General features: G+C 44.5%; 2 protein-coding genes and 3 long non-coding RNA genes across 5 annotated transcripts; 4 read left to right on the forward strand and 1 right to left on the reverse strand.

Annotated features, from left to right (window-relative positions):
- Positions 1–106,835: 106,835 nt before the first annotated feature.
- LOC120993266 lies at positions 106,836–126,316 on the forward strand. Its single transcript, XR_005777185.1, has 3 exons — positions 106,836–106,846; positions 109,685–109,690; positions 126,199–126,316. It is a non-coding gene; the product is annotated as an uncharacterized LOC120993266 (long non-coding RNA).
- A 7,252-nt stretch (positions 126,317–133,568) lies between these two features.
- DPH1 (diphthamide biosynthesis 1) lies at positions 133,569–427,109 on the forward strand. Its single transcript, XM_040423565.1, has 12 exons — positions 133,569–133,743; positions 149,608–149,760; positions 156,071–156,134; positions 291,776–291,897; positions 327,398–327,552; positions 339,068–339,189; positions 392,748–392,816; positions 403,708–403,864; positions 411,380–411,480; positions 416,903–416,981; positions 422,548–422,682; positions 426,221–427,109. The coding sequence occupies exons 1-12, from the start codon at positions 133,620–133,622 to the stop codon at positions 426,311–426,313; spliced, it is 1,374 nt and encodes a 457-aa protein (XP_040279499.1). The 5' UTR covers positions 133,569–133,619; the 3' UTR covers positions 426,314–427,109.
- LOC120994769 lies at positions 408,750–413,533 on the reverse strand. Its single transcript, XR_005777466.1, has 3 exons — positions 413,520–413,533; positions 410,656–410,662; positions 408,750–408,860 (listed from the first exon to the last, which is right to left on the reverse strand). It is a non-coding gene; the product is annotated as an uncharacterized LOC120994769 (long non-coding RNA).
- Positions 427,110–448,751: 21,642 nt separating the features above from the next.
- Positions 448,752–452,080, forward strand: OVCA2 (OVCA2 serine hydrolase domain containing). Its single transcript, XM_040423566.1, is given in 3 exon segments — positions 448,752–448,954; positions 450,838–450,942; positions 450,945–452,080. Coding segments are annotated over 3 exon segments (678 nt in total). The 5' UTR covers positions 448,752–448,776; the 3' UTR covers positions 451,340–452,080.
- Positions 452,081–467,948: 15,868 nt separating this feature from the next.
- LOC120993267 lies at positions 467,949–468,478 on the forward strand. Its single transcript, XR_005777186.1, has 3 exons — positions 467,949–467,987; positions 468,066–468,282; positions 468,375–468,478. It is a non-coding gene; the product is annotated as an uncharacterized LOC120993267 (long non-coding RNA).
- The last annotated feature ends 108,238 nt before the right edge of the window (positions 468,479–576,716 follow it).

Raw genomic sequence — 576,716 nt, forward strand, 5'->3', positions numbered from 1 at the left:
CTTACAGGGGGGTGATCAATGACAGGGGGGTGATCACCCTATATAGACTCCCTGATCACCCCCTGTCATTGATCACCCCCCTGTAAGGCTCCATTCAGACGTCCGTATGTGTTTTGCGGATCCGCAAAACATGGACACCGCGGATCCGCAAAACACGGACACCGGCAATGTGCTTTCCGCATTTTGCGGATCCGCAGATTGCCAGAACTATATAGAAAATGCCTTTTCTTGTCTGCAATCGCGGACAAGAATAGGACATGTTCTATAGGCGCTAGAAAAAACGCAGTGTTCGCCCGATCAGGCCTGATCCTGTGCGCACACCTGCGTTCAGTCCGCCCCACCGCAGTGACAGAAAAAAATTTTGGTCACAAGTTAGCGGAAATTGTTTTTTTTTTGTTTTTTTTGTTTTTTCTTACAAAGTCTCATATTCCACTAACTTGTGACAAAAAATAAAATCTCACATGAACTCACCATACCCCTCACGGAATCCAAATGCGTAAAATTTTTTAGACATTTATATTCCAAACTTCTTCTCAGGGGCCCCTAAAATGCCAGGGCAGTATAAATACCCCACATGTGACCCCATTTTGGAAAGAAGACACCCCCAAGGTATTTCGTGAGGGGCATGGCGAGTTCATGTAAAATTTTATTTTTTTGTCACAAGTTAGTGGAATATGAGACTTTAAGAGAAAAAAAATAAATAAATAAATCATTTTCCGCTAACTTGTGCCAAAAAAATAAAAAATTCTAGGAACTCGCCATGCCCCTCACGGAATACCTTGGGGTGTCTTCTTTCCAAAATGAGGTCACTTGTGGGGTATTTATACTGCCCTGGCATTTTAGCGGACCTAAAGCATGAGAAGTAATTTGGAATCCAAATGCGTAAAAAATGCCCTGTGAAATCCTAAAGGTGCTCTTTAGAATTTGGGCCCCTTTGCGCACCTAGGCTGCAAAAAAGTGTCACACATGTGGTATCGCCGTACTCAGGAGAAGTTGGGAAATGTGTTTTGGGGTGTCTTTTTACATATACCCATGCTGGGTGAGAGAAATATCTCTCTAAAATGACCCCATGAGGGGTATGGTGAGTTCATGTAAAATTTAATTTTTTGTCACAAGTTAGTGGAATATGAGACTTTGTAAGAAAAAATAAATAAAAAATTTCCGCTAACTTGTGACAAAAAATAAAAACTTCCATGAACTCACTATGCCCATCAGCGAATACCTTAGGGTGTCTACTTTCCGAAATAGGGTCATTTGTGGGGTGTTTCTACTGTCTGGGCATTGTAGAACCTCAGGAAACATGACAGGTGCTCAGAAAGTCAGAGCTGCTTCAAAATGCGGAAATTCACATTTTTGTACCATAGTTTTTAAACGCTATAACTTTTGCGCAAACCAATAAATATACACTTATTGCATTTTTTTTATCAAAGACATGTAGAACAGTAAATTTAGAGAAAATTTATATAGAAGTGTAGTTTTATTTTAAAAATTTTACAACTGAAAGTGAAAAATTTCATTTTTTTGCAAAAATTTCGGTCAATTTCGATTAATAACAAAAAAGTAAAAATGTCAGCAGCAATGAAATACCACCAAATGAAAGCTCTATTAGTGAGAAGAAAAGGAGGTAAAATTCATTTGGGTGGCAAGTTGCTTGACCGAGCAATAAACCGTGAAAGTAGTGTAGTGCAGAATTGTAAAAAGTGGTCTGGTCATTAAGGGGGTTTAAGCTAGGGGAGCTGAGGTGGTTAAGTAAAAATTCAAATGTTTTACTACAATCGACTCCTCATTTTTTCCCCCACCAACCTTTGCACCTAACGGTGCTGGCGTCACGAACAACTGGGGTCCCAGCCTCCAAAGCACCCTAAACACCTATACCATCAAGGGCAACACGACTACCATCTGGCTGGTGATCCCTGTACTAGAGAGTGCCCTGGAGGATTTAGTGCTGTCTTCCCCATCACTGCACCCTGGCCCAGGGAGCGCTGCTAACCGTGAGTACAAACAACTACTACCCCCATCGGCCCACCATGCCTCTGGTGTTGCCCCTGCAGACCCGGTTCGCTGCACTCATAGTAGGAGTGGTCTGGTCCTGATTCCTGCCAGAAGGGGGACTTCTAGCTAGGACATTGAGGAGGAAGGAAGCATGTCCAATTACTCCTACTCTTCAGGTCTTAGGGACCTGCATCAGATCCAAGACGCCTCTGTGACCACTAATCCAGAGAGACTACAAGAGCACCAGAAAACCTGAAAAGATACAGCTTTCCTAAAAGTCAAGTCGATAGTCAGCAGAGTGACCAGCAATACACCTCTAGCTTTTCAGACCTTGCTATAGGTGAGGGAATACGAATAACTTCCAGGCCGGACCAGCTCCAAAGCCTGCATTACACAGTGGACACCTATATCCACAAGTGCCAGCTTAGGCTAGTTTCATACTAATGTTAGTGAGTTTCCCATTATAGTTAATGGGTCCGGATGGCAATCATGTAGTTTCTGGCAATGCTGGATCCAGAGAGACCAGGTAGGCTCTTCAAACATTTTAGGGCCACTACCACTCCCATCCTTTGCACTGGCTCCTCAGGGACTTGGTAAACCTGCAGTGACCGTTTAACTTTCAAACCAAACTTAAAAATCGTATCACGACTTTCCAGGCTAAAATCCATTAAGTGATTACTTAAGTGATTAATTGATTAATGAGCTAAATTACCCCTAGTTCTGTGATCACACTTCCTATAAATATAGACACAGTCTAAGGGGAAGCACTCGCAGGGATCAGCACGAGCCAAAAGCACCATCTCTACCAAAGCGCCCTATTGCCTAAGCGCTTGGCAGTTAATCATGGCAGTTAGACAGGGCAGGAGACAGAGATGCTATGTGTACTACACAAACAAAGTTAAACACAGCACAGGTATGCTACAGTATTGTTTCACTCAGGCTCAGGCTACTCTTCTCATTGCTATGGCTGTCTATCTTCAAAATCAACCACATCTTCCACCCTCTGTCCCTTCTCTCCACATCAGTCCCTCCCTCCTTCCCTCACACTTGTTCAGTTTACATACACTTTATACCCTCATACATTACACTGACCATCTTTCTCCACAGCGCAGCATAAAAAACACCAATATAAATCTTTCAACCACTTGCTGACTCTTTCTGTTCTCCTGCTACTAGCTTCAGGGGATGTTTCACCGAATCCTGGCCCTCCCTCTGTTGCTAACTTCAGCTTCTCCTCTGCCACACACAGAAACCCCAAAAACCTGATTAATGTTCACTGCACATCCTCTCCAGTCTCTTAACTGTGCACTCTGGAATGCACGGTCAGTTCGTAATAAACTACCCACAATCCACGATTTCTTCCTCTCACACTCTCTGACCTTGCAGGCCCTTACAGAAACCTGGCTTCAACCCTCCGACACTGCTTCCCCTGCTGCTCTATCCTATGGTGGACTTCACTTCTCCCAGACCTGATGACAGGCACGGTGGAGGAGTAGGCATACTACTTTCTCCACACTACACGTTTCAGGTCATTCCCCCTGAACCCTCTCTCACATTCCCCTCTTTTGAGATTCACACCATTAGACTCTTAAATCCATTCCCCCTGAGAGTTGCAGTGGTCTATCGTCCCCAGGTTCCCCCCTCCAATTCTTGGATAACTTTGCAGCTTGGCTTCCTCACTTCCTATCTTCTGAATCACGAACTCTTATTATGGGTGATTTTAATATCCCCATTGATGATCCTATCTCCCCATCATCCACTCACTTTCTTTCTGTAACCTCCTCTCTTGGCCTATCACAACTTACTTCCTCTGCCACGCATAAACAGGGCAATATACACTGCTCAAAAAAATAAAGGGAACACTTAAACAACACAATGTAACTCCAAGTCAATCACACTTCTGTGAAATCAAACTGTCCACTTAGGAAGCAACACTGAGTGACAATCAATTTCACATGCTGTTGTGCAAATGGGATAGACAACAGGTGGAAATTATAGGCAATTAGCAAGACACCCCCAATAAAGGAGTGGTTCTGCAGGTGGTGATCACAGACCACTTCTCAGTTCCTATGCTTCCTGGCTGATGTTTTGGTCACTTTTGAATGCTGGCGGTGCTTTCACTCTAGTGGTAGCATGAGACGGAGTCTACAACCCACACAAGTCGCTCAGGTAGTGCAGCTTATCCAGGATGGCACATCAATACGAGCTGTGGCAAGAAGGTTTGCTGCGTCTGTTAGCATAGTGTCCAGAGCATGGAGGCGCTACCAGGAGACAGGCCAGTACATCAGGAGACGTGGAGGAGGCCGTAGGAGGGCAACAACCCAGCAGCAGGACCGCTACCTCCGCCTTTGTGCAAGGAGGAACAGGAGGAGCACTGCCAGAGCCCTGCAAAATGACCTCCAGCAGGCCACAAATGTGCATGTGTCTGCTCAAACGGTCAGAAACAGACTCCATGAGGGTGATATGAGGGCCCGACGTCCACAGGTGGGGGTTGAGCTTACAGCCCAACACCGTGCAGGATGTTTGGCATTTGCCAGAGAACACTAAGATTGGCAAATTCGCCACTGGCGCCCTGTGCTCTTCACAGATGAAAGCAGGTTCACACTGAGCACATGTGACAGACGCCGTCTGGAGATGCCGTGGAGAACGTTCTGCTGCCTGCAACATCCTCCAGCATGACCGGTTTGGCATTGGGTCATTAATGGTGTGGGGTGGCATTTCTTTGGAGGGCCGCACAGCCCTCCATGTGCTCGCCAGAGGTAGCCTGACTGCCATTAGGTACCGAGATGAAATCCTCAGACCCCTTGTGAGACCATATGCTGGTGCGGTTGGCCCTGGGTTCCTCCTAATGCAAGACAATGCTAGACCTCATGTGGCTGGAGTGTGTCAGCAGTTCCTGCAAGACGAAGGCATTGATGCTATGGACTGGCCCGCCCGTTTCCCAGACCTGAATCCAATTGAGCACATCTGGGACATCATGTCTCGCTCTATCCACCAACGTCACGTTGCACCACAGACTGTCCAGGAGTTGGCAGATGCTTTAGTCCAGGTCTGGGAGGAGATCCCTCAGGAGACTGTCCGCCACCTCATTAGGAGCATGCACAGGCGTCGTAGGGAGGTCATACAGGCACGTGGAGGCCACACACACTACCGAGCCTCATTTTGACTTGTTTTAAGGACATTACATCAAAGTTGGATCAGCCTGTAGTGTGTTTTTCCACTTTAATTTTGAGTGTGACTCCAAATCCAGACCTCCATGGGTTGAAAAATTTGATTTCCATTTTTTAATTTTTGTGTGATTTTGTTGTCAGCACATTCAACTATGTAAAGAACAAAGTATTTCAGAAGAATATTTAATTAATTCAGATCTAGGATGTGTTATTTTTGTGTTCCCTTTATTTTTTTGAGCAGTGTACTTGACCTAGTCTTTTTCCCTCACAGCTCAGTCTTAAACTTAAGTAACTTATCCTTCCCACTTTCTGACCACAATCTTCTTTCATTTACCATTAAGACCTTTAACTTTTCTCATGACAATCCTACTTTTCACACTTACAGAAACCTACACACCATTAACTACCAGCAACTTATTAACACCCAACAATTAGCTCTTACCCCAATCTCTTCCCTCCCCTGTCCATACTTGGCTGCCAATCATTACAACCAGACCCTCAAAACCACCCTAGATGAAGTTGCTCCAATATCAATCCGACCCTCCCAACACAGTACACGGCAACCCTGGCACACATCTGAAACACGTTTTCTCCAGCGCTGCTCCAGATGTGCAGAACACTTATGGAGAAAATTGCGAATATCAGCAGACTTCCTCCATTAAAAACTTATGCTCAAAACATACAATTCGGCTATCAACATTGCCAAACAAATGTACCTCACCTCTCTTATCTGCTCACTCTCAAATAACCCAAAACGACTCTTTGACACTTTTCATTCCCTTCTAAGCCCTAAAGTTCCAGAACCTGTCACTGACCTCTGTGCGGATGGCATGGCCACTTACTTCAGAGAGAGACAAGATTGGCAGTATCGGGCAGGAAATAATCTCCCAGTGCCCAAACAATTTCAATCCACCTCCCTCCCATTCCTCCCCATGCTCTCTCTCCTCTTTTGACCCTATAACAGAGAAAGAAGTCTCCAGGCTTCTCTCTTCTTCTCGACCCACGACCTGTAGCAGTGATCCTATTCTATCACACCTCCTCTAGTCCCTCTCCCTAGCTGTCATTACTCACCTAACTACAATTTTTAACCTCTCTCTCTTCGGGTATCTTTCCCTCCTCTTTCAAACACTCTGTTATAACCCCACTACTAAAGAAACTATCTCTTGACCCGACCTATGCTGCTTACTGCCGACCTGTTTCTAACCTCCCCTTAATCTTTAAACTTCTTAAACATCTTGTCTACTCTCACTTAATAAGCAAACTCTCTTCTTGACCCCTTACAATCTGCCTTTCGCCCTCTTCACTCTACAGAAACTGCCCTTACTAAAGTGTCTAATGATCTCCTTACAGCAAAAAGAAATGGTGATTATTCTCTACTGATTCTGCTGGATCTCTCTGCAGCATTTACTAGTGTAGACCATAAACTCCTCCTCACCATGCTACACTCAATTGGCCTTAAAGACACTGCGCTCTCTTGGTTCTCTTCCTATCTCTCTGGCCACTCCTTTAGTGTATAATTCGCTGGCTCTTCCTCTTCTCCTCTTCCTCTTGATGTTGGCGTTCCTCAGGGCTCAGTCCTCTACTCTTCTTCCTCTATACAGCCACCATCGGAGAGACTATCAGTAGATTTGAACACAAATGCAATAGCACTCTGCAACCAGCACTCCGCCCTGCCTCCATGCTGGATGTTGAATGAGGCATTGGTGTACATTTTGGCCAAAGCGTAATAAGCCACTCACCACGTCAAGGTCTCCTCTATGAGTGGTCCCTAACACTAGTTCCTACCTGTTTATGGGCCATGACAGCCACACAAAGTCCAGAGAGCGCAGGTACAGCGCTGTGGTAAGGCGGTGGCCTAAGAAGAGAGGCGCCATGCCACCGCCTTACCACAGCGCTTGCCATACAGGGCCATAGAGCCCCTTATCACTGCAGCGTCCTGCCACCCACTGAGGGTTCTCCAACTTTATGCTTTTTTCCTTTCATCTATGCGGCTCAAACCGGTTGTACTGAAGAAGGCTATACGCCGAAAAACGTTTTTGACTGGAACCGCACTTTAAATTTATAATAAAAGCATTATTCTTGAAAACGAAGTGGAGTACAGGAGTCTGAATTTTATCATTATCTGGTTTGGGAACCATCTCCTGTTGCTCACACAATCAGATTGGAGTACCATCCAACCTTACACTATGTACCAAAAAAGTGTATCACTGAAATAATATTTTAAATACAGTCAATGTATTCCTTTAAATTATTTACTTTGCCGATATTTTGTATGAAACAGATACTAACTCACCACAGGTTATCAGTGTGATTCTGTCCCAGTTTCCACCCGATATTGGACCACAGCAATTTATAATACTAATATGAGGTCTACTAAGTTAGATCAATATAATTTTCTTGACCTAGATGTGTAATATAAAGAATACAGTGTAAGGTGCCACACCTTAAGACTCCCCAGAGAGCAGAGAATTGTTGAGACCTAGTTGGAGTGAGACATGGCCTTTTGTTTGGCCAGAGCTTATTGAAAGGGTTACCATTTTTTTACTAGAAGCTTTATTTGTTCAGCTCTTTTAAAAATCAACAGTAGTAATACATATATATAAAATATAAGTTACACAGTACCTGGTAGAGTTCTGTTTATATTTATCACCAGTCCATCCCACGTGCGTAACTATAGGAGGTGCAGTTGCACCTAGGCCCTGATGCCTTAGGAGGCTCAAAGTCCCTCTGACAAATAAGAAAACACACCATTATCCGATCACTTGAAGTGAAGTGTATTGAAGTCAAGGGGGATTACACCGAAAAATTTTCTCTGAAAATTTGGCTTTCATATTCAGGTAGTACTGCAATTAAAGGAACACTTCCATCAGAAGGGGGATTTTTTTTTTTAACTCAATAAGGCAGATTTACTAATGAAAATGCAGTATTATTGTCTCTTAAATTATGCCAAAATTTTGGCGCACTTTTAAGGAGTTTTCCAGGAATACAATATTGATGCAAGGCCTCTTGCACACGGCCGTTGTTCGGCCATTCCGTGCATTGGGGACTGCAATTTGCGGTCCCAAAGCACGGGCACCATCCGTGCAGCTGCCACGACGGATCTAGTCCCAGTCTGTGACCTTTCCCCACCGAAAAAAAATAGAATGGACTCATTCACGTGAATGAATCCGCATTCGTGATGCGGGGAGCACATGGCAGGTGCCCGAATATTGCGGACCCGCTCTGTGTAGGCCACAATACAGGCCACAGCCAGCAGCGGCCGTGTGCATGAGGCCTAAGTCAGATCAGTGGGGGTCTGACTCTTGGCAATGCCGCTGATCAGCCGGTGAGCGCTTCGGCCTTTTTCTAGGCCAGTGATGTGATATTCATTATGCAGTGACCCAGTGATTCATTGCTAAAGTTTTGAAATATACAAACTGAAAAGACTAGCGTGGTATTAGCAGGAGGTGCTCAAACCCACATGCAGTCGTGCATATATATAGGGGAGCAAATCCTGCACTTGTGGCCCGTTGCTAATGGCATTCCACAGCAAAAATGCATACGGTGGAGGATGCCCGCAGCGAACCACAAGTACCACAATAGACATCCTACACAAGGTAGCAATTGTGTGGATGTCATAATCAATATAACAAATTAATAGCAAAGACAGGTGCACTCTGCGGTCTTACTAAACCCTCAAACTGATTTTAAAATTGAGAGATTAGTCAACATGTCCTACGGTGTAGGACATGTCTAAGCCCGGGCACCACGCCAAGGTTTCTCAAGTAGCCCGGGACCTAACACTCTCCTAACTGAGCCGTATGGGCAATACCAGAAGCCAGTGGGCAAATTACAGGAGCATGAGGCCGACTCACAAACAACTCACCAGTTACCTCCAGCATGTAACCATGCTTGCAATGGGAGGAGGGAGGAGTCTGTGAGTCCCACTCAAGACTGGCTGATATAGCCCAGGCCTCACAGGTGCACCTAAATGTGGCCTGTAGATGGAAAACAGGCACATTTAAATTGGAGTTTATACACCTCCAGGAATCTCAATATATACAAACTGAAAGACTAGCGTGGTATTAGCAGGAGGTGCTCAAACCCAAATGCAGTCGTGCATATATATAGGGGAGCAAATCCTGCACTTGTGGCCCGTTGCTAATGGCAATCCCCAGCAAAAATGCATACGGTGGAGGATGCCCGCAGCGAACCACAAGTACCACAATAGACATCCTACACAAGGTAGCAATTGTGTGGATGTCATAATCAATATAACAATATAACAAATTAATAGCAAAGACAGGTGCACTCTGCGGTCTTACTAAACCCTCAAACTGATTTTAAAATTGAGAGATTAGTCAACATGTCCTACGGTGTAGGACATGTCTAAGCCTGGGCACCACGCCAAGGTTTCTCAAGTAGCCCGGGACCTAACACTCTCCTAACTGAGACGTATGGGCAATACCAGAAGCCAGTGGGCAAATTACAGGAGCATGAGGCCGACTCACAAACAACTCACCAGTTACCTCCAGCATGTAACCATGCTTGCAGTGGTTAAACTCCAATTTAAATGTACCTGTTTTCCATCTACAGGCCACATTTAGGTGCACCTGTGAGGCCTGGGCTATATCAGCCAGTCTTGAGTGGGACTCGCAGACTCCTCCCTCCTCCCACTGCAAGCATGGTTACATCCTGGAGGTAACTGGTGAGTTGTTTGTGAGTCGGCCTCATGCTCCTGTAATTTGCCCACTAGCTTCTGGTATTGCCCATACGGCTCAGTTAGGAGAGTTTTAGGTCCCGGGCTACTTGAGAAACCTTGGCATGGTGCCCGGGCTTAGACATGTCCTACACCGTAGGATATGTTGACTAATCTCTCAATTTTAAAATCAGTTTGAGGGTTTAGTAAGACCGCAGAGTGCACCTGTCTTTGCTATTAATTTGTTATAAAGTTGTGAAATGGTTCACTGCTAAAGTATTAATGTTCTGATGTGATATGGTTAACTTTTTGAATGGCCAAAATGTTTACTGAAGTGCTAACTATACACTTTCAGTGGTACAAGTGGCTAATGTGACTTTACTATGGATTATGTATTTCAAACGATTGAGTATGGGTAGGAAATAGTTAACTGGCAGTCCTTACTAATACTTGCTTGTTGGTGGGCTGCCCTCATTTTTCCCCTGGCTAGGTTGCTGGCAAGAAGGCCAAGAGAGAGGATGTGTATACTGCTGTTGTGTAAGCCAGACAAGCTGAAGCAGCAGAAACAACTATTTCAGGGAGACACCATTTCTGTTAGTGATAAGCTGCCAGAAAAGCAACTTTTCTAAGAACCAACCACCAAAGGAAAGAGGCATTGAATATTTGCAGAAGGGTGGGGACCAAAAAGGCACAGTGCTTGACAGAGACAGTAAAGGTAACACACATATAGCTGTAGCCTTTACTGCATATGGTTTGAGTTATTTTGCTTTTGGCACCCACCACACTACTAAGATGGGCTGGCCATATGATCTAGGAAAGCACCCCGCAGTTGGGCGATGCAGATAAATATTGAGAGAAATTTCACTCCTTTGGTTGTTTGGAAAGATTATATCTATAAAAAGAGATTCAGAGAGAACCACCACAGTAACCACACCCTGTTTCTAGCCTTTAGGAACAGCCTACTTTGTGAAATAGTTGAGAACTGTGTCTAATGCCTGTATCTACACTGTGACACTCATCATCCACTCAGTAAAAGAAAGACTTTATTTTACTATATGCATGACAGCCTAGTCGTTAGTCCCTGCCTTGCTCCGTGCTGTTCACCTAAAATCAAGGACATTCCAGCTATCACCAGGGAAAAGACCCCAAAGTCCAGGGTCTACCTAGGGGGGAAGAGGGTTTACCCCCCTCCACTCACTGCTTGTGCAGCCTGGGGAATGCTGGAGCAGGGCTTAACCACGATGAGGGCTAACATCACCTCCTTCGCCACCGCCACCACTTCCATTCTCTCCACTCTCCACCACCCTCATTCCGGCATGCTGCCTATGTGTAACTTTTTCCCTTTCAAGTGAATGGGTCTGGGCTGCAACACCAAGCACTTCTACTATAAAATGGACAGAACTGTGCTTGGTATGCTGTCAGAAGGTCTAGCGCTCACCGGAGCACTGCAGCCTTTTTCAAAAGCTGATTTATGGTGGTGCCAAATGTTGGACCCCTAGCCATCAGGTATTGATGACCTATCATTAAGACAAGTAAACCATATTCTACTGCCAGAGAACCCTTTTAAGTGTCTTAGACATTTGTACTACTCACTTGACAAGCGGGTGTGACTTAATTAAAATGGGATTTTGTCGCAAAATAAGCCAATAGACAGCTGCACCAAATTTATCATCCAGCATTAGCCACTGTAAAAATTTGGAGCATCTATAGATGTCAAGTCTAAGTGTACTCTGTCTAAATAATAGACAGTATTAGTAAATCAGCCCCAATATAAATAGACAACATTTTGTTAGAAGTTTTGGCATAAATACATTGATAAATATCCCCATACAGCTGTTTCTCTGGCCTCCTTTATACAATCTATTATAATACAGTTTGCTTGAAGTCACTGCTAGGGGAGCTCAGGCCATAGAAATGTATACAGTTACCATTGACTGCAACATAATCTGTAAAATCTCTTTTCACTGATCTCCCCAAGTGGTGACTGCATTAAAAAATGCAGTGTTTTTATGTCAGAAACAGAAGAAGCAGTTCAGCACTGGTCCCTACATAGGCCACTTCCTGTTTTTTTTAAAGGAAGTGTCCTTTGAAAGGGGTTCTCTAGTTTAAAAATGATATTTTTATCTGCCCAAATCACACTAAACACTGCATATTTTGCCCCATGAGCCTGTTTTTCCTGTCAGCACTTTCCTTCCCCTTTTGTCAGCATCATTGAATCCTGGCAGAATGTTTACATGCAGAAAGAACTTCCTGTTTTCATCAGCTTCCTGTTCGATTTTTAACCCAAACTTGACAAGCTTTGCTCTGTAATGTTTCACAGGGCTTGCTTTGCACATCTATGAAGAGGTGAGGTGTAGGGGCTGTGACTACTGCAGAGGGAACAGTGTGACAGTTGGAGCAAGCCCTGTAAAACATTACAGAGAAAAGCATGCTGCATTTGGTTTAAAAACTCAACAGGAAACTGATTAAAACAGGAAGTCCTGCATGTAAACATCCTACCAGGATGCAGTGATGCTGTGAAAAGGGGAAGGAAAGTGCTGACACGAAAAACAGGTTCACGGAGCAAAAACATGCATGTTGTTATTTTAGAATAATGATGAATGATGATGGAAATCCTTGGTTCTTTTCCAGAGATGAAACTTTATTTCAATTATCAAGCCCATAGACAGCACGTTTTATAGCTCTTATGATGAACCTAATAATACCTAGAATGATGTTACCTCAGTTCAATATTGTATGTGAGTGAGCAATAGAAGTCATACTCACAGGTTGCTGGTACAAAACATTTTGTTTCTTTTTATTTCTTTACTTCATTCCAATATAAAATGGTACATCATGAGGGACGCTGAGACAAAAATCGTTCACACCTCCTCACCTCCACGCGACATTTCGGGAGAACATGCCCCCTTACTCATGTGTGTCCTCCCAAAACGTTGCATGGAGGGGAGGAGGTGTGAACAATGTCTGTCTCAGCGTCTCTCATAATGTACTATTTTATATTGGAATGAAGTGAAGAGGTCAAAAAAGCGTGAGCGGGGAGAAGGCACAAAGGACCTCTGAGTCACAATCTGCACCAGAAATACACCTATATTTCTGTTTAATAAATGACCCCTAAGTTTTAGGACAGTCCTGCTTTTGTGAAACCCAGCGGATAAAGAGCACTTTTATCAAGCTTCTCCCGGTAAGCGCAGAGCATTTAGTTAGTGATGACCATACATTCAGATAACTGCATTCATTCATATATTACTGTACAAGGTTACGCTACACTGTATAGTAATGATATGAGTCAAAGCATCTCCCATATTACAAATATGTAATGCTGAGGAAAGCCAAAAGCCACCTGTACCCAGAAATATGCAAATCATGCAGCATATTATAATTTTTCCATTTCAGAGCCACTAGTGGAGAATATTTTAAATGGCAATCATATCTTTCATTAGTATTTCATTTAAAAATAGTTCTATTGCGTCTTTTGAACATTTGTTCAATCAAGAATGACAGGGATGGTATAAATTATACTTAGGCCTCTTGCACACGGCCGTTTTTCGGCCGCTACGTGCATTGGGGACCGCAATTTGCCATCCGTGCGGCTGCCGCGATGGATCCAGACCCATTTAACTTGAATGGGTCCGTGATCCATCCTCACTTGAAAAAAAAATAATAGAACAAGTTCTATTTTTTTGCTGTGCGGAGGCACGGACAGAAACCCCACCAAAGCACTCCATAGTGCTTCCGTGGGGTTCCGTGCCTCCATTGCACATTGCAGCTCCGGAACACAATGAAAGATGTCAAAATCACTTTTTACTGAACTCCCCCTTATGGTTGCTGAAGAAAAATGTCTTGAATCTATGTCAAAAAGCAGAAGAAGTTCACCTCTCTCAGCGAGGGCACCATGACAGCTGTGTGGTCTGCCTCCGTGTCGAATACACCATTGGACTCAGGGACGTCAAAAGAGTATCCATTTGGCAACCATTGGACTAGATGGATAGAAAAGTGCAGTTTAGTTAACACAATAAAAAGAAGTTTACCATGCTGTGTACATTTGAATTCTATACACTATAATGTATGTTTTTTACAATGAAAAAAAAAGACAGTACCACTTATTGCCATTGGTTGTGTCTGGTATTGCAGCTAGGTCCCTTCTCAATCACATGCAGTGACCAGAGGTTGGCCAGGGTTACAGAAACAGCTAAACTGGCTGTGCTACATTCAATTTCGGATTAGGGTTCCTAGGGCCCACCAGAGGAAATTAGTCTCAAGGCTCAACCCCTATATCATTAATAAAGTTTAAATCACAGAAATACGGCCTAATGGCAAGTGTTTGGCTTCAAAAGTTTTTTTTTCCTGGATCTTTGGAGTCCATTATGTAATCAGAACCTGGGTCCACTGGAGAATCATCTGGTACTCTGGTTGATCAATCCAACCCTAGCTATGTTTTTTCTTAACTCCCATTCACTTCTAAACAGCCTCTCAGTTGTTACCACCTATGGCCACCACATTTGATGGTTTTTTCAATTTCAGTCATGAATATGTGAGAAATATTGAGTGGCATACTCGCCATGGAGACAGACTAAGTGACTGCTATGAAGCCCAGGGAGAAGTGTGGCCCGGTGGTGAACTCGATTTCTGTTCCTGACACAGATCTATGTAATTTTCCTGCAGCCGCAACCAGGAGAAGCTTATTGCAAAGATATTATTTACAGCTTCTATTCATTTCAATGGTAACTGTATAAATTCCTGTGCGCTGAGCTCCCTCTAGAGGTGGTTATAGGCAGCCAGTTGTATACTAAACTGTGAGGCAAACCAAGTGATTTAGAGCTATATGGAAGAGATTTATTAATGTATTTATGCCAGTTGCTTGGCATAAATACATAAAAAAAATATGGTGAATGAATGAACATCATATTTATGAATCACTTGTTCCTTGGCATTACCCAAAATGTCTTTTTTTCTTAATTAAAAATTTTCTTCCACTTAAAGGAACATTTCAATCAGAAAGAGGTATTTTTTAAACATAATATTCATAGAATTTTTTTTTAAAGAATTTTCCTTTTCATTTCGGCAGTATTATGCCATTGAAAATCCAATACAAAATATTCTCCTTCGGTAGCAGTCAGAACAAATGACAAGACCTCCTATATAGATAGGCAACCCATTGTAAGTTTACTGCTACTATGAAGAGAAGATGTCTGCAGGGTAATCCTTATGATAGTAGTAGGTGTAGTATTTGGATTACAGCATGACAAGTCAATAGTTTTTTAGATAGTCCTAGATAAAGATGTCCACAGAGAAGCACTGCCTTGATTAGTTTAATGTGTGATGCTCTAATTAAGTGCTCTCTCTACCACACTGAAAAAGTTAAGAGAGACTGTTTGCGATGCTAACAGTTTAAACAATGAGAAAGTTAAAGAACCAAGACAGGGAGTAGAATACATGGGGTGACTTCAAAATATTATATACAGAAAACCACACAATCATTATTTATTTTCAAAAAAAATTTGATAGAATATTCACATATAGGTGATAAAAACATTTGAGAGACGTGTCCCTTTAATTAAAACGAAAAATTGGAAATTTGTCAGAAATCTCATAGTGAGCATTCTAATTTTTGCTATGAGACCCTATAAGATTTGTATGTACTCCACTGCAGACAGAAGTTACCCCACAACTGATATTTTTGTACTTTCAATCTCCAGCAGATTCCAACTGCTTGGCAGTAACAGGAACACATATTTGTCTACAGTATTGACTTCTCAGTGTTTTTCTCTGCTCGTATACACTGGTAAAGAGAATTATTGAATTTCTGGTAGTAAACTGAAGCAACCAAAGAGTGAAATTGTGCTTGAGAGGTCTATAGATTTGGATGGTTCGTGTCTTCAATGCCAATAGGCATTGCAAAGGGGAAGGGGGGGGGGGGGGGGGGGGGGTAAGAGTCACACCTGCAACTTTTCATCCTGATGCATTATAAAAAAAGAATAATAATTTTGATAACTTACACATTAATATTTGTTATAAATGTGAATAAATGCCAATAACAGCAAGACCTCATTCTGTTTTTTACGAATGTGTGCTATCCACATTTTCCACGAACAGCCTATACTATTTTGGTCCGTGATGCATCCCAAACACATCCATTTAAGTCCATGGGTCTGTGAAAAACCATATTCACATCCGTGTTGTGTCAGTGGTTTTCACGGACCATTGGTAGGAGATGCTCTGCAAATTGAATTTCAGCTGACCAGTGTAAGGCCTCTTGCCCACGACTGTATGCCCTCCGAGATATACGGTCCGTGAGCGGGCTATATGTCCCGGAGGGGCATTGATCGTGTGCACAGGAACACACAGCATCATAGACTACAATGATGCTGTGCACGTCGGGCCACCCGCGGGGCTATTGTCCCGCAGTCATATGATCAGCATCATTGTAATCTATGATGCTGTGCGCTCCCCTGCGCACGACCAATGCAGCTCCGGGACATACGGACCGTATATCTCGGAGGGCATTCGGTCGCGGGCAAGAGGCCTAAGGATGACAAACAGCTTTCACAAAAGCTTTCTTCACAGATGAAACACGGACAGATTTTCCAATTGGATATAGAAATGAGACCGAGGCCTTGAACTAGTGATAAAAAAGGAACCCTTTTGAACATGACACAGACTATAAAGAATGGTGTTCTCATGTAAGAGTGATATAAGTATTTTTGAATGGTGCAACCCACTCCCGATAATTTTGTACTGATTGCAAATATTTACGAAGCACAGTGCTCCAAATTACCATCAGATAAACAGTCTGTATATTGTTTATTCATCACTGTGCAATTAATGAGCGACTGTGACTGAACTCTGCTCTTTTCAGCCTTTATTACTGTGGTTCTGTATCACAAGGTAGTAATTATGCAAATCTGAAAACATGGTTGAACATTACTTAAAGCCAATTATGACTCTTATTTTGTGGGTGAATCTAGTTTCTATGAAGATGCTTTCTAAAGAGCAGTTTGTTGGTTAGCACAAGAGGAGCAAAGCTTTGAAATTTCACTTTGCTAGTGTTTTAATCCGTGCAAAAAATAATAATAAAATAGGACAGTGAGTAATACATGTAGGTTATGCTCTGTACAGCCAGGGTCGGCATTAGAGGGGGGGGGGGCAAACCGGGCAATTGCCCAGGGCCCTGATCCTCTAAGGGGCCCACTGCTTCAGTCCCAGAGAGATTGCAGTTGGTACTTCAGAGTGGGGAATTTCCCAGCTTAGGGGTCCCTGCTAACAGGAAAGGGGTATTCCCAAGCATGGTCACTATGATTGGGGACACCCTGTGTACATAAGTCTAATTTAGACTCTATTTTTGAAATGTTTCCATGGGGATTTGAACTCACAACCATCTACATTAAAAGCAAGAACATAAACCACTGGGCTATAGAGCTCAAGGCAAAGGTATGAGGTGTTTAATACAAGAGAAACATCAATGAGGTTTTTCGACAATGACTCTATAGCCCAGTGGGTAAAGTTCTTGCCTTTTAATGTAGAAGGTTGTGAGTTTGAATCCCCACAATAACTTTTTAAAAATAGATGCTAAATAAAACTTAAATACACAGGGTGTCCCCAACATTGAAAAGTTTAATTTTATTGAGGAAAAAAATGGAGAAAAACGTAAAATATGATCAAATGACACCAGTATTAACCCACACAAACCTTTTTAACTTCTGTTACCAGAACTTTTTGTTGGGAAAGGTGGCAACCCTAACAGCACCCCCGCTCAGGACATCTATAGGCCCGCTCACTGCAGCAAGCTAAGCCTCATCAGGACCCACTTCGTAAAAAAATAAATATTCTTTTCATCGCGATATTCTGACTCTCATAACTTTTTTTATAGTTATGTCTACAGAGATGTGTGGGGGCAAATTTTTTGCAGGACGATCTGTCGTTTTTGACAATCTTTTTTTGGGGTGTGTATGACTTGATCACTTTTTATTAGATTTTTTGGGATATAAAGTGATGGAAAAAATGCGACCCGGCCCTTTTTAAAAAAAATTCTGTTACGCCATTCACCATATGGGCTAACTTTTTAAAATATTTTGATAGCATGTGCGTTTTCGCATGCGGCGATGCCCATAATGCTATTTTTTGTTTGTTTCTTTTTATTTTGGGGAACTGGGGGTGATTTTAATATTTTTATTTTTTATATTTTCAAAACATTTTTTATTTTATTTTTTTACTTTTTGTTAAGTCCCCCAAGTGCACCACAACTTACAATCATCAGATGTAAATTGCTCCATTATTCTGTATAGAAATCATTATATCACAGTTCAGTGAAAGTTCTGCAACCAGAGCTGTTTAAACACATTGGCGGCCCTAGTGAAAGGTTTCATGAGTGGGATCCCACCCTTCCATATGGAATAGTGTAATAGACTACACTATTCCATACAACAGTACAGCTCCACTAAATGAATGCAGACCAGACACATGTATGTCACATAGCGCAGTGGCGTGGGTTCAGGAGCTAAATGTGATTTATGGGGTCCTGGGTTCAAATCCTACCAAGGACAACGTCTGCATGGAGTTTGTATGTTCTCCCTGTGTTTGTGTTGGTTTCCTCTGGGTACTTTGGTTTCCTCCCACACTCTGAAGACATACTGATAGGGGACTTAGATTGTGAGCTCCACTGGAGACAGCTTGATGCTAATGTCTGTAAAGCGCTGCAGAATATGTCAGTGCTATATAAGTGAGTAAGATTAAAATAAAGTGGGATACTTCTCTGAAGACATGTACAGTTCTTCAACTTTCATACAAGGATGCACAGCTCAAGTGACAGATGGGACTGTTGGCAAAGTAGACAGAGGTGGCTCTATTTCCAACAGTTTCTATTTACTCCTCCCAGATAAAGGGGTACCTCTTGTAAAATTCTGCATGGCCTCTCCTCAGACATGCACTCCTGACCATATACCCTCACACAGCAATTCAAGGGGAGGCTATCTGGCAACTCTACCTGCTGTACAGATTCTGCAGTCTTCCTCTACTCTCACTACTCTCCACCTCTCCACCTGCTTGTCTAAACCGTGCAAGGAGGCTCCTTAGCAACTCCATCCACCAAAGGATTCAGCTCTACTGCGGGGCTTCTGTAATACAACGCAGCCTATGCAGGGGCACTAAATCACTTTTCAAGCCAGCACTTACCCATGATTCTTATGGCAGGAAGGCTAAACCTGTAATGATAGCCCTGAACTCCACCTGCACCTCTGTCCCTACCTACCTGCACAATCTGTCCTAGGGGATGGCCCACAACTGGACGACAGTCCCTTCTTAACTAAGTGCAGGGGCCTAAGCTAAAGGGATAAGAGAAGTCAAATAGAAAGAAGTCAGAATCAGACAGGCAAACCAGGAGTGTATCAGAACCCAAGGGCAAAATCAGGCCAAGTCCAAACCAGAGAGATACGTCAGAACCAAGACAAAATATAAACACACAGTCAAATACCAAATGGGGTCAGAGCCAGGAGATCATGCCAGGAAATAAACGGCAGTCAGGATCAGGGACAATCTGAAAGTCAGAATACCAGAGATCCAAACAATAGTACAATACATGCTAGTGAGGCTAAGGAAACCAATCACAGGTACCTGTTGCAAGCAGCTGCCTGTTTAAACCCTTCAGTACCAAGCCTTTGCGCGGAACGGATGCACAACGTTCGTGTGCAAGAGACCTTAATGTGATAATAATTTTGGAAAGCTTTCTACTTATCCAAGCCATTCTGGGATTGTTTTCTCGTGACACATTGTACTTCATGTTAGTGACAAATTTGAGTCAATAAGCCTCATTTATCAAAACTAACAGGAAAACTGTCCTAGTTGCTCATAGCAACCAATCAGAGCTCCCCTTTCATTTCTTAAAGTGTTCTGAAAAAATGAAAGGTGAGCTCGGATTGGTTTCTATGTGCAACTATGATAGTTTTCCTGTTAGACAGTTTTGATAAATGAGGCCCAATAAGTTTTACCTTTATTTATTTAAAAAAAATAGCCATTTTCAAAATTTTAATTTCTCTGCTTTTAAGGCAGATAGTGATCCCTCATAAAACATTAGAAGCCTTTTCTAAAAATTTTCAGAATATTTCCAAAACCCCCTTTTTTAAAGACCAGTTCAGTTATAAAGTCACTTTGTGAGGCTTACATAGTAGAAACCACCCATAAATGACCCCATTTTAGAAACTACATCCCTCAAGTTATTCAAAACTGATTTTGCAAACTTTGTTAACCCTTTAAGTGTTCCACAAGAATCAAGGGAAAATGGAGGTGAAATTTCAAAATTTCACTTTTTTGCAGATTTCACATTTGAATCAATTTTTCCCTAATACAGCAAGGGTTAACAGCCAAACAAAACTCAATATTTATTACCTCGATTCTGTAGTAGAAGAGAAAGAATGCCATATGGTTTTTGGAGGGCAGATTTCACTGGGATATTTTAAGTTGCCATGTCTCATTTGAAGACCCTCTGATGCACCCCTACAGTAGAAATTCCCGAAAAGTGACCCCATTTTGGAAACTAAAGGATAAGGTGACAGCTTTATTGTTACTATTTTGGGGTACATAGGATTATTGATCGTTCAATATTATGCTTTTTGTGAGGCATGGTAACCAAAAAATGGCAGTTCTGGCAGTTTTTTTTTAGTTTTTTTATGGCATTTACCTGAAGGGGTATATCATGTGATATTTTTATAGAACAGGTCATTACGTATGCAGCGATACATAATATTTTTCGGGGTTTTTTTTCAATTTTTTACAATTTGATATGTCTTTATTATATGTATTGTAATGTGTTGACTGCCAGTGTATTACACTGACAGCCTGCTTATGAGACCCAGCCTGGAGGCTGGGTCTCAAAGGCTTCCATAGGAGGCAAGCCCCCGATGCCTGTGTAATGCATTAGGCTGCCGTACCAGCCATCAAGTCCCCGTCACCGCAGCCCCTGCAAGCCGAGGCATACAAGGGGTTAATACGCCAGGATTTGTGTATTCACCAATGCTGGTGTATATAGCAGAGGCTGGGCTGTCAGGAAGAGCTGGGCGCCTGCCGCTGATCAAGCAGACGCAACTCCTGTGTCTGATCAGAGAGGAGCTGGGAATTAAGTCACGTCCCGCAGCGCTGTACATGTTGCGCACTGCATTCTCACACTACAAGAGCCTATACATCATGTCATTCCCTACTAATTATGTCATCTTAAGCTTCATGCAGATGTCCGTGGAACACCGTCCGCGAGATACCGGACTGGCATTGCAGGAGTGCGCGGTGTCATTGGTTGCTATGACGCTGTGCGCTCCTGCAATGCCAGTCCAGTATCTCACGGACCGTGTTCCACAGACGTCTGCATGAGGCTTTAGACATGGCACAGGCACACTTGTAGATAGGAGAACCACAAAAACCCATGCATTAAACAAAATGATTATATCAGGTAGCAGCATATGACAGATGACATTCTTGAGTATGTCTGGAGGGGGTTGTCCCACCACTGCCACCAGCAGGATGGAATATTACTTACTGGAACTGCCACCTTCTAGACACACTTATTATGTATTCTCTGAAACACAGGAACCATAATTATTGCAAAATTTTGAGTCCCATAGAGTCACCAGATGTGTGCGAGATTAATATACTAAACAAGTGGGTGTCTTCATTTGAAAGGTATCTGCTTGAGGTGTTTTGTAACATTCCTCTTTAAGAGGGTAGTCCAGCCTTTACTCATCCTCAGGACATCCTGCGCCACTACCGATCAGCTGTTCTAGTGTAGCTCCAGCTCCATTACTACAAAGCATCATCAACCTTGTAGTGGAGGGAGCTCGTTATTACAGCTCCCATTGCAAAGAAGTTACTGCTGGAAGGGGGGCCCCATTCATAAATTTGCTGTGGGGCCCAGTCATTTCTAGTTACACCCATGTGACGCAACTAACCTTTGTGCCACAATCTAATATAGGCGTATTTCTGAATAATGAATGATCCTCAATATTTCTAAATAGTTCCTGTTTTGCATGCTATGTGAATGATCCATGAGTTTCTATAAAACATATTTTTTGAACATCAATCTCAATATGCACTTTGCTTGTATCTTTTTCTTGCCTGATTACATAGAACCCAGCTCCATTTAAATGCAAAGTGACCTGCTTTCCATTTCATTCCAATGCAAAGAAAACACACGTTAAGGATTCATATCTGTCAGGCTCGGAAATAAAGATACACTTGTTTTCTTTCTATTACAATGTGTCAGTATCATTTTCATTGTCTACTGTAACTCTCCGTCATATTGCCAGTGCAAGGGTCCAATGTTCCCTCAGATAATACTGTATAGAGAGAAGTGATACCAGTACTTCATCTAAGAAGTGATCCTTATTGAGGTATGATGGCAAGTGCTACTCGTTTCAGAGTAAAAGATCATAGCATGGGTTGAAGTGTGATTGATAGAAGGATTCGCTATACTCAGGAGAGGTAAGCACATTCAACATGGCCGATTTGATGTAGATGATTGGGTTAGTTTTGCAGGTAAGGAAATGTACGTACAGTAACACTGTAGACATTCTGATGAATGGGTCAATTGCAGAAATTTCTGCAACAAATCTGCCACTTCGGGGGACACTTAGCATTTTTAAAAAGGAAAGTGTCATCAGAAAATGATATATTGTTTAAATCACATTTTTATGTTTAACATATATTTAAAGAATTTTTGATGATGGTATTTAAAATTTTTCATGTCAATATCTATATTTAAACAAAAACCCTAAAATCCAGCATTTTTTGCACTGGCCACTAAGGCTGGGTTCCAGTGGCGTAACTAGAATTCTATGGGCCCCATGGCAAACTTTGGATTGGGCCCCCCTATTATAGGTTTGAATTTTGCCTCCTTCAACGCTGCATATATCATTTTACCCCCTTTGTATATAGTTGAATGATTGCCCCCTCTCACTCTGTATATATTTCATTTTGCCCCCTCACTCTGTAAATATTTACATCATTTTGGAAGCTCTGTATATAGTTGAATGATTGCCACTAGAGATGAGCGAGTCGGAGTTGACGAAGAGGAATTAGATCCGAATTTCGGGAAAAATTTTATTTGCACCGAATCTGAATTTCCTCACGCTTTGTGGTAAGGAATCGCATTTTTTCCTAAAACGGCTGCTGCACGTGTTAGGACATGGAGTAAAGAACTCTGGAAACGAGGGATCACCCACAATGCCATGCACGCAGGCAATCAGCAGCCAGCCAGCCCCTGTGATGTCACAGCCCTATAAATAGCCTCAGCCATCTTGGATTCAGCCATTTTCCAGTGTACTTAGTGCAGGGAGAGACGTTAGCAGGCACACGGGAAAGTGGTAGAAAAGACTTTAAAACTTTTTTTGGGCTGAATAGAAGTTCAGGAAAAGTTCATTAGAAGTGTAGGGAAAGGGTAATGAGGAATTATTCCACATTATAAAAGGAGAACAGGGTCCAATAGGGGAGTGTACAGCCTGGGTAATAGGAGCCATTCTATTACATCTTCCTGCACTGACTAGGGATCCAAATTGCCATTATACTGCTGCTTTTAGGTTTGCAATAGATGGTACCTCTGTAATTCCAGCAAACCTTGCTTGTTATTTGGGTGCAAGTGCTGTGTGATACAGCCATTAACAGGGTGTAATACTAGGAAATATTTGTACATCTTATTAGCCATCATGCGGTGCAGTTATATGTTCTAAAGCATTTTTTGTGGTGTATTAGTGGAAAAAAATGGCTTATTAGCCGTTCAGAGGTGCAGTTATATGTTCTAACGCCTTTTTTGTGGTGTATTAGTGGGGGAAAAACTCTTATTAGCCATTTAGCGGTGCAGTTATATGTTTTAAAGCCTTTTTTGTGGTGTATTAGTGGACAAAAAGGGCTTATTTGCAGTGAAGTGACAAAATTGCAGCCTTTTTGGGGTGTATTAATTTCCTTTTTATTTATTTATTTGATCTAACAGTATGTCAGACAGAGAAGTGACAGGCCCTGCACATGGGAGGGGCAGATTCTTAAATGTTTCTGGCGCAAGGCACAGGTCACAGCAGATTAAGGGGGCGTGCCAGCAGGGGTCACTTCGAAAGTAGGGATGAGCGAACCCGAACTGTATAGTTCGTACCGAATTTTGGGGTGTCCGTGAAACGGACCCGAACCCGAACATTTTCGTAAAAGTCTGGGTTCGGGTTCGGTGTTCGGCGCTTTCTTGGCGCTTTTTGAAAGGCTGCAAAGCAGCCAATCAACAAGCGTCATACTACTTGCCCTAAGAGGCCATCACAGCCTTGCCTACTATTGGCATGACTGTGATTGGCCAGTGCAGCATGTGACCCAGCCTCTATATAAGCTTGGGTCATGTAGCGCTGCACGTCACTCTGCTGATTCAAGCATAGGGAGAGGTTGCTGCTGCGACGTTAGGGCGAGATTAGGCAGATTAACTCCTCCAAAAGACTTAATTCAGTGATCGATCTCCAGCTGTGGATCATTGAAGTGCTGATATTGAATTGCTCACTTTTTTTAGGCTGCCCAGAGCGTTTTTATATCACTTTTTTCTGGGGTAATCAGCGGCCATTTTGTGGCTTGTGGTGCGCCAGCACAAGCTACCACCAAGTGCATTTAACCATCAATAGTGTGGTTATTTTTTGCTATATCCTACATCAGCTGCAGGCTGAGCCTGTGTCACCCAAGTGCATTTAACCATCAACAGTGTGGTTATTTTTTGGCCATATACTACATCAGGTGCAGGCTGAGCCTGTGTCACCCAAGTGCATTTAACCATCAACAGTGTGGTTATTTTTTGGCCATATACTACATCAGGTGCAGGCTGAGCCTGTGTCACCCAAGTGCATTTAACCATCAATAGTGTGGTTATTTTTTGGCCATATACTACATCAGGGGCAAGTTGAGCCTGTCACCCAGCGCCTAAAAAATAGCCCTGACATTTATATTCCTCCAAATTTGCCATTTTCTAAATTGGTAGTTTCTGCTATATCAGGCCTACTTTAAATCTAGCCCAAAAAGGGTATATTAGATTCAAGGTGCTGATAGTGTCATTCTGAAAAACTTAACACACACGCTACAGTGCAGATACAAGTCTAATTCTGTGATTAAAGGTATACCTGTCACAGCGCCAAAAAAATAGCCCTGACATTTATATTCCTCTAAATCAGTACTGTTTTAGCTGGTCAAATTATTTGTAGTGACCGTAAAAGCACAGTTTTTGTTCTGGGTTGAAAAAGTATTCCCAAATTTGCCATTTTCTAAATTGGTAGTTTCTGCTATATCAGGCCTACTTTAAATCTATCCCAAAAAGGGTATATTAGATTCAAGGTGCTGATAGTGTCATTCTGAAAAACTTAACACACACGCTACAGTGCAGATACAAGTCTAATTCTGTGATTAAAGGTATACCTGTCACACAGCGCCTAAAAAATAGCCCTTACATTTATATTTCTCTAAATCAATACTGTTTTAGCTGGTCAAATTATTTGTAGTGACCGTAAAAGCACAGTTTTTGTTCTGGGTTGAAAAAGTATTCCCAAATTTGCCATTTTCAAAATTGTGGTAAACAGGAACAATGAGGAAAACATCTAATAAGGGACGCGGACGTGGACATGGTCGTGGTGGTGTTAGTGGACCCTCTGGTGCTGGGAGAGGACGTGGCCGTTCTGCCACAGCCACACGTCCTAGTGTACCAACTACCTCAGGTCCCAGTAGCCGACAGAATTTACAGCCATATTTGGTGGGGCCCAATGCCGTTCTAAGGATGGTAAGGCCTGAGCAGGTACAGGCATTAGTCAATTGGGTGGCCGACAGTGCATCCAGCACGTTCACATTATCTCCCACCCAGTCTTCTGCAGAAAGCGCACAGATGGCGCATGAAAACCAATCCCATCAGTCTGTCACATCACCCCCTTGCATATCAGGGAAACTGTCTGAGCCTCAAGTTATGCAGCAGTCTCTTATGCTGTTTGAAGACTCTGCTGCCAGGGTTTCCCAAGGGCATCCACCTAGCCCTTCCCCAGGGGTGGAAGAGATAGAATGCACTAACGCACAACCACTTATGTTTCCTGATGATGATGACATGGGAATACCACCTCAGCACGTCTCTGATGATGACGAAACACAGGTGCCAACTGCTGCGTCTTTCTGCAGTGTGCAGACTGAACAGGAGGTCAGGGATCAAGACTGGGTGGAAGATGATGCAGGGGACGATGAGGTCCTAGACCCCACATGGAATGAAGGTCGTGCCACTGACTTTCAGAGTTCGGAGGAAGAGGCAGTGGTGAGACCGAGCCAACAGCTTAGCAAAAGAGGGAGCAGTGGGCAAAATCAGAACACCCGCCGCCAAGAGACTCCGCCTGCTACTGACCGCCGCCATCTGGGACCGAGCACCCCAAAGGCAGCTTCAAGGAGTTCCCTGGCATGGCACTTCTTCAAACAATGTGCTGACGACAAGACCCGAGTGGTTTGCACGCTGTGCCATCAGAGCCTGAAGCGAGGCATTAACGTTCTGAACCTTAGCACAACCTGCATGACCAGGCACCTGCATGCAAAGCATGAACTGCAGTGGAGTAAACACCTTAAAAACAAGGAAGTCACTCAGGCTCCCCCTGCTACCTCTTCTGCTGCTGCCGCCCCGGCCTCTTCTGCTGCTGCAGCCTCGGCCTCTTCCTCCGCCTCTGGAGGAACATTGGCACCTGCCGCCCAGCAAACATGGGATGTACCACCAACACCACCACCTGCGTCACCAAGCATCTCAACCATGTCACACGGCAGCGTTCAGCTCTCCATCTCACAAACATTTGAGAGAAAGCGTAAATTCCCACCTAGCCACCCTCGATCCCTGGCCCTGAATGCCAGCATTTCTAAACTACTGGCCTATGAAATGCTGTCATTTAGGCTGGTGGACACAGACAGCTTCAAACAGCTCATGTCGCTTGCTGTCCCACAGTATGTTGTTCCCAGCCGGCACTACTTCTCCAAGAGAGCCGTGCCTTCCCTGCACAACCAAGTGTCCGATAAAATCAAGTGTGCACTGCGCAACGCCATCTAACCACCTAACCACAGATACGTGGACGCTATATCTCCCTAACTGCACACTGGGTAAATGTAGTGGCGGCTGGGCCCCAGGCGGAGAGCTGTTTGGCGCACGTCCTTCCGCCGCCAAGGATCGCAGGGCAACATTCTTTGCCTCCTGTCTCCTCCTCCTCCTACTCAGCTTCCTCCTCCTCTTCTTCCACCTGCTCATCCAGTCAGCCACACACCTTCACCACCAACTTCAGCACAGCCCGGGGTAAACGTCAGCAGGCCGTTCTGAAACTCATATGTTTGGGGGACAGGCCCCACACCGCACAGGAGTTGTGGCGGGGTATAGAACAACAGACCGACGAGTGGTTGCTGCCGGTGAGCCTCAAGCCCGGCCTGGTGGTGTGCGATAATGGGCGAAATCTCGTTGCAGCTCTGGGACTAGCCGGTTTGACGCACATGCCTTGCCTGGCGCATGTGCTAAATTTGGTGGTGCAGAAGTTCATTCGCAACTACCCCGACATGTCAGAGCTGCTGCATAAAGTGTGGGCCATCTGTTCGCGCTTCCGGCGTTCACACCCTGCCGCTGCACGCCTGTCTGCGCTACAGCGTAACTTCGGCCTTCCCGCTCACCGCCTCATATGCGATGTGCCCACCAGGTGGAACTTCACCTTTCACATGCTGGACAGACTGTGCGAGCAGCAGCAGGCCATAGTGGAGTTTCAGCTGCAGCACGCACGGGTCAGTCGCACTGTGGAACAGCACCACTTCACCACCAATGACTGGGCCTCCATGCGAGACCTGTGTGCCCTGTTGCGCTGTTTCGAGTACTCCACCAACATGGCCAGTGGCGATGACGCCGTTATCAGCGTTACAATACCACTTCTATGTCTCCTTGAAAAAACACTTAGGGCGATGATGGAAGAGGAGGTGGCCCAGGAGGAAGAGGAGGAAGAGGGGTCATTTTTAGCACTTTCAGGCCAGTCTCTTCGAAGTGACTCAGAGGGAGGTTTTTTGCAACACCAGAGGCCAGGTACAAATGTGGCCAGACAGGGCCCACTACTGGAGGATGAGGAGGACGAGGATGAGGAGGAGGTGGAGGAGGATGAGGATGAAGCATGTTCACAGCGGGGTGGCACCCAAAGCAGCTCGGGCCCATCACTGGTGCGTGGCTGGGGGGATGACGATACGCCTCCCACAGAGGACAGCTTGTCCTTACCTCTGGGCAGCCTGGCACACATGAGCGACTACATGCTGCAGTGCCTGCGCAACGACAGCAGAGTTGCCCACATTTTAACGTGTGCGGACTACTGGGTTGCCACCCTGCTGGATCCCCGGTACAAAGACAATGTGCCCACCTTACTTCCTACACTGGAGCGTGATAGGAAGATGCGCGAGTACAAGCGCACGTTGGTAGACGCGCTACTGAGAGCATTCCCAAATGTCACAGGGGAACCAGTGGAAGCCCAAGGCGAAGGCAGAGGAGGAGCAAGAGGTCGCCAGCGCAGCTGTGTCACGGCCAGCTCCTCTGAGGGCAGGGTTAGCATGGCAGAGATGTGGAAAAGTTTTGTCACCACGCCACAGCTAACTGCACCACCACCTGATACGGAACGTGTTAGCAGGAGGCAACATTTCACTAACATGGTGGAACAGTACCTGTGCACACCCCTCCACGTACTGACTGATGGTTCGGCCCCATTCAACTTCTGGGTCTCCAAATTGTCCACGTGGCCAGAGCTAGCCTTTTATGCCTTGGAGGTGCTGGCCTGCCCGGCGGCCAGCGTTTTGTCTGAACGTGTATTCAGCACGGCAGGGGGCGTCATTACAAACAAACGCAGCCGCCTGTCTACAGCCAATGTGGACAAGCTGACGTTCATAAAAATGAACCAGGCATAGATCCCACAGGACCTGTCCATCCCTTGTGCAGATTAGACATTAACTACCTCCCCTTAACAATATATTATTGTACTCCAGGGCACTTCCTCATTCAATCCTATTTTTATTTTCATTTTAACATTATATTGCGGGGCAACCCAAAGTTGAATGAACCTCTCCTCTGTCTGGGTGCCTGGGCCTAAATTTGTGACAGTGGCCTGTTCCAGTGGTGGGTGACGTGAAGCCTGATTCTCTGCTATGACATGAAGACTGATTCTGTGCTAACATGAAGCCAGATTCTCTGTTACGCGACCTCTCTCCTCTGCCTGGGTGCCTGGGCCTAAATATGTGACAGTGACCTGTTCCAGTGGTGGGTGACGTGAAGCCTGATTCTCTGCTATGACATGAAGACTGATTCTGTGCTGACATGAAGCCAGATTCTCTGTTACGGGACCTCTCTCCTCTGTCTGGGTGCCGGGGCCTAAATATGTGACAGTGGCCTGTTCCAGTGGTGGGTGACGTGAAGCCTGATTCTCTGCTATGACATGAAGACTGATTCTCTGCTGACATGAAGCCTGAATCTCTGTTATGGGACCTCTCTCCTCTGCCTGGGTGCCTGGGCCTAAATATGTGACAGTGGCCTGTTCCAGTGGTGGGTGACGTGAAGCCTGATTCTCTGCTATGACATGAAGACTGATTCTGTGCTGACATGAAGCCAGATTCTCTGTTACGGGACCTCTCTCCTCTGTCTGGGTGCCGGGGCCTAAATATGTGACAGTGGCCTGTTCCAGTGGTGGGTGACGTGAAGCCTGATTCTCTGCTATGACATGAAGACTGATTCTGTGCTGACATGAAGCCAGATTCTCTGTTACGCGACCTCTCTCCTCTGTCTGGGTGCCAGGGCCTAAATGTGTGACAGTGGCCTGTTCCAGTGGTGGGTGACGTGAAGCCTGATTCTCTGCTATGACATGAAGACTGATTCTGTGCTGACATGAAGCCAGATTCTCTGTTACGGGACCTCTCTCCTCTGTCTGGGTGCCTGGGCCTAAATATGTGACAGTGGCCTGTTCCAGTGGTGGGTGACGTGAAGCCTGATTCTCTGCTATGAGATGAAGACTGATTCTCTGCTGACATGAAGCCTGAATCTCTGTTATGGGACCTCTCTCCTCTGCCTGGGTGCCTGGGCCTAAATATGTGACAGTGGCCTGTTCCAGTGGTGGGTGACGTGAAGCCTGATTCTCTGCTATGACATGAAGACTGATTCTGTGCTGACATGAAGCCAGATTCTCTGTTACGGGACCTCTCTCCTCTGTCTGGGTGCCTGGGCCTAAATATGTGACAGTTGCCTGTTCCAGTGGTGGGTGACGTGAAGCCTGATTCTCTGCTATGAGATGAAGACTGATTCTCTGCTGACATGAAGCCTGAATCTCTGTTATGGGACCTCTCTCCTCTGCCTGGGTGCCTGGGCCTAAATATGTGACAGTTGCCTGTTCCAGTGGTGGGTGACGTGAAGCCTGATTCTCTGCTATGACATGCAGACTGATTCTCTGCTGACATGAAGCCAGATTCTCTGTTACGGGACCTCTCTCCTCTGCCTGGGTGCCTGGGCCTAAATATCTGACAATGGACTGTTCCAGTGTTGGGTGACGTAAAGCCTGATTCTCTGCTATGACATGCAGACTGATTCTCTGCTGACATGAAGCCAGATTCTCTGTTATGGGACCTCTCTCCTCTGCCTGGGTGCCGGGGCCTAAATATATGACAATGGACTGTTACAGTGGTGGGTGACGTGAAGCCAGATTCTCTGCTATGGCATGAAGACTGATTCTCTGCTGACGTGAAGCCAGATTCTCTGCTATGGGACCTCTCTCCAATTGATATTGGTTTATTTTTATATATTTTATTTTTATTTTAATTCATTTCCCTATCCACATTTGTTTGCAGGGGATTTACCTACATGTTGCTGCCTTTTGCAGCCCTCTAGCTCTTTCCTGGGCTGTTTCACAGCCTTTTTAGTGCCGAAAAGTTCGGGTCCCCATTGACTTCAATGGGGTTCGTGTTCGGGACGAAGTTCGGGTCTGGTTCGGATCCCGAACCCGAACATTTCCGGGAAGTTCGGCCGAACTTCTCGAACCCGAACATCCAGGTGTTCGCTAAACTCTATTCGAAAGGCCTGAGCTCCCAGTGTCATCTAGCGGTCATGTCTTGATCAGCAACCCAGCAGTGCTTGATTAGTTGACTCGGTCTTCAACTTCATTCCAAGTGACATCAGACACCCCCAGCCAAGAGTCGGTGGGTTCGTCAGACACAACCCTTAGTTGGCATGGCCCGAGCTACTAGAGGACAGTCAGCAGCTACTGCGCATCCAAAATCTCGAGGAGACATCCGCCGCTTCCTCCAGTAGGCTGGGAAGTAGTGATGAGGAAAATGGCGTGGGAGCTGCTGTTGTGAGCAGTCAGGTTCCTGGCTCAGAGACCATTGAGGCGGAAATCAGTGACGTGTAGACAGTACTCAATGATGATGTAGTTGATCGCAATTGGGAGCCGGGTGACAAAGGGGCTTCATCATCATCGGGAGAAGAGGGTGGCATCTTGCACATGAGGCAGCAGCAGAGCCTGCAAGTCGGTAGCGTGGCCAGGAGTCAGCAGGGTGGCAGCAGTGGGAGGTCAGGAGCCAAACGTGCCTGGGATAGACCACCCATTTTGCAGGAGCCTACCTGCCTGGAAAGTAGTCGTGCAGAGGTTCATGGAGGCAGCGGCCATAGCAGTTAGTCAGTGCAGAGTGTTGGGGGTAAATTCACCTACTCAGTGGTGTGGCAGGTTTTTGTTAAGCCACCAGAGGTGAACATGGCCATTTGCAGAATCTGTGGGCAGAAGGTGAAGCGTGGCCAGGGTGCCAATGTTGGCACCACGGCCCTGCGTCAACATATGCAGCGTCACCATAAAGTGGCCTGGGAGAACCGTTGCTCCAATGTGGTGGTCCAGCCTGCCACACCAACCACTGCATCACCCAGTGGCAAGCACCCGATTTGAGGCAGTCAGGGCTCCTTTCCAAGTGGTGGACTTTGCACCTTTCAGAGAAATGATGGCTTGTGCAGAGCCGAGGTTGAGAGTCCCAAGTCGTCATTTCTTTGCGAAAAAGGCAGTACCAGCCCTGCACAAATATGTAGAACAGTAGCTGGGCCTGTCCTTGAGCCTGTCGGTGTCTGCCAAACTGCACGGCAGCGCCAACGTGTGGAGCTGTAACTATGGTCAAGGACAATAGATGTCCTTTACGGCCCACTTGGTGAATGTGGTTTCTGCCCAGCCACACCTGAAACTGGCCAGATGACGCCGCTTCCGCCTCCACGTTCTCATGCCATTGGTCTTACAACAATGTCCGCCTCTGCCTCCTCATCCACCACCGTGTCCTCAGCTTCCACTGCAGGGACAATTCACAGTGCTCCTCCAGCATACCACATGTGTAGGGCACAATGGTGTCACGCTGTTCTACACCTCGTTTGCCTGGGCGAACGTAGTCACACAGGGGAGGAACTGCTCCATTTCCTTCTTCAAGAAATTGAATCCTGGCTTTCTCCGCGACAATTCAAAATCGGAAACATTGTGACAACGGGAAGAACATGGTGTCGGTGCTGCCTCAAGGAAGGCTGAGCCATACACCCTGCATGCCGCACTTGTTCAATCTGGTTGTCAAGCGGTTCCTGAAGTCTTCCACCCATCTGCAAGACATCCTAAAAATGGCCAGGAAACTTTGCATGCACTTCAGCCACTCGTACACTGCCAAGCACACCCTCCTTGAGCTGCATGATCACTTGCTTGGGTAGTGAAAGCCGAATTGTCACCATTCAGCAGAGGGATGACTTTTGGCTCTGCAACTTGTTAGACCCTCACTACCGGTCCAAAATGGGGGCCTTTTTTACACCCGCTGAGAGGAAGGACAAATTGAACTGCTATAGAGACATCCTATGTAGTCAGTTGGCCGCTGCCTTTCTGCGCCATCGTCCATCCTCTCGCAGGTATGTCTGGGGGGGCCCTCTGTGCTCTCTTTCCACTGCCATGGCTGCTGTGGCGGGGTGGGGGGGTAGGAGCAGTAAAAGCTCCATCAGCAGCAGATTGAGTCTAGAGTCGCTGACCCGCCTAGTGAAGAAACTACTAAACAGCAGCAGCAGCTAGAACTGGAGCATAACCTAAACCAGCAGGTGGTGGCATACTTGGACAGCACCCTGCCACCCCACATTGAAGATCTGGGTTGAAGATCTGCTGGACTCCTGGGCAGCCAAACTGGATTTGTGGCCGCAACTGGCCAAGTTTGCCCTGGAAAAGCTGTCCTGCCCGGCTAGTAGTGTGGCATCTGAGCAGGTGTTTAGTGCGACAGGGGCCATAGTTACCCCAAGGAGAACTCGCCTGTCCACCCAAAATGTGGAGAAACTGACCTTTGTCAAGATGAATCAGGCGTGGATCAGCCAGAATTTCCACCCACCAATGCCTGATGCATCAGATTAGATCATCCATGCCGCCTCACCCAAATCTTGACAAAAGAGACCGGTTTCTTCTGGGTACCTGCCTCAGCTACTATTCTGATGCTGCCACCTGCCTGATGCCAAACATCTGATGCGAAGTGCTCCATCTTACTGTTATTGCCAGCCACCTCCCCACTCTGTCACCGGGTAACTCTGATGCTGCTGCCACCTCACCACTCGGATCTCCTCATGCTGCTATTGTCACCTCAACACTATGTCATTGTGCCACTCTGTGGTCTCCTCATGCTGTTGCCAAATGACCACTCTGTGGTTTCCTCATGCTGCTGCCAAATGACCACTCTGTGGTTTCCTCATGCTGCTGCCACATCACCACTCTGTGGTCTCCTAATGCTGCTGCCACTTCACCACTCTGTAGTCTTCTCATGCTGCTGCCGTATCAGAACTATGTCACTGGGCCACTCTGTGGTCTCCTCATGCTACTGCCACTTTACCACTCTGTGGTCGCCTCATGCTGCTGCCACTTCACCACTATGTCACTGGGCCACTCTGTGGTCTCCATATGCTGCTGCCACTTTACCACTCTGTGGTCTCCTCATGCGGCTGCCACCTCAACACTATGTCTCTGGCCCACTCTGTGATCTCCTCATGCTGCTGCCACATCAGCACTCTGTGGTGTCCTCATGCTGCTGACATCTCAACAATATGTCTCTGAGCCACTCTGTGGTCTCCTCATGCTGCTGCCAAATCACCACTCTGTAGTCTCTTCATGCTGCTGCCACATCACCACTCTGTGGCCTCCTCATGCTGATGCCACATCACCACGCTGTGTTCTCTTCATGCTGCTGCCACATCACCACTCTGTGGTCTCCTCATGCTGCTGACACATCACTACTCTGTAGTCTCCTCATGCTGCTGCCACATCATCACTATGTCACTGGGCCACTCTGTGGTCTCATCATGCTTCTGCCAAATCACCACTCTGTGGTCTCCTCATGCTGCTGCCACCTCAACACTATGCCTCTGGGCCACTCTGTGGTCTCCTTGTAGTGTACGGGGACTGTAATGCCCGTCACTGCAGAAGGGTCACTTTGTGTGCTCTCTTCCCCCCCTTATCTATGGGGAAGTTGGTATAAGTCATCTTCTTTAAAATGTAATGTAATGTAATGCTATGTATTTTTCTGTTGCTATAAAATGTGCATGTACAGGCCTGCTAGGGGTGTCATTTCAGCCCTTAGTCACTAGAGGGAGCTAGGGAGCCCTAGTTTATATAAGGCCCAGTCAGGGAAAGAAAAGTCAGTCTAAAGTGGGAGTCTAGAGTTGTAGTTGGAGTCTGGAGTTGGAGACTAGACAATGTCAGAGTCAAGTTCAGGCCTGAAGCCTGTAGACCAGGAGAGGGTATTGCAGTCCCTGTAACCGGGTTCCAGATCCAAGGAGAAGGTTCCCCTCCTGAGCTCATATATGCAGAAGCAGGAAGACCACTGTTAAACAGCCTGGGAGTTCAGAAGTTTCTAGAGCCTGAGGAAACTGAGAGAGGGACAGAGGCAAGTCAAGAAAAGCAAGAGGTACTCAAGACTACAGAGGAGGTACTTGATAGAGATAAAACCAAGGATATACGCCAGAGCTAGGGCATTGGACCTTGGAGAAGAGTTTCTATGTTCCAGGATCAGTCAGGAATAGAGTGCAAGCTGCCTGTACTGCAAGTCCTGTGTTTAACACTCTAAAGTCACCTTGCTATATATATATATATTGCCTGCATCAACTGTATTGAAAATCAACTGTCTTCAAAGGAACTGCGCTTCCGTCAATGTCCCTATATGATGACTACTAAAGTTTGAATTCTGTTTTAACATCACGTGGTTCTTCAGTTATTCCTGCTATCAGCAAACGGCGTGCCACCGTTTAATTGGCACTGGCGTCACGAACATTTCTCATCATCACCTGCCCTTGCAGAGAGTCAGCCGTCTCAGGTTAGTGTCTATTGCACTACAACACCCAGGAACATTTCTAAACCTAACTTGAGTACGCTGCACCTCTCTTTTGGCGTCACGAAGAGGATACGCACGCTTTATAGTGCAAGAAGCGTGAACTTTGTGCCTTATACAGTTGCCCTGTGACCAAAGTGACAAATTGCCTGTTTTATTAAAGTGGACTTTGTGGACTGAAAAACATACCCAAAGTGTTCCTAAAATCTCCAAAAAGCGCTGTGCAGTGTTGCGCTATCAAGAGGAAGAAAATCGCCACATCGGAGTGTGGTTTTATGGACTTTTTATCATCCTGCTTGCTGTCAGTGAATAGACAGCGGATTTTGCTAAAGATGGCCGCTGGGCTTGCTGAATTAGCTGCTGCGTCATCTTCATCCCGAAAAAGCGGGAAAAATTGGCGCCTTTTTGAGGAAATAGCGGGAAGGAGTTCAAGGTCAGGCGCCACTGCTTATCTGGACATTTGCATGTCGGCCAGCATGGACTCCGCCTTCCATATACTGGAATACCTGGGGGGCGGCCTCCCAGTGCAATGGGAGGAGCTGGCTGATCTTATTGGCGCCACCCTATCGCTCTCCAGAGAAGGATCGAGCATGTTGGAGAGTGAGCACCGCTTGGCTGCAACGTCCGCGCCTGAAATACCAAAGATGACTGATATTGGTGTAGAGCCAGAGGAGGCTCCACCGGCCTACTCTCCGGGACCGGAGAAACCCGCCTGCCCGCCACGGGAGAAAGAACCAGAGCCCTGCTATGGCTCTTGGAGAGACTTCTTTCAGCCCTCTTTCAAGTGGTCCTCACTAATGGCAGAGATCCGGGAGGCCGCTATAAAGCGGAATACACAGACTAAAATATATTATGAGGAACTGACCAAGACTATCCATGAACGACACACCAACACCCAACCCCGCCTGGAAAGGAGAAAGGGGTTGGTGGTGTCCTTTGACAAAACCCGTGGCTACGGGTTCATCCAAGATTATCTAACTGGCAGAGACTTATATGTTAACAGAAGATCTGTCAAGAGAGACTACCTCCCTTCCTATCAGCACAGCCTCCGCGAGGGAGAGGAAGTGGAGTTCACCCCTGCCGAGAGCCTGAGAGGCCCATATGCAACTGCCGTGACCCGTCCCAAGCGAGAACCTGAGGACTGGGAGGCAGAAGAAGACTACTCTGGCTGCGAGCGGGAACCTGAACGCTCTCCAGAGCCGGCCCATCACGCCTTCCAAGAGCGGAGCTCCTTCATTGGGCCTAATGTCTTCTGGCAGCCAACCGTGTTGGAAAAATGGGTGAGCCCCTATCCTTCCCCCGAGCTGCCTCGTCGGGAGAAGACCGTACAGGACATGGAGAACTTAAAAGGACTTCGGGTTACCTTGGAGAATATCCGGAAGGGTAGGAGACCCGATGCGCCACCGGAGCCTGACGCGGCCGCGTCCGACGCATCGTTGACTGTACCTGCGCCGGCGGCGCCAGCAGAGGACAGCGATTCCGACACAGAGAGCATTGGTGACCAGATCGTCCGGCTGGAGGAAAAGTTGCGGGAGCTGCGCCAGATTGCCACCGCCAGGATCCGGACGCCGCCGAAGAAGGATGAGGTAAGGGTGCCTGTCACCACCCGTAGACCACCTTCTGTCACCCCCGCTCCGTTGCGGCCCCAAAGAGGACCCGCTATTGCTGTGAACTGCTGCACAGAGCCCACCGGACCGCTTGCGGCGGTGGTACCCAATGCAGCACCAACCACAATCAGTATGCCGGGACCGGTACGGTCCACCCGAGGGTTTACCCCTAGGCCCATGGGGCCAATACCTATTAGGGGTCCCTTTACCTTGCAGCTGCCCCCTGACACCGTTATGTGGGCACATCCTCCTGTAGAGGACTACTACAGGCCGTATTTGCCAGCAGAGCCAAGTGATTATGACATTCCACTGTGAATCAGCCTGCTAGGCCTTTGATTTATTTCACCAAAGAATGATGTTGTTAACCCTTCCAGGACAGGAGTCCTATGTTTTCTGGTCCTTTGTTGCTGCTGCCAGTTCATCCACGGCTCAGTGGTAGGTGTTAACCACTGAAGTATTAAAGTCAACAAAGCCAAGTTTGTTTCCAGGATCTCCTGCCTGCTTTTGCTATCCCACGCCAAGTTGTGCCTGTTCCTTTGTTGCACCTTTTACCCTTAACCCCCTTTTCAGGTTGATCAGAGGTATTACAGCACTTGTTTTATATTGTGCAACTTGATACTAAGGAACCGTGCCCAGAGAAAGACTCCACCGCATGAGAGCCTCTGAGATTCTTACTCTTTTTAAAGGAAATGTGCCCAGAGAAAGACTCCACCGCACGAGAGCCTCTGTGATTTATAGGAAAATAACCTGGGTACGGACTCATATTTGTTCTTTGAGCCTCCAAGAACTTTTATACTGTTTTACCGTTTCTTGCTGTTCTATTATGGACTTATTCATTGTCATGGACTATCCTGGTATCAATGTCACGCTGTGCCAGGTCAGTGCCCCAGTTCCATTCACTATCCTGAGAGAAGAGAACGACGCCCCTTGTCACCACCCTTCACCTTTGCCAATTGGACCTGATATGAATGTAAATGCAGATGAATTACATATATGTATGCCTGCATGTCTCTTTTTCTGTTTCAGGTAGAAATTCCAGTTGGGCGGGCCCTGATGGAGTACGAGGTCGTACTCAGCTTAAAGCAGTGGGGTATGTAGTGTACGGGGAATGTAATGCCCGTCACTGCAGAAGGGTCACTTTGTGTGCTGTCGTCCCCCCCTTATCTATGGGGAAGTTGGTATAAGTCATCTTTATAAAATGTAATGTAATGTAATGCTATGTATTTCCCTGTTGCTATAAAATGTGCATGTACAGGCCTGCTAGGGGTGTCATTTCAGCCCTTAGTCACTAGAGGGAGCTAGGGAGCCCTAGTTTATATAAGGCCCAGTCAGGGAAAGAAAAGTCAGTCTAAAGTGGGAGTCTAGAGTTGTAGTTGGAGTCTGGAGTTGGAGACTAGACAATGTCAGAGTCAAGTCCAGGCCTGAAGCCTGTAGACCAGGAGAGGGTATTGCAGTCCCTGTAACCGGGTTCCAGATCCAAGGAGAAGGTTCCCCTCCTGAGCTCATATATGCAGAAGCAGGAAGACCACTGTTAAACAGCCTGGGAGTTCAGAAGTTTCTAGAGCCTGAGGAAACTGAGAGAGGGACAGAGGCAAGTCAAGAAAAGCAAGAGGTACTCAAGACTACAGAGGAGGTACTTGATAGAGATAAAACCAAGGATATACGCCAGAGCTAGGGCATTGGACCTTGGAGAAGAGTTTCTATGTTCCAGGATCAGTCAGGAATAGAGTGCAAGCTGCCTGTACTGCAAGTCCTGTGTTTAACACTCTAAAGTCACCTTGCTATATATATATATATATTGCCTGCATCAACTGTATTGAAAATCAACTGTCTTCAAAGGAACTGCGCTTCCGTCAATGTCCCTATATGATGACTACTAAAGTTTGAATTCTGTTTTAATATCACGTGGTTCCTCAGTTATTCCTGCTATCAGCAAACGGCGTGCCACCGTTTAATTGGCACTGGCATCACGAACATTTCTCATCATCACCTGCCCTTGCAGAGAGTCAGCCGTCTCAGGTTAGTGTCTATTGCACTACAACACCCAGGAACATTTCTAAACCTAACTTGAGTACGCTGCATCCTCATGCTGCTGCCACATAACCACTCTGTGTTCTCTTCATGCTGCTGCCACATCACCACTCTGTGGTCTCGTCATGCTGCTACCACATCACCACTTTGTCTCTGAGCCACTCTGTGGTCTCCTCATGCTGCTGCCACTTCCCCACTCTGTAGGCTCCTCATGCTGCTGCCACATCACTACTCTGTGTTCTCTTCATGCTGCTGCCACATCACCACTCTGTGGTCTTCTCGTGCTGCTGCCACATCACCACTCTGTGGTCTCCTCATGCTGCTGACACCTCAACACTATGTCTCTGAGCCACTCTGTGGTATCCTTATGCTGCTACCACTTCACCACTCTGTGGTATCCTTATGCTGCTACCACTTCACCACTCTGTGGTCTCCTCATGCTGCTGCCACATCACCACTATGTCACTGGGCCACTCTGTGGTCTCATGCTGCTGCCACCTCAATACTATGTCTCTGGGCCACTCTGTGGTCTCCTTTTGCTGCTGCCACATCACCACTCTGTGTTCTCTTCATGCTGCTGCCACCTCACCACTCTGTGATCTCCTCATGCTGCTGCCACATCACTACTCTGTTGTCTCATCATGCTGCTGACGCATCACCACTCTGTCTCTGAGCCACTCTGTGGTCTCCTCATGCTGCTGCCACTTCCCCACTTTGTAGGCTCCTCATGCTGCTGCCACATCACTACTCTGTGTTCTCTTCATGCTGCTGCCACATCACTACTCTGTGGTCTTCTCATGCTGCTGACACCTCAACACTATGTCTCTGAGCCACTCTGTGGTCTCCTCATGCTGCTGCCACTTCACCACTCTGTAGTCTCCTCATGCTGCTGCCACATCACAACTATGTGGTCTCCTCATGCTGCTGACACCTCAACACTATGTCTCTGAGCCACTCTGTGGTATCCTTATGCTGCTACCACTTCACCACTCTGTGGTATCCTTATGCTGCTACCACCTCACCACTCTGTGGTCTCATGCTGCTGCCACCTCAACACTATGTCTCTGGGCCACTATGTGGTCTCCTTATGCTGCTGCCACATCACCACTCTGTGTTCTCTTCATGCTGCTGCCACCTCACCACTCTGTGGTCTCCTCATGCTGCTGCCACATCATTACTCTGTTGTCTCCTCATGCTGCTGACACCTCAACACTATGTCTCTGAGCCACTCTGTGGTCTCCTCATGCCTGTACCACTTCCCCACTCTGTAGGCTCCTCATGCTACTGCCACATCACTACTCTATGGCCTCCTTATGCTGCTGCCACATCATCACTAAGTCACTGGGCCACTCTGTGGTCTCCCCGTGCTGCTGCCACCTCACCACTATGTGATTAGGCCACTCCTCCCCACTTCATGACTGGGCCACTATTTTGCCTTTTTAGCCTGGTTGACATCATCATTTATTTGACTCTTCTTCTGATCTGTCAGAAGGAAGGAAAAATGAGATGCACAATGGATCCTGTCTATGTAGCAGCTGTAAGGCCTGTATGGTCCCATCAGAATTGGTTTATGATTTGGTAGCCAAAAGCAGGAGTGGGTAAAAAACACAGAAGACATGCAAATATTCTATTCACGTGTCATTTCTGTTTTGGATCTGCAACGGGCACCTCCCCATAGGGCCCTTCATGTAATGTGTCCTAGGTGTAGGAATGCCGAGTGGTATAGTGCGGCCTAAAATGTCTCTTTATGTGTGTCACTGTGCTCCTACCTGGATACGGCTGGACCCCAGGCTTTGGCTCCGAAACAATAAATAGGAGGAATATCGGGATTTGGGAGGAGGGATTTGAAGGAAATAATTTAAGTGCAGACCTTGTATGAAGTTGAACAGCAGCTTTACTTGAAAAAAACATTCACCAAAATGATTTACAGGCTTTGTCTTGGTCCCAGCAGGCTTTAGCATTAAAACTGCCAGGCAAACTCGTCTCTGCTGCATCTGTTTCTCTCTGGCTCTGCTGTACTGACAGGCTGACTCTATGACTCTGCTTCTGCTGTATGCTGCACTTCTCTTTGTATGGTCTGTCTTTATATTAGGCCAGGGAACTTTCCTCCTGGCTCTTGAGGCTCTAAGCTTTGGCCTCCATGACCAGCAGAGCTTAGGGTGCTCTGGCTGGCGTGGGCACGTCCAGCAGAGATGTGCCCTGCACACCTGTTCCCAAGCAGGGGATAAGCTAGACTGCCTCTTACTGGTCCCCACCTTCCTGCAGGAAGTGGGACTAGCCCACTTCTCCACAGAGTGGGGTTAGAATGGAATGGAAAGCTCCATTCTACCTAACTGTAGCTCTGCCTTGTTTGCTGCCACCTGCTGGTGAACCAGGCATATTACATGTGAACATAACAGTTGCATAACATTAAAAATGCACCGTGTATAGAACATGAACAAAATACATAAGATGACATTTTGTTAGACCAATACAGACAGTAGCAGGGTTCAGAAGTGGTAATGCCACTCTGGGGTGTTACAGATCCACTAATTTTTGGGGGGGCTTTAGCAATACTGATGGATTGCTGACAAAATGCTGACCGAGTGAAGGCAGATGCTTAACAGACAGGATCAGTTTTTTGGGTGTCATTGTTCTGACGGATCAGAGGATGGGCAAAATAATCAGTGATGTCAACACAAACTTATTGCTGTAAAACAATGTAACACTGCGCGTTAACTCTACAATAAACAATTAAATACTAATAGCCAGCTTGCCTCCACCTTCCTATCTATCACACAGATGTATAAAACAGCGTTGATATCTATATATGTCTCATTCCTACCTTGACATAGGTGTCCGTGCTGTTACTATGTATCGCGTGCTGGTTTTCGCTTCTCTCCTATGTGGTGTCTGCTGTATGGAGCAAATAGGGAGAGCGGATCCCAGGGAAGGTGGCTATAGCGTAAACTATTAAAAAGTATTAAAGTTTTGGGAGTACGCCCCGGCCGGTGGCGATGTGCTTCCGTTACCTTTTAGTTGAGCTCACGTATGAGCGGGTGACGTCACCGTTAGTGAGCTACGGATGGCAGTGAGGGTCTAACTTCCTTAGACCCTCACTGCCATCCGTAGCTCACTAACGGTGACGTCACCCGCTCATACGTGAGCTCAAGTAAAAGGTAACGGAAGCACATCGCCACCGGCCGGGGCGTACTCCCAAAACTTTAATACTTTTTAATAGTTTACGCTATAGCCACCTTCCCTGGGATCCGCTCTCCCTATTTGCTCCATACAGCAGACACCACATAGGAGAGAAGCGAAGACCAGCACGCGATACATAGTAACAGCACGGACACCTATGTCAAGGTAGGACTGAGACATATATAGATATCAAAGCTGTTTTATACATCTGTGTGATAGATAGGAAGGTGGAGGCAAGCTGGCTATTATTATTTAATTGTTTATTGTAGAGTTAACGCGCAGTGTTACATTGTTTTACAATTATTTGTGTCTTGTACGGCTTGTCTGTATTAAGTCTTGTATAGCAGGTACGGGACTGCTATAACACTGCAGCGTCATTTCATGTGTTTAAGCGCCAGTTGAGAACATTGTACAAACTTTTTGCTGACACCCTCTTCATTCTATCAAGGGCTCTACTTGTATAAGCGTTTAATAGAACAGGTTCTGTAGACATCTATGTGGAATCAGCTGACAACGGTGTTAAAGTAGTGCACTTCTTCTTGACGCTAACATCAACCTGTAAGGCTGAGTTCACACTTGAGTTATTTGGTCAGTTTTGGCACCATAACTGCCCAAATATGTGAAGTGTGCAGTGATTCTAAGAGCGACGCCTGTCATGTGCATGTCATACTGACTCACAGTATTGTTTCACTACCTGTCACAGGTAATGGGGATCTGAAAACACCAGATAACACACAGAAGGAAATAGACCGGAGTCTAGGCCTCAAAGCTAAGGGAGAGGGATGGTGACCTTCTAGGAATCCCTAGACCTCTCCCCGACTCCTGCCAATATGAGTAGACCATGAAGGTGGAAATACTCATATACCGTAACCTTAGCCCTGGAGACCCTGGAAATCCCTAGGAGTGGTGGCAGGGAATAAGACTACTAGTTCCTTCCCAGATGAAGGAACCAGAGTTTCCATTAGGCCTAGAAAACAACAAACACAAATGAACAACAAAATGCACTTAGCTTAAAGAAGAATGGAGGAGCAGGAGATCCAAAGGAACAACACACCAGCTCAACCAACTACAGCAGGAAATATCAACCGCATGGTAAGCAGGGTGGGTCAGAACTCAATAGAGCCTCAGTAATGACCACAAGCTGCACCTGACAAGAGGTGTGGTCATTACCAAACAACAGCACTGCAAGGAGAAAACAGAGAGACTGTCAGATACCCTCACAAGCCGCCAGTCTCTCAGATCTTCTTAATTCTTAATACATTTTCGGCAATAGTTGGTGTATCCTAAAAACCGCTTAAGAGCCTTCAGATTTTTGACTCAATACCAGTCCAAAACAGCACGGACTTTCTCAGGATCCATTTGAAAACCCGAAGATGACAGCAGGTATCCCAAGAACTGCACCTTGTGTACCGCAAAAACACATTTCTCTAATTTTGCAAGCAATTTATTTTCCCTTAGAATCTGTAACACCTGTCTCACATTATTCTGATGTGTTTCCATGTTAGGAGAATAAATAAGAATGTCATCCAAATACACGATTACAAACCTCCCCACCAGGTGATGAAAGATGTCATTCACAAAATGTTGGAAGACCGCTGGGGCAATGACAGCAGAACAAACATACTCCCTGCTTGCGACTCCTACTTTTGCAAGCAGATCCCGGAGTCGCTTCCCCTAATTGCATGGATTCATCCCCAGTCTCTTCACCCAAAGAGTCAAAGAAATATGGTACGTTATGTAATAGAACGTCCTGAGAGAGTGGGCCCTTAGATCTCTCTCTCATGCGTCTATCAATACGTACAGCCAAAGACATAGCAGCTACCAAAGACTTCTCATAAAAGGCCAAAGCGTCCTTCAGCCTCTCAGATAATCCCTGACAAAACTGGCTACGGAGAGGTGGATCGTTCCACTCAGTATCCGTAGCCCACCTCCTAAATTCGGAACAATAGATCTCCGTCCGAACGCTCTCCCTGACGCAGGCCGCGTAATTTAGTCTCGGCCAGGGAGGTTCGGTCCGGGTCATCATAGATGAGACCTAAAGATCTGAAAAATGTATCTACTGATCGGAGAGACTGTGATCCGGTCGGCAGAGAAAAAGCCCAAAACTGGGCGTCCCCTTTAAGCAATGAAATAATCACACCCACTCTCTGGCTCTCGTCCCCAGATGAGTGTGGATGCAACTTAAAGTACCATTTGCACGCTTCCCTGAACTGAATAAAATTATCACTCCTTCCTGAGAATCTATCCGGGAGAGCAACTTTAGCTTCAGAACAGGTCAGGTATCCACTACTAGGATCAGCCAACAGTGGTCTCTGCATCTGTGAGACGGTCGTGCGGAGGTCATCCACCTCCAGAGACAACCCTTGTAGCTGTCGGGCCAGTGCAGCGATAACATCCATGGCTGAACTGATACAGACAACAAAATGACGGTTATTCGGCGGTTTATAATGTCACGATCAGTGTGGTGGAAAAACTCCACACTAAACACAGGAGGGAAGGGGAACAGTAACTGGGCCTGGAAACTAGGAAAGAAACAGGTCACCTCCTAAATAACCCTAATCCGGGCCCTAACTACCTATTAATATGGAGAAAAGGAGAGAAGAAAGAGACAGGAGGCCGCGCCTCGTGTGTGTGGCTGTATATTTGGTTTGAACGCACTGTATACAAGAAGCGCTTACCGTATGTTGTTGTGTGAAGCCACAACAACTGTAGAAAGCTTGTGCTGGTATTCTCCCGTCCAGCATGCGGGGTCCTGTACTGCTGCCAAGGGTTCCTTTTTCTCTGCCCCAGACGGTGGCAGGAGAAATAAGAATGAAGATAAAAGATATAGTGGTTTTTGAACCCTATTTGCGGCGCTGAAAACAGGAGGCAGATTCTCGTGAAGTATTTTTTTAAAAATTGGATAGCTTGTTTATTCTTTTGTCAACGCGTTTCAAGGGCGCACAGCCCTCTTCGTCAGGACAATAAAAGCATATGTAGTATCAAGTTAAAACATCGTCTTTTAAAAAGGGGTATTTTGGCGCGCAGGCCAGTGTTTCGTTGGGCAGGGAGCTGGTGTGTATGACGTCATTAGCGGCGTCACTGGGGGGGACGTCCTTCACTATCTGGATGATGTTGAAGGTACGGTGATCGCTCTTTTTTGTATATGTATATAGCGCGTCTGGTTGCCGTTTTTATGGTCTTTATGTCTTTTTATTGTTGTTCTTCTGTAAGTATTATTGTGTGCTGGCCGATCATTTTTGTTGCAGTGGTGTACGGCCTATTTAGGTACCCTGATCTAGTGGTTCTTGTATGTTTTGGGCTGCTGCCGGCACTGTAAAGTAAGGGGGATGAGTGCCCTGGTAGCGCTCCCAGTGCCTGTAGATGTCAGGCTTTGGTAGAACTTATACTTTGCTGTGGTAACCGCATGAAGGAAAGGGAAAGAAGTGGACAGTGTTCCGTTTCAGATGGCTTTTCAAGGTGCTGCAGGGTGACGGACTATGTTGGCGCTATGATTTTAAAAGTGTGTTGGGAGCGGGTGTTCCATGCTGCTGGGTGTTCCCATGGGTACGGAGATGTTTCATTTGGGAGGCAGGCAGCGGGGAGCGCACTGGAGAGGGCAGCATTTTTGCATATATGACTGCGGCAGGGTCCCTGTATTTGGTCTCTTGCGGTGGGGAGGTACGTCCTTTTGGAGTTGTTATCTGGCATTTTGGTCTTGTAGAACGGAGGGGGTGCGGTGATTCCTCTTAGTTTGGAATTGTGTTGTATTTTTATTTTTATTTTATTTTATTTTATTTTATTTTGTGTTTGGGTGTATACATATAGGGAGGCCCAGGTGTCTGTATTGTCATATGTATTGAAATTGCTGTCGGCAGATTTGTTATGTTTGTGTGTACTTGTTGGTACGTGGATTATGTTTGTGTGTTGATATTTTCGTTTTTATTTTGTGGTTGTAGAGTGCGCTGTTTGCTGTGTTTCCAGGCTGGAGACTGAAACACCGTCCGCAGGTAGTATCACTTTGTATGTCATTTGTTTTATAGCGCAGGGTTTTTGTAGCAGAAAAACTGGAGGGGGGGGGTGGTGGCGGAGGTGTTGTATTTTTGTTCGTATGTTTTTGCCAAGATGTTTCTATATTTATAGATTGGAACATGGGATGGGTGTCTTGTTGGTTGTATTTTTTTGGGGGATCGGATGGGGGCGGCTGACGGACATGGAAAGGGGCACCATGTATTTTTATTTATATTATGGAAAATAGTTTATCTTTTTTATTTTTTATTTTTTAGGGGGTGGGTTTGGGGGTGTCTGATTATAGGATGGTTTCCGAAATTGCGTTGAGCCCATATGGTGCAAGGGTGTCCAGCTGGTATATCCAGTACACTTCTCTCTTTTGTAGGGTGTTGAATCTGTTAAAGGGATTTTCGGCTATGAAATCGATTGGGGTGATGGTTAGGGTTCAAAAACCACTATACCTTTTACCTTTACCTATTAATATGAATAGACCTTGAAGGTAGGAATATTTATATGCTGTATAGCTAGGCCCTTATATCCCTATAAGGCCCTGGAATGAGGTTAGGACCAGGGACAACCCATTCCTCCCCAGAATGGAAGTCTCTGTCTCAGGCCCAGATACAAACAACAGGGAATATAACAAACACAAAACAATAAGAAAAGACAAGACTTATCTGAAAGTAGAAAACTGGCAACTCCAGAAGCACAGGAGTACAACTGACCAGCTAGTTAGAAGGCAGGAAGAAAATCTATAAACCACCCCTCCAAGAGTGAGAAGCGGCTACTTATGGGAAAGGCAATTCACCAACAAGCAACACCTGAAGCAAGGGGTGTGGCATTCACCAAAACACAGATGCAATAAGATCCACAGTGTACTTATCAATTTAACCCACGAGTTGCCAGTCTCTCCGATCTCCTGGTACCTGCCACGGGAACGTCCGAGACACGTGCTGCCTGAGGAGAGAGACCGCAGGGCTGGAGCAGAAGTGTGAACACAGTCTGTGAGTCTGCACTGTGACTGTCTCTTCTCTGTGGGGCAGGAGGGTGGGCAGTCTGAAGTCTTCGAGTTGCTGCTGGATGGTGTATACCAGCAGCTTCATGCTATTTGGTTGCTTTACTGCCTCATTAAGCAGTTAGCATCCATGACACCTGCCCCCATTCATATCCTGTCCTATCTCATGGAGCCCCTGCTGTCTCCTTTCCTCCCTCATGTTTCCAGAGCTCCTGTTCCACCCTCCTATCTCCTATTGCTGCTCTGTACAGACCTACTTCCCCTACTTCTTGTATGAATCCCCCTCAGAGCCCCTTCCACCTACTTGCTGTGTCCACCCCTCCTGTCCATCCAGGGCCCCGGGCCCCTGTCTCACTCCTCTGCCTCTCATTATGGTGGTGTCTGAACCGAATTCACCATAAGGACCTTCTAACGTCACAGGGTTATGTGACTGTGCCCCCCACCCCGTACTGTGCTCACTTATAACCTGAATTGTGCCCTCTTACCACACCCCATACAGTGCCCCTAGTCATTCCCTGTACTGTGCCCCTTATACCCTTTTATCCGGTCACTGTATGGCGGTGTTATCCGGTCACTGTACAGAGGTGTTATCCGGTCACTGTATGGCGGTGATATCCAATAACTGTATGGCAATAACTGTATTCTCTTCCCTGCCCACGCCACCTTTTTTAGACCTGGCATGAGTGGGAAAAAGTTGCAGATTGCGGTGCCAAGGACCTTTGCCGAATATAAACGTATTTCTATTTAATAAATGACCCCCTAATTGTATTATTATTCCAGGGTAGGGCTAATATCTTTATAGTATGTAGATTCTACGGTAGTGTATTATACTGTGCCCTGTATTTCCCAGTAGATAAATGATCCTTGGGAGACACAGTCCTCACCCCTGACCACCAGGACCAGGCAGCACTCTGTCAGTACATGGCAGCCTCCCCTTTCCGCCCCGCTGCTCCGCTGTGTACTGGTGCTTATTCTGACACTAAGGCTGGGTTCACATCACATTTTTGCCATCCGTTTAATGTAAATGAAAAATTTATACAATAATAACAGATGCCTCCGACTGATGCCATACAGTGGCGTCCGGTCACCATAGAGTTCCATTGTAAAAAAAAACATATACATTATATGCATTTTTTACTGGATTCTTCAGGATACAAAAATGTGGAGTGCTAAAATTTGCTGTGAGGCCCAGTCAGTTCTAGCTACATCACTACACAGCTCCTTCTCTCCTCCAGGCCCGGCCCAGCGGTGATGTCACGTCTCTCACTGCTGCCCTGCACAGACCGGAGAAAAGAAAGAGTGCAGGGAGATGAGCTGCGGTTAGTGAATAACAGGACCGCCGGCTCCCCTGCGCTCCAGCAATGATGGTCCAGCAAGGGATGTGAGGGGCCACTGGGGGGGTCATTACACTGTGAGGGCCCTTACACAGTATAATGACCCCCAGTGCCCCCCATTTAGTATAATGATCCCCAATGACCCTCCATTCAGTATAATGACTCCCACAGCCCCCATTCAATATAATGACCCCCAATGACCAACATACAGTATAATAACCAACATACAGTATAATAACCCCCAGTGTAGGGGCCACTGGGGGCCATTATTCTGAATGGGGGGCGACTGGAGGTCATTATTCTGAATAGAGGGCCACTGTGGGGTCATTATACTGTGTGTGGGTCCACTGGGGGTCATTATACTGTGTGGGGGCATTGGGGGGGTCATTATACTGTGTGAAGGGCCACTAGTGGTCATTATACTGTATAGGGATCAGTGGGGTTCATTATACTGCGTGGGAGCCACAGGGGGACATGTAAATGTAAAAAAAATACCTCAAGGGGGCCAATTGGGATTTATCGCCCAAGGGCCCACATGAACATAATAACAGATGCCTCCGACTGATGCCATACAGTGGCGTCCGGTCACCATAGAGTTCCATTGTAAAAAAAAACATATACATTATATGCATTTTTTACTGGATTCTTCAGGATACAAAAATGTGGAGTGCTAAAATTTGCTGTGAGGCCCAGTCAGTTCTAGCTACATCACTACACAGCTCCTTCTCTCCTCCAGGCCCGGCCCAGCGGTGATATCACGTCTCTCACTGCTGCCCTGCACAGACCGGAGAAAAGAAAGAGTGCAGGGAGATGAGCTGTGGTTAGTGAATAACAGGACCGCCGGCTCCCCTGCGCTCCAGCAATGATGGTCCAGCAAGGGATGTGAGGGGCCACTGGGGGGGTCATTACACTGTGAGGGCCCTTACACAGTATAATGACCCCCAGTGCCCCCCATTTAGTATAATGATCCCCAATGACCCTCCATTCAGTATAATGACTCCCACAGCCCCCATTCAATATAATGACCCCCAATGACCAACATACAGTATAATAACCAACATACAGTATAATAACCCCCAGTGTAGGGGCCACTGGGGGCCATTATTCTGAATGGGGGGCGACTGGAGGTCATTATTCTGAATAGAGGGCCACTGTGGGGTCATTATACTGTGTGTGGGTCCACTGGGGGTCATTATACTGTGTGGGGGCATTGGGGGGGTCATTATACTGTGTGAAGGGCCACTAGTGGTCATTATACTGTATAGGGATCAGTGGGGTTCATTATACTGCGTGGGAGCCACAGGGGGACATGTAAATGTAAAAAAAATACCTCAAGGGGGCCAATTGGGATTTATCGCCCAAGGGCCCACATGAACAAGGACCAGACCCTGTCTAACTCTTTATATATATATATATATATATATATATATATATATATATATTATTTTGCCCCTTCTCACTTTGTATATATTTGAGTTTGCCCCCTCACTCTGTTTATATTTGATTTTGACCCCTCTCACTCTGTATACATACGATTTTGCCCCCTCTCACTCTGTATATATTTTAAAAAATTTTTGCCCCCTCTGTTTATATATATATATATATATATATATATATATTTGCAATAAAAGGTATGTGAACCCTTTGGAATGATATGGATTTCTGCACGAATTGGTCATAAAATGTGATCTGATCTTCTTTTAAGTCCCAACAATAGACAATCACAGTCATGAAAACACACCATGAAAAAAACATTCACAGTGCAGGTGGAAAATGTATGTAAACCCCTAGACTAATGACATCTCCAAGAGCTAATTGGAGTGAGGTGTCAGCCAACTGGAGTCCAATCAATGAGATGAGATTGGAGTTGTTGGTTACAGCTGCCCTGCCCTATAAAAAAACACACACCAGTTCTGGGTTTGCTTTTCACAAGAAGCATTGCCTGATGTGAATGATGCCTCGCACAAAAGAGCTCTCAGAAGACCTACGATTAAGAATTGTTTACTTGCATAAAGCTGGAAAGGGTTATAAAAGTATCTCCAAAAGCCTTGCTGTTCATCAGTCCACGGTAAGACAAATTGTCTATAAATGGAGAAAGTTCAGCACTGCTGCTACTCTCCCTAGGAGTGGGCATCCTGTAAAGATGACTGCAAGAGCACAGCGCAGACTGCTCAATTAGGTGAAGAAGAATCCTAGAGTGTCAGCTAAAGACTTACAAAAGTGGCTGGCATATGCTAACATCCCTGTTAGCGAATCTACGATACGTAAAACACTAAACAAGAATGGATTTCATGGGAGGATACCACAGAGGAAGCCACTGCTGTCACAAATAAAAACATTGCTGCACGTTTACAGTTTGCACAAGAGCACCTGGATGTTCCACAGCAGTACTGGCAAAATATTCTGTGGACAGATAAAACCAAAGTTGAGTTGTTTGGAAGAAACACACAACACTATGTATGGAGAAAAAGAGGCACAGCACACCAACATCAAAACCTCATCCCAACTGTGAAGTATGGTGGTGGGGGCATCATGGTTTGGGGCTGCTTTGCTGCGTCAGCGCATAGACGGATTGCTATCATCGAAGGAAAAATGAATTCCCAAGTTTATCAAGACATTTTGCAGGAGAACTTAAGGCCATCTGTCCACCAGCTGAAGCTCAACAGAAGATGGATGTTGCAACAGGACAACGACCCAAAGCATAGAAGTAAATCAACAACAGAATGGCTTAAACAGTTGAAAATATGCCTTCTGGAGTGGCCCAGTCAGAGTCCTGACCTCAACCCGATTGAGATGCTGTGGCATGACCTCAAGAAAGCGATTCACAACAGACATCCCAAGAATATTGCTAAACTGAAACAGTTCTGTAAAAAGGAATGGTCAAGAATTACTCCTGACTAGAGTTGAGCGAACACCTGGATGTTCGGGTTCGAGAAGTTCGGCCGAACTTCCCGGAAATGTTCGGGAAGTCAATGGGGACCCGAACTTTTGGGCACTAAAAAGGCTGTAAAACAGCCCAGGAAAGAGCTAGAGGGCTGCAAAAGGCAGCAACATGTAGGTAAATCCCCTGCAAACAAATGTGGATAGGGAAATGAATTAAAATTAAAATAAAAAAAATAAAAATGAACCAATATCAATTGGACAGAGGTCCCATAGCAGAGAATCTGGCTTCACGTCAGCAGAGAATCAGTCTCTTCATGCCATAGCAAAGAATCTGGCTTCATGTCAGCAGAGAATCAGTCTCTTCATGCCATAGCAGAGAATCTGGCTTCATGTCAGCGCAGAATCAGTCTTCATGTCATAGCAGAGAATCAGGCTTCACGTCACCCACCACTGGAACAGGCCACTGTCACACATTTAGGCCCAGGCACCCAGGCAGAGGAGAGGTCCCGTAACAGAGAATCTGGCCTTATGTCAGCGCAGAATTTGTCTTCATGTCATAGCAGAGAATCATGCTTCACGTCACCCACCACTGGAACAGGCCACTGTCACACATTTAGGCCCCGGCACCCAGACAGAGGAGAGCGGTCCCGTAACAGAGAATCTGGCCTTATGTCAGCGCAGAATCTGTCTTTATGTCATAGCAGAGAATCAGGCTTCACGTCACCCACCACTGGAACAGACCACTGTCACACATTTAGGCCCAGGCACCCAGGCAGAGGAGAGAGGTCACGTAACAGAGAATCTGGCCTTATGTCAGCGCAGAATCTGTCTTCATGTCATACCAGAGAATCAGGCTTCACGTCACCCACCACTGGAACAGGCCACTGTCACACATTTAGGCCCAGGCACCCAGGCAGAGGAGAGAGGTCCCGTAACAGAGAATCTGGCCTTATGTCAGCGCAGAATCTGTATTCATGTCATAGCAGAGAATCAGGCTTCACGTCACCCACCACTGGAACAGGCCACTGTCACACATTTAGGCCCAGGCACTCAGGCAGAGGAGAGAGGTCCCGTAACAGAGAATCTGGCCTTATGTCAGCGCAGAATCTGTCTTCATGTCATAGCAGAGAATCAGGCTTCACGTCACCCACCACTGGAACAGGCTACTGTCACACATTTAGGCCCAGGCACCCAGGCAGAGGAGAGAGGTCCCGTAACAGAGAATCTGGCCTTATGTCAGCGCAGAATCTGTATTCATGTCATAGCAGAGAATCAGGCTTCACGTCACCCACCACTGGAACAGGCCACTGTCACACATTTAGGCCCCGGCACCCAGACAGAGGAGAGCGGTCCCGTAACAGAGAATCTGGCCTTATGTCAGCGCAGAATCTGTCTTCATGTCATAGCAGAGAATCAGGCTTCACGTCACCCACCACTGGAACAGGCCACTGTCACACATTTAGGCCCAGGCACCCAGGCAGAGTAGAGAGGTCCCGTAACAGAGAATCTGGCCTTATGTCAGCGCAGAATCTGTATTCATGTCATAGTGTAGTGTACGGGAGCTGTAATGCCCGTCACTACAGAAGGGTCACTGGTGTGCTGTCGTTTCTCCTTATTTATGGGGAAGTTGGTATAAGTTATCTTTATAAAATGTAATGTAATGTAATGCTATGTATTTCCCTGTTGCTGTAAAATGTGCATGTACAGGCCTGCTAGGGGTGTCATTCCAGCTCTTAGTCACTAGAGGGAGCTAGGGAGCCCTAGTTTATATAAGGCCCAGTCAGGGAAGGAAAAGTCAGTCTGAAGTCTGTAGTCTAGTCTAACCAGAGTGAGAACCAAGTTGGGGATTAGACTATGTCAGAGTCAAGTCCAGGCCTGAAGCCTGCAGACCAGGAGAGGGTATTGCAGTCCCTGTAACCGGGTTCCAGATCCAAGGAAAAGGTTCCCCTCCTGAATTTATATATGCAGAAGCAGGAACACCACAGCTAATCAGCCTGAGGACACTGAGAGAGACAGAGGCAAGCCCAGAAAAGCAAGAGGTACTCAAGACTACAGAGGGGGTACTTGATAGAGATAAAACCAAGGATATACGCCAGAGCTAGGGCATTGGACCTTGGAGAAGAGTTTCTATGTTCCAGGATCAGTCAGGAATAGAGTGCAAGCTGCCTGTACTGCAAGTCCTGTGTTTAACTATCTAAAGTCACCTTGCTATATATATATATATTGCCTGCATCAACTGTATTGAAAATCAACTGTCTTCAAAGGAACTGCGCTTCCGTCAATGTCCCTATATGATGACTACTAAAGTTTGAATTCTGTTTTAACATCACGTGGTTCCTCAGTTATTCCTGCTATCAGCAAACGGCGTGCCACCGTTTAATTGGCACTGGCGTCACGAACATTTCTCATCATCACCTGCCCTTGCAGAGAGTCAGCCGTCTCAGGTTAGTGTCTATTGCACTACAACACCCAGGAACATTTCTAAACCTAACTTGAGTACGCTGCACCTCTCTTTTGGCGTCACGAACAGGATACGCACGCTTTCTAGTGCAAGAAGCGTGAACTTTGTGCCTTATACAGTTGCCCTGTGACCAAAGTGACAAATTGCCTGTTTTATTAAAGTGGACTTTGTGGACTGAAAAACATACCCAAAGTGTGCCTAAAACCTCTAAAAAGCGCTGTGCAGTGTTGCGCTATCAAGAGGAAAGAAATCGCCACATCGGAGTGTGGTTTTGTGGACTTTTCATCATCCTGCTTGCTGTCAGTGAATAGACAGCGTTTCTACTAAAGATGGCCGCTGAGCTTGCTGAAATTGCTGCTGCGTCATCTTCATCCCGAAAAGGCGGGAAAAATTGGCGCCTTTTTGATGAAAAAGCGGGAAAAGGTTCAAGGTCAGGCGCCACAGCCTGTCTGGACATTTGCATGTCTGCCAGCATGGACTCCGCCTTCCATATACTGGAATACCTGGGGGGCGGCCTCCCAGTGCAATGGGAGGATCTGGCTGAGCTTATTGGCGCCACCCTGTCGCTCTCCAGAGAAGGATCGAGCATGTTGGAGAGTGAGCACTGCTTTGCTGCCACGTCCGCGCCTGAAATACCGAAAATGGATAATGTTGGTGTAGAGCCTGAGGACGCTCCACCGGCCTACTCTCCCGGACCGGAGAAACCCGCCTGCCCGCCACGGGAGAAAGAACCAGAGCATCATTATGGCTCTTGGAGAGACTTCTTTCAGCCCTCTTTCAAGTGGTCCTCATTAATGGCAGAGATCCGGGAGGCCGCTATAAAGCGGAATACAAAGACTAAAATATATTATGAGGAACTGACCAAGACTATCCATGAACGACACACCAACACCCAACCCCGCCTGGAAAGGAGAAAGGGGTTGGTGGTGTCCTTTGACAAAACCCGTGGCTACGGGTTCATACAAGACTACCTAACTGGCAGAGACTTATACGTCAACAGGAGATCTGTTAAGAGAGACTACCTCCCTTCGTATCAGCATAGCCTCCGCGAGGGAGAGGAGGTGGAGTTCACCCCTGCCGAGAGCCTGAGAGGCCCATATGCAACTGCTGTGACCCGTCCCAAGCGAGAACCTGAGGACTGGGAGGCAAAAGAAGACTACAATGGGCTGCGAGCGGGAACCTGAACGCTCTCCAGAACAGGCCCACCACGCCTTCCAGGAGCGAGGCTCCTTCATTGGGCCTAATGTCTTCTGGCAGCCAACCATGTTGGAAAAATGGGTGAGCCCCTATCCTTCCCCCGAGCTGCCTCGTCGGGAGAAGACCATCCAAGACCTGGAAAATTTAAAAGGACTCCGCGTTACCCTGGAAAATATCCGTAAAGGTAGGAGACCCGATGCGCCACCGGAGCCTGCAGAGGCCGCGTCCGACGCATCGTTGACTGTACCTGCACCGGCGGCGCCAGCAGAGGACAGCGATTCCGACACGGAAAGCATCGGTGACCAGATTGTCCGGCTGGAGGAAAAGTTGCGGGAGCTGCGCAAGATTGCCACCGCCAGGATCCAGACGCCGCCTAAGAAGGACGAGGTAAGGGTGCCTGTCACCACCCGTAAACCACCTTCTACTAATGTTGCTCCGGCAAGGTCCCAAAGAAGACCCCCTATTGCTGTGAATTGCTGCACAGAGCCCACCGGACCGCTTGCTGCGGCGGTACCAAGTCCACTACAGCCTACAGTAGTTATGCCGGGATCGGTACGGTCCACAAGAGTGTTTACCCCTAGGCCTATGGGGCCAATACCTATCAGGGGCCCCTTCACTTTGCAGCTGCCCCCTAACACTGTAATGTGGGCACATCCTCCTGTAGAGGACTACTACAGGCCGTATTTGCCAGCAGAGCCAAGTGATTATGACATGCCACTGTGAATCAGCCTGCTAGGCCTTTGATTTATTTTGCTAAAAAGATGATGTTGAGGACTTAACCCTTCCAGGACAGGAGTCCTATGTTTCTGGTCCTTTGTTGCTGCTGCCAGTTCATCCACGGCTCAGTGGTAGGTGTTAACCACTGAAGTATTAAAGTCAACAAAGCCAAGTTTGTTTCCAGGACCTCCTGCCTGCTTTTGCTATCCCACGCCAAGTTGTGCCTGTTCCTTTGTTGCACCTTTTACCTTTAACCCCCTTTTCAGGTTGATCAGGGGTATTACAGCACTTGTTTTATATTGTGCAACTTGATACTAAGGAACCGTGCCCGGAGATAGACTCAAAAGAACCTGAGCCTCTGAGATTTTTGCTCTTTTAAAGGGAAATGTGCCCAGAGATGGACTCCACCGCATGAGAGCCTCTGTGATTTATAGGAAAGTAACCTGGGTACGGACTCATATTTGTTCTTTGAGCCTCCAAGAACTTTTATACTGTTTTACCGTTTCTTGCTGTTCTATTAAGGACAATTTGCACATATGGACTATCCTGGTATTAATGTCACGCTGTGCCAGGTCAGCGCCCCAGTTCCATTCACTATCCTGAGAGAAGAGAACGACGCCCCTTGTCACCACCCTTCACCTTTGCCAATTGGACCTGATATGAATGACATATATGTATGCTTGCATGTGTCTTTTTCTGTTTCAGGTAGAAATTCCAGTTGGGCGGGCCCTGATGGAGTACGAGGTCGTACTCAGCTTAAAGCAGTGGGGTATGTAGTGTACGGGAGCTGTAATGCCCGTCACTACAGAAGGGTCACTGGTGTGCTGTCGTTTCTCCTTATTTATGGGGAAGTTGGTATAAGTTATCTTTATAAAATGTAATGTAATGTAATGCTATGTATTTCCCTGTTGCTGTAAAATGTGCATGTACAGGCCTGCTAGGGGTGTCATTCCAGCTCTTAGTCACTAGAGGGAGCTAGGGAGCCCTAGTTTATATAAGGCCCAGTCAGGGAAGGAAAAGTCAGTCTGAAGTCTGTAGTCTAGTCTAACCAGAGTGAGAACCAAGTTGGGGATTAGACTATGTCAGAGTCAAGTCCAGGCCTGAAGCCTGCAGACCAGGAGAGGGTATTGCAGTCCCTGTAACCGGGTTCCAGATCCAAGGAAAAGGTTCCCGTCCTGAATTTATATATGCAGAAGCAGGAACACCACAGCTAATCAGACTGAGGACACTGAGAGAGACAGAGGCAAGCCCAGAAAAGCAAGAGGTACTCAAGACTACAGAGGAGGTACTTGATAGAGATAAAACCAAGGATATATACGCCAGAGCTAGGGCATTGGACCTTGGAGAAGAGTTTCTATGTTCCAGGATCAGTCAGGAATAGAGTGCAAGCTGCCTGTACTGCAAGTCCTGTGTTTAACACTCTAAAGTCACCTTGCTATATATATATATATTGCCTGCATCAACTGTATTGAAAATCAACTGTCTTCAAAGGAACTGCGCTTCCGTCAATGTCCCTATATGATGACTACTAAAGTTTGAATTCTGTTTTAACATCACGTGGTTCCTCAGTTATTCCTGCTATCAGCAAACGGCGTGCCACCGTTTAATTGGCACTGGCGTCACGAACATTTCTCATCATCACCTGCCCTTGCAGAGAGTCAGCCGTCTCAGGTTAGTGTCTATTGCACTACAACACCCAGGAACATTTCTAAACCTAACTTGAGTACGCTGCAATAGCAGAGAATCAGGCTTCACGTCACCCACCACTGGAACAGGCCACTGTCACACATTTAGGCCCCGGCACCCAGACAGAGGAGAGCGGTCCCGTAACAGAGAATCTGGCCTTATGTCAGCACAGAATCTGTCTTCATGTCATACATAGCAGAGAATCAGGCTTCACGTCACCCACCACTGGAACAGGCCACTGTCACACATTTAGGCCCAGGCACCCAGGCAGAGGAGAGAGGTCCCGTAACAGAGAATCTGGCCTTATGTCAGCGCAGAATCTGTATTCATGTCATAGCAGAGAATCAGGCATCACGTCACCCACCACTGGAACAGGCCACTGTCACACATTTAGGCCCCGGCACCCAGACAGAGGAGAGCGGTCCCGTAACAGAGAATCTGGCCTTATGTCAGCGCAGAATCTGTCTTCATGTCATAGCAGAGAATCAGGCTTCACGTCACCCACCACTGGAACAGGCCACTGTCACACATTTAGGCCCCGGCACCCAGACAGAGGAGAGCGGTCCCGTAACAGAGAATCTGGCCTTATGTCAGCGCAGAATCTGTATTCATGTCATAGCAGAGAATCAGGCTTCACGTCACCCACCACTGGAACAGGCCACTGTCACACATTTAGGCCCCGGCACCCAGACAGAGGAGAGGTTCATTCAACTTTGGGTTGCCCCGCAATATAATGGTAAAATGAAAATAAAAATAGGATTGAATGAGGAAGTGCCCTGGAGTAGAATAATATATTGTTAAGGGGAGGTAGTTAATATCTAATCTGCACAAGGGATGGACAGGTCCTGTGGGATCCATGCCTGGTTCATTTTTATGAACGTCAGCTTGTCCACATTGGCTGTAGACAGGCGGCTGCGTTTGTCTGTAATGACGCCCCCTGCCGTGCTGAATACAGGTTCAGACAAAACGCTGGCCGCCGGGCAGGCCAGCACCTCCAAGGCATAAAAGGCTAGCTCTGGCCACGTGGACAATTTGGAGACCCAGAAGTTGAATGGGGCCGAACCATCAGTCAGTACGTGGAGGGGTGTGCACAGGTACTGTTCCACCATGTTAGTGAAATGTTGCCTCCTGCTAACACGTTCCGTATCAGGTGGTGGTGCACTTAGCTGTGGCGTGTTGACAAAACTTTTCCACATCTCTGCCATGCTAACCCTGCCCTCAGAGGAGCTGGGCGTGACACAGCTGCGTTGGCGACCTCTTGCTCCTCCTCTGCCTTCGCCTTGGGCTTCCACTGGTTCCCCTGTGACATTTGGGAATGCTCTCAGTAGCGCGTCTACCAACGTGCGCTTGTACTCGCGCATCTTCCTATCACGCTCCAGTGTAGGAAGTAAGGTGGGCACATTGTCTTTGTACCAGGGATCCAGCAGGGTGGCAACCCAGTAGTCCGCACACGTTAAAATGTGGGCAACTCTGCTGTCGTTGCGCAGGCACTGCAGCATGTAGTTGCTCATGTGTGCCAGGCTGCCCAGAGGTAAGGACAAGCTGTCCTCTGTGGGAGGCGTATCGTCATCCCCCCAGCCACGCACCAGTGATGGGCCCGAGCTGCTTTGGGTGCCACCCCGCTGTGAACATGCTTCATCCTCATCCTCCTCCACCTCCTCCTCATCCTCGTCCTCCTCGTCCTCCAGTAGTGGGCCCTGTCTGGCCACATTTGTACCTGGCCTCTGGTGTTGCAAAAAACCTCCCTCTGAGTCACTTCGAAGAGACTGGCCTGAAAGTGCTAAAAATGACCCCTCTTCCTCCTCTTCCTCCTGGGCCACCTCCTCTTCCATCATCGCCCTAAGTGTTTTTTCAAGGAGACATAGAAGTGGTATTGTAACGCTGATAACGGCGTCATCGCCACTGGCCATGTTGGTGGAGTACTCGAAACAGCGCAACAGGGCACACAGGTCTCGCATGGAGGCCCAGTCATTGGTGGTGAAGTGGTGCTGTTCCACAGTGCTGCAGCTGAAACTCCACTATGGCCTGCTGCTGCTCGCACAGTCTGTCCAGCATGTGAAAGGTGAAGTTCCACCTGGTGGGCACATCGCATATGAGGCGGTGAGCGGGAAGGCCGAAGTTACGCTGTAGCGCAGACAGGCGTGCAGCGGCAGGGTGTGAACGCCAGAAGCGCGAACAGATGGCCCACACTTTATGCAGCAGCTCTGACATGTCGGGGTAGTTGCGAATGAACTTCTGCACCACCAAATTTAGCACATGCGCCAGGCAAGGCATGTGCGTCAAACCGGCTAGTCCCAGAGCTGCAACGAGATTTCGCCCATTATCGCACACCACCAGGCCGGGCTTGAGGCTCACCGGCAGCAACCACTCGTCGGTCTGTTGTTCTCCTGTGCGGTGTGGGGCCTGTCCCCCAAACATATGAGTTTCAGAACGGCCTGCTGACGTTTACCCCGGGCTGTGCTGAAGTTGGTGGTGAAGGTGTGTGGCTGACTGGATGAGCAGGTGGAAGAAGAGGAAGAGGAAGCTGAGTAGGAGGAGGAGGAGACAGGAGGCAAAGAATGTTGCCCTGCGATCCTTGGCGGCGGAAGGACGTGCGCCAAACAGCTCTCCGCCTAGGGCCCAGCCGCCACTACATTTACCCAGTGTGCAGTTAGGGAGATATAGCGTCCCTGGCCGTGCTTACTGGTCCACGTATCTGTGGTTAGGTGGACCTTGCCACAGATGGCGTTGCGCAGTGCACACTTGATTTTATCGGACACTTGGTTGTGCAGGGAAGGCACGGCTCTCTTGGAGAAGTAGTGGCGGCTGGGAACAACATACTGTGGGACAGCAAGTGACATGAGCTATTTGAAGCTGTGTGTGTCCACCAGCCTAAATGACAGCATTTCATAGGCCAGTAGTTTAGAAATGCTGGCATTCAGGGCCAGGAATCGAGGGTGGCTAGGTGGGAATTTACGCTTTCTCTCAAATGTTTGTGAGATGGAGAGCTGAACGCTGCCGTGTGACATGGTTGAGATGCTTGGTGACGCAGATGGTGGTGTTGGTGGTACATCCCATGTTTGCTGGGCGGCAGGTGCCAACGTTCCTCCAGAGGCAGAGGAAGAGGCCGAGGCGGCGGCAGCAGCAGCAGAAGAGGCCGAGGCGGCGGCAGCAGCAGAAGAGGCCGAGGCGGCAGCAGCAGAAGAGGTAGCAGGGGGAGCCTGAGTGACTTCCTTGTTTTTAAGGTGTTTACTCCACTGCAGTTCATGCTTTGCATGCAGGTGCCTGGTCATGCAGGTTGTGCTAAGGTTCAGAACGTTAATGCCTCGCTTCAGGCTCTGATGGCACAGCGTGCAAACCACTCGGGTCTTGTCGTCAGCACATTGTTTGAAGAAGTGCCATGCCAGGGAACTCCTTGAAGCTGCCTTTGGGGTGCTCGGTCCCAGATGGCGGCGGTCAGTAGCAGGCGGAGTCTCTTGGCGGCGGGTGTTCTGATTTTGCCCACTGCTCCCTCTTTTGCTACGCTGTTGGCTCGGTCTCACCACTGCCTCTTCCTCCGAACTGTGAAAGTCAGTGGCACGACCTTCATTCCATGTGGGGTCTAGGACCTCATCGTCCCCTGCATCGTCTTCCACCCAGTCTTGATCCCTGACCTCCTGTTCAGTCTGCACACTGCAGAAAGACGCAGCAGTTGGCATCTGTGTTTCGTCATCATCAGAGACGTGCTGAGGTGGTATTCCCATGTCCTCATCATCCGGAAAAATAAGTGGTTGTGCGTTAGTGCATTCTATCTCTTCCACCCCTGGGGAAGGGCTAGGTGGATGCCCTTGGGAAACCCTGGCAGCAGAGTCTTCAAACAGCATAAGAGACTGCTGCATAACTTGAGGCTCAGACAGTTTCCCTGATGTGACAGACCGATGGGCTTGGTTTTCATGCGCCATCTGTGCGCTTTCTGCAGAAGACTGGGTGGGAGATAATGTGAACGTGCTGGATCCACTGTCGGCCACCCAATTGACTAATGCCTGTACCTGCTCAGGCCTTACCATCCTTAGAACGGCATTGGGCCCCACCAAATATCGCTGTAAATTCTGCTGGCTACTGGGACCTGAGGTAGTTGGTTCACTAGGACGTGTGGCTGTGGCAGAACGGCCACGTCCTCTCCCAGCACCAGAGGGTCCACTAACACCACCACGACCATGTCCACGTCCGCGTCCACGTCCCTTATTAGATGTTTTCCTCATTGTTCCCGTTCACCACAATTTTGAGAATGGCAAATTTGGGAATGCTTTTTCAACCCAGAAAAAAAAGTGTGCTTTTACGGTCACTACAAATAACTTGACCAGCTAAAACAGTGCAGATTTGGTTGAATAGAGATGTGAGACCTGGTTTTTTTTGCGCTGTGTGACAGGTATAGGTTTAATCACAGAATCACACTTCTATCAGCACGCTAGCGTGTGTCTTAGGTTTTTCTGAATGACACTATCAATACCTTCAATGTAAGATTTTCTTTTTGGGATCGATTTCAAGTAGGCCTCAAATACCAGAAACTAGTTATTTTGAGAATGGCAAATTTGGGAATGCTTTTTCAACCCAGAACAAAAAGTGTGCTTTTACGGTCACTACAAATAACTTGACCAGCTAAAACAGTGCAGATTTGGTTGAATAGAGATGTGAGACCTGTTTTTTTTTTGCGCTGTGTGACAGGTATAGGCTTAATCACAGAATCACACTTCTATCAGCACGCTAGCGTGTGTCTTAGGTTTTTCTGAATGACACTATCAATACCTTCAATGTAAGATTTTCTTTTTGGGATAGATTTCAAGTAGGCCTCAAATACCAGAAACTAGTTATTTTGAGAATGGCAAATTTGGGAATGCTTTTTCAACCCAGAACAAAAAGTCTGCTTTTACGGTCACTACAAATAACTTGACCAGCTAAAACAGTGCAGATTTGGTTGAATAGAGATGTGAGACCTGTTTTTTTTTGCGCTGTGTGACAGGTATAGGTTTAATCACAGAATCACACTTCTATCAGCACGCTAGCGTGTGTCTTAGGTTTTTCTGAATGACACTATCAATACCTTCAATGTAAGATTTTCTTTTTGGGATAGATTTCAAGTAGGCCTCAAATACCAGAAACTAGTTATTTTGGTAGTGTGAATGGGGTGGTAGAGCAAGCAGGTATGCAAGCTCCCTGTAATACTCATTTTCTCCTTCCAGCTATGGTGGCGCTAGACTCAAGAAATTTTTTTGTTGAAGTATTCATTGACTGTGGTGCTGGGGTAAACCTTATTGATTTTCTTTTTCTTCAAAATCTGGGTCTAAGTACTTGCACTTTAGAAAGAGAGATTCCGGTTTTCGCAATTGATTCTTCCCCTCTTTCTCAAAAGAGTCTCATGGTATTCTGTTAAGGATGGGTGATTCACATGTTGAGATCATGTATTGTTTTGTCATGAAGGACTTGCCCGCTCCTATAGTCTTAGGGTTACCGTGGTTGATAAAACATAACCCAATTATAGATTGGCAAGCAAGACAGATCATTGGTTTTGTTCGGACAATTGTCTTGGCACATCTATCTCTGGTGTGTCTACTACGACTTTACCTCAGTATCTCTCAGATTTTGCGGATGTCTTTTCGGAGGGTGGGGCTCAGAAATTGCCCCCTCATCGTGACTATGATTGTCCAGTTAATCTCATCCCAGGGGCTAAGTTGCCAAAGTCAGCTTTACAATCTTTCTCAACCTGAAAGAGAGGTCATGCGGAAGTATATTGCCGAGAATTTGGCAAAAGGTCATGTTAGGCCATCTAAGTCTCCGGTGGCAGTGGGTTTATTCTTTGTAAAGAAAAAGGATGGATCACTGAGACCTTGTTTGGATTTCCGGGAATTGAACTGTATTACGGTCCGTGATCCGTATCCCCTTCCTTTGATCCCCAATCTTTTTGATCAGATTGTTGGAGCCAAGGTGTTCCCCAAGTTGGATTTAAGAGGGGCCTACAATCTGATCAGAATCAAGGAAGGGGATGAGTGGAAAACGGCCTTCAATACGCGTGAGGGTCATTTCGAGAATCTGGTTGTGCCTTTTGGGTTAACTAACGCGCCAGCGGTATTTCAGCGATTCGTCAATGACATTTTCCATCATTTTGTGGGGAGGTTCGTTGTAGTTTACTTGGATGACATTCTAATTTACTCTCCTGATCTGAAGACCCATCAGGATCACGTGAGACAGGTTCTGACGATCCTTCGGGAGAATAAATTATATGCCAAATTGGAGAAATGTGTGTTTGCTGTGCAGGAGCTTCCATTTCTGGGATATCTGCTTTCTGACTCTGGTATTCGTATGGATCCCGAAAAGGTCCGGACGGTTCTGGAATGGGACCGACCGGAGAATCAGAAAGCTTTGATGCGGTTTTTGGGGTTTACTAACTATTATAGAAAATTTATCTTGAACTATTCTACCATTGTGAAACCTCTGACCGATATGACTAAGAAGGGCGCCGATGTCTCTGTCTGGTCGGATGAGGTATTGCAGGCCTTTTTGGCTATTAAGGAATGTTTTGCGTCTGCTCCCATTCTGGTGCAGCCCGATGTGTCTCAGCCATTCGTGGTGGAGGTTGATGCATCAGAGGTGGGGGTTGGAGCAGTGCTGTCGCAGGGTTAATCCCCTGGCAAATGGGTTCCGTGTGCTTTTTTTTCCAAGAAGCTCTCGGTCGCCGAGAGGAATTATGATGTAGGAGATAGGGAATTGCTGGCCATCAAATTGGCCTTTGAGGAATGGCGTCACTGGTTGGAGGGGGCATCTCATCCCGTTACTGTATATACGGATCATAAGAATTTGGCTTACCTGCAATCTGCCAAGCGTCTGAATCCTAGACAGGCCAGATGGTCATTGTTCTTTACCAGGTTCAATTTTGTGGTTACTTTTCGTCCGGGGGTTAAAAACATCAAGGCTGATGCGTTGTCTCGCAGTTTTCCTGGGGGATGTGATTCAGAGGATCCTGCTCCGATTTTGGCTGATGCGGTGGTGGTCTCTGCTCTGTATCCCGAATTGGAGATGGAGGTGTTGGGAGCCCAGGAGGGGGCTCCTGGTTCTTGTCCCCCAGGGAGGTTGTTTGTTCTTGATGGACTGCGATACAAGGTATTCAAGGAACATCACGATACTGTCCTTGCTGGACATCCTGGGGGTAAGTCCACCTTTGATCTTGTGTCCCGGAGGTTCTGGTGGCCCGGGTTACGTAAGAGTGTTGAGGATTACGTAGCAGCTTGTGAAACCTGTGCACGGTCAAAGGTTGCTCATACTCGACCTGCTGGTTCACTTCTGTCTATTCCGTCTCGTCCTTGGACACACTTGTCTATGGACTTTATTACGGATCTGCCAAATTCCTCCGGGAAAACAGTAATTTTGGTGGTTGCTGACCGTTTTAGTAAAATGGTTCACTTTGTATCGTTAGCCAGTCTGCCTAATGCTCAGATTTTTGTGGATAATATTGTGAAATTGCATGGCATTCCCTCGGATGTGGTTTCTGATAGGGGCATGCAGTTTGTCTCCAGGTTTTGGAGGGCGTTCTGCTCTCGGCTTGGCATTCAACTTTCGTTCTCTTCGACTTTTCATCCGCAGTCGAATGGGCAGACAGAGCGTACTAATCAAAACCTGGAGACCTACTTGAGGTGCTTTGTGGCTGAGAATCAGGAGGACTGGTCCTCATTTTTGTCCCTAGCAGAGTTTGCTTTGAATAACCGTAGGCAGGAGTCCACGGGTAAGTCGCCATTTTTTGGCGCATACGGTTTTCATCCTCAGTTTGGTACCTTTTCTGGGACTAGTTCCTCTGGGATGCCAGAGGAGGAGAGATTTTCTTCTGCCTTGTCTTCTATCTGGCGGAGGATCCAGGTGAATTTAGAGAAGATGGGTGAGAGGTATAAGCGAATGGCTGACAAGAGACGTATGACTGGTCCGGACCTGTGTGTGGGTGATCTGGTGTGGTTATCTACTAAAAATATTAAACTGAGAGTACCATCTTGGAAACTGGGTCCAAGATTTATTGGACCTTACAAAATATCTGCGGTGGTCAATCCAGTAGCGTTTCGTCTGGATCTTCCGCAGACTTGGAGGATCCATGATGTGTTCCACAAGTCTTTACTAAAGAAATATGTGAAACCGGTGGAACCATCGCCATTTCCTCCTCCCCCTGTTCTGGTTGATAGAAATTTAGAGTTCGAGATCTCCAGGGTTCTCGACTCAAGAGTTCTTCGGGGTTCCCTTCACTATCTGGTACACTGGAGGGGATACGGCCCTGAGGAGAGGATGTGGGTTCCGGCTGTGGATGTTAATGCCAGACGACTGGTGAGGGCTTTTCATAGATCCCACCCGGATAAAGTTGGGCCGGGGTGTCCGGAGGCCACCCGTAGAAGGGGGGGTACTGTCATGCCCTGCTCAGGTCATGTGCGGAGGTCTGCTAGGTTAGCAGCACATGTCTAGCCTTTTTTATTGTTTTGGAGTGGAGCTTTATCCGCCTCCCTTCAGGTGCAATGGGTAGGGTTATTGGTAAGAGTTTAAATTACGCCCACTCCCAGTGTCCTGGGCGGGTTATAGTTTCTGTCTGGCTCAGAGGAAGGAAGGAATGATTGGCTGTTCCTGCTCAGCAAAAGATAAGTTGGTTTTGTGTTATTGTGGTTGTCTGTCTAGGCTGTTAGAGAGACGCCTGCCCCCTCCAGGTCTGAGGGAGCATGCTGCCTCTTTCCCCCTTTCACCATCTTAGGGATTCTAGGGAATCTTCAGCCCAGGCACGAGGACACATTCATTCCCACCTTCAGGGTCTGAATGTGGGCATAGCAGTCTAGGGAGAGCTGGTAGGGATTTGTCAGGAGGTGACCCCTTTCCGCAGCTTCTTGACTAGACACTTGTTTGTTATATCCTGTGTATCTTGTATCCTGTCTGCCGTGACATGTATAGATAAGACCGGATCCACCATTCACAATAGGTGATTGGCAATGCTTCCCTGTACTTTGTGTGGCTGTCATGGCCCATGAACAGGTAGGAACTAGTGATAGGGACCACTCAAATGAGATGACCTTGACGCGGTGAGTGGCTTATTACGCTTTGGCCAAAATGTACACCAATGTCTCATCCAGCATGGAGGCAGGGCAGAGTGCTGGATGTAGTGTGCGATCACATTTGTATTTTCCGTTTGTATATGTATTTTGCCATAATGATATGCACCTACATACGGGTTGTGCTGACCCAATCCCCCACATTTTTGATTGGCAATGCTTATCTATTCTTTCCTTGAACAATCTCTGCACAGGTCACAGAGCATGCCTAGAAAATTCTCCCATATAAGTCAATGAGGTCCCCTCCTGACCATTGTGTCTATAGACCATGGGGCTGCCATAAAGCAAATTTCTTAAAGGGTTTCTATCACTTCATATCACATATTTAGGTGTCAGACACTAGCGATCCACTAGTGTCTGCTCTAACAAACCATCCTAATATGATAGGTTTTGGGGCAGCCGTTTTGCTAAAATAACAACTTATATATATATGCTAATGAGCCTCTAGGTGCTATGGTGGCGTCATTAGCACCTAGAGGCTCCGTCTACCTTCATAAACTGTCGCCGCCCAGCGCGTCCCTCCAGCCCGCCCATCTCCTGCTGAATGCGATCCTCTCCGTGCGCCTGCGCCGATGACATCATAGTGCTCCGAGGAACAGGCGCAGTGGAGATGTCTGAGCAGGGAAGCGGTCAGACATTCACTGCGAATGCGCAGAACAGAGACGCGCACGGAGAGGATCGCATTCAGCAGGAGATGGGCGGGCTGGAGGGACGTATATATTAGGTGTGTGTTATTATCATGCTAAATGGTATCCACTAATTTGGAACATTACAAATGAATGGACTTAAACCCAAAATTAGTTATCAAACTGATAACTGATCAATCTCATACAGGAACTGGTGGCACCCTATTGAAAAATCACTGTTTTAAAACAGTGTGTATTTCAGATTAGTTTAAGTAGGGTAGAAAGGGGGTGGGGGGGAACTACTGTGAGGAAAAGTAAAATATGTCACCACCTAATTAAGCTTGGTAAATCTACCTAATGATCTCTATTTCAATAATATACACGAAGGGCTGCATAGACATTCACATCATTGCTGCAGCAGGAAGTAGAGAACGTGGGTACCGTTGAAAGGTGAGCGGCAGGGGGATCAGTGAGGTGAGTGTGCCATTTTTCATTTGTATACACCATGCTAAGCCATTTTAAGGATTTTTTTTCTTCTGGACAACTCCTTTTATATATATGGACAATAGATTCTACTTGTGCAATAACTTGTAGACCTTGTGGATCACTCGTCTTTACAAAACTGACATAGGATTCAAGACTTTTAAATTTAGCTAAACTGTCTCAGAAAGCTACAGTATCTCCATTGTATTGTTGTCCACAGTGGAGGCCTGTAATTTCCATATTGGAAATAGCTGCCGGAGATGATTGTAGAAGAATAAAGACAGGCAGGGGTCCTTCGGTTCATTCTGTATTTTTCAGTAATAATGCAAGTGTATAATTTAAGATGAACGCCCACTTTAAGGAGGACTTGTCACCAATCCTGACATGTCTGATTTAGTAATTGCTTCTATTACCATTATTTAGTAATTGCTTCAATTGCCATTATTGAAATAACCATTCTAGAACATTTTTCTCAAAAGTTGTGGTTTTCTCAGTTATTTTTCTTGTATATTATTGAATAATTGTCAAAAGGATGCAGCCTGACACTAGCAACACTGATTGGACAATGTCAGAGTGTGTAGGTAGTGGGACTCCTCTCCCTCAACTGGGATCACCCAGTTATCAGTGTATTCATAAGTTTCTAGAAGGTGTAACTGAGGAATGGCACAATGTAGAAATCCAAGAATGCAAGTATTTACTAAAGTATCAGAAATTCTGTGTAACACATTGGGTATGGACCCATAGCATCATAGAACAGATTTGACTTGGGAATACTCCAGGGATCTGGTCTTTTCTCATCTATCACTGAATGGAGGTATCAGTCTGGTCTTTAAGTGCGGGCATGCACAAGTTTCCCTTTGCACACGCCATCCTCCATCTTGCTTTTTCCTGAATATAGTGGTATGTACAGTGGATATAAAAAGTCTACACACCCCTGTAAAAATGTCAGGTTTCTGTGATGTAAAAAAATGAGACAAAGATAAATCATTTCAGAACTTTTTCCACCTTTTAATGTGAGCTATAAACTGTACCACTAAATTGAAAAACAAACTGAAATCTTTTAGGTGGAGGAAAGAAAGAAAAAGAAAAAATAACTGGGGATGTAGCTGTGTTCAGAATTAAGCAATCACATTCAAAATCATGTTAAATAAGAGTCAGCATATACCTGCCATCATTTAAAGTGCCTCTGATTAACCCCAAATAAAGTTCAGCTGCTCTAGTTGGTATTTCTTGAAATTTTCTTAGTCGCATCCCACAGGAAAAGCCATGGTCCACAGAGAGCTTCCAAAGCATCAGAGGGATCTCATTGTTAAAAGGTATCAGTCAGGAGAAAGGTACAAAAGAATTTCCAAGGCATGAGATATACCATGGAACACAGTGAAGACAGTCATCATCAAGTGGAAAAAATATGGCACAACAGTGACATTACCAAGAACTGGACGTCCCTTCAAAATTTATGAAAAGACGAGAAGAAAACTGGTCTGGGAAGCTACCAAGAGGCCTACAGCAACATTAAAGGAGCTTCAGGAATATCTGGCAAGAACTGGCTGTGTGGTACATGTGACAACAATCTCCCGTATTCTTCATAAGTCTGGGCTATGGGGTAGAGTGGCAGGACAAAAGCCTTTTCTTACGAAGAAAAACACCCAAGCTAGGCTTCATTTTGCAAAAACACATCTGAAGTCTCCCAAAAGCATGTGGGAAAAGGTGTTATGGTCTGATGAAACCAAGGTTGAACTTTTTGGCCATAATTCCAAAATATATGTTTGGCGCAAAAACAACACTGCACATCACCAAAAGAACACCATACCCACAGTGAAGCATGGTGGTGGCAGCATCATGCTTTGGGGCTGTTTTTCATCAGCAAGAATTGGGGCCTTAGTTAAGCTAGAGGGAATTATGAACAGTTCCATATACCAGTCAATATTGACACAAAACCTTCAGGCTTCTGCTAGAAAGCTGAACATGAGGAGGAACTTCATCTTTCAGCATGACAATGACCCAAAGCATACATCCAAATCAACAAAGGAATGGCTTCACCAGAAGAAGATTAATGTTTTGGAATGGCCCAGCCAGAGCCCAGACCTGAATCCGATTGAAAATCTGTGGGGTAATCTGAAGAGGGCTGTGCACAGGAGATGCCATCGCAATCTGACAGATTTGGAGTGTTTTTGCAAAGAAGAGTGGGCAAATCTTGCCAAGTCAAAATGTGCCATGCTGATAGACTCAAATGCAAAAAGACTGAGTGCTGTAATAAAATCAAAAGGTGCTTCAACAAAGCATTAGTTTAAGGGTGTGCACACTTATGCAACCATATTATTTTATTTTATATTTTTTCTTCCCTCTACCTAAAAGATTTCAGTGTGTTTTTTAATTGAGTTGTACAGTTTATAGACCTGGCTCATTTTCACCTCAAGGACCAGGCCATTTTTTGCAAATCTGACCAGTATCACTTTAAGTGGTGATAACTTTAAAACGCTTTTACTTATCCAGGCCATTCTGAGATAGCTTTTTTCGTCACATCTTTGTACTTGACACTGGTAAAATGGAGTAAAAAAATCATTTTTATTTATGAAAAAATACCAAATTTACAAAAAAAAATTGAAAAATTTGAAAATTTCCAAGTTTCAATTTCTCTACTTCTATAATACATAGTAATACCTCCAGAAATAGTTATTAATTTAAATTCCCCATATGTCTACTTCATGTTTGGATCATTTTGGGAATGCCATTTTATTTTTTGGGGACGTTACAAGGCTTAGAAGTTTAGAAGCAAATCTTGAAATTTTTCACTACACCCCTCAAGGTATTTAAAACTGATTTTACAAATGTTGTTAACCCTTTAGGGTTCCACAAGAGTCATTGGCAAATGGAGATGAAATTTCAGAATTTAAATTTTTGGGCAGATTTTTCATTTTAATCCATTTTTTCCAGTAACAAATCTGTGTTACAGAAACCATATGGCGCTCCTTTCCTTCTGCACCCTGCCATTTGGCCATACAGTATTTTACGACCACATATGGGGTGTTTCTGAAAACTACAGAATAAGGGCAATAAATATTGAGTTTTGTATATATTTAGCGGGTGGCTCTCACCTGGTAGCTACGGTGGGTGCTGCTAACTCAGAATTGGGTGCCCGATCCCAAAAATAGTAAAAAGCTAAAACAAGAGAAAGAGTGAGCACTCACAACATCTGCATCATATGGTAATGATTTTACTTAGACCTAATTGGTCGGATAGGGTTATAACAGTAATACACCATTCACAATAAAATAATAAGCATAAAACTATCTAAAAGTACTAAAATATGGTACCAATTGTTTTCCACAACTATTGCTGGGGTAAGAATTCGTTGCCGCACTTAGTGACAATTATTGTAGCAATGTCACTGTCTGTCTGTATTGCACATTAGGTGGAAGCGTCCTGAGAGTTCCTCATATGGGGCACTTTCAATGCAAGCACTCGCCGTGCTGGGTGATTCCTCCAGAAACGTTCACTCAAGCCAGAAGGGTAATATTAAGGTCCCAAACTTTACAATTTTTCAATTCCTACCTGGTTCCTGGTAATGTACCTCGCTGTGTGGCGTCTCACGCTCCCTCCTCGAGGCGAGCGGTGCCGGCTGTCCAAGCGTCTTGCGCCGTACGTCTCAGGCGGGTGACGTCACAATATCGCGGGATCCAGCAGGTAGGAATCTGATCAGCAATATTCGCTGAGAACTGTGTCTGTGGTTATTCGCCGAAGATTTATTCTTGCATGGCCTCGCAATCCATAAGAAGGTCCAGTAGACTAGGTGGGCGCTTTTTCCTCCTCTTTCACCAGACGCGTTTCGGGGCGTCTACACCCCTTCCTCAGTGGTCAAAGCGCCATGAATCGTTGTCCACCTTTTATAGTCTGTATGGTAATCCACAAAAACAGGAATCCGGATCATCTGGATATATTAATTCCCAGTGCGGTTTTTGGTGCGGTATTTGTGCGGTTTCTCAACATCCATTGCGTTTTTTATTAAAATCACATCTAGCACATTATAATATTCTACCCGACACAATACTTAAGATAAAAAATAATAATTTGATACTTTAATATAAATACTAGAATTAAAATAGTAAAAATGAATAAATACACATACACACTAACCCTTTCTATAAACGCATTAATAAACATCGGCTGATACATCTATCGGGGACATTATTATATACATATATAAAAATATAAAAATATAAAAATATAAGAGAAGGGAGATTACAGGAGAATTTCTGCCAATGAGATAAATGTAGAAAGTGAGGTTCAGAAGTTGCGGATGCTGATCTCCACTCCGAGGGGGGGCCCCAGAGCCAACAAGGCTAATCATGGGACCCCCCGTCAGAGAGGGGACCAGCACCCTATAAAAAACCGAAGATCTCCAAGTCCGAATTCAGGCCTGCTGGTAATAGGCAGCCAAATTCATAAATATGTTTCGATTCGGCTCTGGACATCCTCCTAATATAATCACCCCCTCTCCAATGCCTGTCGATTTTTTCCAGGGCTACAAAAAACAATTTAGATGGATCCCTGTTGTGTACTTCATCATAATGTTTGGAGAGGGAGTGTTTCAAATAGCCCTTTTTAATATTTGATACGTGTTCACTTATTCTAATTTTTAGTAATCTTTTTGTTCTGCCAATGTATTGGCGCTTACATGGGCACTGTATCAAATAGATAACTCCAGATGAGTTACAAGTAAGGCAATTATTAATTTCCCAGACAAAAGAATTGTGTGCTGAGTGTACTGTAGTTGTTTTTCTTTCTTGTAGGCTCATCCTGCACCCCATACATCTCCTGCACTTGATAAAACCTTTAAGGTTCTTTTAGGATCCTAAATTAGTAATTGTGGTTCCTTTTTCTTTTTCTTTCACTGACGGGGCTATTTTAAGTTTTAGATTTGGGGCTTTTGTATATATTATTTTCGGTACATTAGGTAGTAACGGGCCTATAACCCTATCACTCGCCACGTGATGCCAGTGTTTAAATATGATATTTTTTATCTTTTTGTAATCACTGCTAAAGGGTAAGATTATTTTAATATCACTCTTGGGATCCTCAATTGTCTCAATTGCCGTTTTTTCTTCAAAAAAGGACTTTCTTTCCAGTTCTCTTACCTTATTTAGAGAATCATCCAGAACCGTTGCTGGATATTTCTTATCCATAAATTGTGATTTCATTCTAGCTGCCTCTTCCTCAAATTTCTCCGGTTCAGTACAATTTCTCTTAATTCTCCGAAATTGGCCTAATGGGACATTGAGTAGCCACCTGGGTAGGTGGCAACTATCAAAGAGAATGAAGCCATTCTTCGCAGTTAGTTTCTGGTATGTACTGCAAGAATAGTGATCACCCGCCTTTTTTATCAATAGATCCAAAAATTCAGTTTCATCACTAATATTAGACGTGAATACTAAATTTCGGTCATTACTATTAATTTCTTCCAAGAACCTCCTTAATTCTGTCTCTCCCTTCCTCCAAATGAATATCACGTCATCGATGTAACGCCGCCATAGGACCAGATCCGCCCCAAGTCTGGGCATGATGGTAGTAAATTCCCATTCTGGCAAAAATAAATTGGCGTAACTTGGGGCAAATCTGGTCCCCATGGCGGTGCCACATCTCTGCAGGTAGTACTCCCCCTCAAAATAAAAATAATTATGTTGTAAAATATACTGGATACCTTCCAGTATCAATTTTATTTGGGGGTCCTCAAATGTACCATTCCTTATCAACTGTTGTTCGACTGCCTCCAATCCCTGTTGATGGTCTATAACTGTATACAGGGATTGGATATCTAGAGTTCCCATGATCCAGTCTTGTTCAATTGTCAATCCCTCCAGAATCTGGATAATCTGTGTGGTGTCTCTCAAATAAGTTGTAGTGTTTTTCACCACAGGTTGGAGCTGAAGATCTATGTACCTAGAAAGGTTGGAAGTGACGGATCCTATTCCGGATACTATAGGACGTCCCGGGGGATCCGTCAGACTCTTATGTACCTTGGGCAGGCAGTAGAAGGTAGGTAACCTTCTCTCTGTGTCCAAGATAAACTCCAGTTCTTTTTTAAGGAGAATTCCCTGTTCCAATCCTCTCTTACATAGATCCTCCAAGCCCTGAATAAAACCCTGTATTGGGTCGCTCTTAAGTTTTATATATGTAGCCTGATCAGCTAACAGTCGCAGACACTCCTTGTTATATCGATCAGTGTCTAGAATTACCGTAGCTCCGCCTTTATCCGCAGGGCGTATGGTGATCTTATTATCTTTCTGGAGTGACTTGATGGCCTGAATCTCCCGTTTCGTCAGATTATTATTAACAGGAGGTCTAACCTTCATCTTCCTTAGGTCATCCTCAACACATTTTTGAAAGGTTGCTATCTCTTTCCCTATCTCATTCCGTGGGAACATTTTAGATCTCTTTTTTAGTGAGGTATGTTTAAAAGGATCAACTACTTTCACACCAATTGATTCTCTAGTTAAGGGATTTTTTATATGATATTTTTTAAGGCAGAGGTTCCTAATAAATTTTTGGATACCTATAAAGGTTGAGAATTTATTTGTAGTATTTGACGGGGCAAACTTCAACCCCTTATTCAACAAATTAATTTGTGCAATAGTGAGAATTTTTGAACTTAAATTAATTATAGATCCCATCTCTGGGCTTGTGAGTGTTTCTGGTGTCGTGACTCCCTTCCTCTTGCTTCTCCTGGTATTCCTTTTTCTGAGTGCCAGTGTTGTTGGTGATTTGTGTCGTTGTTGTGATAATGGTGCTGGCTCCGTGTTTGGTGATTTGAATGAAAATCCTTCCCTGTAGGGTGCTGGTATCTGGTGTTCTTGTGCCTCAAATTGTATGGTGACCTGTGTCGTGGTGGTGTTTGGTCTCTGTATCTGGTGCGTGTTCTGTGGTGTGCCGGGGTAAGATCTAAAAAATGTTGCCCTGCCAATTCTTCGTATCTATTACTGACAGGTACATTGTACCTATCTGTTCTCTCTTCTCTGCCTAACTCCATATCTAACAATCCCTGATGTGAGTTGTCCTCATCCTCTAAAGTTTCTATGTGTCTTTCTTGTTCCTTGCTTTTATAAACTTCTATATGTTTCTTACTTTTTTTATTAATTATATCCCCCTCTAATTTGTCCAAACTTCTACATAGTCTATCCTGCCATGTGTTAAACTCTGCATTTTTGAGTTTTGTTTTACTGTTAACCCTTGCTTTGTTAACGGAAAAAATGGATTAAAATGGAAAATTTGGCACCATTTTTTTTTGGACTGTGTTCATTTGAGGTGTAAGGTCATTTTTATAGAGCAGACTCTTTCCGGTCGCGGCAATACCTAATAAGTCTACTTTTTAAAATGTATTTAGGTTTTACACTATAATATCCTTTTTTAAGCAAAACATTTTAGTATCTCCATAGTCTGAGAGTAATTTTGTAAAAGTTTTTAGCCTATTGTATTAAGTAGGGGCTTATTTTTTGCGGGATTAGAGGACAGTTTTATTGGCACTATTTTGGGGTGCATATGACTTTTTGATTGCTTGCTATTACACTTTTTGTGATGTAAGGTTACAAAAGCAATTTTTTTTGTCACCTTACATCACAAAAAGTGTAATAGCAAGCGATCAAAAAATTATATGCTCCCCAAAATAGTGCCAATAAAACCGTCCTCTCATCCCGCAAAAAATTAGCCCCTACTTAAGACAATCGGCTAAAAATAAAAAATAAAATTACTATGGAGATACTAAAAGGTTATTTTTTTGGTTTAAAAAAGGATATTATAGTGTAAAACCTAAATAAATTTTAAAAGTAGACATATTAGGTATGGCCGCGTCCGTAAGAATCTGCTCTATAAAAATAACACATGACCTAACCCCTCAGATGAACACAGACAAAAAAATTAAATAAAAAAATCGGTGGTACTCCCTGAAGCAACCGTCAATGCAGAGGCCCCGGATGATCGAGGCACGTGTCACACTGAGTGGTGGTGTCCCTCCGTATCCCCCTCCTGTAACACACTCTGCACTTTTTTTGGGACCGTCCCTTTTTTTCAGTATGGGGTACCACACCTGGAAAGTATTGGCCAGGGACAATCCGGGCTCCTCCAGTTCCCGAGGTACTCCGGACAGCTCTACCCCGGTCAGAAAAGATCAGGGCCTTGAGGACTGCCTCATAGAACTGGAGGAATTTCCCTGTCTTGCCAGCGCTTCGGGACAGCACAAAAGAGTTGTACAAGGCAACCTGAACCAAGTAGACCACAACTTTTTTGTACCATGCCTGGGTTTTGCACATGGCGTTATATGGCTTGAGGACTGGATCAGAGAGATCAACTCCTCCCATATACCGATTGTAGTCGACGATACAATCGGGCTTGAGGACCGTTGCCGCGGTACATCGCACAGGGACAGGGGTGATGCCGTTACCGTGAATTGTGGACAGTACAAGGACATCCCTCTTGTCCTTATATATGACCAGCAACAGGTTTCCACTGGTAAGGGCACAGGTCTCACCCCTGGAGATAGGTACCTGGAGGGGGTGGGTAGGGAGGCCGCGTTGATTTTTCCGCACGGTCCTACAAGCGGCAAGGCAAGAGACTGGAACAAGGGGATACTACTATAAAAGTTATCCACGTTCAGGTGGAAACCGTTATCTAGCAGTGGGTGCATAAGGTCCCACACAAGTTTCCCGCTAACACCCAGAGTGAGGGGACATTCTGGGGGTTCAATACGGGAATCTCACCCCTCGTACACACGAAACTTGTAAGTGTACCCTGAGGTACTCTCACAAAGTTTGTACAGCTTCACCCCATACCTCGCCCGCTTAGAGGGAACATGCTGGCGGAAAATGAGCCTCCCCTTGAAAGCAATGAGAGACTCATCAACAGCGACCTCCCTTGCAGGTACATAGGCCTCCAAAAATTTGGCCTCGAAGAGATCGATGACCGGCCTGATTTTGTACAGGCGGTCATAGGCAGGATCACCTTGGGGGAACATGCTGCAATATCTGCATAATGCAGGCATTTCCGAATGGCCTCAAAACGGGAGTGTGTCATGGCCGTACTGTAAAGTGGGGTCTGGTAGAGGACGTCCCCACTCCAGTAATGCCACTGGTTTTTTTGACTAGGCCCATGTGCAGCACGAGGCCCCAAAACGTCCTCATCTCGGCTGCACTGACCGGAGTCCATCCACCGGCCCTAGCCAAAAAGGAGCCCAGGTGTTGAGCAATGAACTGTTGGGCGTACAAGTTTGTTTGCTCCACCATCAGATTCACAAAGTGGTCACTGAAAAAAAGACTAAAATAGTCATATTCAGTGAAGCCGACTGTGGGAATCTGGATTCCTGGTTGGCCAGCAAACAGGGGCGTAGCGTGGGGGGTGGCCAGGGGGGCTGTTGCCCCAGGCGCCAAACTGCAGGGGGCGCTCCGGCGCCGGCTGAAAAGTTTTTATATTGTGCGTTTTTTTCAGGACGCGCAACGGCCGGCCAGAGTCTGAGGCAGAAAGCTGTTTAGTGCGTGCGCCCGCCGGGCCCTGATGATTCATTTGTGCGGTCGTCGCGGCGGGCGCACTACTGTGTTGGTTAGTTAACTGTTAACAACTAGACAGTCTGACTGGCCTGGCTCCCGCCGGCTCCGCCCACTTTCCAGGCGGGAAACACAGTGCGGAGTGCGGGAGTCAGAGCCAGCAGAAGATTGCCAGGAGCAGGAGGCGGCGCCGCGGCAGAAGACAGACTGAGTCCACTGGTCAGTGTGCACTGTGTCACTTCAGACTCCAGTCCAGACAGAGAACTGTTGAGTCAGAGACTGACCAGGCCCTGAGTCTGAGTGAGCCCTGAGTCAGTGAGCCGTCCAGACTGTCCTGAGACTACTACAGAGCAGAGGTAGAAAGGGAGTTAGTGGGTGGCCATGTCAGATGTCACAATGATGACCTCCCTCCCTGTCCCTGAGTCTGTGTGTGGGGGGATGGTGCCACCACTGTCTGAGCCAGGCTGAGCAGCATGCAATAATAATGGTAATAAATCAATGAGTGAAGTGCCAGATCTCTGCCAGGCCAAATAGGTGGCGTGGCAGTCTGGCATTCATGGTTCTGATGTGGCAGCTTATAGGTATACATTGGGGCCATAATATATAATAATTATATAAGGGGGCCATCATTAATTATACATAGGGGCAATTATATATTATAATTATACAGAGAGGCTATTAATAATGGCCCCCCTGTATAATTATTACAGTAAATATTATGGCCCCACTGTATAACTATAATTTATAGTTATACTGTGGGGCCATAATATATAATAATTATACAGAGGGGCCATTATATATAATAATTATACAGGGGAGGGCATTATACAGTATATTAGAATTATACAGAGGGCCCATTATCAATAGCCTCTCTGTATAATTATAATATATAATGGCCCCTATGTATAATATATAATGGCCCCTTGTATAATTATTATATATAATGGCCCCTTTGTATAATATATAATGGCACCTTTGTATAATTATCATTTATTATGGCCCCTCTGTATAACTATAATATATAATGGCCCCCTGTAGAATATATTATGGCCCCCTTGTATAATTATTATATATAATGACCCCCCCTGTATTATTAGGATATATAATGGCCCATTATATATACTAATAATACAGAGAGGACATTATATATATAATAATACAGAGGGGCCATTATATATAATAATAATACAGAGGGGGCATTATATATACTAATAATACAGAGGGGGCATTATATATACTAATAATACAGAGGGGACATTATATATACTAATAATACAGAGGGGACATTATATATACTAATAATACAGAGGGGGACATTATATATACTAATAATACAGAGGGGGCATTATATATACTAATAATACAGAGGGGGACATTATATATACTAATAATACAGAGGGGACATTATATATACTAATAATACAGAGGGGGCATTATATATACTAATAATACAGAGGAGGACATTATATATACTAATAATACAGAGGGGACATTATATATACTAATAATACAGAGAGGACATTATATATAGTAATAATACAGAGGGGACATTATATATACTAATAATACAGAGGGGACATTATATATACTAATAATACAGAGGGGCCATTATATATACTAATAATACAGAGGGGACATTATATATACTAATAATACAGAGGGGCCATTATATATACTGATAATACAGAGGGGACATTATATATACTAATAATACAGAGGGGACATTATATATACTAATAATACAGAGGGGGACATTATATATACTAATAATACAGAGGGGACATTATATATACTAATAATACAGAGAGGACATTATATATACTAATAATACAGAGGGGATATTATATATAGTAATTATACAGAGGGGGCATTATATATACTAATAATACAGAGGGGACATTATATATACTAATAATACAGAGGGGACATTATATATACTAATAATACAGAGGGGACATTATATATACTAATAATACAGAGGGGGACATTATATATACTAATAATACAGAGGGGACATTATATATACTAATAATACAGAGGGGGACATTATATATACTAATAATACAGAGGGGACATTATATATACTAATAATACAGAGAGGACATTATATATACTAATAATACAGAGGGGACATTATATATACTAATAATACAGAGGGGGACATTATATATAGTAATTATACAGAGGGTCCATTATATATCCTAATATTACAGAGGGGGACATTATATATACTAATATTACAGAGGGGTCATTATATATAATAATAATAATACAGAGGGGTCATTATATATAATAATAATACAGAGGGGGCATTATATATACTAATAATACAGAGGGGACATTATATATACTAATAATACAGAGGGGACATTATATATCCTAATAATACAGAGGGGACATTATATATCCTAATAATACAGAGGGGACATTATATATAATAATAATACAGAGGGGACATTATATATAATAATAATACAGAGGGGGCCATTATATATTATACAGAGGGGGCCATTATATATAATAATAACTAATAATAATAAAACTCTGCAGAGATGAGACGCGGCTGAAAGAAAGTATCATGGCGGTCTTATCTCCGAATGAAGACGCTGAGGAAAGTCTACATCACAGGAGATGTCACTGAATGGATGAGGTATGTGGTGCTGTATTATACTGTATATTTTGTAGTGATGTCTGTAATGTCCAAACACATATTTGTTTCACGGTAGGGTTGGGAAGTGGATTGAGAATTTGGCCCACCCTGCCGCATCCTGGCCTCAGACTTCAGGTCACACTGTGTGGGGCCTTATACCCATCTACTACATCATCTGTACTTAGAGAGTTACCACCATGTTATCTGTGGTGTTATATAGGACTGCTATATTATCTGTAAAAGGGGCGTGTCCACAGGTTGGGAGGGGGGGCGCAATAAATGGCTTGCCCCGGGTGCTGGCAACCCAAGCTACGCCACTGCCAGCAAAATCAGGCATCACGGGCTCAAAATCCTCTGGGGTACACCAGACAAGTTCACCGGTAGGGGGCTCAGGTGGACTTATCTGGTGGGCCGGAAAACTAGTACGAGCCCCAGACTGCTCGTACTAGTGTGGGACACAGGGTCCCTGGCATGGTGGTCCCCTTGCTCCGCCTGGCGGCGTCTCCGCCGCCTTGGGGGCTCATAATCATCGCTAAATGATGAGGATGACGCGGGTGGCAAGAGGAAAGTGGGGTCATCCTCATCCTCACTGGGGCTCTCGGAGTCGGAAGCAAGCAGGGCGTATGCCTCCTCGGCTCTAGAACATCTGGCAGGCCATAGGGGAGTGTGTGTGTGCGTGTGTGGAAAACTTTATTTAGTGTGCGTGTGTGGGGGGGCACGGGTGTTCACGTACTTATCCCTAAACCTAACAGAAAAAAAACATTCTAACTTGCTGATCAGCGGTCCGAAGCTGATCAGCAGTGGGGTGGGCGATGTGCTAACAGTGGCCGGACGCTAAGAGTTTTTTGTTTCCCAAAACTTTCCCTGACTATCCCTACCTATCTAAGCTCTCCCTAACCTGTCCCTATTGTACCTTTTTAGTGCCAGATGGCACTATGGTGGCTCAGTGGGGGTGCTGGGGGTGCTGGGCTCCAGAGCTTGATGCTGCTCCTCTCTCCACGGCTCCGGACACAGAAAGGAGGAGGAGGGAAAAGCTGCAGTAAGTTAAACCTCCCGCCCGCCCTGCAGCCAATCGGAAGCGATCCTGAGAGGTGATGTCACCATCACCTCTCAGGATCGCAGGATGGTGATTGGTGGTGTATTATCATACCACCGATCACCATCCTATTACGGGTTATCCGGTCACCAGAGACCTGAATAACCCGGAAACGCAGCAAACCGTAGGTCTGAATTTTGACCTGCGGTTTGCTGCGATCACCAATACGGGGGGGGGGGGGTCACAGGACCCCCCCTTGGCATTGTCCCAGGGTGCCTGCTGATGGATTTCAGCAGGCACCCAGATCACCTGATCAGAAATACACAGGTACACCCTGTGTCCCCAACAGGTTAAAGTTGGAAAAAGTTCTGAAATGATTTATCTTTGTCTCATTTTTTTACATCACAGAAACCTGATATTTTAACAAGGGTGTGTAGACTTTTTATATCCACTGTATTTAGATAACTTTATTGTATCTTATTTCTTACCACAGCAACAATATTCATTGGCATACTAGCCCTCAACTTTAGCGGCAGCATACATTAGAACTTAGTATTAACAATTGCAAATCTCAATTGTCCAACATACTTGTTAATCTTTGGATTGGTTATTGGCTACTTCATAATACGCATTGAAGCAAATAGCAGATAGTATCTTTTTATAAAATTGCATATCTATTTATACCTACCTTTCGCACCTACCCTCTTTCACTCCCAGTCTAATGTGAAGCGCTGTTAAAGGGACTCCATTTCTACTCCTTGGAATCTTCCATTCCCATGTGTGGGACATATACAGATTTTTCTTTTTTTCCATGTTCTATTTGTTTGATTTTATTTTGCTTTATGTTCTACGTTGCTTCATAATACAATCTATTAACTATACCTCTCCTTTATAAGATGTTAAATGTGACTAGACAATACAATACTATGTCTATCTGACTAGACAATATAATTCTATATCTACAGTAATATATATCTAATATACTTAATAGAAATGCACATTATGTTGGTCATGTTGTATTATTCTAGTCCTGTGTGACTTATGATTGTATTCTATACTTATTGATTTAGGCCGTGAAAAAGGTCTGGGATGTACTGAAACGTTGACCAGTTCTCACAAATGTGTATCTAAAAGGATGGAATAAAATATTTCTTCAATTTCAAAGTTATTCTCTACCGAGTGCCGTGATTTATACAATTGGCAATACGGTAAACAGGCAGAGAATGGAGACGGGAGGTCAAAATAATACTACTATGCAACTTTGCAGGGCTAGACAAACTAGGAACCTATAGCTCAGGCACCTTCCTTTTGGGAGGGCACTCTTTATGACCCAGGAAACACTGCAATTGGATATGGACAGATTAACCCTGTGCGTGCGCAAGTCTTATAAGAGGTGGGTGAACATGCACATGTGCCTTAAGAGAGTGAACAGCAAAAAGCAGGTAGAAATGGTTTGCAGGAGTACAAAGCATGGAGCAGTGGAGAGAGGGAGTATTCCATCAATGATGTCCACCGCGGGAAGGGGTATTCTGACGGGCATGGACCGCCAGCATCACCTGAGAAGCGGTCCCCTTTAAACCTGTGAGGTTTTTGGAAGGCAAAGGAGGTGTTGAATGACAGCACACAGGTGCTTTTCAGGAGCAGTAAAGCCTTTTCTTGCTGTAGACTCAGATTGTGGAGGAAAAGTCTCTGCAAGGTTGTTACCATGGATTTAAATATATTTGTGGAAATACTGTATATCAGTACATTTTCCTTACATGAAGTTGACAATATTAAGATTTTACATCTTTGTATTGATTGTTTTTGGATTTTGATTAAACAGGATGATTAACGCAAGAAACCAGCAAGACGGACCGAAACTTTCCCCTGTGAAAAGGCAGGAAACCGGGACTTGTCTAGGAATCAAAGAAAAATATCTACCTGAAAAGAAAATTATGAGTGAAGAGCACAACTGAGAGCTGCGAAATTAAATGCACAAAATAGGGGATTGTAAGAATCAATTAACCCAAGACCTATGCAAGAGAAAAATAATATGCATGACCAAGGAGGGCTGAGCACTACACACTTGAGTATGTTATAAGAGTATGAAATGGAGCAGATGTTAACTTCTTGCTGCAATTCAATCAACATATTTACTTTTTAGAACATTTTTGTAGGGCTCTTGATTTCCTTGAAACAAATGTGTACAATTGTTTAATCTCTACCTGATTGAATCTGTTTTTAAAAACTAAGGGGGGGGGGATTTTTCAAACCATATAGGTCTGTTTTTTAATGTAAAAATGTTGCACGACATGCCAATTGCGACATTTCTATAACATTTAAGAGACACGCCACTTTTCATAGCAGTCTGTTTAAGGCAGAAACGTGAGATTATACCTGGATTATGGAACACTTAAAATGTCGCAGAAACAACACAGAAAGTTGCATCCTACACCAGGCAGCCCACGGGTTTATTTATTTTTAAGAATAATGGGGCAATTTATCAAACTGGTGTAAAGTAGAACTGGATTAGTTGTCCATAGCAACCAATCAGATTCCACCTTTCATTTTTGACAGCTCCTTTGGAAAATGAAAGGTGGTATGCTATGGGCAACTAAGCCAGTTATACTACTGCGTTTTGTTTCCATTTCCATTTTGCACCATTTCATAAATTTAATGCAACCACAAAATGCAAAGCCAGATCAGAGTAGACCAGGAAATGCATTGCCAAAAGCCAGTTATAACCAGACAGCAAGGCGCTGAGTTTAAGCGAGGCCCTAGTCTTGACCCTTGGACTTTGGCGGCAGGGAGGTTCCCTATTCTTGACTGCAGTGCTGAAAAGAATAATCATTTCTAGTGGGAGTGAGAAAAATGCAGATTGCACATGGAAGGTTTCCATATTTTGTGGATCTGTGGTTTACAGACTACAAGATGGCCACGATTGTGTGCATGAGGCCTAAAGACACAAATTATGTAACAAAATACAGGTATTATACAAGGAAATATAAAATGTATTTTTTAAATTCCCTAAATTCCCTAAATTATTTGCATAGCTTTCCAAGAATTATGGAACATACACAATTATATATCAGACGAGTCATGGGGAAATGTGGGTCACTACAAAGCATATGCCAGCGATTTCCACTTATTTGAACCTGCCATCACTAGGCAACAGCTACTGTCCTTCTAGCTCTGGAAAGTGTCATGTTAAATATCTGTATACATGCAACAGAATTTTGTGGATGAGACTGATTCTTTGTAGTATAAAAATAATTTTATTTTGTTAATGTAGTTTAAAGGAGTTGTCCGGGATTTTAAAGAGTCAATGTACTTTTACACAATTTTATTCCATTTAATAGAGAATGGTTTAAGTAGAACATTTCTAAATCCCATTATTTAAAAATTATACCAGCATCCACCTGAAAAAAAGATGTAAAATCAGGGCCACTAGGAGTCTCACTTCTAGCTAATTTGCAGTCCACTGCCCGTTGTCAGGCAAAATGTGTCCCTGGTAAGAGACACACAGAAGAGAGAGATCGTGAGCCTGATAAAATAACTGCTTCTGAATGTCACAGGAGCCCCCTGCCTTTCTGCAAGTGTGATTTATCTGTTCTGTGAGCTCTGTAAGGGAAGTAAGGGAAAGAAAGTCACAGCAGTACAAAACTTGCAGACTTCCATAAAAGGAATGCATCTAGCATGAGTGAAATGCATCTAGCTGTGCAGCTGCAACAGGGAATAATATAGCTGAAAAAACTTTAGGGAAGCCCAAACATAACTGTTGCTTCACAGCTATGATCTATAATTGTATAAAGAAGCACAGCCATTATGCTAACTTTTTTGAAAGCTCGGGTACGCTTTCAGCAACTTCGGGAATGCAAGGTATGGTTTAAAATACAATAAAAAATTATACTCAACTGTTAAATCCTCCACAGTTCTTGCATTGCCACTTCGTTTGTCCCTACAGATCAGGCAGTGACTAATATGATTAACTTGACTGTTGCAACAAATCCCTGTCTTCAGTGGTCATGTGCTATACATACAAGAGTCACCACTAAGGCCAACGATTGGCTGCAGGGATCATGTGAATGATGTACCATGTGCAACATCATCGCTGCAGAACCAGCAGTAACCACCAGAGCAGTGGCACTGGAACAATGTTCCTGGATTTACTCAAATAGTTTTTCTTTTTAATCCTATGCAACTCCTTTAAAGGGGTTATCCCATGATTAATGTAATGAAAATGAGACTGTAATGAGAATGTAAATGAAAATCAGGCATCATCGGGTTGAGCCCATGGACACTAACTATGACTACCGTCAGTCGCTATATGCCAGGAGGCTGTGTGTAACAGGTACCCCAGAGTCTCTAGATCACATGTCCCTGGTGCGGTCCACTAAGTATACTGGCCGGAAAGTTGGAGTGATGTGCATCCACGGAGACATAAAAGACGCCATCGCGCTGGTGTCTCTAACCACGGTGGCTGGTAGATGGACCCACGAGGTGGCTGTCGCCACAAATCTACATTACGAACTCATAATAGCGAGAGACTTCCCGGCACTGTAGTCTGCTATGAGAGTGACTGATACCCATGAGACAGGGATAACCCTAGCAGAGTGGCCCAGCTCAGGGGGGAGACCAGAACCCTGGGAACCTATGACCGAAGGGCCAGCGGTAGGGGTGACCGCCACTTCGGTGAAAGACTTCCGAAAACTTAATGAGGTTTCCAAATTCGATGCGTATTCCATTCCCTGGGTGGATGAGCTCATCAAGAGGTTAGGACAAGCCTGGTATTTTTCTGTTTTGGACCTCACAAAAGGGTACTGGCAGGTGCCCTTAACGAAGGCTGCCAAAGAGAAAACTGCCTTCATCACGCCTGAGGAGCTGTATCAATATAAGGTCTTACCCTTTGGTCTGCATGGCACCCCCACCACTTTTCAGCGACCAATGGACATTGTGCTTCATCCACATCGTCGATACTCATCGGCTTACCTGGACGATATTGTCATCCACAGTAACAAAAGTCAACTACCCAAAGTGCAGGCTGTAGTGGACTCCCTTCAGAAAGCTGGCCTAACCGCTAACCCAAAAAAATGTGCTATAGGGTTAGAGGAGACTAAGTACCTGGGGTATGTCATTGGGCGCGGAGACATCAAACCCCAAATGAACAAAATAGAGGCGATACGGAATTGGCCCCGACTTGTCACCACTAGGCAAATAAAGTCATTCCTGGGAATGGTGGGCTATTACATGAGGTTTGTTCCCCACTTTACTACTCTAGCCGCACCCTTGACAGGACTCTTGAAAAGTCAATGATGGATCGCCGGGATGATCAGGCGGAAGAGGCTTTCTCCGCTGTGAAGTCGGCCCTGTGTGGGTCCCCGGTTTTGGTGACGCCCGAATTCAAAAGGGCGTTTATAGTACAGACCGATGCCTCGGTGCTGTACTGTCTCAGAAAGTCAACGGGGAGGAGCATCCCATTGTCTTCCTTAGCCGTAAGTTCACCCCAGCTGAGACCAGGTACAGTATATTGGAGAGAGAGTGCCTGTGTCACGGTCCCTCAGGTGACTGGTGTCAGGAGATCAGATAGACTGGCTGAGCGTGAAGGAATCTAACTGCCTCCTTGATTTATCTTTATTCAGTGTTGATAGGGTTAATGACAACTTCCCTTTTCTCAGCTGTTGCTCAGTGGTCATCACTTCTACCTTTATAGTCTGACCCCACCCTTCTGACTATGCGGTAGATAGCTTCATTTGGGTTTGGCTGAGCTGGTGTGAGGTCGTCTATGGTTTTCATGTTCTTCCATCTCTACAGAAGTTAAGTGTCACGTTTGTTTGTATTGGTTATATTCCCTGTTGTTGTATCTGGGCCTGAGACAGAGACTTCCATTCGTCCATCTGGGAAGGAATGGGTTATCTCTGGTCCTAAACTATTCCAGGGCCTTATAAGGAAATCAGGGCCTAGGTATCCTGCATATGAATATTCCTACCTTCAAGGTCTATTCATATTGTTAGGTAGTCAGGGCCCGGATTAGGGTTGTCTAGGAGGTGACCTGTTTCTTCCCTAGTTTCCAGGCCCAGTTACTGTTCCCCTTCCCTCCTGTGTTCAGTGTGGAGTTCCCCCCTCCCCCCCGACACTGATCGTGACATTATTTACCGCCCTAAAAACAGCCATTTCTTTCAGGTCAGTGCAGCTATTGATCCTATTCCTGCACTGGTCGAACAGCTGCAGGTACTGTCATTGGATGTAGCTGGCCTCCATGTGACAGTCTTACGGATTCAGAGACCACAGACGGCTGGTTCCGATGGTGGATACCAGGCCTGCCCTGAACCTAAGGTTTCCCTCCCAGACAGATTTTCTGGGGGTAGTGACAATTTTATTCGGTTCAGGGAATCGTGTGAGTTGACTTTTAAGCTGCGTCCATACTCTTCTGGGGATAAGTGTCAACGTGTGGGTATGATAATTTCTTTGCTTAACCGCTTGCCGTCACACTAACGCCGAAAGGCGTGAGTGCGGCGGGTCTCTCAGGTCACACTAACGCCGAAAGGCGTCATCTGAGACCCGAGATTTCCTATGAATGCGTTCTCACAGGAGCGCGCGTTCACAGGATCGCGCAGTTCAGAAGTTCATCTACAGCCTGCCGGCAGCGATCATTGGCTGGCAGGCTGTCGATTTTTAAAAGATCCAATCAAAGAGGTATGTCAGACGCTATTTTGTAAATAGCATCTGATATACTTGCTACCTGGTCCTCTGGTGGTCCTTTTTGCTTGGATCGACCACCAGAGAACACAGGCAGCTCTGTAAGTAGCACCAATCACCACACATACACTACACCCCCCCCCTGACACTTATTAACCCCTTATTAACCCCTGATCACCCATATTAGACTCCCTGATCACCCCCCTGTTATTGATCACCCCCCTGTAAGGGTCCCTCATCACCACCAGGTAGTTAACTACTTTCTAGATAGTTAGCGCCCAGCCCACCGCACCGCAGTCACTGATTAGTCGCTGATTAGCGTCATCGCTGTCGCTAATCAGCACTAGTACTATATAGTATCTGTAAGTGATCAAGACTGATCGCAATCAGATCTATATAAGTACATTAGGGTCTCCTTAGGCTCTACAAAAAACGCAGTGTTGGCCCGATCAGGCCTGATCTTGTGCGCACACTTGCGTTCAGTCTGCCCCACCGCAGTGACAGAAATGTTTTTTTTCTGATCACTGCAAAAACACCGTAAAATCGCTGCGCCGCTATAAAGATCACTTTTGAGCTTTTTGGATCTTTTTTAGCGATCGCAGCTTTACTTCGCAAGCACTCCTTTTTACTAGGTAGGTTTGCTCTTTTTCCTGGGTAGTCTTAGAGGAATACCCCTTAAATTTAGTGAACCCGAAATGTCAAACAAGGGGTATTCCGCTGAAGAGGCCTACAGGATTCTGGCCGTGATGGATGAAAGCGATGGGGATGCCTCACCCGCTGAATCCAGTGGTTCAGAATATGAACCTGTAGACAGCAGTGGCACTCTAACCGCTAGCGAAGATGACGAGGTTGAGGTCCCTGCTACGGTCAGGCGTACCCGATCCCATGTCAGTGTTCTGCATACCTCGCATGATGAGCCTCATTTGCAGCAGAGTGGTGCTAGCGCTGATCTTTTTTATGGTGCGGCATACACCAGCAGCGCAGCACATCCTGGACCTTCTACCAGCACTGCCGTATTCCCTGGTGAAGTGGCGAGCACCAGAAGTGCAGTTCAAGTGCCCAGTCTGGAGTTCGCGTGGAGACAGCTCATTTAGGATCAGCCCTCGAGTTTTTTGAGCTGTTCTTCACCGCGGATCTTTATGACTTAGTTGTGGCAGAAACCAACCGCTACGCCACACAGTACATAACCGCCAATCCGGAAAGCTTCTATGCCCAGCCTTACCGGTGGAAACCAGTCACAGTTTCCGAATTTAATTGTTTTTTGGGCCTTCTCCTCAGTATGGGTCTAACTAAAAAAAATGTATTGCGGTCCTATTGGTCTAAAGACCCAATACATTACATGCCCATGTTCTCTGCTGCAATGTCCAGGGCACGTTTTGAGGTCATCATGTGCTTTATGCATTTCGCTAAAACCTGTCATCCAAGAGGCCACCCTGCTTATGACCGGCTCCACAAAATTTGGCCCCTCATAGACCATTTGTCATCCAGATTTGCAGATGCGTATACCCCCAATCAGAACATCTGCATAGACGAGTCCCTAGTACATCTTACCGGGCGCCTTGGCATCAAACAGTACATCCCCAGCAAGCGCACCCGGTATGGGATCAAACTGTATAAGCTCTGTGAAAGGGCCACAGGCTATACATATCGTTTTAGGGTCTATGAGGGAAAAGACTCAAAACTGGAGCCGGTCGGATGTCCTGACTACCTGGGGAGCAGTGGCAAGATTGTCTGGGACTTGGTGTCACCCTTACTCCACAAGAGGTACCACTTATACGTTGACAATTTTTACTCAAGCGTGGCCCTCTTTCGGCACTTACATCTAGTCGGAATTCAATGCTGTGGCACCGCGCGACCTAGTCGCCAGGGCTTCCCCCAACGGCTCGTTAATACCCGACTTGCACGGGGGGAGAGGGCTGCCTTGTGTGACCAAGAACTGCTCGCGGTGAAGTGGAGGGACAAGAGGGACATTTACCTTCTGTCCACCATTCACGCAGACACGACAGTGCAAATTGAAAGGGCAACTGGAGTCATTGAGAAGCCCCTCTCTGTCCACGACTATAACCTTCACATGGGAGGGGTGGACTTCAATGACCAGATGTTGGCTCCCTATTTAGTGTCCCGCCGCACCAGACGCTGGTATAAGAAGGTGTCTGTTTATTTAATTCAATTGGCTGTATATAATAGTTTTGTTCTCTACAGTAAGGCTGGGAGAACAGGATCCTTCCTAAAATTCCAGGAAGAGATCATTTTGGAAATCCTGTATCCAGGAGGGTCCGTGCCCCAAGTCCCTGATGTAGTTAGCTGGCTACATGGCAGACACTTTCCGAGTGTCTATCCTGGTACCCCAACTCAACGTTCCCCTGTCTGTAGCAGGGGTGGAATAAGGCGTGACACCACCTTTTTTTGTCCTGACTGTCCTGACCAGCCTGCCCTATGCATAGGGGAGTGTTTCCGCAAGTACCACACACAGGTACACTATTAGTGTAGGGATTGCCTGACACAGGACAGGCACACAGAGGTCTTAGGGCCCTTTCACACAGAGCTGCCACAAACCTCTCCTTTCACCTGGGACAAAGTGCATAATGTACTTCGCCACATCTCTGGGCGATTTGCGCTTTGCACATTGTCCCATGGGGAAGGAGAGGTTTATCCTCTAAAGGTAAAAAAATAAAAATAAAAAAATCACAGGTAAGCAAAAAAGTTAATGCTCTGTTTCAAAAGTTCGATAAAGTTTATAAAAGTTAATGTTCTGTTCAAATGTTATATAAAGTTAATGTTAATAAATTTATTGCGTTGTGGCCTGTTTTTTTTAAAGTTTTTTTTACCTTCTAGGTGGACCAAGCGATCAACCAGCTGCAGCACTGATGTGCATTCTGACAGAAGCATTGTGCTGCTGTCAGAATAAACAAAAGTCGGTGTATGCGGCGCTGCAAGATGAGATTTCTCCTCTGCAGTAAAAAAGATACGTTTGCCGAGGCTTATGAGCTGAAGGGCGGTGTTCATATGCTTTGGCAAACACTTTGTATAAAAATAAAAAAATGAAAAAATTCTGGCAATGATTTATTCATCCACATCGATTGATGTGAATGGAGAAATCGGGTTTGCCAGGGCATACGAGCTGAGTGGGTTTGGATGTTGGGCGGAGCTCCTATGTCCTGGCAGACGCCTTTCCCCTCCTTTTTTTTTTTGCAAATTTCTTGGCAGAGATTTTTTCATCCACATTGATCGATGCGAATGAAGAAATCTGTGCCGTTCATTTTTTCTTTCAGCCCAGAGGCTGAACGGAAAAAAAATATCTCATTACCCGTATGCTCAATATAAGGAGAATAGCAGAAACTCCTAATGCTGGCCATACATGTAATGATTGTGGAGACCCTCAAATGTCAGGGCAGTACAAACACCCCACAAATGACCCCATTTTGTAAAGAAGACACCCCAAGGTATTCGCTGAGGGGCATATTGAGTCCATGAAAGATTTAACTTTTTGTCCCAAGTTAGCGGTAAGGGAGACTTTGTGAGAAAAAACAAAAAAAAAAAATCAATTTCCGCTAACTTGTGCCAAAAAAAAAAATCTTCTATGAGCTCGCCATGCCCCTCACGGAATACCTTGGGGTGTCTTCTTTCCAAAATGGGGTCACATGTGGGGTATTTATACTGCCCTGGCATTTTAGTGGCCCTAAAGCGTGAGAAGTAGTCTGGAATCCAAATGTCTAAAAATGCCCTCCTAAAAGGTACTCATTGGAATTTGGGCCCCTTTGCGCACCTAGGCTGCAAAAAAATGTCACACATGTGGTATCGCCGTACTCAGGAGAAGTAGGGCAATGTGTTTTGGGGTGTCTTTTTAGATATACCCATGCTGGGTGAGAGAAATATCTCTGTAAATTGACAACTTTGTATAAAAAAATGGGAAAAGTTGTCATTTACAGATATATTTCTCACACACAGTATGGGTATATGTAAAAATACACCCCAAAACACATTGCCCTACTTCTTCTGAGTACCACATGTGTGACACTTTTTTGCAGCCTAGTTGCGTAAAGGGGCCCAAATTCCAATGAGTACTTTTAGGATTTCACAGGGCATTTTTTACGCATTTGGATTCCAAACTACTTCTCATGCTTTAGGTCCCCTAAAATGCCAGGGCAGTATAAATACCCCACAAGTGACCCCATTTTGGAAAGAAGACACCCCAAGGTATTCCGTGAGGGGCATGGCGAGTTCATGTAAAATTTTATTTTTTGTCACAAGTTAGTGGAATATGAGACTTTGTAAGAGAAAAAAATAAATAAAAATCATTTCCCGCTAACTTGTGACAAAAAAAAAATATTCTAGGAACTCGCCATGCCCCTCACGGAATACCTTGGGGTGTCTTCTTTCCAAAATGGGGTCACTTGTGGGGTATTTATACTGCCCTGGTATTTTAGGGGCCCTAAAGCGTGAGAAGTAGTTTCGAATCCAAATGTGTAAAAAATGCCCTGTGAAATCCTAAAGGTACTCATTGGAATTTGGGCCCCTTTGTGCACCTAGGCTGCAAAAAAGTGTCACATATGTGGTATCGCCGTACTCAGGAGAAGTAGGGCAATGTGTTTTGTGGTGTATTTTTACATATACCCATACTGTGTGTGAGAAATATCTCTGTAAATGACAACTTTTTTATTTTTTTAATACAAAGTTGTCAATTTACAGAGATATTTCTCTCACCCAGCATGGGTATATGTAAAAATACACCGCAAAACACATTGCCCTACTTCTCCTGAGTACGGTGATACCACATGTGTGACACTTTTTTGCAGCCTAGGTGCGTAAAGGGGCCGAAAGTCCAACGAGTACCTTTAGGCTTTACAGGGTTGCTCACAATTTAGCCCCGCCCAAAATGCTAGAACAGTAAACACACCCCACAAATGACCCCATTTCGGAAAGTAGACATCCCAAGGTATTCACTGAGGGGCATAGTGAGTCCGTGGGAGATTTTAATTTTTTTTGCCAGAAGTTAGCAGAAATGGAAACTTTATTTTATTTTTATTTTTCTCAGAAAGTGTCATTTTCCGCTAACTTGTGAAAAAAAATTAAATCATACATGAACTCACCAATGCCCCTCCGCAAATACTTTGGGGTGTCTTCTTTCAAAAATGGGGTCATTTGGGGGGTATTTATACTATCCTGGCATTCTAGCACCTCAAGAAACATGACAGGTGCTCAGAAAGTCAGAGCTGCTTCAAAAAGCGGAAATTCACATTTTTGTACCATAGTTTGTAAACGCTATAACTTTTGCGCAAACCAATAAATATACACTTATTGGATTTTTTTTTTATCAAAGACATGTAGCACAATAAATTCTGACACAAACTTGTATAGAAATGTAATTATATTTGAACAATTTGACCAGAGAAAGTTAAAAATACACTTTTTTTTTGAAAATTGAGGCCTATTTTGATTAATATCGGAAAAACAAAAAATCTTAGCAGCAATCAAATACCACCAAAATTTTTATGTATTTGTATTTGTGAGAAGAAAAGGAGGTAAAAGAAAAGGAGGTAAAATTAATTTGGGTGCCAAGTTGCATGACCGAGCAATAAACCGTTAAAGTTGTGAAGTGCCGATTTGTAAAAAAGGGCCTGGTCACTAGGGGGGTATAAACCTGTGGTCCTTAAGTGGTTAAGGATGATGCACAGTCTTGGGCTTTTTCTCTGCCAACCGCATCACCATCCCTCCAGTCGGTAGATTAATTTTTTAAAGCCTTGGGTCTTATTTATGATGACCCGGATTGGATCTCTCAGGCTGAGACCAAGTTACGTGGTTAATGGCAGGGAGAGCTCTTTGCAGAAATCTATTGCTCAGAATTTAGGAGATGGGCTACGGATACGAAGTGGAATGATCCTGCTCTCCGTAGCTAGTTCTGTTAGGGTCTATCTGAGAGGCTGCAGATATCTGAGAGGCTGAGGTCTTTCATGAAAACCTGAGTCATTGGAAGCAGCTATGTCCCTTGCTGTATGTCTGGATAGACGTCTGAGGGAGCGATCTAAGGGTCCTCACCCTCAGGATGCACTGTCAAATAAGGTGGCGGCTTCCTTTGACACTTATGGTAAAGAGACACCTGTGGTTACGCCTTGTGAGGAGCCTATGCAGTTGGTGGTAGCTATTCCTGGGACTGCTGGTAAGTGCTCTGGTCATATGAAGAGAGTCCGTTTTTGTTGTGGAAAGATTGGACATTTCGTGAATATTTGTCCGTACATTCAGTGTCAAGGTGTAAACAAAAAAAAAACGCTTAATCCCCAAATTACTATTGGTGGTGTGGGTGGGGAGCAAGAAAAATTACTTTTGTCATTTACTGGTAGTACCCGATTTCTTCTGTCTGCCGAGGTGGCGCTAGAGTCCAAAACTGTGTAAATCGAGGAATTTATCGACAGTGGGGCTGGGGTTAACATGATTGATGGACAGTTTGTTCGTATTCATGGGTTGACTACTAGTGCACTAGAGAAAAGCATTTCTGTCTTTACTATTGATTCTGCACCTCTTACCCAAAAACGCAGGTGGTAAATGATATCCATTTAAGAGTGGGTGATTTCCATCAGCAATCTATCTCATGTTAGGTGTTGGAGGGTCTGCCTGTTTTGATGGTTTTGGGCTTGCCATGGTTAAGCAAACATAACCTTATCATCGACTGGCAAGCGAGACAGATTCTCGATTGGAGTGATTTTTGCACGGACAACTGTCTCAATGCGTCTTTCTCTGTGGTGTGGGGATTTGCTCTGGTAGATAGGCTTGCGGACGCAGTATAGAGGCAACGACAACGTCTTTAACTCAAACAGTTCGGTGTTTATTCACACATAAGGATTAGCAAAACAAAAAAAGTCAGTTTCAAGGAAAACAGTCACCTTGAGTCTGGTGTTTGTTCACACCATGCAGCAATGCAGAAGTCCTTGGACATAGCAGAAAACCACCTGCTCTCACGGCAGCAAGGTAGCAGGCCTTTTACCCAGGCCCAAACTCCCAGGTCCCAACACAGAGACTGACAGAGCTTCACTGTTAGAGAGGAGTAAATTCCTACCACCTGACAGTGCTGCCTGTGTTTTATAGCCCAAACCAAGACCCGGCCTGGAACATGGGGAGCAGCCACCCACCCTGCACTTTGGCTGCTCCCAGTAAGAGCCGGCTCGGATCGGCTTTACAGCCATGCTAAATAGCAAAACCATGTCAACCAGCACTAGCTGCCGCTGACATATGAAATTACCGGCTCTTGACTCACCGAGGCCAGGAATCTCGGTGACACATACCTTCCGTCAATGATGGACCCTTGCGCCTTCCTACAGTGGTCACCACTAAAACTGTACCCTCGTTCATTTTCAAATTTTCTGATGTGTTTTCTGAGAGTAGTAACCAGGAGTTACCCCCGCATCGGGAGTATGATTGTCCCTTCAATCTTATTCCTGGAGCTAAACTGCCCAAATCTCGGTTGTATAGTCTTTTAGAGCCCGAAAGAAATGCTATGCGAGAGTATATCACCGAGAGCTTGGTGAAGGGTCATATCAGACCATCCAAATCCCCAGTGGCGGCTGGGTTTTTTTTTGTAAAAAAGAAAAAGAAAAGATGGTACCCTTAGACCATGTCTGGACTTCCGTTAGCTCAACCGTATTTTCGTCAGTGATCCGCACCCTCTTCCTTTGATTCCGGATTTGTTTGATCAAATTGTCGGTGCCAAGGTGTTCTCTAAATTGGATCTGAGGGGGGCATATAATTTGGTAAGGATCAAAGAGGGGGACGAATGGAAGACAGCCCTTAATACTCCTGAAGGTAATTTTGAGAATCTGGTCATGCCTTTTGGGTTGACCAATGCTCCAGCGGTTTTTTAACACTTTATCAATGACATCTTTCATCATCTGGTGGGGAGATTTGTTGTTGTATATCTGGATGACATACTAATTTATTCTCCAGACATGGAGACTCATCAGGATCATGTGACATAGGTGTTACAGATATAAGTATTCTTACAACTGGGATGTGTACCAGTCAAAAATGTGTCGTATTATAGGCACCCAATAGAGAATTATGAAAATCACATGAGTATTAAGGTTACCTTAAAACTCAACTTTTAATAATTATACCTAATATAATAGGCCCATAAACAAATAATCAAATTAAAAACATGCATGCATCAGTGTCCATGCCACACAGAATAGTGAATGTATAAGCAGATGTAGGATATTAACAAATGCTATGAGGGCGAGTTAGAAGAATAGGGATATAAATCAAGAGGGAGAGAGATGCTAGATGCTAGGTCTCTTCCTCTATATTTCCCTATGTTCTAACTCACATTCAGACCCTCTCTGTATGTCCCTAGGTGTCCCTTAAAAATAGCGGTGATGACTGCCCAGCTTCGTCAGGGAATAGCACACAACAGGGGTACACACACAAATATACCAAGAGCACTTGTCCCGACGCGTTTCAATGGCCAAGTCATAAGCCAAATCATCAGGGGACCGACAAATCTATAAGTAATCACAATAGCCAAACAGTTCAGGTCGCTTAACAGTTCACTAAAACAACCAAACAGAAAGTGGCAATATTAGACTGCTTTAAGCAGATACTTAGCCCTCCATGTATGGATGTCCATGGCCCAGCTATAATCCTCTCCTGCGTATGGCAGTGATGACCACTCGTCCCAGGTTTGGCTGAGCTGGTGTGAGGTTGTCTCTGGTTTTCCTGTTCTTCCTTCTCTACAGAAGTTAAAGGGGTTCTGCAGTTTTTTTAAACTGATGATCTATCCTATGGATAGATCATCAGCATCTGATCAGTGGGGGTCCGACACCCGGGACCCCTGCCGATCAGCTGTTTGAGAAGGCAGCAGCGCTGGCAGTAGTGCCGCTGCCTTCTCACAGTTTACCCCAGGACCAGTGACGTCACGACTAGTATCAATGGCCTGGGCAGAGCTAAGCTCCATTCAAGTGAACAGAGCTTAGCCCCGCCCAGGCCATTGATACTAGTCATGACGTCACTGTGCCTGCGGTAAACAGCAAGAAGGCCGCGGAACTACTGAGTGCGCCACTGCCTTCTCAAATAGCTGATCGGCAGTGGTCCCGGGTGTTGGACCCCCGCCGATAAGATGCTGCGGATCTATCCAGAGGATAGATCATCAGTTTAAAAAAACTGCAGAACCCTTTTAAGTGTCACGTTTGTTTGTATTTGTTATATTCCCTGTTTTTGTATCTGGGCCTGAGACAGAGACTTCCATTCGTCCATCTGGGGAGGAATGGGTTGTCTCTGGTCCTAAACTATTCCAGGGCCTTATAAGGAAATCAGGGCCTAGGTATCCTGCATATGAATATTCCTACCTTCAAGGTCTATTCATATTGTTAGGTAGTCAGGGCACGGATTAGGATTGTCTAGGAGGTGACCTGTTTCTTCCCTAGTTTCCAGGCCCAGTTACTGTTCCCCTTCCCTCCTGTGTTCAGTGTGGAGTCCCCCCCCCCCGACACTGATCGTGACAGCCTGGCTATCAAGTGGGCACTAGAATCTCTCCGCTATTATTTATTGGGGAGAAAATTCCGCCTGGTGACTGACCACTCCCCCTCTCAAGTGGATGAGCCAGCCAAGAACAGAAATGCACAGGTCACCCGATGGTTTCTCTCTCTACAAAACTTTACGTTTTCGGTTGAACATAGGGCAGGCCGGTTACAGGGAAACACGGATGCCCTGTCATGGGTACACTGTCTGGAGTGTGTTCACCCCCTCTGGGTTGAACATGGGGGTGTATGTGACACAGTGAGAGGTTTGGTCTGGGAAAACAGGTATTTTCCTCCCAGCATGTGCTGCTAGGCTGATTTACAGCCAGGTGATGTCAAATACCGGACCGGATTTTGAATGCTCGTCTGGGTTTTTGCAGCACCTGGCTGTCCTTAAATAGGCAGCTGGGCTCCATGTCTCTGTGTTGGGATCTGGGAGCCTTGTGTCTGGATAAAGGCTTGCTATCTGTTTGGCGTGAAAACAGGTTGGTGCTGCTATGAGCAAGGATTCTTTGAGGCAGAATTGCGCATGGTGTGAATTACCACCAACACCGCAAAGTGACTTTTTGTTTGATTATGACTGCTTGTTTTGTCACTTGCCTAAAGTGTGAATAAAACATTGAACTGTTTGATCCAAAGAACTTGTTGTTGCCTCTATACTGCGTCCGGTAATCCTGTCTACCCGAGCGAGTCCCCACAAAATTTACTACTACAAAATGTTGACATTTCGTTTTGGCATGTCAGCTCTTTCTCCAAAGAGAAAAAGTACATATTGTTCCTCAACTATTTTTTTTTTTGTCAAAATAAGCTCAAAACAGATAGTATACTATATCAAGGAGCCACTGAGGTGGCTTTGACAAAAGTGACCATATGGTACACAAGCTTTTCTCTGGCTGCACCAGTGTCAGATTAAGGCAAAGTTCACATATACAGTAAAATGTGAACTCCAGAAGCCTGGCACAGGAACAGACCGCCGGAGTTCACTGTATCTTGTATAGTTGGATAGGGCCTCGTACTGTAAGATCTCCATTGACTACTAATTCAAATGAATGAGCCACAACTCTTGAGCAATGACTCCAAACCAGCAGCTGTTTCCTCTTAGCTAAAAGGACAACCGTCTTGCCTGGTGTGATGTCCTTCAGTTGAACCAGCGCAAATGAGACGATACAAAAGCATTAGGGGAGGCAGATAGGTTATCCATATATGACAATATTTGCTCCTGGCAATGCTGTTGGGCCAGCTCTTGAAACACTTCTGGCAGGCCAATTTGGGGTGGGCCAGAGGGATCTGTGGCCTGGCCTTACTGTTACAGACACTGGATGTGGGTTCACTGTGCTAACCAACCGGTTTGACTTTGGACTATTATTCTGGCAATCCCCTGGTTTTCACCCTTTAAATCCCTATACAGGAATCTGGTCTTTGCTGCAGGGGAGATACCAGGCTGGGGTAGTAGACCATTTGTTGAAAATGGCTCACTTCATGCCCTTGCCTGGTCTACCATATCCAGCCAGCTAGCCATCTGCAGACGAATAAATAAGTGGAGTGCATTAATCAGTTCCTAACCAACTATTTCCACCAGTTCACCAATGAAAGCAAGGATGGTTGGGCTGTTTTACTTGTATTGGCAGAGTCTTTGTATAATAACCATTCTAGTAAGGCCCCTGGCAAGTCTCCTCACTGTGTATGGTCGCCAACTATGGGTGCCTTTTCCTGTTGCTGTTTGCTATGAAGTACCAGCTGCTGACTCTTCTGTCAAAAACTTCTCCCAGGTTTGGCAGGAAACTAGGGACACTCTTCTGCAGACCTCAACCCGGATGAAGAAGGTAGCTGACTGAAGACACAGGTATCCACCTCAATTCTCACCTGTAGATAAAGTCTGTCTATCTTCTAAGAACCTCAGGCTCAGGGTACCTTCATACAAACTGGCACTTAACTTCCTCAGTCCCTTTAAGGTCATAAAACAATTGAATCCAGTCTGCTACAAATTGCGTCTCCCTGTTCTCTGTGCATACCTAATTAATTTCATGTCTCCCTTCTCAAGCCAGTGATTTTTCAACTATTATTCCAGAAGATCTATATGTGTTACCTCCCTGGTCAGCTCTGATTATGTAAATGTAGTTAAAAAAAACATCCTGGGCATGAAGAAATTTAGAAGAAGAGATTACTTTATGACTCGACATTACTCTGCCTGAGACAGCTCATAGAGTCCCATGGCTTCCAATACCACCTCTATGCTGACGACATTCAAATCTACCGCTCCAGCCCAGATGTTGCTTCCCTCCTATCCAGAATCCCAGAATGTCTGTCGGCATGGTCTTTATTTTTCTCCTCCCACTTCCTAAAACTCAAAATAGAGAAAACTGAATTAATTGTCTTTCCCCATGTCACTCAGCCCCCCTACCTGACCTGACCATTGCAGTTAATAGCACAACTTGTATTCAAGTCTTGCAGGCCTGCTGCCTGGGGGTAACATTGGATTGTACCCTGTCCTTTAAGCAACACATCGAAACCCTCACCTCTACCTCCCTTTTTCAACTTAAGAACATCTCTTGGATTTGCGCCTTCCTCTACCCCGAGTCAACTAAAACACTAGTGCATGCCCTCGTCATCTCCTGCCTGGACTACTGCAACATCCTCCTTTGTGGCCTCCCATCCAGCACTCTTGCTCCCCTCCAATCTATTCTCAACTCTGCTGCCTGGTTAATCCACCTCTCCCGTTTTTTCTCCTCTGCCAATCTCTTCACTGGCTCCCCATTGCCCAGCGAATTCAGTTTAAAATACTTACAAATACATATAAGGCCATCCACAACCTGTCTCCTCCTTATATCTCTGACCTGCTTTCTCGATGCATCACCACACATAATCTCAGATCCTCACAGGACCTCCTCCTCTGTTCTTCACACAACTGAGTGCAAGATTTCTCAAGTGCCTCTCCCCAATTCTGGAACCTATTACCCCAACACATCAGGCTCTCCCCCAACATTCAAACCTTCAAGAGTAGCCTGAAAGCCTACCTTTTTCAGGAAAGTCTACCATCTGCAATGAGCATGCTGCCACTGCACAGCCAGATGAACAGCTTATACCCTTACCTACTGTGTTCTCCCCTTCTTTTATAGAACTAAGTGCTTGCGGGCAGGGTCCTCTACTCCTCTGTATCAGTCTGTTAATTTTCTTGGTCATTGTATTTTTATATAATGTGTAACTTCGACTGGATGTACAGCGCCATAGAATTAATGGCACTTTAAAATAGATAATAAATAATAATAATAATTACTTTTTGATTGACTGAAAAGGATTTGGTCCCAAAGAGAGGTTGTACAGTAGGAACCTGCTGAAAATATTAATGCTCCTGTTCTGATGAAGACATTTCTACAATTGTCTGGACTAAAGAACATGGGGCGTAAGGAATGAGGGTACTGTTAGTATGGCGGCCCATACCACTCTATAATAGCTGACTATGCAACTTAATGTCACCCAGTTACAGTATAAAGAACTAGTCTGGGTCACAAATTGCTGCTCTAATAGAAGACATGCTGAACACTAATGCCCACATGGACATTTTTCTACTTAGGTACAGATGCACTTTAATTATAGTCCAAAATTGGACAATTTCCCATGTTTCTTTACATTAAAATGAATTAAACATCATAAAAGGCAAAATTGAGAGTTTTTTAGAAAATAAAATATTTACTGATTGTAAATGTATTGTTTTCGCACATGCTTCTCATAATAGGAATTTTTATTTTTCCTTTATTGTCCCATGGATAGCTGTTAATACAGCAGCCGTCTTTTTATTACCTGCCCCTATATATGGATACGCTGGTGAGTATTAGACTCTTCTTGTACCCTTGACACGGCAAGCCAGTTACACAACCCTAGTTTTTTACTGCACTATTGGGATCCAAGATAATCTCTTATGCACTAACCTCTGCTTCCTATTACAGATAGAACAGGAAGACTGCTGGACAGTCAATAACAATTTCAGAAACATTGGATGCAGACCAATACTGTTGTGCAATGTAATTCCCTTACAAAGAATCTTTTATTACACATTTGTTCTACAACCTCGAACAAAATTTGGTCACTCAGGTCCTTAATTTTAGCAGCTCAATGGTACGCACCTGCTCCCAGTGCAGTACCCCAGAACAGGGTACTTGAAAACCGTTCTTGTTATATAATGTTATTTAATATGTTAAAGGGGTTCTCCAGGATTTTAATATTGATGACCTATACTCAGGATAGGTCAGCAAATATCAGTTCGGCCGAGGTCCGGCACCTGGCACCCCGCCAATCCGTTGGTTGAAGAGAAGTCTGCGCTCCATGCAAGCGCTGTTTTCCCTTCATTGTTTACCTTCTTGCTAGCAACATCGGAAGGAGCCATCCCATTGTGGGAAAGCTTGTATTTACACCTGCTCAACGATGCGATGTCAACGGTGAGCAGGTAAGCAATGAAGGGAAGACTGCGCTCGCAGAGAGTCGGATCCCCGCAGATATAATATTGATGACCTATCCTGAGGATAGGTCATCAATATTAAATTTCCTGAAAAACCGCTTTAATGCCTTTTAATGTACCACCATATTTCTGTATGGATCAGTCGGGGTTAATAATCCTGACTCTGTCCAGTAGGAAGGAGTTGGATTTAGATCTGCCCCTAGCTCAGTTAGCAGTGTGTTAGCTGGGGAAGCGAGAGGAAGCCACATGTGCCCACTCCTTAGCAGGGCTGGGACGAGGTATTTCGGTGCCCTAGGTGGAGCAGGCAAGTTGCGCCCCCTCCTCCATCAAATAAATTTAAAGTAACTTTACTTCCTAATAAAGAGATTAAAACATATTTGAAAAGAAGTCAGGGGCAGAACCAGTGATTTACTGGCGACGTCTTCATGTATTTGAGTTGTCCTCTTTTCTTTTCTTCTCCATTTGGTCCAGACCATCACAGGCAGATGTCTTTGGTCAGAGGTGTGCAGACCCCTCTCTCACATAAGAAGACACAAGTATTACTACAGTATATGGCACATGGTAGATGGGGGACTGTTACAGATTTTGAAAATCAGTAGCCAAATTTATACAGACCCAAGATCAGCCTTTATATTCGTCTATGTACAGCATTCAGACGTATGGGCTCTGCCGAGGTGAAATTAGTTATCTCCAAAGTGTCAAGTGACTTGGTTGAATAACTTTGGACATCGATTATTCTAAAACAATTTAAAAACTGAGATCCGAAGTCGGTACCTACAGTTTTAAAATTGCTTTCAAGTTGAATAATCGATGTCCGACTTTGGAGATAATGAATTTCACCTCGGCGGAGCCCATACATTCGAAAGCTGTACGGAGACGTACAACATATAATGCTCCCCTCCTTAAAGGGGTTGACCGGGTTCAGAGTTGAACACGGACATACCTCCATTTTCCCCCCAGCAGCCCCCTGACTTGAGCATCGGAGCAGTTCATGCTCCGGTGCTCTCCTTTGCCCTGCACTAAATCGCGCAGGGCAAAAGGCATTTTTTTTTTACGTCACCGGCACTGATGGGCAGGATTTAGCGCTGCTCTAGCCAGTACTGCTCCCAGTAGTGGTGACTTAGTGTAATAAAAAACAAAAACAAACACACTTACCTCACTCATCACCACCTAGCGGACTATGAGGCTGAGTGGCTGCAAAGGCGGCCGTGATTGCGCGCACCATTCTGGGCATTTACCCGTCACGGCCCTGTGGAGTATCAGGCCTGGACCCCAGAGAAACACTATTTCAGAGATCCACAGAGAGAAAATCATGTCTACTTAACAGTATTCCTGGAAGAGAGAAATGAAAGAACTAAATTTCCAGAATCTGCAGGTGTAGTGGGTTTACTGCTAAAAATATTGTATAAAAATATATAAAGTAATATTACAATGATATGGTTCACCGTTAAAGTTGTTAGAATGTTTATTTGATGTTAATTGTGCACTCCTCTGTATTCCAAAAGGCTATGTATGGGTAGAAAACAGTTAATTGGCAGTTCTTAGTGTTAGTTGCCGGGTAATGGGCTGGTCCCATTTCTCCTTGTTAATGGAGTCTTCTGGTGATCAAACAAGAGAGAGAACATGTCTAGTGTGTGCAGCAGCCAGAATCCTCCTCCAGGAAAACACTTCTTCTGTGAGTAAAAGCTGCCAAAAAAAAAAAAACTTTGCTAACAATTAACCCCGGAGGAGAGAAGCACTGAATTATTACAGAAAGTTGAGGATCAATTTAAGGCCAAACTTAGACAGAGTCAATAAAGGTAACGTATGCCTTCAGCTGTAGAAGTTACTGCATGTGGTTTAGGGCTGTTTCACAAGAGCGGATGCCGTGCGTGACATCCGCTCCGTGAATGACAGCCAAGACCCGATGCAGACTGCAGAAGCACGGAGCATTAACATGACTGATAATGCTCCGTGCCTCTCTGTGATCTCTTTACTACGAAATCACAGTGAGATAAAGTTGTCACTGTGATTTCGTAGTAAAGAGATCACAGAGAGGCACGGAGCATTATCAATCATGTTAATGCTCCGTGCTTCTGCAGTCTGCATCGGGTCTTGGCTGTCATTCACGGAGCGGATGTCACGCACGGCATCCGCTCATGTGAAACAGCCCTTAGGCTCTATTGCTGACCTGGCACACTTCTGAGATAGATTGGCCATCTGATCTAGGACTATACCTCACAGTTTGGGACTGCAGAGAAATATTGAGGAATTACATGTCTTTGGTCATCTAGGGAAGACTATTAAAGAGAGACACAGTGTGGATCACCATCATAAAAGCAACCTACTACCAGGGGCTTAGCTAGAAATGACTGGGCCCCATAGCAAAAAAAATTTATGGGCCCCCCCCTCCCGAATCTCCCATATCTGTTTTGCGGATCCGCAAATTCGCAAAACATGGACACCGGCAATGTGCGTTCCGCATTTTGCGGACCGCAAATCGCCGGCACTATATAGAAAATGCCCTTTCTAGTCCGCAATTGCGGACAAGAATAGGACATGTTCTATTTTTTCGGGAAAGCAATTGCGGACCCGGAAGTGCGGATCTGCAATTGCGGATGCGGGCAGGACATAGTGTGTCCCCATAGAAATGAATGGGTCCGCAATTCCGTTCTGCAAAATGCTGAACAGAATTGCGGACGTGTGACTGGACCCTTACCCCTACACCATGCAGTAGAGAATGCATTATAAAATCCATACCCCATGCCATACAATATACAGTATAGTTCATACACCATGCTGTACACAGTATAATCCATACACCATGCCGTACAATATACACAATAACCCCACAGTGTAGGTGTTATACTGTATATTGTATGGCATGGTGTATAGATTATACTGTATATTGTATGGCTTGGTGTATGGATTATTCTGTATATTGTACCGCATGGTCAGGGGCGTAGCTAGAAATGCATGGGCCCCATAGCAAAAAAAAATTATGGGCCCCCCCCCCCCCCCCCATAACAGTGTACCTGACAGTGACTGACCCCCAACAGGGGGTGGAGGCCGGCAACTATTGTAAGACGGACCCCGCGTTCCTTATGTAAGTGAGCTTAAAGGGAACCTGTCACCAAAAAATCGCTTATTAAGCTGTTAATAGTACCTTATAGTGCTGCATAGCAGTGTCCTAATGCACTTTTTCTTCGTTTAGCCGCATTTAGCCTCCTTGAGAAATCAATGTTTTATTCAGTCGCTGCCCCGTGCTTCAAGTCAGGTTTGAAGTCAAGGGGGCAGCGGCCTAGGCGTCTCCAATCCTGCTCTCCCCGCCTCCCGCCGCCTTTATTGACACACCGGATCTCAGTGCCGGGACCGCGCTCCCAGCCCACATGCGCAGTAAAGGGCTGCTGTAGCCTGTAGCGCGATCCCGGCTCCGGCTCGTACACTCAGCCGGCTTCAGTTTTCGCTACAGCAGAGGGCCCCTGTGCAAAAAATGTGCCTGGGCCCCCCACCCCCATGCCAAATTCTCAACCTAACCTATTCTATTCTAACATTACATATAGCAATACAAAACATACATCTTTCACACGACCGTTGTGTGCACCCGTGGCCGTTGTGCCGTTTTCCGTTTATTTTCGCGGACCCATTGACTTTCAATGGGTCCGTGGAAAAAACGGAAAATGCACCGTTTTGCAGCCGCATCCGAGATCCGTGTTTCCTGGCCGTGAAAAAAATACGACCTGTCCTATTTTTTTCACGGCCAACGGTTCACGGACCCATTCAAGTCAATGGGTCCGTGAAAGAACACGGATGCACACAAGATTTGCATCCGTGTCCGTGATCCGTGGCCGTAGGTTACTTTTTATACAGACGGATCCGAAGATCCGTCTGCATAAAAGCTTTTTCATAGCTGAGTTTTCACTTCGTGAAAACTCAGAACCGACAGTATATTCTAACACAGAGGCGTCCCCATGGTGATGGGGACGCTTCTAGTTAGAATACACTACAAACTGTGTACAAGACTGCCCCCTGCTGCCTGGCAGCACCCGATCTCTTACAGGGGGCCGTGATCAGCACAATTAACCCCTTCAGGTGCGGCACCTGAAGGGGTTAATTGTACTATCATATCCCCCTGTAAGAGATCAGGGCTGCCAGGCAGCAGGGGGCAGACCCTCCCCCCCTCCCCAGTTTGAATATCATTGGTGGCCAGTGCGGCCCCCCCCCCCTCTATTGTAATAATAGGTTGGTGGCCAGTGCGGCCCCCCCCTCCCTCTATTGTAATTATTCGTTGGTGGCACAGTGTGCGCCCCCCCTCCCTCCCTCTATTGTAATAATTCGTTGGTGGCACAGTGTGCGCCCCCCATCGGCCCCCCCTCCCTCTATAGCATTAACAACATTGGTGTCCAGTGTGCGGCCTCCCATCCCCCCCCCCCCCATCATTGGTGGCAGCGGAGTTCCGATCGGAGTCCCAGTTTAATCGCTGGGGCTCCGATCGGTAACCATGGCAACCAGGACACTACTACAGTCCTGGTTGCCATGGTTACTTAGCAATAGTACAATAGTAGAAGATTCATACTTACCTGCTGGTGGCTGCTGCGATGTTCGTGTCCGGCCGGGAGCTCCACCTACTGGTAAGTGACAGGTCTGTGCGGCGCATTGCTAAATGAACTGTCACTTACCAGTAGGAGGAGCTCCCGGCCGGACACAGACATCGCAGCTCCCAGGTAAGTATGAATCTTTTACTATTGTACTATTGCTAGTAACCCGCTGCCACCAATGATCAGGGGGGGGGGGGGGAGATGGGAGGCCGCACACTGGCCACCAATGTTGTTAATGCTATAGAGGGAGGGGGGGCCGATGGGGGGCGCACACTGTGCCACCAACGATTTATTACAATAGAGGGAGGAAGGGGGGGGGGGCGCACACTGTGCCACCAACGAATTATTACAATAGAGGGAGGAAGGGGGGGGGGCCGCACTGGCCACCAATGATATTCAAACTGGGGAGGGGGGGGGTCTGCCCCCTGCTGCCTGGCAGCCCTGATCTCTTACAGGGGGATATGATAGTACAATTAACCCCTTCAGGTGCAGCACCTGAGGGGTTAATTGTGCTGATCACGGCCCCCTGTAAGAGATCGGATGCTGCTAGGCAGCAGGGGGCAGTCATGTACACAGTTTGTAGTATATTCTAACTAGAAGCGTCCCCATCACCATGGGAACGCCTCTGTGTTAGAATATACTGTCGGAAATGAGGTTTCACGATCTAACTCATATCCGACAGTATATTCTAACATAGAGGCGTTCCCATGGTGATGGGGACGCTTCAAGTTAAAATATACCATCGGATTGGAGAAAACTCCGATCCGATGGTATAAAAGGGACTCCAGACTTTACATTGAAAGTCAATAGGGACGGATCCGTTTGAAATGGCACCATATTGTGTCAACGTCAAACGGATCCGTCCCCATTGACTTGCATTGTAATTCAGGACGGATCCGTTTGGCTCCGCACGGCCAGGCGGACACCAAAATGACTGTTTTTTCATGTCCGTGGATCCTCCAAAAATCAAGGAAGACCCACGGACGAAAAAACGGTCACGGATCACGGAAAAACGGGACCCCGTTTTGCGGACCGTGAAAATATACTGTCGTGTGCAATAAGCCTAAGGCTATTTTCACACCTGTGGCAGTACGATCTGGCCACCTAATTAGGCAGAAAATGCAAGGAATCGACTGGACACAAAGCACAGCATGCAGCGGTTTATGTCCCGCTGATTCTCTGCATTTTTGCCAGATTGTGGCCGGATCTCTGCCGTACCCCATTATAGTTAATGGGGCTGGTGGGCATTCTGTCTGCATTCAGCAGTGCCGGATCCAGTGAATTTTCAGCTCGAACAGCCTGCCAGGATCACTAACGCAGATGTGAAAGTAGCCTCATACAGCGCCACATACCTCTTATATCCAGTGACGTCTCCTTTCATGAAGTTTCTTCATCTTCTCCATTCAGACCAGACCGCCATGATGATTTCTTTCAGCCATCTCACGTCTCTGCAGAGTTTGACAGACATCTTAGTTTCCTACTTTTCCATCATCCTCCAATTAACATCCCATCATCCACCCCCAATATTGAGAAGCTGTTCTCCCCAAAACTATACTGCAAAAAGAACTGTGCTAAGCTGATGCTGTGCCAGGGTGCCCCCACAGTATTGGTGCTCCCAAAGTCCCAACAATAGTAATTATTTCTTTGCCAGAGTGCATTTCGTAGTAATAGTGCTCCTACAGTGCCCCCAACAGTAATTGTGTCCCACAAGTAATAATGCTCCCATAGTCCCCCAGTTGTAATAATGCCCACCATAATGCCCCGATAGTAATAATTCTCTTTATAATGTGTGACAGTAGAACCCGCCCCCCCCTTATAATGTGCACCAGTACAAAAAATGCCCAGTTGTGTGGCAGTAAAAAAAGAAATACCTCCTCTTAGTGCCCCCAGTAGAGCCAATGTCCCCAGAGTGCCCTCATATGCTCCAATGACCCGTACTGTGTGCCACTACGAAAAACACTTGGTGCCCATAGTGACCTTATAATTTGAGCCAGTATAAAATTCTCCTATATACAGCCAGGTCCATAAATATTGGGACATTGACACAATTCTAACATTTTTGGCTCTATACACCACCACAATGGATTTGAAATGAAACAAACAAGATGTGCTTTAACTGCAGACGGTCAGCTTTAATTTGAGCGCATTTACATGTAAACCATTGGTGAGCCTCAAAAACAGGAAGGCCAGATTAGAGTTTGCCAAACAACATCTAAAAAAGCCTTCACAGTTCTGGAACAACATCCTATGGACAGATGAGACCAAGATCAACTTGTACCAGAGTGATGGGAAAAGAAGAGTATGGTGAAGGAAAGGAACTGCTCATTATCCTAAGCATACCACCTCATCAGTGAAGCATGGTGGTGGTAGTGTCATGCCGTGGGCATGTATGGCTGCCAATGGAACTGCTTCTCTTGTATTTATTGATGATGTGATTGCTGACAAAAGCAGCAGGATGAATTCTGAAGTGTTTCGTGGCAATATTATCCGCTCATATTCAGCCAAATGCTTCAGAACTCATTGGACGGCGCTTCACAGTGCAGATGGACAATGACCCAAAGCATACTGCAAAAGCAACCAGAGAGTTTTTTAAAGGGCTTCTGTCAGCCCACTAAACCGTTTTTTTTTTTTTTTGCTTAATAATAACCCCTACACTGCGATTTATCCATACATAAGTAAAATAAGAATTTTGGTTCAGTAGAATTTGCTAAAACCCTATTTTTATAATATGTAAATTACCTTGCTACCAGCAAGTAGGGCGGCTACTTGCTGGTAGCAGCCGCATCCTCCGATGGTAATGACGCCCCCTCTGCTTGTTGATTGACAGGGCCAGCGGACGGGATCTTTCTCCGCTGGCCCTGCCTGTTTTCATTCAATATCTGGCGCCTGCGCCGCGGCCGTACCTATCTTCAATCGGTGCAGGCGCACTGAGAGGCTGCTGCTCGCTCGGTCGCTCCATCCTCAATGCGCCTGCGCCGATGACGTCACATCTACACCCGGCGCAGGCGCATTGAGGATGAAGCGGCCGAGTGAGTGGCCGCCTCTCAGTGCACCTGCGCCGATTGAAGATAGGTACGGCCGCGGCACAGGCGCCAGATATTGAATGAAAACAGGCAGGGCCAGCGGAGAAAGATCCCGTCCGCTGGCCCTGTCAATCAACAAGCAGAGGGGGCGTCATTACCATCGGAGGATGCGGCTGCTACCAGCAAGTAGCCGCCCTACTTGCTGGTAGCAAGGTAATTTACATATTATAAAAATAGGGTTTTAGCAAATTCTACTGAACCAAAATTCTTATTTTACTTATGTATGGATAAATCGCAGTGTAGGGGTTATTATTAAGCAAAAAAAAAAAAACGGTTTAGTGGGCTGACAGAAGCCCTTTAAGGGAAAGAAGTGGAATGTTATGCAATGGCCAAGTCAATCACCTGACCTGAATCCGATTGAGCATGCATTTCACTTGCTGAAGACAAAACTGAAGGGAAAATGCCCCAAGAACAAGCAGGAACTGAAGACAGTTGCAGTAAAGACCTGGCAGAGCATCACCAGGGATGAAACCCAGCGTCTGGTGATGTCTATGCGTTCCAGACTTCAGGCTGTAATTGACTGCAAAGGATTTGCAACCAAGTATTTAAAAGTGAAAGTTTGATTTAGGATTATTATTCTGTCCCATTACTTTTGGTTCCTTAACAAGTGGGAGACACATATGCAAACTGTTGCAATTCCTACACCGTTCACCTGATTTGGATGTAAATACCCTCAAATTAAAGCTGACAGTCTGCAGTTAAAGCACATCTTGTTCGTTTCATTTCCAATTCATTGTGGTGGGGTACAGAGCCAAATTTTTTAGAATTGTGTCAATGTCCCAATATTTATGGACCTGACTGTAGTCCCCCCAGAAGATGCCCACATAGTGCTCCTTCCCCGTCTCCATAGTGCCCTCCATAATGTGGCACTATAAAATGCCCCTATAGACTGCCCCACATAGATGCCTCCATAATGCTTCTTTCCTCCCTTCCCCATAGTGGCACAAAAATGGGTGCCAGTATTAAATGCCCCTATATAATGTCCTCATAGTCCTCTTGTCCCCCTCTTCTCCATAGTGCCCCCCATGTTGTGCCAGTATATAGGGCCACCATAGTGCTTCCCCTTTTCTCCATAGTGCCCCCCCATGTTGTGCCAGTATATAGGGCCCCCATAATGCTTCCCCTCTTCTCCATAGTGCCCCCGTATTGTGCCAGTATATAGGGCCCCATAGTGCTTCCCCTATTCTCCATAGTGCCCCCGTATTGTGCCAGTATATAGGGCCCCATAGTGCTTCCCCTATGCTCCATAGTGCCCCCCCATATTGTGCCAGTACAGTCAGGTCCATAAATATTGGGACATCACACAATTCTAACATTTTTGGCTCTATACACCACCACAATGGATTTGAAATGAAACAAACAAGATGTGCTTTAACTGCAGACGGTCAGCTTTAATTTGAGCGCATTTACATCCAAATCAGGTGAACGGTGTAGGAATTACAACAGTTTGCATATGTGCCTCCCACTTGTTAAGGGGCCAAAAGTAATGGGACAATTGGCTTCTCAGCTGTTTCATGGCCAGGTGTGTGTTATTCCCTCATTATCCCAATTACAATGAGCAGATAAAAGGTCCAGAGTTCATTTCAAGTGTGCTATTTGCATTTGGAATCTGTTGCTGTCAACTCTCAAGATGAGATCCAAAGAGCTGTCACTATCAGTGAAGCAAGCCATCATAAGGCTGAATAAACAAAACAAACCCATCAGAGAGATAGCAAAAACATTAGGCGTGGCCAAAACAACTGTTTGGAACATCCTTAAAAAGAAGGAACGCATCGGTGAGCTCAGCAACACCAAAAGACCCGGAAGACCACGGAAAACAACTGTGGTGGATGACCGAAGAATTCTTTACCTGGTGAAGAAAACACCCTTCACAACAGTTGGCCAGATCAAGAACACTCTCCAGGAGGTAGGTGTATGTGTGTCAAAGTCAACAATCAGGAGAAGACTTCACCAGAGTGAATACAGAGGGTTCACCACAAGATGTAAACCATTGGTGAGCCTCAAAAAAAGGAAGGCCAGATTAGAGTTTGCCAAACGACATCTAAAAAAGCCTTCACAGTTCTGGATCAACATCCTATGGACAGATGAGACCAAGATCAACTTGTACCAGAGTGATGGGAAGAGAAGAGCATGGAGAAGGAAAGGAACTGCTCATGATCCTAAGCATACCACCTCATCAGTGAAGCATGGTGGTGGTAGTGTCATGGCGTGGGCATGTATGGCTGCCAGTGGAACTGGTTCTCTTGTATTTATTGATGATGTGACTGCTGACAAAGCAGCAGGATGAATTCTGAAGTGTTTCGGGCAATATTATCTGCTCATATTCAGCCAAATGCTTCAGAACTCATTGGACGGCGCTTCACAGTGCAGATGGACAATGACCCAAAGCATACTGCAAAAGCAACCAAAGAGTTTTTTAAGGGAAAGAAGTGGAATGTTCTGAAATGGCCAAGTCAATCACCTGACTTGAATCCGATTGAGCATGCATTTCACTTGCTGAAGACAAAACTGAAGGGAAAATGCCCCAAGAACAAGCAGGAACTGAAGACAGTTGCAGTAGAGGCCTGGCAGAGCATCACCAGGGATGGAACCCAGCGTCTGGTGATGTCTATGCGTTCCAGACTTCAGGCTGTAATTGACTGCAAAGGATTTGCAACAAAGTATTAAAAAGTGAAAGTTTGATTTATGATTATTATTCTGTCCCATTACTTTTGGTCCCTTAACAAGCGGGAGGCACATATGCAAACTGTTGTAATTCCTACACCGTTCACCTGATTTTGATGTAAATACCCTCAAAATAAAGCTGACAGTCTGCAGGTAAAGCACATCTTGTTCGTTTCATTTCAAATCCATCGTGGTGGTGTATAGAGCCAAAAATGTTAGAATTGTGTCGATGTCCCAATATTTATGGACCTGACTGTATATAGGCCCCCCATATTGTGCCAGTATATAGGGCCCCATAGTGCCCCCCCTTTTATGCCAGTATATAGGGCCCCATAGTGCTTCCCCTCTTCTCCATAGTGCCCCCCATATTGTGCCAGTATATATGGCCCCAATAGTGCTTCCCCTCTTCTCCATAGTGCTGACCCCCCCATATTGTGCCAGTATATAGGCCCCCCTCATATTGTGCCAGTATATAGGGCCCCATAGTGCCCCCCCATATTATGCCAGTATATAGGGCCCCCACCCCCCTTCTTGCCACAGTATAGTATAAAAACAATAAACTCATATACTTACCTCCATGCTGCTGTCAGCGATGCGATGCAGGCCTCTTCCGGCCTGTGTCCCGCGCTGTACGGCTCAGGCGGCGCGATGACGTCATCGCTCCGCCTGCACCGGCCTCTGATAGGCTACAGGCACTAGGCCTGTAGCCTATCAGAGGAAAGGGCAAGGGAGACGCCTCTCCCCTGCTCCATTCATCTGTATCGCTGTCCTGAGGACATCAGTATCATATGGGCGGGGGTCTGACTCTCGGCACCCCCGTGATCAGCTGCGTGAGGAGGTAGCGGCGCTCTTTCTTTTAGAAAATTACCTGCACATTGTCTCCCTTTGTAGAGACTGTGCAGTGTAATTACAATTGCTCGTCCCATTCATGCAGTCCTCATGACCGCTTTCGACAGTACTGTAGATCTGTTGGCTTGATGAAGACTAGGGTTGAGCGAACCCGAACTGTAAAGTTCGCGTTCGTACCGAACTTTCGTTTGTTTTTTTCCCGGACCCCAACCCGAACATTTTCGTAAAAGTTTGGGTTTGAGTTCATGTTCGGCGAATTAATGGCGCTTGTTAAAAGGCTCCAGGTCAGCCAATTAACAAACGTTTAACTAGTGTGCCCTTAGAAGCCATCATAGCCATGCTTACTAATGGCATGGCTGTGATTGGCCAAGTGCAGCATGTGACCCAGCCTCTATATAAGCAGGAGTCACATAGCGCCGCACATCACTCTGCTTTTACTAGTTGCTGGGATAGGATGCTGCTGCTGTGAGGGAGAGATTAGGAAAGACTCTGATATCTGCACTTGGTGTGAAGTCAGCGATCTAAAGCGTTTTTTGTTTTAGGGGTGCAATGCAACATTTTTGTACCCTGCCCTGAGCCCAGTGAGACTGAAAAAAAAGCTTTAATCCGTTTGTTAGTTAGGTGGGTGTCGGCGGGCATTTTGTGCAACAGCATATGTGCCAGGGACAATCATTTAATCCTGTTCTTGCAGTTCAGTGGCCGACATATACCCATTTTTAAAGTGCACCGGCACTGCATATTTGCCAGGGGAAGGGAAAATAATACCATCTGTGAGTTCAGGGACCCAGGGGGTGACATATCCCTATTTTTTTCTGTAAAGTACCCCTGTGCTGCATTTCTGAGAGTGAAATATAATCAGTTAAATCTATCTGTTCCATTGTGGAGTCACATATTAAATTTTTTTGTTGTAAAGTACCTCTGAGGCCTGCACTGCATATGTGACAGGCAGACACCAAAATTTAGCAAATCCATCTGTTCCATTGTAGGGGTGATATATCCACTATTTTTTTAAGTAAAAAAACCCTGTACTAATTTGTGAGATTGAAATATAAATCTCAGTTAAATCCATCTGTTTCATTTAGGGTTAACCCTTAGGGACCGGGCTCATTTTCACCTTAAGGACCAGGCCATTTTTTGCAAATCTGACCAGTATCACTTTGTGTGTGAATAACTTTAAAACGCTTTTACTTATGCAGGCCATTCTAAGATTCTTTATTCGTCACATATTGTACTTCATGACACTGGTAAAATGGAGTAAAAAAAAATCTTTTTTATTTAAAAAAAAATACCAAATTTACCAAAAATTTGGAAAAATTGGCAAATTTCCAAGTTTCAATTTCTCTACTTCTATAATACATAGTAAGACCTACAAAAATAGTTATTGCTTTACATTCTCCATATGTCTACTTCATGTTAGGATCATTTTGGGATTGACATTCTATTTTTTGGCAAATCTTAAAAATTTTCTGAAATTTTCAAAAACCCACTTTTTAAGGACCAGTTCAGGTCTGAAGTCACTTTGTGAGGCTTACATAATAGAAACCACCCAAAAATGACCCGCAACTACGCCCCTCAAGGTATTCAAAACTGATTTTACAAACTTTGTTAACCCTTTAGGTGTTCCACAAGAGTTATTGGCAAATGGAGATGAAATGTAAGAATTTCAATTTTTGGGAAAATTTTCCTTTTTAATCAATTTTTTCCAGTAACAAAGCAAGGGTTAACAGTTAAAAATTTATTGCCCTGATACTGTAGTTTGCAGAAACACCCCATAGGTGGCCGTAAACTACTGTACGGGCACACGGTAGGGCGTAGAGGGAAAGGTGCTCCGTGTGATTTTTGGAAGGCAGATTTTGCTGGACTGGTTTATTTACACCATGTCCCATTTGCACCCCTAAAGTAGAAACTCCATAAAAGTGACCCCATTTTGGAAACGACTATTTTTAGGGTACATATGATTTTTGGTTGCTCTATATTACATTTTAGTGAGGCAAGGTTACCAAAAATAGAAATTCTTACATTTCATCTCCATTTGCCGTAAACTGTTGAGAAACACCTAAAGGATTATTAAAGTTTGTAAAATCAGTTTTGAATACCTTGAGGGATGTAGTTTCTTAGATGGGGTCACTTTTATGGAGTTTCTACTCTAGGGGTGCATCAGGGGTTCTTCAATGGGACATGGTGCCAGAAAAAAAAAAGGCCATCAAAATCTGCCTTCCAGAAACCATACAGCGTTCCTTTCCTTCTGCGCCCTGCCGTTTGGTCATACAGCAGTTTACGACCACATATGGGGTGTTTCTGTAAACTGCAGAATCAGGGTAATAAATATTAAGTTTTGTAAGGCTGTTAACCCTTGCTTTGTTACTGGAAAAAAAACGGTTTAAAATAGAAAACTTGCCAAAAAATTGCTGTTTTGGCACAGTTTTCATTAGATTTTTTTTACCGTATTCATCTGAGGGGTTAGGTCATGGGGTATTTTTTATAGAGCAGATTCTTACAGACATGGCGATACCTAATATGTCTTCTTTTTTTTTTATTTATTTAGGTTTTACACTACATTATCCTTTTATAAACCAAAAAAAAATCATTTTAGTATCTCCATAGTCTGAGTCAGTTTTTTTTAAAGTTTTTATCTTAGGTAGGGGCTAATTTTTTGCAGGATGAGAGGACGGTTTTATTGGCATTATTTTCATCTGAGGGGTTAGGTCATGGGGTATTTTTATAGAGCAGATTCTTACGGACAAGGCGATACCTAAATATGTCTACTTTTTTATTTATTTTAGTTTTACAAAATAATATTTGTGAAAAAAATTTTGTTTTTGTTTTAGTGTCTCAAGTCTGAGAACCATAGTTTTTTTTTTCCGATTGTCAGTGGCTAAATGGAATTAAAATTGGGGAAGGGGATTATAAATTTAGTACTCCATGGAAGTGTGGTACTCCCTGAAGCTACCAAAAATGCAGAGGCCCAGATGATCGGGGCACGTGTCACACTGAGTGGTGGTGTCCTTCCGTATCCCCCTCCTGTGACACACTCTGCACCTTTTTTGGGTCCGTCCCTTCTTTTCAGTATGGGGGACCACACCTGGAAAGTGTTGGCCGGGGTCGATCCGGGCGCCTCAAGTTCCCAAGGTACTCCGGCCTGCTCTTTTCGGGTCACAAAAGATGAGGGCCTTGAGGACTGCCTCATAAAACTGGAGGAATTTCCCTGTGTTTTCAGCACTCCACGACAGCACAAAAAAGAGTTGTACAAGGCAACCTGTACCAAGTAGACCGCAACTTTTTTGTACCATGCCTGGGTTTTGCGCATGGCATTATATGGCTTGAGAACTTGATCAGAGAGATCAACTCCTCCCATATACTGATTGTAGTCGACGATACAATCGGGCTTGAGGACCGTGCCGTGGTACCTCGCACAGGGACAGGGGTGATGCCGTTACCGTGAATTGTGGACAGTACAAGGACATCCCTCTTGTCCTTATATCTGACCAGCAGCAGGTTTCCACTGGTAAGAGCACGGGTCTCACCCCTGGGGATAGGTACCTGGAAAGGGTGGGTAGGGAGGCTGCATTGATTTTTCCGCACAGTCCCACAAGCGGATGTGGATCTGGCGGCGAGGGACTGGAACAAGGGGATACTAGTATAAAAGTTATCCACATACAGGTGGTAACCCTTATCTAGCAGTGGGTGCATAAGGTCCCACACAAGTTTCCCGCTAACACCCAGAGTGGGGGGACATTATGGGGGTTCAATACTCGCCCCTCATGCACACGAAACTTGTAAGTGTACCCTGAGGTACTCTCACAAAGTTTGTACAGCTTCACACCATACCTCGCCCGCTTAGAGGGAACATACTGGCGGAAAATGAGTCTCCCCTTGAAAGCAATGAGAGACTCATCAACCGCGACCTCCCTTCCAGGTACATAGGCCTCCAAAAATTTGGCCACAAAGTGATCGATGACCGGCTGGATTTTGTACAGGCGGTCATAGGCAGGATCACCTTGGGGGGGGGGGGGGGACATGCTGCATTATATGCATAATGCAGGCATTTCTGGATGGCCTCAAACCAGGTACGTGTCATGGCCGTACTGTAAAGTGGGGTCTGGTAGAGGACGTCCCCACTCCAGTAATGCCTGACACTGGGTTTTTTGACTAGGCCCATGTGCAGCACGAGGCCCCAAAACGTCCTCATCTCGGCTGCACTGACCGGAGTCCAGCCACCGGCCCTAGCCAAAAATAAGCCCGGGTGTTGAGCAATGAACTGTTGGGCGAACACGTTCGTTTGCTCCACCATCAGATTCACAAAGTGGTCACTGAAAAAACAGACTAAAATAGTAATATTCAGTGAAGTCCACTGTGGGCATCTGGATTCCTGCTTGGCCAACAAACTCAGGAATCGCAGGCTCAAAATGCTCTGGGGTACCCCATGCAAGTTCACCGGTAGGGGGCTCCGGTGGACTTAACTGGTGGGCCGGAAAGCTAGTACGAGCCCCAGAGCTTCTCGTACTAGTGTGGGCCAGAGGGTCCCTAGCATGGCGGTCCACTTGCTCCGCCTGGCGGCGTCTCCGCCGCCTTGGGGACTCATCATCATTGCTAGATGATGAGGAGGACGTGGGTGACAAAAGGAAAGTTAGGTCATCCTCGTCGTCACTGGGGCTCTCGAGTCGGAGGCAAGCTGGGCGTATGCCTCCTCGGCCGAGAACATCCAGCGGGCCATAGGGGAGTGTGTGTGTGCGTGTGTGGAAATCTTAATATAGTGTCGGTGTGTGGGGGGGCACGGGTGTTCGCGTACTTCCCTAAAACTGACAGAAAAAATAAATTAAAAAAAGAAGACAAAAAATTGGATAAAAATAAATAAAAAAATTCAAACACGCTGATCAGCCGTCCGAAGCTGATCAGCGGTGGTGTGTGCGATGCGCTAACAGTGGTCGGACGCTAAGAGTGCCGGCCACAGTCAGCATACGCAAAAAAATAATAATAAATGCTTGCGCCCCATAAAATGTGGGGGGGGGGAGCAGGGGGGCAAGCTGCAGTACCCCTGGGGGGTCTAGGGTCACACAGCTGTGCTGTGGACCCCAGACACCCGGATTAGGGTGATGCAACAGTTAAAACTTTATTTATTTATTTATTTCACTAAACTTTCCCTGAATATCCCTGCCTAACCTAACCTGTCCCTAACCTTTCCCTAAATACCTTTTAGTGCCAGATGGCACTGTGGAGGGTCAGAAGGCGGTGCTGGGCACAGATGGGGGTGCTGGTTCAGGAGATCAGATTGCAGGCTCCTCTCTCCTCGCTCCCGGACACAGAAAGGAGGAGGAGAGGAGAGCTGCAATAACTTGAACCTCCCGGCCGCCCTGCAGCCAATCAGAAGCGATCCTGAGAGGTGATGTCACTATCACCAGGATGGTATTATCACACCACCGATCACCATCCTGTTCCGGGTTATTGGGTCCCCAGAGACCCGAATAACCCGAAAACGCAGCAAATCGCAGGTCTAACTTGACCTGCGGTTTGCCGTGATCGCCGATACGCGGGGGTGACACCCCCCCCCCCCCCCCCCGCACATTGTCCCGCGCGGCAGTGATCGGAACTACACATGACATACCGGTACGTCATGTGTCCTTAATAGTGGCGTAGCGTGGGTTGCCAGCGCCCGGGGCAAGCCAAGTGTTGCGCCCCCCCCCTAAGCAGTGGACACGGCTCTTTTTACCAACCTGCAATCCTATGTAACACCGCAGATAACACAGTGATAATGCTCTGAGTACAGATAATGAAGTAGATATCACCTGAATTGTCTCTCTCTTCTTCAAGCAAGACACAACAGCAGCGCTGTAAGAGGAAGGAGGCAGAACCAGCTTTCAGACCCCCACACAGAACATCCTGATGCTAGCTAGACTCAGCATGTTAAGACAAGGGAATTGTGCACACCATGGCTTATACCTGTTATAAGTTCTGGGGCTGCATTGTTGTGGCGAGAGGCCCTAGAATTCAGAACTGACAAAGTGTGACCTGGAGCCAGCTGTGGCAGTGTGGGCCTATAGAGGCCCTCAGTGGCTTAAAAGGAAGGGCTGATTCTAGCCTTTCTGCTGTCCCTGCTGTGGAAAATTCTCAGTCCAACAACTCTCCCAGCCCTTGTGTTAAAGAGATATTTGGATTGACATTACATACAACTCTACAAAACATGCAGGATAATACAGCGCACATACCTCTTACATCCAGTGACGTCTCCTCTGATGTACACTGCGTGCAGAATTATTAGGCAAATGAGTATTTTGACCACATCATCCTCTTTATGCATGTTGTCTTACTCCAAGCTGTATAGGCTCGAAAGCCTACTACCAATTAAGCATATTAGGTGATGTGCATCTCTGTAATGAGAAGGGGTGTAGTCTAATGACATCAACACCCTATATTAGGTGTGCATAATTATTAGGCAACTTCCTTTCCTTTGGCAAAATGGGTCAAAAGAAGGACTTGACAGGCTCAGAAAAGTCAAAAATAGTGAGATATCTTGCAGAGGGATGCAGCACTCTTAAAATTGCAAAGCTTCTGAAGCGTGATCATCGAACAATCAAGCGTTTCATTCAAAATAGTGAACAGGGTCGCAAGAAGCGTGTGGAAAAACCAAGGCGCAAAATAACTGCCCATGAACTGAGAAAAGTCAAGCGTGCAGCTGCCAAGATGCCACTTGCCACCAGTTTGGCCATATTTCAGAGCTGCAACATCACTGGAGTGCCCAAAAGCACAAGGTGTGCAATACTCAGAGACATGGCCAAGGTAAGAAAGGCTGAAAGACGACCACCACTGAACAAGACACACAAGCTGAAACGTCAAGACTGGGCCAAGAAATATCTCAAGACTGATTTTTCTAAGGTTTTATGGACTGATGAAATGAGAGTGAGTCTTGATGGGCCAGATGGATGGGCCCGTGGCTGGATTGGTAAAGGGCAGAGAGCTCCAGTCCGACTCAGACGCCAGCAAGGTGGAGGTGGAGTACTGGTTTGGGCTGGTATCATCAAAGATGAGCTTGTGGGGCCTTTTCGGGTTGAGGATGGAGTCAAGCTCAACTCCCAGTCCTACTGCCAGTTTCTGGAAGACACCTTCTTCAAGCAGTGGTACAGGAAGAAGTCTGCATCCTTCAAGAAAAACATGATTTTCATGCAGGACAATGCTCCATCACACGCGTCCAAGTACTCCACAGCGTGGCTGGCAAGAAAGGGTATAAAAGAAGAAAATCTAATGACATGGCCTCCTTGTTCACCTGATCTGAACCCCATTGAGAACCTGTGGTCCATCATCAAATGTGAGATTTACAAGGAGGGAAAACAGTACACTTCTCTGAACAGTGTCTGGGAGGCTGTGGTTGCTGCTGCACGCAATGTTGATGGTGAATAGATCAAAACACTGACAGAATCCATGGATGGCAGGCTTTTGAGTGTCCTTGCAAAGAAAGGTGGCTATATTGGTCACTGATTTGTTTTTGTTTTGTTTTTGAATGTCAGAAATGTATATTTGTGAATGTTGAGATGTTATATTGTTTTCACTGGTAAAAATAAATAATTGAAATGGGTATATATTTGTTTTTTGTTAAGTTGCCTAATAATTATGCACAGTAATAGTCACCTGCACACACAGATATCCCCCTAAAATAGCTAAAACTAAAAACAAACAAAAAACTACTTCCAAAAATATTCAGCTTTGATATTAATGAGTTTTTTGGGTTCATTGAGAACATGGTTGTTGTTCAATAATAAAATTAATCCTCAAAAATACAACTTGCCTAATAATTCTGCACTCCCTGTAGATGTTCTATTTCCTCATCTTCTCCTTTCAAAGATCAGACCACCGTGATTATTTCTTCCAGGCATATCTCATTTCTGCAGAGTTTAACACACAGACATCTTAGTTTCCTCACTTTTCTATAATCCTCCCCCTTTTTGTGCCCCAACATTGTCATGCTGCTACCCCCAATACCGTGCCCAGTGCTCCCCAATACTATACTGCAGACAACAGTACCATGCAGATAATCCCCCCAATAGTAATCGTGCTTCCATACTGTCCTCAATAGTAATAGTGCTCCTACAGTACCCCCAATAGCAGCCCCATTAGCAATGCCCTCCATATTATGCTCACTAATAATGCTCCCACAGCACCCCTAATATAAGACCCCTCGATAAGGCCCCTATAGAGCCCACAGAAGTAATAAGGCTTATCTATAAGGCACCCCTATAGTGCCCCCAGTAGTTATAATGCCACCTGTAGTAGCCACAGTATTTCTAATCCCCCACTGCAGTGCCCCCTGTATTATAACGCCCCCTCACCCCATAGTGTCTAAATGTATATTGCCCTCTGTATTATTAGTATATGTAGTTCCCCCTCTGTCTTATTAGTAGATAATGGCCCCCTGTTTATTAATATATAAAATTCCCCTTCCGGAGTATATTAAATTCTCCCCCCCCATTCCTGTTGTGCCCCTAATACTGCATGCATTAGCATATACATTTAAAAAAAATAAAAATAAAAAATACTCACCTGTAATCCTCTCTTCGTCGTTGCCTATGGCCTGAGTTCCAGCGTCCTGGCGCAGGCAGTCACACTGTGCCCTCCTGAGCCACTTCATCACATCATCCCGCAAGACAGGGCGCAGGAGGTCTCCCTCCATACAATCCTACACTACCTTCCTCCATACAATTCTATATTGCCTCCCTCCATACAATCTTAGACACCTCCAATCTTGCACAAAACCCCCTTAATTCACAGTCCCCCCTGTCCTCAGCACATCCACAGTATTCACATGTACCTCGGCTCCTCCTCAGAGTCTCCTGTACTGACAGACGCTGTTTCTTTCTCCCTCCCTGCGCTGACACTCCTGAGCAGCCATCCATGACCCGACCTCTTTTTCTGTGCCGCGCGCCAGCTTCTGACCCATGTGACCTAGGAAATGGAATGTCACGTGATATTGTCAGTTGCAGCTGGTCCCTATTGTTCATGTGATTTAACCTTTACCCTGCCTGTGATGCTCAACCGCTCCTCACTCTGCACTGCAAGCGCTGTGTTTTGGGGGGGGAAGCCACAGTGATTTAAGATTTTCTTGTCCAGCAGCCAGTGTGGCGCCCGGGGCCACCCCCCACGCTACGCCCCTGGTCCTTAAGTACCGGGACATCACGACATACCGGTACGTCATGTGTCCCCAAGAGGTTAAAGAAACCCTTTTTTTGGGGGGGCAATAAAGTACCTTTTTGTCCTGTGCTGCATTTCTGGTAGTTAAAGAAATACAGTTAAATCCATCTGTTTCATTGTGTGTGAGAAAAAAAAACTTTTTGCTGCCTGCACTGCATAGCAGACCGGGCAATACGTTTTAAAAAACCCGCCTGTTCCATTGTTGGGTGACATTAACCCTGCTCTGCATTGTTCACAAGGAACTTAATTTAGTAAAAACGTCTGTTACTTCGGTGGGTGACCGCAAAAAATAAGGAGAGCATCAAACAAGGGACGTGGCCCTGGTCGTGGTGCTGCTGGTGTTGGTGGAGCTTCTGTTGCAGGGAGAGGAAGTGGTCGATCTGTGCCAGCTACACGCCCAAGTGAAACACCTTCCTCAGGTGCGAGTAGACGACAGGACCATCAGCGTTATTTGGTAGGGCCGAATGCGGCTCTACGAATGGTGAGGCCAGAACAAGTACAAGCGATAGTAGATTGGGTGGCTGACAGTGCCTCCAGTTCCATCACATTGTCTCCCACCCGGTCCACTGCTGAAAGATCAGAGTTGGTACCTGCAGCCCATAGCCATCAGTCTTTCACCTCACCCCCTTGCAATTCAGCCAAGCAGTCTGAGCCCCAAGTCATGCTGCAGTCTCTTATGCTTTTTGATGACTCTGCTGGCAGGATTTCCCAGGGCCATCCACATAACCCTGCCCTGCACCGATGCCCAACCACTTATGTTTCAGGATGAGTACATGGGAGGACCACCGCAGCACGTCTCAGATGATGACGAAACACAGGTGCCAACTGTCTGCAGTCTGCAGACCGGCAAGGGGGGCAGAGGTGAAGACTGGGTGGAAGATGATGTGGAGGACGATGAGGTCCTCGACCCCACATGGAATCAAGGTCATTCGAGTGACCTGTGTAGTTCAGAGGAAGAGGCGGTGGTCGCACAGAGTCATCAGCACAGCAAAAGGGGGAGCAGGGTGCAAAAGCGGAGTGGCCGACCCCTAGACAGTACGCCTGCTACTGCCCACCACACCAAGGGAACGAGCACACCAAAGCCAGCTCCAAGGAGTTTCCTGTCGTGGCAGTTCTTCAGACAATGTGCTGACGACAAGACACGAATGGTTTGCACGCTGTGCAATCCGAGCCTAAAGCGAGGCATAAACGTTCTAAACCTGAGCACAACCTGCATGACCAGGCATTTAAGTGCAAAGCACGAGCTGCAGTGGAGTAGACACCTCAAAAACCAAGAAAGGTCTCTGGCTCCTCCCGCTTCCTCTTCTACTGCAGTCTTGGCCTCTTGATCCCCCTCTGGAGTGACAGTGGCACCTGCCACCCCGCAAACAGAGGATGTGGTTCAGCTGTCTATCTCCCAAACACTGGAGCGAAAGAGGAAGTACCCCCTTACCCACCCGCGATCCCTGGCCCTAAATGCCAGCATTTCAAAATGACTGGCCTTTGAAATGCTGTCATTCCGTCTGGTGGACACAGACAGTTTTAACAATCTGATGGTGGTGGCTGTCCCACAGTACGTTGTGCCCAAACGCCACTACTTTTCCAGGCGAGCCATCCCTTCCCTGCACAACCAAGTGAGGGACAAAATCAGGTGTGCACCGTGCAACGCCATCTGTGGCAAGGTCCACATAACTACGAATACATAGACCAGTAAGCGCGGTCAGGGACGTTATATCTCCCTAACAGCACACTGGGTAAATGCAGTGGCGGCTGGGCCTGAGGCGGATAGCAGTTCGGCGCATGTCCTTCCACCACCGAGGATTGCAGGGCGTTTCTCTTTGCCTCCTGTTGCTTCCTCCTCCTACTCCGCTTCCTCATCCTTTACCGCCTCCTCATCCGGTCAGCGTAACACCTTCACCACCTTCTTCAGCACAGCCAGGGGTAAACGACAGCAGGCAGTTTTGAAACTTATCTGTTTGGGGGACAAACCCCACACCGCGCAGGAGCTGTGGACAGGCATGGAACAACAGACCGATGAGTGGTTGGTGCCAGTGAGCCTCAAGCCCGGCCTGGTGGTGTGCGATAATGGGCGAAATCTCGTAGCAGCTCTGGGCCTAGCCGGTTTGACGCACATCCCTTGCCTGGCGCATGTGCTGAATTTAATTTAATAACTTGACCGACCCTCCCCACCCAATCAGATTTCAGCCATTGACCTCCCTTGGATGTGGTATCCCTTTCTCAGGCTCCCTCTCCGGCATGGAACCCCGATTCCCCATTACCCCATTACCCATGATCACCATGGTAGGCACATAAAAGAACATCGAAAGTTGATAGGGAAGATATCCAAATGGATCGTGGACGTCACGGGGACGTGCGATCAGGTAGAAGTTATCTAGAGTCAACAATGCAGCAGCAGGGCCTCTCCTGTATAACGTTTCCTCATCCAAAATACTGCAGTGACATTCCCTGTAATTTTTTATTACTCATTCCAATAACAGGGCATCTTAAGAGTCCTGTATTGTTATTTATCGTCACTACCTCCCCGAGTTGGGAGTGGGTAATTGCCGTGCACCTCCTGCCTTCCTTAGATTTTTCTGCTTTAATAACTTGTCCCACCATCTCCACCCAATCAGATTTCAGCCATTGACCTCCCTTGGATGTGGTATTCCTTTCTCAGGCTCCCTCTCCGACATGGAACCCTGATTATTCCCTGTTACCCGTGATCACCATGGTAGGTGCATAAAAGAATATCGAAAGTTGATAGGGAAGATATCCAATTGGATCGTGGATGTCACGGGGACGTGCGACATAGTGGAGCAGTATGTGTGCACACGCCTACACGAACTGACTGATGGGTCTGCCCCCTTCAACTTCTGGGTCTCCAAATTGGGCACATGGCCTGAGCTTGCCCTTTACCCCTTGGAGGTGCTGGCCTGCCCTGCAGCCAGTGTATTGTCTCAACGCTTGTTCAGCACGGCAGGAGGGGGTTATCACAGACAATGTGGACAATCTCACGTTCATTAAAATGAACCAGGCACTTGTCCGTACCTTGTGCAGAATAGACATGTATACCGGGCTCATCCAGCCATTGTTGTACTCCAGTGCACTTTCTCTTTGTTTTATTTTTTATATTTCCCAATGTTTTGGGGTCTACCCAAATTTAAACAAAAAATAATAATAAAATAAAATAAAAAACAAAACCAATAAACAGTGTTGGCTACGTCCTCCTCCTCCACCGCCGCTTCCACCTACACCGCCACATCCACCACCTCCTCAACCTCCTTCTCCATATGGACCTCATCCTCCTAGATTAAGATTATTATTTTTACGTATTTTATTATTTTAAGTCATTTCCCTATCCACATTTGTTTGCAGAGCACTTGCCATGCTCTTAACCACACTTTACTGCCTTTTGCAGCCCTCTAGCCCTTTCCATTACTTTTTTAGAGCCATTTTAGTGCTCCAAAGTTTGGGTCCCCATTGACTTCAATGGGGTTCAGGGTCAAGTTTGGATCCAGAACTCGAACTTTTTTGCGAAGTTCGGCCGAACCCGTCGTACCCGAACTTCCAGGTGTCCGCTCAACTCTAATGAAGACATATCTGAAAAGCAAGACAGATGTTCTCAGAGGTCATCTGTTCATACTGTAGCAGATGTTAACCCTGTTTTTGAAGCAGCATCTTTGGAAGAAGATTCACCCAACATCAAGCTGAAACAATATATTCCTCTATTTTCATTATCTGAATTATGGAAATATCTAGAACATTCCAAAAATATACTTTATCTAATCAGCCCTTCTTTACTATCGGTTCAATTTCTCCTCCACTCAAACTGTAACATAATTTAAAGGATCGGTTCTGCAATGATATTTTAGGAGATACTGCAGACCAATCTTCACTGACTCATGCAAACAACTCTTCTCTACAGTTAATCTCTGAGTAGTTTTCACAGCATGTCTTTTTGTATTTCCATTTTCACAACATTGCTTCTCACTCAGAAAGCTTATAAACGTGTTTTGCTTCAATTACCGATATGCTGATAATGCTACTATGCAACTATCCATTCTCTCACTACAGGACCAAGGCTCAAACTTCAGAACACCTCTCGGCAATGCTTTCTTAAATGGTCCTATGAATTTAAAACAAGATACTACAGTATGTAGAGTAGGAACATAAGATGTGCTAGTAAGATTATACTGCAAAACTGTAATAGGAAGAAGAAAGAAATTACAAGTCCATCCTGATTTCTGGTTTGATTATACCAAGGCCGCCAGCAACTCCCTGTTCCCAGTGGGCACGTCATGTCTGTCGGCATCTTGCTGCTTCATCCACGTCACACTGGTCTGCGGGTTGGTCTTTACCTGCAGTGCCTCTATCTGTTTGGAGGGTACGTGCTTCCTCCAGCTCTTAAAGGGGTTGTATTACAAAAAACATTTTACAGTTTTCAAACCAGCACCTGGATCTGAATAGTTTTGTAATTGCATGTGATTAAAAATTTTGCATAGCCAGTGAGATATTCAATAAAATGTATCTGTATAGCACCACCTGCTGTTTGCTCTTTTTGTTATGTCTTTGACCAGCTCACTGAGAAAGCCGCACATGCTCAGTTTCATCTTTCAACTGCCTCCTGACCTGTGATAGGGAGAGCTGAGTCACGCCCCCTTAGCTGCAGCAGATAAGACACTCCCTTTGAGCTGTCAGCTCGATATAAATCTAGCAGAGCAATGAATGGGGAGATCTCCGGATCCATGTGAGGTCCAGGACTGGTGCTAGCTTTGTTAGAAAGAGGTTTTCATTTACTACATGATTTAATTTTTTTACATTAATCATCCCCTTTAAGGATAACCCCTTTAAATGGCCAGCGTGCAGCCCATGGATAGCCTCTCTAGAGGTTTTAAGGCTCTGCTACATTGTCTCTTGATCTACATGGGTCAGTAGCCACTGAACAGAGACTACTCCACCAGGTAACAGACTGATGGTTCTACTGCAGGGGAATCCAGATCCTTGTTTAGGGTTTAAAGGGTGAAGACCAGGGATACATTTTAGATAACATTCTTAGGCCTCATGCACGACCGTTGTTTTATTCCGTGTCCGTTCCGTTTTTCATGATTTTCTGCGGACCCATTGACTTTCAATAATCCGTTGAAAACTCGGCTAATGCACCGTTTGTCATCCGCGTCCGTGGTTCCAGTCCGTCAAAAAAATATAACCTGCCCTATTTTTTTCACGGAAAACGGTTCGCAGACCCATTCAAGTCAATAGGACCGTGAAAAAACACGGAGGCACACAAGATTGTCATCCGCGTCCGTTTTTTTCCTATCATTTGCATAGCAAACTTGACTTAGACTTTTTTTTTACTTTCCTTCATGTCTGGTGATCGTCCAAAAATAAAGGAAGACACACGGAAACAAAAATGGAAACGGATCACGGAACAACGGAACCCCATTTTGCGGAACGGTACACAATGGTCGTGTGCATGAGGCCTTAGGAGTAGCCCTAAGCCAATTCTGTACAGTGGCACAGCAGATCCCCATCCACATCCATAACAATAAGCAGATGTACACCCGTCAGGAGTTTAGCCAGTTCAAATCATAGCTCTCTTGGTAGAGTAGCCATGCCGATCAGTCAAGCCCCGGCTAGTCAACCTATTAGTAAGCCTGGAAGCCGAATCAATCAGGTCCCTAGCTACGCGTCCAATCCAAGAGCTATATAGAGGTTTTTAACAGTTTCTACCCCAGAGGGTTTTTCATTTCGCTCCCTGCCTTCCCAGAGCCATAACTTTTTTTTATTTTTCCATTCACATAGCCATATAAGGGCTTGTTTTTTGCTGGACAAAATGTACTTTCCAACACCACCATTTAATGTTGCATATGATGTAGTGGGAAGCAAGAAAAAAAAATTCCTAATGGCATGGAATTGAAAAAAAAAAGCAATTTCTGTTACAGTTTAACAAGTTTTTGTTATTTACTATGTTCGATGTGCGATAAAACTAACCAGTTACTTTCATTCCACAGGTCAGTACGATTCTGGTAATAACTTATACGTATTGTTTTTCTTGCGTTTTGATACTGATAAAATAATAATATGTGTACGGAGCTGTGTGAGCGTTTATTTTTTGCGGGGCGATCTGTACTTTTTATTGATACCATTCTGGGGTTGTACGACTATTACTCTTTACTTAATTTTTTTGTGGTTTACTTAATTTTTTTGTGGAGAATGAGGCACAAACAGCTAATGAGCCATTTTGAGGGTTTTTTCCATTTCGCCGTTTGCCGTATGGGGAAAGTATTTTTATAGTGTGGGCATTTTCACACGTGGAGATACCCACGATGTGTATTTTTATTTATATATTTTTTTTTATTTTAGGGGAAAAAAATTCATATATAATATATATATATATATACACACGCACACTTTTTTTTTTAACACTTTTTTATAGTTATCATTAGATTGCTATTGCTATTCTCATAGACTCTAATGCATTAGCATTGGAGTCTATGAGAAATGTACTAGTTTCCTATGGAACAGCAGGCAGCCCTACAGCTATGGCGCCCGCTCTGCTCAGGAGTGGGAGCCATCTTTAAAGATCCGTATGGCGCTGGTCGGGAAGGAGTTAAGCTTGCTATTCAGCCACTGCAAGTGCTGGTAATTACATACTCAGTATCCTACAGTAGCTCAGTTTATGGCCTCATGCACACGACCGTTGTTATATTCTGTGTCCGTTGTTCCGTTTTTCGTGATTTTCTGCGGACCCATTGACTTTCAGCTGATGCACCGTTTGTCATCCGCGTCCGTGATCCGTGGTTCCAGTCCGTCAAAAAAATATAACCTGTCCTATTTTTTTTCACGGAAAACAGTTTGCGGACCTATTTAAGTCAATAGGACCGTGAAAAAACGCGGAGGCACACAAGATTGTCGTCCGCGTCCGCTTTTTTCCTATCATTTGCATGGCAAACTTGACTTAGACTTTTTTTTACTTTCCTTCATGTCTGGTGATCCTCCAAAAATAAAGGAAGACACACGGAAACAAAAACAAAAACGGAAACGGATCACGGAACAACGGAACCCAATTTTTTTGGAACGGAACACAACAACGGTCGGGTGCATGAGGCCTATAGCTCAGAACTTTGTACCTGTACTTTAACTCAGCTATTTTGCTTCTGTGCACCAATCTTGGCTAGCTTCTGGATTAACCCGTCATCTGCTGCATTAGCTTCTGCTGATTCTCCTGGTATTCTGACCATGGCTAGTTTCTGGATTAACCCCTTGCTTGTTGTTTAGGCTATACCTGTCTCTCCTGGTTTTGACCCTGCTTGTATACTACTTCTTGGACCATAATCATTCTTGTAGGTCTGCATCTAGCGAATTTGCATCCGTTTTCTGCCACCTAACACTGCAGATATAACCTGGATTCCTGGCAGCCAAATCCATCTGGTCTTGCTCCATTCTTGTCAGTTATGCGCCAAATCCGGCACTTCTGTTATATTTGCTCTTCTGCCTCTCCCAAAAAAAAGTCGCCACCTTGATTTAACTAAGCAAATAGTTATGAGCCTCCTATTGGATAATTACTGCATGGGCGATTATCTTTCAGCTGGCAATAAGTTATTTAACCCCAACTGGCGCAATGAGTTGCTTCTCATTTCTTAAACAACCATGTCGAAAGAAGGCTTTTTTTTTTGTGGCGACTTTTTTTCTGGACAGGCAGTGTAAGTAGTGCTGATGTGAAAGAGGTCTTACTTGCATCATTAATAAGATCTGGCAAAAACCCACCAAATTTGAATGCAACTTTTTTCCGAATTCAGGCACAGCCACACTGCGTGCTCAAAGACAGATCAGCCATTCTATATAATAGTGTACATTGCCCAGTTTTCCAGTTTGGCTGGTGTGAGGAAGTAGCTTATATAAATATGGACCAAATTCTATGTAGGGAGTTAGATAGCAGTCGTTCCTTCCCTTGATCCATTTCTATATTTTTCACTGTTTAAGGCCTCATGCACACGGCCGTTGTTTAGGTCCGCATCCGAGCCGTTGTTTTGGCGGCTCAGATGCGGACCCATTCACTTCAATGGGGCCGCAAAAGATGCGGACAGCACTCAGTCTGCTGTCCGCATCCGTTGCTCCGTTCTGTGGCCCCGCTAAAAAAATATAACATGTCCTATTCTTGTCCGCGCTTTGCGGACAAGAATAGGCATTTATGTTGAAAGCTGTCCGTGCCGTTCCGCAAATTGCGGAACGCGCACGGATGCCATCCGTGTTTTGCGGACCGCAAAACACACCACGGTCGTGTGCATGCAGCCTTATGTGTGTATTCAGACATCAGTGTTTTAGCACAGTCCATGGGTCCGTGTTTTCAGCACAAATGCCTGCTCTATTTTGTCCGTGTTCACGGATCCATCACGCCCATTATAGTCTATGGGTCCTTGAAAGCCACGGAAGCAACACGGATGCCATCTGTGTTTCACAGATCATTAGGAAGAGATGCTTTGAAAATTATTTTTCAGCTGTGCAGGGTCAGTGAAACACGGATGGCACACGGACAGCAAAAAACAGACACACGGACCCAACACATATACTTCACAGATGCATCACTGACCACCTTCTCACGGATTTGAGCACGGATGTGTGAATGAGGCTTTACAATAATATGTGAGCACGATTTGTAATGTCAGAGCAGATAAGGTCTCATTGTTAAACTACAGGGATCTCTATATGATACGTTATATAAAATAAAATCTTCATAGCCCTGGAAAACCCCTTTAGCACAAGTTTTGTGACAGATAAACCGCAATAACAGCACGTGTGCTACATTTCTGGGAGTAAAGCTTTTTATTCTATTACTCAGCATTGGCCACTTTGGAGCTACAATCTCTGCCATATATTTTACAGCAATTTTCTATAATACCTTCTAATATCTAGCAAATATACTCCTCTAGAAACTGAGCGCTCACCTCAGAGCTGCGGCTTTTCACAATTCCCAGTTTCCCCCTTTTTCAGCCACATGCACACTGCCGGCTAAATTTTCAGAGGTGAGCGCAAAGCTAATAAACCTAATAAATGGTAACCAGTCTAACTCCACAGAAGATTTTTACTTTACATTTTTGAACTTTATGCTTTTTTTTTTAAACTTTTCATAAAGGAAACAGAATAAAATATAAAGGTTTGCAAAGAAACAATGTTGCAAGATGTCAACTAGGGGACTGCCAGTTGGGACCTTTACCAATCCTGATCCAATTTTCAATGGCAAGGTGGCGGTGCATGTGCAGTAAATGAAAGTTAGTCCTCATGCCTGGAGTTATACTACATGCGTTGCCCCAGAGGAACACTGCAAAAGGGTTAATTTAACATTGCTGAGTTAAGTGTTGTGATTTGATCATTAGGCCTTTATTTCTTTGTGCCTTATGAACGCTTAATGGCAGATTTAATTAGGTTACCAGGGCGATGGACTTTGCCCACCCCCTTGGGATTGGTAATGTAGTCTGAGCAGAGCAGTGGAGAAGACCTGCATATGTAAGCTCCTGAAAACTAGGCCCAAGTCCAGAGAACCTTTATCTATGAGGCTACAACTGCCAGAGAAGATACGTTATCATCAGAGTACCCTTGAGGGAAAGCGACCAGCCACCTTAGAAGGTCCAGAACCAACAAGCCTGTGCCAGGTTCAGACAGTAATATATTTGTTCATTTATGGCATTAGACTTTGCTGCTGTATAAAGGGTAAATTTTCTCTGGCAACCACCACACCGGAAGACAGAGTGGCCTTCCATATTTAAGATCTGCACCCCTAAGTCTGGAAAAAAAGGCCATACGGGAAATACTGGCACAGAGCTAGCGGCAGTCAAGCTTGGACCAGGTTTGGGACGTTTTGAGCCTGCACCCACAGTATCAGTGACATAACCAATACCTGAGCTGACCACAATAGAAGCAGGTCTGGTCCTAGCAATTGTTTTGGAGGTTTTAGCCTTACATTGCCTTTGCTCTTTATTGCCACCATGGCCATCACCTTCCTCTGATGTCTTCTCCGCCTCAACATCCCGCTCCCAGGTCCTGTCAAGACATAATAACCGTCATAGTCCTCACCCCCTCCACCAGTTCTAAAAAATAGTGCTGCATGTGATGGAATCTGCGATGAAATGCCTGCAGAGTGCATATCCGTTAGGTCAGGGCTCCAAGGCTTTCAAACAGAATTATTGATTTAAGGGACTATTAATTGCAGCCAAATGAAGTTCAGCAAGGTGTGAATATAGGGGACACTGCATTAGTCACTGCACCCACAAACCAGGAGGGCCCACAGGCCCCCTCACCACTCTATTAGTTTGACCTCCTTTCTGATTTGCTTTGAAGCCTGGCATCCAAAGTATCATAAATCTGAAGCACTAGAGTAGATGAGACAGGGAATGAAGATTTATTATGCTGGACATCGACCACTTTCAGAGAGGAGATCGCTAACCTTTTAAAGGGGGTTTCCCAGACCTTTTTTTTCCACTAATGACCTATCCTCATCTTCTGGAGTTTTAGTGCAATATTCATATAATTCTTTTTGCCCCACTTCAAAAACACATGACTATTAACAATGAACACCAATTAAACTATTCAGTTAAAGGGGTTTTCTGAGATTTTTTAACTGATGACCCCTTAAGGGTACAGCCACATGGTGTAAGACCCCACCGATCAGATACTCCTGACGAAGCCAAGGCGAAATGCACATCGAGGTGTGTTCTTGGACCCTTTGCACCACGCCTCCCAAACATGTCCACAGATTGGTTAATATCCTGACCTCGGTTTTTGTTATATATATATATTATTTTTTTTACTTTATGTTTCTCCTGGTCCCACAGCAACGGTTGGGTAGGGTTTGAGTGGGTATGTTACTTCATCCCCTCTTTAGCATAAGGTTTGCTATGTAGATTTGATACCATTATTTCCTGATATTATTTTGATTGGTACAGGCTTACCTACCTTTGTGTTATGTACATATATTTCCATCTTTTGTGAGAGCTATGTGGGTGCTTTGGGATCCATACTCAGTACAGCGTTTGTGGACATTGCTCAATATCTAGAGGTTTTGTCCCCATTTTACATGATTTAAGCCTCATGCACACGTCCGATTTAAGCCTCATGCCTACATATTTATTTACATATGCTGCAATAAAGAACATAATACTTTATATATACAAGGTTCTGAGTCCTGCTTATCCCCCCCCCCCCCCTTATAGGGTTTCTGTACAGGTTGTTTAACACACGGAGTGCTGTCCGCATCTTTTGGGGCCCTATAGAAGTGAATGGGTCAGCATCTAAATTGCGGATCGGATGTCGAAAGCAAGATACGGCCTCCTGAATGAGCCCTTATAGTATTGGTGGTATGTAGGGGGCATCCTGGAACTAATGTGAGGTTCACATCAAGCCGATTCAAGTTGCATATTCGTTTCTGCATTCGCTAGTCGCACTGTGAAGAAATAACGGAGCTCCTCAACCTCTGAACATATGGGCAGCATGGGGGAGATTTATCAAAACTGGTGTAAAGCAAAATGAGCTTAGTTGCCCATAGCAACCAATCAGATTCCGCCTTTCATTTTTCAGAGAAACTTTGGAAAATTGAAAGTGGAATCTGATTGGTTGCTATGGGCAACTAAACCAGTTTTCCTTTAGACCAGTCTTGATAAAATCTCCCTCAATGTTATGAGCTTCAGCAGCCCTTGCTGGGATTAATAATCTCATACGAGCCTCCTGTTACACTGTTCAGCATTGTACTATACTGTAGAGATTTGAAGGATTATTCCATATTTTCCAGCATTTGTAGAGTGGAAATCGTCAGAAAATAGAGACACTGAGGCAAGCGCACCACTAGGGGCGCACATCCCGCATTACCAACGCCTCAGCATCGACCGCTCGGCGAGCAACTTTGCTGTCCGTTTCTGGGATCGATTGACGCTGTCTTTTCGTACACACGTGTGTTCACAGCTGTGATGGCGGATCTGACAGGAGAACCCACCGCAGGAGGGCTGAACGATGCAGGGGCGAAGGAGAAAGATGGAACTGGAACCGCAGCACCTGCTGGAGCGCTGATGCCGGCTGGGACCTTAAAAGCAGGTCAGGAGGCGCGCACGTTTAACGACACATGCAGCCATGACAGGTCACCCTCCATCTGCTGCACTACATGAATCATGCTCCGCCGCTGGCATTCGCACACCCTTCTCCTTAGTTTCAGTGGCCTACACACAGGCAGTGGGCAGACCTGGCAGTAACAATTCTGTGCCATTTGCAGGAACTTGTGATGTGTAATGTAAATGGGGCCCAGCTTCTCACAGTGATTAAAGTGAAGAAATATTACACCACAGTGCAGCACAAAACGCCTCCCCAGAAGCTGCCCCCCTGTGGTGGCCCGCGCCTGCGCCCACAGCCTCTCCTCCTCCAGTTGTGGATAATTAAAGGGGTTATCCGATGTCTAAAATATTCTCCCCCCCCAATGCCCGGGCCCCTTGTACGGATTATACTAAGACGGAACCGTCTTCAAAATGCTTTCAGTGTTACTATGGCAGCCAGGACGCTATTAAGGTCCTGGTTGCCATAGTAGGAGCGGGGGAGCGGTATACTTACAGTCCGTGCGGCTCCCGGGGCGCTCCAGAGTGACGTCAGAGCGCCCCATGCGCATGGATGACGTGTCCAATGCGATCACGTCATCCATGCGCTTGGGGTGCCCTGACGTCACTCTGGAGCGCCCGGGGAGCCGCACGGACGGTAAGTATGCTGCTCCCCCGCTCCCCGCTACACTTTACCATGGCTGCCAGGACTTTAGCGTCTCGGCAGCCATGGTAACCATTCAGAAAAAGCTAAATGTCGGCTCCGGCAATGCGCCGAAACGACGTTTAGCTTTCAATGGGCATTAATTCCGGATCCGGCCTTGCGGCAAGTGTTCCGGATATTTGGCCAGAGCAAAAAGCGCAGCATGCTGCGGTATTTTCTCCGGCCAAAAAACGTTCCGTTCCGGAACTGAAGGCATCCTGATGCATCCTGAACGGATTTCACTCCATTCAGAATGCATTGGGATAATCCTGATCAGGATTCTTCCGGCATAGAGCCCCGACGACGGGACTCTATGCCGGAAGAAAAGAACGCAGGTGTGAAAGAGCCCTAAAAAAACTGAAGACTTGCCTGAATGCCGGATCCGGCATTTTTTCCCATAGGAATGTATTAGTGCCGGATCCGGCATTCAGAATACCGGAATGCCGGATCCGTCCTTCCGGTATGCGCATGCGCAGACTGAAAAAAAGGTGAAAAAATAAATGCCGGATCCGTTTTTGCCGGATGACACCGGAAAGACGGATCCGGCATTTCAATGCATTTTTTCGACTGATCAGGCATTTTTAAGACTGATCAGGATCCTGATCAGTCTTACTAATGCCATCAGTTAGCATACATTTTGCCTGATCCGGCAGGCAGTTCCGGCGACGGAACTGCTTGCCGGATCTCTCTGCCGCAAGTGTGAAAGTAGCCTTACCTGCTCCCTGGCACCTCTGTCGTTCTGCATCTCTGTATGGCCGCCGCTGCATCTCCCCGCCGCTTGTATCAAAACATCTGGCGATGGGAGCAGGCAATAGCATGAGCCCCCTTGAGGCTGGTCACTGTCACGATCTGCTATTGGCTGCACCTCACCCCGTTGTTTTGATCTGAGTGACGAGGGTGCTGGGGAGCAGGTAAGTATAATCCATACAAGGGGCCCGTCTATTGGGGGGATATTTTAGATATCAAATAACTCCTTTAAGATATAAAGAAGGTGAGAGGTTGGTCACAGCACTGAGCCAGCCATACCTTCCACAGGCCACCTGGGCTTTCAGCACCACCAAACATGCAGCTGAATACAGCTCGACATACCTGTTACATCCAGTGATGTCTCCTTTGATCTAAGATGTTCTCTTTCCTCATCTTCTCCATTCGTCCCAGACCACCACAATGGCTTCTTTGCAGAAATGAGACGTGTCTGAGAGTTTGCCACACAAACATCTTAGGTTCCTTCCCTTCTCAACAGTGTCATCCTGCTGTTACCCTAAATACTGTGCATGTGCTCCCCAATGCCCCCAAACACTATACTGTAGAAACGATAGAGGTCTCAGTAGTAATATGTGCTCCCCATAGTGGCTCCAGTAATATGCTCGTCAAGTGGCAGAGGAATTAAAAAAAATAAGTAAAATTCTCACATTCTCATTTAGAGATGAGTCTCATTTAGAGATGAGCTAATCAAGTCTAAAGACTCAAAGTTGTTCAAAATCAGCCTCCTGGAATTTCGAGACGCCGGGCCCCGATGCTCAAAAGATTACTCCTTGGTTGACAGGGCCAGACATCTCACCTGGCCGTGTCAATCTCGCGTGTGCACCTTTGCTCTGAGGATCTGATGCTGCTCCCTGAGCAGTGCAGATTTCTACAGCTCATTTGCTGCTGAAGTCTAAGTACACCTGGAAATGGAGGTAGTGCTCCTTTGTCCAAAACTTTCTTCACTTCAGGGTGTACCCAGACATCGGCAGTGCATTCCCAGGTGATACCTGCCCTGCTCAAGTAATTGTGGTGATACTCAGAGCAATGGTGCAGGCCCGAAATTGACAGGCCAGCTGGGATGTCTGGGCCTGTCAATCAAGTGGGAGTCTCTTGAGCAGCGGGGCTAGCTCTTTGGTGCTCCAGGAAGCTGATTTCTGACTAATTTGATTGCGGAGCAGGCTACAGACCTCCTCTGGCCTGTGTCTACCTGTGCTGTTCGTAGACTACCTCATAGGCTTCAGGCCTAATACCCTGATGTCTATAAGACACGATCAGCTCCCATTTTTTCCCCGGAGTATTCAACTAATTAATGAACTTAACACTGGGAGTTAATTAATGGGTTGTCATGTACCTGGTCGATGGCCATGAAGAAGGTCCCAGGAGGACTTTGACCCACCTGGGATTTTTTCCCCGTATGGACTATGACTGGTCCGCCCCTGCTGCAAGGGGTGTTGTACTCCGTTTTGGAGCATATTGGGCTAATAGAGGGTGATGCCACTATTATCTGGAGTGCTCACATTTGGGGGTACATAAACATGAATGCAGTCCATAGATCTCCATGGGCAGTAAGTCATTATCCCCTAAAAATTACTTAAAGGGAATCTGTCACCAGCAACCTCCTTATCCAACTGTTTTCATAGACACATGGCTGTGGTTCATCTGATTAAAATAATGTATTTCTTTTGTTGATTTATGCGCCGATCCTGAGTTATATTTTTTCTCAATGTTCAAATTAGACCTTTGGTGCAATGAGGGCGTCACCATAGCTCTTTTTGCACCCAAGCTACATTCCTTTCTGTGGCCAGATCTAACGGGGATCAAAGATTTAGGGCCTAGAGAGGGTCAGGTCTGCTGACTTGGGTCGCCTCTTTTCGAAGCGGCAGCCTGGCACCCTGTTAGGACCTGCCACTGGAAGCTTTACGCTTAAACAGCTCTCCATCAAATGCGTGATTCTTCCCTCTTTCTACCAACCAGCAGAACCTTTCCGTTATCTATGGTTTGAATCATTACCGTTAAAAGCTTCATTTTATGTGGCACTCGGTGACAGCTGTTGTGTTTTGTAGTGTGTTGAATGTACTACTAGTGTCAGGTTTATTTGCTGTGAGACAATGTGGTGTGAACCTTGCAGGATGATGCTACTCAGTATTAGCGAATCCTTGTGTCATTATAAAGCTCCAGGATATTTTTCCAGTAAATTCATTTGTGAAACGTCTGGTTCGGTTTCACGTGTGACGGTTGTATCTACAGTCCTGATCAAAAGTTTAGGACCACTTGAAAAATGGCAAAAAATCCTATTTAGCATGGCTGGATCTTAACAAGGTTCCAAGTAGAGCTTCAACATGCAACAAGAAGAAATGGGAGTGAGACAAAACATTTTTTGAGCATTCAATTTAATGAAAACAATGAATAAACTGAAACAGGCTGTTTTTCAGCTGATCAAAAGTTTAGGACCACATGCCTTTTAAAAGGCCAAATCTGTGCAAAGATGTGGATTCATTGTCATTTTCTGTCAGGTAGTCACACATTGTGATGGCAAAGGCAAAAAAACTCTCCCTTTTTGAACGTGGTCGGGTTGTTGAACTGCATAAGCAGGGTCTCTCACAGCGAGCCATCGCTTCTTAAATGATCCTGAGGGTTATGGAACAAAAAAGTCAAGTGGAAGATTCAAAAAAATTTCACCAGCACTGAGCGGGAGGATCCAATTGGCTGTCCGTCAAGACACTGGACGATCCTCGACCCAAATTAAGGCCCTTACTGGTGCTGACTGCAGCCCCATAACCATCAGACGGCATCTGAGACTGAAGGGCTTCAAAAACAAAAAACGTCTTCAAAGACCTCGTCTCCTTGAACGCCACAGAACTGCTCGTTTGGACTTTGCAAGAGAACACCAAACATGGGACATTCAAAGGTGGAAGAAAGTTTTATTCTCTGATGAGAAAAAGTGTAACCTTGATGGTCCTGATGGTTTCCAACGTTACTGGCATGATAAGCAGATCCCACCTGAGATGTTTTCTACGTGCCACAGTGGAGGGGGCGCCATAATGGTCTGGGGTGCTTTTTCCTTCAGTGGAACAATGGAGCTTCAGGAAGTGCAGGGGCTCAAACGGCCGCTGGCTATGTCCAGATGTTGCAGAGAGCATTCCTCATGACTGAGGGCCCTCGTCTGTGTGGTAACGACTGGGTTTTTCAACAGGACAACGCTACAGTACACAATGCCCGCAGGACAAGGGACTTCTTCCAGGAGAATAACATCACTCTCTGACTGGTCACTGAAAGTTCAACATGGCACCTCATGGCAAAGAACTCTCTGAGGATCTGAAAAAAAGAATTGTTGCTCTACATAAAAATGGCTTAGGCTATAAGAATATTTCTAACACCCTGAAAATGAACGGCAGCACGGTGGCCACGAACATACAGGGGTTTAACAAAAGAGGTTCCACTGAGAACAGGCCTCGCCATGGTCGACCAAAGAAGCTGAGTGCATATGCTCAGCATCATATCCAGAGGTTGTCTTTTCAAAATAGACACATGAATGCTGCCAGAATTGCTGCAGAGGTTAAAGGGGTGGGGGGGTCAGCCTGCCAGTGCTCAGACCATATGCCGCACTCTGCATCTCCCCGGCTCCGTTCTCGTTGTAGGTGCGGGTCCCACCTCTGGGACCCGCGCCTACAACGAGAACGGAGCCGGGGAGAGTTGTGGCTGGAGGACCCCGGGTTTCCCAGGGTCCGTCCACCACCAGGCACAGCTCCCCGCCTCTCCCATTGAAGTGAATGGGATCGCACCGCGCATGCGCAGCCCACGCTCCCATTCATTTCTATAGGGCCGGCGGAAATAGCCGAGCCAGCGCTCTGCTATTTTCAGCGGCTCCTCCTCCACTTTCTCCGCACCTATCAGACAATGGGGGCATATCCTAGCAATATGCTCCCATTGTCTAAGATGGGATAACCCCTTTAATATCCATTGAGGAGCTAAAAAATTCTGAGAAGCCACCTTGACGCCTGGTAGATGGGCCCGACACATGTTTGATCAAAAATGTACGCAAACAGCTTTTATTTTTTCATGTTTAGTAGGTACAATACAACTTTAAGGCCCTTTTCAGACAAGCAAGTTTTCCGCGCGGGTGCAATGTGTGATGCGAACGATTGCGCCTGCACTCAATCTGGACCCATTCATTTCAATGGGTCTGTGTACATGAGCGTTGTTTTTCACGCATCACTTGTGCGTTGCGTGAAAATCGCAGTATGTTCTCTATTCTGCGTTTTCCACGTAACGCTGGCCCCATAGAAGTGAATGGGGCTGCGTGAAAAATGCACTGCATCCGCAAGCAAGTGCGGATACGATGCGTTTTTCACTGATGGTTGCTAAGAGATGTTGTTTGTAAACATTCAGTTTTCTATCCCGCACGTGACAAACGCATCAATGCGCATTTCTCCCGCGCGATAAAAATTTAACAACTGAACGCAGTCGCAAACAAAACGGACTGAACTTGCTTGCGAAATGGTGCGAGTTTTCCGGAGTGCACTTTGAACGCATCCGGATCTAATCCGTATCTTTCGTGTGCAAGAGGCCTAATTCAGAATAATCCCTACTCCCTAGTTTTATTGTTTGTATGTGAAATATTGTGGTGCCATACGTTTTTTTGTTTGCTGTCTGCATGCTAGCGTTATGGTTGTACACCTGTGGTTATGACTGTGCTAGTCTCAATTTTCTTGTAGTAAAAAATTCAGAGTCTCAGTACCTATCCAGGACGTTTACATTTTTTCCTCATATTTTGTGGCTTGCGACCATTCGAGTAGAGCTGTCGTCTGTGCTTTGTGTGACTACAGTTTAGCTACAGTGTCTACAGGGAGTAGGGGTAGTCTCACGCACCCGTCTCATTATTGGTTCAGGCTGCTGTGCTTTCCTTGCCACCTGCGGCTCTGCCTCCCTAGGCTACCTGCTCACGTTGACGGTTGCGAGCAATTTTTCAGCTTAGATTCTTGAGCTCCCCAGAAAAACAGTGTAAGGCATCATGCACACAACTGTTGTGTGTTTTGTGGTTCGCAAATTGCGTATCCGCAAAACACGGATGGCGTCCGTGTGCATTCTGCAATTTGCGGAACGGCACGGACAGCCATGGATATAACTGCCTATTCTTGTCCGCAAAACGGACAAGAATAGGACAGGTTATATTTTTTGGGCGGACCACAGAACGGAGCAACGGAGTGCTGTCCGCATCTTTTGCAACCCCATTGAAGTGAATGGGTCCGCATCCAAGCCGGCTCGGAAGCGGACCAAAACAACGGTCGTGCGCATGAGACCTAATACAGTACAATAAAGTACCGCAACGTGTATGAGATTTCACAAATCTCTTGTGCACTTTGCTTTTTTGCTCCGTGCGATTTTGAAATCCACAGCATGTCAATTCTTTGTGCAGTTCTTTTGCGCGGTTACACATGCGCTTTTTGGTGTGGAAACAGGTAGAAATCCAAATGGAAATTTGTGAAGAATTTATGCAAGACAGCCCGCAACCGTGTGCAGGTAACCTTAGGCTTCATTCACAAGCCTTTTTTGACGCAGATAGAAACGGTTAGAAAATCAGCGAATCGGCTTAGAAAAAATGCCTCAAATTTGCTTCCTATTGTTTTTAGTGGCATGCAGTGACTAACGCTTAGTTTTTTTTTGCCCCTATTTTGCCCCCTGTCCATAATTTCCTCAGTCATTTTGCTCTCGCGGTAAACAGGTGCTTGTGGATAGCCGCTTTAAGGCTACCTGTACACGGGTGAGGGTGAACGCAAAGAAGGTCCGCACCAATTTCCATGCAGATTTCTGCCCTTTTGTGCACCCAAAACGCATCAAAAAAGTAATTTCTAATTGAGTATTGTGGTGCTGTTTTGCTGCAGATCTCGCCCTTTATTTGAAAAGGCTAAAATCATCCGCAGCTAAAACATAATTAGCTGCCGCAGATTTGAAAATCCGCACGGCAGGTCCATTACCGCACAGATAAAATCCGCCTAAGTGTACATGAGATTTGTCTGTTCTCATGCACCTTGCTGGTACTGTACTACACTGCCGTTTTTATGCACGAGAATCTGCGCAGAAAAACTGTGTGTAATCCGCAATGTGTGCAGCTACCGCATCAGGAAACCTGAATGTGCGGCCGTACCCCGGCACTACTCGTTGGGGTAGATATACCAAACTGGTGTAAAGGAAAACTGGCTTACTTACCCATAGCAACCAATCAGATCCCATTTTTCAGAGCTCATTTGGAAAATGAAAGGTGGAATATCCCCCATTATTAACAAAGTGAATTTGACTGGACAGGCAGGAGTGGAAGCTCATAAGAGGTAAGGCCTTGATCTCATCTCTGTTTGTGGATGCGGCAGGCTGTTCTGGCAAAGAGCAGCCTGCCATATCCCTACTGACTGGGGTCCGGTGGTGATCTGATCGACCCCATCGCAGTCGGTAGGGATCCAGCAGCGCCAGATTCGTGAGATCTGGCAGGCTGCTTTGTGCCGGAACAGCCTGCCGGATCCACAAATGGAGGGGAGCAAGGCCTAGGCGAATAGTTGCCCAAATATTCTAATTGTAAAGATGGTGCCATCTTAGACCGGCTGTCTAGACCTGCGCCAGATTTATCACAGGGTCTCAGCTTGGATGATAAATGTGGTGCAGGGAGAGAGGCACCTCAAGTTTGGTGCAAAATGTCGCATTGTGGGACTGCCCGTTTTCTACCAAACTCTGCCCAATTTCCTCTAAGACCCTCCTGCTTGTAGAGTATAAAGTGTAGGGAACCCTAAATGGGGCCAATTTGCACCATTTTGTATAATTTTTTAGACCTATTTTTGCAGCGGACACTTATCTGGGCCAGTGCTCCAATGTGCGCTATAAACACTGCGTTGCGGCAGTGATAATAATGCGTACAAGGAGAGGAAGTATCGGATACGACTTCTCGCTCTGTCTTTTTTTTTTTTTAAATCCTCTCCTGTTTTTGGCTTCAAAAACGATCGTATGTGGCAGCACCCTGACACATTACTTGCATAAAAATGAAGACTGTGAAGTCATGGGCACCAGTGGAGCCTCCCTTCGACTGGACAGTGCAGAAATGGAGGACTGTGGCCAGCTCATTCTTATTCCGCCTGCAGATGGATTCTCGATAACATCAGTCATATTCACCAAAGCATGGCGCAAATAATTATGTGCGAATCTGGATGCAAATTGTGACGCGGGAAACCCTGCCACCTGTAGATCCAGCCGGAATGCCAATGTGCTTGTGGATGTGCAGATTAATCCCAGCATGGGATATCCAGACAATCCCGGCATGGAAGCCGCCAGGTTTATTGCACATTTCAGTTTGTTCCTCTGTATGAAAAAACACTAAAAAAAATGCAGTCAGCCCTTACCTTCAGCAAAGGCATTTATCATATAGAGGAATTTAATACAAGGCACTTACTAACGTATTGGGATTGCACATATTGCCTCCTTTGCTGGCTTCATTCATTTTTCCATCACATTATACACTGCTTGTATCAAGGGGCTACGACCACCCTGCAATCCAGCAGCGGTGGACGTGCTTGTATACTATAGGAAAAAGCACCGGTCTCTTTGGTGGCCGGGACCGTGGGAGCAAAGGAGGCAATATGGGTAATAACAATACATTAGTAAGTGCCTTGTATCAAAGGCGTTTCCCGAGATTTTAATACTGATGACCTAGCCTCTGGATTGGCAATCTGTATCTGATCGGTGGGGGTCTGACACCCAGAACCCTCGCCGATCAGCTGTTCGAGAAGGCAGGGATGCTCGCAGTAGCGCCATCGCCTTCTCCCAGCTTTCCCTAGGCCAGTGACGACATGTTCATCGGTCACATGGCCGAGCTGCAATACCAAGCACAACCGCTATACAATGTACAGCGCTGTGCTTGGTAATCTGAGAGAAGGCCGCGGCGTTCACAGGAGCGCCAGTGCCTTCTCAAACAGCTGATCGACGGGGGTCCTGGTTGTCAGACCCCACTGATCCTGAGTAGAGGTCATCAGTACTGTATTAAAGTCACGGAAAACCCTTTTTAAGGCCTTATTCACACAGTCGGTGTTCGGTCAGTGATTTCCAACAGTGATTTTGAGCCAAAACCAGGTGCGGCTCTAAACACAGAACAGGTGCAGATCCCTTATACCTTATCTCTGTTGAGGCTCCAATCCTGGTTTTAGCTCACAATCACTGATGGAAATCACTGACCAAACACTGACATGTGAATGGGGCATAACTTTGTCTACGTGATACATGCCATTTGCTGAAGAAGTAAACCTCTTTAACCATATTCCTGCCCCATAGTATAACCCAAATGGTTAAAAAAAAACAACAGTTGACTGATGTTTCTTTTGCCTCCCCTTCCTTCTTGCAGATCAGATGAGTCTCACGTTTAAAGTGGTTGTGCCAAGTATTTAAGTTATCCCCTATTCACAGGATAGGGCCTAATTATCTGATCCGATATGCGCACAGGCACGACCCTCCCCTCCACTCATATCGTTGCACCACCAATCAGATACCTATTCCCTGTCCTGTGGATGGGGGACAACTTAAAGGGGTGGTCTCAATTCAGTTAGTGGCATTCATCATGTAGAGAAAGTTAATACAAGGCTAACATGGTTATAAGGGAAAATAATAGCATTCTTAAGACAGAATGCTAAATAAAATGGCCATTGAGGGGTTAAAAATAATTAAAAAAAAACTCACCTCATCCACTTGTTTGCGTAGCCAGTATCCTCTTCTAGCTTCATTTAGCAGGACCTGCGATGACGTCATCGCAGGTCCTGAAGAAAGAAGAGGATACCGGCTGCGTGATCAAGTGGATGAGGTGAGTTTTTTTATTTATTTTTAACACCTCAATGGCCATTTTATTTAGCATTCTGTCTTAAGAATGCTATTATTTTCTATTATAACCATGTTATAATGGAAAATAATAAAATCACCCGAACTTCAGTGAAAAAGTTCGGGTACGGGTACCCGAACTCGCTAAGTTCAGTACGAACCCGTACTTTGCAGTTCTGGTTCGCTCAACCCTAATAATCACAATACATTAGTAAGTGTCTAGTATTAACTTTCTCTATATGGTAAATGCAACTTACTGAAGTAAGACAACCTCTTTAAAACTTGGCACAGTCCCTTTAAATAGGACCCGTTGGCTCTTCTCAAAGACTAATGCACTTTGCCATTTCTCTTTTATCTCTCCCAGAAATTAATGAATACATTGACAACTGGGCGTTACCATTCCCCATGTCAAAGGGATGTGTACCTGCACAGTCAGCACTGATTTGGGTAGTCTCAGGCTATGTATACACCTTTAGTTAGTCACACACCGTTGTCAATTTATTCATAAACTTCTAGGAGGCAAAGCAGAAGAAAAGATGATTCAGAACCACAGTGGTAGAAATATTTATTAGAATAGACATGTATGGAGAAATGACAGGTCCTCTTTAAAGGGGTTTTCTGGTATTTTGATATTGATGGCCAATCCTCAGGGTAGGTCATCACGCCGGTCGATCAGCCGGTCGATCAGCGCTGCATTAACCATCTCCATCCGCTACACAATAGATGGAGCTATGTAGTTCTGGTGCCTAGTCCGGTTCCAGGGCTACTCCTGAACAGCTGGTTGGCAGGGGTGTAAGGTGTCGGACCCCCCCATTTTTCATATTGATGACTTAAGGCTCATTCAGACGGCCGTATGCTGTCCGCAAAAATGTGGATCAGTTTTTTTGCGGATTAGGTGCTGTCCCATTCACTTCTATGGGGCCCTTTTCTTCCATTGCACGGCTCAGCAAAAAAATGAAACATGTCCTATACTTGTCAGTGAAAATCAGGACATGGCCCTATTGAAGTCTATGGATCAGCAAAAAAAACGGAATGCAATCAGTTTTTTTGCAGACATGCTGAACTGTCCGCAAAAATTCGGATCCGCATTTTTGCGGACAGCGTACGGCTGTCTGAATGAGCCCTTATTCTGAGGATATAAAAGGAGTGGTGAACAACCCCTTAAAGGGGTTGTCCGGGATTGGGGACATTGGTGTATGTGTACAATGGTCCCCTAAATATTACATTCATGGCTCTTTTTCACTTCACAAATTTTCAGCCGGAAGTGCAGTTTCTATCACAGTCAGTGATGTACCGGGTCCCTTTCTGCATAGCCAAGCCTCTTCTTCCGCTTTGCAAGGAGCCCGGTGATGTCACTGTTAGCCTCAGTAATTATTCTGAGCGCATGGAGGGGCAGTAACTAGGTGGCAACACACATTGCGCTAAGCCACGCCCCTCTGGTCCGGTGATGTCACCGGGCAGGGAGCATTCTCAGGAAGGAGGCGTTAAGGGACGTGACTAAGGGGGAGGAATAGTTGCGGCAGGAGGCGGCATATGAATTAGGGGGGCGGCTGCCCTGAGGTGCAAAAACGCACTTGAAACAACGCGATGCAGCGCTGCGCCCCAGAAAGCATTGAGGCAGGAAGTTACCGCACACATAAACAGAGAGGTAAACAATCAGTGGGGGGCTGTAGGAGCCCTGCTGAAGTGTAAAAATACCTAGAAACAACTGGGGGGACCTTCAAACTGCTATTAATAGTGATTTAACTGGTTTTAAAAAAAATCTTGATCCTGGACAACCCCTTTAAGGGTGCGGCCACATGGCACAGCCTGGCCACGATTGGGACTCACCCATGTTAGCTGCAGAGGGATTATATTAAAGGGATTTTCCAAGACTTTTATAGGTTTCTGAAAGCAGTGTATGAAGGAAGCCTAAGGCCTCTTTCACACGAGCGTGTCCGGATGCGTTGCGGCAAACCCACGTGAGTAGGTATGCAATTGCAGTCAGTTTTGACTGTGATTGCGTTCCGTTGTTCATTTTTTATCGCGCGAGTGCAATGCGTTTTGCACGCGCGTGATCGTGATAAAAAATGGAATGTGGTACCCATACCCGAACTTCTTCACAGAAGTTCAGGTTTGGGTTCAAGGTTGTGTAGATTGTATTATTTCCCCTTATAGCATGGTTATAAGGGAAAATAATAGCATTCTGAATACAGAATGCATAGTACAATAGGGCTGGAGGGGTTACAAAAAAATTAAAAATAATCCACTTGTTTGCGCAGCCGGCATCTCTTCTGTCTTCTTCTTTGAGGAATAGGGCCTTTGATGACGTCACTGCGCTCATCACATGATCCATCACCATGGTGATGGATCATGTGACGGACCATGTGATGAGCGTAGTGACGTCATCAAAGGTCCTATTCCTCAAAGAAGAAGACCGAAGAGATGCCGGCTGCGCGAACAAGTGGATTAAGGTGAGTTAAATTTTATATATATTTTTTTTTAACCCCTCCAGCCTTATTGTACTATGCATTCTGTATTGAGAATGCTATTATTTTCCCTTATAACCATGTTATAAGGGTAAATAATACAATCTACACACCCTTGAACCCAAACCTGAACTTCTGTACATTGGTTATTGGGCCACCTACTGTATCTGAACCAAAGGAAGATTACGGGAGACTTGAGAAGGAGTTACTGGCCGTGTTCTGGAAGAAACTTCAAGAAGTTCCTCGTCTCGTAGCAATTCTTTGAAGCTCATTACAGCTGGATTTTTATGTGAGGAAATCGTAATATATTAATGGTTCTAAGAGGATTAACCGTATTCTTGGATGGTAAGTACATAAATGGATGTTTAGCAAGGCGGATGGAAACTCTTCGCTGGGTCTACAAGAGTCGAAGGCAAGCGGGTAATAACTAAGTAGTTCTCTGGTGCTTCCCCCCCTCTCCCACCGTTAAAAGCTCTCCCTTATGTCCCTGCGGTAGGGAAGGGGTTAATTAATTAGGACTTGAGCTTTTAATTGGAGCTTAGCGAGTCCCGTCTGACAGCTGTCTGCCCCCCCAACTAAATTCATTTGTTTGAATTCATTTTGTACAATAGTGAAATTAATTATGCAGGTTTCCTTTTGGAAGTAATGTTGTTTTGCAGCTCCAATATTAGTTTGTTGCAATTGTGCTCTGGGGGTCTCTGCGTATTGTCTATGATATTATCAGGCGTTGGGCCGCTCTCATTTCAGGTTATTGACAGATTCGGAGACGAGATGAACATAATTATTAAGCATTTGTGTAAGGGAGGAGGCCGGCAGCACGATGAAAAATAAAAAAAGACATTCTCCGCGCACCGCGTTGCTCTGTTTCCTTCCTTTTTTTCATCTAATTGTTTTCCCATGTGAATGAGGTTATTTATATATTTGTTTTGCTTTATTACGGAATTGATTGTTCTGTACGCTTTTTTTTTGGGGGGGGGCCTACATTTTAATTGCAATATCGGCACGTTACACGTTGGTTGGGAATGAATAACTTTGTTGGTTGGTGGTGCCTGGAAATAGGCGAGGGAGGGATGCGCGGCCATTTCCAACTGTGGCCGGGATATTGAAATGGCGCGATTGCTTTCTCAGATTGGATGGTTTAAAGCTCGCTACAGAGGCCGTTATTCAAGACGGGGTACTTAGCTCTGCTGCCAGTAACCAGCCAGTTTGGGTGATGCCACTTACTTTTTTCCTTCTCCATCTTTAAAGAGCCATAACGTTTTTCATTTTTCTATCGATGTAGCTGTATGAGGGCATTTTCAACAGTGTTGTGTTTTTTAAAGCACCATAATGTATTCAGAAACTGTAAAAGAAATATTTGTGGGAGAAATTGCCAAAAAATACAGTTCAACCTTTGTTTTTGGTGTTTGGTTTTCATGGCATTCACAGTGTGGTAAAAATGACATGTTAGCTTTATTACTGTTATTCTTTTTATTTTATATATTTTTCTGTGGAACACTATGATTATGGAAATACCAAATGCTTTTATTTTTTATTTTATACAATTTAAAGGGCACCTGTCAGCAGATACCTATGACACTGGCTGACCTGTTATATGTGCGCTTGGCAGCAGAAGGCATCTGTGTTGGTCCCATGTCCATATTTGCCCGCATGGCTGAGAAGAATGAGGTTTTAATATATGCAAATGAGCCTCTAGGAGCAACGGGGGCGTTGCCATTACATCTAGAGGCTTTGCCCTCTCTGTAACTGCCGCTCCCTCTGCACTTTGACAGGGCCAGGCTTGACCACGACTTTACTGCCTGGCCCTGTCTATCCAAGTGTAGAAGGGGCATCAGATGCGGAGAGAGCTGAGCCTCCAGCAATGCGGACACATATGAACATGGGACCAACACAGATGCCTTCAGCTGTCAAGCGCACATGTAACAAGTCAGCAACAGGTCAGCCAGCACATGTATCCAGTACGCATCCGATCCGCATTATTGTAGGTTGGATGTGGACTCACTCACTTCAATGAGGCCTCAAAACACTGTGTGCTGTCAGCATCCGTCCGTCCGTTCCGACGGCACTCGCAAAAAAAATTTCAACATGGCCTATACTTGTCTGTTTTACCAACAAAGATAGGACTGTTCTAAAGATGGCATGACGTTCCCTTCCGCAAAATGCGGACCTCAAAAACGGCAAAGGTCATGTACATGAGCCATTAAAGTCATGGAAAACCCTTTTAACTTCTCTCCTAAAATAAATGGGAAAATGGGTGAAATTAATGTTTAATATTAGTTTTTTTTTTATTGATTTTTTTTTATTGATTTTTTTGTGGGGGAAATTTACTGAGCTAAATGTGCTATACTTCTGACTTAATTTGCACAAAAAAAAACTTGGTGTACATGGTTTGGATCACACTTGTTGTTATGTGGTTTAGATACTCTTTTACGCCTCACAAGGTTGTGGTTTAGGTGTGGAAAAGGGAACTTGGCTTTAGATGCTCCTATGTGTACCAAAATGTTGGTGCTAATTCCTGGCACAAAGTAAGCCAACCTATAGGTGGTGTCAAGTTAGAGAAAACTATCTAAATCTTAGACAGTATTAGTAAATCTGCCCACTGTCTCTTTAAAATCGATCCATGCCTTGGAGGACAAATGTTGGAGTAGCGGGCCAACAATTGTTATTTGATCCATATGATAGAGTTGTACCTGATATATATAGCAAAACCTGTGCTACCGAATCGACTACCTTACGGGAGTGCTACTTCTCTCTTTCCATATTTGTATTAAATGTAATAGATCTTGTAAACCTAGGTAAGTGGCTTTTGGGAAGACAAATGTTTGGCTCTACAAGAAGCTTCTCCGTTTGATAGAACATGGTCCCAGTAGACTAGATTGCTGGGGCCTGGTGTGGCTCTCGTGTGACCCTTTGTCTTGTGTTTTCCTTTTCTCCTTTAATTGTTTTGACTCTTTTTTTTGTCTCTTTTCCATATTCCCTTTTTCTACATAAAGTTTTGAATTTCCTTTTGATCTTACTCCCCTTTTTCTACATGTTATGGTTTTATGTTGTCTACAAGTTGACATAAAAAAAGTGTAACAGTAAAAATATTCCACATGTACTTTCTGTTTAGGTCGCACGCCGGTTCGTCGAGTTGCCAACCAAATCCCCGATGAAATTTCTCAGAATCCCTTACTCTTGGAAGCCATCTCCGTGCTGCCGCAGAACTACAACTTTGAAATTCCCAAGACTATATGGAGAATTAAACAAGCTGCGGCCAAGAGGGGTAAGTGTACATGCTGCAAAACCTATATATCTAATTGTAATTGTTCTCTTTTTCCCGAAGAAACAGAATTTTGTTCCCAGCGATACAAAAAGCGGAAATACAGTGGCCGGTATTTTTGTGATTAGCTTTTACTGCTAAAAGAGACAAGCGAATCGATTTGTCTCGTCAACCAGAGTTCTACACCTGCGAGGGACTGTCCTCTCAGCTGAAAACGCGCCCCTTAATTGACACGGCAGCGGCGCAGGCGCAAGACATCCGGCCCTGTCGATCAAGCAATAAAGGGGAGGGTCTTCAGCTGTGGGGACAGCCCCTCACAGATCTAGAATCAGTTCACTCATCACTAGTTACAAAGGCAACTAGAGCTTTAGTGACCCTGGAATTTCAGTAGGCGTGTTACACAGGAAAATAATTGATGAATGCCACTCCCTTCTATACCTGCCTCTTATAGGGCGTGCAACTAAAACCATGAAGTCCCTAGAAGAGTGGAAACATAAAGAAAAATCTATCCATTTTACATGCAACTCATATTAAAAGCTCAGAGTGACATAAAATTATAATAATAAGATGATCTATACATACTAAACTGGGTTTACCTGCAACAGGATTCAAAATCTAATCTTTAAAAAGGACCTGTAACCTCTCCTGACTTGTTTGTTTCAGTTTAAAATAAATTAAATTAAAGAGGACCTGTCACCTCTCCGACATGTCTGTTTCAGTATCTACTTGCATTCCCCATGAGAACTATTCTGGAGCACCTATTTTATGACTCTATGTTGTGTCATTCCTTTACTATTCCTACTTGGAGTTTATGAATGAATTGCCAGTAGCTTGCTGTAACGGTACAGATGGTTGTTACCAATCAGGGGTGTGTTCCGGCACAGTCTGAGACCAGCAGCACTGATTGGGCAGAGGCAGACACACCCAGCAGTACCTTTACTGCAGACTGCTAGCAATTTATTTGTAAACTTCTAGCAGGAATAATACAGGAATGACACAACACGAGTCATAAGAATAGATGCTCCAGAATTGGTATTACATGGGGAATGCAAGTAGTAACTAAAACAGCCATGTCAGGAGAGGTGACGGGTCCTCTCTAAGGCTACTTTCACACTAGCGTTTGTACTGGATCTGGCAGGGTTCAGCAAAAACACTTCCATTACTGATAATACAACCATCTGGATCCGCTATGAATGGATCCGGTTATATTATCTTTAACATACCCAAGACGGATCAGTCAGGAACTCCATTGAAAGTCAATGGAGGACGAATCCGTTTTCTATTGTGGCAGAGAAAACGGATCCATCCCCATTGACTTCCATTGGGGGTCATGCCGGATCCGTCTTGCTCCGCATCCCAGGACAGATCGCAAACTACAACATGCTGCTGTTTGCTCTCCGGTATGGGAACACAACTAAACGGAACGGAATGCATTTTGGAGCATTCCGTTCTGTTCAGTTCAGTTTTGCCCCCATTGACAATGAATGGGGATAAAACTAAAGCATTTTTCTCCGGTACTGAACCCCTATGACGGATCTCAATACCGGAAAACTAAAACGCTAGTGTGAAAGTAGCCTAAGTCATTATCTTTAGTCTTCTAGTCTATGAGCGCTGCTGGATCACCAAGGGATAGGTCCACTTCCCAAAACTGCAAGTCCATTATTTCTGTATCCTCGCTGCTCTTATTGGAACTCTCTTTCTTCACCTGTGTAATCAATCACTGGTACTTATCCACTATGGCAGCAGTTTCTTCCCTCCTATTTCGGACCTCCAACTCATGAGAGATAGAGAAGACTTCCAGTAGTGAAGTACGGCCACCATGAGTTCACCCAACCTGGGTTTCTCCTCATCTATTACGCTATCTTGTGCTATTCCTTTATTATTCCTGGTAGAAGTTATGAATGAATTTCCAGCTGAGTGTTACCAGTTGGGGTGTGTCCCTGCCCAGTCCGACACTGGCAGTAATGATTGGATAGTGTCAGACTGTGCAGGAACACCCCCCCCAACGAGTAACACCCATGTGCACCTTCATTACAAACTGATAACAATTCATTCATAACGTCTAGACCAGGGATGTCTAACTTGCGGCCCTCCAGCTGTTCCAAAACTACAACTCCCAATATTCCCTGATAGCTGTAGGCTGTCCAGGCATGCCGGGAGTTGTAGTTTTGCAACAGGGGGAGGGCCGCAGGTTGGGCATCCCTGGTCTAGACGGAATAACAGAGGAATAGTACATTATAGAGTCATAAGAATAGATTGTTGTTACAAGCGGGATGCAAGTATATGCTAAAACAGACATGTCAGGAGAGGTGACATGTCCCCTTTAACCATTTTGCTGCCAGGGGTGTTTGGACATTTTCCACCTCTTGTAGCCAGGACAATTTTCGCTTTTTTGACATGTACAAATAAAACCTAATTTATGAAATAAATAATCATTCTAACCTCCCGTACCCATATATTTTCTGAAAGAAGACACATGCTGCTCAGCACTTTATACACAGATACCTTCATTTAACTTTGCATCAAAATTTCCATAAAAATTGCATACAGTAAATGTTGATATCAGTGGGTACTGAACCCAAGTTACATAGACCACACCTTCTAAAAATAACATTTCAACATGTGCAGAGTTAAAGGGGTTGTCTCATCATGGACAATGGGGGCATATCGCTAGGATATGCCCCCATTGTCTTATAGGTGCGAGTCCCACTGCTGGAACCCGCACCTATATTGAGAACGGAGCATGTGCGTGGTACGCTCCTATTCACTTCTATGGGGAGCCGGCTTGGTGGTGGCCAGACCGGAGTCCTCCAGCCACCACCTTGCGGGGCTCCGTTCTCGATATAGGGGCAGGTCCCAGCGGTGGGACTCGCACCTATAAGACAATGGGGGCATATCCTAGCGATATGCCCCCATTGTCCATGATGAGACAAACCCTTCAAAGACCAAAAATCTGATTTTAAGATGGAAAGTAAAAAATAAAATAAAATGAACAACCTATAAAATTCAGCGATTACAGTCCTTGAAAAGTAAGTGAACCCCAAAAACCTATATATTTCCTAAAAAACAGACAACCTGACAACTGAAGTTCTCTTGATGGACTGTTGACAGCCATGTCCACCTTCAGGTAACTTTATGACAAACAGGAAATCAATCTAAAAACTGTTGCATCGAAACAAACACTGGCACCTAAAACTCGCATCCAAGCGGAAGTGTGCACACAAAAGCCCTGCAAAAATAATTTATTGAAGTGTGCAAAACTCATAAACCACATACAGCTTGTACTCTTAAAAATACTGAAATAAAGGCCATGTAATATATGGTCATCATCCACAAATGTGTTAAAAAAGAGAGTGCACAGCATACCCTGTATAAAAATGTAATCTAATAATTAAAACAAACAGCCACCTTCGTTCAACTTTGCAGCAAACAGTGGTCATATAAAATACTGGATGAATATTAATATTAAATTATTAATAATAAATAAAATATAGTCTGCAAAAACCATAAGTTGTATTAAAAAACATAAAAACCGCAGGAATGCACCAACCAACATTTGCATGCAATTATTGGGAATTATATAGTATATAATTTCCATCCTCTTAGACCATCTATAATCTGAACACTGATAAATCCCCGCACCTCATAATGCATTAACTAATGCTGCTTTCAGACAGGTTTAATATGGATGCTTTATAGTTCCTGTGTTATAAACACCTGAATCTCCTGCAGCTCATCAGAAGATGAGTCAGAGCGCCGTACCTCTGGTTCTTCTGAACCGCAGGAAGTCCGAGTTTTGCATTCATAATATGGGCACAAAAAAAGCCCTTGTATTACACCCATCTGAAAAGTGGTCGAATACTGTTTCTTTTGAAAAATAAATAAAAAATCGACATGGCTTGAAAGAAGATATTTATGGTGACAGACAGTCAAGGAGTGGAAATGTATTTTCTATCTGTCAGAAATATATTAGATATTTCTAGCTAGTGATAATCGTTATCATAATTATTGCAGCATGTAACGGGTATCACTAAAGAAGCAGTCAGTATATCTTACACTTTGTGTTTTTTAGCATGTTTGGTGCAACATATTTGGCGCTGTGATCCAGACATTGGTAAATGTCTGGGTTATTAGCGTTAATAATTGGCCTAATAAGGTGATTAGATGAGCAAGCACTTATCTTCTCACCCCTTTTCTGGAAAAAATAAGACTGCCCCATTATGAAATAATCAGAGACATGATAACATGCACAGGAATCCATGTTATTCCCTCCTCCTCACCCACCCGGGATATGTGCAGCTATGTCGCTCTCTGTGCAGCCTGTCAGCATGTCCCCCCTCCTTCAGGCTGACTGACATCTCAGTTGGGGATGGCTGATTTATTAGAGCCTGGGATTGTTTTAAGGTTGTCAATCTAAGCTTTAAAATGAAACCAAGATCACATTGCAAGCTGTGTAGCCTTTGGAAATGGGGTTGGGAGTCACAGACGCAAGTATGTGCAGCCCTGACTGGGACCCATTTCTAAGCACTATAACGCCCAATGTATCAGGGCTCCTGGTCTCGTTTTAAAGCTTAGATTGTAAGCTTTAAGAAAATCCCTAGCTGGTATATCTAGATGCTGCACAGCCTGTGAGCTAGTCATTAGTAGCAAGGATGTATGAGATATGTCCTTGGCAGGAAAGGTTTGAAGTAAATTTCTCACTTTTAACAGCAAATTGGAGTTGATTTACAAAGGCCAAAAAACTGGCACAAAAGCTGTGCGCTTTATTTATTAGCTGTTTTAGACACTCTTTGTGTCCGACTAGACACTTTTCAAAACTGGTGTAAGAAAGGGAGCATATGGAGTTATAAAATGCACCAGATTTATTAATGGTATATTACAGTTCTTGGGCGCAAAAAAACAGCTTTAATTATAGCACCCCAAATGTATGTAGTGTAAAGAAAACATATCCAAGCTAAGCGTAGATTTAGATTCTCACTTTTTTTTTTATTACTGGCGTACGTGGCGTGGATGTTGAAGAAGTCACAGATTCAGCCGCAAATCCCCTTTGCGGCCGAATCTTTGACAGATATACGTCAAAAACTGGTGTATATTCATAAATGACCCCTAAGTCTTTTGTCAACATTTGTGCCCTATAGTAAGGACTTGAAGAGCACTTCTCAAACGGCAATGTTTCTGTCCAATCGCTGTCTGAGTTTAGAATGGCGAGCACCTGGACTGAACACTGACCCATTCAATTGAATGGTTCTGTTCATCTGGACGTTCCTCTGCCTGGACCATCTGTCCGTGCCGAGAAAATCAGAATGTGTTCTATCTTTGTCTGATTTTTCCCAAAAGACTCACTCAGTTAAATGAATGGATACGTGGGAAAAATGTGTGCAGTGCGTTTAAAAGCTGTGAACATGGACATGTTTCATGTCGTCCATCTGAACCAGGCCTATCATCTTATATGTTTACTGATATAGATATTTTTTTGAGAAACACGTCACTATTTTGTGACTTTCAGGACATCTGCTGAATGGATGACCGATTAGCGCTGGTACTTTTATTATACCTTTACAATAGTAGCAGGCCCTTTGTGTGGTTGTGTGATGGATCACAGCATTATGAAGAACTGCTGGGTGCTCTTGTACAGTCGCACCCACGTAGCAATTATTGTCACTGTTCAGTCGTTGGGACACCAGGAGAGCTTAGAACAAGGTACCTGAACGATGACTGAATCATCCCGATAGGACCGTTTCGCCACTCCTGCCGTCCTGTATATTTAGCTATGTCATTCTGTGTTCTAATGCTTTGAGCGTATCTAAACCCATTAGGCCCGCCAGCCTCTAAATGTCCTGTTTCCATTTCCTCTTCCCCTCTAATCATTTCCTATCCTACTCCTCTTCTCTGTTGGTCTCCAAAGCAGTGCTATATTTGTCTATACAATAGCCTGGTTTATTAGCGTTCCAGAGCCGTCTGTCTCGCTCTCTGTTCACAGTCAGACTCTTTTTCGGAGCCATTTGTAATTCTACAGCTTATCTCGTCCGCTCTTGCTTAGATGTTTCTCATCTTTTATTTTTCTTCCTCTCGAACGTTACATCTCCCACGCCGGCTATATGTTTTCTCAAGTGTCTATCTCTTGTATGTGCTGAAGATTTCCAAATGTCACATTTGCATGCTTCCTACCGGACACTAATCCTGTTGTGTAGCTCGACTCCCTATTATTTCTATGATGTTTTATGTAATAGATACCTTGTGTGTGGCTCTGTATGTCTGATTTTAAGATCCTTTGGATTTTGGCACCTCTGCCACTAAGGTTTTTCCCTTTCAGTTGCTTTACAGATGCCGGAAGGGCTGCTGATGTTTGCCTGCACTATCGCAGATATCGTAGAGAGGTGAGCTTTAGGAGGACAATTGGTTTATTCTCCCAGTATGTTTTTGCTTCCTGTGAATCGTTTGTGATTCTATTTATAGGGGATCTATGCACAGAATAAGGGCTCATGCCCACTACAGTATCTGTTTTGCGGTCCACAAAACACAAATACCAGCCATGTGCATGCCGACAATTTTTACATTATTATTTTTTTTTACTCCTACTCCCTGTCCTTGTCCGCAAAACAGACAAAAATCGGACATATTCTATATTTTTGCAGGGCTATGGAACGGACGTTATAGATGTGGACAGCACACAGTGGGCTGTCCGCATCTTTTGTGACCCCATTGAAATGAATGTGTCCGCATCAGATCCACAAAAAATGTGGATCTGATGCGGACCAAACACACAGTCATATGTGCATGAATCCTAATTAGTATCGTTTCTACATTGCATATAGTACAAGACTCTCCTACTTGGTTAAGCAGTGCGAAAAGTGTAATTCCACGGAATATAATAAAAATCGGATCAGAGTCCAGGAGCTTTAGTCCACATACTTTCACTTACCTGAGTAGCACCAGTTCAGAGGTTACATTTTATTGTTGACTGGGAGACCTAATATAAGCACACCATGCCTAATATGTGCACATTAACCATGCCGCCATAGCACAGAGCACTGGTGCATTAACATCCAACTAGCAGGTGTAAGGCGATACTCAGCCCAGCGCAAAGATTCAAAGAGCACTCTCAGACAGGCTCACTAGGACCGAGCCACCATACAGGGGAGGGTTTAAGCCTAGCCACAAGTCCTAGAGTTTAGTAACCATCCCCATCCTTTTCTTAAAAGGGATGTACTGTGGTGCACAAGTTTTAGCAGTCATTGGCTGAGACTAGGTTGTCATCTGCCATTTTCTGTGTGTCAAGCCTGGACCAAGAAGTGGAGACCACTGTCCACTTTGGTCCCACTGAACAATCCCTTTAACTTAGGGCTCATGCACACGATCGTATGCCCTCCGAGACATACTGTCCGTGAGCGGGCCATATGTCCCGGAGCGGCATACATAGTGTGCACGGGAGCGCACAGCATCATAGGTTAATAATATTATATGAATGCGGGACAATAGTCCCTCGGGCGGCCTGGTGCACACAGCATCTTAGTAACCTATGATGCTGTGCGCTCCCGTGCACATGATGTATGCCGCACCGTGACATTGGCCCGCTCACGGACCATATGTCTTGGAGGGCATATGGTCTTGTGCATGAGCCCTTAGCGTGTGTAAGGTATTATCTGTTTGGAAGTTACGGACAATTTCTAGCTCAATAAAGGCAAAGACCGGGATAAAAAAAAACATGGCACAGCACTGTTCAGTTAAAGGGATTGTCCAGTGGGTCCAAATGTAAATTGCTTAGAATGGTGTAAAAATTAAAAGCGTCAATACTTGCCCTCATAGATCCCCTGCTGCTGCCGTTTTGATTCTGGGCTTCCAGTGGTCTTCACTTCTTGGTCTAGGCTTGACGCACAGGAAATGGCAGATGACAACCTCTCAGCCAATGACTGCTAAAAATTGTACACCACAGTAGATCCCTTTTAAGAAAAGGATGGGGAAGGTTGCTAAACTCTAGGACTTGTGGCTAGGCCTAGCCTGGGTGAAATTCTGGGTATGTCCGGGTTCAGCTCTGAACCCGGACAACCCCTTCAAACCCTCTCCTGTATGGTGGCTCGGTCCTAGTGACACCTGCTAGTTGGATGTTAATGCACCAGTGCTCTGTGCTATGGCGGCATTGTTAATGTGCACACTTAGAGCTTTTCGGCATGCTGTGTGTATATTAGGTCTCCCAGTCAACAATAAAATGGGCATAATAACTATTAAACACTGGGATATACAGAAACACATTGTAAATGAAAATGTCTATCAGCATCCTCTTGAGTACGTCCACGCATGACTGATACCCTGTGGATTTGCATGTGCCAAATCTGTAGTGTTTTACAGTAAGAAATCTCATCCTAATACTGCGCAAACTACCGTAACTTTCAGTGTGGATTTAGAATCCGTAGTATGCCCAGTTAGGCCGGGTTCACACGAACGTGTGTGACCCGTGCCTGTGAAGCGGCCCGCAAATAGCGGGCCGCAATGCTTGTTCGCCGGCCGTAGGTCAGCCGCATCGGATCGCGGACCCATTCACTTTAATGGGTCCGCGATCCGGCCGTTCCGCGAAAAGATAGGACTTGTTCTATCTTTTAGCGGAACGGAACAACGGGACGTAACCCCAGGAGGCACTCCGTAGTGCTTCCGAGGGGTCCCGTCCCGTGCGGCCGTTACGCGATTCCGGATTAGCGGACCCATTGAAGTGAATGGGTCCGCATCCGTGATGCGGAATTCACACGGAACTGTGGCCGTGTATTGCGGCCCGCAATACGGCCACGGGTCACGCACGTTCGTGTGAACTTAGCCTTATGCTGTAGATCCCACTGTAGGTTTCACTGTTGGCAATGCATAGGGTAAAATCTGTGGAAGTTTCACAGCAAAATCTGTGACAAATCATCACAGGAAAATCCGTAGCAGGAGATCCAACCCACACGGCCTAATCCTGAATGTTTGGTCGTGGAAAGAAAAAGACTGTCATATAGCCTGGTGTGCTTACTGTGCCGTTTTTGGATGAGTAGGTAAGTACGATGAGTAAGAGTTATGTGTAATATGACTGCATATCCATCATTGATTGGCAGATTTCTTACTGACATTGAGGTGGTGAGATGTAAAGACTTTAGTCATCTTGAGGCCCCATCATTGGTATATATTGTACTGTCCTATCCTTGTGTCTGTTAACGGTGACTATCTGAATCCCTCTGGATAGGTCATCAGTATCTGATCGGTGGAGTCTGACACCCGGGACCCCCGCCGATCAGCTGTTTGAGAGGGCAGCGGTGCTCAGAGTAGGCTGCGGCCTTCTCACAGCTTTCCCTAGGCCAGTGACGACACGTTTATCTGTCACGTGGCCTAGTAGCAGCTCAGTCCCATAGAAGTGAAAGGGGCAGAGTTGTGATACCAAGCACAGCCGCTATACCATGGACGGCGCTGTGCTTGATAAGCACAGAGAAGACCTCAGCACTCACAGGAGCGCTGCCACCTTCTCAAACAGCTGATCGGCGGGGGGTCCTGGTTGTCGGACCCCCATTGATCAGATACTGATGACCTATCCAGAGGATGGGTCATCAGTTATAAAATCTTGGAAAACCCTTTTAAATCAAAGGGGTTCACTGTATAATTTTGGCTGTGATATCAAATATTATCATAATAGGGTGTCTTTTAGTTGTTTAAGTGCACCGTGTACCTCTTGCTGTTTATACATCATCAGGGTTGTATACATAGGGCACTTTTTGTGTTTGTCTTGTCTGCCTGTCCATGTAGGAGTCCACTTTTAGGCTCTAATCCACCAGCCGTCACTAAATTTAGGGTATAGGAGCTGGTAGCCAAGGCTCGAGGACAGGGAGTCCCCACCATCAGGGGCCGTCCCTGGGCAGAGGGTATAGCTTTAGGGTGTCTATATAGGGAGAGCCTCCCCACCCATAACTAGCTTACCCAGCCTTCTTGTGGATATACCTACATTAGGTAAATACTGTACGTCATTTTTGTATAATTATTATTAAAAGTATAACTTTCTTTATAAGGGTTACCTTCTTAGCTTGACTTTTAAATCAAAAGGGATAGTATCTGGGAAGAAAAGGGATGCAAATGAGTAGTGTTGTGTGAACTTGTGTTTTTCAAGTTCGGTGGACCATAACTTATGGTCTGTGATAGCAGAATCCATAACGGAATTCTTAGATAACCCAAACCTTGTACACCGAACTTGAAAACAACATTCCCACAAATGAGCTCTTAACAAGCTCTGCCTCTATTGCCACCAGATGTAAGGCAGCTATCCTCTAAGTCAACATTAAACCCTTTAACATTAACTTATAGGATAGCTGCCTTACATCTGGTGGCATTAGAGGCGCGGAAGAGGGGCAATCACCCAGACAAAGATGGCTGCAGATGAGGTGCTGGCTTATTTAATACAGAATCTGTGTCATGTCTCAAGGCCTATTTAAAGGGCTTCTGTCACCCCACTAAAGTGATTTTTTTTTTTTTGGGCTAGTTAAATTAGTTATATAGCGATATATTAAAATATAATAGTGTTCCTTACTTTGATCCAGCAGTTTAGTCAAAAAACGAAGTTTTATCATATGCAAATCCGGTCTCTACCAGCAAGTAGGGCGTCTACTTGCTGGTAGCTGCTGCAGAAATCCGCCCCCTCCTCTTGTTGATTGACAGGGCCAGCCGGGATCTCCTCCTCCGGCCAGCCCTGTCGGCATTTCAAAAATCGTGCGCCCGTGTTGAATCTGCGTGTTGAAATAGAAGACGTCATCGGCGCAGGCGCACTGAGGGAGTTCAGAGGAGACGAGCCTCCTCATCTCAGAGCGCCTGCGCAGATTCAACACGGGCGCGCGATTTTTGAAATGCCGACAGGGCTGGCCGGAGGAGGAGATCCCGGCTGGCCCTGTCAATCAACAAGAGGAGGGGGCGGATTTCTGCAGCAGCTACCAGCAAGTAGACGCCCTACTTGCTGGTAGAGACCGGATTTGCATATGATAAAACTTCGTTTTTTGACTAAACTGCTGGATCAAAGTAAGGAACACTATTATATTTTAATATATCGCTATATAACTAATTTAACTAGCCCAAAAAAAAAAAATCACTTTAGTGGGGTGACAGAAACCCTTTAAAGGTTCGAACATTGATTATAGGATAGCTGCCTTTCATCTGGTGGCAGTAGAGGCAGAGCTTGTTGAGAGCTCATTTGCATCCCTTTTCTTCTCAGGACTCCCGAAGAGCATGTATGGCCTATAAGTCTCTTCATGCCAATAAAGGCGCTCTCGCCCCAAATCTTGAAGTCCTGCAAACAGGATCCTTTTGATCTGGAAGTTGGATGAAGACTCTGCTCCTACCACCCCCTCCCATGATGTGATCGTTCTTCGTGTCAAATTTACATTTTATGATCTTCATTACATGCTTGCCTAATAGTCAGGCCTTCACAATTTTCTTGTTTTGAGCTGGTGATGTTATTATCTGCTTTGTCCTCTAATTGGGATCTTCCAATTAGACTAGAGTGGTTGTGGTATTAGACAGAAGAATCAGCGGTTAGGTTCTTTATTGACTGTAAAATGGTTCTTCTTCCCCTTCTTTCTTTCTTTCTCTCTGTCCTATACTGATTTGGAGGTAGCTGCAGCCAAGCACTTAATGTCAGAAAGAGTTATGTCTTTGTAATGGATCTTTCTATATATGATGTTTACTTTCCTTCAGACATGGGCTGCTGTTTGTTACAAGATGAGTCTGTGGGGGCCAGCACAAGCACTGGTGTGAGGCGCATGAGATTCTTCAATGTCTGGTTTTCAGCCAACAGTTTTTTTTGTGTTTTTTACAGTTCTGCACCTCTGTAATTTCAGTTTGTATTATCATTGAAGGGTTATTCTTGTCTGTCAACTGGATAGGTGATAAATGCTAGATAAATGTGGGGTCCTACCACTGGGACCTCATCGAGCATGTCAGAAAAAAAGAGTAGAAATCTTAGATGCGCCAAATTGCACCAATTTGAGCCACTTTTAGACAGATTTTTGGTGCAGACACATTAGTAATTTTTTTTTGTTTTTGTTTTTTTACTACTCCACATTTTGGCTTAAAGTTTCCCAAAATGAAGGGTAATTTAAATGTTTTCTTTAAAAGGTTTTTAAAAGGACTATAATATTGAAGGCCTATCCTTAGGATAAGCCACCAGTATCAGATTGGTGACAGCTCCACTGTTTAACAGACTGGTTCTCCAATGAGCTTTGTGCCCCTCAAGGGTTCCATAGGTCATAGCAGCTGAAATATATATAAGGTCCAGGCTTGACTTTTCAGGTTTAGCTGGAGTTCTACCTTACAAGCTGGAAAAGAAATGACAGCACAAGATGTAAAAGCAGCAGAACTGAGATATGCCAGGAGCGCAGATTCTTGAAACAGTCGGTTCATTTTATTACTGAAGTTATGTGCGCTTTTGGTGCTGTGGCAAGGACAAGATTAGGTACTAAATTCCTTCAAGCGGTATGTGTGGTAAACCCATTCAGATGCCTGCACCTACCGTAAGTTACATCTCCCCTCATGTTCTAAACTAGTTGAATCACTGCAATCTTGTACTAAATGCACCAAAGGAGCAGAGAAGAAAATAACATGGAATTTCCTATATTTCACACAGAAATACCTTCCTCCGCAGTGTTTATTTCTGTCTGTTGTGTGCATGTGTTTTAATGGCTTCAGGCCTCCAAATGTGAGTGACAAATCTACTGATGCTTTCATGGCACACATAGAATTGTAATCCTGCAGCTATAGGTGCAAACCCAATTGTGCTCACACGCTTCCATTTTATAATATATTAAATTCCAAAAAGTACCAGAGACATTAGATATGGCTGCAGTGCAACATTTAAAGGGACACTAATGGTATTAATCAATGAAAAAATCAGTTCCTCTGCAGCACCGCCAGAGAAGACATTAAAGTAGTATTCCAAGAGTTTAATATTGATAGCCATCAATATCTGGTTGTCAGAGGTCTGACATCCCGCACCCCTACCGATCATCTGTTATGGAGTATCTCCAGCGCTGGAGCCGTTTACTGCAGCACTGCTCCCATTGATGCGACTGGGAGCAGTGCTGCAGTAACTAGCTCCATCTACTACAAAGTGGACAGAGCTGCTCAATAACAGCCGATCGGTATGGATGTGAGGATGTTGGACCCCCTGATGATCAGATAGTGATGGCTATCAATATTAAAGGCAACATAGACAAGGACAGCACTCATAGTGCATAGGTGGTGGGTGCACGTCTCCTGGGAAAGAGGTTAGCTTCCCCATAATCACTGGACTGTCCAAAGAAAAAGAAGAGCAAAATGGAGACAGCACGTCCTGTTTGAAGCTGGTGTTTATACCAATTGCAACATTTCGGCTGGAGAACCTTTGTCAAACTGAGACCCAGTTGTTAATTTGTTAAGAGGAATAACAGGAGCAGTGACAGGTTCCTATTCCAATTTCTCCCTTTTTGGTATCTCCTCAAGTATCTCTGACTACAGGACACCCATAATAGTGTAAATGATAAATTGTACAGAGAACGCACTGTAAGTCCCAGGCTGCTCAGCCGGCGTTGTGCCTCCTGAGATTTCTGGAAAATGCAGCAGGGCCCAGGATTTCTCCTCTCCACGTTTCTCCTCAGTAATGGATTTTCATGCTTCATACCTTCGGAATACTAGAGATTTTATTTTGTCAAAGAAATAGTAATGGGTAAAAGCAACTGCATAGAAATATCCTGCCCTGGTTTCTACTGAACTGCAGGAATACATCCTTAACTATCCCCTTATGGCAAGCATTGGACGTGCTGTGCTGCAGACTATATTTATACATGATACAGTCTCAGATTCTGCCGTCAGCATATATACACCAAACAGACACCAAATGAGGGTATATTTTGCCTTTGCCAAAATCCGCCGCAGAAAATCTCTTTTTTTAAATATATTTTTTCTGTCATGGTTTTCGAATTTTCATACAACCGACCCGTTTACTACGGTTTATCCCCATTGACTGGGGCTAAACTGTAAGCCAGGCATGCTCAACCTGCGGCCCTCCAGCTGTTGCAAAACTACAACTCCCATCATTCCCTGACAGCCTACAGCTATCATCCTGCAGAACGGCATTGTGGGAGCTGTAGCTTTACAACAGCTGGAGGGCCGCAGGTTGAGCATCCCTGCTGTAAGCGGACACCTACATGTCCTTTCCTGGCAGAGTCGTGGAAATAAACCATGGCCGCAGGGGCGTACATAGAAATCATTGGGCCCCATAGCAAGAATTTTAATTGGGCCCCATGTATTTTGGTGCCCCAGACTGATTAGGCAAATGACACCTCCTTTATAGAAATAATTAAAAACTACCTTACTTGCCAATAAAATGAATTTAAAAACATTTTACAAGGTGCAGACACAGAATACGAAAATATTTAATCCAGGCACAGCTGATGTTTCTCTGACTGCTGCAGAACCTCCTAATACACACCTCAGCTGCTGCAGAACCTCATGATGCCCACCTCAGTTGCTGCAGAACCTCATAATGCCCGCCTCAGCTGCTGCAGAACCTCATAATGCCCACCTCAGCTGCTGCAGAACCTCATAATGCCCACCTCAGCTGCTGCAGAACCTCATAATGCCCACCTCAGCTGCTGCAGAAAATCATAATGCACAACTTAGCTGCGGCAGAACCTCATAATGCACACCTCAGCTGCTGCAGAACCTCATAATTCACACCTCAGCTGCTGCAGAACCTCATAATGCACACCTCGGCTACTGCAGAACCCCATAGTGCACATTTCAGCTGCTGCAGAACCTCGTAATACACACCTTGGCTGCTGCAGAACCTCATAATGCATACCTTAGCTGCTGCAGAACCTCATAGTGCACACCTCAGCTGCTGAAGAACCTCACAGTGCACACCTCAGCTGCTGCAGAACCTCATAATACACACCTCAGCTGCTACAGAACCTCATAATACACACCTTAGCTGCTGCAGAACCTCATAATGCACCCCTCAGCTGCTGCAGAACCTCATAATACACACCTCAGCTGCTGCAGAACATGATAATCTGATGCCACCGAACACATAAGGCATTGATCACATTTGTGTTAGGGCCTCAGTTGCAGATCAGGTCATAAATGCTGAACACAATTTTGCAGCCTGCCAGGCCCCATGATGGAAACCCATCAGATCTCAGCATAGTCAGCGGGATCCGTCAGGTGTTTTCGCCCACGATGTGCCAAGCCAGCACTACTGTGATTTTCATTGTTGTGCTGCTATGACAGAGCAGAGTGGCTAAAGTCACTAGTGAAGATGTGAACAAAGCCTAATACACACCTTAGATGCTGTAGAACATCATAATAGTGACAAGAGAACTACAAGTCTCATCATGACCGGGTTGTTATTGCAAATTAGAGAACAATACATGGAGGGGTAAAAGAGGAGAGAACTAAAACTACCAGCATATCCAGGATGTTATAATTGGACATTACAGGGAGAGGGTATAAGACCAGGCAACTCCCAGCATATCCAGATTTTTATTATAAGGCATCAGCTGAAATTACTGTTTGAGGGTTTTAAAGGGTTTCTATCACTTGGTATGACATAATTAGCTGTCAGACACTAGCGATCTGCTAGTGTCTGCTCTGGCCAACCATCCTACTATAATCACTTGTGGGGCAGCGGTTTTGCTAAAAAACTAACTTTTATAAATATGCTAATGAGCCTCTAGGTGCTATGTGGGCGTCATTAGCACCTAGAGGCTCCGTCTACCTTTATACACAGCCGCCGCCCAGCGCGTCCCTCCAGCCCGCCCATGTCCTCCTCCGTGTGACGCAGCGGACGAGTTCTCGCGCATGCGCCGTGCGCGGCTGTATTCGGCGCATTTGAGATCTCAGCTCAGAGCGGTCAGACATTCAATGCGCATGCGCGGCTGTATTCGGCGCATGCGCATTGAATGTCTGACCGCTCCGAGCTGAGATCTCAAATGCGCCGAATACAGCCGCGCACGGCGCATGCGCGAGAACTCGTCCGCTGCGTCACACGGAGGAGGACATGGGCGGGCTGGAGGGACGCGCTGGGCGGCGGCTGTGTATGAAGGTAGACGGAGCCTCTAGGTGCTAATGATGCCCACATAGCACCTAGAGGCTCATTAGCATATTTATAAAAGTTAGTTTTTTAGCAAAACCGCTGCCCCACAAGTGATTATAGTAGGATGGTTGGCCAGAGCAGACACTAGCAGATCGCTAGTGTCTGACAGCTAATTATGTCATACCAAGTGATAGAAACCCTTTAAGGGGAGAGAACTAAAACCCCCAGCATGTTCAGACTGTTATTGGGCATCAATATAAGAGAAGAGAATTACGACTCCCAGCATGTCCAGAGTGTTATTTTAGGCCTCATTAGACGTTACTCCCAGTATTACCAGACTGTTGTTGTAGGTAGGGTATCAGTTGAAATTACATGAAGAGTGATATAATAGACAGAACTACAACTCCTAGCGTTTCTAGGATGTTGTTATGGGTTTTCCCACGACACCACTAACCTATCCTCCATGCACACCACAGGAGCTCCGCTGCCTTACATCAACATCAGACGGGTCTTTCAGCAGTTCCCCGAACTGGTCACATGATGATGACATCATCATAGGTCCTTCAGATTTCCCCTCTGCACTGCTATGCTCTAGCTTCCTGCACTGGTCACGTGATGATGACATCATCAAAGGCCCTTCTCCACATCTAGTCTTCTCCTCTGCACTGGTAGCTATAGAAGTGTTATTAGGAGGCAAGCCTTTGGTCCACTGTCAGGCCCCCCTCCCCGATGGGCCCCATAGCAGCTGCATGGTTTGCCTTAATTGGGGTTACACCACTGCACCCTCCCTCACACACCCGGATGAGGCCCAAAGCTCAGTTTACAAGTTCAGGCTTCTGAATGCAGTTCTTGAAGCCAAAGTCAGTGAATTCAAGTGGTAGATTTATCAAAACTCATGTAAAGTAAAACTGGCTTAGTTGCCCATAGCAACCAATCAGATTCCACTTTTCAGTTTTCAGAACTCCTTCCAAAAATGAAAGGTTGAATCTGATTGGTTGCTATGGGCAACTAAGTCAGTTTTACGCAAGTTTGATAAATCTCCTCAGTCTTTCTTACATACATGTCTTCCATTTATGACCCATTTCTGGCTTTAGATTAACCCCTTAAGGACCCTTGCGGCGCTGGTGAATATGATTTGAGGACCAGCGCCGTACATGTACGGTGGGCTGATCGGGCGGGTGCAGGAGCTGCGCCTGCCCAATCAGAGGCATGGACCCGGCAGTCACTGACAGCTGGGCCCCTGCTGCATACGCCAGCATCGGTGAAGACACTGATGCCGGCGTATTAACCCCTTTTATGCCGCGGTCAAAGCTGACCGCCGCATGCAGAGGGTTTGCGGAGGGTACGGGTGCCCTCCGCTTCCCCATCGGGTCCCCGCTCTGCAGTGGCAGGAACTCTATGGCAAAAAAGGCAAGCAGCTCTGTGAAAAATATAGAACCGGTCTTATTCTTTTCCATTTTGTGGCAAGAATAGGCATTATTACAATGGGTCTGCAAAAAAACAACGGATGCAACACAGATCGCAAAATAGATATGGTCACGTGAATGCACCCTAAAAAGGGGTGAGGTGGGAGCTTCCTGTTGACCAACAGATTTACTATAATTTATGACAGAAATTGTCATTAACTGTAGCATGAATCTACGCCAGCTCATACGTATAGATTTCAGTTTATGGCATGTGGACAGCAACTGATGCGCCAAATTACATTTGGGGCATCTTTTCTGGGAGTTTTATACTGATGACCAGTGGGACCCCCGCTGATCAGCTTTTTTTTTTTTAGACTGCGTCTGCACTCACAGTAGTGCCAAAGTCTTCTCTCTGCTTACCAAGCACAGGGCAGTCCATTTGATAGCAGATTGGTGGACCCCCATCAATCAGATATTGGTGACCTATCCAAAGGATAGGACATCAGTGTCAAACTCCCAGAAAACCCCTTTAAAAATTAAAGAGGTTCTGCAGTTTGTTTAAATTGATGATCTAGATAGATCATCAGTTTAAACAAACTGCAGACCCCCTTTAAGACTGGCATATGAAATCTCAGTCCACCCATATGTGAAAATGAATCAATTTAAGAAAAAATAGGTGACGTGGATATTACTATAAATGGTCAATGTTACCATATATAACAAATCGCTAATGCATGAATGATGTGGATCACCACACACTGTAGTAATAAATAAAATAGGATACTGTAGATACTCACATATACAGTATACACATTGGCCCACATTTACTTATTTGAGTGCACTTAGATTTTGGTGTAAGTTGCACAATATGGTGCATCTGGGTTTAGAGCAGTATTCTGCACCCCACTAGACAAGGGGACTTGGCTTAACAAATTGCTCCACTATTCTGGCATTAAAGGAGTATTCCCATTACATACAATGGGGGCATATCGCTAGGATATGCCCCCATTGTTTGATAAGTGTGGGTCCCACCTCTGGGACCCGCACCTACAAGAAGAACAGAGCGGGGAGAGCTGTGGCTACCCTTTGCTGCTCCCATACAAGTGGATGGGAGTGCACCACGCACGCGCAGACCCCGCTCCCATTCATTTCTATGGGGCAGACGGAAATAGCTCGGCTATTTTCGGGGGCCCCATAGAAATGAATAGAGGACGGCTGCGCATGTGCTGTGCACCTTCCATTAATTTTCCCGCACAGTTCTTGTTGCAGGTGTGGGTCTCAATGGTGGGTACCGCACCTATCACACAATGGGGGCATATCCTAGCGATATGCCTCCATTGTCTGAGATGGCACAACCCCTTTAAATTACCTTTCAAACTAAGCCAACAAAAGTGTCTATCCCTGCACCAAATTTATTAACCAGCCTGAGCCAATGTGATAAATTTGGTGCCGGTCTACGGGTCCTGATGTTACAGATAACCCATTGAAGAAAATGTTTACCCTTTTGAAAGTAAAACAAATAAATATAATAATGTCCTATGTAAATATGTCCTTTAAGGGATTTTCCAGGGTTTTTATACTGATGACTTATCCTATGGATAGGTCATCAGTATCTGATCGGTGGGGGTCCGACACCCGGGAACGCCGCTGATCAGCAGTTTTCTCGCAGCTTGCCAAGAACAGCACCGTACATTGTATATCGGCTGTGCTTGGTATCGCTCTCAGCTACATTAACTTGAATGCGGCTGAGCTGCTCCTAGCCCACGTGACCTATGAACGTGTCATCACTGGGCTAGGAAAAGCAGAGAAGCGCCACTGCCTGATCGGCGTGAGTCCCTGGTGTCGGTCCCCCACCGATCAGATACTGATGACCTATTTTGACGATAGGTCGTCAGTAAGAAAATCTCGGAAAACCCCTTTAAGTAGCCATCTCCTTTTCAGCCGTTCCTTTGTTTTTGACGCATCATCTCTGTGTTCAGGAAAAATCGCAGCATATTCTATATTGTGCGTTTTTACGCAGCCCTGACTCTGTAGAAGTGAATGGGTGAATGTGAAAAACAGAAGGCATCCGGATGTAGTGTGTTTTTGACTGACTGTTAGGGGAGGTAGAATTTTATTCTCCAGTTTTTCTTCACGCGTGTGAAAAACGCATTTAAAGGGATTCTGTCACCTCGTTTTCGGTTATAGAGCTGCGGACATGCACGGCTAGATCGCCGCTAGCATGTCCGCAATATACCTGTTCTATAGGGAAGGAACTGCGCATGCGCGAGCTCATGCATTGCGAGATTACGGCAATCTATCCGTGACAAAAGTAGGAGATTCGGAGGACATAGGCGGTGCTGGGCTCCTTCACAGGGTGGCGTGGCTGGGCACCAGGAAGGTTCGTACAGCCCCTTGGGCACATACAAGTCTCATTTACGTATCTCTAAAATAATTTTTTAAACAAAATAAAAGCACACAGCCCTATAGGACCGGTATATTGCGGACATGTTAGCGGCGATCTAGCCGTGCATGTCCGCAGCTCTATAACCGAAAACGAGGTGACAGAATCCCTTTAATCTGAATACAATCTGGACGGAAAATCGCGCACACTGAACGCAGTCGCAGAAAAGACTGTTTGAACTTCTGTTCTTCCCTGTACAGATCCTGACACAATCCGTATCACGTGTGAAAGAGGCCTTATAGCTAGGGGTGATTATTCTTCATATCAGGACACATACAGACATGCAGCATATGTGCTACTCATTTTTCTGTACTCGTTTTGCCGCACGCTCAGTGGCAGTACAGTGAGTGCATCCCGTTTCTTACCTTGGCACTATATGAATAATTAATTATCATTCTTAATGATTTACTATTTTTTGTGCTGTTGAACGTGTGTGTGTGTGTGTGTGTGTGTGGCCAAGTCTTTTTTCCGGCAAGGTGATAGTAGACGGTTGATGAAAGCTTGCTCAATATATGGGAGACACATGAGGCTGTAATTGGTGATCACGTTGGCAGGAGCTGTAAATTGTGCTCACCTTCAGGTAGGGGCAGACTGCATATCTCACTTCATTCTCCACACCGTAGATCATCTGATACTTTGTACCATGTTAGCCAGTAAATTTAGACTTATAAGAACATACCAGCTATCAGTAAATTAAAAAATAGGAGCAATATGATGACTGGAGAAGTAGGAATAGGACAAAGGGTGCTAAGCAACTGCTCAGTGCGGTATCTGAATGAGCTGTGAGCGGCTTTACTGCTACTACAATTGATATGATACCTGCATATTAAAGGATACCTCCAAGAAGAAATGTATATACAGTGAGGAACATAAGTATATGAACACCCTGCGATTTTGTAAGTTCTCCCACTTAGAAATCATGGAGGGGTCTGAAATTCACATTGTAGGTGCATTCCCACTCTGAGAGACAGAATTTATTTTAAAAAATTCAGGAAATCACATTGTATGATTTTTAAAGAATTTATTTGTCTTGCACTGCTGAACATAAGTATTTGAACACCTGAGAAACAGCAAGAATTTTGGCTCTCAAAGACCTGCTACTGTGCCTTTAAAAAGTCCACCTCTACTCCACTCATTAATCTAACTTAGCAGCACCTGTCTGAGCTCTTTAAAGACCCGTGTCCACCCAACAGTCAGTCAGACGCCAACTACTACCATGGGCAAGACCAAAGAGCTGTCAAAAGACGCCAGAGACAAAATTGTGAACCTCCAAAAGGCTGGAAAGGGCTACGGGGCAATTGCCAAGCAGTTTGGTCAAAATAGATCAACTGTTGGAGCAATTGTTAGAAAATGGAAGAGGCTAAAGACGACTGTCAGTCTCCCTCAGTCTGGGGCTCCATGCAAGATCTCACCTCGTGGGGTATCACTGATGATAAGAAAGGTGAGGAATTAGCTAAGAACTACAAGGGAGGAGCTGGTCAATGACATGAAGAGAGCTGGTACCACAGTCTCAAAGGTCACTGTCGGTAGAACACTACACCGTCATGGTTTCAAATCATGCATTGCACGGAAGGTTCCCCTGCTCAAGCCATTACATGTCCAGGCCCGTCTGAAGTTTGCCAATGACCATTTGGATGTTCCAGAGGAGGCATGGGAGAAAGTCATGTGGTCAGATGAGACCAAAGTAGAACTTTTTGGTCTAAACTTTACTCATCGTGTTTGGAGGGAAAAGAAGGAGGAGTTGCATCCCAAGAACACCATCCCTACTGTGAAGCATGGTGGTGATAACATCATGCTTTGGGGGTGCTTTTCTGCAAAGGGGACAAGACGACTGCACTATATTAAGGAGAGGATGAATGGGGCCATTTATTGTGAGATTTTGAGCAACAACCTCCTTCCCTCAGTCAGAGCATTGAAGATGGGTTGTGGCTGGGTCTTCCAACATGACAACGACCTGAAGCACACAGCCAGGATAACCAAGGAGCGGCTCCGTAAGAAGCATATCAAGGTTCTGGAGTGGCCTAGCTAGTTTCCAGACCTAAATCCAATAGAACATCTTTGGAGGGAGCTGAAACTCTGTGTTGCTCAGCGACAGCTCCGAAACCTGACAGATCTAGAGGAGATCTGTGTGGAGGAGTGGGCCAAAATCCCTGTTGCAGTGTGTGCAAACCTGGTCAAGAACTACAGGAAACGTTTGACCTCTGTAATTGCAAACAAAGGCTTCTGTACCAAATCTAAACACTGATTTTTTTCAGGTGTTCAAATACTGCATTTTTCGCCCTATAAGGCGCACTTTTCCCCCCCAAAAGTGGGGGGGAAATGGCAGTGCATCTTATGGGGTGAATGCTGCCGCTTACATTGATACACCGCCGACCGCATGCTGCACAGCGCGGGCTGAGTTGTATCAGCGAGGAGGGCCTGGGGGCCGGCATCTAGTTTTGTAATGGCAGTGGTGTGTCTTATAGGGTGAAAAATACGGTAGGTAAAGCTTTTTTTTCTTCCAAGATCAGATGCTTGAAGGTGTTTGACAGCTTCCAAAGATTGGTGGTAGGCTCTAGGGAAAACTGAATGCCTTGTTGGCAGTGATTAGACACTATGGGTGGCTTAGGCTACTTTCACACTAATGTTTTTTGCGGATCCGTAAAAACGCTTCTGTTACAATAATACAACCGCGTGCATCCGTCATGAAGGGATCCGGTTGTATTATGTCTTATATAGCCATGACGGATTCGTCATGAACACCATTGAAAGTCAATGGGGGACGGATCCGTTTTCTATTGTGTCAGAGAAAACGGATCCGCCCCCATTAACTTACATTGTGTGTCAGGACGCATCCGTCTTGCTCCGCACCACATCGCGGTCAGAAAACAGCTGCTTGCAACCTTATTCTTTCTTCAATGGGAGCGCAACCAAATGGAGCGGAATGCATTTTGGTGCAGTCCGTTTTGTTCAGTTTTGAAGCAGTTTGACGGATCTCGAGCGGAATTCAAAATGCTAGTGTGAAAGTAGCCTTAGATATTGTCTGTCATACCAGGAGAACAACATTTGTAGTATTGTACTTTAGTGGTCTTTTTTAGGCAGTCATCCTCAGATACGCAGCTGACCCAGGAGGTACCATTTCTCCTTACGGAAACTGCCTAGTAGGTGTAAGGAGTCTTATAGGCCATGTAATACTCCTCTGGCAAAAAGTATGCAAATCGGCTCGCGTTCCAGAACAAATAAGTAAGGGTACTTTCAAACTAGCGTTAGAAGAATCCAGCATGCAGTTCCGTTGCCGGAACTGCCTGCCGGATCCGGAAATCCATATGTAAACGGATACCATTTGTTTCCGGATTCGGATGCGGATCCGTCTGACAAATGCATTGAAATACCGGATCCGTCTCTCTGGTGTCATCTGGAAAAACGGATACGGTATTTTTTTTTTCACATTTTCAAAGGTCTTCGCATGCTCATACCGGAAAACCGGATCCGTCAATGCGGCAATTTCCTGAACACTTGGTACCGGATCCGGCATTAATACATTTCAATGGAAATTAATGCCGGATCTGGCATTCCGACAAGTGTTCCGGAATTTTGCCGGGAAAAAATACCGCAGCATGCCAAATACCGTAAAAGGGACGGAACGGAAGACATCCTGATGCATACTGAACGGAATGCTTTCCATTCAGAATGCATTAGGACAAAACTGATGCGTTTTTTTTCCGGTTTTGAGCCCCTATGACGGAACTCAATACCGGAAAACTTTATCGCTAGTGTGAAAGTACCCTAAGCTGTGTCTGTGGTAGCTATCCTATAAGTTAGTGTTTGACCAGTTCTTAAGTCATAACTCAGGATTATAGCCAAGCCAGTATCTCATCTGCAGATGGCTTTTTTTTTTTTTAGGGTGACTCATCAGTGCAGAGCAGAGAGAACTGAAGAATTGGTCGCATAGGTCAGCCGCACACATCCTGGTTCTGCTCTGAATGGAGAGCTGATCATGACCCCATGATAATACTTTTGCCCACATTTATGAAGAGTTTACACCAGATTTTGGGATAAACTAAAGATGTTTAAAAATAAGTGAGGACATAGACTTTCTTGTCTTTCACCCAGTTTGGAAGGAAACAAAAAAAAAACAACTGTCCTCCAAGGGAGACATAGGCTAGATTTCTTAACTAGAATAGGTGGAAATGGTGCAGTGTAGCTGTGAATGTACTCCTTTTCTTATACGGTATATCGTAGGTAAAAATGTGCTAAGTCTTAGCAAATGTCTATAACATGAAATAGTTCTGCCAACATAAAGGAAATATTCAACGCACATCATATTTATCTCTGCTTATATCTGTGAGATGGCTGTTCACATGTACATGTGTCCAGAACTTTTGAGGAACAGTAAATATCTCATCATATGTGGGCTCACTTCTGCCCACGCATATCCAACCATTGTAATAGTGCAGTGTTTTGTTCATGAATGTTTTGAAATGTCTAAAAGTTATTTGAAATTCAGTACAGCATATAGAAACACCAGATCTGTCGTTTTTTCCCAGAACTCGCTTATCCAGCATGACAGTAGTGCTATTGTTCTCAAAAATGGGCTTTCATGCCTAATTACTGTACAAAGCTGGATGTCCTAGCTAGCAGATCTCAAGACTGCATGCTTGCATTATTAAAGAACAATAATAATGTTATTACTTCCATACCCGCTTCCTGAAGATAGTCTATCCCAAGTCCACCTTTACCAATTGGATGGTGATGACCTTGTCTTACATGGTTGCAAGTCTCTCTGGTTTCTACCAACATGCCATTTAAACTTACGTGTAATCATTTATTTGACTACCTGTTTAGATGTATTAGCTGAAGCCCCTCTCCTTTTTTTTTTTGCCCTTTTTTTTTTTTACTATTAATATTGCTCATAATTTTTTGAACATGAGCAGATGTGCACCATTCATGAGGCAGCTTCACCTCAGGTCGCACCTTTCTATGACTCCTGGTGGGCAGCATTTTCGTAGGTATACCAATCCCTACACCAGGCATCCTCAAACTGCGGCCCTCCAGCTGTTGTAAAACTATAACTCCCACAATGCCCTGCTGTAGGCTGATACCCGTAGGCTGTTCGGGCCTGCTGGGAGTTGTAGTTTTGCAACAGCTGGAGGGCCGCAGTTTGAAGATGCCTGCCCTACACCTTGCCTTTTCCATTTTGAGAAGGAAGGGGAGCACCATTTCCATCTCGGGCAGCTGTTTTAGTAATACGACCTTGGGGTCACCTGATACCAAGACAAGGCCATTGTCTATGGTTTTTCCCTACTGCCAATGTTTCCAGTAGCTCTCTTTTCAGTTTTGCTGTGTAGACTGAGATTCAGCAGAGGAACTTTTCATAGCGTGAGAGATACGTGGGACTGCAAGAGACCTAGATAAGGTGATATACCAACTCTCAGACAAAAAAGACGCTTTGCGACATTGCAAGTCTTACATGTGGGATGCTGAGACTCTGCAGGAATCCCTGGTGGTGTTTAACACACAGCATATATACACTATAGGTGTGTCTTTATGATATGAAGGTATGGCAGTCACCAATGCTTACAACAAAGGATTATCTGGTGATAAGTGGGTTGGATAAAGGTGCAACAGGCAACTGTTGTTTTACATGACCACACACTTCTTCTCGCATTTGCTACAGTATAGTAGCATGGTTTACACAGATAATTCAGCTCCCCAGCTACCTCCTGGTCTCTAGAGGAGGGAGCAGTTTACCATTTATATAAGGGCTCATGCACATGACCGTTGTTTTTGTCCACATCCGATCCCATTCACTTCAATGGGGCTCGTCCATTTGTCCGTTCTATTACACCCTCAAAAATATAGACCATGCCCTATATTTTTTGTCTTCATTACTGACAAGGATAGGACTGGACTTTCTGTTCTGAAAAATGCGGAAGGCACATGGCCGGTATCTGTGTTTTGCTGATCCGCAATTTGCAGACGGCAAAAAACCTCTACGGCCGTATGCATGAGCTCTTAGCCTATTGATACCTATTGATTGATATTGATTCTGTCCATTAACTTGGATACACTGAGGAGGGAATATGTTGGCCCCGTAGGTAAGTGTTTATAAATGCTATATTACATAAAATAAAAAATAGAAGAATAAATACATTATTTCACTTCTAAATACTTACATTTACTTTTAATGAAAATAACTTTTCTTTACAAATACACCCCATGTATTTCAGTCTGATGGTTTACGAATAGAACTAGAATTAATATTTATATGAAGCTTTATAAGCCGTTTGGAGGCCTCAGTGGTCACCAGTGTAAGGCTACTTTCACTCTAGCGTTCGGGGCTACGCTTGTGAGCTCCGTTTGAAGTGTCTCACAAGCGGCCCCGAACGTATCCGTACTGCCCCAATGCATTCTGAGTGGATGCGGATCCGCTCAGAATGCATCAGTCTGGCAGCGTTCAGCCTCCGCTCAGCAGGCGGACACCTGGACGCTGCTTGCAGAGTTCGGGTGTCCGCCTGGCCGTGCGGAGGCAAGCGGATCCGTCCAGACTTACAATGGAAGTCAATGGGGACGGATCCGTTTGAAGATGACACAATATGGCTCAATTTTCAAACGAATTGACTTTCAATGTAAAGTCTGGACGGATCCGTCTGAACTACTTTCACACTTAAAAATTTTTCTAAGCTATAATGCAGACGGATCCATTCTGAACGGATCCAAACGTCTGCATTATAGGAGCGGATCCGTCTGTGCAGACAGCAGACGGATCCGCTCTGAACGCAAGTGTGAAAGTAGCCTAATGGCTGACATTTGTATTTGTCACTTATTTTGTCCCAGCAATATTTTATTACGTAAGTTTGAGATGGAGGTTAAAGCAGATCTCTCGCCAGACTATGTAAAGACAGCATAGCATAGGGACAAGTATGCTCTACTATTAACTGTAACACAAAAAATTGTACAGCTTGGCTGATAGGTGTGATCAAAAATATACCAAACTCGCAGTTATGAGTCCAGTATGTTCATGAGGGGAACACCCCAGCCATCTGTCCTAGCCTGTTCCCCCCCCCCCCCCCTTCCCCCTCCAGGCCTCTCAGTCGTTTTAGATGGCTGGCTATAAGGCCTAGTTCACACCAACGTTTTTTTTGAGAGTGTACGGGCCGTTTTTTTGTGTTCCGATACGGAACCATTCATTTCAATGGTTCCGCAAAAAAAACAAAATGTGTTCCGTATGCATTCCGTTTCTGTATTTCCGTTTTTCCGTTCCGTTGAAAGATAGAACATGTCCTATTATTGCCCGCAAATCACGTTTCGTGGCTCCATTCAAGTCAATGGGTCCGCAAAAAAAACGGAACACATACAGAAATACATCCGTATGTCTTCCGTATCCGTTCCGTTTTTGCGGAACCATCTATTGAAAATTTTATGCCCAGCCCAATTTTTTCGATGTAATTACTGTATACTGTATATGCCATACGTAAAAACGGAACAGAAACGGAAACACAACGGAAACAAAAAACGGAACAACGGATCCGTGAAAAACGGACCGCAAAACACTATAAAAGCCATACGTTCGTGTGAACTAGGCCTTATTATTATTATTTATTTGAAAGCCCCATTAATTCCATGGCGCTGTACTGGGCTGAGTGACTGGATAGTCGTATCTGCTTAGGAGTTAGATATGACCGGAATCGGAACAGGTTGGACTGGAGAATGATTCAGGAGCCCTGACTGAGTAGCTACCGTAGGTATGTATATGGACAAGACCAACATGGGATGGCTATGCTTTTGTTGATTATCAGATGATAAGTATGATGAGGTGTAATACTTTTGTTACAAATGGCGTACCGTCTCTTCGCTAGATGGTGGGGGGGTTGGAGGGGATTTTGGGGGCTTACTTAATGGCTCTGTATATCATTTTTATAGCTTGCTACAATATTACTTGTATTGAAGGAGTCCCTATTGTTTGCACAGTTTTGAAAAATGTGTTTAATAAAAAATATCAGATAAAAAAAAAAAAGTATGCCTCGCGAGTCCTAATGACAGGGGACAACTGGACGGCAATCCCTAACTTGGAGTAAGTGCAGGGATGACAGACAGACAAACAACAGGACGTGAACGGACCGAGTCAATACCAGGAAAGCTGCAAAGTACAAATGGAGCAAGCAGAGAATTGTCAGGAGAAGCCGGGGTCATAAATACCAGGAGAGCAGAGAAGTACAAGAGGAGTCCTAAGAGAGTAGTCAGGTGGGAGCCGAGGTCACAATACCAGGACGGAAGCGCAGTACAAGAGGAGCAGGCAAAAGGATGGTCAGGAACAGGATCAGGTAAGTATTCAGCAGTCCAACAAATAGCCAGGAACCTAGAAATTAACAGACAACCTGTAGCCAGCAGGCTGCCTGTATTTATAGTGGGGAGTGAGGGTCATGTGACGTGGCCAGCGTCACATGACCGACAGACCAACCAGTCGAGCACCGAGTGATCAGCTCGGCGCTCAAGGCAGACTAGGAGCAGGGAGCCACCCAGCTAGTAAAGCCACCCTGGGAATGAGGTCAAACACAGAACCTCATTCCAAAAGCTAAGCAACAGTTCTGCGGGCAATGGGGGACCGAGTGCACCTTCGGAACCCCGTGACAAATTGATTTTAAACAAAACAATTCAGACTCAGTTGAAGTTCAGACTTTCAGCTTTAATTCAGTGGGTTGAACAAAATGATTGCATAAAAATGTGAGGAACTAAATAATTTTTTAAACTCAATCCCTTCATTTCAAGATGCTCAAAAGTAATTGGACAAATAAATAATTGTAAATAAAATTTCTAATACTTGATTGAAAACCCTTTGTTGGCAATGACTGCCTGAAGTCTTGAACTCATGGACATCACCAGACGCTGTGTTTCCTCCTTTTTAATGCTCTGCCAGGCCTTTACTGCAGCAGTTTTCAGTTGTTGTTTGTTTGGGGGCCTTTCTGTCTGAAGTTTAGTCTTTAACAAGTGAAATGCTCTATTGGGTTCAGATCAGGTCACTGACTTGGCCATTCAAGAATATTCCACTTCTTTGCTTTAATAAACTCCTGGGTTGCTTTAACTTTATGTTTTGGGACATTAGTCGGCGTTTCATAATGCAGATGGACAATCAGTTTGGCTGGATTTGAGCACACAGTATGTCTATGAAAACCCCAGAATTCATTCGGCTGCTTCTGTCCTGTGTTCCCATCATTAATAAACACTAGGGACCCAGTGCCACTGGCAGCCATGCATGCCCAAGCCATCACACTGCCTCCGCTGTGTTTTACAGATGATCTGGTATGCTTTGGATCATGAGCTGTACCATGCCTTCGCCATAATTTTTTCTTTCCATCATTCTGGTAGAGGTTGATCTTGGTTTCATCTGTCTAAAGAATGTTCTTTCAGAAGCGATCAGAGAAGGAGCTATTCTCAGAATCCACTCACCACCAAACGCCACTCTTCTGTGCCCCAATCAGTGACACAGATCAGTTTTGTGCCTCATCTGTCATCAGCCTGTCTTGTCATCTTCAGTTCTGTGCCTCATCCCCTGCCTCACACATAATTAACCCCTTCAGTGCCTATTTGCCACTCTTCTGTGCCTGATTTGCCCCAGTCAGTGACAGATCAGTCCTGTCATCATCACTTCATCCAGACACCTATCCTCCAGCCTGTCCGTCCGTCAAGAGGCCTGTCACTTCAGCCTGTCCGTCCGTCAAGACACCTGTCACTCCAGCCTGTCCGTCCGTCAAGACACCTGTCACTCCAGCCTGTCCGTCCGTCAAGACACCTGTCACTCCAGCCTGTCCGTCCGTCAAGACACCTGTCACTCCAGCCTGTCCGTCCGTCAAGACACCTGTCACTCCAGCCTGTCCGTCCGTCAAGACACCTGTCACTCCAGCCTGTCCGTCCGTCAAGACACCTGTCACTCCAGCCTGTCCGTCCGTCAAGACACCTGTCACTCCAGCCTGTCCGTCCGTCAAGACACCTGTCACTCCAGCCTGTCCGTCCGTCAAGACACCTGTCACTCCAGCCTGTCCGTCCGTCAAGACACCTGTCACACACTCCCATGTGGATTTGTGCCACCTATAATTGTAAAATAATACATTAATTAACCTCTTTTTAATTAACCCCAGTAAGACCAAAAAATATATTTACGTTAGTTTACAGTTTAAAATGACTAAACGGCTTTTCACTGGTGAAGAGGCATATGCCATGCTTTTTGAGGACACTGACTCCAACAGTGGAGATGAAGTGACATTTTTAGTTTCATCTTTATTAAATGATTCATCTAATGATGAACCCCCTCATAGGCGTCCTAGGGGTAGTGCGAAGTCGCAGTTCCGTACAAGTGACTCTTCATGGATCCCCGCAGATTACTATGTGCCCCAGGTGTCTGAATTTACAGCCACTCCAGGCATCAATGTAGATACCACAGGTTTCAGTGAATTTATTTTTTTCTAATTATTCTTCATTGATGACCTAATTAACTTCATGGTGGAACAAACAAATATATATGTAGAGCAATTTATTGCTTCCCATCCAGACAGTTCTCTTTCAAGGCTCCACAAATGGACCCCTACTAACATGACTGAAATGCAAAAGTTTTGGGGACTTCTCCTAAGCATGGGCATTATAAAAAATAAAAAAAACATGCCCCGGACCCGCTTCATTTGAAGATTTCTACACTTCAGCAATAATAATAAATGCCCACCCCCAAGCGACCTCAGTTAGGCTGGTTTCACACGGGCGTTGCGGGAAAATGTGCGGGTGCGTTGCGGGAACACCCGCGATTTTTCCACGCGAGTGCAAAACATTGTAATGCGTTTTGCACACGCGTGAGAAAAATCGCGCATGTTTGGTACCCAAACCCGAACTTCTTCACAGAAGTTCGGGCTTGGGATCAATGTTCTGTAGATTGTATTATTTTCCCTTATAACATGGTTATAAGGGAAAATTATAGCATTCTGAATACAGAATGCAAAGTAAAATAGGGCTGGAGGGGTTAAAAAATTAAATAAAAAATGTAACTCACCTTAGTCCACTTGCTCGCGGCCCGACATCTCCTTCTGTCTCCTTTGTTGAATAGAACCTGTGGTGAGCATTAAGTACAGTTACAGGACCTTTGATGACGTCACTCCGGTCATCACATGATCCATCACCATGGTAAAAGATCATGTGACGTACCATGTGATGACTGGAGTGACGTCATCAAAGGTCCTGTAACTGTACTTAATGCTCACCACAAGTCCTATTCAACAAAGGAGACAGAAGGAGATGCCGGCTACGCGATCAAGTGGACTAAGGTGAGTTAAATTATTATTTTATTTTTTAACCCCTCCAGCCCTATTTTACTTTGCATTCTGTATTCAGAATGCTATTATTTTCCCTTATAACCATGTTATAAGGGAAAATAATAATGATTGAGTCTCCATCCTGATTGTTTCCTGATTGTTTCACGCAACCCCATTCACTTCTATGGGGCCTGCGTTGCGTGAAAAACGCAGAATATAGAGCATGCTGCGATTTTCACGCAACGCATAAGTGATGTGTGAAAATCACCGCTCATCTGAACAGCCCCATAGAAATGAATGGGTCGGTATTCAGTGCGGGTGCAATGCGTTCACCTCACGCATCGCATCCGCGCGGAATACTCGCCCGTGTGAAAGGAGCCTAATGACAGACTCTTTAAAATTACGCCAGTGGTTGACCACTACAATTCCAAATTTGGTCAAGTATATACCCCCCAAAAATGCCTTTCAGCAGATGAATCATTGGTCCACTTCAAAGGCCGATTACATTTCCGCCAGTACCTGCCCAATAAAAGGGCATGCGCCAAGCCCAGTGACAAATTTAAAGCTATTGCCCTCAGGAGCTTCTACATCGCGCAGGCAGTCCGCGGTACTGCGCCTGCATGAAATTTCACAAAGAGTTTGGGTGTGGGCAGTTACTTATGCTGGAAGAGGCGTGCTTGGGCTCTAAAGGAAGGCAGGCTGGGCACTGTACGGGGGAGTTACTGGGCTCCAGAGAAGGATAACAACGCCCCTCTGGGCACCTTGGGCACTAATTTGCATAACATAAAAAGTGGATTTTATTGCTAATGAAACCATGAAGCAAAAAATGAAGACTACAGCAAGAAATAAGCTATTTTATTGCACATGGCAGTAGTAACACCTTAATATGCTCAAACCAGATGACAGATTCCCTTTAACAAATATTTCTGCCTTCTGTGAGACACCTGTTTGATAAAAAGTACCCTTTCTACCACTTAAAATGTTCGTACGGGGGTGCTCTTTGCAAAATGGGGGCACTTTTTTCAAATTTTTTATTTATTTCTGAGTACCTCAGGAATCTTTTAAATGCGACATGGCACCTAAAATCCATGTCTGCCAATTCAGGCCTGTCAGCAAAATCCATATTTTGCTGTTGGACTCTAGAGCCCTGCTGTGCGGCCATACAGCAGGCTACAAGCACATATGGGGTGTTTCCCGAATGGGGATAAAATGGGGAACACATACTGGGGTGCATTTTTTTTAACCCCTTGTGAAAGTGAAAAATTGGGGTCTGCAAGTAATTTATCATTTTCACAAATGTGTGCTTTGAAATCCTTTTAACAAGTTTTTCTGCCTTTTCCGTGATACACCTGTTTGCTGAAAAGTACAGTTTCCACCACTTAAAATGTTCGTACGGGGGTGCTCTTTCCCAAATGGGGTCACTTCTTGAGGTTTTAAATTTCTGGGTACCTTTAGGAATCTTTTAAATGCGACATGGCACCTAAAATCAATGTCTGCCAATTCAGGCCTGTCAGCAATATCCATATTTTGCTGTTGGACTCTAGAGCCCTGCTGTACACCCATACATCATTTTTTGAGCACACATGGGTTGTTGCCGTATTTGGGGGGAAATGGGGAACAAAATGTGGGGTGCATTTTGTACTGTTACCCCTTGTGAAAGTGAAACATGTGGGTGTAAAAGCAACTTTTTCAGGAAATTTTTTTAATTCTGTGAAACACCTGATGGGTCAAAGTGCTCACTACACACCTTAAAATAGTCCTTGAGGGGGTTTAGTTTCCAGAATGTGGTCACTTTTTGGGGGTTTTCCACTGTAGGACCACCTCAGAGTGTCTTCATATGCGACATTGCTCCCAATTACCTTTCCAGCTAAATCCGCTCTCCAAAAGCCGTATGGTGCTTCTTCCACTCAGAAGCCTGCTGTGCGCCCATACATAATTTTTTGAGCACATGTGGGGTGTTTCTGTAAACTCCAAATTCAGGGTAATAGATTTTGACAATACGGATAAACATATGATCCAGCTCACCTCCGTAGTAGAGTATATGGTCCTGGCTCCAGAGGCCCTAGGGGAGTGTTCCCGTGGCAGGCTGCAGGTAAGGAGAAAGAAGGTCCCGGAGACAAATAGAGTTCCTCTATCAGCTTTCCTTTAATATTCACATGAAGTTGACAGACGTCACCACCCTTTACGACTAAAGGTGCTTACCCGAAACGCGTCAATATTATGTCATGTGGAGGGTGGTGATGTCTGTCAACTTCATGTGAATATTAATGGAAAGCTGATAGAGGAACTCTATTTGTCTCCGGGACCTTCTTTCTCCTTACCTGCAGCTAATAGATTTTGAGTTTTGTTTGGCTGTTAACCCTTGATGTGTTGCCAAAAAAATAGATAAAAATTTAACACCTTAGGGACCGGGCTCATTTTCACCTCAAGGACCAGGCCATTTTTTGCAAATCTGACCAGTGTCACTTTGTGGTGATAACTTTAAAACGCTTTCTTATCCAGGCCATTCTGAGATAGTTTTTTCGTCACATATTGTACTTCATGACACAGGTAAAATAGACTCAAAAAAATTAATTTTTATTTATAAAAAAAATACCAAAAATTCGGAAAAATTTTCAACTTTTAAAGTTTCAATTTCTCTACTTCTATAATACATAGTAATACCTACAAAAATAGTTATTACTTTACATTCCCCATATGTCTATTTCATGTTTGGATCATTTTGGGAAAGACATTTTATTTTTTGGGGATGTTACAAGGCTTAGAAGTTTAGAAGCAAATCTTGAAATTTTGTAAGGAAAAGTTCTGGTCTGAAGTCACTTTGTGAGGCTTACATAATAGAAACCACCCAAAAATGACCCCATTCTAGAAACTACACCCCTCAAGGTATTCAAAACTGATTTTACAAACTTTGTTAACCCTTTAGGTGTTCCACAAGAATTAAGGGAAAAAAGATGAAAAATTTCAAAATTTCACTTTTTTGGCAGATTTTCCATTTTAATAATATTTTTCCAGTTACAAAGCAAGGGTTAACAGTCAAACAAAACTCTATTTATGGCCCTAATTCTGTAGTTTACAGAAACACCCCATATGTAGTCGTAAACTGCTGTACGGGCACACGGCAGGGCACAGAAGGAAAGGAATGCCATACGGTTTTTGGTAGGCAGATTTTGCTGGACTGGTTTTTTGACACCATGTCCCATTTGAAGCCCCCCTGATGCACCCCTAGAGTAGAAACTCCAAAAAAGTGACCCCATTTTAGAAACTACAGGATAGCGTGGGAGTTTTGTTGGTACTAGTTTAGGGTACATATGATTTTTGGTTGCTCTATATTACACTTTTTGTGAGGCAAGGTAACAAGAAATAACTGTTTTGACACTGTTTTTATTTTTTGTTTACAACATTTATCTGACAGGTTAGATCATGTGGTATTTTTATAGAGCAGGTTGTCACGGATGCGGCGATACCTAACATGTATACAATTTTTTTTTATTTATGTAAGTTTTACACAATGATTTCATTTTTGAAACAAAAAAAAAATAATGTTTTAGTGTCTCCATAGTCTGAGAGCCATAGTTTTTTCAGTTTTTGGGCAATTGTCTTGGGTAGCGTATGATTTTTGCGGGATGAGATGACTTGGCACTATTTTGGGGTGCATATGACTTTTTGATCGCTTGCTATTACACTTTTTGTGATGTAAAGTGACAAAAAATAGCTTTTTTTTTTACACAGTTTTTATTTTTTCACGGTGTTTACCTGAGGGGTTAGGTCATGTGATATTTTTATAAAGCAGGTTATCACGGACGCGGCGATACCTAATATGTATACTTTTTTTAACTTTACTTACGTTTTACACAATAACAGCTTTTTTAAAACAAAAACAAATGATATTTTAGTGTCTTCATATTCTGAGCCATAGTTTTATTTATTTTTTGGGCGATTGTCTTAGGTAGGAGCTCATGTGACAGCTTTATAGAGCCGGTTGATACGGACGTGGCGATACCTAATATGTAAACTTTTTTTTTTTTCCTATTTTTTACCAATTTGTTTTACTTTATTTGGGGGAAATTACGTTGTTTTTTTTTCACTTTCAAACTTTTAATTTTTTTTGGGGGGGACGACTTTATTTTTTTTTTCATTTTATTTTTTTGTCCCACTTTGGGACTTCAACTTTTGGGGGTCTAATCCCCTTTACAATGCAGTCCAATACTTATGTATTGAAATGCATTGGCTGTATGAGTAATACAGTGTGTATTACTCATACAACTTCCTGCCTGTGAGATCCAGGGGGAGTCCCAGGCTATGAGCTGTGCTCTATGATTGGCCAGCGCTGCAGCAAGGGACAACCCTAATACAAAAACTCCGCCCCGTACAACAGAGGGAGCTGCACACACCGGAGCCTATACCGGGCGAACGGAGCGGCGCCCAGACATACTAGTAAGTGCAGGGGGACCCCTGGGCACCTCTCTGCCCACTGATATAGTTAGTTTTTAAACTAGTGAAAGGTCCTCTTTAACCAATCCCTGCCTCACTAGCCCTTTTCAGCATTTCCATTGGTGGCAGGGGCTGACCCACATCATAGTTGGAAGGAAGGAAGGAACGCTCTCCTTCCTTCCCGCTGTACGGCCGCGCGGTGTGTGTGATGTGTGCGCCTGGCGTGTCCACTCCTCTGTATTGACACGGCCCGGCAAACAATCTTCCAGGGCCGGGCGGTTGGGGACCGTTGATGTAAAGAAAGTTAATACTAGGCACTTACTTATGTATTGTGATTGTCCATATTACCTCCTTTTCTGGCTGGATAAAAAAAATTTCATCACATTATCCACTGCTCATTTCCATGGTTACGACCACCCTACAATCTATCAGCGGTGGTCGAGCTTGCACACTATAAGTAAAAGGGCCAGCCTCTCTGTCAGTGTCTGTATGCAGCACATCCCTTTGTGTACAAGGGCGAACGATTGTACGAACGACCATTTGTCCCCACGCAGTAGGGTAATTGTTCCTGTCATCCATAGGCTCTCGTTTTTGGCCGAATCATTTGCCCATGTAAAAAGATCTTTGCACTTTCTGTCTGCAGAATGTTGGCCTTGTCAGTAAAGGGTTACCGGCGTAGTGTGGTATAACTTCTCTTTAGACCGGAATAGCACTGCGCTGCCTTTCATTTATTTTTGTTGTGTGCTGGAAGTACATTCATTTTACATAAAAACATTGCACGTGAAGAGAAGATAAGCTGTATGAACAGCTGATGGAAAGGACTGACAGCCGGCAGACTAATGTCACTTGCACTGATGTAGTAAACCCTTTGGCAAATATGTTCTTTTTCTTAAATCCCTTGTCATTTTGAAAGCCGGGTGGCTGACAATCTAGAAAACCATCTCCCTGGTCAGCGTCAGAGTACATTCTGTATTGTGTACTTTTAACTTTTAAACTTTTTTTGCACGAAGCCAGAAGAGGAAGATGGTAGGATAGCTTCAATTTTTATATATCATCATCTGCTAGAGAGGGAAATAATGGCAACTGCTGAGCAGCCTAATCATACAATAGAGTAGTAATTACCATCAGATAAATATACACCAAGCACTGTACATGATAATAACGGAGCCGCATCTTCATGCTAACTATAATCTTACGCTGTAAAATACAGCTATTCTGATGAAAGCTTTGCTGTTTGGCAGCCCGGTAAGTTGTAAGGTGCGGCCTCCATGTATCGGACTTGTTTTTCTAGCATATCCCACAGATCCGCAGACAAATTGAGACCTAGGGAAGTTCATGTTCGTCAAAATATTCCTGAACAATTTTTGAAGAGTGCGTTATCTTGATGGAAGAGGTCAGTTTTCTAAAGAGGGTGGGGTTTAGTGGAGGGGGCAAAGCGTTGTTGACCTGCCAGATTTACTAGAATTTATGCATACGTTATGGCTCAGGTCAACACCAGCCCCTAGCCAGCGTAGATTCGAATTTCTGGCGCACTGAGTCAGAGACGTACATAATGTATTGAGAGACATCTGACTCGAGCACCAGGAGATGAAGACTAGTGTAGGAAACGTCAGTCTTGATAAATCTCCCCCTATGTTTTTATGACATTTTATATTTTTACTGGTATCTATTGGTCTGACACTACTTGGATGAACTCTTTCAGGCAGAAGCGCACTATGACCGTGGTCTTTAGGTAGATCTAACCATTGGGCACTACTTCTAAATGGTATAAGCAGGAATAGATACTCTTTAAATAGAAGCAAATAAAGCACAGACAAATATTAAAGGGAATCTGTTACCAGTTTATGCTGCCCTGAGGGCAGCATAAACTGTTAACTTAGACCCTGATGGGTCACTTACTTGAACTGATCCACTCATTTTGCTAAAATTACTGTTCAGCCGTTCCAACGTGGCTGAGTGCTGAAGTTACTGAATATAAATATGAAGACTTGTGCTGTGTATTGAACAGACTGCACATGCTCAGCAACTGGGTCAAAGGGACTCAAGGGTCACCAATTTATGCTGCCATCAGAATCAGATTGGGCAACACCAATTCCCTTTAAATCCATAAGTCGCGTTAAAATTAGGAAATTAGGAAAACCTTCCCCAAAAATGTCACTTTTTCTATTGTAAATTTCGAATTTGTCTCAAATAAAAATAGTTGGTGCACAACCTAGGTGTCTTAAAGAGGTTGTCCGGGTTCAGAGCTGAACCCGGACAAAACCTTTTCTTCACTCATTTAACATTTCTGAGTGGAGCATCAGAGCATTTCTTGCTCCGATGCTCCCCCTTGCCCTGCGCTACACCGCGCAGGGCAAAGTTTGTTTTCTTGACTGACTTACTGGGTTTCACATGAGTGTGCTAGGTGAAGACTTCTGCCTAGCAGTGATCCCTGTGACATCACCGGCACAAGTGGTCGGTCTGTAGTGCTGCCCTAGGCTGTTTTAGAGTGTAGGGCAGCGCTATAGACAACCCATTTGTGCTGGTGACGTAACCGGGATCACTGCTAGGCTGGAGCCTCCACCTAGAATAGTGAGGGTATAAGCAAAACACACCTTGCCTGCGCGATTCAGCAGAAGGCAAGGGGGAGCATCAGCAAGAAATTCTCCAGTGCTCAACTCAGACATGCTATATGAGTGAAGACGGACAACCCCTTTAAGTACATTTTCAGTGCTTAGTGGCATAACTAAATTAAGCGCTAAGAACAAGTAACATTCCTGCCCTCCTATGTTCTAGTAGTCATAACCTTTTTATTTTTTCTTCAATGTTGCTATACAACACCTTGAATATTCTGGGAAAAGTTGTAGTTTTTCTAGGGACTATTATGACGTCTATATTATGTATTCAAAATGTAATGATGTGTTAAAACAGCAATTTCAACATTGTTTTTTGGGATTTATAACATGAAGGGTTCAGGCTTTAGCCCATACAGGGACAGGTGGAAGGTGTGTGAGCCTCCTCCTCTACATCTATGCTTCCTGCTTGTTCTGTTCCAGACCTGTCATCCTCCACACAGACTGAAGAGAGAGCTCAAAGTAAAGTATATGCAGCCCTGCTCTAATTTAGGCAAGATTGTGCCTAGATCCTTTAAAACAAGACTAAGAACACCGTAATAGCTGCATTGTAGCCTGAAAAAAGAGCCCTGAACAGCGGCCCCCTCTGCAGCCACATGTTTGAACGTACACAAAAAAAAGGGGGGGACGTAGCAGCACATCAAAAAAACTGCCGTACTGTGTTGGTGCCCACAGTGTTGGGTGCCAGTCCGAAGCACCCCCAGCAACAAAAAATTTCAAAGGAGACCGCGGCACTCACAAGTCTTCATTATTCCAAAATGTAATCACCAAAAAAAGCGACGTTTCGACTAGTGCGGTCTTTTTCAAGCAATATACAAAGTGAACGAGGCAAAATATTTATACCCTCCCATACAAATCACATGATCTAATTAGACATGTAAATCACAAAGCCCCTCCTCTATTATTAATTGTTGCAGACATAACATTCCAATATTCCATCCAATCAAATCTTTCTTGTGTCAATCCCATCCAATCAAATCTTTCTTTTTATAGCTGAGTCGAGGTTCCTCTTCACCGGTTCCTCGTCACTGTGTTTGGCTTTTGCTATATAGTGTGTTTTTATAGCTGGGTTGAGGTTCTTCATCACCGGTTCCTTATCACTGTGTTTGGCTCCGCTATATAGTGACTTTTTATAGCTGGGTCCAGGTTCCTTATCATTGGTTCCTCTTCACTGTGTTTGGCTCAGCTATGTCTATAGGTACTGTATCTTTTTCTAGCTGGATCCAGGTGAACAGAATCTAGTTATACTCAAAGGTTTTAAAGGGAACCTGTTATCAACTTTATGCTAACCTCACTGAGGGCAGCATAAATTAGTGACAGAAATGCTGATTTCAGTGGTGTGTCACTCATGAGCTAATAGTAAGTGGTTGCTGAGAACCAGCATCATAATCATTGCAGCACAGGCCTCGAAAAGAGTCAAATCTACTTGAGAAGAGTCATGGTTATTCATAATCTCCTGCTCTCTCACCCATCTGCTGATGGTTGGCAGTTCTCTCCTAGAGAGAAAGGGAGGAAACTTGGTAGAAGACTGTCAGTCATCAGCAGGTGGGCAGGGAGAGCAGGAATTCATGAATAACCATGACTCTTCTCAGGTGGGCGTGACTCTTTTCCAGGTCCAGTCTGCAATGATTGTGATGTTGGTTCTCGGAAACCACTTACTTTTGACTTATAAATGACAGACCACTGAAATAAACTTGCCTTTCTCTACTTTATTCTGCTGTTAGTATGGGCAGCATAAGGTTGATGACAGGTTCCATTTAATGATTTCTGTAGTAAATGTGCTCCTTGTAAGCTGCATGGAGCCTTGTCTACCTGTCTTAAATAATGAGGATATTAAGAACGTTCAAAAATATATTCCCGTTCCTTGTCAGAGTTTTAACTACATCGTATTGACACAATCTGTTTGCATAGTGTTAGATTTTTGCCAGCTGTCTTCATTTCTGAAAGTTTCCCAAACTTTTACATGTATAGTTGCAAAGTTTTTGCCTTTTTTTCAGAAAGATCTTGCATGAAACTGGATTTCCACTTGGTATGGCAAGGTTGTGTTTTATTGAATCATATCTTGCATATTTTCACCCAGAGAAGAGGTTTTACATATGGTTCTGTGGACTGTCATGTAGACATTCCTATCTACCGGTATCTGTGTCATATGTACCACTCCAAGTAGCAGTCACAGAAGCATGAGCATGGGAGTAGCGTATAGTAGATTAATGCGAGGGGTTTAGGAAAAGAACTGAGAAGATGTCATGGCTGAGGATGGGAAAAACCCTCAGCCGTGCGATGACAGAAGATGGTGGTCGCCGCTAGGCCAGGACAGGAATCAGGGAGCAGGTCACCTCCTAATACGTCCCTAATTCTGACCCTGTCTCCTAGCCTTTTGAGCCGACCCTGATGGTGGGAGGGCTCATACTCTGGAACCTATAATCCCTACTAGCCCTCAGGGTGGCCCTGGACTAGGAGCAGGGTAAGACGACCTGTTCCTCCAAGACACGGACGAACAGGAGTCTCACTGACCAGACTGCAAAGGAAGGGGAACGTAAACAGCACATGGCAATGGCAGGTAAATGAAACAAGTATAACACCTACCTGCCACAGACACACAGCCTGGAACCCATGTACAAGTGCTGCTGTCCACAACAACACAAACGGACACAACACACACCAACATCACACAGGAACCCAGGAAACCATAGCTGCAATAAACAAAGAGACCACGGAAACATCTTCAAAACATCATACATAAACGTTTGCTATGACCACAAGGGTGGCCCTTACTGGCAGATGGTATTAGGTAGGAGGATGACTCCAGCAGACCATGGCTGAAGTACCCCTCTGACTACTGCTCTCAGCAGAGGCTAAATAGCCCATGTAGCCACACCCACACAGACACACCCAGTGTTCACACACACAGAAGGGAGTTAACCCTTCCTACACCAGGCAAGGGAAAACAGCCACATACAGGGGAAGTGTACAAACACTTATCACACTGCAGCTGTTACCGCAGGCAACGACATGCGTGGCAACCGTGTCCTGGGAGTCAGCCAGAAGGCCGAGACACTGCCACCACATGTACACAATACAACACGTTGTCCCGGGCAGCCACAAGTGAAGGGAAAATGTCAGTGCACACACACAAACCTCGTGCACACCAAACCTATAAAAAGGCACACCTACAAAGACAGGTTGCCAGGTGCAACCGCATGCAGATTGCAGCAAGCTGCCAAGCAACAGCTCAGGCTGCTATACTGCCAAGTACCAACATGTTGCCAGCGGCAACCACATGTAAGGGAAACAATCCAGCCGCCCTCACAATGTGATTGACAAAAGCCAAACCGCAGGCAACTGCATGCGGATCAGGAGTCACGACCATGACCATGGTCGTGACAGAAGACTACTTGCCCTAACTTTTTCATTATTATTTATAAAAGATAGATTTATTGGGTCATCAAAAGAATCCAGATTGGCTCTTACAATAGTGTGAGGGACTCTAAAGTTTAAAGTGCTTTATACAATCTTGATATAATTATTTGATAGTTGACTCAGCACTTAAACATGTATCTGTAATGAACAGCTTTGTGAGACTAGACCTCTTTAGCTACAATGCACATGAGAGAGCTCTTGGCCAAACTCTTGGTCCTCCGACAGCAACATGTTAATAACAGCCAAGATGAGCTGCTTGCCGGCCCTCCTTACAGTTTTAAAGTCCTGGGCTGGGATTAACAGAAGTTAGGTTTTTACCACTCCAAACGTGCCTGACCTTTCTATGTTCCAGTCGTAGAAATTGGGGCACAGTTGGGTGTCTCCCAGACCCATTTGATTGGGGAACAATCCTTCTGAGGTTCATCTGACACTTAGCGGTTGTATATTGCCAATTCTAGGAGATTGCACGAAATGAAGCTTTAGAAAATTATAGGAAGTCTGTCAGATTATTCAGATTTACCAAATGACTCCCAGTGCTTGTTAGGACATTTAGCAGCAGGAGAACAGATACCTTTTTCGCCATTCACAAAATATTCATTTAACTGCGCTTTTATCCATTATGCAACTGCCATGAGTACGGTTCCATTCCCTGGAAGTATTATGGGGTCCCACTGTCTTCGTTAGTTTTCAGCTTGGTGCATACGTTGTATGTTCCCTGTTGTGGTCAGCAGCCTTAGGCCCCTTTCACACGGGCGAGTTTTCCGCACGGGTGCAATGCGTGAGGTGAACGCATTGCACCCGCACTGAATCTGGACTTATTTATTTCTATGGGGCTGTGCACATGAGCGGTGATTTTCACGCATCACTTGTGCGTTGCATGAAAATCGCAGCATGCTCTATATTGTGCGTTTTTCACGCAACGCAGGCCCCATAGAAGTGAATGGGGCTGCATGGAAATCGCAAGCATCCACAAGCAAGTGCGGATGCGGTGCGATTTTCACACATGGTTTCTAGGTGACGATCGGGATGGGGACCCGAACATTGTTATTTTCCCTTATAACATGGTTATAAGGGAAAATAATAGCATTCTTAATACAGAATGCTAAGTAAATTAGGGATGGAGGGGTTAAAAAAAAAAAAAAAAAAACTCACCTCATCCATCGACTCGTCTTTTTTTCTTCTTCTTTGATGACCTGGGATGAAAAGGACCTTTGGAGACGTCACTGCGCTCATCACATGGTCCATCACCATGGTGATGGATCATGTGATGAGCGCAGTGACGTCATCAAAGGTCCTTTTCTCCCAGGTCCTCAAAGAAGAAGAAAGAAGACGAGCCGGGCAGCGCGAACAAGTAGATGAGGGGAGTTTTTTTTAATATTTATTTATATTTTTTTAACTCCTCCATCCCTAATTTACTTAGCATTCTGTATTAAGAATGCTATTATTTTCCCTTATAACCGTGTTATAAGGGAAAATAATAAAATCTACAGAACACCTAACCCAAACCCGAACTTCTGTGAAGAAGTCCGGGTTCGGGTCTGTGTACCAAACATGCCGATTTTTCTCATGCTCGTGCAAAATGCATTAAAATGCTTTGCACTCGCGTGGAAAAATCGCGCATTTTCCTGCGACGCACTCGCATCCTCTCCGGCCCTCACACGGGACGCCCCGGTGAAAGAGGCCTTACAGATGTACTGCGCCTGTGCCAGGCTGAAAACGGTTAGGTGCATACAGGACATTTTGAGGAGTACTGCTACAACATCATAAACACTGGGACTCTTAATCAGCCACAGTGGAGGTCTTAGCCAGGTCTTGCAAGCGAGACTCGGAGCACCTGCTGGAAATGGAACTACCCTCATGGCTTTTTCAAACTAATTTGCATAATGGCTAAAAGTTTATTTTCTCAGGATTAAAGATGCTGTAAACCATGGAAAAAAGATATGTGTACTCATATTGCTAGATGCCCTACCAAGCTCTGGCAGTCGTTTAGTAGGTCTAAATTATCTGACATTTAGGGCTTTATTGGCAAACTCTTTTAGTATTTGCTGCCCAAGAGACCTTTCTTTAGTAGCTACTTTTTCTTAGCCTGTCACTAGTGTTTAGAGAGCTCATAAACTTTGAGAATTTATTTTTATGGATAACAATTACTTGGCTATGAAATCAGCCTAACTGCAGTTAGTCTGTAATTATTTCCTATATGTATTTCCTATCATATCGTACATCCCATTCTAAGATACATAGTCAATACGTAGCTGGTCCACTGCGATTTTGCTGCAGTTTTCTAAGAAGTCTTCACATGGAGTTTTCTTGGAGGAGGTTTTGAGGCAGATTTTCCTGCAGTCTTTTCAGCCAAAGCCAGAAGTGGATTTGAAAGGAATCCGAAATGTAAAGGAAGGTCTTAGGCTACTTTCACATCTCCAGTGAAATTATCTGGCAGGCTGTTCTGACCGGAGTTCACCGGATCCAGCATTGCCAGATTCTACAGTTCACCGCCAGATCCCCATTGACTATAATATAGATCCAGCGCTGATCTGGCCGTTTTCCAGCATATATGCCGAAAACAGCCCGCCGGATCAGACATGCTGGAGATGTATCCTTATACTACTTCTTCTTGCTGGATCCACTTCTGGCTTTCGTTGAAAAACCTGCATGATTGTCTGCCTCAAAACCTTTTCCAAAATACTCTGAGTGAACTTCACCTAGTACTTAAAGGGCATCTGTCATCAGATTTGTACCTAAGAAACCGGCTGACCTGTTCCATGTGTTCTTGGCAGCTGAAGACATCTGTGTTGGTCCCATATTCATATGTGCCCACATTGCTGAGAGAAATAATTTTTTTATATATGCAAATGACTCTCCAGGAGTAACTGAGGTGTTGCCGTTAACCTAGAGGCTCCACATTTTCTGCATCTGCCACGACCTCTCCACTTTGACAGGGCCAGGCATTAAAAACTTCATCACAACCTGCCCTCTCAATCAAAGTGCAGAGGGTGCAGCAGTTGCAGTGAGAGCTGAGCCTCTAGGTGTAACAGCAACGCCCCTGTTGCTCCTAGAGGCTCATTTGCATATATTAAAACATCCTTTTTTCAGCAATGCAGCCACATATGAACATTGAACCAACACAGATGCCTTCAGATGCCAAGGGCACATGTAACAGGTCAGCCAGTTTCATAGGTACAAATCTGCTGACAGATGCCTTTTAAGTCATATAGTACTTATATACAGGGCCATTTTAGCACATTGATGACCCAATGCAAAGATTTAATGATTGCTTTTGTTTGTTTGATCAGTATATGTCAGTATAACGAAAAAAAAAGTGTGCAATATCGTAGTAAGCTATGGCGCAAGGGAGTGCATGGAGTGGGCTCAGGAGCTTAGCGAGATCCATACCTGGCGGGTGTTAAAAGTTTAGTAAGTTAAATAAAGTTTTTAAGAATATAAAAAATATATATGTCTTAGCTCAAAAATAGGGCTGCAGCTATCGATTATTTTAGTAATCAAGTTTTCTACCGATTTAATCCAGCGATTAATCGAGTACTCTAATAAGAAAAAACAAATTAAAAGAACGTTTTCTATCAAAACTCATCAGCCCTCCTGCCATCAGTTCCCCCCTAGTGCCATCAGTTCCCCCCTAGTGCCATCAGTTCCCCCTCCCTTGTGCCATCAGTTCCCCCTCCCTTGTGCCATCAGTTGCTCCCCCCAGTTCCTCTCTCTAATGCCTTCAGTTCCCCCACCAATGCAATTAGTTCCCCCTCCAGTGCCACCAGTTCCCCCTCCAGTGCCACCAGTTCCCCCTCCAATGCCACCAGTTCCCCCTCCAATGCCACCAGTTCCCCCTCCAATGCCACCAGTTCCTCCTCCAATGCCACCAGTTCCTCCTCCAATGCCACCAGCTTCCCCATGTCATCAGTTGCCTCCCCCCATCAGCTTTCCCTCCAATGCCACCAGCTCCCCCCACTGCCAGCAGTTCCCCCACTCCCCCTCCTAGCCATCAGTGCCCAGCCGCAGCACCAGTGAACTAAAATGTCCTGACGATGTGTGTACGTCGGGATCCAGTGCAGCGCTGTGCAGGCAGGTGGGTGACCACGGAGCATGAGTTATAGCAAGCTCCTCACTCACACTCCATGGTTACATGGCACAAACGAATCATCGATACAAAAAATTGCATCGAGGATTTTTTGTGTCGAATTAATCGATTAAGGCTACTTTCACACTGGCGTTTTGAATTCCGTTTATGAGATCCGTTTCAGGGATCTCACAAACGGTTCAAAACGGATCAGTTCAGCCCCAATGCATTCTGAATGGATCTGTTCAGAATGCATCAGTTTGGCTCCGTTCTGCCTCCATTCCACTCTGCTGCTTGCAGTGTTTTGGTGTCCGCCTGGCGATGCGGAGCCAAACTGATCCGTCCTGACTTACAATGTAAGTCAATGGGAGTGGATCCGTTTTCACTGACACAATATGGTGCAATTGAAAACGGATCCGTCCCCCATTGACTTTCAATGTAAGTCAGGACGGATCCGTTTTCACTTTGTTCTTCATAATGCAAACGGATCCGTTCTGAACGGATACAATCGTTTGCATTATAGGTGCGGATCCGTCTGTGCAGATACCAGACGGATCCTCATCTAACGCAGGTGTGAAAGTAGCCTAATTCGAGTAATCGTTTCAGCCCTACTCAAAAAAAACAACTCTTTTTTTTTCATTTTTCACATAAAGAAAACTATAGACTATAAAAATGAATATAACTGATATTGACACATCTTGTCTATTAACATTGTTTATCCTGCATAGTGAATGCTGCAAAAAAATTTAAACAATGCCAGAATTTGTTTTGGGTCACCTTTGCCTGTGAAAAGAATGGAATAAAAAGTGATCAAAAAAATCGTATACAAGATGGTAGATATATAGAAAAATAATACAACTAGCCCACAAAAAAACAAGCTCTCACGCAGCTTCATCGATGGGAATTCAAGTTATGGATGGCAGAAAATAGCAACGTAAAGGATTGAAAAAAATGTTTTTTACTTAATTTTGTAAAAGTAGTGAGCCATAAAAACTGTATATAAATTTGGTTAGAAATATGTTGTCATTTTTACTGCAAAGTGAGCACAACAAAATGTAAACCTAAAAAAACAATGGCTTGAATAAATGCATACCTCGGATCAGCGCCTCTAAACAAATAAATATCCAGACCATCTAAACAAACCCAATTGATAAATCCCATCCTCCCTACTTCTTAGGGTCCATTCACACGTCCGTTGTTTCTTTCCTGATCTGTTCCGTTTTTTGCGGAACAGATCTGGACCAGATCTGGACCCATTCATTTTCAATGGGTCCTGAAAAAAATCGGACAGCTCAATGTCTGATTTTTTTTTCAGGACCCATTGAAAATGAATGGGTCCAGATCTGGTCCAGATCTGTTCTGCAAAAAACGGAACAGATCAGGAAAGAAACAACGGACGTGTGAATGGACCCTTAGATGCCTATTAAGATGGAAAGGAGAATGACTGCAGGCGGACTACCAAGGGGATTGTTTGGGGTCTGTTACCCTGTAGACACATAGGCCTGCATATATGCTGCAGGTGGGGGAAAAAAAAATAGGTTTTTCTGACTGCTTGCAAAGTTGCCTTTTTCTTATTAGATGCATAGAAACAGAAAATAAATGGTTGTGAAGGTGGACCGTCCCTTTAAGCTATGAACACATAGCATAGTATTCTGCTTAGTACAGGCTAAAATTAAAAAAGAAAGAATTGGATTTTGCCAGATGCTAGAATGCTGCCTAGGCTGGAGAGGAGAAACCGAGCAAGATCTCTGCAGCAGTTTTCACACGCCAGCCTTCAGGGCCAAATTACAAAGCAGCCCTGAGAAAATGCAGAACGGCAGCCATAATTAACGAGCCCTGCAAATATTATTTTACAACCATTTTTCTCCTAAATAGATAACTACTGAAGGATTTCATAATGAAGTATGTGATCCGAATGCACAAGGAAAAAGTTTGAAGCCATTTGTAACATTTTTTATGATTTTTTTTTTTTTTCCAGCAGGACACGTTGTACTGCTGATTTAATCATTTTTGATATCTGCTCTATAAAAAAAAAACGATGGGGCTGTAGTCTTTGAAGTTGGAGATGTCTTTGTCGACTCAGATAATCGGCTTTCAAAGTCTTCCCACTTGTCATCCGGTATGATTTGTTGCGTTAACTTTCATGTTTTTAGATTACAGGATTTTTTTTTCCTAGCGTTTTCTTTTACGCCCCGGACACGAAAGGGTGAATGAAATGACAGAGGAAGTTGAGGTCTATTATTTATGTGCTCAAGTTCTAATATGCGAAGAGATGTGAAGTGTGAATTCGATTACAATTGCCGAGTACGGTGACAAGGAATGTCTTCTATTGGTGGCAAGGAGGGCCATTTGTGATGGGAAACGTGACCATAACCCCGATGAATAATCACTGATCTGGAAGAGGGAGGCAAAGAGCATGGATGATGATTCCTGCCGTCAAGGCTGATTGCTCTCTGTGCTTGGACCTGCCATGGGCCTTAAAAGGTCAGAGCCTTCAATAGCTACTGATGCACCCAGCATGCTGGGCTGGCCTGCTGGCACGCTGACAGAACAAAGTGGTCTGCAGGGACTTGTGGATCTAGACGGAGAGAACCTCTGTTCAACGCGTCACCATCCACCGGTGAAGCTGGTTTGAAAGAAAGCAGATTATCAGACCCCTGTCTGTGTGCCTTTAAGGAAGCGTAAGAGCATCCCTTTCTCCTGGATGAGCACCAGTCTCTTTTATGTCTCAGACTTCAAAGGCTGCAGATTACAGTTTCTTTTATCTGAATAGGAACGGTCTCCACCAGAGCTGGTGACTGAATCGGAATGTCAGCTACCTGGCCTTAGGTCCCTTCTGCCCAAGTATTGATGTAACCTTTGCAAACCGGTTCACTCATTGGATTCATTTTGCCAATTGGCCTCTTGAAGAAAGAGGAAAGTGATATCTCAGCCGCCTTGTGCAGATCCGTGCTGCTGCTTGTTCTGTTTTTCTTTGACGTATATATCATCAGTGTCCTTATCAGACATGTTCTTTCAGTAATGGCTGGAGCACTTGTTGTTGTTTTGTCTCTTTCCTGCCGAGAGGAATAGAAGGCCATGTTTTCTACTCTGTGGCAGGCACATTATGCCCAGATGACCTGGCCGATCTCTCTTGCACCACGTTCAGGTGAACTGAAATACTTTTATTACTGACTATAGTGTACTTGACAAAGGATAGGTCAAGGATTATGTTAGCATGGCTGCTTAGTTGTTTGTGGCATCTTTATTGTCGGTGACAATTGAAGTGAATGGGAGCTGAGCTGCAGTACCCCAGCCTGTCCACTACATAGTAGATGGAGCCTTCTGCTCCAGCTCCATCCACTTTTTTGTGTCCATTGGCTGCGAAAATCAGCAGATCAGTGAGGAGGTCGGGTGTCAGACACCCCATGGATCTGATATTGGTGACCTGTCCTGAGGATAGGTCATCAATATCAACATACTGGAAAACCCCTTTAATGGGGTTGGCCACTTTCTGGCTACTCTTCATCAATGTTTTTGAAAGATGACTAAATGGCACTTACTAATGTAGCCTTTATTAATATTCTGCATCATTTCTTATATTTCATATGGTATTCTTCCTTGTCAGCCAAGTCTATTGTGCTGTCCACATAGAGGTCTTGTCCATAATATGGCTGCTGATGGAGGGTCATGTGACCAGGAAAATCACTCCATTCAACACTGGACATTCACTAAATTCTCAACATTGCAAGTGCAGATGGCACATGTATATTAGAATATAGGAGGCTGAGTGAGGTGTCCGGTCACATGACCCTCTCTCAGCGGCCATTTTATGGACAGGCCTCCTGTGTGGACAGAACAGAAGATTTGCCCAACAAGGGGACATGATTTATTAAATAAAGCAAACTGCACAAAAAATGCTATATACAGTAGTCATATATTGTCATACACATTGGTCAAAAGTAGCCAGAAAGTGGCCAATACCATTAAGGTAAAAGATAAATAGATGCGGCACTCAACAAAAATTGAAATCCTGAAACGGTATTGTAATCCAGTATAAAATTGACAGGTCAGAGATGCAGAGTGCAAACAGCTTCCTGACTATATATGGGATTACAATAAAGTGCAGAGAATAAAATTTTTATGAGTGTCGCATCTACGTATTTATCTTTTGCCTTAAAGGCTATGTACACCTTTGGGGGCAATTTTTTTATCTTTTATTATTGCATTTAGGGATGTAGCGAGTATCGAATTATCGATACCCAATACTAGGCTGTGCTACTGCGCAGCCTAGTATCAGAGAACATGGCGCATGCTACTGTCAGCGCGCCATGTTCCCTCAGCAGCACAGGGGAGAAGGAGTCTCTCACTCCCTCCCCCCTGTGCCGCTGATGCCGCCAATAAGAAGGGGAAGAGGAGGGGCTGTGGCCACTGCGCCGCCAATGATGATAACTCACCCATTAATACAAATATAGGCGGCGGGTGCCGGCGTCAGAATCACATAGCCGGTACCCAACCTCTATGACAGGGCGCTGCGATCCGCGGCAGTTAACCCCTCAGGTGCGCCTCCTATATTTGTATTAAAAGGTTACTTATCTTCATTGGTGCGGCAGTGCGCCCCCCTTCTTCGCCCAGTACTAAAAACATTGGTGGCGCAGTGTGCTCCCCCAGTATTAAAGTGATTGGTGGCAGTGGACACAGGTTCCCCTCCTCCTAATTGGTGGTGCAGTCGCAGCTTCTGATCGGAGCCCCAGCAGTGTAATCCTGGGGCTCCGATCGGTTATCATGGCAGCCAGGACGCTACTGAAGCCCTGGCTGCCATGGTAATCTCCCTGCTGCTGTGTGTACTATGCACAGGGCAGCAGGGAGAGTGTGAAGTCCTATTCACCCTAATAGATCTCTATTAGGGTGATTAGGACAAGGGATGAAAAGATCCAGGTTCTAGCCCCTAAGGGGGCTAATAGTTAATAAATAAAAAGTAAAAAAAAAAAAAAAGTTAAAAAAACAAACACCAAAATATTAAGTTTAAATCACCCCCTTTCCCAAATTGACATCTAAAATATATAAACAATAAATAAATAAACATATTACATATCGCCACACCCAAATAAAGTACGAATTATTAAAATATTAAAAAAATCTCCTATGCGGTGAACGCCCGTAACATAAAAAAATAAAACCTGCGCGATTCGCCATTTTTTTTGTCACCTTGTCCGCCCAAAAAATAGGATCGGACTGTTCGATTATGGGCCGGACATTCCATAAAATGCAGAATGCCCCTGGCTTTTTTGGTGTTTTATTTTTTTGGCGTGGTATCTAATGGTATCGAATATCGCAATGCTTTTTTATGGTATCGAAATCGAATCAAAATTTTGGTATCGCAAAGACCCTATTTGCATTTTACTCTCTATGATCTAAAAATATTTTTTTTCAATTAGGCTTTATTAAAAATATGAAGTATTTTTCTCTGTACAGAGCTAAGATGCTCTACTAGCAGGATCTGAATTTTCTGTCTGCTCCATCAGGCAGGGAGCTGACGGGCTCCTTATCTCTGTTCTCAGACCTTATAAACACTCATCAAAGCTCAATCCTTATCATATGGATAAGAATGTGGATTAAATAAGTGTTTATGAGCTCTTAGTCATTTACAGATAAGGGTTATTAGTTGACCAGCAAAAAGTGAAAGTAGGATGCACACAGCTAGAAAAACAGTTAACCCTTTGTGACAGAACGGCTCAATATTTTTAATAAAGACCAATTAGAAAAAAGATTTTTAGCCCAAATGAGTAAAATGCATTCATAATTCTTTTTCCCCCCGAAGGTATACATAGCCTTTAAGACAAATTGTTGACTTTTATGCTGCACCACTATCAGTAGCACTATTTGGCACAGCTAGGGTTTCTACGTTTACATACTTGTTTTATAAAGGGTGGGGCTTAGCAGAAACGGGGTGGAGCTTCTCTGCAAAGGGTTTGGAGCCTAAAATGATGCCAAAAACTGCCCCACAAAACTGGCATAAAATTCCGTCTCTAAATAAGGACTCATGAACGCGAACATATATTTTTTTCTGTGTCCATTTTGTTTTTGTTTTTCTACCTGTATGCACAACCATTCACTTCAATGGGGCAGCAAAAACAACGGAAATAACACACTGTGCATTCCGTATGTCCGCGCCGCAAATAAAAAAATAGAACATGTTCTATTCTTGTCCGTATTAAGGTCAAGTATAGGTCTCTTCTATTATGAGCTGGACGTTCAGTTCCACAAAATGCGGAACGCACACAGCCGATTTCTGTGTTTTGCAGACCGCAAAAGAGTTAACGGCTGTGTTCATGAGCCCTAAGGCCGATTTCACACAGTGTTTGATCAGACTGTGACACAGTGAAGGGTATTGTCTGAGAAAACAGGTATTTTCCTCCCAGTGTGTGCTGCTGGATTGATTGGCGGCCAGGTGTGTCAAACAGTGGCCTGGATCTCAGGTGCCGGTCCGGAGTTTTGGCAGTACCTAGCTGCCTTTAAAAGACAGCTAGGATCAGCAGAGGGGATCTCAGTGTTGGGATCTGAGGCTTTTGCTGAGTTTGAGTTCTGAGACCCGGGTGTAAGGGAAACAGGCCCCCTAAAGCCTGCTTATAGACTTGACAAGGCAGAACTGCCAGCAGGGTGTGAACTAACACCCAGGAGATAAGGTGACTTTCTTGCTTTACGAACTTTTCGTGTGTGGGTGAACAAACACCAAGACTGCAAAGTAACTTGCATTTTGTGCTGTACCTTATGTGTGAATAAACACTGAAGTTTTGATTTACAAACTGTTTTTTGCCTCTGTACTGCGTCCGCTTACCCTGCCTACCAGAGCGAATCCCCACAAGAGATACGGTATAATGGAAAGATTTCCACCTGTTCTGTATTTTTGACCTTCACCTGGTTTTGGCTCACAATTACTGATGGAAATCACTGATCAAACACTGACTGTGTGACAGTGGCCTAAACCAACCAGTAACTAGTATAGACTTGGTCATTGTACCAGATTTATCATCCTGCCTGAGCCACTGTGATACATCTGGTGCAGGTCTAGGATTAGTAAATCTGGTCCGCTGCATGTGAAAGCCTATAGGTTCCTTGAGGTTAAGTTTGGAAAGCGCTAGGCCAATGGGGAGTTTAGATCCCAAGCAGTCTATCAATTCAATTGGCTGTAAATGTGTGACTGGAGGCCCAACATCTTGGTCCTCCCATCCTGAGAACAGGAGTATCTAGCCCCCATTCCTATCAGGGAGGTTGAGGGGCTGCCCTAATATTTCTTGTATACCTGGCCCCCTCCCATTTTAGGGCGGAATTCACACTTTTTGATGCCATTGTGTACAAAAGAGAGGAAAAGCATAACGCTTTTCTATCTACTCCCATCTTTGGCTAAAGAAAATTGCATAAAACAGGGATGCCCAACCTGCGGCCCTCCAGCTGTGTCAAAACTACATCTCCCAGCATGCCTGGACAGCCTACAGCTATCGGTCTACAGCAGGGGATTGTGGGAGTTGTAGTTTTACAACAGCTGGAGAGCCGCAGGTTGGGCATCCCTGGTAAAAATTATACTGCACAGTGCATCCTAATAACGGGCAGATGGTCAATCAATCTGCTAATCTGTGGAACTGGGATCAGTGAATTAATTTACTCATCTTTACATTTTCTTCTTTTTTTTTTTGGTACAAACCGACTTTATTAAGAAAGTTTTTTCGTTTTTAACAAAAGAATCAAGACTATCAATAGAGCCTTAGGACCAACGTAATTGCAGAATAGCAGTATAGCATATTAATACAAAATATAACACACTGAAGGAAGATTGTCTACCAGAGGGCTTAGACTGGCAATCACAGTCAGCCACCCCAAGGCAGAAGAGATCTTGATAAAATTCAATGCAGATACATAAGCAATATAAAATTACACAAGGATCTCTACATTTTTAAATCAATTAGACAATTTCACATACAAAACCTGTATTTGTACACTCTGCAAATAGGGGTATTCCGGTTGGTAGAAGTTATCACCTATCCATGGGGTAGGGAATAACTATTAGATCGATCGGGGTCCTACTGCTGGGACCCCCACCGATCACGAGAATAGGGTCTCCGCACCCCCTGCAGCTCCATGAAATGAATGGAGTAGCCGGTCGGGCATATGTGCGGCCGATCCAATCATTTCTATGGGAATTTCGGAGATCGAGGAGCGCTGTACTCGGCTATCTCCAGAACTCCCATAGAAATGAATGAAATGGCCAGACGCATGTGCGACTAGACGCTCCGTTAGATTATTTTTTTTGTTTAATATTACCATATTCCGGCTTATTACATTGTGTATTCAAACTGCAGAAAAAAGTTGATGCTTCATCAAATCTGAAACATTGCAATTTAAAGGGGTTAACCTTCAGGGGCTTTTCAGTCTGCCTCTTGAGCTCCCCCTCCCCGCACGTTGCTGGACCTGTGGAGGGAAGTATACTTACCTGCTCTTTTGTTCCCCCGCTGCCGTACTGCGTCTCCATTTGTCAGTATCCCGTTTGAGAAGGGTCAGGTTTGCCGCTGCAGCCTGTGACTGGCCATTGCTGTGACATGTCCCCCATGCTTCAAGTCAGTAAGTCTTGTGACATAAGGGGAACACATCACCTCTGTGGCCAGTCATTGGCTGCAGCGGCACTTATGACTTCTGTCAAATCGAATGTTGGCAAGCGGGACTAGAGTGGGAGAGCAGAGGACCGAAGGAGCTGAAACCTTGCAGCGGGGAAACAGGTAAGTGGATGTGGGGGTGAGGGAATCTGCTCCATCGTAAGATGGATCCAGCAGAGCCTGATATGCCATCTCACAACTCCTGAAGCTGGAAACCACAGAGGCAGCCAGTCATCCATTTCTTCTAATTAAAACAAAAATCTGATATCATAAGTTTTTAGCTTAGTTTATAGAAGTCCTTCGGTTTTTCTGCTCGCCAGACAGTTTTTTCAATTTTTTCATTTTTATTTTTTACTGTCTAATAGTTCATTAAACCTAGACAAAGCACCCTGCGGCACTTGGATATATGTACAAGTGGATTTTTAGCATAATTTCTAATTTGCATTACAGCCATATTTACTATGCTTTAAATGTGTGAGGTTCTTAGCTTTTTTGATAAAATTGTGCGAACCCATCTGCCTTGATAAGTTAGTCAGCACCTCTGAACAAAGCTAAATAAAAGTGCGGATTCTATTAAAGTTGAATGTGTCATGAGAAAACAACCTGTTCTTTAAATCAAGTTTTTCTGTTAAAAATCATTTTAAGCAATTTTTGGTGATGCTATATTAAATTTTTCATGTCAATATCTATATTTAATGAAAAACATACAATCCTGCAGTTTTTACACTGGTCACTAAGCCTAATAATAGGTGCCACTTGATCTGTACAGATCACTTTTCACCATGATCATAGGCAGGTATACAATGACAGATAACACCTCTATATATGGATAACAGAGGGTCCACCATACAAAAAATATGACTGTCAAATCTTATAGACTACCTTGTAACTTCTGCACGGTCACATGGCTACAAAACTCTCCCATAGAAGTCAACGAGTCCCCTCCTGTCCACTGTGTCTATGGCCCATGTGACTGCCGTAAAGCAGATCAAATGCCGCCCCCATAATTACGTTCAGGAAAGGGAATAAAAAAAAAAATCGAAATAAAAAAAATCAAACAGGTTGGAAAAAATATATAACTGGCCGAAGAAATTATCGGTGACACTTTCCATTCAAGTATCTTTTTTTTTGGACACTAACTAATTCCAGATTAGGGCGGCAGTAAATGATTATTTTATAAATCGAGTATTCTACCAATTATTTTTACGATTAATCTAGTACTCTAATAAGAAAAAATGAATTAATATATTAATATATATTCCTTTATAAAAACTCATCAGACCCCCTGCCATCAGTCCCCAACACCCTTTGTTCCTCCCTGTGCGATCAGCCCAAGTGCATCAGTTCCCCCCAGTGCCATCATCTCCACTATCCCCCAGTGCCATTAGCCCCCCAGTGCCATAAGCTCCCCCTCCAATGCCACCAGCTCCCCCATGTCATCAGTTGCTCCCCCTCCAATGCCATCAGCTCCTCCCCCCAATGCCACCAGCTGCCCCCACTGCCATCAGTTCCCCCACTCCCCCTCCTAGCCATCAGTGCCCAGCCGCAGCGCTAGTGAACTAAAATGTGCTGACGATGTGTGTACGTCAGGATCCAGTGCAGCGCTGTGCAAGCAGGCAGGTGACCACGGAGCGTGAGTTATAGCAAGCTCTTCACTCGCACTCTGTGGTCACAAGGCACAAACGAATCTTCGATTCGATCGATTTGAGGATTACTTTTGTGTTGAGTTAATTGATTAATTCGAGTAATCGTTTCAGCCCTATTCCAGATTAAAAGAATTTGACACTTCAAGGGGCATTTACATGGTGGCCTGAATGGTATGTCAGAGAGGTGCACTGGAACAAAAAAGCTCGTGGGTTCGCCGGTTCGCTTAAGGGAGCTTTTATGTAGACCATAATAGTGGTCACCCAAAAATAGGAGATTGCTAGAAAGAATTTTCAGGAAGTCGATAAAAAGAGCCAACACAAGGACTGGTGTATATTAATGATTTTTCTTTTTTTATTGATTAGTGTGTTGTTTTATGTGTATAGAGTATCCATAGAATCCTGTTGGTTATTATAGAGGCACTCCTGAGTTCGCAGGAAAAGCGAAAAGCACAGATAAGCGGCATGCCTGGCTCAGCTTGGACAAGCGTTCTTATGGGACATGGCGGCCGTTTACACAATGTCATTTAACCTTTTTCCAATCTCCTCTTGGAATTCTAGTTTTTGTTCTGTGCTCGGTGGAGTCAGCAAAGCTGAAGCCGAGGATCCCCCCCCCGCCCCCTCCCTCTTGCTCTCTTCCACTACTGGCAAATCTTTTGGGACTGGATTAAATTGCATTAGGTGAGGGGGTTAGACAGACAGCACCGTGTTCCTGGCCTCGTTAGTGGCTGCCTGAATCCGCCATTAATATTTATAGCCCCGTGTTAATATGAAATCTTAGTTTGACTGCGCGTTTCATGGTGTGTTTTTTTTTCACCCAGCTGAATCTCCGAACGTGAGAAGAATCTCCCGAGCTGCCAAGTAGAAGGGCAGTTACGTGTCCCTTGTGTGTTTTCCCGTGCCCACCCTCTATTATATATGGACTTGGCTTGTGATCAGTCATGCCACACCATAGCATCTTCTCAGTCACTAAAGGAGGCTTGATGCGTGTGAAGGAGCCTTGAAGGTGCAAACTCTGCTGTGGCATGCCAGCACATATTTGTAGGGCAAAGCCATGGCAACCACCGTTTTCTGCCCAAGTGTTAGCACCTCTGATCGCTCATAGTTTTTTTTCGCTTCTGCTCCCATATGCACATCACAATAGGAGAGTGCAGGAGTCTAGAGCATGAACTCAGTGGACCCATGCCCTTTTTTGTCCAGTCAAGTATACCATTTTAATATGTATGATGCATTGCTACATTGCAAATGAGGTCAGCACACTAAAGCTCGCTGAGCAATCTCAGTCCTTGAAGGCCACAAACAGGCTGGGCTTTTAGAAGTCTCTAATTACCTTGCAACTAGTCCGGCTGTAATTATTGCTAAAACCAGCTGGCGTTTGCCTTGAAAAGAGTGGTGATGGCTCTCCATTACTCCAGCAGGCAAGTGTAAAACAGTCATCCTATTATTATTAGTTTTGATATATACGTGGGTTTTAAAATGACTGAAGAGGTAAAATACTCCCTTTACGTATGTTTTAAAAGGTTTCCTGCTTTGCTTCAGTTTTTTATACAAAATTTAAAGGTAATACTCCTTAAAGGAGTTATGATTAAAGTAAAAAAAATGTAAATCAGACATCATATACTGAGACATAACAGAGCTAGAATCAGCACTGTACCTCACATTGATCCATTGTTCCAATTGCTCTGCTTGATTTGTTTTCAGCTGGCAGCTCAGGGGACATGTAGCATGCAGCAGCTCTCTTCCTATAACAGCTTAGGGGACACGTCCTTCCTGCTGCAGCTCATGGAGCACGTCCTTCCTGCTGCAGCTCTCTCCCTATCACAGCTCATGGAGCATGTCCTTTCTACTGCACCTCTCTCCCTGTAACAGTAGATATAGCTGGTGGCAGATGAAGGATGGAACTGAACATGTGCATCCACCTGAGTGATGTTACTGAGGTGGACAGAAAAGTAAGGAAAAGAACAAACGGCTTTAGTGCTGCATATATCCATTTTATTGAATAACTCAGTGGATGTACTAAATTTTTTTATAACTGTTACATGCAATTATGCAAGTCTTGAGATCTAGGAGCTGGTTTGGAAGGGGGTATCCCATGACTAATGTAAAAAAATGAAAATCAGACATCATATAGTACATGGGAACCTATTTCTAACAAAGCTAGCACCAGCCCTGTACCTCACATGGATCCAGAGATCTCCCCATTCATTGCTCTGCTAGATTTATATCAATCTGATAGCTGCAGCTGAGGGGGCGTGTCCATGTTCTCCCTATCACAGCTCAGGAGGCAGTTGAAGGATGAAACTGAGCATGTGCGGCCATCTCAACGAGCAGGTCAAAGAAATAAGAAAAAAACAGCAGGTGGCGCTATACAGATACATTTTAAATATTGAATTGGCTATGCAAAATTTTTAATTACATGCAATTACAAAATGATTCAGATCCAGGTGCTGGTTTGAAAACTGTAGAATATTTTTTGTCGGACAACTGCTTTAACCACCTAACTGTTTTCCCCGAGTCCAGCTCGGTCAGTGGGAAGAGGAGCTAACTGCTCTGCCTGAGCTGGGAGGGCTGATTTAGATGGAGGGGGGGGGGGGGCTAGAAAAATGCAAGTGGTCTTGTTTGAAAGCTGACCAAAAAGACCATAATGACAGCTAAGGAGGAGAAATCACTCTTAGATATTGAGTTGGGAATAATTAAGGGTAAAACCTGCTTTTACTTTCACTTTCGGCTGCATTCACAGCATCCTGATTTCTATCAGCGATATCTTCCCATTTATTGAACATATTGCTGTCATTCTAGTGTTGTCTGAAAGCTTGGACTGTCAGCTTTCAAACAATACATATCTCTAGCTGGTACCAAACCAGGAATATGAGCAGTTACAGCAGCCCCCAGCCCCCCCCCCCCCCCCCCTGTCAGTGTGGAGGAGAATGAGGGAGCAGCTGACAGGCAGCAGGAGGAGAGAGAAAAATATATAGAAATGTGACATTATCATCATTGTAGTGACCCACATAATAAAATGATGTCATTTTTACTACACAGTGAAAGCCGTAAAATAATTCCACAAAATAATGTAAAAATTGCTGTTTTTTTTATCTTTCCCCCTAAAAATAAAATAATAAGTTATTTAATACACAATATATACCCCAAAATGGTTCCTAAACAACCTACAACTAATCCCGCAAAATAAAATAAAAATTTAGAAGAAAAAATTTAAAAGTTATGACTGCTAGAATACAAAGGGGGAAAATATTATTGGTTTTTAAGGCTAAAATTAATGATGTCTTTAAAGGGTTAAAAATGCATCAGTGTCGCAGTTGCGTGCCAACAAGATTTATTGCAGACACACATTAAAAATCTACTATAAAAAAAGTGACATTTTTGGGAGGGTTTTTCCAATTTCAACGTGACTGTTAGAAGGTTAAGGGAGTTTTCCTGTCTTAAAGTCCACATCAGCGAGACCCATGTTCGCGATTCGTTATCTGTATATCGGCAAGGTTAGATGCCTATACCGATAACGGAAAATCCCGAATATTGGCCGATAATATCGGTAAGGGTCCATTCACACGTCCGCATTTTTTAACCGCATCCGATCCGTTTTTTTTGCGGATTGGATGCGGAACCATTCATTTCAATGGATCCGCAAAAAAAGCGGACAGCACATCGTGTGCTGTCCGCTTCCGTATGACCGTTCCGATGCTCCGCATAAAAATAGATCCGGTCCTATTCTAGTCCGTTAAATGCGCCCCGTTGTCTCATTGATTTCTATGGTTCCGCAAAAAAAAACGGATGTCACACGGATGCTATCCGTATGTCACCCGTTTTTGCGGATCCGTTGTTATAGTTATATTGTTATATTACAACTTTATTAGCATTTTAAATTGACATCATGTTATCCGTTTTTGCGGATCCGCAAAAACGGATCACATACTGATGATATACGGAAACATTTTTGCGGAACAACGGATCCGCAAAAAACGGATCGCAATCCCGGATATAAAAATGCGGACGTGTGAATGGACCCTAAAACTGATAATTGGTCAATCCCTAGTTTGAAATCCTACTTATCACAGTCAACTACCTTACGTGTCACCCCTAATTTCTCATAGATTGTAAGCTCTTGCAAGCAGGGCCCTGACTCCCAGTGTTTCAGTTGTATATTAGCCATTTACTTTTGTTTTGTACATGAATCCTATGAAATTAAAGCGCTGTGGAATATGGTGGCGCTATATAAATAAATATTATTATTATTTGTGAGGGATACCACCCCTCGTGCCCACTTGACGTCAACTACGTCGAGCTCACGAGATGCGGTATGGTCCCTGGTTACCAAGGTGGGACGTTATGCCCTCCCAGAGAAGCAGGTAAGGTCACCTTGGTACAGTTTACACAGACACCTCCTGTCCACGCGGGCACAGAGAGGCAACAAGCTGATAGAGCCTTTTCACTGCCGCAGTGAAACAGCACTTCTCAGGCCGGGTAATATGCCACCAGCTTCTCGTTTGATATAAGCCCGGTCCGCTAACGGGAATATATAGGGTGAGAAACCAACCCGCGGTAGCTTATAACGGACGTGTTCGAGATACAAGATAGCACAAGATTAAATTATATATTTAATCGCCTTAAGGACACACTAGATCTAACACTATACACACAGAATATATACAGTGGTCTGAGGTTACAAATACAGGTAATATGGTACAAACAGGATTACACAGAGCACAAGTCAGTTACCGGGTAGATGAATGTTCCGTTGGGTTATGATTAGTCCTTTGCTGTATTCACACGGAGGGCAGTGATGTCAGCTGGTTGCAGGTCCCTCTAGACACATGGCACGATGTGACCCTCCTTCAGAGAAAAGACACGCCCGCTTGCTGGCCCAAGCTTTTTAACCTGTAGCCTGTCCCTCCCCTCCTGGCCTTTGTGAGGGGTCCACCCCCTCTCTGCTGGGCTAGCAGCAAATGACCCACCGAACCCTTTAGGGTTCATAGCTCCAGACCAGAAGGTCACAGGGGGATGGTTCTGGACCAACGGATGCGCCTGGGTTCCGGCTACCAGTAGAGTCCAAGCATGGTACCATTATTGTGTTTCTGTGGTGAGATATGCATATCTCCCTTCCCTGGCATCCCACCACCAAACTAAGACCATGGGCATGTTCATCGTGGCCACCGGGACACAAATATGTATCCAGTTTGTGCCTGTGATGGTCGGGCGATTCATAATCCCTTATAAATCGCCAGTTACATGCTGTCTGCTAGATTTGATTGAACTGGGGAATGGCTTAGACCCCCTGCAGGGATGTTTTCCTGCAGGCTCCATGCTGTCTGAATGGGGTGTGAAATTGTAAACAAAGATGGCCTGCAAGAAGTTCCCTGCCATATGGCTGGGGCTTTGAAGCAGGGCCCTCCTGTGGAGTTCACTACCTCTGCTATCTGACAGCTGAGGCTGGTGTGAGAACTTATTTTGCATGTACACTGACCAAGGTGAAATAAATGAAAATCATGACTGCCATTCAACGATAATCCATATTCCTGACATTATTTTAGAAATGTAGCAGTCTTAGGCTACTTTCACTCTCGCATTTGGTGCGGATCCGTCATGGATCTGCACAGACGAATCCGTTCAGATAATGCAAACGTCTGCATCCGTTCAGAACGTTTGTATTATCTTTAACATAGCCAAGACGTCTTGAACACCATTGAAAGTCAATGGAGGACAGATCCGTTTTCTTTTGTGTCATAGAAAACAGATCCGTCCACATTGACTTAAATTGTGTGTCAGAACAGATCCGTTTGGCTAAGTTTCGTCAGACGAACACCAAAACAATGCAAGCAGCATTTTTATCACATATTAAAGGAGTTATACAGGAAAATATATTTATGACTTGTCCTCTGGATAGATCACCAGTATCAGACCTGCAGCGGTACGACACCTGGGTCCCCTGCCGATCAGTTGTTAGAAGAGGCCTTAAAGAGGACCTTTCACCGATTCTTACCCTATGAACTAACTATACAGATATGTAGAGAGGCGCCCGGGGATCTCACTGCACTTACTATTATCCCCGGGCGCCGCTCCGTTCTGCCGCTATGCCCTCCGGTATCTCCGCTCACTAAGTTATAGTAGGCGGAGATACCAGTCCCTAAGTTATGGTAGGCGGAGTCTGCCCTAGCGCTGGCCAATCGCAGCGCAGAGCTCACAGCCTGGGAGGTTATTTTCTCCCAGGCTGTGAGATCTGCAATGCGATTGGCCAGCGCTAGGGCAGACTCCGCCTACCATAACTTAGGGACTGGTATCTCCGCCTACTATAACTTAGTGAGCGGAGATACCGGAGGGCATAGCGGCAGAACGGAGCGGCGCCCGGGGATAATAGTAAGTGCAGAGAGATCCCCGGGCGCCGCTCCACATGTATGTATACTTAGTTCATAGGGTAAGATTCGGTGAAAGGTCCTCTTTAAGCACTGCAGCCTCTTCCTAGGTCAGTGACATCACTATACATCTGATTAGCAGGGATGCTGGAACTTGGAGACCTGCTGATGTGATAATGATGACCTATCCTGAGGATAAATCATCACTATCTTTTCCAGGATAACTCCCTTTAGTAGACTATATGTGTGCATTCTATGTAATTTGTTTTGCAAAATGTGGGTGGATGGTTTTCTGGGTATAATTGTTTTAATTCACTTTATGTACTACTTCCTGTCCTGGCTCTTTAACTTTCTCCTTTCTTTGGACTTTTAGCATAACAAATGGCATTGCATGACTTTCTCATGGTAGTTTCCGTTTACCTGCATACACCGTTTTTTGTCCGTCCAAAACCCACCTCTAAGGGTCCATTCACACGTCCGTCATTCTCTATGGAGCAGGAATGGATGCGGACAGCACACAGTGTGCTGTCTGCATCCGCATTTCCGGAGCGTGCCCCCGATCTTCCGGTCCGCGGCTCCGTAAAAAAAATAGAACATGTCCTATTCTTGTCTGCAATTGCGGATAAGAATATGCAGTTCTATGGGCTTGACGGCTGGGTGTTTTGCAAATCCGCAATACACTACAGACGTGTGAATGGATCCTAATGCCGGAAAGCGACCAGATACCATTATAGTCAATGCGGTCCAGCGGTGAGTGGCAATATACAGTGGGGCAAAAAAGTTTTTAGTCAGCCACCAATTGCGCAAGTTGTCCCACTTAAACTGATGAGAGAGGCCTGCAATTTTCATCATAGGTATACCTCAACTATGAGAGACATAATGAGAAAGTTCATAGTTGAAGTGTACCTATGATGAAAATTGCAGGCCTCTCTCATCAGTTTAAGTGGGAGAACTTGCACAATTGGTGGCTGACTAAATACTTTTTTGCCCCACTGTAGCGTTAGGACAGATCCAGTGAACTCTGGCGGGCTGTTCTCTGCAGAATAGCCTGCCATATCAGGTAATTGAAGGTGTGAACCTACCCTCAGTCAAGCCATTCACTACCACAATAGAGGCAAAGGGGATGAGTGACCCAATAAGAAATTCACACGTTACACTGAAAAGTGCAGTACTCTTCTGTGGACATCCTTCTCAAAGCATATAAAGAGAACTAATGAGCCGTCATACTGTTATTTTAATTCTACTAATCTACTATTTTACCAACATATATCTTTTCCATACAGCAGCAGTAAGCTAACAATGGTTTATGTTTGGGAACCAACATACGGTATGTTTCTGTCTGTGCTGACTGCTTCAGATGAGCAATCATTTCTTGTATTACATTTTTGATGGTATGATACAGCTGAAATAAACAGACAAAAATTCTAAAAAAAAGTTTAGTGAATAATGCATGTGATTTTTAATTAATTTTTTTATAAATTTTTATTTTTCCTGATGGTAGACAATTTTCTTAAATATTTAATAATATACAAATGATCAGATGACTTTATTAAATATTTATTAGCAAGATTTTTCAATGAACCAAAATATCAATTTTGTGAGGGAGAATTATACAGTAGCATCTATAGTGCCTTGAAAAAGTATTCATACTACTTCTACCTTACCCGCAAACTTAAATCTATTTTATTGGTATTTTATGTGATAGACCAACACAAAGTAGCAAGTATGCACAAAGTGAAAACAAAATGATACATGGTTTTCAAAAGTTTTATTAATAAAAATCTGAAATGTGTGGTGTGCGTTTATATTCAGCCCCCTCTACTCTTATACGCCTAAATAAAACCCAGTGTGACCAAATGCCTTCAGAAGTCTCCTAATTAGTAAACAGAGTCTACCTGTGTGTAATTTATTTTAAGGATAACTACAGCTGTTCTGTGAAGGACTCAGAGGTATGTTAGAGGACATTAGTAATCAAACAGCATCATGAAAATCAAGGAACACACCAGACAGGTCAGGAATAAAGTTGTGGAGAAGTGTAAGGCAGGGTTAGGTTATAAAAAAAATATCCCAAGCATCTCATGAAGCAGTGTTCAATCCATCATCCAAAAATAGAAGGAGTATGGCTCAACTGCAAACCTACCAAGACATCCACCTAAACTGACAGCCCAGGCAAAGAGAGCACTAATTAGAGAGGCAGCCAAGAGGCCCATGGTCACTCTGGAGGAGCTGCAGAGATCCACAGCTCAGGTGGGAGAATCTGTCCACAAGGCTACTATCACTCCACAAATCTGGCCTTTTATGGAAGAGTTGCAAGAAGAAAGGCATTTTTGAAAGTAAGCTATAAGAAATCCTGTTTCTAGTTTGCCACAAGCCATGTAGGGGACACAGAAAACATGCAGAAGAAGGTGCTCTTGTCAGATGAGGCCAAAGTTCATCTTTTTGGCCTAAATGCAGAACACTATGTGTGGCGGAAAACTAACACTGCACATCACCCTAAATACACCATCCCCACCTGTCGCAAGACTTGAAAATTGCTCTTCACAGACTCTCCATCCAAACTAACTGAGCTTGAGCTATTTTGCAAAGAATGGGCAAAAATGTCAGCCTCTAGATGTACAAAGCTGGTAGAGACATGCCCCAAAAGACTTGCAGCTGTAATTGGAGGAAAAGGTGGTCCTACAAAGTATTTACTCGGGGTCTGAACATAAATGCACGTTCCATTTTTCAAGTTTTTATTTATTAAACAAATACTTGTTACTTTGTGTTTGTATTTCACATAAAATCCCAATAAAATACATTTAGGTTTGTGAGTGTAACATGAAAAAATGGGGAAAAGTTCAAGGGGTATGAATACTTTTTCAAGGCACTGTATAACCATATACTTTGTGTTAATGCAGGGGATACTTTTAATGCTTTTCTGTATAATAATCAAGTCCTTTGTTAGATGTTCATTTGCATTTTGATTTTTTTTTAATATTCTTGTGCCTATCGTGTGTAAAATATGATTCAAATAATCCAAGAATATTGCTTTTTGTATAGAGACGTTTAATTAAGTAGAGATTTACATATGTCATTATTAGGACATCTTCCATAGGCCATTTTATCTTCTGTATGTTAGAAAGCAGAATGTGCCATCTGAAAGTTCTCACGTTTAAGAAAAACTTCAATTTAAATAGAATTCAGCTTCGTGTTTAGTCAATCACCACCACAGGTCCTGTCGATCAGTCGCAGGGAAAAATATAGCATTACATGGCAACTAGGAATGAGCGAATTTCATATTTTTAAATTTGTTTTCGGTTCAGGTTGTGGTATAATGTAAATTGCTCTATGGATTTCGTTACCACGGACCATAATGCAATTCCATGACGGAATGCATAACGGAAAGGTAGAAACATATACACTGATGACCATAAGGGGAACAATGTTTTGAACTTTAGGCTTTCAGGCTCCATATCTCGCCATGCACTATAGCTTCGAATGTGAGACTACCATTATTTTATAGACAATCATCTTTGGCTTTCAACACTGCCTGAATCCTTCTGGGCATGCTCTCGATCAGATTCAAGCATGTCTCGACCAAAATCTGTTCCTATGTCTCTTCTACACGTTCCCAATGTTGATGCATAATGGTCAACTCACTTGGGTACGAATACAGCTTTTTCTTCAACTCTACCCTCAATTAGGTTGATGTCTGGGGACTGTGGGGGCCAATCCAGTACCTCTACTTCATTGTCATTGAACTATTTCTTCGCCAATCTCGACCTATGCTTTGAGTTGTTGTCCTGCTAAAATACTATGTCGTCCTTTTCATACCCATAGTACTCGAGTGTAGAAAGTAACTCGTCTTGCAGAATACTCACACATAGCTCAGCATTGAGATTACTATCGATCCTGGTCAAGTATCCAACGCCTTTTGGCTGTGAAACAAAGCCATATTATCAGACTTCCTCCACCAATCTTTACAGTTCCTGGTTTCTCAATCCGTTAGCCACCTTTTTCGCTTGTTTCTTCCAGGCCCATTTGCACTCATCAGTGCCCAGGCTATTGACTTTAGTCTCATCGCTCCAAATCACCCACAATCAATCTTCTTCAGTCCACTGTTTGTACTTTTTTGCAAACTCGAGCCGACGCTTCTTATGACAATTTTGAAGTCGAGGCTTCTACTCCTTTTTTCGAGCCACCATTCCAGACTTAACTAACTGTAGTGCGCGTCGCATGGTGCTTGCATAGACGTATCTGATCTCACTATTACAAAGCATACGAGCACCTTCATTGACTTATTTGTTGTGCCAGAACTAAAATACCTTGTGACGAGCCTACTTCTTGACTCCGTTATTTTGCCTGGATATTCGCCTCTTGGCTTTGGAATCGATGGACTGACTTCATTTTGTATTCTTCCAACTGTCATGGCACTTACATGATGCAGATTGGCAATTTTCTTGGCCGATATACCACGATCGATGAGCTGCATGATGCTTTTTCTCTTTTATTTGGAAATCTTCTTCATGGCTGCACCTCGATTCAAATCAGTGACCTTTCGCTTGGGAATCAACCTAATAACACACTGAGCTATCAGGGAATGTGAAAACAGGTTTTAATTTGTAGTATACAAGAAGAAAAAGATTGTTCCACCACAAGGAGCAAAACAGTAACAATGCAGTTACATGACAAGAATCTGCATAACTAATCATATGCTAAATAGTTGCAAGTCCAATTTATTTATGAAATAGTCAAGATGATTGTCTCTAAAATGATGGTAGTCTCACGTTCGAAGCTGTAGTGGATGCTGAGATATGGAGCCTGAAAGTCAAAAGTTCAAAACATTGTTACCCTTTTGCTCGTCAGTGTATACTGTAAAAGGAAAATTAGACAAGTAGTGCAGATGCGTTCATCTTTTGGGTTTGTGCAGGGCTGCTGCCAATGAACAATACGGGAACCAAGCAAAAGGTCCTGCGGTAACTGCAAATGGATCTTTATTTGTTTGGTGCTGCCACAAAGGTAATTTCCACTAGGGAAGCTCAGTTTAAAAAAAAAAAAAAAAAAAAAAAAAATTGTTTTATATTGACTAGGGCTGCGACGAGTACTCGATTAAATACGACACAAAAAAATCCTCGATGCAATTTTTTTGCATTGAGGATTCGTTTGTGTCACGTGACCACGGACCGGGAGTGAAGCGCTTGCTATTACTCCCGCTCCGTGGTCTCCCGCTGGCCCGCAACACAGGAAAGGATTAGATACAGCAGTAAACTCCATCCGCTGTAAGGACCTTCTGACATCATAGTGTCATGTGGTATTGGAAGCCTCAATCTAGGGCCATGCGCCTCACAGTACACACCAGGGCTCGACAAATCCCAGGCGCCAGGTCGCCATGGCGATCAGGAATTTGGTCCTGGCGCTTGGGTATTTCTCTGCCTTTTTTCAAAGGCGCACGGGCGACGGGTGCGGAGCGCCGGAGGGGGGCCCGTTCTGTCCGGAGGCAGCAGGAGTGGAGATATCTCCATATTAATCTGTATCGCCGTCCTCAGGACAGCGATACAGATGAATGGTGCGGAGGAGCAGGGGAGAGGCGTCTCCCTTGCCTGTAACTCTGATAGGCTACAGGCCTAGGGCCTGTAGCCTATCAGAGGCCGGTGCAGGCAGCCGCCTGAGCTGTACAGTGCGGGACACAGGCCAGAAGAGGAACACACCAGACAGGTCAGGAATATGGGCGACGGGTGCGGAGCGCCGGAGGGGGGCCCGTTCTGTCTGGAGGCAGCAGGAGTGGAGATATCTATGGTGGCGCTATATACTGGCACAACATGGAGGGGGCACTATGGAGAAAAGGGGAAGCACTATGGGGGCCCTATATACTGGCACATTATGGGGGGCCCTATATACTGGCACATTATGGGGGGCACTATGGAGAAGAGGGGAAGGAGCACTATGGGGGCATCTACTCGGGGCCCCATGTACTGGCATGCATTATTGGGGGGCTCTATGGAGAAGTGGGGGGGGCACTATGGGGTCATCTACTGGGGGCTTTATGACGCGGCTCTGCCTGGCTCCTAACTTTTTTAGCTGGCTCCTAGATTCCTAGGAAATTTGTCAAGCCCTGGTACATACCATCATATATTACCCCGCTTCTATACCTGGAGTCGGCTTCAAACCACACAAGGTCCTTTCTGTGCATGGAGTTCAGACAAGTGATATAGGCGCTCCTCGGGCACTATCACGTGACTTGTGAGCGCACGTGCAGTTCTTGCAGTCGGTCCCACGCATGCTGGTCGCCTGGAGACTGTTGCCGGGCAGCAGAGGCCAAGTCACAGCAACTTCCGGCTGCGGAGACCATCAGGTAAGGCTAGGATATCTGGAGACCAGAAATGGACAGAATCGGGAGTGCATATGACTAGCTGCAGCCCGGGATGTACCGCGTCTCCTGTGTACTCTGCCCCGAGCCCGTATACACCACCCGGTATGAAGGGCAATCCACAAGTCCACTGCCTATAGTGGATTGTACACAGTCTATAGGGGATTACATACAGTGTATGTGCACAGTCTATAAGTGATTATATACAGCGCAAGGGGGAGAGCTGATGGCACTTAGGGAACGGAGCTGATGGCACAGGGGGGGAAGCTGATGGCACTAGGGGATAGTGGAGCTGATGGCACTGGGGGGAACTGAAGCACTTGGGCTGATCGCACAGGGGGGAACGAAGAGTTTTTGGGACTGATGGCAGGGGGTCTGATGAGTTTTTATAAAGGAAAACAGTATAATTAATAAATATTTTCTTATTAGAGTACTCGATTAATCGTAAAAATAATCGGTAGAATACTCGATTTCTCAAATAATCATTTACTGCAGCCCTAATACAGACTACACGTTTTGTGGGCAGACAGCCCATCCACACACGAACCGCGTGGTCTGAATAAATTAAATGTTTTTTTTAACTTCCTTGTGGAAATTACCTGCACTGGACAGCTCTGATGGGAAAACGTCCATTTGCAGTTGCCCCCTTTCAACTAATAGCTCGTATGGACAGGGATCGTGAGACAACTTGTTTAATGATTGCATTCGAACAAGACTCATCCATCTTCTACCACTGATGTTTCCTGTTTGCTCATGAGGCAGAGGAACTATAACTTCAGAGAGGGCCACAGAGGAGCATTCCCTATTGCCGCATAGTGCAGAGACGTTTAATGCTCTCTTGGGAGAGGAGCTTCGAGTCTGTTTGGTTCTTAGTGTTCACTCTAAGCACAGAGGTACGGTATGTAAAAAGTCCTTTGGGTGAACTAGAGAATGGGGAAGGAGGGCTTGTTTCAGGCTTGAGCTGTGGAAGTGCCAGCTACCTTAAAGGGTTAATAGAGATACTTTGCAAGGGTTTCGAGTAAGTATATTGAGCTGCTAGTACTTGTAATGTAAGCTCGCTCTACTCCTTCCGACTCCTGATTACGATTCAGCGATGTGCTCCTGGAAGAAAGCCGATTCCCCAAGCTCTGCTTTTTATTCTATTCTCTTGCCTCTCCTTTTTCCTCTCCATCGCCTCCTGCTCTAGTCAGCCCCCCCCCCCCCCCCCTCCAACTCGTTGTTGTTTAATATTTATTCCTGTTACGGTTATGAATTTCTATAAAATATTCACAAACACCCCCCCACCTCCCAACCACTCTTACAGAAGAAGAGGGGAATAAGACAGAAACACAAAAACATACTGATTTAATTAATACAAAGCTGTCTGAAGATCTTAAGGTGGAGTTGTAGGCTCCCGGAGGGCTGTTTATTCCTCGCCTCTGTCTATCAGGCGCACACTCATCCCTGTAGTGCAAGCCTCTCTGCTCTAGTGCTGGCGAGGGCAAGCAGGTCTCCGCTCTTCTGGGCACCCAAGGCGCAGACCACTAGTGGAAACAGGCAGGGATCCTTATCATTTATTTATCTCTCTACCGCGAATAATAAAATGTAGCTGTCTCTGTAGTTACAAAGCCGTAATGATAGCTAAGTGTATAATTAATAATGTGTTCGCACATAGACAGTTCCACAGTGTAACTCGCTAGCACATTGCTTTAGGACATAGTTTGCAGTTTAGTCAGAAGCTCAAAAATAGAAGTGGTAACATTGTAGCAATTTACCGCAGCTCTTTCTGTGACAGAATTTTTTCGTTCCCAACCGCCGCCACCGTTTCCACACAATACAATAAATGCAGTTTTGCCTTCTTTTGGATACAGAGGATGGAACGAGTTTACCTACGTATAGTGCTATGTAAGGGGTCACACTAGACATCTTTTTACAGTATAAGGCTAAATGCACACGACCGTATGTGTTTTGCGGTCCGCAAATAAATAAAAAAAAACTGATGAAATCTGTATGCCATCCTTTTTTTTTTTTTTTGTGGATCCATTGTAACAATGCCTAAAATGGACAAGACTAGGACGTTCTATTTTTTTTTGGGCGGGGCTACGGGACGGACACACTAGGCGTGCTGTCAGCATTTTTTGCGGACCTATTGATATGAATGGGTCCGCATCCTATCCGCAAAAAAGAAGGGAACGGACACGGAAACAAACAACGTTCGTGTGCATGTAGCCTAACACACTAGTGTGAAAGGAACCCACTGAATGAGACTGTATGAAATAGTACATAAATCACAAATGTCACCAAACGCAGTAATCAGGAAAAGATGTCACCATCAAATCTCAAGCAAAACGTAACAGCCAATCTGTATAATCGATCAATGAAAACATAACGTTTAATGTAAATATCTAAAATAAAAATATGTAGCAACAAACAAAAATAGAGACTCCTGTTTCGATGACAATGATAATATACACAACAATACAATGGTGCTCGGCGGCACCCGAATAGGGACCAAATAAATATAACCCACTTGTCCTACCACTTCCAGGTCGTTTAGGATTGATAGTCCATTGGTTAATCTGATCCCTCTTCAAAATTATAAAGGGACATCCAGAACCGGAGTCAATCATGGTGGGCAGATTAGGGAAACTATTCTGACCCTATAATGCCCTATATATGGGGTGCTATGCTGGCCCTAAATATGGAGCACCCATCTTGATAAGGACGACCCCATCTGGAACCTGTCCCTTCACTAGAAAGCCCTAGATTGCCCTATTCTGAGTTCCCTACATACATGTTTCGCAAAAAAGAATTCTCAACAGGGGAAATCAAAAGTTAACAATGTCAAATAATGGGGTAATGCACCACTTGAGGATTGGGAGGAACTCTATACAGATGAAGCAACGTCCCACACTTAGGGCAGTGGGCACTAAACTGATGCTGTAGTGTCCAAAGGTAAGATGTTGTAGCGGGGGAGATGATATTAACCCCCCTCAGCTGTGTGCCACAAAAGGCATCCGGGCTATATGAGGCTGCCTCATATAGCCCTGATGCCTTTTGCGGCACACAGCCAAGGGGGGTTAATATCATCTCCCCCGCTACACTCATACAGTGATACCTCAAATTAGAATGTCACAGTTACAATGTTACAATATTTTTCAGGATACAGCGGGTTTTACTAGGCCATTATATTGTGAAACCACATTTTGACATACAGTGCCACAGGCAGTCGATATCTGTGACATGAGTAATAGGCTGGATGGTTCAGCCTATCAGAAGTATTACTAAAATGCATGCACTGATTGGCTGTGTAGTAGTACTTCTCTGCACTGTATGTTTACCTGTGCCAGATTGACACTAGGTGAGTTTGGCTCCATTTTATTTTCCTGGTACACTGCAGGGAATATCTATCAAGGCTTTTCGGTTTTGTGGTGTAAAAAAGTTGCATATTATAGCGCACACCATATTTTGGCCATAATTTCCCTTTTTTTCCAAAATCTTTGCTAAGTTATTGAAAAGGGAAAACTAAAATCTTGCATTGATAAAAGTATTCAGACCCTTTACTCATTACTTATTTGAACTGATTACAGCCTCCAGTCTTCTTGGGTATAATGTCACATGGTTTACACACCTGGATTTGGGAATTTTTGGGCATTCTTCTCTGCAGATCCTCTCAAGCTCTGTCAGGTTGAAAGGTGACGATCAATGACGATCGTTTTTACATCTCTCCAAAGATGTTTGATCGGGTTCAAGTCAGAGTTCTGGCTGGCCCACTCATGGACATTCACAGAGTTGTTATTAAAGGGGTTGTCCGGGTTCAGAGCTGAACCCGGACATACCCTTATTTTTACCCAGGCAGCCCCCCTGATGTTGGCATCGGAGCATCTAATGCTCCGATACGCTCCCTTGCCCTGCGCTAGATCGCGCAGGGTACAGGCTTTTTTGTTTTCGATAACACACTGCCGGGCGGAAGCTTCCGCCTGGCAGTGTGTTCGGTGACGTCACCGGCTCCGAAGGGCGGGCTTTAATGCTGCCCTAGCCGTTTTACTGGCTAAGGCAGCTCTAAATCCCGCCCATCAGTGCCGGTGATGTCACTGGGGTTCCTGGCAGCCCCATGGAGAGCCCCGGTAAGTTACTGGATCTCCAAAAAATGCCTTTGCCCTGTGAGATTTAGCGCAGGGCAAAGGAGAGCATCGGAGCATGAACTGCTCCGATGCTCATGTCAGGGGGGCTGCCGGGGTGAAATTGGAGGTATGTCCGGATTCAGCTCTGAACCCGGACAACCCCTTTAAGACACTCCTGTGTTATCTTGGTTGCGTGCTTAGGGTCATTGTCTTTTTGGAAGGTGAACCTTTGGCATAGTCTAGGGGTCCAGAGCAGTCTGGATCAGCTTTTCACTAAGAATATCTATGTACTTTACTCCATTCAGCTTTTCCTCAACCCTGACCAGTCTCCGCCACTGACTGATGCTACCACCACAGTGCTTCACTGTAGGGATGATATTGGCCAGGTGTCCAAAAAGTTCAATCTTTGTTTCATCAGACCAAAGAAAATTCTTTCTCACTGTCTAATGTGACTACGGGATCCCCACCAACACGAAGAACAGGGATCCCATGCGAAAATGCTCCCTACTGCTCCATTCATTCTTCAAGGAACTATCAGACGAATAGTCAAGCACTGTACTCAGCTATTTCAAACAATCTCATTGAGAATGAATGGAGCAGCAGGGCATTTCCTCAGCCTGCTACTCTATTAGGACGGCAATAAATGATCCCCAATCCCAGAATTGGTGGGGGTCCCTCAACCTCTTTAGTAACATAGTAACATAGTAACATAGTACATAAGGCCGAAAAAAGACATTTGTCCATCCAGTTCGGCCTGTTATCCAGCAAGTTGATCCAGAGGAAGGCAAAAAACCCTGTGAGGTAGAAGCCAATTTTCTCCACTTTAGGGGAATAAAAAATTCCTTCCCGACTCCAATCATGCAATCAGAATAACTCCCTGGATCAACGACCCCTCTCTAGTAGCTTTAGCCTGTAATATTATTACGCTCTAGAAACACATCCAGGCCCCTCTTGAATTCCTTTATTGTACTCACCATCACCACCTCCTCAGGCAGAGAGTTCCATAGTCTCACTGCTCTTACCGTAAAGAATTATTTTCTATGTTTGTGTACAAAGCTTCTTTCCTCCAGACGCAGAGGATGTCCCCTCGTCACAGTCACAGTCCTGGGGATAAATAGCTGATGGGATAGATCTCTGTACTGACCCCTGATATATTTATACATATTAATTAGATCTCCCCTCAGTCGTCTTTTTTCTAAAGTGAATAACCCTAATTTTGATAATCTTTCAGGGTACTGTAGTTGCCCCATTCCAGTTATTACTTTAGTTGCCCTCCTCTGAACCCTCTCTAGCTCTGCTATGTCTGCCTTGTTTACAGGAGCCCAGAACTGTACACAGTACTTCATGTGTGGTCTGACTAGCGATTTGTAAAGTGGTAGGACTATGTTCATATCACGGGAATCTATGCCCCTTTTGATGCAACCCATTATCTTGTTGGCCTTGGCAGCAGCTGCCTGACACTGGTTTTTGCTGCTTAGTTTGCTATTTATTAAAATTCCTAGATCCTTTTCCATGTCAGTGTTACCGAGTGTTTTACCATTTAGTATGTACGGGTGACTTGCATTATTCCTTCCCATGTGCATAACTTTACATTTGTCACTGTTAAACCTTATCTGCCCAAGCCTCCAATCTATCCAGATCCCTCTGTAGTAGTATACTGTCCTCATCAGTGTAAATTACTTTACACAGTTTAGTGTCATCTGCGAAAATTGATACTTTACTATGCAAGCCTTCTACAAGATCATTAATAAATATATTGAAGAGAATAGGGCCCAATACTGACCCCTGAGGTACTCCGCTAGTGACAGTGACCCAATCTGAGTGTGTACCGTTAATAACCACCCTCTGTTTTCTATCACTCAGCCAGTTACTTACCCACATACAGATGTTTTCTCCCAGTCCGAGCATTCTCATTTTATATACTAACCTTTTATGCGGTACAGTGTCAAATGCTTTGGAGAAGTCCAGATACACGACATCCATTGATTCGCCGCTGTCAAGTCTAGAACTTACCTCCTCATAGAAACTGATTAAATTAGTTTGACATGACCGATCCCTCACGAAGCCATGCTGATATGGCGTTATTTGCTTATTTCCGTTGAGATGCTCTAATATAGCATCTCTCAGAAAACCTTCAAACAGTTTACCCACAACAGATGTTAAACTTACCGGCCTATAGTTTCCAGGCTCTGTTTTTGGCCCCTTTTTGAATATTGGCACCACATATGCCACGCGCCAATCCTGTGGGACATTCCCTGTCAGTATAGAGTCTGCAAATATCAGAAATAAGGGTCTGGCTATGACATTACTTAATTCCTTTAGGATACGGGGGTGTATGCCATCCGGTCCTGGCGATTTGTCTATTTTAATCTTTTTAAGCCGCTGATGTACTTCTTCCTGGGTCAGACAGGACACCTTTTAATGGGGAATTTATTTTTGCATTCTGCATGTCATCTGACAATTTATTTTCCTCAGTGAACACATTGGAGAAAAAAATATTTAACAGCTTTGCTTTCTCCTCGTCGCTCTCTGCGACTCCCCCCTCATTACTCTTTAAAGGGCCAACACCTTCAGCTTTATACTTTTTAACATTTATATAATTGAAGAACATTTTAGGGTTAGTTTTACTCTCTTTGGCAATTAATCTCTCGGTCTCTAGTTTGGCCGCTTTTATTTGTTTTTTACATGTTCTATTTTTTTCCTTATAGTTTTTCAGTGCTTCCGTGCAACCCTCCTGTTTTAGTGTTTTATATGCTTTCTTTTTATCATTTATTGCTTTCTTTACAGTTCTGTTTATCCACATTGGTTTCTTTTTGTTCCTTAACCTTTTATTACCATACGGTATGTACCTCTCACAATGAGTTTTTAGGATGTTTTTAAAAATATCCCATTTTGTGTCTGTATTTGTGAGGACTTTGTCCCAGTTAGTTTGGCCTATGGCCTCTCTTAGTTGGCTAAATTTAGCTTTTTTGAAGTTTGGTATTTTTGTTCCTCCCTGTAGAAACGCTCTTTTGAATGATAATTGGAAGGTTATTACTTTATGGTCACTATTTCCCAGGTGTCCCCCGACCTGCACGTCTGTTGTTCTGTCAGGTCTATTGGTTAATACTAAGTCCAGTATGGCCGTCCCTCTAGTCGGGTCCTGAACCAGTTGGGAGAGGTAATTGTCTTTGGTTATAGCCACGAACCTGTTTCCCTTATGAGATATACAAGTTTCAGTTTCCCAGTCTATATCTGGGTAGTTGAAGTCCCCCATAATAACCACCTCATTATGATTTGCCGCCTCGTCTATCTCGTTTAGTAGTAGATTTTCTGTGGACTCTGGTATATTAGGTGGTTTATAGTAAACTCCTATTAGTAATTTATTGTTGTTTTTAGCTCCATGTATCTCTACCCATAGTGACTCCACATGTTCATGTCCCTCACTTATATCTTCTCGGACTGTGGGCTTTAGACAGGACTTTATATAAAGGCAGACCCCTCCCCCTCTCCGGTTTTGACGATCCTTTCTAAACAGACTGTAACCTTGTACATTAACTGCCCAGTCATAGCTATCATCCAGCCATGTCTCAGTTATTCCCACTATATCATAGTCCTCCTCACACATCACTAATTCCAGTTCACCAGTTTTATTAGTCAGGCTTCTGGCATTAGTATACATACATTTGAGAGGTTTATGTATATTTTTTACCCTACACCTTTCCTTCTGAATTGTTCTAGTCCCTCCTTCCATTCCTCCCCCATTCTTATTACCTTGCCCCCGGTCTCTATCTGCACTATCTTCCCCTCCTATAACGTAATTACCCTCCCCCCAATCCCTAGTTTAAACACTCCTCCAACCTTCTAGCCATCTTTCTCCCCAGCACAGCTGCCCCTTCCCCATTGAGGTGCAGCCCGTCCCTACGATAGAGCCTGTTGCCGATAGAAAAATCGGCCCAGTTCTCCAGGAACCCAAACCCCTCCTTCCTACACCAGTTCTTGAGCCACTTGTTAATCTCCCTAATCTCCCATTGCCTTTTTTGTGTGGCTCGTGGTACAGGCAGTATTTCAGAAAATACTACCTTTGAGGTCCTTGCCCTCAGCTTTTGACCTAAATCCCTGAAATCATTTTTAAGGACTCTCCACCTACCTCTAACTTTGTCATTGGTTCCGATATGGACCATGACCGCTGGATCGTCTCCAGCCCCTCCCAGTAATCTGTCAACCCGATCCGCGATGTGTCGAACTCTAGCGCCAGGAAGACAGCACACTGTTCGGCGATCACGGTCTTTGTGACAGATTTCCCTATCTGTTCCCATAATAATGGAGTCTCCCACTACCAGCACCTGTCTGGCCTGCCCTGCTCTCCTGGTTCCCTGCTTACTGGAGCTGACATTCCCCTGACTGGCAGAGGAAGTGTCTGACTGCAGCAGTGCCGTCCCCGGACTGACATCCCCCTCATCTGCCAAACGTGCAAACTTGTTGGGGTGTGTCAGATCAGGGCTCAACCTCTTTAGTAAATGGTTAGAAATAAATAGTTTCAACAATTGTCGGCCCAGAACCAATCAAAGCGGCTTTGCAGTTCAAGAATAAAAATCACTTTTACTGAGGAATAAATAAAACGCTTACCTAGTGTCCTATAATTTTTTTTGGCTGCAGATGAATCAATTCCCTGCCTCTTCTTCTGTTGTCCAGAATGGCTGCACCACTGCTCTGACTACCTGATGCACACTGTTCATTTAGTAGCCCAAGACACTTCCTACTTGTCCAGCCCTGCTCTTGGATTGGCCAACACTGTTCAGGTGAGCGTTGCAGTCCAATCCAAGGCAGCAGGTAGTGTCTTAGGCTACCAAATGTACTGTCTGGGCATCGGTGCGGTCATCTTAGATGACAGAAGAGGAGCCTGGGAATTGGCCCATTTGCAGCTAAAAAGATGAAAAGCAGGTCAACAGGTAATTGTTCTATTATTTCTCCAATGTGATTTTTTATTTTTATTTCTCTTGAGCCAGAGGGTCATTTTAATATTGACTTGGGTTGATCTGCTGGTGTGTGTGTGTGTGTGTGTGTGTGTATATATATATATATATATATATATATATATATCTTTCAATGTTATAAAAATGCTGGGTGCTTTGGAGGTCACTGTTAAGGGGGCGGGTGCTTTGGAGGTCACTGTTAAGGGGGCAGGCACTGTGTAGGTCAATATTAACTGGGGGCGGGCACTGTGTGTATGTCATAGTTAAGGAGAATACTGTGTACGTCACTGTTATGGGGGATCGTTAAAAATAAACAGTATGTAACTGCAAGGGTATATAGGGCTACCAGCGATTTCCCTGATAAAAACAAAACCGGGCATGGATTGGCCTCCTGGGCATCCTTGGAACAAATCCAATAAACACACAGACCAATAATTCATACTCGGGCAATATAAATATATATATATATACACACACATATAGTTATACTGTATTTTTCACCCTATAAGACGCACCTGCCCATAATACACACCTTCGTTTTAGAGGAGGAAAATAAGAAAAAAAAAATGCTTCAGCTCAAAGCCCCAATCAGACCCTCATTGTTAATCAGACCTCAGAATAGAGCCCAATCAGACCCCCAATGTTAGAGACCTCAGCTCAGACCCCCCACTGTTAATACGACCCTTAATCAGACCTCAGCTCAGACCCCCAGTGTTTATAAGACCCCCAATCAGAGCTCACATCAGACCCCATGTTAAAAAGACTCCAAATAAGACCTCAGATCAGACCCCCATGATACGAAGACCCCCAATAAGACCTCACATCAGACCCACAATGTTACTAAGTCCCCCGGTCAGACCTCAGATCAGACCCACATGTTACTAAGACCTAAAAAATTATTCAGACCTCAGAGCAGACAAAAAAAGAAATCAACTAATTAACTTACCTCTCCTGTTCTGGACTTTGACGCTGCTCGTGAGATCACCGGACAGCACAGCTACATGCTTACATTGTGCGCAGGTCACAGCGCAGCGTGCAGAGCCCTGCTGGAGAAGATCAGGAAGCGGTGAGTAGAGAGCCAGCACAGGGAGAGCGGCATTCACCGCTCCTCGGTCCTCCTGTACTAATGAGCACTTCCATTATGGAATCGCTCATTAATATTTGCCCCATAAGACCCACTGACATTTTCCCCCACTTTGAGTAGAAAAATTTCATCTTATAGGATGAAAAATACAGTATATAACAAAAAATATAAGCAGCGCAGGTAATAATAAAGTAACAGTGTGCCAGCAGCTGAGGATGTGTCCATACAGCCAAAACGTAGAAAGAAAAATTCTGCAGCACTCCCAGATAAAGTTAAAATTTGGTGTCCTTTATACACCAATGCGACATTTCACTTTTCTCAAGAAATTGAACATACAAATAGGCAAAGCATATAATAGCCCAGAGACTAATTTATACAGAAATACCACTTACATGTGCATCTCAATAAATTATAATATCATCGAATACTTTATTTCAGTAATTCAAAGCAAAAAGTAAAACTCTTATATAGATTCATTACGCAGGGGGATTTATATTTCTTTTAGTGTTGATGATTATGGCTTGTAGCTAATGAAAACCCAAAAATCTGTATCTCAGAAAATTGGAATATTGTGAAAAAGTTCAATATTGTAGACTCCGGTAGGTTTTGCAGGCCTTCAATTGGTCCCTCAGTCTGGTTCAGTGGGCTACATAATCATGGGGAAAACTGCTGACTTGACGGTCTCCAGAGGACATTGACACCATCCACAAGGAAGGTAAGCCACAAATGGTCCTTGCCAAAGAAACTGGCTGTTGACAGAGTATATTAATGGACAGTTGAGTGTAAGGAAATAGTGTGGTAGAAAAAGGTGCACAAGCAACAGGGATAACTGCAGCCTTGAAAGGATTGTCAAGAAAAGGCCGTTTAAGAATTTGAAGGCGATTCACAAGGAGTGCACTATGGCTGGAGCCACTCATGACCCTGAGACAACATCAGAAGTGTCTTGCCTGGGCTAAGGAGAAAAAGGACTGGACTGTTGCTCAGTGGTCCAAAGTCCTGTTTTCAGATGAAAGTAAATTTTGCATTTCTGGTCCCAGAATCTGCACGGGCATCTGTGGCATCTGAGAAAAAAGTGGTAGGGCACACCAATATCAGGTACCACACGGATAATAGATAATGTAATGTATTATTTTATTATATTATTGGTGATATACTTTTAACAACCATTCATAAAATATCAGAAAAATATCATAAAAATTCCATAAAATTTCATGTAAAATATTTAAAAAACTAGTACATATAAGAATTATTATAATATATAGCTGCAATAGTACATACAACAATATAACTCCTATACTTTATACTGATAATTCAACTATATGTATGCCAAAGTGCGTTTGAAGAGGTGATTGATATCTTTCCAAGTGGGTTAAATAACCCTTTCAATGCTGCTGTATAAGAGAAGAGTTTATCTGTTTAGATAGAGTCTTTTAAATAGTCACAAATTTGCAACTGTTGCGACTCAACAGTCGCAATCTGTATTAGAATGTTACACTGTTGCTGGATTTAGTAATGAAGTGCCGAAGCTGTTTGTACTCACAATTTCTGCTGTAGTGATGTCGGCTATTACTGCGTCACAGGTGGCGTCCCACGTGTGATAAGCAGTGGTTATACAAATACCAGCGTGTACAGATGATGCGGCTTTTAGGATCTTCGGTGTATTGCCGGGCTGTATTGGAGATGAATCAATTATTCAGCAAAGGTGGACGATGTCACAAGGCTGGCTCCCCAAACAGGCAAATATCCGGCTTGTCTCCGCTTATTCACAAAGAAAAATCACCGATCCTTTACTTCTCATTCTTTTCCTTTGGGCTCTTTAAATCCTCAGGACTGGACTGTTGCTCAGTGGTCCAAAGTCCTGTTTTCAGATGAAAGTAAATTTTGCATTTCTGGTCCCAGAATCTGCACGGGCATCTGTGGCATCTGAGCAGTGCCACAGGCTGATCTCCTTCATGGCAAGCAGCATTGATACAGTATTTCATGCAGAAGGAGCCCCAACCAAGTAAGTGCATATATTGTACATAGTTTTCAGTAGGCCAACATTTCTGTATTAAAAATCATTTTTTAATTGGTCTTATATAATCAAATTTTCTAAAATACAAACTTTTGGGTTTTCATTAGCTATCAGCCATAATCATTAACAATAAAAGAAAGAAACACTTGCAATAGATCACTCTGTGTGTAATGAATCTATATAATACAGGAGTTTCACTTTTTGAATTGAATTACTGAAATAAAATTACCTTTTCGATGATATTCTAAGACACACCAGCGTTTCTATTTTCCGGTATTGATATCCGTCATAGGGTCCCAATACCGGAAAAAAAACCGCTTCTGCTTTGTCCCCATTCATTGTCAATGGAGACAAAACGTAACTGAACAGGACTGAATGCTCCAAAATGCATTCCGTTCCGTACTCGTACCGGAGAGCAAACCGCAGCATGCTCCGTCCTTGGATGCGGAGCAAAATTTATCTGTCATGAACCACAATGCAAGTCAATGGGGACAGTTCCGTTTTATCTGACACAATAGAAAACTGATCCGTCTCCCATTGACTTTCAATGGAGTTCATGACTGATCCGTCTTGGCTATGTTACAGATAATACAACTGGATCCATTCAGAACGGATGCAGATGGTTGTATTATCAGTAACAGAAGCGTTTTTGCTGAACCCTGCCGGATCCAGCAAGAACGCTAGTTTGAAAGTAGCCTAAGTTGAGATGTACCTCTAGTGAAAATATGAATAGCAGTCATCATCTCAGATAAAAACAAATCAAGCACACAAATAGTTATTACATGCCGCCGACACCATGCATTTGTTTGTCCTTATGGGACTTTACTTTGGTGAGTGTTAGTTCAGTTATTTGAGAAAGGTCCCAGTAAGGACTGAAGTGTTGCATTGGTGAATAAAGGACACCACATATGAATTTTATTTGGGATTTCTGCATTATTTTATTTATATACTCGTGGATCTCTTCCTGGTTGGTCTCTTCTTGTTATTGATCTTCACAGTTATTCTGTTAGACCAGATGGTTAAGGGTCCATTTACACTTCCGTCTGTGTTTTGCGGATCCGCAAAACACGGACACTGGCAATGTGCGTTCCGCATTTTGTGGACAGCACATCGCCTGCACTCTCATAGAAAATGTCTTTTCTTGTCCGCAATAGGACATGTTCTATTTTTTTGCGGAACGGAAGTGCGGATCCGCAAATGTGGATGCGTACAGCACATTCCGGCCCCATTGAAAATGAATGGGTCCGCACCTGTTCCGCAAACTTGCGGAACGGATGCGGACCCATTTTGCGGACGTGTGAATGGACCCTTCGAGTTTAACCTTTTGTTATTGTAATTGTTCTTTTCATTATTGTATCCTTTGCATTCAGCTAGCTTCAAGAGCGATTAACTTTTGTTTTCCATGGAAACACTAAAGTTGTTTTCGAGATCAGGTTTTCTTCTTTACCGCATGCTGCCCATTTCTAGCATTAATACTTTTTTGTGTCTTCTCAGGAACAGATTACATTTTTGGGCGCGTAAATTGAAATTATCATGTAACCTGGATACTGTCTCCAGGCCAACAGGATTGAACGATAATCTGCTTTTTACTTGTATGATTACTTTACAGGAATGGGATAATTTGGGATTTATTTTTTTCCTTTCAAATTCCTTATACAATCCTTGGAGAAATTTGGTAGTCCAATTACTATGTACAAATTGTCATGGTCCTAACACGACTGATCCAAAGTGAATCATCGTCCCAAAAAAGAAAATGGTGATTTTGTTAGTACCAAAAAGTGTATCCCCTGTTCCCTCCTCCAATTGCAATAATTGGGGTCCAGTGCCTCCCATATATGAATGCAGTGGTAGTCGAACACGTGTGCTTTTTCTCCATTCATATGTATAGACTGCCGGAGACAGTTGCGTACAGTGCTCAGCTATCTTTGGCAGTCCTATACAGTTTAAATGGTTCAGCGGTCAAGCATGCACACTGCAATTCCATTCAAACAGGCATAGGACATCGCTTTTTGTAACCCGAGTGCCTCATTAATGTTGATCAAGCATGGTGAAGGAGCCTTAATATTTTCTTCAACTAATTGGCTACCATGAAATAGGGAGTTAAGGTTGAGGTTTTTTTTTCAGAGTGACTAGACCTGAAATATAGTCCCGAAACCCTTCAGACTTCAGAGTATACTGCACGACATGCCGTAATATTGTATATGACTTTACTGTTTTCTCTGCTGGCATAGAGTTCCATTCTTTCTAGGTTATCACTGTATTAAAACAACTCGCTCTCAGCCAGATGAAAGTGAGTAAAAACATGGTAAAGCTCTCTACGTCTGGGAATAAAACAAAGATAGTCTATCAGCAGCCAAGAAGCACTTTGGTCTTTCTGAGCATACCTCTTAAGCTGACTGTGAAACTTAGCTTTTGCTTAAGAGCAGATAATATTGCTCATATAACTATATATATATATATATATATATATATATATATAGTCTTTAATAACCTGTTTGGATGGTGAAATTATGTCCCAGAATGGCAGAAATGATAGTTTAATGAAGCATATTTAAAAAGTTTAGGCGGTCTACAGTTAGTCACATACACACAGATCATGGCGGTGTTAGCATTAGCACCAATCATTTCTGTTCTGTTCCGTTATAGGAGTAGAACGTACAGTGAATAGACACCAGTATTTTACAGTAAATGCCTCATGGTAGGTCGGGTGTGTGTGCAGGAACTTCTAAGTATGCCTCTGCCTTCCACCAATACCCTGTCCCTAGTTCTATGTCTGGGCCGACTAACCTTTACTAATCAGGACTTCTCAGGCTAGATGCCTTAAAGGCTATGGACACCTTTGCACTGATTATTGTTAATTGTTCATTTGCTTCCTGAGTACAAAATTAGGCAACTTCCCAAGTTGTTTTCATTACAGTTTTCTTACTATTTTGCTTCTGCAGAGTGTGTGTAATTCCTTCACCTAGTTAACTGTCCTGCAGAATCTGAGAAAAATCCATCGGAGCGCTGCTCCTGTTTCTGACGTCCCTCCCCCCATCGCTCTGTATTCTCTTCTCTCAGCAGCATGGAGGAGGAGCGGGTTGTACGTGGCATTTAGGTGGAAATAATCCAAGGAGGACAGCTTACATAGGCCTTAGATAGGGAGGAAAGAATCCACACTTGCAAACAGTGCCAATTTTTCCTATGAATTGGCCTTCGAAAGGGCTGGGACTTATGCCTTTTGTGGGTCTTCTTGCCCACTTTGGGGTGTTCCCATGTGGCCTGAATAAGTATGAGAATAACATAGACTGTGTACAAGTGTAGAGAACTCCCACAGCAGACTCTGCAAGGGTAGGGGGAATCACACACTCGCTGTCAATGGTCCCTTATAAGCTGTAGAAAGAGAAATCGGTGCAGAAACGAAGCTGTACTGATACATGAGAGCTAGTGAAGGCAGCAGCATCCTGGACAAATCTGTCCATGGCCTTTAACTATACTTTATGCAAGCCTGTTCTTTACTTAACAGACTTATACATTTATACACTATAAACCTGAATATGGTTATTAAGAGAATAGAGTTACGTAAAAGATAGTTATAGAGACCATCCTGGAAAACTGAGCCTTCTAAATATCCTTGGCAAACCCTACTGGACCCCCGGGGCATCTTTTTATGTTCAACCAGTGGAAGCTACAATGAGTGCAAGCCATCTATTGTGGAGTTTGCGGGTGATATATAATGGTGGCTTTAGCCATTCAGCTGGTTTGGATAAGTGAATGGTGCATCTGGAGGTGAGCAGTACCTTCCACCGGCTCTACACCAATTAGCATAATTGAAAATGCTCTTGGCTATCCTGAGGGTAGAACAATTGCTTGGCGTGGTAACTGTGAAGTGTTTACATTCCTCTTGGCTGCTGTCAGTGTGCCATTTACAGTATAAAGTCCCCTTTTACGGTGCCTTTATCGTGTGATTGGAGAGAGCAAGAGAGCTGTCATGATGCTGTCAGCACATAGCAAAGCCCCTGTCCAAGCAGAGAATTCAGGTGCCAGGAGGGCAAGCACAAGGAGCATGAATTTCAGTGACCTGCCCTTTCCTTCACTTCTGGTGACAGAGGGAGGGAGTCAGGTAAGGAATATTTACTGGTGAATCGCTGCTAATGCAGTTACGTCCTGTACTTTAGACTGCAGCTTTAAAGCACAGCACTTCTTTACTGGTACACCTACATTTTTAACTTGCAGCAGTAGATTGTATAAACTAGACCCATGCCGCCATCCATCAATTCCTGAACAAGTGTTATTTCTATAGACATTGCATCTTTGTACTTTGATTACATCGGCAACTTTGCCAAAGCAAACTGGATCTACCTTTATTGGTTACCGTATTTTGCTCCGGTGTTCCTGGTTGAGTTCATGTTCAGGTAGTAATGCACTAGAGTAAGAGACCTAGAAATCATATGCAGCATGCAGGTAGGAACCATACTAGATAAATATGCATGTTGGTGTTTATATGCATATATAAAGGTTTTTTTGTGAATTGATGCAGAGCTCACCCAGTGAGAGGAGCATGTGCTGAGCTCCCTGTAGACACAGACACTGTATGTCCCTGGAGGAGACGGCAGGACAGAGATAGATGAGCTGTGCTCCCCTGGTCTCTGATTAATGGCCCAGGAGACTCTGCCTTGATGGGACCTCTGGGGAATGACAATGAGGTGTTTCGTAGGGTATTGCTGGCACAGTGACCATGTCTGTGCCATGCCTCAGAATCTCAGAATGCCATCTTTTGCTGTTGCAGTTATCTGAGGTGCAGTTTGGCATTACCAATGTAGACCAACACTGGGAGCAAGGTATTACATAAAATGCCATAGTCAGGTCTCTAATGTGATGAATAGAGAAATATCATCTTTTTGCATCTTGAGCGTTGTTATTTATAGCTCAGCATCTAAGAATATACAGGAGGAATGTAAAAGATGCACTATTGGTAAGTGTAGGGCAGTTCATCTTTTTCTTTTGTTACTAGTTTTGTGTTTGACTTTTAAAAGCTATTTAGAGTCATTTTATTTACCGTATTTTTCGCCCTATAAGACGCACCGGCCCATAAGACGCACCTAGGTTTTTGAGGAGGAAAATAAGAAAAATATATTTTTTGAACCAAAAGGTGTTCTTTTGGTGGGTTTTGAACTAATTGTGGTCTGTGGATGGCGCACTGTTATGGGGGATCTGTGGGTGATGCACTGTTATGGGGGATCTGTGGGTGACGCACTGTTATGGGGGATCTGTGGGTGATGCACTGTTATGGGGGATCTGTGGGTGATGCACTGTTATGGGGGATCTGTGGGTGACGCACTGTTATGGGGGATCTGTGGGTGATGCACTGTTATGGGGGATCTGTGGGTGACGCACTGTTATGGGGGATCTGTGGGTGACGCACTGTTATGGGGGATCTGTGGGTGACGCACTGTTATGGGGGATCTGTGGTGACGCACTGTTATGGGGGATCTGTGGTGACGCACTGTTATGGGGATCTGTGGGTGACACTTATAGGGGATCTGTGGGTGACACTTATGGGGGATCTGTGGGTGACACTTATGGGGGATCTGTGGGTGACACTTATGGGGGATCTGTGGGTGACACTTATGGGGGATCTGTGGGTGACACTTATAGGGGATCTATAGGTGGCTCTTATAGGGGATCTGTAGGTGGCTCTTATTGGGGTCTCTGGATGGCACTGTAGTGAATGACCCTCAATACAGGGGCTGGGGGCCAGCATCTGCTTTTATAATGACAGCGGGGCCCGTGCAGTGACTTTATTCTACTACACGGGCCCCGCTCACTGTATATTATCGTATCTGTAATAGTTAATTGTTATGTATATAATCGGGTAATCAGCGCCTGTATACTTACAACTACAAGCGCTCGGTAGCAGAGAGGAGGGAGGAGGCAGGCCGGGAGGACGGGTGCTGGCAGCGTGAGTCACTACGTCGTGCACCCACGCCGCCTGGTTCATTCATAAAGTGGGCGGCGCAGGCGTGTGACGTAGTGACTCACGCTGCCAGAGCCCGTCCTCCCGGCCTGCCTCCTCCCTCCTCTCTGCTACCTACCGAGCGCTTGTAGTTGTAAGTATACAGATATGATTATACAGTGAGCGGGGCCCGTGTAGTAGAATACAGTCACTGCACGGGCCCCGCTGTCATTATAAAAGCAGATGCCGGCCCCCAGCCCCTCCTCCCTCACAGCTGATACACCCGCCGCATCATTGAAAATTCTGCAAAATCAGCAGCATTCGCCCCATAAGACGCACTGCTATTTTCCCCCCACTTTGGGGGGGGGGGGGGGAGTGCGTCTTATAGGGCGAAAAATACGGTAATTAATTTTGGCCAATTTTTTTTATTGTAAGAATGCCATTCTGCGACAGATCATTCAGACTGGCTGTCTTATGGGTGTGTCTGCATCCTCTCTTTCTCTGGCCCGCCATTAACAAGTTTGTATGCTGAGTTATGTCCAAATCAAATTTCTACTTTCTTGTGGTCCTACATCAGCTTAAAATGTGGAGACTGAAGCATACAGCCAGTCTGATGTTTTTTTTTTATCACAGAATGATAGTCTACAATGTGCTATGTATTGTGAAACTTAGAACCTGCAGATGCCAAATTAATGCAACATTTTAAATGAAAACATATTGCTAAAAAAAACTTTTTTATTAGCCCACAATACAGCTGAAACAATATTAATTTACTCCAAAGGTGTACGGAGCCTATAATGATAATGTTATGTGCATTATCAGCAAGTTGGAGCTTTTAAATAGTAACTCAAAGAGTTCTTCAGGAAGTCTGCCATTCCTTCTGTTGCCTCTGAATAAGCTCTGTATATATCAGTCTGTACTTTGTGGACTGGGCAGTTGTTCATTTGATGCCTGCCAGTACCTGCCGATAGCCTCAGTCACACTTACACTCTATCGATAGTCTGCAAGAAATGGTCAATTTTCACCACCCTTCAAGACTGTCTTGTATCAGGTCTAGACAAATCTAAGATGGACCTAGGAGCCAGCTACAAAAATTGGGAGCTAGCAACATCATGTTGTGTGCCTGGGTCCTGCTCTGCAACATGGGATGTACTTTTTTTAATGCATGATTTGCATGCAGTTTTGTTACAATCTCAGCAATGAACACAACATACCGCTGTAATGGTGCTGCTATCTGCCCTTGTGTTATGTGTCATTGCCACTTCTCAAGCTTCCCATTTCCGCTGAAAGATACTGTCCTAGCAAGGTTTGCTCCCCAGCTCTCCATCTCCTCCAGTAGTCCTCTAGATGACCTCCCCTCTTTGTAGTTTGCATCCACTTCTATGCATCCTGCAATGGATAGTTACACTTGCCTTGGTGACTAGAAAATCAGCAACTGGTATGGCCAGCCCTGTCTTATATGTAACATAAGTCCCAATAAGAGTACTTTCACACTCAGGTTTGCCGTCTCACACTTCCGTAGGGTTTTTCAGTGTATGAAACTAACAAAGAGATCATACTTGGATGTTTCCAGCATAGTGAGACTGTGGTGGTCCATGCCCCATGAAGTATTGCAGGCCCATCACTGATCTCATCCCTGGCATGTTCCAAACTGCCATTCCCATTCTCATTGTATGCCCTGTCGTTTGCCTCACTTCTCTCTTATCTCTTGCCAGCAGTTCTTCTTCTGATCTCAGTATCAGCCAACCTTGGCATGAAAGACTATGCGATATTACCACCCTGCAGACACCATGCTAATTAATTCTTGGCTGTCCCTCAGGCCTGCCATGATCTTGGCGCAGAACTCTGGAGAGTCGAGGGCCATGTCAGCCTGTCGGCGCAGTGGGTGCAGAGTTCCCCGTGCTGTTTTCTTGTTTCCTAAACATGTAATTAAGCTATTAAGATCTGTGTCTTGGTTATATTGCCCTCTCAGGCTGAACCGTCGCCTTAACCGACTTCTACAATTTGGTTTGCCAGCGAATGTAATAACTGTCATTAACGGGGAGAGATATCATTAGTTGTAAAGATGGTGTTTAATTAAAAGCAGTCAAAACATAAGCCTATCCGCTGCACTGCAGTCTGCCCCAAGCGGTGTCTGCGTCATATCAAAGTGCAGACCTTATCACGCTGTGTGTAATAGAGTTGTGTGTATACTCCTCTTCAAATAAATTGCCGTTTACTTATTAATAAGACGTCTCCTATAATAAGTGTGGGGGGAGGCTACACAGTGCACTGACTCTCTGCTTCCAGCTCTATTCTCTTTGTTGTTTCCAGTGCCTCTGACTGCTTAGGACAGCTGATGGTGGGGGTCTTGGACAACCACCAATCTGGTATTGATGATCTATCCTAAGGAACCTAGATAATGCCTTTAACAGTAATGAATACGCTGTGATTTCTAAATTGTCCAACTCCTTGAGCTAGCAGTTCTTGTGTTGTAACTGATGGCTAACTACTCAGGGTACCTTGGTGTGACGCCAGAAGTACCCTCAAGTACCACTTGATGGTCAGACCTACCCTATTGCTGGCTTAACAAGCCAGTTTTGTAACTTGTAGCCCATGCTCAAGAGACCTCGTTTGATGTTCACAACATACTGTACAACCAGGGATATGTTTTTAGGGTATATTTTAATGTTTTGGCTGTATTATGGGCTAAAAAAAATATTTGCAGTTGGTTTCTGTTGAAAGTTTTGCTCCATGTATATTCTGCAGCCTGCATGTATTCTCATACATTGCACACTGTTCAGTCCCATTCAGTGTGAAGTATGTTGTCCATTTCTCAGCTCGTCTGAACACAAACATAAGCTGACATCTTTACAACCAAATATAATAAGATTAAATAAAATCAAAAAAGATAGCAGCTTTATGGGTCACCCAGGAGAGCAGAGAAAGCAGACTGATCGCTCAGAGCTTGACTGAATGATTTCAGACTAAAGCAGCCTGCAACATATTAAAATTGTATGCAGGCCGCCAAAGACAAATGGAACCAAAAAATATAAATAGAAACCAATGCAAATATGTTTTTCTATCTCGCAGTATAGCCAGTGCAATAAAAAAATGTCAAAAGCCTTTAAAGAGTTTGTCCAATTAGTTTTTAAAATACTAACCCCTCCCTCCCCCAGTCCCGCTCCCCAACACTTGGTTGTGGCACCGTGAGTGCCGAAGCAGAGCATTGGGAAGGGGGGGGGGGGTTCTTAAAAAAAACTCTGAAGTTGTTCACCCCCTTTAAGACTCTAGAAGTGAACGGTCTTGAGTGAGCTTGCTGGGTGTTCTAGGCTTCGCATGAAGGAACAAAGTAGAAATAGAATTGAAAAAAACAAACAAAAGCAGAGCTTTAAATGACTTAAAATACAAGACTGTATTTTAGCTGCAAGTTGCTTATTTGCCTTTTTAACTCAATTTTTCTCCATTTCTTAGTTGTTTTTTTTTCTTTAAAGCAGTTTGCAGTAAAACCAAAAACTCATTATTTTAATTACATGCGGTCGCCCCATGCTAATGAAGTTTGCAACTTGCTAATGTGGGTTTCTGACTCCCTCCCCCGTTAATTAAACTTGCTCCGCTCTATGAAAGCAGGAGGTCCCAGCCAGCAGAGCGTTAACCTGCCTGGAGCTTGGACTATGTGTGTGTGTGAAGAGCATGCCAATTTAACTGCTTCTATGCCAGAGCTGTTTTTTTTTTCCTTGGCGGCGAGGTCTAATTCTTGCCTGTGTAGGTTTGTATGAGTAATCAACGTGTACTAATGAAGCTAATAATATAGGGTATGAATCTGTGAACAAAATATGTTTATGAAATATGGGCTATGTATGCTTGTAAATGGGATGACTTTAATTAACCTATTATTGTTATTTTTTTCATTATAAATTGACCATTGTACTTGCTCTGTTAAATATATAAATTGGAGAAAGAACATTATGTGACCATTGTTCATTGCCATTATTGATCACGGCTGGTTTAGAATATGCATTGCTGCCTCCTTATCCTTGCAGACTTTACTGTAGTGCCTATGGTCCATGCTAGGTGTATGCTGGGGTATTTTTCACCTGTTGCCCCTCCCCCACTGTACTGTTCTCCCTACAGCCTTGACATTGTATCGACCCACAGCTGTTTGTCATTTGCAACAGCCAGCAACCATTGCTTTTACTAACAGGTAGCAATACTTAGATGCTGTGTCCTGATGTTGCTGCCATAGTCCGACGGTGGCACTCACAAAATGTAAAGGGGTATCCCCATCTCATTGCGTCCTATCCTGTAGCCCAACTGAATATAAAGCACTTGCAAATTGGATTCTATTAGTGGCAGGGCCTCCTTTCAGATATATGTCTCCGTCTTGTATTTTCAGGTCGAATGCTCCTTTTCAGGGTATAGGACCACCGCTGCAGTCTCCCCTCTCCATAGACAATTATGGACAACATTTGTCTGTGTCTCTGTGTACTTCCTCCCTCCCCCTCCCCTCTCCATAAACAAATATAGGCATCATGTGTCTTTCTGTACTTCCACCTTCCTCTTCTCTCCCCATAGACTTCTATGGGCAGCATGTGTCTGTGTCTCTCCGCACTTCCTCCCTCCTCCTCCCACTCTTCTCTCCATAGACTTCTATGGGCAGCAAGTGTCTATGTATCTCCCATCTCATTGACTGTGTCCCATCCTGTAGCCCAATTGAATATAAGACACTTGTAAATTACATTCTATTAGCGGCAGTGCCTCTTTTCAGATATATGCCTCTGTCTTGTATTTACAGGTAGAATGCTCCTTTTCAGGGTATAGGACCACCGCTGCAGTCTCCCCTCTCCATAGACAACTATGGCCAACATTTGCCTGCGTCTCTGTCTACTTCCTCCCTCTCCATAAACAAATATGAACATCATGTGTCTTTCTGTACTTCCTCCTTCCACCTCCCTCTTCTCTTCTCATAGACTTCTATGGGCAGCAAGTGTCTATGTATCTCCCATCTCATTGACTGTGTCCCATCCTGTAGACCAATTGAATATAAGACACTTGTAAATTAGATTCTATTAGTGGCAGTGCCTCTTTTCAGATATATGCCTCTGTCTTGTATTTACAGGTAGAATGCTTTAAGGGGATATGACCACTGCTGCAATCTCTCAGAAGCGGCTGCGCTTACACAATGCAGTGAACATGAAAAGCTGGAGTGAAGTAACTGGGACGGGACTACTTGTGCTTCCTCTATCCTGACCTCCTCATTCCAGCATCTTAGGTTTCTTCAAACTGGGCCCTAGGTGATTGTGGCAATCACATTTACCATAGCCGCTTGTCTCGATCGGTCGACAGGGATCCCTCTGCACTGATGATGCTAATAAAAATACTTGACTATCAGCGTGAGGAATACGCATAGGCATGCGGTGTGATGATGTCTTCAAAGCATCGCTTATCTGTGCCTTCAGTCTGAAGAAAGGTTCCCACCCCCGAAGAGGCAGGAAGTGCCCAGTTGCGGACCAGTGGTAGCACTGAAAAGGTGCGATGTAACAATCCCTTTAAGAAATCAGTATGGCTTGAAATTAGCTTCAAACTGTTTGCTACTAACATCATATCTTTAGTTTATGTTAAGGCTTAGCTACTAAAATGAGAGAAATTGGCTCCTAGAGTGGTCTAGCTGGTCTCAGATTGACAGGATGTTGTCCATCCTTGATATCTTCTACCATGAGAATCCCAATCCGTCGGTTGTTAAGCCCCAATCCATCCAGCGACACCCACAAAACCTTTCACAAATGGGCACTTAAGTGCAGTTCGGAAAAAGATGCCCCCTTTAAGGTCCGTTTCATGGGGCAGCTGGGTGCTCACAACAGCATAGTTTGACTGAGTACTGTCTTTTTTAGGAGTGGAAAAAACCCCAAACAAAAACTTGTTAAAAGTTTCTCGCGTTTAGTAGAGTGCTACGCCGCTTACTAATAGATTCTGTTTACACAGACGCTAATAGCCGTGAACAGCGGGAGAGAAAAGATGTGAAAGATATCTTCTCTGGTTCTATCACCTATTAACCAGAGGAATCCCTTGTGATGTTTTCTTATCACACTTAACAGTTTTCTAGTATATTTCATATGCTGTATATTGAAGAACAGCTTTTATTACTTTTATTAGCCACATTGCTCCTTTCAGGAGTGTCATGATTGTTGAGAGAGGATTTTAGGCTGGCCAGTGAAAAGTCTGTTAATTCACTGGCCATTTGTTAGCTTATAATCACACTGTATTTATGAATTGGTCTGTGCACCAACCAGCCGTAACAGCAGAAACTCCTGCCTAATATTGTGTACCACGCGGCCACTCAGCCCCATGCACAGCTAGGTGTGGAGCACTGTGTGTTCTGACACCCTTCTATCATGCTACAGTAGCTCCTCTGTGATATCTTACTATACTGGATAGCATTCACTCCTCAGGTGCCCATGACACTCTTGCTGGTTCAACCAGTTGTTGTTACCAGGGGCGTAACTACCATAGCAGCAGATCATGCGACTGCTATGGGGCCCAGTGCAAGAGGGGGCCCAGTCTTAGTTGGGATTATCTTGTCTTCTGCTTGGTCAGGACTCTACCCTCTAAAGCAGGGATGCTCAACCTGCGGCCCTCCAGCTGTTGCAAAACTACAACTCCCTGCATGCCCTAATAGCTGTAGACTGTCCAGGCATGCTGGGAGCTGTAGTTTTACAACAGCTGGAGGGCTGCAGGTTGGGCATCCCTGCTCCTAGGCTGGGTTCACACCTGAGCGTTTTACAGCGCGTTCCTACGCGCTGTAAAACGCTCAACAGGCAAAAACCAATGATTCCCTATGGGCATGGTTCTCACCTGAGCGTTTTACAGTGCGTAGGAACGCGCTGTAAAACGCCCTACGCCCCAAGAAGTACAGGAGCTTCTTTGGGGCGTATTGTTGCGCGTTCCCGCACATAGACTTCCGGGAACGCGCAACAATGGGCGTTTGCTTGTATCCTCCCGCGTATGTAAACGCCCGATAAAATTGCGCATACAGAGTATGCTCAGGTGTGAACCCAGCGTAAAGGATCGACTTTTAGCAAATGAGGCAGCGGAAAAATGAAATGGCCCATGGGTCTTTGAAAATGGTTTAGGCAGAAACCCTTCTGTCCTGTGTCAGGGGTCTGGTTTGATCCTTGCTAAGGGACCCTTACTTCTCTTTGTACGCCACTGTTTGTTAAGTACTAACCAGTGCATACCAAAAACAACCCTCAAGACCTGACATTTTGGGGATGCTCTGTCATCTAGCATCCCAATTTTGCCATTAGATCCTTATACTTAAAAGGTCTCTGTACTTTCAATAAATTTGGCATAAATATGAATATAGGAGAATATAAGAAACTTTGTTTTATATGTTATCAGAAAAAGATGGGGTTACTGCCTCTATCAGTTTACTCCTCCTCCCCTCTCCATAGATAACTATGGGCAGCATGTGTCTGTGTCTCTCTGTACTTCCTCCCTCTACCTCCCCCTTCTCTCCCCATAGACTTTTTTGGACAGCATGTGTTTATGTCTCTTGGCACTTCCTCCTCCTTTCTCCATAGACTTCTATGGGCAGCATGTGTCTATGTATCTCTCTGCACTTCCTCTTTCCTCTTCCATTTCCCCTCTCCATAGATTTCTATAGGTAACATATGTATGTGTCTATCCACACTTCCTCACTCCTCCTTCTGTCTCCATGGACTTCTGTGGGCAGATCCTTTAGTGGGCTGGTAGGCCATCTTGTCTCTGAACAGATTCAGTAGACAACGTTAGTTTGGTGGAGAAGGGGGAGTCACAACTTTCTCTGGTAAGATATATTACAAAGTTTCTTATATTCACCTGTACTAGTTTGTTGAAAGTACATTGGCCATGTAACCATTTCTCCTGCTTTCAACACATCGGTGTCAAGTGCCTTTGTCACAAAATAATCAATGTTATTTGCTATTGATTTAGAAAAATGTGTCTGCTTTCTTTCAAAATCAGTGCCTCAGCTGTCCACAATTTTTAAGTGGTAATTATAGCACGGCTCCACTCCACTCACTTCAGTGTGCAGTACCACACACAGCCAGGTGGGGTGCTGTCTCTGAAAGAAAGCAGCCGTGGTTGTTTAATGCAGAACCATCACTTATGTACAAGGAGACTACTTGCTTTAGGAAAATATGAGGTCAGATTTGTAATCCCCATACCATTGCCTATTGTATGATAATGGCTCATGTATTATCTGCTGGATGCTTTCGTTTTAATAATACCTTTGTGTGACTGATTTAGACAGAACTGAGGTTCTAGGGTTTCTTTCACTTGCAGGAGTTATAGTCATATTGAAGCGTCAGGGGCCAAAACTATAAAAACAAGGCAATTTGGTAGGTGTGGAAGAAAACAAAGCCGAATACAATTATTAAAGCCTGTATTAGTTTCGATCAGAACGCAGTGGCTTAATATTGGACATTAATCACTGTTGGCTGAGAGTTGCTGGCCCTGAGTGAGCCCCGGCTCCATACCTCGCTGGTGTCATGTAGAGGCTTCCTAATGCTTCATTTAAAAGCTCTCTTCTCTAATTCATCAAAGGCCGGCAGATTTACTCTGGAGACAGCAGGCAAATTACTTCTGCTTCAGTTCCGCTAACCTTGGCCACACCAAAAGGACCATTACTGGCCGAGCCTGCTTTAGCTGTGAAGGTTATAGGAGTGGTGGCGTTAGTCGTCATATGCGTGTATACTGATGCTGTCAGCCAATGTTCTAGGCTAAAATGTGTGAGGACTGTCGAATAACACATAATGTTAAACTAAGAGGCATTTTATTATGTATTGTGTCTGTAGAGTATTGTTTTTAAAAAGAACTCCATCTACAGGTAGGAATCATACCCAGCACCACAGGGGTGCACCTGTGTGGGGTTATCTAGTACCTGGAAATCACCCACTGAGCTTCTTGAGAAAAGTTGATTGCTAAAGAATATGGGCCCCTTGGCCTGGCATTTTTGGCTAAAAATCTTTTTTCTATTTGATTTTGTGAACATTTTGCAATCATTTGGCTTTTGCAGCCTGCATGTATTCTCATCCATTGCATGCTGCTCAATCCTGTCTGTGCTTATAGCACTGTCTCTGATCTTCTGAACACCCATAAACCTGACGTACCTTATGATTTAAGGTTATTGTGTTTTGTTGTAATGATGTCAGTATGTATCCAAGAGAGCAGAGATAAGGGCTACAGGCTGAGCCATTAGGTAGCTCGTCTGATGGATTTCAGCTTGCAGGTTGCGGAAGACAGATGGTTGAACAATTTTAATAAAACCCAGTTACAAAAATGAACATCTCTGGTACCAGCTCCTGTCTCAAGAATGAGGCCCTGCTATGAGTGGAGAGAATACTGCTCATCCTCAGCCTTGTCTATTCACTGCTTTGGGACTTTCGAAAATTACCCGCCTTGAATGGAGAGGGCACTGAACATGTGTAACTTTTCTCCATTCACTGATAGGGGAGTCTTGAAAATAGGCCGCCATTAATGGAGAGGGCACTGGACGTCTGTGCATCTGTGGCCTTTTAACATTCACTGCTATAGGACTTTTTCAAAATAGCTGCGTAGGCGCTCTCTATTTTTGGAAGTCCCATAGCAGTGAATAGAGAGAGCCACTCATGCCATCCTGTTCTTCAGATAGGAGCAGGACGTACAACTGTCAGGCATTTAAAGGGATTTTCCGAGATATTTTTACTGATGACCTGTCTTCTGGATAGATCATCAGTATGTGATCATCGGGGTCCGACACCCCGACCCAGCAGATCAGCAACCCTTGACCCCCTGCAGGATGAGCTTGAAATGCATAGAAGTGGCATCACCTCCTGGTACTGGCACATAACTTCTTCAGGTATGCCTAGCAAAAACTGCACCTACCGAAACGATTTATCAGGGAGTCACAACGACTGTCGCTTGTGGTAGGTTGTGCCCGGTGGTCTCTTGTCTTCAGCTTCTCCTGAGCGAAACAGGTTGCAGCATTTTACAGCTGACAGAAATGAGTGAGAAGGTGATAAAACAGAAAGTGTATAAATATTAATAGTGTGTTAAATTGGATGTATGTATACAGCAGATTTGTTTTTCTTTTTAATTAGCAAGACATTACCACGTTACATATGCAGGCGTTCCTTTATAGAGCAGAGAACATACTGTGAATTTACTGCCGTGTTCACCTTGACCATCGCACAGTGACCCAATATTCATGTGACTATTTAGTGGTACAACCTGTGTCCTAAGCTTAGTCTTTGTATTTGTAATTGTGGAAAGAAGTATTCTGACATTGTTCTTTATTATATTTTATACAGCTGAACACAGTGAATGCGTTTTTGTCACAGATATTAATGTTATCATGGCGATGTGCGCCTAATAAACCTTCACTTTTTAGCAAGTATATAATAGCTTAGCCGACCACTCTATTCTGTCCTTTGGTGAAGTAAGAACCTAATGGAACCAAAGTGGCCAGTGAAAAAGAGGTTTTGTGAGTTTTCTCGTGTCCGCCATTAGACAGGATGGCGGTGACAACCAGGATTGTGATATAGTAGAATGGTTCAAACCTGATGCTACGTATCATGTTTTCATGCATTCTTCAAAGGTAGTGTGTAAGTATAGTCTCAATAGGTTACATCCACACGTGACCAGTATGACATAGGTTGGGCGATATAAAAAATATTCCCGCAATAATTATATATATCGCAATAAATACCTATTTAGAAGAAAAATCACTTGGGGCCACAAGGAGACATTATAATGTTTGGGGACTACAATTTAGAACTCCATACAGTATAATGTCTCTTTGTTGCCCCATGGAGTATACAATAATGTCTCCTTGTGGTCCCCATAGGATGGGGGCCACAAGAAGACATTACTGTATACTGTGTGGCAGAAACGAGGAGAAATTATACTGTATAATTTCTCCTTGTTGCCCCCATACAGTATAATTTACTGGGAGAAACACAGAGAAATTATACAGTATCATTTCTCCTAGTTTCTGCCACACAGTGTACAGTAATGTCTTCTTGTGGCCCCAAACTGTATACTGTGTGGGGACAGCAAGGAGAAATTATACTGTATGGGGGCAACAAAAAGACATTACTGTATACTGTATGAGAACAACAAGGAGACGTTATAATGTATGGTGCCTATACAGTAAAATGTCTCTGTGATGACCTCCATACATTATAGTAATGTGGCCTCACTGTCCCACACCATATAATGAGGCCCGGACACAGGGATTTAGAAATGAATGCCCCCACAGATAATGCTCTCCCCCTTTAGAATAATGCCCGCACATATAATGCTCCCCCTTCTAAAATAATGCCCATACATATAATGCTCTTCCCCGGTAGTAAAATGCTCCCACATATAATGATCTCCCCCCTCTAGTATAAGGCCCCCACATATAATGCTCTCACCCTCTAGTAAAATGCTCCCACATATAATGATCTCCCCCCTCTAGTATAAGGCCCCCACATATAATGATCTCCCTCTCTAATATAAGGCCCCCATATATAATGCTCTCACCCTCTAATAAAATGCTCCCACATATAATGATCTCCCTCTCTAATATAAGGCCCCCATATATAATGCTCTCACCCTCTAGTAAAATGCTCCCACATATAATGATCTCCCTCTCTAATATAAGGCCCCCATATATAATGCTCTCACCCTCTAGTAAAATGCTCCCACATATAATGATCTCCCTCTCTAATATAAGGCCCCCATATATAATGCTCTCACCCTCTAGTAAAATGCTCCCACATATAATGATCTCCCTCTCTAATATAAGGCCCCCAACGCTCTCTCCCTCTAGTATAATTCTCTCCCCCTCTAGAGTAATGCCCCCACATATAATGCGTCCCCCTCAGAATAATGCCCCCATATATGATGTAGAATAATATAGCCATGTGTAATGCTTTCTCCCCCCTGTATTTTCCCCAGTAGTGCCATGGATATATAAAAAAAGCAAACAAAAAACATTATACTGGCTTGTGTTCGTCTGCGATGCAGGCCACAGGTTTCTTCTTTCTTCAGGCTACGGGGCCTGAGTTGCCTCTTCCTGGCGCAGACGGTTGCAATGACATCATCACAACCTCCTGAGCCAGGTCACGGGCCGTGCGATGACATAGGCACATGAACACGTCATTGCGCCACTCATGACCTGGCGCAGGAGGTCGCAATGATGTCCTACTGCACCTGAACTGCGGGGACGGGAGCCTGAGGCGGCTGTACCCCGCTGCGATGGAATCTTGGGGCTTTTTAATCTTGAAGTCAGAGGGAAATGAAAACGTTGGACTGACCCAAGACTGTCAGAACTGCGCTCGTTTGTTCTGTGACTGTAGGGGCAATTTAATGGTCGTATACAGATTTGTTAAGCAGTTGTATAGACGCCCTTGCTGTATTTCATCCTTTTTCTATGTTCAGTGTTGTCGGTGTTATGTCCTTATATCCCTCATACAACATTGTCATGACAGATGTTTCCTTCAGGTAGACACCTGCCATTCTATACGGAGTTCTCCAGGAGTAGAGGGGGCGTATTTATCTCCGGAGCTGATTCATGTACCGCCTAAAACCACTCACTCACACCTCTTCCATGTTGGTACACTTTATTTCCAGCCTCCTGGTATATGGAGCTTTCTGAGTCAGATGGGTGGCTGATGTAATGTAGGCTTCTGTGCCATTTTATTGCACACTTCTGAACGCCGTCTGTGTGAGAAGATGGCCCACTCTGCCTGCGCGCGTCTGTCACTCAGCCCCGGTGTTACAATAACTCACCGCACCTTTTACAGGCTGCTACTGAAGCTTTACGTCCTGCCTTACTGGAGTGATATGGAGGAGCTGGGAAATCAAAATCTGCTGCTTCCATGCAGTATCGTTATTTAGATAGTACGTGAGAAAAGATTCCTGCTTTCAGGCGAAGGCTACACACAGAACTAACACTTTATTAGTAGCCATCTCAATAACTAGCCATGTCAGTCTTCCTTTAAAGGGGGTTTGCCACCATTCAATGTTATTTTAATATAATTCAACATAAAAAAACAAGTTCATTTTATTTGCTTTCTGTTACAAAAATGTCCTAGTTGTGAGATATTCTCTTTACTTCATTATAAAGATGATCCCTAGTGTTTAATTTCTACAGTAATGTGCATGTCCCTCTACTGAGGTGGTCACACATGCTCAGTTCCATCCTTCAACTGTAACCACCATACCTACCATATTTTAGAAGCTGGGACACTTACAGGGAGACAATACATCAAGTAAAAGAAAATTGCTGCACTCCCATAATATGATGCAAATTAAGGTATAGTTTATTTTACAAGGACATCAAAAATTTCTGATCCAGATGTATGTATAGTAACATAGTTTATAAGGCTGAAAAAGACATTTGTCCATCCAGTTCGGCCTGTTAATCCTACAAGTTGATCCAAAAAAGGCAAAAAAAACCTGTAAGGTAGAACCCAATTTTCCTCACTTTAGAGGAAAAAAATTCCTTCCCGACTCCAATCAGGCAATCAGAATAACTCCCTGGATCAACGACCCCTCTCTAGTAGCTATAGCCTGTAATATTATTACACTCCAGAAATACATCCAGGCCCCTCTTGAATTCCTTTATTGTACTCACCATCACCACCTCCTCAGGCAGAGAGTTCCATAGTCTCACTGCTCTTACCGTAAAGAATCCCCTTCTATGTTTGTGTATAAACCTTCTTTCCTCCAGATGCAGAGGATGTCCCCTCGTCACAGTCACAGTCCTGGGGATAAATAGATGATGGGATAGATCTCTGTACTGACCCCTGATATATTTATACATAGTTATTGGATCTCCCCTCAGTCGTCTTTTTTCTAAAGTAAATAACCGTAATTTTGATAATCTTTCAGGGTACTGTAGTCCACCCATTCCAGTTATTACTTTAGTTGCCCTCCTCTGAACCCTCTCCAACTCTGTGTCTGCCTTGTTCACAGGAACACAGAACTGTATACACAGTACTCTATGTGTGGTCTGACTAGTGATTTGTAAAGTGGTAGGACTATGTTCTTATCACGGGCATCTATGCCCCTTTTGATGCACCCCATTATCTTATTGGCCTTGGCAGCAGCTGCCTGACACTGGTTTTTGCAGCTTAGTTTGCGGTTCACCAAAATTCCTAGGTCCTTTTCCATGTTAGTGTTACCCAGTGTTTTACCATTTAGTATGTACGGGTGACTTGCATTATTCCTTCCCATGTGCATAATCTTACAATTGTCAGTGTTAAACCTCATCTGCCACTTATCTGCCCAAGCCTCCAATCTATCCAGATCCATCTGCAGCTTTGTACTGTCCTCTTCCGTGTTAATTAATGTAGACAATTTATTGTCATCTGCAAAAATTTATATTTTACTGTGCAAGCCTTCTACAAGATCATTAATAAATATATTGAAGAGAATAGGGCCCAATACTGACCCCTGAGGTACCCCACTAGTTACAGTGACCCAATCTGAGTGTGTACTGTTAATAACCACCCTCTGTTTTCTATCACTGAGCCAGTTACTTACCCACATACAGACATTTTCCCCCAGTCCAAGCATTCTCATTTTATATACTAACCTTTTATGCGGTACCGTGTCAAAGGCTTTGGAGAAGTCCAGATACACGACATCCATTGATTTGCCGCTGTCAAGTCTAGAACTTACCTCCTCATAGAAACTGATTAAATTAGTTGGACATGACCGATCCCTCATGAATCCATGCTGATATGGTGTTATTTGCTTATTTTCATTGAGGTACTCCAAGTTAGCATCTCTTAGAAAACCTTCAAACAGTTTACCCATAACAGATGTAAAACTTACCGGCCTATAGTTTCTGGGCTATGTTTTTGGACCCTTTTTAAATATTGGCACCACATTTGCTATGCGCCAATGCTGTGAAACACTCCCTGTCAGTATAGAGTCCTTAAATATCAGAAATAAGGGTCTGGCTATGACATTACGTAATTCTCTTAGGATACGGGGTGTATGCCATCTGGCCCCAGCGATTACTTTTTACCATTTATATAATTGTATAACATTTTAGAGTTAGTTTTGCTCTCTTTGGCAATTAATCTCTCGCTCTCTAGTTTGGCAGCTTTTTTTTTTTGTCTTTTACATATTCTATTTTTTCCGTATAGTTTTTCAATGCTTCCTCGCTTCCCTCCTGTTTTAGTGATTTTAAATGCTTTCTTTATGTCATTTATTGCATTCTTTACAATTCTATTTATCCACATTGTTTTTTTTTTCTTGTTCCTTATCCTTTTTTCCCCAGAAGGTATGTACCTCTCACAATTAGATTTTAGGATGGTTTTAAAAATATCCCATTTTGTGGCTGTATTTTTATTTTTGTGGACTTTGTCCCAGATAGTTAGGCCTATAGCCTCTCTTAGTTGGCTACATTTAGCTTTTTTGAAGTTTGGTATTTTTGTTCCTCCCTGTAGAAACACTCTTTTGAATGACAATTGAAATGATTACTTTATGGTCACTATTTCCCAGGTGTCCCCCAACCTGCACATCTGTTGTTCTGTCAGGTCTATGTCCAGTTTGACCATCCCTCTATTCAGGTTCTGAACCAGTTGGGAAAGGTAATTGTCTTTGGTTATTGCCAAGAACCTGTTTCCTTTATGAGATGTACAGGTTTCAGTTTCCCAGTCTATATCTGGGTAGTCCCCCATAATAATGACCTCGTCCATCTCGTTTAGTAGTAGATTTTCTGTGGACTCTGGTATATTAGGTGGCTTATAATAAAATCCTATTAGTATTTTACGATAGTTTTTTCCTCCATGTATTTCTACCCACAGTGACTCCACATGTTCATGTCCCTCACTTATATTCTCCCGGAGTGTGGGCTTTAGACAGGACTTTACATAAAGGCAAACCCCTCCCCCTTTCCGGTTTTGATGATCCTTTCTAAACAGACTGTAACCTTGTACATTAACTGCCCAGTCATAGCTATCATCCTGCATGTCTCAGTTATTCCCACTATGTCATAGTCCTCCTCACACATGACTAATTCCAGTTCACCAGTTTTATTAGTCAGGCTTCTGGCATTAGTATACATACAATTAAGAGGTTTATGTATATTTTTTACTCTACACCTTTCCTTCTGAACTGTTCTAGTCCCTCCTTTCATTCCTCCCCCAGTTTCAATACCTTTCCCCCGGTCTCTATCTGCACTATCTTCCCATCCTATAATGTAATTACCCTCCCCTCCAGTCCCTATTTTAAACACTCCTCCAACCTTCTAGCCATTTTCTACCCCAAAACAGCTGCCTCTTCCCCATTTGAGGTGCAGCCCATCCCTACGATAGAGCCTGTAGCCGACAGAGAAGTTGGCCCAGCTCTCCAGGAACCCAAACCCCTCCTTCCTACACCAGTTCTTGAGACACTGTTAACCTCCCTAATCTCCCACTGCCTTTCTTGTGTGTTTCGGAAAACACTACCTTTGAGGTCCTTTCCCTAAGCTTGTGACCTAAATCCCTAAAATAATTTTTAAGGACGCTCCACCTACCTCTAACTTTATCATTGGTTCCGATATGGACCATGACTGCTGGATCTTCTCCAGCCACTCCCAGTATCTGTCAACCCGATCCGCGATGTGTCGAACTCGAGCGCCAGGAAGACAACACAGTGATCGACGATCCTGGTCTTTGTGACAGATTGTCCTATCTGTATCCCTAATAATTGAGTTATGATTAATTTTCCACAATATAAATCACCGGATGTTTCGGTCTAACTGGATCTTCCTCAGCAGTGTCACTTGTGGTATCTGTGTAGCTTCAGGGTAAGCTGAAACACATGACTAACGAGTCATTTCGCCTGCACCAATGCATTGTGATCGAGTAGTGCAGACCCCAACTTTATTTACAAGTTACAGGGAGACAGCTGTAGCAGAAAGGACATTCTCCCTGAGCTGCACTGGGAGAGCTTTAGCCAAAAGGACTCATCCCCTGAGAGAGGACACACCCTGAACTGCCAGCTCGGGATAAATCTAGTGGGGCTTTTGGAGCAATGAATGGGGAGATCTCTGGTTCCATGGAGGGTACAGAGCTCATTCTAGCTTTGTTAGAAAGAGACTGTCATGTACTATATGATGTCTGATTTTCATGTTTGACATCAGTCATGGCATAACCCCTTTAACCACCTCCGGACCGCCTAACGCAGATTCGCGTTCCGGAGGTGGCAGCGCTGCGCACAGTCACGCATATACGCGTCATCTCGCGAGACGCGAGATTTCCTGTGAATGCGCGCACACAGGCGCGCGCGTTCACAGGATCGGAAGGCAAGCGAGTGGATCTCCAGTCTGCCAGCGGCGATCGTTCACTGGCAGGCTGGAGATGTGATTTCTTTAACCCCTAACAGGTATATTAGACGCTGTTTTGATAACAGCGTCTAATATACCTGCTACCTGGTCCTCTGGTGGTCCCCTTTGTTTGGATCGACCACCAGAGGACACAGGTAGCTCAGTAATATGTTGCACCAAGCACCACTACACTACACCGCCCCCTGTCACTTATTAACCCCTTATTCACCCTTGATCACCTCTGACCACCCCATATAGACTCCCTGATTACCCCCCTGTCATTGATTACCCCCCTGTCATTGATTACCCCCCTGTAAAGCTCTATTCAGACGTCCGCATGATTTTTACGGATCCACTGATAGATGGATCGGATCCACAAAACGCATACGGACGTCTGAATGGAGCCTTACAGGGGCGTGATCAATGACTGTGGTGATCACCCCATATAGACTCCCTGATCACCCCCCTGTCGTTGATTACCCCCCTGTCATTGATTACCCCCCTGTAAAGCTCCATTCAGACGTCCGCATGATTTTTACGGATCCACTGATAGATGGATCGGATCCGCAAAACGCATACGGACGTCTGAATGGAGCCTTACAGGGGCGTGATCAATGACTGTGGTGATCACCCCATATAGACTCCCTGATCACCCCCCCTGTCATTGATTACCCCCCAGTCATTGATTACCCCCCTGTAAAGCTCCATTCAGACGTCCGCATGATTTTTACGGATCCACTGATAGATGGATCGGATCCACAAAACGCATACGGACGTCTGAATGGAGCCTTACAGGGGCGTGATCAATGACTGTGGTAATCACCCCATATAGACTCCCTGATCACCCCCCCTGTCATTGATTACCCCCCTGTCATTGATTACCCCCCTGTAAAGCTCCATTCAGACGTCCGCATGATTTTTACGGATCCACTGATAGATGGATCGGATCCGCAAAGCGCATACGGACGTCTGAATGGAGCCTTACAGGGGCGTGATCAATGACTGTGGTGATCACCCCATATAGACTCCCTGATCACCCCCCCTGTCATTGATTACCCCCCTGTCATTGATCACCCCCCTGTAAAGCTCCATTCAGACGTCCGCATAATTTTTACGGGGGGTGGTCACCCCATATAGACTCCCTGATCACCCCCCTGATATTGATCACCCCCCCTGTCATTGATCACCTTCCCTGTCATTGATTACCCCCCCTGTCAGGCTGCATTCAGATGTCCGTATGATTTTTACGGATCCACGGATACATGGATCGGATCCGCAAAACACATACGGACATCTGAATGGAGCCTTATAGGGGGGTGATCAATGACAGGGGGGTGATCACCCCATATAGACTCCCTGATCACCCCCCTGTCATTGATCACCCCCCTGTAAGGCTCCATTCAGACATTTTTTTTGCCCAAGTTATCGGAATTTTTTTTTTTTTTCTTACAAAGTCTCATATTCCACTAACTTGTGTCAAAAAATAAAATCTCACATGAACTCACCATACCCCTCACGGAATCCAAATGCGTAAAATTTTTTAGAGATTTATATTCCAGACTTCTTCTCACGCTTTAGGGCCCCTAGAATGCCAGGGCAGTATAAATACCCCACATGTGACCCCATTTCGGAAAGAAGACACCCCAAGGTATTCCGTGAGGGGCATATTGAGTCCATGAAAGATTGAAATTTTTGTCCCAAGTTAGGCCTCTTTCACACTTGCGTTGTCCGGATCCGGCGTGTACTCCACTTGCCGGAATTACACTCCGGATCCGGAAAAACGGAAGTGTACTGAAAGCATTTGAAGACGGAACCGTCTTCCAAATGCTTTCAGTGTTACTATGGCACCCAGGACGCTATTAAAGTCCTGGTTGCCATAGTAGGAGCGGGGAGCGGGGGAGCGGTATACTTACAGTCCGTGCGGCTCCCGGGGCGCTCCAGAATGACGTCAGAGCGCCCCATGCGCATGGATGACGTGATCCATGCGCTTGGGGCGCCCTGACGTCACTCTGGAGCGCCCGGGGAGCCGCACGGACGGTAAGTACACTGCTCCCCCGCTCCCCGCTACACTTACCATGGCTGTCAGGACTTTAGCGTCCCGGCAGCCATGGTAACCACTCTGAAAAAGCTAAATGTCGGCTCCGGCAATGCGCCGAAACGACGTTTAGCTTAAGGCCGGATCCGGATCAATGCCTTCCAATGGGCATTAATTCCGGATCCGGCCTTGCGGCAAGTGTTCCGGATTTTTGGCCGGAGCAAAAAGCGCAGCATGCTGCGGTATTTTCTCCGGCCAACAAACGTTCCGTACCGGAACTGAAGACATCCTGATGCATCCTGAACGGATTACTCTCCATTCAGAATGCATTAGGATAATCCTGATCAGGATTCTTCCGGCATAGAGCCCCGACGACGGAACTCTATGCCGGAAGACAATAACGCAGGTGTGAAAGAGCCCTTAGCGGAAAGGGAGACTTTGTGAGAAAAAAATAAATAAAATCAATTTCCGCTAACTTGTGCCAAAAAAAAAAAATTTCTATGAACTCGCCATGCCCCTCATTGAATACCTTGGGGTGTCTTCTTTCCAAAATGGGGTCACATGTGGGGTATTTATACTGCCCTGGCATTCTAGGGGCCCTAAAGCGTGAGAAGAAGTCTGGGATCCAAATGTCTAAAAATGCCCTCATAAAAGGAATGTGGGCCCCTTTGCGCATCTAGGCTGCAAAAAAGTGTCACACATCTGGTATCGCCGTACTCAGGAGAAGTTGGGCAATGTGTTTTGGGGTGTCATTTTACATATACCCATGCTGGGTGAGATAAATATCTTGGTCAAATGCCAACTTTGTATAAAAAAATGGGAAAAGTTGTCTTTTGCCGAGATATTTCTCTCACCCAGCATGAGTATATGTAAAAAGACACCCCAAAACACATTGCCCAACTTCTCCTGAATACGGCGATACCACATGTGTGACACTTTTTTGCAGCCTAGGTGGGCAAAGCGGCCCACATTCCAAAGAGCACCTTTCGGATTTCACAGGTCATTTACCTACTTATCACACATTAGGGCCCCTGGAAAATGCCAGGGCAGTATAACTACCCCACAAGTGACCCCATTTTGGAAAGAAGACACCCCAAAGTATTCCGTGAGGGGCATGGCGAGTTCCTAGAATTTTATATTTTTTGTCACAAGTTAGCGGAAAATGATGATTTTTTATTTTTTTTTCTTACAAAGTCTCATATTCCACTAACTTGTGACAAAAAATAAAAAATTTTAGGAACTCGCCATGCCCCTCACGGAATACCTTGGGGTGTCTTCTTTCCAAAATGGGGTCACTTGTGGGGTGGTTATACTGCCCTGGCATTCTAGGGGCCCAAATGTGTGGTAAGGAGTTTGAAATCAAATTCTGTAAAAAATGACCTGTGAAATCCGAAAGGTGCTCTTTGGAATGTGGGCCCCTTTGCCCACCTAAGCTGCAAAAAAGTGTCACACATCTGGTATCTCCGTATTCAGGAGAAGTTGGGGAATGTGTTTTGGGGTGTCATTTTACATATACCCATGCTGGGTGAGAGAAATATCTTGGCAAAAGACAACTTTTCCCATTTTTTTATACAAAGTTGTCTTTTGCCAAGATATTTCTCTCACCCAGCATGGGTATATGTAAAATGACACCCCAAAACACATTCCCCAACTTCTCCTGAGTGCGGAGATACCACATGTGTGACACTTTTTTGCAGCCTAGGTGGGCAAAGGGGCCCACATTCCAAAGAGCACCTTTCGGATTTCACAGGTCATTTTTTACAGAATTTGATTTCAAACTCCTTACCACACATTTGGGCCCCTAGAATGCCAGGGCAGTATAACTACCCCACAAGTGACCCCATTTTGGAAAGAAGACACCCCAAGGTATTCGCTGATGGGCATAGTGAGTTCATGGAAGTTTTTATTTTTTGTCACAAGTTTGTGGAATATGAGACTTTGTAAGAAAAAAAAAAAATCATCATTTTCCGCTAACTTGTGACAAAAAATAAAAAGTTCTATGAACTCACTATGCCCATCAGCGAATACCTTAGGGTGTCTACTTTCCGAAATGGGGTCATTTGTGGGGTGTTTGTACTGTCTGGGCATTGTAGAACCTCAGGAAACATGACAGGTGCTCAAAGTCAGAGCTGCTTCAAAAAGTGGAAATTCACATTTTTGTACCATAGTTTGTAAACGCTATAACTTTTACCCAAACCATTTTTTTTTTTTACCCAAACATTTTTTTTTTATCAAAGACATGTAGAACAATAAATTTAGAGCAAAATTGATATATGGATGTCGTTTTTTTTTGCAAAATTTTACAACTGAAAGTGAAAAGTTTCATTTTTTTGCAAAAAAAATCGTTAAATTTCGATTAATAACAAAAAAAGTAAAAATGTCAGCAGCAATGAAATACCACCAAATGAAAGCTCTATTAGTGAGAAGAAAAGGAGGTAAAATTCATTTGGGTGGTAAGTTGCATGACCGAGCAATAAACGGTGAAAGTAGTGTAGGTCAGAAGTGTAAAAAGTGGCCTGGTCTTTCAGGGTGTTTAAGCCCTGGGGGCTGAGGTGGTTAAAGCAGATCTATATTAGCAATGATCATTTTAACAGAAATACCTGCAAATATCAAAATGCCGAGATAGTCAAACTGTTTAATTCTATTGGTAGTCTCCCCAATCAACCAGGTGGGTCCAGTTGTCGGTCACTTCCTCTAATTGTGCATTTTATCTTTAAATGGGTTTTTTCACTTTCAACCCCCATTTTTACCTAGGGCCAAGATAGTCCTGCTCCTCAAGTATAAAAGGCACTCACCTGCTCCTTGCTGCTCTGATCCAGCTTCCAGAGGGCGGTCCGGCTCCTTATGGTTCTTGACTTGTATACTTGGTACTTGGTCATGTTCACCTCTGCAGCCAATCATTGGCCCCAAGCAGCACATCACTGCTGGAGCATGAACCACTTGGGGATATGTCCCCATTGAGGCCAGTGATGGGCTGCAGAGACATACATGACCCATCCAGACATTTACATGCTGGGGAATGGAAGGAGCTGGACCAGACCGACCCTTGGCACTACAGTAGAGTGGAGTAAAGCAGGCGAGTTCCTTTTTAAAAAAAAACATTTTCTTTATTTTAAAGTAAGGGTGCATTCACACCGTATGTAGTTTGCAAAAAATACGGATGACATCTGTGTTGCATCCGTTTTTTTGTTTTTTTTTTGCAGATCTTCTGTAGCAATGCCTATCATTGTCAGAAAAATGGACAAGAATGTTCTGTCTTTTTTGCGGGGCTGCGGAACGGACATATGGATGTGGACAGTACACGGTATGCTGTCTGCATTCTTCACGGACCCATTGAGATGAATGGGTCTGCATCCTATCTGCAAAAAATGCCAATCGGATGTGGATCAAAAATACGGAATACGGTTGTGTGAATGGGACCTAAAGGTCAGCAGAAGATGGGGCAAAAAGCTATTTTTATTGATGGCCACTTGTGTATGCCATCCAGTAAAATTGTTTCTTTTTTTCTTGCTTATATAGTGCTGACTAGAGTTGAGCGGCCACCTGGATGTTCGGGTTCGACCGGTTCAGCCGAACTTCGGAAAAAAGTTCGGGTTCGGGACCCAAACTTGACCCCGAACCCCATTGAAGTCAATGGGGACCTGAACTTGACCCCGAACCCCATTGAAGTCAATGGGGACCCGAACTTGACCTGAACTTGACCCCGAACCCCATTGAAGTCAATGGGGACCCGAACTTTTGAGCACTAAAATGGCTGTAAAAATGTCATGGAAAGGGCTAGAGGGCTGCAAATGGTGTCAAAATGTGGTTAAGAGCATGGCAAGTGCTCTGCAAACAAATGTGGATAGGGAAATGACTTTAAATAACATCCTACGTAAAAATGAAAAAAAATAATCTTGATCTAGGAGGACCAGGTCCATATGGAGTAGGATGTTGAGGAGGCGGTGGATGTGGCGGTGTAGGTGGTAGCGGCGGTGGAGGAGGTAGCCTACACTGGTTTTTGGTTTTAAATTTTATTTTTAAAATTGGGGTACACCCCAAAACATTGGTAAATATAACCTGTGATAACCCCCTCCAGTCATGCTAAACACACGTTCAGACAATACACTGGCTGCAGGGCAGGCCAGCACTTCCAAGGGGTAAAGGGCAAGCTCAGGCCATGTGCCCAATTTGGAGACCCAGAAGTTGCAGGGGCTGACCCCTGTCAGTCAGTTTGTGTAGGCGTGTGCACACTTACTGTCCCACCATGTCGCACGTCCCCGTGATGTTCACGATCCAATTTGATATCTGCTCTATCAACTTTCGATGTTCTTTTATGCGCCTACCATGGTGATCACGGGTGGCGGGGAATCAGGGTTCCAGGCCAGAGAGGGAGCGTGAGAAAGAGAGACCACATCCAAGGGAGGATACATTTTTTCAATATGGGAGAAATTATTAAAGCATAAAAGTGTGACAACTTTTCAAAGTTTAAGCATTGAATGTAAGGATGTGGTGCGCATTAATTACTGAATAATTTATTACATTTTATTCCCTGTCATCTATGCATAGCAGGTGTTTATTCACGTCTAAAATTGTATAATGTCAACCCAAGAATGTAACAGAAAAATTATTGAAATTTATTAAGCTGTCAACTAGGTAGAGGAGGGGTATATTACATCAAAAAATTGGCGAATTTCACCAAAAAATGTAACTGACAATTTTTTTATTTTTTTTTCGGTCTACTAGGTATAGGAGTGGTACATCACCCCCAAAAATTTGTGAATTTCACCAGAATTTATAACTGAATATTATAATTTTTTTAACCTGTCTACTAGGTATAGCAGTGGTACTATACAACAAAAAATTTGTTTATTTTGCCTGAAAATGTAACTGACAATTTTTCTTATTTTTTTTAACCGGTCTACTAGGTATAGCAGTGGTACTATACACACCAAAATTGGTGAATTTCACCCGAAAATGTAAATGACAATTTATTATTTTTGTTTAACCTGTCTACTAGGTATAGCAGTGGTACTATACACCCAAATATTGGTGAATTTCACCCGAAAATGTAAATGACAAAGTAGTGAAATGATCTAAAATAAAACACGTGCAAAAAAAATAAAATGGATTTATGAGGTGGAGTTCCATATAGAGTAGGAGTTTGAGGAGGCGGTGGACGTAGCAGAGTAGGTGGAAGCGGCGGTGGAGGAGGACGAGATAGCCAACACAGGTTTTTGGTTTTAATTTAATTTTGTAAAATTAAGGTACACTCCAAAAGAGTGTGAAATATCCAAAATACAAACATGAGCAATTGCGCTGCAGTATAACAATGGCTGCTTAGTGCCGGTATACATGTCTATTCTGCACAAGGTACTGACAAGTCCTGAGGGATCCACGCCTGGTTCATTTTAATGAACGTTAGCTTGTCCAGATTGGCTGTGGACAGGCAGCTGCGCTTGTCTGTGATGACGCCCCCTGCCGTGCTAAACACACGTTCAGATAATACACTGGCTGCAGGGCAGGCCAGCACCTCCAAGGCGTAAAGGGCAAGCACAGGCCATGTGCCCAAATTGGAGACTCAGAAGTTGAAGGGGGCAGACCTGTCATTCAGTACGTGTAGGCGTGTGCACACATACTGCTCCACCATGTTGCTGAAATGCTGCCTCCTGCTAAGACGTTCCATATCAGCTGGTGGTGCTGGTTGTTGTGGCGTGCTGACAAAGCTTTTCCACATTTCGACCATGCTAACCCTGCCTTCTGAGGTGCTGGCGGTGCCCCAGCTGCGTTGGCGACCTCTTCCTCGTCCTCTGCCTTCTCCTTGTGCTTCCACTGTGCCCCCGCTGTCAGGTGGGAATGCCACCAGCAGCGCCTCTACCAGCGTGCGCTTGTACTCGCGCATATTACGATCACGCTCCAGTGAGGGAATTAAGGACATGTAATCGCTCATGTGTGCCAGGCTGCCCAGAGGCAACAAAAAGCTGTCCTCTGTGGGAGGTGTATCGTCTGTGTCCTCTGTATCCCCCCATCCACGCACCAGTGATGGCCATGAGCTGGTCTGGGTGCCACCCTGCTGTGAACATGGTTCCTCCTCATCCTCCACCTCGTCATCCTCCTGAACTGTGCCCTGGCTGGACAATTGTGTACCTTGGGTTTGTGGGTGCAGGAACCCACCCTTGGAGCCACTTTGGAATGACTGGCCGGAAACCCTACGAAATGATCCCTCTTCCTCCTCCTCCTCCTGTGCCACATCCTCTTTCATCATCGCCAGGAGCGTTTTTTCAAGGAGGCATAGAAGTGGGATAGTAACGCTGAGAACGGCGTTATCGGCACTGGCCATGTTGGTGGAGTACTCGAAACAGCGCAACAAGGAACACAGGTCTTGCATGGAGGCCCAGTCATTGGTGGTGAAGTGGTGCTGTTCCGCCGAGCGACTCACCCGTACGTGCTGCAGCTGAAACTCCACTATCGCCTGCTGCTGCTCACACAGTCTGGCCAGCATGTGCACGGTGGCGTTCCACCTTGTGGGCACGTCGCATATGAGGCGGTGAGCAGGAAGGCCGAAGTTACGCTGCAGCGCTGACAGGCGAGCAGCAGCAGGGTGAGAACGCCGAAAGCGGGCACAGACGGCCCGCACTTTATGCAGCAGCTCTGACATATCAGGGTAATTTTTAAGGAATCTCTGTACCACCAAATTCAGCACATGCGCCAGGCAAGGGATGTGCGTCAAACCGGCTAGTCCCAGAGCTGCTACGATATTTCGCCCATTATCGCACTCCACCAGGCCGGGCTTGAGGCTGACTGGCACAAACCACTCATCGGTCTGTTGTTCAAGGCCCGTCCACAGCTCATGCGCGGTGTGGGGTTTGTCCCCCAAACAGATAAGTTTTAAAATTGCCTGCTGTCATTTACCCCTGGCTGTGCTGAAGTTGGTGGTGAAGGTGTTACGCTGACCGGATGAGGAGCTGGTAGAGAAGGAGGAAGCAACAGGAGGCAAACTGAAGCGCTCTGCAATCCTCGGTGGTGGAAGGACATGCGCCAAACTGCTATCCGCCTCAGGCCCAGCCGCCACTGCAATTACCCAGTGTGCTGTTATAGAGATATAACGGCCCTGACCGTGCTTACTGGTCCACGTATCCGTAGTCAGGTGCACCTTGCCACAGATGGCGTTGCGCAGTGCACACCTGATTTTGTCTCCTACTTGGTTGTGCAGGGAAGGGATGGCTCGCCTTGAAAAGTAGTGGTGGCTGGGCACGACGTACTGTGGGACAGCCACCGCCATAAGGCCTTTAAAACTATCCGTCTCCACCAGACGGAATGACAGCATTTCAAAGGCCAGTAATTTAGAAATGTATTTCAAATGGCTGTATTTCAAATCCCTGATTCAAACCCCTGTATGTAGAGGGGGTATCTCACACGGTCTGAACCAGTGTAGGCCTGAATTCAATATTGGTGCACCAAATGGCGGTATTTAAAATCTCTGAATGTAACCCAAATGTATTAAGGGTGTATCTCACAATGACATCTGCATCAAAGGCTGCCAACTAAATTTTTTGTGCCCAAACGAGGTTTTGTTTAACCACCTCCGGACCGCCTAACGCAGGATTGCGTTCCGGAGGTGGCAGCGCTGCGCACAGTCACGCATATACGCGTCATCTCGCGATGGCCGAGATTTCCTGTGAACGCGCGCACACAGGCGCGCGCGCTCAAAGGAACGGAAGGTAAGAAAGTGGATCTCCACCCTGCCAGCGGCGATCGTTCGCTGGCAGGCTGGAGATGTGTTTTTTTTAACCCCTAACAGGTATATTAGACGCTGTTTTGATAACAGCGTCTAATATACCTGCTACCTGGTCCTCTGGTGGTCCCCTTTGTTTGGATCGACCACCAGAGGACACAGGCAGCTCTGTAAAGTAGCACCAAGCACCACTACACTACACTACACCCCCCCCCCCCGTCACTTATTAACCCCTTATTAGCCCCTGATCACCCCTGATCACCCCATATAGACTCCCTGATCACCCCCCTGTCATTGATTACCCCCCTGTCATTGATCACCCCCCTGTAAAGCTCCATTCAGATGTCCGCATGATTTTTACGGATCCACTGATAGATGGATCGGATCCGCAAAACGCATCCGGACGTCTGAATGAAGCCTTACACGGGCGTGATCAATGACTGTGGTGATCACCCCATATAGACTCCCTGATCACCCCCCTGTCATTGATTACCCCCCTGTAAAGCTCCATTCAGACGTCCGCATGATTTTTACGGATCCACTGATAGATGGATCGGATCCGCAAAACGCATCCGGACGTCTGAATGAAGCCTTACAGGGGCATGATCAATGACTGTGGTGATCACCCCATATAGACTCCCTGATCACCCCCCTGTAAAGCTCCATTCAGATGTCCGCATGATTTTTACGGATGCACTGATAGATGGATCGGATCCGCAAAACGCATCCGGACGTCTGAATGAAGCCTTACAGGGGCATGATCAATGACTGTGGTGATCACCCCATATAGACTCCCTGATCACCCCCCTGTAAAGCTCCATTCAGATGTCTGCATGATTTTTACGGATGCACTGATAGATGGATCCAATCCGCAAAACGCATCCGGACGTCTGAATGAAGCCTTACAGGGGCATGATCAATGACTGTGGTGATCACCCCATATAGACTCCCTGATCACCCCCCTGTAAAGCTCCATTCAGATGTCCGCATGATTTTTACGGATGCACTGATAGATGGATCCGATCCGCAAAACGCATCCGGACGTCTGAATGAAGCCTTACAGGGGCATGATCAATGACTGTGGTGATCACCCCATATAGACTCCCTGATCACCCCCCTGTAAAGCGCCATTCAGATGTCCGCATGATTTTTACGGATGCACTGATAGATGGATCCGATCCGCAAAACGCATCCGGACGTCTGAATGAAGCCCTACAGGGGCATGATCAATGACTGTGGTGATCACCCCCCTGTCATTGATCAACCCCCTGTAAAGCTCCATTCAGATGTCCGCATGATTTTTACGGATGCACTGATAGATGGATCGGATCCGCAAAACGCATCCGGACGTCTGAATGAAGCCTTACAGGGGCGTGATCAATGACTGTGGTGATCACCCCATATAGACTCCCTGATCACCCCCCTGTCATTGATTACCCCCCTGTCATTGATTACCCCCCTGTAAAGCTCCATTCAGACGTCCGCATGATTTTTACGGATCCACTGATAGATGGATCGGATCCGCAAAACGCATCCGGACGTCTGAATGAAGCCTTACAGGGGCGTGATCAATGACTGTGGTGATCACCCCATATAGACTCCCTGATCACCCCCCTGTCATTGATTACCCCCCTGTCATTGATTACCCCCCTGTCATTGATCACCCCCCTGTCATTGATCACCCCTCTGTAAGGCTCCATTCAGACATTTTTTTGGCCCAAGTTAGCGGAATTTTTTTCTTTTTTTCTTACAAAGTCTCATATTCCACTAACTTGTGTCAAAAAATAAAATCTCACATGAACTCACCATACCCCTCACGGAAACCAAATGCGTAAAATTTTTTAGACATTTATATTCCAGACTTCTTCTCACGCTTTAGGGCCCCTAGAATGCCAGGGCAGTATAAATACCCCACATGTGACCGCATTTCGGAAAGAAGACACCCCCAGGTATTCCGTGAGGGGCATATTGAGTCCATGAAAGATTGAAATTTTTGTCCCAAGTTAGCGGAACGGGAGACTTTGTGAGAAAAAAATTAAAAATATCAATTTCCGCTAACTTGTGCCAAAAAAAAAAAATTTCTATGAACTCGCCATGCCCCTCATTGAATACCTTGGGGTGTCTTCTTTCCAAAATGGGGTCACATGTGGGGTATTTATACTGCCCTGGCATTCTAGGGGCCCCAAAGCGTGAGAAGAAGTCTGGTATCCAAATGTCTAAAAATGCCCTCCTAAAAGGAATTTGGGCCCCTTTGCGCATCTAGGCTGCAAAAAAGTGTCACACATCTGGTATCGCCGTACTCAGGAGAAGGTGGGGAATGTGTTTTGGGGTGTCATTTTACATATACCCATGCTGGGTGAGAGAAATATCTTGGTCAAATGCCAACTTTGTATAAAAAAATGGGAAAAGTTGTCTTTTGCCAAGATATTTCTCTCACCCAGCAAGGGTATATGTAAAATGACACCCCAAAACACATTCCCCAACTTCTCCTGAATACGGCGATACCAGATGTGTGACACTTTTTTGCAGCCTAGGTGGGCAAAGGGGCCCACATTCCAAAGAGCACCTTTAGGATTTCACAGGTCATTTACCTACTTACCACACATTAGGGCCCCTGGAAAATGCCAGGGCAGTATAACTACCCCACAAGTGACCCCATTTTGGAAAGAAGACACCCCAAGGTATTCCGTGAGGGGCATGGCGAGTTCCTAGAATTTTTTATTTTTTGTCACAAGTTAGTGGAAAATGCAGATTTATTTATTTTTATTTTTTTCATACAAAGTCTCATATTCCACTAACTTGTGACAAAAAATAAAAACTTCCATGAACTCACTATGCCCATCAGCGAATACCTTGGGGTCTCTTCTTTCCAAAATGGGGTCACTTGTGGGGTAGTTATACTGCCCTGGCATTCTAGGGGCCCAAATGTGTGGTAAGGAGTTTGAAATCAAATTCTGTAAAAAATGACCTGTGAAATCCGAAAGGTGCTCTTTGGAATATGGGCCCCTTTGCCCACCTAGGCTGCAAAAAAGTGTCACACATCTGGTATCTCCGTACTCAGGAGAAGGTGGGGAATGTGTTTTGGGGTGTCATTTTACATATACCCATGCTGGGTGAGAGAAATATCTTGGCAAAAGACAACTTTTCCCATTTTTTTATACAAAGTTGGCATTTGACCAAGATATTTATCTCACCCAGCATGGGTATATGTAAAATGACACCCCAAAACACATTCCCCACCTTCTCCTGAGTACGGAGATACCAGATGTGTGACACTTTTTTGCAGCCTAGGTGGGCAAAGGGGCCCATATTCCAAAGAGCACCTTTCGGATTTCACAGGTCATTTTTTACAGAATTTGATTTCAAACTCCTTACCACACATTTGGGCCCCTAAAATGCCAGGGCAGTATAACTACCCCACAAGTGACCCCATTTTGGAAAGAAGAGACCCCAAGGTATTTCGTGATGGGCATAGTGAGTTCATAGAAGTTTTTATTTTTTGTCACAAGTTAGTGGAATATGAGACTTTGTAAGAAAAAAAAAAAAAAGAAAAAAAATCATCATTTTCCGCTAACTTGTGACAAAAAATAAAAAGTTCTATGAACTCACTATGCCCATCAGCGAATACCTTAGGGTGTGTACTTTCCGAAATGGGGTCATTTGTGGGGTGTTTGTACTGTCTGGGCATTGTAGAACCTCAGGAAACATGACAGGTGCTCAGAAAGTCAGAGCTGCTTCAAAAAGCGGAAATTCACATTTTTGTACCATAGTTTGTAAACGCTATAACTTTTATCCAAACCATTTTTTTTTTACCCAAACATTTTTTTTTTATCAAAGACATGTAGAACTATAAATTTAGAGCAAAATTTCTATATGGATCTCGTTTTTTTTGCAAAATTTTTCAACTGAAAGTGAAAAATGTCATTTTTTTGCAAAAAAATCGTTAAATTTCGATTAATAACAAAAAAAGTAAAAATGTCAGCAGCAATGAAATACCACCAAATGAAAGCTCTATTAGTGAGAAGAAAAGGAGGTAAAATTCATTTGGGTGGTAAGTTGCATGACCGAGCAATAAACGGTGAAAGTAGTGTAGTGCAGAAGTGTAAAAAGTGGCCTGGTCTTTCAGGGTGTTTAAGCACTGGGGGCTGAGGTGGTTAACAACTGAATTTGACAGCAGTATATAAGCCTGTAATTTCACACGTGCTGATGCTGCAAGGCCTGAAAATAGTGTTTTTTGTCAAAAAGTGTGTCTTTCAAACCCCAGAAAATGATGGGTGTATTTCTACCTTAAATTGCACACGGACTAATACAGATGTTGTATTCCTGTTATCACTTACCATAAAGCTAGGATCTGTGGAAGACCACCATCTGCTCTCTAGTAGATGGCTTTACCTCCTCCCTCATTCATTCAAGAATGATATTTAAAGAGGGTGCGCCAGGTGACGTCTCTTGGTTTCAGTACAGGCATCGATCAGAGCTTAGATTTCCCCAGTTGTGAATAGGTCTGGATATTTTAAGTCTAACTCCTGCCAGTGAACAAAGCCTGATGCAGAATGAATAGTCTTTTGGTTTTATTTGGATATTTATTGTAGAGATTTAATGGTATGACATGAACTCTTTACATTTTTAATAGTTTTCATATTGAGCTAGCCATGTATAATGCAAATGCTTTATTGCTACGCTCATCCAAATGAAGTATATTTTGCTCCCAAAACAGTTGGATATATTTTAAATGAAAATAATGAATTCCAATAAGAGCGGCTGCCTAAAAGAAAGCAAAAGCTGTAATGGCCAACAGTATTGTGGCCGCCTGAAGCAACCCCTGGAGTTAGCTTTTTCCTTTTCTTTTTTTTGTAATAATAGAAATAGGCCCAATATCCCATGTTTATTAATTTTAACTTATATTTTATTATTTAGCTTTTTTTTTTTAACAGAGACCCAAAACCCCTGCTTCCAATCACAAAGTCAAAGGGAATGAAAGAAAATGACCTATTGTTTAAATGAAACACATCATACACACCGTAATTTTTGCTTTATAAGACGCACCTGAGGATAAGTTGCACCTAGGAGGAAAATAAGAAAAAATAGTTTTTCATCAGACCCCCCATATCAGATCCTCAAATCAGACCCCCCATATCAGATCCTCAGATCAGACCCCCATATCAGATCCTCAGATCAGACCCCCATATCAGATCCTCAGATCAGACCCCTATATCAGATCCTCAGATCAGACCCCCATATCAGATCCGACCCCCATATCAGATCCTCAGATCAGACCCCCATATCAGATCCTCAGATCAGATCCCCATATCAGATCCTCAGATCAGACCCCCATATCAGATCCTCAGATCAGACCCCATATCAGATCCTCAGATCAGACCCCCATATCAGATCCTCAGATCAGACCCCCATATCAGATCCTTAGATCAGACCCCCATATCAGATCCTTAGATCAGACCCCCATATCAGATCCTTAGATCAGACCCCCATATCAGATCCTTAGATCAGACCCCCATATCAGATCCTTAGATCAGACCCCCATATCAGATCCTTAGATCAGACCCCCATATCAGATCCTTAGATCAGACCCCCATATCAGATCCTTAGATTAGACCCCCATATCAGATCCTTAGATCAGACCCCCATATCAGATCCTTAGATCAGACCCCCATATCAGATCCTTAGATCAGACCCCCATATCAGATCCTCAGATCAGACCCCCATATCAGATCCTCAGATCAGACCCCATATCAGATCCTCAGCAACCCCATATCAGATCCTCAGATCACAACCTCATATCAGCTCACAACCCCATATCAGATCCTCCGATCACAACGCCATGTCAGACCCGATCAGAGCGAAAATAAATAAATTAACTTGCCTCTCCTTCTAATCTTCTGGTTCGGCGGTCTCAACTGCAGTCATGCTCCCTGGTCTCCGGGCCCACGATGCACTGTGACCTGACTGCGTGCAGCATCAGCTCATAGTCTGCACACTACGTCCTGACACTGTACGTAGTCAGTACTGTGCAGCGCGGGCCTGGAGAAGACCAGGGAGCAATGAGCGCAGCAAGTGCTAGCAGTCCTTCACTTACTGCTCCTCGTGCCTCCTGCATACTAATTAGGGCTTTCATAATGGAAGTGCTCATTAGTATTCACTTTATAAGACAGTGCCATTTTCCCCCCACTTTTGGGGGAAAAGTGCATCTTATGGAGTGAATGATATGGTGTGTGTGTGTGTGTGTGTGTGTATATATATATATATATATATATATCATAATTAATGATTGGTAATGTACTCCCTTTAAAGGGGTTATTCGATTTCCGAAACATCCCCCCCATGTGTCGGGCCGCTCACAGGTAATATACTTACCGCCGCTGCTGTAAGTATATTACCTGTGAGGGGCCCGGCACATGGGGGGGGGGGGGGGGGGGATGTTTCTGAAATCGGATAACCCCTTTAAATGTTTATGACTGCCACCACTAGGGGGATGTAGAAGCTCACTGAGGACTAATTATTGAGTATAATGGCAACTTTAGTATGTCTGTAGTATAAAACCTATAAAGACTGCCAGGCCGCTTATGATGTATTAATACTTTATTACAAAATGACATGTATTTACAAACATGATTAAAAAGAATATGGTGCAGGGAAAAAGAAAAGCCATTACTGCTGGATAAACACAGCGGATGCACGTCCATAAATCAGTCCATCTATATAATACATTAAAGGATAAAGTGCAAATGCAAACATGTCATATACAATCCAAGGACATAGAACAATTACCCATGCTGTGTCTCCTCCAGGATGACGCCAACCCCAGCGCGCGTTTTGGCGTACCTTCGTCTGAGGGTGGTGTCTGTGGTATGCTTCCCCAAGTGATGTATTTACTGGTTGATCCCCATGGCAGGGTGAAGCAGCGGCTTTGAAGCTCTGTAACGGAAAATGAACCTTCGATCCCTATAAAGATGTATCGTGAATCTAATTAGATCCGAGGATTTTTGTTCTGTAAGAAATTAAACTATAGGTACACTTTATTACTCTCTCTTGGAAAATTTTGCTGTACATCTTTGTAAATCTGTTGCAGACCGTACTAACAGGTTGAGACATTTTGGTGCAAATTATTGATTTGTATACAAGCGAAGAGCACCCTTCTCAAATGAAATAAATCTATGCTGTGGACTGTAAATAATTGCACATACAGGAGCTGTTTATGTATGCATTCATTTGCTGGTAGGCTGTGTTTGTGAAAAATACAAACAGGTACGCCAAGTGCGAAACCCTATCTGAGAGATATCGCCTATTATGCAGATGCCAGCTGATTTTATGTAAATCACTGTTGGCTGCTTCAATATTGTCTTCTCTTGTAGTCACAGCACAGAGGCACATTGTCGCCACGTGCGCCGCACATTCTGAACGTTCTGTAACTGGCTCATGCCCCAGCTAAAGGTGTCATTGGTGTCCTATTGAGAGGTGCGAAGTCTGGAAATGATCACTGCTCTTTAATGAGAGGTGTGAATATATTTTCTTCAAATGCTATTGAAGTCCATTTAAATGAACTGATCGCTCAAAACCGATGAAAGTCAAAGTCTCGTTTAATAACTGTACAGATAGATTGCCCCTATGTAATCCGGTTGCAACCAACAGAAGTTGCTGCATGACACGCTTCTATTAGAATACGAGCGTATCAGCAGGGTTCTGGATTTAGACATTTTTGACACCATCGGCTGACACTTTTGTTTCGAGGCACATTAGTGTGATGTGGGATTTTTTTTTAATGAGTTTATTGTAGACCATTGAATATACAGTAAGAGGAACAGTGTACAGATATCTTATAAAGTTGAATAATCTATGACAGTTATTGAATGAGTTAAATCGACAAAATTTTAAACAGCCATAACATTAAGACTACCTGCCTCATACTATGTAGATTTCCCTCATTCCACTGCCTCTGACTAGTCGAGGCATGGACCTCACAAGACCTTTGAAGGTGTCTTAAGGTATCTAGCACTGTGAGGTGGAGCCTCCATGGATCAGACTTGTTTTGCCAGTACACCCCACAGATGCTCAAATGGATTGAGATCTGGCTAAGGAGTCATTCACACGACCGTATGAATGGGTCAGCATCCGTTCCGCAATTTTGCGCCAAGAGTGCAGATCCATTCATTTCAGTGGGGCTGCAAAAGATGCAGACAGCCCACCATGGGCTGTCCACATTTGTTGTTCCATTCCACTGCCCGCAAAAAACATAGAGCATGTCCTATTTTTTGTCTACAATTGGCCGGTGCCTGTGTTTTTGTGGATCCGCAATTTGCGAACCGCAAAACACGGCGCGGTCATGTGAATGCACCCAAAGGCCTCGTTCACATTTCTGTGTCAGTGTCACGTCTGTGAAAAAAAGCTTACGTGTTTCATAGAAACATAGAATGTGTTTGGCCCATCTAGTCTGCCCAATATACTGAGTACTATGAATAGCCCCTGGCCCTATCTTATATGAAGGATGGCCTTATGCCTATCCCATGCATGCTTAAACTCCCTCACTGTAATTGCAGCTACCACTTCTGCAGGAAGGCTATTTCATGCATCCACTACTCTCTCAGTAAAGTAATACTTCCTGATATTACTTTTAAACCTTTGCCCCTCTAATTTGAAACTATGTCCCCTTGTAGCAGTTTTTCTTCTTTTAAATATTCTCTCCTCTTTTACCTTGTTGATTCCCTTTATGTATTTAGAAGTTTCTATCATATCCCCTCTGTCTCGTCTTTCTTCCAAGCTATACATGTTAAGGTCCTTTAATCTTTCCTGGTAAGTTTTATCCTGCAATCCATGTACTAGTTTAGTAGCTCTTCTCTGAACTCTCTCCAAAGTATCAATATCCTTCTGGAGATATGGTCTCCAGTACTGAGCACAATACTCCAAATGAGGTCTCACTAGTGCTCTGTAGAGCAGCATGAGCACCTCCCTCTTTCTACTGGTAATTCCTCTCCCTATACACCCAAGCATTCTGCTACCATTTCCTGCTGCTCTATGACATTGTCTGCCTACCTTTAAGTCTTCTGAAATAATGACCCCTAAATCCCTTTCCTCAGATACTGAGGTTAGAACTGTATCACTGATTTTATATTCTGCACTTGGGTTTTTACGCCCCAGGTGCATTATCTTGCACTTATCAACATTAAATTTTAGTTGCCAGATTTTTGACCATTCCTCTAATTTCCCTAAATCCTTTTCCATTTGGTGTATCCCTCCAGGAACATCAACCCTGTTACAAATCTTTGTGTCATCAGCAAAAAGACACACCTTACCATCGAGGCCTTCTGCAATTTCGCTGATAAAGATATTAAACAATATGGGTCCCAGAACAGATCCCTGAGGTACCCCACTGGTAACAAGACCATGGTCTGAATATACTCCATTGACTACAACCCTCTGTTGTCTGTCCCTCAGCCACTGCCTAATCCATTCAACAATATGGGAGTCCAAGCCCAAAGAATGCAATTTATTGATAAGCCTTCTATGTGAGACAGTTTCAAAAGCCTTACTAAAGTCTAGATAAGCGATGTCTACTGCACCTCCGCCATCTATTATTTTAGTCACCCAATCAAAAAAATCAATAAGATTAGTTTTACATGATCTCCCTGAAGTAAACCCATGCTGTTTTTGATCTTTCAATCCATGGGATTTTAGATGTTCCACAATCCTCCTTAAGTATGGTTTCCATTAATTTCCCCACTATTGATGTCAGGCTTACTGGCCTATAGTTGCGCGATTCCTCCCTACTACCTTTCCTGTGAATGGGCACAACATTTGCTAATTTCCAATCTTCTGGGACGACTCCTGTTACCAGTTATTGGTTAAATAAATCTGTTAATGGTTTTGCTAGTTCACCGCTGAGCTCTTTTAATAGCTTTGGGTGTATCCCATCAGGCCCCTGTGACTTATTTGTATTAATTTTAGACAGCTGACTTAGAACCTCTTCCTCTGTAAAGACACATGCATCAAAAGATTCATTAGTCTTCCTTCCTAACTGAGGTCCTTTTTCTTAATTTTCCTTTGTAAAAACTGAACAGGAGTATTCATTGAGGCAGTCATCTAGTTCTTTATCTTCTTCCATATACCTTCCTCCTTTTGTTTTTAATTTGTTAATTCCTTGTTTTAGTTTCCTTTTTCCATTTATGTATCTGAAGAATGTCTTATCGCCTTTTTTCGCTGACTGAGCTAATTTCTCTTCTGCCTGTGCTTTAGAAGCTCTTATAACTTGTTTGGCCTCTCTCTGCCTAATCTTATAAATTTGCCTGTCATCCTCATTTTTTTTTTTTTTATAATTACTAAATGCTATCTTTTTGTTTTTAATGATTTTGGCCACTTCTGCTGAGTACCACAGTGGTCTCTTCCTTTTTTTTGCTTTTACTGACAAGCCTAATGCAATTTTCTGTTGCCTTTAATAGTGCCACTTTTAAGTAGTCCCATTTTTTCCTGGACTCTATTGAAACTGTTCCAATCTGATCGGGACTCGTATACCACTAATCTAATTTTAGAAAAGTCTGTTTTTCCAAATTCTAAAACTTTTGTTTTTGTGTGGTGTGACTCAGTCACTGTACTTATAGTAAACCACACTGACTGGTGATCACTAGATCCCAAGCTTTGCCCTACAGTAATATCAGATACCAAATTCCCATTTGTGAATACTAAATCTAAAATGGCCTCCTTCCGGGTTGGCTCCTCAACTACTTGCTGTAGAGATAATCCCAGTAGGGAATTTAGAATATCTGTACTCCTGGCAGAACTAGCTATTTTGGTTTTCCAGTTTACATCAGGAAGATTAAAGTCTCCCATAATGATAACTTCCCCTTTCAATGTCATTTTAGCCATTTCCTCAACTAGTAGATCATCTAATTCTTTCATCCATGAAGCTGTCTGTGAAAGATCAGTGGTTGGTCTGTGTGTCCGTTTTTACCATCCGTGTGTCATCCTCAATTCACTGACGTTGCTCAGCTGATTTTCACGGTCCCATTGACTTCAATGGGCATGCTTGGTCCGCATCCCGGATCAAAGTAGTGCATTTCCCCATGATTCTTTTACTGACCCGCTAGCAGTAAAAAAATAAAAATACTGAAATGTGAACAGACACATTTAAATCAATGGGTACATGTGCTGTCCGTAGAAAATACAGACAACACACGTCAATGAAAAACGGAAATGTGAATGAGGCCTAAGTCTGGACAAGTCAGAACCTTGAAGCCCTTGTCATGTTCCTTAACCTATTCTATAGCCGTTTTCGCAATGTGGCAGGGCACATTATCCTGGTGAAATACTGCCATTAGGGAATACTGCTGCCATGAGGGGGCGTACTTAGTCTGTAGCAATATTTAGGTAGGTGGTACAGTGCCTTGCAAAAGTATTCACCCCACTTGACTTTTTTTGTATTTTGGTGCCTCACAAACTGGAATTAACATGGATTGTTTGAGGATTTGCCTCATTTAATTTACAGAACATGCCCACAACTATGAAGATGTTTGTTATTTTTTATTGTGAAGCAAAGAACAAATAGGACAAAATAACAGAAAAAGTCAATGTGCATAACTACTCACGTCCCTAAAGTCAATACTTTGTAGAGCCACCTTTTGTGGCAATCACAGCTCCAAGTCACTTTGGATGAGTCTCTATGAGCTTGCCACATCTTACCACTGGGATTTTTGCCCATTCCTCCTTGCAGAACTGCTCCAGCTCCTTCAAGTTGGATGGTTTGCGCTTGTGAGCAGCAATCTTTAAGTCTGACCACAGATTTTCTATTGGATTGAGATCTGGGCTTTGACTAGGCCATTCCAACACATTTACATGTTTCCCCTTAAAGAGATTCTGTCACCTCTTTTTACCCTATAGAGATGCGGACATGCACTGCTAGATCGCCGCTAGCATGTCCGCAATATACCTGTCCCATATCTCTGAGTGGTTTTATTGAGCGTAAAAAATTATTTTATATACATGTAAATCAGCCTGGTAAGGAGCCCAAGGGGCTGCACTAACCATTCTGGAGCCCAGCCACGCGCCCCCGTGAAGGAGCCCAGCACCGCCCACCACTCAGAGATATGGGACAGGTATATTGCGGACATGCTAGCAGCGATCTAGCCGTGCATGTCCGCATCTCTATAGGGTAAAAAGAGGTGACAGAATCCCTTTAAACCACTTAAGTGTTGCTTTAGTAGTGTGTTTGGGGTCATTGTCCTGCTGGAAGGTGAACCTCCATCCTAGACTCAAATCACGCACAGAGTGGTACAGGTTTTGCTCAAGAATATCCCTGTATTTAGCACCATCCATCTTTCCCTCAACTCTGACCAGTTTCCCAGTCCCGGATGCTGAAAAACATCCCCACATCATGATGCTGCCACCACCATGTTTCACTGTGGTTATCGTGTTCTTTGGGTGATGTGATGTGTTGGGTTTGCTTCAGACATAGCATTTTCTTTGATGGCCGAAAAGTAAAATTTTAGTCATATCAGACCAGAGCACCTTTGTCCATACATTTTGGGAGTCTCCCACTTGCCTTTTCGCAAACTCACAACGTGCCCCTTTATTTTTAGCTGAAAGTAATGGCTTTCTTCTGGCCATTCTGCAATAAAGCCCAACTCTATGGAGCGTACGGCTTATTGTCGTCCTCTGTACAGATACTCCAGTCTCTGCTGTGGACTCTGCAGCTCATCCAGGGTTACCTTAGGTCTCTGTGCTGCCTCTCTGATTAATGCCCTCCTTGCCCGGTCTGTGAGTTTTGGTGGGCAGCCGTCTCCTGGCAGGTATGCTGTTGTGCCATGTTCTTTCTATTTGGTTATGATAGATTTGATGGTGCAATAGAACTGATTTTTAGTTGCAGAAAATCTTCTGCAGTAAAATCTACAACATATAAGGCACCCTTAGGCTGGTTTCCATGTTCAGGTTTTTTGATGCAGCTTTTGAAGCCAAAGCCAGGAACGAATCATAAATAGAGGACATGTATAAAGGAAAGATGGAGTCTTCTCGGCTTTTATAAATCCACTTTTGGCTTTAACTTCAAAAACTGTATAAATAAATGAACATTGAAACCCAGCCTAAAGGTCTTTTTGCACAGGCTGATTAAATCCCAGAACGAGCGCCCAACAACAACATGCAGAGTCAATCAGCGCTCGTTTACTTTCATTTTCACTTTGGCAATTATAAGAAGGGGGTTTAAGGAACAATCGTTTTTACGGTCGTTCTATTCCATACTCCTAGAATTAGATTGCCTGTAACACATCTCATTAACACAAGGACGTGTGCTGCAATGATTTTGATGCCACATAAAATATGCAGTCACCCACCATAGTGTGCAAGCATGACCATCACTGCTGGATTGCATTGTGGTCGTAACTATGGCAAATAGACGTATATAATGTGATGGAAAAATGGATCAAGCCAGCAAAGGAGGCAATATTGAACAATCACAATCTATTAGTAAGTGTGTTGTATTAACTTCTCTACATGATAAATGGCATTTGCTGAAGTGAGACAACCCCTTTAATGTCTAATCAGTAGGGGTCTGACCGCTAGGCATCACGTAGATCGTGAAAACAATAGCAAGCATGCTATCTCATATTGATGGGGGGGGGGGGGGGGGACATAAAATTTAATGCCATCCCTTTCCCTGGGATAATCTAAACCCATAAAGAGACAGGAGTAAGGTTTGTAGGCCTTCTACTCTTTCAGCATACTACCTGCTCTTCACTCTCCAACCCTCTTTCCTCTTCCACACAAACTGAAGAGAGAGTTGCAAGTATAGCATATGCAGCTCAATGTAATCCTCTCTAATTCAGGCTGGATCTTGGCTTTTAGGCAGATCCTAAGCTTTAAAATAAGACCAAGACTGCGACTCTCGCTCCATTTTTGCCTGAAAAAGAGCTCTCAGAAGCTGGAGTGGTTGAACAACAAAGATCATGCCAAGAGCATAGGAACATTGCTGCCCGTCTGCATCTTTGCCAAAGATCACCTGGACAAGCCAGAATTCTGTTAGAACAATGGGGGGCATTTATTAAAACACTGGCCTTAATAAGCCCCTGCACTGGTGGTGGATCTGCTGAAGTTATGAAGAGGCTCAGGGCTCTACATAACTTTGGCGTATCCAGCGCCGGTCTAAATTTAAGACAGCTTCCTTGCTGGTTTACATTTAGAACAGGGATGAGCAACCTTCGGCATTCCAGCTGCTGTGAAACTACAACTCAAGCATGCAAACATGCTCGGCTGTTCTCCCAACTTCCATAAAAGTAAACGGAGCATTCTGGGAGTTGTAGTTTCAGAACATGTTGAGTGCAGGAGGTTGCTGATCCCTGATTTAGACAATTTTCTACGCCTAAAACAGGCGTAGGCATTTTTCTCCAGATGTTCTAACATGGACATTGTAAATCTTTAATATGTTTTTTTGGGGGGGAGGCTTTTTTCTCCTTTTTAGAGACTTGGACGCTCAGTGATTATTGCATTTGTGATCAGCAATATTGCATCTAAAAGCACTTAATAAGCAACAGTTAGAGACTTCTCTGACATATTTACATGCACTACATTAGTGTCATATTAAACGATGTAATGCAATTATCTTTACATTATTCTAGGTTGTTTTACAGCCCAGTGCCTATAAACAATATAATATATACTTTAGAGAATTTAGTCTTTGCATCCTCGTATGCGGTTTGAATTGTTCTCACTTGAGAATATAGGAAGTCTAAGGCAGTTTTCTTCATACTGGTTGTTTTATTCTAATAGTTTTATACAAACTATTGTAATCTTATCCCATTTTGAGATTCCAGTGCACCGTTCTGTTCATAGTTGATAGCTAAGTGCTCTCTTTTCCCATATGTTTGAGTTTGGACTGTCTACTGTATGCACTTCAGTATGAATGACGGGGGCAGAGGTTCCCTCCCCTCCTTTTTCTTTCTCACTCACCACATGTCTCTGGAAACCTTTTAGCAAAATTGTTGCCTTAAAACTTGTAATAAAACTTAATGGTCTGTCCTCGGAGCGAAATGAGGGAAGGGGTGAATGGAGGTTCCTTCTGTGAACTGACAGAACGGGGATAGCCAGCAAAATCTTCATTCACAGGAGGAAGAGTGTGAAAATCACCACCTGTCTCAGAGGTCTTAAAGTACTAACCACCAATGGCATTTAGAAAAAATTGTTTTTGCTTGATTTTTATTTTTTTATTTTTTATTTTAGAGGAATAAGAAGAATGTTCAGTTATCCATAAAGAAGGGTCTAGTCTGCACCATTATTCTCTTACATATCAACTAATGAAAAGACAACAGTTGGGTAAAGAGTTGGATATATTGGACCACTTAAATAGTCACTGTCCTTTCAACAAACTTTGCATAAATCAATTATGCAGGAGAATATAAAAAACGTAATATATCTTATCTGAGAAAAATACCTCTTTCTCCCCTTCCCAAAATATTCTTCTTCTAAGTCTGTCTGGAGAGAGGAGACTGACTGTCAGCTCACTGAAGGATCAGGTTACATGATGCCCATAGAAGTCTTTGGAAAAGGGAGGAAGATGAAAGAGGTTTAGACAAATGCACACAATTTCATAGAAATCTTTTGAAAGGTGAGGGGAGGAGGAATGAGCTGCTAGAGGGAGAAACATGAGTGATCATTTTAAGTCAAATCTTAACACTTAGGCCGAATGCACGCGGCCGTGTTCCGCGGCCGAGAGCGGTCCATGGTATGCCGGGCTGGATTCCTGTTCAGAGCAGGAGCGCACGGCGTCATTGGTTGCTATGACGCCGTGCGCTTCATGCCGCCGCTGCACTACAGTAATACACTCATATGATCTATATCAGTGTATTACTGTACAGCAGCGGCGGCATGAAGCGCACGGCGTCATAGCAACCAATGACTCCGTGCGCTCCTGCTCTGAACAGGAATCCAGCCCGGCATACCACGGGCCGCTCTCGGCCGCGGAACACGGCCGTGTGCATTCGGCCTTAGACAGGACCTCTGAGCTCTCCTGACACGTCTGCCTCCTCTGATGGAGCAGAATAATCAGGGCCGGCGTCATAACCCGGCATCCCCGGGCAAGTGCCGGGGCCCAATGCTCCTGGGGGGGCCCACTGAGCTGCTATGAGCACTTCCATCAATACAGATGGGAGCTCTCACTGCTGTCCTTTCACATACGCAGTACCCCTCTGGTGGGCCCTCTGAGCTGCAGAGACTCAGGACACGCCCCCTCTACACAGGACACGCCCCCTCTACACAGGACACGCTGCCTGAGGAGACTGGAGAGAGACCGCAGGGCTGGAGCTGGAGCAGAGAAGTGTGGAGACAGTCTGTGAGTCTGCACTGTGACTGGCTCTTCTCTGTGGGACAGAAGGAAAGGGGGGGACACTGCTGCTTCATTCTATTTAGTTGTGTTACTGTTTTATTAAGCTGATTGTCTCCATGACACCTGCCCCCCCCCCCCCCCCCCCATATACTGTCCTATATCACCCTTATGGAGCCCCTGCTGTCTCCTTTCCTCCCTCATGTATCCAGAGCTCCTGTCCCACCCTCCTATCTCCTGTTGCTGCCCTGCACAGACCTCCTGCCACTACTTGTATGAATCCCCCTCAGAGCCCCTTCAACCTACTTGCTGTGTCCACCCCTCCTGTCCATCCAGGGCCCCAGGCCCCTGTCTCACTCCTCTGCCTCTCATTATGGTGGCATCTGAACCGCATTCACCATAAGGACCTTCTAACATCACAGGGTCATGTGACTGTGCCCCCCACCCCGTACTGTGCCCCTTTATACCCTGCATTGTGCCCTCTTACCACACTCTGTGCAGTGCCCATAGTCATTCCCTGTACTGTGCCCTCTTATACCCTTTTATCCGGTCACTGTATGGTGGTTTTATCCTTGTATGGCGGTGTTATCACTATATGGCGGTGTTATCACTATATGGCGGTGTTATCACTATATGGCGGTGGTATCCAATAACTGGATGGCCATAACTGTATCCCTTTCTGCCCACACCACTTTTTTTAGACCTGGCATGAGCGGGAAAAGATACAGATTGCGGTATTAAGGACCTTTGCGCCACATCTGTGTCAGAAATACGCCTAATATAGACGTATTTCTATATAATAAATGACCCCCTAATCGTATGATTATTCGGGGGGTGGGGCTAATATCTTTATATTATATAGATTCTAGTGTATTATACTGTGCCCTGTATTTTCCAGTAGAAAATGATCCTTGGGAAGCACAGTCCTAATCCCTGACCACCAGGACCAGGTAGCGCTCTGTCAGTACATGGCGGCCCCCCCTCTCCGCCACGCTGCTCCGCTGTGTACTGGGGCTTATTCTGACACTAGGGCTGGGTTCACATCCTATTTTTTCCATCCATTTAATGCATACTGAAAATGTATGCATTGACAGATGCCTCAGACTGATGCCGTACAGTGGCGTCCGTTCACCATACAGTTCCATGGTAAAAAAACATATACGTTAACGTATGCATTTTTTACTTGACTCTGCAGGATACAAAAATGTGGAGTGCTGCACATGTGTATACATCAAACCGATAGGAAAAACGTAATGTGAACACACATTGGGGGGGAGGGGGGCGTACTAAATTTTGCTGTGGGGCCCAGTCAGTTCTAGCTCCATCACTGCACATCTCCTTCTCTCCTCCAGGCCTGGCTCACTGCTGCAGCGGGCCGGAGGAGAGAAGGAGCGCAGGGAGCTGCGGTTAGTGAATGACAGGACCACCAGCTCCCCTGCAATGATAGGTATGTGAGGGGGCCACTGGGGGGTCATTCATCACACTGTGAGGGTCCCTTACACAGTATAATGACTCCCAGTGCCCCCCATTTAGTATAATGATCCCCATTGACCCTCCATTTAGCATAATGACCACCAGATCCCCCATTAAATATAATAACCCCTCGTGCCCCCTCCATACAGTATAACCCCCAGTGTGGGGGCGACTGGGGGTCATTATTCTGAATGGAGGGTCACTGTGGGGTCATTATACTGTGAGGGCCCTTTACATAGTATAATGACCCCCAGTGTCCCCCATTTAGTATAATGATCACCAATGACCCTCCATTCAGTATAATGACCCCCAGAGCCCCCTCCATACAGTATTCCCCCCGTGTGGGGGCTACTGGGGGTCATTCAGGGCCGGCTCCAGGTTCATGTGGGGAGCTGGGAGCTGCGGTTAGTGAATGACAGGACCACCAGCTCCCCTGCAATGATAGGTATGTGAGGGAGCCACTGGGGGGTCATTCATCACACTGTGAGGGTCCCTTACACAGTATAATGACTCCCAGTGCCCCCCATTTAGTATAATGATCCCCATTGACCCTCCATTTAGCATAATGACCACCAGAGCCCCCATTAAATATAATAACCCCTCGTGCCCCCTCTATACAGTATAACCCCCAGTGTGGGGGCGACTGGGGGTCATTATTCTGAATGGAGGGCCACTGTGGGGTCATTATACTGTGAGGGCCCTTTACATAGTATAATGACCCCCAGTGTCCCCCATTTAGTAATGATCACCAATGACCCTCCATTCAGTATAAATACCCCCAGAGCCCCCTCCATACAGTATTCCCCCAGTGTGGGGGCTACTGGGGGTCATTATTCTAAATGGGGGCGACTGGGGGTTATTATTCTGAATGCAGGGCCACAGGTGGTCATTATACAGTGGGGGGGAATTGGGGGTTCATTAAACTGTGTGAAGGGCCACTAGTAGTCATTATACTGTATAGGGGCCACTGGGGGTCATTATACCGTGTAGGAGCCACAGGGGGACATGTCAATGTAAAAAAATGCCTCATGGGGGCCCACTGGGATTTATCGCCCAAGGGCCCACATGAACCTGGAGCCGGCCCTGAGAATAATGTTAGTCAGCACAGATTTGAACCCAGCCCCACTTATGTTACTGTGCCCTTGGATACTAAAGAGTGCAGCCATCTTACTGAACTGCATTCACATATCTGTTGTGAAATCCTATACCAGCAGAGAAAAAGACTGCCAGAGTTCACCTTATCCGGCATAGCCGGGTAGAGGAGCTTTTACGATTTACGTACGAGCTAAATAGGCCTGTGCCTTTTGTGGTCATACGTACATTTTTATTTTGAAGGGGTTGTGCAGTGTGATGATAATTTTGAAGAGGAGGCAGCGCTCACATGAGTGCCGTTACTTCTTCAAAGAGCTGATTGGCTGGGATACTGGGATTCAGTCTGATACATTGTAAGGTATTGCAATGTTAGTTTTCACAGTGTGGTGGGAATAAGAGGAGGACACTTAAGATGACACAAGGCGAAGGCTGCCTAGGGTGCCTGACAACTACAGTATGTCCAATGCTTGTACGATGGCAAAGGGAATATGGGAAAGGATTGGAGCCTTCAGGCACCGCTGTAATGGATTCCATGTTGCACTGCAGGTAAGTATTGACATTTTTATTTTCAATTTATAGGTGTAAAAAAATGGTGACCAGTTTCAGGACTGGACTAGTTGCTTCTTCAAGGTAAAGGTGGATTTGGATGAACCAGTACTCGTCCAGATTATCGGGAACAACTGTTCCTGCGAGGACTCATTCCCGATAATCTGGCCATCTAAATTTTCCACTGATCACCCAATGAATGAGCAAAACGCTTGAGTGATCCTCTCGTTTGTGCAGGCACACCAATCATCATTTCTGGGCAGCAGATCTGCTGCTCAGAAAAAAAAAAAATAAGTATCTGTATGGGGACGAGGGATCGCTATAGCCATCCCCGATCCTCGTACTGTGAAGGAGATTGCTGCGTGTAAATGCAGCGGTCTCCTTCCCTAAGCGAGCAGCTGACTATCGGGAAGGAACGCTCCCTTCCTGACAATCGGCCAGTGTAAACTCGTAACAAGTAACACCATATGGTCACTTAGACACACCTATGGACCCTTTTAGTATAGTCCTGATAGTTGCTCTGTTCGGCAGAGACTATCATGAGAATACAGTTTTTTACTGAAGCCATTAACACCACTCCAGGAGTCCATTGGGTTTTTTGTAGTCATAAAATAATATACGGTATTCCATAATTCTCATTAGAGAAGAACCCAAAAAGTTAGGCCTTACAGCACTTGTATAGCTGCACTGGCTACCTGGTCCTGGGGTTTGCCCAGTAATGTCCAGATAGAATATATATTCTTTTAAGGCCCAAGCAGTAATTCACTATGAATGTCAAATGAGCGTCAAACACAATGATTATAATTATATACCGTTATATCTAAATTGTATGTGGGTAATCTACTTGTCTTGACAGACATACTAATGGCCTGACTGCTGTTTTACCATTTCTACTTAATTAACTTGAGGAGCACCATGATTAAACTCGGAAATCCCTGTGCTCAGAATCCTCAAAGTAGATCACAATTTAGCCCGTAATTAGTTATTAAACATAGGTAAACCGAGTGTCTTGGGACAGCATCGGGGTCAGTAGGCACAACTGATAACGAGGAAGGCGAGGAGCTAAATACCAAGTGGCGTCCATACTGTACTAATGAAGAGTTGAGAGGGTTGTAAAATCGGCTATTGCACTGTTATAATGTGACCTTTAGTAAATGTTAGTAAAAGCAACTGCACTAAACAGCTAAGGCACATTTTCTACAAGATTTAATGGAGTACAACACTGAATAGGTTCTGTTATTACTACAATGTATTGTTAGATCCTGAAAACAGTTCTGTTTAACCCGTGGACTCCCATTAAAGGGAACCTGTCACCTTGATGATGCAATGGACTTTGAAGTCAAGGAGACGGTCCCATCAGTGATTTTCAGCCTTCCTACCATGACGGTGTAAAACGAGAGAGCTGTCAATCACTGATAGGACCGCCTCTTTGACCTCAAAGTCCAGAATGAGCAGGAACAAAAATGAATGAAATACAAGATTAGGGCTCATGCATACGACCATATGTTGGGTCCGCATCCGATCTGCATTTTATGCGGATCGGTTGTGGACCCATTCCTTTCAGCACACGGTGTGTGCTGTCCGCATCTTTTGCAACCCCATGGAAATGAATAGTTCCACTTCCGATCCCCAAAAAATTTGAATCAGATGGGGACCAAACATACGGTCGTGTGCGTGAGTCCTTATATTTAATCTTTTCCTATTAAACTATATATCAATCTCCTCAGCTCCTCCTGCTCTTCAATGTGCTGCCTGCAGAGCAGATAGCATGTTCAACCTGCCAGGTTCCCTTTAATTAATAGTGGTATTGATATAATTGCCACCCTAATGTCACAATGGATATTATGCTGCAATATTCACCTGAGCTGCAGTGCTTTTCAGGAACTTAACTGTAGTCTACCTTTTGCATTTTTGTTTGTTTTTTTAAAGGCATCATTTTGTACCTGCATTGTTAAAAAAAAACGCCAACTCCAGATGTTAGCTGAAAATCTATGGGAAATATGATATGGGCATGCAAGCAGTTTTTGCTCCTTTTTTAAAATTTTGTGGGCTTTTTTTTGCATCTGGTGTTATTGTAAAAACACAGCATGTTAAAGCAATGTTTTTTCCCCCCGCGTTCTTCCATCCTCTTCTCTATATGGAAAAACTGCTTGAAAAAAAGTGGCTTCTTAAGTGTTTTTACAAAAAAGTCAGAGCAAATTTGTGTGTGTAAACAACCCCTTAAAGCACCTAACTGTTCTGCCCGAGCTCAGCTCAGGCTGTGGAAAAAGTACTTAACTGTTCTTCCCAAGCTGAGCTCGGGTCGAAGTGGAAGGGGAAGGGGCTAATATATCCCCATTGATAGCAGCTAGAAGCATGCTCTTGTATGAAAGCCTGGAATGCCAGTTTTCAAACAAGACCAAAATGACAAAAGCTAATTATTAGCCTAAACTAAACCTGAGTTATTACTGTTAGAAATCAAATCGGGAATAATTGCACGTAAAACCTGCTTTTACTTTAACTTCTAACTGCATTCATTTCATCCCGAATTCTAACTGTGATATCTCCCCATGTAGTGAAGATAATGTTGTCTTACAGTACTGATCAAAAGTTTAAGACCACTTGAAAAATGGCAAAAAATCACATTTTACATTGTTGGATCTTAACAAGGTTCCAAGTAGAGCTTCAACATGCAACAAGAAGAAATGAGAATGAGACAAAACATTTTTTGAGCATTCAATTAATTGAAAATAACGATTAAACTGAAACAGGCTGTTTTTCAGCTGATCCAAATTTTAGGACCACATGCCTTTAAAAGGCCAAATCTGTGCAAAGATGTGGATTCATTGTCATTTTCTGTCAGGTAGTCACACGTTGTGATGGCAAAGGCAAAAAAACTCTCCCTTTTTCAACGTGGTCGGGTTGTTGAACTGCATAAGCAGGGTCTCACAGCGCTCCATCGCTGCTGAGGTGGGACGCAGTAAGACAGTCATTTGGAATTTCTTAAATGATTCTGAGGGTTATGGAACAAAAAAGTCAATTGGAAGATACTGGACTGGAGACAGTGGGAGTACTGTGCTCTGTACAGCCAGGAGGCTGTGGGACATTGGCTGAGAAAGCCGCTTGTGTTCACAGGGTGTGAACAAGTACTTAGGTGAGTCAGGAATATTACAGTATGTTTAGTTAGAGCCTGGACGGGCGAGTGTTTATTATTTTGTATTATTGTTTATGTTTATGCGGATGTGCCGCAATAAAGCACCGTGTTTGGATCTTAAACTTGGTGTCCTGAAGATATCTGTGAAAATGACCCCCGAAAGAGAGCTGATCCCCTACAATATATATATATATATATATATATACATACTTTTTTTTACCGGACTCTGCAGGATACAAGAACGCAATGTTCTGCGTTTTTGTATCCTTTTTATCTGACGTATACATCAAACCTTGGGGTCCATTCACACGTCCGTAGTGCATTGCAGATCCACAATACTCCCGGCCGGCACCCCCATAGAACTGCCTATTCTTGAAGAATAAGACATGTTCTATTTTTTTCCCCGAGCCGCGGACCGGAAGATCGGGGGCGCGCTCCGGAAATGCGGATTCGGACAGCACACTGTGTGCTGTCCGCATCCATTCCTGCCCCTAGAGAATGAATGGGTCTGCACCCGTTCCACAATTTGCGGAACAGATGCGGACCCGTTATACGGATGTGTGAATGGAGCCTAAATAGCATGTGATAAATGCATGTTTAGACTTTGGAGTGGAAGGTATATGGGAAAGCTGCAGTGCATTTCCTTAATGTTACAAATGTGTACAGTGGTCAGAGGCGGCGGACTCTGTATTATTTTGTGATTTGCATTTCTCCATGAACTAATTTCCATATGAGGATGCAGAACACCGGCTCCTTTCTAATTAATGATCCAATGAGCTTGTCATACTCGTGTAAAGACCGCGCTCTTCCTCCTCTCCCTCTAATCACGATTGACTATCCTGTGTCCAGCCTCGCTATTCTAGTCCTACTCTTGGTTTATGCCGGATTATTTTCGGAATCCTTGTGACTCTTTGTGCCATGAGGCTTTGTTTTTTAAGTCTATTTCGGTTCACACTTTACTTTCTATCTTTTGAAGGCGCTTTAATGTTTCCTTTTTTTTTTTTTTTTGCTTTTCCATCTTTTTGTGTTCTGTTTTTCTCTTCTGCAAATTCTCCTGACAACTCATTGCCCGGAGGGGTTTCCTACTATGACACCAGTCTTGATCATCACCGAAAATGCTGCAGATTATAACGTATTGTGACACTGGCACCTTAAGCCATGCTGGGGAAGAGAAGCAACTGTTTAACCCTCATTGTAGGTTGGTGGATTGGGACGCCCCCCATTGACTCACGGCCATGCGCTTGGGTGTAAATGGGTTAATCTTGAAATCAATGGCTGTCTCTGCTCCTCCTGTTGTAACGCGGTTTGTCATTTCCGATCACTATTAATATCACCTGTTAAGTGCCCAGTGGGCTTCATCGCTCCTCGGTCTGCCCATCAGCCTCACCTCTCGCACATAGGGATGGAAGGGATAATTGCTAAACATAGCATCTAATGCTTGAGGCACAGATCTGAGATTATTCCAGCCTGATTATAGGGCTGCCGCTTGCTCTTTTGAAGGCATCGATTTAAAGGCACAATCCTTTACTTAGCTTTTCCTACATTCCTCACCTTTACAGTGAAATAATAATAAAATAAAAATCCTGTCTGGATTTAGTGTTCTGATAGAAGTAATTCTGAATTTATTTCCTTGCCCTTATCTGTGAAATTTCAATGAACTACTTTATGACTCAGCCACGCTAACCGGACGCTAGAATATCAGTGACATTAATTCCCCCGCTTTTCGGATGAACACCATGGTGGCAGTAATAAAATTGTCTCATACTCTCGGCGGATTGGATGGTAACGAGTTCAGCTCCGAGGGCAAGACTGTTGAAAGCTTCAATATTAAAAGGGGAGTTAACATGCATGACTGTTATATGGCTGCCCGCTTTGCATGTTGCAGAGGGAGTTGACGTTCTGTAGCATACACAACGAAGACAGTGTTTGACATTTTCCTTGATGCCGCCGTAGGTACTTATGAAAACATCAAATCAGTCACCCCGCTGCAAAACCTGGATGAACGCAGTGAAGAAAATTCTAGATGATATGCAAGTCATGGCTATTAGGCAATAGCATTATCAGACAACTGAAAATCTTTTCCAACTGAAAGAAGCTCAAGAACAAAGACCTGTCTTTTGCAACATATTGAAATATGGCTGAAATCACATCCTTCATGGAAGTCAGGAGGTCGAGTAAAGCTGGCCATACACATTAGATTAATCCAAAAACAAGAATGAACCTGGATTACACCTCCTCATGCTATGCTTTGATCTAATAACTGCTTCTCAGCATAATTAGTATACAGGCCCCTATGTTGCATGCTTACATGAGGCATTAGTACACATTTTGATCAAAAAGCATTAGCCCACTCACCATGACAAGGTTGCTTCCTTGAGTGGGAACCTACTCTCTAAATTTGGCGCTGCACTGCGTGGCGACCACCGGCGCCACAGCACCGCACAAGCAGACGGCGGGACTCAGCAGCCAAACAGCACCCCTGCTGTTTGACAATGCCACCCTGGCACTGGGCCCCACCAACCCACCAGCACAGCACCACAGCAACAATGGCCGCCACGCAGCACTGCACCATGTGAACAGTTGTCAAAGGCTGAGTAAAGCTGGCCATACACATTAGATTAATGTTGGACAAACGCGGGACCGGCCATCCAGCTAGTAATTTCTGGGGCCTTCTTTCCCCCCCCCCCCCCCCAAAAAAAATTGGACATTTGGATTTCACATGCCTGAGCCTTTTGTTCCTGGTGAGATAAGTGACCGTCAGAGGTGTCCTGCAGTGGCTTCTCAGCTTCCCTATTCTGAACACATTGCTCCGGGTGTATGGAGGCATTTGGCCAACAACCATCTAAAACGTATGACCTGGATAATAATGTGTACGTATGTGGGGTGAACCTGATTGGGTTGAATCTCATTTATCTATCTTTTGGTGGTGGTCCACCTTATAGTAATTCCAGAGTAACAGACAAAGCATATAGCAGGAAGCTCCTTGGTGCCCAAATTGTTGTAATTTGGTCCTCAATGACTAATCTCCAGGAGAACAGCTTTTTGTTTGTGTACATGGAGCTCATTCCATGGACAAAAATATTATCTTAGTATTCCTTGGAGCCATTTGTGGCAGCTGACCCTTAATTTGCTCCCAGGCCTAAGGATGGGCATACACATGAGATATAACGAATGGCCAATTTAGCAGACAACTAGCTCACTTTCCACTCGCATTCTCAGTTTCCCAGAGCATGTTCTGAATAGAGTACGCCGCTGACAGAGATCTCCGGCAGTTCTTTATCTCACCAAGATTAAAAGGATCAGACAAGCCAGAAGGTCCCATGCACATCAGAAGGTGAGCCAGTACTAATGTGAGCAGTAGGTTTGGATTAGAGATGAGCAAATTTCTTGAAATTCGCTTCATCTCCAATTTGCCCAATTTATTTAAAAATATTATTCCGCCCGAATCATTTCTACCCAAATCAAATATGTTCCAGTTGCCCTGAAAATTGGTATATCGCACTCTAAGGTCTCCTAGGACTAAAAAAACGGAGAAAAATATAAGTCCTAGAAGACCAGAGAGAGAGAGACCCACTCGTAATACTTCTCTGAGTGAGACTTTCAAGCTAGTTCTCCTTCCAAAAGGACAAGAGTACTGAGTGTCCCAGTATTGCACTTCTCTGAGTGAGAGGTGCAAGCCAGTTCTCCTTCCAAAAGGACAAAACTACCTATCTCTATAGGAGCTCTTATCATTTGTGTTGACTGCTGTAGGAGGACAGTACTGTATTTTGTATTTCATGTTTAGTCGTATAGTACTGCCAAAATGAAAAAGAAACCTATCCAACGGTTTCTGTGGACATCAAAGGGCTTGTCTCATCTGAGACATTGATGGCATATCGCTAGGATAGGCCACCAATGTCAGGTGCAGGTCTCATCTCAGGGACCCGCACCTATTTCCAGAAAGGGCCCCTGAAAGTGAAGGTGAGTGCACCACGCATACACAGTGTGCTCTCCATTCAGCTCTATGAGAGTTCGGAAAATATCCGAGCGAGCCAGCGAGTCTGGCTATTTTCAGAAGTCCCATATAAATGAACGGAGAGCGCACCGCACAAATGTGGCCACTGCTACATTCACTTCTATGGGACTTTCGGCAGTCCCATAGAAATAAATGGTGGGCGGCCTCGTATGCGCAGCTGCCGTCCCGTCCTGAAGATAGGTGCAAGTCCTAGAAGTGGGACCAGCGCCTATCTGATGTTGGTGGCATATCCTAGCAATGAGACAGCCCCTTTAAGTTTAAAAAAATACGCCTTTCTGCTGTCACTTTAAAATACAGTGATCGATGGCTGTAAAAGAAAAGAAGAAAAATAAGACCTCTGTGTCACCGTGCAGGCCCCTTTGAAGGCAGCTGATAACAATCGGAGCAAATCAAGGAGAGCAGAACAAACACATTTGTGTTTTGTCTAATCGGTTTTGTACTTTTCATCCTTATCTGCTTAGCATTAAAGCAAGTGCTGTTTTCCTCAAGACTCACTTTTTCCAATCCTGAGATGTCAGCAGACTTCTCAGGATCATAGCTTTCATAGTGATTTTTCTGTGAATTTCGGTAGGGAGCTAATAGCAGGTGTGTATTACATATATGTCACATGTCGCACGCTTCCAGTGCGAGGATTAAAACATCACTTTTTTCACGCTTGCGCAGTCAGACATTTTGTGTCATTGATGCATAAGAGCTGTAATAAACAAAACAGGTTCTGCAGAATTATCACCAATATTTCGATATAACGCCGCCCAGTCCCTGAGATTTCAGAGCCGGTAGCGATGATGCAGGGGAAGCTGGGTGTAACAAACGGTGTGATCCTGCCCACAGTGATCCAAAAGTCTTATTTGCATAAAAGTAAAAAGACGCAATTCTAAGGATTAGAGGACCGGATTTCCATAAGTATGATTACATTTCAAGGCACCTAACCTATATGGCTTCGTGCTTAGACTGAAACAGATTTTGGACAAGAGAGAATTTAAAGAAAGTTATCCTCTATCCACAGGATCGGTGGGAGTCCTACTGCTGCCCTCCCCCCCCCCCCCAATCACGAGAATGGGTGCCCCGTACCCTCTGGAGCGCCCCTGAAATGGAGGGAGCTGCTGGTCAGAAATGTGTGCCGCCGTTCCATTCATTTCTTTCGAAACGTCGTAGACAGCTGAGCGCTGTACTTGCCTTTCTCCAGCGCTCCCATGTAAATGAATGGAGCGGCAGAGCACTTTTCCGACTAGCCACCCTCTCCATTTCATGAGCTCCACGGGCTACGGGGCCCCCGTTCTCATGATCGGTGGAGGTGCCACCATCAGGACCCCCACTAATCTCATAGTTATCCCCTATCCTGTGGATAGGAGATAACTTTCCATAACCAGAATACCCCTTTAATTACTTGTAATATTCATTATGAGCTTTTTATTATGTGGTTATGTCTACAAAAACTGCACTTATTGTAGCTGTTAGCATTTCTGTTGCAGTGGGACTTAGGACAAATGTATTTTTTGCATGTCTCATGCCCTTTTAATACAGACCATTTATCATGTGTTCTTCAGTCAGCAATGAATATTCCCTGCTGGTCTCATGTCCCTGTTTCTTGGCCATAGATTTACGTCGGCAGAGACCGTGGTGATGGGAGATGTGACATACGGAGCGTGCTGCGTGGATGATTACACGGCGCGGGCGCTAGGAGCGGACTTCCTGGTGCATTATGGGCACAGCTGCCTGAGTAAGTTTATATCGCCTTCTCTGTTTCAATTGTTCAGGAGTGAAATGTAGGGTAACAATTGTAGAAATACCTCAGGCTGAGTGCTGAAAAATATAGACAGGATATTTTTCTTGCTGAAAATGACAACTGTGATTTTTTTGTAGGATATACTGATAATAAAGGTTGACGAGCTATTAGCATAACCATTTACTGCAAACTCATTATTTCTAGAATTTTATTTCAGGGGAAGATCACCACACTACTTACAGCATTCATACAGGCAATATGACTAGTATCTAAGCCATAATCTTGTAGAATCAACTTCTGTGGCCAGGTCCTTGTTGGAAAAGGCCTGACGCTGGCCCTGTTTGGCGCTGGCAGCTGAGGCCACATTTTTCTCTAAGTAGGCTTAAAATTCTCTGCTGATTAATTTCTGAATTTAACTTTGCAGTAGACTAAGCTTAGTTTTCTTGATACAGAGCTCACAATAGACATACAGTAGATAAGTGATAAAATGTTGGCCGCCTACAGCCACCACTAGAGGGAGCGTTAGGACTTTCTGCTTACTGTTTGATCATATGCAGAAGATTCAAGCTCTGCCTCTAGTGGTGGCTGCCAAAATGTTATCACTCAAAGAGGACCTGTTACCAATCCAAAAAAAGGGAGATATTTATATATTCTAAATAGCCATGTCTCCCTGAGCATTGCATACTTCCACTTATGAATATGGTTTCCCTCCACTTCCTGTTCAGAGAGGTGGCTAGTCACTTCCCTTATTTGCTAGTGGAGGTATCTCCCCGCTGTGAAGTCATACAGCTTCATGATGTAGCATGATGTTGCGTCTTCTCGCAAGACCCCGCTGTAGCATAGCTTCCGTGTTCACAGCGTCTCATTCAGACCAGAAGAGGACGCCTCCGCAGAGAAGAACCCTCTTTGCAGCAGTTGGGCTCTTGTCTGTGATGACATATAACTGGTCTGAGTGAGATGCGATCTCATTAGAAGCTATATTAAAGCGGGGTCTTGTGAGAAGTCCCAGTTCTCAGCTGTATTCGAAGGCTGTGTGATGGAGAACCTCCCCTAGCAAAGCAGTGACCTCATAGGCCATATCCTCTTTTTGGATACTCAGCAGACTGGATGGAACGGTAGGAGAGTTAGTCAACATTGCAACCATGCTCCTGTTACCTTCTGTAAATTTTCCTTTGATTGGAAAGACATCGGTATGCAATGCCTGGAGTCATGTGGGTGGTGCAGAAGTCTTGCAAAGTTACGGAGTCATCTCTTTAAGCACTCCTACACCTTGGTGATTGACGTCTGCATTGTCCCTAACATCAGTGCTAGCGGCTGTGAAATCCCATGCGTGCAGTGCTGTAGCCACTTATTTTACAGATCCTATGCATGTGAAGTGCGCCAATAAATCCGAGGCGCTAAATACCTTTGTTGACTGCACATGTCTGGAGTGCTTCGCTGAAGAGGTATTACTGCACATTCGCAGCATGTTAGAGCCATGAGGAGTGTTTAAGGTGTGCTTACAGAGATGACTGTGACTCTGCAAGGCTTCTGCACCGCCCGCATGACTCCAGGCATCACATTTGCATACATCACACACTGGTATTAAACTTATCTTTAAGATCATTGTGAAATCTACAGAAAGTAACAGATTCTTGGGGGGTAATGCTGTTAAACTGTCCTGTTGCCCTGTCCAGTTAGTTGGATACCTACTAAGTTGATAACAGGCTCCCTCTAACTAAGGCCTCATACACACAACCATATTTTCCGATCGTGTGCTGTCTGCATTTTTTGCGGGTAGCACACTGATGCATTAATTTCTATGGGGGATGCACGTATCTGTATTTTTGGAACTTCTTTTTTAAGTTCCGATGACGTATCGGGCTCTCCATAGGGGCTGCTAGGCGGAGGCTTCTGCCCAGCAGTTAGCCCGGTGACGTCACCGGCACTCATGGGTGGGCTTTAGCGCTGCCCTAGCCTGTAAAATGGCTAGGGAAGCGCTAAAGCACGCCCGCCCACCGGGGACGTCACCAGCAAAACTGCTAGGCAGTAGCAACCGCCTAGTAGTGTTAATAACAAAAGCAAAAACGTCCTTGCTCTGCTTGATCCAGCGCAGGGCAAGGGAGAGCATCGGAACAGGAAATGCTCCGATGCTCATATCGGGGGGCTGCCTGGGTGAAAAATGCGGATATATCCGGGTTCAGCTCTGAACTCGGACAACCCCTTTAAATACTGCATTTCATGCTCAGGTATGATTACTCATTTCATGTTAAGGGAGTTGCCCAGGATTAGGAAAACATGTCTGCTTTTAAAAAAAAAAAAAAAAAACAGCACCACCTCTTACACAGGTTGTGTGTGATATTGCAGTTCCCCATTGACTCCAGTGGAGCCAAGTTGCTGTACCAGACACAACCTGTGCCCAGAGGTGGTGCATTTTTTTTTTTAGAAGGAAACAGCAGCCATGTTTTTCTGATCCTGGACCACCCCTTTAAGCTCTTCTCGTCCTGCATGGTGTATGACACATTATACAGCTGTATAGTAGCATATGTCTTATCCATAATGCAGGGTACAAATGGGGGTGCATATTGTGAGCAGTTGTAGCGTTGAGCTGGTGGGAGTGGGTGGTGTAAGAATACTGTGGACATGTGTTTTTGCGTTGTACCCAGCTAACAGGGCAGTCCAAAAACCCACATTTTAACGCTGTTGATTCAGGGCTTCATCTCTGTCATCGTATTGGGTTTCATGAGCGGTAGGGAAAACACCTCGCCGTGACCGCTCATCAGTTTACACCGCTTACAACACAGAAAACCAAATGATGAGAGGAGAAGAGATGCTACGGAGGCTTGTAGCTGGTGAAAACGGCACACCAAGGACAACAAAAAAGAAAGTTTAATGTGCACGCTGCATTGTCTGAAATGATAGAGTAGAATCAGAAGCAAATAATAGGAAGAATTCCAAAGCATTAACCCCTTGTTGATGCTGATGGAGAACTCCTTTCTGCTCTGAATGTGCTTATTCACTTTCTCCCGACACAGCAGGGGTTATCAGTTATCTACCTGAGCTCTGCACTGCCCTCTTCTGTAGGCTCGGAATAATGCAGGCTTATTTCTGTCCTGGGACAGAGAACGTCTTTTGGGTCAATAGCTTTGATTCAGTAAGCTGATCGATATGTCAGCTAGAGGAATGCAGCTTTGTTTCTACGACTATTCCTCTTCATTACTTGCTCTCATGGGTGAGATCTATCACTGGCGTAAAGCTGGTGTCACAGCGGAATAAACTTGGCTCTCATCCATCTGCTGTCCAACTGTCCTCTGTCTTTGTCCGTCTTGAAACGCTTCTCCTACACCCAGGGCTCTGCTGTTGGGTTCTGGCAAGGTTGTATTTCTACACAAAGGGGCAACTTTATGACGTGCAGGGAAATTGACAACTGGCCAGTATTAGAATGACGCAATTGGCCTGTAGAATTCTGCATGCACACCTTTCCTTTGTTTCACAATATACTCCAATAGGTACCACATAGTTGTAGAAAGATATATCATAGGTGTGGTTTTAGGCAACCTACGGTTGTTGCCCCAAATTTCTTATTGTCTTTTGCCCTTTTTTGTGAAAATTACTGTTGTATGTGTATGACAGCCATGAGGTAACGTGTGACTCCTGTATGTTATACATTGTATAGTGCACCATTTTGACTTCTCCATCTCGTAAGACATGTGATAGCTGTGCTCTATGGTGTTCCATTTAGAAAGGTCTGTTGATTTCCTTATAAACACGGACAAATCAGACGTAAATGTGTATATTCATATTTACAGTTGTGTTCAGAATAATAGCAGTCATACATCACTAACCTGATCAATCACTGTTTTTGGTAAAAAAAAATATATGTTCTACATGGCAAATAATTTACTAGCAGGTGTAGTAGAGTAATAGAAATCCAACAGACATGCATGCTGCTGATTCTGTGTAATTGAATCACTAATTGAAAGAGGCATGTTCAAAATAATAGCAGTGTGGAGTTCAATGAGTGAGGGCATTAATTTTTTGAAAAACAGGTGGCAATGATTGCCCTTATTTAAGGAAGTAAGGCAGCAAATGTTGTACATGCTGGTTACAGTGCATTTCTCTCTGAAATTCCGAGGAAAATGGGTCGTTCCAGACATTGTTCAGAAGAACAGTGTACCTTGATTAAAAAGTTGATTGGAGAGGGGAAAACATAAAGAAGTGCAGAAAATGATAGTCTGCTCAGCTAAAATTATCGCAAATGCTATAAAATGGCAACCAAAACCTGAAAGACGTGGAAGAAAGCGAAAAACTACCATTCAAATGGATTGAAGAATAGCCAAAATGGCAAGGACTCAGCCAACAATCAGCTCCAGGAAGATCAAAGAAGGTCTAAAGTTACCTGTGAGTGCTGTTACAATTAGAAGACGCCTATGTAAAGCCAAGCTATCTGCAAGAAGCCCCTGCAAAGTCCCACTGTTGACATGTGCTGAAGAGGTTACAATTTGCCAAAGAGCACATTGACTGGCCTAAAGAGACATTTTGTGGACTGATGAAAGTAGGATTGTTCTTTTTGGGTCTAGTGGCCGGAGACAGTTTGTCAGACGACCCCAAAACACTGAATTCAAGCCACAGTACACTGTGAAGACAGTGAAGCATCATGATATGGGGATGTTTCTCATACTACGGTGTTGGGCCTATTTATCGCATACCAGGGATCATGGATCAGTCTGAATACATCAGAATACTTGAAGAGGTCATGCTGCCTTATGCTGAAGAGGAAATACCCTTGAAATGGGTGTTCCAACAAGACAACGACCCCAAACACACCAGTAAACGTGCAACATCTTGGTTCCAGACCAACAAGATTGACGTTATGGAGTGGTCAGCCCAATCCCCGGATCTTAATCCAATAGAAAACTTGTGGGGTGACATCAAAAATGCAGTTTCTGAAGCAAAACCAAGAAATAGAAAAGAACTGTGGAATGTGGTCCAATCATCCTGGGCTGGAATACCTGTTCACAGGGGCCAGAAGTTGGTTAACTCCATGCAACACAGATGTACAGCAGTTCTCAGAAACAGCGGTTATACAACTAAATATTAGTTAAGTGACTCAAAGGAAAGCAAAATCTTCAAACATTTTTCAGTTTCTATAGTGAATGTTTGAGTTTGTAAAGAAGAATACATACACTGCTATTTTTTTGAACAGTCTAATATTCACTTTTCACAGCTTTCCTTAGGCCAGTGATGTAAGATTCCTCTGTGATACCAAGCGATACCTTCATCTACGATACCAAGCACAGCCACGGTACCATGTATGGCGCTGTTCTTGGTAAGCTGTGAGAAGGCTGCAGTGCTTAGAGGAGCGCTGGTGCCTTCTCAAACAGCTGATCGGTGGGTGTCCCAGGTGAAGACCCCCCACTGATCAGATACTGATGGCCTATCCAGAGGATAGCTCAACAGTTAAAAAGTCTTAGAAAAACCCTTTATATGATGTATTACAGTCAAATGCATGCAACCTCCATGTAGAAACCCAGACTAGAACCACTGACATTGAATTCCATTGTTTATCTTGTGGCAATGGTACCTGACATGGGGTGGAATCTATTAGGCAAGAATTGAACAGACCGTTCTTGCAGCTAAGGATAGTCTGAATGACAAGGACCAGTTTGGTCCTGGGCCAGAGCATTTCCAAAACAGTAGATCTTGTGGGACGTTACCGTTATTCAGTGGTTAGTATCTACCATAAGTAGTCTTGGAAAACCACCAATGACATGGTCATGTGTGTCCAAGGCTCATTGATGTGCCTGGGGAGTGAAGGCTAGGCTGATCCCATAGAGAAGCTGAAAAAGCTACAGCTGGCTATGATAGAACCGTGTCAGAACACACAAGGCATGCCAGCTTGTTGTATATGGGGCTGTATAGCCACAGACCATTCAAAGTGCCCATGCCACCCCCGGTCCAATGTGGTGGAGACAATATGATGTCCAAAGGATGTTTTGCTGACAAACCTTGGACCCTGACATTCATGACACGTACCACCTATCTAAACATTGTTACAGACCAAGTACACCCATTCTTGGCAGGGGCATTCCCTAGTGGCAGGGACTCCTTTCTTTACGATAATGACACGCTGAAAAAATTGTTCAAGAACAGTTTGAGAAACATGACAAAGGGTTTAAGGTGTTCACTTCACCAGATCTCAATCATCAAGCATCTATGGGATGTGCTGGAAAAGCAAGTCCAATCAATGGAGGCCTCATCTTGCAACTTACAGGACCTACACTATCTCCTGACAATTTCTTGGTGCCAAATACTACAGGCCACCTTCAGAGGTCTTGTTCAGCTCGTATCTCGCCAGGTCAAAGCTGTTTTGGTAGCACAAGGGGGATCTACACAGTATTAGATTTTTATGTTATGGCTGATTGGTGTATATGAAAGACATTTCCTGCTGTTTTTAGTGCTTGGAAAACTGACGTGTATATGAAGAATACACTAGGTAATATTTGCTTAAAGGGATTGTCTGGGATATGCCCCATTGTCTTATAGGTGCAAGTCCCACCGCTGGGACTCGCACCTACATCGAGAATGGAGCCCCGAAAGTGTTGGAGGGCACACTGCGCATGCACAGCCGCCCTCCATTAATTTTCTATGGGGCCGCTGAAAATAGCCGAGCGCTGGCTTGGCTATTTTCGTCGGGCCCATAGAAGTGAATGGAAGCGGTGGCCGGTCATACGCGGTGCGCTCCCATTCACTGCTATGGGGAGTGCGCTTGATGGTGGCCGGACCGGAGTCCTCCAGCCACAACCTTGCGGGGCTCTGTTCCCGATATAGGTGTGGGTCCCAGCTGTGGAAGCTGCACCTATAAGACAATGGGGGCATATCCTAGCGATATGCCCCTATTGTCTGTGATGGGACAACCCCTTTAAAGCTTTGTGCACACAACCGTATTTTGCATCCATGTCTGATCTTCATTTATTGCAGACTGCATACGGACCTACGATATTCCTTTCTATATGTCCACAAAACACATCTGTGTGCTGTCTGCATCCGTATGTCCATTCCACAGATTATAGAACATGTCCTATTCTTGTCTGTATAGGAATAGTCATTTCTAGTGATGGGAGTGAGAAAAATGCAAATTACACACAGAAGGTGTCCATAATACGGACATGGTCGTGTGCATGAGACCTATAGGGCATTTCTCCATGTTCTGAAAGGAGCAGTTTCCAGCATCGATTGTCTCCTTGACATCTAGACAACCATGCCTGATGCAGCTAGGTGTTAAGGTGGCCAAACACCTTCACAGCTTGATCAGCTAAATCCTTTTTCCCACAGACATCTCAGGATCGTTTGGTGCAGCCGATATATGTATGTAATATGTATCGGCACTGCAATCAGCTGATCACTGTTGGCCTGGCATCAGAAGTCCCCCCAGGGCTCAGCTGTTATAGGTTTGCAAGAGTCCACATGACATATCAGCCATTCAAATGAATGGGCATCCAGGTAATACATGGATGACCAGGTCCACTAAAGCAAAGGCCACTCTATGTTGCCAGTTCCCCATTCTTCTCCTAGATGGTATCTTAAGAAGGGGGGTGTCCATGTACTCTAACAGGTCCTAAGGAAAGGTGTTATCAGGATGAGACAACCCCATGTTTTTTTCTTCCAGAAAGCGCTGTATTTGGCCTGGCAGTTTAGGATATGGGACACCTCTGATCCTATTGTGATAAAAGATTGAATCCTTGTTTCAGGTAGATAAGACAGAAGAGATGGATGTAAATGTGCATGCATTCCTTGAACTTTGCACCCAGAAGCTTACACTCTTGTATGAAATGTACGATATCAGACTGGAATTACAAGACAGAAATAGAGAAATAATTTGATGGGGCTCGTGCATGGGTGTATTGGTGAACACAGAGCAAGAACAAGACAAAGTGCTGAGTCCTCATAGCATCATTCTCCAGGGACCAGAAATGTGTCAGAGACTGATGCATTAGCTGCTGCGTCAGCAGTCATCATTCACCTCTTAAAATGTAGGTTTTAGGTGGACATAAAATACTTACGCAGGTAAAGATTAAAAAACTGTGTGTAAAATCAGCAGTGTAGCATTGTTTACGAAGATATTCATAAGTTTTAGGTAACCGCTTGAAGACCAGTAACGTAATAGTACAGAGCAGGCACGAGTCCTCAGAGGACTGATGTCATATTATTACGTTACTGTGTGCATACAGTCATCAGCAGGACCGCAGCTGTAATACACAGCCAGGTTCCTACAGCAACTTCCAGATCAAAGATCCCAACAGTATGACCCCTTGGATGTCGTGATCAATAGTAACTGCGGCATCTAAACAGTTATGACCACCATGTCACAATACAAAATGATGCCACTGAAAAATATAAGAACAAACCCTCATACAACTACATTGACAAAAAAATAAAAATAAAAAGGTTAGGGCTCTTGAAATATAATATGAAAAAAGTGTCAGACAGTGCAGGTAAACATCCCTTTGACAAGGTGACTAGCAATGCCCAATTAGTTTATTCTTCATTTTTAGGAGGAATAACAGATGGACGGTAAAACACAGAGTGACGCTGCGTTCAGACCTGAGCGTACGGGATGGAGCGCTCTGTATGCGCGATTTTATGCGCGTTTACAGACGCGGCTCCGGAACAAGCGAACGCACATTGTCGCGCTTTCCCGTCAGTCTATGTACGGGAACGCGCGACAAGACGCCCCAAAGAAGCTCCTGTACTTCTTGGGGCGTCGGGCGTTTTACAGCGCGATCGTACGCGCTGTGAAACGCTCAGGTGAGAACCATGCCCATAGGGAAGCATTGGTTTTTGCCTGTTGAGCGCTTTACAGCGCGTAGGAACGCGCTGTAAAACGCTCAGGTCTGAACTCAGCCTTAATGAAAAGATGCTCTAGAATAGTTTTTTTTTATACTAAAACAGACATGTCAGGAGAGCTGGTAGGTCCTCTTTAACCACTTCATTTTTGGACAATTTAGCATTTTTCTTTTTCCATTCCCTGCCTTTACGGAGCCATACATTTTTTTGTTTTCCATTTACAAAGGTGTATAAGGGCTTGTTTTTTTGCGACATAAGTTGGACTTTCTAATGGAACCATTTAATATTGCATACGGCATAGTGGGGAGCTGGGGAAAAAAAATCCAAATGTGGTGGAATAAAAAAAAAAAAGAAGCTATTCCAGAACAGTTTTTACAGCATTACCTATGTGATCAAACTCACCGTTACCTTTGTTCTCTGGGTCAGTTCGATTACAGCGATACGACGTTTAATATAGTTTTTCTTGTGTTTTAATACTTTTTTTCTTTTAGGACTTCATCATTAGATTTTTTTCCTTTTTTTTACAGTAATGAACGGGAAATACACTATTACCTATGGAGCACTGTAAGCGCCAGGCCTTCTCGCAGCTCACTAAGCACAGAGCGTACATTGTATCGCGGGTCAGCCCCATTCACTTCAATAGGATCTGAGCTGCTCCTAGGCCACAGGACACATGGACATGTCGTCACTGGCCTAGTAAAAGCAGAGAGAAGGCCGTGGCGCTACTGCGAGCTCTGGTGCCTTCTCAAACAGCTGCTCGGCTGGGGTCACGGGTGTTGGACCCTCACAGATCAGATGCTGATGACCTATATAAAAATCTCAGAAAATGCCTTTTAAGATTTCTGTTTAATAATATTAGGCTGAGCCTGACCCATGATATATAGGAAAGTTCTCCTGATGTCTGACAACCCAGATTAACCTCTGTTCACATTAATATTTTCATATGTTCCATCTATCCCAGGAAAGGTGTTATCTGCAGCCAAAAGCCATACTGAAACTCATTGCAAGGCATCTGTCAGCAGGTTTGTACCCATGAAACTGGCTGACCTGTTACATGTGCACTTGGCAGCTGAAGGAATCTGTGTTGGTCCCATATTCACATGTAGCTGCATGACTGATGAGTGATGTTTTAATATATGCAAATTTGCCTCTAGGAGAAATGGGGGCGTTGTCCTTACACCTAGAGGCTCAGCTCTCTCTGGAACTGCCGCACTCTCTGCACTTTGACTGTAGGAGATGTCAGCCAGGCGTCATGACATTTACACTGCCTGGTTCTGTCAAAGTGCAGAGGGTGCGGCAGGTGCAGAGAGAGCAGAGGCTCTAGGTGTAACAGCAACGCCCCCATTGCTCCTAGGTGCTCATTTGCATACATTTTTCTCAGCATTGTGGGACCAACACAGATGCCTTCAGCTGCCAAGTGCACATGTAACAGGTCAGCCAGTTTCATAGGGACAAATCTGCTGACAGATGCCCTTTAAAGAGGACCTTTCATCTGTTTTACTTATAGGAGCTAAATACCTGTAAATTATATATTTTTTTTTAAACATCGCTCCTACACCCCGCTGCGCCCTCGTGAAGTTTTTGTGCTCAGTATCAAAATACTGAGCATCGGAAAAGGCAGGAGACGCCAGGGTTTCTCAATGGGTGTTTCCTTCTCCCTGGCTGTGCCGCAATCCAATCACATCGGAGAGCGGCACAGCCAGGGAGAAACCCTGGCGTCTCCTCCTCCCTGTTCCGATGCTCAGTATTTACATACTGAGCGCGAGAACTTCAGGCGGGCGTAGGGGCGATGTTCAACCCCTTAAGAACCAGGCCATTTTTTGCAAATCTGACCAGTGTCACTTTATGTGCGAATAACTTTAAAACACTTTTACTTATCCAGGCCATTCTGAGATTGGTTTTTCGTCACATATTGTACTTTATGACACTAGTAAAATGGAGTAAAAATGCATTTTTATTTATAAAAAAAATACCAACTTTACCAAAAATTTTCAAATTTCCAAGTTTCAATTTCTCTACTTCTATAATACATAGTAAACTACGGGATAAGGTGGCAGCTTTGTTGGTACTATTTTAGGGTAAATATGATTTTTGGTTGCTCTATGTTACACTTTTTTTGAGGCAAGGTAACAAAAAATGTAAATTCTGAAATTTCATCTCCATTTGCCAATAACTCTTGTGGAACACCTAAAGGGTTAACAAAGTTTGTAAAATCAGTTTTGAATACCTTGAGGGGTGTAGTTTCTTAGATGGGGTCCCTTTTTTGGAGTTACTACTCTAGGGGTACATCAGGGGGGCTTCAAATGGGACATGGTGTCAAGAAACCAGTCCAGCAAAATCTGCCTTCCAAAAACCATATTGCGTTCCCTTCATTCTGTGCCCTGTCGTTTGGCCATACAGCAGTTTACGACCGCATATGGGGTGTTTCTGCAAACTACAGAATCAAGGCAATAAATATTGAGTTTTGTTTGGCTGTTAACCCTTGCTTTGTTACTGGAAAAATGAATAAAAATGGAAAATTTCCCCAAAAATTGCTGTTTTGGGACCGTTTTTATTTTTTGTTATTTACATCGTTGATCGGACAGGTTAGATCGTGTGCTATTTCTATAGAGCAGGTTGTTACGGATGTGACCATACCAAATATGACTACTTTTTGGGGGTTTTTGTTTCAGTTTTACATAAAAAAATGATTTTTTTTTTAGTGTCTCCACATTCTGAAAGACATATTTATTTATTTTTTTGGGGCGACTGTCTTATGTAGAGGCTCATTTTTTGCGGGATGAGATGTCTGCTTGATTGGCACTATCTTGGGGTGCATATGACATTTTGGTCACTTGCTATTGCACTTTTTGTGTACGCCCTGTGTCCCCAAGAGGTTAAAAAAAATAAAATAAAAAAATGGGTGGCAGGATGTACCCCGCAAGTACAGGTATTTAGCTCCTATAATTAAAACAGATGAAAGGTCCTCTTTAAGTCATTGGAATCCGTCATAGCTCCGCAACACAATGGCATTTCACATGGATTTCAGCACACTCCATTGCTGTTAATGGGAGAGCACACTGTAGTTTACCACGCAGGGATTGGCCTGTACACACAGATCCACTGCATAAACTGCAGCAGAAATCCGAGGGTCTTTCTGCTGCGGATTCTGTGTCATGTGAACATAACCTTAGATTATCTATTGTAGCTGCTAATTGTGCATTTTTTATTAACCTTTTCCTTGTGTATTCTAGTAGTGCCTGTGTTCTTGCCTTGTTCACGTGGTGCTCTCCTTTCCTAATAAGATCTTGTTCCCGCTCTGCACTCACCTTTTTTTGGCCTTTGTCCTTGCTATGCCCCTGAGGACACATTGGGCAGTAGTCCCAGGCTGGCTCTACACGACGCCTTTTACTCAGTAGATGCTGAGTGGCAGCTGGGCCCGTTGAAGCCCTACTCTGTTCTCAAGGAGTTACTGAGTTCAATATTCTGTTGCCATGGAAACTGTCGGCATGTCCCAGATGTGGAGAACTTTGAAGTCCGAACATGATGGAACCTGCCCAAAAATCACCAAAATAGAACACAGGTCTGGTGTGGATGTAAATATGACAAAGCAGGAGGAGACTTATGGGTTCTATCACAGTCTATGCTTTCTGTAGATTTCATGGAAGCGAGATGTCTCCATCATGTCATAGCCCTGCTTCCTTTGTTAACTGTGTCTCTGCATTTTCATCATTTTTCTAATTTGAGAGAGGAAAGTCTACTGTATGCTGTTTTTTTTGTTTTTTTTTTAAAGAGTTTTTAGAGTTTTGTGAACTAGTAAGGAACATTAGTGGTTCATTTTGCAGTTCAACACTGCATTCATTTCAATAGATAGAAAAAAAGATACAATAAATATATATAGAAAGATGTGCGATAGATATAGATCGATACGATATACCATATTTTTTGCTTTATAAGATGCACCCCAGGTTTTAGAGGAGGAAAATAAGAAAAAAATATTTTTCATCAGACCTCCTATGAGATCCTCAGATCAGACCCCCATATCAGACCCGCATATCAGGATAGCAGTTCAGACCCCCATATCAGGACCTCAGATCTCCATGACAGACCCCCATCATACCTCAGACCAGACCTCCATGTCAGACCCCCATCAGACTTCCATGACAGACCTCAGATCGGAGATAAAATAACGTTGTACACAGTCAGGACAGTGCAGCGAGGCCCCAGCCAGGGTGATAGATAGATACCAAGTGAGTAAAATAAATAGAAACCAGATAGATAGATACCACATAGACCGATAGATTGATAGATAGACATATTCAAGATTCACACTATGTGCTCTCCGCATCCGTATTTCCATAGCACGGCCCCGAACTTCCAGGCCGCGGCTCCACAAAAAAATAGAACATGTCCTATTCTTGTCCGCAATTGCGGACAAGAATAGGCAGTTCTATGGGGGGTGCCGGCCGGGTGTATTGCGGATCCGCAATACACCACGGACGTATGAGTGGACCCTTAGAAAGATATCCAGGAGGACCAAAGCCCAGAACAAAATGAGATCTTGAGAAAACTCAAGGATATAGAGGGAAAAATCCAAGATTTCCAAAACCGTCTGGATATATCAATCTCGCTGCAGGGGATAACTGAGAAGATCTCATTAATAAAGGGTAAAAAAGCCAGCAGCCCAGATGGAATTTTCCCAGAAATTATAGAATACAGCCAGCCAGGTATCCAGGCCGCAATAGCAAAACTCTACAATGTTGTGCTGAATGCCGTCTAGTTCCCCAGAGCTGGAGAGCTGGAACCAAAGGCTCATAACCCCCCTGCACAGGAGCGGAGACAGGTATGACCCAGCCAACTACAGAGGGATATGTGTCAGCAGCAACCTGGAGAAACTTTTGAACAGCGTCCTGAGTAAGAGGATCCTCAGCTTCTTCATCCAGCACAACTACCTCAACAAAAGTCAAGCAAGCTTCATGCAAAACCACCGCACCATGGACCATATCTACACCCTGCACAACCTATTCAAGAACCACATCCACAAATCAAAGCATGGGAAGATCTAGGCCTGTGTAATCTCTTCACAGACCTCACCTAAAAGGAGGAGGAAGAGAAATTATCTATACTGCTGGGGGAAGAATGAAACACAGTGGCCATAGCAGCACAGTATGTTAGTACAGAGTACCTAAAACTGTGCCAGTCGAGCTGACTTGGTCACATTCTTTCTAAACCTTACAATCTAGAAGAAGGCAATATCATAATGGGCCCACCTTCATAGTAAACCAGACACCCTGGGACAATTCACCCAAAACCAGTCTGACCAACAAAATCAAGACAATAGGTAATGGTCAAGAGGAATATATCAGTGACTGGTAGAAAGATATAAGAACATCGCAGATGGCAATAGAGAGACTCCATACTAGCACCATATCGATAAAAACGAGTAAACCCCAGAGACAAACCGTTTCTGAGCTGATACAGCAGCATCCACAGCCTGGTCATTGAATCAGGGTGGCACAGACAAACCTACGGTCCCAGAGAGAGCAGACTGTGCCAAAACTGGGGCCAGGAGGATGTGGCCCACTTCCTGCAGCAATGCCCCTAGGAGGAATAACAGGGGAACGACTCAACACAGAATTCTAAAATTTTACAGAATTGTTATTTCATAAAGAATACAAGTATTTAAAGAAACAAAAATGTCAGCAGAGGGACTTTGGAAAATAGCTATTTTCGGAAGTCTCATAGCAGTGAATGGAAAGCAAGCCGCACAAGCACATCCACCTCTCACTGCTGTAGGACTGCTGGAAATAGCTGAGCCAGCGCTTAGCCAACTTCAGAACTCCCAATTTAGGGGACAGGAGTGTGTCCCAAAGTTGGGATCTGCACCTATCTGACAATTATGGCATAACCTAGCAATATGCCATAAATGTTTGGATGGGACAACCCGTTTAAGCCTGTGGGAACATTGTATGGCCTTAAGCCTGTATGGCGGCGGTCAGTTCCATATTATGAATCCATAGGCTTGCTGTATGCTGCTTCCATATGACACTTCTCTATAAAACCTCCGTAATACTGCATGTGATGAAGCCGAAAGGGTCTCACTCCGCTCACCCCTCCTTTTTTTTTTGTATCCAGTACACAATATCTGGACTGAAAGAACCGGCAACGATTACTCGAACAGGTTAATGAGTATCATCACAGAACAGTAGGTGAGATCATCGAATTAATTATCGCAGCGTATTCAGACCCCTAGCATAATGTCACCCTTTGCAGTTCTGATAGTTGCACTATTGATTTGTTATTCTGATCATAAGAACCTGTCTTCCAGCTGCGTAATTGGCAGAGGAGTGCTTCGTGAATTACAGATTCCTCCAAAAATAATCATTTTGCTTAGGGCTTGTGTGACATCTGCATCTGAGGAAGTATTAGCAGTTTTCTGGCACCGAATCTGCTATAACTTCTTATTCTCTGCGTCATGTTTTAACATAGGTGGTAAAAAAATTGAAATCTACAATTTCCATTAGCTGTAATGAGGGTAATTTGAATTTACAATTATAAAAATCTTTATATAGCGCTAACCTATTCTGCAGCGCTGTTCAGAGCGGACATGTTACAGAGTAGCAAACTAGTCAAAAAATCAACCTAGAGGAGTGAGAATAGGACCAGGACTAGCCCCTCGCAAGAGCTTACAATTCAGGTGGAAATAGGAGTGACACAAGTGGTGAAGGTGCTGTCACAACCAGACAGTTGAGAAGCTCTGACAGGAGCTTTCCAGATCCTCCTCCTTGAGTTTCTTTGTTTTGGTTAAGTTCCTTATCTCGTTAGTCTATCTCAGCTGTCATGCAGTTGGACTGATTGCTTCCCTTTAAGTTCCTCCCCATGATGCATTAGGTTGCGGCTTATACAACTTCCTGGAGTGTGTGTGCTTGCTGTTTCTATTTCCCAGTCCTCTGCAAGATGAGTGCTGTTCCTTTATTTGTGATTTTCTGTCTGCTGGATTTTCAGGTGACCCTGACTCCCTCCGTGTCTAGTGTAGGGAGCCGGTGGTCGTGTCCCCTCACTATTGTAGGGTCTTCAGGTATTAGATAGCCGAGGTACGTGGATATGCGCCCATCCACCTTTGGGGTGTTCGCATAGGCTGAGCAATTAGGGAGAGTGGCGGGTCTCATGTAGGGGTCTCCCTTTTGTTCCTTAGTTGTGGATCCAGTGAGTCATTATTGTATTGCATTGTCTTGTTTCCTGTACACCATCCGTGACATTATAAGCCGCCTAAACCGTCTCAAGCATGGATCCGGTTTCACTTTTGGCTGAGCGCTTCCAGGGTCTTTCATTGGAGGTAGCTGATCTCCGTAAGACTTTTTCTCCGTTTCAAGTGACCGGTTCAGCTTGCGTTCATGGAGTTTGTTCTGAGCCTAAGATCTCGCTCCCGGATACGTTCTCCGGGGGTAGTGAGTATTTTGTGCGTTTTAGAGAGGCTTGCAAACTCCATTTTCGCCTTCTTCCCCATTCCTCTGGTGATGAAGAACGGAGGGTGGGGATCATTATATCGCTGCTCAGGGGTAACGCTCAATCCTGGGCCTTTTCGCTGCCGGAGGGGGCACGGCCCCTCCGTTCAGTGGATTAATTCTTTTTAGCCCTGGGTCAGATATATGATGATCCGGATCGTATTGCTCTGGCTGAGTCTAGACTACGTCTGTTATGCCAGGGTAAACAATCCGCAGAGATATACTGCTCAGAATTTCGGAGATGGGCAGCTGATACTGGTTGGAATGATGCTGCACGCCGAAGTCAATTTTGCCATGGTCTTTCAGAGGGATTGAAAGATGCATTTGCCTTTCATGAGAGACCTACCTCCTTGGATTCTGCTATGTCTCAGGCCGTTCGTATTGACAGGCGTCTTAGAGAGAGAGGAGAAATCTCTCCTTCCTGTCATACTCAGTCCCGGGACAGTGCAGCGGTCTCTTTCTGTGTGCAGGGGTCTCAGTCGCTGTCAGCCCCTTCTGAGCAGGAGCCCATGCAGCTGGGGTTGATTGCCTCTGACAATAGAAGATTCAGCCCGCATGGGAGGGTTTGTTTTTGTTGTGGAGGTATAAATCATTTGGCAAATGTTTGTCCCTCTAGGAAATTCAGGCAGTCTTCTGGGAGTAATAAAGAAACAAAAAGGAAAAAATCTTTTAAAAATGTTCCGTCTGTTACTATTGGCAGGGTTGAGGTGGAAATTGAAGGTTTTCCGTTTGCTTGTAGTTTCCGTTTTGTCCTGCCTGCTAGGGTGGCGCTAGAGAGCAAGAGCAATTTTTGTGGATAGTGGAGCAGCTGTCAATCTCATTGATAATCAATTTGCAATAACTCATGGTTTCCAGGTATGCACTTTGGGAAAGGATATTCCTGTTTTTGCTATTGATTCCGCTCCACTTTCTCAGAAATCATTAAAGGGCATAGTTCACAATATCCGTTTAATTGTGAGTGATGCTCATGTTGAGGATGTGTCATGTTTCGTCCTTAGCGGTTTGCCTACTCCTCTAGTGTTGGGGCTACCCTGGCTCACTAAACATAACCCCACCATTGATGGGCAAGCGAGGCAAATAAATGGTTGGAGTGACTTTTGCAGAGAGAATTGCCTCATGACATCTGTTTCTGAGGTTTCTACTAAGACTGTACCACCTTTCCTCTCTGAATTTTCGAATGTCTTCTCTGAGAGTGGAGTTCAGGATTTGCCCCCGCACAGGGAGTACGATTGCCCTATTAATCTCATCCCAGGCGCCAAGCTGCCTAAATCTCGTTTATACAATCTTTCCCAACCTGAGAGGGTCGCTATGCGTGCTTATATCTCTGAGAGTCTGAGAAAAGGACACATACGACCCTCGAAGTCACCTGTTGCCGCTGGTTTTTTCTTTGTTAAGAAAAAAGATGGTTCTTTAAGACCTTGTCTGGATTTCAGGGAGCTGAACAGTATAACTATTCGTGACCCTTATCCGCTTCCTCTGATCCCGGACCTGTTTAACCAGGTTGTTGGGGCTAAAGTCTTTTCCAAATTAGACCTAAGAGGGGCATACAACCTGGTCAGGGTCAGAGAAGGAGACGAATGGAAGACGGCTTTCAATACCCCTGAGGGCCATTTTGAGAATTTGGTTATGCCTTTTGGTTTGATGAATGCCCCAGCCGTTTTTCAGCATTTCGTTAACAGCATTTTTTATCATTTAATGGGAAAATTTGTATTAGTGTATTTGGATGACATTTTGATTTTTTCTCCTGATTTCAAGACTCATAAGGAACATTTACGTCAGGTCTTGCTCATCCTGCGGGAGAATAAATTATACGCGAAACTGGAAAAATGTACGCGAAACTGGAAAAATGTGTTTGCGGTTCCAGAAATTCAATTTCTGGGGTTTCTTCTCTCCGCTTCTGGTTTTCGCATGGACCCCGAGAAGGTCCGCGTTGTGCTTGAGTGGGAGCTTCCTGAGAATCAGAAGGCGCTGATGCGTTTTTTGGGCTTTGCCAATTATTACAGGAAATTTATTTTGAATTATTCCTCTGTTGTTAAACCACTCACTGATATGACCAGAAAGGGGGTAGATTTTTCTTCCTGGTCGGTAGAGGCGCGTAAGGCCTTTTCTAATATCAAGGAGAGTTTTGCTTCCGCTCCCATCCTGGTACAACCTGATATTTCGTTACCCTTCATAGTTGAGGTTGATGCTTCTGAGGTAGGGGTGGGTGCGGTCTTGTCTCAGGGTTCCTCTCCTGCCAAATGGCAACCATGTGCCTTTTTCTCGAAGAAACTCTCCTCCGCAGAGAGAAATTATGATGTGGGAGATAGGGAATTGTTGGCCATCAAGTTGGCTTTTGAGGAATGGTGCCATTGGCTAGAGGGAGCCAGACACCCTATTACCGTGTTTACTGACCATAAAAATCTGGCCTACTTGGAGTCAGCCAAGCGTCTGAACCCGAGACAGGCCAGATTGTCTTTGTTCTTTTCAAGGTTTAATTTTGTTGTCACGTTCCGCCCTGGGGTTAAGAATGTGAAGGCAGATGCCCTGTCACGTTGTTTTCCGTGGGAATTTTGAAGACCCGGGTCCCATTTTGGCTGAAGGTGTGGTGGTCTCTGCTCTTTTTCCTGAATTGGAGGCAGAGGTGCAGGCAGCCCAGTCAGAGGCTCCTGATCTTTGTCCTCCTGGGAGGTTGTTTGTGCCTCTCGCTTTGAGACACAAGATTTTTAAGGAACACCACGATACGGTCCTTGCTGGGCACCCGGGGGCAAGAGCCACACTGGATCTCATCGCTCGGAGATTCTGGTGGCCTGCGCTTCGTAAGTCGGTTGAGGGTTTTGTGGCAGCTTGCGAGACTTGCGCTCGTGCCAAAGTCCCTCATTCACGGCCATCAGGTCCTCTCCGCCCCTTACCCATTCCTTCCCGTCCTTGGACACATCTGTCCATGGACTTCATAACGGACTTGCCTCGTTCCTCGGGGAAGACTGTGATTCTGGTGGTGGTGGACCGTTTTAGCAAAATGGTGCATTTCATCCCTTTTCCTGATTTGCCCAATGCTAAGACGCTGGCGCAGGCATTTATTGACCACATTGTCAAATTGCATGGTATTCCTTCAGACATAGTTTCTGATAGGGGCACGCAGTTTGTTTCCAGATTCTGGAAGGCTTTATGTTCTCGCTCGGGGGTTCGGTTGTCATTCTCTTCTGCTTTCCACCCGCAGTCGAATGGCCAGACAGAGCGCGTCAATCAGAATCTGGAGACATATCTGCGCTGTTTTGTGGCGGAGAATCAGGAGGATTGGTGTTCTTTTTTGTCCCTTTCTGAGTTTGCTTTAAATAACCGTCGTCAGGAGTCCTCTGATAAGTCACCATTTTTTGATGCATATGGGTTTCATCCGCAGTTTGGGACTTTCTCGGGAGAGGGGTCTTCTGGTTTACCTGATGAGGACAGATTCTCCTCGTCTTTGTCATCTATTTGGCAAAAGATTCAGGATAATCTAAAGAGCATGAGTGAGAGATATAAGCGTGTGGCAGATAAGAGACATGTGCCTGGTCCGGACCTGAATGTTGGTGATCTGGTGTGGTTGTCTACCAAGAATATCAAATTGAAGGTTCCCTCCTGGAAGTTGGGTCCTAGGTTTATTGGGCCTTACAAGATCCTGTCTGTCATCAATCCTGTTGCCTACCGTCTTGATCTTCCTCAGTCTCTAGGATTGTGGATTCTCGTCTTGTCCGCGGTTCCCTCCAGTACCTCGTTCATTGGGAGGGTTATGGTCCTGAGGAGAGGATGTGGGTCCCAGTGACGGACATTAAGGCCACTCGTCTCATCAGGGCTTTCCATAGGTCCCATCCTGAGAAGGTGGGCCCTGAGTGTCCGGAGTCCACTCGTAGAGGGAGGGGTACTGTCACAACCAGACAGTTGAGAAGCTCTGACATGAGCTTTCCAGATCCTCCTCCTTGAGTTTCTTTGTTTTGGTTAAGTTCCTTATCTCGTTAGTCTATCTCAGCTGTCATGCAGTTGGACTGATTGCTTCCCTTTAAGTTCCTCCCCATGATGCATTAGGTTGCGGCTTATACAACTTCCTGGAGTGTGTGTGCTTGCTGTTTCTATTTCCCAGTCCTCTGCAAGATGAGTGCTGTTCCTTTATTTGTGATTTTCTGTCTGCTGGATTTTCAGGTGACCCTGACTCCCTCCGTGTCTAGTGTAGGGAGCCGGTGGTCGTGTCCCCTCACTATTGTAGGGTCTTCAGGTATTAGATAGCCGAGGTACGTGGATATGCGTCCATCCACCTTTGGGGTGTTCGCATAGGCTGAGCAATTAGGGAGAGTGGCAGGTCTCATGTAGGGGTCTCCCTTTTGTTCCTTAGTTGTGGATCCAGTGAGTCATTATTGTATTGCATTGTCTTGTTTCCTGTACACCATCCGTGACAGGTGCTTCTTCTGTGCTGTAGTCCAGTTGAGAAGTAATCTGACAGCCTGGGATAGCGCACTCCAGGGAACTGGTGCAGAACCACAGAGGTCTTGAGTCGGAGGGATTGGGGAGGATGTTAGTCTTAGATCACTGGCAGAATGGAGAGCACGGATAAGGTTGTGAAGAAGTAGAAAGAAAGAGGACTTCTATAGATCGGCGCCATCAAGATCACATCCAGTTATTGTTTTCTTACTACACACTTAGAAACATCGTGTTTCGGAAGCGAATTGCCTTCTTCGTCAGGTCAGTGAACGGGTAAGGTTGTAGACAGAGCTGGGGGCGAGATGTGGAGCACTATGGAGAGCTGTGTGGGTGTGCCTGATAAATTTAATTGATTTTCTAAAGTGGATGGGATGCACGTGCAGTGACTGGCACAGTGGAGGCATCCGAATAGCGGTTGGACAGGAAGACTAGCAGTTTTCCTGCATTCCGGAGGGACTGGAAAGGTTCAGACTAGGGATGAGGAAATCTATTCATAGGAATAGGTTAGTCTCTTCAAGCAGAGCTCTGCACCTGCGACGGGGTGTCCCTAAAGCTGAGCATGCTCCCCTTGCTGCTTGACTGACAGGCCCGAACATCTCGAGTAGCGGTACAAGCACAGAGGCTCTGCTTCCGGAGCAGCAACTGCTCATGCGCTGCTACCAGGAAGTGTGGTGGTGCATGCTCAGTCACTGCTCCAGTGGCAGAAGCAGAGCCTACTGTATGTGCTGGTGATGTCACGCCGAGCAGCGTCATAGGCACAAGTTTGACAGTACCAACCAAGATGTCCGTCCCTATCAGTCAAGCAGCAGGGGGAGCATCCTCTGCTTGATGAGATGAAGTACAGACCTGTTATTATATAAGCTACTCATTTTCCCAGTGTTGCACAGTAGCCTAATGCTGATTATAGTACATAGGGGTGACTTGCAGCAATGTAACTGTAATAAATCTGGGTTCATAACAGCGATGTCACTGTCTGTTCTGCTCCGTTACATGAGCAGAAAAACTGAAATAATGCAGTTGTAAAATCCAGTGCTGAAAATGCACCGCTTGGACTATAATGGTGTTACTTCTGTTTCTTTCTAGGAGATTGTTTCTTAGCAGAAGAAAAAGTCCTGCATGCAAGACATTTTTTATCCACTGTTTTTGACAGAATCTACACTGGAGCCTGTGACACAGATGTGACCTTAACCTAGGGCAGTAATGGCGAACCTTTTAGAGACTGATTGCCCAAACTGCAACCCAAAACCCACTTATTTATCGCAAAATGCCAACACAGCAATTTACCCTGAATACTACAGTCCAATACAGTATATCTTCCATGTACTTTATCATTTAGCTATAAGAGCCTGCCTGCATTCAGTGCGCTGCCTGTGCTGTTCATAGTGCGCCCTGCGCTGATGAATGGCAGGTAAAGTCTAAGGGATATTGGTACGCCATAGACTTTTTCCACGGTGCGGGTGCCCACAGAGAGGGCTCTGAGTGCCGCCTCTGGCACTCGTGCCATAGGTTTGCCACCATTGACCTAGGGCCTGTTCACATGACGCTGTCCAACTCTGCCATGTATACTACTGTAGAAACCACTGCAGTCTCTGCCGCTCTTGTTCATTTTGGATGCCGCGGACCTACTTGCGGTTGGGCTCCAGTGAATGGTGCTAAACCGTGAGTGGACACCTTCCTTTGTAGAAGCTAACATATTTTGAATAAATAAGAAAAGTGCTCAAAATAGACATTTTATGGGGCAATCCAGTTTGGAAATTTTGAGTTAACAGAAGCAGATTCACTTTTCGGGATCCTCATCCCTTGGCCGGAGTAGAGAGGGGTTATAGAGGGAGGCTGATACTGTGGAGGATCCATTGATTTGCATGAGCTCTGTGTAATTCTTAATTTCCCCTGTGGTGGCGCTGCAGGGAACACTTACTGCCAAACTTCCTCGCAGATAACTGATTGCTGGTAGTTGCACCAGGGGGTCACTCTGTGATCTGCTTTTAATCAGATAGCATTGTCCAAAACTAACAACCCCTTCGATGGGGTATAACACCCGGGTGTATTACTCAAGGTTGAAACTTTTTGGGCATGTTATTGCTTCTCTGTTCAGATTTGATGCAGATTACTTTTCCGCCACCGCACTTTTTTTCTTCATGAAGAATGACCTAATATTCTGCTATGCACAGTTCAGGGATTATATGACAGATTATAGCTGTTGTGGAAGTAAAGGCTGGTCCTACTGTTTATTAGATACATGATACCAATATATTATTAGGCTTTCCCTTATTACGTCCACCCCAGACTGCGTTCCTATCCGGCTGGCTTCATGGTGGGTCATTTATTGTATGTGCAGGGCAGATCCGCGCTTTATGCAAACACAAGTGATGAAACTGGTCCAAAATACGGATCCTGATCATACTCATTGATCATTGCTTTGGCGGTGTGAATGGCCTCTAAGTAATTATGAGCAAATCATAGAGATTAATGTGCTTTCAGCCTTTATTCGAAGCAAAGTTGAAGAATGATTTTTCCCTATTATAGTAAAGTATTCAGTTACCATTTTAGAATTTATCATCAAGGATTTTTCCTCCTTTATTATGCAGAAATTACAGTTTCTAAGTACTGTTGATTAACTACACTTAAAATGGCGGGTGCATGCTAGAGCGCTGTCTCTGAGCCGTCCACGGCAGTAGCGGCATGTAATTCAGTGCTATGTATTAAAGGCGTGAGCACTTTAGAACTATTCAAAGCAGCAACACAGAGGTAATGATAGATATTTGCCTTTTTATGGAATGCTGAGACAGTAAGCTGACGAGGCAATGTTGATGGGGACAGGTTTACCAATCCTGTCTAAAATGTCGACAGCGTGAACGTAGACAAGAGCGTCTAAAGACCCACCACATTTATCACAGTGGCTATACTGGACGATAGATATGGTGCATGGTTAGGCACTTTTATCTAACTTTATACCACCTGTTGGTTGGCCTACTTACTGTGCTAGAATATTAGCGGTTACCCCATGATTAAAGGGGTTATCCAACGTCTCCAACTGCCCCCCCATATGCCGGTCCCCTCAGAGGGGTCCCCACACCGCCGCAGCTGCTTCTCCCTGTAAATAGATGAAAACATCCGGTGTCAGGGGGTGGCAGCCAATGTCAGGCGGGGTCTGCCATTGGCTTCTCTCCCCCTACACCGGATGTTTTCATCCGTGTACAGGGAGAAGCAGCAGCGGCGATGCGGGGGCCATGAGTGGCGCCGGTAGCGGGGTAAGTATATTACCAGTGAGGGGCCCAACACATGGGGGGGGGGGGGGGGGGGCTGTTGGAGACGTTTGATAACCCCTTGAATATTTAAAAACAAATGAAAATCAGACATCTAACAGGACATGACAGTCTCTTTCTAACAAAGCTAGAACCAGCCCTGTACCTCCCATGGATCCAGAGATCTCCTCATTCATTGTTCCAGTTGCTCTGCTAGATTTATTTCAAGCTGGCAGCTCAGGGGACATGTCCTTTCTGCTTGAGCTCTCTTCCTATCACCGCTCAGGGGGTGTAAAGAGATACAGGGATGAACAGCACTCCTTGGCATCGATATAGTGGGTGCACGTCTCCAGGGGGTGGTAAAAAGCCCCCAATCCAGCGTACATACAAATCCCAAAAAATAAAATAAACGGAGACAGCACGTCCAAAGTAATGGAATTTATTCCAGATGCAACGTTTCAGCTTAAGGCTATTTAAGCCGAAACGTTGCATTACTTTGCACATGCTGTCTCCATTTTTTGCAGCTCAGGGGGTGTGTCCTTTCTTAGGACCATGTCCTTTAAAAGTCGCAGCATCTAATGGAAGATATGGCTGGTGTGCAGCTGAAGGATGGAACTGAGCAAGTGCGTCCACCTCAGCGTGGTGAGCAAACAGATGAGGAAAAGAACAAACTGCAGGTGGCGCTATACTGATACATTTTATTGAATAACCCAGTGGCTAAACAATTCTTCTTCTTATTTTTTTTTTACATGCAATCACAAAAACTTTCAGATGCTGGTTTGAAAAATGTACCTGTAGATTATTTTTCTTGGCGCAACCCCTTTAAGCCGCACCCATTTTCAGCTAATCCACACTCCTTAATCACCAAGGCAAAGTGGATTATTGTTTGGCTTATGTACATTACACCAGAATTCAGGGGCAGCCAAAATAGTAAATGTGGGCCATTTTTTTCTAGAATGCTAGCAGATGTGATATACGAAGTGGCCTTTTAAAGTGAAAGAGTGCCTGTCAGCTTTCCAGAAATGTCTGTTTAATAAATATAATATAACTATATTCTAGACCATACTAACCTGTTGGTTGACTTCGCATAATTCTGCGTTGTTCCATTCCTCTTTTATTCCACTTAGAAAGTCATGAATGAACTGGGTTGACAACTGGGATTTACCAGTTGGATGTGTCCCTTCACAGTCTGACAGTGTGTTAGCGGTACTGTCCCTTTGATGTGAACTCTGTTGTCAACTTGTTCATAAGATTCTAGGAGTTATAAGACAAATAGTAGCCGTAATAGTATGATGCTTTGATGGTGTGGGCTCAGGAGCTGTGCCCTTTCTTGTGGGTGCTAGCTGTGTTATACTGCCGGCACCGAATATTGGAGAAAACTGTGAACCTGGTAGTATAACCCCTCATGTGCCGTTGTCATAGGGGGTGGGGGGCTTCTGAAGACTCTTATAAATGTATAAATTTAAATAAGAATTTGTATATTTATTTATTTAATAAATCCCCATAAGAGAATTGACCCAGAGAATAAAGTTAAAGAGTAATTAAACTTTTGTATACATTTTTGTTAACCTGCCCCTAATGCCTCAATAACACTTTTGTAATATAGTTTATTAATGTATTTAGTATTTTGTATTTTATTACACTTTTCCCTCCCTAACGCGCACGTTTTACGGTGTGCTTAAAATCTACTTCTCTGTACACCGCTGACTGCTTAGCAGTGTACGGAGTGCGGGCTCTACAGTTTATCAATGGGGCCACAGCAGCAGTCAGTACGGGCAGAAGCGCACATTTCTGCTACTGCCAGTGCCCCCGGAGGTTTACTAAATGCTGGCATAGTACATGGTGTGGGGGGTTAGCTCTTCACCGGTGGTCATTCTCACAGATACACCTTTAGGACACCAGGTTTCTGGTCCAAACAGTGCATTTATTGTTCAACACCAGCAACAATAAAATGACAAAATAATAAACACTCGCCCGTCCAGGCTCTAACTAAACATAAAGTTTCCTGACTCACCTAGGTCCCAGTTCACACCCTGTGAACTCATGCGGCTTTGTCAGCCAATGTCCTACAGCCTCCTGGCTGTACAGAGCACAGTACGCCCACTGTCTCCAGTTCAGTATTTTTTTGGGGGATTGGGGCTCAGTAGTCTGCCTGACTATGGCCCTGCGACCCTCCCAGGCGTCGCTGCGTCCCCCAGCCTTGTGGTCCCTCAGCCTTGCCCAGCTGAGACCACACAGACAGAGCCTCCAGGCCTCTGTCCACAGGTAACACACTCCCCCCCTTCTGACACCCTGGGAGGTGCTTTATACCAGCCTGATTACCTCCAGCTTGTCTCCTCTGTGGTGGAATAGGGGTGTGGACCGCACTATCCACCCCTTCCTTGCCTCTACCCTGCGTGAGACCTGTCACTGTCTCACAATGGGTACCCTGTAACCATGTACTATGCCAGGATTAGCTAAGCGTAGCGGCTCCTCCCTGTGCCTGCTCCGCTAAGCTAAGAGCTGTCATGCAGGACTTTTAGCTTAGCGAAGCAGGAGCCGCTCCGCTCAGCTAATCCTGGCATAGTACATGGTTACAGGGTACCCATGTGCTATGCCAGCATTTAGTAAACCTCCGGGGACACGGGCTGGAGCAGCAATATGCTCTCCTGCCCGTACTTACCGCGCTGCGGCCCCATTCATAAAAATGTCTACTCTGTACACCGCTGCGCAGAAAATGCACTGGGGGGCTGCCGATAAAGTCTGTCACAAACAAGTTTCTGCGTATATTTTTTCTATTCGTTGAACTCTTTCCAAATTGTATTCACGAGATCCAGTATAGTTCTGTACGTTAATATCTATTCATCTTTCCGTCAGTGATGACAACCAGAATTTTACAAGAATCGGACGTTGTCACAGCCCCACCACTTGCACCAGTGAGCCGTGACCTGAATGTTAACATGGTTCTGGTCTGCATCAATAAATATTAATTTGATTTTTCTGCCGTTTCGAGCGACACCAAGACAATGGCGTCCATGAAAAAAGATAATTGACATGGGATATAGTATGATTTTAGGATACAGAACCAAGAGCTTCTACTTCTGTAAGGACGCTTGGCTATTCAATTATGAAAACCCACAAAAGTTTAAAGATTTAATGAGGAGTGGGCCGAGAAATCTGTGAAATATCTCAATTACTTCTCCAGTTTTGTGACAGACAGCTATTATGTCACACCAAACTCTCATTTGGTAAAATTAAACTTTTTTTTTTTTTCTTTTTGCAGTAAAAAGTGACTTCTGACAGTTCTGTGATCACGGTTAGCACATTCCGTTAAATTCAGGAACAATTTCTGCTGAAAAGCCTGAGATAACATCAGTCATAATTTCCCTGTCTATTATCAGCACAATGCTCCGCTTCCCATTCTAGAAGAGGAATCCCAGCACCTCTGCTTAGTCCCACCGGTGACAATGGTGACTTGATCGCTGCCAATATGTTCTCCCTGGCAGCGGCTTTAACAAGAGAATGAAAAGCAGCTGCATTTTGGTGCTCAAAATGTTGAATGGATTTTCAGGCGTCTGTGCGACTACCTAAAAATGAGGCTATTAGACAGATAACTGGCGAGCTGAAAATTCCAATACAGGACTGTACACAATCGATGTGAGCGAAGACTTTCTGCTAAATTGTAGTCTTTATCCAGTTGTTCTTTTTCATTCCGATTGTCCGATTCTTTACTTTGCTGCTGAAACAAGATATAGAACTCCAATTTCAGTAAAACTGTGATATGGCTGCCCTATCCTCAGGATGGGTCATCAACATCAGATTGGCAGGGGTCCGATCAGCTCTTTGAATGCCTCATGGCCAGGGCCGTCTTTAACGCAGGGCGAAAGGGGCAGCTTACCCGGGCCCAGTTGTTCCTGTAGGGCCCAAGGCAGCTGCCTCTAGAGCCCCGCTGGCTGTTGCCTCGGGTGCAAAATTCCAGGGGGCGCTAGCAGGGCCACACCGCCAATTAGGCAAAATGAGCCGATGGCCCCAGGCGGCGCGGCCGTGGTGGCAAGTGGGGGGCGGCGGCAGGGCACAGGGAGATGAGCGCTTCCATTGTAGGCAGCGCCGCCAGTGCAGGCAGCGCAATGACGTAATCGCGTCGCTTGAGCCGTACACCGCGGGACACAGGCTGGAAGAGGCCTGCATCGCATCGCTGCCAGCCTGATGGAGGTAAGTATAAGTGTTTATTTTTTAATATGGTACCACTTACTGGCACATGATTGGGGGCATCTATGGGGGCACTTGTTACTGGCACATGATTGGGCGGCATCTATGGGGGCACTTGTTACTGGCACATGATTGGGGGGCATCTATGGGGGCACTTGTTACTGGCACATGATTGGGGGGCATCTATGGGGGCACTTGTTACTGGCACAAGATTGTGGGGCATCTATGGGGGCACTTGTTACTGGCACATGATTGGGGGGCATTTATGGGGGCACTTGTTACTGGCACAAGATTGGGGGGCATCTATGGGGGCACTTGTTACTGGCACATGATTGGGGGCATCTTTGGGGGTACTTGTTACTGGCACATGATTGGGTGGCATCTATGGGGGCACTTGTTACTGGCACATGATTGGGGGGTCTTGTTACTGGCACATGATTGGGGTGCATCTATGGGGGTACTTGTTACTGGCACATGATTGGGGGGCATCTATGGGGGCACATCTTACTGGCACATTATTGGGGGCACTGTGGGGGCATCTATGCGGGCTCTTCTTACTGGCACATTATTGGGGGCACCTACTGAGGCCACAAAGAAGGGGTATTTATATGGGGGAAGGGGGAGAGGAACACTATGGAGGCTTTTACTAAGGCCACAAAGAAGGTGTATTTTATATGGGGGGCTCTATATACGGGCATTTTATACTGGGGCACATTATGGTGGGTACTATGAGGAAGGGGAGAGAGGAGTACTATGGGCTCCTCTATGGGGGGCACTAAGAAGGGGATTTTATACAAATTATTGGGGACACTGAGGGCATCTACTGGGGTACTATATATGGGGCATTTTATACTGGTACATTATGGGGGCACTAGGAAGAAGGGGGGAGAGGAGCACTATGGGAGCATTTACTGGTGGCACTATATAGGGGTATTTTATACTGGAACATTATGGGGGCACTTTGGGAACATTAGCTCAACTGGGGGCATTAAAAAGGGGCATTTTTTGCACTGGCACATTATAAGGAGAATTATTACTACTGGGGGCATTATGATGGGCTTTATTACTACTTGGGGTCTATGGGGAACATGATTACTAGTATGGGCACTATGGGAGCATTATTATTTCTAGGGCACTGTGGGAACATGTTGGGGGCACTGTAGGAGCACTATTACTACCATGTGTGCTCTAGCAGAGCATTATTCCTATTGGTGGGACTTTTGTGAGCCCTATTACTGTTGGGAGCACCTTGGCACAGTATCAGCTTACCACAATTATTTTTGGGGGACGTTATCTTTACACTATTAGTGTCAGGGGCACTATTTGCTGGGCGCAGTTATTTTAGGGCACTGTGTGCCAATAATTATTGAAGGGCACTATCTGCATGGTACTACTATTATCAGGGGGTTTATCTGTTTCTGCAGTATAGTATTGGGGAGCACAGCGGCACAGTATTGGGGGTGGTAGGATGATTTGTCCAGAAGATGGGAGGATGATGGAAAAGTAGTAAACTAAGATTTTGTTTGTCAAACTGCAGAGACGAGAAATGGCTGAAAAATGGTGGTCTGGTCTGAAAGAAGAAAATGAGGATAGAGAACATCTACATCAAAGAGACATCACTGGATGTAAGAGGTATGTGGCACTGTATTACCCTGCATGTAGGGGTGGATGGAGTGGTTAGTAGTACAGTACTATCTGCACATTGTAAAAAAATATATATATTTTTTGAATAATGATACAGCCATTTTATTTGATACTTTTTGTGCTGATTCTTATTTTTTTCTCTATATTAGGGGGCACTGTAGTCACCAGAACCACAACAGCTATACATAGTAGTTCTGGTGTCTATAGCATGTCTCTGCAAGCTTTTTAATGTAAACACTGCCTTTTCAGAAAAAAAAGCAGTATTTACATTACTGTCAAGGAGCACCTCTAGTGGCCACTCATCATTATTAACCCCTTCAGGACCCTGCCATTTTTCACCTTAAGGACCAGGCCATTTTTTGCAAATCTGACATGTGTCACTATATGTGGTGATAACTTTAAAACGATTTTACTTATCCAGGCCATTGTCACGACTGAGGATGGGGGAAATCCTCAGCCGTGTGGAGCCCGGTGATGTTATGGCTGCTTGGCCATGAAGACAGGATTAGGGAGCAGGTCACCTCCTAAAGGCATCCCTAACCTGACCCTGACTCCTAGCTACATGAGCCAACATTGATGGTAGGAGAGCTCATGCTCCGGAACCTAGAAGTCCCTGCTAGCCCTCAAGATGGCACTAAACTAGGAGCTGAGTAAGACAACCCACTCCTCCTAGACACAGAGGAGCAGGAGTCTCAACAGCCAAGCTGCTGGAAAAGGGGAGACATAAACAGCTCTATGGATATGGCAGGTGAACAAAGAGTTCCACCTACCTGCCACAGCCTTGCTGACTGGACCCCTGTGTAAGCAGGGTGCAGATAACAAACGCATCCCCACACAGGGACCCAGATCCATAGCTGCACAAAATCACATGTAAAACATCAAACGGACATCACACATAACTAGAAATAAACTTAATGAGACATTATGGTTATGACCACAGGGGTGCTACTGGCAGGTAGTAAAGACAGGAGGCTGCTTTCAGCTAAGCATGGCTGAAGCAACCTGCAGACCTGCAAAAGCAGTGAGGCTTTATAGGCCAAGAAGCCACACCCCACAGTCGGACACACCCAGTGATCACACACACTAGGAAGGAGATTAACCCTTCCAACACCAGGGAAGGGAAAACACCACTTAAAGGGGACGTGCACACAATAACATAAAAAGCAAGTGCACACATACACACATCACACAAAACCGCATGCACAACATAGCAAGCTGCAATGGCACAGCTCAGACTGCTACGCTGCCACATACATACTGTTGCCAGCGGCAACCACAGGTGAGGCAAATACCACAGCCCTCACCTGTGATTGACAACCAAAGAAAACCGCTGACAACCGCATGCGGTTCAGGAGTCACGGTCATAGCCATGGCCGTGACAGCCATTCTGAGATTGTTCTCTCTTCACATATTGTACTTCATGACAGTGGTAAGATTGAGTAAAAAATATTTATTTTTATTTAAAAAAAATGACAAATTTACCCCAAATTTTGAAAAATTTCCAAATTTCAATTTCTCTACTTTTATAATAGATAGTAATACCTCTAAAAATATTTATTACTTTACATTCCCCATATGTCTACTTCATGTTTGGATCATTTTGTGAATGCCATTTTATTTTTTGGGGACGTTAGAAAGCTTTAAAGTTTAGAAGCAAATTTTGAAATTTTTCTGAAAATGTCTAAAACCCACTTTTTAAGGTTGTTACGGACGCGACAATACCAAAAAATATTTTTTAGTGTCTCCACAATCTGAAAGCCGTAGTTTTATTTATTTTTTGGGTGACTGTATTGTGTAGGGGCTCATTTTTTTCAGGATGAGATGACGGTTTGATTGGTACTATTATAGGGTGCATATGACTTTTTGATCGCTTGCTATTACACTTGTACGGTGACAAAAAATAGCTTTTTTTACATCTTTTTTTTTTTTTTTTTTTTTTTTAACGGTTTTCACCTGAAGGGTTAAGTCATGAGATATTTTTATAGAGCAGGTTATTACAGATGCAACAATACCTAATATGTCAACTTTTTTTTTGTATTTATGTAAGTTTTACACAATAATAATAATAAAAATCATGTTTTAGTGTCTCCATATTCTAAGAACCATAGTTTTTTCAGTTTTTTGGGCGATTATCTTAGGTAGGGTATCATTTTTGTGGGATGAGATGACGGTTTGATTGGCACTATTTTGGGGTGCGTATGACTTTTACGGTGTTCACCTGAGGGATTAAGTAATGTGGTATTTTTATAGAGCAGGTTATTACGGACGCAGCAATACCTAATATTTATACTTTTTTTATTTACTTAAGTTTTACAGAATAACAGTATTTAAAAAAACAACAACAATGTTTTAGTGTCTATATTTTGAGCCATAGTTTTTAAAAAAATTTGGGCGATTGTCTTAGGTAGGGGGCTTATTTTTTGCGGTATGAGGTGACGGTTAGATTGGTACTATTTTGGCGGGCATACGCCTTTTTGATCGCTTGGTGTTGTACTTTTAGTGATGTAGGTGACAAAAAAATGGTTTATTTAGCACAGTTTTTATTTTATTTTTTTGACGGTGTTAATCTGAGGGGTTAGGTCATGTGATATGTTTATAGAGCCGGTCAATACGGACGCGGCAATGCCTAATATGTCTACTTTTCTTTTTTTTCCCCTAATTTAAAAAATAATAATTTTACTTTATTTGGGGAAAATAACGTTCTTTTTTTCAACTCTTTTTTTTTTCACTTAATTTTTTTGTCCCACGTTGGGACTTAAATTTTTGGGGGTCTAATCCCCTTTACAATGCATTCCAATACTTCTGTATTGGAATGCATTGGCTGTATGTGTAATACTGTGTGTATTACACATACAGCTTCCTGCCTGTGAGATCCAGGGGGCTGGATCTCACAGGCTCTCCACCAGAAGGCAGCCCCGATGCCTAAGGAAGGCATCGGGCTGCCTTCCATGCCATCGGGTCCCCGTCACAGCAGCACAGGGACCCGATGGCAGCGCTGATTCCCGTGAGGACATCGCATGTGCCGCGGTCAGCGCTGACCGCGGCACATCAAAGGTTAATGCGCCGACATGCCGGCGCATGCAGCAGGGGTCCGGCTATCAGTGACAGCCGGACCCCTGCCGCTGATCGGGCGGGCGCATCTCCTGCGCCCGCCCGATCTCAGTGCCGTACATGTACGACGCTGGTCCTTAAGTCACGGACATAGCGCCGTACATGTATGGCTCGTGTTCTCTACTGATTAAAGTTTACTACTTTACGAGGTGTGTGGATTTTTTTTTGTCTGTCTGTGTTGTGGTGGAGGGCGTGATTGCATGCTAGGGTGTGGGAAGGCGGGATCCAGGGGGCCCAAGTAAATGGCGAGTGCTGCCTCTTCTTAAAGGGATTGTGCAGCCAGTAAATATTAATATCTGATTGGTGGGGGCCAGACCCCTGACATCCCCACTATCAGCTATTTGAAGAGGAGGTGGCGCTTGTGCGAAACACCGCCTGTCGTCTTGTGTGCTGTGGCGGAGCAGTGTAATTACAAGTGCTCGTTCCATTCAAGTCAATGTATTGTAATTACACTGCCCTGCTGAGACTTCATAGACTGTGTAAAGTGTAAGTACGAGCACCGATTTTTCTTCAAACAGCTGATCAGTGGGGGTGTTTGGAGTTGGAGGATAGATCATAACTATTTACTGGCTGCACAACCCCTTTAACTACTTAAAGAGAACCCATCATCAAATCCATCCTATTTAAACCAGCTTACATGTCTGATGAGCCCTTGCCTGCTGAATCTAATGTTCTTTCTTCCATGTGGCTCCATGGCCTTATATGTAAATTAGTCCCTGCATGCAACGAGGGTGTTGCGCTGCGCTGAACACAGTGACGATCTCATTGCTACAAGATTTCAGAGCCAGGAGTGAATAAGCCTAAAATCCTAGCCCTGTCAGTCAAAGAGGTGGGGGCGCAGCATGTAGAGAATGAGCGGTGCAACAGCAGCACCCTTGTTCCACCCAGGGACTAATTTGCACATGATTAAAAAGCTGTTTTCTCTGCGATAAGGCCGTGGACATGGGAGCAAGAACATTCGATTCAGCTGGCAAGGGCTCATCGGACATGTCAGCTGGTTCTACCCTGGGAAATAATTTCAGAGGAGAGAAGGATTAGGCAAAGAGAATGTGCTCTTCCGATCCTTCTGTTCGCCTAGAAGTGTCTGACAATGGCCTGTTCTTCTCTCCCCATTCACAACACATACGTGCTCAGCCAAATCGAACATGTGTGTGTATGGCGGACTCTGGATGTAAGTGGGAGAGAGAGCTGTTGGCTGAACGATCAGGCGTGATGTGTCCCCAAACAGCAAGTTAGCACCCTCTGAGGGTAGTTATTGGCTGCAGCAGCGCACATGACCCCGTCCATCCTGAAGTTTACAGGCTGGGACCAGAAGCTTACTGAACGGGGCCAGGGAGCCATAATGGAGCAGCAGGGAGCAGGTACAACATGCTTCTAGGGACAGTTAGGCCAATTGACCATGATGTCTAAAGGAGTTAAATACTGCAATCAGAGATATCCTTGATTATGACCATTAGAGTATAATACAGCCGGCACCTGCAAATGTAGCTGTGCCGGCGCCATCAGTGTTCCTTATATTTGTCATTTTGTGGGGACTGCATAGTTCCAACAATGTATGTATGTAAATGTATGTCATGGAGCCGGATTTAATTAACATTTAATAATTAATTTTATAGCTTGTCGTGTGATCATTCCCCTAAAGTGCAGTGGTGTGTGCTCAGTAAATGCTCCAGAAGCCGAATTTGAACTTGTGCAGGAGCACAGGCAGGAGATTGACAGGGCCAGGCAGATGGGCATGTTATCATCTGTGGGCACAGCCTCTTATTGGTGAAGAAGTCGTGCTAATGAGACAAATTGATTTATTAGAAATCAATTTTCTCATCTCTAAATCATTTATGAAGGCAACTTATTTTGTAATGTATTTCTTTTACCTGTATTGCGCCTATCTCCCATTTTGGGCTGTGATCACATGACCATGTCCATGCTGCTCTTTCTTATTTCCTGTCATGTTATGTCCATGGACGTGTCCGTGATAGGTGAATGGGAGGAGCTATAAACTAGCTGGGAGTTGTTAGGGGCAGTGGTAGGGGAGTGTCTATGTAACTAGCCGAGTGGGGGGAGCTATAAACTAGCTGGGCGTGGTTAGGGGCGGTGCTGGAGCTGTGGTAGAGAAAGGAGAGGTGCATCATGGGTTTGGTTGGATACAGCAACAGGAAGGGCAACCAACAAACCAGAGGGATTTGATTACATGGTGAAAATGGGTCAGGAGAGTCCAAACTGAAAAAGAAAAAGCATGGGGAATATATACATGAGGTAAGGAACTACATGAGCATATCTGTTACAAGCCATAGTAATCCCGGAAAATCCCCTTAAAGGGTGAGACCATATGGTGTGCCTGCTTGCACTCAGCCAATCCATGTCCTCCCCTGGCAGCCAATGACCGCATGATACGGCAGTGTGTGTGGCCATTGTGCGTCGCACTTTTAAATTCTAAACTGCCCTTAAGTGATTGGGGGAACTTGTTTGGTTTGAGACAGTTTTAATACTTAAGGAACATTTAAACCCTCTGTGAAATTATATAAGACGTGCACTACTGTTGCTAACCCTTGACTTTTCATCCTGCAGTTCCCATTGATGCCACACATGGAATGCGGATGTTGTATGTGTTTGTCGATATAAAGATTGATGTCTCGCACTTTGTGGACACAATTCGTTTCAACTTTGCCCGTGGAACATCACTGGCCTTTGTGAGCACTATCCAGTTTGTGTCAGCACTTCAGGTAAGTCACTGTCCGTGCCCTTTTCTTTATTGGTGAAAGCCTGTCAAAGAATTGCTTAAAGGGGTTATCCCATGACTAATGTAAAAAATGAAAATCTGTGATCATATAGTACATGACAATCTCTCCCCATTCATTGCTCTGCTAGATTTATATCAAGCTGACAGCTCAAGGGGAGGGTCTTTTCTGCTGCAGCTAAGGGGGCGTGACTCGGCTCTTCCAATCACAGCTCAGGAGGCACTCAGATGGACTGAGCATGTGTGGCCTTCTCAGTGAGCAGGACAAAGAAATAAGAAAAAAAAAAAGCAACAGGTGGCGTTGCATTTTATTGAGTAACTCACTGGCGATGCTAAATTTTCAATTACATGCAATTGCAAAAGTATTCAGATCCAGGTGCTGGTTTTAAAACTGTAGAATATTTTTCACGGGACAACCCCTTTAAGTGGAGCTGAGCTGCAAAACTGAACATAGCCAGTGGACAAAATGTAGTGTTTGAATGGGAATTTATACAGTATATTCTTGTTTAGTAGCATTGCACAATTCCTCATTTAATCAGAATATAAAGGGATTGTCTCATCAAATCTATCACATACTCATGTAATATATTTTATCCTGTGTTCTGTATATGATTATGGGGCTACTATCATGCCTGAGCTGCTGTTAACAGCTTTCCGAGATGTGCTTTACAGCAACCATATGGACCATAGGAACCCGTAGTCTGGAGATGACTCTGTGGGAGAGTGTTCCGGACATGCTCTGTGACCTGTGCAGAGGTCATCATGCAAGGAGATGGAGGAGATAAGCTGTTACCATCACTTGTTGAGAATATTGTTGACCCTGTATTATCTATATGTAGGCGATACTTTCCGAAGTAATCCTGTCTGTTATGATAATAAGACAACTGCTGAAAAGTGATTTCCAGAGGACAGGAAGTCTTGAACTATTATGAGGCTCCGTGGTCAGTGTGAAAACTGAAAGATTTCAAGATATTTTGTTTACAAAAAATGGGAATGGTAAAAAAAAAAAAAAAAAAGCTAGAAAATCTTCAAAAATGTATTTCATATAAAAACTTGGGAGGTGATTTACTGACCTAAAATACGCCTATATTAGGTGTATTTCAGACGCAAATTGCAATCTGCAACTTTTCCCCGCTCTCGCAGGTCTAAAATTGTGGGCGGGGAACGACCAGGACGCCTGTCTAATTTACCATTTTCTACTTAGAAAAAGGTCTACATGTAAGACAGCTCGGAAGCTGTCTTACATTTAGAACTGGCGGAGAATCCGCCGAAGTTATGAAGAGGCCGGCGCCTCTACATAACTCCGCCGGATCCACCGCCAGCTTTAGGGGTTTATTAAAGGGGTTATCCGAGAGTATAAAATCCCCCCCCCCCCCATATGCCCGGGCCCCCCACACTGAATATACTTATCCCGCTCCCTGCGCCTCTCCTGGTCCCCACACCACCGCTGCTGCTTCTCCCTGTGCGCGGGTGAAAACATCCGGTGTCAGGGGGAGCAGCCAATGGCAGGCGGGAATGGGGACGAGCCTCCCTAGAGTCATCCGTGATGCTAGGGAGGCTCGTCCCCATCCCCGCCTGCATTTGGCTGCTCTTCCCACCCCTGACACCAGATGTTTAAAGCAGCAGCGGTGCATGGACCAGAAGAGGCGCAGGGAGCGGGATAAGTATATTCAGTATGGGGGGACGGGCCTACTTTATACTCTCGGATAACCCCTTTAAGAGTGGCATCTAAAACGCTGGTCTTAATAAATGTGCCTCTTGATTTATCTGTCATTTCCAATTGCACGTTCCCTTTTATATAGTGTTTCTGCATAAAGATTTGGGGGGATTTTACCCCCATGTCCTACAAATAGAGTATCAGTATTGACTATATTTATATTTCTTATTGCAGACACCGTTAGGAATAGCATTATGGATATATGGCTGCTCATTATAGTCTCTTTAACATTCAGAGTCTAAAGTACACCATTTTGTCAAAGTGCTTTTGGTATGTGTCACAAAAATCCTAACTGACTTCTAGCATTTGTTATATGCATCAATAGTACAATATTAAGTACATGATGGCATACTGTACACTGAAAAATTGACATCAGAAGTCAATCTCTGGTAATGGAAGCCAAGGTCATACATACTGTATCAGCATCACTTGTGAACACGTTACACTGTTTCCTTTACTAATAGGTTTACCATTAAAGGGGTTGTCTTACATTTTCAAGTTATCCCCTATTCACAGGATGCGTACATTTACTAACTGTTTTACACCTTTTGTAAGCTTTTTACGCCATGTCCGACAAGGTGGGGTGGCATCGATGGAAATGGACATGGCCTTGCTAGAAAGGGGGCATGGCCTAAATTGTGGCTCCATGCGCCAAAAATTCAGCACAGTTTTGACGCATTTTCGGAGTAAAACTATGCCAATTTACACGTGGTGTAGACTTAGACTAGACAGTTTTTTGGCACACGGACAAATTCGTATACCTAAATCTGGTGCAGGGTTTCCGACACTCCAAATTTATAACGGTCTGTTCTCCAGAATAGTAACTTTGTCTAACTGTAAGACCGTGAGTCGTATTCTTAGACGGCGTAAAGTACGACACTGTTAGTAAATCTGCCCCTTTGTGTCACGTTAATGTTTGCTGCATCTGTCTGCCTATTGATGGGCTGACCTTCATGGCAATGTGCAGTTTATTATTATGAGGTTATTCTAAACTACATTAGCTGTGAAACTGATTTTAGGATTAAATAAATTCTGGCTCCTACTGTCCAAGAAGACGCAGCTTACAGAATAAATATCAAATAGATGCAACTCTGCAAAGAGCGGTGTATACGGTACATTTCATTAAATCTAACCTATTTTCAAGGGCAGAATACTCCTGCAGCGTTCAAAGATTTCATTTCCAAACTTTATTAGAGAACCATTGTTGTGTCTCTTCCCCTTGAAGAAAGTGCCTTAATGTAGTGTTGATGGCGAGAATAAAGGCATGACGACAGCTAACTTAACACTTGAAGCCTTTCTCCATATTACAACCTTGTGTAATGGACACGGGATGAAAACACTGGACCAGAGATTAACCCCTATGCCGACGGAAGGCTGCTTCTCCTCGGATGTACACTGGTGGGCTTCTGTCTTCAGTGGCGAGAGGGTTAAAGCAGAAGCTGCAGCAATATACCGGTAGATACTTTACAAAGACATGAAGGAGAGAACATGCAGACCTTTACATCTGAGCTTGCCATGCAGTCAGCGTTTAGTGATTAATGTGCTCGTATAGAATATTTGTTCAAGCCTTTGGAGGCAGCTCGAAACCAAATAAAAGGGCCAACAAAGACATGAACAAATGAAGCAGAAGGCAGTCGGGGCCATGCTTTGTCAAGATCCCTAAGCCCTATCGCGCGTAACGTCTTTACAGCCCAATCGCACACATGCCTGCAAGGTGGCTTCTGACACTGCTAGATGGCTAATACCTCTGCGCTGTTTAGTAAATACGGCCCTTGGTCTTCCAGGTATAAAAGCTAATTTATCAAATCGAGCCCTTTCCAGACATCCAGTCTTCTTCATCAGGGAGGCGTCCACTTTGATATACCACAGAACAAATCAAAAGGGCCACATGGTTTATCATAACACAAAGGTCAGAAATTTCCTCTATTTTTATTGTATATCAAGCGAAATAATCAGTCCTTTGTCACAAAGTCCAGGAAAAGAAAAATTGTCTGGAGGAAATTCGACCTTTCTAGATGGTTATTGCAAGATTACAAGAGAGCAGCCGACAAAGAATGACTAAGGTTTCAGGTAAAGAAAAGCCACCAATTTGTATTAGCCCTTATACAAAATGTCCTCCCCGGGGTTCATTACATCGTAATCCCCACTTCCCCTTTCCACAAAACTAAAGACCGTTTTTGGAGAATTTTGGAATTCTAACTGTTCTAAAAATTCTAGAATACGCCTAAACTCTTCTGCCTGCTACATGGAGGGAGCACTGCGGTCAGTGGTGAAAACACTTTCTTGACCAAAGCTGGTCATACACATAAGATTTTGATGAGTCAGAATGCGGCCCATCACTCGTCTGTAGAATTGTTCATGCAAACTATCTCATTAGCAACATGCCAACCTAAACTGGCCAATCAGGGGGTCGGTATAAAGAAAGATTAAAAACACAGTGGGCTTGACAAAGTGACCAAGGATCTGCTGAATCCAGGCCACACGTGATTTCAGCCGATTGCAGACAAAAATAATCCAACCCAACAGAAAAAAAAATATTTGGCAGACAGTAGTCACGTAAAATTTTCAAACAATGTTCGGCTGAAATGACCAAAAAATCCTTTTCATCTGACATTTTTCTTATATGCATGAGCAGCCGCATACCAGCTATTATTTTGAAGAAAATCGCTAGTGGGCAGAATGTTTTTCTGCAGTATAAGGGCTCATGCACACGACCGTATGCCCTCCGAGACATACGGTCCGTGAGCGGACATATGTCCCGGAGCAGCATACATCGTGCCCACGGGAGCGCACAGCATCATAGATTACTCTGATGCTATGCGCATCGGGCCGCCCGCGGGACTATTGTTCCGCACTCAGAAGATCATATGATCATATCATGTGCACAGCATCATAGTAACCTGTGATGCTGTGCACTACCGTGCGCACGATGTATGCCGCTTCGGGACATATCGCCCCCTCACGGACCGTATGTCTCGGAGGGCATACGGTCGTGTGCATGAGCCCAAAGGCCCCTTTCACACGGGCGAGAATTCCGCGCGGGTGCAATCCGTGAGGTAAACGCATTGCACCGCACTGAATCCGACCCATACACTTCAATAGGGCTGTTCAGATGAGCGGTGATTTTCACGCATCACTTGGGCGTTGCGTGAAAATCGCAGCATGTTCTATATTCTGCGTTTTTCACGCAACGCAGGCCCCATAGAAATGAATGGGGATGCGGGAAAATCGCAAGCATCCGCAAGCAAGTGCGGAAGCGGTGCGATTTTCACGCATGGTTGCTGAGGATGATAGGGATGAAAGCAACCCCGGACCCCATTAAAGTGTATTCCCTGTATTATTTTCCCTTATAACATGGTTATAAGAGAAAATAATAGCATTCTAAATACAGAATGCTTAGTAAACTGTAGATTGAGGTGTTAAAAAATATAAATAAATGAACTTACCTGTTCCAATTGATCGCGCAGCCGACATCATCTTCTTGCTTCTTCTTTCAGGACCTGCAAAAGGACCTTTGGTGACGTAATCACGTGGTGAGCGTGGTGACGTCAGCGCAGGTCCTACTGAATGAAGATAGAAGATTACGTCACCAAAGGTCCTTTTGCGGGTCCTGAAAAGAAGAAGCAAGAAGATGATGCTGGCTGCGCGATCAATTGGAACAGGTAAGTTAATTTTTATTTTATTTTTAACACCTCAATCTACAGTTTACTATGCATTCTGTATTTAGAATGCTATTATTTTCCCTTATAACCATGTTATAGGGAATTTAAGGGAAAATATTAAAATCTACAGAATACCTAACCCGAACTTCAGTGAAGAAGTTCGGGTCCGGGTACCACAGTAAGTTTTTTTTATCACGCGCGTGCAAAATGCTTTGCACCCGCACGATAAAAACTGAACATCGGAACGCAATCGCAGTCAAAACTGACTGCAATTGCGTACCTACTCGCACTATTTTTTCACGACGCACCCGCATCCTATCCGGCCCTCACATACGACGCCCATGTGAAAGGCCTAAGGCCGTATTTGCACTGCATATTCAGTGCACCTGCAGGTATCGGTTAGATTTCCCCCACATGTCTATGACAACTGCAAGCCTGAATCAAAAAAGTTTAATAAATCAATAGAAATAGTATACTAGCCTATAAAAATGTTGTTTAAAGGGACCTACCACCTCTCCTGACATGTTTGTTTTATAAAATAATTGTGTTCCCAATAATGTAACAATTTGAGGAGCGTTTATGACTGGGTGCTACCAGTTGTGGGTGTGTCCCACTCCCTACACCATCTGACAGTGTCCATTCACCACTTTGACGAGGGGAATGGTAATACCCTATTGTCAATTTGTAGGAGGAACAGAGGAACAGTACAGAGTTAAGGCTGGTTTCACACGAGCGAGTGTCACGCTCCAGACTTACAGCGCAGCACCTGTCCTGAACTTCCAGCGCTGCCAGGGTCGCATAGCATTATATTGATTTATGATTCTATGTAACCCTTAGAGGTCTGGAATGTATTGGATAACACTGACAGCATTATGTCAGTGTTATACAATACATTCCAGAACTGTAGGGGTTACATAGCCTCATAAATCAATATAATGCAATGTGACTGACCCCGGCAGTGCTGGAAGTTCAGGACGGGTGCTGCGCTTCGAGTCCGGAGCTTGACACTCGCTCGTGTGAAACCAGCCTTAGGCTTCATGCACACGACTGGGGATGAGCGAATCGACTTCGGATGAAACATCCAAAGTTGATTCGCATAATACTTTGTTTGAATAGTATACGGATTAGAATGTATTTGCTCCTATGAGCCAAAGTTATTACATCGCAAAGTCTCTCGAGACTTTGCATAATAACTTCATTAATTAATTTCTACAGTAAAAAAACATTTCCCGAACTCGGGTACCACTTGGAACCGAACCCGAGTTCGAGAAATGTTTTTTTACAATGGAAACTAATTTATGAAGTTATTATGCGAAGTCTCAAGAGAGACTTCGTGAAATTATAACTTCGGCTCATAGGAGCCAATACATTCTAATACGTACAGTTTTGAAACAAAGTATTATGCGGATCGACTTCGGATGTTTCATCCGAAGTCGATTCGCTCATCCCTACACACGACCATAGTTTTGGTCCGCATCTGATCCGCATTTTTTGCAGATCGAATGCAAACCCATTCATTTCAATGGGGCCACAAAGATGGCGACAGCACACCACATGTTGTCCGCATCCATATTTCTGTTCCGCAGCCCCACAAAAAAATAGAACATGTCCTGTTCTTGTCCATTTTTCTAACAAGAATAGACATTTTTAACATACTGTAGCGCGAGACCTCCAGAAGGGAAAATGTGGAATGCACACAGCCGTATCAGTGTTTTGCGGACCGCAGAAACAGATATGGTCACGCGCAGGAGGCCTTATGAAAATAAAGGCTATAGAAACAATTTTTTTCATTGGGATACAAGTATTTACTTATACAGATACGTCAAAAGAGCTGGCAGGTCCTCTTTATTTGTACCTTATTTTTAAGAGACTAAATGTGAAGTAGATGTATCTCGATCTTGGGTCCCTACGTTTGGATATCTGCCCAATCTAGGAGAATGTTCTTGAGGGATATGATTTTGTTTTTGGCTATTAAGCACACATTTCTTGTAACCCTGGTATGACTAAGAAGCTGTAGTCATCACGCTCTCGACAGCTGGCACCAATACTGAAATGGATCCACCAAGGTTTCTTTATGTGCGTTATCCCGGCCATAGAAAATAGGAAGTGGTCCTGCATCCGTCGTTGGAGTTTTGTCTGCAGAGTATAGAGCGAGGGACACTGTGATCATTTTCGTGTTTATTTCTCTGTCCTCAACCATCTGTTTTAAAATGGATGCTGACAAATCCTGTCCGCTGAACAGTAATCGCTCCAGCATCACTCCATAACGCTTTCATTTTTCATACTGTAGAGGAGAAGGAAGAGGAAATTGTTTACTCGCTTAATCACACGGGGAAAACGGAATCCTTTGATCTCTCATTACGCTATCCCACACAGTGATACCGGCCTCAGTAAGCAGACTAGTTAAGTCCCCGATCTCTGCCACTCACAAAATTAGCAGTCCCCCTGGAACAATTAAGGAGATACTAGAGAAGATGGCCCAATCATGTCAGGATTCCCCTCGCCTATCAATCCTGGTCTAACTGTTTATTCAGTTTCCTCTGGCTTTGCCACTTCATCATCCTCTACTGTCTTCAAATAAGCATCTGGCTGTGGGGATGTTTATTACAAGAGCTTCATCATGCCTGCTCCGCGGCCTTCGGACGTTCAATATCTTACCAGTCTCAGCGCCTCCATTATCCTTTTCTTTTGTCCTCTGAAATCTACAGATGAGTCCTGTTATCTGTTTTGAACAGCAATTGCAGAACTATCACAACACGTTGATGGATGCATCTTGGATTCACAGGGCTACCGCGGGGAGCGGCAACAATCAGGAGGAAGACATATGATCAGGTTTAGGGTCAGAGTTAAATTTAGAAGTATGGTAGAGTGAGACACTTTCTCAGTGTAGACAGGACCATCTTATGAGCTCCCGATGAGGTGTTTGTATTCCAGGCACTTCTGTCGGGAGAGTAAAAAAAAATAATCAAATAATAGTATATGAAAAATCTACATTACTTGTTTGTGACATCAGGTTTGTAAAGTGTGTCTCAAATTATTCCAGTTCCTGTCTGTGTTCTTATTGAGAGCAGCCAAGAACCAAGCAAAGACGACTTTACATGGTTAAGAAAAAGTGAGGGGCTATTTTTGAGATGGAAGTTTGTACCTATGAGACCGGCTGACCTGAGACTGGCATGTAACAGGTCAGCCAGTGTCATAGGTACAAATCTGCTGACAGATGCCTTTTAACTTCCATCTCAAAAATAGCCCCTCACTTTTTCTTAGGGTACTTTCACACTAGCGTTTTTGTTTTCCGGTATTGAGTTCCGTCACAGGAGCTCGATACCGGAAAAAAATGATCAGTTTTATCCTAATGCATTCTGAATGGAGAGCATTCTGATCAGGATGCATCAGTTCAGTCCCTCTTACGTTTTTTTGGACAGAGAAAATACCGCAGCATAGGGCCAAAAATACTGATCACTTGCCGGAATGCATTAATTTACATTGAAGTGTATTAGTGCCGGATCCGGCATTAAGTGTTCCAGCAAAACGCATGCACAGACCTTTAAAAATGCAAAAAAACATTAATACCTGATCCGTTTTTTCCGGTTGACACTGGAGAGACGGATCCGGTATTTCAATGCATTTGTCAGACGGATCCGTCTGACAAATGCCATCAATTTGCGTCCGGATTGCCGGATCCAGCAGGCAGTTCCGGCGACGGAACTGCCTGCCGGAATCCTCTGCCGCAAGTGTGAAAGTACCCTTAACCATGTAAAGTCGTCTTTGCTTGGTTCTTGGCTGCTCTCAATAAGAACACAGACAGGAACAGATGCCTTTTAGGCCTCTTGCACATGAACGTGTGTGCCCCATGGCCGTGCTGCAAATTGCGGGCCGCAATGCACGAACACCCACCATGGGGAAAGCGGATCGTGGACCCATTCACTTTAATGGGTCCGTTATCCGGCCGTTCTGCAAAAAGATAGGACATGTTCTATCTTTTTGGGGAACGGAAGTACGGGACGAAACCCCACGGAAGCACTGCGTAGTGCTTCTGTAGGGTTCCGTTCCGCACCATTCCGCATCTCCGGATTTGTGGACCCATTGAAGTGAATGGGTCCACATCCGTGATGCGGAATGCACATTTAACGGTGCCCGTGTATTGCGGATCCGAAAAATGCAGCCACAGGGCGCACACGTTCGTGTGCAAGAGGCCTTAAGGAACGAGGACCAACTAAGAAGTTGTACATGGCTCTATCAACACTGAACTATGTCATGCTTGTGATAGTCCTCCAGGAAGGTACAAATCCTTTACACGCTGCATGAATATTACTATAAAATGGTCCTACAAAACCATAGATATTTTTATAAACAATGTCACTCGCTCTCCAAAAGTGTGGTGGAGCCAAGTGGAGGGCTTGTGAAGCCAGATAGTTCCAGTAGACAATACCACAGCACTCAATGCATGCATCAATAAGCTTGTTTTTGTGTACAAATTCCAGTGTGGTCCAGAATGTCGCATATATACATAGTATACGGCCATTCATGAAAAAAGACATTTATCTTTTTTGACCTTCCTCAGCAACATTAGACTGGCTACAAGCTGGAGGGCATGGAGGGACTAGATATTGTTATCCAATTTATCTCCAGGCCGATGTCTATATATTCATGATATCGCTGATGGATTTCATAATATAATATTTCATAATATTCTCTATGTTTGATTGAAAGGCAATTCCATTATTGAAGCAATAAAATGTTACTAGAGGGTGATGGCAGCAACATTTGAAGTAATGTGTTTCAATGCTAAATTTATTCCAGTGCTCTGCTTTTCCTTTATGCAGACTGCACTACTTTTTTAGTTTTTTTTTTTTATCCTAGGGCAGACTGCACTACTTGAAGGACCTAAAAACATCAAGTTCTTCGTTAAATTTGTATAACTTCTTAAACAGTATCCTGGAGCCCTGAGGAAGGATACATGGGACATGACCTGGCAATATCAAGGCTCAGGGTTACGACTGTCATCATTTAGCCCTAGCCAAAAAACGACTGTAGCCAAATTATCCATTTCTACAAGACTTTATGTGCTTTAAATTGCAAAAAACGATGGTAAAGGTGGAGCCAAAAGGCGCTTCATTTTTGGTGGCCCAACCATAACCCAACCGGTAGCATACATCCTATTTGTTTTTGAGAACCTGATAAAGTACTACTTCCAAATGCTACAGCCAAGATATGCTAGCTCATTTCTTTGCGCCTGAGGTCTATCTTCTACTGTACCACTAGTGTTCCTCAGTATCGATTTATCAACCGGGTGTCAATTTTAAGGTATCTAAACTTTGTTGCATGACACATCTCTTACCTACACAGCCATGACTTACTGTACCTGCATACTAATGTAGTTATTACATAGAGATGGATATAATTCACTCGTTCTCCAACCCTTGATTGATTGTGGCTCTCCTGAAGTAGGCCATCATATGCTACAGCAATTTTAATACTTTTGGCAAATCTTCTTGTAGGCACCCGAAGCATTTATCCCTATAACATATTAATGTACAGCATGAGTATTGCCAGGCTGCATTTGCTTCCACAGTACGAGAGCAAGTTGATTCACAAACAGCTGAATGAAATATTAAAGACCTCACGCACAAGGACAACTCAGGCTTTTATGTTTCTGGTGTGATTTTAATAGTCTGTAATAATGGACCTTACTTATTTGGCTAATGTAACTTTAATTTCCGGCATGTGACCTTAAATGGGTTATCTGTTTTCTGGGGGGAAAAAACTGTAGAAAGCACTATTAAGAAAAACCATTACTCACCTCTTTAATCCTCCAGTGATCCAGCACAGAAGCTGTGCAGATTTCCCGCCCCCCGGGCTTTACTTACAAGTGACTGCCATGTGACAGCTCAGGCCACTGATCGGCAGCAGTCGTCACGTGTTGACCACTTGTAAACAGTGACCCAACAAAGGAACCACTGGAACTTCTGCACTGGGTCAGCGAGTGATTAAAGGTGAGTAGTGTTCTTTTTAAAGGTATTTTTTGGTGTTTTTTTTTATTAAATAAACTAAATAACCCCCTAAATTCCAGCCTTTGCTAACTAAAATCCCCCAACCGTTATTCATTTTGTTTCTGTCCATAGGCCGCTGTTCAAGATCTTCGTCCTGATTACAAAGTTCTCGTCCCCCAGAGTAAGCCATTATCCCCGGGAGAAATACTGGGCTGCACTTCCCCGCGACTTGAGTCTTCTGTAGATGCTGTTGTGTAAGTAGAGTCTTGTCAGCATTGAAACATATAACTTGCATGGCATAAATGCATTTTGAATGGGTGCTCAGGCTTTTATATGTACATTACTGTCACCCTAAATGTTTGTTACCCGAGACATACAATAATTATCCACGGCCACCAATTTTAAGCTGGCCATACACCTTCAGAACAGCCATCCCTCCTGACTTCCCCATGCTCACTCAGCTCAGGGAATATCAGACACCCACATACACATCTGGTCCCAGTCCTTGCAACTTTACAAAAAAAAAAAGTCTTTACTTAGGTGATTATTATTCATATATAGATTTTATATCTAACACTAAAGTGGGTGGGGGAGATATTTAAAATAGGGTCTTTGTTCTTAGCACTGTATGTAGTTTTTGAAGGAACTCAGCAGACCGGTTGTTCTAAACATCTTGGAGAACAAACTTCTATGGATGTAGACTTGCTCAGATCCTTCTGTATCTTCATGTAATGCCAGACAGACTAGATGATGTTGAGATCAGGGCTCTGTGGGGGCCATATTATCACTTTCAGGACTTCTTGTTCTTCTTTAGGATGAAGATAGTTCTTAATGACATTTGCTATATTTTTGGGTCATTGTCCTGCTGCAGAATAAATTTGGAGTCAATCAGACACCTCCGTGATGGAATTGCATGATGGATAAGTAGCTGCCTGTATTCAGGTGTGAACCTAGCCTATCTGCTGCCTGAGGCAAAAACTGAAACAATGCCAATATCTTAACCTAACCCTTTCCCTGCAGCCCTACTATTAAAGACATACTTGGAAAACATTACATACAGAGTTACAAAACATACAGGGTAATACAGCGCCACATACTGTGCCCACTGCACTTCCCAATACTACACTTTAGAAACCGATAATCCCCCTTCCGCTGCCCCTCCTCTTGCCCCAACCTGGTACTGTCTGAGGCAATCACCTCACCTCGCCTCATTGGTGGTGCACCCCTGCCTGTATTTCTCAGCATTGAGGACACTAGTAATCCTGACCAAATCCCCAACTCCATTTACTGAAATGCAGCTACAAATTTGCAAGGAACCTCCACCATTCTTCACTGCCGCCTGCAGACTCTCATTATTGCACCGCTCTCCAGTCCTTCTTCACTATTGCCTGCAGACACTCATATTGTACTACTCTCTAGCCTTACTGCGAAGAAACTGCCTTCTACTACAACCAAATATAACAATTTTGACTCATCAGTCCAGAGAACCTACTGCTATTTTTCTGCACCCCACTTCTTATGTTGTCTTGCATAGTTGAGTGGAAAAAGGTCAAATGAGTCAACTATGCAAGCAGAGGTCGCAATAACGTCTGTACAAGCGTTATAGACGCCTGTTCAGGCCATTTTACTCCTTAAAAAAAAAGTCTAAGGCGTACCAATATGCCTTAGACTTTTCATCAGCGCAGTAAGAGTGCTTCCGACTATTGAGCACGCTGCTCTGTAGTGAGGGGGAAGAGTCCGAAAGCGGCACACGATCCTTACCAGAGGGATGGCGCCTGGTGGGGTAAGGAGTCTTGGTGGGCAGTTGGCTTTAGCGGGGGTCACATCTCTGAGAACCCCACTAATCCCTATAACCAGGAGTCTGAAGCCTCAGCCGAACGCTGCTTCTCTTCCCTGCTGAGTGCAGTACTGAAGACGGCCTCAATAGAAAGCCTATGGGACAGTCTTCACTACTGCACTCAACAGTGAGGGGAAGCAGCACTCCGCTGAGGCTTCAGACTCCTGTTATACTCTTCAGCAGGGGTGGGAAAAAAAGGTTTCTTTTTAATGTTAGACAGGGGGCCTGCCTGGAGTTTTTCAGCCCGTGTGTGTGTGTGTGTGAGGGCATGCTGTGTTTTTTATTTTTTTCTGTCTAAGGCCTCATGCACACAGCCGTTACCCATATTGCGGCCCGCAAACAGCGGGTCTGCAATATACGGACACCAGCCGTGTGCTCATCATGGATGCAGACCTATTCGCTTGTGTAACGGAGGCACAGATGCACTGTGGAGTCCTTCCATGGGGTTTCTCTCCATGCCTCCGTACCGCAGGGGTGCGGACGGATCACAGACCCATTCAAGTTGAATGGGTCTGGATCCATCTGCTGAATCCGTACTGATGTTTCCTGGGCATTGGGGACTAAAAATTGCTGTCCACCATGCACGGGACAGCAGTGTGCACGAGACTTAAAATGTACACAATCCAAAAGAAGAAGTCCTTGCACATATATATAGGTAGCTTATTACCACTCCATGCAACCGCTGGGCTGTACAGAGTGGTATTAGAGCACCCACGGACTTCTAATAAGTCGGCCGGCCTAGGGTCCAGAGTGAATGCACGGCAGGTTATTATAGCCATGTGATAAAGTACTGCCCAATATGGCGGATCCTCCTTGTACTTTATCACTTGGCTATCATAACCATTCACTCCAGATCCCTCCCAGGGGAGGGAGCAATGTTATTAACCCTATGCTTTAGGGGAGGGAGCAATGTTATTCACATGGGACTGTATGTTGGAGAAACTGACGGGAGGGGTTGTTATTTACATGGGACTGTATGTTGAAGAAGCTGATGGGAGCAGGTGGTTATTTACATGGGACTGTATGTTGGAGAAGCTGATAGGAGGGGGGTGGTTATTTACATGGGACTGTATGTTGGAGAAGCTGATGGGAGCAGGTGGTTATTTACATGGGACTGTATGTTGGAGAAGCTGATGGGAGGGGGGTGGTTATTTACATGGGACTGTATGTTGGAGAAGCTGATGGGAGGGGGTGGCTATTTACATGGGACTGTATGTTGGAAAAGCTGATGGGAGGGGGTGGTTATTTACATGGGACTGTATGTTGGAGAAGCTGATGGGAGGGGGTGGGTATTTACATGGGACTGTATGTTGGAGAAACTGACGGGAGGGGTTGTTATTTACATGGGACTGTATGTTGAAGAAGCTGATGGGAGCAGGTGGTTATTTACATGGGACTGTATGTTGGAGAAGCTGATGGGAGGGGGGTGGTTATTTACATGGGACTGTATGTTGGAGAAGCTGATGGGAGGGGGTGGCTATTTACATGGGACTGTATGTTGGAGAAGCTGATGGGAGGGGGTGGTTATTTACATGTGACTGTATGTTGGAAAAGCTGATGGGAGGGGGTGGTTATTTACATGGGACTGTATGTTGGAGAAGCTGATGGGAGGGGGTGGTTATTTACATGGGACTGTATGTTGGAGAAACTGACGGGAGGGGTTGTTATTTACATGGGACTGTATGTTGGAAAAGCTGATGGGAGGGGGTGGTTATTTACATGGGACTGTATGTTGGAGAAGCTGATGGGAGGGGGTGTCTATTTACATGGGACTGTATGTTGGAGAAGCTGATGGGAGGGGGTGGATATTTACATGGGACTGTATGTTGGAGAAGCTGATGGGAGGGGGTGGCTATTTACAGGGGAATGTATGTTGAAGAAGCTGATGGGAGGGGGTGGTTATTTACATGGGACTGTATGTTGGAGAAGCTGATGGGAGGGGGTGGTTATTTACATGGGACTGTATGTTGGAGAAGCTGATGGGAGGGGGTGGCTATTTACATGGGACTGTATGTTGGAAAAGCTGATGGGAGGGGGTGGTTATTTACATGGGACTGTATGTTGAAGAAGCTGATGGGAGGGGGTGGTTATTTACATGGGACTGTATGTTGGAGAAGCTGATGGGAGGGGGTGGTTATTTACATGGGACTGTATGTTGGAGACACTGATGGGAGGGGTGGCTATTTACATGGGACTGTATGTTGGAGAAGCTGATGGGAGGGGGTGGCTATTTACAGGGGACTGTATGTTGGAGAAGCTAATGGGTGGGGGTGATTATTTACATGGGACTGTATGTTGGAGAAGCTGATGGGAGCGGGTGGGTATTTACATGGGACTGTACGTTGGAGAATCTGATGGGAGGGCACATTCACACCGCACCTATATAATTTCTGTTGTTGTGCTCTGTTAAATGAACAGACCAACGAAAATAACGGAAGTGCTGGATTGGGCACGTAACTGACCGGAACAGAGCTGAGCAGACTCCACTGACTATAATGGAGTCTGTTCAGGATATTGTCTTTTTATCAAAGTCCTACAAGGCTTTTTTTGTCTAATCTTTTTGACAGAATCTGCGACTGAGGTCCCGAACGGAGCCTCCAACGCAGATGTGAGCAAGTGCAGGCCTGTGTATTATGTATTTGAATTACCGCAAATTTCGTACTCCTCCTTGGCTAAAAATACTCCTCAAAAAAGGAAAGAGGAGTATTTTTACTCTTCCGGAAAAAATGTAGTGCATCCTCTGTATGCAAGCCGACACAGGAATATAGCATTCCAAAAAGGGAAATTTTGCATTGAAGACCCCAAAACACCTCCAGTCCTGAATGTGTTAACTGCATTAGTGGTTTACGGAGCAGGTCACAGGGCACTTTTCCTGATGGTGTTTTTTGTGGTGTGTAATATAATTTTTTTTCTGCCCTGTTATTAAGTCTTTCATCTCCGGTTACATTTAATACCCGTGTTTATTAACATAATGTTCAGTAAGTGGAGCTTTTTCATTTTTGACTTTTTAATGCATTTCAAATTTGGGTTTTGTTAGTTTTGGCTTACTGTGCTTCACAACCCCTATCCAGTCATTTTCATTTATATTTATTTGCGGGTAGAATCTCATTACAATTTTCCGAGTGACAATATATTCCACAAAGCCGTACAATGGGGTATGAAGACAATACATATAATTACGGCAGTGGAGTGTGTAACAATAGTAAGTAATGCGTGCCCTGTTGCTTCGAATTCCTTCCTAGCATGGAGGGTACAGTCTGTATGGAATGATATTTGCAGTTTCTTTTTCTTCTTGTATAATGTTAAGGTTGGGCAGCGCTTGTTTTTGTTTTTTGTTTTTTTATGCTTTTTATAAAACAAACAAAGAAAAAGGCAATAAAAATTACACAGCATACAATTAAATGAGCTCATGGACATTATTCATACTCCACACACACAAGGGAAAGACCACAAAAAGCAAAGCCACATATGAAGTAGTCGCACATCTAAAATGTAAAAATATATAGATTTTATTATAGCCAAAAGCTCCCGATGAGTCAACGTTAGAGTTGAGCGAACCTGCAGGTTCGAGTTCGGGGTTTAAGTGAATTACGTAATGGATTCTGTTCTCACAGAATCCATCACGTAATTCAATGCCAGCATGCCAAACAGAATGATTTAGAGGCATTCCGTTTTGCATGACGTCATCATACTCTTGTTATGCGGCATGCCGGCATTGAATTACGTGATGGATTCTGTGAGAATGAAATCCATTATGTAATTCACTTAAACCCCGAACTCGAACAGGTTCGCTCAACTCTAGTCGCCTTGGGACGTAACAAGGGAAAACAGCCAAGCCAGAAATCCATCTGCAGGGTGGTTGCCCCTCATCATTACGAAGTAGGATTCTGGCTGGCTGAGTACAATGTCTTGATGTCCTTAAAGAGACCAGCTGTGTATGGAGATTTATTGGTAAGCACCAGGAAACAGCTGTCTAGAGATGGATATTTGGCTTGGCTATTTTCACTTGTCATGTTCCAAGTCTATCAGAAGGTGGCGTTAGTGAGATGGTTCACTTTCCCTGGAAGATATCTCTTTGTATATTTTTTCCCATGGAGCGTTGCCAATAAGTCTCTCTATACACAGCAGGTTTCTTCAAAGAGAGCCAGCACCCTGCCCAAGTTGCGTTCAAGGCATCGCACTGCTACTCCAATCCTACTGCGAACTGATGAGGGGCAAGCACCCTGAAACCGCGGTCTACAGGTGGATACCTGGCTTGGCCTTCTTCCCTTGTCAAGTTCAAAGGCTTGTTAAAAAGTTGAGAAGGGCCATCATCCTGCCTAAGTTTTGTAGCCACAAAAGCCACAAACATTAAAAAATCTGTATACAGAAAACGCATGGTTCGGTACAGAATTAGTAACAACCCCTAGGTGCAAACCCCATCCCCAAACTAATAAAGAGAAACAGGCCAACCATGTAACCAGTCAGTCATCACGCAACTTTTTGAGTGAAATTGAACAGCACAATATTGTAGTTCAAAAGTGAGTTAATTGTTTTTCCAATAGTACAGCAGCGGCAAAGGCTGGCAGTGCACATGAGGGGGCAAGAAACTGTTTTATAGAGGAAGCTAGGCCATCGCTGAGGTTGTGCTGGTATGTCGCAAGGAGAACAGACCCACCAGGGGTACTGAGGGCTGGCGAGATTTGGGAAAAGTGTTCCATGGTGGATTCTGTCGATTATGCATACCCTGGAGACGCACAACACTGGCCCCATATAGCTTTTCATAAAACATTGTGAATTAGAGGTTTGCACATGCTGTGCATCAGCGTGGCAGGTTTTATCCCTCTACCGGCTATAAATGTTACTTTTAGATCAAATTTAGATCCGTTAGTTTTAGATCAAATTCTTGTAATTGGCTTGTAAGACAAGCCAATTACCTTTCTCAGAAACCGGCTTCTAAGATGCTGACTGGGGCAAGAGAAGGTGGGGATTCTGCCGTAAAATATAACTGGTTGGGTGTTGGGTAGCATTGTGGTATCATGTATGATTTGGTAGTTTTTTAATTCACAGTGGGTTGTATCAGAGTATGTGAATTTTAAAGTTCCTGACAATCTCCCAGAGAAAACGTTGTGACATATGCTCCCCACTTGTCCTACAGTATACGGTTTGTGCAGTTAAGGGGGTATTGCCATCGTGAACGTTTATGGCATAGCGATTGGGTAGGCCGTAAATGTATGATAGATGTGGGTACCAACTCTGGGACCTGCTCCATTCTCCAGAACAAGAGTCCTCCAACCCCACCCCACCCGGTGATACAGCTGCTGGCCACCCCATCCAGTTAGAGGATAAATGTAGAGGTGGCTGCGCAGATAAGAAACAACCAACCTCAGCTCACATAAAAGTGAATGGAGAAAGTCACACATGGGACATCTTCCCATCTGTTCTTTGCCTGGATGTAGCAGCAGCTACCCATCTCACTAGACAGGACAGGAGTTGGGGGGAGCCTATGTTCTGGAGATAGGTGTTGGTCCCAGAAGTGGGATCCACATCTATCAGACGTGTGGAATACTATGTGTCATTATTGTCTAAGATGGGGATGCCCCTTTATCAGTAATTTATCCTGTATGAGATAAATGTGTTTTGTCATGTCCACTATGAGCTCTGAATATTGGTGGGGCTTCCCATTGTAGGGGCTGAGCCATGAACAACACTTATCACCATCCACAGGACCTGCAACAAGTCTCTTGTGTGAATGGGGCAGTGGTGTGCAACCATGGCCACTGCTCCGTTCACTTCTATAGGACGGACATGGCTGGTGCCATACTCGGCAGTCCCATAGAAGTGAATGGAGCAACTGGTTATTTATGCAAAAATATTAAGGTCCTCATTTTTTGGGAAGGGGGTTTCTCAGCAGACAGTCCCCCCAGAGATCATACATTTATGATCCATCCTGTGAATAGGTGATATATTTTGTTTGTAGGTCAACCCGTTTAACTGGCACATGGTCTTTTTCATTTCAGAATAAGTGAGACCGGACTTATAGATATGATGATGCCTCTTGCAAAGAGAATAGAAAATGTGTAAAAAAATAGAGATTAAGGGACTGTAACAGGCCCTGATTTTGCCAGTGGAGCTGTGGCCAGTCTGTAGCATAGTAAGCCTATAGGACATATGGACATGGCTGTCTTCATGAGACACCCCCTTTAAGTAGTTAACTGCGATGTGTAGCAAAGCATATTACACAGGAATAAACCAGCGGCTGCGCTGAACAGTTGATGTACTGCCTCTCCTTGAAGCCGTGCTTTATTGATATCATATTAATGGGATGGGCGCTTTGGCTACACTGGAGAGGAGCACAGATTGTACTTCCAGTATATTTATTGCTCTTTAGTTAGTCAAGTTTAGATTAATTTCTAAAGTGACTGAATGCCATTTGACGTTCTCTTGAAGTGGGGGCATTATGATGGCACCCGGGGGGGAGAAGAAAATTCTGTTTCTAAATTGCACTGATTTGAGTCTAGTTGTGCATGATTATTAACGCGCTTTTAATCTACGCTGGCGTATTTATACATCACTTTATAGAGAGCTCCTCACAGATATGTATAGTGATGCTGAAAACATATTTGAAAATTATACAGTACTAGACATTAAGCCCGTTACAATAACTGGCGCTAGAACAGTAGTGCATAAACATTAGTAGGAATAATGTATATTAAATAGCAAGGGGACGGCTGGCACTGACTGGTGGTGCTGAGACTGCTGGCAGCGACTGGTCACTGAGACTGCTGGCACTGTGACTGGTGGCTGTGGCACTGACTGATGGCTGAGACAGCTGACACTGACTGGTGGCTGAGACTGCTGGCAGCGACTGGTGGCTGAGACTGCTGGCAGCGACTGGTGGCTGAGACTGCTGGCAGCGACTGCTATCTGTAGCTGAGAGTGCTAAGACTGTGCAGCTCTGTGATTCACGGACAGTAATGACGGCGCTCCGACGTGGAAAGCACACCATAACCTGCGAGCGGCGGTGGTAATTGGCCGTGTGATGATTGCTCAGCGTGCCGCGCATGCGCCGTTAAATGATGGCTGAGACTTCCCCGAGTGATGATTGGTCGGCGCGTTGGTGTGGGCAGCGCAGTTGCGTGTTGGGCAGCGGTGATTGGGCAGCAGCGCGCTGGTGTGGGCGGCGTGTGGAGCGCCGTGTGCTGATTGGTCGCCGCACCATGCATGCACGGTTTAATTATCGGGCACACATGCACGACGCGGAGCACACACACAGGGATTTTATTAATATGGATGATGGGGGCTGGAGTGTAATATGTGTATAATGATGGAGGTTGGAGTATAATATGTACAGTTGCAAGAAAAAGTATGTGAACCCTTTGGAATGATATGGATTTCTGCACAAATTGGTCATAAAATGTGATCTGATCTTCATCTAAGTCACAACAATAGACAATCACAGTCTGCTTAAACTAATAACACACAGAATTAAATGTTACCAAGTTTTTATTGAACACACCATGTAAACATTCACAGTGCAGGTGGAAAAAGTATGTGAACCCTTGGGTTTAATAACTGGTTGAACCTCCTTTGGCAGCAATAACTTCAACCAAACGTTTCCTGTAGTTGCAGATCAGACGTGCACAACGGTCAGGAGTAATTTTTGACCATTCCTCTTTACAGAACTGTTTCAGTTCAGCAATATTCTTGGGATGTCTGGTGTGAATCGCTTTCTTGAGGTCATGCCACAGCATCTCAATCGGGTTGAGGTCAGGACTCTGACTGGGCCACTCCAGAAGGCGTATTTTCTTCTGTTTAAGCCATTCTGTTGTTGATTTACTTCTATGCTTTGGGTCGTTGTCCTGTTGCAACACCCATCTTCTGTTGAGCTTCAGCTGGTGGACAGATGGCCTTAAGTTCTCCTGCAAAATGTCTTGATAAACTTGGGAATTCATTTTTCCTTCGATGATAGCAATCCGTCCAGGCCCTGACGCAGCAAAGCAGCCCCAAACCATGATGCCCCCGCCACCATACTTCACAGTTGGGATGAGGTTTTGATGTTTGTGTGCTGTGCCTCTTTTTCTCCACACATAGTGTTGTGTGTTTCTTCCAAACAACTCAACTTTGGTTTCATCTGTCCACAGAATATTTTGCCAGTACTGCTGTGGAACATCCAGGTGCTTTTGTGCAAATTGTAAACGTGCAGCAATGTTTTTTTTGGACAGCAGTGGCTTCCTCTGTGGTATCCTCCCATGAAATCCATTCTTGTTTAGTGTTTTACGTATCATAGATTCGCTAACAGGGATGTTAGCATATGCCAGAGACTTTTGTAAGTCTTTAGCTGACACTCTAGGATTCTTCTTCACCTCATTGAGCAGTCTGCGCTGTGCTCTTGCAGTCATCTTTACAGGACGGCCACTCCTAGGGAGAGTAGCAGCAGTGCTGAACTTTCTCCATTTATAGACAATTTGTCTTACCGTGGACTGATGAACAGCAAGGCTTTTGGAGATACTTTTATAACCCTTTCCAGCTTTATGCAAGTCAACAATTCTTAATCGTAGGTCTTCTGAGAGCTCTTTTGTGTAAAGCATCATTCACATCAGGCAATGCTTCTTGTGAAAAGCAAACCCAGAACTGGTGTGTGTTTTTTTTATAGGGCAGGGCAGCTGTAACCAACACCTCCAATCTCATCTCATTGATTGGACTCCAGTTGGCTGACACCTCACTCCAATTAGCTCTTGGAGATGTCATTAGTCTAGGGGTTCACATACTTTTTCCACCTGCACTGTGAATATTTACATGGTGTGTTCAATAAAAACATGGTAACATTTAATTCTTTGTGTGTTATTAGTTTAAGGAGACTGTGATTGTCTATTGTTGTGACTTCAGTCTCCGGTATTGTACTCCCTAATAAGGTTGTCCGGTGAAGTATACGCTACGGCAGGCGGCGGTTGCAGGGCCCGGATCCCAGGGTGTGAGGCGGCTGCAGAGGAAGCCAGAGGGGGAGGAGGAGGAGGCACGGCGGAGCTGGACACAGCAGCGGTCCGGCGCGCAGTTGTGGGCGGTGCGGGCGGCGTGTGTCCTGTGTGCGGACCCTGTGTGCAGAGCAGACTGGCAGTGATGAGCGCAGCATTTCCCCTTCCTTCTCCCGGAGCCTCCTCCCCTCCCGCAGTCGTTCCTGTAGTGTGCTGCCTCACTGATGCTCTCTCCGCCGCCACTGTCACTCAGCGCCGGGGACAGAAGCATGAAGCCGTCCGTCCGCCCCGCTCCTCCTCCGCCACCTGTGTGTGTGGTGGAGCACCTGCAGAGTCCTGACCATGGGGAGACAATGGAATATACAGCTTTGGCCATTGGTACAGGTATCATCATGGGCGCATATCCAATTGAATGGGGCAATTATTGGCACCTGGATATGCAAGACGCTGCGGCAGGCGGCGGTTACAGGGCCCGGATCCTGGGGTGTGAGGCGGCTGCAGAGGGGGAGGAGGAGGCACGGCGGAGCTGGGCACAGCAGCCGCGTGTGGAGCGCTGTGTCCCGATTGGTCGCCCAACGGCACATGCCCAGTGTGCACTGGTGACGCACACGGACACCGCGCACTGACACTGCTGTTTTATTATATAGGATGCTTTGCTGTTAGAGCGAGGATCACATAATATATATGCAGAGACATGCATGGTTAACCCCATATTTGACTAGTCTCATAGAAAATGAGGGAGCCTCCCACAACCACCACGAGCTTACTGAGCATTTGTGTGTAATCAGCTCCCCCTGCTGGTGACTTCACGCACCAAAAATGTTATCGTCCTACATTGCTGTGTGGAGGGTAGTACGATGCAGGCACTGTTTAGGTGGGACACTTGGCTAGTAGTGTTTATTGGGGCACTCTGCTGGTGCTAATTGAGTTCTCAGTGATGGCGCTGTTAATAGTGGCCACTCTCGATGTTGATCTCAATAATGGACTATATTTTTTGGGTGTCTCAGGTCATTCCCCCCCTTGTCTATCACCACTGTAGGTCCGGTATTGGAGACCAGAACCCCTAGGTAGATTGGTTTATAATCAAATCCAGGATGCCAGCAAGACAGGGAAAATCTTAAAGTTAATTTTTTTTCCCTCTATTTAAATAACTCTTTTTTTGACAAATTGATGGATACAAGCCTTGTCTCATCTGCCCCACGATGTCTATAAATCTCCTCTAACAAGTGATGTAATGCAGGCTGGCTGGCTGATCTATACATAGATTGTACCACTGTTGACACTGTCAGCTCCTCTCATTCACTGGGATGTCATCATATTTCCATGGCAACCTGCTCAGTGAGAACCAAACGTGACTGGGAGCTTTGGAACCGTCGGGGGTCCAGGGGCTAATAATTAAAGCTTTTATTTCTATGCATTTATACCAAGCAGTCCCAAAATATAGAGATAGATTGTAGAACCACCTATGTAACTATGTAGGGCTGCGTTGGGTGATGCAGGCTCCCGGCAGCTTTCCAAGGACAGCGCCCTACAGTGGCAGTGCTTGGTATTGCAGCTCAGCCCCATTGACTTGAATGAGGCTGAGCTGCAACTAGGCCATGTGACCGATGTACAGGGATGTCACTGGCCTAAGAAAAGGCTGAAGTGCTCAAGAACTCTGATCGGCGGAGGTCCTGGGTGTCACATCCCCCCAGATCTGATACAGATGACCTATCCTGAGGATAGGTCATAAATATCTATTTCTGGATAACCCCTTTAACATGCTGTTTTTAATGCAGTCTTGACAGTGGATTTACGATGCAGCACTATGGGTGCCTATACCAAAAGTATGATCTCAAAGCACCCTTTATTGGGGAGCGGTATCAATCCCCTATCATATTCACTTGATTCACCAATGGCAATCATCCATAGGCCCTCTTGCAAAATAAAACTCCAAAAAAAAGTATACTGTGGAATTCCCATATAGTTATGAAAATAAAGTTATAACCGACCTATACCTGTCCAGCAAGTACTAAAGACACACCTCAGGTCTATAGGGGTTTATGGAGCCATTCAGCGTATATGTAAATGTGTTGTGAATAGAGCCTAAAATAAGTACCGTACATCATAGACCCAGAGCTGTATTCAAATGTGTGCCTGAGGGGTTTATCCTAATGGAATCATGGGCCTCATTTATCAAAACTGTCTAACAGGAAAACTCTCTTAGTTGCCCATAGCAACCAATCAGCGCTCACCTTTCATTTCTTAATGTGTTCTGAAGAAATGAAAGGCTTGCTCTGATTGGTTGCTATGGGCAACTAGGACAGCTTTGATAAATGAGGCCCGTTATCGTTTCAGCTGGTTTTACAACTCGGTTTGGGGTGTCGGCCTCCCACAAGTTCTCCATGTATCATGAGCGGGTGACAATTAAAGGCATTCTAGGCAGTAACAAATTGCCGGTTAGGACTGAATGTACAGAATTCATTGAATCGGTGCTGACAACCTTTAGCATAAATGTGACATTGTGGACGGAGCATTAAAACCAGCAAAGCCCAGAAATTGGTGATCACGAGATGTAATACATATTTTTACATATGTTCTAAGGCCTTAAAAGCACACCAGTTACCACAAGTGTCAGCTCTACCCCCTCAGACGTCTTCTCCCTGCTTGCTTGTGTGCCATTAATGGAAAAAATCCTCATTTCTAAGCTGTCCGCTAATGCTATAAAGGCAGGTACAGATGGCCTGTTTTTCATCTGGTGTGGCTGGGAAACAGATGCTGCATGACAGCCGCCATCTCCACTATCGTATTATTATTTTATTATTTGCATTAATATTTAGTACCATCGATTACCGTGCAGTGGGAAGATATTCTTTATCTCGCCCTTAACCCATTCTTGTACTACTGGAATGAGAGACGTGTTGTTACCTACACTAGACTCTCTTCTGTAGAGCTGAGCGAAGTTTCGAAAAATTTGAATTGGCAGCTTCGCCGAATTTTGACAAGAAATCTGAATTATTTCCTCACGAATCGCTATGTTAAAAGCCTATCCAGCCTATTCCAATCAATGGGACCGTTTTAATAATGGCCGCTTAGACACAAGTGCATCCGTTAACGGCCGTTAAAACGGTAATATACGCTATTGCAATATAGCCTTTTGGGTTTAAAAAAAAATAAAAAATTCACTCACCTCAACGACTTGATCACGTCGGGAGCCCGCGGTGACATCATCGTGCTCAGCGCAGGTCCTTCGGTAGGTCTTTTCCACTCAAGAAAAGAGCAGACTGCCTCTACACGAGCAAGTGGATGAGTTTTTTTTTCCTGTTGTAAGAAAACTCTAAGAAAATTCGGAATCCAATTTTTCCTAGACTTCAGATCTAATTCCGCTTCGGATGCTTCGATTCACTCAACACGACTCATCGGCAGAGACAAATGGAACCGTCTCATTATGTTATAAAATAAAAAGCACAGCAAACCTTTAGGAAGATAGCCCAGAATAAAATTCTAAACTATTCTCCGATCCCCTGTTTTATTTTTTTTTTCAGAGGGGTTCTGGTTTTGAACACATTTGTATTTGCATGTAATGAAATATTTAGTATAGTCACTGAGTAAATTTATTCACTAAAATCTCACTGTATAGCGCCACCTGCTGTTTGTTCTTTTTCCTATTTCTGTGTCCACCTCGACAACATCATTAAAGTGGTTGCACATGCTCAGTTCCATCCTCCAACTGAATAGAGCTGCCAACGTAAAATAAATCTAGCACAGCGATTGGAGCAATCAATAGGGAGGTCTACTCTAGATCCATGTGAGGTACAGGGCTGGTTCTAGCTTGTTAGAAAGAGATTGTCATGCACGATATGATGTCTGATTTTATGTTTTTTTTCTATTAGTGCTAAAGTTTTCCAGTTGGATGTCGAGCTGCAGCTCTATTAGGGTCTCTGCACCCATTAATTTTGTCTTCTGTTTTTTTTTTTACCAGTTAAAAAATGCCAGAAAAGCTGCTTGCATTTTTCAGTCACTTTTCAGCGAGCAGTGTGTTTGTTCATGATGTTTTTCCACCTATAGAGAAGGTGATGTGATAAAACCTGAAAAAAATGTCAAAAGCTCCAGCATGTTGTGTTTTTGGAAAAAAGCCAGAAAGACAAAAAAAGTCACCTAATTAATAATCACGATGCTTGCATGTCGCGCATCTTTTATTTCCCATAGACCTTCAGCTAACATCTGGAGCTGGTGATTTTTCCTGCGAAAAATGCAGCAAAAAATACCACAATCCTCCCCCCACCACCACCCACCCCTCAGAAGTGCAGAAAAACGGTAGCTTGGTGTAGCAGGCTGGGCTTAAAGTACAATACCTTTTTTTATTTTTGCTTGTGACCTGTAAGCTCAGGGGTGGCATGTTTTACACAGCTGTGGCTGTTACTGAGGACACTGTGGCTGGCAATATACATAAAGAACTATGGCTAAAAAAGTGAGAGGGCACTGTGGCTAGCATAGTGATGTGGTATTGGGATATACCTGTATACAGTGATATTATTTTCCTTATTTTTATCTTTCTCAAGAGTTTTCTTTATTTTCATGACTATGAAGGCATCAAAACTATGAATTAACACATGTAGAATTATATACATAACAAACAAGTGTGAAAGAACTAAAAATATGTCATATTCTAGGTTCTTCAAAGTAGCCACCTTTTGCTTTGATTACTGCTTTGCACACTCTTGGCATTCTCTTGATGAGCTTCAAGAGGTAGTCCCCTGAAATGGTCTTCCAACAGTCTTGAAGGAGTTTCCAGAGATGCTTAGCACTTGTTGGCCCTTTTGCCTTCACTCTGCGGTCCAGCTCACCCCAAACCATCTCGATTGGGTTCAGGTCCGGTGACCGTGGAGGCCAGGTTATCTGGTGCAGCACCCCATCACTCTCCTTCATGGTCAAATAGCCCTTACTTTCAAAGTTTTCCCAATTTTTCGGCTGACTGACTGACCTTCATTTCTTAAAGTAATGATGGCCACTCGTTTTTTCTTTACTTAGCTGCTTTTTTCTTGCCATAATACCAATTCTAACAGTCTATTCAGTAGGACTATCAGCTGTGTATCCACCTGACTTCTCCTCAACGCAACTGATGGTCCCAACCCCATTTATAAGGCAAGAAATCCCACTTATTAAACCTGACAGGGCACACCTGGGAAGTGAAAACCATTTCAGGGGACTACCTCTTGAAGCTCATCAAGAGAATGCCAAGAGTGTGCAAAACAGTAATCAAAGCAAAAGGTGGCTACTCTGAAGAACCTATAATATGACATATTTTCAGTTGTTTCACACTTGTTTGTTATGTATATAATTCCACTTGTGTTAATTCATAGTTTTGATGCCTTCAGTGTGAAAATACAATTTTCATAGTCATGAAAATAAAGAAAACTCTTTGAATGAGAAGGTGTGTCCAAACTTTTGGTCTGTACTGTACATATATACCATATTTTTATCATATTTTATCAGACCACCAATCTTCATCAGACTTAAGATCAGACCCCAATCTTCATCAGATCCCCAGTCTTCATCAGACCTCAAATCAGACCACCAGTCTTCATCAGACCTCAGATCAGACCCCCAAGCTTCACCAAACCTCAGATCAAACCCCCAAGCTTCATCAGACTTAAGATCATACCCCTAATCTTCATCAGACCTCAGATCAGACAAACAATAAATAAAAAAAAAAGAATTAACTTCTCCTGCCCTGTATGGCTCCGCCACTCGGGAAATCCAACGCGCTCTTCCCGCTGCGCTGCACTGTGACCTGGCGTCACACAAAGTCAGGTCATAGTGCGCGCATACAAGCACCTTGTCCTGGCACTGTACGCTGTAAGGACACAGCACTGCGACCGGAGAAGTCCAGGTATCTTCCCAGTCCTACAGTACTAATGAGCGCCTCCGTAATGGAAGTGCTCATTAGTATTTACTTTATAAGATGCATTGGGGGGAGGGGGGGGGGGGGTGCGTCCACTTTATGTGGATCTAGTTTAATGCTCACATCAATGTGCAAATCATGGCTTGAATTCCGTCAGTTAAGGCTGTGTATACATTGATGTGAATGGTGATTTAGATATTACAAGATCTCTATGTCTAGATGCGTAAGGCCAGGGCCCAGACAGGAAGTGTTGTCATATGGATATAGGGATAGAAGAGTTGCAGGCTCCCCCCCCCCCCCCCCCCCCCCGTAACGTCTCTCTGTCATATCTCAGCATAGAGATTAAACTATTTTCATATTTTTCACGTAAAGCTTCTCGTAGTTCTCTTTTAAGACGCTTCGAAATGAAGATTAATAGCTGATCTTGACATGATTGACGGACTTAAGATGGAGATTGGTACATGTTTTAATGTTAGCTTGCCCTATTGATTCACCCCACTATTGCTCTTTTACTGGCAATAATTACTATTTTTGGAAGATAGATTTTGTTAAATTTGCTTTTAAAAAGCCATTTAATTAGAAACATAAAGAACTGGGTATGGTTTTTTACTTTTTTTTTTTTGTTATAATCTTTTAAAATGATTTCCCCAGTTAACGAGAACATGTTGGTAGCGATCTATTAGGTGATCTATTTTCTTTGTTACATTTCCTAGCTTCTTATATTTGGGAGAAGGGGAGGGGGTTGGTTACAGCACGATTCTATCTACAAACCAAAAGAAATGAATGGACAAGTGGGGACCACTGGCGACTCTGACCACTGACCCCAGAGAGCTATGAATAGTTCACAAGGAGGGGTGGGGTGGCTCTGTTTCCGGCTTTAATTGAGCCTTTTAGACACTCTTACAATTTTAATGTGTGGTGAGTCTGATTTAGAGGAAGAGTCTGGCATTCTAATGGGAGGAGGGGGGGGTTTGGGAGGAGCGGCGCTCGCAGAGAGGTGTGCGTGGAAAGTTTAAAAGGATGCTGTCCGATCCAAGCACATTATGTGTGACCACAGGCGTCAGGGGGGCAAGAGAGGATGGGAGATGAAGAGAAATTGTGTTTCCCTGCTCCTCATTTATTTTCTCGTTCTTCTTTTCTCATTACCCTTTACGTTTGTTTTTTTTTTCTCCTTCCTCTCGTCCTTGTTGGCTATTTTCAGCCATGATCAACAGCTTTTCATTTGTGCTGCTTGTTTCATCTGTAATGTTTTTTCTTGCAAGAACTCCGCTAGCCTATAAAATACAGATGTAGCAGAGCTGAAACTGCCATAAGAGGGTTTCTGCTGCTTTATTTCTATGCAGGAGCTGTAGGTCTACTGCAGTCTTGTAACTGATCCTGATATCACATTGACTTGTCACTAATGTCAAACTCGGCTCTGCTTAATCTGTATTGCATATATTCCTTTGCCCATTTATCTTTTTTTTGTCACTGTAAAATCATTTTCCTGAGCCAGATGGGAGCAATGAGTACTAAGGCGCAGAGGCACCTGAATGGTTACCATTGAAAGGATCTCTGGCCAAGGATTTCTTATCACGGCGGCTACTTACCGACAATGACGTCACCAACCATTTAGATCAAGGCTTGTCCGGATAATGCGGTATCAATGCTTTGTGAATCATTCTTAACCCAGGAGCTTCAGTGAAAATGTTAAGTATTTCCTTAACGAAAGATATCATCAAAGATCTCATAGATGAAGGAGTACACAATGCGCTCCTATAATGTAAAATAATACAATTATGTTTTCAGCCAGATAATATCCATGTAGCACATAAGTCTGGGCAGCAGGAGTGAAGAGAAGCCTTTGTGCACTGAGAATTGTTAATTTAATTGTGGTCTGAGCAGAAGAAAGAGCCGCACACTTAAAAAACGACCACATAAAAGTCTTCCTGTTATCTGAACGCAGAGAGGGCAGACATTTTTGAGAGCTGTACCGATAATGAGAAGCAGTCTGTCTCCTCCTTAGAAGCCGGTGACTTGACCCATCACCTGTACGACGTAAGGCCTCATGCACACTGTCGTTGCCCGGCCGTTCCATGCATTGAGATCTGCAATTTGCAGTCCCCAATCCACGGGCACCATCCTTGCGGCTGCCACAGACAGATCCAGACCAATTCAACTTAAATGGGTCCGTGATCCATCCGCACCGATGGATGCGAAGGCACGGAGAGAAACCCCATGGAAGCACTCCTCCGTGGGGTTCCGTGGCTCCATCCCGCACCTTCCGGGTTGCGGACCCGCCGTTTGCAGGCCGCAATACAGGCATGGCCAAATGACGACCGTGTGCATGAGGCCTTATAGTGATTGTTTTCATGAGCTGCAGCAGAATTTGTGAGCTGTCAAACCGACAACATGGCTGTGAGCTGATGAGCTATCCTGTGACATGCGGCAACCCCCCGCCAATCAACTGTATGAGAAGACTGCTCACTCAGTGCACTTCGGCAAAGACCATAGACGGCAGGAGCGCGCACTGTCTTCTCATAAAGCTGATCGGCGGAGGTGTCGGACCCCCGCCGATCTGATATTGATGACCTATCCTGAGGATAGGTCATCAATAGTAAAAGCCCAGATAACCCCTTTAATTTTGTATATCCCCTGTATGGGATTTTGATATATTGACCTGTCCAGTGCCTTCATCTCCACAGGATCATAACAGCACCCTACCATTGTAAACACACAATCTTTTAGCAAACAGATCTCTTCAAATTAGGGAGTCTGTTGGGTTCTTTAAAGGTTATGGCCACATTTGCATAGATTATTTTTTATTTTTTTCATTGTTCCTTTGCTTCCTTTAAAATGTCCTACTGTTTTGCTTCTGCGGCACTTGTTTAACCTGGCAGCCTGTCTTGCAGAATCCAACATAAATTCATAAAACACTACTCCAGACTACTACTCTCTGATAGTTCTCTCCTCTCTCCAACCCCCTACTGTCAGTGTTAGAGATAGCAGCACAGATAGGTAATGCACAAGTGAAGGATTTTGCAATGTGCAACATAGTGCTATTATTGTCACAGATGCACCAGAAAACAGCAGTGCGACTGGTAGAGTTAGGCTACTTTCACACTAGCGTTCGGGGCTCCGCTTGTGAGTTCCGTTTGAAGGCTCTCACAAGCGGCCCCGAACGGATCCGTCCAGCCCTAATGCATTCTGAGTGGATGCGGATCCGCTCAGAATGCATCAGTTTGGCACCGTTCAGCCTCCGCTCCGCTCAGCAGGCGGACCCCAGCTTGCAGCGTTCGGATCCGTCCAGACTTACAATGTAAGTCAATGGGGACGGATCCGTTTGAAGTTGACACAATATGGCTCAATCTTCAAACTGATCCGTCCCCCATTGACTTTCAATGTAAAGTCAAAACGGATCCGTTTGCATTATCATGAACAAAAAAAAAAATGCAAACGGTAATGCAAACGGATCCGTTCTGAACGGATCTAAGCGTTTGCATTATAGGTGCGGATCCGTCTGTGCAGATACCAGACGGATCCGCACCTAACGCAGGTGTGAAAGTAGCCTTAAACTACCGTAATTTAAGGGGTTCTGCACTTTGTTTAAAGTGATGATCTATCCTCTGCATAGATCATCAGCATTTGATCGGCGGGGTCCGACACCCGGGACCCCCGCTGATCATCTGTTTGAGAAGGCAGCGGCGCTCCAGCAGCGTCGCGGCCTTCTCACTGTTTACCGCAAACTAGTATCACTGGCCTGGGCAGGGCTAAGTTCTGTTTAATTGAATGTTCTCAAACAGCTGATCGGCGGGGGTCCCGGGTGTCGGACCCCCGCCGATCAGATGCTGATGATCTATCCAGAGGATAGATCATCATTATAAACAAAGTGCAGAACCCTATTAAGTTGATTTTTATGCTCTAGGTCCTTTATCCGCTGCATAATACTCAAAGTTGGTGACCACTGCGGTTGTTTCATAAAATTATTGGCATCTGTAGAGATTTGGTATGGAAATCTACTCTAAGAATTAAAGGGGTTGTCCAGTTTTCTTTTTACTAGTGATGGCCGTCCTCAGGATAAGCCATTGCTAGTTGATCTGCAGGGGTCCGACACTCTGCACCCCTGCTGATCAGCTGTTCTGGTGTAGCTCTATAAATTTTGTAGTAGACAGAGCTCATCACTACAGCACTACCCCCATTGACTTCAGTGACGGCAGCATTGTAGTAATGAACTCCATCCTCTATACAGTTGACGGTGTAGTGTAGTTCCAGTGCCGAGCTACTCCTGAACAACTAATCGGCAGTGGTGCAAGCTGCCAAATCCCCGCCACTTATCTAGTGATGGCCTATCCTGAGGAAAGGCTGTTGTTTAAAAGGGGACTCTGGGAATTAAGAAAATTAAAAAACTTAAATTTAAATAAATATATTCCCATATACCTTTCATTATTTATAATGGTTTATTTCGTCTATGGAGCATACATTAGGAAAAACTAAATGGCCACTGTCCTATTAGTACACACAAAACCTGTCCTAATCACACAGGAGGACAAGTTACTTCACAACACTGAGGTAAAGAGCTGCCTCCTCCTCCTCCTCTCTTCTTGTCAGGGATTATAATCCTGAATACAGTTGGAGAAGTTAAGCTGAATCTCTGGGAAATTTAGTTCATAAGGAGACATGAAGTACAGAGTGGATGGACAGGACAGACTTTGATAATATGGAGCTGGGGTAATGAGGACTGCATACAATTGCTGCTGCTCATTAGCCACATTCCCACTCTCCTCTCTGTACTTCATGTCTCCTCATCATCTCCATTCCCACAGAAATTCAGCCGAAGATCTTATCAGCTGCATTCAGGATCGGAGGATGTGGCAGCTCTTTAGCGCACTGTTCTGTAGTAACTTGTCCTACTGTGTCATTAGGACAGGTTTTGTGTGTACTAATAGGACGTCGGACATTTTATTTCTCCTAATTATTGCTCCCTAGACAAAACTAGCCATTATAACTAATGAAAAGTATTTGGGAATATATTTCTCATAAAGTAGTATTTTCATTTTCTTAATTCCCGGGGAACCCCTTTAAGCTTGAAACACTATAAGGACCAAAAGAAGGGGTGACTTGACCTTGCCAAATTCATGGCTGTACTTCCTATCCTTGCAACTACAGCATTTGAGGTGTTGGGGAGTAGATGAGCCTCCCAATCTGCTGGTAGAGTTCTAGGACATGTGTTAGGCACTAATAGTCTGCTGGTGGGATTAGAAGCAGTGAGAATATTTAGGATAACCTGTCCATTTTCCACTTTACATGCCTTTCATAAATTATGGATGAAGGTTAAGCAGTTTATGGGAATGGCAGGCTACACATGGTACTTCTCTATATGGGATAACAAGGCATATCTAGAATTTAGTAAGTTGTGGGAAGCCCTGGCAAGCTAAAGGACTTTAGAAGACATATCAACTAGTCCTGGAAGGTCACTTTAGAACGTTTCCTAAGCTTTCAACAGGAGTTTGTTCTGCCACATAATACATTTTATCGGTATCTGTAGTGGAGACAAGCCAATGAAACGCAACATAAACACCTATGACATTGGCAGCCATCAAGGCTTTTACTGAGTAGATGGGCCAAAATGGGGGAACTAAAGGAGTGATTTCTCTTTATTATAGATGCCTTCTGGTAGAAGGTCCTAAAAAATATCTATTTTCATTGAAAGGGAGGTGGGAACTTTAGATCTAGAGCTTATTGACAATGATAAATGGGAGAAAGTGCTGCAGGTAATACAGAGGTAGTCTCTAAAAGAGTCTCAGGTGTACTTAGTAAATAGAATGTACAAGACTGCTTTTACTGCACAAAATAGGGCGTAAGACTCATTGTGGGGGGGAAAGCTGGGGCTGACTTAATTCATGTCATGTTCTAGATCAGGGATCAGCAACCTTCGGCACGCCAGCTGTTCAGAAACTACAACTCACAGAATGCTCCAGTCACTTCTATGGGAGCTAGAAGAACAGTTCAGCATGTTTGCTTCCTGGGAGTTGTAGTTTCACAGCAGCTGGAGTGCCGAAGGTTGCTGATCCCTGTTCTAGATTAAAGAGCTTTTTGGGAGAGTTTGTTAATCTTATCTTAATAGCCCATTGTTATTGCAACCACTATAGATTTACACTGCTCAAAAAAATAAAGGGAACACTTAAACAACACAATGTAACTCCTAGTCAATCACACTTCTGTGAAATCAAACTGTCCACTTAGGAAGCAACACTGAGTGACAATCAATTTCACATGCTGTTGTGCAAATGGGATAGACAACAGGTGGAAATTATAGGCAATTAGCAAGACACCCCCAATAAAGGAGTGGTTCTGCAGGTGGTGACCACAGACCATTTCTCAGTTCCTATGCTTCCTGGCTGATGTTTTGGTCACTTTTGAATGCTGGTGGTGCTTTCACTCTAGTGGTAGCATGAGACGGAGTCTACAACCCACACAAGTGGCTCAGGTAGTGCAGCATATCCAGGATGGCACATCAATGCGAGCTGTGGCAAGAAGGTTTGCTGTGTCTGTCAGCGTAGTGTCCAGAGCATGGAGGCGCTACCAGGAGACAGGCCAGTACATCAGGAGAGGTGGAGGAGGCCATAGGAGGGCAACAACCCAGCAGCAGGACCGCTACCTCCGCCTTTGTGCAAGGAGGAACAGGAGGAGCACTGCCAGAGCCCTGAAAAATGACCTCCAGCAGGCCACAAATGTGCATGTGTCTGCTTAAACGGTCAGAAACAGACTCCATGATGGTGATATGAGGGCCCGACGTCCACAGGTGGGGGTTGTGCTTACAGCCCAACACCGTGCAGGACGTTTGGCATTTGCCAGAGAACACCAAGATTGGCAAATTCGCCACTAGCGCCCTGTGCTCTTCACAGATGAAAGCAGGTTCACACTGAGCACATGTGACAGACATGACAGAGTCTGGAGACGCCGTGGAGAACATTCTGCTGCCTGCAACATCCTCTAGCATGACCGGTTTGGCATTGGGTCAGTAATGGTGTGGAGTGGCGTTTCTTTGGAGGGCCGCACAGCCCTCCATGTGCTCGCCAGAGGTAGCCTGACTGCCATTAGGTACCGAGATGAGATCCTCAGACCTTGTGAGACCATATGCTGGTGCGGTTGGCCCTGGGTTCCTCCTAATGCAAGACAATACTAGACCTCATGTGGCTGGAGTGTGTCAGCAGTTCCTGCAAGACGAAGGCATTGATGCTATGGACTGGCCCGCCCGTTCCCCAGACCTGAATCCAATTGAGCACATCTGGGACATCATGTCTCGCTCTATCCACCAACGTCACGTTGCACCACAGACTGTCCAGGAGTTGGCAGATGCTTTAGTCCAGGTCTGGGAGGAGATCCCTCAGGAGACCATCCGCCACCTCATCAGGAGCATGCACAGGCGTTGTAGGGAGGTCATACAGGCACGTGGAGGCCACACACACTACTGAGCCTCATTTTGACTTGTTTTAAGGACATTACATCAAAGTTGGATCAGCCTGTAGTGTGTTTTTCCACTTTAATTTTGAGTGTGACTCCAAATCCAGACCTCCATGGGTTGAAAATTTTGATTTCCATTTTTTAATTTTTGTGTGATTTTGTTGTCAGCACATTCAACTATGTAAAGAACAAAGTATTTCAGAAGAATATTTAATTAATTCAGATCTAGGATGTGTTATTTTTGTGTTCCCTTTATTTTTTTGAGCAGTGTGTATATATATATATATATATATATATATATACAGTACAGACCAAAAGTTTGGACACACCTTCTCATTCAAAGAGTTTTCTTTATTTTCATGACTATGAAAATTGTAGATTCACACTGAAGGCATCAAAATTATGAATTAACACGTGGAATTATATACATAACAAACAAGTGTGAAACAACTGAAAATATGTCATATTCTAGGTTCTTCAAAGTAGCCACCTTTTGCTTTGATTACTGTTTTGCACACTCTTGACTAGGGTTGTTGCGGGTATCGAAATTTCGATACCCAATCGATACTTTTGTCCCGGTATCGATACGATACCGGGATTTCCGTTTTTTCGATACTGGGCTGCGCTTCTGCGCAGTCTAGTATCTCTGAACATGAGCGCGCTGCTATCGGCGCGCTCATGTTCTCTCTCAGCAGCACGGGGAGAAGGAAGCTGTCCTCCCTCCCCCTGTGCTGCTGCCGCTGCCACCATTGAGAAGAGAGGGGCGGAGGAGGGGCGGCAATGAGAAGAGAGGGGCGGAGGAGGGGCGGCAATGAGAAGAGAGGGGCGGAGGAGGGGCGGCAATGAGAAGAGAGGGGCGGAGGAGGGGCGGGCGCACTGCGCCACCAATGATAGGATTACTATCGGAGCGATGGGAGGAGACATCAGCTTCACTAGTGGGCGTTCCTTTTCCCTGCGCTGCGATTGGACAGCGCTACAGCCAGGGAGAAGGAACGCCCACTAGTGAAGCTGATGTCTCCTCCCATCGCTCCGATAGTAATCAGCAGCATGTGGAGCAGGAGAGGAGACAGTAATGGGGCACTGCGGGCGAACGGAGCGGCGCCCAGGACTAAATGGTGAGTGCTGAGACATCGCTGGGCGCCGCTCTGTGTGGCCTAATAGTGAAAGTCTGGACTCATATACAGTAGTCAGTCTTTAACACATACAGGAGGCGGGTGCCGGCAGCAGAATCGCATTGCCTGCACCCTGCCCCTGACAGGGAGCTGCGATCAGCGGCAGTTAACTGCCGCTGATCTGCTAGTACCCGCCTCCTGTATAAAGGGGTAAAATCATTGGTGGTGCAGTGTGCCCCCCCCCTCAATCCCCCCATCCCATTAAAATCATTGGTGGTGCAGTGTGCCCCCCCCCCCCCCCCTCAATCCCCCCATCCCATTAAAATCATTGGTGGCACAGTGCGCCGGCCCCTCTCAACCCTCCAGTATTAAAATCATTGGTGGCAGTGGCCACAGGGACCTCTCCACTCCCCCTCATTGGTGGTGCAGTGGCAGCTTCTGATCGGAGCCCCAGCTGTGTAAGCCTGGGGCTCCGATCGGTTACCATGGCAGCCAGGACGCTACAGAAGCCCTGGTTGCCATGGTAACATCCCTGATGCTGTGTGCACAAAGCACAGAGCAGCAGGGACAGTGTGGAGTCCTATTCACCCTGATAGAGATCTATCAGGGTGAATAGGAAAAGGGATGAAAGATCCCAGGTTCTAGCCCCTAAGGGGGGAAATAGTTATTAAATAAAAAGTGAAAAAAAAAAAAACACTAAAATATGAAGTATAAATCACCCCCCTTTTCCCAATTTCACATATAAAATATATAAATAAACATATTACATCGCCACGTCAGAAAAGTCCAAACTATTAAAATATAAAAAAAAAATCTAGGTGGTGAATGCCGGAACAGAAAAAATAAAATAAAAACTGCGCGATTCGCCATTTTTAAAAATGAGGAATGCACGTGGCTTTTTTTGTTTATTTTTTTCGCGTGGTATCGAATGGTATCGAGTATCGCAATACTTTTTCATGGTATCGAAACCGAATCAAAAATTTGGTATCGCAACAACTCTACTCTTGACATTCTCTTGATGAACTTCAAGAGGTAGTCCTCTGAAATGTTTTTCACTTCACAGGTGTGCCCTGTCAGGTTTAATAAGTGGGATTTCTTGCCTTATAAATGGGGTTGGGACCATCAGTTGCGTTGAGGAGAAGTCAGGTGGATACACAGCTGATAGTCCTACTGAATAGACTGTTAGAATTTGTATTATGGCAAGAAAAAAGCAGCTAAGTAAAGAAAAACGAGTGGCCATCATTACTTTAAGAAATGAAGGTCAGTCAGTCAGCCGAAAAATTGGGAAAACTTTGAAAGTAAGGGCTATTTGACCATGAAGGAGAGTGATGGGGTGCTGCGCCAGATGACCTGGCCTCCACAGTCACCGGACCTGAACCCAATCGAGATGGTTTGGGGTGAGCTGGACCGCAGAGTGAAGGCAAAAGGGCCAACAAGTTCTAAGCATCTCTGGGAACTCCTTCAAGACTGTTGGAAGACCATTTCAGGGGACTACCCCTTGAAGCTCATCAAGAGAATGCCAAGAGTGTGCAAAGCAGTAATCAAAGCAAAAGGTGGCTACTTTGAAGAACCTAGAATATGACATTTTTCAGTTGTTTCACACTTGTTTGTTATGTATATAATTCCACATGTGTTAATTCATAGTTTTGATGCCTTCATAGTCATGAAAATAAAGAAAACTCTTTGAATGAGAAGGTGTGTCCAAACTTTTGGTCTGTACTGTATATATATATATATATATATATATATATACACACACTCAGCAAAAATATAAACGCAAAATTTTCGGTTTTGCTCCCATTTTGCATGAGCTGAACTCAAAGATCTGAAACATTTTCTACATACACAAACAACCCATTACTCTTAAATATTGTTCACAAATCTGTCTAAATCTGTGTTAGTGAGCACTTCTCCTTTGCAGAGACAATCCATCCCACCTCACAAGTGTGGCATATCAAGGTGCTGATTAGACAGTATGAATATTGCAGCACAGGTGTGCCTTAGACTGCCCACAATAAAAGTCCACTCTGAAATGTGCAGTTGAATCACACAGCACAATGCCACAGATGTCACAACTTTTGAGGGAGCGTGCAATTGGCATGCTGACTGCAGGAATGTCTACCAGAGCTGTTGCCCGTGCAATGAATGTTCATTTCTCTACCATGAGCCGTCTCCAAAGGCATTTCAGAGAATTTGGCAGTTCATCCAACCAGCCTCACAACCGCAGACCACGTGTAACCACACCAGCCCAGGACCTCCACATCCAGCATGTTCACCTCCATGATCGTCTGACACCAGCCACCCAGACAGCTGCAGCAACAATCGGTTTGCATAACCAAAGAATTTCTGCACAAACTGTCAGAAACCGTCTCAGGGAAGCTCATCTACATGCTCGTCGTCCTCATCGGGGTCTGGACCTGACTGCAGTTCGTCATCGTAACTGACTTGAGTGGGCAAATGCTCACATTTGAAGGCGTCTGGCAAGTTGGAGAGGTGCTCTGTTCACGGATGAGTCCCGGTTTTCACTGTTCAGGGTAGATGGCAGACAGCGTCTGTGGCGTCGTGTGGGTGAGCGGTTTGCTGACGTCAACGTTGTGGATCGAGTGGTCCATGGTTGCGGTAGGGTTATGGTATGAGCAGGCGTATGTTATGGACAACGAACACAGGTGCATTTTATTATTGGCATTTTGAATGCACAGAGATACTATGATAAGATCCTGAGGCCCATTGTTGTGCCATTCATCCACGACCATCACCTCATGTTGCAGCATGATAATGCACGGCCCCTTATTGCAAGGATCTGTACACAATTCCTGGAAGCTGAAAACATCCCAGTTCTTGCATGGCCAGCATACTCACCGGACATGTCACCCATTGAGCATGTTTGGGATGCTCTGAATCGGCGTATACGACAGCGTGTTCCAGTTCCTGCCAATATTCTGCAACTTCGCACAGCTATTGAAAAGGAGTGGACCAACATTCCACAGGCCACAATCAGCAACCTGATCAACTCTGAGACGGAGATGTGTTGCACTGCGTGAGGCAAATGGTGGCCATACCAGATACTGACTGGTTTTCTGCCCCCCTTCCTTCCCCAGTAAGGCAAAACTGTGCACATTAGAGAGTGGCCTTTTATTATATTCATGCTGTCTAATCAGCACCTTGATATGCCACACCTGTGAGGTGAGATGAATTATCTCGGCAAAGGAGAAGTGCTCACTAACACAGATTAGACAGATTTGTGAACAATATTTGAGAGTAATGGGTCTTTTGTGTATGTAGAAAATGTTTCAGCTCATGCAAAATGGGAGCAAAACCGAAAATGTTGCGTTTATATTTTTGCTCAGTGTATATATAGTTTCCTAAAATCTCAAAGAAGATTGTAGTATATACACCTGGGCTCTACCATACAAAATTTCCCTGGTTTTAGAATGTAGTACAAGTATTATTTTCAGATAGATAATCTTCACTTACATGATTTACTATTCACTTTCATTTTTAGATTTATTATAGTGTCTCTGAGAATGTGAACCAAAGGCCATTGCTTACGATTACTAGTATGGTGATCCTTCTTATGGGAGATGTTTGTGCAGAGAACCACCTTTCTTTCAATTTTGATTTCATCTCTGAAAATAGAAACTGTCTGTTTTCCAGACGTAAAAAAGCATTGCAAGGACGGCTTGTGTGTGTATGTAAATGTATTCATGGATTCCATTCTGGGAGCTCTTCAACAATTTTTTCCTCTAGCAGTTCTCAGGATGCAACAGTAAACACATTTGCCCAAATTTACCATACTGTACAAATACAGTATATCTCATCTAGATCACAGTTTTGAATTTATAGTTTTACATAGCAAATGTTCAGTAATCGGACATTCACCGACTGCTGTTGGGTGCCTGGTGATTACAAACTGTGCCCCACAATTTCCGTCAAATGGCCCGCCTACTTAATAATGGTTGTCCCACTGTTTCTTGATTTTCACCATGCATTTCTGATTCATAAGCTTGCGTTGAAACCTATAAGGCTGCAATCAGTACTCTTGAGCCATTTTTTATATTTTTGATCAGTGCTGAACTATCAAGAATTACAGATTGTTAAGTACCTATAATCCCTCTATTTTTGTCTCCAATGGACAGCAATGGCCGCTGCTCCTGACCCATACTACGCTATAAAAGTAGTCTATCCATCGGGGGGTTAATGGCCAAAACACCTCTTCAATCCCCCGAACTCACTGCTATCTCAGAGGTGACTGACCACCCAGGCGACCTCTAAACCATTGCAACAGCAGGTATTTTCATCTGATTTGATTTGTCTGGAGGAATGGGCTAACATTCATTCAAGTCAATGTGCCTGACTAATCAACAATTACTAATCAACGGAAATGTTTAGTTACAGTTATTGCAGCACAAGGGAGTCATACCAGATATTTTCCTCAATAAATAATTGACCAAGTCTGATATTTTGGGCTCATTTGTTTGATTTGCTTATCCTTATCCACTTGTAGGACTTATGTGAAAATCTGATGCAGTTTTTTTGTTAAATTTATACAGAAGTATAGGAAATTCTGAAGTGTTCACAAACTTTCAAGCACCACTATATATGCTATTTAGCTTTCCAACTACACAGAGGTTTGGACATCCAAATCTTACCTCTCTGTATGAAGACTGTATTAAATCATTCAAATCTTCGGATCCTGCTATACTGAGCATCACGCTGGGCAAGTGGTCACCTATGCCACATTCTCTGGATAAAATTAGCATAACACATCATTGCCTTAGGCCCCTTTCACACGGGCGAGTATTCAGCGCGGTGACGTGAACGCATTGCACCCGCACTGAATCCGGACCCATTCATTTCAATAGGGCTGTGTACATGAGCAATGTTTTTCACGCATCACTTGTGCGTTGCGTGAAAATCGCAGCATGTTCTATATTCTGCGTTTTTCACGCAACGCAGGCCCCATAGAAATGAATGGTGCTGTGTGAAAATCGCATCGCATTAGCAAGCAAGTGTGGATGCAGTGCGATTTTCACGCATTGGTTGCTAAGGAGGCGAGGGATGTATGACCCAGGACCCCATTTACTTTATTATTTTCCATTATAAAATGGTTATAATGGAAAATAATAGCATTCTTTAATACAGAATGCTAAGTATAATGTCAATTGAGGGTTAAAAAATAATAAAAACATAACTCGCCTCATCCACTTGATCGCGCAGCCGGGATCCTCTTCTTTGTTCTTCTTGAAGGACCTGCAAAAGGACCTTCGCTTACGTCATCGGGCTCACCACATGGTGGAAGGTTCTCCGTGTGCATTCCGTTTCCGTATTCCCGTTCCGCAAAGAAGTAGAACATGTCCTATTATTGTTTGCATTACGGACAAGGATAGTGCTGTTCTATTAGGGGCCAGCTGTTCCGTTCCGCAAAATACGAAATGCTCACGGACATCATCCTTATTTTTTGCGGATCTGTTTTTTGCAGACCGCAAAATACATACATTCGTGTGCATGAGGCCTCAGGCTGTGTCTTCTCTTTTTGAATCTACTCTTGGCTTTGGCTTCAAAAACGGCATAAAAAAACCTAAATGTGAAAACCCAGCCTAGGGGTTGTCTCACTTCAGTAAGTGGCATTTATCATGTAGACAGTTTATACAAGGCACTTACTAATGATTGTGATTGTCCATATTGCTTCCTTTGCTGACTTGATTCATTTTTTCATCTCATTATACACTGTTCGTTTCCATGATTCAAGCCAGCAAAGGAGGCAATATGTACAATTCTGTTCAATTACCGTGCATGAGTAAATGTCTTGTATTGACTTCCTCTACATGATAAATGAGAAGAGTGATATTGTGGATAACTTTGGCCTGGTCGCGTTTTATAGGCGGTACTTGATCTTCCAAAATGCCCACTCTTTCCTCCACTCCAGCAACCCTCTCGTTGATTTTTTCTTATGTCTTGTCTAATAAAAGAGACGCTCTCCTAAAGTGACCCTATAGATGTATTAAGGGTCACCAGGGCCGAGCTACATTGCTGCACTGCAAGGCCTATGTCCCTGGTAGTGGGTTCTAGGTCATGAGCGATCCTAGGGAGGGGAAGCTTCAGTGAAAATGCAGGCTGTGCAGCGAACCTATCTGGGGGCCCCCCCCCTCCTTCACCCGCGCCTGCCATGCTGGATCCGCCATCTTACTTGGCGCCATCTTTTACAGCACTGTCATTAGAGGGGCTCACCTCCTGCTCTGCCGTCCTCCTCGGATCTGTGTCCCCATGACCTTCCTCTGCAGGGGGAATACGAGCAAACTGCTCCAAGCGCGCAACCACAGATGCCGACTTGGACGAGGCAGCGGGGCCATATTGTTTTGCCGGCATTTGTCCTGGACCTTCACGGCCCTCTCTCTCCCGCTTGTTTGTACGGGTCATGCGCATGCGTGCCCAGGGAGTCTGCCCGCCCTGCTCCACCGCTTGATAGCCGTACAGGGGACATTAGCCGCAGAACGGCTCAGGATTGTAGCAGGTGCCGCTCAGGCAAGCACGTCTCCTCACAATGCCAGCCAGGCCATGCCCCTTTCTCTACATAATAAATGCCATTTGCTGAAGTGTGACAACCCCTTTAAGTTTTGGCCCTCATTCTTCATTCATTTTCAGATCCCCTGGAGGGGTACAATTCATTTAAAATTAATGTATAATCTATTGGGAAAAGTTTAATGTGATAAAACTGGTGTAACGGAAAGCTGGGTTCAGCAAAAACACTTCCGTTACTGATAATACAACCATCTGCATCCGTTATGAACGGATCCGGTTGTATTATCTTTAACATAGCCAAGACGGATCCGTCATGAACTCCATTGAAAGTCAATGGGGATTGGATCGGTTTTCGATTGTGTCAGAGAAAACGGATCCGTCCCTATTGACTTGCATTGTGGGTCATGCCGGATCCGTCTTGCTCCGCATCCCATGATGGAAAGAAAACCGCAGCATGCTGCGGTTTGCTCTCTGGTATGAGAACGCAACCGGACGGAATGGAATGCATTTTGGAGCATTCCGTTCTGTTCAGTTGACAATGAAAGGGGACAAAACGGAAGCGTTTTTTTCCGATATTGAGACCCTATGACGGATCTCAATACCGGAAAATAGAAACGCTAGTGTGAAAGTAGCCTTAGTTGCTACCTTTCATTTTTCAGAGCTCCTTTGGAAAATGAAAGGTGGGAATCTGATTAGTTGCTATGGGCAACTAAGACAGTTTTCCTTTGCACCAGTTTGATAACTCTCCCCAATTGTCTTTTTTCAACTTTGTAACTAATATTCAGTTTGCATCCTGCAACTAGTTTCAGACTTCGCTCATGTGGATGTGTCCCTCCCAGCTGTATATGCTGGTTGTGAGATCAGCGAGAAGAGAGAGCACGGTGTGTGTGTGAGGCTAGTTTCACACCTGCGCTAAAGCTGGTCCAGCAGAGGACTAGCATGCCAGAATTCACTGGATCCTGCCTAGCTGGATACTGCCAATGACTATGATGGGATATGGCAGAGCTTCGGTTGGTGTCCGGCATGAGCACCGGGTTTCGGCCAGACAAAAACTGTGCGGTGGACAACCCTTTTTGGCTATGCCTGACACAGAGAACTCGGGCAGGCTGTTTCTCTGCTGGATAGCTTTAGCACATGTATGAAAGTAGCCTGAGCACTTCTTTCTTCTTCTTCTTCTAGCTATCGATGGGGGCCTCAGCACTAATAAAAAGAACTTTTCATGTGTTGCTATGGCATATCAAAAAATTAGTATTTTTTTTAAATTATAGGACACATGTAACCCCCTTAAACAGTAAGCAGTCAGTTCTTAAGCCCGCTCTAGTGGTAGCTACAAGCAGATAGAAAATAATAATAATATATATATATATATATATATATATATATATATATATTGTCAAGAAAATCAGACAGCACTCCAAGATATAAAAAAATTGTGAAAAATGTATTTACCCATGTGGTACAGTACAGCGACGTTTCGGCTCATCCATTTATTTTATTTTTCATTTTATGATTTTTTTCATTCTTTGACTATGCAGATGGATTTCAAGCTTTGTATTAGAAAATGGAGCTCTGAACACAATGAATGTGTATTAGAAAATTGTTTTGTTCTTGCATCATTATCCTAGATTTCCATTTCTGGGCATGTAAGCAGTACTATACGTGTCTTTAAGTAAATCAAATAGCTTTAGGGAAATAACTGTACATTACAAATGAGCCTACAAATGTAGATAGATGATGTTTGCAGATGATCTCTTATTTTCAGCACCACTTATTCTTCCATTACATTTGTTGCTTCCAAAAAGCCCTAATTGTTAAAAAGCCAAGCCAAGCGACTGTTGTTCTTAAGAGGATTTCCAGTCCTGGTTATAGGATACAGCCATGTGCCTGTAGATAAAGAATGAAGACAATGGCCCTGTACTATTGTTTGTAACTGACCGCAGGCTACATTTACCACTGACTGCTTATTTACTGATGAATGTGGGAAGAGGGTAAACCACCTACAATACTTTGAGGGAATTTATCACGCTCCAGAATTCTGGCTTTAAAAAGTCGTAAAATAGGGCTTTTGCCACTTTTGGGGATTATTTCTGCACAAATTTGCAACTTTTTGCATTTTTACACTGCTCAGTCCAGTTTTGGAGAGTGGGTGTGAATAGGTATGTTAATTAGTTTCATTCCAGATCTATCACTGAAAGTTTTTTGCAGTAGGGGTGGATTAAAAAAACGGGAGTAGCATTCCTAAACAAAAGTCTTTGGTTTAAAGATGCACTAACTTTGACAAACAATGTGCTCCATTTGATAAATTTGGCTCAAATTACTCAATAGTGGCTTCAAATTTTTAACTTCATGATACATTTGCACTGATGGCCCATTTTAAAGACTAGCAAAAATTATTTCATCCAGTACCCCGAACTCTTAGGCCCCTTTCACACGGGCGAGTATTCCGCGCGGATGCGATGCGTGAGGTGAACGCATTGCACCCGCACTGAATACCGACCTATTCATTTCTATGGGGCTGTTCAGATGAGCGGTGATTTTCACGCATCACTTGTGCGTTGCGTGAAAATCGCAGCATGCTCTATATTCAGCGTTTTTCACGCAACGCAGGCCCCATAGAAGTGAATGGGGTTGCGTGAAAATCGCAAGCATCCGCAAGCAAGTGCGGATGCGGTGCGATTTTCACGCACGGTTGCTAGGAGACGATCGGGATGGAGACCCGATCATTATTATTTTCCCTTATAACATGGTTATAAGGGAAAATAATAGCATTCTGAATATAGAATTCAAAGTAAAATAGGGCTGGAGGGGTTAAAAAAATAAATAAAAAATTTAACTCACCTTAGTCCACTTGATCGCGTAGTCGGCATCTCCTTCTGTCTCCTTTGTTGAATAGGACCTGTGGTGAGCATTAAGTACAGTTACAGGACCTTTGATGACGTCACTCCGGTCATCACATGGTACGTCACATGATCTTTTACCATGGTGATGGATCATGTGATGACCGGAGTGACGTCATCAAAGGTCCTGTAACTGTACTTAATGCTCACCACAGGTCCTATTCAACAAAGGAGACAGAAGGAGATGCCGGGCCGCGATCAAGTGGACTAAGGTGAGTTAAATTTTATTTATTTTTTTTACCCCTCCAGCGCTGTTTTACTTTGCATTCTGTATTCAGAATGCTATTATTTTCCCTTATAACCATGCTATAAGGGAAAATAATACAATCTACAGAACACCGATCCCAAGCCCGAACTTCTGTGAAGAAATTACAATGTTTTGCACTCACGCGGAAAAATCGCGGGTGTTCCCGCAACGCACCCGCACATTTTCCCACAACGCCCGTGTGAAACCAGCCTTAAGGCCCCTTTCACACGAGCAAGTTTTCCGCGCGGTTGCAATGCGTGACGTGAACGCATTGCACCCGCACTGAATACTGACCTATTCATTTAAATAGGGCTGTGCACATAAGCGTTGGTTTTCACGCATCACTTCTGCGTTGCGTGAAAATCGCAGAATGTTCTATATTCTGCGTTTTTAACGCAGCCCTGGCCCCATAGAAGTAAATGGGGCTGCGTGAAAAATGCATTGCATCTGCAAGCAAGTGCGGGTGCGATGCGTTTTTCACTGATGGTTGATAAGAGATGTTGTTTGTAAACTTTCAGTTTTTTATCACGCGCGTGAAAAACGCATCAAAACGCATTGCACCCGCGCGGAAAAAACTGAATGCAATCGCAGACAAAACGGACTGAACTTGCTTGCAAAATGGTGCGAGTTTCACTGAACGCACCCTGATCGCATCCGGAGCCAATCCGTCACGCTCGTGTGAAAGGGGCCTTATAGCTAATACCTGATTGTTTGGAAAGTCACCTGACCAGATGCAGAAAATGTGGCCGACATGACCAGTCATGAGATAGTTCTGATTTAAAGCTGCTGAGATTAGTGGGGTGAGGCATTGCTGTGGGGGAAATTTACTGTTGTCATTACAGAAAAGAGGAGAGCCACCACAAAGAGAGAGGAGAAGACACTGTCATGGCTACTAGTAGAGGTGGAACCAGTGCTGTGACTGGACAGTTGCTCCTAGACACTAAGGCTGAATTTTCCCTGCTTTTTCTATTTCTCTGTTTATGGTGATAACTGACTATTTTATTTGTCAGCAGAAAAGCCTTGAATATATTTAGGTTAAAGGGGTTGTCCGGGATCAGAGCTGAACCCGGACATACCCATAATTTCACCCAGGCAGCCCCCCTGATGTTAGCATCAGAGCATCTCATTCTCTGATGCGTTCCCTTGCCCTGCCCTAGATCGCGCAGGGCACAGGCTCTTTTATTTACAATAACACACTGCCGGGCGGAGGCTTACGCCCGGCACTGTGTTCGGTGACATCACCGGCTCTGATGGGCGTACTTTAGTGCTGCCCTAGCCGTTTTACTGGCTAGGGCAGCGCTAAATCCCGCCAATCAGTGCCGGTGACGTCACCGGGCTTCCTGGCAGCCCCATGGAGAGCTCGGTTTGTCACCTGGACTTCTGAAAATGCCTTTTCCCTGCGCAATTTAGCACAGGGCAAAGGAGAGCATCAGAGCATGAACTTCTCCGATGCTTAAGTCAGGGGGGCTGCCTGGGTGAAAATGAAGGTATGTCCGGGTTCAGCTCTGAACCCGGACAACCCCTTTAATGTTACACACACAAATTCATTCAAATCCAAGTTTTATTATATACTCATATTATGAATAGAATAAAAGACAGACATCCATCAAAAAACACTGCTCACTCATTTTGAACCTACATGGTTCTCATGACTAAGAACCATGTAGGTTCGAAACGCGTAAGCAGTGTTTTTTTGATGGATGTCCATTTTTTTGAGTATATAATAAAGTATGGATTTTATGGACATACAAAGTGCAGGAATCGTCAAATAAATTTTTTTCATCATCAACGTGGAGTCTGTGCACCGCGGGATACCTGATTTGGGGACCTTTGTGGTGAGCCGTGTTTGGCATATGTTGTTTAAAACCATTGCACCCAATGGCTCCACAGCTTTCACACTGCACATCAGCACCCACTATATTTGGGTGATATTCCATTAGGGTTGTAAGGCTGTAGGGGCCACTTCAGGGTTATGATGTCACCATGTGATCCTATTTAGTCCCACTCTATGGCACCAGCAGCTGTATATTTGTAGCTTTATTGTAGAGGTTTTTCTTCAGCCTCAGCATTTTTCTAAGGGAAGCAAAGTTTTCTATATTTACACCCGTGTTTGTGGAGTTATGTTGTTTAGGACTTGTTTAATTCTTGTTCACAAGAAATCTATGTGCTTCGATCCTGTAGTTTCTCATTTTATTTAGCTTTAATTTAAAAGCTTCCCTTGCACTTTTAAGCGTCAGTGTTATTTGTCTTCTCTCTATACACCAGAATGCACTTAATGCATTTAGGAAAGCATGAATCTCCCCATCTACTTCTCTCTGCCAACGCTTGGCTCTAGATTTTGGCTAATGAATCCTTCTCAGTACGTTCAAGTGCCGAATATATTAACCACACATGTAAGTTTAATGCAGAGATGTAATGTACGGTAGTATATTGTTGGGTAATAATGTTACCGCAAGTGACTGACATTTTTTTTTTTTTTTTCAATTTATGCTGGAGTAAAGTGTATTCAGATTTTATCTAAAAGCAGCACACACCCAACTACTGAACCAGGGGTAGTGCTGAAATCCCAGAATCCTTAGGAGGGCGCTATGGTATTATACAATAGCCACACTCCCAATTTGAGACCTGAGTGTGGTCCTAAAGTAAGTGGATGCCAATCATTATTACAAAAAAAATACAGTAGATTCTTGTAATTAAATAAAATAAATTGTCTGCAACATAGATATTCAACTTTATACGCACAGTGGAGGTGATAAGAGTAAAACAGCTATCCTTTTAGCTGGGTAGGGCGGCAAACTAAATTGCCATCAGTAAGCAACTCCACCAGCTCCAAAGTATCAATTGCCACTAAAGATTTATCCTTGCGAGAAAAATAGTGCTGTAAAAGACAGTTCTGTTCCGCTTTAAGATGCAATAGCCTACATGATGGCCCATTATGCTAGAACACAATTACCATATTTTTCACTTTATAAGACGCAACTGATTATAAGACGCACCTAGGTTTTAGAGGAGAAAAATCAAGATTTTTTTTTTTTTTTCATCAGATCAGACCCCAATCTTCATCAGACCTCGCTTAGAACCGCCAATATTCATCAGACCCCCAAACTTTATCAGACCTCAGATCAGACCCCCAATCCTCATCAGACCTCAGATCAGACATAAATAAATTTAACTATCCTGCTCCACACAGTGCTCTTTTCCTGCACTCTTCACTTAAGCTGGCACTGCCCTGTACTGTAACCTGACATTGCACAGCATCAGGTCATAGTGCATGCCTACGTGCACTACGCTATACACAGTCAGAAGACCAGGAAACGGTGAGTACAGGTAGAACAAGCAGATCTACAATCACTTCTCCCTGTAGCGTCTTCATAGTAATGAGGGCTTCTATATTGAAGGCGTTCATTAGTATTTACTTTATAAGATGCACTGCTATTTTTCCCCTGCTTTTGGATGGGGGGGGGTATGTGGTATGTGATTGGTTGAGACATCTCAGGGACTAACCTGAAATATTCACTGCCAGTTTGGGTCTGACAAACATTGGGCGGGATTTGCAAAGCTAAAAGCGGCAGAGATCTGGCTATGGCTACTTTCACACTAGCTGTGGGCTAAAATTGTGGCAAAATTTTGACACAAAGTAAGCAAACCAGTAGGTGCTATAAAGTGTCTAGTTCAGCACCAAATTTATCATCAAATTTATCATCTTGCCTGAGCTACTGTATTAAATATGGTGCATCTTTTGAAGGTCTGCATTAAAGTGGTTTTCCAAGTGTTTTATACTGATGACCTATCCTCAAGATAATTCATCAGTATGTGATCGGTGGAAGTCCGACCCCCAAAAACCCCCAACGATCAGCTGTTTGAAGAGGCAGCGACACTCTAGTGAGCACCTTAACAACCACACCAAGTCCATTGGATAGTGGCTCTGCTTGGTAACGCAGCTCAACCCTTTTCACTTGAATAGGACTAGGCTGTACCTAGGCCACCTCACAAGAACACCACGGCTTCTTCGATCAGCTGATCGGCGGTGATACTGGGAGATAGACCCCCACCGATCACATATTAATGACCTATCCAGGATATTGGTCATCAGTAGAGATGAGCGAATCGAAGTTGACGAAGTGGAATTCGATCCGAATTTCAAATGGCTGCTGCACGTGTTAGGACATGAAGCAAAGAACTCTGGGAACAAGGGATCACCCACAATGTCATGCATGCAGCCAATCAGCAGCCAGCCCGCCCGCCCTTGTGATGTCACAGCGCTATAAATAGCCTCAGACATCTTGGATTCTTACATTTTCCAGTGTACTGGAAAGTGGTAGAAAAGACTTTAAAACTTTTTTTTGGGCTGAATAAAAGTTCAGGGAAAGATCATTAGAAGTGTAGGGAAAGGATAGGGAGGAATTATTCCACACTATAAAAGGAGAACAGGGTCCAATAGGGGAGTGTACAGCCTGGGTAATAGGAGCCATTCTATTACATCTTCCTGCACTGACTAGGGATCCAAATTGCCATTATACTGCTGCTTTTAGGTTTGCAATAGTTGATACCTCTGTAATTCCAGCAAACCTTGCTCGTTATTGGTGTGCAAGTGCTGTGTGATACAGCCATTAACAGGGTGTATTACTAGGAAATATTTGTATGTCTTATTAGCCGTTGTGCGCTGCAGTTATATGTTCTAAAGCATTTTTTGTGGTGTATTAGTGGAAAAAAAGGGCTTATTTGCCGTTCAGCTGCGCAGTTATATGTTTTAAAGCTGTTTTTGTGGTGTATTAGTGGGAAAAAAGGGCATATTTGCCGTTTTGCGGTGAAGTGACAAAATGACAGCCATTTTTGGGGTGTATTAGTGGGGAAAAAAATGTATTATTTGCCATTCAGTGGTGTAGTTATATGTTCTAAAGCCTTTTTTGGGGTGTATTAGTGGGGGGGGGGAGTCTTATTAGCTGTTGTGCAGTGAAGTGACAAAATTACAGCCTTTTTTGTGGTGCATTAGTGGAAAAAAAAGTCTTATTTGCCGTTCAGCGGTGCAGTTATGTTTTATTTTTTCTAGTGGTCGTCTCTTGACCAGCAACCTAGCGGTGCTTGAATGGTTGACTCGGTCATCCACTTCATTCCAAGTGACATCAGACACCCCCAGCCAAGAGTCAGCGGGTTCGTCAGACACAATCCTTAGTTGTCATGGCCCGGGAGCAGGCCTTGTGCCCTCACCTGTCCTCGACCTGCCTCTGTCCTTTTCTGTTCCCTCAGCCAGACAAGTATTATATGCGGTGGGCGTAGCTCCACTATACAGCGAGGACGAGCTACTAGACGACAGTCAGAAGCTATTGCCCAGCCAAGATCTGGAGGTGACATCCGCTGCTTCCTCCGGTAGGCTGGCAAGTAGTGATGAGGAGAGTGGCGTGGGAGCTGGTTTTGCGAACGGTCAGACTCCTGGCTCAGAGACAGTTGAGGAGGACATCAGTGACGTGCAGACAGTACTCGATGATGTAACCGATCACAATTGGGAGCCAGGTGACGAAGGGGCTTCATCATCAGGAGAAGAGGGTGGCATCGGCGGAGTCGGCAAGTCGGTAGCGTGGACAGTAGTCAGCAGGGTGGCAACAGTGGGAGGCCGGGAGCCAAACTTGCCCGGGGTAAACCACCCGCTTTGCAGGAGCCTAACTGCCCGGAAAGTAGTGGTGCAGGGGTTCCCGGAGGCAGCGGCCGTAGCAGTCAGTCAGTGAAGAGTGTTGGCCATTTACCGAATCTGTGGGCAGAATGTGAAGCGTGGCCAGGGTGCCAATGTTGGCACCACGGCCCTGTGTCAATATATGCAGTGTCACCATAAAGTGGCCTGGGAGAACCGTGGCTCTGATGTGGTGGTCCATCCTGCCGCAGCAACCGCTGCATCACCCAGTGGCACGCACCCGATTTCAGGCAGTCAAGGCTCCACCATCTCAGCCGAAGGGAGCTGTCTGTCCTTCCCATCATCTACCGGTCCTCATGCTCATGCTCCTGCTCCTCATGCCCCTGCTCCTCATGCCCCTGCTCCTCATGCTCCTGCTCCTCATGCTCCTGCTCCTCATGCTCCTGCTTTTCATGCTCCTGCTCCTCATGCTCCTGCTCCTCATGCTCCTGCTCCTCATGCTCCTGCTCCTCATGCTCCTGCTCCTCGTCCTCCTACTCTTCGTCAGCCATTTAGTCAGCAGTTGATCACCGAAGCGATCGAAGAGACAGAAATACGCGTGTGGTCATCCTATGGTGCTGAACGTGCTCCTGGCCAAGTTGCTGGTACTGCAGTCCCTCCCTTTCCAAGTGGTGGACTCTGCACCTTTCAGAGAAATGATGGCTTGTGCCGAGCCTAAGAGTCCCAAGCCATAATTTCTTTGCGAAAAAGGCATTACCAGTCCTGCACAAATATGTAGAACAGAAGGTGGTCCAGTCCTTGAGCCTGTCTGTGTCTGCCAAACTGCACGGCAACGCCGACGTGTGGATCTGTAACTACAGTCAGGGATAATACATGTCCTTTACAGCCCACTGGGTGAATGTGGTTCCTGCCCAGCCACACCAGCAACTTGGCCAGATGACGCCGCTTCCGCCTCCAAGTTCTCACGCCGTTGGTCCTGCGACAATGTCTGCCACCTCATCCACCACCGTGTCCTCAGCCTCCACTACAGGGACAATTTACAGTGCTCCTCCAGCATACCACATGTGCAGGGCACGGCGGTGTCACGCTGTTCTACACCTCGTTTGCCTGGGCGAACGGAGTCACCCAGGGGAAGAACTTCTCCGTGTCCTTCATCAAGAAATTGAATCCTGGCTTTCTCCATGACCACTCAAAATCGGAACCATGGTGACCGACAACAGGAAAAACATGGTGTCGGCACTGTGTCAAGGAGGGCTGACCATGCTCCCTGCATGGCGCATGTGTTCAATCTGGTTGTCAAGCAGTTCCTGAAGTCTTCCACCCATCTGCAAAACATCCTAAAAATAGCCAGGAAACTTTGCATGCACTTCAGCCACTCATACACACCAAGCATCCCCCAACATAGGCTGATTTGCGACGTTTCCACCCGTTGGAATTCCACCCTCCATATGTTGGACCGACTATACGAACAGAGAAAGGCCATAAATGATTTCTTGAGGATCCAAGCAGACAGGAGTACTCCCCTGTGTAACTTCGATGTCAGCCAGTGGCAGCTCATGCGTGTCACCTGTCGTTTGCTTGGGCCCTTTGAGGATGCCTTGTTATTTGTCAGTCGCCAGGACTACTGGAGGAACAAGGTCATTCCACTGCTTCATATCCTGGAACAGATGCTGGTAAATCTGTCTGGTCAGGGGACTGGAGACGTGGCGCCCACATCCCACGGCCACATGAGCCCTGTGGGGGCTGATCTGGAGAAGAAGGAGGACATTGGAGCACAAGCAATGTGTAGAGAAATGGGTGGTTTTTCTACACAGGTGACAAGAGAGGAGGAGCAGGAGCAGCCAAAGGAGCAAGAGGCAGATGAGGAAGACAAAGCAGATGACCCAGGCACACCGTGGTAGTATGCAGTGGTGATGGAGGCAGGGAGTCCCTCCGAGTCACTTGCGCAAATGGCCTGCTGCATGCTCACTTGCTTGGGTAGTTACAGCCGAATTGTCACCATTCGACAGAGGGATGAGTTCTGGCTCTCCACCTTGTTGGACCCTCGCTACCGGTCCAAAATGGGGGCCTTTTTTTACACCCACTGAGAGGGAGGACAAACTGAACTACTATAGAGACATCCTATGTAGTCGGTTGGCCGCTGCCTATCTGCACCATCGTCCATCCTCTCACAAGTCTGGCCCTTTGCGCTCTCGTTTCACTGCCATGGCTGCTGGGGGGGGAGGGGGGTAGGAGCAGTACCAGCTCCCTCACCAGCAGCTTGAGTCTAGAGTTGCTGATGAGCAGCTTTCTTCACCTGCCTAGTGAAGAAACTACTCACCAGCAGCAGCAGCTAGACCTGGAGCAGAACCTGAACCAGCAGGTGGTGGCATACTTGGACAGCACCCTGCCAACCCACATTGAAGATCTGCTGGACTACTGGGCAGCCAAACTGGATTTGTGGCCGCAACTGGCCTAGATTTCCCTGGAAAAGTTGTCCTGCCCGGCCAGTAGTGTGGCATTAGAGCGGGTCTTTAGTGGGGCAGTTACCCCAAGGAGAACACGCCTGTCCACCCAAAATGTGGAGAGACTGACCTTTGTCAAGATGAATCAGGCGTGGATCAGCCAGGATTTCCACCCACCAATGCCTGATGCATCAGATTAGATCATCCATGCTGCCTCACCCAAAAGACTTGACAAAAGAGACCGGTTTCTTCTGGGTACCTGCCTCAGCTACTATTCTGATGCTGCCACCCGCCTGATGCCACACATCTGATGCCAAGTGCTCCTTTTTAGACACACCATCGTCAGCGGGTACTGTTATTGCCACCCACCTCCCCACTCTGTTACTGGGTCACTCTGTGGTCTCCTGATGCTACTGCCACCTGACCACTCAGGTCTTCTCATGCTGCTGTTGCCACCTCCACACTATGTCACCATGCCAGTCTGTGGTCTCCTCATGCTGCTGTCAACTCACAACTCTGTATCTGGGCCACTCTGTGGTCTCCTCATGCTGCTGCTGTCACCTCCACACTATGTCACCTTGCCACTCTGTGGTCTTCTCATGCTGCTGCCAACTCACAACTCGGTCTCTGGGACACTCTGTGGTCTACTCATGCTGCTTCCACCTCTACACTATGTCATTGTGACACTCTGTGGCCTCCTCATGCTGCTGCTGCAACCTCCACACTGTCACTGGGCCACTGTGTTGTGTCCTCATGCTGCTGCTACCTCAACACTGTCACTGGGCCTCTCTGTGGTCTCCTCATGCTGCTTCCACCTCTACACTATGTCACCTTGCCACTCTGTGGTCTCCTCATGCTGCTGCCAACTCACAACTCTGTATCTGGGCCACTCTGTGGTCTACTCATGCTGCTGCTGCCACCTCCACACTATGTCAAACTGCCAGTCTGTAGCCGCCTCATGCTGCTGTAAACTCACAACTCTGTCTCTGGGCCACTCTGTGGTCTCCTCATGCTGCTGCTGACACTTCCACACTCTGTCATTGTGCCACTCTGTGGCTTCCTCATGCTGCTGCTGTTGCCACCTCTACACTATGTCACCTTGCCAGTATGTGGTCTCCTCATCCTGCTGCCACCTCCACACTATGTCACTGGGCCACTCTGTGGTCTCCTCATGCTGCTTTCACCTCATCACTATGTCACTGGGCCACTCTGTGGACTTCTCATGCTGTTCCCACCCTCCCCATTCCATGACTGGGTCACTATTCTGCCTTTTAGGCCTAGTTGACATCATCATTTATTTGACACTTCTTATGATCTGTCAGAAGGAAGGAAAAATGGGACGCACAACAGATCCTGTCTGTGTAGCAGCGGTAAGGCTTGTATGGTCCCATCAGAAATAGCTTATGATTTGGTAGCCAAAAGCAGGAGTGGGTACAAAACACAGAAGACATGCAAATATTCCATTCACGTGGCATCTCTGTTTTAGATCCACTCCTGTTTTTTTGGGGCATTACTATACTGATGGATTATTGAGCAAATGCTGACCGAGTGAAGGCGTATGGTCGACAGACATGATCCGTTTTTTGTGGGTTATTGTTCTGACGGATCAGAAGATGGGCTAATTAATCAGTGACGTAAACAAAAAATTACTACTGACACCGTCTCCACTCTGTCAGGGGGGCTCTACTTGTATACACGTTTAATAGAACAGGTTCTGTTGACATTGATGTGGAATCAGCTGGCGGCGGTGTAAAAGGAGCAACGCCTGTCATCTGCATGTCATACGGACTCACAGTATTATTTCACTACCAGAGCAGACTCCCTATGCGTGTTACTGCAAGGCACAGTGTTCTACACCACTATACATGCTGTGGCAATGTGAACAGTGATGTGTACGGTGAAGCCCTGGAAGTCTAAGAAGGTGGCACTGGTTTCAGCAAACCTAGTTGCTGAAGCTATTTTCTTTATTTATTCAGGGCTAGATTTTATTGGATTGGGATGGTAGGTTTGGCAATGGGACCTCCCAATCTACCCCCCTCATTCCAGAGCATGTTTTCCTTTCACCTGAGGTAATCGCCGGTGAGGCCTGCTGTAATCAGGCCGACATAAAGCACCTCCCAGTGTGTCAATCTGAGGAGGGGAGAGAGAGGAACAGTGTTTGTGAAGCAGAGTCCTGCTGAGGCTCTGGCTTCAATGGAAATTAATTCCGGATCCGGCATTCCGGCAAGTGTTCCGGAATTTTGGCGGGAGAAAATACCGCAGCATGCTGCAGTATTTTCTCTGGCCAAATACCGTAAAAGGAACGGAAGACATCCTAATGCATACTGAACGGATTGCTTTCCATTCAGAATGCATTAGGACACTCAATACCGGAAAACTTTAACGCTAGTGTTAAAGTACCCTAAATCTTAGAGCATTAGTAAATGTGCACCATTAAGGCAGGGGTGTTAGCTGTAGTTGATACAAGAAACATTGCTTTTATGGTGGATAGATGTTTGCATATTTATCCCTGGGAGTATTGCCAAGAGTCTACTTACCATGTGAGTTCTATTTAAATGGGTTGTCTCATGAATATAAACCCTGTCTCTGTGCTCTGTTATGGCATAGGGATGTCATAGAGCGGTATCCCAAATAGAAGACAGTAAGCCCCTTGGCTAGACAGGCTTCTGTTAGGCTTTAAGACAATTGGCAAACTTTTTAACAGGACGATACCATGAATATACTCATAGTTATTGGGGAACCCTGTCCACAGAGAAAACTTGTGTCAGGTGGGTTGCACTCTGTAATTGTTAACCATATGCTCTGGTCTTGATCTGTTTATTGCTTTACTCAGGGGCTGGGAGTGCCGGGTATCAGACCCCCACCGATCTGATATTGTTGACCTATGGTCATCAGTATCTAAAAGGTGAATAACCCCTTTAAGGCTGTATGCACACGACTGTGGAAAAACGGACATGTGATGTACATTTTTTTAACGGCCATCACACGTCCATTTTAAGACCAATGGTAGTCTACAGGGTTATTCAAACAGCAGTTTTTTTGACTGTGGACGAAAAACGGACGTCAAAAAATGTTCTATCTTGTCCGTTTTTCACTGACAGACTGCCCCCATTCAATTGAATGGGTCCGTTTTTAACGTCAGTTTTTCAGAAAGGCATCAGTGAAAAAAAATCTCCATTAAAAATGTCCGTCATGTGCATATAGCGTTAGGTGGTGTGGAAAAAATTCAACATAAAATCTAAGGCAGTAATGAATGGAAAAAGTCATTGTTGTAGAAGCGGCAGCACAGATTCCTGTTGAAAAAATGAGATTTGAAAAAAGAAAAAATCTGACCATACCCATTTTCCTCCTGATGTTTATTTGTCTCCCTACCATATTTTCTAGAGACAGTCATGGGTGCTTTCTCTATACAACTCTGCAGAGTTTGGTGGCGCCCGATTTTTTACAATCCCATCCATGGCATCGCTGAACAGTAATAAGAGTGTATATAATATAATCTTAATCTATAATGACATTGTACATTTCGTCCTTGGTGTGATGGTAAAGCGGCGCTCGTTTTAATTTACACGACTTTAAGGATTGCTTTCTGCCTTCATACCTCATATATGACCGCTTTAATTGAATGTTCAGATGTCTTTTATCACAGTGTGGTGAATAATATTATTTCAGCACTCTATACTTTTCTTCCCCCCAGTAAATGCACCACCATAGAGACTAATTGAAAATGACTTGGGAAAATGAAAATGATGAGAACTCCATTACAGGGAAGCCTTTCTCTGCAGATTGTAATAATTGTGTTATTCCTCATCTGGATGAGTTGAGTGATTTTGCTTTACCGTCGCAAGGAACCGTAATGATGATTCCATATACCGTCTGTGTGCATGTGGTGTCATGAATACTTGTACAGGTATGCTAGCTTATTTGTGGGGAAGTGATGGAATAGCGGTAACAGCTGGAAACAAGACTGACAACTGTAGGCCTCTCAGGTATTACTGATTTCATGCATTTAAGAGAATAATATGTGGTTTTTTTTTACTCTAATACCTGGTGATGTTAAAACAAAGAACTGCATGTTGTCCGATTAGCATTGACAAAATACGTATACGCATAATTTATGCATGATGTGCTCGATTAGGGTGGTGTATTTGCAGTGTAAGTGCACTGGTACTGTGCTGTTGACATATAAAAATAGCACTGTAAAGTAGCTCTCGGCTATGGATGAGGCGGCGAATGTGAAAATGTTTTTCAGCTTGCACACTTTTTTCATGTCTGTTTTTGCAGCTCGGATCATCTTGGCGCTTCTCTTCTCTGCTGCCATGCGTTCCTCTAATCCTGCGTTTGTCTCCTGCAGCCTCTCTCCTGGGATCCGTTGCTCTCTGTTCCTACCATTATTTATCGGAGCGCTCCCCGGGTTTTCTCGCACTCTTTCTCCTTCAGCGGATATTTATTTATTTTGTTTGTAATTCTGAGAATTCACACCACATTAAGCATTTTCATTACCTAAAATAATTAGGTGATGGGAGAGGAGCGCGCTCTAATTTGCTGTCCTTAAATAAAATTAATGCTCCTGTGATGTTGGCTTTGGCCATTTTTCTTCCCCAATTACATTCTGGCCTCCCATCTATTATCTGTCCTGATATACGACTCAATTACTGGCAGCAAACTGCGGGCAAAGACGGTTACGGCAAAGCACGGGGAAGGAGACATGGGGTGATGGACAGAGAAGTGTGTAGAGGACTAAGGGGAAAGAGAGAGTCATGCTGATACATGCAAAAAGGTACACGAGCGTCTGTAACAAGATTACGTTACGTTGTCTCTGAGACACCGTCCCTGGTGCTGTGGATTTTTAATTTGGAATTTATGGGAATAATCATTTAGAGACATTTTGCAGTAATGAGAGCATAACCGTTATTAGACCTGCTTTGTCTAAATATAAAATTATTGCCCCAATATGCTTTCCGTGGTACAACTTCCTAGTGATGGCCGTCTGTAGAGAATTGACTTCCAATACATCTGGTAAATCATTCTAGAGTGAATAGGTTACAATTCGGTGTCACATTAAGGTAATGATGTCAATCCAACCTCTCTGCAGCATCGGTATAATCTCACAGAAGTCACTGATACCCAAGGAACCCCTCTGTTAGGCCACTTTCACACAGTTAGTCTTTGAGCAGTGATTTCCATCAGTGGTTGTGCGCCAAAACCAGGTGTGGGTCAAAAACACAGAACAGGTGCAAATCCTTCCATTGTACCCCGTCTCCGTAAAGGCTCCACTGGTTTTGCCTCAAAATGTAAATCACTGAGCAAACACTGACTATAAGGCCTCATTCTTCTCAGAAGAAGGCCTCATTCTTTTCAGAGGTAGTCCTCATGAAGTACTTGCTGCTTGACCATCCATTTCTAAGTGGAATCAAAGACTGGGGACTGGGAGGTAACTTAGGTAAGGCTACTTTTACTCTCGAGTTTTGGCTTTCCGTTTGGGAGATCCGTTCAGGGCTGTCAGAAGCGGTCCAAAACGGATCAGTTTTGCCCTAATGCATTCTGAATGGAAAAGGATCCGCTCAGAATGCATCAGTTTGGCTCCGTTCCGTCTACATTCGGCTTTGGAGGCGGACACATTCGGCTACATTCGGCATCTGCCGAAACTGAGCCAAACGGATCCGTCCTGGCACACAATGTAAGTCAATGGGGACGGATCAGTTTTCTATGACACAATCTGGCACAATAGAAAACGGATTCGTCCTCCATTGACTTTCAATAGTGTTCAAGACGAATCCGTCTTGGCTATGTTACAGATAATACAAACGGATCCGTTCTGAACGGAGGCAGACGGTCGTATTATCTGTACGGATCCGTCTGTGCGGATCCATGACGGATCCGCACCAAACGCGAGTGTGAAGGTAGCCATAGGAGTCCAGGCTTGACATTCAGAATAAGAAATTTTTGGAGACTATCTGGAGAATTTTAGAGGAACAAGTGTCTAAATTTCAGTTAAGCACCTTGTAAGCCCTTCTGTAAGTTTGACCCTGCAATTCTGCATTAACTAGAGCATTTGCTTTAATTTAATCATTAAAGGGAGTGTGTCATTAGAAAGTAACCTGTTGCTTAAACGTGGTTTTTATGACAGACATTTTTCATGCGATTATCTATTATATTAAAAAAGCAAATTTGCAGTTGTTACTGTAGTCACTCAATCCTCTCAGTAAATTGACACGTCCTGTCACAGATCACTTTTCAGCAGTAATAACATTACCATCACGGGCAGGATTACAATGACAGATAACATATATAGAGATAATACCGGATCACAGCATTCACAAAGAGTGATGTTCACCACTTATCTACACCCCCACCCCCACACAAATTGACCTCTTCCCAGGTCACTGAACATGTCTCCCATAGAAGTCAATATGCACCTCCTATCTGTTGTAGTTGATGTCCCATGTGGCTGCTGTAAAGAATATCTCGAAGGCCAGATTCATGGCTGCCCCTATAATCATGTACAGAAAACAGAATTAAAGGGAAACTGTCACAAGGAAATTACTGCTAAACCAGGCAGAATGGCTTGTGCAGCCAGTCATCTTGCCTGGCCCTGTCAATCAAGGAGAAGGAGGGACTAAGCAGGTGGAGCAAGGGTGCACAGAGTGGCTTGGGCCTGCCCCTCAGTGCACTTAACAGCTCATTTGCATATGAATGTAAAGTGCTTTTTCTCCAGAATGAAGCAATGGATTACTAAGTGACAAGTATCATTCCATTCAGCTGAGCCAGCCCTACAAGACATTGGGAGTCATTTACTAAAAAAGTAAGATACAGCCAGTTTATTATAGTTGTTTCATTTGTGATGTCCATACACTAGAAATTTAAATCTAGATCACCTAGAGTCTGGCATAGATTTCAGTTATAATTTACTCCAGTTTTGTGTTGTTGGGCGGCAGTTGCCTTGCTCCTTTCTCTTTTTTAAAGAATGTGGCTAGAAGGTCATAGAAACTCAAAAAGTAAAAAAAATATATATATATTATTTATTTTTTTTTAGCAAAATGCCAGTTGTACACAGACTTGCATTTTTTGTATGCCAGAAAACTGGCGCGCGCACTTTGTAAGTGACCCCCTCACCTATTGTGTCTGGTTGCACAATGAATTTCCTGGTGACAGGCTCCTTTTAGAAAACACTGATTAGAAAAAACGGGAATCTGTTTCACTATCTGGTTTTAATTAGTGAAAATAAATATAGGCGACACATCCTCTTTAAAAGCCATTGATCTGTGCCTGGTTTATGGGGGGAGCACGTTTCATCGATATTATCAGAGGAAGCTGAATGCTTTAGACATTGTCCGGTGTCTTACATGGCCTGACTACTTACATACAAATATGGGAAAGTGACATTTGTATTCTCTTCCAGCCATTTCTGGCCTAGTGCTGGAAAGGAATCAAACGTCTTGCTTCAGTGTCTTACGAAACCCTCCTTCTCCACACCTATAAACAGAATAGAAGTCAGCCTTTCGAGCAGCTGGCTCTTTGTATGGATGTGTTTGTCACTGTGACACTCTGCATGATCGGATAATCCATAGGAGATAATTGGCATCTGGTGCAGTGAGTTTATTGGCTTAGACAATTATGGTAGATCCGTAGTCCGCTATAGAGACCAAGGCAGTAAATCCTATAAATGCAGCCACGGATGTTGTATGCCATTGTCAGGCTGTTCTGTCCATCAGTGTCATAACGGATCAATGTCTGACCCCTTCATGTTATATGCTGCAGCTGGAATCTCTGACACTACATGTTTCTGTCATGCAAGTTATTTTTTCTAACGAAAATAGACATTTTGACATTAGGGAAGACAAGATAATCTCTTCATTCCCACCGTATCTGGAATAAGATTGAAATACAATTATAGTTACTTGCCAGTTTGCATTACATCCATAGCTACCTACTGTATGTAACACCAGATCTGGTGGTTAGCACTCCTGCCTGTCTCAAGATGACCTTTAGCTTTGGTCCTTTTTTCTGGTTCTGTCATCACTGCTGTGCCCGGCTGTAAACTGCTGACTATTCTGAGGACTTCAATCTGGGGATCACTATGCAGCCAAGTCTAAGGGTGAAAACCTGGAGATCCCTTAGATTCTGCACCCCAGTCTAGCCTGCGCCAAACCAGTTGCAGTCCTGTAAGGATCCACTTTCAAGAGACGTAACACTTATCAGTCAAGGGAAAGTAGGAATTGGACAGGTACAAGTCCTCACTAACCAATTCTTCTTTCTCCTAGACTGCACCTTCAATAGACAGATTGCCAGTGGATCCTGGATCCCCAACATATTCTGCTGCGCTCTACAGAGTGAACTCACCCTAATATTATTGTCCCCCTAAAGAACCCACAGACAGCAAAGGCCAATTCATATGAAGTCAAATACCTGATGCATCTTTTTGGAAAATCAGAGGAATCCTAACAACCTGGTGGAAACGCAGTAACTACAGGGAGCACAAGGCAATCACTGGATCTGGTGTTACATAGGTAGCTATGAAGCTAGGCAGACTGGAGTGTAGACTAACAGAACCATGGGTCAAGACCAGGAGGACCAAACGGGCACTGTCAGACTGAGCCATGCGTCAGAGCCCCAGAGGACCACACTGGAGCCGTGGGTTACAATCAGGAGGACCTGACTGGAGTGTGGTGAGATGGAGCAGTGGGTTGGAGCCAGGAAGACCAGACTGGAGTGTTTTAACAGAAGAAGGAGACAAAGGTAGAGTCAGGGTCCAGGCTGGGAGTTACGAACAGGAGCTGGTCAGAACCAGAACAGGGCTGATCTGTGCTAACACTCAGGCTATTAGTGAGAGACTTGGCTGGGTTGAATGAAGCAGCCTCAGAGAAAGGATCATGTTGCACAGCATCAGATCCTGGAACCAGGAGGACTACAAGAAGTTAAATACTGCTTTCTTGTTTATCGATCCAACTCGGAAAGGGTTACTGTGGTATCACATGTCTTGTGAATGTCTTCAGTATATTATATTTAATAATGTACTCTATAAACTGATATTCTGCTATTCACAGGAGTATTTCTGTTATACATACGCACAGATCTTCTACAAAGACACTGAAACCTACGATATGAAACCAAACGCTTGTGTTTCTTAGCGATATCTATAATTTTGACAGAACCACGCTGTCCCAGGATACGCTTTGAGTAGTTGCCCCCATTTCGTATGTGCAAGACATGTAGTGGACTTCTGGGGTTGTCTTTTTACAAAGATATATCTTAAAGAACGTGAAATGAATGCTTGTCCAAGGATGTCAGGACGTCACACTGTGTGCAGCGTCCATGGATGCTATGTATGTGCTCAATGTGGAGAGGACACTAGAGTTTAGACAGAGGCCAGTCAAGGTGATGTTTGTAACAGAGCTCATTATTAGAAGGGAGAAATAGTTTTAGTGAAGAGGCTACAGGAATACCTAATTATTTCTGACATTGTCTATCCAAGGATGCTTAAGGGAAGAAAGATCAGCATCTGATCCTTAATCCTGTATTATACCCGTCTACCTCAATTCAACACTTATTAGTGCTCCGTGATCTTTCCTGCACACAGAACAGAGAGAGAGGGATTATCCGCGCAGTTCTTCATTGAGGAGATGGCTGAATACAGTTCTCCATGAAAAAGGAACTTAAAATATTTCCACACATTATGTATATAATGTTGGCCCCCATGGTAGGTGGGGATGATTATTTCCATGTAAGAACCTCCAGGATATCATTCATTTATACTGCAAGAAAGCATGGAAAGTACTGTACATGCAGGGGCTGACTTGGGAACTTAAAAGTGGCCCTGGAAAAAATGCTAAAAGTGGCCCCATTTTGAAGTTGGGTCCAAACTGATGGAAGGCAGGGTCAGAAATACCATATTGTGGCACATGTATACCACCCCAACAGAGCCAGATACCACAGTCCATCACAAAATACATCCCCAAAAACTTCCACTGGGCCGCCTGGGCCCTCCTCACGTCCCACCTGGAAACTTTCCTGTAAGGTCTATGGCCAATCCGCCCCTGTGTACATGGTTCACATAATAATCTGGGATCTACAGGGCTATACAGGCTACAACGACGCCATCATAGAGCTTAATTTACCAATACTACTTGGGTAGTGCACCCCAATGTGCAAGGATGCCAAAATTCAGAATGCTTCAAAAATCTTGAATATTGAGTAATCTGTCGTTTTTTGGGGCCCATTGATTCCAGATCAAGGATGTGTACTGCATTTCTTGTACTGTGAACATTTTTATTCTCTTATAACCAGCTTTTTAATATTTTTTTTGCCCATAGCCATTGTACTGTACATTGAGACGCTGGTCTCTGATTTGGTCTCTATTATGGGACTGCTACACATCTATTTGCCTGACCAATTCTAACCCCTTTTGCTTATCTCCAGCATTCAGTCTTGCATTACCAGTACAGATGCGTCATCTACATTCCACATTCAATGTTTGAGTAATTATGTTATTTATCTATTGTGTCTTGTACTACAAACTCTGTTAGTTGCTCAATAATTTCACCTCACTCCTCCTAGTGATCTGCCCTCACACTGTTCTTTCTGGTCATAATGAACAGGCCACTAGGGCCAGATTTACACAACTGGAAATGTGTTTCCCAGCTCGACCATGTTTAATGACCTGAACTCACAGTATTATGGATCCCAATGATGCTCTGAGAAGATGAGGAACACCTCCAGAATATAGACTGTGAACATGTGAATTCAAGATAGGTGCACTTGTCTCCAAAAGATACCACTGTTAATCACTCTTTTGTCTTAATTTTTTCCTGACATTTTATGATTTTAATACCTGTTGGTTGTTTGTTTGTAGGTATCTGGGTGATGGTCGCTTTCATCTGGAGTCCGTAATGATTGCCAACCCAGACACGAAGGCTTTCAGGTATTGACATTATGATGAATTTTCTGTTCCTTACCATTCCGTTCATGTCCATACAGAAGATGAAAAATCCCACCATAGTTACGTAAAATCTAACAGTAAAAAATATTAAGTAGAAGACGTTGATCCTACCTGGCGCCACAACTGCCAAATCCCAGTTTTCCTCTACATAACGGTCCACCACCAGTTCGAAGTGTAAGACAGCTTCCGAATTGTCTTACATTTAGACCATTTTCTACGCCTAACCCAGGCGCAGAAAATGGTGAATGAGACCGGCTTGCCGGCTTGTCCCCTTTTGTAAACCTAGCGCCAGCGGGGAAGGAGTCGCAGATTCTGCAGCAACATGGCATGCGACAGAATGTGCACCAGATATACGCCACAAAAGTGACGCATATCTGTTCATAAATAGCCCCCTGTATTCTTACTAGGCAGAGCTTTGATGTCATATTTTTGATAGACACTCCAGGATACTATAGAACCTTTAGGACCACACTGCACATAGAACTCTCATAGATCTGCAGTACAAGTGATCTGGCACATCAGTGTCAGATAGGTGCAGGTCCCACCTGTGGGACCCCCTCCTATCTCCAGAACGAGGTCCTTGAAGTGAAGGGAGAGCAGCCGTGCGTATGCAGCCACCTTCTAATCATTGCTATGGGAGTACTGAAAAAATGTAAGAGCTGGGTCAGCTATTTCCAGCACTCCTATAGCAGTGAATAGAGAGGTGAGTGTGCTTGCTCGGCTTGCTCTCCATTTAGTGCTATGGGTCTTCTAAAAATAGCCAAGCGAGCTTGCTCACCTATTTTCCGAAGTCCCATAGAAGAGTCCTTCACCCCCGGATAGTTTTTTCTTGAGCCATAACTTTTATTTTTTCCATTCACATAGCCGTATGAGGGCTTGTTTTTTGTGGGACAAGTTGTTCTTTCTAATGGCACCATTTAATATTATAACAAAATAGCAAAGACAGGTACACTCTGCGGTCTTACTAAACCCTCAAACTGATTTTAAAATTGAGAGATTAGTCAACATGTCCTACGGTGTAGAACATGTCTAAGCCCGGGCACCACGCCAAGGTTTCTCAAGTAGCCGACTCCTCCCTCCTCGCAGACTTCTCCCATTGCAAGCATGGTTACATGCTGGAGGTAACTGGTGAGTTGTTTGTGAGTCGGCCTCATGCTCCTGTAATTTGCCTACTGGCTCCTGGTATTGCCCATACGGCCCAGTTAGGAGAGTGTTAGGTCCCGGGCTACTTGAGAAACCATGGCGTGGTGCCCGGGCTTAGACATGTTCTACACCGTAGGACATGTTGACTAATCTCTCAATTTTAAAATCAGTTTGAGGGTTTAGTAAGACCGCAGAGTGTACCTTTGCTATTTTGTTATATTGTTATATTGATTATGACATCCACACAATTGCTACCTTGTGTGGGATGTCTATTGTGGTACTTGTGGTTCGCTGCGGGCATCCTCCACCGTATGCATTTTTGCTGGGGATCGCCATTAGCAACGGGCCACAAGTGCAGGATTTGCTCCCCTATATATATGCACGACTGCATGTGGGTTTGAGCACCTCCTGCTAATACCACGCTAGTCTTTTCAGTTTGTCACCATTTAATATTGCATACAATGTAGTGGGGAGCTGGAAAAATTCCAAATGGGGTGGAATTCGGAAAAAAACTAAATTCCTCCAGTTTTCTGGGTTTTATTTTTACAGCGTTCCCTAAGCGGTAAAACTGACCGGTTACTTTCATTCCCTGGGTCAGTACAATTATGACAATACCACTTTTGTCAAGTTTTTCTTGTGTTTTGAAATACTATAAAAAATAAAAACCTTTAAAAAAAAAATTGGGATGTTTTCATTGCCATATTCTGACCCTTATAACTTTTTTGTAGTTATGTGCACAGAGCTGTGTGAGGGATTATTTTTTACGGGGCAATCTGTACTTTTCATTGACATCAATTATAAAAAAAAAATTGTTGAAGCAACCACAAAGTGGCGATTTGGCCATTTTCACCTTTTTTCTGTTTCGCCATTTGCCGTACGGGATGAATATTTTTATATTATAAAAGTTTGACTGTACATGGTGATGCCCATAATGATTTTTTATTGTTTATCTACTTTTATTTAAAATTGAGGGAAAGGTGGGTGATTTACATTTTTTTATCTTTTTTTATTTTTAAAAACCTTTTATGTACACTTTTTTTTATAGTTCCCATAGGGAACTTGAACAAGCAATCATCAGAGTGCTTCTCTCATGGACCCAGATCATTTAGGAGGACCGAGTCTGCAGCACACACTGTCTGGCTCCCTACTAGGAGATGCCAGTGCATGCCCTGGAGTGTGCGCTTCCAAGTTTTTGCACTCCCAGATGCCGTGGTCACACTTGTCTGTGGTATCTGAGGGGTTAAATGTGTGTGATTGACATTATCATCGACTGCATACGTTAGCCCCGGTGGCACCCGGCGGCCATTGTGCCCACTGCGCTTGCGAGCAGGCGCCAAGTTTAGGTACAATAATACATGTATAGAACACCTGCTGTTGACTCCAGATCAGTAATCCATTCCCTTGCTATGTGCCCGCAAACCAGCCTTCTCCTGGAGTTCTCTCCATTAGGGCTCCTTCAGATGACCGTATATTTATGTCCGCAATTGCGGAATGGATGTGGACCCATTAATTTTAATGGGGCCGCAAAAGACGAGGACAGCACACCGTGTGCTGCCGCATCCGTATGTCCATTCTGTGGCCCCGCAAAAAAGATGGAACATGTCCTATTCTGGTCTGCAATTGCAGACCAGAATAGGCATTTCTATCATAGGGCTGGTTGTTCCGTTTCCGCAAAATGCAGAACGCACATGGCCGGTATCTGTGTTTTGAAGATCTGCAATTTGTGGACCGCAAAACAGATACGTACATGCACAGGAGTCCTCTCAACGCATTTGCGGGTGCTCAGCAGTGGAATGGGGGGCGAGTATCGTCATCCAAATTTCTGATCCGGAGTCGGCGTCAGGTAGTTCTATACAAGCATTACTGTACTTATTAGGCCTTCCAGAGGTGATGGATTCACCTGAGAGCTACATACAAGTGCATGGTTCATTTCTGAGCTTTGATGGGTTAGATACTAAACGTATACTATTGCTCTATATGTACAGTACAGACCAAAAGTTTGGACACACCTTCTTATTCAAAGAGTTTTCTTTATTTTCATGACTATGCAGGCATCAAAACTATGAATTAACACGTGGAATTATATACATAACAAACAAGTGTGAAACAACTGAAAATATGTCATATTCTAGGTTCTTCAAAGTAGCCACCTTTTGCTTTGATTACTGCTTTGCACACTCTTGGCATTCTCTTGATGAGCTTCAAGAGGTAGTCACCTGAAATGGTCTTCCAACAGTCTTGAAGGAGTTCCCAGAGATGCTTAGCACTTGTTGGCCCTTTTGCCTTCACTCTGCGGTCCAGCTCACCCCAAACCATCTCGATTGGGTTCAGGTCCGGTGACTGTGGAGGCCAGGTCATCTGGCGCAGCACCCCATCACTCTCCTTCATGGTCAAATAGCCCTTACTTTCAAAGTTTTCCCAATTTTTCGGCTGACTGACTGACCTTCATTTGTTAAAGTAATGATGGCCACTCGTTTTTCTTTACTTAGCTGCTTTTTTCTTGCCATAAAACAAATTCTAACAGGCTATTCAGTAGGACTATCAGCTGTGTATCCACCTGACTTCTGCTCAAGGCCACTGATCGTCCCAACCCCATTTATAAGGCAAGAAATCCCACTTATTAAACCTGACAGGGCACACCTGTGAAGTAAAAACCATTTCAGGGGACTACCTCTTGAAGCTCATCAAGAGAATGCCAAGAGTGTGCAAAGCAGTAATCAAAGCAAAAGGTGGCTACTTTGAAGAACCTAGAATATGACATATTTTCAGTTGTTTCACACTTGTTTGTTATGTATATAATTCCACATGTGTTAATTCATAGTTTTGATGCCTTCAGTGTGAATCTACAATTTTCATAGTCATGAAAATAAAGAAAACTCTTTGAATGAGAAGGTGTGTCCAAACTTTTGGTCTGTACTGTACGTATGCGCCATGAATACCGCTAGCTTTAGAGTACATTAAATGGCTTTTCCAGACATCCAAAAGTGACGGATATGACCTAATGAAAATGTATGCTTGTGCTTGTGTTTTGCGTTTTTCCATAATTATAGCTCGAATATCTCTTTATTTGTCATCTTAGCAGTAGCAGGTTGAAGAGATTTACTCACTATTGCATATTTCTTGCCCTTGATGCTCGTGTTCGGCTGCAGGTGCATCTGTTTGTTTATTTCCTTGGCTCACATTTTCAGCGTATCTCTATAAGATGCATTTTAAATATTCCACATTTTATCCTCCATAAATAATGTGCATGCTGAGCTGGGCTTGTTTCTTGATCATTCCCAGGGTTTAAAGCATTACACACCAGACTTGCGTTTCTGAATATGGTGCCTGAACAAATGTTTCACAGATTCGCAGTGAGTGTGGGCCCACGGTGAAGATTGTTGCCGAGTTCTGTATATAATAGGTCGTACCAGTTCATCTGCTTTGTCGTTCCTTCCTTGGGTTGGGGTTCCAAAAATGTCTTGGCCTGAACTCTGCCCTATTTAGATTACACTAAAGAGGGATTGTACTTGGTGTATTGAATGCATTGTTAATCTGGGGCTCAGGTAAAGAGCACTTAGTTCACACTGGAACTAAGCACATGGATTTTCGGAAATCTTGTGTGAAAGCCCTGGAATTATTCAAAATGTGTTGAGAAACTTGGATCAACACATGTTAATGGAGGGATAAGGGCCGGGACAATGGGCTAAATGCTCAGAATCAGCATCATCCATTATTTGTGCATTTTAAGGCTTTTGTTTTCAGTCGTTGCAGAAGATGGGGTGTGCTAAACTTTAAGGATCGGTCTAATAGGTTGGACCTGTAAATTGTGTTGTAGGGGGAGCTCATTGATGGGATTAAAGAGGACCTGTTATCTCTCCTGACTTACCTATTTTAATATACTGTATACTTGAATTCACTATGATATAAGGCATATTCACATCTCTGGTGGACGTTTCCGGCAGGGCTCTAGCAGAGAACAGCCTGCTGGTGTTCACCGGATCCGGCATTGCCATATTCAACGGATCACCGCCAGAGCTCTATTAACTATAATGTGATCCAGCATGCAGTGGTTTTTGTCCGGCCGACAGCTGGCATTGCATTTATGCCGAATCATCACTAACGGAGATATGAACACAGCCTAACAATTCTGGGGCATCTTTTCTTAGACCTCTATGTTGTGTTATTATTTATGAATACCGTACATTCACAACTGATCGTTAGAAGTTGGGGATGTGTCCCTCCACACCCTGACATTGTTCAGTCAGTGCTGACTGTGTAGAGCAGGCATCCTCAAACTGCGGCCCTCCAGCTGTTGTAAAACTACAACTCCCACAATGCCCTGCTGTAAGCTGATACCTGTAGGCTGTTCGGGCATGCTGGGAGTTGTAGTTTTGCAACAGCTGGGGGGCCGCAGTTTGAGGGTGCCTGGTGTAGAGACTCACCTTTCTGAATAGTAACACCCAGTTTTTAATTTCTTCTTTCATTTTCATCAGGATTAACAGAGGAATAGTAAAATGTTCTATGAAAAGATGCTGTAAAATTGTTAATTCATGTAACATACAAGTATTTACTAAAATAAGTTGACGGAGTTCACATGTAGTTCCACTAACTTTTACAATTCTGTACACCAATGATCTCCATGTAATGTTGGACTGATCTAGAGTTACATTGTGTCTTGCAGTCCCTTTCATCCTAGAGGTCCATTCTGAATTGTTTTTTTATGCTTCTTCCCTCATATTTCCAGCAGTCCCCTGCAGGTCCAGTGTCTTTATAGATTATGTCCTGCTGGTTTGTGTTGAGAGGTGTCCACTGCTGTGATGTGGGAAGAGTGTGTTTAGTGGAGTACTTGGTGTTAGAGAATCTCAACTAAGCTTTTAAGGACCTGTCAGTAGAATTCAGAATACATCCGTGAATGAGAATGGGCTGTATACATGGTATAACTACAGATCACTTACTTTATGTACTTTGGTAAAAACTATGTACTGTACATGCTCGGACTGGCAAATCGGAGAAGCGGAGGATCCACCGATGGGACCTTCTTTCTAGTAGGCCTCATTCAATACTGATGCTGCACACACTAGGGCTGTGCTTTCTAGTCCGTTCCCACTCCTGTCAGTACTGATCTTGCACAGACTAGACATACATATAGTGACTTCAGCAGCAGAAGGAACTGGTTCAGAGCTTCATCAGTGAGATGGAGGACACATCCGACTTTGCCTGTGTGTGGTTGTCTGCATCAGAGCTCCGGAAAACATTTTTTTCCTGACACAATCCGCATCATTTGTGTGAAAGAGGCCTGAACGAAAATTTCAGCCCTTTATTTATCCCCACAGTAATGAACCCAGCATCTACACTAGGTTTGCCTCAGGCTTAGGGGAAAGTGTTGTACTGGAGTGGGCAGGGAATGGCACGTCCCGTTACCAACACCTACACGCCATTCCATAAAAATCCAGGCCCAATAAACACTTTAAAGGGATTCTGTCATGAGATTTTACCCCTATAACCTAAACATATGCTCATGTCCTGAGTAATAAGAATAATCCTAAACTGGCCTTATTAAACTTCACTCTGGCTCTATTTGCCCCCAAAAATTTTTTTTATAACCTGTCAATCACTCACTTAAGGTGCCCAAGGGGAGGTCCGTTAATACAGGGTGCCTGGCTGCACCCCTCGCCGTCCGATGCCCAGCGCCGCCTTCCCTGTCTTCTGCGCCGCCTTCTACAGCTCAGCGCCGCCTCCGCTATCCTACCCGTCCCTCTGCCAGATCCCGCGCCTGCGCACTAGGCTCAGCCTGATGCGCCGCAGACTCCTAGCAGCGGCTTCATTGAGCGAAGTGCGCATGCGCATCAGGCCGGCGCATGCGCACTTCGCTCAATGAAGCCGCTGCCAGGAGTCCGCGGCGCATCTGGCTGAGCCTAGTGCGCAGGCGCAGGATCTGGCAGGATTGCGGAGGCGGCGTTGAGCTGTAGAAGGCGGCGCTGGGCACCGGAGTGCGAGGGGTGCGGCCGGGCACCCTGTATTAACGGACCTCCCGTTGGGCACCTTAAGTGAGTGATTGACAGGTTATAAAAACCATTTTTTTGGGCAAATAGAGCCACAGTGAAGTTTAATAAGGCCAGCTTAGGATTATTCTTATTACTCCGGACATGAGCATATGTTTAGGTTATAGGGGTAAAATCTCGTGACAGAATCCCTTGAAAGAAAAGTGCCTCAGCAATCTACACTTTGCTGAAACCACCCAGATTTCCCAGATTCTTTTACTTCACCCATCTGAGCATTCTGGGTGAGATATACACCCCCTCCAGTACTTTTACCAGACACCATGCTTCACTCTACATAGGTATGATCCATGTGATGTACCTTTACATGGTGATGACCCGTATACACTGCGTGCAGAATTATTAGGCAAATGAGTATTTTGACCGCATCATCCTCTTTATGCATGTTGTCTTACTCCAAGCTGTATAGGCTCGAAAGCCTACTACCAATTAAGCATATTAGGTGATGTGCATCTCTGTAATGAGAAGGGGTGTGGTCTAATGACATCAACACCCTATATTAGGTGTGCATAATTATTAGGCAACTTCCTTTCCTTTGGCAAAATGGGTCAAAAGAAGGACTTGACAGGCTCAGAAAAGTCAAAAATAGTGAGATATCTTGCAGAGGGATGCAGCACTCTTAAAATTGCAAAGCTTCTGAAGCGTGATCATTGAACAATCAAGCGTTTCATTCAAAATAGTCAACAGGGTCGCAAGAAGCGTGTGGAAAAACCAAGGCGCAAAATAACTGCCCATGAACTGAGAAAAGTCAAGCGTGCAGCTGCCAAGATGCCACTTGCCACCAGTTTGGCCATATTTCAGAGCTGCAACATCACTGGAGTGCCCAAAAGCACAAGGTGTGCAATACTCAGAGACATGGCCAAGGTAAGAAAGGCTGAAAGACGACCACCACTGAACAAGACACACAAGCTGAAACGTCAAGACTGGGCCAAGAAATATCTCAAGACTGATTTTTCTAAGGTTTTATGGACTGATGAAATGAGAGTGAGTCTTGATGGGCCAGATGGATGGGCCCGTGGCTGGATTGGTAAAGGGCAGAGAGCTCCAGTCCGACTCAGACGCCAGCAAGGTGGAGGTGGAGTACTGGTTTGGGCTGGTATCATCAAAGATGAGCTTGTGGGGCCTTTTCGGGTTGAGGATGGAGTCAAGCTCAACTCCCAGTCCTACTGCCAGTTTCTGGAAGACACCTTCTTCAAGCAGTGGTACAGGAAGAAGTCTGCATCCTTCAAGAAAAACATGATTTTCATGCAGGACAATGCTCCATCACACGCGTCCAAGTACTCCACAGCGTGGCTGGCAAGAAAGGGTATAAAAGAAGAACATCTAATGACATGGCCTCCTTGTTCACCTGATCTAAACCCCATTGAGAACCTGTGGTCCATCATCAAATGTGAGATTTACAAGGAGGGAAAACAGTACACCTCTCTGAACAGTGTCTGGGAGGCTGTGGTTGCTGCTGCACGCAATGTTGATGGTGAACAGATCAAAACACTGACAGAATCCATGGATGGCAGGCTTTTGAGTGTCCTTGCAAAGAAAGGTGGCTATATTGGTCACTGATTTGTTTTTGTTTTGTTTTTGAATGTCAGAAATGTATATTTGTGAATGTTGAGATGTTATATTGGTTTCACTGGTAAAAATAAATAATTGAAATGGGTATATATTTGTTTTTTGTTAAGTTGCCTAATAATTATGCACATTAATAGTCACCTGCACACACAGATATCCCCCTAAAATAGCTAAAACTAAAAACAAACTAAAAACTACTTCCAAAAATATTCAGCTTTGATATTAATGAGTTTTTTGGGTTCATTGAGAACATGGTTGTTGTTCAATAATAAAATTAATCCTCAAAAATACAACTTGCCTAATAATTCTGCACTCCCTGTAGTAATATTTTCTCACTTCATGTTTTTACATAGTTATGATCCATAGAGCTATGTTTTATCTTTACATAGGTATGGCCCATATACACTGCTCAAAAAAATAAAGGGAACACTTAAACAACACAATGTAACTCCAAGTCAATCACACTTCTGTGAAATCAAACTGTCCACTTAGGAAGCAACACTGAGTGACAATCAATTTCACATGCTGTTGTGCAAATGGGATAGACAACAGGTGGAAATTATAGGCAATTAGCAACACACCCCCAATAAAGGAGTGGTTCTGCAGGTGGTGACCACAGATCACTTCTCAGTTCCTATGCTTCCTGGCTGATGTTTTGGTCACTTTTGAATGCTGGCGGTGCTTTCACTCTAGTGGTAGCATGAGACGGAGTCTACAACCCACACAAGTGGCTCAGGTAGTGCAGCTTATCCAGGATGGCACATCAATGCGAGCTGTGGCAAGAAGGTTTGCTGTGTCTGTCAGCGTAGTGTCCAGAGCATGGAGGCGCTACCAGGAGACAGGCCAGTACATCAGGAGACGTGGAGGAGGCCGTAGGAGGGCAACAACCCAGCAGCAGGACCGCTACCTCCGCCTTTGTGCAAGGAGGAACAGAAGGAGCACTGCCAGAGCCCTGCAAAATGACCTCCAGCAGGCCACAGATGTGCATGTGTCTGCTCAAACGGTCAGAAACAGACTCCATGAGGGTGATATGAGGGCCCGACGTCCACAGGTGGGGGTTGTGCTTACAGCCCAACACCGTGCAGGACGTTTGGCATTTGCCAGAGAACACCAATATTGGCAAATTCGCCATTGGCGCCCTGTGCTCTTCACAGATGAAAGCAGGTTCACACTGAGCACATGTGACAGAGTCTTGAGACGCCGTAGAGAACGTTCTGCTGCCTGCAACATCCTCCAGCATGACCGGTTTGGAATTGGGTCAGTAATGGTGTGGGGTGGCATTTCTTTGGAGGGCCACACAGCCCTCCATGTGCTCGCCAGAGGTAGCCTGACTGCCATTAGGTACCGAGATGAGATCCTCAGACCCCTTGTGAGCACCTATTCTGGTGCTGTTGGCCCTGGGTTCCTCCTAATGCAAGACAATGCTAGACCTCATGTGGCTGGAGTGTGTCAGCAGTTCCTGCAAGACGAAGGCATTGATGCTAAGGACTGGCCCGCCCGTTCCCCAGACCTGAATCCAATTGAGCACATCTGGGACATCATGTCTCGCTCTATCCACCAACGTCACGTTGCACCACAGACTGTCCAGGAGTTGACAGATGCTTTAGTCCAGGTCTGGGAGGAGATCCCTCAGGAGACCGTCCGCCACCTCATCAGGAGCATGCACAGGCGTTGTAGGGAGGTCATACAGGCACGTGGAGGCCACACACACTACTGAGCCTCATTTTGACTTGTTTTAAGGACATTACATCAAAGTTGGTTCAGCCTGTAGTGTGTTTTTCCACTTTAATTTTGAGGGTGACTCCAAATGCAGACCTCCATGGGTTGAAAAATTTGATTTCCATTTTTTTATTTTTGTGTGATTTTGTTGTCAGCACATTCAACTATGTAAAGAACAAAGTATTTCAGAAGAATATTTAATTAATTCAGATCTAGGATGTGTTATTTTTGTGTTCCCTTTATTTCTTTGATCAGTGTAGATATGTATGAATCACATAGTAAAGTGTTCTCATTATACCTTGACATGGTTATGATCCATTTAATAACGTTTTCTCACTTTATCTTTCCATACTGTTAGTATGATCTATGTTGTAAGGCTTTCTCACTTTGTCTTTACATAGGTACGATCCATATAGTAAGGTTTTCTCGCGGGAGTATTACGATCACAGCTGCATGCAAAAAAATCGAGGCGATGCCATTTCATCGGCTGCTGGAGCTAAAACATGGGGCCTCATTTTTGGTACTTTGGGGCGACAAGGATCCCCAAAAATACTTGAGGTAAGCACTTTCCCGGCTCCGTGCTGTTGTACAATTATACCTCTCCTCTTGATTTTCCATCCATTTATTATGCGCACACCTGTCGCTACCTCTTTAAGATGCTCAGTATTCATCTTTACAAATGTGGTTTCTCATTAATTAAAAATCGCTAGAGGATTTGACACTGAAGTATGTGATGATGACTGAAGTTAAAGGAACTTGTGATTTCTTCTATTTGTAACCCTTTCCCCGCCAGAGCGGGCTAGATCACGCCGTTCTGCAGACCCCAATGACGGTCTGATGGTTAAACCCTTCTTGCAGGACAGATCATCACTCGTGTATGCTCTCCTCCTCTTTTTTTCTCAACATGAACATAATCCGCTTCCATGAATCCACCCTCCCTCCTCCACAGGAATACATTTTTAGTCTTAGTTAATCTCCACAAAGATTTTTTTTTTTCTTCTTCTTCTCATTTACATTTTTCTTTTGCAAATTAGGAGCAGTGGGTCATTTGGCCTCTGCTTTCCTAGTCCCCCATGCAGATCATTAAACTGGACACATGCGCCCATTTTAATGAGTCCCTGCATGGCATGTATGCCATGTGCCGGAGATCACTGGGTGAGCTGTGTGATACCAGGCAGCAGCAGGTAGAAGGTCTAGATGTGTCGGCATCATGCTACAGTATGTGTGGATGAGGGTGAAGAATGATGTGAGTGGAGTGGAGATGATGAGGGTAGGAGTATAGTGACTGAAGGTTTGGGGGGGGGGGGGGTAGAGGAATAGCTGTGCCTCCGTAGAGGGAATATGATTAGGTCTGTATGCTGTACCAGGGTCTTTTGTTTTAGCTCCCAGCAGCACCCTGTCGCGTTCCTGCTAATGACTATTCCTCTGTCTATCCTGTGTAACGAGGACAGGCCTCATTAATCTATTGGCTGCAATTACAGAACCGCAATTATTATTTGCACTTCTCATTAAATGAACTTGGAATGGTTATTGTTGGTTATTTATCCATTCACTCCCATCCCATTTGGAAAACAGAGGGGCTTAATTAACTTCCTGCCTGGGAATCAAGACAGGGTCTCTCTGGTGGCGGCTCACGCAGGAGGGGCGCATGACAAGGGAGTCACTGTGCACGAAATAATCCGTCATCCTCACCCTGTCCCCAGGCCCAGGTAGACGAAGAAGCACATTTTCTAATAAAATTCTCTCTTGTCACCCAGACTGATGTGTATGTGTAAGATAATAGTAATATAACGCTATATCGAGATGAACTGCTTAGTGGCTGGTGAGGTCTGCATCATTGCATGCTAGTGGCTGTGAAGCCTTAAGGACATTAGCACTAGAGGCTCAAGTGAGCTCAGGCATCACTAACACAAAGGGAAAGCAAGGTGAATACGCCTACCAGAGGCCTGCGGGGGAAACTAAATAAAAAATGTACTAAAATCCCTTGCCCTTCCTGATGAAAATCAAATGATTTCCCTCTAAAGTCATGCAAACCAACAGGGAGAGGACAGGTTGTCCTTCTGGGTCACGGGCCTGTTACTCCTTCTTTGTGCTTGAAATGAGGCCTCATCATTAGAATCACTTCCTGAGAGCCACAATCGCATCAGTACACAGACATCATAATGGAGCCCGATTGACTGCAGTGCCTGCATGTGTATTGTCAATATGATGGGCGCTGTGGTCAGCAGACAGAACTGCCATTATTTTCCACCGTGCAAGGTATAGCAGGAGGCCAATTTTGGCCTCAAGTACCATAGAAATGCTTATTTCTATAGAAATACCAGAGAAAAGCTTTTATTTCTATGCGTTTTGATAGCAGTAGTTTTACAGTCAGGTCCATAAATATTGGGACATCGACACAATTCTAAAATTTTTGGCTCTATATACCACCACAATGGATTTGAAATGCAACGAACAAGATGTGCTTTAACTGCAGACTGTCAGCTTTAATTTGAGGGTATTTACATCCAAATCAGGTGAACAGTGTAGGAATTACAACAGTTTGCATATGTGCCTCCCACTTGTTAAGGGACCAAAAGTAATGGGACAATTGGATTCTCAGAAGTTCCATGGCCAGGTGTGTGTTATTCCCTCATTATCCCAACTACAATGAGCAGATAAAAGGTCCAGAGTTAATTTCAAGTCTGCTATTTGCATTTGGAATCTGTTGCTGTCAACACAACAATAAAACAAACCCATCAGAGAGATAGCAAAAACATTAGGCGTGGCCAAAACAACTGTTTGGAACATTCTTAAAAAGAAGGAACGCATCGGTGAGCTCAGCAACACCAAAAGACCCGGAAGACCACAGAAAACAACTGTGGTGGATGACCGAATAATTCTTTCCCTGGTGAAGAAAACACCCTTGGCCAGATCAAGAACACTCTCCAGGAGGTAGGTGTATGTGTGTCAGTTAACAATCAAGAGAATATTTCACCAGAGTGAATATAGAGGGTTCACCACAAGATGTAAACCATTGGTGAGCATCAAATACAGGAAGGCCAGATTAGAGTTTGCCAAACGGCATCTAAAAAAGCCTTCACAGTTCTAGAACAACATCCTATGGATAGATGAGACCAAAATCAACTTGTACCAGAGTGATGGGAAGAGTATGGAGAAGGAAAGAAACTGCTCATCATCCTAAGCATACCACCTCATCAGTGAAGCATGGTGGTGGTAGTGTCATGGCGTGGGCATGTATGGCTGCCAATGGAACTGGTTCTCTTGTATTTATTGATGATGTGACTGCTGACAAAAGCAGCAGGATGAATTCTGAAGTGTTTCGGGCAATATTATCTGCTCATATTCAGCCAAATGCTTCAGAACTCATTGGACGGCGCTTCACAGTGCAGATGGACAATAACCCAAAGCATACTGCAAAAGCAACCAAATAGTTTTTTAAGGGAAAGAAGTGGAATGTTAGGCAATGGCCAAGTCAATCACCTGACCTGAATCCGACTGAGCATGCATTTCACTTGCTGAAGACAAAACTGAAGGTAAAATGCCCCAAGAACAAGCAGGAACTGAAGACAGTTGCAGTAGAGGCCTGGCAGAGAATCACCAGGGATAAAACCCAGCGTCTGGTGATGTCTATGCGTTCCAGACTTCAGGCTGTAATTGACTGCAAAGGATTTGCAACCAAGTATTAAAAAGTGAAAGTTTGATTTATGATTATTATTCTGTCCCATTACTTTTGGTCCCTTAACAAGTGGGAGGCACATATGCAAACTGTTGTAATTCCTACACCGTTCACCTGATTTGGATGTAAATACCCTCAAATTAAAGCTGACAGTCTGCAGTTAAAGCACATCTTGTTTGTTTCATTTCAAATCCATTGTGGTGGTGTATAGAGCCAAAAATGTTAGAATTGTGTCAATATTTATGGACCTGACTGTATATTCATTCTTGTGTGGGGTTTTTTTTTGTTTGTTTTTTGGCGGTACTTGCTGTAGAATTTTTAGACTTCAATGTAACAGTATTTTTATCCTTTTTTCATTTTTTTTAAAATATTTTTATACTACCAGAATAAAGTTAAAAAGGCTTTAACCATATGAGTTTTTATAGCAGCAGTTTTATATTTATTTTTGTGTTTTTTTTGCGGGACGTGCTGTAGAAATTTTAGACTTCAGTGTAACAGTGTTTATATATTTTCTATGTTGGCAGAATACATTTAATAAGTTAAAAAGGCAGAGTCTTAGTAGTTAATGAGTTAATAGAATGGCTCAGCTGGAAATGAGACGTGGATCAATGTGTCCAAATCTGGATGCAAAATTCTGACGTAAACCAACTTATAGGTGGTACAAACTTAAGGTGGACATACACAGTAGATAGAAGCTGGTTGAGCAAACAATCATCTAGAGAACGTTCATTTCACAGACACGGCCAGACATATTTTAGTCTGTATTGGCCGTTACAGTTGGTCACACTGCCCATACATGTTCAATGAAACTGGGACGCATGAGAGATCTTTCTGGGATTTTTCTTCCAAAGAAACGTCTTTCTTTCTTCCACAAACCTGATCTTTCTTTGAACAGAAGAACTTTCGTCGAACTATCAGATGAAAATAGTACGCACGGCCAACCTCTTCTCAGACAATAGTTATCATTGGTGGGTCAAAACGATTATTTGTTGTTAAATTTCACCCGATGAACGTATTTTTATAATATTAGGATTAGTAAATCTGCCCCAGTCTTGTAGAAATCTTGAAGAGATCCCTGGGGTTTATTTCTTCCCGATTGCTTCCTTTTTCCTGTGGTAGGCGGATGAGGAGAGGGGTTTATCCAATGGGAGAGTTTTTTTTCTTTTTATTCTGTTTTTACAAACCATTTTTATTGAAGGTTTTTCAACATTTTGTAACATTGATAACATGTAAAAGCCCCAATGGGAGAGGCTTCCAAGGTCTGGTCTCCTCTTGCAGACAGAGCATCAGTGAGCAGAGGTTCCTTCTGCCGCCAGTTACCGTACAAAGTGCGTTATTTTAGGGTTTAAGAAAATGCTGTTCTTCCAGGAAAAGCACCACACCTTTCCATGTCTTTGGGGGGAGGGGGGGTTCAACCCAGCTATTAGGCCTCATTCAGACATGTAATATTGGCGTATTTTAGTGTGTGTATTACACCTGCAAATCCTATTAGACCGACATTCTGGTTGGGATCAGAAGCTGTCATATGAACACTAAAATCCCATATGTGACCTTATGGAGCTGAGATGCAATACCACACACAACCCCTGGACAGAAGAAAGCAGCCATGTTTTTCTACTCCTGTACAACCCCTGTGATGTTTTCCAGGTTCTGATATTGATGGCCTATACTCGGGTTAGGCCATCAATATCAGGTTGAAGGCAGTGTGCTGGTATAAGACCTCATGTAATAAAGAGGCCACATATTCTGCTCCTTAATTGCCCAGGAGGCGGGGCTTCACTCTGAAGTGCTCTCTGTGCTGAGCTGCTTCACAGCCCCTCCCTGTGCTTTGAGTGACAGCTGTAATGGTCTCCTGGTTGGATGCTACAGCTGTCCCTCAGAGCAGAGGGGCGGGGCTGCGAAGCATTTCATTGCAAAGAGCACTTCAGAGTTAAGAGCCGCCTCCTGGGCACTTGAAGAGCAGAATTGTCTGGGCGAATAACACATATTCACACTACCTCTGATAATAAAAACTTCACAAAATCTATGTTTGTACTTCTGTTCTCAGACCCTACCAAATGCTGTCATCAGCTTAGCATGGTCAGAACTGCTGATAGGTTCTTTTAAACACTTTGGGTTGTACTGTACAATATTTATAGATGGTTTTAAGCCCTTTCTTCAGCATTTATCTTTGTTTAGAAATTCAAATTTTTGAACTTTATGACAGAGTTTAATGGACTCAGTGGGGGAGATTTATCAAACTGGTGTAAAGTTGAACTTGCCCATAGCAACCAATCAGATTCCACCTTTCATTTTCTAATCTGGTTGCTATGGGAAACTAAGCCAGTTCTACTTTACACCAGTTTGATAAAACTCCCCCAATGTATTTAGGTATAAAATGACTCTGCATTAAAGGAGTTTTACAGGAGTTTAATATTGATGGCCTATTGTGGGTGTTCAACACCCGTCACCTCCACCATTCAGCTGTTTGAAGAGGCTTCTGCCGCCTCCTCACAGTATACTAAGCACATCGCCATACATTGTATAGAGGTTGTACTTGGAATTACAGTCCAGGACCATTCACTTAAAGGGGTTGTCCCATGAATAATGTAAAAAATGACAATGTCTTTCTAATAAATCTAGAACCAGCCCTGTACCTCACATGGATCCAGAGATCTCCTTATTCATTGCTCTTCTAGATATATATCAAGCTGACAGCTCAAGGGGAGGGTCTTTTCTGCTGCAGCTCAGGGGGCGTGTCCATGCTCTCCCTATCACAGCTTAGGAGGCAGTTGAAGGATGAAACTGAGCATGTGCGGCCATATCAGTGAGCAGGTCAAAGAAATAAGAAAAAGAACTAACAGCAGATGGCGCTATACAGATACATTATATTGAATAGCTCTCTGGCTATACAATTTTTTTTTATTACATGCAACTAGAAAAGTATTCAGATCCAGGTGCTGGTTTGAAAGTTGTAGAATATTTTCTTGGGACAACCCCTTTAAATGGGAGTGAGCTGTACATAGGCCACGTGACCAATGAATGTGATATCACTGGCCTAGGAAGAGTGCTTACAAGAGCGCTGTGGTTTCTTCAAACAGGCATTGGCATGGTTGCCGGAAGTCGGACTCCTGCTGATCAGATACATACTAGTGACCTTTCCTGAGGATAGATCATCTTTTAGGGTCCATTCACACATCCGTATGTGTTTTGCGGATCTGCAAAACACTGACGCGGACCGCACATCGACAGCACTCTCATAGAAAATGCCTTTTCTTGTCCGCAAATGCGGATGCGGACAGCACATTCTGGCCCCATTAAAAATGAATGGGTCCGCAAAATTGCGGAATGGATGCGGACCCATTTTGCGGATGTGTGAATGGACCCTTAATCACTCATAACTTTATCTAAATTAATATCTTTCTATATTTCTGCTCCATTTTTATGTAAAAAAAGATGATCCTGAATATAGCTGATAAGATCTTCAGCTGAATCTCTATAGGAATGGAGTTCATGAGGAGACATGAAGTACAGAGGACGGACAGGACAGACTGTGTTAATGGAGACTGCACACAAGTGCTGCTGCTCATTACCACATCCCCACCTTCTTCTCTATATTTCATGTCTGAAGATCTTATCAGCTGTATTCATGATCAAGCAGAGCAGAGAGGAGGATAAGGCAGCGCTTTACCTCAGTGCTGTAAAGTAACTTGTCCTCCTGTGTGATTAGAACAGGTTTTGTATGTATTAATAGAACGGCGGCCATTTTATTTCCCCTGATTGCTCCCCAGACAAAACGAACCATTATAACTAATAAAAGGTATTTGGGAATATATTTATAATGTAATATGTAAGTGTTTCCAGTAATTTTATTTTCTTAATTTCCGGAGAACCCTTTTAATGTGTATAGCAGTAATTCCCTATCTTATTACCAAGGGGAACCCATGAAAAATATTTGCACTCTGAGTGAACCCTACCACATTCCTACCTACTGTTCTATAAATTCCAACCAGAATTTGCCACCTACTTGCCGGATGAAGTCAGTCTGCCTTTACTACTATATGGGTGGCAGGAAACCCAGGCATCTTGGTTAGGAATCTTGGCTATATACAGATAGTGTGTTTTCTCCCCACGCGAGCATATAGCGTGTATGCTTTGTATATTCTATGAATTTTTTATTAATATATGTGGAATATATAAATAGCTGTTCCCACACATATGAGCACTTTTGAGTGTTTCCTGGCTAGTGCTGTGTATACTTACAGATGTTTCATTTCATCTTGTTATTCTTTAGCTCCTGACTTAATTAATTAGTAAGGGTATTCACTGCAGGAGAAGGCTTGGACGGCTGCCTTACCCCCAAATGCTCGCCTCACTTTTAGTCTAACGCACTGTGTCTCTCTCTATCCCCTCAGCACCTGGAGTCACGTCTACAGGCTCTCGGCTGTCGTTACGTGCGGCTTCTGCTGTCGGAAATCTTCCCTAATAAACTCAAGCTGTTCCCAGAGGTGGAAGCGTGAGTATAGAGAGCAGAGCTGTAAACACACTCACAACGAGCAGGCCGCAGCATGGGGTGGAATTAGGAGGGGACTTGGCATCCTGGCACTACCACTTTACCCATGCCACTGATAATACCCTCATATTTAAATCCATATAGTATATTATGATGGCAGCTGTTACACTAAAATGCAGCTTTCTCTGCTTCTGGGATTTTTTTAACTGATGACCCATCCTCAGGTTAGGTCATCAGTATCTGATCAGTGAGGGTCCGACATCCAGGACCCCCGCTGATCAGCTGTTTAAGAAAGCACCAGTGCTCACAGTAGCGTCGCTGCCTTCATTCAGCTCACCAAGCAGAGAGTCGTACATTGTATAGGGGCTATACTTGGTATCACACTCAGCCCTATTCACATAAATGGGGGTGAGCTGTGCATAGGCTATGTGACTGATGAACCTAGCCAAAGCTGGAGAGGGCTGCAAATAATTAAAATAATAATAGTAAATAATCCCAGGAAACCCTTTTAAAATACAAGGTAGATCCAAGTAACCCAGTACTTACAGTAGATGATTGTTCTCAACACTTACATAAGGTTAGAACCAACGGTAGAGGGGATGGCCACTTTATGGCTACTGTTGACCAATGTGTTTGTAAGATGGTTATATGACGTGAAATTCTGCACCATTTTCTTTATTTCATAAGGTATTCTCTAGAGATGAGAGAAACCACTTTGGATGCTTCATCCGAAGTCGATTCGCATAAAACTTTGTTTTAATACTGTATAAAGTATTAGAATGTATGGGCTCCGATGAGCCGAAGTGACTATTTTGCGAAGTCGAGCGAGAATTTGTGTAATTACTTCGGGAAATAATTTTTACTGTAAAAAAAACCTTGATACAGAAGTCAGGTTTAGGATTAGGTTACAGTAAAAATGAATTCCCAAAGTTATTACACGAGGTCTCGCGAGACTTTGCGAAATAATAACTTCGGCTCCTCGGAGCCAATACATTCTAATACTGTATACAGTACAGATTTGTACCTATGAAACTGGCTGACCTGTTACATGTGCACTTGGCAGCTGAAGGCATCTGTGTTGGTCCCATGTCCATATGTGTCCGCATTGTTGGGAAATATGATGTTTTAATATATGCAAATGAGCCTCTAGGAGCAATGGGGGCGTTGTCATTACTCCTAGAGGCTCTGCTCTCTCTGCAACTGCCACGTCCTCTCCAATTTGATTGACAGGGTCAGGAATGATGATGTTTTCACTGCCTGGCCCTGTTAATCCAAGCGCCTTCAGATGCTAAGCACACATGCAACAGGTCAGACCTCTCTGGTGGTGGGCGAGGGTCATTATTCATTATGCGCATGATCAGAGACATAGCGTAGGTATCGCACTACTAATAGACTTATGAGACCTGGAGCATGCGCTGTGACACTACTGGGACCTTGGATCCCTCAGGCACAATAAGCCATCTATTTCTATGTATATTTGGGTAATACTTTACATTGACACTTGGTGATGACCATGCATCTGGTTATTTATGTATGAATTAATGCAATGGTAACTAAGGAGAGTGATAAAATTTGCTAATTACGGTGCCGATTCACTATTGGATGATCAGGGGGTCATGTGATTAACTTAAAGGTATTTAAAAAAATATTAAATATAGACTCGATCACATTGTAAGCTTGACAAAGACCCGGCTATGATGGGGGTCGAAACATTGCTTTTTACTGTATACATAATTTGGCTTAAAGGGGTTTTTGTCACTTCAGCAAGTTGCATTCGTCATGTAGAGAAGGTTAATGCAAGCACGACCACCGCTGATGGATTACAGGGTGGTCGTAATCACGGAAACGAGCAGTGTATAATGAGATAGAAAAATGTATCCAGCCAGCAAAGAAGGCAATATGGACAATCACAATACATTAGTAAGTGCCTTGTATTAACTTTCTCTATATAGTAAATGCCACTTGCTGATGTGAGACAACCCCTTTAAATAAAGGAAACTATCTGAAGGTCAGATGATGGTTCCGCCATTGTTTCTCCAGACGGAGGGTCATGTGACAGATCACCTGTATGTGTTGTCTGCTCCATTCAAATACTCCGCCCCTGCCATCTGCACTGCTGGTGCTTTAGTGCAGTGTGTTTGATTGGAGGAGGCTGAGTGATGTGTCTGATCAGCAACCATTCTATGGACAGGACCTCTGTGCGGACAGGGGGACATGGCTCAATGGTGCAGAATATCAACAATGGCTATATTAATAAGTACTGTATAGTCACCTTATATACACACGGGTCAACAGTGGCCAACCCCTTTATTTTAAGAAGATATATCAATTTTAGTAGAGTTTTTAAAAAACAACAGCTTTTCTAGACATGCAGCCTCCTGGGAATACAGTACCCTGGAGTGTCTGCAGTAAACTCTATATACTGCCACTATATGTTTATCTCGCTATCTGTCTGGTCTATAATTTGATCTCATGGCTATATGTACAGTATGTTTAATCCTTTGAGGTATCTATCAGCCTTCCGGCTGTCTGTGTATCTATCCTTCATGTGTCCTTGCAGCTAACTACATGTCTGTCTGCCTTATATCTATAGTTCTATCTCATATTTATATATGTACTTACACTTTGTCTATCAGTCCAGCCATCTGTCAATCTATCCCTTATAGCTTTCTGTCAATCATTGTCTGTCTCCACCAATCCATGTGACTAACTCTCTATCTATCAATCTATCTATCTATCTATCCGTATGACTAGCTCTATATCTATCTATCTATCTCTATCCATCTATCTATCTATCTATCTATCTATCTATCTATCTATCTCTATCCATCTATCTATCTATCTATCTATCTATCTATCCGTATGACTAGCTCTATATCTATCTATCCGTATGACTAGCTCTCTATCTATCTATCTATCTATCTATCTATCTATCTATCTATCTATCTATCTATCTATCCGTATGGCTAACTCTATATCTATCTATCCGTATGACTAGCTCTCTATCTATCTATCTATCTATCCGTATGGCTAACTCTATATCTATCTATCCGTATGACTAGCTCTATATCTATCTATACAGAATATTAGATGTTCACATCACATTATTGGCCTCCGTTTAACGCATACACCGTACATATATGTGAAACAGATGCCTCTGACACAAGCCATACAGTCCAGTACATTTCTTTCTGCGTAGCTTACTATACCTTATGTATTTATTTAGGCTAGTGTTGGCCCCTTATATTTGAGAATACAGTGGCATCCATTGTCCATAGAGTTACATCATTAAAAAAAAAAGTCTACATTTAAAGGGGTTGTCTCACTTCAGCAAATGGCAGTTATAATGAAGAGAAAGTTTAATATAAGGCACTTACTAATGTATTGTGATTGTCCATATTACCTCCTTTTCTGGCTGGATTCATTTTCCCATCACTTTATACACTGCTCGTTTACAGGGGTATCTGTGCTGCAACCAGGGTGGCCTGGACGGGAGCTGCTGCGCAGGCGTGCCTTTGCGCTCTCCCACAGTCCCAGCCACCAGAGAGGCCGGCATTTTTTCCTATAAAGTGCAAGCACAACCAACACTGCTGGATTGCAGGGTGGTCATAGCCCCTGGAAACGAGCAGTGTATAATGTGATGGAAAAATGAATCCAGTCAATATGGACAATCACAATACATTAGTAAGTGCCTTGTATTAACTTTCTCTACCTGATAAATGCCATTTGCTGAAGTGATACAACTCCTTTAAGGGTGTGTTCAGATCACTTTGGGAAAAAAGAAGCAATAGTATAAGTATACTTTGCTTTTCCATCTTCCGGAGTTCAGTAAAAATACATATGTGTTAAATTGATATGTATGGCATGTGTCGGTGGCATCCGTTTAATGTATACATCATGTGGGATCCTCATGGTATTATTCACATCTTTATATGTACCATTTTTGGGTGGAGGTTTTCCCGCTCTTACCTTCATTATCACTGGGCAGATATTTTACCTGCCTAGTGATATGGCCCCTATTGGGATAGTTGAGGGACCTGTGGTGACCCTGGGTTTTAGGAAGATTAGGTCTGGCCTTAGTGACAAAGGGGCATTGATGGTTAGGAGTGATATGTGATGGGTGAAAGGGGCATTTTAGAGCGCCCTCCCTAGGCTGTGTTGTCTTTGATCAACAGCTTGTGGGGCGGCTTGGATTGAACCAGCCCAAATAAACGGACATCACAAACATGATGTGAACATGCATTATATTTACCTACAGTGACAACTCTCTGTGACGACCAGCCAAAATTGTCAGTTTCCTGTCTGTGTGATTATTTCTGAATCCGCCTGGGACTTTCTCCCATTTCCATCTATATGTCTGTCTAGAAGTCTGACGTTCTCCCATTTCCTTCTTTCGGTGAGATGTTACTGAAACATATGAAATGAGTTGACGACATCCGCCGTTGTATTTCTCTCTTTAATGGACTAACTGCATTATCTCACGAAAAGCTTTTAGGTGCAAACTGTTTATAGGAATAACAGATCGAGTAAGAGAAGAAGAGCCGGGCGCGGGGAGAAGAAGTAAAACTACGGCAGGGAGGTCTTGGTAACTGTTTCTATTTAACTAGAACGGTCAAGTTAAGAGCATTAATGAGATGCCTATTATTTCTGACCTGATGAAAAGAAGAGGTTGGCTCCCGAAAGCTTGTTAAGAGAAAATGCAGGCAGTCCATTAAAAAAGTATCATAAACCACAAATGTGCTGGAACATCATCCTTCACCGGACTCAACTGGATGCTACATTAATTTATAAACAGAATATTTCATGGCCGATTTTAGAGGCCGCTTTTAAGTAGTTTTAGATCTCACTTAGCTTAACCCTTCCAGAGCTCAGAAACTGTAAGCTCTGTGATCTTACTCTGCATTCTGTAGATTGATACTCTTTCAAGTTCAAAAAAAAATTTCACCTTAACCGGGGAACGCACAGGACACTTTACCTGGTGACCCCCTTTTCATCTTTTTAGCTGCAGATCCGCCAATTTCCAGGCTCCTCTTCTTTCATCCAAGATAGCCGCACTTCTTCTCAGACTACCTGATGCTCCCTGTGCGTTTGGTAGCCCGAGATACTTCTGCTGCCCTTGGATTGGCCAACACTGCTCACCTGAGCACTGCTGGCCAGTCCAAGAGCAGGGCTGGACAAGTAGGGAGTGTCTTGGGCTACCTATGCACAGTGTACATCAGGTAGACTGAGAAGCGGTGTGACCATCTTGGATGGCAGAAGAGGAGCTTCAGATTTGGTGGATCTGCAGCTAAAAAGATTAAAAGGAGGTCACCAGGTAAGTGTTCTGTGAATTTTTATTCTTGAACCAAAGGGTCGCTTTAAGACAGTTGTATAGTTCTTAAAGTTGTTCTCATTCATTAACTGCGAATGGTCTTATTATTTGCAGGTGGATACAGATCGCCTGCCCAAGACTTTCTATAGATTGGGGAACCGCCTTTCCCAAGCCTCTGCTAACTCCATATGAGGTATGTAGTTCACTCTGCAGTATAGCCTATAGCTGCATTTATTTATTACATGAAGAGGTTGTACCCAGGTATTAGGTAGTCCAGGTCTGCCCCGCCCTGACACCGTCCGTGATGGTTGGACAGCATCAGAGGTATGAAGAAGACTCCACCACAGGAGAGAAGCTCTGCTGCCTCCATGGCAGACCACACTGTATTAGCATATCACCCGTGAGGAATATATCTCAAGAACGAGGGTATCGGATCCCCACAAAACAAACACAGCAAAGCTTAGGAGGCCGACAGGAATGTGATAATGTGCACTGTTTTTAATTTTTCAGCTAGTGACTGGTCCTCTAATAAAAAATATAAATGATATCTTGGACAACCTTTAATAACAACCGGTCATATCTCCTTTAGTAAATGCTTCTATCCCCCATAAAATAACAATTCTGGAGGTTTTTTGAGAACTCTACAGTGTGCCGTTCCTGTTATTTATGAATAAATTGTCTGTTACCATTCACTGTCCGCACTGATTGTGCAGGGACAGGCCTCATTCACAAGGAGTCGTATCTCCCAGTTGTCAGTTTATGCATACAGCTCCAAGAGTTGCGCTTATGGAATACAAGAATTTATGAAAATAGACATGTAAGGAGAGTGGACAGGTCCTTTTTAAGGGTACATTAAGGAGAAATAACATTTCACTTATATTTAGGGAGTTTTACAGTTATTAGATATTGATAATATCAGGTCAGTGGGGATCCGACACCCCCACTAATCAGCTCCTTCCTAAACTGGCGGCTGATGTTTCCAGGTTTAGGAGTCCCACCAATCTGATAGTAATGACCTATCCTGAGAATAGGTAATCAATATTTTGAGAGTGGAAAACCCCTTTAACATTACATTTAACCATCTCAGCAGCAATTCCAGGCTAAGAGTAAGATAATTGTAGTGTCCATAAATGGGATTACTAACAGGAGATCCACTAGAAATCTGCCCTTATGATCAAGGCTCCCATATCTGCAGTTCTGAGAACTTTCATAAACATTTATGGACATATTGTGTGGCTATAACTAGGTGGCATAGGCACTCGATTTGTATACAAAACTTTTATAAGCGGCTGCCTTGATGTTTACCGCTCCCTTAAATATATTACATCATGCAAAGACTTATCAAGACCGACGTTTTTTGCAGTGGTCTTAATATCCCCTGCTCTGCCGGAGGATGCACCAGATATATGATGAGCTCCAGGCCTCGTGATTAGTGTTGAGCAAAGTGAGCTTCGGATGCTTCATCCGAAGTCGCTTCGTTCAAAACTTCGGAATAATACTGTACGGAAAATCACTTTAAAACTTGAAACCGAACTTGCCACTGGCCATGCCCCCTTTTTAGAAGTGATGAGGACGCCTTAGGCTGGGTTCACATCACTTTATTGCCATCTGTTTATCATATACAAGAAACATATTTGATAAATGTATGCCTCAGACTGATGCCATACAGTGACATCCGTTCACCATAGTGCTCCATTGTTAAACTCTGCAGGTGTCAATAACATGGTGTGCTGCTTTTTTGTATCCTTTTTTTTTCTAACGCATACATCAAATGAAGGCATAAAACGTGATGTGAATCCACTCTTAAAAATGCCACTTACAACAATATTTTGTTGCAACAACATCTAAAAAAGTTGCTAACACAAGGTCTGTGACTTTTTTACGCCAGAAATCAAGTGTCGGGAGATCTCCCCCAGTCCGTCTTCAAAGTGGTGACACCGTCTTTGAAAAGTATATAAACCCTTTTCGTAATGGAACCGAAACGTAATATTTTCTGAATTGTATATCTAAACCATAGGATAAGTGTATTCCAAGTAATTGTCGCTACACATTTACAATGTATTGCCCATTGTAGAGGGTTTAAACTTTGACGTAATACTGAATTTACCCTTAAAGGGTATCTGTCATTTTAATAAACTTCTGACACGTCAAACGTTTTCATTGCTGAGGGTCAAGCTGCCGAGACCCCCATCAATGGCTAAAACAAGGAAGCGGAGCAATGTTCCCCCTAGTGTTTGCTTGGCTCTCTAAGCGAGCGGTGAACAGATTCATAGAAAGTCCATAAACCCTCTATAAATTTGTACACCACTTAGAAAATGATAAGTATCCTTTAACTGTGAGGCTGTCACAGAACTAGTCTGGTTACTATATTCTTATTATTAGTGTTTATGTGTCATGATGACATTCCTGAAGAAATCGCTGGATGGAAGAGTGGACCAAGTACGTCATACAAGGGTTGGCAATAAGTATGTTCTTTCATGGAATCAGCATCCCAATTGAGCACTTATCAGGCTCCAGCAAGCCACACATGGCCCAATTCTACGACCCAGTCTCATAATCAATGAAAGTCCGTCCTAAAAGAGGAGACCCTATTGTATTTGTGCATAAGACACAACAGGTTGTGGAAATTTCTGTATATTGAACACAGCAAAATATTGTTCAGTGCTCAAGTACCATATTGCCAGGAGTGTCTCAGGACAAGTAGATGTCCACCATCCTTCAGCATGGCAAAACTTGCTATAGCCCCTCCACTCCAGTTTCCCAGTCTGCGTACATTACTCCCTAGCAACATGGAAATCACATTGTGACTCGCTAGATTTGTGACGAATGTCTTTTCTTTTAATAAGTGGAATACATTTTGAATAAAAAAAAATAACTACACTGCTCAAAAAAATAAAGGGAACACTTAAACAACACAATGTAACTCCAAGTCAATCACACTTCTGTGAAATAAAACTGTCCACTTAGGAAGCAACACTGAGTGACAATCAATTTCACATGCTGTTGTGCAAATGGGATAGACAACAGGTGGAAATTATAGGCAATTAGCAAGACACCCCCAATAAAGGAGTGGTTCTGCAGGTGGTGATCACAGACCACTTCTCAGTTCCTATGCTTCCTGGCTGATGTTTTGGTCACGTTTGAATGCTGGCGGTGCTTTCACTCTAGTGGTAGCATGAGATAGAGTCTACAACCCACACAAGTGGCTCAGGTAGTGCAGCTTATCCAGGATGGCACATCAATGCGAGCTGTGGCAAGAAGGTTTGCTGTGTCTGTCAGCGTAGTGTCCAGAGCATGGAGGTGCTACCAGGAGACAGGCTAGTACATCAGGAGACGCGCAGGAGGCCGTAGGAGGGCAACAACCCAGCAGCAGGACCGCTACCTCCGCCTTTGTGCAAGGAGGAACAGGAGGAGCACTGCCAGAGCCCTGCAAAATGACCTCCAGCAGGCCACAAATGTGCATGTGTCTGCTCAAACGGTCAGAAACAGACTCCATGAGGGTGATATGAGGGCCCGACGTCCACAGGTGGGGGTTGTGCTTACAGCCCAACACTGTGCAGGACGTTTGGCATTTGCCAGAGAACACCAAGATTGGCAAATTCGCCACTGGCGCCCTGTGCTCTTCACAGATGAAAGCAGGTTCACACTGAGCACATGTGACAGACGTGACAGAGTCTGGAGACGCCGTGGAGAACGTTCTGCTGCCTGCAACATCCTCCAGCATGACCGGTTTGGCATTGGGTCAGTAATGGTGTGGGGTGGCATTTCTTTGGAGGGCCGCACAGCCCTCCATGTGCTCGCCAGTGGTAGCCTGACTGCCATTAGGTACCGAGATGAGATCCTCAGACCCCTTGTGAGACCATATGCTGGTGCGGTTGGCCCTGGGTTCCTCCTAATGCAAGACAATGCTAGACCTCATGTGGCTGGAGTGTGTCAGCAGTTCCTGCAAGACGAAGGCATTGATGCTATGGACTGGCCCGCCCATTCCCCAGACCTGAATCCAATTGAGCATATCTGGGACATCATGTCTCGCTCTATCCACAAACGTCACATTGCACCACAGACTGTCCAGGAGTTGGCAGATGCTTTAGTCCAGGGCTGGGAGGAGATCCCTCAGGAGACCGTCCGCCACCTCATCAGGAGCATGCACAGGCATTGTCATACAGGCACGTGGAGGCCACACACACTACTGAGCCTCATTTTGACTTGTTTTAAGGACATTACATCAAAGTTGGATCAGCCTGTAGTGTGTTTTTCCACTTTAATTTTGAGTGTGACTCCAAATCCAGACCTCCATGGGTTGAAAAATTTGATTTCCATTTTTTAATTTTTGTGTGATTTTGTTGTCAGCACATTCAACTATGTAAAGAACAAAGTATTTCAGAAGAATATTTAAATAACTCAGATCTAGGATGTGTTATTTTTGTGTTCCCTTTATTTTTTTGAGCAGTGTATTTAGTAACAACAAAAAAAAAAGTTATGCTCAGCCTCACACACTTAATCGAACTTTTATGTAGGGAAAAGTGGAACTGGCAATTCATAAATATGATGCTCATTCTGCACATCACATTTCTCAAATGTATTTACACTTAGACAACTGGCATAGGATGATAAATTTCCTCCTTCCGCTCACCCACAGCATATTATAAAACTGATTGCCTGCAGCCACCACTAGGGGGAGCTCAGTGCATAGGAAATGATGCAGTCACCATTTATATCAATGGAAGCTGTAAATAATCTCTTTCCACTGAGCTCCCCCTAGTGGTAAGTGCCAGAAAATGCAGCCAGTCTATATTGGGAACTGGAGAAGCAATTCAACACTGTGTCCTCCCTTCCCCTGGGCCCCATAGCAGTCATGTGGACTGCTTCCATGGTAGGTACACCACTGTCCTTCAGTGATCTTAAGGTATCTGTCTATGGTGGAACACATGGGAATATTAAGCAAAGTTAGGCTACATTCACACTACCGTTTAGAGCCTCTGATTTGAGGGGAAGAATAGCGCAGCAATGGAGCAGACTCCGGTAATATATACTGATGACCTATCCTGAGGATAGGTCATCAATATCAGATCGGCAGGGATTTAACACCCTGGACCTCCGCTCATCAGCTGTTAGAAGAGGCCTCTCCCCATAGGCCATGTGGCATCACCGTACCACGGTGACCTGGCCTAGTTGCAGCTCAGGCTTATTGAAGGGAATGGGGCTGAACTGCGATACCAAGAACATCCGCTATACAATATACGGCGCTGTGCTTGGAAAGTTGCCGGAAGGATCCAATTGACTTAAAGCTACCGGCACCCCTGCCGATCAGCTGTTTCAGGGGGCCGCCGTGCTACCGGCGCTCTGGTGAGTGCAGCCCGCTCCCTGAAACAGCTGATCGGCAGGGGTGCCGGTAGCTTTAAGTCAATTGGATCCTTCAGGCGACATTGTTTGGTGGATACGGCACCGGTTGTAGTGTGAACACAGCCTTACTCTCATTGTGCATGCAGCTGATCAGTATCACATGTTGTAGTATGAATTTACTGTCTTTGCTGTTACTCCTGTTGCTTAGATACACCCCCTATGATGTACAGTCAGCCATAGTGGAGCTGCATTTGAAACAGACCAAGACAAAGGTCAGCAGTGTAATGTATGTCAGTGTAAATCATAATGCAGGACTTCAGGGGAGATCAATGGCAAACCCAATTAGGTACGGTTATCGAAGATGATTTCATTCTATCATTAGGATTGTTACGACTGATATTTTGTGTTTTTTACAGGCTTGCGTGGCTCTTAAAGAAACAGAATGGCAGAAGACTTATCCTATGGATTTCTATTCCAATCAATCTTTGGGTCCTTGGACGGTGAACCACGAGTCTCATCGTCCTCCACGTGTGACAGCTAGACAAACGAAGGTGACGGCTGTTATAAGCGCTACTATACAGCTCTTGTGTCTAGTGCACCCTTTTATCATTCAGTAGTTTTAGATTAGATCCGTATTTTACTATAACACTTCATACCGTTTCTTTGTCCTGCTTTTGTATTCATTTTCTATTGAATACTCACTTGTTTTATCTATTTTTGTCACTCACTTATTTATATATTTTGGGCACTATGGGTTAGTGCCTGCTTTGAATTGTCTCCCCTGGATTGTTGTGCACCAATTGCACCACCTAGTGGTGATCAGTGAATTTACTGCCTTTAGGCTGAAGTGCTGTTGTAACGCGAGCATATCGGAGGTAAGTTATGCATGAATCTAGTTGTACTCAAAGAAGACCAGTCTCTGACTTACGCTAAGACATGCATTCTATATTTTATAGTGTTATAATGGATAATTGCAGCACAAGTTAGACGAAGGACGCTCATGTTTTACAGTGGAATAATGGATTATTGCAGTGCAAGTTATGTGAAGGATGCTTCTGTACTGAGAAGCACGAGTAGTTTCTTAATGGACGCAGAGGAGCCTTGAGCCAGCAAGTGTCTTTACATTGAAAGGTTAGAGGTTACTGTAAGATGGAGAGAATATCCAAGCGGCTTCTGTATGGAGCCAGCTAATGCGGCCCGTTTATCATTCCTCCTAACGTAGTAGTGCTCCATTTTAAGCTCTTTAAGCAGCATTTTATATTAGTGTTGCCTTTGTGTTACTTTTATCATCTATAATGGAACTACCGCACAGATTGTGTAGGAGACTAAAAAGGTGACTTCATGAAATGAATGCTAATGGTCCCCTCTTGCAGGAGTGAGTAGTTACCCTTACAATACGGCATCTTTAGCAGAACATCAAGGTGAAATGAAAAAGGAGTAAATCAAAACTCTAGAAAGCGTGCTTTTATACTAAGGGCAGCACAATGGCTCAGTGGTTAGCACCGGTGTCCTGCAGCTTTGCAATCATAGGTTTGAATCTGACCAAGGACAACATCTGCATGGGGTTTGTATGGTTTCCACGTGTTTGCGACAGTTTGCTCCTAAAGAAATACTTATAGGAAATTTAGATTGTGAGCTCCGCTGGGGACAGCGAGTGATGACAATGTCTGTAAAGTGCCGCGGAATATGTAAAAATAATAAATCGAGGACAGTGATGCAATGGTCAGTAGCAAAACTGGCAAATATACCATAGGTATGACTGTGTGTCTTACCCGACGAAGCGATCAGTGTGATCCCGAAACGCGTTGTTTCCACACCAATAAAGTCTGCTGTTTAATATTGATGATCTCCTCTGGATAGGTCATCAATATCAGACCGGCTGGGGTAAATAGGAAGTGAATGGGATGGCGGGGCTGTAGTTACAGCTGCTCGCCGCTGCAATTGCGACTACGAGCAGGTAAACAGTGAAGAGAAGGCAGCGCTCCTACGAGCACTGCATTCTCTTTATACAGGGGCCCGCAGTCAGGCCCCCCCACCTGGTTACAATTTCCATGGACGAAAAGGCTGATATTGTAATTTTTATCATATACGACACCTTCAATTGCTTTTCAATGGCTTTTGTCTCAAGATAACGCGATGAGTTAAGAAATTTGAGTTAAGAGCTTGTGTGCCAACCCTGCTCCATCTGTAGCATGGGCTCGGTAACACACATTCTGCAGGGTTTTTTTTTGACTGATGCTAAAGGGTTATTCTAAAAACCTCCAGTACTGCCCATTTGAAGATGACCCCATTTTCTTCTAAGTAGTATCAGGAAACATGGAGGGGTGGAATGGTATGAGGCTTGAGTACTCCACCATTCCCTTTGAGCACGACTTTCCTTCTTGCTCCTCTGTCCTGGGGTGGATCATCTCAAGTCATCACCTTGATTCTTGCAATTAGGCCCCTTCTTCCTGTACTCCGTCTTGAGTAAAGTGGATATTATAACCTGTATATGGGATTGCAGCTGTTAACCCCCAGTGATGGTTGTAAACGTATAAAATGCTATTAGTTCTCACAGCGGCATTGTTCTAGCCCCTGCTCTGGACATCTCCGTCCTCCGTCAGCCTGTTTTTTATATCCGTACCATCATTTGTCCACGTGAGATCAGAGTGTTTAGAGTGCAGTATCACTTTCCTTGTGTTCGGTTATAGACAGCAGTAATTGTACACTTTCCATACTGTTGTGTAACCGCCTATTTATGGAGGTAATAAACTCGCAGTGTACAGCGCACGGAGATGTTTTCTCCCTTGCTGCGTCTGAAATGGCAGTCAGGAGTCTCTTGCGCATTTATTATGACACAAAGTGGAAATTGCTGTAACTGGAGATGGCTGGTGTGCAAAAAGGTCACTGATCTCGCAGCTCCTGGTACTGAAAGTACCCTCAGTCCTTTACATGTCTCAGAAATGGTCACATGGAGAAGGTTTGTGGCCTGTAAATATGTATGCCCTGTGTGCTTTCTTCTTACAATATGGAGGGTGATCGTTTTTGATCATTTAGGGCCTAGAGTGAGGTCTGTAGCCTTTTGAGCCACATTCAACATTGTCAACATGTTAGGCGTGGAGAAACATTTCAGTTTGCAGATAAATAAGGCTTGAGATTTGACACACTGCTATTACTAAATTGTCACTGTTCTGGGGACAGGATGCGCCCTCAATATTGTTACTAAATGGCATATTATAGCAAGGGCATATATATGGGGCTCTTATGGCGAGGCCCACAACAAGGAGCCTCATGAGGGGATTACTGGTGTAGAGACGCAAAGATCAGCTCAGATTGGCACATAGGAAACAGCTACAGCAGAGGTATGCTAGTTACAGAACATAACGTAGTTTCTTGTGGGTATGAAGTTACCCCACTTCCCTCCCCCCCCCCCATTTCCTTAAAGGGGTTATTCGAGACTAAAAAATGTCCTCCATATGCCCGGGCCCCTCACACTGAATCTACTTACCTGGCTCCCCGCACCGCCGCTGCTACAATGGCAGGCGGCGACGGGCCCTCTAGCCTCCCTAGCATCTCAGGTGATGCATATGGGGGACATTTTTTAGTCTCAGATAACCCCTTTAAATCCTATGTTCTATGTATGTGTCTTTGACCTGTTTTAGGACTCTTTCACACGTCAGTGAACCACGGCCAGCACACGCACATCGCTTTTGTGTTTACTTACACATCAGTGTACAGATATGTGCAGTATTTTGGTCCAGAATGCGGACCAAACAGGACCATTCGTGAAAACCACAGACACAGCACGGATGCCCATCTGTATTTGGTCTGCGGTTTTCATGGACCATAGGTAGGAGATGATGTGGAAATTTCTTTTCATCCTAGCAGTGTCCGTGGAATATGATTGACACACAGACAGCAAAGAAACAGGCTCACAGACCAAACATGGGTCCTTCATGGACATCTTCATGGATGAACCACTGACCATCTTGTCACAGATGTGTGAATAAGGCCTTAGATGGTTTCCATTTCCCTCCACCCCACATCCCCTTCTTCTCTGTCGGCTATCTTCAGTAGAGTATATTGTAATTTTTTTCTTTACTTCTCTAGGGTCCTTTACCAAGAAAGGAGCCATCCTTGGACAAATGTGCACAGGCAGCAGATTTCCCATGTCAGGATGACATACAGAGGCAAGCCAAATGACAATGATGGAGATTGTGTGTCCCCCCCCCACACCCCTCGGGCACTTTTGTACCGATTATTTGAGATACAGAAGGCATCTGCAAACTCCAGCAAGAAGGTGTGAAGAAACCAAATGAACCCGTATATATTGTCAGCTCAGTAATAATAATAGCGTCATAGACCTGGAGAGCACCATTATTAACCCATTCAAGTTATACAACTGACAAAGCATCGCCTCGTTAATTTATTACACTTTAAAGCTCTGAGATACGTGGACCACATAGTGAGGTCAGGTTGCATCCCCCTTTTCTGTCTTGGGGGTTTCTTGAGCCATGCAATGTCTGCTGCTAATTAAAATCTCTGCTTAATAAGGGCTTGTCTGAGCTGCTCCCCCTCCTCCCGCTGTTGCCTGGGTGATGAGGAATCAGAACCCGTGGAGCCCCCACTACTGGCACAGACTGCAGCATCCCCTCCTGTGAGAGCCAATCACCTCCCGCGAGAGCCAATCACCTCCCGCGTGGAGACCCACAGCAAGCAGCTCTGTAATGTCTATGTGATGGGATCACGGGCTTTAATGTTCCTTGGAAGGGGCCCAGCAATCACTGCGCCTGCAGCTTCTATCCTGGGAAGAGCTGAACTCGAGGGGTGTTACATTGATTGAAGTAAGAGAGCGCATAAACAACAAACAGCAAATGCAGAATACAAAGCCTCAAAGTGGGTCACCGTTCCAGCCATGTGACGTTCCAAGCTCTTCATTTCTCTTAACAATAAATGTTAAATATGGCTCCTTTTCTCATTAAAAGTGGACAGAATTTTCCGAACATTTGTTGTGTGTAGTGACCGATCATCCAAGGAGAGTCAATGAATATAGCTATATGTACAGTACAGATCAAAAGTTTGGACACGCCTTCTCATTCAAAGAGTTTTCTTTATTTTCATGACTATGAAAATTGTAGATTCACACTGAAGGCATCAAAACTATGAATTAACACATGTGGAATTATATACATAACAAACAAGTGTGAAACAACTGAAAATATGTCATATTCTAGGTTCTTCAAAATAGCCACCTTTTGCTTTGATTACTGCTTTGCACACTCTTGGCATTCTCTTGATGAGCTTCAAGAGGTAGTCCCCTGAAATGGTTTTCACTTCACAGGTGCGCCCTGTCAGGTTTAATAAGTGGGATTTCTTGCCTTATAAATGGGGTTGGGACTATCAGTGGCGTTGAGGAGAAGTCAGGTGGATACACAGCTGATAGTCTTACTGAATAGACTGTTAGAATTTGTATTATGGCAAGAAAAAAGCAGCTAAGTAAAGAAAAACGAGTGGCCATCATTACTTTAAGAAATGAAGGTCAGTCAGTCAGCCGAAAAATTGGGAAAACTTTTGAAAGTAAGGGCTATTTGACCATGAAGGAGAGTGATGGGGTGCTGCGCCAGATGACCTGGCCTCCACAGTCACCGGACCTGAACCCAATCGAGATGGTTTGGAGTGAGCTGGACCGCAGAGTGAAGGCAAAAGGGCCAACAAGTGCTAAGCATCTCTGGGAACTCCTTCAAGACCGTTGGAAGACCATTTCAGGGGACTACCTCTTGAAGCTCATCAAGAGAATGCCAAGAGGCTACTTTGAAGAACCTAGAATATGACATATTTTTAGTTGTTTCACACTTGTTTGTTATGTATATAATTCCACATGTGTTAATTCATAGTTTTGATGCCTTCATAGTCATGAAAATAAACTGCCTGTCGGATCCGGCAAGCCGTGTACAAACGGAAAGCCTTTTTTTCCGGATCCGTTAGACTGATCCGGTGAAATACCAGATCCGTCTCATCTGGTATCATCGGGAATACTGGATCCGGTATTTAAAGATCAAAAGCAAAAATAGCTCCTCCTATGTCCCGGCGCATGCGCAGACCGGAAAGTCAGATCCGGCGATGCAGCATTTTCCAGAACACTCGGTACTGGATCCGGCATTAATACATCTCTATGTAGTGCGGTATTGTTCGGGGATTTTGGCCGCATGCTGCAGTGTTTTGTCCGGTCAAATACCGTACAAGGGACGGAATGGAAGACATCATGATGCATAGTGAACGGATTGCTTTCCATTCAGAATGCATTAGGACAAAACTGATGCTTTTTTTTCCGGAATTGAGACCCTTTACCGGATTTTAATATCGGAAAAGAATAACGCTAGTGTGAAAGTACCCTTACGTATATATAATGTATATACATGTTTTCTTTCTCCACAGCTGTTTACATTTATTATCTGCCGTGTGTGAACATACCTTAACGATTCCAAAGCAAAGTCTGCATGAAGATTAGCCCCAGATTTTACCATATATTGAAAGGGGATAATCTGCGGTTTCACCACATTATAATGAGCATACAGTGGATATGTAAATTCACATTTGGTATACAGTAAATGCTACAAATTGACAGTTCAGAATCGTCACCACAAATCAACAGCAGTTCCTCCATGTGTGAACATGGACTTACACTGACACAGGAATTATTTGTTGGCCTACGGCATGGCCAACTTGGGCTATCTAGTTGGTAGACGTTGGCAGCTTATGCTCTAGTTATCCTAAATTAGGCCGCTACTGTATAAAAAAGGGGTGCATCTTCTACCCACAGCCTTAGGGAAGGTTCACATCTGCAGCAGGTAAGGGTAGGTTCACATCTGTAGCAGGTAAGGGTAGGTTCACATCAGGTAAATCCAGTAATTTTTTTTTTTTCAGAGAAGTAGACTTACCAGAGTTACCATATTAAGCAGAGCCAGACACCACCAGAGCCCCATTTCACTATACTGGGATCTGGCAGGTTTCTGGCATAAATGCCGGCACTGCATGCAGCAGTATTTTTCCATCAGAATAACAGCATTTACACTGGAAACACAAAGGATCCTGTTATAGTGAATGGGGAACCAGCTATGCCGAATACGGTAACTGCTCCTACCGTAACTACCTGATTTAGGCTACTTTCACACCAGCGTTTCTATTTTCCGGTATTGAGATCCGTCATAGGGTCTCAATACCGAAAAAAAACGCTTCAGTTTTGTCCCCATTCAATGTCAATGGGGACAAAACATAACTCAACAGAACGGAATGTTCCAAAATGCATTCTGTTACGTTTGGTTGCGTTTTCATACCGGAGAGCAAACCGTATTAAAGAGGACCTTTCACCGATTCTTACCCTATGAACTAAGTATACAGATATGTAGAGCGGCGCCCGGGGATCTCACTGCACTTACTATTATCCCCGGGCGCCGCTCCGTTCTCCTGCTATGCCCTCCGGTATCTCCGTTCCCTAAGTTATGGTAGGCGGAGTCTGCCCTAACGCTGGCCAATCGCATTGCAGAGCCCACAGCCTGGGAGAAAATAACCTCCCAGGCTGTGAGCTCTGCGCTGCGATTGGCCAGCGCTAGGGCAGACTCCGCCTACCATAACTTAGGGACTGGTATCTCCGCCTACTATAACTTAGTGAGCGGAGATACCGGAGGGCATAGCAGGAGAACGGAGCAGCGCCCGGGGATAATAGTAAGTGCAGTGAGATCCCCGGGCGCCGCTCTACATATCTGTATAGTTAGTTCATAGGGTAAGAATCGGTGAAAGGTCCTCTTTAAGCTGTAATTTTCTTTCCGTCATGGGATGCGGAGCAAAACATAATAGAAAACGGATCCATCCTCCATTGACTTTCAATGGAGTTCATGACTGATCCGTCTTGGCAATGTTAAAGATAATACAACCGGGGGCGGGGCCAGCAGCCAAGATGGCTGGACGCAGCTAAGGAGAGCTCCGAGGCTAGCGCTGCATATCAGGACAAATCCTGGACATCACATAGCCATTTAGGCTAAAAACAGATTCCATATTGAGCCCTGCAAAAGACCTTACCCTGCACAGGTGACATCTGCCCGAGGGAGCGCACGTGGAGGAGATGCGCTGCGCTTGCGGCCTGGAGAAGCAGGACACACGCTGGTGCAGCCGACCGGAGGTGAAGAAGAGAGCTCTAGTCCAGTGAGGAGCAAGGGGAAGAGGTTCGGGAGGCATCGGGCGTAACACATGAGGCGGAAGGCAAGGGTCGGTTACCCACACGCAGGAGAAAAAGGGAAGCAAGCCACGTGGTCATCGGCGCCAACCCCAGCAGGATACAGAATATATCCCTTGTTTCATAAGATAGTCACGAGCTACTGCATATATCAACTAATAGGAACTGTAGACTGTCTGAATCCAAAAGCAGGTCACTGCTCTGCAAACTGATCTACAGGACAAATTCAGGGGGACATCACCTCCTTGCTAACAAGCAGACTGAAAATATACAGAATTACACTTCACCTCCCAGAGGCCCAGACTCTGTTTATAACATAGCAGATTGACCGAAAATCTGATATAACAGTGGGTCCTCATAAAGCACAGAACGCAGCTGAAAAACTCGTGAATTTGCCAGACAGCCAGATAAGGGAACGCAACATTACCGCAACAGAATGTTAACACTAGAGCAAGTACGGCATCAGATTTAACACCCTCTGGTGAGGACCAAGAAGAGCTCACGCTTAAACAAGTATCCGCTCAATTGGAAGCCATTGCGTAAAAGACATCTCTCACTGGGAAACTAGATGAAGTTAAAATTTACCTGGGTCTGCTACGCCAAGATCTACACAACCTGCGAGAGAGAGTCCAACATGCTGAAGAACATACGGTATATCATGCGTAGAGGATGCTACAGCCACTCTCCCACGATCCATTTCTGAGCTAAACACCAAAGCTGAGCTCTGGAAACAAAAAGCGGATGACTTAGGCCTCATGCACACGGCCGTTGTTTTGGTCCGCATCCGAGCCGCAGTTTTGGCGGCTCGGATGCGGACCCATTCACTTCAATGGGGCCGCAAAAGATGCGGACAGCACTCCGCATCCGTTGCTCCGTTCCGTGGTCCGCAAAAAAATATAACCTGTCCTATTCTTGTCCGCGTTTTGCGGACAAGAATAGGCAGTTATATTAATGGCTGTCCGTGTCGTTCCGCAAATTGCGGAATGCACACGGACGCCATCCGCATTTTGCGGATCTGCGATTTGCAGACCGCAAAACGCACAACGGTCGTGTACATGAGGCCTTAGAAAACAGGCTCCTTAGAAATAACATCAGAATTATTGGCCTGCCTGAAAGAGCAGAAGGGCGTGCACCAGATAAGTTGATTGAAAAATGGATAAAATAACTTTTTCCAGATGCAGAGTTCTCTTCAGCCTATGCAGTGAAAAGGGCGCACAGAGTATCGGCAAAACCTCCTCCACCAGGGGCTCCACCACGTCCCATGCTTTCAAGATTTCTCAACTGCAAAGACAGGGACAGGATACTGGCTCTAGCTAGAAGAAGGCAGGAAATTAAACATGACTGAGCCAGAGTTTCCTTCTTTCTGGATTTCTCCATGGATCATCAGAAATAATGTGCCACCTTTATGGATGTAAAGAGACACCTGAGAGAAGCAAACATTTCATACTCCATCGGCTATCCTGCAAGGCTCAGAGTAGTGGACGGTAACAGAGCGGTCTTCTTTACCTCCCCTGGAGAAGTCTCAGAATCGCTAAGACTCTCGCTATATCCCTCCCCAAACTTGCAACACAAAGCTCACAACTGGATCAACAAATTAGCTTAGAAGAAATAACACAAGCCTTCTCAGGCCTCAACAATGGGAAATCGCGTGGTCCAGACTCCCTAAAGAAGTATACTCCAAATATGCAGAGAAACTGACCCCACAATTATTATCCACACTTCAGGTGGCTCTGGAAACAGGACATTTGCCAGAGGCATTTATGGAAGCTACCATCATCTTACTGCTTAAACTGGATAAGGACCCATTAGAGTGCAGCCCACATAGACCCATAGCATTGCTGAATGTAGATGATAAAATCCTGACCAGAGTCTTAGCCACTCTGTTGAACCGGGTAATCCTGTCTCTAGTCCACCAGTTCCAGATGGGATTTATGCCAGGGAAGTCCACCACGGGAAATATTAGCGTACAGGTAGCCTTGGCCTCATTAGACGCTGCCAAAGCATTCAATTTAATAAAATGGGCCTATTTGTTTCAATTCTTGAAAGGGTTTGTATTTGGTCCACAATTCCTTAGATAGATTACTCTTCTGTACAGTAGCCCGGTAAGCCGACTATTAATAAACAGGGAATTATCAGAAACCTTCTCTCTCCATAGAGGCACGAGACAGGGCTGCCCCCTGTCACCACTCTTGTTTGCTCTAGCAATCGAGACACTGGCAATCAGGGTTAGAAGCAACAATAACATAACAGGTGTGACTATGGGAGACAGAGAAGTCCGCATAGGATTGTACGCAGATGACCTGATCTTATATCTATCATCACCCTCCACATCTCTTAGAGAAGCAGTGGCACTGATTAAAGAGTTTGGGGAATTTTCAGGCCTAAGAATCAACTGGCAAAAAAATCTGTATATATGCCTCTAGGCAAAACAAACTGGACAGGTCCCTCTCATATAGAAAGGTTGAAGGTAGTAGAAACTCGGAGTAAACATCACTAAAAGACACTCTCAGGCCTTGTCACTTTACACCTACCCTTTAATTGGTCATATACGGAGCAAACTTCCAAATTGGAAGACTCTGCCTATTTCAGTGGCAGGCCGCATTAACCTAATCAAAATGATAATACTTCCCAAAGCTCTTTATGCTTTCCAACATTCGGAGATATACATACCCAAGTCAGTATTTAGAGAAAAAGATTCCCTAACTTGGGTTTTTATTTGGGGACGATCCCGAGCTAAACTAAGCTTAGATACATTAAAACGCCCTAAGGCAGTAGGGGGGTATGGCACTGACGGACTATTATATATATTACTTGGCAGGCCAGCTGAGGCTTATTAGCTCCTGGTATTCTTCTGTAGACCTTCCCACTTCGGAATACTTCTTAAAATACTACCTAAATTACCACACACTATGGTCAATCCTGGAAATGCCACCTAAGTTCCAGAAAACGTTGCTGCCACTTCTCAACTTGTCACAAATGACCTGGAAGGAGGCTAAATCATTGGCTCGTTTTACAGAAATTGTATCCGACATACCCCTGTGGGATAACCAATCGCTACCGCAGTTGCAGGTGGTTATGGGGGCGGACAGATGGCGGATTGCAGAAGTTAAAACCCTTGGGGATGTGTATGATCAAGGAGTGCTAATGACATCTGAGGCACTGTCCCAGAAGTATCAAATCCCCCGATCTCACTTTTTCTCATACCTACAGCTCCGATCAGCCATACAGAGCAAATTCCCGATTACCAACACTACAATCTAAGTACCCACTTATAGGAGTCTTAAAAACCCAAGGACCCAGAGGACTGGAATCAGCAATCTATTTACATCTGGTACAAGTAAAGGTCAGCGCTAACCCCCTTAGGATAATCGATGAATGGAAAAGAATGATACCCACACTTACAGAAGAATCTATGATAGATTTATTAGAAACGCATATACAAGTATCGCCAGCAGTCAATAATAAAATAATTCAATTATACATCATCCACCAAACATATCTCACACCTACTAGACTGTACAGAATGGGCAGGACATCCTCCGCGGCATGTCCAAGATGTGGGGAAATGGAGGCGGATTTTTGGCATATGATCTGGAGTTGCAACGCGATTGCCACATTCTGGGAAGAAGTAACTTCTTTGTCAAATTTGTTGCCGGCCCGGGTGGCCTGTATCCCTGAGACATGCCTACTGGGAATACTAAACAAGGATAACTGGGACCATTATATGACACCATTCCTAAGGGAGTCTTTATTTATGGCACGTAAATGTATTGCTCTAAGATGGTACAATCCCAGCACACCGAACATATCTATGTGGAAGCAACAGATAAACCAGATTCTACCGTAATAAACCACAAAAATGTGATGGGGTCTGGGGTGTGAGTCACCCCACACACAGTACTCCTCCTCGAGACTGCGGCAAGCTATATCGGCAGCTCGAGGCTCCATGGTTTATTCGGCTTGATGGGAATACCTAAATGATATATCATAAGGACATTTAATGGTATAAGGAGATGGCAAAAGTGCAGAGGGTAGCTGTAATATTCCAAGACACCAAATGAATATAAAAATGGTTATACTGGTTTGTACCATGACATGTAGCGGACATGTATATGTTAATGTCCTTTTTTTTCTTCTGTTAATAAACAAGTTAAAAAATAAAAAAAATGATAATACAACCGGATCCGCTCATAACAGATGCAGATGGTTGTGATATCAGTCACGGAAGCGTTTTTGCTGAACCCTGACGGATCCAGCAAAAACGCTAGTGTGAAATAAGCCTTACCTGCCACAAATGTGAACCTACCATAAGTGATGTCCCATAACCATTACGTAAAAAGGGTGTTTATGTCTATGGGGGTAATTTATCATGAGGAGAAAAACTTTTAGCGTGTCCAAAAAGTCGCAAAAGCCACATTTTGTAACTTTTCCAAGGCAGAATTCTGGAGTACAGGCATGATAAATCAGGGCCTATATGGAGACGTGTCCAGTGCTGACAAATCGAGAATGTATAGTTAGATAGAATTTACCAGTTTATTCAGTTTATTTTTGAGCTGCAGGTACAAAATGATCGATTACGATCTCGAAGTTTTCGCTGAAAATCGAGGCAAAAAATCCACAAAAACATAAGCGGTCTCATGTAAATACACCTAGTAAAGAAAAATAAGTTGCTTCCCGCATTTTTTTTATTTGTGGTACAGTGGAAGGGTGGTTTCTGCCATGTGAGTGTGAACAAGGCCTGCGAAGAGAATAAGCTTTTCAGCTTCAATAAAGGTTTTTATCTGATCAGGCAGGGGAGGAAAGGTAATGTTCTGCAGATCATCATTAGCGGATGGCGGACGATCTTCTATAGAAACATTCATCTAATGACACGTTACTTGTAAACAAACCTTCTGCAAACTCCATGACAGGGTAATTAGTGGTGTCTGCTTCTCCGCCAACTAGAAACAAAGCAGCTCCGTTACTGGGAAAGTGTTGTTCAGAGTGTCCACTTTGATCTGTCATGGACTTAACCTGAGGTGTAGTTAGAATTTACATCTGGCAGTGTTATTGACTATTGTACGCAATGGAGCATGAACAGCCAATCATACCGTAATGTGAAAATTTAAAAAAAGATATATGATATGTAGACATACAAGCTGAGAGGTAAATTGCACGTACTGTCTCATGAAAGGAATTGTTTCATACACATAAGATAACTGTTGGCTGAATGAGCTATCTCCCGATCCTCCCATACATATACAGTACAGACCAAAAGTTTGGACACACCTTCTCATTCAAAGAGTTTTCTTTATTTTCATGACTATGAAGGCATCAAAACTATGAATTAACACATGTGGAATTATATACATAACAAACAAGTGTGAAACAACTGAAAATATGTCATATTCTAGGTTCTTCAAAGTAGCCACCTTTTGCTTTGATTACTGCTTTGCACACTCTTGGCATTCTCTTGATGAGCTTCAAGAGGTAGTCCCCTGAAATGGTCTTCCAACAGTCTTGAAGGAGTTCCTAGAGATGCTTAGCACTTGTTGGCCCTTTAGCCTTCACTCTGCGGTCCAGCTCACCCCAAACCATCTCGATTGGGTTCAGGTCCGGTGACTGTGGAGGCCAGGTCATCTGGCGCAGCACCCCATCACTCTCCTTCATGGTCAAATAGCCCTTACTTTCAAAGTTCTCCCAATTTTTCGGCTGACTAACTGACCTTCATTTCTTAAAGTAATGATGGCCACTCGTTTTTCTTTACTTAGCTGCTTTTTTCTTGCCATAATACAAATTCTAACAGTCTATTCAGTAGGACTATCAGCTGTGTATCCACCTGACTTCTCCTCAACGCAACTGATGGTGCCAACCCCATTTATAAGGCAAGAAATCTCACTTATTAAACCTGACAGGGCACACCTGTGAAGTGAAAACCATTTCAGGGGACTACCTCTTGAAGCTCATAAAGAAAATGCCAAGAGTGTGCAAAGCAGTAATCAAAGCAAAAGGTGGCTACTTTGAAGAACCTAGAATATTACATATTTTCTGTTGTTTCACACTTGTTTGTTATGTATATAATTCCACATGTGTTAATTCATAGTTTTGATGCCTTCAGTGTGAATCTACAATTTTCATAGTCATGAAAATAAAGAAAACTCTTTGAATGAGAAGGTGTGTCCAAACTTTTGGTCTGTACTGTACATGCTCCAATCTGCTGAGATGATGGTGCGATAAAAAAAAAAGCTCTTGAAATCCAATGTGCACGATCCTTATCTCAGCCGACATTAGTCCTTGGGGGCATTTGGGAGGTCCTATACACATTAGTTGGTGAAGACAGATCTAATTGTATGGTCAGCATAACTGAGTGGGATTCCATGTCTAGGACCAACATTGATTATCCAGATTCAAGTTTGGCCACAAGAGCATCTCTCTCACTCAGACCCAGGATGTTTATGCATTACACAGCCAGCCCAACAAATTCCATGAGAACTGTGTAATACCTCATTTGCCCTGTGGCAGCACTGCAGGGGAATTGAAATCTTGCAGTGAAACATGAATAAGCCGAACAACTCACTGTGCACAGAAAAAAAAATTATTGTTTTAGGAGTGGACCTCGCAAAGAAAAAAGTAAATTAAGGTTAAAGTTCCCAAAAACTACAAATAATGTTAAATAAAATAAAAAAAGTTTGGCGTCACATCAGCATATCACACACAACCAGGCCCAGACTAGGACTAATAAAACAGACTTGGTACTGTCACTCATTACCCTAGCACACAAGCATAATCATAGGTGACCCCCCCCCCCTTCCCCCCTCAGTCCCCATGGTGACCCTTTCCTTTTCCAGTTTAATACAGCCCCAACATTCTTGGTCCACAGCATAGCACCCCCTCTAATTATTGATCCCAGCATGGCACCACTGTAAGTCTTTGTCTCCAACATGGGCCCCTCTTGGTCCTCAGCATGACTTCTCTCCCATCTCTGTCCCTGGCACGGCCTCCCTCTCATTCCAGGTCCCCAGCATGACTTCACCTCTTATTCTTGGTCCTCATTATGGCTTTATCTCTTATGCTTGGTCCTCAGCATGGCTGTGCCACTTATTTTTGGTCCTCAGTATTGCTCCACCTCTTATTCTTGGTCCTCGCATTGCTCCTATCTTATTTCTGGACTCGGTCCAATAGTAGTGAATAGAGCAGTGGACCGACATGCACATCAGTGCTCTAAAAACACCTCAAAATCCACAATGGACTACTTCAAAAGGCGCTAGCTGAAGGTTTTACCATGGCTCTCAGAGCCCCCTGATATAAACATCTTTGAAAATCTGTGGATAGACTTCAAAAGAGCAGAGCATGCAAGACAGCCCAGGGATCTCACAGAACTGCCAGAGGCCCACAAAATGAAGTGTGGGGAAATATCCTTTTAAAATATAACCTTTATAAGATATGCAATAAAATATACACCAAAGGATGCATCAACGGTACAAAACATATATAAGGGGTTTCTGTGATAGATGCCCCACTGCTGGTAGAGCTAAGGTAAGCAATGAAACTGCTGCGCCTATGTGGACGCAAGCAGTCTTACCTAGAGCAGAGGTAAGCAATGGAACTGCTGCGCCTGTATGGACGCAATCAGTCTTACCTGACCAACAACAATACAAGACATAAAATAGAGGGATTCAGTGATAGATATCCCACAACTGGTAAAGCAAAGGTAAGCAATGAAACTGCTGCGCCTGTGTGGACGCAAGCAGTCTTACCTGACCAACCAGGTGACCAGGATCGGCGTGACGGGGAGTTGGAGCTTTGGTAAAGCTGAGTGTAGAACAGAAAAGCAGTCACGGGAGTATGGATACTGTGCCCTATATCACCCTATACACTTGGTAGGAAAGGGGCTGCTCCCATACTGCCTGTCTACACAGAGCACCCGCCCTGAAAAGGACGACCCCGTCAGGATACCTGTCCCTAGTTATGGACCTGATCACTAGTCTATTGAACATAAAATAACTACAGACCTCCCGACGTGGCACGTTTCTGTCGTGTCGACTCCTCAGGGGGATTCAGTACATGTAGAAAAAAGAAGAAACAATAGGTACCACATGTAACTGCAGATAGCGGGTAAGCATATCCCGCAGTCAAATGGTTACACTAAAAAGGTAGGCTCAAACACTCAAGATAAGAGCCTGAGAGCAGACATCCATGGTGCAGGATTGCCGTGCTGCAGAGGGATAGATGCTCCTCCGCTTGTTGGTGTGTGAGGATATAGTGATCCTCGCTAAAGGTAATATCCCTATGGTTTAGGGGGTTCCTCAACCAATACCAGCCACACTGACACATACCTTATTGGAGTTTAAATAGAGCCCAAACGCGCCTCTTCCTGGGAGACCGCCCTGCCAGCATCTGCGTCGGCGTCTGACGTCACGCGCATGCTCCGCGACGCACCAGACGCCGCCGCTGATACCACATGATTAATGGCTGCCAATCAGATCGGGAGGCGGAGGGTATGAGCGGTTACCTAGGAGACTATATCAACAGGAAGTAACCACACAGTATGACTCTTGATAGAAGCGTCTGTGATGACGCTATGACACAGAATCATAGCAAGATTAGACTGACATTTCTTGCAGGAATACAAGGACAAGGACAGGTTACAGAGAATTATGGACATGAGGCCAAGTAGATTTGAAATAATAAGAAAGTAGGTGTTTCATGTGAGTTCATCCCATCACTTGGAATAGGATGCCACTATTAACCCTTTTTAAAGGGGCCATCACCGCAATCTATATGAAGCACCCATAATCTAGCCGTTCATTGAGGCCACGAGGTGCAGAAGTTTTGAGATGGAAAATCCATCTGGATTCTTGTTGAAGTAGACACCTATCCCAATCACCCCCTCTCAAGGGAGGCTTAACAAGATCGATACCCAGGAACTTCAAGGAGGCTTTACCATTATGCACAGTATGTACGTGTTTTGAGATTGGGGTGTCTCGTTTGTGTGAGATATCCCCCATGTGCTCCCCTATCCGCCTCCTGAATTCCCGTATCGTCTTGCCTACATATTCAATCCCACATTCACATTGGGTCCGGTAAATGACCCCTCTAGATTTGCAGTTAATGAAATGTGGGATTGAATATATTTTGCCTGTCACACTGCTCACAAAGTATTTCGTAACTTGTATGCGTTTGCACGCTATGCAATTACCACATCTATAACAACCCAAGATCCTGCATCGCAACCATGTGGTCTTAGTGCGATCAGGTGCATAGTGACTGTGCACGAGTTTGTCACGGATATTTGGTCCCCTGCGGTAGGTGATTTGTGGTTGATCACCCAAGACATCTTTCAAGTCAGGGTCCATTTTAAGGACTTCCCAATGACGTTTTATGATCTGCCTGACTTGTTTGGACCCCCCATCAAAGTTGGTGATTATTCTCATGATCTTGGTTTGCGGGGTAGATGGTTGATTAGGGGTGAGCAATGAGCATCTTGGACGGGACAGGGCTGACTGGTACGCTGCTCTCAACACATAGTCGGGGTAACCCCTGGACAAAAATCTCGTCCTCAGATCAGCTGCCTGGTTGATAAAGTCATGCTTGTCTGAGCAGTTGCGTCTGAGTCGCAAATATTGGCCCCTAGGAATTCCTCTCCTAAGTGGGAGGGGATGGTTACTCTCCCATCTCAGGAGGGAATTTGTGGAGCTCTCCTTCCTATAAATTGACGTGTCAACCAAGATCATGAGAATAATCACCAACTTTGATGGGGGGTCCAAACAAGTCAGGCAGATCATAAAACGTCATTGGGAAGTCCTTAAAATGGACCCTGACTTGAAAGATGTCTTGGGTGATCAACCACAAATCACCTACCGCAGGGGACCAAATATCCGTGACAAACTCGTGCACAGTCACTATGCACCTGATCGCACTAAGACCACATGGTTGCGATGCAGGATCTTGGGTTGTTATAGATGTGGTAATTGCATAGCGTGCAAACGCATACAAGTTACGAAATACTTTGTGAGCAGTGTGACAGGCAAAATATATTCAATCCCACATTTCATTAACTGCAAATCTAGAGGGGTCATTTACCGGATCCAATGTGAATGTGGGATTGAATATGTAGGCAAGACGATACGGGAATTCAGGAGGCGGATAGGGGAGCACATGGGGGATATCTCACACAAACGAGACACCCCAATCTCAAAACACGTACATACTGTGCATAATGGTAAAGCCTCCTTGAAGTTCCTGGGTATCGATCTTGTTAAGCCTCCCTTGAGAGGGGGTGATTGGGATAGGTGTCTACTTCAACAAGAATCCAGATGGATTTTCCATCTCAAAACTTCTGCACCTCGTGGCCTCAATGAACGGCTAGATTATGGGTGCTTCATATAGATTGCGGTGATGGCCCCTTTAAAAAGGGTTAATAGTGGCATCCTATTCCAAGTGATGGGATGAACTCACATGAAACACCTACTTTCTTATTATTTCAAATCTACTTGGCCTCATGTCCATAATTCTCTGTAACCTGTCCTTGTCCTTGTATTCCTGCAAGAAATGTCAGTCTAATCTTGCTATGATTCTGTGTCATAGCGTCATCACAGACGCTTCTATCAAGAGTCGTACTGTGTGGTTACTTCCTGTTGATATAGTCTCCTAGGTAACCGCTCATACCCTCCGCCTTCCGATCTGATTGGCAGCCATTAATCATGTGGTATCAGCGGCGGCGTCTGGTGCGTCGCGGAGCATGCGCGTGACGTCAGACGCCGACGCAGATGCTGGCAGGGCGGTCTCCCAGGAAGAGGCGCGTTTGGGCTCTATTTAAACTCCAATAAGGTATGTGTCAGTGTGGCTGGTATTGGTTGAGGAACCCCCTAAACCATAGGGATATTACCTTTAGCGAGGATCACTATATCCTCACACACCAACAAGCGGAGGAGCATCTATCCCTCTGCAGCACGGCAATCCTGCACCATGGATGTCTGCTCTCAGGCTCTTATCTTGAGTGTTTGAGCCTACCTTTTTAGTGTAACCATTTGACTGCGGGATATGCTTACCCGCTATCTGCAGTTACATGTGGTACCTATTGTTTCTTCTTTTTTCTACATGTACTGAATCCCCCTGAGGAGTCGACACGACAGAAACGTGCCACGTCGGGAGGTCTGTAGTTATTTTATGTTCAATAGACTAGTGATCAGGTCCATAACTAGGGACAGGTATCCTGACGGGGTCGTCCTTTTCAGGGCGGGTGCTCTGTGTAGACAGGCAGTATGGGAGCAGCCCCTTTCCTACCAAGTGTATAGGGTGATATAGGGCACAGTATCCATACTCCCGTGACTGCTTTTCTGTTCTACACTCAGCTTTACCAAAGCTCCAACTCCCCGTCACGCCGATCCTGGTCACCTGGTTGGTCAGGTAAGACTGCTTGCGTCCACACAGGCGCAGCAGTTTCATTGCTTACCTTTGCTTTACCAGTTGTGGGATATCTATCACTGAATCCCTCTATTTTATGTCTTGTATTGTTGTTGGTCAGGTAAGACTGATTGCGTCCATACAGGCGCAGCAGTTCCATTGCTTACCTCTGCTCTAGGTAAGACTGCTTGCGTCCACATAGGCGCAGCAGTTTCATTGCTTACCTTAGCTCTACCAGCAGTGGGGCATCTATCACAGAAACCCCTTATATATGTTTTGTACCGTTGATGCATCCTTTGGTGTATATTTTATTGCATATCTTATAGGTTATATTTTAAAAGGATATTTCCCCACACTTCATTTTGTGGGCCTCTGGCAGCTTTGAATCTTGAAATATCAGTGGGACTTTTGTCACTATTAGTCCCACTCAGGTATTGTAATCTCACAGAACTGGAAGACTTTTGCAAAGAAGAATCAATGAAAATCCATCAAACAAGAATTGAGAGAGTCTTGTCTGGCTACAAAAAGCATTTACAACCTGTGATACTTGCCAAAGTACTACTAGGTACTAACCACGAAGGGTGCCCAAACTTTTGCTTCGGGCTCTTTTCCTGTTTTATTTTGACAATGTAAAAGATGGAAATTAAATGCATGTGTCATCTTTAACTTTAAGCCTTTTGGAGATCATTTTATCTTCAACTTGCTTAACTGTTCACAACTTCACAGTAACAGTCATTTTAAACAGGGATGCCCACACTTTTGCATTCCACTGTATACAGCTCATCCATAGCCACTGTCCATTTAGCTTGGGGACCACATTATAAGGCTCCATTCACACATCCGCAATTCCATTCGGAATTGTGGACCCATTCATTTCTATGGGGCCGCACGACGTGCGGCCCCGATCCGGAATTGCGGACCCGCACTTCCAATCCTAAAAAAAAATAGAACATGTCATATTCTTGTCCGCAATAGTGGACAAGAATAGGCATATTCTATTAGTGCCGGCAATGTACGGTCCGCAAAATGTGGAACGCACATTGCCGCTGTCCGTGTTTTGCGGATCCGTGGATCTGCAAAATACACATGGATGTGTGAATGGACCCTTAAGCAGCATAAATGCCAAGATGAAGTGATCAGTACAGTATATGTTAATTCAATAGAATCCTTTATTATTATTATTTTTAATAGAAACAGGCTTTATGAAATCATAGGAGGCAAAGAGTTAACTTGTATGTGTCTGAATAGGACACTAGTACTGAAGAGACTTAAATTGTGACCATCTGTCCTCCCTACTTTTCACCAAAGTGAGGATGATCGCCTACTCAAGAGCTTGCCCTTTCCAATCTGTCTTTGTTTCCAATCTGCATCAGAAGATTAATGTGCTCCACAGAACATATTTCAAGGTGTTTCCGCACGGGGAAGGTTCAAACCGAATCTCTATGGGGAAAGACGAGGAAAAGTCAGTGCAACAGTGATTCTTATTAATTTGGGCAGTCGGTCTGCACTTCGCTCGGTAAAATCACTTGTAATTATAGTAATCGTTCCAGGCTTTCCACAGATTCACAGGGGGATATTTATGTACACCGGCACAGCGAGTCAATGTATACATTCCACATCTGTAATACCAGGGATGCTGAGCGCTCAGTCTACTCTATATTCTGGATACCAGTACCGTAACATAGCGAATCCTGCCCATTATTCTGTACAATAGCCAACATAGGCTGCGGCGCTGCACAGACAGGACATCTCGGTCAAAGGTTGTGCCTCCGCTGTAGCTTTTACGTACACGGTCTATTAATCCAGGTTATGGCTGAGATAATCAAACAGTATAGTATTCTACCATATGTGCTATGAATATAATTCAAATTCATGGCAAGAAGTTTGTCTTCCATCCTGTGCTGGTTATAGAGGACCCGTCACCTCTCCTGACATGTCTGCTCTAGTAATAATAGTGCTGTCATAACTCTGTGTTCTGCTGTTCCTCTGTTGTTCCTCCTGAAAATGTAGGAAGAAATCAACAACTGGATGTCACCATTTTCATAGTCAAAGGAGAGTGACCTTAGAGTTTGGCATTGTCAGTGTCCGTGTTTTGCGAATTCGCAAAACACATCTGGACGTGTGAATGGACCCCTATTCATACATTTCTAAGAAAAATAACACAGGGATTGAAGAGCTCCTAGACTTTGGAATTGGTATTTCAAGAAGAATATAAGTATGTACTGAAATGTACATGTCGTGAGAAGTGAGAGGTCCTATTCAAGACTATAAGGAAAATGGAACAAAACTGCCAGGGGATAGTGGAGTAGTTACCCAAGGTAATAAATCCGGTTGCTGCTTTAATTTTCAAAAGGGGCCGCTAAAAAACGAGCGGTGGATTGTGATTGGTTGCCATGAGCGGCTTCACTTTTCCTTTGCACCAGTTTTGATGCATCACCCCTAAGTCTTTAGGGGCGATGCATCAATTTTTTTGTCTAAGGGCTCATGCACACGACCATATGTATTTTGCGGTCGGCAAAAAATACGGATGACGTCCGTGTGCATTCCGTATTTTGCAGAACGGAACAGCTGGCCCCTAATAGAACAGTCCTATCCTTGTCCGTAATGCGGACAATAACAGGACATGTTCTACCCCTTGCGGAACGGACATACGGAAACTGAATGCACACGGAGTAACTTCAGGTTTTTTTTTGTGGACCCATTGAAATGAATGGTTCCGCATACCGTTCACCAAATGTTGCATATTAGGCCACACCCCCTTGCCCATGCTAGGGGCAAAAGATTTCTGAAGCAGCAGATGTGCAAAAATGTGCCAAACTGCACCAATTTGCACACATTTTTCCTGCAGCCCATGTCAGTGACTAGGTGCGATCTGCTAAATGTCTGCCATAGGGTCACTCTTGAGATACTACTGCACCCATAATAACCTATGAGAAAGTTACAGTACACATCCCTATACTCCATCATACATCCAGCCGACTCCTCTGAGGGAGAACTGTCCATGGTGCTAACAATACATGGCTGCCCCCACTACTTTGTGCACCAAGCATTTACCACCTAGAGCCGTCATAGACGTAATATTCACAAGGTGGTCCTAAAAATGAAGGGGCTTGAATGGTGCAGAGCTGCAGGGGGGAAAACAGTAAAGGGGACAGAGCATTACACCGGTGCTGCAGCCCCTTCTTACAATCAGTGGGGGTCCCAGATGTCACGTCGATTATAAGGCATGATTTTGCAGTATGTTAACACGTGTGAAATGGGCTTTAGAACAATACAGGAGCTGTTCACACTATAAGGGGCCCATTCACATGACTGTATTTTTCTTTCCGCAATTTTGCGGATCTTAAGCGGACCCATTCATTTTAACGCGGCCACAAAAGATGCGGATGGCACACGTCCGTTCTGCAGCCCTGCAAAAAAGATAGAGCTTGTCCATTTTACTCCCATGAATAGGCATTTCTATCATAGGGCAGGACGTATCGATCCACAAAATGTAGAACGCACACGGCCGCTATCCATGTTTTGCGGATCCACAGAAACGGATTTGGTTGTTTGAATGGGCCCTAAGCCATGCAAGGCGAACCTGACTGTTTATTTCTGCCGCTTTATCGGAGAGCAGAATGTGATAGAGGGAGAGAAGCAGAGCTCTGTGATATGGAGATTTATGTGATCCGGATCAGGCTTTCTGAGCAGAGGGAATCCTGCCAGACTCCTAGGACACAGTCTGGCTTACCCCGCCCTCACACAGGATGATTGACAGCTGTCACTGTCTCAGGAGGAGTGTGGGGGAAGGACTCGGGAGTCCTGTCAAGATTTACTCCTCAATCTGCTCCAAATGATATAAACCTATATATCACAGAGCTCAGCTTCTCCTGCATTTTTAGAATGTGGATCCCCATACACCATAAAGCAATTATCCCTGAATCTGGACCGCTCTCTATGAGCCAGAGTGGAGCGCCACTGTGCACCAAGCCAATGTCAAAAGTGGCTAACAACCCCTTTATGTATCCCTAATTTTCACCCACAACTAGCAGCATAGTAAATGTTAGGCACTGATTAAGGTTGATGAACTACAACTTGTCCCACCAAAAAACAGGCCCTCATACGGCTGTGTGAACAGAAAAATAAAAAAGTTATGGCTCTGGGACGGCAGAGAGTGCAAAACAAAAATACAAAAACAGGGAGGGGTTAAGGTCCATGAGAAAACTGTTGGTGACTTTTGAATGTGGATTTAGCCGCTGAAAACTCCTGTTTTTTCCACTGCTGAATCAGTGACAGATTTTAGCTGCGTGGGAGCAACCCTGCCGTTAACCAGCTTCCTCCACTACGCAGCGGACAGAGTTGTGTGGCACCAGTGCCTATCTCCAGTACCACATATACCAGTGATGCCCAACCTGCGGCCCGCGAAGTCGTGTCATGCGGCCCACGCAGTGACTGGACTTTATCAGTGCAGGGGGCGCGATGCGAACGGCACAGGCAGCAAAGCGATGCTGCCTGTGCCTGCAATCTCCCCGCCCAGTGCCGCTTCCTAGCTAATTTATTCACTGCACTTGCCTCTGTAAAATTGAAGAGAAGCGCCGTAATCTCGCACAGGCGCACTGGTAGAGGCCAGGAAGACAGTGCATGCGCACTTCGATGCCTCTGCCAGTGCGCCTGTGCGAGATTACGGCGCATCTCTTCAATTTTACAGAGGCAAGTGCAGTGAATAAATTGGCTAGGAAGCGGCTCTGGGTGGGGGGGGTATCTGTGGATGACACTGAGGGGGGGGATATCTGTGGACGACACTGAGGGGGGGGGATATCTGTGGAGGACACTGAGGGGGGGGGATATCTGTGGAGGACACTGAGGGGGGGATATCTGTGGAGGACACTGAGGGGGGGGATATCTGTGGAGGACACTGAAGGGGGGGATATCTGTGGAGGACACTGAGGGGGGGGATATCTGTGGAGGACACTGAAGGGGGGGATATCTGTGGAGGACACTGAAGGGGGGATATCTGTGGAGGACACTAAAGGGGGGGATATCTGTGGAGGACACTGAAGGGGGGGAATATCTGTGGAGGACACTTAAGGGGGGGAATATCTGTGGATGACACTAAAGGGGGGGATCTGTGGACGACACTTAGGGGGATGTTGGGGTGGGAGGTCCTGGAGGGGTGTTTGGGTGGGAGCTCTGGAAGGGGTGGGAGGTCCTATAGGTATGTGGGGGTGGGAGATCCGGGAGGGGGGGGGCCCATAATTTTTTTTGCTATGGGGCCCAGTCACTTCTAGCTACGCCCCTGATTGGTAAGATTGGGCAGGCACTGGAGCGATAGAGTGTCCTGCTGTAGGAGAAGCCGGCGGCAGATGAAAGAAGGAGGGGCCAGCTCCTGGTGGTGTCGGGACACGGCGCAAGCATGGCGGTGGAGGATCTGACTGAAGCCTAAAGACCAGACATCAAGGTAGACCTGCAGAAGAAGGTGACAGCGCAGTATGTGATGTATACATGTGTGTAATGTATGTAGTGCAGTGTGTGATCATGACATACTGCACTACATACATTAAACACATGTATACATCACATGCCCCCTCACAGTAATAATGCCAAGATATGTGCCCTCTTCACAGACTTAATGCTCACACATGCCCCCTCACAGTAGTTATGCCCAGATATGTGCCCCCTCACAGTAATAATGCCAAGATATGTGCCCTCTTCACAGATGTAATGCTCACACATGCCCCCACACAGTAGTTATGCCCAGATATGTGCCCCCTCACAGTAGTTATGCCCAGATATGTGCCCTCTTCACAGTAGTTATGCCCTGATATGTGCCCCCTCACAGTAGTTATGCCCAGATATGTGCCCTCTTCACAGTAGTAATGCTCACACGTGCCCCCTCACAGCGTTTGCATTTCTTTTGGCAAAGCTACCTGGTTCCAGCCCGCGAAATTTATACCAAGTCTAGTGCGGCCCTCAGACGAAAAATGGTTGGGCACCACTGACATATACAATATGGCACATTGAGGGCACCTTCACACGGCAGATTTTGTGGCGGAAAATTCTGCGACTGAAAATCTGTTCTATTCATTTGAATGAGGCAGCAATCAGGTGGATTTCTGCAATCCCCATTAAGATGAATGGAAATTATTTAGTCGCAGAATTTTCTGGCACAAAATCTGCTGCATGTGAAGACGCCCTCAATACGACAGCTCTTTACTCCAGTCTTAGTTCCCCCCCCCCCCTTGCACTGCCATTAGACGCGTGACTCGTTATAAATTACCTGTATCTATGGCAGTCCTTGTAGCTGAGGAAAAAAAAACGACTCCTGCCCGGTTCCAGGCGTAAATGTTAGCATATATGGCACGGCCCCTTAAAACGTGCAGCAGCCGAACATGGCGTGAATCCGGCGGTGTGCCAAAATTTAGCTGCATGCACGGTTAAAAAAGGGCTTGTGACAGTTTTTTTGCTAAAATAGTTGTAAGTCCCTTAATAAATGACCCCCAGTATGAGCCAAGCCCGCAGCCCGACTGAGTACAGCGGAGAGGTGGAAATGGCTGCCCAAAAGAGGGGTATGTACTGAGGAAGCTATCCTCCACAGAATCACTACAAAGCCTGGAGAACCCTGGAAATAGAATTGAAAGCAGTGGGACGGGATTTTATTTTTTATTTTTATTCACAATGAGCCTCAGTGTGTGCCCCGAGCAGCACATCACTCAGCAGTGATAGGGGACACGTTACCACTGAGACCAGTACTTGGCTGCAGTGTTGCCCATTTTCATTGTGGCCCTATTTGCGACAGACTGGGGCCACACAGCTCAAACGGAGCAGGTAAGTATAGCGCCTTACACAGGTCCTGCTGGGCAGGAGGAGGAGAAAGAAAAAAAATCCTGCACAAATCCTTTAAGGCTGGAGGGGTTAAAACCGTTTAATAAGGTGATTGATCATACACACAATGACTATATATAGACACACATATCCTGCTCCCATATGCACTTGGTGCGGTGACCTCTGACCTTCAGTAAGTAGTAACCAATCAGCGGCCTCCTGTTTCCGGTCCGGTGGGTGTAGAAACATGGCGGCGCCCGCAGTTGGGAGCAGTGCTTCTACTAAAGTCCTGCGGGTCCTGGCCCTGCACGGCTACTGGCAGAATGAGCACAGCTTCCGGGAGAGGACGGGGGCCCTGAGGAAGAACCTGAAGAACCGCGCGGAGCTCGTCATGATCAGCGCCCCCCTGACTATCCCAGAGCCGGGTGAGGCTGCATGCTCAGGAGCGGTACCGCAGGCTGATGTGTATTATGTGTTCTCTCCAGGGCTGCTTCTGCTGGTCATACACTAGACCTGTGCTGTATGTGTCATTCTGGAATCATTGCGCTTCCTGGCTCTTTACTGCCGCCTTCTGGCAAGTGTCAGCAGCCACATGACGTGTGTACATTCCCGGAACACATGTTTTTTAGGCTACATTCATATAGGGTTGCCATCTTTCCCAACAAAAAATATGGTCAACTTAAGCCACACCCTAAAAAGAGGTGTGGCTTAACATGGGGTGTTAAAGGGGTTGTTTCATCATAGACAATGGGGGCATATCGCTAGGATATGCCCCCATTGTCTTATATGTGCTGGGTCCCGCACCTATATCGAGAACAGAGCCCCGCAAGGTGGTGGCTGGAGGACCCGATCCGACCACCCCCAAGCTGGCTCGCCATAGAAGTGAATGCGAGCATACTGCGCATGACAGGCTACCACTCCCATTCACCTCTATGGGCTCGACGGAAATAGCCGAGCCAGTGGTTGGCTATTTTCGCCGGCCCCATAGAAAATGAATGGAGGGCGGCTGCGCATGTGCAGTGCACCCTCCTTCACTTGCGGGCTCCGTTCTCGATATAAGTGCGGGTGCCAGCGGTGGGACCTGCACCTATAAGTAGAGATGAGCGAACTTCTGTTTTAAGTTCGGCGTCTAAAGTTCGGCTTCCGGTTAGCGGAGGATCCCGATATGGATTCCGAATTCCGTTGTGGTCCGTGGTAGCGGAATCAATAATGGCCATTATTGATTCCGCTACCACGGACCACAACGGAATTCGGAATCCATATCGGGATCTTCCGCTAACCGGAAGCCGAACTTTAGACGCCGAACTTAAAACAGAAGTTCGCTCATCTCTACCTATAAGACAATGGGAGCGTATCCTAGCGATCTGCCTCCATTGTCTGTCATGAGACAATCCCTTTTAAGTTGCTCTATCATAATGTGGCTCCCAGTATTAATAGTGCCCCCCAGATCGGATAATGCCCCCATTAGTGCCGTCCACAATTGATAATGCCTCCAATAGCACCCCCAGGATTAATAATACTCCCATTAGTGCCCCCCAGTAATAGTAATGCCCCCATTAGTGCCCCCCAGTAATAGTAATGCCCCCAGTAGTGTCCTCCAGCAGTAGTAATGCCCCCATTAGTGCCCCCCAGTAATAGTAGTGCCCCCCAGTAATAGTAATGCCCCCATTAGTGCCCCCCAGTAATAGTAATGCCGCCATTAGTGCCCCCCAGTAATAGTAATGCCGCCATTAGTGCCCCCCAGTAAGTCACCTCAGCACCAAGTTGTGGTATTAATTAGCTTTTTTGGGGGGGAGCCTGCCTTTCACTGTCTGCAATTGCCAGTGCCACTAAAGCAAGCCACTGATCACAGTCCTCCTCCTCCTGTGTCCAGAGCAGAGGTCTCAGGGCACGGAGCGCTCCGCTGCGGTCAGCCTCCTCCTACAGCCAGGGCCGGACTGGGGATAAAAACCAGCCCTGGAAAAAGTTGCACACAAAAAATGCGGATTGGATGTGGACAAAAACAATGGTTGTGTGCGTGAGCCCTTAGTCTCATCTACCCCAAAATGCTGCCAATAAAACCATATCTTGTCCTATAAAAAAACAAGACAAGTTATTGCCGAGGAAGGGGGAAACAAAATAAAAAATAATTGAGAAAATTTGTTAATTATTCTTAAATTCAGCATTTTCCTACTTCCCAGCCATCTAAAGATGAGCTCCTGGTCTCGGAGAACCCATGTAACTAACGTAAGAAACTAGTAAACAGGACTAGTATTTGTTCGCTTTTCAATGTAACCAGTTTTACTTTTCTTACATGTTGACCCAGAAGACCCTGAAAAAGGAGACGTCCAGAGAGAAGACCCCAGAGGCTGGTGGTTCTCCGACCCTGAGAAGAATAGTTTTAATGCCCTGGAGGAGACCCAGTCATGTGCAGGATTGAGGAATCCCTGGACGCTGTGGCCAAGGCTTTTTCTGAACTTGGACCCTTTGATGGCATTTTAGGTTTTAGCCAAGGAGCCGCTTTTGCGGCCATGCTGTGTGCATTAAAGCAGGAAGGAGATCTCCGCTTCCAGTTTGACTTTGCCATACTGGTTGCTGGTTTCAAAAGCCGGGCATCTGACCACACCCGTTTCTACAAAGATCCTATCACCGTCCCGTCACTTCATGTTTTTGGTGACACGGATCGTGTTATCCCAGGCGACCTGAGCCAGGAGCTAGCCGCACACTTTGTGAACCCGGTCCTGCTGACACACTCAGGAGGACACTACATCCCAGTGTGCGCGGCGCAGAAGAAAGTCTACTTTCCGTTCTTGGACTCTTTCAGAAGATGACACATTTCAATACGCGACCTGGAAGACTTGAGAATGGGGTGAAGTAACGCAATGTCATGATGGTAGCAGGGGAAAAAAATTGCAAATTAAAATAAAAATTATCCCTGTATTGAACCGAATAAAACAGGGAGAGCGAAATAGGTTATTAACCTGTTCAGTGCTGCAAGTCGCTTTTGTCATATATTCTAGCAATCATGGAGGTTGTTCTGTACCCCTGGCATTTCCATCCCATGCTTTTACTGGTTTGTTAGCGTCGTTCCACATCCATCCGTATGTCTCCAGGATCCCCGGTTTCACATGAAGGGACGGCCATGCTTCAGACATGATCACATCTATCATAGGGGCAGCTTCACTAATACATGTAATGCTCGTCTCCATCCCCTCCCCTTTAAAAGCTTATTTAAAGGTTCATTTCCCCTTGGCAATTAAAACTGAACGTTAAATGTCAGCTGTGTACAAACCACCGATGTGAAAAATGAGAGGTCATTTGTGATGGGCCGTTGCTTTAAACCCGTTCAGGCACCATAGGGTCAGAAAAAAGCTCAGGTAACATTTTGATTTCAAGCTGTTTCTTCAGGATAATGATATTTTGTTTTAATTAATTCATGTATATTAGTGAATTTTATGCTAAGGAAAATGTAACAGGGCACTCTCCAGTTAAAACATGTTGAAAGAAATGATTCCACAAATTATATTTGTATTTGACAGCAGTGATCTTGCTTTTTCGATCATTAAAACATACAGTGCATAGAGGAAGCTTCAATAGGTTTCTGGTTCTAATGAGGTTAATATTCATGGTCTGTCCTCAGGATAGTTCATCAATATCTGATTGTTGGGGGTCCAGCACCCTCACCCATCAGCTGTTTGAAGAGGCTACAGCATTCCAGTGAGCGCTGCGGCCTCCGCACCGCTTGCCAAGCACAGCGCCATACATTGTATAGTGGCTGTGCTTGGTATTGTAGCCCAGGCCTATTCATGAGCTCAGCGTTTCCATTCATTTCTATGGGAATACAGGAAATAGCTGAACTCTGTACTCGGCTATCTCTGGAACGACCATAAAAATGAATGGGGGCTCCACGGGGTATGGGGCCCACTTCGTTCGCTTCCTGAACAGCTATTGGTACAGGAGGGAGGGGTTACCAGTGAATGACCGCTATGTCTGTATGCACACATACACACAATGCTATCACTGATAACACCTTCTCCTGTATGTTCACAGAAGGTAGAAAAAGCAGAGATATAAATGTATAAATTAAAGGTTTTGCTGAATCTTTTTCATTAAACTGATATATCAATCTGCTCAGCTCGTCCTGCTCTATAATTATAGAGCTTTCAGATTTCATTGCATTTTGTGGTGACAGGTCCTCTTTTAAGCTGCAGTTCAATAACCTTTCCAAGGTTCGTGAGGTGGGTCTGTAATAAGGAATAGAGCTTCAGTAAGTTTGTCCCCTTCATGTATATTCCAGATGGACTTAGAAAGGCAGAATGCTGTTTGTCTGCTGTATCAAAACGTATCCCTAGGGCCTCCATTCACTGGACCAGTGTCCACTTGACCGGGGTCAGTATACATTCAGTGTATCTTTGTTTCTTCTGCATGCTTCGGTGCAGAACCGATGCACTAGTCCATACAGAGACATCCAGTAAAAAATGTACTGTATAGTATAGGTTTTTTAACATATCGGTGTGGGTACATACAGTTACTACATATAGTGGCACATTGCTTCCTGTGCAAAGACATATGCAGACACTGAGAATTATCCTGAATTGCAGTACTACCATACTTCTGTCCATTGAACACATGATGCTTTTTGCACTCCTTTCTTATCAAAATTGTGTGGACCCATCCACTAACGGCTAGGTGGCCGCTTTTGATCGGGGCCTACACTATTGGATTTGCCTGTTTTGGTCGTAGGCCCAGAAAATGCTGAAAGAGTAGGATCCAGCTATACTTTACTACTAATCTCCCAGCATGCCTTAATAGCCGTAGGCGGTCCAGACATACTGGGGAGTTGTAGTTTTCATTGCAACAGCTTGAGGCCCGCAGGTAGGGTATCCCTGCTCTAAATCCTTAGACAGATTGACAGGAATGCACGGTCCAAATGGAGGCATCCCCTCAAGAAATTGTAAAATGCAAAAAACAAAGACAGCACTCCAAACAATATGAACATAAATGGTGCATGCGGTGCTACCATAGCTGACATGCCACCTGTCCGTTCATTTCATATTGTTTGGGTGCTGATCTTAACTTTTTTTTTGAATAGCATCCATTGGAGGTATATGTCAGAAAACTCCTCCTGACGTATACCTCCATTGGGCACTATAGAACATGGCATAAGTGATGCATTTAGTGTCGTTTTTACAGTAGTCTGGGATAAAAAAGGACATTACCTGACTGTATTGTATTCTATACGGCCCATAGGCCTTTAAGAGTAGTTTAGTCACTAAATGACTTTCCTATAGTAATGATTAGAGACTCAATACCAGTGGCCTTAGTGAGAGTAAATGGCAGATCCCAGTCTTCATTCATTAATCGGGGGGGAAGGTTTCTGACATTACAGCTTTACATGACACTATTACTCTTTCTCCAGATAATTAACAAAGTGATATCAACTGAAAGGGTTTGTGAGGAGCCGGATTGTGCGCTGAAGAGGAATCAGGTTGTCTGGTACTAACTCACAGAATATAGCGTATCTCTACAATGAGCTGCATCACTAAACAGTATTTCCAGAATTTGCACTGCTGTAGACACATGAGAACCTAAAATTGAGGGGCCTTCTTGTGTCTCTGCCGCTAGGAACCCAATCTGATTTTTGCACCATTGTGCTTGCATATATCCTCACTGGAAAAGGGCCTGCATATCTAGGGTTGGGCGATATCAAAAATATTCAGATGATAACGATATTAAGAAATGTATCCCGATAACAATATATATCGCGATAAATACCAGTTTAAAAGAAAAAACACAAGGAGACGTTATACTGTATGGGGGCAGCCACAAGGAGACGTTATACTGTATGGGGGCAGCCACAAGGAGATGTTATATCTGTATGGGGGGCAGCCACAAGGAGACGTTATACTGTATGGAGGCAGCCACAAGGAGACGTTATACTGTATGGGGGCAGCCAGCAGGAGACATTATTCTGTACGGGTGGCCACAAGGAGACGTTATACTGTATGGGGGCCACAAGGAGACATATGAGGGCAGCCACAAGGAGACATTATACTTTATGGGGAAAATGGGGGCCACAAGGAGACATATGAGGGCAAGCCACAAGGAGACATTATAACTTTATGGGGGATAATGGGGGCCACAAGGAGACATTGGCTTGGGGCAGCGACCAGGCAGCCACAACTTGGAGACATTAATTGTCACTCGTATGGCAGTGTGCGCTGGGGCAGCAGCCACAAGGAGACATTACAGTATCAGGGGCAGCAGCCACAATGAAACATTACAGTATGGGGGCAGCAGGCCACAAAAGGAGACATACAGTATGGGGGCAGCAGCGCAGCCACAAGGAGACATTACAGTATCAGGGCAAGCAAGCCACAAGGAGACATTACAGTATGGGGCAGCAGCCACAAAAAGGAGACATTACAGTGGGGGCAGCAGCCACAAGGTGATTCCTCCCGCCCCCCCCCCCCATGTCTTATGCCACCTGTGTGACCTGCCTGCCACCACCATACAGTAATTCCTTCTTGTTGGTCATGGGGGAGGGAGGGACTCGTGATGGCTCATTCCCTGCCTGCTGGCTGCTATTTCAATGTGCAGTGCGGAGCATTCAGCTAGTTGCATTGCAGGCATGAAGGACTGACGACTGAGTAGGCCAAGGTCGGACAGAAGACATATAATTGGGGCAGAGACATTACACCTTTAATAGCTGCCCGTCCAGAAACTGTGATAAAGTTCAACTTCTGACTGACTTTCCCGCCACTCGCTCGCTGCTACTGCGCTGCTCAGCCTGGGCGTCATCTGATTCCGACGTTAGACGTGGGTGGGCGGAGACTGCACCATGGGAGCAAGCGAGGAGGAGCCTGGTCGGCCGCTGCGGGAGGCAATTGGTGTGTAATGATTCAGGGGCAGGCGGACGCAGTTTTTGAAGCGGTCAGCGCACATGACCGCTCCGATGACGTCACAAAATACCGCGGTAATTAGGAAACAGCGATATCGCCATATCGCGGTTTTTTAATACCGCGGTATATCGTGAACACCGGTATATCGCCCAACCCTATTCATATCTGAACTGACACATTTCCCCCTTTTTAAACCTGTTGATAACAGAAACTGTTACAAAAATGTGCATTGAGAAAGTATCATGGTTTGCCTGCTGATATAAACCAGGTTTGTCTATTGCAACCTATTGCAAAGTTGTAAAAATTTTACTCCAGTAAAAGAGTGGATTAACATGTCCAGACAAAAGTGTTAAAGAGCTTTTCCTAGAATTTTAACTTTTAAGGGAAGCCCCATTGCCTGCATCACTTCCTGAACGATTCATACACACCTGTTCACCACCGCTTAGATCATGCATGCTGTAACATAACGTGAATTCTAAAGATTTGAGAATGAATAAGCTTACGCAGGCTTAGTGAATAAATACACTCACCTAAAGAATTATTAGGAACACCTGTTCTATTTCTCATTAATGCAATTATCTACTCAACCAATTACATGGCAGTTGCTTCAATGCATTTAGGGGGGTGGTCCTGGTCAAGACAATCTCCTGAACTCCAAACTGAATGTCAGAATGGGAAAGAAAGGTGATTTAAGCAATTTTGAGCGTGGCATGGTTGTTGGTGCCAGACGGGCCGGTCTGAGTATTTCACAATCTGCTCAGTTACTGGGATTTTCATGCACAACCATTTCTAAGAATGGTGTGAAAAGGGAAAAACATCCCGTATGCGGCAGTCCTGTGGGCAAAAATGCCTTGTGGATGCTAGAGGTCAGAGGAGAATGGGCCGACTGATTCAAGCTGATAGAAGAGTAACGTTGACTGAAATAACCACTCGTTACAACCGAGGTATGCAGCAAAGCATATGTGAAGCCACAACACGCACAACCTTGAGGTGGATGGGCTACAACAGCAGAAGACCCCACCGCGTACCACTCATCTCCACTACAAATAGGAAAAAGAGGCTACAATTTGCACGAGCTCACCAAAATTGGACTGTTGAAGACTGGAAAAATGTTGCCTGGTCTGATGAGTCTCGATTTCTGTTGAGACATTCAAATGGTAGAGTCTGAATTTGGCGTAAAGAGAATGAGAACATGTATCCATCCTCTGATGGCTACTTCCAGCAGGATAATGCACCATGTCACAAAGCTCGAATCATTTCAAATTGGTTTCTTGAACATGACAATGAGTTCACTGTACTAAAATGGCCCCCATAGTCACCAGATCTCAACCCAATAGAGCATCTTTGGGATGTGGTGGACCGGGAGCTTCGTGCCCTAGATGTGCATCCCTCAAATCTCCATCAACTGCAAGATGCTATCCTATCAATATGGGCCATATTCTATCAATGCCACGTAGAATTAAGGCAGTTCTGAAGGCAAAAGGGGGTCCAACACCGTATTAGTATGGTGTTCCTAATAATTCTTTAGGTGAGTGTATATTTACTAAGTGATTAAATATAGGATAACACAAATAAATCTCATACAGAATAATAAAACGTAAATAAATATCGCTAGCCTAAATGAGATGGAGACTCCGTTGATCATGCTATAACCCATGGCTGTCTACCACGTTATAACACATGACCGACACCGCAGGGTATACAAGATAGGGCAAGTCATACCCTACCTAGGATGAAGTCTTCAATGGAGTTTCCTGAGGGAATGTGTGTCACAGAGTTTAAAACTGTTAGCCCCTCCTCCAGTGTGCAGCAAGCTTGTCTCTTAGATCACTCAGGAATGTGGTCTTATCAACACAATGGGGTATGGGTACTATCTCTAGTCCACTTCATTACAAGGGAAACCTAAACTTTTACACAGAGTATTAAACAGAATAAAAGGGGAGAACCAGTCAGTGCTTAAAAATACCCTTACAATATACATGCTGGCTCTCGTTTCTCCATCTTTGGGTCCCCAGCTTGTTTTCTTTCAGCTGGGACATGCCAATGTGTGCGATTGCAGCCACTGACTGGCTTCAGCAGCAACATGTCACCAAGCATCAGAGCAGTAATGCTGGCACTCTTATGGATGTGGCCACTTGAAATGTGATTAGATAAAGAATAGCGTCTAAAACACTCCAAAGCTGGCCATACACTTGAGATAATGATGGGCCTCATTGCAGCCGATCACTTATTCAGTCGCATACGAATGATCCCACCAACTAAACTGTCCGAGCAGTTTATTAAGAACAGACTCCCTACTGCTTGAGCAGAATGGCCAGTGATCAGCTGAATTCATTGAAGTTTTCCAACATGGCAGATTACATTTTCGGCAGACAAGAATCTGCCGTCGCTAACACTTGTTTGTGATAGTTTTTCAAACGATGGCTGTTTAAAAATGGACATTAAAGATGAATGATTTTCATATTATTATTATTATTATATTTTTTTAATTATTTTTTTAATTTAAATCCCAACCCCTGCAATATACATAATGGCAACCAGCAGTAACAATTTGCATATTTTATGTCCAAAAAAAATAAATGACTCCCCTCATCCACTTGCACTAGCAGAAGCAGTTGCTTCTCTCTAGATTGATGATGTCACCCAGCGCTCTCACTGGATGCAAAGGTCCTTCAGCATCAAGAGAGGAGCGACTACGTCTGCTCGTGCAGGTGGATGAACTGCGTAACTTTTTTTTTAACCCCTTTTAAGGCCATTTTGCACTAGTGTACCCGTTTTTAACAGCCGTTAGATGGGCACACTCCTGTCTAATGGCCGCTAGAAACGATTTCATTGATTTGATGGCCAGAAATAGGACTTGTCCTATTTTTGACGGCTGCTATTCATTGCGACGTGAATAGCCCGATTTACTTCAGTTTGGTTCTTGAACTCGACGTTTTTTTACTGTCAAGTGAATGTTGCCTAACATAAACTTTTTTTTTACTGGACTCCTGGGCATTTTCCATCCTTTTTTCAAAACTTGGGAAAAATATGTGATGTGAACACAGCCTAAGCTTTATTGCCGTGACCTTTCCAGATGTTTCAAGGGGAAATTAACAAATAAGAGAAGTTAAAATTCAGAAATATAGAGCTGTAAAAACAGCTGTGTAATTCAGGAATTTGACATGGTCTTAGGATATGGCTGCACAATCAGGTTTCCTTATGCGGTTTTGAAAGCCAAAACCAAGAGTAAATTCAAAAAATAGGATAAGTCCTATCTTTCCTTTATATGTTCTCTCCTTTTAAAATCCACTCCTGATTTTGGCTTCCAAAACGGCAGCAGAAACCTGACCGTGTGACCGTTCCCTTAGTGAGAACGTTAATCTCATACTAAGCATCAGTGCATGATGAGCAGCCTATCATATTTTCCCCTTGGTACTCCCCATAAGGGTTTCTAATTCAGATCCATCCATAATGACATCCTTGAATCATTGATTGACCATTGAATTGGTCATGTAAGATGCACCAAAAAGGTAAGCCTTGTGAACATACCCTTACGGTTCCTGCATGCGAAATCTCCCAGATGTGCGTACAGTACAACAAATGAAGGGAACAGGAAAGATTATAGCAGTTCTCTTCTGAGAACGAGTAATGCTCATGGGATAATATCACATAATTGCTGCTTTTATGGAACAGGTTATTTTATCATAATGGATCATTAGTATATGATTTGCATCTCATTTTCTCTAACGTCTCTTATTTGCGATATGTACATTTAGCTCAATGGTAACCTCGTAATGTCTTCTTTTTTTTTTACTGAATGCTACATCACTATTGACAGAGGATTAACTGAGGTTAACGACAGCTAAAATGTATGATCACCCCAGGGCTCGAGTTTCTTAAAAGAAATCTATCATTAAAAATCAATTATGTCTTAATCTACTGTAATATTTTGTGCTGTGGGATATGACAGGTCGTGGGGGTTCCCCATTTAAAATTGCTGAAAAAGTTTGAGGTTTTTATTTCTCTACTTCTGTTCACTTTCTGAATCTGAAAAACACGTATGGTGCACAGAAAAAAAGAATTACAAATTTAGCAAGTGGGAGGTGAAATAATTTTCCTTTTTCCTCACACAAACGTATAGAAATAAATAAGGACTTACTACAGCTGTCATCTGGTCACTGAGAACATGGTATGGATTCTAGCAATGTTGTACCTTTAAAGCGGTGTTCCCCAACTCTAGTCCTCAGGGCTCACCTACTGGTCATAATTTGCATGGCTGAGGTAAGTCGTCCTGATGCATTGACACTAATTATATCACCTGCTCCATACTAAAGAAATCCTGAAAACATGACTGTTAGGTGGGCCCTGAGGACTAAAGTTGGGGAACACTGCCTTAAATGGTTTACTTTACAAATATATGTCCACAGGAGCCCTATTCTACATGTGTTGACGTGATGTCACCTTCACTAGCTTGGTCCTGTGATGATTAGAGACAACATACTGTAGATATATATCATATGTGCATGTCTCTATAAAGTAACTCCCCAATGCACAAGAAGTCACCAATAATGTTCAGTACATTGAGCTTAGGTTACTGAGCTTGTACTGCGGCTTACAGATGTCATCAGTTGTTTTTGTTTGCGGATCACAAAACACATACGGTCGTGTGCATGTAGCCTATGGCCTCTTTCACACTTGCGTTGTTCGGATTCGGCGTGTACTCCATTTGCCGGAGGTGCCCGCCTGATGCGTAACAACTCAAGTGAACTGAAAGCATTTGAAGACGGATCCGTCTTCAAAATGTGTTCAGTGTTACTATGGCACCCAAGACGCTAAAGTCCTGGCTGCCGTAGTAGTAATGGGGAGCGGGGGAGCAGTATACTTACAGTCCGTGCGGCTCCCGGGGTGCTCCAGAATGACGGCAGAGCGCCCCATGCGCATGGATGAAGTGATCCAATGCGATCACGTCATCGATGCGCGTGGGGCGCCCTGACGTCACTCTGGAGCGCCCCGGGAGCCGCACGGACGGTAAGTATACTGCTCCCCCACTACACTTTACCATGGCAAACAGGACTTTAGCGTCCTGGAAGCCATGGTAACCATTCAGAAAATGCTAAATGTCGGATCCGGTAATGCGCCGAAACGACGTTTAGCTTAAGGCCGGATCCGGATTAATGCCTTTCAATGGGCATTAATTCCGGATCCGGCCTTGCGGCAAGTGTTCAGGATTTTTGGCCGGAGCAAAAAGCGCAGCATGCTGCGGTATTTTCTCCGGCCAAAAAACGTTCCGGCCCGGAACTGAAGGCATCCTGATGCATCCTGAACGGATTTCTCTCCATTCAGAATGCATTGGGATAATCCTGATCAGGATTCTTCCGGCATAGAGCCCCGACGACGGAACTCTATGCCGGAACCCAACAATGCAAGTGTGAAAGAGCCCTAAGTCTGATAAAAAAGAGCTGTTTCTACATCACACAAGCTTCTATTTGTCTGTAAATGTGATTTACTTCTTCCTTATCTGTTCTGTGAGCTCTGGAGCTGACAACATACATAGTGGGAAGTAAAGGAAAGGAAGTCACAGAATTACATTGCCTGGCAGATTTCACAGAAGGGAATGACTCTGTTTCTGAGAGAGAAGCATTACATAGTTAAAACAGTTTGACAAAAGACATTAGTCCATCAAGTTCAACCAAGGTATAGGTGGGGACATCGAATCCCTAAAGAAGTGAGACTCAGATTTCTACACATTTTTCATAAGCATTAATGCCATTTACTTTTAAGAATTAATCTAAACCCTTTTTAAAACTGTCCACTGTGACCACGTCTTGAAGGAAGTCTATTCCACAATTCACAATCCTGACAGTAAAGAAGTTTGACGATCCTGGAGACTGAACTTTTCTTCTCCAGTTGGAGGCAGTGCCCCCTTGTCTTCTGAGGGCATTTACATGGAACAGTTTTTCACCGTATTTTTTGTATGGGCCGTTTATATATTGTATAGGTTATCATGTCCCCCCTTAGAACGTCTCTTTTCAAGACTAAATGAAGTTAATTATTTTATATCTTCTTCATAACTAAGCCCCTCCATGCCCCTTATCAGTTTTAGTCGCTCTCCTCTGTACTTTTCCCAGCTGTAGTGCGTCCTTTCTGTGGACTGGTGCCCAGAACTGAACTTCATATTCCAGATGATGACTGCACCAACGCTTTCTAAAGTGGTAATATTACATCCCTGTCCCGCGAGTCCCATGCCTCGTTTAATGCATGACAATATCCTGGGGGCCTTAGAAGCAGCTGATTGACATTGTATGCTGTTATTTAATCTACCATCTACAAGGACTTCCAAAATCCTTCTCTATAAGTGACTCCCAGTGTTACATCCCCTAGGACAGTGATGGCAAACCTATGGCACGGGTGCCAGAGGCGGCACTCAGAGCCCTCTCTGTGGGCACCCGCACCCTGGAAAAAGTCTATGGTGTACCAATATGCCTTTGACTTTTCCTGCCATTCATCAGCGAAGGGTGCGCTATGAATGGCACAGGCAGTTATTATAGCTAAATAATAAAGTACATGGAAGTACACTATATTGGTATTCAGGTTAAATTGCCGTGTTGGCACTTTGTGATAAATAAGTGGGTTTAGGTTGCAGTTTGGGCACTTGGTATCTAAAAGGTTCACCATCACTGCCCTAGGATATATGATGCACAGAGATTAAGTACTACCAAGATGAATAACTTTAACATTTATCCACATTGAACCTGATTTGCCCAAGTTGATGCCCATACACTCAGAGTGCTCAAGTCAGCTTGTAGTTTATGGTCATCTTCCATAGACAGCACAGTACTACACAGCTTAGGCTACTTTCACACTAGCGTTCGGGGCTCCGCTTGTGACTTCCGTTCAAATGCTCTCACAAGCGGCCCCGAACGGATCCGTACTGCCCCAATGCATTCTGAGTGGATAAGGATCCGCTCAGAATGCATCAGTCTGGCAGCGTTCAGCCTCCGTTCCGCTCAGCAGGCGGACACCCGAACGCAGCTTGCAGCGTTTTGATATCCGCCTGGCCGTGCGGATCCGTTCAGACTTACAATGGAAGTCAATGGAGCGGATCCGTCTGTCCTGGCTCCGCTTTGACACGGATCCGTTCGAAACCGTTCACGTCTCTGCGCATGCCCAGTAACTTCCTGTCCCTCCCCCTCATCGTCGGCCATTTTGGATTATTCGACTTGGTGAGACTGGTAAGTATGAAGTTTTGTCTGTTTGTCTATCTTTCTTTTTTTACTATCTATCTATCTCTCTATTTCTAGGGTGGGGGGGGGGCTGCTGGCACTTGGTAAGGGGTGTGTGTCTGGAACTGTGGGAGCCGCTGGCACTGGTGGTGTGGGCTGCCTTTATGGGGGGCTTCTGGCACTGGGGGGGGGGCCTGTGTGGCTGGAACTGGGGGGGGTCTGCTGGCAATGGTATGATGTTTGTGGCTGAAGCTGTGGTTGCTGCTGGCACTGCGGGCGTGTTTGTGGCTGGAACTGTGCGGTGCTTCTGACATTGCGGCGGTGTTTGTGGCTGGAACTGTGCGGTGCTTCTGACATTGGGGCGGTGTATGTGGCTGGAACTGTGCGGTGCTTCTGACATTGCGGCGGTGTTTGTGGCTGGAACTGTGCGGTGCTTCTGACATTGCGGCGGTGTTTGTGGCTGGAACTGTGCGGTGCTTCTGTAACGCACCTAGTTGATCAGTTAGGATCTCAACTGCGGAAGCAATGGACATGCACTATTATCCCACTGCCCTTGTTCTTGGCTGTGGGATTCGCGGTTACTCAGTATGTACCCCAGGCGTCTCTCTCATCTTGGGCGGAGAGTTTGAGGGTAACAAAATCATTTAACCGCTATCCATCTAATTAGTTACTGCTGGAAATGGGAGGTCCCCCAGTATACAGGAGTCACAAGGTTAGTATAAGCTTGTGCACAAGTTCAGAGTTAGTATCTAGTATCAATAAGTTCAGAGTTAGTATATAGCATGTCCTCAGTTTAGTATAGTAGTATGCAGTAGGTTCAGAACATGTCCACAGTTTAGTATATAGTATGCAGTAGGTTCAGAGCTGTCCACAGTTTTAGTATATAGTATGCAGTAGGTTCAGAGCATGTCCACAGTTTAGTATATAGTATGCAGTAGGTTCAGAGTTAGTATGGAGTATCGTCCTCACACCAGTCAGGAACCACCCCACTCAGAGTTCCAGGACATTAATCAGAGCAGGTAACAGGCATATACTTGCGGTTAGTTGGTCCTGGCTAGGAAGCCAGCAGTGGGGAAGCCAGTGGCAAGAAGGTAGACAGTCCTTCACGCTGTTGTTAGGGATCCAGGTCTGGATATGTGGACAGAGTCCTCAGATGCAGTGGAGCTAGCAGGGTGCGCACTCCATTAGTGGAACACCCTGCTTAGCACCTGTCTTCTATTTAAGGGCCGGACGGTAAGTGGGCGGAGTCACAGGACGGCCCAGCAGCCACTGCGTTCCACGCTGGAGTGCAAGCCAGCGTAACAACACAGGCGGTCACTGCGTTCCACGCTGGAACGCAAGCCAGCGTATCATCGCAGACGGCCGGTGCGTTCCACGCTGGAGCGCAAGTCAGCGTATCGTCACAGGGAGCCGCTGTGATCCAGGCTGTACTGTTACAGTACCCCCCCCCCTTAAGGGACCCCTCCGGGGTACCCCACTAGGAGAGGGTCGGTTGGGAAATCTTCTATGGAACAATCTTTGGAGTCTGGGAGCATGAACGTTTTGCACATCTTCCCAAGAGTCATCCTGGGGACCATACCCCTTCCATCTAATGAGATACTGGATCTTCCCCCGTCTTCTTCTGGAATCAATGAGCTGCTCGACTTCAAATTCTTCTTCTCCTTGGACCTCTATCGGAGGCAAGGGTCGAGGATCACTTGATGGGAACGGCCTAGATCTAAACGGCTTCAGTAGTGACATGTCGGATGTACCTGTAATCGCGGAGGAAGGGTGAGTCTCACCGTGTTGGGGTTAATAATCCTTTCTATCGGAAAAGGACCCAGGAATTGTCTTCCCAATTTCTTGGAAGGTACCCCTAACCGAAGGTTTTTTGTTGATAACCAAACCGAGTCCCCGACCTGGTAGGGAGGACTTTCTCTCCTACGACGGTCGTAGTAACACTTCTGTCTTTCTTTTGCCCGTTGAAGGTTGTCTTTTAGCGTCTTAAGGGTAGTTTGCAAAGTGGTCAGATAATCGTCTGTGGCTGGAACGTTTGTGGGAAGGCTGGTTTGAGGAAGAGACCTAGGGTGAAATCCGTAATTAGCAAAGAATGGAGTATGTAATGTGGAGGAATTCGTAGAATTATTATAGGCGAATTCAGCGAGAGGAAGTAGGCCCTCCCAGTCATCCTGGAGAAATGAGCAGTGACATCTGAGATACTGTTCCAGACACTGATTCACCCTTTCAGTCTGCCCATTAGTTTGGGGGTGATAGGCGGTAGACATTCTGTGGTCGATTTGAAGTCTGGAACAAAGTGCTCTCCAGAATTTGGATACGAATTGCGAACCCCTGTCTGATATGACCTGGCTAGGAATTCCATGTAACTTAATAATATTAGACAGGAATACCACGGCCGTTTCCTTGGAGGAGGGTAACTTCTTGAGGGGCACGAAGTGTGCCATCTTAGTCAGCAAATCCACTACCACCATGATGGTGTTGTTTCCTCTGGAAAGGGGAAGTTCAACTATGAAACCCATCGAGACCCATTCCCAGGGTCTGTTGGCGATGGGAAGACTCATTAGGAGACCATAAGGTCGGTTTCTGTCAGTTTTACATGAGGCACAGGTCTCACACGTGGAAACGTATTCTTCAATTTGTTTGGTCATCTTTGGCCACCAGAAGTTCCTGCGTATCAGGGTTGTGGTTTTAGCAATGCCGGGATGTCCCGCGAGGGGTAAATCATGGCAAAGTTTGATCACCTGATTGGTGAGGGAGGGTGGTATGTACAGTTGGCTGTCCTTGTAAAGGAGACCCTGTTGGTTCAGCGAAAGACCAGGGGGGTATTAGCATGGTCATTAATTAGAGCATCCTTGAGCTGGGTTTCCAACGTTATGGTGGCAAGGACGAGTTTCTTCGGTGGAATGATCCATGTGGGGGCCGTGTCTGAGGTGCGAATTTCAGCCAGTCGTGACAAGGCGTCGGCCTTCCCATTTTTTGAGCCTGGTCGGTATGTAATTTGGAAGTTAAACCTGTCAAAAAAAAAACTCCAACGTACTTGACGGCCTGATAATGTTTTATTGGTTTTCAGGTATTGTAGATTACGGTGATCCGTATAAATTGTGATGGGGTGTATTGATCCTTCAAGTAAATGCCTCCAATTTTCCAGGGAGCACTTTATGTCGAGGAGTTCCTTTTCGCCTATGGGGTAATTGAATTCGGCGGTATTTAGCGTCCGGGAGTAGAACCCGATAGGATGTAACGGAGTTGAAAAAGAGCTTCGCTGGGACAGAACAGCTCCTATGGCTGCCTGGGATGCGTCTACTTCCAGCACGTAGTGATGGTTCGGATTTGGGAGAGTCAGTATCGGTGCCGTAGTGAACCTGTTCTTTAATAACTCAAACGCTGATTGGGCGTCCTTGGACCAAACGAACTTCGTGTTGACACTAGTTAAGCGGGTTAGTGGTTTAGTGGTAGCGGAGAAATCTTTAATGAATTTCCTATAGAAGTTTGAGAACCCCAGGAACCGTTGAAGAGCTTTCCTGGAATCCGGAATCGGCCAATTTTGGATGCAAGTGATTTTTGAGGGATCCATCTGGATACCTTTGGGTGAAATTATGTATCCGAGGAAGGGAAGAGAGGTAGTCTCGAATACACATTTTTCCTGTTTGACATATAAGCGATGAACACTTAACCGTGCGAGAACCCAACGGACATGTTTCCTGTGATCGTGTAAGTTATCGGAATACACTAGTATATCATCAAGATAGATGATTACACATACGTCCAGTAGATCCCTAAAGATGTCGTTAATAAAATTTTGGAATGTGGCAGGGGCGTTGCACAACCCGAAGGGCATCACTGTATACTCGAAGAGTCCATACCGAGTGCGGAAAGCTGTCTTCCATTCATCACCTTTTCTGATCCTAATTAAGTTGTATGCTCCTCTCAAATCCAGCTTAGTGTAGATAGTTGCTGTTTGTAATCTTTCTATGAGTTCGGATATTAGCGGCAAGGGGTACCGATTTTTGATTGTTACTTTGTTCAAGGCTCTGTAATCTATGATGGGCCTTAGGCTTGAGTCTTTGTTTCTTACAAAGAACATCCCTGCTGCTGCCGGGGAGGTTGAAGGCTGAATAAAACCTTTTCGTAAGTTCTCTTCTAGGTACTGTTTGAGGTGAACAAGTTCTGGTTGTGCCAATGGATAAATTCTACCCGTGGGTATCTCACTACCCGGCAGCAAGTCTATGGGGCAATCGTAAGATCTATGGGGCGGAAGAGATTCCGCCTTCTTTGCGCTGAATACCTCAGCAAAGTCTGCGTATTGGCTGGGGACCTGGTTCACTCCCACGTGCATGAGAGATTTGAGAGGAAAGCAGGTCTCCATACAATAAGGTGACGTAAACTGAAACTCTCCCCTGTTTCCATAGAGGGTTGGCTGGTGTATTTGCAACCATGGCAACCCAAGAATCACGGAAACAATGGAGAGTGTATGATATCAAGGGATAAGAATTCTGTGTGGTTATTTTCACATGTCACCATGAGGGGTTGAGTCTGACTGTGGATAGGACTAGAAGTGGTACCGTCAATGAAACTCACGGATATCGGAACGTTTTTCTCATGTGGGGAATTTAATTTCGCTCAAACCAGATGCATATCGATAAAATTCCCCCGAAGCTCCGTGTCCACCATGGCTTCAACGATAATCCGGTTTTGGTCCCACTGTAAGGTGAGAGACGTGTATATGTAACCACCAGTACTATTTTTTGTACTGCCTAAGGTACAAGACGTGCCGCTCTTACCTTCGCACTTCTTACGTATCGCGGGGCATCCGTCAACGGTATGGTCAGCAGAGGCACAATATAAAGTATTGAAAAAAATAAATTGTTGATATATGAGGAAATAGTGCTCTACAAGTTCCTTTAACGTTATCTGCATTTTGTCTGGTATTCTGTTGCGTACAGATGTCATCAAAGAAGACAACCATAGACTGGAGTGACCCACCCAGAAGGCGCCGCCGCCGTATTCAGTGGCCGGTAAGTATAAAATCAACATTTGGAGTTTTTACTGTTTGATTCGTTGCATTAATCAGTATGTGCTCTTATTATAGATTTCTTCATCCTCGTCTGTGGAGGGCTCTCCATCACCTGCCGAATCGCCAGCGTCCAGGGGAGGTGGACCAAGGGGCTGTCAAGAAGTAAGTATATATATATATATATATATATATATATATATATATATATATAGAGAGAGAGAGATCTTAATTTTTTTTTTTTTTAAGTACAGTCTTCTAAAAAAAAATAATTTGTTTTTAGCAATCTGCACCTAGAGCCGCCAGCGAGGATCCCCCAGTCGCCTCCAGAGTCCGCGGGAATGAGCGTGGCGGTCGTAGACGTGTAAGTATTGAATTAAGTAGTTTTAATTAGCATTTTGTATTAGGATTTACATTAAATTTTGTATTTCCTTTTTTTCAGGGTTCCGTAGGCTCCACCAGGGAAGATGAGGAGTTCGGGGTTCCGAGCATAGATAACCTGCTCCTCATCCAACTGGTGGAGGCGCGTCCAGCATTATGGGACCACTCCGACCGCCACCATGCCGATCATCGTCGTACCCAGCGGCTCTGGAGGGACATCTCTGCTTCAGTTTTTGAGACCTGGGGGGATCTAGATGCGGCGGCTCAGGAGAAATATGGTAAGTAAAACAATATGTATTTTAATACTTTAAAATATTGTTTTTTTCCTTCATCATGCTGATTTTAGTTTTTTTTTTTTTTTTTTCGATAGTCAAACTGGTTACAACGCGTTGGCGATCTATCCGGGACCGCTTCAGGAGGGATTACAACAAGGAGGTTCAGGCCCCGAGTGGCTCTGGAGGAACCTCAGGGGCCACCTACATCCATACGGCGGCCATGGGGTTCCTACGAAGGGCGATGGCACCGAAAAGGTAAATATTTATAACAACTGTTCAAAAAATAAATTGTAAAGGGGCTGTCTGAGACAGCAGAGCGTTTGGCTCCCCTGTTTTGGCCAGCCCCCCCCCACAGTCAGATGGACAACTGTTCTCTCCGTCTGACTGTAAGGGGCTGTCTGAGACAGGGTAGCGTTTGGCTCCCCTGTTTTGACCAGCCCCCCACAGTCAGATGGACAACTGTTCTCTCCGTCTGAATTTAAGGGGCTGTCTGAGACAGCGAGGCGTTTGGCTTCCCTGTTTTGGCCAGCCCCCCACAGTCAGATGGACAACTGTTCTCTCCGTCTGAATTTAAGGGGCTGTCTGAGACAGCAGAGCGTTTAGCTTCCCTGTTTTGGCCAGCCCCCTATGGTATACGGTAGACATAGCATAGAACAGTGTTTCCCAACCAGTGTGCCTCCAGCTGTTGCAAAACTACAACTCCAGCATGCCCGCACAGCCAAAGGCTGTCCGGGCATGCTGGGAGTTGTAGTTTTGCAACAACTGGAGGCACACTGGTTGGGAAACACTGGCATAGAACATGGATGTTTTATTTAAAGAACAATTCCTAACTTTCATTTTTTTTTTTTCTACAGAAGTGCCAGCAGCACTCGGGAGCCTGACCAACCTCCTGAGGCGGAACCGGAACGGATCGCCAGCACCAGCCCTCTTGTCCCTCATGCATCGGCTCAGGATAATCCGAGTCCCCTACCGGGTCCCTCCACTCAACAGAGGCTCATAGGTTTTCGTCAAAATTTGAGAGCCCTGGTGAGCAGGCAGAGATCCGGTAGGCCAAATCGAGCTGATTATGCATACCTTGTAGAGGTCGTTTCCGACGCTCTAGAAGGTTTTGCCCAACATCAGATGGAGTTTGGTGCTGACTTGATTCGCCGCTGGGAGGGGGCGGAGTCGGCGTTTCAACGCAGCCCAAACTACCATTATGGGCTAAGCATGATCAGTTTGATGGACTCAATGACGCCCGAGCAGTTGCATGAGTTCAAGATCATGCAAGAGAACGGGGCATGGGAAATTATGCACCGCCCCCAAATCCCACCCCCACCCCCATCCCACACCTATCCCCCATCCCAAACCTACCCCCCATCCCACACGAGTGGCCAGTACCGCCAACCTTTCCCTTCCCACCCCCCCGAGCATGTGTTTCCTTCTGCTTCTTTTTCTTCTCCTGCCCCGTATTTTCCTCCTACTTCTTTTCAAACTCCCTCCACCTCTACACATGCTCGGGTCCCCTCCTCCTCAGACCCTTCATTCTCCACACCCGCAATTACGCCTTTATCCTTTCCTTTGGCCCATAGTTTTACCTCAGTGGATCGCCAGGACAGGGGGCTACCATTGCCAGCCCCAGACCATCAACCCCACGACAGTCCACCTCCCCTCACCGTTATGAACAATTGTAAATATAATTTTTGTTTATATTTATTTTATTTATTTTCTGTATAAAAAATAAAAAAATGTTTATACTTTACTGCACTGTGTCTGTGTTTTTATTGTCCTGTACAGGGAACCTTGGCACTATAGCTGTGTTGAAATTAAAACTACCCTAGTCTCACTACTGTGCGTTTATTACAACACCCTTGGTAGTTTTTATATCAAAACAGCATTAGTGCCAATGTCGTAAGATCCATTAAAACCTGACCATCAATAATGAGCTATCTTTTGGCTCTTTATTGATCGTAGACCCTATGATTGGCACATGAACAAGCAAATGCTTGTTCATTGTTCAATCTTGTGCCCTTTCATATGAGCCCTTGTGGGAGTCACGGTCCATGAGCATCAGGAATTCATTAATAAATTATGATTTTAACGTTTAATGATTTCCCGATGACGCTAATATAACCAGTGTGATTACCACAAGGGACACGCAAGGGGACATACAGTTTTTAAAGGGTATTCACATAGACAATGGGGGGATTTCACTTGAATATGTCCCCATTGTCTGATAGGTGTGGGTAAACATTGGTAGGACCCGCACCTATATCGAGAACGGAGTGGGGAGCACTGTTGCTGTAGGACACATTTCCCATGGTATGCCCACTACCAAGCGCTAATCCCCGGCCTCTCACATAGAAGTGAATGGAGGGCGGCAGGCACAGTGCGACCTCATCTACTTTCTTGCTTCGTTCTCAATATATGTGAGGGTACCAGCCGTGGGACCCGCACCTATAAGACAATGTAGGTATATCTTAAAGTGGTATGCCCCCATTGTATGAGATGAGAAAACCCCTTTAAGGCCTCTTGCACACGACTGTATGCCCCAAGAGACATACGGTCCGTGAGCGGGCCATATGTCCCGTAGTGGCATTGATCGTGCGCACGAGAGCACACAGCATCATAGTGTACAATCATCCTGTGCAAGTTGAGCTGCCCGCGGGGATATAGTCTTGCACTAATAGATCATATGAGTGCGGGACAATAGCCCAGTTTGCGGCACAACATGGTCAGCATCATGATGCTCTGTACTCCTGTACGCACGATCAATGATGATCAGGGACATATGGCCCTCTAACGAACACTATACATCTTTAAGTGCATGTAGTCATGTACAAGAGTCCAAAAGGTGTGGTCCATTATCAAAGCCGGACCAGCTTTGGAACTTCAACAAGATAGCCCTGGAGAAATATATGAGCATGTCAACCCTATAGATCTGAATACATGAAGATGGAACCTAAAGATACTTTTCCTTCCAAAACGGATCCGCTAAACGGATGACAAAACGGAAACCAACGTGACAAACAGATCCGTAAACAGACGGATCCGTACAAACGGATCCGTCTGAATGGCTTCCGTTTAGTCAGTTTATTGACTGATCCGTTTGAAAATGCCCTTTCAAACGGATCTGCAAAAAATAAAAATCGTGCTATTAATCCCGTCCTCTTATCATTAATAAATTAATTAAATAATAGAGGACCCAGCACTGAACCTTGCGGTACACCACTTATAACCCGGATCATTCTGATAGGAATCACTGACCACAACTCTCTGGACTACGGTCCTCCAACCAGTTTTCATCCAATTACTACAAATTATGCTTTCTAAGCCTATAGACCTTACTTTACCTATTAAACGTCTATAAGGGACAGTATCAAAAGCCTTTGCAAAATTCAGAAACACTACATCCACAGCCGCCCCTTTGTCCAGGTTTCTACTCGCCTCCTCATAAAAAAACAAATCTGGTTAGTCTGACAACTTCTGTCCTTGGTAAACCCATGTTGGTTATCACTTATAATATATATTTTTTTTAATTTTTTTTATTCTTTATATTTTTATTTTGAGAATACGTAAAATTAATACATAGACCAATTTAAAACAAATCAGTGTACATAGTATAACAATCATACATATCCGTTATAACCCCTCCCCCCCCCCCCCCCCCCCCCCATTGGCTGTCGTTCCCCTCAATTCATTCAAATACAACAAGACAATAAATACATTAGGAATATCTACGTGGCTCTGCGTGCTACTCTCCGCTTCCTTTCCATATCCTCATAGGTATAGATCCCACTCCCTTGAAGAGGGCTGGGAGGCAGAGCCCCAGTACTTCACCAGAATAGCTTTCGCCACCATCAAACCTCTCATCCAAATCCGTCTAACTGGGGGGGGAATTCCGTTTCTGAACCATAATCTTCCTAAATCCTATCAAGATCCCCGGGTTATAGTTCATTAAGGATTCCTTTTGTAGAGCAGAGAAAACCCCATCCCAATATTTTCTTATTTTATTACAACTCCAAAGCAAGTGGGCATAGTTCGCATTAAGATATCCACATTTAGGGCAGCAACAATCCCGGCCCTATTTTGGGGAAATTTTCCCTGAGTTTTGGGCGTATAATACGAACCTATGGAGGATCATAAACTGAATTAGTCCTATGTCCGCTGGAAACTGTCGCCCTTTGCTCACGTTCCTAGAAAATTTAGGGCCAATGTAAAGGAGGGCAATTCAGCTCTTGCTCCCATTTACTTGGACTTTTAAAAGGCGTTACAGTTGCCAGTGCCATTCGGAGTTTAGTATATAATCTAGATATTTTCACCTTCTCATCCTTCTGGGTGTGACAGTAATCAAAAAATATATTCTCTCGTGGAAAAATACGGCCCCTATTCCTAGAGGCTACAAATAAATGTTTCAACCGTGCATACATAAATACATCTAATGGTGAATAAAGATTAAAACCAAATTCCAAAAGTGATTTAAAACTACCTAAATAAAAAAGGTGAGACACCGTATAGATGCCATTTCGTGACCAGTAACCAAAGTCTGTAATTTTGAAGAACTCCTCCAGAGCCCCGTTCCCCCACAGAGGGGTGAAACCAAACGGACCGGAGACTTTAAGGATCTCCTTCAGCCTGTTCCACACCCTCTGAAGTGAGCAAGGTATCAGCAAGGACCTCCTCATTCCCATAGTACCAGTTTCCAAACATGCAGAAATATTCTCTATTGGTGTGTCAATAACTTTATTCAAGTACCGTGATAATAAACTCTCTTTCCAATGACAGCACCGCTGAATCTGTGCACAAAAATAATAACCTTGAAAAAAAAGGCAGTGACAGCCCACCATCTGCCTCCGACAACCATAGATATCTCTGCTTTATACGCACCCTCTTCCTACCCCAGATTATATCATTAATTAGGGTCTCCAATCTATGAAAGAAGATATCGTCAATCCAAATAGGGGAAGCACACATCAGGAACAAAACTATAGGCAAAATAATCATCCTGATCAATGCAATTCGATCTGTCTGTGCCAATATTAATTTCCGCCAAACGCCAACTTTTGTCCTAACTTTATTCAAAACTGGGGCCAAATTCAGGTCGTAGAACCTACTTATTGGAACCCCAATCTTAACTCCCAGATAATTCAAGGAATCGTTAGGAGCCAAAACGCAGACTCGGCTCCCTACATCTACAGCTTTCCGGTTCAGCGGGAAGAGCGATGACTTTGTCCAGTTGATGATATAACCTGATAATTTACCGTAGGATTCTATTACCTCTATGACATACGGAAGGATTTTCCATCCCTGATCCAGGAACAGAATCACATCGTCTGCATACAGACTTATTTTGATCGTCACTCCCGCCACCCCGAAGCCTTCTATACGATCTCCCGACGAATCCGGCAAGCCAATGGTTTCAATAAACAGGGCGAATAGGAGGGGAGACAGGGGACAAACCCTGTCTCATCCCTCTCCACATCGCCACGGGAGAGGAACTCCGTACCATTGATATTAATATAAGCAACTGGCTGTTCATATAACATTTGGGTCATTTCCAAAAATGGATTCCCAAGGCCGAAATGGGACATCGTAGCCCAGAGAAAAGGCCACTCCATCCTGTCATATGCTTTGCGGCATCTAATGACAGGATGGAGTGGGTCCACACTTCCCCAACAGACATATTCAGATAGACCCTATATATACTCGTCTGTATTTGGGGCGGCCCGGGATAAAGCCCGTCTGTCAGGGGTGGACCAGTCCGCTATAACCCCTCTTCAAGCGGTTAGCCAAAATTTTTTGCAAAGATCTTATAGTCCATATTTAAAAAGCGATATGGGTCTATATACCCCACATCGCATGGGTCCATCACCTTTTTCAAAGACCAGGATAATCACTGCTCTCTAAATGATGGTGGTAAAGAGCCAAATCACAGGATTCATTAAAGACTTGAAGTAGAATCGGCAAAAGAGATTTGGCATGGTACCTATAGGTTTCAAACGGCAATCCATCTGGGCCGGGAGATGAGCTTATACTTTAAAAGACGGAAGAGGTCCGCTTGGAGTTCCTCCAAAAAGATGGGGGAGTCCAGCATCCCTCTCTCCTGGGGTAGATAACTGGGGGAGCGCCAATTGTTGGGAGGTATTCCCTGAAAATTCCTAATTTTCTTTTATAGTAGTAACCTCTCTCTGGGTTGGCAACCAAACGAGCCAAAAACCTTCCCCGTTTTAACCAGATTCACAGAATCGGTTCTGACCTTATATATTATTTACAGTCACATACTCCTGCATATAGTCCCTTAAGAGTCCTTATTTTTTATTTTTTTCCCACAACAGAAGTTAAACTAACTGGTTTATAATTACCTGTGGAGGACCGAGATCCTTTTTTGAATATGGGCACCACATTTGCCTTGTGCCAATCACTTGACATTGTACCAGTACCTAGAGCAGGGGCATTGCTAGGCTCTCAAAAGATCTGGGGCCCAAGCCCCAAAGGAATATAGCCCAGTTCTCCAAGTCTTCCGCCTCCCCCACACACCGCATTTTTGCTGTACTTGTTATACAGCAGCACATACCTCTCACATCCAGGGCCTCCCAGGTGACGTCATCATCTTCTCCATTCGGTCCGTAAAACTTCTCTTAGCCGCCTCGTCTCTGCAGAGTGTGACACACAGACATCTTAGCTTCCTCACATTTCTATCATCATCCCTCAACCTGGAGTCCCAACAGTGTTATCCAGCTGCTTGCTGTGCCCCCCAATACCCCCAGATACTACCCTGAAGAAAAATCAGTGCCCCCATAGTAATACTGCCCCTACAGTGCCCCCAACCGTGATAATGCTCCCCAAGAGTGTCCCCATTAGTAGAAAAGCCCTCTAGTATTAATAGTACCCTCACAGAGCCCCCAGTACAAATAAGGCCCCCTATTGTTCCCCCAGTGGTTATAAAGCTCTCTACAGACCCCTCAGTAGCAATAAGGCCCCCCATAGTACTCTTAGTAGAAATAAAGTGGATCTGTAAGTCCCTCCTATAGAGCCCTCAGTAGTAATAAGAACGCCTATAATGTCCCCTGGATTTGCAGTGCCCACTGTTGTTATTTTCCTGCCTCTACCATACAGTCCCATGTAAATAACATCACACCATCTCCCCTGCCCCCTCCAAAATACAGTCCTATGTAAATAACATCACTCCCCACTATTCACCCCCTCCAACATACAGTCCCATGTAAATACCACAATTTCCCTCCCTCCGCCATATAGTCCCATGTAAATAACATCACACCATCTCTCCAGCCCCCTCCAATATACAGTCCCATGTAAATAACATCCCTCTCTATCTACAGCCCCCTCCAAAATAGTCCCCTGTAAATAACATCACCTCCTCCCCAGCCGCCTTCAGCATACAGTCCCATGTAAATAACATCACTGCCTTCCCAGACGCCTCCAACATGCATTCCCATGTAAACATCGCCCCCCTGTAGCATTCAGTCCCATGTAAACAATATCACTCCCTCAGACCCCTGTAACATTCAGTCCCATGTAAATAACATCACTCCCTCAGACCCCTGTAACATTCAGTCCCATGTAAACAACATCCCTCTGCCCCAGCCCCCTCCAACATACAGTCCTATGTAAATACCATAATCCCGTACCACAGTCGCCTTCAACATACAGTCCCATGTAAACAACATCCCTCTGCCCCAGCCCCCTCCAACATACAGTCCTATGTAAATAACATCACCCCCTCCTACAGCCGCCATCAACATTCAGTCCCAGGTAAATAACATCACTGCCTCCCCCAGCCCCCTCCGACATACAGTCCCATGTAAATAACATCACTCCCTCCAACAGCCGCCTCCAAAATAGAGTCCCATGTAAATAACATAATCCCCTACCACAGCCGCCTTCGACATACAGTCCCATGTAAATAACATAATCCCCTACCACAGCCGCCTTCGAAATACAGTCCCATGTAAATAACATCACCCTGCCCAAGCCCCCTCCAACATACAGTCCTATGTAAATAACAGCACTCGCTCCTGCAGCCACTATCAACATACAGTCCCATGTAAATAACATTACCCCCTCCCCAGCCACCTCCAACACACAGTTCCATGTAAATATCATCACTCCCTTCAGCCCTAACATACAATTCCAGTTAAATAACCACAACTCCCAGCATTACTCTGCCTCTTCCTTCACTTAGCTCTCCTGATGTAGCAGACATCACCTCAGCTCCTTCCCTTCTTTACTGCTGCCTTCTGCTGCACTGGTCACATGATGGTGACATCATCGCAGGTCCTTCTCAATCACTGACTGTTTTACTGGTCACATGACCTGTGATGTCACCACAGGTCCTTCAGCTCTTCCACCCCATTAGATTTAATTGTATTGCCGTCCTGTGGATGTCTAGCAGGCAGGCAGGACATTCAGAGCCTGGGACAAAACATAAGGGGCCTAGTGTGGCAGGCGCAGCACTATGAAGTGCCTTCTCTGACTTTTAGTCTAACCAGACTGTCTATTACTCTGTAACTCCTCTAGCGCCGTTCTATGGAAACAGTAGGTTTAAAGAGCACACCAAATGCTTTAAATAACTTCTTTATTAACTTCAACTTTTCTTCATATATATCACTGCCACCTCCGCCGCAGCAGATAGTCTATGTGCAAAACACGTGTTGAAAATATATCACAAAATGGCGGTATGCATAAGATGGTGGTTCAACTGTTCAATCTTGTCATTAAACTAAAATGGTGGATATATTTCTCTCTTCAGTATCTGTACTGTCACTTTAAGTTATTTAGGCACTTTATGATCTCTCTGAGAGGTACAGTACAGACCAAAAGTTTGGACACACCTTCTCATTCAAAGAGTTTTCTTTATTTTCATGACTATGAAGGCATCAAAACTATGAATTAACACATGTGGAATTATATACATAACAAACAAGTGTGAAACAACTGAAAATATGTCATATTCTAGGTTCTTCAAAGTAGCCACCTTTTGCTTTGATTACTGCTTTGCACACTCTTGGCATTCTCTTGATGAGCTTCAAGAGGTAGTCCCCTGAAATGGTCTTCCAACAGTCTTGAAGGAGTTCCCAGAGATGCTTAGCACTTGTTGGCCCTTTTGCCTTCACTCTGCGGTCCAGCTCACCCCAAACCATCTTGATTGGGTTCAGGTCTGGTGACTGTGGAGGCCAGGTCATCTGGCGCAGCACCCCATCACTCAGTAGGACTATCAGCTGTGTATCCACCTGACTTCTCCTCAACGCAACTGATGGTCCCAACCCCATTTATAAGGCAAGAAATCCCACTTATTAAACCTGACAGGGCACACCTGTGAAGTGAAAACCATTTCAGGGGACTACCTCTTGAAGCTTCTCAAGAGAATGCCAAGAGTGTGCAAAGCAGTATTCAAAGCAAAAGGTGGCTACTTTGAAGAACCTAGAATATGACATATTTTCAGTTGTTTCCCACTTGTTTGTTATGAAAATAATTCCACATGTGTTAATTCATAGTTTTGATGCCTTCAGTGTGAATCTACAATTTTCATAGTCATGAAAATAAAGAAAACTCTTTGAATGAGAAGGTGTGTCCAAACTTTTGGTGTGTACTGTATATCTGTATGTAGTGGTGTAGGATGGCGTCCTTTGCAAACGCTGCATGTGGCCTTTTTCTTACAATGCTAAGTAACATGGCCTTTTCTTAGGCATCCGAAACACAGTTGGTTATCCAGTACAAATTTTTTCTTTTCTTCTGGGGACTTCTCCTTTAATTGTTGGCACTTGTGTATGGAGTGGTTCTCTCTACAGAATATACATTTGAAGGTAGTCTGAAGATTTGTCAGTTCTGTCTCTCTACTGATCCCAGTAGTGACTTTGGACTTGTTCTTGTAGGTATCTGGACCTTTAGCTGCTGGGTTGCAAAGCTAGTTTCTCTTGCACGTCTTATCTCTTTTGCAGGCCTTTCTTCTAAGGATTTTAAGACATAAGTTGATGTTACTGGATTACATGCTATCCGTGCTTCCTCATTGACGAACTCGGAGAACTCTTTTAAAACTTGGGAAGTTCTTACCTAGATCTAACTGTTTAGTCACCTAGCGATTCCATCTAGAAGCCACTTCTTCAGGTAGCTTAGTTAGCATCCTGTGGTTTTCTAGATAGTCGTTCAGTACTTCCAGTCCTTGAACATGTGGGATGGCATTGCTGCATGCTTTCAGGAAGTCACCATACTTTTGGAGTCTGAAGTGTTCTTTAGGACTTATTTTAGGCCAGTTAATCAGTTCCTCTCTAAAGGCTCTTTGTACTAAGAAAGGATGACCATATCTTGCATTCAATTTTTCCCAAACATTTTTGTAGGCTTCTTTGTCTTTTCTATAGAAGTTACCTTCAAGAACTTCCTTTGCTTCTCAACCAACATATCTCTGAAGGTAGAATAACTTGTCAACTGGACTGAAGCAATGATGCTCAATAATCATTTCAAAGCTTGCCTTCCACTCTATGAACTTCAGTACATCTCCTGAAAATACAGTGGGTTCCGGAATGGGAAGTCTAGCTAGGACTGTTCTCTGTTGTCTTGCTGGGACAATAGTTGTAACACTCTCCGTGACATCTAGGAATAGAATCACCTGGTTCTATTTTCTCACTTACTTCTGAATTAGGTGAGTCCTTTTCTTCATTTTTTCCGGTAGAGATAGAGGGTAAATTTACACACCTTTTTCCTAACACTGGACTAGGCCTCTCTTTGTTTTTATGAGCAGGGATGGAGATTTCCTTCCATTCTCCTGAGCGTATGGAGGAAAGTAGGAGTCTGTTTCTTTACTTAGTACAGATTTAAACCTAAGACTACTCTGATTCATATCCTCTTCGTGTACTCTGAGTCTGGCTTCTATGATCTTAACTTCTTTCTGCCTTTCTAGACATTTCATCTGTTGGTGCTGTGCCTCGATTTCAGCTTCCATTTGATGGCGCTGTGCCTCCATTTGAGCTTCCATTTAATGGCGTTGTGCATCCCTTTCAGATTCCATTTGATGCCGTTGTGCATCCATTTCAGCTATCCGTTGGTGCTGCGCCTCGATGGCAGCTTCCATCTCAATTTCAGTTTTTTTGACAGCAAGTTGTTCAGCTAATTCCTTTCTTTTGGCTGACGTATTTAAAGACTCCGATATATGGGTGGCACTTCTGCTAACGAAGGAAGTGACACTTGAGATTTTGGTTCCCCCTAAGGACCTAGCATAGTTTCTCATAAAAAGCTCATTCATTCTACTTCTTGCTTTAACTTCATCATAGTTTTCTGCAGATAGTTCTCTCATGAGCTTTACTAAATCTTTAGTGACCGCAGTACATGTGTCCATGTTCCCTACAATGTCCTGGGAAGGAGTCGTAAGCGACCGCAGGTTGACATATGCTGCCATATGCTCTGATTCTGATTCTTCTACCGTCTCTACCATAACACTCAAGTTCCCTTTTATACTTTCTTGTTTTAACTTTCCACGAATGTACAATTTCCACTTCTCATACATTCTGGCAAACTTTTTTCCTTTTTAATGCTGCTTCTTGCTCCAAATTTTCCAGTATCTTTGGGGTGTTTCTGTAAACTACAGAATCTGGGCAATAAATATTGAGTTTTGTTTTGCTGTTAACCCTTGCTTTGTTACTGGAAAAAATGGATTAAAATGGAAAATTTGGCGAAAAATAGAAATTCAGAAATTTCATCTCCATTTGCCAATAACTCTTGTGGAACACCTAAAGGGTTAACGACATTTGTAAAATCTGTTTTGAATACCTTGAGGGGTGTAGTTTCTTAGATGGGGTCACTTTTTTGGAGTTTCTACTCTAGGGGTGCATCAGGGGGGCTTCAAATGGGACATGGTGTCAAAAAAAACAGTCCAGCAAAATCTGCCTTCCAAAAACCGTATGGCATTCCTTTCCTTCTGCGCCCTGCCGTGTGCCCGTACAGCAGTTTACGACCACATATGGGGTGTTTCTGTAAACTACAGAATCAGGGCCATAAATATTGAGTTTTGTTTGGCTGTTAACCCTTGCTTTTTAACTGGAAAAAAAATATAAAAATGGAAAATCTGCCAAAAAAAGTGAAATTTTTAAATTATATCTCTATTTTCCATTAATTCTTGTGGAACACCTAAAGGGTTAACGACGTTTGTAAAATCAGTTTTGAATACCTTGAGGGGTGTCGTTTCTAGAATGGGGTCATTTTTGGGTGGTTTCTATTATGTAGGCCTCGCAAAGTGACTTCAGACCTGAACTGGTTCCTAAAAATTGGGTTTTTGAAAATTTCAGAAATATTTCAAGATTTGCTTCTAAACTTCTAAGCCTTGTAACATCCCCCAAAAATTTAATATCATTCCCAAAATGATCCAAACATGAAGCAGACATACGGGGAATGCAAAGTAATAACTATTTTTGGAGGTATTACTATGTATTATAGATGTAGAGAAATTGAAACTTGGAAATTTGCAATTTTTTTAAAAAGATTGGTAAATAAAAATTAATTTTTTTGGACTTCATTTTACCAGTGTCATGAAGTACAATATGTGACGAAAAAACAATCTCAGAATGGCCTGGATAAGTCAAAGCGTTTTAAAGTTATCACCACTTAAACTGACACTGGTCAGATTTGCAAAAAATGGCCTGGTCCTAAGGTGAAATAAGGCTGTGTCCTTAAGGGGTTAAAGCTCTCCCATTTATCATCAGTATTATTATGTGACAGTAGCTGCTCCCAGTCTATGCCCTGAAATGCTGCCCTCAACCCAGGGAAATTAGCCTTTTTAAATTCAGTGTTGATCTGCCTGACAGAGTTTTCTTCTTATAGTTTAGGGAATATAATTATATTGTGGTCACTATTAGCTAGTGTTTCTTGAACAGTAACATTTCCAACAAGCTCTGCATCATTCGAAATTACAAGAACCAACAGAGCATTGCCCCTAGTGGGAGCTTCTATAAACTGGCCCATAAAGTTGTCCTGCAGCAAGTTGAGGAATCTTTTCCTCTTTGCAGTTGAGGCAGAACCATGACTCCAGTCAATGTCTGAGAAGTAAAAATCTCCCATTATGACCACTGTGCCAGCCTGTGCAGCCCGCTCTATTTGGTTATACAGTTGCATTTCTATTTCCTCTGTGATGTTAGGGGGTCTATAGATTACACCAAAAATTATTTTTTCAGTGTTTATATCTCTTTGAACTTCTACCCCTATGGTTTCCACATCCTCACCATCCGCACCCACAATTGCCTCTTTCACACTTGTCTTCAGATCATTCCTCACATACAGGCACATGCCACCAACTTTTCTCATGCGAAGAGTCCAACCATGTCTGAGCCTCACCAACTACATCTATGTGTTCTTCTAGTACCGTAGCCTCCAGCTCCCCATTTTGCTAGCTAGACTTCTGGCATTTGTAAAAATACATTTAACCACCTCAGCTCCCCTAGCTTAAACACCCTTAATGACCAGACCACTTTTTACAATTCTGCACTACACTACTTTCACGGTTTATTGCTCGGTCATGCAACTTACCACCCAAATGAATTTTACCTCCTTTTCTTCTCACTAATAGAGCTTTCATTTGCTGGTATTTCATTGCTGCTGACATTTTTATTGTTTTTGTTATTAATCAAAATTTACCGAAATTTTTGCAAAAAAATTACATTTTTCACTTTCAGTTATAATTATTATTTTTTTTAACTACATTTCTATATAAATTTTTCCCTAAATTTATTGTTCTACATGTCTTTGATAAAAAAAAAAATGTTTGGGTAAAAAAAAAAAATGGTTTGGGTAAAAGTTATAGCGTTTACAAACTATGGTACAAAAATGTGAATTTCCGCTTTTTGAAGCAGCTCTGACTTTCTGAGCACCTGTCATGTTTCCTGAGGTTCTACAATGCCCAGACAGTAGACAAACCCCACAAATGACCCCATTTCGGAAATAGACACCCTAAGGTATTCGCTGATGGGCATAGTGAGTTCATATAACTTTTTATTTTTTGTCACAAGTTAGCGGAAAAAGATTATTTATTTTTTATTTATTTTTTTCCTTACAAAGTCTCATATTCCACTAACTTGTGACATAAAATAAAAACTTCCATGAACTCACTATGCCCATCACAAAATACCTTGGGGTGTCTTCTTTCCAAAATGGCGTCACTTGTGGGGTAGTTATACTGCCCTGGCATTTTAGGGGCCCTAATGCGTGCATTTTAGGGGCCCCTTTGCCCACCTAGGCTGCAAAAAAGTGTCAAACATGTGGTATCGCCGTACTCAGGAGAAGTCAGGCAATGTGTTTTGGCGTGTCTTTTTACACATGCCCATGCTGGGTGAGATAAATATCTCTGTCAAATGACAACTTTGTATAAAAAAATGGGAAAAGTTGTCTTTTAGAGAGATATTTCTCTCACCCAGCATGGGTATATGTAAAAAGACACCCCAAAACACATTGCCCAACTTCTCCTGAGTACGGCGATACCACATGTGTGACACTTTTTTGCAGCCTAGGTGGGCAAAGGGGCCCACATTCCAAAGAGCACCTTTAGGATTTCACAGGGCATTTTTTACACATTTTGATTTCAAACTACTTCTCACGCATTAGGGCCCCTAAAATTCCAGGGCAGTATAACTACCCCACAAGTGACCCCTATTTTGGAAAGAAGACACCCCAAGGTATTTCGTGATGGGCATAGTGATTTTATGGAAGTTTTTTTTTTGTCACAAGTTAGTGGAATATGAGACTTTGTAAGAAAAAAAAAAATTTAAAATCATCATTTTCCGCTAACTTGTGACAAAAAATAAAAAATTCTAGGAACCCGCCATGCTCCTCACGGAATACCTTGGGGTGTCTTCTTTCCAAAATGGGGTCACTTGTGGGGTAGTTATACTGCCCTGGCATTTTAGGGGCCCTAATGCGTGAGAAGTAGTTTGAAATCAAAATGTGTAAAAAATGCCCTGTGAAATCCTAAAGGTGCTCTTTGGAATGTGGGCCCCTTTGCCCACCTAGGCTGCAAAAAAGAGTCACACATGTGGTATCGCCGTACTCAGGAGAAGTTGGGCAATGTGTTTTGGGGTGTCTTTCTACATATACCCATGCTGGGTGAGAGAAATATCTCTCTAAAAGACAACTTTTCCCATTTCTTTATACAAAGTTGGCATTTGACCGATATATTTATCTCACCCAGCATGGGTATATGTAAAATGACACCCCAAAACACATTGCCCAACTTCTCCTGGGTACGGCGATACCACATGTGTGACACTTTTATGCAGCCTAGGTGCGCAAAGGGGCCCAAATTCCTTTTAGGAGGGCATTTTTAGACATTTGGATTCCAGACTTCTTCTCACGCTTTAGGGCCCCTAAAATGGCAGGGCAGTATAAATACCCCACATGTGACCCCATTTTGGAAAGAAGACACCCCAAGGTATTCCGTGAGGGGCATGGCGAGTTCATAGAAGTTTTTTTTTTTTTGGCGCATGTTAAATTGATTTTTTTTTGTTTTTTCTCACAAAGTCTCCCTTTCCGCTAACTTGTGACAAAAAGTTCAATCTTTCATGGACTCAATATGCCCCTCAGCGAATACCTTGGGGTGTCTTCTTTCCGAAATGGGGTCACTTGTGGGGTATTTATACTGCCCTGGCATTTTAGGGGCCCTAAAGCGTGAGAAGAAGTCTGGAATATAAATGTCTAAAATTTTTTACGCATTTGGATTCCGTAAGGGGTATGGTGAGTTCATGTGAGATTTTATTTTTTGTCACAAGTTAGTGGAATATGAGACTTTGTAAGAAAAAGCAAAAACAAAAAAAATCTATTTCCGCTAACTTGTGACAAAAAAAATAAAAATCTTCTATGAACTCGCCATGACCCTCAAAAGTGATCTTTTCATAGCGCCGCAGCGATTTTACGTTGTTTTTGCAGTGATCAGAAAAAAAAAATTCTGTCACACGGTGGGGCGGACTGAACGCAAGTGTGCGCACAAGATCATGCCTGATCGGGCTAACGCTACGTTTTTTGTAGAGCCTATAGAACATGTCCTATTCTTGTCCGCAATTGTGGACAAGAAAAGGCATTTTCTATATAGTTCTGGCAATGTGCGGATCCGCAAAATGCGGAAAGCACATTGCCGGTGTCCGTGTTTTGCGGATCCGTGGATCCGCAAAACACATACGGACGTCTGAATTTAGCCTTACAGGGGGGTGATCAATGACAGGGGGGTGATCAGGGAGTCTATATGGGGTGATCACCCCCCTGTAAGGCTCCATTCAGACGTCCGTATGTGTTTTGCGGATCCGTGGGTCCGCGGATCCGCAAAACACATACGTACGTCTGAATGGAGCCTTACAGGGGGGTGATCAATGACAGGGGGGGTGCTCAGGGAGTCTAATATGGGGTGATCACCCCCCTGTCAGGCTCCATTCAGACGTCCGTATGATTTTTGTGGATCCGCGGATCCGTGGATCCGCAAAACACATACGGACATCTGAATGGAGCCTTACAGGGGGGTGATCAATGACAGGGGGGTGATCAGGGAGTCTATATGGGGTGATCAGGGGTTAATAAGGGGTTAATAAGTGACAGGGGGGGGTGTAGTGTAGTGGTGTTTGGTGCTACTTTACAGAGCTGCCTGTGTCCTCTGGTAGTCGATCCAAGCAAAAGGGACCACCAGAGAACCAAGTAGCAGGTATATTAGACGCTGTTATCAAAACAGCGTCTAATATACCTTTAAAGGGTTAAAAAAATCGTATCTACAGCCTGCCAGCGAATGATCGCCACTGGCAGGCTGCAGATCCACTCGATTACCTGCAGTTCCTGTGAACGCGCGCCTGTGTGTGCGCGTTCACAGGAAATCTCGCGTCTCGCGAGATGACGCGCCGGCGCGTCCACTCGGAATAACAGGGCCGCCGCAAAGACGCAATCCTGCGTACGGCGGTCCTGTAGCGGTTAAAATTACTATTTTTTGGTTACCTTGGTTGATGTTTGTATGTAACAGGTTCTTGTTACCAGCAGTTCTATTTTTCATAAGTGTACAGTTCTGCCCAGTCTTCTCCCTACTTTCCTCACTAACCCCAGCCCCCACTAAATCCCCACTGTCTCCTCCTGTATCCAACTCTCTGTCTACACTATCTACCCCCTTATTAGTATAAACCACCACCCTCCCCCCAGATCCTAGTTTAAAAGCTACTCCAGCCATCTAACTATTTTTTGCCCAGAGCAGCTGCACCCTCCCCATTAGGGTGCAGCCCGTCCCTACTGTAGAGCCTGCAACCGACCGAGAAGTCGGCCCAGTTCTCCATGAACCCAAACCCTGCCTTCCTGCACCAGCTACTGAGCCACTTATTTAACTCTCTAAGCTCCTGTTGTCTCTCTGGTGACGCTCGTGGCACTGGTAGTATTTCTGAAAACAATACCTTGGAGGTCCTGGAATTGAGCTTCTCTTCTAGTTCCCTAAAATCATTTTAAGGACCTTCCATCTGCCCCTGACTTTGTCATTGGTGCCAATAAGTACCATGACCGCCAGGTCTTCCCCAGCCCCACCCAGCAATCTGTCAATCCGATCCACAGTATGCCGAACCCGAGCACCCGGAAGGCAACACACTGTTCAGCATTCACGGTCTCTGCAACAGATGACCCTGTCTGTCCTCCTAATAATAGAGCAGCATCTGTCCGACCTTTGCTGCACTGTTTTTCCCATCCTTCCTGCAGCGGTCATCCTCCTGGTTGCTAGGAGAAACGCCTTGCTGCAGTGTTGCTGGCCCTGGGCTTTCATCCCTAATATCAGCCAAACAGGCATATTTACTAGGGCGTTCCAGCTCAGGACTAGCCTCCCTGGCACAATTCCCTCTACCCCTTCTTTAGCTGTGCAGCTGAAATATGGAATAATATTGCTGAAAGAGACATTAGGGAAGCCTAAAATAGACCTGCTCTTTCACAGTTATGATTCTATAATGAAACACAGCCATTATGCAAACATTTTTTTTTTTCAAAAAGATGATCATAACAAGATGATCATAATCACATTGGCAATGCAGATTTGGTTATTTGACATATTTTGAACCTGCTTCTGTTTTAAGAGTTCTTAAAAATGAGAACAACATTTTTTATTCTGTTGGCACTATATGCCTAATAAAAAAAATAACATTTATGACATTTTTTAAGGTGTAGTGTAAAGCCATAAATTAGGCAATGCAGTTATTTGAAGCGGATCTGTCAGCTGAATATGCTGTTGTATGTGAGGGCAGCATATTGCAGATTCATTCTCCTATTTAGTTTTGTTTTGCTAATACGAGTGGTCATAGAATATAGTGAACATACAATTGTGGGCCCCCTGTATATATGATGGGAAGGTGCCCGTCTCTTCACTGATGGTGAATGACTGGCTGTGTATTTAAAAAAAAAAAACAATCCAGAAAACCGCTTTTAAATAACTGTGACTTTAGATTGGAAGTCAGGGATGAATATCTACAGTATATTTTTTTTTCCTGGATTAAAATAATACATTCAATAAACAAAAAAAAAGGAATCTATATGTTGCAGCACCCGGAAAACCTGACCCTGAGAAGTAAAAAAAAAATATATATCTTTTTCTTCTTAATTACCTTACCGGATATCCAAAGCCTTAGGCCTCTTTCATACAGGCGTCCCAGATTTGCTCCGGATGCATCGCGTGTGCATTGCGGGTAAACCGCGCGAATAGGCACGCAATTGCAGTCAGTTTTGACTGCGAATGAGTTCCAATGCTCAGTTTTTTCTGCGCAAGTGCAATGCATTTTGCACGCGCGTTAGATAAAACTGAATGTGGTACCCAGACCCGAACCCGGACTTCTTCACTGAAGTTCGGGTTTGGGTTAAGTGTTCTATTCATTGTATTATTTTCCCTTATAACATGGTTATAAAGGAAAATAATATCATTCTTAATACAGAATGCTTACTCAAATGTGCCTTGAGTGGTTAAAAAATAAATTAACTCACCTCATCCACTTGTTCGCGCAGCCGGCATCGTCTTCTTTCAGGACCTGCAAAAGGACCTTTGATGATCCTTCTATCTTTATTCAGGAGGACCTGCGCTGACGTCACTGCGTTCACCGCGTGGGGAGCGCGATTACGTCATCAAAGATCCTTTCGCAGGTCCTGAAAGAAGAAGAAAGAAGACGATGCCGACTGCGCGAACAAGAGGATGAGGTAATTAATATTTTTTTTAACCCCTCAAGGCACATTTTAGTAAGCATTCTGTATTAAGAATGCTATTTTTTTTCCCTTATAACCATGTTATAAGGGAAAATAATACAGTGATTAGACTTTAATGGGGTTGCTCATCCCTATCATCTCCTAGCAACTATGTGTGAAAATCGCACTGCATCCGCACTTGCTTGCAGACCCATAGAATATAAAACATGCTGCGATTTTCACGCAACGCACAAGTGATGCGTGAAAATCACCACTCATCTGCACAGCCCCATTGAAGTGAATGGGTCTGGATTCACTGCGGGTGCAATGCGTTCACCTCACGCATTGCACCCGTGCGGAATTCTCACCCGTGTGAAAGGGGCCTTAGAATCAGCATCTTAGCACACTTTAACCCTTACTCGCACCATAACATACAGTTACATTGTGGTGCAGTGTAAAGAGTATAATACAGCAGGCACCTATCCGATCCCATTAATTTAACCTCTCAGATGCAGCAGTCAATAGCGATTGTGGCATCTGAGGGCTTAGACAGAGGAAGGGGGCTCCCTTTGTCTTCCGATCAGAGCCCCATAGACAGTATTCTATTGCTGTCTATGGTACATGCAATCAGAAGATCACATGTTCAGGTTCCCTAAGAGGACAAAAAATTACAGTAAAAAAAGTTTAAAAAAAGTAACACAAAAATTATAAAATCCCCAATTTTTTATATATAAATAAACAAATAAAAAATAAACCTAACAGGTATTGCATTGTCTGAAAATGTCCGAAAGTGACAGATCATTAAGCAATGCGCCGCACAGACCTGTCACTTACCAGTAGGAGGAGCTCCCAGCCAGACACAGACAGCGCAGCAGCCAGCAGGTAAGTATGATGCTTCTAATATTGTAATATTGCTAAGTAACCATGGCAACCAGGCCTGCAGTAGCGTCCTGGTTGCCATGGTTACCGATCAGAGCCCCAGAGCGATTAAACTGGGACTCCGATCGGAATCTCCGCTGCCACCAATGATCGGGGGGGGGGGGGGGGGGGGAGGCCGCACACTGGCCACCAATGATATTAATACAATAGAGGGGGGGCCGCACACTGGCCACCAATGATATTACAATAGAGGGGGGGTGGCCGGGGGAGGCCGCACACTGGCCACCAATGATATTACAATAGGGGGGGCGCACACTGGCCACCAATGATATTACAATAGAGGGAGGGGGGGCCAGGGGAGGCAGCACACTGGCCACCAATGATATTACAATAGGGGGGGGCGGGGGGGGGGGGCCGCACACTGGCCACCAATGATATTCAAACTAGGGAGGGAGGGGGGTCTGCCCCCTGCTGCCTGGCAGCCCCTGATCTCTTCTAGGGGGCTATGATATGCACAATTAACCCCTCAGGTGCAGCACCTGAGGGGTTAATTGTGCGGATCACAGCCCCCTGTAAGAGATCGGGTGCTGCCAGGCAGCAGGGGGCAGTCATGTACACAGTTCGTAGTATATTCTAACTAGAAGCGTCCCCATCACTATGGGAACGCCTCTGTGTTAGAATATACTGTCGGATATGAGTTTTCACGAAGTGAAAACTCATCTCTGAAAAAGCTTTTATGCAGACGGATCTTCGAATTGACTTGAATGGGTCCATGAACCGTTGTCCGTCAAAAAAATAGGACAGGTCCTCTTTTTTTGACGGACAGGAAACACGGATCACGGATGCGGCTGCAAAACGGTGCATTTTCCGTTTTTTCCACGGACCCATTGAAAGTCAATGGGTCCGCGAAAAAAAAAAACGGAAAGCGGATGCACACAAAGGTCGTGTGCATGAGGCCTTAAATAAGGGGTTATGACCTTTTTAATAATTTTGAGATAAGGTTAATTAGATAACCTGCACAAAGTGAAAGTCAAAGTTTGATTGACACACCTAGACAAACCCTTTGTGACAGAATAGCTGAATATTTTTAATAAAGACTAATTGAAAAAAAAAAGATTTTTAGCCCAAAATGAGTAATATTCAATAATAAAAAAAATTGCCCAGTAAGGTGTACATAGCCTTTGAAGCTCTCAAAAGATATATCATAGTTCCCTCAGAGTCCTTGTCTCTCATCACCTAAAGATACCAAATTTTGCCAAAAATTGTAAATGTTTAAATACCTATAAAATGTATTTCCCCACAGATGTGTCACTGAGGTGAACCCATTAATCCCAAATATTTTTCTTAGCATAACCTAAATGCACGATATGATATGTACCAAGTTTCCTTAAAGGGGCTATCCAAGACTATTAAATTCCCCCCATATGCCCGGCCCCCCACAATGAATATACTTACCTTGCTCCCCACTCCCTGTGCTGCTCCTGGTCACCACCGATGCTACTTCTCCCTGTGCGTGGATAAAAACATCCAGTGTTGGGGCGAGCAGCCAATGATGGGGACGAGCCTACCTAGCGTAACCCACGATGCTAGTGAGGATCGGTCCTGTCCCGCCTGCCATTGGCTGCTCCCAGGCGACAATGGATGTTTTCTCTCCGCGCACGGGGAGAAGCAGCAGCTACGCGGGGAGCAAGGTAAGTATATTCATTGTGAGTGGCTCGGAATCTGCTTTTACATATCTACTTGCATCCCCCTTGAAATAGCAATTCTGGAGCATCTATTTTTATGACTCTCATGTACTATTCCTATATTATTTCTTCTAGAAATTATGAATGAATTGGCAACAGTTTTCAGTAAAGGCTCAGTTGGGTGTTACCCATTGGGGATTTGTCGCTACACAGCCTGACACTATCAATGCAGCCCCCCCCCCCCCCCCAACTGGTAACACTCTGACGGGCCTGCATTGCAAACTGCTAGCAATTCATTCACCAGTAATTTTGTTACGGCGCAATAGTCACCGTCCAGCTCACAGCCAGTGTACCCCAAAACTGCTACCAACCTTCCAAAACCACTCATGATAGTAGAATGGTTAATCCAGAGGAAAGCCTGGTCAGTTACCAGAAGAGTTGATGTAATCAGGAACAGCAGGCACAAGGGAAAATCCAAAAACAAGCCAAAAGTCAGATCACTAGAAATGTCAGCAATAGAGATAAGCGAATTTCTCAAAAATTCAATTCGGTCGGTTCGCCGAATTTTCGAAAAGATTCGATCCGAATTTATTAGTGGCGAATCGTGTTGAAAAACAGCTATTTCCTGGCTGCAGAGAGCCTGTATAGTGGTGTAGAACACTGTGCCTTGCATTAACACGCATAGGGAGTCTGCTGTAGTGGTAAAACAATACTGTGAGTCAGTATAACAAGCAGATGACAGGCGTCGCTCTTAGAATCACTGCACACTTCACTTATTTGGGCAGTTACGGTGCCAAAACTGACCAAATAACTCAAGTGTGAACTCAGCCTTACAGGTCGATGTTAGCGTCAAGAAGAAGCGCACTCCTTTTACACTGTCGTCAGCTGATTCCACATAGATGTCTACAGAACACTTCTATAAGCATTTAATAGAACAGGGAGCCCCCCGACAGAGTGGAGAGGGTGTCAGCAGTAAGTTTGTGCTGACGTCACTGATTATTTTGCCCTTCCTCTGATCCGTCAGAACAATAACCTTCAAAAAAAATGGATCCTGTTTGTTGAGCATCCGCCTTCACTTTTGGTCAGTAATCCATCAGTATTGCTAAAGCCAAAAAAAACAGGAGTCGATCCAAAACAAAGATGACAAGTGAATGGAATATTTGCGTGTCTTCTGTGTTTTGTACCCACTCCTGCTTTTGGCTACCAAATCATAAGCCAATTTTGATGCAAAATATGGACCATGTCATACAGGCCTTACAGCTGCTACATACACAGCAACCGTTGTGCTTCTCATTTTTTTTCTTCCTTCTGACAGATCAGAAGAAGGGTCAAATAAACGATGATGTCAACCAGGCCAAAAAGGCAAAATAGTGGCCCAGTCATGGAGTCAGGAGGGTGTGAACAGGATGAGAAGTCCACACAGTGGCCCAATGACAGAGTGATGAGGTGGCAGCAGCATTAAGAGACCACAGAGTGGCCCAGTGACATGGTGGAGAGGTGGCATCAGGATGAGGAGACCACAGAGTGGTAATGTGGCAGCAGCATGAGGAGACTACAGAGTGGTAATGCGGCAGCAGCATGAGGAGAGCATAGAGTTGGGAGGTAGCAGCAGCATGAGAAGACCACAGAGTGGCCCAGTGACATGGTGGAGAGGTGGCATCAGGATGAGGAGACCACAGAGTGGTAATATGGCAGCAGCATGAGGAGACTACAGAGTGGTAATGTGGCAGCAGCATGAGGAGAGCATAGAGTTGGGAGGTAGCAGCAGCATGAGAAGACCACAGAGTGGCCCAGTGACATAGTGGGGAGGTGGCAGCAGCATGAGGATACCACAGAGTAGTGATGTGGCAGCAGCATGAGGAGACCACAAAGTGGCCCAGTGACATAGTATTGAAGTAGCAGCAGCACGAGGACACCACAGAGTGGCCCAGTGATATAGTGGGGAGGTAGCAGAAGCATGAGGAGACTACAGAGTGGTGATGTGGCAGCAGCATGAGGAGTCCACAGAGTAGTGATGTGGCAGCAGCATGAGGATACCACAGTGTGGTGAGGTGGCAGCAGCATAAGGAGACCACAGAGTGGCCCAGTGACATAGTGGGGAGGTGGGGGGCAATACCAGTACCAGCTGAAGATGGTGGCTGGCAGTGGGAGCACCTGGCAGCAGGTGTGGCATCAGGCGGGTGGCAGTATCAGAATAGTAGCTGAAGCAGTTAGCCAGAAGAAACAGGTCTCTTTTGTCAAAGTGTTGGTGTGGCACCATGGATGATCTAGTCTGATGCATCAGGCACTGACTGGTGTTTTGAAAATCCTGGTTGATTCACGCCTGATTCATCTTCACAAGGGTCAGTTTCTCCACATTCTGGGTGGACAGGCGAGTTCTCCTTGGGGTAACTATGGCCTCCGCCGCACTAAACACCCACTCTGATGCCACACTGCTGGCCGAGCAGGAAAGCTTGTCCAGGGCAAACACGGCGAGTTGCGGCCACAAATCGAGTTTGGCTGCCCAGTAGTCCAGGGGATCTTAGATGTGGGCTGGCAGGGTGCACTCCAAGTATGCCACAACCTGCTGGTTCAGGTTCTGCTCTATGTCTAGCTGCTGCTGCTGGTTAGTAGTTTCTTCAGTAGGCGGGTGAAGAAAACTACTCATCAGCGACTTAGACATAAGTTGCTGCTGATGGAGCTGGTACTGCTCCTGCCCCCCCGGCAGTCGCGGCACTGGAACGTGAGCACAGAGGGCCCCCCCAGTCAGACCTGCAGGAGTATGGGCGATGGCGGACATAGGCAGCGGCCAACTGACTACACAGGATGTCTCGATAGTTGTTCAGTTTGTGCTTCCTCTCAGCGGGTGTAAAAAAGGCCCCCATTTTCAATCGGTAGCGAGGATCTAACATGGAGGGACTCCCTGCCTCCATCTCCACTGCATTCTGCCACGGTGTGCCTGGGTCCTCTTCCTCGTCTTCCTTATGGCCCCTCCTCTCCTCTGGCTGGTCCTGCCCCTCCTCTCCTGTCACCTGTGTAGGAAAACCACCCATTTCTCTGCACATTCCTTGTGCTCGAATGTCGTCCTCCTCCTACTCCTCTAGTTCAGCCCCCACAGGGCTCATGTCGCCGTGAGATGGTCGCCACGTCTCCTGTCCCCTGGCCAGCCAGATTTAGCAGCATCTGTTCCAGGACATGAATCAGTGGAATTACATTGTTCATCCCGTAGTCCTGGCAACTGACAAATAAAGTGGCCTCCTCAAAGGGCCCGAGCAAACGGCAGGTGTCATGCATGAGCTGCCACTGGCTAACATCGAAGATAAAAAGTGGAGTACCTATCTCCATCTGTATCATCATGAAATCGTTTTTGGCCTTTCTCTGTTCATATAATCAGTCCAACATATGGAGGGTGGAAACGTCCCATGTCAGCCTATGTTGGGGGATGCCGTTCTGCCGCTGCAGCTCAAGGAGGGTGTGCTTTGTGGTGTATGAGTGGCTGAAGTGCATCCAAAGTTTCCTGGTTTCCTGTTTCCTTTCATTTTTAGGATGTCTTGCAGATGGGGTGAAGACTTCAGGAACCGCTTTACAACCAGATTGCAGGGCGCATGGCTCAGCCCTCCTTGATGCAGCGCCGACACCATGTACTTCCCATTGTCGAGGAGAGAGACAGGATTCAATTTCTTGATTAAGGATGTGGAGCAGTTCCTCCCCTTTGTGACTCCGTTCGCCCAGGCAACCTAGGTGCAGAACAGCGTGACACCGCCGTGCTCTGCACATGTGGTATGCTGGAGAGGCACTGTGAATTGTCCCTGCAGTGGAGGTTGAGGACTTGGTGGAGGATGAGGAGGCAGAGGAGTACATTGTCGCAGGACCATCAGCGTGAGAACGTGGAGGCAGAAGTGGCGTCTCCTGGCCAAGTTGCTGCTGTGGCTGGGCAGGAACCACATTTGCCCACTGTGGCCGTAAAGGACATATATTGTCCTTGACCATAGTTACAGCTCCACACTTCGGCGGGGCCGTGCACTTTGGTAGACACCAACAGGTTCAAGGACTGGCCCACCTTCTGTTCTACATATGTGTGCAGACTTGGTACTGCCTTTTTGGCAAAGAAATGACGGCTTGGGACTCTCCGCGGCATAAGTCATCAGTTCTCTGAAAGGTGCAAAGTCCACCACTTGAAAAGGGAGGGACTGCAGCACCAGCAACTTGGCCAGGAGCACTACACCCTATAATCAGAACAAAGCCCAATATATGGCTGTCTGTAAGAACACTATCAATTAACCCTAAAAAAGAAGAACAGAGCAGCAGAAATATAGTACAACAGATACATTTTATTGGACCAGTAATTTAAAAGATAAAATAGCATACGGTACATATATATTAGCAGCATTACATTCACAGGAAAAATGCCCACAGGGCCACTAATCATAATACATCAGGGGAAAATACTCCTGCAAATATAGAGGGATGAAATAAATCCCAAAGACACATAATTAAAGTACAAAGTGCCACAGTACCAATAAATACATGCAGGAGACAGTTGTATAAAGTATACAAACCAATGTAGTCCTAGTCCCGACACGTGTTTCGTGGTCGCTTTCTCAAGGGATATGTGTGATGTGTGCTCACTACCTATATATACCTTCTTCATTAGGTTGATTAGATACATATGGGAAAAAACTAATGCATTCAAAATAGGAGAGGAGGAAGAGGAAGTGGCATGAGTTCCATCACTTCTGGTTCCTCAAGTGTCCGGACACATGTTTGGGAGATTCTTCATCTGCAAGGAGGTGAAGATAGAAGCATAATTCACATGTGGGAAAGAGATACATATAGACTGAGCCAAGCAGAAAATATAATAAACAGGAGGACGTTTCCGATATTTCCACGGCATCCCCCTTCATGACGGCACCTAAATGGAGGTTGCTCCCCTTGTCGCTCTAGGGACAGGAAACAGAGAGGTTTAAAAGGGCCCCTTCCCTCACACCCCCCAGTGTTTTCCTGTCCCTACAGGACGGAAGGATGCACGGATGAAGAGGGCCGGTCAATCGGACCTCCTGTGGTCTCCTTCCTCCTGGCGTTAACCCCCCCCAGGCCAGTACTCTCACCGTTTGGGAGTCCCCTGTCCTGGGTCTGACGTCCCCGAACCAGTTCGACTGCTCGGGGGTCTCTGAGCAGGCTGCGGGCTCTTTGCTTATGCAGCCGTGTCACGGGCCAGGTGGGCTTGGAGCGCTGTTTGCAGCTTGCTGCAGCAGCCGGCATGAATGAAGCTAATTGCCAGACAGGTGGTTGCAATTACAGCGTAGGGCGGTGCTGTAGTAGAGGGATTCCTTTCCACAGGTGAAACGCCTCTCCAGTCTGTGTTTGCTCCACGCTTGCTCAGACTACAGGCATCATGGAAGCGGATCGTGTCGACCCTGCAGAAGCCCGGAAGACATCTGTAACAGTGAGTAAGGTGGTATATCCACCCATTCCCCTTCCCATCACTGTTTTTCTTATAAGGTTCTCTCTGTCACTTCTTTTTTTCAGGGGGTTAAGGAGCCTTCAGGGCTCTGCAAGTAGTAAAAGGGGTTAAAAATAGAGTTTTTAAGTCTTCCCCCCCATCAATTTTCAGGTCACAACCTTCTCCTCCCCGTCATAGTCAGCCCAGTTAGAGAAGGGGGTCTTGGACTTGTGGTCTCTGGGAGCCATCATCCCGGTACCCTTAGACCAGCAGCTAAGGTCCCTTCAGGGTCAGCTAGTCGAGAAACATCCCAGGATTTTCTCCGAAAATACAACAGCAGTCTCCTTCATAAGGCATCAGGGTGGGACGTGTCACCCTCATCTTCAGAATCTCTCCAAGGAGATATTTTCCTTGGCAGAAAAGACAGTCCTTTCCATCACAGCTGTACACCTGAGGGAGTGGACAATGTTCAGGCAGATTTCTTGAGCAGAAGATGAGTAGACCCAGGGGAGTGGGAGCTCCACAAGGCTGCGTTCAAGATGATTGCCCAGAACTGGGGTCATCCTCAGGTGGACCTGTTCGCTACCAGGGAAAACAGAAAGGTCCCCTTGTTCTTTTCCCTGAACAGGGGCGATTTCCCCACAGGTCTGGATGCCCTAGGGCAGGAATGGCATTGGAACCTGGCTTATGCCTTTCCCCCATTTCCCCTTATCCCAGCAGTTCTCAAGAAGATAAGGGAAAGGGAAAGTGATTCTAGTAGCTCCAGCTTGCTCCAAGAGGAACTTGTACCCTCTGCTAGAGTCCCTTGCGATAGCTCCCCCTCTTCCGCTTCCGTCCAGACCAGATCTGCTCCAGCAGGGTCCCCTTTGGTTTCCCGAGGTGGGGAGACTCCATCTCACAGCATGGATCCTGAGTGGTGGATCCTAAAGCAGAGGGGTCTGTCAGACCCAGTCATCTCGACTATCCAGTCAGGGAGAAGACCTTCTACAGTTTCCGTCTATTCTAGGACCTGGCGTAGGTTTAATTCCTGGCTGCTGGAAAGACCCTTTGACATAGACAACCCTAGTATCCCCCTAATCTTGGACTTCTTGCAGAAAGGTCTGCAGAAGGGCCTTAGTTATAACACCATCAAGGTACAGGTGTCGGCTCTGTCAAGCTTCCTTGGGGTGTCTCTAGCTGAGAATAAGTGTAACAGTACAGCCTGGATCGCAGCGGCTCCCTGTGACTCCGTCCACTTACCTCTGGGCCTTAAATAGAAGACAGGTGCTAAGCAGGGTGTTCCACTAATGGAGTGCGCACCCTGCTAGCTCCATTGCATCTGAGGACTCTGTTCACATATCCAGACCTGGATCCCTAACAACATTGTGAAGGACTGCCTACCTTCTTGCCACTGGCTTCCCCACTGCTGGCTTCCTAGCCAGGACCAACTAACCGCAAGTATCTGCCTGTTACCTGCTAGCTGATTAAGGTCCTGGAACTCAGAGTGGGGTGGGTTCCTGCTGGTGTGAGGCGATATTCCCAAACCAACACTGAACTCAGGACATGCTATACAAACTCTGAACCTACTGCATATTATATACTAAACTGAGGACATGCTATACTAACTCTGAACCTGCTGCATATTATATACTAAACTGAGGACATGCTATACTAACTCTGAACCTGCGGCATATTATATACTAAACTGAGGACATGCTATACTAACTCTGAACCTGCTGCATATTATATACTAAACTGAGGACATGCTATACTAACTCTGAACCTGCTGCATATTATATACTAAACTGAGGAGATGCTATACTAACTCTGAACCTGCTGCATAGTATATACTAAAACTGAGGACATGCTATACTAACTCTGAACCTACTGCATATTATATACTAAAACTGAGGACATGCTATATACTAACCCTGAACCTATGGCATACTATAGACTAAACTGAGGGCATACTATATACTAACTCTGAACTGTGCACAAGCTTATACTAACTTGTGACTCCTGTAATACTGGGGGACCTTCCTTTCCAGAAGTAACTAATTAGATGGATAGCGGTAAATGATTTTGTTACCCCAAACTCTCCGCCCAAGACTGAGAGAGACGCCTGGGGTACATACTGAGTAACCGCGAATCCCACAGCCAAAAACAAGGGCGGTGGGATAATAGTGGATGTCCATTGCTTCGCAGTTGAGATCCTAACTGATCAACTAGGTGCGTTACAATAAGCTAGTGAAGAGGTTTGTCAAAGGTGTCAGTGTTATTAAACCTAGGTCTAGGCCCTCTGTGCCCAGTTAGGATCTCAACTTAGTGCTGTCAGGACTAACAAGAAGTCCCTTTGAGCCTGTTTCGGCGGCAGAAATTAAATTTCTTTCATGGAAAGCAGCTTTTTAGCTGTAGTTTCTATAGCCCGCAGATAGGGGAAATCAAGCCCTTTCTATTAGAGAACCTTTTTTAGGGTCTCAGATGAGAAGATTATTTGCCTTTATTTTAATCATCTCAGTCCGTTTACAATTTGTATAGAAAAGACCAGACTGATAAGATCATCCCAGCCCACCCCACAACCCCCCCCCCCCCCCCCACCTTGCAAGGGAAAAAAAAAATAAAAAAAAATTACAAATATATATATATATATATATATATATATAAAAAATAATAAATAAATAAATTTACAAAAAAAAAAAAAAAAGGGGAAGGGAAACCGGATTAGTAGACCGTGCCCCAATCCTTCCACAGTTTACCCCACCTTGAGTAGGATCTTCTTTGTTTGTACAGAATCCTCTCATAGCTTTTCACTTTCTCAACTAAACCCAACCAGTTATTACAGTCTGGAGCAGAGGAGGAGAACCATGTTCTAGATATGAGAAGCCTGGCTAAAAACATCACCTTGATCAGCAGTCTGCATTTTATTGGCTGGTAATTAACCTCCGATAGGTCTCCCAGGACCCATATCCTGGGGGACAAGGGGACGTCAATGTTGAGTTTACGAGCCAAATTAATTTGAACCAGTCTCCAATACCTGCCCACCATTGGGCAGTCCCAGAGCAGATGTAAATGGTCTGCCTCGGGTTCGCCACAACGTGGGCAGTCAGAGGAAGCTCTAAATCCTCTCCTATATAGCCATATAGGTGTCACATATATTTTGTGCAAAATATTAAATTGTACGACAGTGTGGTTATAAGTTATGTGAAACAACTTTAGACTTTCCCCTATATTCCCCCTGTCTGGTGGGCCGACCTCTGAAAGTAAGGAAGACCAGGATCTTGTCCCGGAGAGAGAACATCCAAAAAAAAAATTTCATTAAGTGTCTGTAGCAGTGAGATACTTTAACTTTCGTGACAGCTTTCTTACAAATTAAATCATGTAAAAATTCAGGAGTGTCTACAGTAAATAAGTGACTATTAGAAGTACTAGAAAGTGCTAACCTCAATTGAAAATATGCATACCAAGCCACCTCACCATACATTTCCCTTTGCTTTAGCTCCATAAGAGACACAATTTGTCCACCTCTGACCACTTGATGCAAGTACTGAACATTTTTAGTCCTCCAATACTGCCGGCAATTTGGGTTGTCTAGATTCAAAAGCTTTGAGTTGTACCATAATGGGTGCACATGAGTGATGCCTTAACTCTACACCAACTCCTTATAGCCAGCCAAGCCTTTGTGACCATTCTGCCAGAAAAATTTATAACCTGGTCTGTATGTTTGATAGATAATCAGACTCTAGTACAGTAAAAAAATCCGAAAAACCTGAGTCTTTCACCAGTTTTACTACAGAAATGGCTGTTTTCCCAATCGTTAAAAAGGCAAAGTTGGGAGGCCACAAAGTAACCCCTAAAATAGGGGAGGTTAAGGACCTCCCGATTGTAGGGCATAGAGAAGTAGAGCACCTTCAGTCTCACGCGCTTCTCCCCCCATAATAGAACGTTGAGCTCCGCTCTATCAGTCTAAAATACTTGTCCACAATCCATACAGGCGAGTTGCAAGGACGTAAGCACCTGGGGCAGCACTACCATTTTTATTAAGGAAATTCTGTCCGCTCTTGCAGGCAGAATTTTTTGCCATATCTTAGTTTTGGCCCTCAACTTTGTCAGCCAGTTAGGATCTCAACTTAGTGCTGTCAGGACTAACAAGAAGTCCCTTTGAGCCTGTTTCGGCGGCAGAAATTAAATTTCTTTCATGGAAAGCAGCTTTTTTTAGCTGCAGTTTCTATAGCCCGCAGAATAGGGGAAATCCAAGCCCTTTCTATTAGAGAACCTTTTTTTAGGGTCTCAGATGAGAAGATTATTCTCAGACACCGTCCAGATTTTCTCCCTAAGGTGTCTTCTATTTTCATAAAAGCCAAGATATTATTTTTACCTTCTTTTTGTCAAAACCCCAAAAATGAGAGAGAACAGGTGTTTCACACTCTCGATGTTAGGAGAACAGTTCTCAGGTACCTAGAAGCTACGGCTGAGTGGAGGTTAGATGAGAACCTTTTTGTTCAGTATGGGGGTAAGAATAGAGGCAAGAAAGCCTCAAAGGACACGGTTGGTAGGTGGATCAAGTCAGCCATCATACAGGCTTACAAGGCAGAAGGGAAGGATTGTCCTCTTGCAATAAAAGCACACTCCACAAGAGCAGTCTTTTCTTCCTGGGCCGAGAGAGCAGAAGCATCTCCAGATCGGATCTGCAGGGCGGCTACATGGTCAAGCTTTCACACATTCACCCGTCATTACAGACTGGACGTGTTGGTCAACAAGGACTGTTCCTTTGGACGCAAGGTCCTTCAGGCCGTGGTCCCTCCCTAGAGCTACTTATCTGGTATGGCTCCATTTTGGTGCCATCATGAAGGGGGATTCTGTGGAAAAATTAAAACCGTTAATTCAGTTTCCACTAATCCTTCATGACGGCCCCACCGTAACTCCCATCCTATAATTTTGGTGTTGGGTTTGTTATCTCACATCCTGGTAGTAATTTGAAAATCACTGGGGTGTGTGAGGGGACGGGCCCTTTTAAACCTCTCTGTTTCCTGTCCCTAGAGCGACAAGGGGCGCAACCTCCATTTTGGTGCCGTCATGAAGGATTAGTGGAAACCGAATAACAGTAGGAATTATTCCTTTTATTCCACGGAGGATTGCAGAACCCCGACAGGAAGTCCAGTCTGCAGTCCACCATGGAGCACAAAGTAACGGTCCTGCCCTCCTACTGCCACAGAATGAGCACGATCACGGGAGCGCATAAAAGGAAAACCATAGTCGCGTGATCTCGCGACAACCACGACCAATATCGAGAAATCGATCAGGTTGCGTTCCACAGTGGCACGCATGTGCCATATGTAACCTATACTGCCGATCCCTATCTACTGACAACGCCATGGACAAGGGGGACAGTGGCCAATGCCTGTAAGCTAATATATAAGTGAACACAATAATTAGCAGTAATAATCTATAGCAAAATAATATATAGAAATACTTCATTAATACAATAAATTTGTAATGTACATAAATAAAAAACAGTACATACAAAAACAATGAAAAATCTGAATGTATATATTAAAATTATTAAAAAATATAATGTGAAGCAAGTGAAAAAAAACTGTGTAATATAATCAAACAAAAGTGACATACTAAGTGAAAGTGAAAGTGCAAACACACGTGAAGGGCTACGTGACAAGGTGAAAAATGTGATTACAATAAAATGCTGTTATTTGATTGCATTTTTTTTATTTTTTTATTCTGTTTATTTGGAGCAGATTCACAAAATACAAGGTAAGGGTCATGAACCCGCATTTCATACATTAAACATGCTTCCCCCCCCCCCCCCCCCCTGGCTTCTGGAGGAAGTCAGGGAGTCACATACAGTAACATAAGGAACATGAGTTTAATATACATGAATCTGACTGCATTTTTTTTTTTTATTTGAAAGTAGTAGGAACAGAAATAATAAAGAAAAGAAAGGGAAGAGGGGAAAGGGAGATAGATATAGGGGGAGGGGAGGCAGGACTATACTGCCAGGGGTCCCAGAGTATTACCTAGAGATGCTCTAAGATACCATGAAGTGTACTGAAAGGGTTTAACCAATTCTCTAAGTTCTACCATATTAAAGTGTGCAATAACAAAAGTGCGCCACTTATTTAAGAATTTGGAAGCTGAACTTTCTTTGTGCCTAGATGCTTCAATCCTTTCATATCCCAAAAGAACTTTCAATTCAGAGATCACAGCAGGAATGTCCGGCATGGCATCTGTGAGCCATCTCTGGAGCAAGACCCTTTTGGCTACTAACAAGACCGAGTGTAATAAAATCGGTATCTTAGTTGGGTTCTCCAGACGGATATAATGGAAAACCAAGGTCTGGGGTTCCATAGGTAACTCCACCAACCAGTTAGTCTTGATATACTCAATCACAGCGGCCCAAAATTTGACTACCTCAGGACATGTCCAAATGCCATGCCAGAAATCCGTAGCAGCCAATTTACAATTAGGACAATGTGTGATACGGTCTGGAAACTGGGGAGAGGCTGGAAAGTTAAAACCATAGATTGCCCGATGCATCATTCTAAAAAACGTTTCACGCCAAATCTCATCAATCACGCACTGACGTACCTTACTCCAACCTTCCAGGATCTTTACCCCAATCTCATCATCCATAGTGATGTGCTCCCACTTCTTAAAAAGAGTGGAAACCTTGGCTTTCGTGAAATTTCCTGAAAAGGCCCTATACAACCTAGAGAGAGAAACTGTTTGGGGGGAGAAACTAAGGATCTCATCGAAGGAGTTTTTGGTCACCTCCCTCGATAGATCACGCAATCTATGTGAGCAGAAACCCACAATCTGCATTATTTGCAGGAAATGGGAATCCGGTAGGGCATATTTTTCCTTCAGTTCTTTTGGAGTTAGCCAACGTTTTTCCCCTTGATGCATCAGATGTTCCGCCCTAGTCAAACCCCTAGATATCCACAGCTCAGAAGGTCTCAGACTAGTTCCTGACGGAAATTCTGGATGACCCCATAGCGGCATCCATTTAGAGATTGCATGAGGCAGATTTACTGTCTTCCTAACCGCCTTCCAGGTTGCTATCGTATCTCTCAATAAAAGCGAGGATTTAATTTCCCCAGGTAATGCGGGCAAGTTAGAGTGGAGGCACGATACCAGGTTCCATGGAGCTACCAGGTTTTGCTCCACTTCCCTATTAGAGAAAAGATCAGTATTATGCACCCAATCCGAAACATGACGCATAAGACATGCCAGATTGTAACCCCGTACATTCGGGAATTTCACTCCTCCTTCTGGTTTCCATAACATAAGCTTCGAAAGAGAGATACAAGGGCGTCTGCCTGACCACAAAAACGTGGTAAAAGCCTTGTTTAGAGCAGTGACATCGGTATGTTTCAGTAGAATCGGAAGCGTTTGGAGGGGGTAGAGTAACTTAGAAAAACTCATCATCTTAATGAGCTGGCACCTTCCCAGCAGAGATAAGGGAAGTGAATGCCATTTCTGTAGTTCAGATATTATTTTCGCTATGAGGGGAGGATAGTTTAGTGAGTACAATGACCCCGGAAGCTTACCAATTTTAACCCCTAAGTACGTGACATATTTCTTAACAGCAGATAAAGAGAGACCTATATCCTGCCAAAACTGCGGTGGGTTAGTGGCGTGAAGCTCTAGAATCTCACTTTTAGACGAATTTATTTTATATCCTGAGAAGGACCCAAAAAAACTCAGGAACTCCATTAGGGGGCCTAAGTGTCGCTGTGGAGTGTCCATGAAAATCAAAAGATCATCCGCATATAAAGTTAGTTTGACCTCTTTCTTGCCTATGGTAATACCCGTATATAAGTCAGAATCCTCTAGAAATCTAGCTAAGGGCTCGATGGCTAGGTCGAAGAGGAGGGGGGAAAGCGGACAACCCTGTCTAGTCCCTCTTTGGAGGGGGAACACCCGAGACAGGAAACCTCCCGTATGGATACGCGCCGCTGGGCTGGAATAGAGACCCTTCAAAAAGGTACGGATATCCCCCAAAATCTTTTTTTATCGAGCACCGCCCCCAGCCAGTCCCAACGCAATGAGTCAAAAGCTTTTTCTGCATCTAAAGCCAGCAAAATAGGGGTTCCGGCTGGCTGAGGGCGGCGCCGGACCCAATCCAAGGTAGCCAACACCTTCCTAATATTTGCCACCCCCGACCTCCCTTTAATGAAACCCACCTGGGAGGGCCCTATCAGGGTAGGCATTAATAGGCTCAGTCTGTCAGCCAGTATTTTAGTCAATATCTTGAGATCCTGATTAATGAGCGAGATCGGGCGGTACGAACCTGGATCTTGTGGGTCCTTATTTGGTTTAAGTATCAATTTAATGTGGGCAACATTAACATGAGCAGGGAAACTACCTGTGTGTAAAAGATGGTTAAAATAGTCCGTCAGTGTGGGGGCAAGATTTTCTTGTAGCACTTTGTAAAATTCTCCTGAGAATCCGTCAGGGCCTGGCGCCTTTCCGTTATGTAGGGAACGTATTATATGTAGCACTTCCTCAGCCGTTATTTCCGCATATATAGATCCCTGCTGTTCCTCCGTCAGGGAAGGTAATTTGACGTCTGACAGAAATCTCCTACCCTTTTCAGGGTCTTCTGGGGTGTCGCTATAGAGACGCTCATAATATTTTCCTAGCAAATCATTTATCAACTTATGATTTGTTTGGACCACTCCCCCCCTCCCCTTTCAGAGCTGTGATGACTGTAGGAGTCCTCCTGCCCCGTGCTAAGTTGGCCAACATTTTGCCTGACTTATTCCCAAATCTGAACAGATCCGTCTGGAATTCTGACCTATACATTGCCTCCCGTTTATCTACCCAAACTTCAAAGGTATTTCTAGCTGCAATCCAGGCCTCCTTGTGCTGAGTGGTAGCCACCCGGAGGAATTGAGTGTATGCCTGTCTGAGGGCCGAGCTAGCCTCCTGATATTGTTTAGCGACCACCTTGCGTAAATTACTAACATAACTGAGAATTCGACCCCTCAGGACCGCTTTAGCAGCCTCCCAATGGGTCGAAACATCTGATGCATCTCGGGGATTGTCACCCTGAAACTCCCACCACCAACCTTGTAGTGTATCTTTGAAATTGTCATCCTTGGCAAGAAAAGAAGGAAAGCGCCATATAAAATCAGTTCCTCTAGGGTAGGTATCCTGCAAGGAAATGGAGATAGGTGAGTGGTCAGAAATAAGTAAGTCATGAATTTCAGCGGAAACCACCCTAGATGACATATGCAAGGGAAGGAAAAGATAGTCAATACGAGACCATACATTATGTGCGTGTGAAAAATGCGTATACTCCCTGTCATCAGGATGTAGAGAGCGCCAGGTATCATATAAACCTGTAGAGGTTAGAAAGGGAGGTATAACCTTGTCAGAGAGTCTTTGCGATCTGACCATCCCCTCCTCTCTCTTCCGGTCTTCCAGAACAGATGCGACTGAGTTAAAATCACCACCCACAATTCTGTTGTGAGTTCCATCCATATGCAGTCTGTTCTCCAGAAGAGCGTAAAAGGGGGCATTATTTTCATTTGGGGCATACACATTATGAATGCTATAAGAAATCCCTCCTATCTCTACCACTAACCTATGCCATCTGCCCTCACTGTCATGAAATTCTGAAAGTATTTTCCCTGAGAAATTTCTATGTACTAAAGTGAGTACTCCAGCTTTGCGCTCCCTGGCTGAGGATCCGAACACAGAACCTACCCAGAATTTTTTCATACGGAAGAAATCTTTATCCTCCAAATGCGTCTCTTGCAGGAGAACTACATCAGGTTGAAGACGCTTCAGGTGGCGTAAAATCTTTGATCGCTTCTGCGGGGAGCGTAAACCCTTGACATTCCAGGAGATAATTTTCATTTCAGTTCCGGTATGTACGGATCCCCAGACAGAGAAAGCCAAGGGAGAAGGGAGGAGGGAAGGAAAAAGGGGGGGAGGAAAAGAGAACAGAAAACACAAGCAAAAATCAATATAAGTACAACCAAATAGAACTGCCTAGGTGTGTGGCAGCAGGTACCAATCCACTGGACCGGGTACGGCTAGATGGTGTCAGCCGTCACTAAATCTAGTTATAGACTTTCCTTTTTTCCGCCATGGCAGAGCTCTCACATACCTAGCCTAAACAATGGCAATCTGTACGACTGAACAATAACGGCCCTAGTATGGAGCATAAAGCAGAATATCAAAACATTCTTAATCTGGAACAGCTTAGCAGCATTAACAAGATTCTACCCCTCAGGGTTGAGTCTCAACCACATTTAGAATTGAGGAATATCAACGTCCTCTTCTGGAGGGCCTTTCTGGGCCATTGCGCGAACTGTCATTCCCTCGTCGAACAGCTGGAACCAATGAGTCCTTCAAAGTAGACCGTTGGGGAGAGAGGGATATATCATGCTGCTCTGAATCAATAATCTCATCCAAGGCCTCCTCTGCCTCAGTGGGGGATCTAAAAGTGATAGTCCCTCCTTGTGCTCTGTGAATCTTTAGAACCGCCGGGAAAAGAAGCTGAAATCTGATGTCCCTTTGGTAGAGTGCAGTGCAGACCTGGCTAAAGGCCTTGCGTTTCTTCGCCACCTCAGCCGAGAAGTCCTCAAACAATAAAATTTTGTGGCCCCTTATAGTTATCTGGTGTCGTCTCTTACGAAAACTGCGGAGTAAAGCCACCTTATCATTGAAATCCAGCAGTTTAAAAATAACTTGGTGAGGTCTCCCATCTCCACTGCGGGGAGACTCCGAATTAGAGTCCCTAGTGGCGCCTCTTTCCGGACCAATCCTGTGGGCCCTCTCAACTCGACAGAAAAACTTTAGGCCCAGGGCCTCTGGCAGTTCTTTCTCACATATATCTAAAAGGTCCAGTTGTTTAATGGACTCAGGCAGCCCAACCACCCTCAGGTTGTTGCGGCGTGACCTGTTTTCCAGGTCATCAACCTTAAACCGCAGGTATTCCAGGGCATGCTGCTTGGATTTCAATACAGACTCAGTGTCCCCTGCTTGCTCCTGCAAGGAACGCAGCTCTTTCTCCAGGGCCCCAACTTGTATGCTGGTCTGGTTTACCTCTTCTCTCAGGGAGTTAAAGAGGCCAGTATTGTCGTTTCCAGTGTTTTCTGGATGTCCGGCATTATACGCATTGCCACTTCAATGGCTAGTTGTTTATAATCTAATGTGGCCGGGCCACCTAGAGGGGACCCCTCTCCCTGGGAACTCTGAGAGCCCTCTTCCCTGAATACTAGTGGCTGAGTGTCCGCCATTTTTGCCGCGCTCTGTGAGGCTGCTAGCTGCGCACCTGTGATCTTCTGCCCGCTCCGGAGAAGATATCTTTCCATCAGCCCCTTGATGCAGGTAAGTGGTGTCAGTCGGACGTCCTTTAGGGCTGAAAAGCAGTTCCCTGCGCTGCAAAATGACAAAGATGTTCGGCGGTATGCAGGAGCTCTGAGCGCTGCGTCCTCACATGGCGGCGCCGGAACCGGAAGTCTTCTATTTGATTGCATTTTATTGTAATCACATTTTTTCACCTTGTCACATAGCACTTCACGTGTGTTTGCATTTGCACTTTCTCTTAGTATGTCACTTTTGTTTGATTATATTACACAATTTTTTTCACTTGTTTCACATTATATTTTTTAAGAATTTTATTATATACATTCTGGTTTTTCATTGTTTTTGTATGTACTGGATTTATTTCATCCCTCTCTATTTGCAGGAGTATTTTACCCTGATGTATTATGATTAGTGGTCCTGTGGGCATTTTTCCTGTGAATGTAATGCTGCTAATATATATGAATGTAATTTTATCTTTAAAATTACTAGTGTAATAAAATTTTGTTGTACTATATATCTGCTGTTGTACTATATATATAAAATCTGTTGTACTATATATCTGCTGCTCTGTTCTTCTTTTTTTGGGGTTAATTGGCCAGGAGCACATTCAGCTTCTGCCTCGTTAGATGACTGCACGGATACTGTTGTCTCTTGGCAATCATTTCGGTGATCGATTGCTGACCGAATGACTGACAAGTAGGAGGAGGAGGAGCAGGAGCATCAGGACCATCAGGACCATCAGATGATGGGAAGGACAGACAGCTCCCTTTGGCTGAGGTGGTGGAGCCTTGAATGTATGAAACTGGGTGCATGCCACTGGGTGATGCAGCGGTTGCTGCGACAGGCTGGACCACCACATCGGAGCCACGGTTCTCCCAGGCCACTTTATGGTGATGCTGCATGTGTTGACACAGGGCCGTGGTGACAACATTGGCACCCTGGCCACGCTTCACCTTCTGCCCACAAATTCGGCAAATGGCCATGTTCACCTCCTCCGGCGGCCTAACAAAAAATTGCCACCGCCGAGTATGGGCATTTTCCCCCTGACACTCCACGCTGCCTGCTACCGCTGCCTCCGTGAACCCCTGCACCGCTACTTTCCGGGCCGGTAGGCTCCTGCGAAGTGAGTTGTCTACCGTGGGCATGTTTGGCTCCCGACCTCCTACTGTTGCCACCCTGCTGACTCACTGCCACGCTGCCACTGTTGGCTTAGCCGCTGCCTCATGCGCAAGCTGCCACCCTCAAATCCTGATGATGATGATGATGATGAAGCCCCTTCTTCACCCTGCTCCCAAGTGTGATCAGTTACATCATCATCATCATCCGCTACTGTCTGAATGTCACTGATGTCCCCCTCAACGGTCTCAGGGCCAGGAGCCTTACCGCTCACACCTGCTCCTGCGCGACTCTCATCATCACTACTTGCCCTCCTACCGGAGGAAGCGGCAGATGTCTCCTCCAGATCTTGGCTGGGCGATAGCTGCTGACTGTCCTTTAGTAGCTCGTATTTGCTGAAAAGTGGAGCCAAGCCTACGGCATATAATGCTTCTCGTGCTGAAGGAACTGAAAATGACAGAGGAAGGTTCAGGACAGGTAGGGGCACAGGGTCTGCTCCCGCGCCATGCCAACTAAGCGTCGTGTCAGAGGAACCCACCGACAGGGAGCTCAGGCCTCTCGCTACAACTCCTGCTGCCACCCCCCCCCCTTCTTCTGCTGCCTGCGATAGAAACATTTTGCCCACTTCCCGTTCCCTTTGAAGGGCCTGTCACCTGTCTGCCTGACATACTGTATAATACAAGAATTAAATTACAATTAAAATAATACCCCCAAAAAGGCTGTAGTACAATGTTACTTCACCGCTGAACAGCAATTAAGACATATAATTTTTTTTCTGATTAATAAACCCCCCCCTCAAAAAAATAAAATAAATCACAAATCACCGCTAATGGGATGTACGTAAATTTCCTTTTTCTACACTACGTAAATGGCTGTAGTACAATGTAACTTCACCACTGCCCCCCCAAAAAAATAATCACAATTCACCACAGAATGTCAATTAAGATGTATTCTTTTTCCTGGAACTACACCCCAAAAAAAGAAATATAACAATCACAAATCACCACTGAACAGCTAATGGGACGTATTTATATTTCCTATTAATACACCCTGTAAATGGCTGTAGTACAATGTTTCTTCACCGCTGAACGGCAATTAAGACATATATTTTTTTTTATGATAAAAAAAAAGAATCACAATTCACAGCAGAACGGCTATTAAGACGTATTCTTTTTCCTATTTCTACACCCCGAAATAAGAAATATAACAATCACAATTCACCGTCGAACGGCTAATGGGACATACGTATATTTCCTTTTTCTACATTACGTAAATGGCTGTAGTAAAATGTTACTGCACCGCTGAACGGCAAGTAAGACATGTATATGTTTTTTTTTCTGATTAATAAACTCCCCCCCCAAAAAAAAAACTAACAAACACACAATTCACCGCAGAACTGCAATTAAGACATATTCTTTTTCCTGTTTCTGCACCACAAAATAAGAAATATAACACACCGCCGAATGGCTAATGGGACGTACAGTACAGACCGAAAGTTTGGACACACCTTCTCATTCAAAGAGTTTTCTTTATTTTCATGACTATGAAAATTGTATATTCACACTGAAGGCATCAAAACTATGAATTAACACATGTGGAATTATATACATAACAAACAAGTGTGAAACAACTGAAAATATGTCATATTCTAGGTTCTTCAAAGTAGCCACCTTTTGCTTTGATTACTGCTTTGCACACTCTTGGCATTCTCTTGATGAGCTTCAAGAGGTAGTCCCCTGAAATGGTTTTCACTTCACAGGTGTGCCCTGTCAGGTTTAATAAGTGGGATTTCTTGCCTTATAAATGGGGTTGGGACCATCAGTTGCGTTGAGGAGAAGTCAGGTGGATACACAGCTGATAGTCCTACTGAATAGACTGTTAGCTGCTTTTTTCTTGCCATAATACAAATTCTAACAGTCTATTCAGTAGGACTATCAGCTGTGTATCCACCTGACTTCTCCTCAACGCAACTGATGGTCCCAACCCCATTTATAAGGCAAGAAATCCCACTTATTAAACCTGACAGGGCACACCTGTGAAGTGAAAACCATTTCAGGGGACTACCTCTTGAAGCTCATCAAGAGAATGCCAAGAGTGTGCAAAGCAGTAATCAAAGCAAAAGGTGGCTACTTTGAAGAACCTAGAATATGACATATTTTCAGTTGTTTCACACTTGTTTGTTATGTATATAATTCCACATGTCTTAATTCATAGTTTTGATGCCTTCATAGTCATGAAAATAAAGAAAACTCTTTGAATGAGAAGGTGTGCCCAAACTTTTGGTCTGTACTGTACGTATATTTCCTTTTTCTACATCACGTAAACGGCTGTAGTACAATGTTTCTTCACTGCTGAACGGCAAGTAAGACATGAATATGTTTTTTTTTTAATTAATAAACTCCCCGCCCCCCTAAAAAATATAAAAAATTCTCTGCAGAACTGCAATTAAGACATATATTCTTTTTCCTATTTCTGCACCACTTTACTACTGAATGCCAATTATGACATATATTATTATTATTTTTTTCCTATTTCTACACGCCAAAATTTGAAATATAACAATCACAATTCACAGCAGAACGGCTAATGGAACGTACGTACATTTCCTTTTAATACACTATGGAAATAGCTGTAGTACAATGTAACTTTACCTCTGAACGGCACTTATGACATATATTTTTCCCTTTTTTTTTCCTATTAATACACCCCAAAAAAAAAAAGTTAAATCAACGCAGAACGGCTAATGGGACATAAATATCTTTCCTATTAATACATCACTTAAATGGCTGTATTACAATGTAACTTCACCGCTGAACGCCTCTTATGACATATATTTTTTTTTTTTTTTCCCTATTGACCCCCCCCCCAAAAAAAAAGTAAAACAATGTAAAATCAACACAGGATGGCTAATAGTACATACGTATCTATCCTATTAATACACCCTGTAAATGGCTGTAGTACACAGAACTTGCACCCCAATCACAAGCAAGGTTTGCTGGAGTTACTGATGTATCATATAGTGCAAACAACCTAAAAGCAGCAGTATAACACCAATTTGGATCCCCAATTAGTGCAGCAAGGTGTAATAGAAGCGATTCTATTACCCAGGCTGTACACTCTCCTACTGTACCCTGTTTTCCTTTTATAGTGTAGATAATGCCTCCCTATCCTTTGCCTACACCTTGACTAGAGATGAGCGAATTTTAAAAAAATTTAATTCGGCGGTTCAACACATATATTTGTGGCGAATTACATAAAAAAAACCTGCTATTTCCTGGCTGCTGAGAGCACTTTATAGTAGTGTAGAACAATGTGCCTTGTAGTAACACGTATAGGGAGTCTGCTTTGGTAGTGAAATAATACTGTGAGTCCGTGTGACATGCAGATGACAGGCATCGCTCTTAGAATCACTGCACACTTCATTTATTAGGGCAGTCACAGGGCCAAAACTGACCAAATAACTCAAGTATGAACTCAACCTTACAGGTCGATGTTAGTGCCAAAAAGAAGCGCACTCCTTTTACACCGCTGCCAGCTGATTCCACATAGAAGTTATCAGAACCTGTTCTATTAAACACTTATACAAGTAGAGCCCCCCCCCCCACCCGACAGAGTGGAGAGGGTGTCAGAAGTAAGTTTGTGTTTACGTCACTTATTAATTTGCCCTTCCTCTGATCCATCAGAACAATAACCCACAAAAAACGGATCCTGTCTGTGGAGCATATGCCTTCACTCGGTCAGCATTTGCTCAATAATCCATAAGTATTGCTAATGCCAAAAAAAAAATGGACTGGGTTTAAAACAGAGATGACACGTGAATGGAATATTTGTATGTCTTCTGTGTTTTGTACCCTTTTGGCTACCAAATCATAAGCCAATTCTGATGGGACCATACAGGCCTTACAGTTGCTACACAGACAGGATCCGTTGTACGTCTCATTTTTCCTTCCTTCTGACATATCAGAAGGGTCAAACAAATGATTATGTCAGCCAGGCCGAAAGGCAAAATAGTGGCCAAGTCATGAAGTGGGGATGGTGGGAATAGTATGAGGAGACCACAGAGTGGCCCAATGACCAGGTCTGGAGGTTGCGGCAGCATCAGGAGACCACAGAGTGGCACAATGACAGTGTGGAGGTGGCGGCAGCAGCAGTAGCAGCATCAGGAGAAGGCCACTGAGTGGCACAATGACAGAGTCTAAAGTTTGCAGCAGTATGAGGAGGCAACCGAGTGGCACAATGACAGAGTGTTGAGGTGGCAGCAGTATGAGGAGGCCATCAAGTGGCACAATGACAGAGTCTGGAGGTGGCGGCAGCAGCAGTAGCAGCATCAGGAAAAGGCCACCGAGTGGCACAATGTCAGAGTCTGGAGGTGGTAGTAGCAGCATCAGGAGAAGGCCACCAAGTGGCACAATGACAGAGTCTGGAGGTGGCAGCAGTAGCAGCATCAGGAGAAGGCCACCAAGTGGCACAATTACAGAGTCTGGAGGTGGCGGCAGAAGCAGCATCAGTAGGAAGCCACAGAGTGGAACAATGACAGAATATGGAGGTGGTGGATGCAGCATCAGGAGAATGCCACAGAGTGGCACAATGACAGAGTCTGGAGGTGGCGGCAGCAGCAGTAGCAGCATCAGGAGAAGGCCACCGAGTGGCACAATGACAGAGTCTGGAGGTGGCGGCAGAAGCAGCATCAGTAGGAGGCCACAGAGTGGCACGACGACGAGAGATTGTGGAGGTGGCAGCAGCACGAGGGGGCCAGAGAGTGGCACAACGACAAGAGATTGTGGAGGTGGCAGCAGCATGAGGAGGCCACAGAGTGGCCACTTCGTCTATTCATTTCTAGGGAATATGGAACAGAACAGAAGGTTAAAATTTCTCAACTTTATAAAGTGTTACTTAAAACACAATTTAATAATACACATTCTCCGACACAAAAGGCTTGGCAAATTGATTGTCCGTGAATTTCTCTCGAAAATTGGGATAATATATTTGCAAATTTAAGTTTACTTTCTTATAATTTTAATCAAGTTTTGGTTCAATTTAATATTCAATATTTAATAATAAAAATTAAGTGTTGCCTAAGACAGGAGAGAATCCGCCAGTCTGTTTTTTCAACAAAGTGGTTACGATGGAGAAAGCATTCCAAAAAACAATTTCTTTCCACCTGGAGACTAATACTGTCAAGATTGATGCAAGTGTGGTATCAGCTGCTCATCGACCCAGATACTTCTGGGGGAACCTGCCTGGCATGAACAGGCCTCTAGTAGCTACAGACAATGAGAAGATAAAGCGTCAAGATAGCTTTGAGCCCGGAAGTCATGAAGTTCATCAAGATACGTCACTAAAGATTTTACCGCATATAACCGCAGCGCTAATCGCTGAATAAATTTTGTTTTTCGACCGAAATACTTCAATAAAGATTTTACCACATATAACCGCAGCACTGACCGCTGAATAAATTTCGTTTTTCGACCAAAATACTTCAATAAAGATTTTACAACATATAACCGCCGCCGACGTGAACTGAGAATGTATTTGTCTTTTTGTACTGAAATAGGGCACTAAATGCTTTCAAGACATATAACCGCTGCCAACGTGAAGTGAGAATTTATTTTTATTTTTGTACTGAAATAGGCCACTAAACGCTTTCGACACATATAACCGCCACCGACGTGAACTGAGAATGTATTTTTCTTTTTGTACTGAAATAGGCCACTAAACGCTTTCAAGACCTATAAACGCCGCCGACTTGAACTGAGAATGTATTTTTCTTTCTGTACTGAAATTGGCCACTAAACGCTTTCAAGACATATAACGGCAGAAGTGAACTTAGAATATATTTTTCTTTTTGGACTAAAATAGGCCACTAAACCCTTTTTCCACATATAACTGCAGAAGTAAACTGCGTATATATTTTTCTTGTTTGAAAAGATATAAGCCACTAAAGGCTTTTCAACATAGCACTTGCACCCCAAGAACAAATTGCTGGAATGACAGAGCTGTATAATGGCTATTTGGATCCCCAAATAATCTTTCCCTGCACTTGTAAATCGCTTTTATGGCACTGTTCCTAGCGCCTTCTGACGTCAATCCCTGCACTAAGATGCTGTGAAATGATTCCTCCCTATCCTTTCCCTGCACTTATAAATAATTTTTTCATTATTTTTTTTCACAATCAGGTTTTTCCAATTGCTGTCCCTAGCGCCTTCTCACGTCTGTCCCTGCACTCAGAACGCTTGAAAATGTCTGACTCTAAGATGGCTGGCGTATTTATAGGGCTGTGACATCACAGGGGTGGCTGGCTGTTGATCGGCTGCATGCATGGCCTTATGGGTCAGCCCGCCTTCAAAGAGTTCTTTGCCCCATGTCCTCACACGTGTAGCTGCCATTGTAGCCGCCACTTTAAGAAAAATAGCGATTCATTACCACAAAGCGCGAGGAAATTCGCATTAGTTGCGAATCACATTTTTCCTGAAATTCAGATCGTATTCCACTCCGTCAGCTTTGATTTGCTCATCTGTAACCTTGACTAATCTTTCCCTGAACTTGTAAATAGTTTTTTTTAGCATGATGAAGTGTTTTCTAACACTGTCCCTAGCGCCTGCTGACGTCTCTCCCTGCACTAAGCACACTGGAAAATGGCAGAATCCAAAATGGCTGAGGCTATTTATAGCGCTGTGACATCACTGTGATATCGGTGTGAATTGAATTTTTCCTGAAATTCGGATCGAATTCCACTTCGTCAACTTCAATTCACTCATCTCTAGTCAGCAAAAAGTCACACACTATAGAGCCTAGAATACTCAGGCATGGTTCATAGGAGACTCGTAGCACTGGGACTGAACACAGAGACAGAAGTCTCATTGGCTCGGTTTCCAGTCACTCTGGCAATTCAATTTCTAGAAGGATCAATAAAGGTATTGCACAGTGGTATTTAAAGGGAATCTGTCACTAGCAATTTACCCAAATTTTTTTTTCATGAATCCATGTTTAACAGAGTACCTTTTTTCCATCTGTCTTGTTCTTTTGATTGTCCGTCTTGTCATTTCTTCAAAAAATCGATTCTTATGATATGTAAGAACCACACTAACGGCAGCATAAAGTAGAGACAGGTGAGTTAATATCTGTGGTCTGTCATTTATAAGTTAAAAATAAGTGGTTGCCGAGAACCAACATTACAATTATTGCAGACTGGGCCTGGAAAAGAGTCACGGCGACCTGAGAAGAGTCATGGTTACTCATAAATTCCTGCTCTCCCGCCCACCTGCTGATGACTGACCTAGTTTTCTCCCTTTCTTACTAGAAGAGAACTGCAATCATCAGCAGATGGGCGAGAGAGCAGGAGATTATGAATAACCATGACTCTTCTCAAGTAGATTTGACTCTTTTCGAGGCCTGTGCTGCAATGATTATGATGCTGGTTCTCAGCAACCACTTACTATTAGCTCATGAGTGACACACCACTGAAATCAGCATTTCTGTCACTATTTTATGCTGCCCTCAGTGAGGTTAGCATAAAGTTGATGACAGGTTCCCTTTAAGTGATTAAATGCAACACAACTGCAGTACCAGACGCCGGCCATTGACAAAACATTGTTTTTGTTTTCTAATCCCATGCTGCACTTTTACATTTGGAAACTGCAGAGGCAATATTTGACAGGGAAAAAGGTTTAACAGTGACCCTCAACAGGTCACTATCGGTTTGGCTTTAATGTAGTAGGTAATCCATCTTTCCTAGGTGCAGATGAGATAGATGGAAAGCATAGTTTGCAGACAAAGCTTCCTGCAGTCATAGGAGGATCTGAAGTTTGTCAGCAAAAGGGCGATGGATCAACTACCGGGCAAAACTGGTTGTGCTCTTAATCAACCAGGAGGATTTAGAAAATCAATGGAGCAATTAACTGGTCACAAATCATGCAGGGTTGTGCTTTGAGCACAACATTGATGTGAGTTGGAAATCAACTGAACAGTACGGGGCGCTGTAGCTCTCTCCTGCCGGGGACCTCAGACTCAGCCTCTGTGGAGGAGGGTAGATCTGTGCAGTGGGAGCTAGAGGACAGAAGCCTAAGAATGGCCAGATGCAAATGAAAGAAGATAGGTCATGTTGATGGGTTTCATGGCACTTGTTACCACTGGTGAGAAAAGACGACTTGTGGTCCATCATCAGAACAATCTGAACTGCCTCAAATCTGTGAAAAACCAGGACACTCCTTGTGTATCAGGATGTGGAGATCGAATGTATGATCAAGGCCACTTACCGAACCAAGAAGTACTGCGGGCACAACGCAGATATAGGTTTGATAACTGGAGGTCCACAAGATGTGGTGCTGCTCCTGTCTGTCAAGACTTCTGAGTAGGCCTCCATCAGAACACTTGCAGTGGCAGGGTTGGCCTCAAAGCTATCCTGGGTCCCCCGGAAACCGCTGAGGTGTCATCATATGTTGCTGCTCTCCAGAAGGGATGGTAAGCATGGTGCACCCCAATGGTAAAAAAGTCCAGTGTGCTTCTTTACTGGAGGAACCCATTTGTAAAACAGTGCAGGAAAGGCACTGAGCTGGCTTCCCCCCTCTGGCAGAAAAAGTTTTCATGTTAAGGAAAGGCCAAAGCTAGTCCCACTCTCTCTCAGAAGGCTGGTTCCCTTGCCAAAGGCTGGTGGCCCAGGGTCTGTGGCTCAGTCATCCAGCCGGCTTCTTGGTCACAGGGCTGGTAAGCCAGGGTCTGTGGCTCAGCATCCCCATCTCAATGTCTTCTTCTATTCACTCATGTAGTCTGTCAGAGTCTGTCCTGCTAAGCACTGGTTCCTATCTGCAAACAACTAAGGGCTTTAACTGCTCTCCTTATATACAGTTTTCAGCTGAATTAGTACATTCTAGTTGAGGGTGTGGAATGGAGAAACACAGCCTAAACAGATACATTGATACAATTTCTGTCTACGAGACACATGTGTAGAGTTTCAATGCAAATCTATGGGAATGACTGTTTCACACTGCCGACATTAGTTCAGGCAGGCTGTTCCAGCAGAGATCAGCCTAACAAAGCTATGTGGATCTGGCTTTGCCAGATGTTATAAGAAGGTCTGCCATTCCCTTTGACTATAATGGAGTTCGATGGAGATCCGGCCGCTAGCCAGGAAATATGCAGGGATTTGGCCAGACAAATACAGCTATGTGTAGCTAGTGAGTTAGTAACAATAGGGACAAAAAGTCCACAAATATCCATATTACAAAGTACTCTTGATCCAGTGCATTACAAAATGACGATGCACTGCTACTGTGGCAGAGATAACTATAGAAGTCCAGGGCAGCAGCAAACCGCTTACTACATCTTAGCTTCCTAGACTATGGTGAATTTGATATCTGAGGAAGAAGGATTTTAGGGTTAATCTGAATTTCCAGGGTTTTTTAGGTGTTAATCATTTCATAGAGCTATGGGGGAGTCGTTTCATAATTTTTTTGAAGCTCATTATTACTGAAATAATACATTAAATCTTGATTTACATAAATCATTATTTATTGACTTGTGTCTCCATTGGTATTTATAGCCTCAGAGCACAAAACAAGACTGTACCCATAGTATGAAAATGGCTCAAAGCTATAAATAAGCAAACCTGTTGTGTATGGGAGGAGATTGCTGCAAACTGAATATACTGCTCATTGCAGTCGGGCTAATCAATGGCAGATAGGCAGTTATTCTCTTTCATGTTTTCAGATTCATAGCTTATTGATCGTATCAGCTGTGTTCATGCAGAACTTCAAATACAGCAACGGCTTCTTCATTCCACACATTGCCAATCTTCGCTGGTGCTTGATCTACACAGGTTCCCAGTCGTTTCTTTGCAGGAGAAAAATGTCTCTGTCCTTCCCTGGTGATAGGCAATTTGGCACAAGATCTTGTAGTTTGGCACTGCCCATACAAGTACCCTGAGTATAATCAATGACCTCTGCACTTCTGTGTGCTGTAGATAAACACTGGCAGCATGGACATATACTTATCTGCAGGAAAAAGCTGCTAAAGGTCCAGACTACAAGACTGCCTCCTGTTTTCACATCAAGATGCTTGAGGCTAGCACACAAATCTTGCTATAACTTAGGATTGTGTGTCCTCAAAGGGAATCGGTCACCTCCGGTAAACCCTTATACATGTAAGTCGTGTAAGTCGTGTAACGGGGTAGGCTCCCCAGGATACAGTGAAGTCACGAACGAGGAAAGCAACCCCAACACCAGCTTTTGTCAAAACAGAATTTTACTTACATGTGGCAATAAACACAACCACACATGTTGAGAACATACAATAAATGTACATACACCCAGCCCGAAGGTTGAGACCCTTGTGCTGCACAGCACGGCGCCCTCCAAAGGTTGAAGGAGGAAAGTGCAGTAATTTACCTACTGGCGGGCACAACTAAACTGCCACATCTTACCTGTTATTACCCTAAAAACAAGAACCACTGTATGGGTGTGTGTTACGGGCTATCCTGCTGTGAAGCACAACAGCTTACAATCTTACACAGATCTACAGTATTCCCCCTCTCATAACTGGCCTGTAGCACGTGCCTGAGTATTCCTCTTGAGCAAAAAAACGCCAGCCTGGCTTGAGTTTGTGAGAATTTTATCAGCTCTCCAATGTGAAATGTCACTTTAAGTTATGGAGTCCTTGAAAGTAACAATAGTAACACTTGTGGCCTGACACAAACAGAAACCCTAACATAGGGCTCTTTCACAGTTGCGTTCTTTTCTTCCGGCATAGAGTTCCGTCGTCGGGGCTCTATGCCGGAAGAATCCTGATCAGGATTATCCCCATGCATTCTCAATGGAGAGAAATCCGTTCAGGATGCATCAGGATGTCTTCAGTTCCGGAACGGAACATTTTTTGGCCGGAGAAAATACCGCAGCATGCTGCGCTTTTTTGCTCCGGTCAAAAATCCGGAACACTTGCCGCAAGGATCCGACGTTTAGCTTTTTCTGAATGGTTACTATGGCACCCAGGACGCTATTAAAGTCCTGGGTGCCATAGTAGTAGTGGGGAGCGGGGGAGCAGTATACTTACAGTCCGTGCGGCTCCCGGGGCGCTCCAGAATGACGTCAGGGCGCCCCACACGCATGGATGACGTGATCACATGGATCATGTGATCCATGCGCATGGGGCGCTCTGACGTCATTCTGGAGCGCCCCGGGAGCCGCACGGACTGTAAGTATACTGCTCCCCCGCTCCCCACTACTACTATGGCAGCCAGGACTTTAATAGCGTCCTGGGTGCCATAGTAACACTGAACGCATTTTGAAGACGGATCCGTCTTCAAATGCTTTCAGTTCACTTGCGTTGTTACGGATCCGGCGGGCACCTCCGGCAGATGGAGTGCACGACGGATCCGGACAACGCAAGTGTGAAAGAGCCCTAACTAACTACAGGCCTGGTCTCAGTCTCTAGGCGCCAACACTGTGATGAGGTGTGTGCACGATCTTACCGACCCGGGTCTGCTTTGCATCTGCTGGTGACTCTAAACAGAACAAATGTCTCTCCAACAAGCATGCGAGACTGCAGTGTATGTTGCTTTGTTCCTCTGCTCTCATCAGCATTCCTGGCAGTAATCCTCCTTCCTCTGGACAGAAACAGGGTCTTGGACACAATCAGCTTCACTTAACTGCAGCTCTGGTCACTGAGGGATGCTCTCACACCTGGCTGCCATCAGATTCTCTGCTCACACATTTCATTAGTTTCAGCTCCCTCTAAGATGGCTGCTCTCTACTTCTCTTCTCTCCAGACTCTGTGTAAACCCCAACCTCTCTCATGAATATGGAGATATATGTGCAGTCTGTAGCTGTGTTTAGGAAACAGTGGCATCTTGTGGCAAAACAGCAGACTGTCATTCCAGAACATTTAATTTAATCTACACAGTGTTCAGACAAGGAGAGCTGTTTCCCCATCTCACATATGTACACATGTATAGAAACACCTGTTGCTGAATCACTAATTTGTATGCTAATATGTACCCCGCTGTGCGCCAACAAATGCATTGAGAGGACTCCTGTGCATGTGTACATAATGGAGAGGACTCCAGGAGAAGTCGTCTCTAAGCATTCCAAGGCCATTTTTTGGGCATATACTGTAGCAAGTATCGACATACAAATTGCTGATCAGGAACACGTTTTATTGTACTTAATATGGTTTTCCAGAGTTGTCAGATTCCGTTCAAAGTATCTGGTATAAGTTCTGTTTGTACAGTAAGAGCATTTCATGTTATTTATCTGTGTAGATAGATTGTAACGCTGCAAAACCGGAACGTAAATTCAAAGATGTTTCTGCTACGAGGATGAAGGAATAGAACCACCAGTGTTTGAATGCCTCTTGAAAATGTATAATACAACATGTTCTTATGATACAAGACCTTTTGTCAGCAGTATGCCAGTGCAGATATGAACTCATATATAGGCAAAGTAGGTCCTACCTATAGGTGACCCTCAGGGGCGGATTAAGTGCATGACAGGCCCGGGGCTGTCTACCCAACTCGCCCCCCCCCCCTCCATTTTACTTTTCGTTTTTCTTTCTGTCCGAAGAGCCTGCGGTGCTTCGTAAGCTCCAGAGTCTCTTCCTAGGCCATATGACATCGTTCACATGGTCTTGGTGCAGCTCTGTCCCTTCTGAGTGATTGGGGCTGAGCTTCAGTACCAAGCACAGTGCTATCAAATGGACAGCGCTGTGCTTGGTAAGGAGCAAAGTGGCTGCGGCGCTCACTGGGACATCGCGGTCTCCTCAAACAGCTGATTGGCGGCGGTGCCAGGAGTCAGACCCCCACCATCTCATAACTCTCTGAGTACAGATGTCATAGATGTTACTTGCAGTCCTATGTAACACCCCACATAACACTGAACTATTGTGTTATGTGGGGTATTACATAGGACTGCATGGAACATCTACTACATTATCTGCACACAGAAAGTTATCACTGTTATCTGGGCTGTTACATAAGACTGCAGGTGACAAATTAAAATTTTAGTTGCCAAATTAAAAATACATATGATTATGATAAAAAAAGACTTGGAGGAGAAGATGAGATGCAGGTCACAGTAGTGAGCCAGCTCTACATATACGGGAATACAACATCACATACCTGTTACATCCAGTGACATCTCCTGTCATGTAGACCTTCTCTTTCCTCTTCTCCTCCGTTTGACGCAGAACACCATGACAAATTCTTTCAGCCGCATCTTGTCTATACAGAGTTTGTTACAGACACGTTAGAGTCCTCATAATTGGGGTCATATATCAAACTGGTATAAAGTAGAACTAGCTTACGTGCCCATAGCAATCAATCAGATTCCACCTTTCATTTTCCAAAGGAGCTGTCAAAAATGAAATGTGGGATCTGTTGCTATGGGTAACTAACCCAGTTCTACTTTACACCAGTTTGATAAATTACCCCAAAGGTCCCTATAGTGTCTACAGCAATTATAATGTCCCCTAGAGTGCCCCAGTAATAATATTGTGCTCCAGGTAATAATACCTGTATAGTGTCCCCAAAAATAATGTCCCCTAATAGCAATGCCCCCACACTACCCCATTATAGTAATTTCCCCCACACAGCCCCATATAGTAATTTCCCCCACCCTGCCCCGATATAGTAATTTCCCCCACCCTGCCCCGATATAGTCATTTCCCCCACCCTGCCCCATATAGTAATTTCCCTCACACTGCCCCATATAGTAATTTCCCCCACACTGCTCCATACAGTAATTCCCCCCCACTGCTCCATACAGTAATTTCTTCCACACTGCCCCATATAGTAATTCCCCCCACACTGTTCCCCATGTAGTAGTTTGACCCCACAAAGTAATTTGCCCCCCACACTGCCCCATCAAGTAATAACCCCCCACACTGCCCCCCATTAAGTAATTTGCCCCGACAGTGCCATCCATTAGGTAATTTGCCTCGACACTGCCATCCATTAAGTAATTTGCCCCCACACTGCCCTTCATTTAGTAATTTGCCCCCACACTGCCACAAATTGAGTAATTTGCACCCACACTGCCCCCAATTAAGTAATTTGCCCCCACAGTGCCCCCAATTACGTAATTTGCCCCTATGGAAACATTTGCCCCCACTGTCCCTGTAGTAATATGTCCTCCTCTGCCCCCCAAAGTTGGCGCACACACACAAAAAAAAAAAAAAAAAAAAAAAGGCTAATACTTACCTGTGTCCAGAATGGTGAGCCAGGTGCTCATACGTCAAAGCCCTGCGCGTGCCCCTATATAGGCGTGCGATGACATCATCATGCACGCCGCGCAATGACTTGACCACGCACGCCGGGCTTTTACCACCACATAGGCCTCAGGCCTACTAGGCTTGAAGCCTATGGCGGTGATAGGCGGCGGGGCAGAGAACTATGCGCTCCTGTGCCCCACTATAGTTTGTGGGCGTTTGGGTCGGCGTTGGGCCCCCCAGCGATGCCAGGCCCGGGGCTACAGACCCAAATGCCCCAATTATAATCTGCCACTGGTGACCCTGTTGGAAAGGTGTCTCCTGAAGGGAATATTTATATGTGAATCCACTGTATATGTATATAAATTACAGTATGTATATATGCATGTTAGTTACTCATAGTGCTGTGGGATTGGAGGGGGTCCTGAACCTTAAGAAGGGATTCACAGGAGATTATAATGAAAATAATATGGATCTTATCTTGAGTATTGAGGGTTTTGGCTGGAGTTTCTACCTTTTTGGAACTGGTTTTCCAGTTATAAATCAGGCAGGTTTGTCCAGCAAACACTGGCCATCTGATATATTAACACATCCAATGTAGAGATGGCAGCTAGGGAATATTTTCTCTTAGCCCGGTAACAGGTGGGTCATTGGATTTCAAAAATCCATATGACAGACCTTTCTTGTTTATGTATTTTATGGGTTGTCCTGTAATGTCCTCTTTATTAGAAGGAGGGGAAAGTCACTCACCTACATGAATGGACGTCCATTTAATAACGTTTAAGTCTGAACTTAGCCTGGACTATTTTTAGTAAATCATTTTATTAAAGTAAACTTTTGGTAAAGGTTTTTGGCTTATATTTAAAGAGAGTCAATCTCTTTATACATGGAGGCAAATGACCCCACTCCTCCTCAACTATATGTGATTAAGATAAATAAAAACACTGACAACTTTTTCTTAATGGAATAGAAATGGCCGAAGTGCTTTATTAAGGGTAACCAAAATTAAAACCAATAAATAATTGAATAAATTAATAAATAAATAAAACCATAAACCAGAACAATAAATACCAATTTAAAACCATCCATATAGACCAAGATCCACTCAGCATCAGCTGAGCGATACAGCCCCTCTAATAAAGCACAGCGACAGATAGCACAAAATTAAGGGAGGGAGGGCGGGCGCTGTCCATATCCGCGACGACTGCCCTGAGGTATCTGCGAACCTGGAAATATAAAGGGGACAAATTTCCCGCCTTGCAGGCAGGGACAAATGACAGAGCTGGAAATCTCCCCCAGCAACAGGGCAGCAACCAATTAGAAGCTCCGCTTCAGATGCCATCCAGAATCTCCAACATAAACAGAACCAGCTCCAACCGGATTCAGCTTCTTTGAGGTAAATTTACCTGAAAAATAAGGCGGGAAAGAGAAAGAAAAGGGGGGGGGGGGTAGAGAACACAAAATGCCTAGTAACTCTGCAATAAAATATGGGGGTCATTGCCCCCATGTGTCCCCCAAGCAAATCGCTCTGGTGGGCCTTTACTTGGAGGCAAATGACCCCACTCCTCCTCAACCATATGTAATTAAGATAAATAAAAACACTGACAACTTTTTCTTAATGGAATAGAAATGGCCGAAGTGCTTTATTAACGGTAACCAAAATTAAAACCAATAAATAATTTAATAAATTAATTAATAATTAAAACCATAACAATAAATACCAATTTAAAACCATCCATATAGACCAAGATCCACTCAGCATCAGCTGAGCGATACAGCCCCACAAGCCACACCTATCATAGGCGAGGCCCCCCAAAGCACCGCAGCCATTTCTCAATTATATTCTGAAGACCCAAATTGAAAACATCAATTCCTACATCAGAAAGATGGACATTGTCCGATCTGTAGAGCCCAGGCACGAAGCCCTCCATGTCTACATGTCTATAACTGAACCCACCCACCAAAGGAAGAAATTTCTCTAATGCCCTATTCACCCGTCTGCGTATTTTCTCAAGAAAAATACCTTCCTTACCTGACCATACGAGAGGAGGGACTATTTCAGAAAAAAAACAGAGTAGTATATGGAAGCATACATTGCAACAAGGACAAATCCCTCTTCATAACCCATAATAATTCACAAGTTTTCAATCTCCCTATGTCATTACCACCCAGGTGAAGCACAAGAAGATTGGGAACCGGCCATTTTAATAAAAGTTTACAGATTTCCGACAATATACACTTCCAACCCAGCCCTCTAACAGCCCACCAAAAAACATGCAGGTCAGCCGAATCAAACGATAAGTTCTCAGAATATATTCTCTTCTCAGCTCGCTTCTGAGCCCAAAAAATAAAGGAGTGGCCCACAATCCAGACCACAATATGACTACCTGTGAAAACGGAAAATTATTCAGACTGGTAAAATTAAATCTGGCCTAACATATAACTTAACCCGATGAGAATCCCAACGCCCAATTCTCCTGACAATTGACTCATCCAACCCGACCCGCGCCGCCTCTGTAGCGGCGCCAATCCTGAAGGAATGAGAAGATATCCTACAAGAACCAAGATCCAATAAAAACAAATCTTTAATACAGAATTAAATTGGAATCTACAGGGAGTGCAGAATTATTAGGCAAGTTGTATTTTTGAGGATTAATTTTATTATTGAACAACAACCATGTTCTCAATGAACCCAAAAAACTCATTAATATCAAAGCTGAATATTTTTGGAAGTAGTTTTTAGTTTGTTTTTAGTTTTAGCTATTTTAGGGGGATATCTGTGTGTGCAGGTGACTATTACTGTGCATAATTATTAGGCAACTTAACAAAAAACAAATATATACCCATTTCAATTATTTATTTTTACCAGTGAAACCAATATAACATCTCAACATTCACAAATATACATTTCTGACATTCAAAAACAAAACAAAAACAAATCAGCAATAAATATAGCCACCTTTCTTTGCAAGGACACTCAAAAGCCTGCCATCCATGGATTCTGTCAGTGTTTTGATCTGTTCACCATCAACATTGCGTGCAGCAGCAACCACAGCTTCCCAGACACTGTTCAGAGAGGTGTACTGTTTTCCCTCCTTGTAAATCTCACATTTGATGATGGACCACAGGTTCTCAATGGGGTTCAGATCAGGTGAACAAGGAGGCCATGTCATTAGATTTTCTTCTTTTATTCCATTTCTTGCCAGCCACGCTGTGGAGTACTTGGACGCGTGTGATGGAGCATTGTCCTGCATGAAATTCATGTTTTTCTTGAAGGATGCAGACTTCTTCCTGTACCACTGCTTGAAGAAGGTGTCTTCCAGAAACTGGCAGTAGGACTGGGAACCCGAAAAGGCCCCACAAGCTCATCTTTGATACCAGCCCAAACCAGTACTCCACCTCCACCTTGCTGGCGTCTGAGTCGGACTGGAGCTCTCTGCCCTTTACCAATCCAGCCACGGGCCCATCCATCTGGCCCATCAAGACTCACTCTCATTTCATCAGTCCATAAAACCTTAGAAAAATCAGTCTTGAGGTATTTCTTGGCCCAGTCTTGACGTTTCAGCTTGTGTGTCTTGTTCAGTGGTGGTCGTCTTTCAGCCTTTCTTACCTTGGCCATGTCTCTGAGTATTGCACACCTTGTGCTTTTGGGCACTCCAATGATGTTGCAGCTCTGAAATATGGCCAAACTGGTGGCAAGTGGCATCTTGGCAGCTGCACGCTTGACTTTTCTCAGTTCATGGGCAGTTATTTTGCGCCTTGGTTTTTCCACACGCTTCTTGCGACCCTGTTGACTATTTTGAATGAAACGCTTGATTGTTCGATGATCACGCTTCAGAAGCTTTGCAATTTTAAGAGTGCTGCATCCCTCTGCAAGATATCTCACTATTTTTGACTTTTCTGAGCCTGTCAAGTCCTTCATTTGACCCATTTTGCCAAAGGAAAGGAATTTGCCTAATAATTATGCACACCTAATATAGGGTGTTGATGTCATTAGGCCACACCCCTTCTCATTACAGAGATGCACATCACCTAATATGCTTAATTGGTAGTAGGCTTTCGAGCCTATACAGCTTGGAGTAAGACAACATGCATAAAGAGGATGATGTGGTCAAAATACTCATTTGCCTAATAATTCTGCACGCAGTGTAGTGAGCGGAGAGCAATCCTTATGCACTAAAAATGGGCCACTCAAAGCCGAGCGAACCTCCAGCCAAGACCTTACCACCCCAACTGGACATAAATCCGAACCTTCCCAAGCATTTAATCTAATTAATCTACCTCTCCCATATTGATCAGTTTTTGACCTCCTAAGAAAAATTTCAACTACATCACCCTTCAAAGACACATCAGAGAAGTCCAAACCAGAACAAACTCTACGGCTGACCGCAACTAACTCGCTGATCCTTAAAGCTGCAAAAAATGCTAAAACAAAAGCAGTACGCAAAAGCAAAGACTCAAAACTATCAAAACAAACTTTAGGCAGCGTATTACATAGAGCCTCCAATAAAGGAATAGAAATTGGCCTCCTACTATCTATGTTCGTCAGGCCTCTCCTATAACCCTTAAGCATCTGTTTAACCTGAAAATGAGATGACAATGGCTGGTTACCATATAATTTCTAAAAAAAGGACACCCCCGACACTATCCTAGCGACCGACGAAGGGGCCAAGTTCCTTTTAAATGAACTAGCAACAAAAAGCAACCCATAACTTAAATCATTCACATTAACACTACCGCAACCGAATTAACAAAATTCAACCAATCATGCCACGCAGCAGCATACGCCGCCCATGTTCTTGGGGCCAAAGAATGCTTAATAGAATCACATATTAGTCCCATATCAAATCCCATAAGTGACGAGGGCACGGACTCCCCTCCAACTCCGCTTCTGGAGCTACTTCCCGCAACTTCAAAAACTGAAAACGAGATAATGCATCAGCTAAAACATTTGATGAACCCACTACATACTTAGCTTTAATCCATATATTATACTGCATACAAAAAAGAACTAAATGCCTCAACAGTTTAACTACTACATCACATTTTGAAGAAAGAGTATTGATAGGAAAACAAACCCCTTTATTATCTGAATGTAATAATATCCTTTTATTCCTATAATCACATCCCCATAACACAATTGCTACAATCACTGGAAAAAATTCCAACAGAACAATATTTCTTGTGAGACCATTGCGCACCTATGACGACGGCCACTTCTCTGCAGACCATTTACCATTCCAAAATGCCCCATAGCCACAGCTTCCAGCTGCGTCCGTAAACAGGCCCAAGGCATCCGATTCCACAAATTCTTCCTGCCAACAACTAGAACCATTGAAGTCCTGTAAAAATTCAAGCCAAATGGACATATCTTCCTTCAAACATTTCGTCAATCTAATATGAGAACTTGGAGACACTAAACCCCTAGTAGAAAAATAAAGACGTCTACAAAAAACCCTTCCTATAGGAATAACTCTACTAGCAAAATTCAAATACCCTAACAAAGACTGCATTTCCTTCAAACTACATTTCTTCTTTCTCATCAAAGAAATTAACAATGATCTGATTTTGACTATCTTCTCAGCTGGCAGCCTAAATACCATATTCTCTGCATCAATAACAATCCCCAAAAATTCCAAACATAAACAAGGAAAAACTGTTTTCTCTGCTGCTACAGGAATGCCAAAACAAGAACAAATGTCTAAAAATCTAACTAACAAATCCGAACAGAGGTTAGAATCAGGAAATCCAATAAACAAGAAATGTAATATCAAACTCAAAAACCCACTGAATGAACGACGAAAAGGCTTCAAAATAATAACAAGACAAAGAAAAACCCATTGGGAGACATTTATCAAAATAAAAATAACCATCAAAATGAAAACCTAACGAATTAAAACCTAATGGTAAAACTGGAAATAAACGAAAAGCTGACTTAATGTCCGCCTTTGCTAGTAATGCTCCATTACCAAAAGACCGTAACGACGCCAACGCATTATCAAAAGAAGGATAAACCACTGAGACTTTTGACTTATCCACCATGTCGGTCAAAGAGCTTTTTTCAGGATACGACAGGTGATGGATAATCCTAAAATCACCAGGCTCTTTCTTTGGCACAACGCCCAAAGGAGAAAGCCTAAAGTTCTCAAAAGGAGGCTCTAAAAAAGGACCAGCAATTCTATCCAAATCAAGCTCTTTCTGCAACTTATTCCTAACTACCTCTTTATGTAAAGATACTGATTTCAGATTCTCCACCCAGCAGCAACCAACACCCAAGAACTGTGGCACTTCAAAACCATAAAGAAACCCTTTAAAAAGCAACTCAGCTTTCTGACGATCTGGATAATGGACGAGCCACGGTCGCATTTCTGCTAACCTCACAGGACTCGATGCTTTTAGAAACAAGCTCCCTGGTATTTGGTTGCTGCTGGCCAGACTGGGAGTTCCTTTTGAAACAACGAGACATGGGGTGGGTACCTCCACAAAAGGAACACTCATGTTTAAAACAACAGTTACTTGACCATTTACAAGTGGCCTCGTTAAAGGCAAAACACACCCCTTTTCTCATACTGGTTTGTGAAGGATTAGATGACTTAACTGGAACCGATTTCTGGGGCAACATCAAATTCACCCACAGACCAATATCCTTCACCCCCCATCTAAGAGACGGGTGCACCGCTAGCTTTTGACAGAATGTCTCGCCATACTGGAACCACGCCATTCCGCCAAAATTCCGGTATGCCTCTATAATTATGTCCAGATGTTGAAAGAGAAATGAACAAAGCTCAGGATGCTTCTCACCCAGTACTACAGAATAAATACAAAAGGCTTGCAGCCATTTATTAAAAGACCTGGGGAGAAAACACTTTCTTTCTTCATCCACTCTATCTTCCTTTCTAACAACCTGATCTTTGGCAGACGGCAATAATGACATTAATTCCACATATTCCATTCGCCAAACACGTTCTTTGATATTACTACTCAAATGAAAACCAAGCTGTGAAACCTCACAAGCTAAAGCTTCCTTAAAACAAATCTCCTTCACACCAGCACCTTTTTCAACATTAGGTAAAACACTGCCACACTCAACACTAGGCAGACTGACCTGATCAGACTTAGAGCTCCAGACATGTGAAGCTGAATTAACCTTTCGCCTGCCAGTAGCTTCCACTAGCAGCTTAACCAGACCAGCTACCAACACTGAATCAGACACAGACAGAACATTGAGTATCTCACCAACAGGGTGTCCCTCCTGAACTGGACCAGAGGCTGCAGCTGACTGTTGTGGAGATCTTCTTATGTTCAATTTCTTTTATTGAAAAGAGCATAAAAGGACAGTACCTCAAAAGACAAAATCAGCTCGATGACAAGTCGAAGCTGCGTACAATTAAGAGTATACACTCAAATGTTCAACGGTACAGAGAGCAATAATATGCATAGAGGGGTACAACCAGAGGTCAGTCATTACATTAAAGTGTCACAACTTATTCTGATAGCATATGTATAAGAGTAAGCGCTCAGAGGAATACATACACAGATAAACAGGTGACAAAGACGAGGACATACACAGAAAAACAGAGGAGGGGGAAGGGAGAGAAAAGTCCTGACCATAGATATAGAAAGACAAAAGTCGAAATAATAGGTTCCAATTTGAGTGAGCCAGTCTAACAAGAGAAAAATATACCCATTTCAGGTGGAGTAAACTTCCTGATAAAGGGAATAGGGTAGTAAAGATCTTGGGAGGGAGCCAAAATCTCCTCAGGGACTGGCATCATCCCTGTTCAACCAATTTATATATTCGCTAGAACCCTTAAACAAAATCCAGGGAGTCCAGATTTTTAAGAATTTGGTGGAATTGCCCAAGTCCTCCGCCCATAGTGGAGATCTTCTTGAGGGGCCTGGAGACAGCTCAACCACAGGAGGTGGGAGCCTCTCAACAGGTAGCCCTAAATCTTCTTGCTGAATACCCTGTGAAGCGCAAGCCTGCGCTGATAATCTTCCACTGGCAGCTTGCTGATGACGTCGCTCTGGCACCGCCGCTTGCTGATGACGTGGTTCTGGAACCGCCGCTTGCTGATGACGCTGCCCCCTGCTGGTGCTGTAACCTGCTGTACAGAGCGGAACGCCGCTCTGTCCTCTTGACTCGCCGCTCTTGGAGGACCTCCGGCTCCGGCCGGAGGCCACACTATCTTCCCTGCTGCTGCGCCGGCGCCCTGCTTCCGGAGGGGGAGGAATATAAGCGCCCCTGGCTTTACGAGCTCTTTTGCGAGGCAGCGCAGACAACTCCTCCCCCCGGCACTGGGTAACTGATGGCTCCCCTGCACACAGCTCCGGGATGGCTCCTCTGTCTTCTGGCTCCTTCCCTTCCTCAGCCGACATCAGGAGCAGCGGCGACGTCGTCCTCTGAGGCGATGGCGACGGCAGAAGAGACGGCGGCATCAACAGGCAGGTCTTTAGCCATTCCTCCCCGCCGGCAGACTCCGCTCTCACGATCAGCTGGCGCAGCAAATCCTCCATCCTGGTCCGGCGCTGTCCAGATTCGCGACGACTGCCCTGAGGTAGCGGCGAACCTGGAAATATAAAGGGGACAAATTTCCCGCCTTGGAGGCAGGGACAAATCACAGAGCTGTAAATCTCCCCCAGCAACAGGGCAGCAACCAATTAGAAGCTCCGCTTCAGTTGCCATCCAGAATCTCCAACATAAACAGAACCAGCTCCAACCGGATTCAGCTTCTTTGAGGTAAATTTACCTGAAAAATAAGGCGGGAAAGAGAAAGAAAAGGGGGGGAGGGGGGGCGGGGTAGAGAACACAAAATGCCTAGTAACTCTGCAATAAAATATGGGGGTCATTGCCCCCATGTGTCCCCCAAGCAAATTGCTCTGGTGGGCCCTTACATTCATTTGCATGATACCTAGCTTTAGTTCTAATTATTAAATCTGTTGATCTAAAGCTCTATTCCCCAGTTACTTTTTTCCAATGTGCAAATTAGGCATTTGGTGCAATGAGGGAGTCCCTCCCATTGCACTTAAGCTTTGTTTCTTTCTGTGGCAGGAGTTGGATTCCCACTGATCTAATACTGATGACTAGAGATGAGCGAATTTTTCAAAAATTTGATTCGCAGGTTCGCCGAATTTTTGGGGGAAAATTCGGTTAGATCTGAATAAGTTTGCGTTGAATTACATTAAAAAACTGCTATTTACTGGCTGCAGAGCACCTTTATAGTGGTGTTGAACACTGTGCCTTGCAGTAACGCGCATAGGGAGTTTGCTTTGGTAGTGAAATAATACTGTGAGTCAGAATGACATGCAGATGACAGGCATCACTCTTAGAATCATTGCACACTTCACTTATTTGGGCTGTCATGGGGCCAAAACTGACCAAATAACTCAAGTATGAACTCAGCCTTACAGGTCGATGTTAGCGCCAAGAAGAAGCGCACTCCTTTTACACCCTCGTCAGCTGATTCCACATAGATGTCTACAGAACCTGATCTATTAAACGCTTATACAAGTAGAGCCCCCCCCCCCCCCCCGACAGAGAGGAGAGGGTATCAGAAGTAAGTTAGTGTTGACAGCACTGATTAATTTGCCCTTCCTCTGATCTGTCAGAACAATAACCCACAAAAAAGGATCCTGTCTGTGGAGCAATCGCCTTTACTCAGTCAGCATTTGGTCAGTAATCCATCAGTATTGCTAATGCCCCCAAAAAACAGGAGTGGATCCAAAACAGAGATGACATGTGAATTGGAATATTTATATGTCTTCTGTGTTTAGTGCCCACTGCTGCTTTTGGCTACCTAATTACAAGCCAATTCTGATGGGACCATACAGGCCTTACAGCTGCTACACAGAGAGTATCCGTTCTGCGTCTCATTTTACCTTCCTTCTGACAGATCAGAGATAAGGTCAAATAAATGATGATGTCAGCCAAGCCAAAAAGGCTAAATAGTGGCCCAGTCATGAAGTAGGGAGGGTGGGAACAGCATGAGAAGTCCAGAGTGACCCAATGACAGAGTCTGTAAGTGGCGGCCGCATCAGGAGGCCACAGAGTGGCACAATGACAGCGTGTGGCGGTGACGGCAGCATCAGGAGGCCACAGAGTGGCAAGGTGACATAGTGTAGAGGTGGCGGCAGTATCAGGAGGCCACAGAGTGGCAAGGTGTCATAATGTGAAGGTGGCGGCAGCATCAAGAGGCCACAGAGTGGCAAGGTGACATAGTGTGGAGGTGGCAGCAGCATGAGGAGACCACAGAGTGGCAAGGTGACATAGTGGTGAGGTAGAAGCAGCATGAGGAGACCACAGAGTGGCCCAATCACAGAGTCTGTAGGTGGCGGCAGCATCAGGAGGCCGCAGAGTAGCACAATGACATAGTGTGGAGGTGGCAGCAGCATCAGGAGGCCACAGAGTGGCAAGGTGACATAGTGTGGAGGTGAGTGGCAATACCAGTACCAGCTGAAGATGGTGGGTGAAAGAAGGAGCACTTGCCATCAGATGTGTGGCATCAGGCGGGTGGCAGCATCAGAATAGTAGCTGAGGCAGGTAGCCAGAAGAAACCAGTCTCTTTTGTCAAAGTGTTGGTGTGGCACCATGGATGATCTAGTCTGATGCATCAGGAATTGGTGGGTGGAAATCCTGGCTGATCCACGCCTGATTCATCTTGACAAAGGTCAGTCTCTCCACATTTTTTGTGGACAGGCGAGTTCTTCTCGGGGTAACTATGGTCCCCGCCGCACTAAACACCCACTCTGATGCCACACTACTGGCTACTACTTTTCCAGGGAAAACTCGGCCAATTGCTGCCACAAATCCAGTTTGGCTGCCCAGTAGTCTAGCGGATCTTCAATGTCGGCTGGCAGGGTGCACTCCAAGTATGCCACCACCTGCTGGTTGAGGTTCTGCTCTATGTCTACCTGCTGGTGAGTAGTTTCTTCACTAGGCGGGTGAAGAAAGCTGCTAATCAGCGACTGTAGACTCAGGCTGCTGCTGATGGAGCTGGTACTGCTCCTGCCACCCCACCCCTCCCCAGCAGCCATGGCAGTGGAATGTGAGTGCAATGGGCCCCCCCGGTCAGACCTGTGAGATAGGCAGCGGCCGACTGACTACATAGGATGTCTCTATAGTAGTTCAGTTTGTCCTCCCTCTCAGTGGGTGTAATAAAGGCCCCCATTTTGGACCAGTAGCGAGGGTCCAACAAGGTGGAAAGCCAGAAGTCATCCCTCTGCCAAATGGTGACAATTCACTACCCAGGCAAGTGAGCATGCAGCGGGCCATTTGCGCAAGCAACTCCGTGGAACTTGATGCCTCCATCTCCACTGCATACTGCCACAGTGTGCCTGGGTCATCTGCCTTGTCTTCCTCATCTCCCTCTTGCTCCTTCGGCTGCTCCTGCTCCTCCTCTCCTGTCATCTGTGTAGAAAAACCACCCATTTCGCTACACATTGCTTGTTATCCAATGTACTTCTCTTCCTCCAGTTCTGCCCCCACAGGGCTCATGTGGCCGTGAGATCTAGTCAACAAGTCTCCAGTCCCCTGAGCAGCCAGATTTACCAGCATCTGTTCCAGGACATAAAGCAGTGGAATGACATCGTTCATAGTCCTGGCAACTGACAAATAACTTGGCCTCCATAAAGGGCCTGAGCAAATGGCAGGTGTCACGCATGAGCTGCCACTGGCTGACATCGAAGTTACACGGGAGTACTCCTCTCCACATCGGAGCCACGGTTCTCCCAGGCCACTTTATGGTGACGCTGCATATGTTGATACAGGGCCGTGGTGCTAACATTGGCACCCTGGCCATGCTTCACCTTCTGCCCACAGATTCTACATATAGCCACGCCACCGAGTAGGTGATTTTGACCCCAACACTACTCACTGACTGACTGCTACTGCCGCTGCTTCCTGGGCAGGTAGGCTCCCCCGAAGCGGGTGCTCTACCCCGGGCACATTTGGCTCCCGACCTCCTACTGCTTCCACCCTGCTGACTCAAGGCCACGCTAGCGACTTGCTGGCTCCACAACTGGCTCACAGGCAAGCTTTCATCATCTTCTCCCGATGATGATGAAGCCCCTTCGTCACCCTGCTCTCAAGTGCGATCAGCTACATCATCATCATCGAGTAGTGTCTGCATGTAACTGATGTCCTCCTCAACCGTCTGTGGGTCAGGAGCCTGACTGCTCGCAACACCAGCTCCCACACCACTCTCCTCATCACTACTTGCCCGCCTAATGGAGGAAGCGGCAGATGTCTCCTCCAGATCTTGACTGGGCAGTAGCTGCTGCCGCGGCGAAACATGTAGGGATGCAGGCTTAGATTTTAGTTCAGGCTAGAAAAGGTAGGGATCCCAAAGTGGAAGTGCAAGAGGTATTTAGGCAACCACAGATAGTAGCACCGATAGGAGCAATGAGCGAGGGTGAGAGACCTGAGGAGTAATCAGGCACCCAACCGAGGCACAGTGTATCAGTGTATCAGTGTATCAAATAAAGGATACATAACAAAAAAAAGGGAAAAATATAATTCCCACCGTTCTAGTCCTGAGGAATTTTTATCGATTCACAAAGAGTTCTGTTAGTTATTTTAAGAGTACACAATAAAGAAATATGTTTTATTTAATACTATTCAGAGAGGTATGAAAGCAACGCTTTGGTCCTAGAGACCCTTGAATCTCACAAATGCACGGGACCACTCTGTTTAGTCCCCTGGGCCTTCACTGTGACCGCAGTCGTATAGTAACAACAGAATCACAGAAATCTGCAGCGCCAGGGTGTGCCAGCAAATTGTAATGACACCTAACACTTTTAGGGCTGTTTCACACAAGCGGATGCCGTGCGTGTCATCCGCAGCGTGAATGACAGCCACGCCCTGCTCTGGACAGCAGAGACACGAAGCATTAACATGACTGATAATGCTCGGTGCCTCTCTGTGATCTTTTTACTACAAAATCACAGTGACAACTTGTAATAAAAAGATCACAGAGAGGCACAGAGCATTATCAGTCATGTTAATGCTCCGTGTCTCTGCAGTCCAGAAGGGGGATTGGCTCTCATTCACGCTGCCGATGACATGCACGGCATCCGCTTTTATGAAACAGCCCTTATAGTTCAGGTTGCATTTAAGAGCCTGCCGTCAGTGACCTCACTATATAACTGTTTGTGTATAGACACATAGGCGTAGTCCATCTGACTAAAGCGCTATTTTTCTTTTGTTGATCTGAAGTTCCATTCTTGAGTATTATACATTTTCCTAATATGCAAATTAGGCATTTGGTGCACTGAGAGAGTCACCATTGCTCTTGTTGCACCCATGCTCCACTCCTTTCTGAGGCCAACCCCTCCCTTGCTGCTTTGATTGACAGGGCAGGACACATCATAGGCAGTGGCAAAGCAGTAAAGGAGGTTCAGGCCACAGAAAGAGGAGGAGCTTGGGCACAAGAAGAGCAATGGTGATGCCCTCCTTGCACCAAATGCCTAATTTGAATATTTGGAAAACCTATCATAACTGAGGAACAGAGCCTTGGACCTACAAAAGAAAAACAGCGATTTTAATCAGGTGAGCGACTGCTATGTGTCTATGCAAACAGCTTGATAGGGGTGTTTCTGGGGATAGAGTCCCTTTAAAGGGGAAAAGATAATGACTTATCATCAGGGTAGGTCATCATTATCACATTAGTGGGGGTCCAAGTCCTAACATCCCCGCTGGTCAGCTTTTTCAGGGAGCTGCTGCACTCACCAGAGCTCTGGTGAATGATGCAGGATTCAGGGAGATTTCCACAGCGCCGTACATCGTATAGTGGCAGTGCTTGGTATTGCAGCACAGCCCCATTGACTTGAATTGAGCAGAGGCCATGTGACCGATGTACAGTGATGTAACTGGCCTAGGAAGAGGCTGCAGCGCTCAAGGCCTCTTCTAATAGCTGATCGGTGGGGGTCCCGGGTGTTGCACCCCAACAGATCTGATACTGATGACCTATCCTGATGATAAGTGATAAATATCTTTTCCTGGATAATCCCTTTAACGTTCATTCTTTAATCAAGATGGCTTTGGCCAATTTTATGTCCATTAAGCTCAATGTCCATGTGCCTTAATTTTATTATACAGTTAATTCTAAGGTTTATTGGTTAAAGTGGTTTTCCGGGAGTACAATATTGATGTCCTATCCTCGGGATTGGTATGCACAGTCAGTATTCAATGTACAATGCTGAGCTTGAGGTATGCTGTGAGCCGGCCGCATTGTTCATCTGAGAGCTGTGGACCTTTCAAACACCTGATTGGCAGGGGAGTTGGACCCCCACCGTTCTGATATTGATCACCTATCCTGAGGATAGGATTCCCCAAAAACGGACAAGGGAACAGTTAAACAGGTGCTAGATGTTGTGAGAAGCCCACCAGAGGGTTTTACTGTATTTTGTGTGCTAAGACTGGTTTAATGTCTGGCCTACTAAGGCTGGTGTTTAGGCACCAGAGAATTTGTGCCTACAGATTAAGGCCAAGTTCATACTTACAGTTAGGCCGAATGCACGCGGCCGTGAGCGGTCCGTGGTATGCCAGCCTGGATTCCTGCTGAGAGCAGGAGCGCACGGCGTCATTGGTTGCTATGACGCCGTGCGCTTCATGCCGCCGCTGCACTACAGGAATACAGCAGGAATCCAGGCTGGCACACCACCGACCGCTCACGGCCGTGGAACACGGCCGTGTGCATTCGGCCTTATAGTTATATGATCAGTTATTTCCATCAGTGATTGTGAGCCAAAACCAGGATTGGAGCCTCCACAGAGATAAGATATAATGGAAAGATCTGCTCCTGTTCCTTGTTTAGAGCCGCACCTGGTTTTGGCTCACAATAAGGCCTCATGCACAAGACCGTTGTGTGTTTTGCGGTCCGCAAATTGCGGATCCGCAAAACACGGATGGCGTCCATGTGTGTTCCGCAATTTGTGGAACGACGCGTACAGCCATTAATATAACTGCCTATTCTTGTCCACAAAACGGACAAGAATAGGACAGGTTATATTTTTTTTGTGGACCACGGAACAGAGCAACGGATGCGGAAAGCACACTGCGGCTCGGATGCGGACCAAAACAACGGTCGTGTACATGAGGCCTAACTGATAGAAATGACTGATCAAATAACTGAAGTGTGAACTTGGCCTAAGATGTAAATCAGGTATTGATTCCATGTGTATGCTATGGCTGCTTAGCCTTTTCATTGAGGTTTTGTGTGAAACTATAACACTACGCACATTAGGGGGCATTCACACAACTGAAGTGTAGGAAACACGGATCTGCAAAACACGAATACTGGCCGTGTGACCACTGCACTTCAATGGCTGCGTGGTCTGCATGTTGCGGGGAAGTGTAGGACATGTCCACCTTTTGCAGAGTTACCGCACAGATGCAGAAGCACACAGAAGGCCTTGCAGTTTGCGGACTGCAAAACACACTTACGGTCACATGAATGTACCCTTAACCTCAACTCTGTAAGGCCCCTTTCACACGGGCGAGTTTTCCGCGCAGGTGCAATGCGTGAGGTGAACGTATTGCACCCGCACTGAATCCTGACCCTTTCATTTCTATGGGGATGTGCACATGAGCGGGGATTTTCACGCATCACTTGTGCGTTGCGTGAATATCGCAGCATGCTCTATATTCTGCGTTTTTCACGCAACGCAGGCCCCATAGAAATGAATGGGGCCACGTGAAAATCGCAAGCATCGCAAGCAAGTGCGGATGCAGTGCGATTTTCACGCATGGTTGCTAGGTGACGATCGGGCTGGGGACCCGATCTGTATTATTTTCCCTTATAACATGGTTATAAGGGAAAATAATAGCATTCTGAATGCAGAATGCAAAGTAAAATAGTGATGGAGGGGTTAAAAAAATAAAAAAATTAACTCACCGAGTCCACTTGATCGCGTAGTTGGGGATCTCTGTCTTCTTCTGTAATGTTGAGCTACCAGCTAAGGACCTGTGGTGACGTCACATCACATGATCCAATCACATGGTCCCTCAACATGGTGATGAACCATGTGATTGGACCATGTGATGAGCACAGTGACCTCATCAAAGGTCCTATTCCAGCAAAGAAGAAGACAGAAGAGAAGCCGGGCTGCGCGATCAAGTGGATTAAGGTGAGTTAAAAAATTATTATTATTTTTTTTAACCCCTCCAACTTTATTGTACTATGCATTCTGTATTAAGAATGCTATTATTTTCCCTTATAACCATGTTATAAGGGAAAATAATACAATCTACACAACACCTAACCCAAACCTGAACTTCAGTGATGAAGTCCGGGTTTGGGTCTGGGTACCAAACATGGCGATTTTTCTCACGCGCGTGCAAAACGCATTAAAACGCTTTGCACTCGCGTGGAAAAATCGCACATTTTACCGCAACGCACCCACATCTTATCGGGCCCTCACACGCCACGCTCGTGTGAAAGAGGCCTAATTGTTTCAGTAGCAGCATTCAGGCTGCGGACATTGATGTGGTAGGAAATTTGATCTACACAATGCAAAATGACAAATGTAAACCTCTGGGGCATGTAGTGAACAGTGTAATAGGAAGACAGGAGCTGACACGGGGCTTGTAACATCCCTGATTATATAGCACAAGAGTCAGGTATTAATAAAAGGTGCAATTCTGAAGACACACCGAAGAGGGTTTCTTATGTAATTGATAGGTCCAAAGACGAAGGCGATCTGTACCACATATTTGTTGTTTCTGGAAAATACTGACAGATTTTGCATCATATTATAACACTGGTTGAAATGAGAAGTTTAAGGTTACATTCACACGACCGTATTTTTGGCTCCGCATCCGTTCCGCAATTTTGCGGAACGGGTGCGGACCCAATTATTTCAATGGGGCCGCAAAAGATGCGGACAGCACACAATGTGCTGTCCGCATCCGTAGATCCGTTCCGCGGCCCTGCAAAAAAGATAGAGCATGTCCTATCCTTGTCCGAATAGGCATTTCTATCATAGGGCCGGCTACATTCACACGACCGTCTGTGTTTTGCGGATCCGCAATTTGCGGACCGCAAAACACAGACGGTCGTGTGAATGTAGCCTTACAATACTATTTTTCTACAATTAAAATCCATGATTCAACATTGAATCTCAAGTCTAAGGGCTCGTTCACACGGACACCGTTCCGTGTGCATTCCGCATCACGGATGCGGACCCATTCACTTTAATGGGTCCGGAGATGCGGAACGGAAGCACGGAACGGAACACTACGGAAGCACTACGGAGTGCTTTCTGGGGTTCCGTTCCGTGCCTCCGCACCGCAAAAAGATAGAACATGCTCTATCTTTTTGCGGAACAGAGGGATCGCAGACCCATTCAAGTGAATGGGTCCACGATCCCTATGCGGCTGGGCCACGGTCGGTGCCCATGCATTGCGGACCGCAATTTGCGGTCCACAGCCCGTGCATGGGCTTCACACGTTCGTGTGAACGAGCCCTAACTTTTTGGCCCCTTTCACACGGGCGAGAATTCTGCGTGGGTGCAATGCGTGAGGTGAACGCATTGCACCCACACTGAATTTGGACCCATTAACTTCAATAGGGCTGTGCAGATGAGCGGTGATTTTCACGCATCACTTGTGCGTTGCGTGAAAATCGCAGCATGTTCTATATTTTGGCATTTTTTCACGCAACGCAGGCCCCATAGAAATGAATGGGGCTACGTGAAAATCGCAAGCATCCGCAAGCAAGTGCAGATGTGGTGCGATTTGCACACATGGTTGCTAGGAGATGATAGAGATGAGCAACCCCGGACCCCATTAAAGTCTATTCACTGTATTATTTTCCCTTATGACATTGTTATAAGGGAAAATAATAGCATTCTTAATACAGAATGCTTAGTAAAATGTGCCTTGAGGGGTTAAAAAAAAAAAAAAACATAACTCACCTCATCCACTTGATCGCGCAGACGGCATCGTCTTCTTCCATTTCTTTCAGGACCTGCAAAAGGACCTTTGATGAGGTAATAGCACTCACCACGTGGTGAGTCCAGTGACATCAGCGCAGGTCCTTCTGAATAAAGATAGAAGATCCTTCTATCTTCATTCAGCAGGACCTACCCTGATGTCACCACGCTCACCACGTGGTGAGTGCGATTACGTCATCAAGGGTCCTTTTGCAGGTCCTGAAAGAAATTAAAGAAGACGATGCCGACTGCGCGATCAAGTGGATGAGTTGAGTTATGTTTTTATTATTTTCTAATCCTCAATTGACATTATACTTAGCATTCTGTATTAAAGAATGCTAATATTTTCCATTATAATAACCATGTTATAATGGAAAATAATAAAATGAATAGAACACCTAACCCAAACCCAAACTTCAGTGAAGAAGTCCGGGTTCGGGTCTGGGTACCACATTCAGTTTTTTCTCACGTGCGTGCAAAACGCATTGCACTCGCGAGGAAAAAACTGAACATCGGAACACAATCGCAGACAAAACTGACTGCAATTGCGTGTCTACTTGCGCGGGTTTCCCAACATGCACCCTGAACGCATCCGGCCCTCACCCGTGACACCCGTGTGAAGGGGGCCTTAGGATAGACTCTGATTTTCACCACGGAACATTAGGTTTCTCTAAGGCTACGGGAAAAAATGATAAAACCTTGCTGCCCAGTTCATCAGTAAGGAGACTGCAGAGCTGGAATAAGCAGAAGCGGTAATTTAATGGACTTTTTAATTACCAAGCTCCTTACCATGTTTCCTCCAAGAATGAAGAGACACTACTAAGAAAGCCTATGTGTAGATCCATGTGCACTTCTGTACAAACCATAGCCTACCTGTGACTGTAATTGGGGTTACTCCTGAGCACTCCATGAAACTGTCCATAAAATGAACCTTCTCCAAGTAAGTGTATTCTATTAAGATACTAATTGATTTTGAAGATGTATAATAGGGTCAGAGCACCTTTATTGGAAATCTAGAAATTATAGAGAAAAAATGACTGGAGATGAGTGTGTTTATCCTGTAGGAGGCAGAGTCCTGTCCTCTGATATTTAACCCCTTGATAACCAGCCTGTTTTGTGCCTTAATGACCAAGCAATTTTTTTCATTTTTTCATTGTCACATTCCAAGAGCTATAACTTTTTTATTTTTCCATCGATGCAGCAGTATAAGGGATTGTTTTCTTCAGGACAAGTAGTTTTAAGTGCCACCATTTTGGGGTATCCATTACTAAATGAACAATGCTTATTAACTTTTTCGGGGGGCGGGGGCTCTGGCAGCAATACTACCACAGAGTTTTTATCTGATAAATTTAGCAGCCTTCATTTTTTGGCATAAATAATATCATAACTTTATTCTCTGGGTCAGTACAATTACAGTGACACCAAATACATTTAGGTTTTCGTTTTTATTTGCATGTTACTTGCACAATAAAAATCTGTTTTTAACATAAAAAGAAAAAAAATGTTTTTGCATTGCAGCATCCAAAGATCCATAACTTTAAAAATTTTCATTCTACGAAGCTGTGTGAGGACTTGATTTTTGAGGGATGACTTGTTTTTTTTATTGGTATCATTTAGAGGTACATAACACTTTTTTATTGCTTTTTATTTTTTGCGTTTGTTCATTGTATGGGATACATTACATGGATGTAGCGATACAAAATATGTGGAGCGGATTTCATTTTTTCAATTTTTTTCCATTGTAAAGCTTTTTTTTCAATGGAAAAAGGTGTATTCTTAACTTGGAGATTTTCTTATTTAATAAAACACATTTTTATAACCATTTACTGGTCCCACATGGAGCTTTGTTGACGATTGCCTCTATAATACACTGTATTGTTTATGTAGTACAGTGTATTATACTGTCAGTGTGCACCTGAGAGGTACAGTCTGATGGGCACACACTGCAGGCAGGCCTGGGGCCTTCATTGGTTTACAGAGGGAGCCCCTTCCCTCTAAGGCCTCCTGCACACGGCCGTTTTTTTCCCCGTTTACTGGCCGTTTTTTGCGTTCCGTATACGGTCCGTATATGGAACCATTCATTTCAATGGTTCCGCAAAAAAAACGGAATGTACTCCGTATGCATTCCGTTTCCGTATTTCCGTTCCGTTTTAACATAGAACATGTCCTATTATTGCCCGCAAATCACGTTCCGTGGCTCCATTCAAGTCAATGGGTCCGCAAAAAAAACGTAACACATACGGAAATGCATCCGTATGTCTTCCATTTCTGTTCCGTTTTTTGCTGAACCATCTATTGAAAATGTTATGCCCAATTTTATCTATGTAATTACTGTATACTGTATATGCCATACGGAAAAACGGAACGGAAAAACGGAAACAGAACGGAAACAAAAAACAGAACAACGGATCAGTGAAAAACGGACCGCAAAACATTGAAAAAGCAATACGGTCGTGTGCAATAGGCCTAAACCATTATTCACCGCAGCATCTAGGTTAAATGGCCTGGATCAGCATTTCTGCCATTAGTGACTGCTGTATGTGTCATAATGTGACTAGAACAATGCTATTTATTATATACCAGAAAGAATACACCAGCAATACAGTAATAGTTCTGCAAACTATTAACCCTTTCAGAGTGAAAACACGATTTTGTTTTTCACTCCTTGCCTTTCCAGGGCCATACATTTTTTTATTTTTCATTTCACATAGTCGTATGAGGGCTTGTTTTTGCTGGACTAATTGCACTTTCTAATTCCATCATTTAATATTGCATACGATGTAGTGGAGAGGTTGAAAAAAATTCCAAATGGTGTGAAATTGGAAATAAAACACAGTTCCGCAACAGTTTATGGGTTTTGTTTTTATGGCATTCCCTATGCGGTAAAACTGACCTGTTACTTTCATTCTCCAGGTCAGTACGATTATGGAAATTCCACATATGTAGAGTTTTCTTGCACTTTAATACAGAAAAAAAAAAACTGAAAATTTTTTTTTTTCTTTTCGTCGCCATACTGACCCTTATAGCCTTTTTGTAGCTTTGTGTACGGAGCTGTATGAGGGCTAATTTTTTGTAGGGTGGTATGTACTTTTATTGGATACCATTTTGGGGTGTGTGTGAATCACTTCATATTTATTTTTTGTGGCAGGTGAAGTGACCCAAAAAAAATGTCGAATCAGCCATTTTGACTTTCTTTTCTGTTTTGCCGTTTGCTATATGGGATACATATTTTTATATTTTTATAGTACGGGCGTTGTCACATGTGGCAATGCCCATGATGTGTGCATTTTCATTGTTTATGTATTTCTATTTTAATTTTGGGGAAAGGGGGGTGATTCGAATTTTTATATATTAATTTTTTTTTTTTTACACTGTTTTATAGTTCCCATAGGGGACTATAACACGCAATCATCAGATTGCTTCTCTCATAGACTCCAATGCCAGTTTTCTGGCATACTTCTGTCGCAGAATGTGGTGCAAAGTTTATTTGCATGGGCGGACGAGGGGGCGGGTCGTCAGGCCCGGACGAGGGGACAAGGGCGGATGAGGGGACGGGTCATCAGGCCCGTCTCATTTATCATGTTCTACACCTGTTTCACACACACTCCGGCTCCCACGATCCTCGCCAAGCTGGAACACACCCGGAAGCACGCACTGCCTAGTTTTTGCGACTCCAGATGCCATGGTCACGTTATCGTGGATCTCATACATGTCCCGGGTGCATGCTGTTGCAAGCAAATGCCATCTTTAAAGTCCTGCCCAGAGCAGTACATGTACGGTGCTGGTCGGGAAGGAGTTAATGTTGGAATGTAATTGTGATTATTATTATTGTGCAACGATGATGGTTATTATCATAGTATATTAAGTGAATGGGACAAAGCTGTAATATCCTTCATCACTGTGCCTAAAACAAAAGCATTCACCAATATGAGTCAATATTTTGACCAAAATAAACAATGAAGACGCTGCAGTGCTTGTCTGAGTGCAGTGACCACTTTCAACAGCTTATTGGTGGAGGTGCCAAGAGTTGATCCTCCACCAATCTATCCTAACGATGATCTGTCAACTTTAAGAGGCTGGCAGGGCTGCCATCAGGAATTTCAGGGTCCCATACAAGTTTTGTGGGCCCACCCTCCACGTGCCCAACCCTTCCCTACTGTAACGGGGTGCGAAGGTGCACTCGGTCTCCCATTAGCCGCAGACCTGCTGCTTAGCTTCGGGAGCGAGGATCTGTGTTTGACCTCGTTTCCAGGGCGGCTTTGCTAGATGGGAGGCTCCCTGCTCCTAGGTCTGCCTTGAGCGCCGAGCTGATCACTCGGTGCTCGACTGGTCGGTCTGTCGGTCATGTGACGCTGGCCATATCACATGACCCTCACTCCCCACTATAAATACCGGCAGCCTGCTGGCCACAGGTTGCCTGTTAATTTAGGTTCCTGGCGTTTGTTGGATACCTGTATACTTACCTGATCCTGTTCCCTGACAATCCTTTGCCTGCTCCTCCTGTACTGCGCATCCCTCCTGGTATTTTGACCTCGGCTTCCACCTGACTATTCTTTGCGGACTCCTTTGGTACTTCTCGACTCTCCTGGTATTTATGACCCCGGCTTCTCCTGACCATTCTTTGCTTATCCCTCTGTACTGCGTTGTCCTCTTGGTTTTGACCCGGTCCGTTCACTATCCGTTATTTGTCTTGTCTGTCCTTCCCGCACGTATCCTAAGTTAGGGACTGCCGTCCAGTTGTCCCCTGTCATCAGGATTCGTGAGGCAAGTAGGCAAGGCCAGGGGTGAGGGTGGAGCGCAGTGGTCACTATCCTCCCCCCTGTGTGTGTGTGTACGTGACCGTTACACCTACCCTCAGCATGCTGCCTGGTCATACAAAAGGATACAGCACTACAAACCTCTTACATCCAGTGATGTCTTCTCTCATGTAGATGTTCTCTTTTGTCATCTTCTTCATTCGGGCCAGACCACCATGATGACTTCTTTATGCCACATCTCATTTCTGCACAGTTTGTTACACAGACATTTTATATTCCTCACTTTTCCATCATCCTCACCACCGTCTTAACACAAGCTCACCAAACAAACAGCGTCATCCTGGTGACACCCCAACACTGTACCCACTGTGCTCCTCAATGCCCCAAATACTATAGGATGGCAATACAGTTGATACAGGCTCCTGATGGGAGTACCGCCAGTAGTCCCCTGATGGTTCCCGTACTGCCCTGATGGCGCCTTTACTGCCCTGATGGCGGCCCTGGACCCTGGATAAACTCTTTAAGACAAAACAGTCACACAATGGTTGTCTAATTATTGCCCTCATTACAGTTTGTCCACCGAAACCTACGCAGCCAGCAGGGGCTCAGAGCATGAGACACGGCTCATAGCAACACTGACTATAATGACGCCAGTCTTTTTAAATTTGGGTTCCACTTGTCTTGTACTAAATGTTGACATGCTGGGCAGCATTACTGGTACTACCGAAATAGAAGCTGGCATCATCTCTCTCTGCTCTGCCTCTCCTGGTAGAATACATGACAACTTTATCCATCTGTGATGCTGCAGCACCATCTATCGGATGGACACCGCCACTACAGGCACATTACATGGAGTCTACTGAGCTGGCCAGCATCAGTATTATTGGGGAAGCAGCGCCTTATCTAAAGGTGGGTACAGTTCCCCCACATTACATGTGGACAGCATGCGTGACAATAGAGAGGAACTGGTGAAAAGAAAGCCCCAGGAATAGAGGTGGTCCCTGCTAAGTGTTCTATAACATCACAACTGAGAGACTACTGCATCATCATTTGTGTCTACTGAAAACGTAAAGATTTATACAGGTTTGCATATAGGGGGCATTTCTAGGTCATTCTGGGGGAAATAGAGGCTTAAGATGCTCCACATACATATTCTTATGTTAGAAAGTAGGTAGCTGATATTTCTAGGGCTGGTTAAAAACACTGCAATAATGTAATAACGTGTGGCTGGCACTCAAATAAATGGGTTTACATGAGCTGTTCGGACTTATAAAATATTGAGCATTTATTAAACATAAACATACATAAACTTTGCATAAAATCACTAAAAACACAAAAAAAAAAACTTGAATTATAAACTTAAAAACACGTTCTGCATGATAAAATATTATGAATAATGTTATAAAATATTAGTAAAATTCTAAATACTGAATTATGGCTAAGGCTACTTTTTAACACTTGCGTTCGGGGTTCCGCTTGTGAGTTCCGTTTGAAGGCTCTCACAAACGTCCCCGAACGGATCCGTACAGCCCCAATGCATTCTGAGTGGATGCGGATCCGCTCAGAATGGATCAGTCTGGCAGCGTTCAGCCTCCGTTCCGCTCAGCAGGCGGACACCCGAACGCAGCTTGCAGCGTTTTCGAATCCGCCTGGCCGTGCGGAGCCAAACGGATCCGTCCAGACATACAATGCAAGTCAATGGGGAAGGATCCGTTTGACGTTGACACAATATGGTGCAATTGCAAACGGATCCGTCCCCCATTGACTTTCAATGTAAAGTCAGGAGTCCCTTTTATACCATCAGATCGGAGTTTTCTCCAATCCGATGGTATATTTTAACTTGAAGCGTCCCCATACCATGGGAACGCCTCTATGTTAGAATATACCATCGGATTTGAGTTAGATCGTGAAACTCAGATCCGACAGTATATTCTAACACAGAGGCGTTCCCATGGTGATAGGGACGCTTCAAGTTAGAATATACTAAAAGAACTGTGTACATGACTGCCCCCTGCTGCCTGGCAGGTGCTGCCAGGCAGCAGGGGGCAGACCCCCCCTCCCTCCCCCCCTGTTTTTAACTCATTGGTGGCCAGTAAGGCCGGGCCCCCCCCCCCCCCACTGGCCACCAATGAGTTAAAAACAGGGGGGGAGGGATGGGGGGCCGGCTGCACTGGCCACCAATGAATTAAAAAGAGGGGGGGAGGGAGGGGGGGCCGGCCGCACTGGCCACCAATGAGTTAAAAACAGGGGGGGAGGGAGGGGGGACCGGCCGCACTGGCCACCAATGAGTTAAAAACAGGGGGGGGGGCGGCCGCACTGGCCACCATTGAGTTAAGGCAGCAGGGGCAGTCATGTACACAGTTCTTTTAGTATATTCTAATTTGAAGCGTCCCCATCACCATGGGAACGCCTCTGTGTTAGAATATACTGTCGGATCTGAGTTTTCACGAAGTGAAAAATCTGATCTGAAAAAAACAGTTATGCAGACGGATCCATTCTGAATGGATGCAAGCGTTTGCATTATAGGAGCGAATCCGTCTGTACAGACAATCAGATGGATCCGCTCCGAACGCAAGTGTGAAAGTAGCCTTAAACACACAATTATACATTTGGTATCTGACAGAACATTAAAGGGTTTTCCAAGTCTTCTATGCTGTGTTTTATACTCTGGATCGGTCATCAGTATGTGATCGGTGGTAGTCCGCTCTGGTGAGTTCCGCAACCTTCTGTCAGCTCACCAAGCACAGTGCCGTCTATTGGATACCGGCTGTGCTCGGGATCGCAACTCAGCCCTATTTACTTAGATGGTCCTGAGATGCGTCTAGGCCACATGACCAATTAACGTGACTTCACTGGCAGCACTCACTGGTGCACGCTGCCTTTTCATACAGCTGATCGACAGGTTCACCGTGAGTTGAACCGCCACCGATCAGATACTGATGACCTGTGGACAAGTCATCAGAATTGAAAACGCAAACAACTATTTAAAAGGGAATATTATCAGACAACTCCTTTATCTTAGAAATATTTAACAAAGAAATACATTTGTTGTTCAATTCTGTTCTATTAGAAATTATTTCTTGGTAGCTTTCTGTATTGTTTTGCCTTGATTTTGTTATCTCACTATGTGTGATGTAAAATGCTGACATCTGCTGGCAGTAGAACAAATTACAGAAATATTATATATATATATTATTATTTTTTCATTCAGACAGAATTAAGAAAATAAATTTTGAACAATTTGCAAACATCTACAGACGATATTGAGCAACTTTGAAAATGCTTATCTTGTACTTTAAAGGATATTACAGTCACTGCAAATATCGAGTGTCTGTGTGATCATTACAAGTAAATAATATAGGTTCCTATTGAATAACTTCAAGCAGAGACCTTGTAAAATGTAAAGAATTAATACAGAATGTATATTAGAAATCAGAATAACTTCTTACTCTTCAATGGACGGAGTTGCTCTTTTCCCACCAGTAGAATAATTTGTATAAGCAGCTTTGAATGTGAGTGGAGGAATTCGGGAGTGGAAACCAAAGTGTAAAGTCAAAGCTTTCAGAGTTAAAAAGGTTTTCAGAGAATTTTCTACTGACGACTTATCCTCCTGGGATCCACGACAATCATCTATTTGAGAAGGCACTGGCGCTCACAGTAGCGTTGCGGTCTTTTCTCTGCTCAGCAAGCACATCGCTGTACCATCCATTTGATAGTGGCTGTGGTTGGTATTGCAGTTCAGCCCTATCCACTTCATTGGGACTGAGCTGCGCCTAGGCCATGTGATCGATGATCATGAAGTCACATGGCCTAGACTAAGCTGGGAGAAAGCCGCAGCGCTACTGCAAGTGCCGGTGCCTTCTCAAACTGCTGATCGGCTGGATCCTGGGTGTTGGACCCCACCGATCAGATACTGATGACCTATCCTGAGAATAGGTCATCAGTTATCAAGTTTTGGAAAACCCTTTTAAGTTTATTAGTTATGAATTTCTACACCTCAGTCCATTTTCTCTCAATGACTATGGCTGACTATGACTATACATCTAGCAACATATGGTCAGGACCCAGGGGCGTAACTAGAGTTCTATGGGCCCCAGGGCAAACTTTGAATTGGGGCCCCCCTCGCGAAACTCCGCCCCCCCCCCCGCCCCCCACCAGCCTCTGCCCCTACCCATACCCTCCCCCCCCCCTCTGTATGAAGCCATACATAAAAAAATTATAATACTCTAGTCACTAGAGTATTTTTATTTTATTTTTTAATGTATGGCACACACTGGCTTCATATGAGGGATGGGGGAGATGAATGATGATCAGTGGTGCCGTGTGGCAGTGTGTCTGAATTCAGAAAGGGGGGGCCTGTGCCGGCCATATGAGGGCAGCCAGGGGCAGCAAATAATGAGGGGGCAAAATGAAAATGAAATACTCTGTGGGCAATTTTTTTTAAATATATAGAGGGAATGGGGGCAAAATGAAATTCAGTGAGACTCTTACTATATTTCATGTTGCCCCCGCCCACTCCCTCTATACATTTCGATTTTTGCCCACAGAGTATTTCATTTTCATTTGCCCCCGGGCTCCTCATTATTTGCTGCCCTATTATGGCCGGTCTGGGCCCTTATGAATTCAGACACACTGCCTCACGGCACCACTGATCATCATTCATGTCCCCCCTCCGTATGAAGCCGGACGCCGGTGTGTGCCATTTTTTACATAAAAATAAACAAAAACGACCTACTCTTGTATGTTCCACTCTCCTCACTTGAGGGCTGAGGCGGCCGTCAGGTTTGTCATTCCTGGCTGCTGTGATCCCGCGAGACACGCCGTGGAGGTCACGGGTCTCGCGCTGACAAGTAAGCGCAGCGCAGCCACACAGAATATAGGGAGGGCCCGCCGCACTTAATAATAAAACACTTGCGGGGCCCGCTTTACTCCATCTCTCCTGGGGGGCCCTATGGGCCCCCCTGACCTAGGGGCCCGGTCGCAATTGGACCAGCCTCCCACCCCGATAGCTACGCCACTGTCTGGACCCCAGAACTCCCTATTAGATTTATCAACCTCCAACACCTGCTGGGAAGCAGGTGTTCACATCATTGCCCATGAAAGAAGACCTGTCACCGATCCTGACATGTCTGTATCAGTAACTGCTTGCATTAACAATTCTGAAGCATCTATTCTTATGACTCTATGTTGTACTATTACTCACTATTCCTCTACTATTCCTTCTAGATGTCTATGAATGTATTACTAGCAGTCTGCAATGAAGGCCCAGATGGGTGTTACCAGTTGCAGGCGTGTCACTGCACAGTCTGACATAATCAAATAAGTGCGATTGGCAGACTGTGCAGGAACACACTCCTGACTGGTAACATGCATCTGAATCTTCATTGCAAACTGCTAGCAATTCATTCATCATTTTTAGAAGGAATAATAAAGGAATGCCACATCATGGGGTTATAAGTAGTGTTGAGCGACCCGAAGTGAAACAAATGGATTTCGATCCGGGTTGCAGGAAAAATTTGATTCGCCACAAATCCAAATTTCCTCAAGCTTTTTGGTAACTACTTGTTTTTTTCCTAAAATGGCGGCTACACGTTTTACAAAGTGAAAGGGAACACGATATGACCCCTAATACTATGCTGCCAACCAATCAGCAGATAGCCATCCCCTGTGATGTCAAAGCCCTATAAAAGCCTCATCCTGCACGGTCGCCCCCATTTCACTGTGAACTGAGCATAGGGAGAGATGTGGCAAGCGCTAGGGGCAGTGTGTTAGAAAGCTTTTAATTGTAGGGTATTGGATAGGGACAGTGCAGAGACAGTATAGGGAGATCGTTGGGAGAGTTTTTAGACACTATATGGAGAGCATAGAGAGACTGCAGGGACAGTGTAATCGCCCTGTGAATCTTGTTCACCTGCTGCGCCATTCATTCCTAATCTGTTCGGTTATACATAGACTTACTGTGCATCAGACTTAATCTCAACAGGTGGTCTAACATATAGGCGTGTTTATCTAGTTCATCTGCTGCGCCATTTATACTTAATCTGTTCTGTTATAGATGCATGTCCATATTGATTAATAGATGGCACAGAACCTACACAACAGATTTACTATGAATGTGGGTGCACTGGAACGTTATGCACGCGGTGATACACTCTCCCTGCAGTTTAGGTTCTAAGCCTTCACACTATGATTGGACCACCAGGATGCATATGATTAGGCAGAGTGGTGTCATGCCCCACTCTGACGATGTGCGGAGGTCAGCCAGGATTGCAGCACGAGTCTAGTATTGTTTTGATGCTGTGCTGGATCCGCCTCGCATCAGGTGCACTGGGTGGAGTCATTAGTTTAAACAGTCTCCAGCTAAAGTGCTCTGAGCGGATTATACTCATCATTGTGGTCTTGGAAGCTAGGAAGGAAGGTTGGCTGTTTGTTCCTGCTCTCAGCAGATAAGTGTCTTCTCTTGTTTGGTTGTTTATGTCATCTTACCCATCCAGGTTCTGTGCGAGCTGGCAGCTCCTTTCTCCCCACTTCACCATCTCAGGGAGTTCAGGGTTCTGTTAGTATAGGCTGGTGGACACAGCAAATCTACCATCAAGATTTGTCTGTGGGTTGAGCATTGCAGGGAAAGAGGTCAGGGATAAATTAGGAGGTGACCCTTCCCCTGTCTCTCGTCCAGAGCCTGGTTGGTGTGTTATCTGTTTTACTGTGCACGTCCGCCGTGACAAGTGGCCTGTGTATACCAGATTTATCGTGATTCGTGACAAATTAATTCAGAATTAATTCTCTCATCTCTAGTTATGAGAATAGATGCTTCAGAACTGGTATTACATGGGGAATGCAAGTAGTTGCTAAAACAGAATGTCAGGAGACGTGACAGGTCCTCCTCTGTGGGAAACCTCACAACAGTCTACAAGTAGGACTGGGCTCTTTATTTACCTGGGCCCCTGACAACAGGACCACCTAGAGTGCCGTTTCGATCAGTCTTTAACAAAACTCCAGTGTTTTGTGGGCTCATGTCAGGGACAGACATACCATATGTGGAACACGCCCAACAGTCCATATTTTTAAGGGCAATCCTGGCAAATGTATGTCCCGTAACTGTCCAGCAGTTACTTATCAGATTAATCCAATATGTAATTGTCAATATTAATTGCTCACATCTCCTCCAGACGTCACACTAATTATTTCACGCCTATTATACATTTAAGTCATATCCTAAAGATATTTGATATACAATATTGGGGTCTTTTATCAAACTGTTGTAAAGTAGAGCTGCCTTAGTTGCCCATAGCAACCAATCAGATTCCACCTTTCAGTTTTAACAGCTCCTTTGGAAAATGAAAGGTGGAATCTGATCAGTTGCTATGGGCAACTAAGCCAGTTTTACTTTAAACTGTAGTCTACATAGAGTCTTAAGGAGCCACCTTATACAGGGGTAAAGCTGCCCCAAATGTAATCAGTGCTTCATTTGTTTCCCTTCTGTTGGGCACTAGATCTTATAGGAGCATGTCTGCTGTGAATATAAAAAATCCTCGTGTGGAGAATAGTTCCAGCAGACTTGAAAAAGGAGTACCCATACACAGAAAAACGTTGACATACGGCTGTTTTAAAAAAATAAAGAAATGGTCCTGATACACACGTCTTGGTCATGTTTGCCCTAGAAGATGTCTGCTGCTGGATCCCATTTGTTTTATTCCAGCCGCCTCTTGGCATGTTTGTTATAGACAATGGGGCCGGAGCGCACTTCTGGCAGCACGGTGTACTAGCGGCGGCACAAATCCGGCAGGCTGTTCCCCCGCTGGAACAGCCTGCCAGAGAAGGCTGCCGCTAGTATGAAAGTAACCTTAGGGTCTACAGAGGAAATTCAGGGGAGTCGGGGAGGACATGTTTTTCTAATCCAGTGGTCAGAGGGTGGAGTGTGTGGGCAAAAATTTTGTAACGTCCAATAAATATGAACACCGCAATACACAAGAACAATAGGCAGCCACACACTGGGGCATAGATTTTAACTCCTTCCATGTATGTATGTTTTATGTAAGGGCATGGCAGGCACGTGTTTACATGCACAACAACGCATACCAAGTCAAGGTGGAGCCACCCGTCCTTCATTAGCACCAATGTTGTCTCCTTTTTACATTAGTGCTAGTAACAGCCCCTGTGGCTCCTGGGCAGCAGCAATACAAGTCACCAGTGCAGTCACTCATTGGCTGCCAGTGCCTTCTCCTGCTGCTGCCCAGTGCTCCCAGTGGCCAGTGAGGTTAGTCTCCAGAGAACAAATACACATGAGACTTTTTTGAGTGCTGCTGCTTTTTTAGAGGGGTTAGTGACACATTAAAACAAGCCCTTCTCTCCTCGCTCCTGGGCCCTCCTCTGCAGGACTAGCTTCTCTTCAGATACAGACACAGCAACACATGATCGGCATCAGGTATGTTTTGTGCAGTGGCGTTCACAAAATATTGGTGCCGGGCACCGGCCAGCTTCAGGATGCCATGTGTGGTAATACACCCAACACCCTAATGCTAGCCAAAGAAGAGCCTGGCCTACAGATGTGAGCAAAGACAAGTGAGTAATTAAAGGGGTTTGATTTAGGGTCTGAATTTTTGGATCTGGTATGGAGTATGGTCTGAGGTCTTGGGTCTAGTATGAATTTTGTATTTTGTATTATAAGGCCTGGTCTGGGGTATGGTCTGAGGTCTGAAGATTGGGGTCTGGTGTGGGGTCTGGATTTTGGGGGATGGATTATAGAGTTTATCCATGTTTTATAAAAGCTGTAACTTTAAAAGCAAATGACAGCTGAGATCACTGTTATAGGCAATCCCCTTCTTCTATACTGTTCTTACTGTAAGGTCTTTATGGCGAAGACAATATACTCATTTCACAGAGTCTCCTGCTGGATCAGTGTCTGTACACAGTTTTTTCCACTGTGTCAAATTGAAGCACTTGTAGTCAGCAGAATATTGTAAGCAGCTAGGATTGTTTTGAATAATTACGTAAAGTGTCTAAAATCTAAATGGAATCTATAGAAATTGTTTTGAACAATACAAATTGTAATAATGATGCTTGGCTAGATTGTGGAAAATTACACTGATTTGCATTTTGCTTCCAAATGTGTTTTCTCTCTGTATCCTCTATATTTTTACATGAGGTTGTAGTTTTTGTTTGTTTTTTTCTTTTTCAATTCTGAGTCATTGTATCTTTGTTCCATTATATTTCCTTAAAGCAGTATTCCCAACTTATTGTCTACACAATATGCCATCACTTTCTGATCCTGGTGTCCGTCTACTGGGATTCCCAACAGTTTTGAGATGGATGGTATTGTAGGTCTCTAATTCATATCAACTTCAACTGTGAGAGACAGAATCTAAAAAAAAATCCCCAAAAATCACATTGTAGGATTTTCAAATAATTAATTTGCATTTTATATCATTAAATAAATATTTGATACAATAGAAAAACAAAACTTAATATTTGGTACAGAAACCTTTGTTTGCAATTACAGAGGTCAGACGTTTCCTGTAGTTCTTGACTAAGTTTGCACACACGGCAGCAGGGATTTTGGTCCAATCCTCCATACAGATCTTCTCCAGATTTTTCAGTTTTCGGGGCTGTTGCGGGGCTACATTAAGTTTCAGCTCCCTCCAAAGATTTTTGATTGGGTTCAGGTCTGGAGACTGGCTAGGCCACTCTATGACCTTGAAATGCTTCTTACGGAGACACTCCTTGGTTATCCTGGCTGTGTGTTTCAGGTCATTGTCATTCTGGAAGACCCAGCCACGACCCACCTTCAATGCTCTTACTGAGGGAAGGAGGTTGTTGGCCAAAATCTCACAATAAATCGCCCCATCCATCCTCCCTTCAATACAGTGCAGTCATCCTGTCCCATTTGCAGAAAAGCACCCCCAAAGTATGATGTTTCCACGCCCATGCTTCATGGTTGGGACAGTGTTCTTGGGGTTGTACTCATCCTTCTTCTTCCTCCAACCACGGCGAGTGGATTTACATAGTAACATAGTAACATAGTTTATAAGGCTGAAAAGACATCTGTCCATCCAGTTCAGCCTGTTATCCTGCAAGTTGATCCAGAGGAAGGCAAAAAAAAAACTGTGAGGTAGAAGCCAATTTTCCTCACTTTAGGCTAAAAAAAAATTCCTTCCTGACTCCAATCAGGCAATCAGAATAACTCCCTGGATCAACTACCCCTCTCTAGTAGCTATACCCTGTAATATTATTACACTCCAGGAATACATCCAGGTCCTTCTTGAACTCTTTTAGGCTACTTTCACACGAGCGTTCGGGTGTCCGCTCGTGCGCTCCGTTTGAAGGGGCTCACGAGCGGTCCCGAACGCATCCGTCTGGCCCCAATGCATTCTCAGTGGAGGCGGATCCACTGAGAATGCATCCGCCTGCCAGCGTTCAGCCTCCGCTCCGCTCAGTGAGCGGACACCTGAACGCTGCTTGCAGCGTTCGGGTGTCCGCCTGGCCGTGCGGAGGCAAGCGGATCCGTCCAGACTTATAATGGAAGTCAATGGGGACGGATCCGCTTGAAGATGACACAATATGGCTCAATCTTCAAGCGGATCCGTTCCCCATTGACTTTCAATGTAAAGTCTGAACGGATCCGCTCAGACAACTTTCACACTTAGAAAATTTTCTAAGTTTTAATGCAGACGCATCCGTTCTGAACGGATGCGAACGTCTGCATTATCGGAGCGGATCCGTCTGATGAAACATCAGACGGATCCGCTCCGAACGCTAGTGTGAAAGTAGCCTTAGTGAATTCACCATCACCACCTCCTCAGACAGAGAGTTCCATAGTCTCACTGCTCTTACCGTAAAGAATCCTCTTCTATGTTTGTGTACAAACCTTCTTTCCTCCAGACGCAGAGGATGTCCCCTTGTCACAGTCACAGTCCTGGGGATAAATAGATGATCGGAGAGATCTCTGTACTGACCCCTGATATATTTATACATAGTAATTAGATCTCCCCTCAGTCGTCTTTTTTCTAAAGTGAATAACCCTAATGTTGATAATCTTTCAGGGTACTGTAGTTGCCCCATTCCAGTTATTGCTTTAGTTGCCCTCCTCTGAACCCTCTCCAGCTCTGCTACGTCTGTCTTGTTCACAGAAGCCCAGAATTTTACACAGTACTCCATGTGTGGTCTGACTAGTGATTTGTAAATTGGCAGGACTATGTTCTCATCACGGGCATCTATGCCCCTTTTGATGCAACCCATTATACTATTGGCCTTGGCAGCAGCTGCCTGACACTGGTTTCTACAGCTTAGTTTGCTGTTCACCAAAATTCCGAGGTCCTTTTCCATGTCAGTGTTACCCAGTGTTTTACCATTTAGTATGTACTGGTGACTTGCATTATTCCTTCCCATGTACATAACCTTACATTTGTCCGTGTTAAACCTCATCTGCCACTTCTCTGCCGAAGCCTCCAATCTATCCAGATCCATCTGTAGCAGTATACTGTCCTCTTCCGTGTTAATTACTTTACACAGTTTAGTGTCATCTGCAAAAAGTGATATTTTACTGTGCAAGCCTTCTACAAGATCATTAATAAATATATTGAAGAGAAGTCAACAGAACCAGGGATTCCCAGCACTTCTCCCAAGCTGGTACTTGCCTGGCCGTAAGCTGTGTATATTCTGCGATCTGACGAGTGCAGGTACATTCACCTCAGAATAACCGTTGACAAACGTTGATACCAAAAAGTTCTATTTTTGTCTCATCTGACCACATGACCGTCTGCCATGCCTTCTTTTGATCATCCAGTTGGTCATTGACAAACTTTAAATGGGCCTGGACATGTGCTGGAGTAAGCAGGGGGACCTTGCGTGCATTACAGGATTTTAATCCATGACGACATAGTGTGTTACTAACGGTAATCTTTGAGGCTGTTGCCCCAGCTCTCTTCAGGTCATTGACCAGGCTCTCCAGTGTAGTTCTGGGCTGATTCCTGACCTTTCTCAGAACCATCCTTACCCCACGAGGTGAGATCTTGCATGGAGCCCCAGACAGTCATCCTGTGTTTCATTCATTTTCTAATAATTACGCCAACAGTTGTTGCCCTCTCACCAAGCTGCTTGCCTATTGTCCTGTAGCCCATCTCAGGCTTGTGAAGGTGTACAATTTTGTCCGTTATGTCCATAGACAGCTTTTTGGTCTTGGCCGTGGTTGAGAGGTTGGAGTGTGATTGATTGAGTGAGTGTGTGGACAGGTGTCTTATACAGGTAACGAGTTAAATCAAGGGGCAATTAGAAGCCCAGAATTTTACACAGTACTCCATGTGTGGTCTGACTAGTGATTTGTAAATTGGCAGGACTATGTTCTCATCACGGGCATCTATGCCCCTTTTGATGCAACCCATTATACTATTGGCCTTGGCAGCAGCTGCCTGACACTGGTTTCTACAGCTTAGTTTGCTGTTCACCAAAATTCCGAGGTCCTTTTCCATGTCAGTGTTACCCAGTGTTTTACCATTTAGTATGTACTGGTGACTTGCATTATTCCTTCCCATGTACATAACCTTACATTTGTCAGTGTTAAACCTCATCTGCCACTTCTCTGCCGAAGCCTCCAATCTATCCAGATCCATCTGTAGCAGTATACTGTCCTCTTCCGTGTTAATTACTTTACACAGTTTAGTGTCATCTGCAAAAAGTGATATTTTACTGTGCAAGCCTTCTACAAGATCATTAATAAATATATTGAAGAGAAGTCAACAGAACCAGGGATTCCCAGCACTTCTCCCAAGCTGGTACTTGCCTGGCCGTAAGCTGTGTATATTCTGCGATCTGACGAGTGCAGGTACATTCACCTCAGAATAACCGTTGACAAACGTTGATACCAAAAAGTTCTATTTTTGTCTCATCTGACCACATGACCGTCTGCCATGCCTTCTTTTGATCATCCAGTTGGTCATTGACAAACTTTAAATGGGCCTGGACATGTGCTGGAGTAAGCAGGGGGACCTTGCGTGCATTACAGGATTTTAATCCATGACGACATAGTGTGTTACTAACGGTAATCTTTGAGGCTGTTGCCCCAGCTCTCTTCAGGTCATTGACCAGGCTCTCCAGTGTAGTTCTGGGCTGATTCCTGACCTTTCTCAGAACCATCCTTACCCCACGAGGTGAGATCTTGCATGGAGCCCCAGACAGTCATCCTGTGTTTCATTCATTTTCTAATAATTACGCCAACAGTTGTTGCCCTCTCACCAAGCTGCTTGCCTATTGTCCTGTAGCCCATCTCAGGCTTGTGAAGGTGTACAATTTTGTCCGTGGTGTCCATAGACAGCTTTTTGGTCTTGGCCGTGGTTGAGAGGTTGGAGTGTGATTGATTGAGTGAGTGTGTGGACAGGTGTCTTATACAGGTAACGAGTTAAATCAAGGGGCAATTAATACAGTACAGTACAGTGCGTGCAGAGTCGGAGGGCTTCTTAAAGAAAAACTAACAGGTCTGTGAGAGCTAGAATTCTGGTTGGTTCGTAGGTGATCAAATACTTATTCATGCAGTAAAATGCAAATTCATTGGAATTTTTTTAGATTCTGTTTCTCACAGTTGAAGTGTACCTATGATAAAAAATTTCAGACCTCTCCAATCCTTGTAGGTGGGAAAACATGCAAAATCGCCACTGTATCAAATTGTTATTTTCCCCACTGTATATGTTGCCTAAGGGTGTTTTCACATGTACTTTTTAGTGTTTTTTTGTGCACATTTGTGGTGTTCTATGCAGCATTTTTTTGCACTTGTGTTTTTGGTGCTTTTTTTGCAGCTGTGGATGTTAGCTGACGGTCTATGGGAAATATGAAGCACAGTACACACAAGCGTTTTTTTGGCTACTGGTTTTTGTTCATTAGGTGAAGCTTTTGGTCTTTCTGGTTTCTTTTAAAAAATGCAGCATGGTGGGGCTCTTGGTGGTTTTTCAGGCATTTTGCCAACACCGTCTCCATAAAGAAAATGCTAGTGGTTAGACAGCAAAAACATGGGCATATGGGAAAGACATGCAAATGAGCAGAATCGGCCTTGTTTTTCAGCTGAAAAACCATTTGCATGGAAAATTCACGATCTACACTACTCATGAACAGCGCCATCTTTTGGTTTCATAGTCTTAAGACAAGACTAATAGTCAGATGAGAGCTGGTTTGGAATGTCTCATTGTGCACAAGGCTGCCATTGTAAGGTATGCCGACTAAGCCTGTCATCTGTCTCATGGATAGATTGATGGCTTGCACATACCTGGCTTTTGGCATATAGCCTTTGTGTGGTTGTCTATTGTATGTCGTAGATAATAGGAGTCCAAGACGCATCCAGCTATCCTCTTAATGCTGTTTCCAAACCATTTTGATGGGGTTTTCATCCATTTCTAACCTTTTTTTGTTATTGATTGAGTGTGTGGACAGGTGTCTTATACAGGTAACGAGTTAAAACAAGGGGCAATTAATACAGTACAGTACAGTGCGTGCAGAGTTGGAGGGCTTCTTAAAGAAAAACTAACAGGTCTGTGAGAGCTAGAATTCTGGTTGGTTGGTAGGTGATCAAATACTTATTCATGCAGTAAAATGCAAATGAATTGGAGTTTTTTTAGATTCTGTTTCTCACAGTTGAAGTGTACCTTCCGAGCAGGGGGTGCCTGGGGTTCTCCCATTAACTTCCATTGTGCTCGGATGCTCACGCGAGTATACCGATGTGTACGGCCAGAGCACACAAGCACTTTGCTGCTCGATCAACACTAGTTGAATTCATTAGAAATCCTTTCCCTACTGCACTGATGGTAACACATTAGGGTATGACCACACGGAGTGCCTGTGCTGGCTTTGAGATGTGGCGCCTGTGGCTGAGTTGGGCCATTATTAATATAATCCGGTTGTTCGCCAATAGGATGCAGCTGTGTGCGGCATGCGATACTTGGCTGCAGACGTCCACATCCCTAGTGCGCACGGCTACTTCATGTGGTCATACCCTAAGGGTATATTCACACTGCTAAAATCTGCCACTGATTCAACAGCAGAAAACTGTTTTGCGAACTTGCTTGCGAAATCACACATTTTTCACTAAACGCATCCGCAATGCATCCGGACCAAATCCACTCACACTTGTCTGCAAGGGGCCTTAAGCACATAAAAACCATTTGCGTCACCTGCACTTTCTGTGCTGCCAAAACCCGCATCGCAAAACCTCAACAATTTGCCATACATGTAGGTAGGGGCAGCCTTAAAGGGGTATTCCAGTCTTCGGACTAGAAAAGAGAATGCAAGGTGATTACACGCAGAGAAACAGTACAAAACTAATACTAATTATGTTACTTACTATTGCATGTCATGAAGATCACACAACATCACATCTACTGATTGTACTGGGGTAGTTTCAGCGCCACCACCCTGGTCTGTATTCCTTTACCCATTATAAGCACTGATGGCTCTCTAGATTGTATGCTGCTGACATTATTAATGCATTTATGTTCTGCTTTACATTTGGCTAATGTATATCACTGCATTGCTACTTCTGTGTGCGGTCATTTTTATTTCACTAGCCTTACTTCATTGGGATACCTTTTCATCACTTGCCATTTTTTGTATATTTTTGTATCTGTTGAATTAATTTTAGAGGGGTGCGTGCTTTTCATTTATAGTTATATGGATCATAAGGGGGTGGGGACATTTGTTTTATGTGGCATTTATTGCTGCCCCATACTGTGAGGCATATTTTAGGTATTTTTGTTATCATTATGGATATGAACTAATAAAGATCTATCAATATTTCTACTATAGTTTGTGTTGTGTTTTTCTTTCTAAATTTCTAGGAGTTACTATGTTGCCCTGTGCAGAACTGTGTTACATGTAGGAAGTGCTGTGGAGTTTAAATATCCATCTTCATTGCAGGGGAGACGCTTGCCAGAGTCTTGTTGCCAAGGGAAGTTGAAGGGAATGCAGAGAGTAAGATGTTATTTAGAGAGACAGTTTGTCTCTTACAACTGTTTGCACTCTTAAAACACTGTCTTCACTGATAGACTTTGTAAGTATCAAGCCTTTTGCCACACATGAAACAAAGACCAAAAAAAAAAAAAAAATCCTTATAAACAATGCAAAATAGTATTGTTTAAAAATATTTTATTATTAAAAATAATGATTATAATACATCAATGGGATTTCATTACACAAAAATCTAAATATTATATAAAAAAAGTTTAAAAATATATCAAATGTAGGTCCAATGATATTACTAGTTTATCATCAATATTATACCATAATATTAGTCTGAACTATCACAATTCTATAGCATAATTGCATACTGAGCAGACTATAAAAAAAACAAAAAAATGTGCAACAATAATATATAGTGCAAGCAACACTCAAAGTGAAATTAATAATAAAGTGCCAGTGCAAAAATGCAACTAAGGCCTCATGCACACGGCCGTTGCACGGCCGTTCTGTGCATTGGGGACCGCAATTTGCAGTCCCCAATGCACGGGCAACATCCGTGTGGCGGCCTGGATGCATTGAGACCCATTTAACTTGAATGGGTCCGTGATCCGTCCGCACCGCAAAAAAATAGAACATGCTCTGGATTGCGGACCCATTCAAGTGCAACGGCCGTGTGCATGGGGCCTAATTCAGTGCACACATTATGAACCAACAAAGTTATATCTATATATATATACACTCACCTAAAGAATTATTAGGAACACCTGTTCTATTTCTCATTAATGCAATTATCTAGTCAACCAATCACATGGCAGTTGCTTCAATGCATTTAGGGGTGTGATCCTGGTCAAGACAATCTCCTGAACTCCAAACTGAATGTCTGAATGGGAAAGAAAGGTGATTTAAGCAATTTTGAGTGTGGCATGGTTGTTGGTGCCAGACGGGCCGGTGTGAGTATTTCACAATCTGCTCAGTTACTGGGATTTTCACACACAACCATTTCTAGGGTTTACAAATAATGGTGTGAAAAGGGAAAAACATCCAGTATGCGGCAGTCCTGTGGGCAAAAATGCCTTGTGGATGCTAGAGGTCAGAGGAGAATGGGCCGACTGATTCAAGCTGATAGAAGAGCAACGTTGACTGAAATAACCACTCGTTACAACTGAGGTATGCAGCAAAGCATTTGTGAAGCCACAACACGCACAACCTTGAGGCGGATGGGCTACAACAGCAGAAGACCCCACCGGGTACCACTCATCTCCACTACAAATAGGAAAAAGAGGCTACAATTTGCACGAGCTCACCAAAATTGGACTGTTGAAGACTGGAAAAATGTTGCCTGGTCTGATGAGTCTCGATTTCTGTTGAGACATTCAAATGGTGAAGTCCGAATTTGGCGTAAACAGAATGAGAACATGTATCCATCCTCTGATGGCTACTTCCAGCAGGATAATGCACCATGTCACAAAGCTCGAATCATTTCAAATTGGTTTCGTGAACATGACAATGAGTTCACTGTACTAAAATGGCCCCCACAGTCACCAGATCTCAACCCAATAGAGCATCTTTGGGATGTGGTGGAACGGGAGCTTCGTGCCCTGGATGTGCATCCCTCAAATCTCTATCAACTGCAAGATGCTATCCTATCAATATGGGCCAACATTTCTAAAGAATGCTATCAGCACCTTGTTGAATCAATGCCACGTAGAATTAAGGCAGTTCTGAAGGCAAAAGGGGGTCCAACACCGTATTAGTATGGTGTTCCTAATAATTCTTTAGGTGAGTTTATATATATATATATATATATATATATATATATATATATATATATAGTGGTCATGCAGGTGGAATACTGGTGGAAGGAAGGTATATTTCACCCAGATTTCTCACCTGGGTGAAGTAAGTGTAATCCAGGGAGTGCTGTGTCCTGAACAAAATAATTGGTTAGGCAGGATTCTTTCTGGAAATACGTGGGGCCTGGATTATGCGGAACGGTTGTTAAGGTTGGCAGAGGGAGCAACCGTTCCCTTCCTTCCAGGCCAGTTTTTTGGTATGCTCTGAAACACTTTAAGGCAGTTAACCTCGTTAGGTTACTATATACAGAGTGCTGTGGCTCACTTAGGAGAAGGCCTGCAAGGACAGCACACGGTGCTGTGAATACTGAGGACCAGTGAGCAAACTACCTGCTGTGTGAACGTCAGCCTAACAACTGTAGCCTAGGTGAGACAAACTCTTTGTGTTATTAGTTAGTCCCAGACGGGAAGGCTTTTGTTTTGTGATTTGTTACTGCAATACTGGAAATCCTGGGTTCCACTAAAAAGCATGTATTGATGTAAACCTCCTGAAATCGGACCCTAAATAAAAGTGACGTGAACTTTATGTCATCTGTGCCTCCGTGAATGTCCAGAACCGTACGCTACCCCCCCTTGCAGGCTTGCAATATATATATATATCTATATACACAACAAATGACTAAGAGCTATCGTATACAGACTCATAATAAAGTGCATATGCTATATAACAGTTACTGGTATAATGTGGACCTCAAAACCTCATTGCAATTCGCACTTGTGACTTCTGGACTGTATTATGGACCTGCACGAACTTCGCCTGCCAGACATCAGCCTGTTTCTCAACAGCAAGTATAGCATTTTCCTTTGGTGCTTTGCTTAGGTTTCCCTGTTCCCCATGGGTCAACAGCCTACCACTCCAGGTAGTTAGCACAGTGGGTCCACATCCGCATATCATACCACTCGTGACTAAGGCTACTTTCACATTAGTGTTTTTTGCGGATCCGTCATGGATCTGCAAAAACACTTCCGCTACAATGATACAACCACATGCATCTGTCATGAACGGATCCGGTTGTATTATGTCTTCTATAGCCAGGACAGATCAGTCATGAACACCATTGAAAGTCAATGGGGATGGATCTGTTTTCTATTGTGTCAGAGAAAACGGATCCGTCCCTATTGACTTAAATTGTGTGTCAGGGGTGGAAAGAAGGGACGGACCCAAAAAAGGTGCAGTGTGTGTCACAGGAGGGGAATACGGAAGGACACCACTACTCCAATAACAAAGCAAGGGTTAACAGCCAAACAAAAGTTAATATTTATTACCCTAATTCTGCAGTTTACAGAAACACCCCATATGTGGTTGTAAACTGCTGTTGTCACGGCGGACGTGCACTCAGACTAACAGATAAACCACCAACCAGGCTCTATGCGAGAGGCAGGGGAAGGGTCACCTCCTAGCTAATCCCTGACCTCTCTCCCTGCACTGCTCAGCCCACATGCAGACCTTTGTTGGTAGGTATGATGTGTCCCCGTGCCTGGGCTGAAACACCCTAAATTCCCTGAGATGGTGAAGAGGGGAAATAGGAGCAGCCTGCTCGCACAGAACCTAGATGGGAGAGATGACACAAAACAATCAAACTTGAAACCACACTTATCTTTCTGAGCTGGAACAGACAACCTTCCTTCCTAGCTTCCAAGACCATAGTGATTCCTATAATCCGCTCAGAGCACTGGGCTGGAGTGCTATTTAAACTAATGACCCCACCCAGTGCACCTGATGGAAGGCAGATCCAGCACGGCTCCAAAACAAAACACTAAACTCGTGCTGCTATTCTGGCCGACCTCCGCACATAGTCAGGGTGGGGCATGACAGTTGTATGACCAAATGGCAGGGAGCAGAAGGAAAGGAACGCCGTATGGTTTCTGGAAGGCAGATTTTGATGGCCTTTTTTTTTGGCACCGTGTACCATTTTAAGCCCACCTGATGCACCCCTAAGAGTAGAAACTCCATAAAAGTGACCCCATCTAAGATACTACACCCCTCAAGGTATTCAAAACTGATTTTACAAACTTTATTAACCCTTTAGGTGATCCTCAACAGTTTATGGCAAATGGAGATGAAATCTCAGAATTTCTATTTTTGGTAACCTTGCCTCACAAAAATGTAATATAGATAAACCAAAAATTATATGTACCCTAAAAATAGTCCCAACAAAACTTCCAACTTATCCCGTAGTTGGGGTCACTTTTATGGAGTTTCTACTCTAGGGGTGCATCAGGGGGGCTTCAAATGGGACATGGTGTAAATAAACCAGTCCAGCAAAATCTGCCTTCCAAAAACCACACGGCGCACCTTTCCCTCTACGCCCTACTGTGTGCCCGTACAGTAGTTTACGGCCACACTTGGGGTGTTTCTGCAAACTACAGAATCGGGGCAATAAATATAGCATTTTTCTTGGCTGTTAACCCTTGCTTTGTTACTGTAAAAAATGTATTACAATGATAAATTTGCCCAAAAATCTAAATTCTGAAATGTTATCTCCATTTGCCATTAACTCTTGTGGAACACCTGAAGGGTTAACGACGTTTGTAAAAATCAGTTTTGAATACGTTGAGGGGTGTAATTTCTAGAATGGGGTCATTTTTGGGTGGTTTCTATTATGTAAGCCTCACAAAGTGACTTCAGACCTGAATTGGTCCCTAAAAATTGGGTTTTCGAAAATTTCAGAAAAATTTCAAGATTTGCTTCTAAACTTATTAGCCTTGTAATGTCCCAAAAACTAAAATGTCATTCCCAAAATTATCCAAACATGAAGTAGACATATGGGGAATGTAAAGGAATAACTATTTTTGGAGGTATTAGTATGTATTATAGAAATTTAAACTTGGAAATTTTCAATTGTTCCGTTTTTGCGGAACCATCTATTGAAAATGTCATGCCCAGCCCAATGTTTTCTATGTAATTACTGTATACTGTATATGCCATATGGAAAAACGGAACAGAAACGTAAACACAATGGAAACAAAAAACGGAAACAACGGATCCGTGAAAAACGGACCGCAAAACACTGAAAAAGCCATACGGTCGTGTGAAAGAGGCCTAAAGGTGTATGTAGCCTGTAAGGCAGCTGGCTACAGTAACAGAAAGCCACACATGGTACCCATTTGGTAAGCTCTCACAAGCACTGTCCGCCACAAAAATCGAAGGGAGCATAAGAAAATGAACAATTTTTTGCAGTGCTGCAGAAAATGCTGACACTGTTTTTTTTCTGTTCAGTTTTGTTTTTCATTACAAGATTTAGGTCCCTTTCACACGGGCGAGTTTTCTGCGTGGGTGCAATGCGTGAGGTTAACGCATTGCACCCGCACTGAATTTAGACCCATTCATTTCTATGGGGCTGTGCACATGAGCGATGATTTTCACGCATCATTTGTGCGTTGCGGGAAAATCGCAGCAAGCTCTATATTGTAAGTTTTTCACGCAACGCAGGCCCCATAAACGTGAATGGGGCTTCGTGAAAATCGCAAACATCCACAAGCAAGTGCGGATGCGGTGCGATTTACACGCATTGTTGCTAAGAGACGATCGGGATGGGGACCCGATCTTTATTACTTTCCCTTATAACCTGGTTATAAGGGAAAATAATAGCATTCTTAATACAGAATTATGGATGGAGGGGTTAAAAAATAAAAAAAAAGAATTAAACTCACCTCATCCACTTGTTCACGCTGCCCGGCTCATCTTCTTTCTTCTTCTTTGATGACCCGGGAGAAAAGGACCTTTGGTGACGTCACTGCGCTCATAACATGGTCTATCGTGATGAGCGCAGTGACGTCACCAAAGGTCCTTTTCCTCCCAGGTCATCAAAGAAGAAGAAAGAAGAGAAGCCAGGCTGCGCGAACAAGTGGATGAGGTGAGTTTAATTCTTTTTTTATTTTTTTTTAACCCCTCCATCCCTAATTTACTTAGCATTCTGTATTAAGAATGCCATTATTTTCCCTTCTAACCATGTTATAAGGGAAAATAATAAAATCTACACAACACCTAACCCAAACCCGAACTTCTGTGAAGAAGTCCGTGTTCGGGTCTGGGTACCAAACATGCCGATTTTTCTCACGCGCGTGCAAAATGCATTAAAACGCTTAGCACTAGCGTGGAAAAATCTTGCATTTTCCCACGACGCACCCGCATCCTATCCAGCCCTCACATGCAACGCCATGTGAAAGAGGCCTTAGTGTTTTCCTGTAGCCAAAGGATTACAGTTTTGCTTCAGAAGTTTAGAAGCATCAGTTTAGTAAAAGTTCTTTGAAATGCCCACATTACTTGACTAAATACCCACTTCTACTCATTTTATGAAATTACAGGACATGCGTCATGTGGTATCTTTGTCTTACTATCTCGATCATTGTGTGCTCACTAGAAACAAAAAATATACATTGTTCAATTGTTCATTTTTCAATTGAAGAGGCCCCTATGCTCGCCGTAGCATTGCACAGCACCCGTGCTTGCTATTATAGCTCAGGCCCATTCACTTGAATGGGACTGAGCTGCATCTAGGCCACATGATGGATGTATGGTGACATCACGGAGTGCTGAGGCTTCTTTCAACAGCTGATCGGACGGGGTCCCGGGTGTCAGATACCTGCCAATTTGATATTGATGACCTATACTCAGGAAAGAGCATTAATATCAAATTACTATGAAGTTTAGATAAAAAAATTAAAAAAGCAAAAAATGTATCATGTAATTTATAAATTATAAAATGAATATGACAAAATTATTGCATATGATACCTTTGCTCTGGATACATTTAGTTTAACCAATAGTATTGGTATATGAGGCCGGGTTAGCATCACAGTTTCGTTTTCCGTTCTTCTGATACATCAGTACAGAAAACAAAAAAAAACACTATAATGGATCCTGTATTTTAAAGGGGTTATCCAACCCCTATAATGTTTCTCAAAATGCCCGGGCCCCTCACACTGGTCATACTTACCCCGGCACCTGCTTTGCTCCTGATGACCGCACGGCCCGTTACGTGGATGAAAACATCTGGCGAGGGGGTGGGGGAATGGGGGGTTTTAGCCAATAGCAGCCCGCGACAGGAATGAGCCTCCCAAGCGTCAACTGCGATGCTAGGGAGGTTCGTTCCCGTCGTTGCTTGCTATTGGCTGCCCCCTCCCTTCTCCCGTCGCTAGGTGTTTTGATCCACGCGACGGGGAGATGCAGCGGCCATGCGGGCATCAGGAGCAATGCGGATGTCGGGGTAAGTACCATTGTGAGGGGCCCAGGCATTTTGAGAGGCATTATAGGGGTTGCAGATTTTGCATCTGTTTAGCCATTTCCATCTGAGATCCATTACTTTAGATGGAAAAAAGTCCTACACAAAGTATTTTCCATCTAAAATAACGGATCTCAGATGGAAACGGCTAAAACTGATGCAAAATGTACGTAACTAAGTATAACGGATACTTAAAATGCAGGATCATTTTTTTGGGTTTGTTTTCTGTTCTTCTGATGGATCAAATGAACGGAAAACGAAACAGTGAACCCAGCGTAAGAAACATATCTATTTATTAGTAATTTGCTGCCACCTAGTGGTTTTCTATAATATTTTTCAAAGTTACATTTGATTCTCTTCCTTTGGAGTTTAACCCCTTCTGCGCCAGGAGAGTTTTCACCTTCCTGCCCAGACCTATTTTTGCAAATCTGACATCTCACTTTATGTAGTAATAACTTTGGAATGGTTTCATTTATCTAACTGATTCTGAGATTGTTTTCTGGTGATACATTGTCCTTCATGTTAGCAGTAAATTTGGGTCAATATTTTTTTCCTTTATTTATTAAAAAAATCAAAATTTACAGAAAATGTGGACAATTTCACAATTTTCTAAATTTGAATTTTCTACTTTTAAGACAGATAGTAATACCTCACAAAATAGTTATCAACCAACATTCCCCATAGGTCTACTTTAAGTTGGAATCATTTTGTAAATGTTATTTTTTTTTTTTTAGGACGTTAGAAGGCTTAGAATTTTTTAGAAGCAATTTTTCAAATGTTCAAGAAAATTTCCCCAAAATTTTTTAAGCACCAATTCAGTTATAAAGTGATTTTGAAGGGCTTATGCAATAGAAACCACCCATTAATTACATCATTTTAGAAACTATACCCCTCAAATTTTTTAAAACTGATGTTACAAACTGCTACAAGAGGACATAGTTTTAAATTAGAGGGGCAAAGGTTTAAAAGTAATATCAGGAAGTATTACTTTACTGAGAGAGTAGTGGATGCATGGAATAGCCTTCCTGCAGAAGTGGTAGCTGCAAATACAGTGAAGGAGTTTAAGCATGCATAGGATAGGCATAAGGCTATCCTTCATATAAGATAGGGTCGGGGCTATCCATAGTATTCAGTATATTGGGCAGACTAGATGGACCAAATGGTTCTTATCTGCCGACACATTCTATATTTCTATGTTTCTGTTTCTATGTTTGTTAATCCTTGAGGTATTCAACAAGAGTTTAAGTAAAATGGAGATGAAATTTAAAAATTTCATTTTTCTGCAGATTTTTTATGTTAATCCAATTTACTGCAACACAGCAGGGGTTAACAGCAAAATAAATCTCAATATTTATTACCTTGATTCTGCAGTTTACAAAAACCTCACATATGTCATCGTAAACTGCTCTATAAGCACATGGCAGTGGTCAGAAGGGACAGATTGCCATGTTGTATTTGAAGAGACCCTGAGGTACCCCTAGAGTGGAAACCCCCAAAAAGTGACCCCATTTTGGGAACTTCACCCCTCAAGGAATTTAGTAAGGGGTGTACTGAGCACTTTGACAGGAGTTTTACGGAATTTAGAAACACTTGGCTATGAAAAATAAAAAAAATTAATTTCAACCAATAAAATATTGCTTTAGCTCCAACTTTTTCATTTTCACAAGAGATAACAGTAGAAAAAGCACCCCATAATTGTTTCCCATTTTCTCCTGAATATGGCAACATCCCATATGTGGTCGTAAACTGCTGTAGGGGCACACCGCAGGGCTTAGAAGGGAAGGAGCGCCATAGGGCTTTTACAGTGCAGATTTTGATGTATTATGTATAATGTATTTATAGGCACCATGTTGGTATTGAACAGTCTCTGCGGTACCAGTACAGCTATTTTCTGACAACTATGTTTTTCTCCGTGTGAGGACTTATTTTTTGTGGTATGAGTTGCCATCATCATTGGTTTTATTTTGGGGCACATATGACTTTTTGATCACTTTTTATTTTGGGAAAGCAGGATAAAGAAATGCAACAATTCTGCCATTGCTTTTTGGGTTTTGTTATTGCGGTGTACACCATGCAGGAAAAATAACCTGTTGTCTTTATTCTGCTGGTCAGTATGATTACAGAGATACCAAGTTTATATATTTTTTTTTTATGTTTTACCACTTTTACACAAAGCATTTGTATAAAGAAAAATCATATTTTTCCATTGCCATTTTCTGAAAGTCATAATTTTTTAAAATTTTTGGGTGATTGTCTTATGTCAGGGTTCATTTTTTGCAGGGTGAGGTGACATTTTCATTGACATAATTTTGGGGTACATACAACATTTTTCATCTCTCAATATTCTGCATTTTGTAAGGTGAGGTGAAACAAAATGGCTGTTCTGGCACTTTTTATTTATTTATTTTTACAGCTTTCATCTGATGGGGTAGGTCATGTGATATTTTTATAGAGCAAGTTGTTGTAATAGATGCGACAATACCCAATTTGTCAAAAAAAAAATTTGTTAGGTTTTACATAGTAAAAACATTTTTGAAAAGAAAACAATGTCTTATTTTTGTGTTGCCATTTTCTGAGAGCCTGTTTTTTGGATGATTATTTTACTGTATGTGGGGGCTAGTTTTTTGCAAGTTAACGTTTTCATTGGTACTGTTTTGGGGTATATATAACATTTTGGTTGCTTGGCATTACACTTTTTGTGAAGTAAGGTGACCAAAAATGTTTTGACACAGTTTCTATTTCTATTTTTTTCCAGCATTCACCTGACAGGGTAGATCAGGTTATATTTTTATAGAGTCAGTCATTATGGACGCAGTGAAACCTAATATGTCTATTTTTTATTTTTGTTAAGTTTTACACAGTTAAAGCATTTTTGAAAAGAAAAAAAATCTTGTTTTTGTGTTGCCATTTTCTGAAAGCCATATTATTATTTTTTCTGGTGACTGTCTTATGTAGGGGCTCATTTTTTGAGATGACGATTTGATTGGTACCATTTTGGTGTACATATAACCTTCTGATTGTTTGGTATTATACTTTTTGTGAGGCAAGGTGACCACAAAATGGCTGTTTTGGCACCGTTTTATTTAGCTTTTTTTTTTTAAAATACATATAGCCAGTCGTTACAGACACAGCAATACCTAGTATGCCAATTTTTCCTTTTTTTATTACATTTTTCTATGACTCCATTATGGGAAAGGGACGTTTTAAAATTTATTTTTTTTACTTAAAATTTTTGTCCCACTATGGCATTTCAACTTTTGGGGGTCTAATCCCCTCGACAATGCATTACAGTACATGTGTAGTGTAATGTATTGACTGTCAGTGTAATACACTGACAGCCTGCCTATGAGACCCAGCCTGGAGGCTGGGTCTCACAGGCTTCCAAACAAGGCAAGCCCCGATGCCTGTGTAAGGGATTAAGCTGCGATTCCAGCCATCGAGCCCCCGTCATCACAGCGCTGGGAGCCAATGGGGAAGGGGAGGGAGCGTTGATTGCGGCATAGAATGGGTTAATTGCATCGGCATCTGTGCATTCACCGATGCCGGAATATACAGCAGGGGCTTGGCTGTCAGGAGCAGCCGGGACCCTGCCGCTGATCATGCACCCACCTGATCAGAGCACCGCACATGTACAGTGCTGGGTGGCAAGTCATGTCCCGCACCCCTGGCCACTGGTCGAGAAGTGGATTAATCTCCTTCACAGTATGTGGACGAGGGATCGCTATTGTGGTCACTGGTCCCCATAAAGCTGCACAGAAAAGATAATTGAAGTGCCTGCATGAACAATAGGATCACCCGCTTCCATTCCATAATAGAAGCGCTCACTAGCATTCCCTTTATAAGATGCACTGCATCTTATAAAGGGAAAAATACAGCACCACTGGCATGGGGGGCCCTGTGGGCCCAACTGGCTTAGGGGCCCAATCATAACTGCGACTCCTATAACTACTCCAGTGCGTGGCAGTGCTGAACCATCTGCAGCTTTAAAGAGCACTCTGGCCTTTTGGAAACTATTTTTATTTTCTGGGCAACCTCCTCTAAGGGTACACATGTTTTAGCCCCTTAAGGACACTTATTTTTAACTCCCCACATTCCAAGAGCCATAACGTTTTAAATTTGCTGTTCATGTAGCCATATGAGGAGTTCTTTTTTTGACAGACAAGTTGTATTTTTAATGGCGTCATTTAATTTACTGTAGTTTGCATTGAAAAACAGGAAAAAAATTCTTTGAGGGGTGAGGCTGAAAAAAATACAGTTTTTACAGCATTCACTATGCACTAAAAACGGACAGGACTTTGTTTCTATCCTGCATAATGGAAACCAGATGCATCCTTTATGCTTGCCCATAGACTTCTATTAGGACGGAGCAAAACGGAATGCCTCTTAAAGGCTTCCGTTTTGCATTCCGTCTGGCAATTCTGTCTATTTTTAAGAACAATTATTTTTTACATTTTTCGCTATACCTTTTAGTCCCCCTTAGGTGACTTGTATGTACGGTCTTCTGATCGTTCATGCCATAGACTGCAATAAGAATATGTTTACCTTAAAGCATCTAATAGATAACTAGATAAACATAGGTCAGTCAGCCCAAGGACTTGCATTAGGCTTTTTGGGATCCTTGTAAAATTCCCTATTGATTTGCAGCAAACATCTGTGGCACTTTTTGCCAAAACACATGCAGCATAAAACACCAGGCCAAACGTTATAAAAATGATGTTTGAAACCACCCTTAGTCCCGTACGGATGCAGGCAAGTTTAGTATTTTTTTAACATTACTGTAGGAGAGCTTGTTTTATGCAGAGTGAGTTACGATATATTTTTAATGGCACCATTTACAGTACATCAGATGAATTGTATAATAAAAATTGGGGGGACAACAAACCAACACAATTCCGCCATTCTTTTTAGAGTTTCATTTTTATGGTGTTCACTGTGTAGTACTTTGGAGTGACTATTTGGTTCTCAAGGACATCTCTTATCAAGCCCCTTATCTCCTGATTAATTAGTTTGGTGGGGCGTCCAGCTCTAGGAAGAGTCCTGGTTGTTCCAAACTTCTTCCATTTAAGAATTATGGAAGCCACTGTGCTCTTAGGAACTTTCAATGCAGTAGAAATTATTTTGTGCCCTAGTCCAGATCTTTGCCTCCACAAAATTCTGTCTCTGAGCTCTACAGGTAGTTCTTTAGTCCTCATGGCTTGTTTTTGCTCTGATATGCATTGTCAGCTGTGAAATATTCTATAGATTGGACATATTTTGGAAAGACACTGACCTATCAACTGAATTTATCATAGGTGGACTCCACTCTAAAAATGATCAAGAGAAATGGGAGGTAACCAGAGCTAAATATCAAGTGTCATAGCAGAGGATCTCCTTTTGAATAAATTTGCAAACATTTTTAAAATTATGTTTTCACTTTCTCATTGTGGGGTACTGAGTGCAGATTAAATGGATTAAACGTGATTTTGTTATTTTAGCACATGACTGCAACATAAAAAAAATTTGAAAAAATGAAAGGGTCTGAAGACTTTCCGAATGCATTGTAGAAGTCAGGATCACACTATGAGCTAGGGCTGTCTGGCCCTCCCATGTAATACAAACTGATTTATTTCTGTTGCTTATATATCACCAATATATTCTGCTGTGTTATGCAGAGATTCTCACCATTCCCTGTCCTTCAGTGGGGCTCACAATCTATCAATTCTATTTAAAGCACAACTAGGGTCAGTTTTTATAGGAGACTCATTAAAAGGATTTTCCTGGCTCCTAATATTCATGACCTATCTGACGCCCTCACAATCGGCAACCTCCACTTCCAGAACTGGCACTTTGCACTTACACAGATCCAAAGGATTCATACAAGCTGGGCCAACTCAACTCCCATTCAAGTAAATAGAAGCTGAGCTGCAGTAAGCAAGCATGGCTACTACACTTTGAATGGAGGCTGCAGGGAAAAGCTGATCAGTGGGGGTGTCAGGTGTCAAATCCTCCCACTAATCAGATATTGATGAACTATCATGAGATTAGGTTATCTGTATCAGGAGTACCTGGAGAAAATCCAACATCAATAGGAGAAAATCCAATTTCCATGCAAATGTTGTCCTTGATTGGATTCCAACCTGGGACCACAGCACTGCAAGGCAATAGTGCTAAAGACTGAGCCAACCTGCAGTCCAGTGGCATAACTTGACTTCTATGGGCACCAGTGCAAACTTTGGACCAGGGTCCCTGACTCAGGCAGTGCACACAACTTTGATGCGCCTTGGGTCCACCTCCACCTCCAGGTACCTCACTCAGGCAGCACTCAATTTTAGGCACATCACAGCTATGTGCTGTCTTCACCCTCCAGAGCTTGAAGCACTTCCTAGAGGTCCCGTGGAGAGTAAAGACGAAGCTGTGGTGCGCCTTGGGCTCTACTCCCCCTCCAGGCCCGGTCACATCCCCTGAAAACGCGATAAACAACATGTTCTATTTTTTTGAGGTGCGGAGGCATGGACAGAAACACAACGGAAGTACTCCGTAGTGCTTCCGTGGGGTTCCGTGCCTCCGTTCCGCACCGCAGCTCTGGATTGCGGACCCATTCATGCAACGGCTGTGTGCATGAGGCCTTATGAATATCTGTATAGAATGGCAAACTGTATATAAAAAGATTCCAAAAATATACTGATGTTCTATGACTATTGAACGGCAGGGACATGACACATTCTTTATAGTGATGCTAGGCAACCATTTAGTCTACAATAACGATTTCATTGCCTCGATTCTGCTAGTATAATCTTATACTGCAGAGGGTTGTTAGTGTGCAGTTTCCGCTAAATCGCTGGCACTACATAAACTATATATTCAATATGCAAATCAAATACAGTAATGCTGTACACTTAATGGCGGTGAATTGGGCAGTGGGTAGGTGTTTCGTACTTATGAAAAATATATAAGTACAGAGTTGTACACAATAACATTCGAGTAATATAATGTTAATTCAATATGTGACAGGAACAGGTGGGAGCACGGAAAGGCCAATACTGTTAGATGAATGCCATAAAAAAATTATGTCTGAAGTGTATTTACAAAAAATATATAAAATCATACCTTTTCAAAGAATATTGGTGCATTAAAAGTTTTTAAATATAGTTAAAATCTAATAGACAGTGTTTGTGGGGACACCATACCAAAATTAGGTGGAGGTCTCCACCCCTTTTTTAGAAGCAAGGGAACAGCTGATGGCTTTTAAATATAGAGAAATACTGCAAACAATAGCACAATTAATATACAATGCACTTGGAAAAAATGTTTTCACATTGTGGTGATTTGCGGCCTTATGCGAAAATCTAAAAAAAATCTAGTTTTCCCCCATCAGTCTGCACTCAGTACCGCATAATGAGAAAGTGAAAACATAAGTTTAGAAAGTTTTGCTAATTTATTAAAATGGAGAAATTAAAATTTTACATGGACATAAGTATTCAGGCCCTTTGTTATGACACTTGAAATTTAGCTATGAGGGCCTCCCATTTCTCTTGATTATCTTTGAGATGTTTCTATACCTCGATTGGACACCACTATGGTAAATTCAGTTGATTGGACATGATTTATAAGGTCTAAAAAAAACAAGCCACAAGTAGAGATGTCCCGAACTATTCGCCGGCGAACATTTCCCGGCGAACATCGCTTGTTCGCGTTTGCCGCGGCGGGCGAACATATGCGATGTTCGGTCCGCCCCCTATACGTCATCATTGAGCAAACTTTGACCCTGTACCTCACAGTCAGCAGACACATTCCAGCCAATCAGCAGCATACCCTCCCTCCCAGACCCTCCCACCTCCTAGCAAAAAGCAAGGACAGCATCCATCTTAGATTCATTCGGAAGCTGCAGTCTTAGTGAGAGGAGGGAAAGTGCTGCTGCTGCTGATTTAATAGGGAAATCGATAGTTAGGCCAGTGTATTCAGTGTCCACTCCAGACCTGAAAGACTCATCTGATCTGCTGTAAGGACAGCGTCCTGACAGCACCCCAAAAAGCCCTTTTTAGGGCTAGTACATCAGTCTGCTTTTTTTTTTCCACTGTAATCTAATTGCAGTTGCCTGCCAGCGTGTGTGTCAGGCACACAGCGTATACTGTGCCCACTTGTCCAGTGCCACCACTCATATCTGGTGTCACAGTAGCTTGCATTTAAAAAAAAAACAAAAACTTTTTTGACTGTAATATAATTGCAGTTAGTTGCCTGCAAGCGTGTGTGTCAGGACTGTGCCAACTACTGCCAGTGCACAGTGCCACTCATATCTGGTGTCACAGTAGATTACATAAAAATAAAAAATAAACTTTTTGGACTGTAATATGATTGCAGTTAGTTGCCTGCAAGCGTGTGTGTTAGGCCTACAGTGTGTACTGTGCCAACTACTGCCAGTGCACAGTGCAATCAGTGCCACTCATATCTGGTGTCACAGTAGATTACATAAAAAAAACAAAAAACTTTTTGAACTGTAATATAATTGCAGTTAGTTGCCTGCAAGCGTGTGTGTTAGGCCTACAGTGTGTACTGTGCCAACTACTGCCAGTGCACAGTTCCACCAGTGCCACTCATATCTGGTGTCACAGTAGATTACATTTAAAAAAACAACACTTTCTTGACTGTAATATAATTGCAGTTAGTTGCCTGCAAGCGTGTGTGTTAGGCCTACAGTGTGTACTGTGCCAACTACTGCCAGTGCACAGTGCCACCACTCATATCTGGTGTCACAGTAGCTTGCACGCATAGTATGTAGTGTCCCACTACGTAAAGGTGGGCACTACTCAAGGGTCAATTGGGTCACGTTGTTCTCCACCTCCTGTGGAACATGGTCATGGTATTTTATATTGCATTGTAATGTATAATGTCATGTTATTTCCTGTGTACCAGGCCTGCTAGGGGTGTAGTTTCTCCTCCCAAGCTGTAGAGGGAGCTAGGGAACCCCCTAGTATATATAGTCAGGTCCAGTCCAGAGAGGGAGAGTG

This window comes from Bufo bufo, chromosome 3, assembly GCF_905171765.1.
Source record: "Bufo bufo chromosome 3, aBufBuf1.1, whole genome shotgun sequence".
NCBI classification, from domain to species: Eukaryota; Metazoa; Chordata; class Amphibia; order Anura; family Bufonidae; genus Bufo; species Bufo bufo.

Coding starts and splice junctions, on each gene's coding strand:
- DPH1 (XM_040423565.1), top strand. CDS start 133,620: ATGGCGGATCTGACAGGAGAACCCACCGCAGGAGGGCTGAACGATGCA. Junction 339,190..392,747: donor TCTTCTGTAGATGCTGTTGT/GTAAGTAGAGTC, acceptor GTTTGTTTGTAG/GTATCTGGGTGATGGTCGCT. Junction 403,865..411,379: donor GATCCCCAAAAATACTTGAG/GTAAGCACTTTC, acceptor CTATCCCCTCAG/CACCTGGAGTCACGTCTACA.